The sequence below is a fragment of the Rhinolophus sinicus genome, linkage group LG01, assembly GCF_036562045.2.
Source record: "Rhinolophus sinicus isolate RSC01 linkage group LG01, ASM3656204v1, whole genome shotgun sequence".
In the NCBI taxonomy this organism is placed as follows: Eukaryota; Metazoa; Chordata; class Mammalia; order Chiroptera; family Rhinolophidae; genus Rhinolophus; species Rhinolophus sinicus.
This window is the reverse complement of record NC_133751.1, coordinates 15,006,218-15,582,933: the sequence shown is the minus strand read 5'-3', so window position 1 is coordinate 15,582,933 and position 576,716 is coordinate 15,006,218. Positions and strand designations below refer to the sequence as shown.

The following is a 576,716-nucleotide window of genomic DNA, read 5'->3' as shown; positions in this document are numbered from 1 at the left end:
ATATGGTGTCTTTCGATGATTTCGAGTCAGCTTGAATCAGGGATTGAAGAAGTGAAGAATGCAGAGATGGGGTTGGCTTAATCAGAAGAGACTGTAAATGTGAAAGCACTTTGTGAGATATGCTGCTGTTCAAATGTTACTAGCATTATTTCCATTATTATGGAATAAAAATAAGGAGGAACAAAACAAAAAAACCCCCAACCAACAGCAGTCAATATGAAGAAGAGTAAACCTGTTGCTAGTCTCTATTGCATGGAGAAAGTTAAAACAGACAAACATAGGTGCTTATTTACTAAGACTGTTGACTGCATCAGGGTCATCGAGGACTATTTTCTGTGCTAATGCTGACTCGTTTTGTAATATTGGGTAAATCACTTAACCTTTTTGCAGCGCAGTTTTTCCAATCCATTAAGTGACTATTATAGTACATTCTCCCTGCTGATGTGCAAGGATGTTTGGGTGATTCATTTGATGATTGCTATGAAGCACTTTGACTTCCATAGAGAGAACCAGGAACACAAGATTTAAGTGGGATTATTAGTTAGAAAGTCTTTTTGCATCGGTTGAGTCTCTGAGTCCCATTTATAGTTCAACTGCTTTTCCGTGGCTTTCCCAATTCTTGGCTAGTTCCTTTTACACATTTACAAGGGTGTAAGAATATCCCATCACGTATCCTAAATGATGGTGCTATAATCAAATTAACTCATTGGATAGATTGGAAAACTTAGAAAAGTTAGAGGATTTCAAGCCTGTCCTAAGGTGACTACGGAAAACACTTAAGGTGTTTTGAGTAGGAAAAGATTATTAGTGAATGACCAAAATCAATCAAGAATATAACCAAAATGTTATATGGGTTGGCACCTGACATAAGACGTATTAACACCTGATGTTTTGGGTCTATGAAGGCAAAAAGATAACTGGTGCCAGGGTGAAAGAAACTTGTTTATATTGTTTGATATATAAACTTTTGGGTCTGTTTTGATGTCGGCGATCCAGTATTACAGAATTTTCCATCAAAGGATTCTAAGTTTATGGAGAATATCAGCACCTGTTTATGGAGTAAGTAAGCCATTGCATTAGGGTCTTCTCCATATGCTTTTGTGAGAACAAGAACGTGTATGATTCTTCAGAATTATTAGTCTTATTTTATTTTTTCAGGTTTAGAAATAATGTGGGATATTGCTCCATTTTGATTGTTTTGGATTTTTTTTTATTTAAAAAAATCCACAACATGTAAATATCTATGTCATGGCTTAAGTTTTCATGTCTCTAACGACAAGTTTAGGATTGGATTGTACCTGTAGCCCTGCTCTCTCTCCCGAGAGCTGGCCTTATACCTTAGAGCAGCAGGTTTGCATATTGAAATACCGGCTTGACCTAGCTGCCTAAAAGTCCTGAATGCCAGGTCCACAACAGAATTCATTAATTTCTCTTTAGAACTTGGTAACTTCCTGTTATTCTTATAAGTAATGCTAATTTCGGGTACACTCTTGACATGAAGGAGTGTAGCATATAAACATATGCTATTTTAGCATATCCTGGCTTATATATTGTCATCATATACTGGCATTATGTGCTGGCATCATATACTGTCACTGCTGGAGTGTCTCTTTCCCAGAACTCATAGAAATGGGGGCATCATGAAGTAGGCAGTTCAACTCATCATGGTTATTGAAGCAACTATTGAGTCAACAGAGAAACTGCAGATACTTAAGATAAACATTTACATTTCTGATTATATAATGATGCTAAATTTGCTTCAAGACTTCGGAGAGAAAATTAAAATGGGGACAAAGGACAGGGGCAGGAGCTCAGGTCTACAGGGTCCCTCTCCAATTGTGGTGGGTACCTTATTTCTTTTCTATCTTATTTTTATATTTTTCAGAAGCATTGTTTTATTAATTATGCACAGTGATTAAAAACTAGGCAAAATAATTGTTCCCAATTAGAGGCCCTGGAAAACCATCTATAATCAATAGATAAAAATGAACTTCATGACATTGTCGGTGTTAAGCTGGTTGCGTTTGCTTTGACTTTGAAAAGATGTTTTTTTAAGTAAATGTTACAAGGTATATGAGCTTGTTGTAAAATAATTCAAACAGGAAATTTTAAAGTAAATATCCCCCTAGCCATGCCGTGTCACTGCTTTTGAGTCTCCAATTCCCTTTTCCTAGGCTAAGTCTAGGAAGTTTTTCAGAAACCTGTGTACACACACAGGAGTTTTTCAGAAATCTGTGTATACACACACGTGTGTATACCATATATATATATATATCAGTTATATCTTTATATATAACACATTATAAATATGTCATATTTTATATCATAAGACGTATCTTTTTAATTTTGAAAAAAATTGATCACACTCTATGTGGGAAACATTGTGGGCATGTATTCATTTCAGTATGATAAATCTACTTCATCCGTCCTAACGGTTTCACAGTATTCCCTTGAGACGTACCCTAATATATTTAAGTAATTCCCAATCGACTGACATTTCAGTTGTTTTCAGTTTTCAGCTATTATGAATGTGCTACAATAAACATCTTTGTATGTGTTATCTTTGTTAAGTTTTGGGGGGAGCGTATATACAGGATAAATACCTAGAAATGGAATTTCTGAGTCAAGGATATAGGTATATAAATTTTGAGAAATATTACCAATGAAAAGGGCTGCGTACCTTGATTCTCTCACTAGCACTATGGGAAAGTATTTTATTATCTATGTCTTTACCATTTGGTAAGCTAAGCCCAACCACAGATGGCTGGTTTGACTTTGAAGATTGGCAAGGAAGACTGTGACTCTGATTAATGCTTTTACTTCAGTTTACCATAGGGCAACAGGTATTTACCAGACCAGAGGTTCTCACCTGGACCAGGAGGATGAGCATCACCTAGGGACTTGTTAGAAATGCAAGTTCTCAGGTCCCAACCTAAACCTCCTGAATCAGAAATTCTCGTGGCGGGCAGGCTCAATAACCTGTGTTTGAACAAGCCCTCCAGGTAATTCTGATGCTCACGAAGTTTCAGAACCACTGCAGTAGAGCTTGATAAATGTGAAGAGACAATTTCTCAGGGCCTCCTTTATGCCTCTTGGAGGTACACCTGGAACTCTCTGGTTTAGGTTGAAGGTGCCCAGGGCTACATATTCTCTGCATCTCATTCCATTTGTATGGGGCACTCAGTGGAGAATTACTCCATAAAAGGTAGCTCCTGCTGCCTCAGAATTATAAAGCTCTGGGTCCTATCTCTTTCTGGGTTAGGAAGCATACAGTGGGCATGGCCAAATAGTAACAAAATTTTGTCTTCTTGTCCAGCTGAAAAATGGCATCTCATTCCTATTTAATGTCAATTTCTTTAATTTTAAGTTAAGCATATTTTCGTTTTATAGGCCATTAGCACTTTTCTCCCCTTTAGTTATTTACCTCTTTATGTTCTTTGCAATGTTTTTCTATTGGTTGGTTGTCTCTTCTTTTTTTTTAACTTGTTAAGACAAATTTAATTTTAAGGAAATTAGCCCTCTGTCATTTGTGTTGCCAATTTCTTTTTACCCAGTTTGTCATTTATCACTTGAATTTAGTTACAGTAAATTTTTGCATAACCGATAAAATTTTTATGTAGCCAGATTTATTAGTTTTTATGTTTCTAATTTTTGAATTTTATGTAAGCTTAAATAGATCTTCCCAAACCTAACATAATAAAAAAGCTCATATTTTCTTCTAAACTTCATGATTTTATTTTTACCATATAAATCTTTGATGTAACAGAATTTATTGTTACTTAGGGAGTGAAGTATGCATGTAAATATGTTTTCCAAAAGCTTAAAAGTTATTCCAATATTCTTTATTAAATACATTTATTGAATAAATATCATTTATTAAATACATAATTTCCTCCAATGATTTGAAGTAATTCATTAATCACATATATGTATTAATCACATGTATGTATTTCTAGAGTATAATCCATTGATTGAGATTGAATTAATTTATAGTTCAATTTAGGGAAGAAACGCTTTCAATATAAAATTTTCCCAACCAAGAACAGAACACACCTTTATAATTACAGTGGTACCTCGGTTTTTCAACATAATCTGTTCCGGAAAACCGTTCGAGTTCTGAAACATTTGAAAACCGAGGCACGATTTCCCCATAGAAAGTAATGTAAAATGGATTAATCCATTCCAGATCTTTAAAATCAACCCCTAAAACTGCAAATTTTGCATGAATTTTACTATCTAATGATACCATAGATGCATAAAATTTACGGCGTTCATAAACCAAAATGTTTGTCAACGGGGACATTAGAAAACCAAGGTACTACTGTATTATTTTTTTCTTTATTTCTCACGAGTGATTTAAAACTTCCTTCATGTAGGTGTTGGTACCACCAGTACCGGGTCTGGAGTAGCTCTGCAAAAATCCAGGACACCCCAGGCCTGCTGCCACCTGCCAGCTTCCTTAAGTTTCAGCCACTGATAAAGCCTCTCACGGTAGGCGAATTGGTGTGTCAGAGTCTCAGGGAGTCACTAGATTGAAAGAGTTGTGGTCACCAAGTTAATGTAGACTCTGGTTTAGTGCCAGTGCTGAGCCTGGAGTTACTCAACAAAAAAGTCTCAGAACACATGGAGGCCAGTAGCCACTCACCTGGGGCCCATGGAGTCTGATAGTTTTCCAAGGAAGAGTGCAATGTGGTCAGGGCTTGCTGCTTATGAGAAAGTGCCTTTGGCATTGGGTGGGATGGGTTCCCAGTGAGTTAGCAGGACATACTGTGGAGTTCACCAGACCAGTCAGATTCTGATTTGGCTGTGTGGGTTGGGCTCAACACAGGAAATATGGTGCCTGCTTGCTGGAAGGAGGACCCCACACAGACTATCCTCCAGCCCTCCCCTGAAGCCACACACCTCAGTCTGCCCCTTCTATGCCTCCAACACTTCCCGATTCACCATCCCTCTGCTAGAGCTCAGGGTGAATGCCCTGGGGTGAGAGAGTCTGTGTGTAGGCCGTTTAAGAGGACATCTGGGTTTCCCGCTGCCTTCTGTTCCACCAGAATGGTCAGAATCCCCACTGTTTTTCACAGCCAGATGTTGTGGGGGCTCCTTTTCCTGGCACCCATACTCTGGGCTGGGGAGGCCAATACAGGGCAGGGGTCTCTCTTTCCTCCAGGGGAAACTTTGCGGCTGAGATAACCCTCCTGGCTCTCAACCACCACATGGAAGTTTGGGGCTAGCCCATTTCTCATCTCTGCCCCTCGTACCAGTCTTTATGTGGCTTCTTCTTTATATCCTTAGTTATAAAACTTCTGTTCAGCCAGACTTCAGACAGCTCTCCAGGTTGATTGTTCTATAATTTAGTTGTAATTTTAATATGTTCACGGGAGGAAGCAGGCACAGTATTTATCTACTCCACCATCTTGGGTCTCTTTCTTAACAGTATCCTTTGAAGGTCAGTTTATTATAATTTTTTTCGCTTTTATGGTTTGTGTTTTTATAGAAATCTACTGTAACCAAAGGTAACAAAAAATTCTCCTATGTTTTCTCCAAGAAGTTTTGACTCTTACTCAAAAAGATTTATAATCCTTTTTGAGTTAAATTTTGGATGTGGTGTGGAGCTGAAAGTTGAAGTTCCCTCTTTTGTTTTTCTGTGTGAATATACTACTTTTCAGCATCATTTGTTGAAAGCAATGTCCTTTCCACATTGAAATACATTGGTACCTTTGTTGGTAATCAATGAGATATATATATATATATATATATATATACACACACTTATATATATATTTCTGGACTCACTATTCTGTTCCATTGATTTACATGTCAACACCAGATTAACTTGATTACTGTAGCTTTATACCAAGTCTAAGTGTAAGCTTTATAGTAAGCAGGAGTTTAACTTCCAAATTTATTTTTCATTCTCAAAAGGCTTCCAACGTTTTCTTTTATTTTGGCTATTCTAGGTGTTTTGCATTTCTATATAAATTTTAGAATCCTTGCTTCTAATTTTTACAAATCACTGTTGTGATTTTGGAATTGTGTCAAACCTGTAGGTCAGTTTGAGGAGAATTGATATTGACAATTTTGAAGTTTTTAATTCATAACACTGTGTATCTCTCCATTTATCTAGTCTTCTTTAATTCCTCTCAACACTATTTAGTAGTTTTCTGTCTTTAGGTTTTTTAATAGATGCCTTTTTGTTGGGTTGAGAAAGTTCTGTTTTATTTTTAATTTGCTACCAGGTGTTTCTATCACAAATGAGTGTTGAAGTTTGTAAAATATTTTTCCTGCATTTATTGAGATGATCATATGATTGTTCACTTTTAGTCTATTAATATATGAAGACACATTTTTTTCTTTTTTTTTATTTTCTTTTTTTTTAAATTTATTGGGGTGACAATTGTTAGTAAAATTACATAGATTTCAGGTGTACAATTCTGTATTACATCATCTATAAGTCCCATTGTGTGTTCACCACCCAGAGTCAGTTCTCCTTCCATCACCATATATTTGATCCCCGTTACCCTCATCTCCCACCCCCCACCCCCCTTACCCTCTGGTAACCACTAAACTATTGTCTGTGTCTATGAGTTTCTGTTTCTCATTTGTTTGTCTTGTTCTTTTGTTGTTTTTGGTTTATATACCACATATCAGTGAAATCACATGGTTCTCTGCTTTTTCTGTCTGACTTATTTTGCTCAGCATTACACTCTCAAGATCCATCCATGTTGTCACAAATGTTCCTATATCATCTTACTGCCGAATAGTATTCCATTGTGTATATATACCACAACTTCTTTATCCATTCATCTATCGAAGGAAGGACATTTTGGTTGTTTCCATGTCTTGGCCACCATAAACAAAGCTGCAATGAACATTGGAGCACACGTGTCTTTATGTATAAATGTTTTCAGATTTTTTGGGTAGATACCCAGGAGAGGGATTTCTGGGTCATATGGTAATTCTATTCGTAATTTTTTGAGGAAACGCCACACTGCCTTCCATAACGGCTGCACCAGTCTGCATTCCCACCAACAGTGTATGAGGGTTCCTTTTTCTCCACAGCCTCTCCAACACTTGTTACTATTTGTCGTCTTGATGGTAGCCATTCTGACTGGGGTGAGGTGATATCTCATTGTGGTTTTGATTTGTATTTCTCTGATGATTAGTGATGTTGAGCATTTTTTCATATGGAAGACACATTTTTTAAAATGTTAAACCAATATTACATTACTGCTAAAGGATTGCTGAAGGAACGTTTTCAGATAGAAGGGCAATGATATCAGAATGAAACTTGGAGCATTATGAATCAATAATATCTTTTAACTCCTTGATATGAAAGATTAGGAATTAGCACATTTGTATTTTTTCCAGTACCCCTTTTCCACCATTGTTATTGTTTCTTAGCTATACTCATGTATTTCAATGTTTGGAAATTTGCATAATTGTTCATTCAGCCTTTTTCATTCTAATCCATTCAGTGCAAACCACAAATATTTTTATGCCACAAAATTTTCCTTTCTCAGTTCTTTCAGTTATAGCACTTGTTTGATGAGATTTTATCATCAAGTAGTTTTCTATTTCCTAAGAAAGGCCCTCTAAAAACTTTTTGGCTCACGTTTTTTTGGAATACTAAATGCTGCTATGAAGAAATCTGAGGCCACTCTGATTTTCTCCATTGGTAGGTGAAATGTTTTTTCTGACTGAATGCTTATATAATTCTGTTTCATTCTTATAGGTAAGCAGCCTTACCAGAATATATTATTTTTTAAAAATTTTTTGTTGGGGAATATTGGGGAACACTGTTTTTCTCCAGGGCCCATCAGTTCCAAGTTAAATCGTTGTACTTTAATCTAGTTATTGAAGGTGCAGCTCAGCTCCAAGTCCAGTCGTTGTTTTCAATTTTTAGTTGCAGGGGGCATAGCCCACCATCCTATGCGGGAATTGAACTGGCAACCTTGTTGTTAAGAGCTCATGCTCTAACCAACTGAGCCATGTGGCTGCTCCAGAATGTATCATGTTGATTCCTGGAATGAATTGCTTTTCCCTGGAACATGATACGCTCTTTCATCCTCAGATTCAGTTCTCTCTTTATTTCAGAAACGTGATCTATTTAATTTTTGAATATTATTTTTGGATCTATTTGAATCCCTTTGTTGATCAAACTTATGTTGGCTTTATCTGGTCTTTCTCCATAGCTGTCTTTCTAATTACCTTTGTTTTTTGTCCTTTTCCATTAAATATTTGAATTTTTATAATCCTTTCTCCCATGTTCCCAATCCTTTTCAAAAATGGTATCATATTGTTTTTGTGGTTGTGTCATTTTATTTCTGTGGTATTTGTATTATTAACTTTGATATCTTTTGAACTTTGCCAACTCACATTTACCACCTTCATTATTTCTTCTTTAATTTCAGATCCTTCCTCACAAAGTTCTCCTTTTTCAGAGTTCTTTACCCTTGTTAATTTCTTTGAGCGTGTAGAGAATTATTTGTGTCTTTTTTTTGGCTTTGTTTTGTTTCCTGTGGTAATTCTTCTGATGCATATTCTTTGTAAGCTTTACACCCTTTTGTTCAAAAGAATTACAAGTGTACATTTGTTAAATTATACTTGTATGGTATACCATGACCTGTTATGCTGCTTGGAAAGTCTTTATGCAATATTGAGAGCAATCCCTAGAGAGAAGAGCTATAAATGTAACATCAGTAATAGGAAGATTAGATTTAGATGGCGGGAGAGACACAGGGCAGTGCATCATTGTGTAAGGTAGGGATTGGCTCTAGGATGTGACTTCTTGGCTGGCAGGAAAAAGAGCCCGAATGTGAAGAGAGGGACAAGGCTGGTCTAAGTGTCAGACCCCCTATCCTACCTTACTCAAATTAGTTCACTCCCACAAAGAGGGCTCTGGTGAACCATCACCATACCACCATCAAATACAACTTTGCTTTAAATGACTAAATGACATATTTCTTTTACCCTGGTTAAGTAAACACTTGTCATTACTGTAAAAGCTTTTTGGAGTATATATCATTTCTGCTGATCTCCACATATGCTCAGTAAAAAAACAAACAAATAAAAAAACACAAACAATAAGAAAATACAGATAGTAAAAGTAAAGTTTAGTCTTTACTTCCTCCTAATCCTTCAACCTTTCCCTAAAAAGTAAGTACTGTTTAATGCTTTGATATGTCTACGTCTTCACATTTTCCTGTGTTGCTTGCACATATGAATTTTGTTTTCCTAATATATATTGGTAATCTTTTTGTGTCAGTATCTATTTTTTTATTACAAACACTTTCATAGTATTGTACACTATGGCTGTTCTATTGTTTATTTAGCCATCTACTGTAATTGGCCATACATGTACCCTAAAATGCTACAATGAAGAGTCTCCTATGTGGATACTGTGAGGGCTGTCGATCACATATAATCCTAGGAGTGGACTTTGTAGGTATCAGAAAATGCACAAGTAAAATTTTGATAAGTACTGAAAAATTTTACTTAAAAAAGTCTGTTCCAGTTTACTGTCTCACTAATGAGAGTCTGGTTCCCTAAACACACTCTTGTCAAAATAGAATATTATCTGTTTTTTTGTTTTTGCCTATAAATTAAATATTTTAACTCATTATTAAAATAATTTACATATTCCAAATGGAATTTCAGCATATTTAAAAAATACTCAATAGACACATATTTCTTCTGTGACTTCCTTTGTCTATTGCTAGTAGGATTTTTGACAGTCCTTATTGATTTCTAGGGGCCCTTTATATTGGTTGTTAAACTTATCTGTTATAGTTATCAGAAATAGTTCTCCAGTCAGTATCTCATCTTTGCATTTTATTTATAATCTTTACATTAGTGAAAATATTTGAATTTTTACATAGCCAAATCTTTGAACTTTGTATTTTTTGTTTCTTTGCTTATGAGAGTATTATATTCTCCACTCTAAGATGAAGACATAAAGTTCTATATTTTTCCTAACACGTATCATTTTTAATGTTTTATTGAGCTTAGTGTTTAATCTGTCTGTAAATAGTTAACCTGTTATTTCAACATCATTTATTAAATTGTTGGTCAATTCTCTCCTGATTTGAAATATCACATGTTTTATCTTTGCATATTGATCTATGTGTTTCTTCTTGGACCAATGCCACTCTGTTCTTCACATTTAGAATGGTCCAGCAAGTCCCTCCTCATTATTCTCCCTTTCAAAATTATACTGGCTGTTTCATTTCATTTGATAAGACATCCTTTTAGAGTTTTGATTGGGAATTGTGTCGAATTTACATATAAATATGGAGAGATCTGGTATCTTTTAATATTGAGTCTTCCCATCCTGAAACTTGGTTTGCCCTGCTATTAATTTAGAGCTTTTCACTTTCTTCAATAAAATTTTATACCATTCTTGATAAATATATTGTATATCTCTTGTTGGATTTAATTAGAAATCTATTATCACTTTGTTATTATGATGTGATCTTTAAAGGCATTTTAATTCATTATTTCAGGTGTAAAAAAGCTACTATGAATTCTCATCTGTTGATCCTGTATCCACCTAACTAAATTCTCTGTTCTAAAAGTTTAGTAGTAGAATCTCTTGGGTGTTCTAGATGGACACTCACATTATTTGTTAGTAATAATAGTTTCATCTTTTTCTTTCTAGTATTTACACCAAATTTTTTCTGCTGATATTTTAGAGTGTTTTTTTTTTTCAGTAAAAAGCTTTTTCCGGTAATGGATATTATTGAGTTCAGAGTGTGTCTTTTGTGGCGTTCAATTCCTTAAAAACTTAGTGTTTCTTATTCGCTGTTATTTGTGTTTGAGGTTCTAGATTAAACAGTTCATTGCTGTGTGTATTTTCTCAGCCCAAATGAGGATCCTATTTTATCTGGCAGTTGATGCAAGCTCTAATCACCTCTGGTGAGTGTGCAGGAGAAAAGGACCAAAGTGTGGCTAGGAGGGTGTGAAGGAGGCTATTATTCTGAGAATGAGACTCCTGGTACTTCCTGGAAGGTAGAAACTCCCTCTTTCTTTTACTCAAAAGCCACCCAGGTGTCTTGCATGTCGGAATTCTTAGGAGGGGGTAGTCATAAGCCTAATCTGGGGACAAATACAGTAGGGGAAACAGGGGATTGCTCTCTTGTCTGTGCCACTCTTCGGTTACCTACAACACTCTCATACTCTCTTTCCTGTTTCCCTTGCCTCAGATTGTGGCATTCTTCTGCAGTTCTGCTGTGAAAGAGCACTATTTGGGGATATTTGTCTACTGAGAGGGGTTCTTTATCTCTTTTGGAGTACGGTACCAATTAATTTGCTATTACTATATCACTTCTAGAAACCTCACATTGTTCTGCTGGTAATCCTTGTTTCCAACGTTATTATGGCTTCCACTGGAGTGATGGCCCCCAAATCACTTAGCTGTGATAGCCAGTGGGGCTTCTTTTGTTTCCAATGCCTTTCCATGTCTTCTTTTGTTTCCAATGTTATTATGAATTCACTAACTGGCTTCCTTTTGGCAGAGAGTAGGGGTGAGGATTGGACTGTATTTATGCACAGACTTCATCTTAGAACCTTTTTGATTAATTCTTAATTAGGTATGGTACCATCCAGGTCTGCTTTTTGGTCAAGAGCTGAGTCGTGAGAGGACAGGGAGTGACTAGGAACAGCACCTTGTTCACTATTCAAAAAAAAAAGAAAAAGTTTTTTTCTTATTGTAATAAGGGTCACTGAATAACAGAAAATACCAAAAAGTAAAAGGAAGAAAAGAAGATACATTAACTTTCAGTCGTGTCCTTATGCATATTTTAACATTCCTGTTATTATATTCTCTATAGCATTTTGTATTTATTTTTTAATTTACATCTTAATGCATGTTTTCTATATTATTAGAAACATTCATGATTATAATAATGTCACAAGACAAAATCAAAGGGATCCTCCAGGGGTAATATTTTCCTGTGTTGGGCCATTTGGGTTAATTTAATATTTGGCTGTTTTATTTTTAAGAAGGAAATTATATATACTGGGGGTGCTCAAAAATGTATACACATTTTAAGAGATGTTATCTATACTCAAGCAGCAGTTCACCATAATCAGAAGTGTCTGGATGCTGATGGTAACCACTTTGAGCACCTCTTGTAATTGCAGAAGTCAAACATGACTTGTATTCATCTTTTGTTATTGGTATATATTGAGTATTACAATTAATACAGTTTTTTCCTTTCTTAAAATGTGTACACATTTTTTGGGCGCCCTCTGTGTGTGTGTATTTGTATATATGTATATATACATATATATATACATATATATACACATTTATATATGTATATGTATACAGTTTAATCTTTTGAGATAAAATTTGTAGTGAAATGTATAGATCCTAAGTGAATAATTTGATGAGTTTTGATAAATGTTTGCATGCAAGTAATCATGATCCCAACCAGATATAGAATACTTACTTGACTCATTTTAACAATGCTGTAATGAATACCTATAAGAAGCTTTGTCATATTGGGATTATTTATTTAGGCTATTATTGTAGAAGTGAAATACTGTGTCCTCATTTTATGAAATTTTTAACGGATATTTTACCAAAATGCTTTCCAAAGGGTTGGATCAATATACATGCCCACCAGGCAGTGGAGAGCTCTGTTTCTCAGTCTTTTCTCTGTGATCCCCTTGACACCTTTTGATTAGCCCCCAGCAGGAAAACTCCACTGTTTCTTCCCGAAAACAAATTGTGACTTTGTCATGTCAATACCTATCTCCACCCGACCATGGCTCTGTGTGTATATGTGTGCGTATTTATGTGTGAAGAATTGCTATTTCTGCTCTCAGGGGCCTCATAACACTCTCCCCAGAGGCAATCGTCACCGTTGCCTGGCAGTGGTTATCACTGGCAGTGGTTACCACTTATTCATGCCAGTGTCTTCCTGATGGAATCATGACTCAGGGGCATTGCTCAGTCTTCTATCAAAGACACTACAGTGTTTCTCATCACACAGACTCTAAAACTCACCACCCCCTGTTAACTTCTCTCTTGCTCTAATTAATGCCAACTCCTGCCCATTCTGTTTTCCTAGCTCTCACGCCTCCTTCCTTCTTTCCAGTTCCATTCTCACTGCCTTATTTTGGCCCTTTATCACTGCTTACTTAAACAATTTCTGTTGCTTCTTTCCTCCTTACACAAATTGGTGTGAGCTATGGCTGCCAAATCAGTCATCCCAAGGTATTTGATTACATTGCTGCTCAAAAAAAGATTCCTCTGTGTGTGTGTGTGTGTCTGTGTGTAGAGAGAGAGAGAGAGATCTATATATCACATTTTCTTTATCAGTCATCCATGGAAGGAAACAATAGGTTGTTTCTATACCATGGCTATTGTGAATAATGCTGCAATGAACATGGGAGTGCAGATATCTCTTTGAGATGGTGATTTTATTTCCTTTGGATGTATACCTGGGTATGGAATTGTTGGATCATATTGTAGCTCTCTGTTGAATTTTTTGCGGAACCTCTATACTGTTTTCCATAGTGGCTGCACCAATTTACATTTCCACCAACAGTGCACAGGGTTCCCTTTTCTTCACCTCCTTGCCAACACTTGTTAACGCTTGTCTTTTTGATGATAGAAATCCTAACAGGTGTGAGGTGATACCTTATTGTGGTTTTCATTTGCATTTCTCTGATGATGCAGGCTGGTTAGAAGTTGGATCCTCAGGCAGCAGCTGGGAAAGTACACTATACAGTCAGTCTCTTTCCAGGAAGAAGATGAGAACGTCTGCCTGCCTTCTCTGCACGGAGCCTTGCTGTATCGCTGCAGGGGTGGTGATGTGTGCGCTCCTGCTTCAACTGTTTAAAAACTGCTTATTTGTTTGCTACAGTCCTGTGGGACTTGTGAGTGCAAGCCCTGTTGGCTGTCATCAGATCTAGGTCCTTTTGAGGCCAGTCCCTCAGGTGGCTGCTGTAAAACTTGGAGCACTAGATATGTAGACAAGCTCCTTCCAGGGAGATCCTGGAGACTTGGTTGTATTGTTGGAGGGAGGCAGAGGGGAAGTGCGCACCAGCTCACTCAGGCTCTGGGGAGGATCATAGCCATCACCTAGATACATGCTCATTAGAAGCTGGACTCTCAGGCAGCAGCTTAAGGATGCTTAAAGGAGAGATGGGAGATGGGCATTTTTGCCTGCTCCCTCTGCCCTGGGTCCTGAAGTGATAGCTGTGGTGAGTTTTCATGTGCCCATGTGAACAGCCACTTCTGTGTTTGCTAGAATCCTGTGATTTGTGAGTGAAAGCCCCACTGGCTATCAGAGCTAAGTGATTTGGGGGCCATCACTCCAGTGGAAACTGTAAAAGTTAGGGAGCTTGATAGGGGGTTTAAACCCCTTTCTCCTCAGGGAGAAGCTGGACTTTTGGGGTTTCCTACCAACTGTATGTCCTGTGCTGAGGGTGGGGTATGTGGTGAGGATGTATGTCAGCCTTTCTCACCTGTTTCAATGTGGGTGTTTTCTCAGTGTTCCGATGTGTAGAAGTCACTCAGCGAGTTTCTGAATTTCTCTTGGAGGGAATTTCTCCATGTGTAGCTGTACAATTGGTGTCTCTGGGAGGAGGGAAATTCAGGAACCTTCTACTTCACCATTTTGGATTGGAATAGTAAATCAATGTTTATTGACTAAGTGAGCCATATAGGGAAAAGAATTGGGATTTGGCTTGACAGATGTAACTTATTTTTATTTATCAGGAAAACACCTCAGTCAAGCATTTGTCCTTTTAAGAAAGGAGTTACCATTTGAGACATATAGCAAGCTGTTTAAGAAGTTCAAGGACTGAGACATTTCTGTGGGATATTCTAATTCAACTTCCAAATCATCTCTGGGTCAAGACAGTGGAGGTGGTTTAGAGCTTAAAATAGAAACACATAGGTCAGTGAGAGGTATAAGTGAGAGGTATATCTTCTGTTATTGCTGCAAATGTACAGGAAACTGGAATTAGCATCTGCCTGTAGTATTTTAGCCATGTCTAAAAGCAAACTTCCTGTCCCGTTAACCTTTTTTGATCGTGGATACCCATATTAAGTAAATATTTGTTAAACTATCTCAGTGCTCCCCAGTTGCTAAAATGGTAGATTTTTAAGGATAGGATTCCTTTTCTATGGTGGTCTAATATTTGCTAAACTGTGTGTGTGTGTGTGTGTGTGTGTGTGTGTGTGTGTACTTCACATCTTATACAGTCATCTCAGGAACACTTGTAATGTAGTTTTTGTTTATTTATTTTTAACATTTCTCTTTATTCCCTTCCACTATCACAATTTAAGTATACAAAACTTTCTCATATCTCTGAAGCTAATATAATATTGTATGTCAACTGTAATTATAAGTACATTTTAAAAAAGAACATATTAGAAAAATAAAATGATTGATCTGGAAAATAAATACATGAAACTCACTGTGCAAGATATGGCCATTATGTTGCTAGCTCCTCTATGATGTTTATACAATATATCAACATCCTATAGTGAATTGGCATTGTTTTGCTATCCTACTTACTATCAAAGAAAAAAAAAACCTCAATAACAAATAATCTAACTCATTGTCCCTTAATAGCATTTCAGAGATGGAAAATTTATAAATTATAAGAGCTGTGCCTAAGGGGAAGATGTGCCATCTTACCCAAAAGCCTGGGCACTCATCCTGGGACACAGTGGAGATGTGCTCCCATTTTTTTCTCATCCCCTCCCTCTCCACCTGCACCATTCATCGGAATAAATTAGCCTCCCAGAAAGGGGGATGACAGCAGATAGTGCACCTGCAATGTAGTGTGACTGTCTCAGCTTAGTAAGTGGTTGCCAGGGAAGCAGTTTTTAGAAAACAGGGGAGGAGAGTTGTCAAGGTTTGGCTTCTTGTGACATTTGCCTGTCAGAACAGATGATGCATTGGAGCATAACAGGCTCCTCCTTTCTTCTTCTGTCCGTTTTCTCCCTCATTTTCAAGGCTTTCAGAATTTTGCTGAAACTTACCCTTTTAAGGGACTTTTCCTCTCACACATTTCTCTATTGAACATTAGTGCTGAGAAGGGAGAGATTATGTTTAAAATGTCCTCTTGGGACTGATTCACTTAGAATCAGGCCAGTCAGGACAGCAAGGCTTTCTAGCATCTTCACTCACTCCCCTCCCTTGTTTTGAAGGCAACATCCCACCTGTCCTTCAGTTTGTCTCAAATTGGAAAAGGGCATGACATTGTTGAACAAGCTTTGGTCAGACTAGCTCAGCGGGCTGTTTGCTGTGGAGTGACAGGAATTTTGAAGGTGCAGAGAGGGCAAGAAAATGTGATATGGAAGTACTCGTGGTGTGCTGTCCGTGAAATTACCTGGCCTGCTAGAATCTTGGGGAGGTTTCTGGTTTGAATAGCAGGTTAGCATTTAAGGCTAGCAAATGAAATATTCACCCAGATGAGTTCATCTGCAGATACCAGCATACTGACTTTCACTGTGTAGGGCTTCTCCCATTTAATCCTCAGCACTTCTTTGAGGAAAGAAATATTATTATGCTTATTTTATGGATGATGCGATGAAATTCAGAGAAATCACACACGTGATAAGTGATGGCATCTGAATGAAATCTGGAGTGCTCACTCTGGTCGACAGATTTTTCTGTTATAGTATCTAATCTCCCAGGCAGGAAAAAAAAATTCCATGTGTAAAGTACACGGCTTTGCTTTTTCTTAAATAGTGGATAGTAAGGAGGTGGGGCAGAGGTGGGCAATGGCAGTATTTATATACACAGAGAGAGAGAATGCTTCTTTAGGTTTGGAATCTCTGAGGTAAATGGAGCCTCTTCTTTGATTTTATTTCATAGCTACATAAATGATACTGGTGAGTGGAATACAGGCCCTAATCTCATCCCATCTCTAATTTCCTGCTGTAAGCTATAGAACAAAGGTGACTTATCATTTACCTTATTAGACTGTTCTATGTATGTACCCAGAGACAGCACAATTCCAATTAAAGGAGTATTGATTGCTCATAAATTAATGTCATCCATTTAAAATCAATGGTCACTGAACGTCTTTCAGTGATTTTTATTGTAAGCCCTCTTGGCCTGTGTACTTTTGCTTAGGAAATGTTCCACTGTAATTGTATGCCCAATCCACATGGACGATTCTTTCGCTATCAACATACAGTTTTCAATTTTAGTCTAGTTAGCACTATTAGTCATTGCAGATGAAAGTCAGTGGAGTCTTACAAACTCGAATGCCTTCTCTCACCTGCTTCCAGAGGTAATTTATATGCCCTCATTCCTCTGATTCCAAAGCAGGTAAACATCTTCAGTTAAGCTATACAGAGAAATGGAAATTCTCTGGAATAGCAAAAACAAAACAAACAAAATTGAAACCAAAAAAACTCAAAACTGGTAAAATAAAGCAGAGAGCATGAACTATGACATTGGGAAGTTATGACTGGATCAACGAAGGATATAATTTCATTGCCTATGAGGCAAAAACATGATGAAATGATTACTACTGTACCTCTGTGCGGGGCTCCCCTAGAGGGTTATGCTAATTAAATCTGAAAGGGAGACAAATTGGGAAACTACCAGATGTCAGGCTGAAGTCTGGCAGCATAGTAAGAGGATCACGTAAGTACAGGGAACTCACATTTCAGAAGACAAATGTGATCCCTGTGTGAGGCTCAGGTGAAATTGATCTTCCAGTTCAGGGGCTGGCCTGGGACTGTGAAATAACCGGTGGCCGATCAAGATATTTTTGTGACTCATGTTAATCCTTCAGTCTCCTGGGATTTCATCCCTTCTTCCCATTGATGTCACAGCTAAAGGCCATTAAGGATAAGCAATTGCGCAGTTTCTTCCCACTCTGGCACTTCTATTCTGAAGAGAATTGCTCATTTATTTAACTAACGTCTGTTTCCTGCATTAGGGCTCCTCAAAGGCCCAGCGGGGGTGGGCTAAAGAGGAGAATTCCAGGAGAGAAATGCAGAAATAACTTGATGTGGAAACATTTCTTAGGGACAAGGAAACTCAGATTCTACTCCAAGCTCTGTCACAGATTGGATGTAGGTCATTTAATTTATCTGTGTTTACTTCTGTATAAAGAAAATTGTATCAAATAACCATATTCCTTCCAGATCTAGAATTTGTTCTATGAGATCTAGACCAGTACCCTCCAACTGTTTTGCTCATGTACTCCTTCTAAAAGAATTTTTAAAAGTATGTACCCTACCTTTTTAAGGCCATGTGTCATAGTGATTATAGTTACAAAGGATGTAGTTTCCAGCATATTGCATGCATGTTTTTTAATATATTTTCACCAAAACTGTGGAGTTGTGGATTTAGTTCATTCAGCTTGTCACCACATCATCTGATTAACAAAGCTAGTTCAGTCAGCCAAATCAGACTTATTTTTCATCAGAACAGTCTGACTGTGTTGTTTCATTCAAATAAATTTGTTAACATACATCCTGGTGAAAAACATCCAATTTTGAAACACTAATTCTAATTAGGTACTCAGAAAACTACCATGTTTCCCCCAAAATAAGACCTAGCTAGATCATCAGCTCTAATGTGTCTTTTGGAGCAAAAATTCATATAAAACCTGGTATATTATATTATATTATATTATATTATATCATATCATATTATATGGCCCAATCTTATATTAAAATAAGATCAGTTCTTATACTAATTTTTATTTTAAAAGATGCATTAGAGCTTATGGTCCGGCCTAGTCTTATTTTCGGGGTAACATGGTAGTTAGCTTAGCTGGCTAAAGCAGGGAGCCTTTCCACGACTATCTCTTAATTTGCATTTAGAGGACTGGCCCTCAAGAGTAATGAATTCTTTTATTTGGTGTCAGGGAGGCTAGTAAACTATGGGGCAAGGTACCATGGTAGGTTTCAGGATGCCTTTGTTTGGAAAGTGAGAGAACAGTGATTATGAGATGGGAGGTGGTAAAGGAAAACTATCAGCCTGCAGGAACATGGTTGAGCAAATTTATTGTAGAGAAGGTATGGAAGTTGAGTATCCGGACATGCGTTCACTTAAAACCACCATGATGCATATCTGTTGGGAAGTCTTCATATATACCTGCCAAGGAGTACACAGCCCAGATGCACAGATATAAAGTAAATATATATATTTTAGTATATTTTATACTAAAATATTAGTGTAATATTTTCATTGTTATTATATGTCAAGCTTGTCGATAGGGACAGTATGGCAAGGACTGTCCTTTGTAGGGGTCAGCAACCCCTAAACATTGTGCATAATCCCCTTTGAAATGAGTTGGCCATTTCATAACTTTCTACGATTAAATTCCTAGGCATGTCATTAGGGTCTTATCACCTTATCAGTTAACATTTACTGCGACTCTAATTTGCGGATGATTGTGGGAATAGAAAATATAATTTATGCAATCTATGTAGATTCAAATTCTCCAGAAATCAGAATGCCTGGAGTCAAAATAAGGTACAAATGATTTTGGAATCACTTGCCCTGGGTATGAAGGCTGTCTCTGCAGTTTCACTAGCCTCAGTTTCCTAATCTGTTAAAATGGGACAAAAGATACCTCTCTCAATGTGTTCACTCTGTTTTCTCCATTTGCCCTGTTTTCTCCACTCCCACATCTATTGTTTCATCTCTGCTATGATCGATTCTTTGGGAGGCAGATCCCTGCAGACCACATTACCAGAGTTTCCTTGCCAGTTAGCTGGCTTCTGGTTGTTGCCAAAGAGATAAACTAGTGGAGACCGGAGGGTGAAGGAAGAGAGAGGTAACAATTCCAGGCTTTCTTCCTGTGGAGGGCTACATTTTATGCAATGGCTGGGTCCCTCAACTACAGACCCTGTTAATGGTCCTGGCTTCATATTTATAAATCTAACTCTCTAAAACCATCCCCACCTCTTGTGCCTTCAGGCCTAGGGGTGCAAAGGGTTCCCACTATTTCTGGTCTTTGATCATATATCTGAGCAATAAGTTTTAGCCATTTGAATTGGATTCTCATTTCTAGCAGGCCCCTGGATGATAAAAAGTTATTCTGTCATTCTTCAATAGACATTTATCGAATCTACTATAATTCAATAAATTATGTTGTATTTAGTGCTGTATCCCTATTACACAGCACAAGACCTGGTACATTATGGGATCAAGAAATATTTGTTGAAAGAATATCTACCATATAAATACTGTACTGGGCCCTGGTGATGAAATAGTGAACAAGACAGACAAACTTTCTGACTTCATGTAACTTTCCATCTAGCCATGAGGACTGACTGAGATCACACCTACGCACTGAATAGACCAATCTAAGACCTGTCAGATGGTCATAAAGAACACTTCCATGTGGCAAAAAGTGTGAGATGAGTGAGAGGTGATGGAGAAACCATCACGGATTACATAGGTCCCCTGATTAGGCAGCTTACTTATGTTCACTGGCCTTGCTTACATATAATCCTGGATTTACCATTTTCATTTTATGATGGACTGCAGCTGGACCTGTCCAAACTTTTAACTTAGTGGCTATGACAGAACCCAGCTCTCGATGGTCCCGCTCCACGATCGCTTGTGGTCCCATGTCAGACAATACTAGGAACCAAGGGCCGGCTAGAAGCTGCTGTTTGAATGGTGTATAGTTCTTCCCAGAAGACTGCATGGCCTTATTCTAGAATCATATGGGCCTACATTGTGATTCTCCTATTCGGAACTGCCGTGATCTCCACATGGTGTCCTTTCCCACCGCGCATACCTCTCTAGGATCATGGGGTCTGCCCTAAGAGACAGGGCTGTGTGAATCACATACTGGACTTGCTCCTGGCTTCTCTCAAAGCTACCAGCCTTCCTTGTCATCTGCCAATCAGGTCAACATAGAGTTCCCAAAAGGGGAGATATACTGCCTATAGCACCTGAAAAGGCTTATAAAACAACATGCTTCTGTTTTAGGAGGTTCAGTCAACCATAATTTGCCCTTAACTTCAGAGGAGATGTTCTGGCAAACCCTGGACTTCTGGAAACTTCACTGATGTGGTGGCCTCCTGAGGCATCCTAGGATTTAGGTTCCATGCTCTGGCACACACACGTCTTACCAAGGCCTTCCCAGTATGCACCATTTCCTGTTCATCTGGTTTGATTAATATAATGTCATTAATATATGTACCAATGTGATGTTTTGCAGAAAGATAATCCAGGTCCTTTAGACCATATTATAACAAGGGAGAAGGAGTTAATACAGCCTCCGGTAAGACCATAGGTGTATACTATTTTCTCAACGCAAAATGCTTCAGAAATTCTTTATGATAGGGAGAGGAAAAATGCAAAATTGCCAGGTTAATGGTACTATACCCTTTGCTAGGAGCTGTGTGAACCTGTTATAGCAAAGATACCATATCTAGCCCAACAGCTGCAGTTGAGCTAATATTTGGTTAAGTTGGTGGCAGTTCATTATCAACCACCATAATCCATTTGGTATTTGAGGAACCTGACAGGTGATTACACTGGGAAATCATGGAGACCACATCCCTGCTTTCTTTAAGTCTGTGAAGGTGGCCTTACCACCCCACCCGCATCTGCTTTTGTTTTGATTTACTATCTTGGTCAAAGAGGAAGCAATTTCAGAGTTTTCAAAAAGCCAATGTGAGGATTTTGTCAGGTATTCAGTATGTCTATTCCAATGATATATTTGGAGACTGATGGAAATGAACACTGGGTGGGTTCATGGACCCACTGAATGAACTGTGAAATGGACCTAGGCTAGGATTCCATGTATTGTTGGTCTCCATGTGCTCCAACAGGGGGCCATAGTGGTGCTTTGACTCCCTGGGTGTCAATGCTACTTTAGATTTTCTCAATTCTTGAAAGGGCTAGGCACTTTTCTTCAACGCATGGTTATTTAGGCCCCTTTGAAGAAGGACTTGGGAACTTACTGCTGAATATACTTACTGTGGTGTTTCAGGATCTTTCTTCAAAGGAAACTGGTCTCTCCTTCAGTCAATGGGTCTGAATCTGAGAAAAGGCTCATGTCTAAAAATGGGGTAAGAGATACCTATTTTTATAGATGTGGCCGCTCTCAGTTTCCTGATCCTCTTGATTATTTAAGAACTACTCTCATTTGCTGCCCAGTTATTTTACCTCTAGGAACACTGTCTCATAGTGACTGTCTCCATAGTTCTATGAGTGTCAGGCTCCTCTGGCTGTTATTCCACCTTTGCCTCTTGTGATAATTATGCTCACTTGCTTCTGAGGGTTAAGTGCTGCCACTTGGTCCCTGTTATTTCAAGATTCAGTCATCCCCATTGTCACGAGGGAGCCCAGTTCTGTAACAATACGTTTTACCATTAGCCCTACTCCTGGCTGGCTTTATAGACACATCCTGTGCCATGCACTGAGCCTTACACTTAGAAGGGCCACACACTTTGTTTAATACTCTGCTGTTGCAGTCTTGACGTTAACAAGAGACTCCACATTTTCATTTTGCAATGCGCCCTGCAAATTATGCTGCTGATTCTGGCCCAGCTCTCAGAAGATGGCCACTCCTGAGCTTCTCAGCAATGCCAGTGCCCTTCTCACCAGTGCATTCTTATTGGGTCAGCAGAGGGAGGGTTCTGAGTGCCTTCTTGCAGAAAAGCAGAGGCTTCACCTAGTAGACCCACTGTACCATGCCCACCTTTCTGAATCTTTTCATTCCTCACCTAACTCACTATTGTATTGGTTCTGGCATTTCTGCTTCACTTAGTGTGGGCTGTTGTTCCGTTTTAAGCTTCCAAGAGCCATCCTCGTAGTGTATAAACATTGTTTTCCAGGGTCCTTGCCAGGGTGTCAAATCTGTATTTTGAGAGTGTGCTCTCATATAAATAAACTCCCCCTAACCCAATTTTATATTCCTCTCCTTTCTTCCTTGAGCCAACATTGTCTTGGAATCCAAATTTACAGGCATACTTTCCAAATTCCTCGTGGTATATGTTAGCCAGATCCTGCAGCTCCATAGGTGCTTTCACTTTTGCCTTGAATTGGTACTTAGTCACCCTTAATCAGTCATTACTTCTTTTTATGAATCAGTGGCACTCAACAGCCACCCTATTCCATCCTTATAATTGCTTTTCCCCTTATGTCTCTCAAACACTAGACACATTGCCTTAGCTAGCACTTCCCCTTGCACTGGCATGACATCCGTTGTACCATCGGTGAACGTTTTAAAAACTGCACTGCTATACACGCCAGATTCTATTTATACTCCACCTTCCACTAGCGGTGGGATCCTTATCACCAGCCAGCAGGCAGGTGATCCAGCTCCGAAATCCCAATTTAGGGTCTTCTTCCTGGAACCACTCCCGGGCATCAACTTGCTTAGGTTAGGATCCTTGGAAAGAGATTCTGAGAGAAAGAGTTTCAGGCACAAGTAGGTTTCTTTGGGAGTGTTCTTGGGAAATACATTGCTAAAGAAGCCAGGGTGGTAGCATTGTGAAGACCGAGAAGCTGACCTTCAATCCAGTGCAAGCGAAGCTTCAGCTGATCCCAAAGGTTAGTTGTTGAGCTCATATGGTCCTTCGTGTTCTCCCTAATTGAAGTAACGGGGCTTGGCCTTTGTATACCTGTAGCAGCCAGTTATTAGCTGTGGGGCCACCCTCTCCAGGAGGTACAACCTTGGGCAGGGCAGTTCTCTGTGGCAGAGGCAATTCCTAGTGCGGAATGCAGCTCTGGGCCCTTAGCAACTGGGAGTTGGGTGTATCGACCCTCAAAAGAGGATCTGGACAGAGAACCACAGAGCTACAGCCAAACTGCAGTCCAGATAATAATGTCCTACTGAGAATACATAAGGTGAGCCAGAAGGGACACAGCTGAACACTAACATTTGAACACATTTTCTTGCATAACAATTTTCAGTTCACAGATCCTTCCAATGTGGCAACAAAGACTTCCAACAATGGTCACAGCAATAGTCAAATCAGACATTTAAATAAATATTGAAAGTTTTGATAGCTTTAGCTACATTTAACTTAACATTTTGTTTATGCTTATTATTTGGCATAGCTCCTGACGTTTCTGAGTGTATTTCAGAATATGCGTATTTAATTTCCTTTCTTTGCCATTTTCACTTCATTTGTTCTACCACATTTACTTTCCTGCAGTTAGCTGACAATATAAGTAGAAGCAAAAGAGCTCAGACTCCTACCCAAATGGTACCCTAAGCATGGGTTAGTGATTTCAAACACCATGACTTCTGCATTCCATTTTCTCTCCCTTATATTCCTAATGAGGCTTACCTACTTTGGTTCTCAGGAAAGAGGCTAAGTGGAAAATTTTAGCAATTCTCGCCCTAGAGAGTCTTGAAGCAAAAAACTAATATCTACTGTTGAGCACATAGAAAATCTAGTAGATAAGCCAGAGAAGCTGTTAAGCTTCATCCCAAATGAAAGCTTTAGTTGAGCTGGCTTAGAATCAGCTCTACAGATTGGCTATGCAGTTTTGATACCATTTTATTATTATTTTTCCTAGAAAATTATGCTAAGATCATGGTCTACTACAAACTTTTATTTTTAATGTATTTTTTTCTTTTTATGAATCAAAGAATGCTATTGCCTGAAATAATTTTCCCATTGGATTCGGATTTCAATTGGCTGAGAGAAATAATTGCTAGTATGAATGAACATTCTTTTCCTGCTCAAAGCTGATGAGCCTGATACTGTTTATGATACAGGCCGTTGTTAAACTCTATTGGCTGGTGACTTGTGACTCCCCATTCACTTGTCCCCTTTGGGAAGGAACAGGGTGCTCTTCTTATTTGAGGCTTTGCTCTGCTGTGTCACCCTCTGAAGTACGTGCTCTGCAGCCCAAGTGCGTCACTGACAGTTCCCTTATTATCAAGGGCAGGTAGGTCAGATTCATTGGCATCTATGTGAATGATGAGTTCTGTTTCATCATAAATAACCTGAATATTCATGTCCTAGACTGTTTGAGTTCTAGAACCTTCCTATTCGTGGATAGAACAAAAATAACAGCACATATACCTATTTTGCCATATTGGAAAATAACCTCAAATCTCACTCTTAATATTCTAGTTGCCAAAAAAATGATTTCCTATGCTGGATCACGCCATAGAAGGTAAAGAGTTCTCTGAACTTCTAAACACGTAAAATAATTTTCAGACATGCCACACAGCAACTGAAACAAGAGGTGGTGATTCAGTTGGTTTTGGAAGACACCCTTAATTTCATCTCCAGAGCATTGGGCATATTGAGAAGGAAGATAGATTCTCTTCATTGTAACTTTTCAAACCTCGGTGAGAATATTTACAACAGTAAGCTTTAAAATCACAGACGGTGACCACCATGTGTTTCCTGGCAGTCTGTATACTCTGCACGAGCATCCCTGCTTATTAAAAGGAACTATGTGGGGGTTGGGTCACAGCTGCATCACTCCCATTAAACCAGAACTCTTCAGAGCCCTGAAACACAAGAGGGAATGAGCACAACAGTATCTCTGAGACTGCTCTCAAAACACATCATTACCTGGCTTTTCTGTTTTAATAATTTGTAAGCAGGCTGCCTCCTTTATAACAGACCGGCAGGAAAGGAGACAGCTATGTGAATTATTACATCTCTGCTGCCTGGACTCCGGAGACAACATCGATTTTAATGCATTGAAATGGGGAACTGTCTTTGAGGGAAGGTGATTTGGAATATGACCGTTGGAAAAGCCTGGGCCACTCTAAGGAATGTGGAGAGGTACTCATTTCATGACACTTACTTGCCTGGTATCCCCATTAGTGAACATCAGTGTTACAAAGCAAATGTTAGCTAATGGTTATTAGCTAATGTTTCCAGCAAGATTTGGAAATAGAAATGTGAACAAAAGCTCAGTATAGGAATTTACTGCTCTGTCCCGCTGTGAGTGTTACTTGTCTCATCCGTGGTTATAGAGGAGGCCCCCGGCTGAATGTCAGCCATGCTCATTCTTGGATTTCTACATATGTGGGTATGTCTTGAATCCTGAAGGAGCCCTTTGGGAGGGTAGCGAGGGTCCTGAGTATAGCATGTATCTATCACTTTTACTCTGGATGGGCCATTGGGCCTCCTCCTGGACCCTATGAAGAAGGATTACAATAAAAGATAGAGTACATTTAAAGAGTTGTCTAAACATCTGGGAGGTGTTTAATGCACAAAACATTGCTTTGAGGTTTTTACTGCCTAGTGTAACCTTACACTAGGGTGATGAGTACTTATCTTCTGAGGGTCAGTAGGCACACAGGTCCTATATAGAACAGAGTGTGATATTGTAGGATCAGGCCAGACCTGCCTGGACCTGGCTATGAGGGGAAGCAGGAAGGGCCACCAGTCACACCATTTGCACACGGAAACCCTGGGTGTCAACATGAACGGCACTGTGCCCCTGAGGCAGCAGCCTGATGCCTGCCTGGCAGCTGTTCTGTGTCTTCTCTGTGACTTGTGGTTCTAAACTAGTGGCAAATTTTCCTGCCAGAGGACATCTGGCAACATCTGGAGACATTTTTAGTTATCACAGCTGGGGGTGTCATGGAAGGGGAATGTTGTTACCGTGTCTCCCCGAAAATAAGACCTAGCCAGACAATCTGCTCTAATGTGTCTTTTGGAGCAAAAGTTCATATAAGACCCGGTCTTATTTTACTATAAGACCAGGTATAATATAATATAATATGATATAGAATAGAATAGAATAATACCAGGTCTTATATTAATTTTTGCTCCAAAAGACACATTAGAACTGATTGTCTGGTTAGATCTTATTTTTGGGGAAACAGGGTACCGCGACCTGGTGGGTAGAGGCCAGGGATGTTGCTTTACATCCCACAATGCTCAGGACAGTCTCCTCCAAAGTGAATTGTTACGTCTGAAATTGCAGTAGTGCCAAGATCTATGAATAACTTGCATCTATGACTACATCACTGCAGTGGTTTTAAACAAGAAAGGAGGAATATGAAGGTGTTTCTGCATAAATGAGACGATCCATCCCACAGGCACATGTAGAACATTCTGGTGGGGACTCCAGAGCTTTGTAAGAGGGCTTCAAAGGGAAGGTACACCTACCACAAAGGGGCATCGAGCCAGATAACTGTGATCCTGGAAGACATGGGATGCTCATAAATATCTCCTGTATGTCCAGCTTTGTCCAGATTTAAGCTTTACCAGCATTTAATCTTCAGTACCATAGTCATGGTCCTTTTGTAGGCTTCCAAATCATCTGAAAGAATAGTACATCATCCTTAAGGTGATATACGTGGTGGGAGGTATTGCCAGTTGCTGGCAGTTTTATTTCTTCTTTAATTCAGTTGACATTTGTTGACTGTCTATTACACAGCAGGCATTGTAAACATAAAGGAGATAAGAATAAGACAGACTCAGTTGATGTTCTCCTGCAATGAAATTCTAGTGGGAGAAGATGTCTTTATGTGAATAAATATTCAAGTAATTAATTAATTACTATTATTTTAGTGGATCTGTAAGAAAAATAAAGACTATTCTGAAAGTGTTTCGGGAGACTGTAACCCAATTTGGGGCTTCAAAGAGAGTTTTCCATGATGAAGGGAAACCTTTGCTCTGCTTGCTCGGGCTTCCTGCTAACAGAGCAACTGGGTTTCAACAGCCAAATGCTGAAGCGCATGGCATTTTGTCATCCAGCCTGGAAAGTCATATTGCCTCACTTCTGCCATAGTCTTGGAAAAGGCAGTCACGGGGGTCCAACAGGTTTCAAAGAAAGGGTGACATAGGCACTCCACCTTTATGGGAAGGATGTCGAGATCACACTGTAAGAACAACAAATAGGATGGGAGCTATGATTGCAGCCATATTTGGAAAATACAGTTGGCCTTAAGTAAAACAAGAGTAAATGAGTAAAAAGTTGGGTTTAAATCACTTCTTTTTTGGAACCAGAGATAAAACTCTAAAGAAATATTGATGTAATATAAAGATCCCTCTAAGTGTAGAGATAATGTTAAACCAATAAAAAATAATCAGTGAGTGAAAAGTTACAGAATCTAGGAAATTTGGCTAGTGAAGACAATAATAATTTAGTAGTCTTAGTTGTAGGTTCAGATTTTAGATTCTTTGGAAAATTGTTTAGGTTCATGTAGGCCCAAAATATGTAGGTCCATTTAAGATCTTATAGTTGCAATAGGGGGCTATAAGCCCAGAGTAGTTTTGTAAAAACAAAAGGCTTTGTTGTTAGTGAGATGCTATTTTTTTTTTTCTTTTGACTGTTTTAAGTTGTGGTCTAACAGAACTTCCTTTTTTTTTTTTTCTTTTTTAATGAAGTTCTATTTCTATTGAGAAAAAAAAAACTGGGCAATATCAATGTATATAAGGGGGATACTCTGGTATTTGTTGGTAATTGAAAAAAGCTCCGTGCTATGGAGCACACCTTGCTTTGATGTCATCTCTCTCACTATTAGAATGAAAACTTCTCAATCTCAAGCAAACAAAATGGATAACTCTGAAAAGATGCATGATACTTCTGAAAAGAGCAGTATTTTCCAAAAGAATATTCTCCCTATTTTGCATGAGATAAGTGGTTTATAAAATTTTATGATCATTGAAATCAAAATTTTCAATTAGACGCTTGGCCACTGTTAAGAAATTTGATTTCACAGGTTGAATCAATGGCCAGTACAGTTATTGCTGCTTATTTTGCTGATGGTACTATCTGTTTCAACATTATATTTTAGGGATTTCTTAGATGACGTTATGGGATTAACTTGTGTGTTGAGTTTACAATAAAGTCCTTCAATGACAGCCCTAGACTGAAGCAATTTTCATGATTATATTGGCCTAAGAAAATGTACTTGTCAGAAACACTGTGCCAGTCAATCACAGAATACAAATATTGCTCGTCATGTGAAAGCAGGTGACAAGGCCTGTGTGGTCTGCAGAAAGTAGGAAATATTTGCCCCAAAAGACCTGTCGGCTTCTTTTATGAAGTGACTGTTGTTTGTTCCCCAGGAAACAGACACTGAAATAGGTTTGTGGTAGGAGGTTTACTGGGGAGTGCTCTTGGGATCAGTAGCTCTGGGAGATAAAGTAGGACTGAGAAGAGGGTGGAGTTGAACTTAGATGCAGTTCCAACAAAGGCCCTGGGAGTTGTGATGGCCCTAGAGTATAAAAACAGGGGCAAAGGGGCCAGGGCCTTACATCCTCAAATTAACCATCATGGGATGTGGGCAGACCCAGAGGAAAGGGCAGAACTTTGGCTGAAATGACTGTCTTTAGACACCAGCAATTCCTGGAAAGAATCTCAGCTGAGAATTCTCAGCAATCAATGCTTATAGCAGTGAGGCGAATAAGTGTCTCAGTTTCGAAGGGTGTGTGTGTACCAAAGCATCTACCACAAAGTCTTTTTGAGTTACTGAGGGACACACCATGATTACCATAGAAACTAGGTTATCAAATATAGAGGACGAAAAAAGTTTTATTTCAAGCGACTAAATTGCCTTTCAAAACCCATCAGAATCAAGCCCAAGATTCATCATACTAGTTCTCATTGCCAGGTGATTTTGATTAATTACATGGCAGTGAAATGTTAGATTTGTACCATTTCCAGAAGTTTCCGAGTCAGATGTTTCGAGTCTATGCAGATTTCAAACAGTTCTTATGCTTAATTTTGAGTGCAAGAGAAAAATGAATGCGTTCTGGATGATTTTTATTAAAAATCATAAAGATAGAGTAAATCATCAAAGATGATTATTTTCAAGGCCTTTTGTCCTGATGCTTAAGGCCAAATTGATAAGGGCTAGAGGTAAAGGGCTGTGTTGTAAGTGCGTTGTTTTACCTCTGAAGAGAAAGTTGAAGCTTGCTATCTCAAGAGGGGATCAGAGATGTCTTCTAGGAAAGAAATGGTTCACATGCTGTAGCATCCAAATGTTAGCATTAATGACATCAGAATGGCCAAATCACAGAATCCTATACATGGGGGGAGGCAGTACATAGTCGTTGAAAAGCATAGATTCTGCTTGGTTCAGAGCACAGCTCTACCGTTCTTCTGCTTGGTGCCCTGGGGAAAAGTAAGTTCTGTTACTCAATTTCCTCATCTCTAAAATGGATGTGATAATAATAGTACTAGGGTTTTAAAGATTCAATGACTAACATGTGTGCATGGCAGAGAGTTAAGCACTTTATAGATGCTTGTTATTATAATGTTCAGTTATGGTTTTTTGAAGAAAAACATAAGGGGGAACCAGCTTTCTCTGTAATTGCACCATTTTTTTCATGCTGGAAGTGTACCTTTTCCTGTATGGAAAAAACAAATCAAATTATGAATATTGCAATGAATCACAGTATCTTTGAATGACATTGGGCTTTTCCTTTGAGTTTTTCTCAACTCTATCCATATGGAGACGACTTAAAGGAAAAACGGTCTTACTCTAGATCTTTGCTGAAAGAAGGTGAGATTGGGAATGTACTTTCAAGAAAAATCTATATGTCATACATCTTCAATATATTATCTCATTTAATGGTCACACCTATGAGATTTGGGCTGTAATTTCATCCTTCCTGCAGATGGAGGAAAACAAGACAAGAGGTTAGGAGTAGGAACAAGAGCAGAATTTGGGACTTGAAAACAAGTCAGTGTGACATCATGGCAGTGCTAGAATGGGGGTGGAGTGGGGTAATGGCCCCCTGCAGTGTAATTGAGGTTGGACAATGTGTGTGCAAAGTATAAATGGCCAGAGTCCTTGCCTCGCTGTGACTAGCTGGGGTGAATTCATGATAGCAGAAAGATTAGCTTTGCCTTCCTGGGGACCATTTGTCTTTAGGTTGTTTTCTTATTTCTCTCTCTCTCTCTCTCTCTCTTTTTTTTTTTTTTTTTTTTTTTTCTGGTTAAAGATTAAGTTACATAAGTAAGGGGAGGGTGTTAATATTTACCAGAGGCCACTGTTAATCAATGTATTTTTATTTCAAGACACCTTGCATTGTACTTTTCTCTTGGATATTTGGAGAAAGAAGAGGAAAGAGCTAAAGGAAATAGTTTTGGTGGTGAAAATTATCTTCTTGAAATTGTTTTTTGCTGCAGAACGTTATGTTGATTTAGGAAATTAGCTTTGCATTTTAAAAAACTATAATTTAGAATAAAAGTACATTTAGATTGGAGAGGAAAAGATAAATGTATGTTTTTGAAATTTCTAAAATCTTACATTTGGATAGTTCTTCTTATAGTTGCTCGGTCAACATACTTTCTTTTACTATTAACAAAGTGGCTTGGGGTGGCCAAATGGTTAGAGTGAGAGCTCTGAGCAACAGGGTTGCTGGTTCAATTCCCACATGGCCAGTGAGCTGCTCCCTCCACAACTAGATTGAAGACGATGAGCTGCCGCTGACCTTCCGGAGGGGCAGCCGGATTGCTCAGTTGCTTAGAGCATGAGCTCTCAACAACAAGGTTGCAGGTTCAATGGCCTGTGCCCCCTGAAAATGGCGACTGGACTTGGAGCTGAGCTGCACCCTCCACAACTAGATTGAAGGACAACAAATTGATGGGTCCTGGAAAAACACACTGTTGCCCAATATTTCCCAATTAAAAAAAAACAAAAACGAATAATAATAATAAAAAAAGGCTTGAAATCATTTTTTGGTTTCAGACATCTTAAAGCTGTCCCTGAGTACTAAATCTTGAAAGTAGGAGAGGAGCAAAATTTCTCTGTAATTTTGTGAAAAAGAGCATTCAATTATTTAAAAAAAATATACGGTTTAGAAATCCTGGGAGAAATAATGTTTATATTACATTTTAAAACTAAAAGACTCAGTGGAGATGCATGGTCATTGGTATTTAATAGTCTAAAGAAGATCAGGTAGAGGTTGACACAGAAAAATTAAAATAAAAGAGGGAGATAACCAGGAATCAGTCAGGATAAGAAGATAAATCAAAAAACTAAAGGAATGAAAATATTTTTTTGTATACCATTTTTAAAAAAAGAACTATGTGGCTAGAATAGAATAACAGTGAAACATGAAGTGGGACTATGTGGAAAAGAACAATTCTAGAAGATCAAAAATAGTATATATGCACAGAAGGAATCTGAGCTTTACATAGTATCTAGACTAATATCAGAGCCTCTATACTGTTTCTTTAAATACAAGATTAATAGAAGATATTAAAAACAAAAATTTACCCTCTTATACCAGTCTGAGACAATTTTTCTAATTTACCACAGTGACCAGATGGTTAAAGAAGATACATTTTAAGAGTTTCATTTTTAAATCTTAGAGGAAACTGCTGTTGGTTTCCAGTTTGGTGCACTTCATAGTACATATTTGCATATGAAAAATGCTTCCATACCATTGTAGTTCATTTGTTGGGCAAACAGCTTGAATATATATTGTGGCTTTATGGTGCCAAAACAAAGAGTTGATCTGATAAAGTTAGAAGTAAATTTGGGGATGGAGGAGAAAAGAATAATACATCAGTTGTATGTCAGTTTGCAAAAGAAAGGAAATATTAGCCAACTCCCCAACTTTCCCAACTTTTTAAGTGATTGAATTTACATTGTGCAGGCAAAATGTGATTGTGTTAGTACTTGGTTATTGATTAATCCTCTTAAAAAAGGGAGTAAGTTACTTGATTGCTTTAATTAATTTTTAAAATTGGCAATAAAACCCTTGAAATACACTAGACCTAAGTAAAGGCAGTCTAAATACACATTCATACAAAATTTAACCAATATTTGGATACCTCATTATATCAAGGCATCTTGTTAAAGTAGTGAAATAATGATTCAATTCTCTAATTATTAAAAAAAAATGGTTGGCTGATTAATTAAGCAAAAAGTATCATTCACACTGCATACTTGATTAAATGGATCTGTGATCAAACCATTTAATGATTGAACACTAAATGAAGGAACACATCTTTCTGGTTAATACTATCCAAATGGTTGTTAGGCCGGCACAGCTCTGTTATTTACATGTGAGTTTGTCTGCAGTGGTCACTATTGTTCCTTCTCCAGGATCAATTCCATCCTTCCTGTATTATAGAGAAACCACCAATCCAGATAGTTAACATGAGCTCCAGGTTCAGAAGTGAATCCTAACTGGCTTAGCCCATAGCACAATAATTCCATCTCCCTGGTCAACATAATTGGTTCAGAAGTATCACATGACATAAATTGTTCCAATCAGAGTGAAGCCCATGGTATTTATTCAAAACTTGAGAGAAGAGAAGTTATCTCTCCTTCTGGATGATGTGCATCTTGATGTGAGGCCTGGAACTGCTACACATACTTGGTTATCATAAGGAAAGCCAGTCTCAGGATAAAGCTGATGCAGCAGGACACAGAGAAGAGCACAGTGTATTATAAAGAAACAGACTGGAGTCTTTCTTTATCAAACCATACCAGAAGCCTAAATGTTTTCTGGACTGCATGAGCCTGTGCATTCCAGTTTAAGCCAGTTTATGTTGAGTCCTCTCTTACTTGCAAATGAAATGATCCCATGAAATCCAACTCAACAGCCCCAAGGCCAAGGATCCATACTGGTCTTTGATCTACTCTTTCCCTAGCACACAAACACTCATATGAGACTTCTTTTCTCTTCCAAAACTATTTCTAAGTTGTGTTTTGGGATATAGATTGGATTAAGGGTGAGGCAAATACTCCATACTTTCATATCTTAGCTTTGAAAAGTTTTCAAATATTTGGATGTAGCAAAGTTTCTTTTAACATTTTATTTGGAATGGTTATAGACATATAGGAAGTTGCAAAATAGTACGTAAAATTCTTTTTATTTATTTATTTATTTATTTTTTTTATTAAATTTATTGGGGTGACAATTGTTAGTAAAATTACATAAGATTTCAGGTGTACAATTCTGTATTACATCATCTATAAATCCCATTGTGTGTTCATCACCCAGAGTCAGTTCTCCTTCCATCACCATATATTCGATCCCCCTTACCCTCATCTCCCACCCCCCACCCCCCACCCCCCTTACCCTCTGGCAACCACCAAACCATTGTCTGTGTCTATGAATTTCTGTTTCTCATTTGTTTGTCTTGTTCTTTTGTTGTTTTTGGTTTATATACCACATATCAGTGAAATCACATGGTTCTCTGCTTTTTCTGATTTATTTCGCTCAGCATTACACTCTCAAGATCCATCCATGTTGTCATAAATGTTCCTATATCATCTTTTCTCACCGCCGAATAGTATTCCATTGTGTATATATACCACAACTTCTTTATCCATTCATCTATCGAAGGACATTTTGGTTGTTTCCATGTCTTGGCCACCGTAAACAAAGCTGCAATGAACATTGGAGCACACGTGTCTTTATCTCTAAATGTTTTCAGATTTTTTTGGGTAGTAAAATTCTTTAAACCTTTTCTTTAAACCTTTTACCGAGCTTCCTATGGTGAGTGATATCTTATGTAACTGTAGTACAATATCAAAACAAGGAAATTGATTTAATTTAATATGATACTGAGCAGTGTTTACTTTTACCTTAAGAGAAGCTTTGAGATAAACACTTCCACTTGCCTCAGAAAATTTTACTGGAAAATTCATATAAAATAAGGTATTGATTGAAATTTTACTGGATAACTGTTGATATGAGCCATCAAAATCATCATAAGAAAATTATTACAAGTTTAAAGAAAAGCTAAATTATTGATAGTTAAATGGTTCACTAATTGTCATTATAGCTGATGTTTATTTTAGTCGGATAAATGAATAATGTAATATAGTAATATTTATTCTACATCCTTATCATAGAACTGTCTAGCTGTCTGGCCTTGGACAAAACAATTGGCTTTGCTCAGCCCTTGGATTTTATCATATGTAAAGTGGTAATATAATAATATATTTTTTTCAAGATGAAAAAAGAAAATGAGTACAAAGCAGTTAGCTCAATGCCTAGTACACAGCATATACTTAATACCTGAAATCTATTATTCTTATCAATATCATTTATCAACATCAAAACCAGGTTTTCATTTGGTGATCTTTCCTATTGTTTTTCTGGTCTCTATTTTATTTTTTTTCTTCTCTGATCATTATATTTCCTTCCTTCTGCTAACATCGGGCTTAGTTTGTTCTATTTCTAGCTCCTCAAGGCATAACATTAGGTTGTTTATTTGAGATATTTCTATTTCATTAATATAGATATTTATTACTATAAACTTTCCTCTTAGAACTACTTTTGCAGCATCCCATAGGTTTTGGTGTGTTGTGTTTCCATTTTCATTTGTTTTAAGATATTTTTTTTTAATCTTTTTTGATTTCTTCTTTGACTCATTCATTGGTTGTTCAGGCAGGAGTGTATTGTTTAGTTTCCAAATGCTTGTAAATCTTCTAGCTTCCTTCTGTTGTTGATTCCCAACTTCAATTATATTTATTTATATAGTTTATTTAGTAGTTGCTCTAGGAAATTACAATACACATGCTGAAATTTTCAGTCTATTTAGAACCAGTATTTTCTACTTCAAATGGAATTTAGACAACTTACCACTACATAGATCCTAAAATGATTAATTTTTAAAAGAAAAAACTGTATCATTGATTACCTATGTAATGCCTACCCATCCATGTAACTTTTTAAATGTCTTAGAAAGATATTAACCAACATATGAATAACTGGTAAGTTATGAAGCAGAGATACCATATTTTATTCTGAAGTTTAACAAATCAATTATAATGCAGCTATTTTAGAAATGATAGGTTATGTTTTAAAAGAATTCCATGTATGAAGCATAGAGATTTATTAACATCAAATATATTTATGAGGATAAAATTAAATCTTTATTTGCAGAGATATTCCCCTTTCAAATAGCTAAATGAATGAATGAATTAGCAAACACTGAACGTAGAAAATAAGTGACAAAACTGTTCACAGAAAACTTTTCACTTGTGATAATACTTATAATTAGATTCTGGAAAAATAAAAGAATGACATTTTGGCTTTTTAATATAGTTAATGAAATAATTTTCTACTTTTTAATTTCTAACAATATTTTAGAAATAAAGGGGGAAAAAGGACCTTGGGACCACTAAAATTGAAAACACAGTCTATCTAAACTTACTCATATGAGAAGAAGTAAAAGCAGTTCTATAGGAAATAAATATCTATAATACCAAAAAAGAAAGATCTTAAATAAACAATCTAACTTTATGCTTCAAGGAACTAGAAAAAGAACAAGCTAAGCCCAAAGTTAGCAAAAGAAAGTAATAAAGATTAAAGCTGAAATAAATGAAATAGAAAACAGGAAAATGATAGAAAAGATGAACAAAACTGAGAGTTAGTTCTTTGAAAAGATGAACAAAATTGATAAATCTTTAGCTAGACTAACCAAGGGAGAAAGAGAGAGGATGCAAATCAACAAAATTATAAATGAAAAAGGAGACATAACAACGGATACAACAGAAATACAAAGGATTATAAAAGGCTACTATGAACAACTATATGCCAACAAACTGGACAACCTAGAATAAATGGAAAATGTCTTAGGAATACATAAACTATCAAGACTGAATCAGGAAGTAATAGGAAATATGAACAGACTAATTACTAGTAAGAAGATTGAATTATTAATCAAAAATCTTCCAGTGAAGAAAAGCCTAGTACCAGATAGCTTTACTAGAGAATTTTACCAAATATTTAAAGAAGAATTAATACAAATCCTTCTCAAAGTTTTCCATAAAATTGAAGAGGAGGGAACACTCCTAATCTCATTTTGTGAGACCAGCATTTCTGTAATCCCAAAGCTCCAAAAGATTACTAAAAGAAAAGAAAACCTCAGGCCAATATCCCTGATAACTATAGATGCAAAACTTCTCAATATAATATCAGCAAACTGAATTCAGCAGCACATTAAAATCATTCACCATGATCAAGTGGGATTTATCTCTGGGATGCAAGGTTGGTTCAACAGATACAAATCAATAAATTTGATACATCATATTAATAGAGTGGAAGAAGAAAATAATTTGATCATCTCAAGAGATACAGAAAAACCATCTGACAAAATTCAACATCTGTTCATGGTTTAAAAAAAAAACAAAACTCTTAACAAATTAGGTACAGAAGGAGGGTACATCAACATAATAAGGGCCATATATGACAAGCCCACAGATTACCTCATACTCAGTGTGGAAGGTTGAAAGCTTTTTTTTCTAGATCAAAAATAAGGCAAGTGTACCCACTCTTACTACTCCTATTCAGCATAGTTCTGGAAGTCCTAGCCAGAGCAATCAAGCAAGAAAAAGAAATAAAATGCATTGGAATTAGAAAAGAAGAAGTAAGATTGTCTCTATTTGTAGATGGCATGATCTTATATATAGAAAATCCTGAAGACTTCACCAAAAACCTCTTAGATCTAATCAATGAATTCAGCAGTTGCAGGATGCAAAATTAATATACAACGAGTAATGTTTCTATACTCTAACAATGAATTATCTGAAAAAGAAATAAAGAAAACAACCCCATTTATAATAGCATCAAAAATAATAAAATACTTAGGAATAAATTTAACTACCGTGTTTCCCCGAAAATAAGACCTAGCTGGATAATCAGCTCTAATGTGTCTTTTGGAGCAAAAATTAACATAAGACCCAGTCTTATTTTACTATAATATAAGACCAGGTCTATATTATAGTATAATATAATATAACATAACATAACATAACATAACATAACATAACATAACATAACATAATACCTGGTCTTATATTAATTTTTGCTCCAAAAGACGCATTAGAGCTGATTGTCCGTCTAGGTCTTATTTTCAGGGAAACATGGTAAGGTGGTTATAGATATCTACACTGAAAATTTCAAGACATCGATGAATGAAATTGAAGAAGATACAAATAAATGGAAAGTATCCTGTGTTCATGGATTGGAAGAATTTATATTGTTAAAATGTACATTCTACCCAAAGCCATCTATAGATTCAATGCAATCTTTATCAAAATATCAATGGCATTTTTCACAGAACTAGAACAAACAATCTTAAAATTTGTGTGGAACAACAAAAGACCCCCTAATAGTCAAAGCAATACTGAGAAAGAAAAACAAAGGACCTGAATAGGCATTACTCTGCTTGATTTCAAGTTACATCATAAAGCTTTAGTAATCAAAACAGTGTAATACTGGAATAAAACCAAACATGTAGATCAATGGAATGGAATCGAGAGCCCAGAAGTAAACCCATGCATATAGATATTCAACTAATATTCGGCAAGGGAGCCAAGAGTACTCAATGGAGAAAAGACAGTCTTTTCAATAAATGGTGCTGGAAAAATTGGATATTCACATGTAAAAGAATGAAACTAGACCCGTTTTTACTATTGACAAAAATTAACTTGAAATGGATTAAAGACTTAAATGTAAGACTGGAAACCATAAGACTCCTAGGGAAAAACATAGAAATAAATGTTTCTTGAAATGCGTTTTGGCAATGATTTTTTTGGACATGACACCTAACGCACAAGCAACAAAATGAAAATCAATGAGTGGGACTACATCAAATTAAAAAGCTGCTGCACAGCAAAAGAGAGGATCAACACAATGAAAGACAACCTATGGCATGGGAAAAAATAATTGCAAACTGTATGGCTGATCAGAGGCTAATACCTAAAATATACGGGGAACTCATATAACTCAATAGCAAAAATCCAAATAATCCAATTGAAAAATGGACAAAGGACCTGAATAGACAGTTTTCCAAAGAAGATATACAAAGGGTCAACAGGTACATGGAGAACTGCTCAACATCACTGAAAATTAGGGAAATACAAATCAAAACCACAATGAAATATCACAACTGTTAGAATGTCTGTCCTCAAAAAGAAAACAAATGCTGTTGAGTTTGTTAAGAGAACCTTTGTGCACTGTTGGTGGGATTGTAAATTGGTACAGCTGCTATGGAAAATAGTATGGAGATTACTCAAAAAATAAAAAATAAATAGTTACCATATGATCTAGCAATTCCACTTTTGGGAATATATCCAAAGGACACGAAAAGACTATGCCGAAGAGGTATCTGCATCCGATGGTAACAGAAGAATTAGTCACAGTAGCCGAGACACAGAAACAACCTAAGTGTCTATTGATGGGTGAATGTATAAAGAATATATGATATATATATATAAATATAAATATATATATATTTGCTCTATGTGCTGTATGTCAATTATATTAGGTTAGTGCAAAAGTAATTGTGGTTTAAAAGGTTAAAAACAATTGCAAAAACCACAATTACTTTTGCACCAACCTAATATATCAGTAAAACTGAAAACAAACAAAAAACCAAACCAAAAACGCCCAATATTTTGAGCAGGAACTAAAGGGGTTACTTTTATTACATCAGTATTAACATTTACGTGCTGCTTTTTTCATATTTCTAGTACTTCTCAACAACAAAATGAGGTAGATAGTATCCTCATTTTATATATGAGGAAACTGAGAAATGGAGAGGTTAAGTATGTTTCCCAAGTTCATACACGATTAATGGAAGAGACAAGATTTAAACCTGAGTAGTCTGGTTTTAGAATTCACTCTGCACTGCCATATTATCCGGTCTCAAGAGGAGAGCGAAGTAGTATTATAGTATTTTCATCTTGAGAATCTTTACATTATTAGACTATTTTTAAACTATTTTTAAAAAGAGAAGCAGTATATTATGTGTGTGTGTATATGCCCACATCTGTATAATTTTTACTCGAAGTAACTCCCTATTTTGTTAAAGTATTTTGTGTTGGTTCCATAATGGGAAAAACATTCTGTCAGGCATTAGTGTATTCTAATGCTTCCCTGTTTACTTTCAGGCTTCTCTTTGATCTTGTTACACATTGATGTGTGTACAAATAGCATGAAGCAACCATTGAGTGTTGAATACTGCCTCTGAGAAAGACCACAAGATTATAGTCTTAAAACTTTAATGAGCAGAATCCAAGTTGATAAGAGTTTGCATGTTCTTATAAACTCGCTAAAGTGGATTCTTTTCTCGTGTCATTTTTCATTTTGTTGAGAGCTTAAGAATACTGTACACCAGCAGTTAAAATTGTTACCTTATTGTTTCATGCCTTATTTCTTCCCCAGTATTCTCAAATGTTGTTTTCTATAAAAACTGGTTTGAAAAGAAGGTTGGGCAAAACAAATTATTGACTTTTTACAATGTTCTGAAAATGAAAGCCATTTTTTTTTTGGTATAGAATACGCAAAAGGTATTTCCCATTATAGAAATATGCTTTCCTTATCCTGCAAAGTATTAGCTGCTTCATTCTTCAAATAATTTGAAAAATCGTATTCTTTTCATACATGATGTGAAATGTCTTAAGCAATTGAACAAAGTTTCAATTTGGATGAGTAAATCTTTTAAGGAAAACGTGTACACAGATGTTAGTTTTATTTCTTCCACCCCTTCCTGTCTCTTTCTAGATATTAACAAAACAAAAAATGATAGCTATTCCTTTGCAGCATTTACAATGCTTTGAAGTTGTATTTTCTCTTTAAATAATAATGATTTATTAAGATTTGTGAGACAGACTTTTTTCACCATTCAAACTTTAGTTCTTATTTCCTGCCTGTTCTGTGAATTCGCCCTTAAATTATTTAATTCTAGTATTTTTTGGAATTTTTAAGATTGGCTTTAGTTTAAGGATGTACACACTGTCATGGCAAGAGAGTTTTCAGAGGTTGGTAGTCATGCAACTTATTTCTTTTAACAGACATTTAGAAAAAGAAATCTTGGTACACATTCCTATGTATACAAAATAGGAGGTCTTATATTTTATGGGTTTGGTAAATATGAGAATGCTGGAAAATACACAGCAATGGTAGTTCCAGTTAGAGTGACCATCCATTATAACTACATTGGCTGCAAAGATGGTCTGCATGGCCTCAGAGCACCTCACTTACCACACCATTGCAAAACCCCGAGCCCCAGTGTTTTCATCAGTGTGATTACAATTCAGTGAAATAAAGATATGGCCATAGAAAATCACATATATCATATATATGTGTGTGTGTGTGTGTGTGTGTGTGTGTGTGTGTGTGTGTGTGTGTATTAATAGCTCTGACTATAGCAAAAAATAACTCTATTTTAATGCAACTTTTCATTTATATCAGAGAGACAAAAATTTCATTTTGAACGAAGATGGAAAGCTTATATGTTAGGAGACTGACAGAGACATCTAATCTGATCTATCATCTTGTTTTGATATAAATCATAGATTGCTAATGATAGACACATAATTTCTTGGTGTAAATTTATCCTCTTTGTAATGTTTTCATCAGGGCTTTCAGCAGACATGCTCTTCTTCCCTTGACTTCCTGGTGTACTCCTGGTTCAGTGACTTAATCATGTAGTATGAATTACTAAAATTAGTAAGAATTAAGCAGTAAGCAGTCTTGATATATCCCCCTAATTCTTTGGCTAATGCACACAATTTCTCCTTTGTTTTAAAGGGAAGATGGGGATATTCAATTCAACAATTCACCTGGATAATATGACAGGACAGTCAATAGAATTAAAAAAGAAAATAAGGATTAACAATTTTTTTTTAAAAATAGTCAATAAGGAGTTTTTGTTTTAAATAAGTATTTTTATTAGATTTAAGTTTTTTCTCTCTTTTTTTTTTGTAATAGTTGAAAAAATCAGACCAATGCAGAAACATACATATGCAGATTTAAGCAATTAAGAAAGTTCAGACAACCCTTGAATGCGTACATGGGCCTGAATATGTTCTGTACTAGGAACGCAAAATGAATTGGAAATGAATGTTCTTCTGGAGGAGTTGGGGAGGTGGGGAGACAGATGTATGAACAATTAATGTGATAACTAGATATAGCAAATCGTATGGGAACACAGAAAAATTATTAATTATTTATCCAGACTGGATAATTGGGAAGGATAAAGAGGAAACACCATACAGAAAGGCACAGAAGTCTGAATGCTCATGCCAGTGACCTGAGAATAGAGAATAATCCGGTGTGCCCTGGGGAAGAGTGGTGGGAGGGGCCCAGTGCTGCACTATGAGAACCCTGGATGCTAGCCTGAGGGCTCCTGCCTCTATGGAAAGGCTGAGATTTCCAAAGGGTGGTTGAGGGACTTTTTACAGATGGCCTCTCTCTTCTTGGAAGTAGATTTATGAATTGGTTTTGATAAAAATACTGAATTTGATTGACAGAAATATCTACTCGATATGGAATATTTATTGACAAAAGTTTACATCAAATCTTATATTAAATTACATGGCTTCTCCCACCCCAATAATTTGCATTATACTTACAAGCAGATAGTGGTTTATTTTAAAAATACTCAAAGTTTTACTTCTTCTGACTCATCAGTTTTGTGACATATGTACACAACAAGTGAAATAAAATAAAATAATAAAATAAAATGAATAAAATGTTGTTTGGCCTCAACAAAATAATTTTTCTACATGAGCTGTTGACAGAAAATTGAAATGGATATTTTCAACAACTATATGCAAAATGAAGCAGCAAGACATTTCCATGGAAAAAATGTCTCTTTATCAAGAAATGAACGTGTGTTCCAAAGCTATAACTTTGTCCTAAAGAATTTGAAGAATGCCAGTTTGTCCATGATGTTGTTATCCAGAATTTTAGTTACATCAATAAAAGAAGATTTACCATGATTAAGAAACATCAAAGCATTTGGAACAAAATGAATTGAAGTTTCCAAAAAGAAAAAAAATTAACATGCTTCTCTATATATTCACAAGCTCTTGTGTGCACATGCAGAGCTTAAGAGGGAAATTTACTCAAAATGATTAGCAATCCTAACATGTGGATATAAGTTTCATTCCTAAAAACATCACTGTTTTTATTAAGTTTGGGACAAGATTAAATAAACTGTAAGACTTATAAACATTTTTGATAGAACAACCAAATCCTCTCTCTAAACAAAAAATAAATAAGCAAATAAAAGAAAACAAACAAACAAACAAACAAAAAAACAAAAAAGGGAAAACAAAGTTTGGATATATCAGAACGAAATAAACCAAAGGCCAAAAAATTATATGTGTGCAAATGGAAAATCTTTAGCATTCTTTTGCAGCTGGGTACCGTTTGGCGGGTAGAGCTTTAACAAGAATTTGGATCTTTGCCAATGGGCTTGCCATGGTGCACAGGTGCACAGGTGCCAGCGTGAATACGCTGGTACCATTCATGCTGTTGTGTCAAGTGTCACACCTCACAGGCCTAACAGGGGAGTGCAAACCTAGCACGAAAGCGAAAAGATTCACACTCAGAAACTACTGCCTGCCTAGCTGGTATTTCTTAATTGGTTTTCCTGGACAGAAAGCTCGAATACAGAACTCTGCTGTCAACTCAAACCTGGTATCACTCTTTCAACAAAAATCTGAGTGCCTTCTACGTTCTACATGTTGAGGGGGAAGCTCTAAGCAGCACATTAAAGGCTCTTACTCTCAGATAATTTATTAGACAGACATTGATGAAAAAATACAGAAAGATTTTAAAAAATTATAGATTATGACCATGGCTATGAAGCATCAATAAGGTGATGCCTAAGACGGTAACCGGGGCCAAGACCTGCTTTAGAATCAATAAAAGTGACAATTGAGTAAAAACCCAGGGATAAAACTGTGCTAGAAATCCAAAAAGCTGTGGGCAAAGGATTCAGAGGAAGGGCAAAGCCCTGAAGGGGGGAAAGACCTTTCATTCATTCAACAGATATTATTGAGCATTTCCTGAATGCCAAGCTCAGTGTCAAATGTTAAAGTCATATCCTTGATATAACAACAAATTTTGGAGTAGTAGGGGAAACACATATATAAGTGTTATTAATTATGCTGCAAATGAGTCATTGGTGGGTGGAGGGGGTGACATTTGGATTGAGAGATTCAAGAAAATGATCATTTGATTGGGGTTGAGGGGAGGGAAGAGAGAGGGGAAAGGCAGGAAGGGGTTAAAAATATTTGTGTGCTACCAGTTGATGCTGTTTGTTTGAACCAGCCAGCAAGTAGTCAGGTTGAGTGATTGTTTTCTGTAGCTTTGTTATGAGCATGAAGGAGCAACATAATGACCAGTTGTATATTCAAATTATTGAAGGTGTCCTTGACAACAAGTACTAATCCGCTTGCCCTGGATTCACCATTTCTGGGAAACTTTTGCCCAGATACATCTTGGTAGAGTTTCTAGTCCGGGAAAACCTAAGTGAAATGACAGGCAGCAAAGAAACTCATGACATGATAGATTCGTTCAGTAATTTTCATGGGAAATACCTGGTCCATTGAGAACCCATTATCTTGGCGATGTTCTGAGACTGTGGGGTGGCACTGATGTCGCTTATGTTTTAACCTAGCTTCTGTAGCTCACATGTCATTTGAGACAGATTGACCTTTGAGAATCAGATGAAACTGGCTAGAGCTCCTTCTCAATGGCGGTGGCAGACCAGGAGACTCAGCAGCACGCAGGGCTCCCAGGGAAGGCGTGGCTCACATTGTCCTTTTTTTTCTTTTCTTTTGTCTTAGAGACTGGTTTTGTTGAAGACATTCAGGAAATGGCTCATTTAGTCATTCTGAGAGGAATTCTGATCCTTTTCCTCATCTAGTTGTTCCCAGTGAGGATAATGGAAAGGGAGGTCACTTTCAGCTTTACAGCAGACGACTTGTTGAGCTGAATATTCGACCTTCTGTTTCTGTGGGGTCCCTTGGGCATCTCATTAACTCAGATTCTAAGCTTCTGCTCCATTTCTTGTCTGTCTTCTTTCCTTTTTAATTTTCCCACTAACTGCAACAAAACCCTACAAAGATACTTGCCAACCTTTACTACGTGGATCGGGGCTTGTCACAACCAGTATGGGTGGCTGTCGGTACGGTGCAACCCAAAAGGTTTGCCTGCCCCAGAGTATTCCATCACTGGTCAGAAAGCAGTCTGGAATCCTCACCATCACAGCCATTCTTTTGTTTTACTCATGACCTCTCCGGAAGGGCTTTGTTAATCTCAGTCTGCTACCTGAAAGAAGAAAACCCCATAACCAATTTCATGCCCCGTCACCCATTAAAAATTTTCCCCCCTAAGGGCAAAGTAGTTCTCCATATTGGTTGGAGATTGGGTACAGATAAGGGGAAAAGTAAGAAAAGTAGCATGGCTTGAGCTGCTACTAGGAAAACAGTATGACCTACGGTGGGCCAACCCTGATAGCTGGGGTGAGAGTGAGAGGGCATTCAGGGACAGGACAGGGGGTTTTGCAGGTATAGAGTGGAAGGAGGAACTCCAAAGAAGGTTAGATTTGTGTACATGTGTGTGGCACATACAGTGCAGAAGACAAATTTGTTAGCTTGCCAATTTTGCTCAAGGCTTGCTCTTATTCTATAACCCAGACTGAGTCAATGACCCTACCTGACTGGAGAGGAATTTTGCTCACAGACTTCCCTGTGATCTTGCCAATGTGAAGCATTTTGGATAACTATATTATAGCCAGAGGCGAGAATTTGTACTAGATATAAAGTTTGTTGCCTTCCTTTTCATTTGCCCTTAAGACTTTTCACAGTCAATGTAATCTATAGTAGCTTTTCCCCCAAAGGACTCAGTAGATCACTTTACCTCCTTTTTATTGGTTTATTTAAAAATTCTAGTTTTAGAGGGATGTTAGTTCTTAGGCTTTCCAAATACGGCAAAAACAGTTAATTAAAAATGTAAGGGGTATAAATTAAAGGAATACGAATTACTTGGTATTTTGTTTATCTTCACTACATTTATCAATCTTCTTTCTTTAAACAAGCAAACAAAATCCCCCAAGAATCATTAAGATTTAGGTGTAATAATTTATGTATAAATTTCTGTTACTGCTTTTAGGATTTTTAAAGTTATGATACTTCTATCTTGATTTTCCCATTAGGTTGTACATTTTGGGAAAACTGGTGCTGATTCTCTTACATATTAAAAGACAATCATTTCTGAATTTATGTCTAAAAATTTAAAACATACAGAACGGTATTAAAACAAAATAAAAAGTGCCTTGAATTATCTCCCACTATTCAAATAGCTACTTTGATAACTACTCAGAATGATCAACTCTTAATACATTGTTGTACTTCCTTCTAATGTTTTTTTCTGTTATATTCTGATATATTAATGCATGTATATGCGTAAATATACACAACACCATACTTGTATATGTGTATATGTTTATACCTAATCCAAATTTGTAATATGCTGGATAAATAGTTTTAAATGATGCTTTGCCATCTAACAATCTGGCATCAAGTATTCTGTTATGAAGGATGGGGATACACACTCAGATTCTGGCCGTCCTGGGCTATATTCTGGTGCAACAGGGAGAAAATGAACACAGTAAACACAATAAGTAAGTAAGACATTAGACTTCATAAGTACCAAGGAGAAAAAAGTTAAGGAAGATAAGAAATGTCTGGGGGAAGGAGTGGGTTGTAATTTTAGATAGTATGCCCAAAAGACCTTAGGGAGAAGGCCTCATTTGAATAAACATCTGAAGATGAGGGAATGAACCATGTCAATATCTGTAAGGAAAACGTTCCATCGGAGGAAACAGCAAGTACATGGGCCCTAAGGTCAGAGCATGCCGGGAACATGTATGAGTATTGGGAAGGCCAGTGTGGCAAGGTGAGGCAGGAAGAGAGGGGCGGAAGTATGGTTAGAGCAGTATCATGGTGCTAGATCACATAGGAACTGGAAGGTCTTTGGTATTTCCTTTGAGTTTGATGGGAAATTACAGGAGAATTTTGAAAAGAAAAATTTCATGGTCAAAAAGATTCTTCTGGCTGCTGTACTGAGAACACAGTTTTTAGGAGGACAAGGTGAAAATAGATACTAGTGAGAAGTTATTGAAATCATCCAGGAGAAAGATGATTATGGTTTGGACTTGAGTCTTATTGGTAGAGGTGGGGAGAAGAAATGTTTAATTTGGGGTCTGAAGCTAGTGTTCCCCAAATTTGCTGATGGGTGGGAGAGGTGAGGAGTCAGAGACAGTTCCAATGTGTTTGGCTTGAGAACCTGTAAGAACTGGGTTTGCCATTTACTGAGTTGGGGAAGTGAGCGAGTGAGAAGGGAAGGTTTGAGAAGGTCTGTCAGGAGCTCAATTTTTCACATGTTAAATGTGAGATTCCAATTTATTACTCCCCATGGGGAATGTCAAGTAAAGTAGGTGGTTCTATACATGAATCAGGATTTAAGAAACAAGATCAGAGCTAGAGGTAACAATTAGGGAGTCACTAGGATATAGATGATATTTTGAAACCTTGGGAGTGCATGAGATTTCTAAGGGAGTGTGTTCAGGCAGAAAAGAGAAGAGATCCAAGGATGGTATGTTAGTCTTCTAGGGCTGCCATAGCAAAATACAATAGACTGGTAACTTAAACAATAGAAATTTATTTCCTCACAGTAAAATTTATTTTTGCTGGAGGACGGAAGTCCAAGATCTAGGTGCCAGTAGGGTTGGTTTCTTCTGAGGCCTCTCTCCTTGGCTTGCAGATGTCCACCTTCTCTCCATGTCCTCACATGGCCCTTCCTGTCTTCGTGTGCATCACTGGTGCTGCCTTCTCCTCCTCCTCCCCCACATTCCTCCTCTTCCTCCTTCTCCCCCTTTCCTCCCCCTCTTTTTCCTTCTCCTCCTCCTCCTCCTCCTCCTGCCCTCTTTCTCCTCCTCCTCCCCTCCTCTCCTTCGTCCTCCTTCTTCTCTTCTGCCTCTTCCTCCTCCTCCTCCCCCTTCTCCTCTTCAAAAGCCTTCCCCTCCTCTTCTTCTTTTTATTAGTTTCAGTGTACAAAGCAATGTGACACTTAGACATTTACACCCCTCACAAAGTGATAACCCCCCTCCCAGTCTACTACCTCTCTGACATGTAGCTATTACAGTTGCACTGTCTCTGTTCCCTATGCTGTACTCCACATCCTGAAAAAAACCCCACATATATATATATATGCATATATATATATATCCCATTGCGTGTACATATATTAGGTTGGTGCAAAAATAATTGCAATTTAAAAGGTTAAATAATTGCAAGAACTGCGATTACTTTTGCACTAATCTAATATAGTTGAAATTCAATGCCATTTTACTTCAGCTTCAGGTGTATAGCACAGTGGTCAGGCATCTAGACAATATATGAAGTGATCCCCGTGATAAGTCCAGCGTCCATCTGGCACCCTACATAATCTTTACAACATTATTGATTATATTCACCATATTCTATTTCATATCCCTGTGACTATATTGTGACTACCAATTTGTGCTTTCTAATCCCCTCACCTTCTCCCCCATCCTCATCCCCTTCCCGTCTAGCAACTATCATGTTTTCTCTATATCTCTGAATCTATTTTTGCTTTGTTTGCTTGTTTATTCTGTTCTTTAGATTCCACATATAAATGAGATCATATGGTATTTGTCTTTCTCCATCCAACTTATTTCACTTAGCATAATACTCTCTAGGTCCATCCATGTTATTGCAAATGGTAAGATTTCATTCTTTTGTATAGCCGAGTAGTACCCCATTGTATAAATATACCAGAGTTTCTTTATCCAGTGGTCTATTGATGGGTATTTCAGTTGTTTCCATATCTTGACTATTGTCAAAAAGGCTGCAATAAACAGGTGTACATATTTTTTTTCAAAATAGTGTTTTGGATTTCTTTGGATAGATACCCAGGAGTGGAATTCTTGTGTCATAAGGTAGTTCCATTTTCAATTTTCTGAGGAACCTCCATACTGTTTTCCACAGTGGTTGCACCATTTTGCAACCCCACCAACAGTGCACAAAGTTTCCCCTTTCTCCACATCCTGGCCAACACTAGTTTGTTGATTTATTGATGATAGCCATTCTGACCAGAGTGAGGTGGTATCTCATTGTGGTTTTTATTTGCATTTCTCTAATGATTGGTGATGTTGAGCATCTTTTCGTATGTCTGTTGGCCATCTGTATGTCCCATTTAGATAAATGTCTCTTCATATCCTCTGCCCATTTTTAAATTGGGTTGTTTGTGTTTTTGGTATTGAGTTGTATGAGTTTTATTTTTTTAAATAAACTTTGGATATTCACCTCTTACCAGATGTATCATTGGCAAATATCTTCTCCCATTCAGTAGGATGTCTTTTGTTTTATTGATGGTTTCCTTTGCTGTGAAAAAACTTTTAATTTGATGTAGTCCACATATTTATTTTGCTTCCCTTGCCCGAGGACATATATCAGTAAAAATGTTGCTAAAGGTGGTGTCTGTGAATTTACTTCCTATATTTTCTTCCAGGAGTTTTATGGTTTGGGGTCTTACATTTAAGTTTTTAATCCATTTTGAATTTACTCTTATATATGGCATAAGAAGGTGGTCCAGTTTCATTTTTTTCTATGTGTCTGTCCAGTTTTCCCAGCACCATTTATTAAATAGACTTTCTTTACCCCAGTGTAAATTCTTGCTTCCATTGTCATGGATTAAATGACCATATAGGCATGGATTTATTTCTGGTCTCTCTTCTGTTCCATTGATCTATGTGTCTGTTTTTATGCCAATACCATGCTGTTTTGATTACTTTAGGCTTGTAGTATAATTTGGTGTCAGGTAGCATGATACCTAATACTTTGTTCTTATTTCTCAGGCTTGCCATGGCTATTCAGGATCTTTTATGGTTCCATATAAATTTTAGGATTATTTATTGTAGTTCTCTGAAAATTGTCATTGGTAATTTGATAGGGATAGTGCTGAATCTATATATTGCATTGGGAAGTATGGACATTTTAACTATATTAATTCTTCCTATCCATGAGCATTGTATATATTTCCATTTATTTGTATCTTCTTTAACTTGTTTCTTCAATGTCATAATTTTCTGAGTACAGGTCTTTTACTTCCTTGGTTAAATTTATTGCTAAATATTTTATTGTTTTTGAAGCAATTGAAAATGGGATTGTTAATTTCTCCTTCTGATAGTTTGTATTGGTGTATACAAATGCAACTGATTTCTGAATATTAATTTTGTATCCTGCTACTTTACTAAATTCATTTATCAGTTCTAATAGTTTTTTTGTGGTCTTTGGGGTTCTCTGTATATAGTATTATGTCATCTTCATATAATGGCAAATTTATTTCCTCCTTTCCAATTTGGATGCCTTTTATTTCTTTTTCTTGTCTGATTACTGTGGCTAGAACTTCCAGAACTATGTTGAATAAAAGTGGTGACAGTGGGACTTCTTGTCTTGTTCCTGGTCTTTAGGGGAATGCTTTTAGCTTTTCCCCATTGACTATGCTGTGGCCTTTATTATGTTGAGACTTGATCCCTCTATTCCCACTTTGCTAAGAGTCTTTGTCATAAATCAATGCTGGATTTTGTCAAATGCTTTTTCTACATCTATTCATATGACCGGATGATTTTTATTTGTCATATTGTCAATGTGGTGTATCACGTTAATTGACTTGTGCATATTGAAACAGCCTTGCATACCAGGAATGAATCTCACTTGATCATGGTGTGTGATCTTTTTAATGTATTGCTGAATTCAGTTTGCTAATATTGAGGATTTTTGAATCTATGTTCATGAGGGATATTGGCCTATAGTTGTTTTTTTTTTTGTAATGTCTTTGTCTGGTTTTGGGATCAGGCTAATAGTGGCCTTGTGAAATGAGCTTGTGAAATGAGCCTTCCCTCCTTGTGGAGTTTTTGGAATAGTTTGAGGAGAATAGATGATGATTCTTTTTTGAATGTTTGATAAAATACACCTGTGAAGCCATCTGGGTTAGGTCTTTTGTATGTTTGGAGTTTGCTAATTACTGATTCAATTTCATTGGTAGTAATCGGTCTGTTCAGATTTTCTATTTCTTCTTGATTTAGCCTTGGAAGATTGTATGCTTCTAGAATTTCATCCATTTTTTTCCAGGTTGTCTAATTTGTTAGTGTATAGTTGCTCATAGTATTTTCTTAAAATTTTCTGTATTTCTGCCTTGTCTATTATCATTTTTACCCTTTCATTTCTGATTTTATTAACTTGGGTCCTCTCTCTCTTTTTCTTGATGAGTCTGACTAAAGGTTTACCAATTTTGCTTATCTTTTTAATACCCCAGCTGTTGGCTTTATTGATCGTTTTTTTTTTGTGTGTGTGTGTGTGGTCTCTTGTTTATTTCTGTTCTGATCTTTATTATTTCCTTACTTTGGGCTTATTTTGCTGTTCTTTTCCAGTTCCCTTAGGTGTAAAGATAGACTGTTGATTTGAGATTTTTCTTGTTTATTTAGAAAGCCTGCATTGCTATGAATTTCGCTCTTAAGACTGCTTTCACTGCATCCCATAGATTTTGGGTCATTGTATTTTCATTTTCGTTTTTCTCAAGGTACCTTTTGAATTCTTCCTTATTTTTTCTTCCTATTTATTTTACAGTTTATTGAGGTGACAATTGTTAATAAAGTTCCATAGATTTCAGGTGTACTATTATGTAATACATCATCTGTATCCACATTGTGTGCTCACCACCCAGATTCAGTTCTCCTTCCATCACTATACATTTGACCCCGTTTGCCCTCTTCTACAACTCCCCTCCCTCTTTACCCTCTGGTAACCACTAAACTATTGTCTATGTCTATGAGTTTTTGTTTCTTCATTGGTTGGTCTTGTTCTTTTGTTTTTAGTTTTATATACACATATCAGTGAAATCATATGGTTCTCAACTTTTTCTGTCTGAATTATTTTGCTTAGCATTATAATCTCAAGATCCATCCATGTTGTCACAAATGGTACTATTTTGTCTTTTCTTATGGCTGAATAGTATTCCATGATCTCATTGTTGACCCATTCCTTATTTAGTAGCATGTTATTCAGTCTCCATGTGTTTGTGTGTTTTCCAGTTTTCTTCTTGTAATTGATTTCTAGTTTCATAGCAGTGTGGTCAGAGAAGATGCTTGATATGATTTCAATCTTCTTAAATTTATCGAAACTTATCTTGTGGCCTAGCATGTGGTCTACCTTGGAAAATGTTCCACATGCACTTGAAAGAATGTATATTCTGCAGCTTTGGGGTGAAATAATCTAAAAATATCAACTAAATCCGTCTGGTTTAAAGTGTCATTTAAAGCGACTGTTTCTGTATTGATTTTCTGTCTAGATGATCTGTCCATTGGTGTCAGTGGGGTATTGAAGTCCCCTACTATGATTGTGTTACTGTTGATCTCTATCTTTATATCTGACAGTATCTATTTTATATGTTTAGGTGCTCCTATGTTGGGTGCATAGATTTTACTAGGGTTATGTCCTCTTGTTGGGTTGATCCCTTTTTTATTATGTTAGTGCCCTTCTTTGTCTTTTATTATAGTCTTTGTTTTAAAGTCTATTTCATCTGATATAATTATTGCTACCCCAGCTTTTTTCTGGTTTCCATTTATGTGAAATATCTTATTCCATCCCTTTACTTTCAGTCTGTATGTGTCTTTTGATCTGAGGTACTTCTTTTTAAAACAGTATATGCATGACTCTTGTTTTCTTATCCACTCAGCTACCCTATGTCTTTTGATTGCAACATTTAATTGATTCACACTTAAAGTGATTATTGATAGGTACATAGTTCTTGCCATTTTATTATTCATATTTTGGTCTTCATTAGTTAGTTTTCACCTGTCTTCTGCTTTAAAAAAATCCCGTTTAACATTTTCTGCAATACTCGCAGAAAATTTCCTTTAGCTTATTCTTTTCTGAGAAGCTCTTTATTTCTCCTTCAATTTTAAATGATAGCCTTGCTGGGTAGAGCAATGTTGACTGTAGGCCTTTGTTTTTCATCACTTTGAATATTTCCTGCCCCTCCCTTTTAGTCTGCAAGATTCTGTAGAAAAGTCAGCTGATAGTCTTATGGGAACTCCCTTGTAAGTAACTAGCTGTTTTTCTCTTGTTGCTTTTAGGATTCTCTCTTTGTCTTTAACCTCACCATTTTAGCTATGATGTGTCTTGGTGTGGGTCTGTTTGTTTTCATCTTGTTTGGGACTCTCTGCCCTTCCTGGGCTTGTATGTCATTTTCTTTCACCAGGTTAGGGAAGTTTTCAATCATTATTTCTTCAAATAGGTTCTCGATCCCTAGCTCCCTCTCTTCTCCTTCTGGTACTCCTACGATGCAAATGTTATTGTGCTTGATGTTGTCCCACGGGTCTTTTAAACTATTTTCATTGTTTTTTATTCTTTTTTCTATTTGTTGTTCCAATTGGATGAGTTCTACTACCTTGTCTTTTAAATCACTGATTCGATCCTCTGCTTTATTTAATCTCGTGATGCCTTCTAGTGTATTCTTCGTTTCAGTTATTGTAGTCTTTATTTCTGACTGGTTATTTTTCATGGTTTCTATGTCCTTCTTTATGCTTGCTATCTTTTTGTTGAAATTCTCACTAAGTTCATAAGCATTCTTATAATTCTTACAACCAGAAGTCTGTCTCTGGCAGGTTGGTTGCCTCCATTTCATTTAGTTCCATTTCTGTAGGTTTTTTTCTCTTCTTTTATTTGGGATATGTTTCTTAGTTTCCTCGTCCTGGCTGCCACTTTGTGTTTGCTTCTATGTATTGAGAAGATCACCTATGTCTCTCAGTCTTTGCTGGGTAGCCTTATGTAGTAGATTTGCACAGTCTCCCTAATCTCTTGTGCGTGTGTTCCAGAGATGTCCCTGTGTTGTGTGCGTTCTCCTGTTGTAGTTGAGCCTTGAGTGCTTTTGGCTTGTCCGTGGGTGGGATTGATTCCCAGGCTGACTGACTGTAAGAATTGGTAATGCCCACAGCTGCTGTGTGAGGGCTGACTCCTCAGAGGAGACTTCACCCCTGTGGGCTCTTGTGCCTGTTGAGACCCCCCCCTTTGTTTGTGCCACTTGTGGTTCTGAAGCTGGCCTCTGGGTGTGTTGTTTCTGGTGTCTCTTGGGTGAGGCTCTAGTGTAGAGCAATTTTAGCCCTGCTTGTTATTGGCCCGTGAATACCTGGTAGGTGTCGCAAAGCTGTAGGTGGTTGGTTGCTGCCTGTGCTGGACCTGGAGGCATGTGGGGTGGCCTTGCTATGAACTGAGGCTTGCTGTCACCAGTATTAGTTCTGAGGCAGCTTAGCAAAAGGCCCAGGGACCCTTAGGCCTGTTGCCACCTGTCAGCTGCCTGTAAGGTCCAGCTGTTGAAAGAGGCTCTTTATATGTGTGTGTCTGGCTGGTTGACCCGGTGTTGTGTTGAGAGTGCTCTTGGCGATGCAGCACTAGCTGTGTGGGGTGAGTCACAAGACATTACTGGTGGTTTTTACAATGTTAATGCAGATTCAGATCTTACGCCAGTCCCTGACCTGTGACCACCTTGTACAGCACCCAAGGACACTGCATCCAGCCTCTACCTCAGGCTTTCAAATTCCTGAGAGCTGCTCCCAGGAATGGTTGTGGTGCAGTTTTTGGGTCACTGTTCACCTCTAAAATCTCCCCAGGTCATTGTGGATGGTTTACTGGTGTAAAAAACCTCTGTGGTTTGTGGATGTGGGGCCAGTCTCCCAGGTGCCCAGAGTGCCCCTGGCAATGCAGCTCCAGGTGGGCAGTGTGGGATTATAGGGGGCTAAAGGGTGTGGTCAGTGGTTTTCACCAATTTAAAGTAGTCTTTGCTCCTGGATCAGTGCTGGGCCTGCGACCACCCTGCAAAACAGAACAAAACAAAACAAAACAACAAAACAAACAACAACAACAAACCAAACACAACCACAAAACAGCAAACAACAAACAAAACAAACAAAAACACACACACAAGAAAACAAACCCAAACAAAACCAGAAAAAAACAAAAATAAAAACAAAACAAAATGAAAATACTAAAAACAAAACAAAAACAGAAAAAAGAAACAGAAAAAAATGAAAGAAAAAAAGGCAAAAAAACCCGCTAAGTCCAGCCACCTATTGTCCTGGTACAGGTCTTGGCTTAATGTCCTCCAGCAATATTCCAGGCTGGTTCAGATGTCCCCCTCCTATGAAAAACCTCTGTACCTTGCAGAGGTGGGGCTGGCCACCAGGCGCCCAGAATAGCCCTGGCAATGCAGCTCTACGTGGGCAAGGCAGGTTTACAGGGTGCTATGGGCTGTGGTCAGTGGTTTCTACAAAGTCAGTGTAGATTCTGCTTCAGCCTGTAAAAACACATTGAGAACACCATGGCCAGACACCGCCTATCTGCACTGCAGCAGTTCTTGGCCTAACATCCTCCACCAAACACTTTCCTGGCTGCCACAGGCCCTCCGCCCACCCACCCCAATCCTCAGCCTATGTGGGTCAGCAACACATCAGTGTTTTCCAGGTAATACAGCACCAGCTTTGCCGAGGGTAGGGACCCAGGGTGTCACCAAGGCAGTGTGCGGGCGCACGGATTCTACCAGACCAATGAGGTCCCAGACTTGGCCTTTTGGGTGAGGGCTTCACCCTGAAAAGATGGCGCTCCCCAGTAAGCCACATGTGTGCTGGCTCCACACAGAGAGAACAAATGGCTGCAGAACCTCCAGCTCCCAAGCCAAAGGCACTCAGTTCAGTCCTTCCCTGCAGTCCCTCGGACCCTCGAGCTGCCACTCCCTCTGCCAGAGACCAGGTGAGTGCCTGCCAGCAGGCAAGTCTGTGTGCCTGCTCTACAAGAGGGCATCTTGTAGAGCTTCCAGCTGCTTTCCACCCCATCGGGAAGGGCAGACAGAGTCCTCACTGATTTTTACTAACAGATGTCATGGGAACTCCTCTTCCTGGCACAGGACTCCTGGACTGGGGAGCCTATTGTGGGGCTAGGGGGACCCTCCCTCTTTAGGGGGGACCTCTGCCACCGAGGTGTCCCTCCCAGCTTTCACCCTCTCTCTGTGGGTTTGGTTTCAGCCTGTTTTATGTCTCAGCCCCTTCTACAAGTTTTTACATGGCCTCTTCTTTTAATCTTTAGTTATAGTGGTTCTGTTCAGCTAGTCTTCAGATGAATCCTGAGGCTTGATTGTTCTATAATTTATTTGTAATTTTGGTGTGATCCTGGGAGGCAGTAGCCACAGCGTTTACCTAATTCATCATCTTGCTTCTTTGTCTCTTCCTCTTCTCATAAGGACATCACTCATGTTGAACTAGGGCCCCACCCTTATGACTTCATTTAACCTTAATTACCTCTTGAATGACCCTGTCTCCAAATATAGTCTCATTCTTAGGTACTAGGAGTTAGGGCTCCAACACATGAATTTTGAGGGGATGGAATTCAGGCCATAATAGATGCATATCTGGGATGTTCTGAAATTAGGATTGTGGGGAGATAAGATGGAATGGTCAGACAAGACTGAGACGGAGATAATAGAGAGATAAGAGAAAAAATAGAAGATATATGACATAAAGAAAGCAGGAAGAGAAAAAGGAAGGAACGAAGGAAGGAAGAAAGAAAAGAGAGAGCGATCAATTGTGTCAAAAGCTGTTGATATGTCAAATACGATGAGGACTGAACACAAATATTGAATTTAGAAATGTGAAGAGCATTGTTACCTTAATGAGATTAGAAGTGGTAGAGTGATGAGGATGGGCATATGACTAGAGTGAGTTCAACATTAATTAAAGGAAGGGAAATCAGGGGCAGGAGATAAAGATAACTTTTCCAAGGACACTTATGAAACCAGTTATCTAAGGTCATCATGATGTAGTCTTGACCTCAAACAGTGAATGGAGATGGGCAAGATCCTGGCAAATTTCCTGATGTGTTGAAACGTGGACTAAATCTCACCAAATTAGCTAAAATTTAGACTTCCCACTCTAAGATGGTGTGATAGGCAGAATAATGTCTTCCCCAAATTGTCCATGTCCTAATCCCCAAAACCTGTGAGTATATTATAGTACATGGCAAACAGGAATTTGTGTGGCACAAGGGTCACTTTGGCCCACCCTGTGAAGTAGCATTTTTTCCAACTGAAGTCATGAAGTTTATTTATTTTTCATGTTATATTTATGTCTGCTTGGTTTAGAAAACAATATCGGGCCTCACAGAATTTCTACTTTGGAATCATGGTCATGTTCATTTCCACCCATGCAAGGCACTCATATGGCCCCATCGCCTCTGCTCACACCCCTGTACTTGGCAGGAGCTATTTTTCCTGGGTTGTTTTCCAGTACCCTGTGGGCTAGCGGGAGCCCTGCTGGGATGCAATCACATTTTCCCAGCAAGGACACACCTTCCACCTGCTAAGCTCCTTTAGGGTAATAAAGGAGCAGACCTCTCTTAGAGGGAGACCCCTTCCAGGAGACATCTGTCTCTTGATGCAAGTGGAACATTTCCCTTCTCAGCTGGCAGCCAATCTAAAGGAGGTGGATTACTCCCCTTCATTGTCTCACATCAACTAGAACACATGCTCTTCTTGTTTCTAGTAGATATGTATTGCTTTTGCCTCTCGTGAAACGATTCTCCCTTGAGTTATGGATATTCCTCCTCTTCATTCCGTGAATCTGGGGTAGCCATCAATCACAGTGCCCTGCCTTCCTTCCCTGCTTAGTAAGGTCAGGGGAGGGGAGCGTGTGTGACCCTCAACCAGTTAGATAATCTTTGCCAGGTCTTTGAGCAGAGGAACAATTTAGGCTCAAGGTGGTTAAAACTGAATCATTTTAGAGGAAGCATCCAAAAGAGACATGTTATTGCTACTGAGCTCTCTAGAGATACCCTATTTCCATCCTTAAGCTTGCTGGGTTGGCTTTCTTTTTGATTCTGTGAGCTAGTCAGGCTCTTTCCAATGTGTTATTTTCTTTAGCTAAATTGGCCATAGTTGCTTGCAAGGAAAGAGCCCTAAGCCTCACATTGTTCCTTCCATGTGGAATGTCTACCCCCAACCCAACACTACTTCCAGCTTTACTCCCTACATCTAGCCTATTTTACTTTCCTGACTTGGTGGGTGAGTCCCCTCCCCCACCCTCCCCTGCTTGCTGATTGCCTGGATGGCAAACCAGAAATTGCTCTAAGTTACCACAGGGATTTTTCACCATGAGAACTACACCTAGATTTTTATGCTGATGTAAATAGCTATCTTTCACCTTTCAAAAGTCCATAAATTGTGTAAAAAGCTAAAGTAAAATTGGAGCACTGTTAAATTGTTCTGTTTCAGGGTGATGTGCGTATCAGACATTGATTGTCACAATAGTTGTTTCTAATAAACAACCACAATCTCAATGGGCTACAATGATAAGTGTTTGTTTAGCTTTGGAGTCTGCAGGGTTCAGCTGATCAGGCCTGGATTTAGCTCATCTAATGTGTTCACAGTCAGGTGTAGGTTGGGTAGGTGGCTCTGCTGATCTTGGATAGGCTCTCTTACAAGTGTGGGTGGTTTCTCAGAGGGTCTGGACTAGGATGACTGAGGCAACTCAGTTCTGGTGCTGTGTCTCTCGTTCTCCTCCTGGCACAATAGGACTAGCCTGGGAATGGCCTTATGGCAGTGGCAGAGAAGAAGAGCAAGGAAGCTCAATCATGTAAGTGCCTTGCATGCCTCTGCATATGTCATACTCATCAGAATTTCACTGGCCTAAAGGAAGTGAAATGGTTGTGCAGAGTGGGAGAGTACTATAGCCTTAAGACAGAGGTCATATAAGTATAGGGAGGAATGACAGACTGCTCTGTTATCACCTTTAATCTACCACACAGGTAATTTTTCTTTCTCTTTCCTTCCTTCCTTCCTTCCTTCCTTCCTTCCTTCCTTCCTTCCTTCCTTCCTTCCTTCTTTCTTTTGCTTTTCTACATTTAAAGATTACAATGCACACCTGCAGCTTGTTTAATAAAGGAACGTTTATAAACCAAAGCATATTGAAATTGTTGAAAACCTAGAAAGAACTATGCATTATACACATTTGGCTTTTCCGTTGGCTGGAATACTTAGTGATTCATTAAAACCTAGCAAAGCAGCTCTCCTACTTGAGTACTCAGGTTACTCTCACACTGCTTAAGTACGTCTTTCCATTTTTCTATGAACTGTGACTAGAGCTAATAATTAAGTGCTGAAATGTATTTCTCTTGTAGACCTGAATGTATAAGTAGTGCTTTGGCTGGGATTACATGCTGTGTGCTAAGTCTTGCCTGGGACTGAACCCAATGAACTGCATGTTTTTGTAAGCTGTTTACAGTGAGTTTAGAATTTCATAAAACTAGAAGACAATGCACTGGAGTCTACTACTCCATTATCTTATCTTCTTTTTACATGAAATTTTGTGTCCAAGGGATCTTCATGCTTTCAGAGGGACATTAGGCAGGTAACTTTGGTTGGTTAAAGAAGTTTGTTTTTGCACTGTACCTTATGACTAATACGTTCAGATTCTGATCATGGAACAGGATTTACTGTAGTTATGGTCCAATTGTCCAGACTGAAAGAAACGCCACCTTATCAGAGAAGTTTTTCCAGACTATTCTCTAAAGTAGCTATTCTCCCCAATCATTCTCTAGCTCACTCTCTTGTTAGTTTCTGTCCTATAGCTCCCACCATTCATAGCTATTTCATTATTTGGCTCTTTGAATATTTGTTTATTTATTTCTTTTTCTATCAACTTCATCTGAATATAAACTCCTTAACAGCAGGGCCACAGCTGTCCTGTTTATAGTGGCAGTTCTAGTACCCAGCACCGTGCCTGCAATAATGTGTATTATATGAGAGAACCACCGTAATTTAAACACATACATTTAAGAACTGTATCTGTGAACTACCCAACTTTCCTTTTTTTTTTAAGTATTGCAGTTGTAAGATAAAGGAAACAAGCAACACCATTTTGTGTTTTTCTTTCCTGCTAAAAATAGTTGCATCTCTGCTAGAGGCCCACCCAAAAGCACCTTCAATATACACCTGGTTAATGAGAAGTAGTAACTTTTTGAAGTGATGGAGGTTCTAGTGTCAGAATCAGAAGTGTGGATGGCGCTAGAACATTCACGGCAAAACAGCTGTTGGCACCCAGGGTCACTGCTGTCCACGCACAGTAAACTCTCCTGATTGTGAGGAAAATCTGTGACTTGGAACCTACTCAGAATTCTGCTCCATTGTGTGGCTAACGTGGAGGATGTGTTTGCATGGTGAAGACAGATGAAAAGGTCACAATCAGAAAACATTAAAAAAACTCAAGGGAAAAAACATGTCAAAAGCACCTTGATATTGTTTAAAGCAAATCCATTTTAGGTCCTGGTATCTCCTATGTAAGAATGCAGATAACTGTCAAGAAGCAACTTAGGCAATATTTTTCCTTGATCAGGAATTGGTGAAATTTTCTGGTCAACAGTGCCTGAATAATACCAGGTTCTGGGTGGCGGCTCCAAGACGCCTCTCAGGAAGGCCGGGAAGAAGTGTGTCCAGCAGCCTCGGCGAGGCGACCAGAGACTGTTATTCTGCTACATTTTCTCCGGAATTTCCACTTTTGTGAATTCATTTGTCTCATTTTGTTTTTAAGATTTTAAATATTTTATTTCTATCTAGAACTCATGAACAGAAATTATGAGTCTTTTCCCTTTTCTCTGCATGTCAGTCTCTCTTGCGCCCACAAATCTCTGTGTATTCATTTATTAGGACTGCCAGAACAGAATACCGTATGCTGGGTGGCTTGAACACAGAAATTCCTTTTCTCACAGGTTAAGATCAAGGTGCCTGTGGGATTAGTTTCTTCTGAAGGGTCGTGAAAGAAGAATCTGTTCCTGGCCTCTCTCCTTGACTAGTTGATGGCTGTCTTCCCTTTGTGTCTTCACATTATCTTCCCTCTGTGTGTGTCTGTGGCCAGATATCCTCTTCTTATAAGGACACCTGTCATATTGGACTAGGGCCTCCCCAAATGGCCCCATTTTAACTTAATTACCTCTTTAAAGACACTATCTCCAAATATGGTCACATTCTGAAGTACTGGGGGTTAGGATTTCAATATATGAATTTTGTGTGAGGGGGTGCAATTCAGCTCATAACAGCCTGTCCCCAATGAAGTCTGTCCCTTTTATACTGTGGAACCAATTTTAAATAAGCCTTGCGATATTAGCATAAGGGGTTTGACTAAGCAAGTGGATCTGGGCTGGGACTCTAAGTTTCGTAAGTTCACAGAGATGAGATCTTTTTCAATTCCTATTGAATTTTCCAAATATGCATATCTTGTCCTCCCCATGGGTTCCTGAGTGCATATTCCAGTTGCCCTATATCTTAGTTTGCGTGGGTAGTAATTGGATATTATGCTTAGCTCTTGACAAACTTCTGTCTTTTGGGTGGAAGCTCTCGCATGGGGTGGAGCTACTTCAGAAAAGAAGGAAAAGATGTATTTTATTCAAATAAACAAAACCCACTACAGATAAGATTCTGATACACATTTCTCATTAAATACCAATGTCTTCCCACTCTGAAGCATTGTCTGAGGTCTCACACCAAAAAGAGTGACCAGCCCTGCCATTGATGTGGTAACAAACAGCACCACCTTCCAGAAACTACTGTTTGTACAACAGAATCACTGCTCAGATAGTAATTAAATGCTAATGACAATTAAAATTGAGTCTTACTTCACCACTTCCCTATGCAATCATCAGTATTAATGATTTATTAATTTTTAATAAATAATAATGATCCTTGCATTTATTGACTCTTCACTAATGCCAATATAATGCTACAAGGTAGATACTACTTCTATCTCTGTTTTTCAGATAAGAAAATGAAGTCTGAGGATGTCAGAGCAGTTATTTGCTGGTCACAAAACTAGTAAATGCTTTCCATTGTATTTGCACTTGGGTATGCCCTCTCTTGAAGCACACCTTTGACCATTGCTATATTGTTAGCTGTACTTGCCTAGCTTGCATCTCCAACAAAGTGCTTCCTCCTAACCCAGGTAGGAGGTTTCTGGCATCCTTCCCAATCTGCCAGACCGGTTAGAATCCCAGACCGTTCTGAAGAAAATGCCTCCATAACAAGACACAGCTTCTGGCTCCTGTAAAAGGTCTAACCCTCAGCCTCTGCTCTTCTCCTTTCTGTTTTGTATTTGACTTGCTCCATCTTGTCTTACGGCCTATGCTTTCCATTTTAAGGGCCATCTTTTAAAACACATACAAAATTGTCAGGGAGACTAAAGTTTTCATTTGCAGAATAATCAAGGAGTATTTCGTGCTATCGTCTAAAATGCTTATAATAGTTAAGTCTTAGGAAAATCTGGCTCTTAATGAAGACATGGTATATTCAGTAGACATCTGCCCAATTACAGTATTGGCAATAGAAAAGCCTTTTTAAGTCCACAGCTCATAATATGCTTTTGCAGGGAAATGCTTCTTAGTAGTTTTCACAGAATCTTATGTTTTGCATGGCAACAAAAGACAATTCTCCCTTTCTATGCAGCTATTTAGAAAATTGAAATTCTCTTTTGAAGTTTGAGAGGACAAAAGAATAGTTAAGAATATTTGGTTTGAGATAATCACTTACACTGTTGGTGAGAACGAAAGTTGTTTTTTATAATGCAATAATTGTTGCATTTTAAATAAGTAACACAGATGAGTCTCATTCTATGCATAGATAAATAATTGTATGAAAATCAAATTTTTATAAGTGAAATTATATTTTAAACATATAATACCCATAACATGCAGGATTTTGTTTTGTTAGTAAAATGTTTGTTTTATATACGTAATTATTCAATATTCACAAATATAAATTTAGCTATTTAATTATAGTAGTGAATTTATTTTAAAAATAAACATGTAGTATGCATATAAAATACACACACAACGTAATTGCAGGAAGAAACAAAACAATATATCTTTGTAAAAGACACTAGTGTTTCTAAAATGTAACTTTTGATAGTTGAAAAATAATGTATTGAAATACAGGAGATAATATATAATTAGGCTTAAGATGGACAAAGATAGTAACCATAAAAGAAGAAAATGGAAAAAAGAACTTCCCAGCTTTAGTTAAGGACCAATTTTATATTTTTAAGTCAAACATTTCTATGTAGTGTTCAACTTGTTTCTCAGGAAGTTTCACCTGAAAAATGTTGCCCTGTATCCAACATACCATCATATTCCATAGGTGTTACTGCTGAAGTAATTTCGAACCCTTTCCTTAGTGAATTAGTAAATGTCATACTCCCCCTCTTTAAAATGGACACAAACCAATCCTCCTTTATGAACTAAGACTAAAACTTTCAACACTGTCTCCCTCTAGTAGAGTTCTCATGGGTTAAATAAAGGACAAAGTGATGTGTAAATATATCCTGGCTACCACAGTAAATCTCTCTTTTTATTATATGGAGTCTGACTATGAAGGTCAAATCAGATTTAAAAAAATAAAAACCTCTTCTACATCTGGAAAATACAAAGCAAATATACATTTTTATTGTCATTATCTGGCTAGAGGTTACATATTATAGTATCTTAAATTTATTGTAATAGGCAGTTGCATTCATTTTAATCTATACATGTTGTAATGGGTTGAATGGTGGCCCCCGAAAGATACGTTCATGTTTTAATACCAAGAACCTGTATTTGGAAGATGACCTTATTTGGAAGAAGGGTCTTTGCAGAAGTAATTAAGTTAAAAGTCTCTAGATGAGATCATCTTGGATTATCTGGGTGAGCCCTAAACGCAATGACAAATGTCCTTGTAACAGAAGAAAAGGCACAGAGACATAGAAGGCCACGTGAAGACAAAGGCAGAGGCTGGAGTGATGCAGCCACAAGTCAAGCCACCTGGTGCCACCAGAAGCTGGGAGAGGCTGGGAAGGATTCTCTCCCGGAGCCTTCTGAGGGAGTGCAACCCTGCTGACATCCCGATTGCAGACTTCTGGCCTCTAAACTGGGAGGAAATAAATTTCTCTCTGTTGTTTCAAGTCACCAAGTTTGTGATAATTTATTATGGCAGCCCCAGGAAAATAATACACACATCATACAGGCAGACACCAATAGGCTGCAGAAAACAAATGACCCACTGTTACTGGTTTTTCTTGCTGGCCAATGAGGAAGAAAAGAAGCCATCAGGAACGTTCATCTCCTGTGCTCTCACTGGAAGGAGAACTCTGACAAGTCTTTCACCTACCTCTACTACCAAGATGTAAAGTATTTACTTGTGAACTTTTATTGAGGTATAGCACGGATCCTATAAAGTACACAGATCTCAATTGATGACTTTTTACATGTATGTTTATGTAATACACACATGCACACACGCAACTGTGTAGTTGTAACCATCACCAAGATGAAGATATATAACATTTTCAGCTTGCCAGAAGGCTCCCTTTTGCCTCTATTCTGTGAAAACCTATGTATCCGTAATTCCCTCCCAAGACATATTTCTGACTTTTTTCAAGAGAGATTAGTTTTACTAGTTGTTGAACTTTATAAAAATGGGATCGCATAGGTTGTACTCCCTTGAGTTGTTTTGATCATGGTTATGTCTGTAAAAATCATTCATGTTCATTGTATTAAGCAATAATTCTTGTTCTTTTTAACTGCTAAGCAGGTGAGTATTCCACAAAATATTTAGTCTACTGTTAATGGACATTTAGGTTATTAGTTTTTGGTGATTTTGAAAAAAGTTGCTAAGAATTTTGTCTTGTTTTTTAGTGGACATATGCATTCATTTCTCTTGGGTATGTATGTAACAGTGGAACCCTTTGGTCATAGTAAGCACATATTTAGTTTTTTTTTTTTTAATTTATTTTTTAATTTATTGGGGTGACAATTGTTAGTAAAGTTACACAGAGGGTAAGGGGGGTGGGAGGTGGGAGATGAGGGTAAGAGGGATCGAATATATGGTGATGGAAGGAGAACTGACTCTGGGTGATGAACACACAATGGGATTTATAGATGATGTAATACAGAATTGTGCACATATTTCGTTTTAATAGGTACTATCAAGTATATTCCTAAGTTATATCATTTCACACTCCCACCAATGATGTATGTGGGAGTTCCATTTGCTCCTCGTCCTTATCAACACAAAATTGTTAACCTTTTCAATTTTAGCCATTCAGGTAGGTGTTTAGTGGTGTCTTATTTTGGGTTTTAGTTTGCACTTCCCTGTGAAGTAATAATGTTAAGCATCTTTTCATGTACTTGTTGACTATTTTGATAACCTCTTTCATACAATGCCTATGCTTATTGAAAATTCTTTTCTCATTTTATTCATGCAAATCAGGGGCAGAGATAGTCACTCACTCCTTCACGAACAGAATTTAATTTTTCTGTGCATTGATATATTCCCAGAGACCTTTAAACTTGCTATATTTTATGCTCACCTTTATGTATAATGCATTGTAGATTTTTGACTGCTCTGGTTCTTCAATTTGCCTATCTTAATTTTAGTCCCCCAAATGTTTTTGAATACCAAGCTGTTGTTATCTTGTCTGCTTTCAGAATACACAATCCTTTGGACTGGTATATAAATTATATAGTCCTAAAGATCAATTATTAAATATTAATTTACTTTAATTTAATTATTATAATATTAATGTAGTAATGATATTATTAATAATAGTAATTAATGAGAGAATAAATGATTAGTATGAAGTTGGACACCCAAGATTAGTGTTAGAGCCCCCCAGCTACTCAGATTTCCATTTTCATTTAGCTGTATTTTGTGATCTCTCTAGAGACTAGTCCTTATTTTTCTCCTTTTAAATTGTTCTTGATTAATTTTATTAATGCATTGTGTTATTAGAGAATAAAACCATTGTAAGTTATTAAGTGAATAAACTGTTTCTTGGTTGTTAAAATATCATGGTGTGTATTTATGCCCTGAAGCCAAGAGATCCATCTACTATTTAAAATAATGTGTTCAGGACATTGGGCATTATATATCATGGAAAAATAAACCCCTGAGGAATAAACAATTTGCTTTTAATATTAAAACACTTCATCTTCTTAATTAAAAAGGTTGCCACTAAAAAGCCAAAGCTGAGATTTACTTAGCTTCTGGATATATTTTTTTGTGTGTGTTGTTTTATTGTTGTAATGGGGAGAAAAAGAGAAATTGCCTAAGTTGGTTTAAGCATATGGCCTTATTTTGGGAACAGTCATAAGGTTTAATAGAAAGTGTGGAACATTAAAAATAGGATTTTAGGTGTTACTTTCTTGGGCTTGGTTAGAGGACAAAACAATTAAACAGTAGTTTTATGAGCATTCCTGATGTATAATATTTATTTTTATTTGCTGTTCATTTAAATTTAGTGCATATCATAAAACTGCATAAGGCTATCAAGTAACTTTAGAAGTTATAATGGGAAACAGCTCTTAATGAAGATTGTTTTTGTAAGATTCACTCTGAAGTGTATTAAACCCATATTCAGCTGAGTAAAGCAGCCTCTATGCATCATAGATTTAATTCATGCACATAATATAACCTTGCTGTGCGCTTGCAGAAATAACACAAAGATCAATAACATGAAAGGGGCCAAAGGGATGAAAATACGTGGTAGATGAGGCTTATTTTGTACGAGACAAGAGAAGGAATAAAGCTTGGTTATAGATTAGCATGGTCTGCTTTACATTTGCTTGCTATATTACAAGAAAGTTGAATCTATTTCCAGAATTTTAATCAAAGCCACTGAAGGAGAAAAGTAGGCATTCGGAAAAATGATCCCAGAGGATGAATAAGGACCTTCAGCAAAATATTATATTCTCAAAGGACTGTTATCTCTCTTTGTTTTATAAGGAGCTCATCTACACACCTAGCCTATGAAATTATGATAAATAATGGTAACATCATATTAAGAAAGCACCTTTAGTTTTTGCCTTGAAAAATATTGGAATATTAAACAATAGGATAACTGGTTCTCAGTATATTTGGTATTTTAAAACTACATAATGGAAATGACTCTAGTCATTTAAAAGTAACATATTGACTTCACGGATATTTGCACATGAAACTTAGAAAAGGATGATCTTAAGTGTAATAGTTGTTCCCGTTGATAGTGTGGATTGAGACAGTTGGTCTGGCTGGCTATGTGAGTGTCCCCTGCTTTCATCACAGCTCCACGTTTTCCCAAAGCTTTGCAAGAAATATGAGAGACATCAAAATCTATGAGAGGACACTTGCAAAACAAAGTAGGATCTTTTCTGGGTCAAGGCTTAACAAACTCAAATATCCTATGGGGACTGGGCAGCCTGAATTTAACAACTCAAATTGAATGATAAATAGCAAATAACACAGACCTCAGAATTAAGAGCTGGTTGTGAGTGAGAAATCAGACAGCTCATGCGTGGTTAAAATAACCCAACTCCAGTCAATTGCGTGAAGGTCTATTGCTGCAGTTGGCTAATTGTATTGTAGAGCTATAATCACCATAACTTTCTTGGAATTTTTTCTTTTATACATAAAATCAAAACTGAATTCATGAAACCCCAGGAAGCTTTGTGCTTGTAATAATGTTATGGCCTTATTGATCAACCATGTGAGTAGAATAGCCATAGTTTTCAGTACGGTAAACCTGCCCTCAAAGTTGAGATCATAAAGCTAATGTTTTTTAGCAACGTCACAGCCTTGGTTTGAATTTATTCCTTTAGAGAACATTATTTGAAGGAGTACCTACTAGGAGTCATGGCACTGGAAGAGTTATAAAGATGAATATTATGTACTATCCATTTTCACAGTCCAGTGAAGGCCCTGGTGGATACAATTTAAATGCAGTCAGAAGATAAAGGTCATGTAATATAACACGTTTTATACAATGATAAATTATTTTACATTTTGAGCAACCTGATTTCAGTATTTATTTTGGTTTCTAAAGATGTGACAATTATAAACAACCTAGTATTTTCTCTTAATTTTAACGCTTGAATTTCTAATTTCATATGTACTGTCACTGTGAAATTATCATTTATACCCAGCCCGGAGTGCTTATATATCAAATAGTATTTGGATTAGGAGATTATGTTAGTACTTCCAAGGAAAGTATAGAAGCATTTTTTAAAAATGTAAAGTAAACAAAACGTTTTTCATTGTTTAAAGTTATTTTTGTATTTTTTTTTTTTTCAGTCATTGCTGTCCCTGACTCTGGAGTGAGTAGCAACAAATGCCCTTACTCCTGGTCTTGCCCCCAGCTCTGATTTAGGGTGAAGAGTAAATTGGGAGATTTAATTCCACCTGGAGATAGAATGTGATACAATTACTACAGACACTGTCCTGGTAGTCTCTGTGCTCAGACAACCTGTGCATCCCAGGTCGGGGGCTTGGGTTTGGGCCTCTGTGTCTTCAGCACTCCAGTTTGCTCTGGTGACTGGAACCCAACCCTGAATTCCAGTCTATGAGGCCGAGGTCCTGATGCTTCCGTCATGATGCTCTATCACCTTTCCTGTACTACCAGCTACTTGACTGTCATCCCTCTCTGAGCATCATCGGGAACCAGTCTTGTTACTTATGTTCCAGTTGATCTATCCCATTCTTTTGATTGATCTTTTTGAGTAGTCATACCTGTGTGAATCACACTGACTTCTCTACATGACCCTGAACAAAATCTGTTGGTTACTCTTACAACAGAGTTGAGTATCCAGTAGTCTCACATGTGGGCTTTTCCTCTTCTCTTTTCTCTGTGATACTGACATCCTAGTGCTTTGTGGTAGAACCTGTCTGAGACTCCGCCATATTTGCATAACAGTCTGGAGTTTGTAAAGTTCATTTTTTAAATCTTTATTACATTTATTGGGGTGACATTGGTTAATAAAATTATATAGGTTTCAAGTGTACATTTCTATAATACATCATTTATATATTGCATTGTTTGTTTACCACCCAGAGTCAGTTCTCTGGTCATAATTTGAATCTCAGAACTACCAGTCAAATATCCTTCCTAGAACATCACACAGCCTCATTTCCACAGTACCAGGTTAGAGAAATGAGCACAATTATTTGACAGGGAATTTTTTTCCTTTGCTTACATCAAAATGGTCTCTAGCTATGAGCTATGCTCACATCGAATTCATTTAAAAATGATATCTATGAGTCTGGTTTTAATTGCCTCCTTGGTAGTAAAATATTTCCATTGAGGAAATCGGAAGTTAAATTCACAGTTGCTGCAGGTATCGCCATTGTCCGTATTTTGCACAATGGCATCACCATAGTGGGACTCACATTTCTTATTTCTTTTTTTATCCTCATTCAAACAACTTTATGTCTCATGATAAGATGGTGAAGACTTCGAAGCATGAATTGAAAGCTGTACAAACTATTACTATGCTTTTAACTGAGAAGGGGAAAAAGTGGAATGTATGAAAAAATAGGTAACTCTTTCCTTTAAGTTAAAATTTTGAGGGCCTTAGAATTATAGCACTTCTCTTGGATAATTTAAATAATCTATAGTAAAAGTGAATTCAAAGGTGAGCCCTTCTGTGGTACATAGAAGGAGGAGTGATTTGGGTGATTAACTAAAGGCATGTTTTTCAGATTTTACTTTTGGCTCCAGCATGGATTTTATGGGATTCCCTTCCTGAGTCATCATCCACTGTGTTTTGAACATATATCGCTTGCTGTAGGTAGGCAGCTGTGAAATGAAGCATAGTATCTACTCTGTTGAAGGAAAAAATCATTTTCAAACCCCTTATTTTACATTCTTATGACTTTGGGACAAAAACGTTCTATACCACCTGGAAGTTTTCATGTCTCATTTTCAGTTCTGAGTGATCTCTTCTCACACACATATAATTATGTTCTACATTCTGAAGATTGTTGAAGGTACTGCCAACTGCTCTTTAAAACACATTCTTCAAATCCTGTTTTTTCTTCAGTAATGTCATCTCTATCTTCAGCAGATATTGATCACTGGAATAGTCAAAGATATTTGCCTAAAACATTAGTTATTTGTGAACACTACTTGATCCTCTGCAGGTGATATGAGCTGGCCTTTATAAGTGAAAATTTGTTAAAATAGCTATATTGGTAAGGTTAGGATGGATTATGCTGCAGTAACAAATTAGCCCTGATATTTGATTTAAGACATGCAACAAAGATTAGAGATGACAAGAGATTATGTCATGATTGCTAAGACTGTTTAGGCTCAAGAACTCTCCTTTCTATGTGATGACTCAGAAATGCAGGCCATATGCTTCTTGTGGTCCTTCCATTCCAACACATGGCTTCCACAGCCACTTCCTAAAGAGAGGATCATCTTTTGAAGGCCACAGCATGAAAGTGGAAGTGACATTACTTCCACTTACATTTCATTGCCTAGAAAAGGGTTTTCCAACCTTAGCACTATTTGGCATTTTGGGCTGAATGATCCTGTGTTCCTGGCGGACTGTCCTCTCCGTGGTAGTATGTGTAGCAGCATCCCGGGCCTCTTCACACTAGATGACAGTACACCCTCTACAGCTGTGATAACCAAAGACGTCTCTAGATGTTACTAAATGTTCCCTGGTGGTGGTGGGCTGGTGGGGGTGCTCTCAATTGAAAAACCACTGAACTAGAATTGGTCATTTATCTCTAAATGAAAGATGGTTAGGGGAAAATGGTTTTCTTGTGTTTACAGGAAAGAGGAGAACCAGATGTGGATATGTGCTAGTAATCTGAAATGTATTAGCTAATGGAAAAAGAGAAAGTTCATCATTTTACTATAGATCTAACCACATATGAAATTGTTAATGTTTCAGTTTTAACACAAAACACATATATATTGCATGTCCAAAGTAAATTGAACAATTCTTAAGTGCTAATTAAATTTTATTAAACTGTAAAAAGAAATATTTATAGGGAAAATACATTGAAAGAATTATTAAAGGGAGGTGAAATTATAATTATTGTATTTGATGATCAGAGGCTTAAAACAAACATTAGCTATATTATAAATATGAGTGTTACAGAGAACAAATTAGTGTTACTGTGAAAACTTGTTTAGCATCTCTGAACATGTGTTTAATGTTGAATATAATTTCTTATTAGACACTGAAAGAACCATTTCTGGGCTGGATTAGTTCAGTGTGTACTTGTTCACACATGTTGACTATGGTAATTTGTTTTGTGAATGTGTTGCTAAACTGTATGCATTTGTCATGGAATAAAGAATATGTATTAGTCATATGATAATTAGTCAGAATTCTTCCAGTTACAGGCATTGAAACCTGGTGAAGCCATCTTCTGGGAAAGAGAGAGAGAAGGAGGAGAGGGAAGGAGAGGAAAGGAGAAGAGAAATAGATGGATTTATTAGAAGGCGCTTCTGTTGTACAGTCACAAAGGTTGTTCCTTATTCCTGTCACAGTCTGGTTGTGGCTCTGCTTCACACATATTCTCATTCTGGGACCTGGTCTGAAGGACTAGCCAATATCTCAGTCTTGTGGAAAAAGAAAATAAATAATCAGACAACTAGGTGGTAGCTCTTAAAGATTCTGCTTGGATGTAACATAAAAATGCAGGCCATGTGGCCAAGTCTGATGTCACTGGGTGAGGGAAGTATCACCTCCCACAGGCATGTACTGCAAGTGACATGCCCACAGGAGGGACGTGGGGTCCTCTTACAGAGAGGGCAACAGATCATTGTGAACAATAATGGAATCTACCACAGATGTAGAGGTGGATCACTGAAGATGGGGACAGGCCTCGAACGGGGAGCAGAATTGTAAACATGTCTGCTTCTTTCTGTTTTAGCTGCATTCTTTCCAGCTATGGAAAGTAGGATGAAGTCAACAGCGGTCTAGGTTTACACTCCTCTTATTAGCAACGAAAAGGAGAAGGACTTCTCTCTAGGGATCAGTCTGACCATCCCTGACGGGCTGATTTGTGAGAAGGAGATTTTGCTGTATAATAACACGTGATTGGCCATGCCCATGTGTCCGCTCTATGTGGTTAAGCGTAGAGCACCGAGACTCGAGCCTGTCCATAATCACATTCTTGAGTGGGGTGGGGAGAGTATGTCCATAAAGGAGGCAGGAATGCTGTTGCCAGAAGTAGATATAGGTGCTGGGAAGACCAGGAAAGATGCCCATTGTGTAGAGATGACATCACTAAAATTCAGTAGACCAGAATATAAAGAGACGATATTAAACGTCTTTCAAGTTTTTGCTCCACCAGCCCCATAGTTACACAAAAAATTTTGCCACAACCAAGAAGTAAAGGTTGTAGAAAAGCTCAAAAATCAATTTGGAGCAAAATGAATTCCCTGAATGCACTTTATAAACCTTTGAGTAGGGACCCAGAACAATAAAAGCTTATTACTCCATAAAGTAATATTGTTAACTTGGCATAGAAGATAACTTAAACCTGCTTTACTCTTCTTCCCAATTATTATTGATTTTTTTTCCAAAAATTCTTTTGATGTACTGAGATTCCTTAATGTAGAGAGTTGAAAAAGGATCAGTGAACCAACAATTATATATTGTAGCCATTTCTAGACAGGCTGGAAATAAAGAGGAGCTCAGATTACAGTCATTGACTTTGAAGTGTTTGCAGGTTAGATGTACAGATAGAAGCATTCACGAGAAAAGATAATAGCACAAGGTTCTATATGACAAATACCAAAGGACAGTGACACTGAGCTGTTCACAGCCAGGGCTCTTTTAGTCATTGGCCAAGATAGTGCAGGAAAATGAGAATCCTGAGATCACAAGAGACATTGTGTGGTAGGCTCCATTCCTAGGGAACCTGTCTGTCCAGGCAGGCAGGTGGACTGTGGTGTCAGAATTTGGCAGCACATTCTGAAAATTTAACTTTCCATGTGAAGTCACTGGTTCTCAACCCACGGTAAGCTGGCCCCTTAGAGAACAATTTGTCAATGTCTGGAAATAATTTTGGTTGTCACAGCAAAAGAGGTGGTGATACTATTTGCAGCTAGTGTGTAGCATCATGCATGCCCATCCTACCTCGCCCAGGACAGTCTCTCACAACAAAGAATGATCCAGCTCAAACTATAAATAGTGTGAAGATTGAGAAATCCTGCATTAGCTAGTTCTGTGAAGATGAGGTAGATCTGGACTGGGGTGAAACATAAATAAAAGGAGAAATATATATCAGAGTCATCATAACAAGTGAATCCATGGGAGGACGTGTCTGAAAAACTTGTCGTGAAATTCCCCCATCTTCATTTCTCACATTTCAATTTGGGCCCATAACTGGCCATCCTTTCCTTGACTGCTGGAATCCTAACATGGCTATTAGAGTTAGAAGGAACTCTAGAGGCTCTCTAGAGCCTGAGTCAAAAAACTCAAAGTATCTTGAATGGCTAGATTAATAACCAAACATATGACTCAGATCAGATGTAAAATTAAAGGGAGGCTCTGTCAGCTGAGAAGACCTAAGAAACAACATCTCAGTAGCAATGAGCATACCTAGTACCCGGATCTTAGTTTCTAATACCATTCACCAATAGAAGGCACCGGGCTTTTGGCAAGATGGATGATTCTAGAACTGGGGCAGGAAATATAAATATAAATCTTGAGCATTTTACAGTGCCAGAAAGTAAGAAAGTGCTACTCCCTTTGCCTAAACCATGTACCCACATTGGGTAAGTCAAAGAAGAACAGGATCCAACAGAAAAAAAGCTTCAAATAGCAAATCCTAGAACAATTTGTGCCATAACATAAATAAAGTATTATTATTGGCTTAGAACCCAAACTATAAAACTAATATTCATAAGTCTATGCTGATATAAACAAACAATTGAATAATAAAAGAGAAGAGACAAATGTCCCATGTAGAAGAATTTCAAATGACTTATGTACTCGACCTCCAGGAGGAGTTGCATAACGACTCACTCTTTCAGGGTGGGCTACACACAGTTGGTTACTTCCTTCTAAAACATACTGTGTGGGAAGGAGGAAAAAGTGTAACTTTACAGCGGAAAAGCCTGACAAACGCTACTTCAGTCAACTGATCAGGTCAATATGAACAGACATACATCATGTTGATAGTATCCTTGCTGTGATGTGATGAGAATGGAACTTTACTGCTGTGATCTTCCTCCCCAAAACCCATAAGCCCAGGTTATTTATAAAAAAAACAAACCCAAAACGTCAGACACATTCCAACAGATGAACATTCTACAAAATACGTGGCCATACTCCTCAAAGCTGCGAAGGTCCTCAAAAACAAGGAAAAGTCTAGAAACTGTCATACCCCAGAGGAGACTAACGAGACATGATGACTAAATTCCTGACCCAGGATCTAGTCATATGCATGGGATTCTGGAACAGAAAAAGGACATTAGGCAGCAAGTAAGGAAATTAAAATAAACCAAGGAACTTAGTTAATAATAATGTATCAATATTGGTTCATAAAGAAGGTGCCATACTAATATAAGATGTTATCAATACAGGAAATTGTATGCAGGGGATATATGAGAACCGTGTTCTATCTGGTCAGTTTTTCAGTAAATCTAAAACTGTTCAAAAATAAAGTCTACTAACTTAAAAATAGATTAAAGGGCGAGGGTAGAAAATGAATGTCCTACCTATATAGCATTTGCAGGATGATAAAATAATAGATTTGGCTTGCAATGAAACTTGGTCCATAGATGCCCAATTTGTCACCCCAATCTGGTTAACCTTTATTTTGCAAATAATAGGACTAGAGTCCCATCATCTGTGAAAGGTTTACCGAAGCTGTACAGCTATTAATTGCAAAGCAAGGCTCATAGAACCCAACTGCCTCCATTTCTGGGGTAGTTCTCTTTCCTAAGTAGCCTCTGCTATGGGTGTGAGAATGGCAGATAGCAATGATTGGAACAGTTAATCTTTTGTCTTCATTTTAGATACAGTGTATGTGACTAGACCAACACTGAAATTTATTACACAAGAAAAATAATATTAAGGAAACAGAATTCTAAATACAGCTATCAGAAGAGCAATTTTAACATTTGTCAAGTATTTTTTAAGAAACTAAGACATAACATAATTATCTTGCCATTAAGTTTACAGTAGCTAAAATTGGTGAACAAAGAACGGTAGACTTGTGGGGTTAAAAAAAATTTTTTTTAAGTGGTAATAAAGAGAGAAGAAGTGAAAAATCTGGGGATTTATAAAAATCCGAAATTGTTTGAATGACACCAGATGAGATATTTAAATAGGAGTCAACATGCATGCTAATTCCTAACTTAGCTAAGCTGTAATTTTATGACTATGGACATGATAGAACCTGATGATGAATTTATGAAAATTTTGCTGTGGTTGAATACTTTGATGTTATTAATGCACTTTAGATAAATTGATATTCTTGTAAATGAACAATGAGCATCGCATATGAACATAAAATAGATTCTTTACAAGTGTTTTTAATCTTTTAACATGGGAATATTCTACGTTAGTCAGCATTTTGAAAATTGACTATTTTTATTTTGAAAAATTGGTTATCATTTTACAGACTTTCAAAAGTCAATTATTGATTTTTAAAAACCATACTGAATGGAAATGAAATGTAGTTTTTCTTTTATCATTAAATCAAACTCTTGGAGTTTCCCAGACTGTTTCAAACTCTCATCTTCTTTCTCTTGTGTTAAAAATTGACAATATTTTTGAGCACTTGCTATGGATTATCTCATTTAATCATTAATATAATCCTCAGAAGAGGAATTATTGTTTTACTGCTTCAAAAATGTGGACACTGTGAAGATGACATAGCTAGTAAATGGCAAAACTGGGATTTTTAAGTCCAGCTTCTCAGAATTTAAGTGAGATCATGTACTTACCCTTTGTATTCTACTACATACTTCAGTTGTTTACAAAAAAGAAAAACTGACCATGTCATATCTACTTAAAATCTTGCAATGGTTTCCCATCCCTGTTAGGAGAAAGACTCAGGGAAGTCTTCCTCTATGAGCCCCTTGCTACTCATCACTACCCCCCAAAGGAGATCAGATGGTCTTGTTATATGTTCCCATTACATCTTGTGATATTTACTTTAGAACCCTTATCCCAAATCCTGTTACATATTTGTTTATCTGTTCAATAACTTTTATTCCATAGTCTGTAAACTCCCTCAGGGCAGAGACCATATAATTCATCAATATCTACCCAGGACCAAGAACAGTCTCTGGGACATAGTAGACTGTGAAGAATATTCATTGAAAGAATGATGGCAATGGGAAATTGATTAAAATATTACAGCAAAACATTTGAATAGAGTACCTTAGACCTTACTCTACTTGCGGTCCACATGGGGGACTGTCTTAATCATGAGATTCTTGTTACTTTCATAATAAAATAAATAGAGTTCTAAATAGAAATGTTCTGGACTGAAGTCCATTCTTTATGTGATACTATAAAAGTGGGGTATAAGTATATCAAAGTCTATTATACACATTTTTGTATTTACTATTTTCTTCTGGCATTACTACATCAAGAAATATCCAACTGTAATAATTGGCCTTACTATTATCTGTTCTTTTATTTCTTTTTCTGTTGTTTACTCTTCTACTTATATATGTTTGAAAATTACCCCAATAAAAAATTATAGAAACATATACTACTTATTTGTATAATGTATGTATGTATGTATGTATGTATGTATGTATGTATGTATTATCTATCTAATATCTATCTATCCATATAGAGAGAGAAAGAGAGAGAAGTAAAATAAAATCTATATACTCATTACATAGCTTCAGCACTTATAAATATATATCGACATTCTTGTTTAATCAATACCCCAATCTCACTTCTAGATTGTTTGGAAGAAATTCCTAGACTTAATATCTCATGAAAATTTCAGTATGTATCTCTATAAGAAAAGGATTTTTAAAATATGATTCAACCATAGTACTATGACAACACAAAAATAATTGATAATATTTCTTTAATGTCATCAAATATCTTGTCAGTATTCACATTTCCCCAATTGTCTTACAGAATTTTATAATTATTTTTCATTTTATTTGAATTGGGTTCTAAATACCCTATATTGCAATTAGTTACCTGTTTTAAACTATAGGATTACTTTCTATTTCCTTTATTTGATTATCACCTAGAGCCAAATAAATCATTCTCACTTCAGAAATAGTTTAGCCAATAATATTTAACTGGAAGTTAAATCCACATTTGTATTCACCCCAAAGAATTGTTGGTTCTATTAAATAACTGTGTTCCCTGTTGTTACTTGCAGCACTTTAATGATTTAGAAATCAGATACAGTGATCCTTGTCAAAATCCATATGACTTGACATCAGGCATTTGCAACCAGGAGGGAACAGAGTTTTGTGAAGAAAAGAAAAGGTTCCCCTCCAATAAGTTGTATAAATCTTTTCAACCAGCTTATTTTTGGGCTATGCTGTGGCTGATGGGGAAGGACTAAAGAAAAATGTGGATTACCCAAAGGGAGAATCATGGCTGTCTTTTAGAGTGTCAGGAGTTGATAGGATTTGTAATATTTTCTCTAACACTGGCTGAAGCAGAGTGTGTGTGGGTGATGGGTAACTTACAAAATGCAGAAATAAATCCAGCTAGTCCAGGAAGCTCAATGAAGGGCAACATATAATCATTGTGAATATTTTTTCCTCTGAGAACTGCTTGAGGAGTTTATTGATTGAGAGAAGGCAAAGTAAAATAAATATTTTCAAGGATATTTTCAAAATATTTCACATTATGGTGATTTTGGAAATTGATATTTACTTTGTCTGGATAGCTGCCATCTCCCATTTTTCAAAATCTGTGTATGGCGTAGTTTGTGTCTTGGTGTAGAATTAACCCCTGGTCATTCGCAGAATGTAAATAAAAATTATGAGACTCTATAAGAGTATCCAGAGAAAAGACTTATTGAAATTGAGAGAGATAGATTGGTAGGTAGGTAGGTAGATAGATAGATAGATAGATACAGTTCTGTTTGGAACTGGCAGAAGTCTTGCCAGAGCAGTCTGAGAGGAAGAGCTGTGGAGACAGTGGGGTAAGAGGGACATACTGGCAAATGGAGTTGTGCCAGGGCAGAGTCCAATGGGCGACAGCTGCACCAATAGGAAGGAGTACTGGGGTTTTATATCTTTCCATGCAGGATGTAGGGTGCTTGTCGGCTCGTAGGGGGGCTGCCGTCCCAATTGTCTTCTCCTAGGAACTGTTCTGTTCCCATCTATGATGGATGTCAGCTTGCAGGGGGTTGCCGTTGCGATTGGGAAGTGTCCTGTTCCCAGCTATTAAGCGTGTTTGTTAGTTTGTAGGGGTTTGCTGTTGTGATTGAGAACTATTTTGTTTCCACCTATGAGAATGTAAGGTGCTTGTCAGCCTGCAGGTGCCGTGCTATCCAGGGGAGTCAGAGATAAGAGATTAATGTTTAGCTCATTCCTGTTAGCCCACAAGCTTGCTCCTGTTAACTCTTTGCTTGTCCCATCCTGCCAGCTCTCAACCCTCATGTTAACTCTTGTCTCATCAGTTTGTACTAACCAATTCCCTTATCACACCCATTTATTTGTCAGGTACAGGATTGTTTATCTTCAGATTTCCCAAGGATTTCCTTTACTTTTTGTGGTTCCATAATGAATGCCCTTAGTAACCAGAGAATCTGCTGCTGACCACTGTGTGTAGCTTTTCCAGTAGTGGCAAAGGGATGATACTTAAATTAAAAACCATCATTTCCAAGGAATCTATTTAGGGTTACAGCTGTGGCTTTGAAACTAAGCAAGGGGATGTTTCCTATATAAAAATCAGGTACTGAGCAATGAGCACTGGGTTCTAGTCAATTGTTTTTTATTTGTTCACTCAGTCATTTAACAGAGGTCCTCGAACTTGGCTACACATTACAATTACTGGCCAATCTTAAAACAAGATGAAACAGTGATGCTTGAGTCTCTTGCTCCAGAGTCTAATTTAATTGTTCTGTATCGCGCCTGGATATCTATCTGTTTAAAAACTCCCGTGTTTCAAATATAGAACAAGTTTGAGCATAGTAGTTGTGTTAGACACTGGATACAATAGCCAACCACACAGGTGATGGTCTTGCCCACAGGAAATTTAATGTCTGGAGTGGAATAAGATAGACCATAAACACCTGGATCAGATGGATTCATCCAGTGCAAAGTTCTCTGGAGAGGATAGAAATAGAGGGTAAGAATAGAGAGGTACCAAGCGGGAGCTACTTGAGAAAAAGTGGTCAGGGAAACTATCTTGGGGGAGCTGAGAATTGAACAGAAACTTGAATGCGTTTATTATGCTCAAGAGAAGTGGAGAAGAGAAGAAAAGTTATTGCTTCAAAGATGGATCCAGATAACGTAAATCTCATCTATGTTAGGGTTAAGTGCTTTATTTTCCTTAGGAAGTTAAGTGTTAGGACTTGAAATTTTAGTAGTTTAATTTTATTGGACACCTACCTTACGTGTCAGGCACTGTGCTAGGCATTGGGTGTGAGAGGATGGATAAAGCACAAGACACTTTTAATCTAAAGCAGTACAAAGGAAGGTAACCGATCTAAAATGGAGCATACTACATAGCATACGGGTAATGGCAGGAAGGAGCTCCTGACCCATCAGTGCGTTTCAGGTTCCCTTTAGCAGATACAAGGGACTACTCAGCCTATTTTCTATTTAGCAATTCTTCTCACCTTAGTTTTGATTTTTGCCTTTCATATTTTAGAAAAGTTGTTTTCAACGAAAGATAGAGCTGACATTATGTTAGGCAATTGTACTGATCTTTGGGTAGAATTGATCAATTGAATAATTTAGTATAAGAACATTTACTCTCTTGTTGTGAACTCTGCTAGGTACTGTAGGGATTCAAAATGAACACAATGTAGTTAGTTACTTGGATGAGTTTAAGGAAAAGTGAGTAAAACAGAAAATTATAAGTGCTATAATAAGATATGCAAACAGTGTGTGAGTGAGTGGAGGCGGGAGTGAAGGAGTTAAACTGAATAAACCTTGTTGAGATCCAGATACCTCAGTCAGCTAGTGCTGGCTCTGTTTATACTTATTTTACAAGATGGCGCAACCAAGATGGAGTGGTTTTTGATGGAACCTCACTATCAAGGTGATAAATAGGCAAGTATTTAATTATTTAAGAACATCTTGGAAGATGGTTAAAGGAATGCTTATCTTTAGTAAATGTATTTATTCTGATTGTCTTTCTAGATGGTCTTTTTTCTTTTTGCTGCTCTTTTCTTTCACTTCAGAAGCAATTCTGTGTGATTTTTAATGGCTCATTAATACCCCAAGGTAACACCGTTTGGCTTTTACAGAAACCACAAATAGGACTTAGAGAAATAAATACAGATGACAACAGGATTGGATAATAATAGGAATTTCACAACACCTTTCCCCCCTTGAAGTTTAAAGCATCCTGTGAAATATAAACAAGGATACTGAGAATTCCCAGTGGGAAGGTGACAAAAATCATAACCTCCTTTTAGAAAGGGAGTTTTCATTGAGAATCTCTGCAGAAAAGAAAAGTGAGGTGTTATGATCATTTTATAGCTACCCTAAAAATATCCTTCAGGAGAGAGTCTTCTTGTGATAAACCCAATTTTCTACACAGTGACTGACGGTTATAAACACATTCATTGCTTATTATAACAATGGCAAACCTTCAATAAATATTTGCTATTATCAGTATTATTCAGCATTTAGTTAAGTGATAAACCTCCAGATTAGATCTTATCTAACTGTGCAAAAGATTTACCTGTCTTACTTGGAGTGATTCTGTAATATTTGCTTCTACTCTTCTGTCAGTAGATTTTACCCTACCAAAGTGATTATAAGATTGATGTGGGCAGGGAGCTCTAACCAAATAGACGGCTTGCTCTTTTTTTTCCCCACCTTCCTGACATACAGGAATTCTATGTATTTAAGGCGTTCAACTTGATGTTTTGATATATGTATACATTGCGATATGATCACCACAATCAAGCTAATTAACATGTGCATCACCGCCCATAGTTCGTTCATCCTTTCTCTCTCCTTCCTTCCTTCTGTTCTTCCTTTCTTCCTCCCAGCCTTCCATCCTTACTTTTCTTTTTTTTTTTTTTTGTGCTGAGAACATTTAAAATTTACCCACTTAGCAAATTTCAAGTAACAATAGAATTGTTAACTGTAGTTACCGTGCTGTACAATAGATCTCTAGAACTCATTTGTTGTATAAAACTGAAATTTTATACCCTTCAATAAACGTCTCTTCATTTGCTCCTCTACTCCCTGCCCCTGGCAACAACCATTCTAGTCACAGCTTTTCTGAGTTTGACTATTTTAGATTCTACATATAAGTGAGATCGTGGAGTGTTTGTCTTTCCATCTCTGGCTTATTTTACTTTGCATAATGTTTTTCAGGTTCACCTATGTTGTCACAAATGGCAAGATTTCCTTCTTTTTTAATGACTGAATAATATTCCATTATATAGTAAGTCTTCACTTAACATCATTGATAAATTCTTGAACTGTGACAGAATGATGTATATCAAAACCAATTTTACCATGGGCTAATCGATATAAACAAGAGTTAAGTTTCTACAGCATCTCATCAACGTTATAATGAAATGATGTTCAACAAAACAATTTTATTTGAGGACCTGTTGTGTATATATATATCATGTATTACATTTTCTTTATCCATTTATTTATAACATTTAGGTTGTTTCCATATTTTGGCTGTTGTGAATAATGCTGCAATGAACATGGCAGTGCAGATATCTTTTCAAGATCCAGATTTCATTTTCTTTGGATAAATACCCAGAAGTGGAATTGCTGTGTCATAAGGTATTTCTATTTTTAATTTTTTGAAGAACTTCCATACTGTTTTCCATAATGGCTACACCAATTTGTATTCTCAATAACAGTACACAAGGGTTTCCTTTTTTGCACATCTTTACCAACACTTGTTATCTTTTGTCTTTTTGATAATAGCCGTTCTAACGGATATGAAGTGATAATCTCATTGGGGTTTTGGATTGCATTTCTCTGCTGGTTAGTGATGTTCAGACCATTTTCATGTACTTTTGGTCATTTGAATGTCTTCTTTTGAGAAATGTCTATTCAGCTTGTTTGTTTGTTTTTTAATAGATTTATTTGTTTATTTATTTATTTTTGCTATTGCGTTGTGTGAATTGTATGCATTGTATATTATATGTATGATTGCATATATTTTCTCCCATTCTTTAGGGGGTCCTTTTCATTTTGTTGATTGTTTTCTTTGCTATACAGAAGCTTTTCAGTGATGCAATCCTACTTGTCTATATCTGCTTTGGTTGTCTGTGCTTTGGGTGTCATAACTAGAAAATCATAGCTAAGACCAATGTCAAGAAGCCTTTCCCCTATGTTTCTATAGTTGTTTTACAGTTTTAGGTCTTATCTTTAAGTCTTTTATCCATTTTGAGTTGAGTTTTTCATATGGTGTGCAATAACACTACATTTTCATTCTTCTGCATGTGAAGATCAAGGTTTCTGAACACCATTTATTAAAGAGATTATGCTTTCCACATTGTGCATTCTTGGTACCCTTTGCAAAGATCAGTTGATTATAAATGTGTGTATTTATTTCTGGGCTTTCTGTTCTGTTCCTTTAATCTGTGTGTTTGTTTTTATGCCAGTACCACACTGTTTTGATTTCTGTAGCTTTATAGTATATTTTGAAATTTGGAAGTGTTATGCTTCCAGCTTATTCTTCTAACTATCACTTTGGCTATTTGTTCTATCAAGAATTCCATTGGGATTTTAATAGGGATTGCATTGAATCTGTTGATCACTTTGTGTAGTGTAGACCTCTTAACAATCTTAATTATTCCAATCCATGGGCATGGGATATTTTTTCATTTATCTGTGTCTCCCTTAAATTCCTTCATCAATACTTTATAGTTTTAAGTGTATAAGTCTCTCACCTCTTTGGTAAATATATTCCTATGTATTTTATTATTTTAGTTTCCATTATAAATAAATTTGTTTCTTAATATTCCTTTCAGACAGTTTGTTGTCAGTGTATAGAAACATTACTGATTTTTGTATGTTGATTTTGGATACTGCAAGTTTGCTGAACTCATTTATTATTCTAGAAGTATTTTTTATTGTTGAGTATTTATTGTTGTTAGGATTTTTTTCTCTATATACAAAATCATGTAATCTTCAGACAGAGATATTTTACTTCTTCCTCTCTAATTTTGATGCCTTTTATTACTTTTTCTTATCTAACTGCTCTGGCTAGGACTTTCAGAACTCTGTTGAATAGAAGTGATAAGAATAGGCATCCTAGCCTTGTACTGGATATTAGAGAAAAAGCTTTCAGTTTTTCTCCATTAAGTCAGATATTAATCTGTGAGCTTTTCATATATGGCCTTTATTGTATTGAGTGAAGTTCCATCTATACCTATTTTGTTGAGAGATTTTATCATGAATTAATGTTAAATTTTCTTAGATGCTTCCTCTATATCTATTGAGATATTAGTGTGATTTTTATCTTTCATTTTGTTCATATGGTGTATCACATTGATTGATTTGCATGTATTGGACCATCCTTTCATCCCATGGATACATCCCACTTGGTCAGGGTGTATGATCATTTAAATGTAATATTGAATTCGGTTTGCTAGTATTCTATTGAAGATTTTTGTATCTATGTTCAATAGGGATATTGGCCTGTAGTTTTCTTTTCTTATGATCTCTTTATCTGGCTTTGGTATCAGGGCAATGTTGGTTTGATAAAATGAGTTTGGAAGTAATCCCTCCTGTTTTCTTTTTTGCAAGAATTTTAGAAGGGTTGATATTAATTCTTTGGCTGTTTGGTATGATTCACTAGTGAAGAATCTGGTTTTGGGTTTTTATTTATTAGAGGTTTTTGATTACTTATTCAATATTCTTATTTGCTATTGGGCAGTTCAGACTTTCTGTTTCTTAATTTTGTGTTGATAGATTATATGTTTCTATGAATTTATCCATTTCTTGTCAATTATTTAATTTATTGGTGTGTAATTCTTCAAAATAATACTTTATTATATGTATATTTTTTTATTTCTGAGGCATCTATTATAATGTCTTCTCTTTCATTTATGATTTCATTTAAATCTTATCTCGTTTTACCTTGGTTAGTATAGCTAAGGGTTTTTCTGATGTTGTTTCTTTTCAAAAATCCAACTGTTAGTTTTCTGGATATTTTCTATTGTTTTCCTAGTTTGAATTGTTTTCGCTGTTTGATTTATTTTTACTCTAATCTTTATTATTTCCTTCCTTCTGATAATTTTGGGCTTAGTTTGTTTATTCTTTTCAGTTTTTTGAGGTGTAAAGCTGGGCTGTTTATTTGAGATCTTTCTTCCTTTGAAATATACATGTTTATTGCTATAAAGTTTTTTTCTATTGCTTCATCCCCTACATTTTGGTATGTTCTTGATGGTTATTATTGCCACTACTTAGAAGCTTCAATTGCCTCCCAGTCTACAGTGAAAAAAGTCTAACTTCTCATCTAGTGCTCAACAAATGCCTATCTCTTTCCTAGCCTCATCTTCTGTCCTGCCACCCCACATATCTGTGCTACTGCATTTTGAGTCTCTCATCATTTCCTAAACATATGTTTTTGCACATCTCTGTGCCATTGCATATTCTGTTTCTTATTCATAGATGTTTTACTACTCCTCTACCTAGTCCATTCCAGTTGATTCATTACCTGTATTAGCTATCTATTGTGGGATAGCAAATTAACCCTCAAATTAGTGACATAAAACACTAATAAATATTTATCTCACATATAGTTCAGGAATTTGGGTTTGACTTAGCCAGGTAGTTCTGGTTCAGGGTTTCTCATGCAATTTTAGTTAAGATGTAGTCAATCTGAATGGTTGGAGCTGGAGGTTCTGCTTCAAGTATTGCTCACTCACACAGCTAGCAAGTTGGTGTTGGCAGGAGTCCTCAGTGCTTTGTCTTGTAAACTACTCTTTAGGGTGGTTTGAGTATTCTTACAACATGGAGGATGGCTTCCTCCAGAGTAAGTGATTCAAGAAAGAGAAAGGACGAAGTGGAAATATCTTTTATGACCTAGGCTTGGACCCCACACACTACCACTTCCTCAGTAGAGTAGTCTGTTGGTCACCAAGGCTAACTATGAGTCAATGTGGGAGGGGCCAATACAAGAGTTTGAATGCCAAGGACCCAGATTGTTGGGCCCATTGGCTTTCCTATGATCTTCTCCCATCACCTCCATGCAGATTTGTTTATATTTATCTTCACACTTGATCTTAGCCAAAAGGCCGAGAAGTGATGTTTATATTTATCTTTTGGATGCCTCTGTGGAAACGCTTACACCATTTGTTTGTGTGTTTGTTGTTTATATCTTCCTTTCTCATAAGATTATAAATAATGTAAAGGTAGAGGCCATGTGGTTTCATGTCTGTTTCTCCTGGGCCTTTGAAAATTTGTAGCCACAAAGTGGGGAACCAATAGATGCAGATTACATGGAAATGAATCATTACATATTCCTGTTCAGTATTCAGAATCTATCTTCTAGGTCAATAGTTTCCTGAAGTGAAGAATGTTATGTAGTTGGTGTTGTTTTCTTTACCTTGAGAACTAAATTATATTATGTACTCACCATTTGTCTTTCTTATTTTTTAGCAAGAAAATGTTCCATTTTGTTCAAGTTATTATTTGAGCTCAAATCTATAATTCTCCTTTCCTGTGAAAAAGGGTGAATCTCTGTCTTATACTTTATTATTGTCTACCTTCATTTTCTACAGCTCAAGTGACATCAGTTGAGTGAGGTCTGTACCAAAAAAAAACAGCTGTTTTGTCCAGTTCATTGCAAAAACTCAATGTTACTTTTTTACTTGATGCATTATAAAGTTGCTGTCTCATTTATTTTAAAGGAGATTAAAAGCAAAGTGAAGCGTGATGCAAATAATGGAGATTTTGTGGCCATGTATTTTCTAGAAATTTTTCATCGGAGTAAAACAAACAAAAAATGTGTTTCTCTCTAAACTTCAAATGCTAAACCTAATGGCTTATATAAGAATAGGTTTCAGATTTAATTCTAGTGAAGAGTATTGAAAGTGTACTATCAAGCTTTTACCTTTCACCAAAGTGAGTTGAACTCAAACAATTCACTTTCAAATATGAACAATATAATGAAAGCTTGACTTAAATAAGCAATCGACATTTGTAAAAGAAGAAGCAAGACTACATTTCATCCATTCAGTTGCTTAATAAATATTTATCAAGGACATAATATGCACTCAGATTGGTTTGTTGGAGATTTCTTGACTTTGGATATTACTTGGGTCCATTTTAACTTATAACATTTTACAGTGTCAAAGAGAAAAACACCACTCACCCTGCAGAATTTTCATTATGTGCTTTTCTGTTTCTTGATGTCCCTTCTTTCACTATATTCTAGACTTATTTTATGGTTTGCTTCAAAGCTTTCCTCTTCTCGAAATACCCACAGTCTAACATTCTGTGGCAGAGACTATAGGTTGACTCATTCAACAGCAACCTCCTCCATTGCCTTTCTGGGCTAAAGAGACCGTAGAGAGGAACGCTTGAATAGCCAGGCTCTCTTGCAGCTAGCAGTAGTCATGTGACATGAGGACCAATGGGATATAGAAGAGAAGCTGTCTGCCTTCTCTTCCTCCTCTTTGTTCCTACCTGGAATGTGCAAATGATACTAGCAGGTCAAGAAGCCACTTGGTGACCCTGGGGACAATAGTCACACACTAGGCATATAGAAGGAGTCTAGTTCCTTGATAACATTATTTAACAAATACACCAGCCTTTGACCATCTCTTTCTGGATTTTTTCTGTGAGATAAAAATAAATTATTTAAGCAAGTGCATATGGTTTTTCTGCTATTCACAGTCTAATACATTTAACCAACCTACACAATCCATCCATACCAGACTGGGTTGAATTCAGACTTCAACTTTCTCTAAGATTGGGATGTTGGAAAAAGTACAGTGGGTTAGATATTATTCTTTCTCCCTCCTCTTCCTTCCTTCCTTTCTTACAGTACAAATTCTACTAGTAGTACTACCAGTAGAACTTAATGTAATGCATTTCTCTGAATTTCTTGATTTAAATAGGTGTTACATATTTTAAAAGATGTTTATAATTATATATAATATTTTCAAGAAGCCTATGCAATCCTCAAAAATAAGTATGCTCACCAAAAAAGTATGTCTTGATGGTTGATATTATATAATCTAATAAAAATGAATCTCCAAGTCTTTAGTTGAAGGTCTCACAGAAGAAATGTAAATAAATATATGAACATGTATATTTTAAAAATACTTTGTGTGTACAGGAACTACATTAGCTGTTGTTTTCTCTGGAGATGTTAAGTTAATATTTGTTAAATATTCGTCCAAATAACAATGAATCTTGATGGTATAGAATAAACATTTCAGGGACCAACTCACCAGGTTCTAGTTTTATTCTAGTAAGAACTTGAGAGAACTTACAAAAGTTATTTGAACTTCTAATTTATAAATGTTCTTTAGTACGTTGTTAGAATAAATCAAGAAATAGATTGGAATAATACAATGTACTACATAAATGCAAAATATAAAACTATTAATTATTAACAACAATTCTAGAGTATGAATGCCAGTATTGTTTCAAATCAAGGGTTTTTGCTATGTATGAAGATGGAATTTAATGTTTCTCCTATACCTTCCTTTTTTGGGAGATCATATCAATGAAGACATTAAAGTGTGAAGAAAAACCTATTTTTTTTCTTAACTCCATCTCCAACTCCAGTTTTGGAGTGATTTCCCTACTAAAATCAATCTGTGTAATGTTGTGTGAGGTAGGTAAAGTATGATGAAAACATTAAAATATTTCTTCGCAAGCTGCAATTAGGCTACTAAGGAAACCTACTTCTTATGCATTTTCCAGCTTCCAGGAAAGTTGCCAGCAGAATAATTGTTCTGGGGAGGAGAAGTTCTCTCACAAATGAATACACTGAATGTATTCACTTCTTAGGAAATAGGGAAGCACGAATATTTCTTCAAAAGAAATGGAACCAGCTATGTCACATGAAGAAGCCAAAACACCAGAATGAAAACTTCCTTGCTAACTTTTTATTGTCTCAATATTCATTCTAGCAAGAGATGTGGGGGAGACAAACAGTCTGGAGGTGGCAATTTCCCCAGCTCCGGTTTTGCTAAGTAGACTATAAAAGACAAGTATAGTCAAGATGGAAGTCCTAGATGTTGACCTTAAAAGCATAGAAATACAAGTGCTTCTTTGGGAATAGGGAAAGCCAGCATGTGACCTGACTCACATCCCTTGTAAGTCTGGAGAAGAATAGAATTTTCGCTTTGGAATGTGTTCAAAGCCGTATGACCACTGCCGAAAAAATCTTTTATATCTGGTCTGTCTGGCCTGAAGCGATTCTTTCCTAATATATGAATAATTTTATTCTTTTTTTTTCTGGATAAAGTAAAAATTTTTGACATTAGCCATGCTTATTTTTGTGTTAATTATATATGGATTTCTTAGAATATGTCATACTGGGTTATCTAGCTGGGCTTCATAGGAGAATATATTTAACTAGGTCATCACAAATATTTCCCATGAACAGTCTATCCCATTTAATAATAAAATGTCAAATTATATTTTATTTCATGAGTTACATTTTAAAAACATATCATCTCTTAAAACAGTAATATTCATAAAGATTTCTTTAACTCACTATATGTAAATGGCATAAGTTATGTCATTTTTAATTAAATTAAGCTCCATCCACTTTAAACGCCAATATATTTAAATTTAAGTTGCATTATGGGAAAAAATGAAAAGGACTGTCTGAATAATAATACATTATAAGAGAAGATGATTTTAAAATATCAAAATATTTTACTTATGTTTTTCTCCCAAAGTCCATTTATTACAACTGATATTTTCACTGATTTGGACACTTTAACATCTTGCTTTACACGTAGACCTCATATCAGAGTATGCATGTTCTTGCTCAAAACAAGAATTGCAACATTTGTTACCCATAATATGATATTTGGGGCAGCTTCACAGTTGGTATTTGCATTTCTTGTCAGGATGTCTAAGTATTTGATAATTACTGAGGAATGTTCCATAGGTGTTTATGTGCAGGCCTACACCACCAAACTTGGAGCGAACCAATTTCATTTCAATTATTACTATAATTTCTGCATGTAGAAGATTGTGTCTTTAACTAATGTTTTTCCTATATAGTCACTATAAAGTTTGCATTTGTTGTCAGTCCTCAATTTTCTCATCTGGTGGCTGGTAAAGGAGCAATAGCCCATAGGAAATAATAAGTTATGATGGGGGTGGTGAATAAAATTTTTCCTAAACTACACTACATAAAAATAAAACCATTATGGCTGAATTCATCCAAACAACTCATCATAACTGATAACTGGTTCTTAACAAATTGACTAGATTCAGTTGGCTACTAAAATAGTCAGTTGTTTGACTAATACAATCAATTCTTTTTCTTCCCAAAATGACTTGAGATAGTTGGGTATAATTTTTATAACTGACATGAAGGATGGATTTGGGCTTAGGAGAAAGAGAGAGAGAGAGAGAGAGAGAGAGAGAGAGAGAGAGAGAGAGAGAGAGAAAATAGAAATTCTATGAGTTACACATTGTGCTCTTTTGGCAACTTCAGATCTCTTGTTTTATTCTTGGTGGCAATGTTATTTTTCACAGACACCTAAATGGTTGCCTATAATATACAGTAAAAAGTGTTGTCAGGTATGAATAAAGTGCTAGTAACAGCCGTGAGTAATGCATTTTGCCATGAGGCTACTTACAACAGCTACAACCTCACTAGGTGACAGGAATTTTTCAGCTCCACTTATAATCTTATGCAACCACCATCACATATGTGGTTCATCACTGACCGAAATGACGGAGCATGACTGTATTGTCTAGATTCTAGAGTGTTAAAGCAAAATAGTTATGAGACTGGAGCAATGAGAAAAAGAACAGAGAAGTCTCTAATTTGGAAGAGGTGGGGGTAAGATGAAGGTAACTAAAGAGACAGAGTTTTAAGTGGCCATGTGGATGAAACCTTCTAGTCAATGGCAAGTGAAAGACAAAGACTATTCATCTTGGTAGGGAAGCTGCAGTCATCGCAAATCTGATGGTCTTGCCCACAATTTCATGGCTCAGTGGGATTAGTTGAGCAAGAGAGTTTGAAGATACATATATAAACCTTTAGAAGACAGGAAGTTAGACATTTTTTGAAGATAGTAGATGAGTAATAATAGGACATTTAAGCAAACTGTAACATTTCCTGTAGACTGTTGAACTTTTCCCTTTCTGCACTGAATTGATTTTTTTTTTCAAAATATGCTGTCACATCTAATCCTTAAATAACACATGGACAACCCTTTGCAAAATATCAGCTGTTGCTTCACACTGTCCTTAAAGACAATGCATAAATAATGCTTTTGTTGACAGCTGTGATGAACATCTAAAAAAGGTACAGAACCCTAAAAGCAAAGTCTCCTCGATGACCATGATGTGGAGGGTGAAGTGAGGTGGAAAGGGAGCTGCTATGAGGGCGTCCTAGCTCTCAGGTGTGTCCCACAGACTGTGATTTTAATTAGAGACTAATTTCTTTGTCCTCTGTGTGTCAAGAAAGTCACATTTTCATCAGTGAAATAGAAATAACCCCCTCCTAATTTTTTGAATTTTGGGAAAAAGATTAAAGAGGGAGGTGGGAAGGTACTACGAAAATTCAGCTATTCATTTATTCAACAAATACTGATTTGGAAGATTTAGTGGCATGTAGATCCTAATGGGCACAAACGTTTCTGGATTCAGATAACAGGAGAAAGGAAGCTAGAACAATGGAAGATAGTGATTGGGGAAAAAAATCATTAGTGAAGTCAGGTTGCAAATGGGATGCAGTTATTGGTAACACTAAGATGCAGGAAAGTGCCTTTTAGCATTTTATTTTCTGTTGTGCTACATATAGGAAATGATAATAGTCTATAGCAGGGGTGCCAAACTGCGGCCCATGGGCCAACTGACACCCGCGATCTGTTTTTTTATTGGCCCACAGCAAATCCCAAAAATATATTTAGTTTACTTAAATAAACCAGGTGAGGCAATACGTACTTCACCTCGAGTGAGTGGCATGGCTGTTTGTGTATTTTACCGCATATGGCCCTTGGTGAAAAACATTGAAAAAAGTTTGGACACCCCTGGTCTATAGCATATCTGTATAGTAAATACAGGAGACTGCCTGCAGCCAGGAGTGCTTGGCGGGGGCTTTGGGTGCTTGCATCTGGCTCAGCTTCGGTGAAGGCCATGTAACTCACTACTCAGGAGCTATGATAATCTATAATGACCATGGCAGTGGGTGAACCAAAGTGAAGAACAGGAATTGAGAGGCTAAGGTGATGGAAGGATGATGCACATAGTATAGAACTCAGCAAGGATAATAACAAAGGTTGTATAAGAGAAAGGAATAGGACTAAACCAAGAATGAAAATCTTCAAAGAGGGTTGTAGATAACAGCAGCAAGGAAGGTGGGTTTCTGATTGTATTAGTCTGCTATTGCGTGGTTTAAGCAGACATTTATTTTCTCACAGTTCTGGGGGCTAAATATCTGAGATCAAGGTGTTGGCAGAGTTGATTTCTTCTGAGGCTTCTCTCCTTGACTTGCAGATGGCTATCTGTTTCCTTTGTCTTCACATGGTCTTGCCTCTTTGTGTGTCTGTGTCCAAATTTCCTCTTCTTATAAGACCAGTCATACTGGATTAGTGCCCACCCCAATGACCTCATTTTTACCTAATCACCTCTTTAAAGACCCTATGTCCAAATACATTCACTTTCTGAGGTACTGAGGGTTAGGATTTCAACATAAGAATTTGGGAGTGGGTGAGAAACAATTTAGTCCTTAACACTGATGATATGAGCTTTGAAGCTAGAGAGGGAGGTTAGACAACAGGGAGTGAGAATTGTCTTAAAGGGGCACCAAAGAACTATTCGGGCATCTATTCTGCCTCTAGACCCTATATTATCAAGGCCACCACTAGAAAGGGCAGCAGAGAATGGTATCCTCATGGGTACAAAACAATGAAGGGGCGATTCAGAGACAAGGATGAAGTCCTAGGGGATGTTGTGGCTGGGGCTACGATAACATATCCTCATACTTTAGGTATTAACTTAATTCCCTGTTCTCTTGTAGACCCCAAATACTTCTAGGAGTCAGGATATATGTATTTGTGGACAGTCCTCTCATATACTCCTCCACCCTAGCTCATTCGGGGAGTCTCCTCTTTCCCAGGGTTCCTTGAGAGTGGTGGGTGCCCTCTGTGAATATGCTGATATCTCCACCTTCTGCAACTGGCAAGGTGTCAACATGGTATTGTTTTCCCTTTTGTCCACAATGAGCGTGAATCACATGGGGCTTCCTAAAGAAATGGGAGCTATGCTTATCCTCTACTCTGGAATGTGCTTTGTGCCCCGGATACTGGTTCCTTTGTAGCTCACGAACTCCTTGTGAAAACAACACTTTCCTCTGTCTTTGGCCTGAGCAGCTCTTCATTCATCTCAGCTGTAGTCTCTGGACCCAGACTGGATAACAGACACTGTCTGGTCTCTTTTTAGACAAACACCAAGGCCTATGGACAAATTAAATCATAGAAACGGAGATCTCTTGATCCTGATAGAGTGCAAATAGAATTCATCAAACACGCCCAGATGTGTTTGATCCCTAATAGCAGATGCCTCTTAGCTCTCTGTTCCCCTGTGAGACCTTTCCACCATTCAGATTTCAGTGAAAAACTACCTATTCCGGGACAGGTCTTTGCGGGTCACTTTATTTAAAGAAGTCTTCTCACTTCCCTTCCACAGTCAATCTCTACCATATGAACCCACTATTTTCCTACTGTGACAATCATTATCTAGAATTATTTTATATTTTTCCTGTTAAAGTTCTTACAGCACTTACCCCACTAGAATAGCTCTGTATCTTGTCCACCGGTACTTAAAACAATGCCTACTATGTGCTATTTGTTCAACAAATGTTTGCTCAATGAATAAATTAATGAATTAATACATCAGAGCTGCAATGGCGTCACCTCTGGTTTTATACTTCAACATTTTTAATTTAAAATTTTTGTCTTTTCAAGTCTGATTTGAGTCTGGTTTAATTATATTGAAAGCTAATTTTTTATTTGAAAACTTGGGCTTGATGGAGTGCAAATATACTCTAGAACTGATCTGATTTATTAATAGTACACAAAAATTAGTAAGTCCTGAGACTGCATTATTCCCTTTACCATCCTTTTCATTCCCCTTTCTAACTTATTTCTCATACATATCTTTTGGCTGTACCCTCAGTCAGTAGCATAGAGGGTGTGGACATATTTGGGGGCTGCCATTCCTGATGTTCCAGTGCCCAGGTGTAAATGGAACCTTACATGCTAGACAAGAGCATGGCAACTCCATGAGTGATGGCCCTTCCTGTGTGACCCAACTGGGGTTTGGGTGGGGCGCAGGCTACAGTGCTAACTCTAATGTCTCAGCTGGTAGGCTGGAGCTCTTACTATTGCCATTTCATTCTAGTTCATGTACCAGGTTTCTGGGTGTTTGCTCTTAGCCAGCTGTGCCCTGCCTCCAATTGTGAATCCACCTTGTCTCACATGACTAGTGGACAGCTAGGATGGCAGACAGCGCTCAGTGCTTCATTCCATCCTAATTCCTCAATTGAGATCCCTTCCACAATGGGGCTAGCAGGATTGGGCATGAGTTTACTCTCTCTCTCTTTTACTTAAATGCTTTTTTCTTTCTTCAAGGAGCCACTTCTCCTTCTGTGAATTAGTATTTCCCAACTTCACCTTCTCCAGTGCTATCCGAGCCTTTCATTCAAAGCTCATCTCTTCATAACTGTTCCCAGCATATTTTCCTGCTTATGCGTTTTTCCAGTGGCAAATTCATCCAGCCATCTCCTATAGAAACAGATGTTCATAAAAATCAAATGCAGAGAGAAACCAAAGATAGAATACATTAAAAGAATTTAAACTCACGGCTTATTTTCAGAGGAGTGGCCGTAACAAAATGTTAAGCTTTCATTGGGTATTCAAACAAAAGCTAATATTATGCAAACGCATATCATAAAGAATAACAGCCATCAAATTAAGCCCCTGAATGAGAAGAGCAGCATACTCTAATACTCTGTAGTGACATGACTAAATTATGGGCATTCAATCTGTTTCCTGAAACTGTCATAAAAATGAGCTTTCCTGTGCAGTGGAAAACTAAATAATTTATTTTGGTCATTGATAAGGTAGGCCACTATGTATCTTCATGGATCTGTATTAAATATTAACTCACTGTGAAAATTATTAATGCCACTGTAGCAAAGAAACACTCTAAGAGAAAGAGGATGAAAATCCATAGCCACGTTGGAGTTAAAGGACATAGATGGTGCATTGCACCGAAAGTCATGATAGTCATTCTATCTATGAAAGCACCATTTGGACAAAGATCAGGAAGGCAGTTAAAGTTAGAGCTCACTTGTTTCAGACACTGTATGCTCACGAGAGCACCTTTGGGTGGGTGTTTCATGATAACAAGCATAACCATTATTAATCTCAAGACTGATTAAAATCATATTGAAATGCATGTTTCATATTGAATCATTGTGGGGGTATCAAATATTTAAACCAAATCAAATATATAAGACATATATTTAAAATTAAAAGAAAATTTAGTTGCTTAGATTCTTCTAAATTAGGACATTTTTGGAACCACTAAACCACTTTAAGACTTCTAAAATGCAAAAATGTGTGCTCGTTGTGCATGATGGGCTCTGTCTATGGAATAAGATGTGGTTTTTCTTTCTGCTTCATTACCTGCTAGTGGTTTGTGGTTTAATTTTCTTCAAGAGGGATACATGAAAAACAATGGGAGCCAATGATGTGCCAGAGTTAGGACAAGCTGAATGTTTTGATTTTTAGCTTCCACAGTAATTTTAAGGAATTGGACCAAGAGGCATCTCTTACAATAATATACATCAAGAAACATACAACTCGGTATAGGTCAGGAAATTTCATCCCTTGTGTCTATTAACTGGAAGTTATTTATAAAGAATAGGGTAAATGAAAAGTCTTCATGTCCCCAAGTGTTTGTCTCCAGTAACCAGTCAGGGGGCCTGCAATGCTTTCTCTGGATGCTGAATCCACAGGCTCCATGATACCATGAGAGGAAATGACACTAGAGTCTATCCTAGAGGCACAGGTATCTATACACACCCAGAAGTCAGAAATCTCATCTTATTCTTTCTGCTATTCCTTATAATACCTAACATCATGATAAGTGTACACACTATGCTCAATATTGAAAATATGCAGTTATGAAACTCTTCACAGACTTTATAGTTATAAAGACACTATGATGGTGGCAATGGTCTCAAAAATATTTTTACAGATTGTGAGAAAGAACTAAAGGGCTCCCTGCATTAGACAAAATTCATTCATTCATTCATTCATTCATTCATTCATTCATTCATTCATTCATTCATCAGCCATCTGTTGAACACATACTATGCTTTCTCAAGTAGTGAATATGCAAATACATAGCTGCAATACAAGAGTGACAGGTGCTACTCTAGCTGCAGTCTCGTGGAGGGCTGATATTGTGCTGGTCGCAGGAAAGCCTGAAGCAGATGTTAAAACATTAAAATTCTTCTTTACTGGTTGATAGCCACTCTCAAAAGTCACCCAAAGAACCCTTCACTGCTCTGGCTTCTCTAACCCCTTCTTAGGATCCCCTGTGGCGAATTTGGGTCCAGCAATTAAGATGACATTTGTCAAAGTTAGGGCTCTCTCTAACTCCCTATCCCCCACCCCAGCACAACTGCCATTGCACATTTTGATTGGTTGCCCTTCTGTTTTTAAATATTTTAAATATTACCCCAGTACACCTGGTGGAAGAGCAGTGGCCCTCAAACTGCAGTACTCTTTAAATAAGCAGATGTGATGAGCCCACCCCAGCACTCTCAAGTTAAAACCCCTCAGGGGGGAATCTGTTGGCAGGTTAAGACCAAGTGTGCTAGAGGAACAGCTGAAGGGTATTGCCTGTTACTTGGAAAGAAACATACTAGTTAAATAATACGACTCTTGTTAAAGCTAAGAAGAAACTTTAAGCCAGTGGGTCTCAATCTTGGCTGCATGTTGGAATCACCTGCACAAAAGGAAAAAAGACAAAACAAAACAAAACAAAAAAACAAAAAACACAAAAGCTGATCATCACTTTTTCATTACTTTTACTCCAAAGATTCTGATTTAATTGGTCTGGGGTATGGCCTAGATACTAAGCTTTCTTTTCCTTAATGCCTATTAGAGGGTTTTAATGTGCAGCCATAGTTGAGAACCACTGCTTTAAGCAGAGAATAAAACAAGGTATAACATCTAGCTTTGGGAATAAGTATAAAAGGCTTGGAAATAGAAAAAAATTAAGATATACAGTGGTACCTCGGTTTTCGAATGTAATCCATGCCGGAAGACCATTTGAGTTCTGAAACGTTTGAAAACAGCTGACAGCTAGGCCTCAGAATCTTGCACTCAGCAGAAGCTGCATGACATATTCAACTTCCGAGGAGTGTTCGAAAACCGAAGCATTTACTTCTGGGTTTACGCCATTTGTAAACTGAAATGTCCATCAATGGAGAAGTTCGAAAACCAAAGTACTACTGTATATATATATTTGTCTCAAAGAAATCCCTCTAAGATTCCTTGTAGTACTGATTTGGTGGTGATGAACTCCTTGAGCTTTTTCTTGTCTTGGAAACTCTATCTGTCCTTTGATTCCAAATGACAGCTTTGCTCGGTAGAGTCATCTTGGTTATAGGTCCTTGCTTTTCATCACTTCGAATATTTTTTGCCAATCCCTTCTGGCCTGCAAAGTTTCTATTGAGAAATCAGCTGATAGTCTTATGGGAGCTCGCTTGTAGGTAACTAATTGCTTTTCTATTGCTGCTTTTAAAATTCTTCCTTTGTCTTTAACCTTTGGCATTTTAATTATAGTATTCCCTGGTGTGGGCCTGTTTGGTTTCATATTGTTTGGGACTCTCTGTGCTTCCTGGGCTTGAATATCCATTTCTTTCCAGGTTAGGGAAGTTTTCAGTTATTATTTCATCAACTAGATTTTCAATTCCTGGCTCTCTTCTCCTTCTTGTACCCCTATGATGATACTACTGGTACCCTTGATATTGTCCCAGAGGCCCCTTAAACAGTCCTCATTATTTTGGATTCTTTTTTTCTTTTTGCTCTTCTGATTGGGTGTTTTCTGCTACCTTATCTTCCAAATCCCTAATTCAATCATCTGCTTCATCTAATCTACTATTTATTCCCTCTAATGTATTCTTCATTTCACTTATTATATTCTCTATTTCTGAGTGGTTCTATTTTATGTTTTCTATCTCTGTTTTTTATGTTTCCTATCTCTTGGTTGAAGTCTTCCTTGAAAGCACTAAGCATCCTTGTAATCAGTGTTTTGAACTCTGCATTTGGTAGATTGCTTTTCTCCATTTTGTTTAGTTCTTTTTCTGGAACTTTGTTCTGTCCTTTCATTTGGGACATGTTTTTTTGTCTCCCCATTTTGGCTCCCTCCTTGTGTTGTTTCTGTGTATTAGGTAGGGCTGCTATGCCTCCTGGTCTTAGTAGAGTGGCCTAATGTGGTGCAGTCTCCTTAGTCATCAGATCTTGGTATTCCAGGTATGCCCCTTGTGTGGGCTGTGTGTGCCCTCCTGTTGTAGTTGAGCCCTGGTTGCTGTTTGCACATCAGTGGGCGGGATTGACTCTTGGGTTGATTGGTTGTGAGGACTGGCTGTGACTACAGTGGAGGAATTGTGATGCAGGGGCTGACCCTACAGAGCAGGATTCACTTTAGCAGGGTTCTGCTGCCTTCCCAGCCTGTCCTTTGACTGTGTCATCTTTGGGGGTAGCTGGGTGATGCTCTGACTGAGTCTGAAGCTGGCTACTATGTGTGCCAGCCACAAAGCCACTTGGGAGGTGACTGACTGCAGGCCACATTCAACCACAGCCTGTGCCCTGCCTGGGTCCACATGGCATGAGCCACAAAGCAATCTGTAGATGGCTGCTGCCTGCCCTGTACTTGGAAGTGTACAAACTATGTACCAAACTATATACCAAGGCCGGCTGTTATCAGTGCTGGTCTTAGAGCTGCTCAGCCAGAAATATGGGACATGCTGAAATCAGATGCTGGTTATTTGGGTTTTGTGAATCTTTGAGAGATTTTATGAACATCTGCAACATGAGCCAAAGCAGGCAGTTTGTATGAAAAATCCATTGGAAGCAGCTTGGGTGGGTCTGAAAGTTGGGAGGGGGGGGTCTCACTATCTTCAGGGTGGGGAGAACAAACAGTGTTAGCCAGGTTGATGGAGACTCAGATATGGCAGGCTCCTGCATCTGCAGGCTGGGAGGGTGAGGGCTCAATTAAGGAACAATGGCTTCCACCAGCTCCTCCTTCTGGAAGAAAGCTACCTCTGCAGCCCTTGCCTGGAAGCAAGAAAAGTCAGTTCCACCCCTTCTGTCCCTAGCACCTTTCCTGCTGCTGCCCCAATGCTGGAGCTCAGAGCAAGTGAGCCCATCAGCAAGGAAGTCCATGTGTAGGCCCTTTAAAAGGATTTTCTGTGACTGCAGCTTCCCTCTGTCTCATTGAGCCACAATCTCCATTTCTTTACACAATTGAAAGTTATGGGGACTTCTTTCCCTGGCACTGAAACCCTGGGATGGGGAGCCTGGTGTGGTGCTGGGACCCCTCACTCCTCTGGGGGAACCTCTGCAGCTAAGATAGTCCTACCGATTTTTAATGGTCACATGCAATTGTGGGACCAGCCCATCTCCACCCCTCTTTTCAGTCTTGAGGCAGCTTCTTTTATATGTCCTTAGTTGAAGGTTCAGTTCAGCTTGACTTCAGGAGAGTCTCAATGATGGTTGTTCTATAGTGTAGTTGTAATTTTGATGTGGTTGTAAGAGGAGGTAAGTACAAAGTCTACCTACTGTGCCACCATCTTGACCAGAAATCTTATTGCCGCTTTAATAAATGCTCATCCTCTAAATGTTGGCTCTTTCCTTAGAACTGGGCTTCTGTCTTGAATCCAACTTTGCAATGTCACTGCGCTCCAGCCAAAGACCACAAATTGGACAAGTTAGGTTATTACTTGTTTCAGTGAGGAAGAGCATACACTGGGAAACCATGTGGTATCTCAGTAGAAGGTATTAGAATGACCCTCTTAAAGGATTTTAGCTTTGGTTGAGTGATATGGGGGAGAGTCTCAGAAACTGAGTGTTCATGCTCGATTGGATGCTGTCAGAAAGTAGGGGCAAATTTATGATTGGGTATGAATAAATCTTATCTATGGAGAAGGCAGACTAGTAAAAAAGGAACGGTCATTCATTTTGGCTAAGAGAAGGAGCGTTTGGTATTTTATGTGTTACACAGTGACCTTGGTTTTATCTGTGATTAGAAAAAAATTACGAAGTAGACTTATTTGTCTTACTTTGTCATTGTTTCAGCATAACCTATCTGATGTTGGTATTCTGAGATTGTTTATGTCTAACAGAATAACGTGGTTTAGCTATGTGTGCACGGCCACCATCTGGATGTCAGGTGCTGTGTTTTTTTTTTTTTCTTTTTCTTTTTCCTTTCTCAGTAGGCTGCATGCTCTTACTGTCCAGACTCTCAGCTTCTTTCTAAAATGAGGACACTAAAACCAAAACCCAAGTGGGTTGAGTCTAATACTATGACCTTTTCTAGGCTGTCCATTTTACTGAGAATGAGGGTGGTGGTAGTTCTCTAATCACTGGTTAGAGTGTTACTGAGGATGAGATAATGTTCTGAAACCTTGAAACTTGACTGTATATCCTAGCCTGCTAACTTTGTTCCTCTTTGTTATACCTGTTCCCCAATAACTGACCAGAGCCCACTGGTATCACCTCTTGCTTCTGTCCAGCCATGGGGCAAGCCAGTGTTTCTGCTGGCCCAGGCTGTGCAGCTGGAGTAGTTGCACTCAGCTGGTCGTGATGACAGAATTCCCCTCCTTTTCAGCACATGGCCTCTTCTTCTAGCAATGCAATGCTCTCCATCCTACATGTCTCACATCTGAGCAAGTCTGCATGGGAACAAAAACATTTATGTTGAGCCAAAATGTATCTCTTGAAATTCTCTTAACTTTGTCCCGTGTTTGTCTGACAGTTCTTAAGTTTTGTTATTGATTATATGCTTGTCGAATGAATAAATTTTCTGCCATATACTAGAACTCAGTAATATGTAGCCCAAAACTCAGTAATATGTAGCCCTTCCTTTTGCTGAGGAAGTTTGGAAAGTTATAAACCAATGTGGACTATATAAAAGAAGACTGGGAAGGTGTGTGGAGTAGATATGAAAGTGGTTAACTAAGAAAATAGTGTTCATGGTACATAAAATTGCAATGAAGAATGAGAAATAAAGGAGAATCATAGGACTTTATAGTTGCCTAGTCATTCTAAATTAACTTCCTGCCCAAAGCAAAAATTTCCATCTGACTCTTTGACATATTCATGCAGTTACCCAGGAATGTTGGATGGTCATAGCAGAAGAGATATTAAATAGAAAACTATAATTAAAAGAGTGTATAATAAGAAGACATTAAAGCAATGTTAGAATAGTTCCCTGCAAAGAGAAAAAATGCATAGATTTTCCATTGTTGTACAAACTCTGAAATGCAAAGGAAAGGCCAGATGACTAGCTCAAGGTCACTTGGGACCTCAGGGCAGAATGGGTGGACGGGAACATTTTCACACTCTATCTACCAGACCAAGCTGTTTCAGTAGCAGTCTACCTGCAGGCTAAAGTCATCCTATAGCATAGTTAGCACCATGCTTACCACAGAGACTGGATGACAGCAGAATAACCATTTGAGGAGAAAGATGTATAGCTGTACTTAATGAATCTGAGTAGCTTTTTTTGTCTGTACATAAATTTCTTCAGTATGGAGAAACAGAATTAAATGTTAATAGCCACCTCACAAATGTTGATTGTTTTTATGCTTTGTTAGTGACAAGACTAGCTACAAAGGAAATAGAATATTTATGAACTACTATGAAAAAAATTTCTCTGCAAGATTCACATTTGGAAGACAGTGCAATAAAAGCAATTTTATATATTATTTAAGGGAACAGTTTGGGGAACTGGCTACTGTGGTGATTCTGAGAATTACTTATATAAATAAAGTCAAATTGAGAGGGATGACCATTCAGTCTTTATATAGGAAAAGTCATTTTAGGTTTTAGGAGACCATCTAAGATGTACTAAAATGAAGATTATCACTTGCTTATTTTCTTGAAAAACAATTGCCATAGTTAATACAACAGAACAGTATAGGCCAATAGTTAGATTCACAGCCGGAGGCACATTTACACACACACACACACACACACACACACACACACACACACACACAAAGGCTATCCTAATTATGACACTTACAGAGGTTTGATAGAGGCTAAAGGTAACTACTATTATAATGTGAAAGTTTAGACCTATAACTATCAAGATCATACCAACTCTAGTGCTCCACACAGTTGAAACCAAAGTACAATTGAATCACAACTTTTCCATTTTATTTATCAGACCTTACTTGATATACCTGGACTAATGCAGATCTTTGTTACACCATTTTTCAGATTATATTCTGTCTGCCTTGAAATGATGGCATTTTCAAAGAGGCCATTCATTAAATTAACCCAAATAATGAACTTTTGGTGACAAGCGGATGGATAGTTGGAGCCAGAAGGGAATAAATGGTGGCCAGAATGACTTGTTTTCTGTGTAAGCATAGCTTAGGGGAATGTTTTCCTGGGAGAGCACTCTCCAGCTTGTCTACTGAGTTATCCGAGCCCCTACTTCTTCGTGTAGTCTAAACCCCGCTGCCCAGAATATTCTATGACAAGCCCCCACCCCACCATGCCTCGCTTCCTTTCCCTGCTTCCTCACATTCTCCCAGGACAACTGTAGGATCAAGGGAAGAGAGGCAAATTCATAGATGCCCCATTATACCTCCAGGCAGGGCGTGGACATGGAGTTCCAGTGAATAATTTGGCGTCTCACTTCTATAAATGCCATATGGGTGACTAATGCGTTCTTGAGACACGTCCAGGACAAAGCAGCCCTTTGTCAGTGATGTGATCTAGGCCATGTTTGCGAACACGGACCTTGTTGTGGCCTGCAGTTCTCCACTGGCTGTCTCCCCTCACTGTCAAACCTCTCCCCAAACAAGCTTTGCCCAGGTGGGAGGGCCTTCCTCTCTCATCTCAGGGGCTGCCGTCACACTGAGCCTTTATTCATGCGGGCAGGTTTTCACTGTGGCAGAGCTACTGTTGACCCAGCAAATGGTCATGATACTTCTGAAAACCAGCAGTATCTTTGCCATTCCTACCCCCATGCTCTCCGCTACTGTTTCTTCCTCAAGTGGTCTGGGTCATTTTTAGTAAATCTGTATATTCTGATGATTTTTCTTAACTATCAGAACAGGAACAGTACACTACCTAAGTATTCTTGAATATAGGCAGAGGCAGAATATTAGGGCTCTTTCACAGAAAACCCATAAGGTGAGATACATTTTGTTTGGCATAATGAATTAGAGTGAGCAAGAAGTAAGCAGATTTTAAATATCTGAGGTATGAAGTATCAGGCAGTGAGATGTGGCTGATGGGTTGTGCTAGAAGAAATAGAGTCTAATATTCATGGTGTTTGAAACCTTTTTAACAAATAACATACCACTGAGTAATGTTTATCCTTATTGAACACAAGAGGTCTTGAGAGAAGGGTGAGTATAATTGGGTTAGAGAATATGCCCCAGCAGTGGGTCCAGAGCCAAGCAAAACAAAGGTGCCATAACAATTTGATGATCTGGGACTCAATCCAGCTCTTCTGAAAAATTAAAGCAGACTTATTTACTCTCCTTTGCTTGCCCCATGCAGGCAGGCAATGTGAACAGTCTCTTAAACTCACTGAAAATGGTGTAAAAACCTCTGTTTCCTTGGGATGTATGAGTACAATTTTGGAAAATGTTCATTCTGGAAAAGACTGCACAGACTGGCAGGAAACATGAGTAACGGTGGCCCCACAGGGTCCAGCCAGCTTCTTATGAGTCAGCAGCCTTCTCCAGGCCTGTTGGGTTCACAGATTTGGAGTGTCATTTGAGTTTGCTGACAAAGGACAGGTGGGGACCCTGCCTCCAGAATGTCACCGTGAAAACACAGTTTACAAGATACAAGTCCTTCCTTCACATGGTAGTTATAACAATCCCAAGAGCAGCGTAGTACTCCTTAGCTGGTTGCTTCCTTTAAATGCCTACAGTGGAGTCCTAAGAATAACATAAGAACATAGAGCCATGTGGATGGAGGGAGTCTGAAAAGGGGATGGGAGGACTTTGTGAAGGTGAAATGGGATGTCCCAGGTAGGGCAAGTTGAATGAGGAAAACCAATTTGAGTGTGAGGCATATGGGAGTGGGGGGCAGGTGGGACAAACCCACACACACTGAACAACAGGGAGGACTAACTCCATGGTCATCATGAGAACCGACGGATAGAGGGGCACTGGGTATGTGAGGTAATTTCCAGTTCTTGTCTGCCCTGCTGATGACATTACGAGGGTCTCTAAAATAATACATTGCTTGAATTAAAACATCTATTTTCTAATGAAAGACAGCTTATTCAACAGAGAATATTCTGGTAACCCTACTGTCAATATGGCTTAGTATCTGTAAGCACAGAAGAGCATGTGTAATTAAGAGAACTGGATAATGTTAACGATATTTAACCACTACATGAAATGGCCACCATGCAAGCGGAACAGAAAGTATAGAGCTAGAGTATTTGCTGGATTGTGGGGAGGCCAGGGGGACCCAGAGGTGGTGGAGGGTGTGGTGAGGGAGAAAGTTTTGCAATAATCTAATGGTACCCAAATCTTTCATTATTTTAGTAACCAGGCATATCAGCTAAATACAAGACCCAAAGACAACCAACATCCCTATAAGTCATGCTGTGAAATAGATTTATCTATTCCAGGTTGGGAGTCCGTTTCAGAAGCAGTAATACAGTTTATAGAGCCAAGGAAAGAGTCCCCTTATCTGACTCCTCACACCTGTGAAGACTCTTTGCCCTTTATCAAATCACATCTGTTAACCAAATGAAACAAATAATAAAAAAAGGGTTCCCACACCCTTTCTTTTCACAGTAGACAGGAACTTCAAGGAATAAGTATAAAGATTCAGCAGAGTTGATAGACAGGTCACATGAAGACCAGGAACATTAAAACATGGGTCCAGTTGATCTGGTCCTTCCAGATTCACCTCGAAATTCTTAAAGTGTTCACCACTAAATGCATATTTAGAATAGATGTTGAGCCCAGCCAGGGATGTAGTAATGGCCTGGTGATCCAGCTTATTACCGGGAATTGTAGAGCCCCTACCTACGTATTTGAGAATAATGCTTGTTCCTAGAGGCTGTTTGGGTTCCAGAGCATTTTGGAGACATTTGGTAAACATGTGCAAACATACTATCTGTGTAATTATCCTTGAAAACAGGTGTCTAAATGGTTGTTCAGGGACTACATAACCTGGGTCTTTTTTTTTTTCCTCAAGAAACAGTTTCCTTAAAATTTTAGGAAAGTATACTCCACACAAAGTCATATAGCATCGCTCAGTGTTATGCCTGTGGATCTTGAATATTTATTATTATTTTTTTCCTAATGTGGAATGCATTGATCCATCTACTTTCTTCCTCCCTACAACAAATATTATTTTCTTTTTTAGGCAAAGCGTAATCTTAGTGAGCTTTTGAAAAAAATAAAAAATTCCATATTAGTTTTTAAAATTGCTTTAGACCAACATCTCAGTCAGAAAAAAAGATTTCTTATATTTTATTCACAAAAAATTTGTATTTAATATAAAATATTTGATAAAATATGCCACATATGAAAAAATATGTATGGACAGGTTGGGTCAAGTTCAATATAACATTGTGGTAAATTGTGCCAATTGGAAGTTGATTCCAATATTAGAAAAAATTGCTTTCTAGGTTTTTTGTGGTTTTATTCAACTGGCGTCCCACCTATGTTCTAAATTTATTTCTCAGCTAAGCCCCTGGGAGAGAAATTATACGGCAAGGTAACAGTTTATAAGGAAACACACACAGATATACTTTCACAAATCACACTGAGTGCAAGCCCACCATACGCCCACCATTCAGTAGTCTGTTAGAGTTTCAGACGTGACGAGTAAAAATGTAGAATTAAAGTGATTCTTTCAAAATTATAGTGATTAATTAATAAACATTTCCTGAAGTAGGGTTTTTAAGTTCATCTTTCATGAACCTATAGTTTTAGCCTACTTTGATATTACAGATATCCATTTATACTACCCACAAATGTCACCAAAAGCACTTTGATTTTTGTATTGCAGCAGACAATTTAAGACATTCAATTGTATTTGTTCTACTTCTGCTTTATTCCTGCTCTATTTCAAGGTAGAATCCAGGCTTTGGAATTGCTAGCTGCATGGATGTTTACCTAGCAGAAAACATAAGCAATCTTAAATCCAAAGCTTTTATTTTATTTTATATAAAAATCCTGGCACTTTAGAAGAGATGGAGTCCCTGAGTTGGTGAGGAACAGGAGTAGGGTGGAAGGGGGTGGGGGGGTGGGTGGGTGTGAGGATTTGAAGGCAGGGAAAGAGCTAAGTTAGAAAGGAAAGGGCAGAAAAACCACAAGGCACTTGACTTGTAGACTTGAACTCTGCAGTCTGGCAATGCTAGGGAGAGTAAGGAGTCCTCAAAGGGAATGGCTCTGTTTTTCCAACTTGCCCAAAAACCTATGCCGTAAGTGTTACCCAGGGGCTGAGATACAAGTCATAGAGACCATAATGAGCGTACTCAGAAGTAGAGTAAAAATTGAAGAATCTTAGGACTCTTCCAAAATCTATAACTTTGTTGTATCTTTACCTTTGCCTTATCAGAACATTATCAATGATTGCATCTGTGTATGTGTGTGTGTGTGTGTGTGTGTGTGTGTGTGTGTGTGCGCGCGTGCACACACGCATACAAGACGTTGTGTGTTGAAAGATGGGGTCGAGCATGAGTGAGAATTCCAATGAGATAGGTTACTGTTGAACTAAGTTGATTTAAGGACATAAAGATGTGCTATTTGTCCTACTCAGTGTGGACTAAATTCATCTCAACCACAGACGACTACTAAGAAGTATACATAAAGAACCAAGCTTGAATCGCTTGAATGTAAATGGAAACTGTTGGTTTTCCAGGAGGATAAACACATCATGCTTATTACGTTTATCTCCCACAAAGTTACTTCATGTCAAACTGTGCACATAATATATCAGTTTCCTACCCTGACAAATGAGCTCATTTTATTGTTTTGACACCTTCACCCCCTAGAGAGATGGAGTGAATGTTACTTTTTGCAGAATTCGAAATGCACTGATTCCCTCCCCAAGTGTTTACAACCAATGTTTACATACATTGTGTCCATTGTACATCACGCACTGACCTAGGTTTTCGAATATGAATGTAATGGCATACCTTCCAGCTCCCTAGGACTCAGATGCCCTGTGCTGACAATCTGCTCCACTCCCAGATTTCTTCCCTTATGAGGAAACTCTTGTATTTCACAGAACCACCCAGCAGTGTCCCACATTTGAATGTGTAGCCAAGGCAATGCTCACCAGTCCCATTCCTCTTGAAGATAAATTTGCACATAGAGCAGACAATGCTTCCCATTTCCTATCATGAGCTCATGCGCCTAGCAGGCATGATCAATATGAGTATATGCCAGAAATAGGACTGTATTTCACAAAAATATCAGTAATCGTTATATTTCAATATGGGTGTTACAGGCCTCCATATAATATAATTTCATGTAAAGTTGTGTTATATGGACCAGCCAGCTCCTAAAAATTTTCTATAATGGTCACTATCTTTATCAATGATCCATTTATTCTCTTAGATGGGATTATTGCCATCTACAAATAACCTCTGCTCTTTTTCAGTCATTCAGCAATCCTCATAACATGAGAGAAATGCCAGGAACTGGACTAGCTGGTGGAGGTTAGGGATGAGGCCACCCTCTCGACTGTTGTTAAGCTCAATACTTTTTCTTGATTATATCAGCATTTTCTCAGTGAAACAATATTTACTGATGACACAGCAATATAGAATGGGGGGAAAGTTTAGAGATGTTTTGTAAGTGGTACCCTAAACTGGACTCTTTCTTGTTCTGAAGACTTCTAAAAATTTGTACTCTGTAGCATTTCTTTCATCTGTTTCAGATGTCTGTAGCAGAAAGAACAACTTGGAGATTAAACATCAGTGTTATTCCAAAAGCAATCATCTGCAAAATTTAGATTCTCTCTATAATGACTGCTTTGAAAAATGAAAAATTTAGCCACACAATTGGTTTTTTAGTCTTGAGAATATCAAACAGTGTATTTGACTGACTTTCACTAAATTGACTGTATAGTCACTACTGAATGACGTGCCCCTTAGCTAGGACAGCCTATGAAATTGTTTCTGAAGCATTTGAGATTTACAGCTTTTTTTCACCCCAATTTTTAGCACAGTTTCAAGACCATCCATTTAGCTACCAGGTATCTTCTAGGGCACAACCTTTTCCTACCAAAATCTAATCACCCTCTTATCCATTGACACCTTCTGCAGAGTGGTACTTCAGTTGCTTATTGTTAGAGAACCGGCCTTAAGAGTCATTTCCACCCCTTTAATCTATGGGCTTTCTCATTTCAGTCCCTATCAGGGGTCAGAATGTTTTCCTTCCATTCTTTAGCGTTTTCGTTCACCTATAGCCACTATTCAAAGGTAACCTGGAAATTTTTCACAGGGAGAAATTTATGTAGTGCATGAAACTATAGTTTTGTGCCCTATATGGTTAGTTACCATGTCCACACAGCATCAATCTGAGTTTGTGATCAATAACTGGCTGTGGAATAAATGAATGAAGGGATGGTTGAGCGATTATAACCCCAAAGTCAGTGGGCAATAATGAGTCTAGGAGTTACTAAGTTATCAGATGCCAGAGGAATTACTTAAATATTTCTTGGAGCAGGTTACATTTATTTTTTCCCAAGTAAGAAGTATTTTCACTTCCAGTGTTAGCCACCTCAGGGTATCCTATTATTGCACCCAGCGTCTAGGCAGGAAACAACATCCTCAGAAGGACCACTGAAGAGAATTTCATGATGTGGTCAGGGATAAGTGCAGCATCACAGCAAAGGAGAGTGCAGTACCCGAGAGCCAGGAAAAGCAGGAGTTCTGGGGGGGCTGGTGTGGGAAGCAGTGCCTGGAGCATAGAGAGAGTAGCTGGATGGACAGGGCTGCCCAATAGGAGCTGTAGCCTTGGGTAACGGGCCAGAGCCAGCTTGTGATGACCTGGCAGGGAGGTTGCTGTGGGAATAAAGTGCTTTCCTGGTTCTCCACTAATCCTTCACATTTTCAGCAAATGTCTTCCGCTGGCTAAATTGGAAGCTGGAAGGCAAGGAAGCATGTTGGTGTAGTCCCTTGACGTTAGAGGTTAAACTCTTGTGGTTCAGAGCAGGGTGGAAGGTGTATCTGGAGGGGCCAGACAAAAAACCCCAGATGCCTTCCCTATTAGCTGAGGTGGCTAACTGTGGCCTACAAGGTATTAACACGTCCCTTCCTATCTACATATGTGCAGAATAATAAGAAACGGAAAATTTGACGGTAAGCATGAATTTCAGTGATGAAAGTCTAACAAGAAAAAAAAAGGTATTGCAACAGAAAAGAAAAATAGAACTCCAATCTACTTCACATTCCTAATGGTGTAATTTGTAAAAAGAAATCAAAGTTGAACTTTATTAATGCCCCTCAAATTTGTTCGATAAAAGGTCTAAAAATGATCCATATAATTTTTCTGCCATTTATATTTAGAAAGAGAAAAAGGTCTTTAGTTTTGTCTCAAAAAATATATATTTTGGGTTCTCTAAGAGTAGAGACTGATGCAGGGATTCTTTAAGGGAATGCTTCCAGGAGGAATCTTCCAGGACTTGAGGAAAGGAGGATAGTGCAGAAGAAAAAAGCTAAACAAAAATGTGGTTATGTAGCTCATCAAATGTGGTCACCTGATCCCATGAGGAGCTCTGGAGCCTGAATAGCACCACACAATTGTCCTGCGTGGGTAGAATCCGTCCTTAGGCGCAGCCTATTCTGGGGGTGGTGTGAGCATACCTCCCAGGTATCTTCAGGCAAGGGGCCTCTCCATGGTTGACGGCAAGAAGAGGGTGCATCTGTGAGCCACCAAAAACCAACGCCAGCCACTGGAGGATGGATGCACTGGCCCAGTAAAGATCAGGGTGGGGTACAACATCTAGATCCCTGTGCGCTTGTGGGCAGCCTCCTTCCCACTCATGAATATCCCCAAGTTCTAACGCTGGGGGTTGAAAAGTCTTATCACATTGCCCAAAACAGTAAATCATCTTGTGTCTGAGAAAATCCTGTATAGCCATTAGATAATTGGCGTGAGGTTAACCTGAAAGAAAATTGGGAAGTAGAGGTTTCCTTGTGAATACAATAATCTTTTGGATCTTCCCATCAGAAGTCCTCTACCTAGCCATGCTCTTTCTTCCTCCCCTTCATGGCCTCCTCTACCTCTTTCCTTTTCATTTCACACATCTAGGAGTTGTTCTGAGACCCGTTCCTATTTGGCATTACTGGATGCTAAGATATTAGCTGAGATGGTAACTGATAAGATTTAGTCAGAAATGAAGTTAAAGACACTTATGGTGTATATGCTTACCAATCAAGTGTGGCCAATCAGAACATACCATGCTTACTGGACCAGGTGTTAACCTTTAGTTGTCCAGTCATTAAAGGATGTGGGTACTGGAGGAGGGGCCAAGGCAGCAGAGGTGGAGTGGCAGGACCCTGGACTGGGGGATTCTCAGGGCATAAGCTGACTTTCAGTCTTCTGGAAAGTATTTCATTATGGCTATACCACTTTCTATTGACTAAATATCAGCTGAGAGAGTTGTTTCTAATATTATTTGTTGTCACTGTTGTTACTGTGTTGCTTTAAGTAAAACCTTAATTACTGGTAACTATGGCTTTGAAACTTATAGCAGTTCTTCAAAGCATAAACAAAGTCAGAAACTAAGACCAGTCCCCAATACAATTATAATTATAGCTGTAATTTAACCCCAAATAAAGATGCCCATAAAACTTTTGCATCTAGTAGAAAACAAGAAGATAAATAGGAACATAGGTAGAAACATACTGTTATTCATGACAAATTTTGATAGCAAGGTGGAAAAGAACTTTCTAATCACGAGCTATAACCCTGAAGAAAATGAATAGACAGCGGGCTCTCTCAGCTGGTATGTAAGTAGCCAATGATTTTTCTATTCATAGCTATTTAAACTGTGGCATTTTAATGCACAGTGCCGCTAATTTATTTTTTTCTAGCATCACTTGTACCAAGTCTCCTAAAATCCATCACAGTTGAGGACAGAGTCTAGACAGTTATTATGATACAATCAAAAGGAAAGCTGGCAAATAAGAAAAAGGAGAGTGAATAGAAGTGCTGATTAAAATAACAGTACAGTTTATATGAGGCTTCTTTTAAATTTGTATTTTCCAAATTTCATCTCTTGGAAGACTCAACTCACATTAAATTATTGTAGTACTGGAAGTCACCTTTATTTTATAGGTCAAAAGAGGAAAGGGTTGCATTTATTTCTCCATAGAAAGACTTCAGCAATCTAATTAAATAAATATGGCAGTCCATTTGAATAGCTTTCTTATCAATGAAGAAAGAAAATGCTTTATTTCCCTGAAGCCAGACATTTTATGTCACTATTGAAGAAGGGCAAGGCAACCATTGCTGAATAAATGTTTTTTCCCCCCAAATCTAAATATATCTGATTTGAGGAAGTCAACTTTTGTTTTTTTAATGAGAATTAAAAATGTGAAATGCACATAATCCAGGCCCTGAACACAATCTTTCCCTTTCTGTTTCCAGAAGATCTTCTATTTCAGTTTTAGGACCATCTGCTATTGTCTTTTGCCAGTGTTGATAGATAAATATTCAGGGTGCAGTTAAATGAACATGAAGAAACTCGTCATGCTATAAAGGGATCTGAAAAAGCTACAGCATAAATGATAACACCTGCGTATGCATAAGATATGGAGAAAGGGAGTGGCTGGAAGCCTATAAATTAGTCACACACTGTCAACACAGAAGTTCAAGTTGCAAGCAAATAAGCTGAATGGGACTAAGATTTACAGAACACAAATTTATCCTGGACAAAGGGGTAGAAAGAGTGAATAATTGGCCAGGTGCATCCATGTGCATGGAAAAGCAAAAGCAACTCCATAAATCCGGTAGAAACAAAAAATCAAAACAAACCCAGCATGAATGGAAGACTAGTTAAAGTTTTCCAATCTTAGATTTGAATGACTTCATTTGATAACATAGAATTTCATTTAAGTCCAGAGTAGCATGGTGGGACTCGTCTTTTCTTCACAGCGATCATGGTTTTTGTTCTTTTCCAGCCTCTGCATCACAGCTCCCTCTTGTAAGGCTTTGGCAGGTAAGCATTGTAATCATTCTCTTCCAGGAGGAGGGCTTCAGTCTTTCATACAGCAAAGTCACAATTTTGGTGAAGTGTGAAGAGATTTCATTTCACTAAAAGCCTAGAGCTGAGGTTGTGTTCTCACATTCAACACAAAGGATGCCTTCCAGACAATTAATGAAATTTTTACATCCTTTTCAACTTGGCTTTAAAATATCTCTGACCATAATTCTCTGACTAATAACTTAATTTTTCCGGATGGACTGTTTTAAGCATTTTTCACCACTTCAGATTAATGTGGAGAAAGTTTTTCATTAGAGTTGTATATTTGTAGAAAATCCAGAATAATGAGCTCTTGGTCCTAAGCATCTTATTTTTAAGGTCATTTTGACCTTGAGCACTGCAATGCTTGTACATTAAGCCCCAAGCTAAGGATTAAGTCAGGGGCAGAAGCCCCTACTCATGTATTTCTGTTTCTCCCACTGCCTCTGCTCCTCCTGACACCCACCCATCTTTCCACCTCTTCCAAGGCCCAGCTCAACTCCTGTTTCTCCCTTTAAGCCTTCTTTAGTCAGTCTAGTATTTATCAGCCACACTGAACTACTCAGGATTACACTTTTGAGCCTTCTCACCTCCTGCAGGGCTATGGTTCCCAAACTCTAGCCTGTATCAGCATTACATGGAAAGCTTGTTAAACACAGATGGCTGGGCCCACCCCACAGTTTCTGATTCAGTAGGCGTGAGAAGGGGCCTGTGAATTTGCATGTCTAACAAGTTCCCAGGTGGGGTTGATGCTACTGGTCCAGGGACCACACTTCAAGAACCTCTGCGTAGGGACTGCCCTTTCCTCCTTCTCTGCTTGTCACATTGTAACTCATCCTTCAAGACGCCTCTCCAGGTCACCACCTCCTTAAAGGCTTCCCCCTGGTAGAGTTAGGCTTCTCTCAGCCTCCACCCTCACTCACAAATTGTCCTACCTCAATTGAGGCAGGTGGCTGTATTAGTCTCCTTGGGTTGCCATATCAAAGGACCACAGACAGGCTGGCTTCAACAACAGACACGTATTTTCTCACAGTTCTGGAGGCTGAAGTCCAAGATCAAAGGGTAGTTGTGTAGGCTGGGACAGGACTTCTCAGGGCCCGCTGGGGATTCTCAGTGTTCATTTAGCTGCAGGGTACCTTTCTACCTCTTCCCTTAAAGTAGACAGTTTATTTGTTTTTCAATATTTGTGTGATCTTCATCGTCCCTAATCCAATGAATGTGGCAGGTGTACATCATTACAGCCCTCCTGTATTCTCCTAATATTGCTGGAAATCTCTGCACTGCTGATTTTCACCCAAGTTCAAGTGTGCGAATGAAGACATTGGGTGGTCATGGGTTTACTCGTCAAATCTTCCGTTCTGCCTTGGAACGGACGGCACAGGCCTTCTTGTATTAGCACCGTTTTTGGCTGTGATGTTCACACTGGCAAGTTAGCGGCTCCTTTGGCTCCTATAAATATCCTGTCACTTAGATGAATTTCAGGGCTCTCCCTGGCTCCAGCCTTCCCACTGTAGTTTCCTCAGCAGGACTAATTTGATATATTTCCTCCACAAATCCCATCAGCCCCACCCGATTGGAATGGAGGGCAAAGATAGTTTATAGGGGCAATAACAACAGAAATGTCCTCTCTGAGCCATTTGAGGCAAGTACATAATTTCCCCTCTGTCCTCATCCAATATGGTTTCCCTTAATCTTTTTAATACCTGAGAAGCTGCTGCTTCCTCTGTCCTTATAGCTGTTTTCTCCCCTGAAGGTTAATACACTGACAGGCCCATCATTTCTGCTCCTTTGGGCAGGCAACCTATTTTCTTTAGTTTCACTTGGCATTTATATTAACATGACTTAGTGCTGAAATACATGATTCAGAGTGACCGGTGGTCTGGGTTAAGCTAAAGTCCCTGGTTGCCTCATGAAAGACCCTTCAAGACCAATGATGATTGCCTGAGCCTTCCTGGCTGTCTTGCCCACTGGATGTGGCTGCTGATGACCCATGAGCCTACTTATCCCACTTGCATCCTTGATGGGCTCCTAGGCCCTAGTCTCTGTTGATAGCTCAACTTTGTTCCGAATTCCCTCACATTTCTGCAGTATTCCTCACTTACCTTTCTTCCTACACTGAGCTGAGCTTCCTATCTCTCCACCCTTCCTAAACCTCCCTGGAAAAGAGCTCCCCTGAGTTTCTGGACCTCATTCCAGTCAGCTGACATCTTCCGTCTCTGAGTACTGCGTCATCTCAGAGTGGAAATGTTAGAGCTGGACTGGGCAAGTGTCCTCCTGAATCTTTAATGAGTTCAGTGAAATCTATTGCATTTCACTATTCAATCAATGCTTCTGTTATCATTTTAAAACAAACTTTCTTTTCTGTTTAAAACAGTTCCTGAACTTAATAAAGTTCACGGTTCTGCTGTATCTATCCATCTAGCTAGCCTTCCATTTTCTCATCTATCTTCTTGGATGCAGATCTGGTGTGCTCTGCTGCCAACATTTTTGATGGAAAAGGACCAGGACACACTTAATTGGATACCCTCTGCATGTAAAAACTCTTTCAAGATTCTACTTTTTTTTTTTTCCAGAGTCATTTTTGGTGAATTTATAGTGAATGAGATTTTGGGGTAAGTTTATGGTAATTATGTATGTGGAGCATGAATAACTAGATCATAAAACTTTAACTCTAGAAGATTTTTACTATTTATGATTTTGCCTTCTCTCCCAATTTTTACTGAATTGTTTAGTTTTATTTGCTAAAAGGGTATGTGCTGTTGAGATTCTTGAATTAGTTAATTATCTTTTTACCGATCTCCTTTATATTAGCTATCAATGCCTAGATTCAAATGCTGTCAGGAATTTATGCAAATTCTTTAAAACCCCAGGAAAGTAGATGAGGTCTGACAATTAAGTTCACGACCTCATCCTAGAAAAAGAGCTACATATTGCATTGCTGAATATCACTATGGTCACCTTCGAAGTACTCCCCTTGGAAAGTTATGCACTGATGCCAGCACCTAGTCCACCCTTGAAAGCTATTTGGTAACTCTTTCTGGAATGGCCAGCAGAGATATCATTGTATTACCCCCTTGATGTCCTGAATGTCATCAAAATGTCTTCCTTTCAATATTTCATTTATCTCCGGGTAAAGAAAGACGTCATTGGGGGCCAGATCAGGTGAGTAGGGAGGGTGTTCCAATACAGTTATTTGTTTACTGGCTAAAAACTCCCTCACAGACAGTGCTGTGTGAGCTGGCGCATTGATGTGATGCAAGAGCCATGAATTGTTGGCAAAAAATTCAGGTCATCTAACTTTTTCCTGCAGCCTTTTCAGCACTTCCAAATAGTATACTTGGTTAACTGTCTAGTTGGTACAAATTCATAATGAATAATCCCTCTGATATCAAAAAAAGGATAGCAACATCATTGAAAACAATTCATGAACTTAATTATCAGACGTGTACTTTAGAAGAAGTTGGGAGTGGGAGTGGAACACCTCAGTCTCCTTCTAGCTGTACCATCTGATCACTGTGAACTTGGTTCTGTCTCTTCAGCTATCTGGGCCTTAGTTTATTTATGAACAAAATGAGCATTTTGTACCAAGTGACCCCCAAGTTTATTTCCATAGATCTAGCATTCTCTGTGTCGGTGATGATGGTCAACATTTTGAAGTTTTGCATTATATATTTCAAATCACATTTGAATATGCCATTTTGAAAAGTGTTACAATTCCTTTTGTTCAAAAATATTTTTTCTATACCTTGATTGGAGAATTGCGTGAGGGAAGATCTCTCAAATGAGACTCAGATGGGAAAAGAAAAGGGGAATTGAATGAACAGTTCAGAGATTGTAAGCAGCTATCTTCCCTGAAGGCTAAGAAAAGAAAAACTGTAGAACAAAGATTTAAATTAAGTATCTGGTAGATTTCCTTGTTCCTAAGTGAAGTGAGTGTAAGAATTCCACTATTGATCCTTTTCACTGCAATGAACTCATTGCTAGGATTTCCCTACCCCAAATGACAACTTATCACCCTCACCTTGAATTCTCCCCATAATCCTCCCATAATATATTTCATAGAACATTTTATATATAAATATGAATATTTATCAGAGAGTTATCCAATGCATAGCTTGTCTATATGCTATATAAATGGACATGCTTTAAATATTTTTCTGTTTTGTTAGCTAAATTACAATAAGAACAATATCCTGTTATTTATTCTAGCTGGAAATTAAAAGCTGTCTATGGAATAGAATGTTGGCTTTAAAGACATTTATTTTCCATGTCACCTTTTTCTTCTATACTGGCTTCTAATCTGAATCCAGGCAGATCTTTCCTTTTTGAAATTCTGATAACTAAGGACATTTGTTCCTTTCTGTGTAATCTCTTCAAACCTTATAATCCAGTTGAGACTGCCCATCTGACATATTGAGAAATAGCTGATTCCCTTAGTAGGCATTTCCATGAAACAGTCTCATTCTTTTCCAGACATTTTTTATCTGTCTGAACATTTTCCTTTCAACAGCTGCATACAGCTTTCAAGTCTTTTCTTTTCATATCTGATTTCCTTCTGTCTGTGGTACTTTATGTGACTTCTAGTTAATTCCTAGCCCCCTGTCCTCTGTCCCCAATCTTATTTCCAATGTTTGGATCTCCAGTTCAAGTATTCACATTTTCTGGCCTCACTGATTTCATTTCAGACATTACATTGTAATTTTAACACTTCTAGATATGATATTTTTAATTAATTTCACTTCCATCTAATGCTGGAGCAAAGGTATATACAATAATATTTTGGGTATATATGTATATTTTGGGAGAAGAGATATTTCTTCTTCGGATTCTGAAAGAATAAGCTTTTCTCCAGTGCTAAAGGACTGACTAAATGAGAATATTTTTAACACACCTAGCTTAGGTTTAGGCTTCTAGAATCTACTCTATAAGTCTTGATTCCATTTTACTCTCATTGTGGAACTTCATAAACCACAGCTGGTAAATCATGGAGCTATTTTGCTGAAGAAGACTTACTTTCCTGAATCTGTCACATGATACTGTCAGTCTGTACTGCCTGTTCCTCAGGCCAACCATGACAAGGTTGGATTATTTTGGAACCTTACAGCTGCATGTGATAGAAACTGAATTCGAGGTATGGTAGGCAAAAAGGGGCATGCACGGTATTAAATATTCTTTCACAATCCATGGTCTCGGATTCAAGAATGCCTGGAATTAGGGTTAGCAACCCTCTTGGGACTTTCTCACTTTGTTATTTATGCACATTTGTTTTTTCTTTTTTCTTCACAGACACACTTTTCATTTTCCTAGGCATGAAATAAGATTTATATTTCCACAAATCAAACCTTTCAAGAGAGGCTGACTTTCTCATTTCCAAGTCCAGAATTCCCATGGAACAAATCAGTATTCATCCATCTTGTATGAAGTTTTTCACTCCTAGCCCTATCCATAAGGTTTAGATCTTAGGGAAGATGGGGTAATCAAATTTAGGACTTGGTGAGGCAGAAAAGGGTTAATAAAAGTGAAACTGAAGGGGGACTGCCCAGGCCTGCATCCCCTCCCCAAGAACTGCCCAGGCTCATCCCCTAGAAATAAATCTAAGATGTCTAAACCCTCATAAAAAGAGGAGATAAGACCCAACTGGTATTAACTGGTTCTTCACACATGCGCAAACTGCCAAAACCTGCCCATTAGTTGAATTCTAGCCTAATTATAATGCAATTAGAATGGAATGAACATTAAGGCTTGCCCTCCCCTCCCATATGTTTTTCTGTATGTATTCTGGGTAAGAGCATGCATGGAAAGAAACTAGTTATATAACCAATGTATGTCAATCAAATGACCTCAGTCTATACGTCACATCTCCTGCTGTAAGGAAATTTACCTACCCTTTCCTATACAAGGAAAATCGTACCTAAAGTTAGGGGCAGTCATCTGCCCCAGCACCTTTTATGCTGGCATCTTGAATAAACTTACTACCTTGCTCTCCTCATTTCAGGCTGAGTCTGTGAATTCTTTTCACCTTTTGTGAACGACCAGGGGTTAATTCCAATGATAGAACAGGACTGGCCTCTTCATTATGACCTGTCACCATAACATAGGGTCATGCAATTTTGATAGAGGGCTTCTGCAGTAAACATTCCAGAGAGCGGACAGATAATTAACAAATCTCCCAGGCAACTAGTTCATACCTTCTGCTCTCTTCTAAAGCCTCCAACATCACCTCTCCTGTTCTGTCTTAACTTTGCTTTTTATTCCACTGAAAAATAAAAGCAATCAAAGAGAAGTTGAGATGTTCCATTAGTAAATCTAATACTTCTTTTTTTTTTTTTTTTTTTTTTTTTCCTTAACTTACAATAACCATGGGTGATTGGTCCTTTCTCCTTCTATCTAAAGCAAATTCCTCTACTTCATCATTAGTTCCCATTTTTTTCTCTATTACTGCAGGCTTCTCTTCTCCTGCATCATCAGCTTCCCTTCTCACTGTATCATGTCCATCAGCATCCAAATAAACCATAAAATCTTTAATAAAAACATTCTCCCTTGACCTACATGTTTCCCCAGCTACCGCTATACCTCTCTGTTTCTCTTGGATAAACCCTTTAGAATATATATCTATATTCTGTTTCCAGTTACTCACCTTTCATACTTCTTGAATCCCCCTCCTGTCAAGCTTTTTTTCTCACACTACTTCTCAGAAACTGCTCTCACCATGGTCACCAATGACTTAAAGTTGTCAAATTCAAAGGTAAGTCTCAGTTGTCATTTTACTTTAACCATCAACAGCATTTGTCACAGTTGATTAGTACACTCTTCTTAAGACAATTAAAATATAAGAACTCAATCCATATTCTACGTGAAGCACTACTAAAATCCACTAAATGCTTCTTGATCAAACTATAGATGATATACATTTGAGATGCATTGTTTCTTCTGATATTTGAACTGAGAGTTGTATTTTCCATAAGTTTTACAACTGAGGCTAAATATTAAATAAAACTGGATGTACAATAAGCCAGTGTCCCTTCAGAGAGGAGTTAACTTTTCTCTGCTCTGTGTGCATATTCATTTATTTCTTCTACATAGACCATAACTCATGATCTGTAATTGCTGCTGTCATAAAGAAGCATCATACTCTTCAAGTACTGGTTGTCCTTTATCTTAATCCACAAAGAATAAAGCAATTCTTTTCTAAACTTCAGAATGTTCTACCGTATTATCTCTAATGCAGGAGAATGATGGCCTGAACACCTACCTTATGATGTTATATCACTGTTATAAGTCCATAGCACTAAAAGATGTATGGTATGACTTAAATTCACACTATACATCTTCTAGTGATTACATTTTATAGTGATTACTATAGAAATGTTTGCCGTTATAATTTCTAGGCATCTCAAACATACTACATTTAAAGTCAAACATTTTAGCTTTTATCTGTCTTTCATCTACAAACATTCCACAAGGAGCATAGACAATTAACTAGTTTCCTAGATGGTTTTTTCTCTTCTCCCAAACTCCAATATTTTCTCTCTATTCTTTAATCGCAGACAATGATTTTACTTGTTATTTCACTGAAAAAAACCTACTTCTCTTGCTGACTTTCCGGACTCAAGTAAGATTAAATTCTTTTCTCCCAGGTAAATAGACCAAAATCCTTGGTGTCAAGATTGACTCTTTTTTTAAAAATGACTTTTATTTTTCAGTTACTGTTGACATACAATATCATGTTACTTTCAAGCTTACAACATAGTGATTAGACATTTATATAAATTATGAAGTGATCATCCTAAACACTCTAGTAACCATCTGATAGCATACATATCTTGTAGTTATTACAATATTATTGACTGTATTCCCTTTGCTGTACTTTATGTCCCCACAACTATTTTGCAACTACCAATTTGTACTTCTTAATCCCTTCCCCTTTTCACCCACTTCCCAACCCCCTTCCCGTCTGGCAACAATCAAAATGTTCTCTGTATCTATGACTTTGTTTCTGTTTTGTTTGTTCACTTATTTTGTTTTTTAGATTCGACATATAAGTGAAAGCATATGTATTTGTCCTTTTCTGTCTGCCTTATTTCACTTAGCATAATACCCTTCAGGTCCACCCCTGTTGTTGTAGAGGGCAAGATTTCATTCTTTTTTATGGCTAAGTAAATATTTATTTTCTCTCTTTTCTCCTTCTGGTACCCCTATGATGTGAATATTGGTATGCTTGATGCTTTCCCAGAAACCCCTTAAGGTATCATCCGTTTTTTTAGACTTTTTTTTTCTTTTGCTGCTCTGCTTGTGTGTTTTCTGCTATCTTATCTTCCAAATCACCGATTTGATCCTCTGCTTCATCTAATCCACTGTTGGTTTCCCCTAATGTATTTTTCATTTTGGTTATTTATTCTTCATTTCTTACTGGTTCTTTTTTATGTTTTCTATATCTCCATTTTTATATTTCTTATCTCTTGTTGAAGTTATCCCTGAGGTCACTGAGCATTGTTATAACCAGTATTTTGAACTCTGCATCAGGTAGATTGCTTGTCTACATTTTGTTTAGCTCTTTTTCTGGAGTTTTGTTCCGTTCTTTCGTTTGGGGCATATTTCTTTGTGTCCTCATTTTGGCTGCCTCCTTGTGTTTGCTTCTATGTATTAGGTAGATATGCTATGTCTCCCAGTCATAGTAGAGTGGCCTTATGTAGTAGGTGTCCTGTGGGGCCAGAGGTGCAGTCTCCTTAGTCATCAGAGCTGGGTATTCCAGGTGTGTCCCTTGTGTGTGCCCTCCTGTTGCAGTTGAGCCTTGATTGCTGTTAGCACATCATTGGGAGGCATTGGCTCTCAAGTGATTGGTTGTGAGGACTGGCCATGACTACAGTGGAGGAACTGTTGTGCAGGAGCTGACCCTACAGAGCAGGAGTCACTTTAGCAGGGCTCTGGTGTTTGCTGAGTCTGCCCTTTTGGTGTGTCAGTTGTGGGGGTGGTTGGATGGTGCTCTGGTGTGATCTGAAGCTGGCCACTGATGTGTTGGTTCTGGGGCTTCTTGGGAGTGGCTCTGGTGCAGGACAAGTTCGGGTCCACTTGGTATGGGCTACAAAATGATCTGCAGATTGTTGCCACTTGTGCTGGGCTTGGAGGTGCTGGGGAGAGGCTAAGCTGTGAACTGAGGCTAGCTGCCACTAATACTGGGCTTGAGGCCTCTTAGCAAGATGTTCAGGTCATGCTAACGCCAGATGCTGCTTTTTTATTTTTATGAACCTTTGAGAGATTTTTGGAAAATCTGTAGCATGATCTAAGACAGGCCATTTGTATGGAGTAGTCACTGGAAGCAGCTTGGGTGGGCCCTCAAGTTGGGTAGGGTGGGGCCTCAGGGACACAACAGGGTGGGGTCATTGGTGTTATGCAGTTTGATGGAGACGCAGATATGGTGTCCACCTGTGCATGCAGGCTGGGTTGGGAAGAGGACTCAACAAAGGAACAATAGCTTTTGGTGGCACTTCTGTCTGGGAGAAAGCTGCCCCTCCAGCCCTCGCCCTGCAGCCAGACAATTCAGTTCCTCCCCATATGTTCCTGGCACCTTTCAAGCTGCTGCCCCAGCATTGGAGCTCAGAGTGAGTGAGCTGTCAGTGAGTAAGTCTGTGTGTATGTCCTTTAAGAGTAATGCCTGGGACTGCAGCTGACTTCTGTCCACTCAACCACAGTCTCCACTGGTTTTCACACCCAGGATTTATGGGGACTTCTCTTCCCATCACTGGAACCCTGGGCTGGGAGTCTTGCTGTGGGTCTGGGACCCCTAGATTCTCAGAAGGGACCCCAGCAGTTGAGCTATCCCTCCAGACTTTTAACTGCCTCATGTACGTGTGGGACCAGCCCATTCAGTGTCTTTGTCTTTTCTTCCAGTCTGCCCATGGCTTCTTCTGTATGTCCTTAGTTGTAGGACTTCTGTTTGTCTAGAATTCAAGCAATTCTCAATTATGGTTATTCTGTAACTTAGCTGTAATTTTGATGTGGTTGTGGGAGGGGACAAGCATAGCATTTACCTACTCTACCATCTTGACTGGAAGCCTTCAAGACTGACTCATTTTTCTTTTCAATAACTCATGTCTAATCTGTCAGCATATCCAGTCAGCTCTACAGAATTTAATGATTTGTACCATTACTATGCTACACCAAGAAGTGTCCGTTTACCTTTTAATTGGACAATCTCAGGTGGATAATTGATCTCCTAGTGTCCACCTTTGCTCCTTTTTATTCTTTTAGCCTTAGAGCAATCCAGGTGTTTATTGTCTCCTTTCGTACTAGGGTGTCACTTCCATGAGAGCAAGAACTTTTTCTGTTTGTTCATTGCTATTCTCCCAGCACCTAATACAGTTCCTGGAACACAAAAAGCACTGAAAACAATGTTAGTTGAAAGAATCCACTAATCTGTGAGTTCACTGCCAAAGCAGGACCTTAGCTCATCAACTTTTGTATTTCTTATACTTAATATACTGTCAGGCAAAGAGCAGGTGCTCAAAATAGATTTATTCAATGAATCCCTGAGTTACTAGGGAGTAATACTGGTAAAACACAAGTTTCTTTCACAGGTTGTCCTTTTGTTCCCTTCCTCTAAGTGCACTGTAAAATGTCAAAGGGATAAATCTCTTCAGTATTAATAAATGATCATTTGTTAGGATGAAGATCTGCAGATTATAGTGGCTAAAAAAGGGGCTGGAGGCAGGTGATTGATTGAATAGGGAGCATAGGAACAGAGCTTCCTGGGAGATTGTTTGCAGGGAGATGAAGGCACAGACGTGGGAGATTATAATATCTCTTGCTACAGGAGAATGGGGGAGAGTTTGCAGAAGCTGACAAAAAACACCCTGGTGTTACCGGAGGGTGAACCCTCCTTGGCGCAGTGTCCAAGTTCTTGGCGTCTCAAGCAAAGAATTGAATGAGATACCGAGGTAAAGTAGTGAAAAGCAGTTTATTAGAAGAAAATGTACACTTCAAAGAAATAGAAATGGGCCCGAGCAGAAAGCAGTGGCTCAAGGGCCAGTACTAAAAGGGATAGTATACTCCAAAGAGTTTGGAGTGGGCTGAGCAAAAGAAGAGGCTCAAAAAAGAGCTCAAAAAGTTCAAAGGCTCAAAGGCCCAAAGGGCCAACGGGCCAAGGGTCCGGGCTCAAAAAAAGGCCTGACTGTCGAGGACTTGGGGTTTTTATCCTTTTTTTTTCTAGAATGGGCTGTTCCTTTCCGGGCTTGGGACCACTTGATTGACACCTGTGATTGACAAGAGGCTATTACTCATCTTTTTAGATTGCACATGTTCTTTCCCAGAATTCAGTCTGTTATAATGAATTTCCAGGCATATGTATGATATTATAATGATGGTATAATGAGGCCCACGTGAAATGAAGGTCGTTGTGGCCTTTACTGTGCAGGTGTGAGTGACTGGCCTAACCTAGTTGGGTATTTTGTACCCTTTTGTTCCTCAAAAGAGGTAGATAATTACAATGAAAAGGGGAAGATTTGGACGGAGAGGGAGGTCTTTTGGGCGGTAATGCAGACCCGATGTCTATCTCTAACTACCTGCCTTGTTTTCCCCTTGAGAGACATGATACCCATAAAATCTCTATGAGAAGCTGAGGAACAGAAGGTCTGCTGTTCTGTATCTGCTTCCTGCTGGGCAGGGGCATAGAGCTGTCCCTACCTATTGGGGGATTCACGGAACTCCCACCCTATCTGATCTCGGATGTGAGGAACGGATCTCGAGATCTGCCTGGAAGACCGTGCTGGTTTCTTTGGTTGGGACTGACAGTCTTCCTGGGGTATCCTCTGTATCCCCAAAGTCCCTAAATGAGGAAAAATAGATTTTAATTAATAAACCATTAGATCTATAGAGCCTAATTCAAGAACATTAGGCTTCAATTCTTACAATCAACAAGGATACTGGCCTGGGGGGTCCGGAATGGGTTGGGGGATGTTGGGAAGTCATAGACTTTTAAGCAGTTACCTGAAGCTGGGGTGAGAGACATTCTGTGATTCAGGCTAGGAGCAATCTTTAGTCTAGGATTAAGAAACTGAATAGAAGAGTAATGAAAACTAGGGGGAAATTTCTATAGTGAGGTGTCTGTCTCATATCACTGGGACTTTAACAAAGTAAGAAATAGCTTTGCTTTTACTTCTTTGCTCCAGTCATTCTTAACTTTCTGTTTGCTCTATCCCTTCTTCCTTTCTTCCTTTTATCTACTTGTATTGAGCACTTACTAAGTGCCAGGAATATGAAGAGGTGAAGACATAGACAAAATTCCTATGGATTTTTTTAAATTAAAGTTTATTGGGGTGACAACTGTTAATAAAGTTACATAGATTTCAGGTATACAATTCTATAATACATCATCTACATATCACATTGTGTGTTCACTACCCAGATCTAATATATGGTGATGGAAAGAGAACTGACTCTGGGTATTGATTTTTTTAAAAAAAATTATGTTTATGGTACTGGACTCGAGGGACATTGGGAGGCAGTGGAGCTAAGAAGCACAGATAGAGTGAGATGATAACAGCTTTGCTGTTGTTACAGTCAGATGTAGGTGCACGTGGAGTGTTGTTCCCACGCACGTGGAGGAGCCTCGAAAGGAGACTGTGGGGAAAGAGGGCATTTCCCAGGAGATTTTGAGATTTTTATAAGAGTTTTAAAAAATCAATAGGAATCTTCTAGCTGATAAAATGGAGAAAGGCATTCTAGATAAACGTGACAATAGTGTGGAGATGCTGAAGATAAAATAGGGTGTGTTTTGAAAAGTACAACGTCCCATGTGTCTATGGAAGAGATGGCATATGAGGGTGACTAAGAAGATGAAGCAAAGGTAGGCAGAAGCCACCATGTGAAGTTCACAGAAACGAAAACACGTGTGAACATATTCTAGGTGCTCTGGAAAGTAATTTTAGGATTATAATCAGGGATGTAAAATAATGAATCATATTTTTGTTGTAGTGAGATGGCATTAATAAATGAAGCGTTTCTTTAATTATTGAGAATTTTTTATGTGTCAGGAAATGCTTACTAGTTTGAGAGATTAAGAGGTTAAGAACATAGCATCTCATTTAATTCTTCTAACAAACCTTTTAAAAAAAGTGTTATTAAGTTCATTCTAGAGTTAAGGAAACAGAAATTTAGAGAATCTTTCCCATAGGACTATGACTAGTCTGTGATTAAAATTCTCAGCCCTGTAACTCAGAATCCTTAAATTCTTAATCACTATTTTCATAGCTGTGACCAGAGATAGGTTAAAGGGGGAGGGCGGCACAGTAGATGCAGGGAGATCAGTTAGTATGGAGTGAGCCTGGAGTGAAATCATAAGAGTATGAACTAAAACACCACCACTGGAGACTGAGGGAAAAGATGATTTTGAGACAAATGAAGGAGATAGAATTTATAGCCTGGTGATTAACTGGATATTGACAAGCAAGTAAAAGGAGAGTATTTAGGTAGAATGTCTGTTGGGCTTTTTAATCCATGGTAACCAGGGGGAAGGTAGGGCCATTCACAGCAATGTAAGATGAGGCTTGAAAGCGCTCAGATGTGTTGAGTAGGCGGGGCCTGTAGGACATGCGCAGTTGGATATACAGCCTTGAAAGCCAGTAGGGCTGTGAGCCAGAGGGTAATCAGCGGCAGGTGAGCAGGCATAAGCTGGCCCAGGGATGCTTGGTAGGCTAATTAGAAGAACAGAGGGCTTCGGATAGAGCCATGGAAACCCAAACATTTAGTACATTACGAGAAGGAAACCTGCAAAAGGAGTCTGAAAAGGAACAGAAGTAGACGTAGAACCAAAGCTAGGAGACAGAGATAGCCCAGACGCGGAGGCGAAGGATGCCCGATAGAGGAGATGGGCAGTGATGGAAAATATCACAACGAGCACAAGTAAGGTAAGAACAGAAATATAGCCTTTTTATGTGATGACATCAGGCTCATTGCTCAACTTATCAAAAGGAATCTACTTGGTGTGAAGGAAGCTGGCCCCATCTGGAAGCCGGAAATGGAGATGAAAAAGAGGAGTTTGAGGTGTCGGTGCCTAAGGGCGGTGTGGGATGGTCGCCGGAGCAGGGCGGGTCATGGGAGGAATTTTAGGAGGGGCTGGGAAGTGACTTGGGCGGGGGTGGACTTCCAGGGTAATGTTGGAAAGATTATTTTTGAATAACATACTGAGAGACCTCAGAAATAGATTTTTGACTTTTTTCAAATGTGCTTGTGAGATAGAAGTGGAGACATGCTACTTATATATCCTTTTTAGCTTTATTCAGACTTGCAACCTACACAAATACTGTCACTTTTTTAAGGATAAAATAGGTTTTTTTCTTTCTTTCCTCCTTCTTTACCTCTCTCTGTACTTCCTGAAGCTCAGGAGCTTGGAGAATGGACCTTTAGTTCTAATTCACCATCAGTAACTTTTTTCTTTCAGTAAGGTAGTATTAGCAGTACCTGTCCCCTCCCTTCCCCCTCAGTGCTGCCAGGGGAAGATTTTTTTTTTTTTTAATTTTATTTTATTAAATTTATTGGGGTGACAATTGTTAGTAAAATTACATAGATTTCAGATGTACAATTCTGTATTACATCATCTATAAATCCCATTGTGTGTTCATCACCCAGAGTCAGTTCTCCTTCCATCACCATATATTTGATCCCCCTTACCCTCATCTCCCACCCCGCACCCCCCGCCCCCCTTACCCTCTGGCAACCACTAAACTATTGTCTGTGTCTATGAGTTTCTGTTTCTCATTTGTCAGCCGTTATGGAAGGCAGCGTGGAGGTTCCTCAAAAAATTACGAATAGAATTACCATATGACCCAGCAATCCCTCTCCTGGGTATCTACCCAAAACATCTGAAAACATTTATCCATAAAGACATGTGTGCTCCAATGTTCACTGCAGCTTTGTTTACGGTGGCCAAGACATGGAAACAACCAAAATGTCCTTCGATAGATGAATGGATAAAGAAGTTGTGGTATATATACACAATGGAATACTATTCGGCAGTAAGAAAAGATGATGTAGGAACATTTGTGACAACATGGATGGATCTTGAGAGAGTAATGCTGAGCAAAACAAGTCAGACAGAAAAAGCAGAGAACCATGTGATTTCACTGATATGTGGTATATAAACCAAAAACAACAAAAGAACAAGACAAACAAATGAGAAACGGGAAGATTTTAAGTTGGGTTGAGATGCCTGTTTGACACAGTTCTGTATCCAGAGTTATCAACAATGTCAAACTGACTTTCTATTCCCATAAGTCTCGATCCTTTCCTTAGAAGCAGGCTGGATCCTTGATTCCAACTTGAGTTCCCCTTGACTAAAAGATTACACAATGTAATCTCTCAGGTGTTTCAACACAGAATCAGAAAACTGCTTCTCCTTTTCTTAACTAGAGTAAGGACACAGGCATTTATAATCATATAGAATGACCATGGTGAACATTCTCATTTGTATGTTCAAAAGTGAAGACTTTAAATAAGACGGAGTTCCTTGATTTCAGAAGCATTTGACTGCAGTCGGGGCAGGTGGGGAAGGGAGTGGAGATAGTGCAGGTAAAATGGATTGTTTACCTTAGAGATTGAGCATTCTGGAAGATGTAGAATTCCAGGTTGGCTCTGGCCTTTGGTACTTTTACATAGGCTGTAACTTTTCCCAAGGATGAGTGAGGCAGTATGCATTCTTCACATTGGAGTGGATGACTTCACCCTTTGGCAATGGCAAATGGCCTGGAGTTACTGGCATTTGCTTGTTCTCCCAGGGGATTGTGCCAACCTTACCTAAAGTTTACGGTGGTTGTAGTAAGGACGACTTAGACCCTCTGAGCACTGGTGAGTGCCTAAGGACTCAAAATCTCCAGCGCTGGTTGCTGAGGATACTCAGTGGGAGGTAAAAAGCTGCTGATGACCGGACTGAAACCTATTCTGTCAATCAATTAGTGTTTGGGAACCTTAGCTCAGCTTGGCAAAAGCATGACCAGCTGTGGTAAGTTGTTTGTTACATGAGAGAATTGTGGTTTGCCTGCCCTCCTGTTTTTCCAAGAAGCCCAGGGCACTGAAATCACTACGTAGTTACTTCCACAATTGCATCAGGCTCTCTAATTTTTAAGAATAACAACTGAAATTTATATTAAGCCTTCAATTTATAAATTAACTTCCCACATGTGACCTTATTTGAAGCTCATGACAACTTTGAGCAGAACGCATTGCTATTGCTAATTTAGACATGGGGAAAACAAGGCTGAGAACATGTAAGTGCTGTAGTTAAGTGCTGTAGCTGAAGTCACAGAGCCAACCAGAGGCCAAAGGGGAGCTTGGTTTCCTGTTGTCCAAGGCTTTGCTCGGCCTGTAGTTGCTCCTACCCTGGGGACAGGAATTGTTCAGAGTTTCCGCAGCCAGTGAATCAGTAGGTTCCTGGGTGTCGTGCGGGGTGGCCTGTGAGGTCTCTGCTCCCGCTCCCCACATAAGAATGCAGGACATGGTGAGGCCAAAAAGGAACACCCACGGAGCCATAGGTAGGGGAGTCATACTACTATATTCTCGCTGGCGGCTGGGTTGGAGACACAGGAAGCAGGAGCCACACTGTTCGCAACCCTCACTGCACTGCTTGCAGGCTCAGCCACCAACCATCTTCTTGCTAGCCCCCCATTTTTCTGCTAGTGTAACCATGGCAACTATATTAGTGGCCAATGGCTCACTGGTTACAGCTGACGGCCAACTAGCCACAGCTGATGGCCATCCAATCACAGTTGATGGCCATTTACTATCCAAGTGAGCACCTTTCCATATGAGGGCGAGAGCCTGGAAACTGCACTCCTGCTTCTGTCCCCACACAGGGGTTAGGACTTCCAAGGCCAAGAGAGTGTGGAGGTTAATGGGGTGTGTGCTTCTTAGCATTGGTCAGCCTTGAGGTCCAATGCAATAATAGTGGCATGAAATCACTTTGCTATCCCAGAGCATCTTATGCCTCAAGGAATTCGAACCCCATTGGCTACAACTAGACTGGGATGAAGTGTGTTCTTAGGTCTCATGGAGCATCAGATGAAAGGCCTAGCAAATTCTATTTTTACGTAAGTTGTGGAAGGCTAAATATGTATTTTTGCATAAAAGAATGTAAAGGAAGAATGAGAATAATAATTGAGCCAATCATCAATAAGTTACCAGTAAAGCTTTTTCTATAATTAAAACACAGATTGTTTTGTAGGTCAATCTTCTAAAGGAAACAGAATTTAAAAAAAAGACTCAATCTTTTGTTGTATGGTCATTAAAAACAATGTATTGGTTAAGTAAAGAATGGTACAGCCACACAAGGAATCACTACAGAGTTTTTAAACTTGATGGTACTGAAAATATCTAATGAAACAGAAACACATATATGTTGTCATTAAAAAGAACAAAACTCATACAGCAGTACAAATGTGTATGTTTTTGTGTGATATAGGGACAGAAGGAGAGAGAAATAGGACTGGGAGGATAGATACAAAATCTTGGCAGTTGCTCCCTTTTGTTCAAGGATGTGCCGTTTGGGCTACGTGGGAAGCAGACACTGTGACAGAGTTAGGAGTACAAAAGGGTTATTGGGGCTTAACAATGATGCTGGGAAAAGTAGGCTTCTTTATGCAAAAGAATGAAGTTGGATCCTTACCTTATACCATACATAAAAATTAACTCAAAATAGATCAAAGAACTAAATGTAATACTTTAGAACTATAGAACTCATACAAGAAAACAGGGGAAAATCTTAATTGCATTAGATTTGACAATGATTTTTTTTGGATATGATACCAAATGCACAGGCAACCAAAGTAAAATTAGATAAATTGGACTATATGAAAATTATAAACTTCTGTGCATCAAAGGACACAACCAATAGAGCAAAAAGGCAACCTGGAATAGGAGAAAATATTTGCACAGCATGTATTTGATAAAAGGTTAATATCTAGACTATATAAAGAACTCCTACAACTCAACAACAAGAACACCCCCAAATAATCCAATTAAAAAAGGGCAAAAGCTATGAATAGACATTCCTCCAAAGAAGATATACAAATGGTCAAAAAGCATATGAAAAGATGCTCAACATCATTAGGGAAATGCAAAGCAGAACCACAACGAGATAACATCTCACACCCATCAAAAAGCAGAAAATAAATAATGTTGATGAGGATGGAGAAAATGAAACCTCTGTGCACTCTTGGTGGAAGTCTAAAATGTTGTTGTTGCTATGGAAAAGAGTTTGGTGGTTCCTCAAAACATCAAAAAATAGAATTACCATATGATATAGCAATTCCACTTCTAGGTACATAGCCAAAGGAATTAAAAGCAGAAACTCAAAGAGATATTTGCCTATGTTCGCTGCAGCATTATTCACAATAGCTAATAGGTAGAAGCAACCCAGGTGTTCATGGACAGATAATGGATGAACAGAATATGGTCTATACATACAATAGACTATTATTTAGCCTTAAAACAAAGAAATTCTGATACATGCTACAACATGGATGAACCTGAAGGACATTATACTAAGTGAAATAAGCAAGTCACAGAAAGACAAATACTGTATGATTCCACTTACATGAAATATCTTTAGTCGAATTCACAGAAACAGAAGGTAGAATGGTGGGTGCCAGGAACTGGGGGAGGAGGGCATGAATGGGGAGTTGTTTAACGGGTACAGAGTTTTAGTTTTGCAAGATGAAAAAGTTCTGGAGACTGGTTGCTTAACAATGTGAATATACTTAATACTACTGAACTATATACTTAAAAATGGTTAATGTGGTAAATTGTATGTTATGTGTATTTTACCACAATTGAAAAAGAAGGGATTATTGGAGAGCAATACTGTGAAAGAAACAAGGAAGGAGGAGTGGGCAGGGGAACTGTCAGACTATGATGTAGACCTGAGAGTCTCTGCCAAGCCAATATGAGCTTCAGAGCCAAACTTGCCTTTTCGAGGGGACCGCATTGGGTAGAAACGGGGAGGCCTTTGCAGTACTTCCTTGACTTTGGTTACCATAATTTTTGGCTTCTGTGGCCTAGTTCAGCCATCGTTTGGGGGCTGCCTCAAGATGAGCAGGACCTTAGCTTAAAAGCCAAGGCAGTTGGCTGAAGGAGGTGAGAGTTGCAGGCCATCAGAAAGGCACACTCCTTAGAGCTGGCTGGTGATTTTCTCTTTGAATGGGAATGAGTGACACGTCTCCATGTCTGCTACATGGGAGTAAGGGTGAGTTTTATTTTCTTATAGTTTGCATTTCTGTGTGTTCTGCATTTCTAATAATGAATAAAAGTGACTTTTTAATCAGAAAAGAAATAAAAGTTATTATTAGAATATATGGCAACCAGGAATATTAACTGTTGAGCAGTTAGTTATTAAATAATTTCTCTGCCACATCAGTTGGTATTTGTCCATTTGTCATTGGTATATGAAATGGACATCAACTTTAGCTAGTGCCTTCTTTGATTTTATCCTGTATTGCTACCAGAGTGTAAAAGACATTCAAATGGATCATTGTAAAGATATTAACCATCATACACTAACCTTGGAAAATATTTCATTTCTGTTGAAAAAACAGAATTCTCAGAGAAGGCTTCAGGCAGTGGTGGTAACTTCCAAAGCAGGCAGTGGTGGATGCAGGAAGACAGGCATTGTCATTCCATAATGTGGGTAAAAAATCATCAGATGGAAGGGGCTTCTAAGCACAAGATGCAAGTGAAATCATCAGTGACAGCTCTTTTAACTTTTAATTATTCATGAGTTTATGTGCCTGCATCCTTGGTAGGTTGGTGTCAAGAGGACATCATTCAAAAAAGAATAAAAATTTCCTAATTTCAATGAGGGGAAGATGAACTAAGGGAGTAAGATAATTATAGAGAGAATTATAGACCCAAAGGCTGAGAAAAATGCGGGGATATTGGCTTTTCTACATCTGTCAGGAATAACTGCATTGAGGTATTGGGAATTCATCCATGCAAAATTACTTGAGTAAAAAATTACTTTCTCCTGCAAACTCACAAAACAGAGGATCAATAAACTGCCAGGAGACAGAAAACACTGAGTAATCACATGTATCAAACTGAAGCTATTCCTGCTTCACATTTCTGGGACCCGGCTTTATTTCTAATTAAGCAACTGAAATGATTTATGGACTTTAACATTTACTTTAAAAGTGGAATTTGAAGGGCAAATTTGTCTTTCTAAACTTTACCTGTTCAAATAGGAATCTTATGTCACCCGTGGTGAGACTCAATAAAATCTCTAGTTAACAACTCGCCTAGGTTTGGATAAGGCTAAACTGATCACAGAATAATTTACTAAAACTTGGCAAGATTTTTAAGCTCTCAACCTTGTGGGGGATTTTAAGGTCTTTTGCTTGTTCTGTTTTTGTTTTTGTTTTGCATGCATTCAAAAAACACTTACTGCAGCTAGCTACTGTTCTAAGTGTTCATGATATTGCAGTGAATAGAACCAAACAAAAAGTCCTGTCCTCAAAGAATTTTGCTTCTAATGGGGCAGAGGGGGAGGAGAGATAAGCAATAAATAAAACAAATAAGTGAATAAGTTGGTACATTAGAGGATGATGAGTTTCATGGAATGGAACAAAGTAGGAAAGGAATATAGGGAAAAAAGGGTGAGGAGTAGTGCAATTTTAAATTGGTAGAAGAGGGAAGGCCTTCCTGAGAATGACATTTGAGCAGAGACTTGAAAGAGGCTTGGGAATGAGTAATGTGCATATCTTGGAAGAGTGCCGCAGGTAGAGGAAACAAGTGCAAAAGCCCTGTGTCAGTCAGAGCGAAGACTGATGACACAATCAACTCTGATATTTTGAGGAGAGTTGAAAAACGTGATCAATTACAAAGATGTGGGCAGGTTGTAGGAAAATGACAAGAGACAGTATAGCCTGCAGGAGAGAGAGTGGGGCGCTACAGTCATCACTAGGCTTGAGTGGGTGACTGGTAAGTGGTTATTGGAATATGGAGTAAGAGACAGCTATATTGAAAGTCTGCCTGATTGGAATTGGGACCTTAGGTTGAGTGTTGCAGTACCTGCAAAAACACTGCAGGAAGGAAGCACCAGAAAGGAGAGGAAAGGAAACACGACCCTCAACTTTCATTTCTCCTTCATATGTTTCGAAGGTTCCCCATTGGACAAATCCACCTGGAAGAAGAGAGACAGGGAGGCCACTGCACCAGTCATAGATTTCATCCTTCTAAGGTACAGAGCAGGGTTGAGAAAGGTGGAGGGGCAGCCTGAAGGTGTATGGTGTAAACACTGAGGCAAGATCATGGCTGATGTGAAGAATAGCAAGGATGTCACTGTGATAACAGACGAGAGATTGAGTAGAAGAGGACAATGAAATGAGGTTAGAGTAATCGAGAACTAGAACTTGATGGGCATTGTTGGGAATTGTAAAGTCCTTAGCTCTTACTGTGAGAGAAGCAGGGGACTATTGGAGAGTGCTGCGTGAAAATGTGACATGAACTGACATAGCTTGAAAGTATCTCTCTGGCTGCAGAGTTAAAAATAGACTGTATTTAAGATAAGGGTGGAATTGTGACACCAATGAGAATAGTGTTGCCTAATTCAAGCAAGAGAGATGGTGGTTTGGGCAGGTGGATACAGTGGAGGTAGTAAGAAATGGGTTCCTGAATAAATTTTAAAAGTAAAGCCAACAGGATTTGGTGACAGACTGAATGCGGTGGGAGTTGGCTATGAGAAGGAAAGAGAAGAGTCAAGGAATTAAAATGATTCTAAGTCGGAAGGCCAGAATGACCATTGATTGATTTGGGAAAGACTGGAAAGAGCTTGGTATTTGAGGAATGCTCAACAATCAGTTTTGGACATGTTGAGTTGGAGATGTCTGTTAGGACAGGATGAGTAGGCAGTTGGATTTATGAGTCTTGAGTTTAGGAGGAAGGTCTTACCTTCCTCCTAAGGAAGGAGATTAAAAACAATTATGTGTGTTAGTGTTAGATGGTATTTAAGATCATTAGTTGAGATGAGGTCGCTGAGGTAGTGAGTGTGGATACACAAGGGAAGGGGTGAAAAGACTCAACACAATGGGGAAATCAATAGAGGAGACAGGGAAGGAGCTGCCAGTGTAGCCGGGAGAAAAAATTCAAAAGAAGAGAAGGTGGTTTCTTGAAAACAAGGTGAAGAATGTGTTTCTAGGAGGACGGAGTGATCAGCAGTGTCAACGGCTGCTGAGAAATCAAGTACAATGAAGATTAAGACGTAACTACTGTATTTAGATGTGGTTTTTAGTGTCCTTGATACATTCAGGTTTCACTGGGTAGTGGGGGGAGATTAGAGTGGGTTTAATGAGAATAGGATGGAAAGATGTGCATTGGAATTAATTAGTAGAGAGTTCTCTTAAGAGCGTTTTCCTTTAAAGGTGAGTAGAAATATTGGGCAGTAACTGGAGAGGGGGGAATAAGAGGGATTTTTTTTTTTTTGTAAAATGCAATTTAGAACAGCATGTTTTCAAAAAATGGAGTGCTGTAGTAGAGAATAAAAACTGAAGATGCAAGAGAGAAGAGGATTGCTGGAGCAATGTTTTTGAGAAGGCAAGAGGGCATGGAAGTTACTAATCAAATTGAGAGGTTGTCCTTAGATGTGAGTATGGACAGTTCATTGATAGCAATGGTTTTCAGACTTGCATATTAGAGTCACCTGAGGAACTATTAAAACTCCCGATGTCTACCTCTGAGCTCCTAAAAGTTAAAACATAGTATCTGGGAGAGGACTCAGCATAACTGAAAAAATGTTTTTGAGAACACAAATGGTTCTCAAGCTTCAGCTTGTATCGAAATCACTTGGAGGACTTGGTAAAATGCAGATTGGGGGCCCCACCCCCATATTTTCTAATTCAGTAGGTCTCAGTTGATCTGAGTTTGCAGGTGATACTGGTGCTGCTGAATTGGGGAACACTCTTTAAGATCACTGATGTGTAGTCATTGGAGCAGAGGTGTACTATATAGGGGCCAAAGTTGGTAAATGGCTCAGTGTGTAGTGGTGGCTAGAATGTGAAGAAGTTATCTTCTGATTATCTAATTCTTCTCAATAATGTAGAAAGCAAGGTTAGAATTTGGAAGTGTGAAAGGGTAAGAAGGTGTTGAGATTCAAGAAGAGAGGAGAAGGTATCTTATAATCATTTAGTAAATGGAACTGTGAATGATTTAAGGACATGTAGCATAATTTGGGGGCAGCAATAAGGGCCCACTAGAAGTTGGAAGTCATGAATTTAAAATGAGACCAGACGACATCTTTGTCCCTTTCACTCTAGCCACAGTGAGTTGCATAGGTGGAAGTGTAGAGGAGGTAGAGAGATGAATTTGGTCAGGGTTCAAGTTTTGTTAAAAGAGTGTTACAAAATGAGAGAGGAATAAGGAATTGAGAGTGTTCCCAAGGGTGGATTGATAATGATTGAATGGAATTTAAGTTTGCATAAGGAGGAAGAGAAAGATACTAGGAGAATGAGTGGAAAGGTGGCAAGGTTAAAGGAATGAAGATTTTATTGGAGCAGAAAGATTGTTTTATGTTAGAGAACAGAATTTTTGAAATTGAGATTAAGGAAGAATTGCATTTATTTCTTATGACAAGACCTGGGTTGTGACCATGGGAGTTTGTGGTTGAGGAATTGTTCAGATCAAGATGATGGAGGAGAGGAGTTTCATGGTCTGAGAGTCCAGGGTGTTGGAAAAATCGTTCATATGAACATTGAAATCACTGGGATTAAAGTTTGAAGTAGTGTTGGAAAGAGAGTAACAGTAAACTGGGTGCTAAGATTTTTGAGAAACAAGAGAGATTCAAAGCTGAGGTTTTTTTGTAAAGAGAGGATGCTGTGGAAGTGACAAGGAGGGCACTTTCCAAGCTCCCCAATCAGGGTGTGGGGCTGTGGGAGGAAATAACCGCCTCAGGGAGATCCAGGTATCTAGTAGACTAAGAAGAGCGGCAAAGCTCGTGGGAAGAGGCTGAGGTCGTTGGTTGCTGGGAATGTCTGACCTGAGTTCCACAGCGCACAGTGAAGAGGTTCAGGAGTGGGGGCATCTCAGGGATTGGGACAGACTGGGGAATGTGGAGACATGTGGGGGGTTAGAGAAGATGAAGGGTCATCTGGGAGTCATAGTTTCTTGGGATGATATAAATAAGTAATGGAAAGGGCTATAATATGATGAATTCTGGTGACTTCAAAACAGAAGGTCTGGGACACCCCCTTCATGGCTTCTAAGTGATGTGTGGAGGCCACAAGTGGGGTGGTCTTACTCTGAGGACCTGAGGCTCTCCCCTGTCTTCTGAAGATGGAGTCTTGAGTGTGTGGAGAGGGGATGTTTGGAAGTGCACAGACAGATTTCATTAAAGGAAATTATACCATAAGTGTTGCCAGGCTCAGAGAAAAGGCACTCATCAATAAATGGCTATCATTAATAAATCAAAAATTGCATGGAGAATTGAGGCAACATTTTGGAGAGGGCTCACTCCTTATTTCTGGTATATAAAACATAAACAATGAAATAAAAATGTAGGGAAATCCCCACCATCTATCGCTCTCTTAGTTGGTTAATTGGGTTTCATCTTTCTAGCTTTTACAATTTGTTTTTCAGATGTTTCTTAATCTAAATTGCCCATGGAGTTGCTTTGGCTTTGTAATACACTTTGTGACCATGGCCATTAAGAGTTTTTGACAGAACCCTGATCTTTAGGCAACCTCAAATATTTTGTTTTGCTGTTCTTTTAAAACCATAATTTCTCTGAATTTGGTGGGGGTAAAATTCAATCCAACTAGTATTTATTAAGTGCTTTTTGTGCATTTAGTAATTGATTATGTCCTCTGGGAGATGCAGAACTCTAAGATGCTGGGTAGCTTAAATGAAACTAAATGTTGCTTTGCTTTCTCAGCATTTTTTTCCTGCTGAACATTTCCCGATAATATCAAAAGTGCATCCTGAGCTTAAATTTGTTTTATTATGGTTATTATCAAAATTAAAATTTATAATTTAAGAGAAGGCCTATACATTTTGCTACCTTCACCTATGAACACTAAATTGTTTATGAGGCAGAAACAATTTTAAAGAATGAAAGAATGAATATGAGTATATGTGTAAGATTCATAGAACTCATGTTACAAATTACTATGTCTTCAGGTAATTTTTTTTTGTAACAACTATGCGTCTAATATAAAAAATATTTAATGAGGTAAACAAAAGACATTTTACTTTGTTTTATGTGAGTATTAGAATGATTGAGACATTCTCTATGGCTTAGCTATGTCTGAAGGCAAAGAAGTTTCTATAATTGAAAGATAAATGTGAGTGTATTTTAATTAACCAAAGTTATGAACTCTTTTTTTATCTTTTTAATTTTTCAATTATAGTTGACATTCAGTATTATTTTATATTAGTTTCAGGTGTACAACATAGTGGTTAGGTATTTACATAATTTATGAAGTGATACCCCTGATGAATCTAGTACCCACCTAGAACTATACAGTTAGCACAATATTATTTACTATATTCCATATACTGTACTTTACACCCCCATGAGTACTTTGTAACAACAAATTTGTACTTCTTATCCCTTCACCTTGTTCACCCAGCCCCCCCAAATCCTCCTCCCATGTGGTAACCATTGGTTTGTTCTCGGTGCCTATAAGTCTGTTTCTATTTTTGATTGTTTGTTGTTGTTTATTCTTTTCTTTAGATTCCACATATAAGTGAGATTATTTGACATTTGTCTCTCTCTGTCTGACTTATTTTACTTACCCTAATACCCGCTAGGTCCATTCATGTTGTCGCAAATGGTAAGATTTCTTTTTTTTTTTTTTTTTTTTTACGACTGAGTAATATTCCATTGTATGTATGTACGACTTCTTCTTTATCCAATCATCTATTGATGGGCTTTTTGGTTGCTGTTCTCAACATCACTGATCATCAGAAAAATACAAATTAAAGCCATTATGATATATCACCTCACACCTGTCAGAATGGCTATCATTTGACTATCACCAATAAATCAAAAAACAAGTGTTGGCTCAGATGTGGAGAAAAGGGAACCCTTGTGCATTGTTGGTAGGAATGTAAATTGGTGCAGCCACTATGGAGGAGCCTCAAAAAATTAAAAATAGAACTGCCTTATGACCTAGCAATTCTGGGTCTTTATCCCAAGAAATCCAAAACACTAATACGAAAAGATGTATGCCCCCTTATGTTCACTGCAGCACTATTCATAATCGCAAAGATATGAGCTCTTACAAACATACTTAAATTATAGTTTGAGAACAATTTAAGACAAAAATTAACTGCATTTTTCAAGCTTTCACACAATGACCCAATAACTTAAAAAATCTACATGTCCACAAAAAAGACATAACCAAATATAAGTAACATAATTTATTCAATTTTGGAGTATTGTGTTCTTCAATTCTTGCATTTTTATCATACAAAGAAATTAGGGTTTAACATTTGGGGACATAAAATTCTGTCCTCCCCTTTCTGTGCTGATCATATTAACTTTTTTTTCTGTCCTTCACTTTTCACAAGAATTTGCCTACAACAAGAATTGAATATTGACAGAGCAGGAGCTTGGGAAGGGCATGGGTAAAATGTCAGGAAACGTGGTTTCCAGTCCCCACTTTACCTCCTTTATCGCTGGGACCTTGGGCAAAGCACCTAACCTCTCTACTTCTCTAAAGAGAGTGTATTCTTGTTGGCCTCTAAGATGGCTTTTTGCTCTGCAATTCTCTGGATTTGTGGAATCCTTGACAATTCATTCCAGGGTGAGATTTCATCTCATCTAAGTGCAACCCTCTTCGGCCTAGCACTTCACTGATGAGAACAAAGGGAAGTGGTTTAATATCATTTGGAATCCTAAATTTTGGCGATTCTTCTCATTGTGTCAATATTAACTGTATTCATATCTTTTTTTTTTAAAGGGCAGTTTTTATTAGGAAATCACTTGGCTTATATAGTAAGATAGAAGTAACATTCAACAAGAGTTGGTTATCTTCATGCATAAGGATGAATGGGACAAATGGTGTCTTTTTGCTGAGTCGAATATTCTGGGTTCAATGTAGTTGGAAGGAATGCAGGACAACATCAGGGTTTATCCTGATAGCATTTACCATACTCAGAGTGTAAGTTCTGTAATATGCATTTGACATGTTAAAATTTCCACCGTTGTCAATCTCTTCTAAAGTAAGCTTTACTGAAGCACAACTTACATGCAATATAATGTACACATTTTGAGTGTACAGCTCTATGAGTTGTGACAAATGTATAAGCCATGTTCTATGGTTGAGTTGTGTCCCCCTCACACAAAAAATGATATGTGGGAATCCTAACCCCTGGTACCTCAGAATGTGACCTTATTTGGAGAAAGCGTCTTTAAAGAGGTAATAAGTTAAAAAGACATCTTTAAGGTAGGTCATAATTCCATATGATTAGTATCGTTATAAAAGGGGAAATTTGGATACAGAGACGTGCGCATAGGGAGACCATTATGTGAAAACCGGTGTTAACTGCCACAAGCCAGCAACCACCACAAGCTAGGAATGGGAACTGGATTGGAACCTCCTCTATCTAGTGACTTCAGAGGGAACATCGGCCTGCCAATATCTCGATCTTGGACTTCTAGCTTTGAGAATTGTGAGACAATCAATTTCTGTTGTTTAAGTCACTCCATTTGCGATACATGTTATGGTAGCCCAAGAAAAGTGATATGCCATGTAATCGTCACCCCCAAAAGATGTAGACTATCTCCATCACCCAATTACTCTCTATTTCACTTTCTCCTGTCTCCTCTCCTTTTCTCAGAGTGTAACAAAAGCCATAAGGCTAGAACAGTGGCTTCGGATTGTCTCCATTGGATGGAGACGTTGACAAATAATAGACATTTTTACTGTATCATGTAAACATTTTAAAATAAAGTCTATTTTAATAGCATTTCTATGTACAATCAAGTGGTTTTAAATTCCATACTCAAGGACAAGAAGACTGACAGCTGAAAATCAGGAAGCTGACACCATTTTGAAGGGAGAACAAGTAACATGTACAACGTGGGAGGGGTAGGAAGGAAAACAGAGAGAAAAGCCTGTTGGTGGTGTCATGATGATGCTAATCCTCTGTCAATGATTAATGTGCCTAATAATTGCTCTTAATAAATAGCATTGCTGATGAGCCTGGTGTTCCAAATTCCTTTTGGCTTCTCTGTACTTTATCATATTTTACTATGATTGGAAAGCTGTTCAATCTGGAAGTAGAATATTCCTTGTATGTTTAGGGAGAGAAATGCAAACAGCAACAAGGAAGAAATGAAATGAAATAGAAATAAAAAAATGTCTCATATTATCGTCATGTAGTCATAATTGTAGTGTACATTTGCAGCACCTTACACTCTACATTTCACTTTCTTATTTTCTATTTATTACAAGAATGAGAAAGCAAGCATTATCACCCTCATTTTACAGATAAAGGAATTGAGTCCCTGAACATTTAAGATTTTATCCAAGATTTTATAAGTCGAATATCCTTATCTTGACTTTTGGTTTCTTAACTCTTCATTCAGGGTTTCTTATTCCACTGTGATTTTCTTTAGAGTGGCAAGACTATGTATAACAAATCATTTGAGGGTTAGTAGAGAAAGACACTGTTTTTTCCTAAGCCAATCGCCTCTCCTGTATTGCATCTCACACACTGGAAATTCAGTGGTAGTGGTGAGAGCTATCATGCAATGTCGTCAATTTGATCAAATTCCATCACTCTCAGACTTTGTGTAAATTTTCAGTAGGTACAGGTTGCTGTAACCACTTCTTTCCTCCATTGTCCCTGACTGTACCTGTCTTGGGCATATATTCATTTACTACTTAAGTATCTGATTGGTCACTGGAGTTTCACACACCTCATTCTTTTGGCTTGGAAAGTGATAATGGCAGTAAAGAAAAACTGGAACAAGAACCTAACAATGTATGCCTTTCAAGAGTTTTAAGAATGAAGTCATAATGCAAAAGCCGACCCACTAATTTCCCATCTCTGTGGTTTCCCACTTGTTGACTCAGGGAATCATCTCTGTGACACCTCATTGTGTCCCAGTCTGGCTTGCTTTTGTGCAGACAGAACTCAGCTGTGCATTGATTCAGCTGGCTGCTTCTTTGATTTGGTTGGTTTCCTTTGTCTCTCCCTTCTCCTCTGCTGCCCCTTTCCAGAGTTGCTGCAAACCCTGCCTCTTCAGCAGTTTCTAGCTTCAGTAGCTCTTGGCTTCCTGCCTCCTGACCACTCATGCCTCTGTTTCTGTCCTCTGTTCTATCCCAGAGATCCAAATCTATGTACCATTTCCTATCTAGCAGGTAGCAAGCACAGGTCTCTTTGCTGTATTTAAGATTTGCCCTTTTTATGAGGCACTTGAATCCTACACTTTGAATTTGCTCTTGGGGAAAGGGCCTGTGGACAATACTTGCTATGATTCTTTTTCTCTCTTCCCTACATCTGAACTCACCTTTTGTGAGGTCTATATCTTAGCTTTGATCGAGGATCTTACTTTACTAAAGGTTGCAGATGGCCACCATCTTAACCTTCTGGGCATACGTGGTCTTCGTTCCTCATAGATCTCGTGCTCCTAATTTCTGCGTCTTGCCACTAAGGACTGAAGAGTTCCACCAGGAAGTATGAATTAGATTCAAACAATACTTCTGCTTGGACAGTTGATGGACCACTGACAGCAGATCTGATTCTTACCCAATATCCTCTGAAGGCACCATTTGAAGGTGAAGATCCGTAGTGCATAAAATTCTAGTTGGCCATCAAGTACTTGGAGACTCACATGGGTTACTAATGTCATTCTCATACTGACTGAATCCTTTCGGTCGTCTAGTTGCTCCAGCACCACTGAGACTTAGCTGGTACCGATGTGGGAGAGGGCAGAGCCTTGAGTGTGAGCACCACCTGTTCCACAACAGCTTTCAGCAGAGGCTTAAAACTGAAAGAGTGAAATATGAGAAATGACATATTTAGGAGTGAACTTGGCCATAATTGGGGTTGGAAGCCCATACCTCATACTGGAACTTCCAACAATGCAAGTTAGTGGGTGAATCAGGAAGCCAGGTTGGAAAGGCACCAGGGAGGGTTACAAAGGTGGCTGCTGGCACAAATTATGGTGCTCAAAGCGATATGGTCATCTCAGCTTGATCTGGGCTGGCCTAGATTCTCTTTCAGGAGTGGATGGGAGGTTAGGAACAGTGAGAGGAGACCCCAGGCTGGGGGTTTTTGCATAGAAATGGAAGGGGTAATGGGGCTCACTATCAGGTAGACAGATGAATTTGTTCAAAAGAATACAAGTGGCAGGAACAGCACCTACATGAGAATGGTGGGGAGGATGTGGTATGTTGTCAACGGCATAAATAAGGGGTCAGAGGGTTACAGCAGATTTGAGACTCAATACAGGAATAAATTCTCGGTGGGCAAGCAGCTGGCCAAGGCTCTCGTCAGGCCTATTAGATGGCAGCTAAGAAATAGAACCAAGACAGTTCTAGGTTATAGTTCCTTACATGAGGTCTTTCTTGGTTGAGATTGAATCAGTAAATGGGTCGAACTGAATCTTCTGATTGAAGGAACCAATTCCTATAGGAACAGGGTAGAGTTGACAGGTGTAGAGTTGTGGTGACATCGGGTGACTAGTCTTCCTGGTTTGCCCGGGATGGAGAGCAGTCCTGGGACAAGGGCCTCTGAGTTGTAAAAGTGAGACAGTCTTGTTTTAACTGCTGGTCACCCTATGAGAAAATGTATTTGATAGTCTTGATCAAATGTCTTCTCAGGTGTTGCTCAGGGTTAAATAATCTCTGTGTTTATAGAAAATGTGAAAGATGGTATTGGTAGAATTTTGGTGAGAAATTAATGCTAACTTATTTTTACTGAGATATTTCATCATAGAATCAGAATTTTGGAATTGAAAGGGAAATTGGATATTATTTAATCTCTCATGATCTGAATGATAAAATTGAGAGCCCAGGAGATTAGATAAATAACTCAAGTTTGGGTACCTACTTAAGGGCATACATTTTTTGAGTCTAAATTATTTGCTTGGCCTCATCAATTTTTTTCTGCACTGCCTAAAGATTCTTCCTTTTTTTCCTTGGCAAAAGTCTTTAAGAGAATAGATCTTACGAAATCTCATTGTAAGGGAAAAAACATCTTTTTCTTTTCTTTTTTTTTTTTGTGTGTCTATGTTAGAGGATAGATGTTAACTAAACTTATTGTGGTAATCATTTCACATTTATGAAAGTCAAGTCATTATGTATGCTGTACACCTATGTCAATTATATCTCAATGAAACTGGGCGGGGGGAGAGCCTTTACATATACGTTAGCTGCTCTTTTCTCAGATTCAGTCAGACTTCTTGAGAAGGTTCTAGTAAAATCTATAAAACTCTAAAGATATCAGGTTGTAATGTTTGTATGACAATTATTACTAATAATAGCATGACTACCATTACAACAATTATTATAGTATGAGAGAAATATAAGACAATGTTTATTTCAACCCCAATTACTTCTGTAGGGTTTAATGAAGAACACCATGAATTCAAGAAATCTAGCATCAGTTTAGGACCTATGTTTTCGTCTATGAAGTTTGCTGTTTCAGGAAAACATAGGTACTAAACTTATGGACCTTGGGTTCAAAGAGCATTTTATGAATTTGACTCCAAAGGCAAGGGAAGTAAAAGCTAAAATAAATGAACGGGACTACATCAAACTTAAAAGTTTCTGCACAGCAAAAGAAACCATCGATAAAATAAAGAGACAACCAACTGAATGGCAGAGGATTTTTGTAAACAGTGCCACTGATAAGGGGTTAATATCCAAAATATACAACGAACTCATACAAGTCAACAGCAAAAAAACAACCCAATTGAAAAATGGGCAAAGGACCTGAAGAGACATTTCCCCAAAGAGGATACACAAATGGCAAATAGACATATGAAAAAATGCTCAACATTACTAATCCTCAGAGAAATGCAAATAAAAACCACAATGAGATCTCACCTCACCCCAGTGAGAATGGCTGTCATCAACAAGACAAATAGTAACAAGTTCTGGAGAGGCTGTGGAGAAAAAGGAACCCTTATAAACTGTTGGTGGGAATGCAGACTGGTGCAGCCGCTATGGAAGGCAGTGTGGAGGTTCCTCAAAAAATTAAGAATAGGATTACCATATGACCCAGTAATCCCTCTCCTGGGTATCTACCTAAAAAATCTGAAAACATTTATCCATAAAGACATGTGCTCAAATGTTCATTGCAGCTTTATTTATGATGGCCAAGACATAGAAACAACCAAAATGTCCTTCAATAGATGAATGGATAAAGAAATTGTGGTATATATACACAATGGAATACTATTCAGCCATAAGAAAAGATGAAACAGTACCATTTGCGACAACATGAATGAATCTTGAGATTATTATGCTGAGCGAAATAAGTCAGACAGAAGAAGTCAAGAACCATATGATTTCACTGACATGTGGTATATAAAACTGAAAACAACAAAAGAACAAGACAAACAAATGAAGGAACAAAACCTCATAGACATAGAGAATAATTTAGGGGTTACCAGAAGGTAAGGGGCAAAAAGGGTTCTCTAGAGGGTAAAGGGAGTCAAATATATGGTGATGGGAAAGAGAGCTGACTCTGGGTGGTGAACACACAATGAGATATAGATAATGTATTACAGAATTGTACACCTGAAATCTATGTATTTTTACGAACAATTGTCCCCCCAATAAACTTCAATTAAATAAAAAAAAAAAGAAATCGAGCAGTAATTCTTGGCTGCTAGGTATCTCTTTGCAGTCTGTACTGTAAATCTCTGAGATGGATACTCAGCTCTGGGGTCAGTCAATTTACTTTTTCCTACATGCTGTCATTTTGGTTACTGCCTGGGCTATAAGTCATATTCAAGTCTTACAGTAGGAAAAGAAATACAGTACTACTGCACACTGACCAAAGCTTCAACCTTGAAAACTGTTACAAGGGAATTCCATACCTGCCGAGTGAGTGAAAATGACAAATAACTCTTTAAGCTTCAAAGTTGAAAGGAACAGAGCGATTTCAACTGGAGTGTCAGCCTGTCATTTGTCATTCCATATATTGTCAGGTCCATCATGTCTAACATGCCCAGAGTAGCTCCTGCGGGGATTGTCTGCTACTGAGAGTCACACAAAGAAGTATGTTTTAACCAAGTCCATGGATAAAAGGTGTTCATACTTTAAAGGTGCTTCAGGTGGGATCTGGAGGAAAAACAGGGCAGATTCTTCACTGCTTAAAACTTATTCTAGCAGACTATTCTTGAAACAGCTCCTTGGTATTTCATCTGGCTCCCTTCAAGGTTGGAATTGAGAATAAATTTGATTTGGGTTAAAAGTTGAAAATATAAATTCATATTTTGGCTCTTGAATCTATAAAATTACCAAATGACAAGTTAAATAATTAAATATCATTACTAATGTTTTGATCACAGACTTATTTGGATGAACTGGCTGATTTATTTCCTCAAACAATATCCTGATGGTTTTGGAATTGAGTAGACACTACTTCTGTAAGAAAAACCTCTCATTGCTCCTAGGAAAACTATGGATTTTTGGAATAGTAAAGAAAGAAAACGGTTGTTGTGAGGAGTCCAGGAACAACATATCTGGGACTAAGAATGCATTACCCCTTAACAGCATTGAGCCATAGGAAGGGACATTGATGTTTCAAAATTCAATGGTTAACTCTCAAAATTCCAGGGAACATTTTTCTAAACCACAGAAGCTTGCCTTAATATTGCAAATCTCCAGGTAGTTCTAAAATGTCACTTGAGAACCAGTAGATAATCTCTCATGGGGAGTTTTCTCTTTTTAATTTGGTTAATGTCACCTCTAGCATGCTCTTACATAAGCACCAAGTTCAATGTTATATAAGTGGTAATAACCAAGAGTTTCAGGCTTCAGTAAACATAAGGCCTATTACATACAAAACAAGTGAAGTTCATTGCTTTTGCTACTTAATAAGTGTTTAGCTTAAAATAGTCCTTTTTTTTCCTAGTGTAAAAGACCCCGCATGTACTTCTTGAAAACAATTAAAAATTAGCTTCATGAGATCAAATTTAGATGGTTAATAAACCCATTCTGGGAACTGGGAGATTGCTTTCTCAGACAGAGTAAGAGTTTTTGTCTATAATATATTGTTTTTAATAAAGAATCAGTCCCTACATTAACTATTCCAATATTCATTATGAAGGAAAACATAATAAAATATATCTTGTCAGATTAAGAAGTTCCTGAATCAACCTTCGGAAGACAGAGTGGAGCTTCTGAACAAACAGATTATATTATGTAGGGAAATGCCAGCAGGCAATTTTAATTATTCTTTCTGTCAGCATGCGAGTGTTTACCATGAATGATTGTAGGCAAACGCCGGGGGCAGAAACCAACAATGTAATTTTTAGGGTGGTCGCAGTGTGTGGTGGTTCTTTTTGCTTTTCTTCTGTACTTAAGAATGCCTGGTTTTATCATTTTCTTGATTCGACTCACATTTGATTTTGTAATTTTACCAAGGATAAATCTTGCTCTAATCAGTAAAACACAGAAGGAAAGTATGGAGAACACATCCCATGGTGTGGCCATATGCAAATGGCAGCACCTCTTTTTTTTTTTTTTTTTGTGGACAGAAGAAAGGTTGAAAACCTTTATACATTTTCTTGTACTGTAGGCTTTTGTAGAAGACGTGCATGGTAGAAGTTTGCAAATGTTTGCTCATGTTGAAAGTTGCTGTTTTATGCCTTAATTTTTCACTTAATCCTCTGGTATATCAACACATGTATGACTTTGAAGATTTTCTGTGAATTTGCTTTCTGCAGATATGTGACATGAAAAGAACTAAAAGATTGTGTTATATCTGGAATTATAGAACTTTAGATAATGGCTGAAATATTCCAGGAGCAAAAATAATTTTAAATGGACATAGTTTTCCTCATTGTTTTGAGAAGTGCCACATTTTAAGCATCTAGACATGCATCATTGTCACTTTTGATAAGCCTGGGAAACACCAAATTATGCAAAGGTCTTTCTCCTAAGCAGAAAGAGTCACTGGTTGATGTATGATAAGAGTTGGCCTTGGATGAACTCTTTATGAAGTAAAACACTAACTTCAGATTGTGTTGATGACAATTGGTAGAGACAGGATGTGTCTTTTGATCATATAATCCTTAGAAAAAATGTGTACTTCTACCTTTTAGTGAATTTATGCATTGGCTGGTATAGGCACCATTTTTCTCTTTTCAATTCACAATCCTTAAATCATCCCTTGGGAAAATACCTAGATAGTTTCCAATAATTGGCTACTTCTGATGTCACGAATATTAAATACTAGAACACTAAATTCCAAGAACATGAAGTATTTTTCTCTCAAGAAGCATTTAGTCTTCCTCTGTCTGGGATGAGTGAAGCATCTCTCTAATGGTGCCACACTGCATGTTTGTAAACTCATATTTCACCAACATCAAGTCTGTGGTTGTTGGTAGACACACATGCAATAAACATATACGTGCAAACACACAGTCACACATACAAACCACTGGTCAAGACTCTTCCAGAAAGTATTTGTCAAATGTCTTTTCTAATTATAAATAATTCAGAGTCACCTTTCATTTTGCACGAACAACTATAAGAATGAGGGTAAATGTGGGAGTTTCCTGTCTTTGTTTAGGCTGCTATAAAAGAACACCATAGACTATGTGGCTTATAAACAACGGAAATTTATTTCTCCATTCTGGAGCCTTGAAGTCCAAGATCAAGGCGCTGGCAGATTCAGTGTCTGGTGAGAGCTTATCTCCTAGTTTGTAGGCAGCTGTCTTCTCGCTGTGTCCTCACATGGTGAAAGGGGCAAGGGAGCTCTCTGCGGTCCCTTCATGACTAATCCGTCATGAGGGCTCCATTCTCATGACCGAATCACCTCTCGAAGACCCTGCCTCCTAATACCATCACATTGAAGATTAGGTTTCAACATATGACTATTTTGGGGAGGGGTCACATTTAGTCCATAGCATTTCCTAAAGCAGCATGTCTTGGAAATTGAACATATTGGAAAATTTTACTCATCTCACATGCTCATGTTGATAGTCTAATCTTATGAGCTCTTTGGGAAAATAACTTGACACTATGTTTTCTAAACATGTAGCCTTTCTTAACGGATCTGTGCTTGGCTTTTTTGAGTTTGCAAATGGAACATAAGTATAATTCAATGCCTTTGGCATATCTGAACTAATCTGAGGATATTACTTTGTCTGAGGTTTCTTATGTTTTATCAAAGAGCAAGGGAAATACATTTCACTTAATGAGGAACCCTGATATTAGCAGCTTCCAAATTATTTCTATGTGATGTCCTATTGGATTAGCATCTTTATTTTGGCCATTGAAATATCAGTTAATTCACTCAAGGAATATGATTAGAAGACTTTATTATAACTTTTATATACCCTGCTTAAGGCAATGTTTTTCAACTTTGGCACTGTTGACATTTTGGCCCAGATCATTCTTTATTGTGAAGTCTATAGGATGTTTAGCAGCATTCCTGGCCTTGGCCTGCTAGATGCTGATAGCTCTCGAATCCAATAGTGACAACCAAAAACCTCTCCAGATGTTGCCAAATGTCTTCTGGGGGGCAAAAATGCTCACATTTTACAACCACTGGTTTAAGGGGATACGTGTAGGGAAACCCTGATTTAGAGCATGGTTTCTAGAGCTAGTCTCAGTGCCAGTTGTATAAATCAAAGATATGCAAGGTTGTAGCATTGTTAAAATATGGGAAGAATTTTATACCAGCTGCTAAATAGGTGCTGTTCTGAGCCCTCCAAAATGTTCACCCATGCTGCCCTATCTCCCGCACATGACGCATTTCCCACATCCTCACTACTGTGCAGAAACTCAAGGATTAAAACTGGCATAGCAAGCGGACTCCAAAATCCACCTGTCTATTGTTAAGTTTTATTATCTAGTCATTATTTTATTAATTGCATTTGTTTTGTTGTTACCCCTTCATACATCTTAGAAGCAACCAGGCTCATCACACCTCTCAATTCACAGTTGAGTCCTAGAACAGAAAGTCAGATTACTCTCTTTAGTTTGTTTTGATGGGAAAAAACAAACAAATGTTATATATTTCCCTGTTATACGTACACATCATCCCTGTACAAAAATGACTGAGCTCTCCTTATCACTGATATCATGTTAAACCATATTCTGGCTGGAGTTTAGTATTAAGATGGGCTTACTTTGAGAGTCAATGGAAAAACACCCAGAGAGAAATTGCTACACAAAATTACAATGTAAAAATAGCTCCATCTGTGATAACATAAGCTTTGTTAACGTGTACATAATAGAGTCAATAATAGACAAGCTTGGAATTCATGCCCATGACACTTAAGTAATTCATTGATGAACTGATCATGCTCCTCCACAGATTTACAGACACTGACAACTGTATTTATTCAGTAGTTAGCATGGATCTCAGCCTACATTTTTATCTGCAGGATTTTTAAGCATTTTGAATATTTTCTTGTGCATCCCTTGGATTTCAGACAATTCTGTTTTGTTTGAATCTGAAAAACAAAACAACACATTTTTGCTTGTGCCTTACATTAAAAATTATTGACCAATTGAAACTCTGAAAATTAAAAAAAATCCTTAAAATATGTGAAAATAAATATTTTATATTTATTTATGTATAGTTAGAATTTTTTTAAAGATTTTTATTAAAATATAGCTAACGAACAACATTATATTACTTTCAAGTATACACCGTAGTTATTCAACATTTATATGCCTAAAGAAGTGATCACCATGGTAAGTCAAGCAACCATCTGACACTGAACCATGCTACCACAATATTATTGATTATATTCCTTATACACTACATCCCCATGATTTATTTGTTTTATATCTGGATATTTGAACATCTTATGCCCCTTCACCTTTCCCCCCCTTTTTTAAATTTTCAATTACAGTTGACATTCAGTATTATTTTATCTTAATTTCAGGTGTACAGCATAGTGGTTAGATATTTGTATAATTTAAGAAATGATCCCCCTGACTAGTCTAGTACTCACGTGGCCCTATACATAGTTATTACCATATTATTGAACATATTTCCTATGCTATACTTTACATCCACATGACTGTTTTGTAACTATCAATTTGTACTTCTTACTCCCTCACCTTTTACACCCTGTCTTCCACCCTTTCCCATTTATAATGCCAACAAATCTAGTATCAATATGACACCATACATAGTTATTACAATATTATTGACTATATTCCTTATTCTATACCCTACATCCCTGTGACTACTTTGTAACAACCAATTTGTACTTCTTTATCCCTTCCCCTTTTTCTTTTATCTCCAACCCCCTTCCCATCTGGCAAGCATCAAAATGTTCTCTGTATCTAGGAGTTTGTTTTTGTTCTGTTGTTTATTTTCTTCTTTAGATTCCACATATAAGCAACATCTCTTTACCTCTGTCTTTGTCTGTCTAATGCACCATTCAGCACAATATGCTCCATGTCCATGCATGCCATTGCAGATGGCAAGAACCCATTCCCTTCCATGGCCAAGCAATATTCCATTGTATATATGTACCATCTTCTCTCTATCCATTCTTCCATTGACAAATATCCAGGCTGCCTCCACGTCTTGGCCATTGTAAGCAATTGTGCAGTGAACATATGGATGTAAATACCCTCAAAATAGTGTTCGGGTTTCTTTAGATAAATACCCTGACGTGACATTATGGGTCCTTGGTTTTAGACTTTGTTTTAAAGTCTATTTTGTCTGGTATAAGTATTGCTATCTAAGTTTTGTTTTGTTTTGTTGTTGTTTTTCATTTACATTTTCATGAAATATCTTTTTTCATCCCTTTATTTTCAGCCTATGTGTGTCTTTCAATCTGAAGTGAGTCTCTTGTAGGCAGCATATATAAGGGTCTTCTTTTTTTATCCACTCAGCCCTCCTATGTCTTTTGAGTGGAGTATTTAATTCATTTACATTAAAAGTAATTGTTGATCGATAGACAGCTATTGCCATTTTTTTATTCATAATTTTGACCTTCCCCCTCCTTCCCATCTTAAAGAAGTCTCTCTAAAAGTCCTTGTAATACTGGTTTGGCAATGATGAACTCCTTTAGCTTTTTCTTGTCTGGAAAGCTCTTTATTTGTCCATCAATTCTAAATGATAGCTTTGCTGGTTAGAATAATCTTGGTTGTAATTCCTTGCTTCTCATCATGTTGAATATTTTGTGCCAGTCTCTTCTGGCCTGCAGGGTTTCTGTTGATAAACCAGCTGACAATCTTATGGGATCTCCCTTATAAGTTACTAGTTGCCTTTCTCTTGATGTTTTTAGGATTCTCTTTTTGTCTTTAACTTTTGCCATTCTAATTATAATGTGTCTTGGTGTGAGCCTGTTTGGGTTCATCTTGTTTGGGACTCTCTGTGGTTCCTGGATTTACATGTCTATTTCTTTCACCAGGTTATGAAATTTTTCAGTCATTATTTTTTCAAATAGGTTCTTGATCCCTTGCTTTCTCTTTTCTCCTTCTGGTACCCCTATGATGAGAATGTTATTATACATGATGTTGTCCCAGAGGTCTCTTACACTAGCCTCATTTTTTTGGATTCTTTTTTCTTTTTGCTGTTTTGATTGGGTGGTTTTTGCTACCTTGTCTTCCATATCGTTGATTCATCCTCTGCTTCATCTAGTCTGCTGGTGATTCCTTCTAGTGCATTCTTCATTTCAGTTATTGTAGTCTTCACTTATGAATGGTTCTTTTATGGTTTCTATGTCCTTTTTCTATGCTCACTATCTCTTTGTTGAAGTTCTCCCTTAGTTCCTTGAGCATCCTTATAAACATTGTTTTGAACTCTGTATCTGATAGGTTGCTTGACTCCATTTTGGTTAGTTATTTTTCTGGAGTTTTCTCCTAGTCTCTTGTTTGGGATATATTTCTGTGTTTCCTCATTTTGGCTGCCTCTCTGTTTGTTTCTATGTATTAGGTAGATCTGCTACATCCCTCAGTCTTTGCCAGGTGACCTTATATAGTAGGTGCCCTTTGGGGCCCAGTGGCACCTGCACCAAGTGTTCCAGGAGTGTCCCTTGTGTGGGTTGTGTGTGCCCTCCTGTTATAGTTGAGCCTTGGCTGCTATTGGAATGTCAGTGGGTGGAATTGACCCTCAGGCTGATTGGCTGTGGGATTTAGCCATGTCCACAGCTTACAGGCTGCTGTGTGGGGGGCTTACCCCAGTGAGTGGGATTCACCCCAGTGGGCTCTGGTGCCCGTTGAAGACCACCCTTTGGTTTTGCTGTTTGTGGGGCTAATTGGGCTATGGTCTAAATTCAACCTCCAAGTATGTTGGTTCTGGAGTCTCTTTACAGGGGCTCCAGTGCAGGACCAGGTCACCCACTGCCTGTGATCGCTGGGGACTACCTGGTAAGAGCTATCAAGTGATTTGAGATTGTTCGTTGCCTGTGTTAACCCTTGAGGCATATGGAAGAGTCCATGCTGTGAACCTAGGATATCTGCCACCAGTATCAGGTTTGGGGTAGCTCCACAAAATACCAGGGCACTCTGAGACATGCTGCCACTTGCCAGCTCTCTTAAGGTCCTGTCACTGATAAAGCCTCTTGTGATATACAAGTTGGGTGAGGTAGGGTCTCAGGGAGTCACTAGGGTGGGAAAAGTTGTGGTCACCAGGTCAATTAATGTAAATTCTGGTTTGATGCTGAGCCTGAAGCTACTATGCAAAAGTCTCAGAGCACACGGAGGCCAGTTGCTGACTGCTGGGGTCTGTTGGACTTTGATAGTTTTCCAAGAAAGAGTGCAATGAGGGTAGGGATGGCTGCTCTTGGAGAAAGTATCTGATGTTGGGAGTGTTGGGTGGGATGGGGTCCCAGTGAGTCAGCAGGATAGAGCTGTGGAGCTCATCAGATCAATCAGACTCAGATTTGGCCATAAGCATGGGGTAAGGCTTAATACAGGAAAGATGGCGCTAGCTCTCTGGCTGCTTGGGAGGAGATCCCCCAAAAGGGAAAGTGCCATCTGTCCTCCCGCCCCTATCTCAAAGCCACAGAACCCAGTCTGTCCTCCGTATATCCCTGACACCCCACAAGACACCATCCCTTCACCGGAGCCCAGGGTGAGTGCCTGCAGGGGCCCTTTACGAAGACACCTGGGTTTTCTGCTACCTTTTTTTCCACCTGGATGGTCAGAATCCCTGCTGTTTTTCACAGCCAGATGTTGTACATGCTCCTCTTCCTGGCAGCAGTACTCTAGGCTGGGAAGGCCAGTGTGGGGCTGGGGTCCCTCGCTCTTACAGGGGAATCCTCTGCAGATGAGATATCCCTCCTGTTTCTCAACTACCACATGGAAGATTGGGGTTAGCCAGTTCTGTGTCTTTGCCCCTCCTACCAGTCTCAACATACCTTCTTCTTTATTATCTTAGTTATAAAACTTCTGCTCAGCCAGACTTTAGATTGTTCTCCAGGTTGTTTGTTCTATAATTTAGTTGTAATTTTAATTTATTCACAGAAGGACGCAGGAACAGTGTTTATCAACTTTGCCATCTTGGACCTCTCCCTATAGTTAGAATAATTAAATAACATTGTTTCCTGGTTATAAAAATCAATGGACTATATATCCTGGAAGAAATAAAATAAAGGAAATAATAGTAGTAACTTTTTATCTAACAACCCAAGGATAAAAGTTTTTAATCTTTTTGTATATATTCTTCTGGATTTTATATACAAATAATATTTTTATTAACACAAAAATGAAAGCACACTCTAAATCCTTTTGCTGCTTCACACAATGTGGACATAAAATAGTTTTGCATGATTTACTTTGGAAGCTGTAGAGTATCTCATTGTATGGATCATCATTATACATTTAGCCTTATTGATGCATAACTATATTGATTTTACTTTATGTTATATTACACATTGCAGTTATGATTCTCATACATACATCTTTACATTTTTGTCCCATTATGTCTGTTAGATCATTTCTTCAGTGTGAAATCATGGAGTCAAAAGATATGCACATCTTGCAATTCGGTGTAAATGGCCTAACTGCTCTCCAGGAAGAACTGTGCATCTACATTCTAACAGGGCACGAGTGCACCTGTACCCCACATCTTTACTAGGCACATGTCTTTGGAAGTAGGCTTTAAATACATTAAGACAGCCAACAAAATTTCAAAATCTTGAATTGATTTAGTTTGTGGAGTTGTTATTGTATTTTATTAAGTAATGATTATAAATTCAACATCTTCCTAGGTGAAATCAGTTTAAACCATAATAGAAAGTTGTCAGGGAGTCCAGAGAGAGATGAATGAGTGAATTATATGTCCAGTTATTGAGAAATAAGACTATATCAATTTACTTTATGAGGATATTATCAGCTCTATAGCTTGAACTGACCTTGGTTTAAGTTTCTTCCTTAGAAATTCTGATAAAGAACAGTGATGGTATTTAAGATATTGCATTATTTTTATCACATTTAGAACAAAGGAAAACCTTAGCCTCTCTTTATAGTGTTTCTTCTGATAGGGTTATTTTAAAATCCTGTTTCTCCACTTGATTTTTAGAGACCAAAGCCCAACTGAAGCACAGTTTGGTTTTGGGTTTGATGTGAAATGGTTTCCAGTAAGTGGGCCAATAGCACTCATTTAAAAGATAATGACTCCAGCCAGGCATAGAGCCCTTTCCTCTGGTGGAGTGGGACCTAACCTAGGGCTGGGTCTGGGTAGAATGACAGCTATTGACACAATGGACTCATTTATTTATTTATGTATGTATGTATGTATGTATGTATGTAATTTATCCCAGGCAACTCCTGTGGGAGACTCCATCCCTCGTGACTTCCTCTCCTTCTACCCCTTTCCCCAACTGTCCCTAAAGCCCAAAGGACAAAGCCAATTTGCTTTCAGAACTAGCCTTATGAGTGGACTCTCTGTAACTTTCTATTGGGGGGCAGGTAACGGGGGTAAGGAACCAAAGTTTATCGAACACTTAATGATATTCTAGAACCATATAGAATTTCTCCTTTCCTCTTCAGAAGAACAACATGAGATAGAAAGTTAGTCAGGGTTCTCTAGAAAACTGAACCATAGGGGTGTGTGTGTGTGTGTGTGTGTGTGTGTGTGTGTGTGTGTGTGTGTAGAGCAAGAGAGAAAGAGAGATTGGAAGGATTGCTTTTCCTTGAAAAATTTCAGTCTTTACTCTTAAAACCACCCATATTACCAAGGGTAATCTACTTAAGTCAACAATTGCAAATGTTAATCATATCCACAAATACCTCTGCATCTAGACTAGTGTTTGACCAAACAACTGGGCACCATAGCCTTCCCAAGTTGACACACAGAATAAACCATCATGGATGGTTCTCAGAAGCTAGTCAAAGCAATAGACCCTGCTAAATGGCTTACGATTTACAGATAAGAAAACTGAGGCTTGAGACATTATGGGACTTCAATAAAACCCTGCAGTTTGTATGCAGTGGTACCAAGATTTAAATCCTGCTCTGACTGAGTCCCAAGTCCACAGTGTGTTCAGTACTCTCTCTCTCTGTCTCTCTGTCTCTCTCTAACCCCTCTCATCTTTATATCCTGATCCCTGGAAAATCCATGTCATAGAAGAGGAAAAGTAAGCTAGATCATCTTTCATAATCATTGACATCTAAGGGAGGATATACCATAGAGAGAATAAATTGAGTCAGTCAGAAAAGAAGGCAGCTGTCACAATAACAAACACAAACCTCATGATTTTGTTTAGGCCATATTTTAAAAAAACATTCTACCATTGTTAGACAAATAAAAATTGTTCAGTGATTTGTAATTGAGGCTGAGTCGTGTGTGCACAGAGCTTAAGAGGAAAGTTAATAATCATGTCCATTGGGCAAAATATTCCAAAATATATATTTGAAAGCAGCAATTTACATCCTTCTGGAGCATTTTAGAGTTTTTTAGACTCTTTTCTCACCCTTTTCTCTCCTTTCAGGGAAATTCGAATATTTTATTTTTTTATCAGCTACATCTTAGGAAATAGAGTGGTTTGGTAATTTCAGTACTATTTCCAATATTTCAGTTTATTTCCATTCTTTATATATTGTAGAGCTGGTGTGTTTCCTTCATGACACTCAGAAATATAAAATGGGAAATTTAAAAAGTCAGAACTCCAATGGTATTACTTCATTACAATCTAATCATTCAACCCCTAAATCATCATGTTTTGGCTTTGAGTTAGGAGGCAGCACTGTTATTTCAGAAAAAAGAAGTTTGAGTGCAGAGATAGCAGTGTTCTTGAAAATATTCACATTTATCTTCTTTTCTTTGACTCATAAAGATAGGTTAGAGAGAAAGCTGGAAAACACCATGAACAAGGAAAATGCTAATTTTATAATGAAAAACTCTGTAGCTATTTTCAAATTTGAGGCCCTCCTTTGACTAGTTTATGTGGTAAGGAATTTAAATCTGATAATTGACACAGGAGATATTTGATTTGTTTATAAGTTTTATGTACTGATTATCTAATTTGGGGATGAACAATGTTTTATACTCATAAATAGTGATGCATTCTCTAGATTTTGACATCTCTGCATCCATCTACTATTATGAATGGTTAAATGAGGATCAAACACACCAAATTACTCCTCATTGGAACTATTGAAAATTCATAGCAATAAACTAAACATTCCTACTTTGGGGAGTATACACATTCCTTAAATTCAGTTTAATGGGGGAAGGATAGTAAAATATTTCCCACTTTTGCTTCATATCTGCCAAAAGGTGTATACAAAGAATATTAAATATATAGCAGAAAACAAAGTACTAAGAAATGAAAGTCCCCATGTTACATGTCAGTTCTGGCAGAAAAATGGGAAAACATTGCTTAAGAACATTCATAAGAATCAAGCACTCACCAGTCTTCATGCACTTTTAGTTTTCTCACACAAACCTGGCCCCTATCCATTGGCCATAACATGAAGCATACTGGCTGTGTATTTTTGTGAGGTATCACAGAGACCACGAACATTCAGAAACATAGAACCTGATTCTTCAGTCCAGGGAACAATAAACTGGTGGTAGAACATTTCACAGAGAATACCTAAGGGCTTTTTAATATGAAAATGAATTTTTGAGACCTAACCTTGTGCTGGGAAGTTTTATTTCTGGGTGTGCCTCTTGGGGGAGGGAGAAGGGGGAAGACTAAGAAGGGCTGGGTAGAGATTGACCAGTATTCTCTAGGCATTAGGGGACATTTTGAAGTTAAAAAAAAAAAAAAAAAAAAGTTCGGGGAACTCTAGCTCCCTATTTTGAAGCATTCCTAATTTTACTCCAGTGCTACCTCTGTGCCAGCCACTCCCAGCTGCTACCCAGCACCCAACTATGCCCCCAGCCTCCTCAAGAGGTACAGCACTGACCCAATTTTCAGTTTTCTTTTTCTTCTCTAGTGTGTGAATATCCAGTAGGGATGTGCTAGATGAAACACTGTGCTGTTAAGTTAATACGTGCTGTGATGGGACGGATAACCATGACCCAATTTGAAATGGTCTCAGGCTGCATCTTTGCCTTAACCCACGTATCTCTGTTTCACAGCTGTCACTCACACTCCACGACTGAGCACCCCTATGATGATAAATATGCTGTTATAGATGAGAGCACTTTGAAATCTGAAGAGCAATATACAAGCATAAAACATTACAGCTAAAGGATATATATTACACAATTTTGCCATTTGAATAAAACATTTAAATTATAGTATGTATAAATAAATATATGTGTGTGTATATACATATATACATACTTATGAGTATGTATATACATGTATATGTGTGTGTGTGTGTGTATATATATATGTATATATATTACATACATGTATGTATATTCCTTAAAGTTTTCCAGTGACTTCCCATTTCATGCAGAATAAAATCCAAAATTCTTACCATGGCTTACACACTTGGCCCGACCTATTCTGATAGTTATGTGACATAATCTCTTTTTTGCTCACTTTGCTCCAGCCAGTGGCCTCTTTCCTCTTCCTCAGATAGGCTGAGTGTTCGCCCAGCTCAGGCCCTTAGCTTCTGATGTTCCCTCTTCTGGGTATACTCTGGCCCTAGATATTTGCAAGCCTTACTCCCTCACCTCTTTAAGTTTTTTTGCTTAAATGGCACTGAGTCAAGAGTCCTCTTTCTTGAAAAACACAGCCTCCCCGCCCCCACAACTCTGTCATTCTCTCTCCTTTTACCTTGCTTGTTTTCTTTTCTTTTTTTTTTAAATTAAAGTTTATTGGGTGACAATTGTTAGTAAAGTTATATAGATTTCAGGTGTACAATTCTGTATTACATCTTCTATAAATCCCATTGTGTGTTCACCACCCAGAGTCAGTTCTCCTTCCATTACCAGATATTTGATCCCCTTTACCCTCATCTACCTTGCTTGTTTTCATCAGAGCTTTTCCATAATTAACACACAATGCATTTATTTGCTTTTATTTGAAGCTCCAGGGAGTTTTTGTTCCCTGGTAAATTCCCAGCATCCAGAATCATGACTGACACATTGTGGGTATGCAATCAATGTCTGTTGAATGAATGAAGGAATATCAGTAAAAGTGGGCGTAGGTACCACCACTTATCTCCTCATTTAGTGAACTGATGATTTGTGTCTTTATAAAGGGCTTTTAAAAAACAGACTGTTTTTTAGAGCAGTTTTAGGTTCACAGAAACATCAAGCCCAGAGGAAGGTACAGAGATTTCCCATACACTCTTTGCCCCTACAAATGCACAACCTCTTCTACTAGCAATATCACACACTAGAGTGGAACTTTGTTGCAATTGATGACCCTATGTTGACACATCATTATCGCCATAGTTTTCCTTAGGGTTCACTCTTGGTGTTGTACATTCTATGGGTCTGGACAAACGTATGATGACAGGCATCCACCATTAAAATATCATACAGACTAGTTTCACTTCCTTAAGATTCCTCTGTGCTCCACTTATTTATTCCTCCATTCCCCCTAACCCATGACAACCACCGATTCTTTTACTACCCTTTAATTTTGCCTTTTCCAGAATGTCAGATAGTTGGAATCATATGCTGTGATTGGGTTCTGTAAATGACTTTTCCAACTGTAAGGTAATTGAATTTTGCTAAAACCAACCAACCAACCAACCAACCAATCAACCAACTGAAAAGCAAGCAAACCATAGATTTATAACCAATACGCCTAATAAACAAAATTGAATGAAAACAATCAGTGTTAGTTACATTACAACAATAAAAAAGGAACCCTCTCAGGTTTAGAAGATAATTGTTCTTACATAAGACTCTTTAGATGACCAGAGCTATGAGCCTGACTTTAGCGAGAGCATATAAGCAGCTATAGTTCTCCTTTTAGTGGTCCTGTCAGCCTTATACTGTGTAGATGAACATTCCGTCCACTTCATCTGTGTTATCTGGTCTGAGCCCCAGTCCTGCTCCGTCCTCTGTCTACATTTAGCTGTCATTTCACCTCCCACATTTTCAACATTCCTCTATTTGAGATAATGCATAAAAACTTACTGATGTCTAATGTTGCATCTTGGATTGATGCTGTCTTCACAGCACTTCCTACAATTGAATTTGATAAATTAATTTTGAAATGGCTGTTTTTTAAAATCATGTACAGTACATAAAAACTACTGTGATCTCAATGAGTCAAGGGGCAATGTCCACTTTTTTTATTGCTAATAACCCAGCATTTAATGTCTGACATAGAATAGGGTCTCAATAAAAATCTGTTGATTGAATAAAGGTCCTAATGCATGAATAACTGAATGAAAGTGATTCTAAAGAGGATGGCCACTAATGTGCCTTGCTTGCTTTTTGGTAACTAGGTGGGAAGAGGTTATCATCTTCCTGTGAAATCCACCAACCTTTTTTTTCACAGAGTTTTGTTTATTTGCACATTTTTCTAAATTAAAATTTATTGGGGTGACATTGGTTAGTAAAATTATACAGGTTTCAAGTGTACAATTCTGTATTACATCATCTATATATCATACTGTGTGTTTACCACCCAGAGTCAGTTCACCTTCCATCACCATATATTTGACCTCTTTCACCCCCTTCTCCCACCCCCTACCCCTTTACTCTCTGGTAATCGCTAAACTATTGTCTGTGTCTATGAGTTTTTGTTTCTTTATTTGTTTGTCTTGTTCCTTTGTTGTTTTCAGTTTTATATTCCACATATCAGTGAAATCATATTGTTCCCAACTTTTTCTGTCTGACTTATTTCACTTAGCATATTAATCTCAAGACCCATCCAGGTTGTCACAAATGGCAATATTTCATCTTTTCTCATGGCAGAGTAGTATTCCATTGTGTATATATACCACAACTTCTTTAACCCATCATCTATCGAAAGACACTTTGGTTGTTTCCATGTCTTGGCCACCATAAATAAAGCTGCAATGAACATCGGAGCACATATATCTTTACGGATAAATGTTTTCAGATTATTTGGGTAGATACCCAGGAGAAGGATTGCTGGGTCATATGGTAATTCTATTTTTAATTTTTTGAGGAACCTCCACACTGCCTTCCATAGTAGCTGCATCAGTCTGCATTCCCACCAACGGTGTATAAGTCTTCCTTTTTCTCCACAGCCTTTCCAACACTTGTTGTTATTTGTCTTGTTGATGATAGCCATTCTAACTGGTGTGAGGTGATATCTCATTTTTATCTTTAAACTTAGGGCTAGAGAAAATGTTATATCATTGACTCATTTGAGTAACTTCATTTTTTGTTCTCCTTAATATAAGTAGAATTGTTGCCTCTACTATTTTAATTTTAATGCTATCTCACAGTTACAGGGCCTGACTTACTAAAATCTGTGCTTAGGACATGTAAACAATGAATGTTTTTATTTCCAAAGACATAGTTCACTCCTGGTGATAGGAAAACAATGCTGCCTCGTTGGATTTTTCCCTGACAAAAGGCGATCATAAAAAGGACTTACGTCCAATAGCAATTACTCATACTCCAACAACTGGTGCATCCACGAGTTACCACTCTCCTCTTCACCAATAATAAAATGCAGCTTCACTCTAAACAGAATGCAGGTTGCTGTCAGGTAAAAATATATCCTGACTTGAACAGTGGATATTTGCATCCATCCCTGGGAGGCAGGCACATATGGCCAAAACTGTCAAAGCCAAATGGCAACAAGAGAGGCCAAAACACTATGTGAGATATCCTTGCCATTTAACCATCGTTGTCTGAAGTTTGAAGAATGGAAGTAGAACATTTATGAATACGCCCTTGTTCTTCAGACCAGCGCAGTCAGCTGAGCAATTCATGCTAATGGCATGTGTTAGGGTCATTAACTGTCTGAAACATTTAAAAATTAATGATACTTCATGTAATCAGGAATTTTTATCTTTTGGGTTGATTCTGAGATACCTGAGAAAGGAAAATCTTAGGAAAAATGTTGGCACCTGTGGATTTGGGACAGGAGTATTCCTTTTTTTTCCTTCCTTTCTTTCTTTTTTTTATGATTGTGTTTTGTGATGCACTAGGTTCCAGTAGCATCTCCTTAGGTATTTGTAAGCCAAAAGGCTACCATGCTGTTCCAAAGATTCCTGGGCTGGGTGGTGTTTGTGGTACCATCCCCCCTTGTGAATCATGCCTGTTAGGGAAGGTGGTATAGGAACAGAGTAGAGGGGAAGGGAGATAGTTTTTTGATATGATCACTTCAAATTTAAGATCTTTGAGCTTAAATCTAACTTCAGTCTTATTAGAGCATTTGGGAAACTACAGTCTTTACCTTGGTTTGTAGTTCTGCAAAAACACATTCAGTAATGAATTCAACGTATACTTTTATTGAGTGCCTATACTGCCTCAGGTATTTTACTGGGTACTAGGTATAGACTGACACATTAAACAGATATGTCCCTGGTCTCAGGGAGCTTACAGTCTAGTGGAACAGGGGAAAGAACAGAATAAAGTGAACAAACAATATTTAATTACGTCTTGGGATAAGTGCTGTGAAGGCAACACACAGGAAATAGTGATGCAGAGCAGTGGTAAGGGTTAGTTACAGACTTACTCAGATCAGTTTTTCAGAGAAGCCTTATTTTATGGGATGGTATTTAAACTAAGACCTAATCAATGAGAAAGACAGGGATCAGCATGTACAAAGGCCCTGAGTTTGGAATGGGCATGACAAATAGCAAACGAAACCAACAATTATGTAGAGAAGTGGCATAATGCAGTGGGTCAGAGCAAGGACTTCGGGGTTGTGCTGGTTGCCACCAAGTTGGCTCATCACCAGTGACTTGGAACAAAACTCTTTTTTCTTCTGTGTCTGTTTCCTAATCTAAGAAATAAGGGTGTCACATAAAAATATTCCTATGATGCCTTATAGCTCTGAGTCTGTGTCATTCTTTTTCTTGGCTTATTCATTCTTGAAAGCTGTCATGCAGTAATTTATTAGTTCCCTCATAGGATCCCAGAGCTAGAAATTATCTTAGAGATCATTTAGTCTAACACTTTCATTTTGTTTTTAAGAAAATAGTGGCCCTGGAGCATTCTTCACTATCCTGAAGCTGGTTAGTGGTCGAACTGAGATTAGAATTTGGGTCTCCTGCCTGCTTTGTCAAATAAAAATGTACTAAAACCAGAACAGTTGAGAAGAGACTGTGGTTTATTTTAATATATTAAATGACATATTTATATATATGTATATATATATATATATAAAACGAATAAATGTCTCAATCAGGCCAAGAAACAAATGGCACACTCAAAGTAGGTAATTTGTGGAGAGTTTAACGAAATGCATGGGCAGAGTTGAAGGAGACTACAAGGGGTAGTACAGTAGCATGGGGAATCTGTGCCAGCCTTGGGCCTGAATGGGCCAAAGGAGAGCGCTAACAGAAATAGCGGTTTGAAGAAAGCATCCTATGGGAATTGAGGCTTTGTTTGAGAGGGGTAGCTCCGGAAATTCCCCAAGTGAATACCCTATCCTTATTCTCCCTTTTCCTTCTGATCTCCTGGGTGGTCTCCCTATTGGCCAAACTTAACTGGAAGCCCAATAGGCAAGGGAGCTTAATGATACAGTCTATGCAATATACTGTGTTGCCCCCAAAATAAGACCAGGTCTTATATCGTATTTCCCTGAAAATAAGACCGTGTCATATTAATTTTTGCTCCAAAAGATGCATTAGGGTGTATTTTCAGGGGATGTCTTGTTTTTTCATGTACAACAATCTACATTTATTCAAATACAGTCATGTCATTTCTTCTTGAACATCGTCATAACGTACTAGATGCATCCATCTGGCTGACAATCTTATCTGGGGCTTATTTTTAGGGTAGGTCTTATTTTCGGGGAAACACAGTAGTCCTGGGGCAGAGACAGAGGGGAGAGGGCTGGAGATGGAATCTGAAAGGGCAAGTGGGAAGATATGCAAAACAGAAAGGTTTAATATGTAAGGTTCTTTTACCTTTTATTCTATTTGACACTTTGTTCATCCAACACTTTTAGGTGTCTTATGTCTTGCCATATATTTGCACAAAAATCATTATATGACAAAGAGACATTTGGCCCTTATTTTGGTTTCTACTGACATGTTTTTAAGAACTTGTCTACAGGTGGCCAAAATTATAGTCAATTCACATAAAAACTTGAAACAAATAATGAGTCCATCTAAATAATTTGATAAAATCGTTCTTTCCATTTATTTGAATTTGGCCAAATGGTAGTTTCGCTGAAGACTCCTTTATGGCTATTTATTCTCAATGGGAGAAATGGGTTAGTCATTGAAATCATTGTGTTTTGTATGCAGTGCGGAAGGTAGTTGCCCTTGTTGAGCTTCAGCTGTCCTCTCCCAGTGTGTCTGAAAGCCTGAGTGGTAGAGCAGGTCCACCAAGGTTTTACTTGTATGAGATTGTAAAGTGTCCTGGGCACGGTTCATCTTATGGGAGAAGAGAGCCAGAATTATGTTCTGAGAAAGTATTTTAATCTTAAAGCAGAGTGGAACTTTTAAATCATGAAAGCACAATGTCTATCACTAGAATTTATCCTAAAGCTCTTTCCTCCTAGATACATGTCTAAGTTTAAGGGAGAGGAGATAATGTCAGGTCCAAACCGAAAGCACGAGTTTCACAAAATAGCCTATGAGATATTAAGAACGTGAAGTATTTTTGCTTTAAGCCTAATGTCTTCAATAAAACAAAAAGAGGTATTTTCCCGTTTAGTTCAGAGTGCACCATTTTCTTGGTTTGTTGAGGAATGGAGAGAACACAGGAAGCTTTAGCATATTGGAGACACTCCTTTTTCAGTGGCTCAGGACTCCGGGTATGTGTGTGTCCTAACTCTAATGACACCTGGGGTCAGTACCTTTCAAGAATAGCCAAAGGCAGACACAGCATTCCCGTTATTCTCCACAATCTCTCTGCCACTGCACTAGTGGGCAGTGATACTGCAAAGTTGAAGCTCCTACAATATTAGTGGCTGGGCACAACAAACCAACCCAAATATCTTAATGGTCATTCTCAGCAGCATGGTAGTGCCCAGTGACCTGCATGCGGTCTAGTGGTGGGCAAATGTCTAGCCAATAACATCAGTAAAGGGAGGCTGGAGAGAAAAAGACTGGAAGACGCAACCTGGTAACTGACAGGCCATATGAAATACCCTTTGGCACTCCCAAATATAATTATAGGTTGTACAGGAGTCTGGAAGTCCTACAGGTGCAAATAAGGTCTAAGATGAAAAAATAGCACTTATTAGATTGCTGTGGCCTGGAGAAACACAGACTTCATAAATATTTTAATTTTGACATTCATGCACGTATAGCTTTGTGCTGGGCAAAAGCTATTTTATTCCTTGATTACTGTGGAACACTGCTGTTTATGCAGAATTATCTAAAAGATGCCTATTACCTTTTTCTCATTTAAAAATTCTTCCTTAAGTATTGTGACATATTGTTATTGTCTAGTTTAACAGCTTATTGCTTATATGTATTTTTAAAAATTCTGCAGAGGTCTGAGTTTCTAAAAAAAATGTGTAACAAAACCAACAACCAATTCTATAGGAATATTGTGACATATACAAAGTACACACCAATTTTTGCAATTTCTATTCATACTTACCAACATTCAAGACTGTTCCTTCAAAATTAGTTAAAAGTTCATATCATTTTGCAGATACCCTTTTCTTTTATCCTTTTCCCATAAATATTGACTCATTCCTCTGTTCTGGTCAAGAGGAAATACAGAGCTTCCACAGAAAATCCATGCTGGTTTTTGTATAGGGAATAGTCACGATTTAGGCGATAACTGGGTGAAGTTGTCTGTTGGGACCAGGTGCTGTATCAGAGATAAAAGGATCCTTTAACTCTTTGTTTCGTCCCTGCTGTATGTAAAAACTGGAACTGATGGAGACTAAATGATGAATTGCAGCAGAAGGGCAAAGTGAAGGGTATGAGCCATCAGTATTGTTCCAACACTTGGAACTCAAGCCTTGGAAAGGCAGCTTCATGGTCAGCCCCAAGATTGCCACAGGTAGCTTTCCCAAGCAAAGAGTAAATATGGATATATTTCTTTGCAGCATTAAAGGTTTATTTTCACTGAAAGGTAATTTTTTAGAATTACGAAGTGATACATTTACAGTTTCTAAACCTACAAAATGAGGACGATAATACCGACATCATCAGATTGCAAGATTAAATGTAAAGTGCTTAGAAACAATTCCTGGCACGTGCTCCCCCCAGAAAACCCAACCCACCAAAACTATTATTATTATGATTTAAGGTAACATATTTCTAGGGATGATTTTATTGAGAATCAATTATTTTCAATGGTATTTCTGCTTTTTAGGACTTGGATACACTTACTTCTCTCTGTACATATTAAATAACAGCACAAAAGCAGTAGCCATTTTATGACCCCTTTTCAGCAGTTTTAGTCTTCTTTGGGTTTCATCGGAGACTAGTCAGTGTTTTTTCAACATGCCCTGAACAAATTGTAATGTGAAAACTATGACATCTTATTTTAGTAAAAATGCCTTTAGTGAATCCTTTGGTTACTGCTTCTGAAGTCTAAATTAAATTAGAATCCATTTTATGGAATTATGATTTATGTGGTAATTCTTTTCTAATATTTGGTTGGCATTCTTTTTCTGTAAAAACTGACAAGTTCAATTTTAATCTGAAGAATTATAAAAGTACCTCTCTCAAACTGGCATGTTGTCCTGTTCCCACTAAGTGTGTCACTCATATGTTAATACTGTACTTAATGATACAATCCAACTGTACCTGGGTTGACATCAGTTGAGAACTATGAAACTATTAGCCATTTGTCCACTTCTCTAACCCGTATCTTGGATTATGAACCCCACTTAATACTATTCACTATAAATTCTCTTCCTCTAATTCTTAAAGTTATTTTAACATTCTTTAATGTCAAATATTATTTGCTGACCTAATATATCCAATCATTTATTTCATATTCCAAATATTATATAGATACCCTCTGGGGACAACAAATGTCCAAGAGACAATCCTTGTTCTCAAAGAATTTATGATCTCATAGGGAGATAGACATTTAGCAAATCTGTGACAAGGGGTATGAGAGGGGTACAAAATAGGTACAAAAAGGCCCAGAAGTGGGAATCAATTCATTCTGACTGGAGAAATGATCAGACCTCTCCTCAGAGCATAAGCCCATTAGCTACATCTGGAAAGATGAGCGGGGGTTCCACAGAAGAAGCCTATCCCCAGACAAGGAGGTGAAGGAGTTTGTCTTGTGTGTTCAGGCGGTGGTGAGAGACACAGGGGCTGGGTTTCCAAATGCATTTTCACAGGCAAAGCAGAAGGAATTGAACTTCAGCTACTTTATTCTGAATTACTTTCACATTGTTCTCAGAGAAAGAAGATAATACACAAGATGTGTGATAATGAAGACACTAACTTACAGTAAGATACAAAAGTGGGAAAATCAGATCACTTTGGTTCTCTTTGGATTTTAGTCAGAAAAAATTAAATTTTATACATACATATATATGCATATATGTATATTATTTTTTATTTATTTATTTTTATTAACGTTTATTGGGGTGACAATTGTTAGTAAAGTTATATAGGTTTTGGGTATACAATTCTGTAATACATCATCTGTATATCACACTATGTGGTCACCACACAAATATATGGTGTTCAAAGGAGTCAGTTTTCTCCTTTGAACACCATATATTTGATCCCTTCTATGCTCATCTACCACCCCCAGCCCCCCTTACCCTCTGGTAACCACTAAACTATTGTCTGTGTCTATGAGTTTGTGTTTCTTCATTTGTTTGTCTCATTCCTTTGTTGTTTTCAGGTTTATATCCCACATATCAGTGAAATCATGCAATTCTTGACATTTTCTGTCTGACTTATTCCACTTAGCATAATAATCTCAAGATTTAAGGCCATGGGAACAATATGAGCTCTCTGATTCACTTATCACCCCTGACCAAACACAATTCAGAAAATGACCCCCCTGCCTCTGCCTCCTCTTCGTACTAAAAAATGGCAGGTGGCACACACTCAATAGCTGCTCATGACTGGGTTAGAAGAGGGGAGATGAAATAGAAATAGGAATCAAAGAGTCTAACTGTGAATAATGTTTTAAAACCAATGATTCCTTAAGTATCCAGAGAAGGTATGTATTCCCAGCATGTGTTTCTGCACTTCCAAATGTTTCCTTGGGTTTGTTTTCCATTTCTAGTGAAGGTATTCAGGATTAGGTTAGGTAGCAACTTGATCCACTGAACACTCATCCAGAAACTTGTTTTGGAATTCTTTTCTTGATGAAGATTAAATATCTTGGAATGAATTGAGACTGTGTTAAGACTTGTCCATGAGGTATGTGGTATGCGGTCTACTTCCTTCCCTGCCAAAATGCGGTGGTTTGTAAATGAAGTTCATGGGCAGCACAAACGTTGGGCATCACTGTCAGTATTTTTTAGGAATGCGGCACTTACCTTGGTAGCACAGGCCTGTGGCTGTTGCTGGCTCCATTCTACCCATCAGTTCACTAAAAGCAATTTGTGAACAGCCAAGTGTGGTCCTCAGATTCTTCCAGCTGTTGTGTTGGTACATTGCTATTAGAGAGGAGATTACCTAACTCCAAATAATGGGGTTAAGGAAAATGAGATGAACTATCCCTGTGAAGGTTGGCCAACTACTAAGATGGCTTCTGATGCTCTCACTTCCTGGTATCTGCACCCTCGTACAATCCTCTCCTCTTTTGTGCAAACTGGACCCAGTGACCTGAGTCTAAGGAATAGGACATGGCAAAAGTGATGGGATGGTACTTCTCAGATTAGGTTTTAAAGGTCTGTGACTCTCCTCTTGCTAACACTAGGTTTTGCTGGCATGCTCTCTGACTCTATGGTTCTGCTTGCTTGCTCTGCCCTATGGAGTGGACCATATGGTAAGGAGTTGAGGGTGGTCCCTGGCCAACAGCCAGTGAGTGAATGAGGCCCTCAGTCTAAAAGCCTGCAAGGTATAGAATCCTGTCAATGCCCACACATGCGTGGGAACTTGGAGGCAAATCCTTCCTCAGTTCGTAATGAGATAACTACAGCCTGGAAGAGTCCCTAAGCCAGAGGACCCAACTAAGTTATGCAGATTCCAGGCCTACAGAAACTGAGATAATAAATGCTGTTGTCTCAAGCCACTAAGTGTTCAGGTACTTTGTTCCACAGCGATGGATAACTGTTACACTTGTTTATAGAAGTGCTAAGGCTTGGAAATGGAAGTACAAAGTTTGGAAAGAGAATAGGTATATATTTTTGTGTTTGTCTGAGTCACCAATCCAGATAGAATCTTTATGACAGATGTTCCACGTGTACTGTTTATAATCATGCAACCACCAGGCAAGAGTGGTGGTAATTACATATTCTGTATAAACTGAGATTATGGAAACTCTGTTAATTGGCTCAGAACACATAGCTAGAAGGTGACAGAAATGAGAGAGAGAAAAACCCAACTGTGTCTTACTCTGAAGCCTTAGTTCTTTCCTCTGCATTAACATATCGTAAGAGGGAAGGGCAGCGTTGGGACTAGGGTGGCCATCAGAATCACCTGTAAGATCTTTTTACAGCTAGTTCTGACACTCTTCTTTTCTGGAGGTCCTGACACAGTTTGAAGGGAACCATACCACTCAGTGGGGTTGTCCCCGAAGAGCACTGAACTTACACGTTTCAGCTGCATCCCTTGCAGCTTGGGCCTGTGATTAAATAATTAAAATTGCACATTTCAACCAGGTTCTGATTAAGGATCTGGTCGTCCTTAGCAGCCTCCCTGCTGATTAGTAAGATGGTCATGTGACTCTGACAGTCTGGTGTTAGGTTTACAATAAGTTAAAAAAACAACAACAATAGCACCCAGAGCTGTACTGTTTGATGGACTCATATAATGTGATGCGTGCCTGATCCTATCTCAGCTACAGCCAAACACTGGCAAAATGAATTTGGCTAAACAAGGACCAGTTGGGAATAGACTGGATGAGTGGTGGGTGCTGCATTCATTCGGTGGTAGGAACAAGATTGTGAAATAATAGAAGAGTAAACACACCTCAGCGCTGTACCTTAGGAAGATGTGGACAGCTCTGCATGCTCTTCTAATGGCTTCGAGAGCTGAGCAGGGCAGCTGCAGACTTGACTAGAGTCCGACAAGAGGCTGTGGTTCTGTCTCACAGCTCCTGGGCAGGTCCAGCTTCTCTCGACTGCATTCAGCCCTTCAGTTCCTGTAACATCTGCCCCACCCCTGGCCCTGAAGAGAGCCTGAGTGGGCTTCTCATTGCTCACGGTCGTCGTGCAGATCATCGCCTTACTCTGGTAGCAAAGGCCTCTTCACACATCATCCTGATGAACGCCACCATTAACTGACAAGGCCCACAGTTTCTCCTGGACACGATGACTTCAGTGGCTTCTTCTGCAACTCCTCCTGCCACTTCACAGCATTTTGCATAGAGGATTTTTCTAGAGCATCACTTCCCAATAAAGTAGCCACTAGCCACATGACGCTGTCTAGCATTTGAAATAGTGGCTAGTGAGACTGAATTTTTCATTTAGTTTAATGTTAATTCATTTAAATTTGAATAACCACATGTAACTGGTGGCTAATGTGTCGCGTACCACAGGCCCAGAGGCTGCCATCCTTATGTTATTCTTTTGTTAATTTATTTTTGGTTAATATTTATAGAATATTTTCTATATGCCAGGCATTATACTTAGGATTTTGCACGTATTCACTCAATTTTCCCAATGAAGCTCATTATATGATTTACATTTTCCAGAACAGAAAGTTGAATTTTAGAGAGCTGAAGTGGTCCATCTTAAACCATACAGGCAGGATACAGGATTCAAAAAAAAGTCCGACCCCCTTTTCACTTTGCCAATTGGACTTATGTCTTTATTAGTCATTCAAGTGGGGCAAAGGAAATATCCTTTTAAAACTCAAGAAAACGGGGTGCTTGTCTTGTCCCCTGTCAGAGGAAACAAATTGAAATAGGCTTACGGGAGAAAATCTTATGGGATTTGGTATTAATTAGTTCTAGTTTTCAGAGTATAAACAATTTAATTTGTTGTAAATTTTATTAGTGATCTGGTTTTGATTAAATTATCTAATATTTCAGGGCCTGACACCTTCACCTATCTGGATAAAATGTTCATTGTTTATTTAATAACTAAAAATACCAAAATAAAAAAATCTGTTTGGCTCTAGTCCTGTGTTTCTTGTACAGAAGAAAGAGTTTAAATCAGCAGGAACGGAGGGTGAAACAAAATGAACACAAGACAGTTAAAATATAACCCTTGTTATAATGGGTTGTTTCATTTTATTTGCTTATTGTAAACATTTTGGCCTCAGCAAATACATTAGTTTTTAAATAACCATAATTCAAAGCTTTCACATGATTTACTATTTTCCCCCAAGATGTGTCATGTATGAAAATAATCAGTGAACTCCAAAAGTCTATACTGATAACGTGCACATTTATGCTATGGTGACACTAAATACAAATAATAAAAATACTCATCTATTGTAGATCTATGGGTCTGTGATATACCTTACGGGAGGCCATAAATCCCTCAAAGAAGAGAGATGATGTGCACTGAAATGGCTCCTATGTGGGTAATGTTTACAGAACATAGGGAGTCTGCAATAAATGTTTATTGACAGTGAAGATGATGAGAATTCAATTTCCACTGGTCTTGTCTTCTCTGCTTTTCTTAAGAAATATATGGTGCATTTCCAACCAACATTCTGAAAATCACAGAGACCCTGGCACTTTGAGTTGCATAGCTACGGTGTAATTGGGTCTGATCACACTTTCAGAAGAGAAATACATTAAAGCACTATTAAAATTGTGCTAAAATCTCAGTCATTAGAATAGGCTGGAACTCTTGAATGCATTGCATCTTCGTTAAAAAAAAGAAAATCAGTGCCTGAAAATCAAGTAAGTCCTTCAAAACAAATCTAGAGTTTAGATCTCACTGGCAGTGAAACCATATTTCAGTCAGATCCATATATATGAAAATAGAATATGCTTGTTGTATTAGCTACTAAATTTCCTATCTACAAATACAGGCACTATATACCATAAGATATTCTTTTAATTGTTTTATTCAGTAAAATTCTTAGCATTGTTTTGGGAGTTCACTGAATCATAATGATATTGGATTAAAAATTTTAGATTTACTTGCAAGTGATACAAAAATTTCATCATCTATTTCCAAAATTTTTTCAATGTAAATATTAAATACATGAAAAGGACCAACATAAAAATATAAATGTTAAGGTCACTTACAGCAAAATGTGGCACATTAGAACTATTTATTAACAACTTTTGCACCTAAACATAGGCACTTCATAACATTTGGATTTTGGCAAAAGGCAACAATTTGATATCTTAACCTTTCCACTAATTATAATTTTTTCAAGGAAACAGATTATCAAAATATCACAAAAGAGAAACAGAAATCTGTCTAAGCTACCTATGAATGGAATTACACAGAACAGAATCCAAACTTCATTTTTCCCTCTTCTTTTATAAACTTATGTATCTTCATGGTCAAGTCCTGAGATTTTTACTCCCTGATATAAAATCCCGTGGGACTATTTGGCTTGTAATCTCTTTTAATCTGGAATGAAGAATCTGTTGCTTATGGAACTTGACACAATTATTTCCCCCCAGTTGGAATAAGGAATAACCTTGTCATAATACTCTTGGTGGCAGAAGCTAGCATTGAAGAGTTCTTGGCTTCGAGGAGCTATTGAATTCCTTTGATCCTGTTTAACTCTCCAGTTAACTCCAGTTGTAGTCATTCTTGGGGGCAGAAAAATTTACCCCATACCTACCTAAAATATGAGCAGAGCTTTTGTGTGCCCAGTGGACTCTTCTGCCATTTGATTCAGCTATCCCTTCCAGAGCATGTCACTACCCGACAGTCAGCACAGGTTCTCGTTGAAGTCTTGGTACCAGAGCGCTTCACAAAATCTCCAGTTGCTCTTTATTATACTGAAATCAAAGTTCCCTGTTCTTATACTGAAATCAAAGGTCCTGCAACTTCCATCCAGGGCTTCAAACAGTATAAGGCACAGAATAGGTTCTTATGCGCTTGATCTGCGTTTATTGATGAACGAAGGAATGAACAATTCTAGTTCTGACTTTTAAAGCTACATAGAATATAGAACATAGTGGTTTCTTGATGTAGTCCAGGCTATTTTCCTGTCTTACATTAATCTCTTTTCCAGGATCAGTAGTGCAATTTCCTTAAGCAACATGCTTTTCAGATGTTTTGTCTATCTCATTACTCTTCTCTGAATGTGCTTACGTTGATCAGCAGATCTCTTCAAATGTGGTCTTATCCAACCAAACATAATAACTCCAGATGGGGTCAGCTCTGAGGGGGTAAAATCCCCGTATTTCTTAGCCTGAACATTCCACTTGATACATTGTTTGACCCAAAACAGTATTTCTTAGAGAAATCCTATCTGTTTCTGAGTAGGCATTTTACTCCGGGAAAGATCTCAGATTGGCACATATTCTGTTCCGGGAGGATTGTTTCTGGGAATTTCCGGGATAAGGAGGGGGTGGAGAACGCTGTGCTGAAGGTTGTGGTGTCAGGGAGTAGGGAGGAGGCAATTCTGCACAGTATTCCATCTCATGGTCATAATTATAGGGGGGCGGTGGGACTGAAAAAGGAAAGGAAAACAGCATCAGGCAGTTAGCAAACATTTGAATGTCTACCATGTTTAAGCCACTGGGCTGGGTAACGTGGAAGGGGACATAATTTTTGCCTGCAAAAATCTTCATTTTATCAGAGTGAGGACACACATGTATAAAAGAGTGAGTACTGTAAAAAGTGGTGCCATTGGCCAAATTATTTAGAATTGGTGGCTCAGGGTAATTTTCTTGGAAATTCGATATTGAAGGGTCAGAGAGAGAAGAAGCTATGGGATAATTCAAATTTGAGCAAAGGCACAGAAGCAGGAGAACATTTTTGTTCGAAGCAAAAAGTATTATACATGAAGGAAAGAAATGGGAAAAACTTGGAGGAATTTGACAGTATCATCATTACGATGGGCTTTGACTATCATACAAAAAGTGTGTGATGGGCAATTATCAGAGGGTTTTTGAATACGCTAATGAACATGCTTTGGGAAGATGACTCTCTGAAGTATGGGTTGAGGTGGATGAAAGAAAAGGTGAGATGACGTAAAAGCATATGTGAGGGGTTACAAGGGACTCATGGCAGTTGCAGGGGAATCATAAGAGCCCTCGGGCAGCTGAGTGTTTAGGTGATGACTTGGGAGGTAGAGAAAGGGGTAGGGAGTGAAAGACGGTGTCAAGGTTTTGGACACCCAATGCTGGGCTCCCATAACTTGGAAGGTCAGGGAGCCATTACAGGAATAAGGAAAAAAAAGTGAAAGGAGGACAAGTAGGTTTGCAAATGGGATGAAGAATTTTGTGTTCTAAATCCTATTTGGAAAATTTTCTTAAATTAATTTTTAGTGTAATATATTCAATGTATTCTTAAATCACATATAATATACTTTATTATGACTGTGTATGGATGTCTGCTTTGTAGTGATCTCAATCCCATCTTGAGGGTTGGAAGAGAGGTAACCCATTAGTACTCCATGTCTTTATGAACCAAGTCATTTTGCAACATCTGAGCAAACCCTCAGCAAGCCCTCTGATGACTTGCCAGTAGTTGAATCATCATCAAGATCGTGATTCTAGTTGGAATGGACATGCCTTAATTGCCTACTGTGAATGTAGCCTAAATCACAAGACTACTGTCATAATAATGGAAAAAAAAGAAAAAGAAAAAAAAAAAGGCCAGGCTTGTAACATTGGAATGGGAGGAAAGAACAAGCAACCTTTCAACAAACTTATTTCTAAGATGGCTTCTAAGTTGTGCCCCTACCAATAAGATTATGATAGTGTTTTGATCAATATACACATACAAACACTGGGCTCCACCTTACATGCACATTCAAACTATGTTTCTTCTGGACCCCTCGACTTGGCTGTCTTTACCAGGAGCTTAATGATTTGAACCATTCACTGACTTGCATATACTCTGTGAGGTGAGGAAGCAGAATTGAGTCAGCCAAGAGAAGAGGAAGATGGAGACACAAAATGGGGTAGGATGTCCTCCAAGGACTTCTCTGGTGAGCAAAGGCTTTGCAAGTCTCTACTGGGCTGAGTAAACTAAGAGCTTGAGACGGAGGACACAACTCTGTGGAGAAAGCAGCAATGATGCGTACCGCTTCTTCATGACTGCTTTAGACCTTTGGAGGTGGGGCTATTCCCAGCTTTATTCTGTACAACAAAATGGAATAACCCTCTGTGGAGTCTAAACACACATTCCTATTGCATTACACTCACTGCTTTGCTTCTTTATATCTAAGAGGACTGAGACGAAGAGATTTATAATAAGCTTTGTCCAAGCCAAGAAATGCAGCCTCCATGTAAAATGGGAAGTTACAGCTGGATACCCATTGAATTGTTTCTTATAAGCATGTGGTTCTAAGTTGGTTTTATATTGAAACTTTTCCCTGCCTCCCACGTGCGGAGCACACACCGAATGTTTCTATAGATCGACCCTGCATCATCATTCGCTGTCATGAAGCCACAGTGTGTTTTTTATGCCTCGGTAACAAAGCATTTATGTTCAGCCATCTGCATAAAAACTGCTGGAGGACATTTCAGTGAGATTCCCCATGGTATATACAGCTGCATGTTGAACATGAAAATCGAAGATATGAAACAGTGTTCTTTCATTCATATAGCCTTTGAATTTTGAGAAAGCGATAATACAATGCCAAAGAGTGATATCTTGAGGACTGTCCATCATGAAATAAACATGACACATCTTTTATAGTAATAGCTACTAGAAGACATTTTGAAATGATACTTGTATAACTGTGGAGTGTGCTTTCTTTCTTGCAGATAGTAAGGCTTCATTAGGAAGCAAACTTTTCAAGGTATCAATTTTTAGGATTCCGGATTAACTCTAATAGGTTTTATTCTTCCTTAAAGGTTAAATCATTTTAAAAGATATATGGATGATACAGCTGTCTTTGAAATTCTTTCATAACCAACATTCCAATTTTCTGATTTAAGTAGAGCAAACAGGCCATTTATCCTTAATGTCATTATAGTTGTCTACAATATTACAAAATCTAAGGATGCTATGAAATTCATAGAAGAAATTCAGTGTTTTTCATCCACACCGGCCAACATTTCTAAAGCATATGTAAAGGGAAGATGCTTGGTATTATTAAAACTATACATTATTTTAGAAAATTTAGGAACAGAGGAAAATCATCCATAATGTTGCCACCACAATTTAACAAGTATTGTTTTTATGTATTCTCTTTTGGTCATTTGTATTTTTTATATTCTTGTAGTGATGTAAAATGGTATATTTTTTTCACTTTATATTATAACAAAGTATTTTTCATTCTGGTATATGTTCTTCATAAATTTTATTGTTAATAGCTGCATGTTATTCAAGTGGCCATTCACTTGTTTTGAGATTAACAATTTTTTGTTATTATAAATAATGGAGTGATGGATATCCTTCTATACATAAACTTTTTACTATTTTGAATTAGTTCTTTAGAATAAAATTCCAGGAATCAACTAACTGGCTATCACTTACTATTTTGGTTATTTAATAGTGAAAAAAATATCGCTCTTTACTGTACATTGATAATAGCTAGATTTGATATTGTTCTACATCTTGTTTACTATTTGTAATTCATATTAGGTGATATTTTTTGTTTGTTTCAGCTGATAATTTATAAACTGGGATCTTAATTAGAATTAAGATATAATTAAGATAATAAGATATTAATAAGTGTACAGAATTATATATCATGTTCATATGACTTTTTAAAAATAATTCTTTGTCAAAATGATTAATTATATTATTTTTAGTTTATTGACATACTGAAGTTTAAAACTTTGTATCTAACAAAATATATGGTTCTTTATCTTTTTGATCTCTTCTGTATTGTTTCAAAGCTTAAAAATGTGTCTTCTTTTTCAGATATCTGACATATAATCAATCTATTTTTGAGTTTTTCCATTTAAATCTGTATATTTAACATTTCCTTACATCTGTTGTTTTATTTGGTATATTTTTGCATCAAAGTTTATTTTTTTCTAAGTTCTAACCTTTGGTTAAGCCGAATTATCTAAATATGGCCTCTCAATCCTCACTTTTCACAGTTTTGTTATCTCTCCTTTAGAGTTTGTAAAATTTTAATCTACATGCTCTGTTCCAATGACTAAGAGTGTATCTTTTTGTACCAGGAACAACTCATTTTAATTATTATTGATTTTAAATGGTTTAATATCTGGTAGGACAGGTGAATCCCATGACATTATTTTTTTAATGTATTTTTAAAAATGTTTTTATTGAGGCATAATTGACGTAGAACATTGTATAAATTTAAGGTGTATGATGTATTAATTTGATCCATTTATACATTGCAATATGATTACTACCTGTTAAATTAATTGAGCAAGGAGGCCATTAGACTGAGGTGGCTCAACCAAAATCTAAGCCTGTAAATGCCTCAGAGTTACAAAATCAAAAGGCTAAGGACAATCTATCACAAATGGCCAACTTGGCTTTAAGCTCTAGCCAATCAAATAATTTCCTTTCTTTGTTTCCACACTTTCTCTATGTAAGGCAGGTTATTCTTAATCACTTCCTCTTTGGTCTGCCCAATTGGAATCAATTTTTATTCAAACTATTAAAATGTTTAATATGCCCCAGTTTATCTTTTAATATACTTTAGTGTTAGCTAACACCTCTATCACTCATGACTTTTTTGTAATGACAACTTCTAATATTATTGCTGGGAGAATGCTTTGTCCTTCACCCTCCCTCAAACCCCACTACTTGTGATTCACCTGAAACCCACTCAGAGCCCACAGAGCTTCTGGCAAGACCACTGCCTCCACCCCCAGCACACAAACACAGTCCTGCCCATTTCTCCTCTACAATGGCTTAAATGCAGTTCCTGATGAATGATATCATTAGACCCTATCATTCCCCTTCCCCTCAGATAACATCAAGACAACTCCAGTCACCATGGAAAAGACAAGCTCCTAGAGTATCCTACATTGTAGATCTTTAACTCTGGAGCCTTTACACATCTGAGCCTATTAATTTTCCAAACTTTCCCTAGCTCCTTTCACTGTGCTCAGAACCAAAGTCTGTCATCAGAGAAGCCTTTGTATCCTCACCCTCTTTTCATTCCTTGACACGTTATTGTAGCTCAGAATATGAGGAAGTTCTCTTCTGATTGTGTCTGGTTTCTCAGAGAAGTGAGATCTGCTGAGAAATCATCTCCTGAGAGTGAGAAAGGCTGAGGGGTTTTTGAGTGTTGAGAAGAGAGAAGAATTCATGAGATCATTATCTCAGAGTGGAAGTGAATATTCACTTCACTTTTCTATTTCAATTAAAATCTGATTTTCTATAAGAGGACAGCTTCCTCTGTAATAGTATGAAAGGGCTGTTTGTCTTCCAAATCCTACATCCTTTAAGGTTAAGAGGTGCACTAACCTTATAAATCTCACAGCCATTTTTCAAGCCATTATCTATTCTTCCTCTTTAAAAACCTGAGCTCTTTTGTAGCATGTGCCATGAGCTCATACTACTTTTTACTCCTTGTTATCATTATCTGTGGTTCTCTCTGCCCCAAACTCTCATTCATTGAAGATTTAGCCTGAGACACATTATCTTTTTCTGCATCATGACTTCTATTATCATTTTTAGTGATGTGGACATCCATGTGTTGAAATAAATTTCTAGCCCCAAGATGGAGCTCCTGCTGCCCAGTGTGCCACATCGGCACACAGGAACTTAGATAACATTCATGTCTCTGTAATGCTCTGCTTGACCAGAAACTCAGGAAATGTATCCAGTCAGCTAACTCCCAAACACCAAGCCAACTTTGGGCTCTATACTTACTTCCTAGTTCCTTCTCACCCAAACAAGTTTGACTATGTGGCCCCAGCCAGTCAGATAGTTTCTACTTTTCTGTTCCTCGACCTTTATTCTTTATCTTATAAAAGCTGCCTGTCTTCTGCCCATTTTACAATTCTCTGCATGAAGACTGTCCACTTCATGAAGTATTAAAGTTTGTTTCTATCACCTGAATTATCTTCTTTAATCATTTTCAAACACATGTAATCCTGCCTCTCAGTCCCTTGGACTTTTTGCCTTCAAAAACATTTTTCTCATAATGGTACCATTTTGTAAATCTGACCACCTCTCTTTATCTTTCTAGAAGACACATTCCAAAACATCTTGGACCTGATCTGCATTTCCAATGTACTGATGATATTTAAAAAATTTAAGCTGATATCACCTTTTTTTCTGTCTTCATGTCTTTATTCTGCTTTAATTTATGGTTCAGCATTAAAATTATTTCTGTGCATCTATTGTCAACTTTCTTATCCCTTTCTTTCCCTGTTGCCTGGTGAACTCCAACATTTTGGCTACCCCTGAATTGTATATAGGAGCTTAATTAGCTAGATAAAAATGCACAGTCATGCAGATTGATCTCACTTTAAATGAATGACCACATTCTTAAGTGTGGAGGCCACTGGCAAGGCTCCGAAATTACGCATTTCTTTAGGCATTTCACCACCCCTCTGTTCTCTGAGATTACTGTTTCATCTTTTTTCTTTCTCCTTAACTACAAACACCTCTTCAATCCACTTTCAGCATAAGACTCACTTCTTACTTCACTAAGAAAATAGGCACAATCAGAAGAGACCATCCTCATATCACCAAATCCTCTGATGAGTATGTGGAAGTCTTCCCATGTTCAGCATATGTATTAATAAAGTTGCCCTCATATGTTAATTCAATGATGCAAATGGAGTGTTGATTTCTTAATGAAATATTTTAAAAATTACAAGCCAGTTATTTTATAAAATGTTCCTCAACTTGGACTTGATAGATATTTGTTCATGCTAAGATTCAGGCTGTGAACTTCCAGCCAGACCACTACAGAGGTAAAGCTATGTCATCTTCAGAGTAACACTCAGAGATATATGATGTCCATTTTTTCTCTCTTTGGTGATATAAATTTTAACTTCTTGGTCAAGATGGTATTTAGTTTCTCCAATTTTATAGCAAGATATCTGGGAGTAGATACTTTAAGAGCATGCAAATATCCTGCTCCTCGGCAATCTTCCCTGGCCCCCTCCCGGATTTAGCATCAATGGATGATTCTTGTTCTAAGCCTTTCTTGGGATGGTTTTAGAATGAACAATTTTCCAACTCCACAACTCCTCTCTACATGTATCCTTTGGCATTTTTCTATTATCAAGAACACCCGCCTCCTTCTCCACTGTTTCTCTCTTCTCTCTCTCTCTCTCTCTCTCTCTCACACACACACACACACACACACAAACACATATCTATCTTCATAAATCAGTCATTGAGGGACTCAATAATGTACTTCAAACCTTAATTTTCTTGATAGTATTGAAATCCCTTGTTTGCCTTTCGCTGATTTTTATATCTTTGCAAAGCCTTTTGTTATGGTCTTTCTATATTCTTTCAGGTGCATGTCCTCTCAACTGATTTCTAAAAAAGAGTTAATATGATCAATTTTCTTTGTTTACATTGAAGTTCTGGAAAGTAGTAGAAATATAAGACTTGGTAAATAATTATTATTTTTACACGGATGGTTTTAAAAATAATTGTAATTAAACAGAACTTCATTCATTCTATCCAACATGGCAGGAATAAAAAACTATTTTGGAAAGTCACTGTTCAACAAAGGATCAGGGGTGGCAGATTATATTTTCTTCATAATCTCTTCCCAGTATAGAGTAATTATGTTCACTGTGGGGTTTCCCACTGAGTGCTTTCACCAATGGATGAAATAACCTTTACTAAATTATTTTCTACTTACTTATGTAACCTTTAGGCTGTGGGACTATACAGTAACTTGGGTTATCTCAATTATCACATCTTTAATTAATGTGAGTAAAAATGTTCTATATTTCCACACATGAAAGATTTTGAAAAGCATTCAGTACTACTCTATGTTGTTTCCCCATCCTTTAAGTAAAAGCTTAATTAGTGTCTTCGAGAGGGAAATGAGAAGTAATTAAGCACATTATGTTTCGAAGACCTAGTCGTTTTGCAGTAAAAATGCTTCTACCAAAAGGTTTATTATATTTCTTGCATTATTCAGTTCCCAGAACAATGCATTTACTAAAAATGCAACATGCATCTGTGATCTGCCAGTATAGATGGTGTTACTACTATAAAGTTTTAAAAACATGTTTCTATACATAAAATAGAAACCTCAAACCCAAGAAAGCACAAGTCTTTACATTAAAATATTTTGTATGTTCTATTCTAATTTTATAATTTTTTAAAAAACATTTTAAATACACTTTTCTTGGTCAAGAAAAAGTGTATCTGGAATGTTATCTGCATAGTACTTCTTACCTTCTCTCCAATTGACTTCTCTGTCTAACTCCTCTCTGTTTTTCTCTTGGGTTATGGATCGACCAGATAAAAATGGGGAAAGGTAAAGAATGACAAATAATTCCCCCTATGTTTTCCTTATACCCCACACTAACCCCAACAATATTCTCAGTAAGTTGGGAAGATTCAGCATTGTGAATTGCTTTTGTAGTGAGTAAAAGCTAATACTCTTGGGTGGAATTTAAGGTAAATTCCCTAGGTGCTGATAAATAACTAACTCAGGTCTCGTGATGACTTGTGTTCTTCATTCCTTCAGCCACGTCTGCTGAGTGCCCATCATGTTCCAGTCCAAGTCTTATGTGCTTGGGATTGAGTAGTGAACAAAATAGACAAAGATCCCCGCCACATGCAGCTAGTGGAGGGTTGGACAATAATCAATGTAATGATTAGGTAAGCTATATGGTATATTAGAAGGTTAAAAACAGTCTGGGAGAAAATGTACAGTAAGCAGGATTGGGGTGCTGTGGGAAGGGACATATTACAATCTTAAATAGGGTGATCAGAGCAGGCCTCACTCAGAAGGTGATATTTGATCAAAGACTTGAAGCAAGAGAAAATGTGTGACTGGAGCCAGAGTGGCAAAAAGGAGAGTAGAGGAAATGAGGTTAGAGACAGAAGGGGTACAAATCATGTATTGCCTTACAGGCCCTGGTGAAGAATTTGCCTTTCACTTTGGATAAAATGAGGAACCACAGGCTCTGACTCTTCCTCTGGGGGAAATGGGAAGCCATTAGAGATTTTGAGCAGAGGAGCGATATGATCTGACCACTATTTTAAGAGGTTCACGCTGGCTACTGTGTTGAGAATAGACCCTGTGGGTCAAGGGGGGAATGCTGGGAGAGGAGTTAGGATGTTATTACAATAATAGAGGTGAGAGCTGATGGTGGCTTCTACCAGGAAAGGAACAGTGGGTACTGTGAGAAGTCGTCAGATACCTTATCTATTTTGAAGATGGAGCTGAGAAGTTTTCCTGGTAGATCGCATGTAGGTTTGAAGGAAAGAGAAGAGTCAAGGATGACTCCAAGATTTTTGACTTGAGCAATTGGAAGGCTACATATGCCTTTATTTAGGAGGGCAGATGCTGCAAGTCGAGGTGGATTTGGAGTGATGGTCAGAAGTACTGATTTAGACATGTTAAATTTGAGATATCTATTAGGTATCCAAGAGGTGGATGTCTAGTAGACAGAGGGATCAAATAAAACTGTAATTCAGGAAAGAGCTTTGGAATGGAGATTATATATAACTTTGGGAGGCATTAGCATATAAATGGTACTTAATACCATGAGGCCAAATGATATAACCAAGGAAGTATATGTAGATAGATACAGGATAGAAGAAAAGATTGAGCCTTAAGGCACTCCAACATGAAGATTGGAGAAGAGGAAGAACTGATAAAGGAGGAACAGGAGAAATTGTTATTCTCACATTTATCTGAAATTTGCTCCCTCAAATTGAAGATAGGGAAAAGTTTAGAAAAGGAAGGAAGGATTAGGGAATTGATACAGAAGACAGATAGCACGTAGAAGGTACCCTCTCCTTTTCTATAGGGACTGAGAGAAAGGATGTGAGTGTGGATAGGAAATTATCTTCCTAAGGATGTGTTAAATATAGAACTTGACTCTTTTTTACATGTCAAATTGTACATATACAGATTGATTTAGAAAGCGCTATTGAAATCACCTAATGCAAAACTCAGTATTTTGTTTATGGAGTCATATTTATATGTGGAACTTCCAGCAGATGCTCTTGTCAAATTATTAATATATCACCTTTGCTCTTCATTGAGAATTTTAATATTATGTTATAATTGTGTTCTTTGCATAAGGAGCATACATAAAAACTTTCTTCCATCCTTTTTCTCAAAACATACATAACTATTGAATCAGATGTCAGCTCATTCAGACATGTAACATACTTTCTCTACAAATGTTTGTCAGAACTCACTGGCAGATAGACGAAGTGGATGTAACTTGTCTGTTTCTCTTAACTCTAGCTGATCGGTAATTGTAGTCAATGAGACAATCATTGAAAATATGAATCTCTTCAAATCTGAGGTAGATTTTATGATTTAGAGCTAAGTGATCTCCATTGAAAGCTGGAGTTTCAATCTACATTAATTTAGAAATACACTCCACACTTGGAGATTATTCCAGTGAGTCTTTAATGTTTCCTCTCCCCAAGTAGGAGTCAGTTATTAGCATAACTAAGACATCGGACTTTTCTTTGAGAAAGAGTAAGCCATTTTGCTTACCAGGATAGGAGGAGGTGGCATTAATGTGACCGGTCCGGATGACCCCCACCCTGGTCCCGCGGCTGTTTTTCATGCACATGCAGATGCATATGGCGATTCCAGCAATGACACCCATGATAAATACAATTCCAAACACGATGCCAGCAATTGCCGTGCCCCTAAAAAGGATAAACAAAAGTACATTTATTGAAAAGTCTCGTAGGATTCTTCAGCCTTTCAGATACAGCTCAATGACTATATGACGAGTACTTCTTTTCAAATGTCCTTAAAGATAATGTTAAAAAAAATAAAAAGGATAATTCTCTGAATCAGTTAACAGTCTTCTGTATTTCAATGGATAAGAAAAGAGCTATAATATTTAGGAAATATCCTTCCAGAACAGTAAACCCATCATTCAGATTCTGGTTTTAAAAATTTATGTATTTATGCAAAGCACAATTCTCCAGATATGCTCTTTAAAATAATAATTAAAAGAAAACATTCTGTTGTGTACTTAAACAGCAAAGAATTTATCTATTTTCTGTAGAATGTCTGCATTTAATGAACACAGCTTGATAATTGCCAAAATAATAAATAAAATTTAACATTTATTCTGATTAAAACTCTTCATAAAGTAGAACTACAGTTTTTTTCTTGACAAAACAAAGGAAGCCAAACATTTAAAAAAATTATACAGAGACCAATTATGGCAAACAGTATTTCCATTAAATTCAGGAACAATGTAAGCAAAACTTCTATTTTATCAATGTTAATGTTTTTGTCCAGAAAGTTTTTTCTCATGCAAGGAAATCACAGAAAGAAAAAAAAAAGTACTGCATGAAAGAGTCAAAATTATCATTATGTGTAGATAATATGATTTGTTGGAGTCTATATTTGTTCACCATTTTGGAAAGTAACAGGGAAATCTTTATCAAAATGTAAAATTTCAACAGGCATTATCATTTATAGCAATGCTTCCTAAGGAAATACAGCCCACGTGCACACACAAAAGGTACCAAGGATGTTCATCCAAGTGTTGTTACTACATGCAAAATATCAGAAACACCCTAGTGTTCATAAAAAGGGGATTGACAAAAAGAAGAAACTATGATACATCGGAGAATGAATCCTATATAATGATTGAAAAGGGTGATGAGGTCCACGTGGATTGATATGTTCATGACACATGATTAACTTAGAAATAATACTACAAATGAAAAGGCAAGTATTAACAGACTAATACCAGTAATGAGGTAAATCGTAATTTTACATGTCAAATTTTTGAATGTATAGACAGTGATTATCTTGTAGAATGGGAAAAAAGAAAAAATTGTATACTTCCCAGAAGCAATCATTCAACTCTTTCAGACATTTTTTAGTATCTCTCTTCCTATTTGTCAGTAATATATTACATTCCTTTATTTTTGAAATTTTTATTTTTACATATTTCTAGTGGCTTATCTTATAGTTTTGGAGCCGTATATCTCTTGGAAAAACTTTTGTCTTCCATTAAATTAGTCATCAATATTTTTAGTACCATGCTATTACTTACTGCTGAGCCAAGTAATGTATCATGGCTATCTCACACAAATTTTTAAAAGCTATTTCCATGAATTCCCATTTTTCCATATACCTGTTGCTATTCCTGTCCCCCTCCAAATTCTTAGAAATCTTTAAAACAATGATCAGTTATTTTAAAACACTCAAACACAGTAAAAATTACTTTATCAGTTCTGTTTTGTCCCCATGGTGATTTCCCTTGTAACCTGCCAACTCCAGGGGTTCCTTTTGAATCTGGAACTGTTTCTAAGACCTGCTTGGTGGTCTGTGGATGTCTAGTTTTTGGACCCCATTCTTGCTCTATTTTGGTGAACTGCCCTGTTTGCTGAAGCACATTCTTGAATGACTTCTTAAAGAAAGGTTCAAGGGAGATAGATGTTTAAGAGTCCTTGCATGCTCGAAAATGACTTAATACTATACTCACTCAATTGATAGTTTGGCTGGGTATGGAATTCTAAGGTGAAAGACATTAGTTTTCAGAAATATGAAGGCATTGTTCATTGTCTTCTAGAATTTGGTACTGCTATAGAGAAATCTTGTAGAATTCTAATTACTTTCCTTTGTGTGTTACTGTTTTCTTTCTGAATTTCTTAGCATTTTCTTTTTACTCTTACTATGTTTCCCCCCAAAACAACACTGGGTCTTATATTAAATTTTGCTCCAAAAGACACATTAGAGCTTATGTTCAGGAGATGTTATCCTAAAAAATCATGCTAGGGCTTATTTTCCAGTTAGGTCTTATTTTCAGGGAAACATGGTAGTCTTCTGAAATTCCACAATGTGCTTGGATTTTGAACAAATTATTTTGCCAGGCCCTTAGGATTTTTCATGTCTGAGACTCATGTTGTTCTTGAAGCCATTCCATAAGTTAATAATTTCTTTTTCACCATTTTCTCTGTTTCTCTTTCTGGAAGCCTATTTTGAAATAAGCAAATAAGCATCTGAACTTCCTGGATAAATTCTCTAATTTTTCTCATTTCTGTTTGTTTTTTTGAACTACTTTCTGGCAGTTTCACTGACTTTATCTTACAGTGTTTTATTGAGCTTTTAAATTTCAGCTATCATATTTTTAATTTCCAGCTGCTCTATCTTATCCTCTGTCGCAACCTTCCTTCTTAAAGTGTCTTGTTTTGCTTTCATGGATGTAATTTTATTTTTTCTCTTAATCTCTGAAGGTACTAATGATAAATTATTTGAAATTTTCTTTATTCTTTGTATTTCCTCTATCCTATTTAGGTTCATTTTATTGATTGTTCATTTTGATTTGTTCCATGTTTGACATTTTGGTGATCCCTGAATCTCCTCTTATTTTTAAAAGAGGCACTAAATATCTGCTTGGACGTTCAGTGTGCAAGGTCAGCATTAGACATGTGAATTTCACCTGAGGTCAGTTCCTATAGTTTTATTTCTTGGAGGATGTTCATTTTTCTCTTTAAAAGGGTGCTCCAATTTCATACTTGTGGAGTATCAGCTGGGCTTCTAGTATCTTGGAGCCTGGGGTTTTACCCATTATGGGTATGACCTTTCACAGAAACCCCATGCTTTCAGCTCAGAAACTCAGTCTCACTTTGCTGTGACTGTGGAGGTTTTCAGGATAAATCATTAAAAAAAAAAAAAAAAAAAAATCATGTGGTTTCAGAGCTTGACTTTGGAAGCCAGACTGCCTGGGTTCCAACTGTAGCTGCTAACCCCACCCCCTACCCCAGTTTTCTTAATGACACGAAGGTCAGTTTGGTTTATCTGACTCTCCTCCCAAATTTCATGTCATCAAATATCTATGCTCATGGATCGCTTACGAGATCAGGCATTATTCTTAGTGCAATTTGAACATTCATGGTATACTTTTCTAAGACATGTCCATAATCTCTTATTTCAAACCCTTGTGGCCAGACATGTCTTACAAGTCAGGAATTTTCAGGTTTTGGAAAGGGAATACAGTAATACATTGTATATTGTATAATGCTCCCAGAGCAAGCATCCTGAGCACAGCACATTTATATTTCTGCAGTAAAGTTGGGAATATTAACACTTGTGGATTACACAGAGACTGGAAAGAAGCCCCAGGTTTGTTCAGGTCCAGTCTTGCTACCAATGGAGCTATATCAAACCATTAACTTTCCAGAGTTTATTAAGGATTTTGGACAAGGAATTGTGAACCTGTATTTGTACTTTTCAGAAGATATTTTCTCTCTGTGACCTTTTCCACTCACTTTAAAACAAACAAACAAATACAGAATACCATTAAGAATTCCAATAGGCTCCTTTAAAATATTCCTATATGCATTTTAACTTTGTTAGTAAATTATGAAAGCAGAATGTGAGATATATCTGGATGTGCTGCTATTCGTAATTAAGAAGGGAAGAGTCTAACAGCTTAATAGATAAGTTTTTTCAAGAAAAAAGATTTATCAAAGGAGATATTTCAAATAAGAAAACTAAAAGCAATCTGGAAACCTCCTTTATAATTGTAATTTTCAGGTCTAAATAAGAGGTCTAAATTGGAACTTAATATATGTTCCAGAAACAGTCAATAGCCCAATTATTCCAGGCATAGAGTTTCTTAAGTATGTGTTATAGAAAATGTTGATATCAAATTGGGATATGCTTATATTCATTAATCCTTTTTTAAATAGTGGAAAGTAGAAAATTAGTCACATTTTGCTTCCTTGTTGGCAGCTCCAACAAAAGTGCTTGCCCTTGAGGTCAATAATAAGGTTGCAAATAATGTATTAAATTAGGTTTTTGATTAAATCATGATTTTGGGGTCCTTGATCCTTTGATACCCATTAAGAACTGTAAATCAGTTATTTAAGACATGGCAAATATAAATTTTATAGCATTCTTTATCGTTATTAATTAAAAGAAGCAATAAACAAACTAACCTATCTGCATATAAATAATTTGGTTTTGGTTTAGTCAACTATTAGAAAGAGTCAAGCTATTAATGTGAGAAATTTGGCATCATAAAAACCTTGAAAAAATTTTAGGGAATTTTATTTTTTGAAAGAATGTATTTCAGGGTGTGCGTGTTTTCTGGTCTCCAGAAAGGCCAAAGCATGATTAGAGGGTTGGAACTTTCAGCCTCACTCTGACCTCTGGGGCAGGGGGCAGTGGTGAGAGATTGAGTTATTCACCAATGGCCAATGATTTAATCAATCATAGCCACCCAAGGGAAGCTCCATAAAAACCCTTACATGATGGGGCTCAGAGTTTATGGGTTGGTGAACACATTATGTTGCTGGAAGGGCAGAGAACCTAGAGAGGTCACAGGAGCTCTGGAAGCTCTATTCCCCTTCCCCCCCATACCTTGCCCTATGCATCCTTTTCGTTTGGCTGTTCCTGAGTTTTATCTTTTATATTAGGTTGGTGCAAAAGTAATTGTGGTTGAAAAGGTTAAAAATAATTGCAAAAACGGCAGGTACTTTTGCATCAACCTAATAATAAACTAGTGATCTATTAATAGTAAGTACAATGTTTTCCTGAGTCCTGTGAATTGTTCTAGAAATTAATCAAACCTAAAGGAAGAGGTTGTGGGCATCCCTGACTTTGTAGCCATGTTGGATGGAAGTGCAGGTAATCTGGGGACTCAATAACTGTGACCTGTATCTGGAGTGAGGTCACATCTTGTGGGACTGAGCCCTTAAAACTGTGGAGTCTGACACGAACCCGGAGTTAGTGTCAGAATTCAATTGAATTGTAGGACATTCAGTTGCTATAAGAATTGGTTGGTGTCAGGAGGAAAAACGCCCCACAGACTTCCATCTCTGTCCTCCAAAATTCTTTGTAGGTGCATGTATTTCCGTGTGCTGATTAGCTTCATGGGTGGGTACTGAGCACTTGGAAATGAAAAATTGCTAATGAAATTGAAAATTTGTGCCAAAGAGAAACTTTATAATCAAGATATTAAATGTATTTGTAGTGGATCTAATGATGCTATGAAACTGGTTTATAACAAGGCTCAGAGATAATATGTTTCATTCCATAAAGAACTTTTGATAAGTAAAAAAGATTTTGGTATGGTTGCAATTGTTACAGTAACATTTACAACACACTTTTAGACTCAGAACTGCTGTACAGTAATTTAATATAAACATGTTGACATGGTTTTACTGTTAAATAATGTTTAAGGTAAATAGTAGATATGAAAAAAAATCATTGTAGTGTTTCCCTTCTTCTCTGACGTGACCAATTTACAAAAGCATTTTATAAAAGAGTGTAATAGAAAGGACTTATGAATATTCTTGCAATAATTTAATAACTTTAGTCCCAATAAAACAGGAAAATAAAAAAAGGCCACAGAGATATTTGATGCCCATAAAAGATGAGGGCAGAATTACAGAGTATGCCCATTAGGAGAAACCTTTGATATGGATGAAGAGTTTTTAAGGAGTACATAAATGAGAGGTGAAATTTTTAGAAGAAAGTTTTCTGGAAAAAATGACCACAATTTTAAAAGAATTAACTTAAAATGAGTTCATTTCCTATTATAATGAAAAACATAGTTAAAAGTGAAGGGACAGCATTTTAATATTTTTACCAAGAAAGGAATATTAAACAGTCCAACTTATTTTATGATAATTCATGTGTAACGAATGAAAGCAGTAGAAAAATATTGTTCCACACTGTAGGGATGAAAGTAAAATGCACAAATGAAAAAAGTAAAACTTGGCAAAATTCTTCTTCAGACTATTCCATTTTCTTAAAAAAATCATTCTTTTGGCCAATTCATTAAAATATTGTAATACAATATTTTCATGGTCATGAGTTTTCAAAACCAATATTGTATTCTAAACTTATTGGCAAATTTAAAGGTATATAATTTAGTAAAACTTTGACTTGCTTCTTTTAAATGTGATACTTTTTTTTTCTGTTGCTTTACTAAATCATTACAGAATGGTAAGAATAGAAAGCAAACTTAAGGAAGTATCATTTTCAATATTAAGAATACATCATTTTATAACTTCCATTATTAACAATAGGCCTCCAGAACTATCTGTATCTGTATGTCTATACCTATATCTAGCTACATATATGTCTATACATATATCAAATAAGACAATTACAATTTCATGTAGTTAAATTATTACTATGCATAAATATTGTTACAATCCCATGGGTAAAATGTGAATGGAAGGTAAAAACACCAATCCATATGATTTTCCCAATAGGTCTACATTATTTGCAAAAATATCCTATAAAATTCAGATACACTAAAGATGTTTATTTTGCATTTTTTTCATGCTAGTCCTTCTCCCTAATAACTTCCCTCAATAAATCTTTCCTGGGCTTTATAGGTAACTTCCCTGTTATCCTCAGAATAATAAAATTAGAAACTAACATTTCTCTAAATGAATAAATTTACCTGATTTACTGACTCTACCCCTTCTAGAAGATAGTTGTTAAGTAAAATATGTTGTGACATAACTCAAGAAAACTTCTTATTCGATGGCTGAAATGGGCTTTTTGTCTCTTCTTCCTCATCTACTCTCCATCCTTCTTTCTGAAATATGAATGTAATGGCTGAGCTCTAGTCTCCTGAGGACATTCTGCCTAGGGATGGAGCAAGTATGAATTCGATGGAATGGAATGTGTGTCCCTAATAACTATATGGAAATGCTCTATCAGCCCTGAGTTGCCTGTCTGTGGATTTCCTTTACATGAGAGAGAAACGATTTAAATTTTTTTTCATTAAAACCTGTTTTAATTTTCAGTGTGTGTGTGTGTGTGTGTGTGTGTGTGTGTATTTGTATTTTACTTAGGAAAACAGGAATCTGAGTAAGGATTCCCAGAATTATATTGATATGTTCTGTATAGTGTATGTATTCCAAATGTCATTATCTGATTAGTTGCCAATATAACCTTGAGATAGCACAACATAACAGAATGTCGAAGTCTAAATGCAATCATTCATAGTTACAAAAGTTTCCAGAACATTTTTGTGCAATATACATGGATGTGATTAATTTCATTGTTTAGTTAACAGCAATATTTGGAAAAGTAGTACTGACCCACACTTAAATCAGCTTAATTTTCATGGCATGTCCTTGTGGTGTTTGATTTACTCCTGTTATTATGTCTGCAATTCTAAACGGCTGCCACTAGATAGCAACGCTCATGAAATACAGTATAGATTGCACATCTGTCATGTTTTAGGCACTGTTCTGAGTGATGGGATACAAAGTTGAATGATACATAGTACCTTGAAGGATTTTAGAGCCATACATGGGGTAGTAAGCAAAGAGAGACTTTGAAGGTCAATTATCTCCAAGCATAGAAGATTCAGAAAAGAAAACAATTAAAGAATTTTCCTACTCAGCAAAAGAGAATTGTTTCTTTTTTTAAAACAACAATATGAATGTAATAAACTAAAAAGAGTAGTAATGATTTCTTAATACTTCTTAGTTGCATATACAGTTTTTTGACCCGGAAGATGATCTTGTGAAATAGAATCCAACCCACTTATTTTACGAGCAAGAAAACCAAATCTGTGGGAGGCTAAAATATATGTCTTCTAGTTTGTTTCCTGGTATAGAATAGACCTCAATGGTCCTGATTTCCACCCCAGAACTGTTTATACTGCAATGGACTGCCCTGCTCACGTTCTCTCATTCACGCAGCATTTGTTTGTGGAGTCGCTTCACTCTTCCAGATATGCTACGAAACACTAGGCATGTAAAAAATAAACCAATTCTTGCTGGGAAGCAGAGAAGAAGAGGAGAAAAAGGATTCGTGGAATGGTTGGGAAATTGAAGCTCTGAGACCTGGTGACTGGTTGAATTGGGGAGTAAGTGAGAGGCCAGAGTGTAGAATGTCTTCCATGTCGGTGATGCCCCGTGCTGCACAATAGACAGTTCATAAAAATGTGTTGAAATGAAGACTTTGTGAGACATGCAATCATAAGCTAGATTTAAACAGAAACAGCCCCTGCATAGAGGTTTCCCTGCCTTCTGCCTTCCAAACCTAAAATTTCCCAATTACTTCCAGATATAATTCTCTCATTTCTAATGCTTTGCCACAGTTCACCCTTTTGAAGTAACCTTTGCTGAAACTTCACACAGAGCTAATTACCTTAACTTACAATGATTGCTTTAGACAGGATTTTTCTTCTTTTTCTTTCTGTAGCTTTTTATCATAGTTTGAGTGGGAAAAAAGTCACAAAGCAGTTCTTTTAGCAATGACTACAAGGATTTCTACTGAGAGTCTATTTGTTGAGATTTAAGTCCTGAGAGCATATAAGACTTAAGAGACTGAATCTGATTATGAAAATGCAGAACCCTCCGAGTAATCTGCTTTCCTTTCCATTGACTCCAGCCTGGAGAGCTTCAAATAAACATGGGAGCTCACACAGTTATTGACCTGACAGAATAGCAGTTACCTTTCAGGCTTAGACATTTGAAAACTTAATAAGGTTCTTGTAGGAGTCGGGTGGATGCTGGAGGTTGCAATCCTTTCCAATGTAACTGCCGGAGCAGGTAACAGACAACGGAGGCATGACAGAATCCTGGCAGTGAGCCCACAGGCTGTCGCACCCAATAGATCCTCCTGCGGCTCTGCCAACTGCTAGACTGTACATCACGAGCTGGCCTGCCCACCCAACAACTGTGATGCTCTTCCTGGACCCTAACAAGGATTCATGCTCTGCTGAGACAAGCCTGTGACTGATCACCATCTGCCTGGGAGATTGCCTATTCTAGACCTGCAGTGATTTGCTCAGTCCTGACATTTATCATCTGCAGACAATTCTCACAAGCTCATGGCTTCCCAGACACCAATGCTACTGCCTGATCACACCCTTCGGGAGGCCTTGCTCACAACCTTACCTGTGCCCATCTGATGTTGGTCGGAACCATCACATCTTGACTTCCTCATAGGATGGAGCCTCATGCTCATTTTAGTGACCCTTCATGTCATTCACAAGCAATACATCGTCATGCTAGCATCACTGTCATCGTCTCTCACTGTAGATGGCTGCCTCTACATAGCTCCAGCTTGAGTTTTGTGCCTTCTAATTATCTGTGACAGAAAAACGGATTTCAACCATGTCTCATTCCAGTAGATAAGATCCCAGTGAAGGAATGTGATCGGTCCAGCTAGACTGAGGACCCAGCTCTGGATCAATCCACTTGGCCACGGCCAGGAATATTGCGATTGGCCCAGCTTGGGTCATTGTTTGTCCCCAGGCCTGAATTATGTAAATGGGGAAAGGCATGAAGGAAATAGAGATGGTGGATTTAGGAATAGCAAGGGGTTTGACAGACATGACACAGGTATTCCCACACACTATAACTTTGTATAGTTGGCATTATTAGGAGTCCAGGTCCAAGTTTGAGTTTATAGATGTGAGCTAGAATTATAAAGAATGAAGGACAGGTAGAGACAAAGGATTCCAAATCTCAGCTCTGTCCATGCTTCACCTAAATGTGGAAGTTGTACCGCTAAGTCAGAAAGGTAACTTGAGGCAAGTTTGCAGGTGTGGAACTCTGAGGAGTCCTAGCGGCCATCTGTTCTAGAAGGCTTTATTTAAAAAAAAAAAAAATCATTTAATCTCAAGGTGGAAGGAATCATAAATTATGCAACAGCAAACATTTTTTAGTATCTTCTCTAGCCTAGATATGATGTTGGAGATTCAAGGAAGATGAAGCCTGGGGAAACCACAGACATACATGCATGCAATTATAACACACAGCATTAAGTGGACATGGGGGAAGCACAGGCCACGTTCAGTTGCAGCAGAAGATAACACCTAATCCAGATGTGTTAGCATGTGTGCAGGCATGTGTGAGTGCGCGTGTAGAGAGTAGAGACTGGGTGTGTGTGAGTAGAGAGAAGGTATGCGTGAGAATATATGTGAGTGAAAAAGGGTGTGGGTGTATACAAGTATGTTTATTTGAGGGGGTGCTTGAGTCTAGCTTCCTGAGGCCGTAACCCCTTCTGAATCTTAAAGGAAGGTTAGGAATTAATCAAAATGAATTGAGGGGATTAGAGCAGAAGCACATTTCAAATCAAAAGAACAACATATAAATTCCATAGGAATGCAATATATCATGATGTGTTTAAGGGACCATGAAAAGTTGAGAGTTGCTGGAAGAGAAAATAAGGAGGTGAGTCTGGAGAATAAGAAGGGGGTTGGAGGGATGATTGGGGGGTCTTCAATAACACAGTAAAGAAGTTGGTCATTTTTTTTTGGAGTATATGGAAAACAAGCAAAAAGCTGTAAGCATGGGTCAGTCTAAGAGGAATGTGGAGAGTGGATTTGAAGGGTACCAGACTGTGCCTAGGCCTCCCTATTAAAAGATCATTGTAATTATCTGGGCAAAACACGGTGAAAGACTGAAACTGATAAGGCAGTGGGGCAGGGAAAAAGGTGGGGAGGAGGGAGTTCAAGAACGTAGAAGGTAACATCAGTGGTGCCTTAAGGTCAAGTTCAAACTCCTAAAGGATTGTTGTAATTGTATGCTATATCCAACCACCAAAGCTTTTGGACATTCCCAGTACTTAAAGTCATTATGTCTGGAGGCAGCTTATTCCATTATGGAACAATACCGTGTGTGTGACACTACAGTATGATTTAGTTCACCAGATCTGTTGCATCCAAAGAAGGAACCTTTACAGAGGGAAAGCTCTGATCTTCTATAGGAAAGAAGGGAAGTGTCAGGCCCGGAAAGTATTGCAGAGAAGGCAGAAGATAAACTTCGCTTACCCTTGTTGCTTATTGGTCTGACTTTAACTGAGTGTATTTTACAAAATGAATATGTTTATAAAAGGCATATGTACTCTTTAATATTGTATTACATAAACTTTTAGCAGAAAGAGCATGCATAGGTAAGAGATTTGCTTTATTTGTATAATCCATCAACTCTTAATTGTCCTTCTCTGAAACCAATGTCCCTAAACCTCCATAAAACATAATAGTCTGTGAGTTATTCTTAGATTGCTTCATGCAGTCTGATCGTCCGATCCAGGTCTTTGTACAGTTAAAATCTAATTGGATCAGAGAATGAATGCCTGAGGCCCCCTGCCCCCAGCTCCTCTGTACCACAACTAATTAGCAGAAACTCCACTTTAAAAACATTGCTGCTGTAGGTCAAGAAAGGAAAGCAAAGCAGAGGTGGAAATCTCAGCCTAATGAAGATGCAAAAAAAGATGAGAAGAGTTTTAAATTTTAGTGTGATAATTAATTACAGTCCATAAGAACCAAGTTCTATGAACACTGGCTAATTGTAATTTAAGTTGGATTCATTCACACAAATCTCTCCCCCAGTATCACTTCCAATTCTGAGATATCTTGTTCAGGAATCCTTATTTATTGTCAGTTTAAGCAACAGTCTCAAGTCTGTGGAGATGTAATAATCATCCAGGTAGTAGTAAATGTTTTATCTAAATAATTGTAACTGCATGTACTCATTTATATCATCTAGCCAGCTCTTACTTATTTCTACATTGGAAAAATATAGTTTTGTCTCAAAGATCTTGGCAAAAATGGCTATGCTTTGACACAATAGTTGGTTTGGAACATAGCTTATATGATATGTTTTTAAAGAGCATAAGTGAGCGGAAAATCGGATTAATTCTGTGCGTTTTTAGGAGCAGCTATTATAATGTGTTGAATGTTTCACTGTGTTCTTTGAAATTGCAATAGGCCAGGAGGCTACTCACTCTTATTGCCATGCAAGTTATAGGCAGTTGTGCTGGATTTGAACCATCAGAGTGGTGTCACACCAGTTTTGTCTCTTTTGTATGTCTCAGAAGTCAGTTACACTTCATCCTGTTCCATCAATTAGGACAGGCAAAAGCAAGGGGAGCTAGACTGAGAAATAGCAGTTCTCTTACTGGGGAGAAAAAAATTAACTAATACAAGTTGGGGTAGCCTGGCGAAATAAGGCAAACTGAAGTTATACAAGTAATTACTGCCAGTGTAGACAGGCAGAATAACAAATTACAATGTGGGTCATCACTGCAGATGAAAGATTCTTCTGATTAAAGTAATGCAGATTGGGTAGAGAGAGAGACAGATCCAACAGGGAGAACACAGCATCAGGGGATTATGGGGATAATAATCTTTAATACCACAGATTCATCTAAGGCAGGTGAGTGCTGGCAGTAGGGTTGTGGCAGAGACAGTAAGCTTCCCAGCTTCCTGTGCATCCTGGAGAGGAGGGGCTGTGTGATTACCATATTTTTCTGTGTATAATGCACACTTTTTTGGGTACAAATTTGTGAGTGGAAAATAAGGATATGCATTATATATGGGTAGTACTAATTCCGTATCTATATACATGTTTTTATTTTATTTATGCTTATGAGTTAAAAGTGTAACTCTAGAAATCAGCGATATCCGTATGCAAAATATTACCCTGGAATATGGTAATCGGTTTTGGTGAACTTACGACGAACTTGCAATGACAAAGAGTTCTTGGCCTTCTATGATGTGTAAATATCAGAAATTTCTTGCTGATACATAAAATTTCTTGTACCTTGTATCTGTTCTTGTGTTTTGTAATTATTTGTTCCATAAAATTTCTTGTATTATAATATGTTAAAAAATAAATGCTAAAGTTCCTGTATAATACAAAAAATAAGTACCTAAATGTAAACAAATAAAAATTTGAATTAAAAAAATTAAAACAAAAGATTTTTTTCCCTGAAAGTTTGGGCCAAAAATGTGGGTGATCATTATACATAGGAGCACATTATACACAGCAAAATATGGTAATTCTCCCCCATGGAATATTGAAGGAAGTTATATATCACTTCCTGTCAAGGTCAGTTAGGACTCAATGTTTCTTCCTCACCTCCTTTTACTGTCTTAGCCTGTTTGTGGTACTGCAACCAAAGGATTCTGGGATGGTGAGCCTACGATATGGAAGGAGACTGAGTCACTGAGTCACAGCTTGAGAGATAACCACACTTCTGAGTGGGTTACCAGGTCAAGCAATAAAATGGTATTGAGCTAACCCACTGAGATTTCAGGGTTTATCTGTTTCCACAGAAAAGCCTAGCTAGCCTGGGTAAGGCATCGGTGTTGTGATTCCGAGCACAGGGTGTGGATTTAGCATGACGAAGTTTAAATCCACTAATGAGCTCTGTGACTTGACCTCTCTGAGCTTCAGTTTTGGGGACAAGAATCTTGTTACCAAAATGAAACTTCATACGGAGTTTCAACTCAGGAAACAAACTGGAAGTCCAGTGGTGGGCCTGGAAATACTACAGTCCAAGACAGGTGTAACTTCCAAGGTATCAGGCTCCCCAAGTTACACAGCTGAATGAGGCCCACAGTGCACCTGATTTGGTAAAGAATATGAGAGCCAATCCCGTTTTGCCTCAGAGTGAAGGCTATGGTCCTCAACTCGGGGTTCACATTAGATTAAAATTAAATCACACACACACACACACACACACACACACACACACACACACACACACACTAGTGATGCCTGGGCCCTAACCCAAATCAATTAAATCAGAATCTCTGGGTATCAGATCCAGATATTGTTATAATTTTAAAGTTAAACTGGTGGGGCTAATATAGAGCCAGAGTCGGAAATCAATGACTTGCAGTAACAAAGAGGTCTGAAGCTGCTCAAGAGCTTTCTGTTTCAGTAGAAATTGGTTCAGGAGGTGAAGGATGGCGCCTAGGAAAAAGAAACATTAGATGGTCTCAGATATGGACTCAGATATGTAGAGTTGGAAAAAGAAGTGATTTTAGCAGCAATTTCTCAACAGAAAAGAGATAGTAACTTAAGTCAAAACATATCCACTTACAGAGATAAAATGGAAGAAATACCATTATAAATATTACTATTATTTTCTTTTCAGTCCTCATTCTGTTTCATATTCTCAGTCTACTAAATGCATTTAAAATATGGGAAGAAATCATGAGTGTACAAAATGAATATTCAACATAGAAAAATATTTCTGATGGTATATTGCAAAGCTAGTAAAACATTCACAAAATGTTGCAGAAATATAGAAACTGCACAATTGTTTGCAATCTTGTCTGCTCATAGATAACCTAACCATTAAAAGATATGTTTGACTACAAAAATAGGCAGATCAATGCTTCCCAAATAGGGAGGAAAAGCAGTCCAGCAACCAAAAATTGCCAAATTGGTTCAGACCCATTATTTATCCAACGTCCTGATCCGTTGCTGACATAACCAACATTCAGCATGGAAGATCAATTTCCTAGCAGATGTAAGTGAATCTTAATGGAATGGTATATCTTCATTTCCTTTAGCCATTTATAACTTTTACTCACATTTCTCCTAACCATTTTTGAACTGCCAGGGTCCACTGGGATGACAAACTTGAAAATATCTGCTGGTAATGAAAGGTATTTATTGGACATTAACATATTAGTTACTTGGTTTTGGTGATGTAGAAAGGTTACTAAAGAATAGTCAATTCAGTTACACGGACTAAGTTGCACTGGTGCCAAAGCTTTATATTTTTTCTTTTTTACTTGAAATCAAAGTCAACAGTCTTAACAATTTTAACTGGTCCTTAAAACTAGTCACACATTTGCTCAGATTTAGTTTGCAAATGAGCACCTTTTCACCAACATACCCTCATCAGGAAATCAAGTCATAAATATTCTAGGGAACAACACCAATAACTTATTTTATGTACACAGTTTGGGATTATGCCAATCAATTCACCAGTGCATGACTTCAAAGATTGTTTCATCAATCTTCCATCACTCAAGTCACAGAACATAAAATCAACCCTTTAACAAGAATTCGGATTGTATTCTATTAAAAAAAGGTTAATTTTAAAAAGCAAATGAGCTAGCAAGAGTACTGTGAGAAACACGCCTCAAAAGAAAAATGATCATAGAACCTTTGGCTCTGTTCTATAAATCTTGACCTCTTTTTTCCCCATCTGCTACTAGTGGGTAGATTGCTTCTTATATTAGTCCCTAAGGGAAGGTCTAGCACCACATGAGGCTAAGCAGTATAATTTGGTCTTTTACTATTTTAAGTTCAAGTTATTAAAATGCCATGGACTCAGTGAAGTGTGGCTCTTGTCAACCAACCTGAGAAAGAGGCATGCATACTGCCTCTGACAATGCTATCATGATAATGTAAAACTAATCATTGCTTTTGGGGGATAAATCACTTTAAGATCAAGGCCCCTAAATGTTATGTTCAAGCAAAATGTGGCTCTTTAAAGAGACCCCTGTGTAAATATTGATTTTATGCTCTCTATTGAATAAAAATGTCTGAATTAAATCTCAAACTGAGTTCCCATATGTCATTTGTGTCATATATTTCCATTTGGTTTGAAATCTCAAGCAGCTAAATTTGACATCAGCTTTACAAGATCTTTTACACTTGAGAAATTCTCAGAAAAGAATGAGGACCATGTCTCTTTATATGTTTGTCACTTGTGGATGAAGTACCTCTTCAGTTGTTTATCTAGGATCTGTGGGCACAACAGTGATTTAGAAGGTATCTCCTTTGAATGCTACTAGGGAAGGAAGACAGACGGCAAAATATTATGGAATGTGAAAGAAGTGGTCATTACAATGTGCTTTGAAAGATGAGTTAGTCAAGGAGGAAAAAATAAAAAGTATTCAGGAAGATAAAGCAACCTGTGAGAAAGTGAGAGAGAGCAGGGCTTCTTTTAAGAGAAAACAGTTCAATACAGTAAGTATTGTACACAGTTTTGATGACAGAAAGATGTTTGACTAATGGTTGCAGATGAATTTGGAGAGCTAAACTGGGGTGAGCTCACGAAGGGCCTTGAAAACCATGGTAAAGGGGTGACTGTATAGCAGAGAGGTCAGTGGCAAGGAGGAAGTCAGTAAAATAACAAATAGATTACAAAAGGCAAGAATGGAGAGAGGGACACCAATTGGGAGTTTGCAAAAGAGGTGAGGAAAGGCATTGGTAAGTGTAGTGGGTTGAATGGTGGTCTTCCAAAAGATGCTCGTATGTCTATGTCCTAATTCCTAGAATCTGCGAACGTTACCTTGTTTGGAAAGGCTCTTTCCAGATGTAATTAAATTAAGGATCTTGAGATCAAAAGCTCACTCTGGAGTATATGGGTGGATTCTAAATCCATTGACAAGTATCCTTATAAATGACACATAGGAAAGATTTGACAGACAGAAGAGAAGAAAGCAATGTGACTGCAGAGGCAGAGAGTTGAGCATAAGCCAAGCAACATTGACAGCCACCAGGAACTGGAAGAGACAAGGCAAGATTCTCCCCTGGAGCCTCCAGAGGAAGTGTTACCCTGCTGACACCTTGATTTCAGCCCCCAGAACCATGAGGACAAATTTCTGTTGCTTTAAGCTACAGGCTTTGATTATTTGCTATGGCACTCTTAGGAAGCTAATACAGCAAGGTAAGAGAAAGACGTTGGAGGAGGGGAGAACGCAGTGCATTTGGGACACTGCCAAAGCCCAGTAGAGCAGGATCTAAAGGCATTTGTGAGTGAGGCTGAGCAGTTAAGCAGGAGGTTGTATTAGTGAAAAGCGGCTGGGTCTGAATGCACAAAGCATCACTGAGCAGATCAGAATGGCTGCAAAAGAAGAGTCATGTTCTGGAACAATGGAAGGGAAAATTGGAAAGGGAGGAACAATCAGCAGAGTGCAGTCTTTTCTTGCTGGAGGAAGGGTCCATGGTAGTGCAGAGGGGGGAAAGGGCTGGGTCTGGGGAATTTACCACTCAGTCAAATATAGGGCAGGGTCTTAGTGTGCACAGGCTGCCTTAACAAATGCCACAGACTGGGTGACTTAAACAACAGCCATTTATCTCCTTGAACATTTATGTTCTGGAGGCTGAGAAGTCGAAGGTCAAGGTGCCAGCAGATTTGGTGCTTGACGAGAGCCCCCTTTCTGCCTTGCAGATAGCCCCCTTCTTGCTGCATCCTGTCAGGACAGTGAAATTGGGATTTCTTCCTCTTCTTTGAAGGGCACTAATGCTATACTGAGGCTCCACCCTCATGACCTCGTCTAAACCTGATCACTTCTCAAAGGCCCCACCTCCTAACGCCATTACATTGGAGGTTAGGGCTTCAATACATGCATTTTGTGAGGGATGCAAATATGCAGTCCATAGCAGGCCAGGAATTTGACTGTGGACCAGATGTGGGCCTAGTGGGATAAAGGGCCAGCTGGGGGGCTGTTCTAGGTCCTGAGAGACAACGGGAACAATGGGGCTGTGATGGGGGGACCACTGAGCGTGTGTGCGGAGGATGATGGGAGGCCAGGAGGTGGTGCATGGAACAAGAAACAGTGTCCACATGAATTAGTTGTCAGCAAGGCTACCAAGCCAGCAGGGAAGAAGCTCTACATCCTGGGGTCTGCTGTCAGAGGGGTCCAGCAGAGCGCAGGAAGCCAGCTCAGTAGGAACTGAACCAGAACTTTTCTATGCCCTCGTTTTCTCTCTGCCCTCCCATAGCTCTCCCTCTGGTGGGAAGGGACTTCTGGGTGGGAAAAGAGAGTAATTGGACACACCTCTCGCCGTGAAGACCCACCCCAGCTAGAAATGGGGAGAAGCCTGGCTTGAAGTCTAAAATGCTTACTGACATCTCAGATTAGGCATTTAAAATTTCCAAATGAGAATGTTTTAGAAGACTTGTGGGCTAAGAGTGAGCTGAAAAATCACAGATGTGCCAGATTTTCAGCCATCAGAGGGGAAAAGCTTCTTGTAAAAAGGTAGTGGGATAGAGTTGTGTTTTGCTTATCTATTATCATCATGCTTGTTCTATGTAATGTCTATTCAAAGAAAAGGAAGGTCATTTTCTCTAAGAAATCCTGGTAATTGACGTATTTCCACAGAACACAATAAGGTGGCAAAGGGCTGTTCTGAATAGATGCTTCTCCCATTTCCTAGTGTTAAATATAGGGTGAACAAATCACGTGATTATTAAACAATGTTTTTCTTGTATTTGAATTATGTCTTATAATTCTTAGAGAAAAGTTTTATACAGAACTCTCTAAAGCATCACATACAGGTTCCATTTGTTTTTCTTAGCCAAGAGAGTCTGTAAACCAGGTAAATACTAAAGACCCAGGATTGAGAGCTGGAATTGAAAAAGCTTTTCCACTCTGTTCACACAAGCTCTCTTTCCTCTTGGTTCACCACTTAATCTTTTGGTCTTATTTTCTTCATCTGTACAGTGGAGATAATGGGTCCCAATTTCTGTTGTTATCTTGATGGAAGGATTCCCACAGTTAGACTAAATGGAAATCTGACTAGTAACACCCACTTATCTACCTCTCAGAAGCGTTGTAAGAATTAATGATGGTCTTCAAAATGTCCTGAAGATGAAGAGCACACCATGAGAGAGAGATGATGAGAATTATTAAAACTGCCAACAAAAAAGCATATTTTAATGAATGTGGAAGAAACACATAGGCAAGGATCTTGGCTGGCTTGTGCTAGTACCTCAATGGCTTAGGGTAGAAAGGAATATGCATGATATCTGAGTAGAAAAATAAAAGTAATAACAAAACCAGATAATCCATGACCACACGCACATTAATAGTGAAATATTCTCTGCATCCTAAAAATCCAGTTAAATTAAAAAATAGAGTATTGATTTATGCATGCAAGATATAATGAAATCCAATGATATGCCTTGGAAATTTAGAACAGTCTATCTAAGAAGGCAAAAAACTAAAGACACATGTTCAGAAGGCAAAGACATCATGGATAATTTCCTCCCCAGTTCAAAATGCAGCATGGACAGAATTCAGTGGTCATGTGTAAATTTGATAACTGGTTTGGTTTTTTGTGTTTGTTTGTGTTTTTTTTGCCTCGTCTTTCAAAAAGAGATCAAATGGAGATATGAATGTTGTTTGCTTTAGAAGTAGTCAGGAAGCAGATGAAAATACATAGAAAATTTGACAAGAAGAGTTAAGTTACATGTGTAGAGCAATAAGAGAACAAGTTATTTATGAATTTAAACACTTTAAAAGAAAGTTAAAGTCACTGTGTGCTTCCTGCACACTGATTATTTCAGGCTGTAAGCCTCCAGCATATAGAAAATAGTTAAATTATTTTGGCCCTTATAATTTATCTTGGTCTTTGCACCTATAAGAATGAGATATCATAGTGCGTATCTTTTCTTTTCGAGCGGTCCCATTCCTTGTATTCCTGAAAAAGGTGTCTTAAGTCAATTTATAATATATTTAACTCCAAATATATTTTCTTTTTCATATCATTTGTCTCTATGTTGTAATACACTAGTGAGCTGTAGCTAATGTTAAAGCTAAGATAAGACATTTTATTTAAATTCTCTTATCTTTAATACCATATGGAACAGGTGGAGCTCTGCTTCTGTAGATGCACATTTTTGATGATGAAATTTTTTCTTTTTATTCCTTATTCACATGTGTCAGTTTACTTTTGCCCAAATGTCTATATTCTGCTCTACAGATATGGTCAGAGTGTATTTGCTTTTGTTAAAAAGTGTCTTTTTTATACTTGATTCTGGATGGAGGTGCGATAAGGAAAATAAAAGTGGGTGGAACTCATAATGTTTAATATTCTTTTTTCCACAAGATTCAATTTTAGAGATTCACTGGAATCCACAAAAAATCAGTCTCTATGATATTAAGTCTAATTTTAGTAGGGTAATTTTATCACCATTAAAAACAGTTGGAGGTACTATTATAATGGAGAGAATATGTGGAGACCTCATTTATTTAGGATACTGGTGAGATAATTTTGAGTCTTCTTGAGTAGTGGGACATACTTTCAAATAGTAAAGTTCTTCTTTCCTTAACCACTTATTTCATTCTTTAAAAAAGGAAAAGACAATTTGAGGTATATGATCAAAACTGAATCAAAATTGTAGTTTAAGAGTACGTTATTGAGCATTACATTGTATTGATTAAAAATTTAAACAAGTCCTGAATAAATAATTTAAAATCCCATAGTCTAATTTAAGAAATAAGTGATAGATTAAAATTTTTCCTTTTAACTCCTCTCTCCAAGATCGTAGGATATATCAAATATGTCTTCATTTCCTCTAAATTCTTCCTTTTCCCAAACTCAGTGTCTTATCATATTTCTGTTCCCTTTACATCCTCCTCAGTGTCTTTCTGCCTGGAATCCTGTTGCCTAGAGACCACTCTTGAAGAACATCCACTGTCATGGCCTCTTGGAGATTTAAGATGTCTAATGAGGAGCCTACAGAAATCACCAGCTTGTCTCAAGTAAGTAGCATTTTTAAAAAAGTCACAATAAAGCACTTGTCTGCATATTATGTATGCAGGTTATCATAACAACTGAAGTATAGGATGCAAATGAGAAAAAATACCTTTGGAAAAATGTGGATTTTACAAATCCATGCAAAAGGGAGGTGGGACAAAAATAAATCTGTACTTCGTATAAAAAAAATAAGAGAAACTTTCACGCCCCCCCCCACATCGTTTATTTATTCTAATTTTAAAAACTATTCTGAAGGCTCTATTACCTGTAGTTTTAGCTCTATCATGTGTCTATCAACATTCTGTTTAGCCCAACGGAGTTTTGAGGCAGTAAATTCCATGAAATGACATAAAGACAATTTTGAAAAACGTAAACAATACAGGAGAGAAAATGCAGCTATCGTGTTTCCCCAAAAATAGACTGGTCTTATATTAATTTTTGCTCCAAAAGATGCATTAGGGCTTATGTTCAGGGGATGCCATCCTGAAAAATCATGCTAGGGCTTATTTTCTGGTTAGGGCTTATTTTTGGGGAAACATGGTATAAGAATTCCATATCACAAAAGAAACAATCAACAAAATGAAAAGGCAACGTATAAAATCAGAGAAAGAATTTGCAAATCATGTATCTGATAAGGGCTTAACATCCAAAATATATAAAGTACTCATACAATTCAATAGCAAAAACCACACAAATAACCCAATTAAAAATGGTCAAAAAACGTGGGAAAATATTTTTTCAAAGACGATATGATATTCAAATGGTTAACAGGTACATGAAATGTGCTCAACATCACTAATCATCAGGGAAATACAAATCAATACAACAATGAGATATCACCTCACACATGTTAGAATGGTTATCATCAAAATGACAACAGAACAAATGCTGGCAAGGATGTGAAGAAAAGGGAACACTTGTGCATTGTTGGTAGGATTACAATTTGGTGCAGCTGTTATGAAAAACAGTATGAAGTTTCTTCAAAAAAATTAAATAAAAATATAACCACCCTATGACCAGTAATTCCACTTTGGGTATTTATCTGATGGAAATGAATTCACTATGTCAAAAGATATCTGAACCCCCATGTTCAATGAAGCATTATTTACAATAGCCAAGACATGGAAGCAACCTAAGTATCCATCGACAGATGAATAGATAAAGATGTAGTGTGTATACACACACACACACACACACACACACACACACACACACACACAAAATACTATTCAGCCATAAAGAAAAAAAAAGGAAATCCTGCCATTTGCAACAATGATGGACCTTGAGGACATTATGCTGAGTGAAATAAGTCAGACAGAGAAAGTGAAATACTGTATAATTTCACTTATATGTGGAATAAAAATAAATCATAGAAAAGAAACCAGACTGGTGGTTGCCAGAGGCAGGGGGTGGGCATGGGGTGGGGGAATTGGGTAAATGTGGTCTCAAGGTTCAAACTTCCAGTGATAAGATGAAGAAATACTGGGCATGTAATGTACAACACGATGACTAGAATTAACAATTCTGTATGGTATATTTGGAAGGAAAAAAAATTATAATTATATGAGGTGATGGATGTTAACTAAACTTATTGTGGTAATCTCTTTACAATATATGGATATTGAGTCATTATGCTATATACCTTAAACTTAAAAAAAATCGATTTAGGATACCTCCTAAAGAATGTCAGCATAATAATAATTTTGGAATATGATAAAATAATACAGATAAACAGTAGGAAGAAAAACCCTCTATATTAACCTGGGACATTCTGAGTAGGTCCAAGAGTCTAGCACATCTTAATGGTATCCAAAGATCAGTATATAGTGGAAGGTGTACCCCTGTTTAAGAAGTTATGGATGTATTCAGGCTATATTTATCATTTCTGAAAGATAAAATATTTTTAAATGTTTATACTTAAAAAAAATTCTATCAACTGAAAAATTTATGTGAATTAAAACACCTCAGAGATGAAATTAGAAAAACAATGGCCCCTCTTTGCTAAACTTTTATGGCTTTGCTACTATTAATAGCATTTTGGTTTTTTTTTGTGGTACCTCATGGTCACCAAGGTATGGTTAATTATTTAGAATTAATATTTTTTCCAAATATTTTGTCCCCAAACATGTAAAAACCAGTAAAAGCCTGACTTGCAAATACAGATGTGCTTCTATAGGAGAATTTGGAGACTGCTGGCATGTGGTATAGTTCAGAGAGCTTGAGATCGTGATGTGATAACAGACAGATCGAAATGCCCGCCACATTTCACAATGAGACCATGCGTTGCCTGCTCATCCTCCCTAGACTTTGTTTTTTTGGTAAGAAAAATGCACATATTTATTGTACTGAACTCATGAGGTTGTTATGATAAAAAAATGAATGTGTATGGAACCAGAGTGCCTAGAACAGTATAAGTGCTTAATAAACATGAGCTATTATTATTATCATTCTTATTCAATTAGCCCAATACAATCAAAGTGAGGCTGAATTTGAGGGCAATTACAGAGCCCCATGGCTAAATCGTGAACCGTTGTTTAAGAAAATGAAAGGCAATTATTTTTCTACGTAGTACCATACAAACAGCACATTCTGAAGAAACTAGATTAATATGGAAAAAGAAAATATGCTTTTAATACTTTTCATAGGTGTCAGAGAAGAAATGAAGGTAGGCTTACATTAAGAGAGCATTTATTCTTGGGAGAAGTATAAAATCAAGATTCTGCCCAGGTCAACCCTATCGGTCTTGTTTATTCTATATTGAAGTATAATTTAAGTAAGTAAAGTACATTGATATTAAATGTGCTGCTTGACAAATTTTATGATTTTATGCGTGTGCCACATAACCACCACCCCTCCAACATATAGAACTTATCCTCATCTCAATACGCTTTCTTGTGCCCAATCCCAGCTACCCCTTGAAGATAATCACTTTTCTGTTAATGACGTGAAACTTCAGATTCCCTTCCTAAAAGGACCCATTAGACATTTGAAGCCCTCGTTCCTTTCCCTAACTAGACCTGCCTGCTAGTCCACTGATTTTACTTCACTCACAGTCTATGTCACCTGCCTGTAACCCACAGTTATCCTATCCTCAACACACCCCTAATCTAATTTACCTGCATTATGCCGAGTATTCTCCGGACATATATGGTTTATGAACTATGACCTTCTGACATTGAGGGGGCATTCCCTCCATTATTGTGTTAATGATGTTTCACTTCATTTTTTTGATTCACAAACTCTGGAAATATTATTTTCTCAACCATCATTGTTGCACTGTGTTTTCCAAAACATCCTGGGCCAAGGCTAAGTAAGGAGACAAGAGAAAATTAGCTTGACAAGAACCTGAAGGTGAATCGTAGGGGCAGCTGCATTCTCAAACTCAGCTTCCCCAAAGAAGATTTTCCAGTTCCAGAGTTAAATCATGATGCAACAGAAGAATGAGCTTGGTCTTCTTGGTCTGAAGCAGTTTTCTCCAGGCGTTTCTTTTATCCCTGTCTCCTGTGCCCTGAATTTTACACCTTGGACATGTGAGCCAGGTGCTCATGCTGTGAATCCTTTCATTTGAAGATAAAGAAACAGGCTCAAAAAGTGAAAAGACCTCTGTAGGCTCCCTAACCAACCTAGGTGTGTGTCCACTTGCTCAAATGACTGTGGCCCCTCATTTGAGCACTTGACTACTGGAAACTCATATGAGCAAATAAAGCCCATAATCAACAGAGGATCAAGGTTTCTAGCTGATCACAGAGAAGCTAGAATCATCTCTATTATCATCCTTTCCACAACAGTACTAGTGAGCTCCAAGCTTGGATTTTTTCCACTTGCTGCATGAAAATATGAAGAGTCTAATAATGCAACTTGGGGGAAAAAATCCGATAGTAGCTATGAAAACCCTCAGCCTACAGGTTGCTGTGATTTTTCACTTGAGCATGCTAAAAGGTTCATATTATGTTTGACTTTAAAATTCTCTCTCAATTTTGACATGAGACATGTGACTCAGTTCTTTACAGTACTGATCCTGTAAAATCAGATGACTCAGCCACCAGTTATAATAGCATATTATTGCAGGATTCAGCCAAAGATGCCTTATGCTGACTAGAGAGGAGTTTCAATTTGATGAGGCAAAAACAGCTATGTCCCAACTCTGAACATATGCTCTCCTATAATAAGAAAAACAAAGCCAAATATAAACACTAAACAATGTTATATCCCTGAACTGTAATCCCTTAAAAAAAATCAATCATTTTCACTTTCACCATTAATTAACAATTAATTTTAGAATAGATGCTCTCTTAAATGTAATCTATTTTTACACATATTTCGGAATTCTGATCCCCATGTGAACCAAGAAACCAGAGGCTGATTTTTTTCCAATGGGTTTCTCCTTCATGGCTAAAGTATGCAGTGCACAAGAAAATGAGGTGAGCCCTAAGAAGAATGGGAATCATTTAATAACAACTGCTGCAAGACAAAAAAGAATTACAAAGATAAATCAATCTGGAGCAATAAAATGCCCCCCCACCCCTAAAACCTGAGTAAGAACAAGTTTCAGTATTGAAGTACTGTTTATTTTCAAGTTTCCCAGCAAACATGCTGAAAGAAATTACTACATTTAACCTCGTGAAGGATACGACAACACAGAGCCACTTTTTACCCAGTAAGCATCACAGGATGGGTGTCGAGATACAGACACGACATCTTTTATTTATGCTGAAACAAGGCAACAGGGCTAGAATGATGTTTAGAGTTATTCATTCATTCAGTGTGGACTGAGCACCTACTATGTATAATATCTACAGTGCCTCTGTCTGAGAGGCTGAGCAGATAAAGAGTTGTTTTGTGGGGATGACAGGTGTAAACTCTAAGTCACCACTGAAATAAAGCTGCATATGAAGGGCCCTGGAGGGGAGATTGGGGAAGACTTTACAAATGGCATGACATATAAGCAGAATCTGAAAGCTGTAGGGATTTGCCAGTTAAACAAGGTGAAAAATATTCTACCAGAGGGCATATGCAAAGTCATCACAGATGTGTGAAACAGCTTAAGATGTTTGTAAAACAACAAGCAACTTTGCATGGCTGCAGCCAAAGTTACCATCTAGAAGGAGGCTAGAGATGTGGCTAAAAATGCAGGCATGAACTTGAGGGTGGGGGATCTTTAATTCCGAAGAGGGTAGCTCATTCCTTGCACAGAAGTGAGTGACAACCAGATTTGTTTTTTAGAAAGATGCTTCCTGTAGCAGTGTGCAATGAGAGGCTATTCCAGCAATTCACCCGAGAGGAAATGAGGGCTAGATTTGAAGTGGTGTTGGAAGAAGAGGAAAATGTGGATTTTAGAGGTGTGTAGGGCAGAGAACTCTTAGAAATGGTTACCAGTCTCTGGAGTTTCTGAGTTGAACTTCTGTGGTAATGACAATTTTCTGAACCAAGAAAAAAAATATGTATAATGGGCATAAGTTCTGGAGTAAGTAGATGGGAGTGAGTAATGATTTTATTATTGGAGATACTGAGCCAAAGATGTCTTTTTGGGTATCCAGGTAGAAATGCCAAGGTAAACCATTTGTGAGATCAATGCATTCACTCTGTCATTTCCTGGGACACGCCAAGTGCTGTTTCATATGCTGTGAAATTATAATGCAATGGTGTTTGTTGATTTACAGTGAAGGTTTGGGACAATAAAGACTATTGCAAGGATTTCTTTGATAGCTTTATGGCAAGGTTTCAAATCAGGGCATTGTAGCCTCTGGTATCATTGGGAACCTTAGACAGGAGTCTGATTGTCATTAATATAATTTGCACTGTGAGTTGACACCACAAACATTACTTTGGTGAGAATTACTATGGATCAAAAGGACACGAGAGTGAAGCCAGGATTATATGGCAACATCAGCGATCGTTAATAACTGTTTATTGTCATAAACATGCTTTTAGAAAACAATCCCTTAAAAATATAAATCAAACCATGTCACTACAGCGAACCATACTTCCCAATGGCTTCTGATTTCACTTGGAGTAAGAGCCTGAGTCCTTACAATAGCCCACGAGTTCCTGCATGATGTGCCTCTTTCTCCTTATTTTTCTGATTTCATGTCTCATGATTTCCCTTCTCCCCCAATCACTGTATTCTAGCTATACATTGGTCTCTTTGCTGCTCCTCAAACATCAGATGGCTGACAAGTCTCTTTTTCTGATAGTACATTTTTTGCAGATATCTGCACAGTTTTGCACTATTGGTCCAATGTTATTTTTTGAGTGAGTCCTTCCTTGGCCACTTGGTTTAAAATTGTGGCATCTACAAGTTAACCAATCCTTATCACCTTCTCCTGCCTTATTTTCTCATAGCACCAAAGAACAGATTTTGTACTACTTTTAAACATCTTAATGGGAGATAGTGGTGTATTGAGAGATAATAGTAAAGTGCTGATAGCAGCTGCAGAAAGGATCCATATGAGTTGCATCAGAATAGGCTGACTTACGCTGCTGTGACAAACAAGCTCCCAGTCTCAGTAGCTTAACTGAGAAAGTTGGTTTCTTCCTCAACCAAAGTCTGCTTAAGTCAGATGACTCACCAGGACAGATCTCTCCTCCAAGCAGTGACTCAGTGATCCAGGCTCTCTGCATCTTATGGCTCCACTATCTCCACATATAGCCTTCATTCTTGCCACCAAAAGGAAAGAGTGCTCAAAGGTCCCACAGAGGCTTTTACCTAACCCAGTCCAGAAGTCATGCTCATTGTCCAATAGTCAGAGCTCGTTCATGGTCCCACTTACAAGAGAGCTGACTAGGAAATATTGTCTTCTAAGTGCCCTGGAAGGAGAGGAGACCTGGGTATTTGTGAGCACTCCTCAGGTCTACCACAGTAGCCAGTTCTGGAATAATCTTCTTAAGATACAGGGTGATGCAGTGGAGAGATCATGGGAGTTGGACTGAGCAGGGTTAGGCATAAGAGCTCGTTGAGCCAATCACTATCCATGTGGCCTTGAGTAAGTCAGTTATCATCTCTGGGACTCTGTTTTCAAATCCACAAAATGGGGGAAATAATACATAATCCCTTATATCAGAGGGGTTTATAAGTCTCAAATATAAAATTTTGCAAATAGTTACCAAATTTAGGCTACTATTCAAAAGCAAATGTATAAATAATGCAGTATGAAACATAGAAAACCTGCCGGGATGAGACAAAATGAATTATACTCCCATTTAACATCAACATTGATAAAGTTATCCCATTGTTAGAGACATAGAGAATGGTACCATTTGCAGACCTGCTGGCTTAACAGCTATGATGCCAAAGCAGTAAAGTAAGGAGCTGTTTATATATCAGTATTGGTGTATTTTCTATGTATGGAGCATGAAGAAAATGCCAAAGAAATTGAGATATAGGGCACACATAAGAGATTACCAAAAAGCATGAGTCTGCACACTATAAAAACAGTTTTATGTTATCATTGCCTTCAAGAGTGACTGGATCCAATATTGGCAGCTTGTGCGGTATCTTATGCTCTGTTGCTGGAGGGAGTCATCTTGGATCAGCTATTAGGTGACAAAGTCAATCATATGTTCCAAGGATTGATGAATATTTGAGACAAGTTGTAATACTGACCAAATATCAACTCTTTGAAAAATCTCATTAGAATGTATTTAAGGATATTTCTAGTCTTGTAATAACAATTTTTATAGATTTGGGTAATTAATGAATACAAGTGTCAGACTTCAAAAAGCCACTGAGTTAATACATAATTATTTTGTTAGTCACCTCAGGATTGTTGATGATGATAAAAAGTTAATGTTAATGATGTTAACAATATCCTATTTGTCAGTTTTCTATATTCAAAGAAGTCTTGTACATAGAAAATTTGATATTTTAAATACATTTAATGCAAAATACTTAAAGATGTGGATTCTACTATTGAAATATGCTCTGGGTTCTCTGGAAAATGCAGAGGAATCCTACATTAGGGTAGAAGGAGTCCAAGTCACCTGTTCCAATTCCCTACCAAATTAACAAATTGTTCCTCTGGAGAATTTCTTATTATCTTAGCATGCCATTTTTTAAAACAGCTTTTTTGAGGTATATTTGACATATACTAAACTCCACTGAATTACTTTTGCACCTTTTTCAAAAATTAATTGGCCTTTTTTTTTTTGCAGGTATGTTTCTAAGTTCTTTATTTTGATCCATTAATCTATGTGTCTATCTCTTTACCAATGCCACATTATTTTGATTACTGTAGCTTGGTAAGTAGTCTTAAAATTGGATAGTGTGCTTTCTTCAACTTTCTTCTTCTTTCACAAAATTGTTTTGGCTATAAATTCCATATAAATTTTAGAATAATATTGTCTATGTCTACCAAAAAAAAAAAAAAAAAAAAGAAAAAGAAAAGTAAAACCATGCTGGGATACCATTTATTACCTATGAGAAAGCTCATTCCATCATTCCATTTGTATATCTGTATCTAATAGAACAGTATTTCCTATATTAAGCAGATATTTGCCTCTGGAGAACTTCCACCCATTATTCTAGTTCAGAAGACGTTTCTTGCTTCTAGTAATAGTACTGTACACACATACTAAACATTAGGAGCATCTTTACAGTCATTTAAAGATCACAGTTTGATAACCTAAAATATTAGAGACCACAAACCAGGCAGTTTTAGGGTAATCATCACACAAAAATCCATATGAGAATATGCTAATTGAACCTTGTCATGGAAGTTTCCTGCCTAGTCATTGGCCCACATAACTGTACTGAGATGAACAAAAGAAGATGGATTCAATAAGGCCAGCCACAAATAGACAGCCACAGCCAGGTGCTGGAATGCAGACAGCATATGAACAATGAGATAAAGCTCTCTGAAGCAGAAGGTCACTGAACCAAGATTTCTGACACATGCCCAAGTGCTGGCTATTAAAATAGAGAGTAACAGAAAGCACAGTGACTTTTATAAGATGTTTTAGGTGATATTGCGATAAAGTAGGACCAGGTTACTGTCAAGTGAACGCTCCTTTGTTTCCTTGTGCTGGCAACTTACACTACTGCCCTGACTCCAGGCTTTGGGTTAATTCCCCTCCTCCCACCCCCAGACAGTACAATTTTGAAAATGATTGCTTTTCTCCTTTTATTCTTTTTAGATACTCTTGCTGTTCTCTTTTCTAAAAGACATGCGGAGAGCTGGTCACAGTGCCAAGTTGATGGTCATACATTGTATAGACATTTTGGAATAGAGAGTATACAATAATCACTGTAGAAAAATAGAAAGCCCAGGTCAAATGTCACTTTCTACATGGCGGTTCAACTATATGTCAAAACTAGTGAAAACACACACACACACACAGCTGGAACTGGAGCAGTAGCCTTGGGGTTGGCGTCCTGTCTCTCTTTCCACTAATCTATTTCTTATTCAGATTTGACAGTAGTATGCTTTTCTTAATAAATATCATCAATGGCTTCCCACCAAGGCCCCTAGGTCTTATAGCTCCAGGAGTGTCATGCATACTGTGTCTATCTAGGAGTCAGCAAACTATACCCTGAGGGCCGAATCTGGCCTGCTGCCCAGCTTTGTATAGCCTATTCACTAAGAACATTTTTTACACATGCTTGAAAAAAATCAAAAGAAAAAGGTTTTGTGAAATTCAAATTTCAGTGTCCAAAAAGTTTTATTGGAACATATCCATGCTAATTTGTTTAAGTATTGTCTTTGCCTTCTTTTGAGTTATGAAGGCACAGCTGAGTAGTTGCAATGTAGATCCCACAGCCTGCAAAGCCTAAAATATTTACTATTTGGTCAGATAAAACAGAAAAAGTTGGCCAACCCCTAGTTTATAAGAATGGGGCCTCCTGGAGTTGGGCTGTATGTAACAGCCCTAATCTCTAACACTCATCATATTCAATACTTTTTTTCTCTAGCTGCACATTTAAGATTTTCCATAACCTAGGTCCAGACCAGGTTCTCTGGACCCTACTCACCTACTGTTTACTCTTTCCTTGGTGTCCTGTTAACCACCTGTGTCATGGTTAATGTTGGTGCTCTCTTCTAGCTGTGTCTTCCTTTATCTATTGTCTGTTGATATCTAACACTGAAAGCCTAGCTCTAGTGTCACTTTCAATATGAAAAATGTATCAACCTAACGTGAATTCTTGCTTCTATAAATTTGCAGTGTTTTAACCTCTGACACACTTTACCGTATCCTGGCTGGCACTATACCTAGTCATGTACTTGTCTCGTTTCTCCTACTCTATTATCCTTAAGTATAAGGTTTGTCTTAGTCATCATTGTACCTTTAAGAATATCCAGGCCTGGTACAGATCCCTGTGGACTGAGGGACTAGTGCCAGGAACCATGTCAAGCCTCAGTACACACGCAGTCATATAATTCCGTAGTTGCAGGATTCAGGGGAAATTCCAGGGGCATGCAAAGGACCCAAGCTAGTGCTCTACTACAACTGCTGTGGGAGGGGCGACTCAGTTCCATAAAAAAAAGAAGTGTGGAGGGGTCAGTCAGTTCCAAAAAGAAACAAAAAACAAGCGAGCTTTTAAGGGCACAAGCACAGGACCCAATCCAGGTGCAGACAATACGCTGACCAGTCAGATTCTAAACATCAGTGGTGTTCATTGTAAGTAGCAAGATTCCATTAACCAGACCAGGGTCCAGGGCAACAGAGCCATCAGTAAAGGGGTTAAAGTGGGGGCTGTGGAGTTTGGCAAAACTTAAGAGGCTCAGTCATAGAAAGAATAAGCTCTAAGGAGGTGATTGGACAGAAGTCCAAAGACAGAAACAATGCTCAAGATCAGAGCTAAATTGCAACCAAGAGGTTGACCTGAGCCACGTCCCAAATATTGCGGAGGGGCTCCTTAAGTAACTCTGGCTCTAACTTGCGTCCTTTGCATGCCCCTGGAATTTCCCCTGAATCCTTTTTTCTGACTTGGGTCTTTCCAGTTAATACAATTCTTTCTGATCACCTGATTTCTTTAGAAAGCAGCAGTTGTATGAGATGGAAGAAGAGGTTGGCTTATTGAAGGCAATGTACGGCTCTTTGTTTTACACCACTTGCAAAGCCAATGTGTGGATCTGAGTCTAAAAATACCTTCCATTACCAATAGTACGTACAGGCTCATTGGCATACAAGCTGCTTTTCCAGTCAGTAATGAAATATACAGATTTGCATCCTATGATCATGTATCCTTCCAAGAAGTTCTATTTAAATAACTGCATAATTTACATCATTGTGACAGTCTCATAGTTCACAGGGGCCCTTTGAAAACCAATTTGGATTGGAGAGCAAAACATATTTAGGACATTAAAAAATTTCATTAAAAACTACGTTTCATTTTATAAATACGAATGCCTTTCTAAATGGATGACCAAAGGGCACTAAATTATGAAAATATAATTTTGAGTTTGCAGTGACGACTGCAAGAAAAGTCACCATTATGAGAGGCTAAAACTATGAAATACATTCTTTTGAAAATTGCACCTTAAAAATACTGACAGCAGAATATCAAACTGATGGATTCTGCTGGATGATAAGTTCTCTAGTTTTGACAGGTTTACAGAGGCTTCCCAAAATATAATCAATTTTAATTATCTATGTAAATAGACAATAGTAGGTATGTATATTATATATGATAATGGTTAAAATTAAAGCGACTTATACTGGCCCCAGAATGTGTTAATGTATTTTAAGGGCTAGTGGCTTCAAAATTCTTTGCTTAACTTAATAACTTAATGTGAAAATTATTCTATAAGCTAGCAAGTAATGAAGGGATTCTAGGGAATAGTAAAAGAAATGTTTAACCTTGATTTAAGAATTCACTAGGATAATTTATCCAATTATAATTTTGACTACCATGAAGTCTGAAAGTAATGTACCTATCAATAAAGTGAATTACAATGAAGAAATAGAACACCCTTTACTAGGATTATCTGAGTCTATGCCTTCTAGAATCCATTTTTTACTTTTTATGTTATTATACGCAGTTTTAATGTGGTTTTACTTCTAATCTTTCAGGTACTGCTGTCAGATAAACCTAATTATTTTCCAGAAGTAATTTGCAACTAAAAGAAAAATGTAGCTCAAAACTTATTCATTCATTCATTTAGACACTTTCAGTTTATATAAAAATATTTTCCTCTTTATGCTTTTGTTTAGAAGAAGACCCAGATGGATGGGAAATCAGACACATTGGCACAGGTGGGAATGGTGGAGTCAGTGGGGGAAGAAGTGGGGAAATCCCAAAACTGGAAATACCCAGACATTTTTTCATTAAACCTCAAACGGTTTCCATGAGGGCACATACAGATTATTTCTTGGGGCCTGCTATGGACTGAATATCTGTATCCCGTCAATATTCATATGTTCAAGCCCTAACCCCAATGTGATAATATTTGGAGGTGGGGCAAAAAGAGACCAGAGAACTTGCTCTCTCACTGCCCTGCACCCCCACTTCCCCACCCCACCCCCCATATCTCCAGCAAGATGGCAGCTGTCCGTCCATAAGAGAGGGCCCTGACCAAGTACCCAACCTTGCTGACTAACCTCGGACTTCTTAATCTCCGGAACTGTGAGAAGCAAGTGTTGGTTGCTTGAGCCACCCAGGTGTGGTTTTCTGCTGTAGCAGTCTGAACGGACTGCGACCTTAAGTGTATCAGTGTTCCTGTCGTGTGTCCCTAAGGTCATGGTCCACAATACAAATAATCTTTGTATCTCAGCACCTATGCTGCCTGCACACAGCTATGATAAGGACATCAGATTTTAAAAGGGACAGGTTCGTTTCACATGTGAGTGAGGTAGTCCTTGAGCATGTAGGAAGGCAGTGTTGACATAGGGTCTGGGTTACAGAAGCAGAGATGAGCTCCTACGTACCTGCAACCACCTGAGATCCAAACATAGACCCTCGATATGGTTTTCCTGGACATGAACTTCTTCAACCTACTGCTTTAACCTCCTCATTGAGAAAAGCAGAACTTATGCTACTTTATTCCTTGTAGCTCAATAGTTTATGATGCTCCCAGACCGTTATCTTCCTGAAGCTCAGCCTTCTGACACACCAACTAATGTTTCAACTTAATCCCTCACGATCTGACTACTTAAGAAAAGGAAAGGGCCTAGGATCAGGACGTCACTCTGATTTCAAAAATCAGGCAGTAATTTATATTTTTGGGAGTATCCCTGAAATCCTTGCAACAAATATCTTTTCTCCAGAAGTTGGATAGATTTGGTAGAACCATCCCTGCCCCTTCACTCAGGCCTAGTGATCAGTGGCAAACATTTTAATATAGTTCCTAAGATTAGAAGTAAAGTCAGTTTTGGACATGCTCACATCTTCTTACTCATTTTTGTATCATCAGAATGAATTAATAGGTAAATCTTAAGTTGTACAGCCAATCCATTCATTCGTTTGATTCGACAAATATTTATTGAGAGCCTAGTGTGTGTCAAGAACTCTTTAGATGTTTGGAATATAGTACTAAGATTACTAAGATATCTGTCCTTGAAGAGGCTACATTCTGGAACGAGTAGAGGAAAAGGCAATAAACATAACAAATATTTTTACAATAAATAAAGTATAAATATTATCCAAAGCTATTACCTTCTACAAGGAATAAAAAAATAAGTCAGCAGGGTAAGTATGATCAAGGGAAGGGATGCCGGTGAGTTGAGAGGCAAAGAAAAACTTGAAGGTGGCAAGGGAGTTGGCTAAGCGGACACCTGGACGAGGACATTCTGGGCAGATGGCACAGACAGAGCAGTAGCCTAGGGCATCTCTCCTCTATTCAAGCAAAGACATCATTATAGCTGAGGCAGAGTGTACAAGGGGGGAAATGGTAGGAGGTGAAGTCCAAGGCTAAGAAGTCTGAGGGATTCGTAGGCCATTTAAGGACTTTGGCTCTTACTCTGCATGAAAGTGGGAGTGGCTGAAGTGTTTTGAGCAGAAAAGTGACATAATCTAACCTTGGGTTTCTGAAAGATATCACTCTGGTTTCTGGGCTCAGAAGAGACTGTGGGAGTCGGGGTAAAGTAGAAGGAGTTGCAGTAATCCAGGTGAGAGAGAGTTTTAAGAGATTAAATCAGCAACCTTGGTCCCTCCATAAATTAACCTAACACGCTCTCTCTCCCAGACTGAAATTGCTTTATCTGTGTACTAAAGAAATCTAGTTAAGTAGATGCAGCATTGACAATAAGTTTTCACCTGGAGATGTTCTCAGGGGTTGTCTTAATTCTTAAATTTTGTAAACAGGTGGTACACTGAATAGACACTGAATTCAATAACAAAATCCAATAAAAACCATCAGGACTAACTTATCTGAAGAGAATATTCAAATTCACATCAATCAATAATAGCAAATAATAGTCTCCTTCAATGTGTTCTAGTTTTGACCAAGTAATAGTATTTCCATCTGTTTACAAACATAATTCCTGATGAATAGCTACCTCTATTGAACTCTTGAGTGTATCTTTTTCCAAAATGAATGATCAACAAAATGTTGTTTCATTGGGTCCTGGATACATGCTATACATTCAGATATACCTACTCATAGCTCAACTGTGACATAGCGTCAGAGTCAAAGGACCATCATCTTTCAAAGAAGAAAAACATGCAGAGACCGAATCAAATATTTGCTCACGTTCGGGAAGAAATCCATTCCATTTCATTAGCAGCCTAACTCTTTCTGTTTTATTTATTTATTTGTTTTTTTGGAACTCCTGGTTAGCTCTTTTGCCCAGGAAAGGATCTGTGGTGGTACGATTGAAAAGGTTACACTGTCATAATTGTACAAATAAATACTATCGGAAGTAAAAATTCACTAACAGCTCTACACTGATGTTGTATTGTTCTATGTGGTATTCTGTCGAAACTAGCTACACTGCCTAGAATGAAGATTTCACCTTTATTTATTGGCACATACAGATGAACCACAGTCGCAGACACCTACACCTATGAGAATGGCAACAATTGACAGTGTGAGCAAGATTCCAACCACAGAGAAGATTTCCTGTATATTATTTTTAAAAAGCTCAACAAAGATACTTTAACCTAGTCTTCATTTATTTCATGAGTGGGGTTTAGTGGGCCTGGGGGCCTCTAAAATTATTTGCAAAGTCGTGTATTGATATCAATCTGTTAAATGATCTAACAGTTTTTAATCACAATTTCCATGGCACCTGTGGTGGCACACACCCTCAAAAAACACAAAGAACTCAAAAGAAAATATTTCATTTTACCTGTTATAATTTTTTATAGTGGGATAGAAATTTCAACCAATATTTATAAGCACCCACTAAACACTGTACAGTGATGAAAATAAAAAGGCCAGGTCCCTGCCTTTGAGAATCTCACATTGTATCTGAAGAGATATAGACACAGCCAATGATCATATAAGAAAAACATTATTAGGGAAATGAATTCCACGGCAGTTTTAACCCTAGGATAAGTGAATTCAAGGGTTGCTGAGATTGGGAAGATGAACCCATTTTCCCAGGCATAGGCAGAGAGCTAGAGTGTTCTGGGCACAAAGAACCATAGTCATGGAAGTGTGGACATGCTATGCTAGTGTTCTTTTGCCTGAATATCCCACAAATTTTTTTTTCTCCTTGATAAACATTTGGGGACTTAGATTTTTCTCTCTCTCACGACTAATAAAACCCCAGTGAACATCTTTGAATGTGCCCCTTTCACCAGGTGTCAAAGGTTCTACTGATTTACATTCCAATTAGTGGTGCAAAAGATGTTTTTATCATTTCCTTTTTTCTACTTTCCTTAAAGCTCTGTTGCTGTTTCAGACTTCCTGAGCTGAATGCTTAACTCAATTATTTTCAATCTTTTTGAGATTATGCGTTTTTCTCTAAGTAGGTTAGCTTGCATTAAACAATTTATTTAAGAATGGTATTTTTTTTCCAGTTTCTAAACTTAGGTTGTTGTATTTTAACTATTTTTAGATGCTTGATATTTAACTTTAATTGTACATTCGGTGGTCAGTCTGTCATTATTTCTTGATATCTTTTTAAATTTTCTTGGGAGTCATAATTTGTAAATGTCACATATATTCTTGAAAGGGAAGTAAATTATCTGCTTTCTGATGAAGGGTTTTTGACCAACATATTTACCTGTGTTCTAATTATCTGGATCCCCATAAATTATATGTCTGAAAGGTCTACTTTCTGAGCAGTGTGTTAAAATCTCCCATTGTCATTGTAGGGCATTATCAATTTTTCTTTGTGGTTCTGTTAATTTTGCTTTATATAATTTAAAGCTATGTTGGTGATAGAGGCACAGGATTAGGACTGAGTGTCTTCCTCATGATAACTGAACTGGTGAACTGTTCCTTTTTTCTATAAGTAATAATTACCTTTATTAATACTGCCTTTGCTTTCAGGTTTGCTTAATACTGTTGTTTGCTTTAAAGAATTTTTTTTGTCTGACTAAATTTACAATGCCAAGCTTTCTTTTGATTAATATTTGCATGGTGTGCCTTTTCCCTTCCTTTTATTTTCAAACTTTTATTTGTGTTATTTTTGTCTCTTATAAAAAGCCAATAGTTGTATTAAATGAAAACTATGCAATGTGAACATCTTTGTTCTTTAATATATGAGTTACTTGGTTTACCTTTATTGTGATTATAATAATTTTGGACCTTTCTACTGTGTTATTGTGTAACTCTGTGTGTGTGTGTGTGTGTGTGTGTGTGTGTGTGTGTGTGTGAGTTTGTGTGTGTGTGTGTGTGTTTTAAGCCATGGTTTCCCTTTGCTTTTCCCCTCTTCTTTTCGTATTCTACTGGGTTGGTTAAATTGACTCAATTTATTCCCTTTTTCTTTGTGCTAATTCAGAAATAATACGTTCTATTTTTATTCTTTCAGGGTATTTAACATGTAGAGTTGGCATGAGTAAGTTTAAAGGTAATTCGTATCCCCATTCAACTTCCAAATAATGCAAGGATTGTATCAGGAGATAGAAACCAAAAACTAGTTGAAACAGGGGAAGTTTATACATACGGAATTATTAAATTTGGTAAGATAATAATTGTAAGATATATGGAAACTATATGGTATGCTAGCACTGAGAGAGAGTGCCCAAGGAAGGACAGACTGGTAAGGTTTCACTTGCTGGAGCTTTAGTTCCAATAAATAGCAGAGAAGTTTGCAGTTTGCCCAGAGGTGGTCTAGCTACTGGGCAAACAGAATGCTGCCCTCTAGAGAACAGGCTGGGATCAAGTGATCAGAAACCAGCAGTTTGGGCCTGCAGAGCTCAGTGGGCATTCTGTGGGGTGCTGGCGGGTTGCCTGGGCATCTGCAGAAGATGTAGAGGTTTGGTAGGGACACTTTGCCAGGTAGGGGGCCTACAGACGAAATCCAGGGTGCCTGAGTGGGCAGCAGGCATTTGGTGTAGACAGGAGACCTTTAGGGCTCTGATTTCCATGGGTAACGGGCCTGGGAAAGGTTACTATCAGGACAAAGCTTCAAGGTCGTTGAGAGATCTTGCATCCTGGGTGGGTGGCTGGAGCACAGCTCCACCTGCTGTCCTGACATCCATACTGCTGACCTTCTACCACCCCATGGACCTCCACTCCCCCTACTGGGAAAGCTTAACATCATGCTCAAAGGAATTCCATCTGTTCTCACAGAGAATGTATCGAAGGAGCTAAGAGGCAATAAATTGGTAACTGGCATGAGATTTTAGAACATTCCGTCTGTCATCCCCTTTCTGATGCCTTTTATGAATTCCTCAGTACCATTTTCCAGTTCACTAAATCTTTCTTCAACCATATGCAGGTCTTACTCTATGCAGTTTTTCTTTTATCCCAATGCCACCTTTTTTATTTTTCACTTTCAGTATTCTTAATTATTTCTTCTCCTTCTCCTCTTCCTTCTTTCTGACTCTTTTTTTTTCATTTCTGCCTGATTTTTTGTTGTTGTTTTTTCAAAAATTTTAATGGAGTTGTTCCTGTATGTTTTCCAGAATCTTAAAAATATTTACTCTGAACCATTTTCCATGACTAATATTATTTCATTGCAGCTATTTCAGCCTCTCTGATAGGTGGGAGGGCTGAGCACAGCCTCCTAATAGCCTGCAGGTTCAAGTAGCGAGTCTGGTACCAGCCCCCAACCCTGTAGGGCCCCCCACAATGAGTGCAGTACTTAGGAATCTAACTCCTAGCCATCTCTGCCTATGTCCCTTCCCAGAGGCTTCCATGGTGATATTTATCCTATTTTGAACACTACTACAGGTTTTTAAGTAAAAAATTGTTATTCTTATGTGTATATGGGATATTTAGATGGAAGCTGATAATTTTTCTGATGGACCCACTTTTTAATTAAGTCTATTCTGGGCTGTCTGTCTCTCACGAACAAATAATCACTGTCTACATTTAGACAATGATTTAGACAAACCATTTTACCCAGCTAACTTTGTGGGTGGTTCCCATTGGTTGAAGAGTTTTACTTTATCTTGATGAACGTTAACTAGAGACAGTCTCTAATTTATTACTAAACTGTTTTACAGAGGTTACATTTTAAATCTCTTATTGTAATATAGAAACCACTTCCATGTTCAGACAATAGCAGCCATTGGGAATTATAATTTATTTGATGGATGTGATCATTCCGGTTGTACTTAAAATAATTTATTAGTGTTTCAAATTAAACAAATGAATCCAAGTCCAACTACAGGATTTCAGTAACACATATTTCCACTTCGGTATCCTAATATAAGGTTCAAAAAGCCAAGTTTCAATCTCAGGTCAACAATCTAGACATCTCTGCCTGCTTCCCTCTCCAGAGGCTTTGGCCTTAACTAACACTTGTGTATTTCTATTTCTTTTTTTTTTTTTGTCAATGAAGATATTTGCCTTATTTTGAGCTCTACTATGACTTTTTATTAGCTAAGTAACTATGCGAACCTTGTGTAAGGCTCTGCATCTTTTTGACTCCTTTGTTTGTTTGTATTTATCTTTAGAGTGGTATAACAATTCTTGTCCTTACTTCAGGGTTCTACGTATCAAAGAAAATAAGAAAGGTGAACACATTTTAAAATTCAGAAAACCCACTTAGGAACACATCACACGTCCTCCCTGCACGATGGCCCTGTTAATTCTCAGTATCTGCCTGAGAGAAGGCATCCCTCTCCCTGCATAAAAGAAGCCAAGAGTTCAGGCCAGTCACTCATAACGAATTAGCCAATAAAGTAAGTTGACCTCCAAAGTAAAGAGCCTCTGGACTCTTCTATTTTTTCCTTGCAAATACATTGGTGTGTTCATAACATGAATGATCAGAAGTCAGGGAATGGATACCCTCATGTCACTCTCTTCTGCCCTGGAAACACATAAAAGGACATTTGGAGCTAATTAGAGCCAGCCAGAGCATAGCCTGGAAGGACTGCCAGTTTCCCTCTTTTCTTTCTCCAGAGGCCACAACGTTACCAAAATAAGTAGTCCTGTCCATCAAGTGAGGCTTGGAATTTGGAGGTACCCTAGCATACTTTCTAAAATATTGTGTGTTTTTTTAATTTTGTTTTGTTTTTGCAGGCATGACGTTGTGTAAGCTCAGTATACTTTAACTATGTGAAATAATCCAATTTACATAACCGGTAAAGCCAAATCACTTTTATTTTTCTCAATCAATGTTGTATAAACCTCAAAGGTTAGAAAGCCAACTAAGAAAGAATATGTAATAGGTAGCTTTTTGCATTCTCCCTGAATTGAGGAATCTTTCATTATGGACAGTTCTTGACTGTTGAACTGTTATCATCATCAAGTAAAAATGGTCCATGACGGGTGAATATATCTCATTCCACTGCTGCTTCTGTTTTTTTTTTTTTTTTTTTTTCAAGAATATGGCCAGATGAATCATATATAAAGAAAGCTCAGCTCTTCAAAACACTGTTTTACAAAGACTTCTGCTGCCAAATTCAAACCTAAATTCAGGTTTGAGGTATCAGGATCTTTTATAGGTCCCAGGAGAATATTTGTTCAAATAATATAACAGCGCAGAGATCAGAGGTTCTGTTCACCTGTTGGGTCTCTAGAAATATGATATTCTACAATGTCAGAGGTAATGAAGGTGAAGGCATTATTATTCCTTTTTTTCCCCCAGAAAAAATGCTCTGGCAAAGGAATGAACTATTTTATAAAAACATTATATGGAAACGTCAAGAAATGAAATCTAGCAATTCTATTTAAAAAAAGGTAAGGGAAAAATTCAGCAACTCTTAAAATGAGTCAAAATCCAGAAATGTTCTGGTAGAAATCTGGTCAACTGTCAATCGGAAAGGGGCAAATATCATTAGAGAATAGAAATAAAAATATTTATTTTATGCCAAATTAGTATCATTTCGGTTAATAACTAAATTTCTGCTTATAGTTCAAAAAGATTTTCATTTAAAAGCTTTTGGTTTCTTTTTAGAAATCCTTGTTAAATAAAATTTTCCGGTAAATGTATTGATGCAACTTTGGAAAGACCTTGAAATAGGAGAAACAGTGAAAGTTTAATGTAAGGTTCAGTTCAATCTATAGGAATGGTACCATTATTTATATACGCAGAGAGAAGCAATTTCCTGATCAGAAATTAATTTGACATTCTGTTGAGAAGCTTGGTTACTGATGACATGTGCTCATCAGAGGAGAAAATATACAAGAGAAGGAAGAACACTCAAATAAATCTGTTATAAACCTTTTCAATAAATGTTTTTCTAGGGCAGGAAGGCTAACACCATAGAGCCTTACTGGTTTATTATCTATTTCACACACACTCCGTTATTAACAACAAACATGAAATTAAAATAATTATTGATTCCTTTCTCTCTACACTTTACAAAGATACTTTGCATATATTACTTATTTCTCACAACAATTCAATAGATGTGTATTGTCATTGCTACTTAACATATAAAGAAAGGCTCAGAGGGGCTTAGTAACTTTTAAGTTAGTAAAGTGGCAGAGGTGGCAATTTGAATGGAAGTATGCTTTGCTCAAAGCCCATCTGAGTCTCTCACATCTGATTTTCTTACCTATGTGCCTTTTGCATATTTTTAGAAAGGTAGAGCGTTCTAGAAAATAAATGAGTTTCTGATAAACTGGATATAAATTACCTTTAATAGAGTAAGTGACATACTCATATGTATAAGAGGCACTCATTAATTCAGTGAGTGCCATGCATTACATTTGTAAAGTATTCAATTCAAGAAGAAAACAGGTAACCACAATTTGTATTTAGACTTTAAATGATGACTCTTGGCTTTGACTAACGTGGACTAAATCTGTACAAAGCCTGCAGCAGCTGCTTAGCATGGTTTGGGAACAAATACACACGACTGCAGACTTGGAGGCTGGCTAGGCCGATAGCATGGCACGTACACACACAGATCCTGACGGCACAGGAACACATGGTTTGCACGAGTCGGGGTTCTCATCAATCTCTATTTAACTTAACTTAAAATTATCAGCTGCAGGTGATGTTTTTGACAGAAATCACCTTGGTTCAATGCTACTGGATGTTCTCTTATTAAGCACTTCAGTTGTTTGCTAGAATGATGGAGGGGCAGAGATGTATTTGGAGAGGTTAAGAAGTTAGTCCTTAGACCTTTGGTAACAATGGACTTCACAATGAAGGAACCAAAAGTTTTCGAAAGCTCCTTTCTTGACGATTTTCTTATTGCACCCAACCCATCTTTTCTACTGACAATGATAAACTGTAGCAACACTAGTGTATATCAATGGGGATATTGACAAGTTAGTAAGCCACTCTGCAACTATGGTAAATAAATGAACAGTTCTTCCACTGGAGAGTAGAGCAAACTTTAAAAAGCTATATCATTTGGGGTGCACTGGGACGCTTAGATTTGTCGGCCAGTTTGCTTATAGTTGTGTGTTATGAAGGTTATTGAAGTTGAGACACTATTTATGGATTTCCAGCTGTTCACAAGCAGCCTACATGATTGTTTTTACCACAATAAATTTATGGTTTTTAATGGAGAAATTTTACTGGTATCTAGGAATATCCTGTTATTTTGGCCACACTGCAGGCAGAACAGTCAAAAACTGTTCGTGACAAAATATCAACTAGGCTTTCGCTCTTGCCACTGTTCTTGTTTTTGGTGGTGGTAGTGGTGTCTGCATGTGTTCTGTGTTCAATGCTTGGTATTGGTTCTGAGAATAAAAAGACTGTAAAAGTGAATGTTAATAAACACTAGTTTATATAACATAGTTGGCTAAAGCTACTCATTCTTTCATGGCAAAAGGCCTACAAGCTTTTGCTAAGAATTTAGGACTCAGATGTATTTGCTGTAGGATTGATTCAAATGATATAAAATTCAGCATCAAATTCTAAATACAAGAGCTTCAAGCACACATAGCAGGCCATTCACCAGTATTTTTGGCAGTATGTCAGAATTTATTTCACATCAGTTTAAGGTATTTTTCAACTAGAATCTCAAATTTTCACCAGTATCATTGTGATGTATTGACATTTGCCTGTGTATCTGTCTGATTTCTCCACTACAACTCTTTGAGGGCAGAAATGGTGTCATATTTTTTTGTATCCTTAGGAACTGGCAGAGTTCCTTTACACAGTAAGGGCTTAATGCAGGGTTCATGTTAAATGAGTGAGTCAGTGAATACAAGTTGCTGATTTCTCACTTCATCACACTCAGCTGCAGAGTCAGTGGCCCCACATTGCATCTCTATGTGTTAATGTGCTGAAGATTTTCTTTTTGACCATCTGGACCCACTCTCAACCCTTCTCCGTCTTTCTCAGTAATCAGGAAGGCTGACCTATGACAACTGCATCAATAGACCAACTTGCCTTCTGACTTCTCTTTGGGTTTGGTCAGCGGAAGCCTGATGCAGGAGCCTGGAGGTTCAAAGTGAGAATGAGACCTGTGATGCTCTGGCTCCACATCTGGTCAGTTGCTGCCAGTTGGCTGCCTTCCATAGAAGCCATAGCTCTGGGGAGGAGGTCCTTTTTATACAGCTACTCTCTCTGATGTTGGCAACTGCTCCTTCCCCTGGTCGCTCTCACGCTTAGGGATGTTAAGACTCGCTGCTGTTGATAGCCCAGAATACTGCACCATACTTTGTTGGTTTCTCCAGTCCCTATCTGCACCTTTATGTAAGATCCTTATCTTAAACTCCCTTCAATTTCTGGTTTGAGTGAGCTGTTTCCTGCCAGGACTCTGACAGGTACCATAATAACTGCTTGCATAGATCTTACAGAGTGAATTTTAGTCCTTCCACTTGCAAGGATAATAGGACTATGCCCATTTTACAATTTACTATGATAAAACTACATCTTACCTGGAACTTTTATTATTTTCTTTCTTTTTTGTTCTTTCTCTTTCTCTCTTTCTCCTTTCCTGCCTTCCTTCTTCTTTCCTTTGTCCCCCCCCCCCGCCCCTTCTTTAATCGTTTCCTGTAAGTCATCGGAAATTTGTCTGTTGACCTTGCCACTGCTAGGTGTAATTCCTGGTATAGCAGAGTGCCACAGAGACAGCCTAGCCCAAACTGAGTGCCTCTGTTCGATAAAAGAATAAACCTGTTTAAGAGGCCTTTTTTGCTGGGTGAGGGCAAAAAAAAGGGGGAGAGGGAAAGGTATAAAAGGAGGAATGGAGGCGGCTCGGCTCAGAATACGTACGCTATTGTAAAGTACTGTCCCAATGAAGTTTTGCTCATTCATTTGGGTGGAGGAGGGCACGCTGTGAGACCTACGCTAGTATGGAGCCCAGTGGTTATGGAGTTAGGTTGATGAGTTCTAACCTAAGTTTTGTTACCACACCCTCTAAAGTCTAAGGGACTATCATTTTACTTGTTTTCCATACAGCGTCTGCATTCTGAAGCTTCTTTTGCTTGCATGTGCTGCCACAGTGAGTCAGTGGCCACTCTCAGCTCCCACCCTCCAAGCACTACCTCAGTTTCTCCATCAGGCTCAGGAGTCCAGGGAACTCTGAGGCACCTCCACCAGAGGATATCTGTAACTTGCCTATCCAATAGACCACCAGGGAGTTTGTATGTCTCCTTTGCCACGTAAGCCTTACCATGCCAGAGAAGCATGAAAAAGAAAGGAGATGGAACAGTGTTGAAAGCCACACAAGTATTAAGCCCTGCTTTTCCATGAGATGTTTTATTATGCTTTTCACCAAGGGATATATGTATAGTCTATGTGAATTAAGAAACACTGTACATTAACAAAGGAAGGCAATGTCAAATTATAACATTTCAAAATCAGGTAGAGCAGGAACTTAAGACTTTTGGGAAGGTGTAAGTCACCAGAGGCCATTTTAAACAACACTGTCCCCATACTTCAGAGGTTTTCCTTTTAGGAAAGCACGGCAGGAGTCACTCTCATATGATTAAAAAGGACGTTTTGCTTTTAAAATTCAATACTTAGGTAGAAAGAAAATGATAACCTTTTCCCTTTGATTTTTAGTCACTATTTTTATAACATTAGCTGCCCTGAGACACCGGAATAGAAATGTTTCTTCTTCTTGATGTTACCTGGGCAACACTATATTGAGTCCTTTAACCAGCTCTGGTTTCATTCATGCCTTGATCTTTATTTCTGCATTTCCCCAATACCACATCATGTCTGTGTTCTCCAGGCTTATTCTCACCTTTCCTTACATTTACTTGTTCCTTTTTTCAATAAATATTTATTGCGCACCTACTGTGTGCCAGGCCCAGACAGAGATGCTGCACTCATGGAGTCAAGCAAAAGAGGCAAATATTTGCAATTGTAGACGCTGTGCAGACATTGATCATTGTGAACACTGAAGGAAAAGCACAAGTGTAGGAGAATCAAGCCAGGGGACCTTAACCTGGCATCTGGGTTTAGAGACATTGTTATAGGGAAATGATGTTGGAGGGGACTGGGATGGACGACCACAAGTTAATTAATGGAAGAGTACAGGAGAAGGTCTAAGATGAGTTTATCCGATAGAATGGCATATGCAGGGACTCAGAGACTGTGTGGTACTGAAATAAGATCTGGGCGATGCAGTGTTTGACTTAAAACCACTGGACTCCAGGAAACTTATACATAAGATCAAGGCTCAGATGTTAGAAGGTCCAAGGCAGCTTCCTCTATCCTATTCTTCTGTGTGGCATTCCCCTTAGTTCACAACTCAGAACACATAAAGAGCAGATGCAGGGAGGTAGACAGGAGAGATTCTACTTGACGTTGTAACACAAGCAACCTCAAGCTCTCAGGTTTATCTAGTGCTCAAGCTTCGTACCCAACTTGGGTTGGCCGGAAGGGGTTTTTGTCTTGCATTGGCCCTCAGAGGCCCAGCCTGGCAGAGGCTTCATTGAGACAGACAGAAGAGCACGTGTCAAATAGTGAACCAGCTCTGAAAGCTTCTCTCCAGGAGGGCTGCACATGTCACCAGCCAGAGCAAGTCACAGGCAATGCTTAACCTCAAACTGCTACAGAGAGGGAGCAGCCTACCGACTACCATGAGGCTGGTAGGAAGAAAGCCAGAAAGAGTTGGTGAGGAGCAGTAGTGGTCACCACAGAGATGAACCTTCACTTGCCAGATACGACAGTCTATGGAAAGAGCAAATTATTGGTACCCTGCCTGCAACCGACCCATTTTCTAACCTTGTCTCATGTCCCACCATTGCTGCTGCATAGCTGAATGGGCGTGGGTAGGGGCACTGTAGTGAACTGATCGTGCCAGAAGTCATGATCTGATCATTGGCATTGATCTGGGCATTGGCTGAGCAGTGCATTATTTTGTTAACGGAGACTAGGTAGAGCAGACAAAATACCATTGCCATCTCTTTGACTTTTCGTCTACTTCCTTTCCTGGAAGAAGGAAGTGAGTCATACTGCCCTTAATATTCTGCATGTCTGTTGAACTTCTTATTGAAGCTATCTTAATTGAATTCCCAAGATCTCCTTCATGTTCTCTGTTCCTTTGCAGATAGTATGCTGATCTTGTTTTAGGGATGCAATGTATTCTCTTATTTCCCTTAGAATATTTCTCTTAGAATATTGGAATAATTAGGATGTTTCTTTCACATGTTTATTTTCTCACCCCTTTGTTTCTCTGCCTTCTTTGTTTCTTATTGGATTCCATTTTGTTTTGTTCTCTGTCTACCTTTCTTGGTAGAGGCTGTCCTCAAATGTCTGGTATTCTTTAGGTGTCAAATCATATTTAACAGTGAGGCCCCAAAGCACTTTATTTGGAAGTATGAGTGTGGCTTATCGACTTGTGAGTCTCACAGCAGGGTTGCCACTATGGGATCATTTGTGTGGTTGGGGGAATCTCCAAATGCCGCATCCGTAGTTTAGAGGTTCTTAACGTTGTTTTGAGCCATGGCAGTCTGATGAAGCCTGTGGACCCTCTTTCAGCTAATGTTTTTAAATGCAAGAAGTCGATTACATCAAAATATTGAAAGTTAAATTTGTGATACTGTAATATGTGCTTATTTATTAATGCATGACATCATAAGTTTCAGAGTTGTGTCTACTAAGTTTTGGAATGATGAGTATAAATACTATTTCATGATGTACACAATGAATAATGTGATAAAATAACTATCATTCCTATTAGTGACAAAGTCACCGGTACTGCGATTGCTATGATGGCTTGTTGTCTACATTCAAACATGACAGAAATGCTAACTTTCAGAGGTTAGAAAAATGAATTATTGTTCTCGTCAAGTTAATTGACCCTCTGGTTAAAAATCCCTAGTGGAGTTCTACACTTTTGGGTGCATCGGTTTTTTTCCAGGAGGCAGTACCACTCTCCTACCTCAAGTGAGTATGCCTGGCTATAGGTCTTTCCGGAAGCATGCAGGGAGCAAATCACTCTTCAGTGGGAAAATTTTCCCATAATCCCTCAGATTCCATCACAGTAAATCACTGTCTGTCCTCAACTGTTCTTGCTTGTCTTTAAATCCAGAGGCTGTCAGATAAAAACCTCTCCAAAAATAGACCCCAGGTTTTCTCTTGGTGGAGCAGGAATAGAGAGGGAATATGGGAAGTCTAATTTTTATTTTAATGATGCTTAATCTGTACTCCTGTTTTCAGTCTCCTCCCTCCTTTTTTGCCCACCTGCCTCAAGCACCAGTTGTCACCAATTCCTGAGGATTTCTGTAGTTTTATGTCAAGATGACTGGCTTTTTGGCTTTCTGCCTCAGCAGACTAGGATCATTACATTCTTTAGTCTAAAGCAGGATTGTCCAAACTGCAGCCCACGGGCCAACTGTGGCCTGTGATCCATTGTTAATTGGCTCGCAGCAAATTCCAAATATATATTTAGTTTACTTAAATAAACCAGGTGAGGCAACATATACTTCACCTCGAGTGAGTGGCCCGGCTGTTTGTATATTTTACCGCATATGGCCCTTGGTGAAAACCGTTGAAAAAAGTTTGGACACCCCTGGTCTAAAGCAACTGCCAGTGGTTAAAATATTCCAGATTTCAAAAAGTTATTTTTGTTGTCCGTTGTCTTCTTTTTGTCCTTGTGAGGTTTTTTTTCCCCCCCTTAATTCCTTTACTGCCATTGCTTTGTGAGGTTTCAGGAGGAAGTACAGATAGCCATTTGCATTCAATCTATGCTGTTTAACAGAAGATTTGATGCATTCAAAATTTATAAGCAGCATTTCATTATGTCTGGATTCACATCTTTTCCCCCTCTCCTAATAGTGTATTTCCTGCTCTCTGATTTAATGTAAAAGTAAGTGAGAAAAGAAGGTTGATGTGCAATGCCACTTGAAGAAAGATGTCTATTTTGTGTTTTAAGGAAATCATTTCTTAAAGGAACTTTTCATAGACTCTCCCTAGATGCTTCTAGTGTCTTTGCTTAGGACACCAGACTATGAGTTCTAAGGCAGCGACCAGGGAAGTGGGAGTTTCTCATTCTGGTAGAATGGTAAAAGTGGAGTTGCTCCTGTTGGTATAACCCTACCAAAGAAAACAACTATAAATTCTTGACAAAATATAAAAAAATACCACCCTGAAGTCACTGGAGACAAACCCAAAGCAGACATAAATTGGAGAGTCAAAGTCTGGAAGAAGGAAATGGAATTTGGTGAAATTTTCTATTGATAAGCCTCTTTGCTCAAGGGCATGCCCCAGTCAGATTAAGCAAATCAGTTACATCTTGGCTAGGACCCTCTGCAGTGCACTGGGTTTCAGAACCAGAGGTCAGAGTTTAGGAGTATCAAAGTAGATGGCAAGTGAGAGAGTAAGTTAGGGAAAGGAGAAACTATAGGGGGAGGGGAACATTACATTTTGCATGTAAAATCTGGGGGAAAATATCAGAATGATCTTTGAATTATGGGTGCATGAGGCAAATTGCCAGCAGCCTTGCTAAGGCTAAAAGAACTGAACGGATTTTAGTCACTCCAATGTCGGAGTGACAAACACTGGGACTTGAGTCCTTCCAATGTTAATTACCTGATAAGACAAACAAACGAAAAGAATCCACACTCAAGGAAATAGCAGAATCTAGTCTCTATCATGTATTTTTCTCAATATCCAGGACACATCTCAAAGTACTAGACGTATAGTCAAGAGGAAAGGCAATTAAAAGCCTTGTGGGACATTTGGTCCTGTCCAAAACATTCGCGGAGACATTTTGTCCATGCTAAACAGTTTCTGACATCTGGTCCTATCCAAAATGTCCATATTTAGGAAACATCCCTGGGTTCAAACAGCCCAGAACAGTTATATATACTTTTGGTTTACAGGATTAATACATAAAAAAATACTATCATTTTTTTTTTGCTTGTGTTGTGGCTGTATTGCCAATAATAACCCTTCTTGCCTCAGTAGCCTAGCTGTTTATGGCACATGGGGTTAGATAAATGGGTCAGCATGGATCAGATGTCTCCGTGGATGTTTTGTACAGGACCAAGTGTCTGCTAATCAAGGAAACTTATCCTGAAATGACACAGATGGTAGAATTAGCAAACACGGATTTTAATGTATCTATTATAACTATGCTCAACTATAACAAAGGAAAAAATGTTTGTGATGAAAGGATGAACAGGAAATCTCAGCAGAGAGGTGGTATCCAATGGAAATTCTAGAAATGAAAAATACAACATCTGAATCAAAAAATTTATTGGATGGGCTTCACAGGATATTGAACATAAAAGAAGAGTCAGTAACTTGAAGATGATTCAATCAAAATTATACAATGTGGAGAACAGAAATGAAAAAGCACGGAAAAAATAACAGTCTCTGTGATGTGGGGCTATATCAAAAGGTCAGTATGGAGTTTTCGAAGGAGACAAAAGACAGAATTGGGTAAATCCAACATCTGAGGAAAGAATGGGTGAAAATTTCTGAAATTTTTACACATTCAAAAACCTATTTATACTATCCAGTATAAATAGAAAACAACAAAAACAAAACCCTTGGAAATATGACAGTGAAACTGATGAAAACAGAAGATAAAGAGAGTCTTGAAAGTGTGCAGAGAAAAAGGACACATTACATATCCAGCAACAAAATTACAAGTTCCCAATGACTTCTCAGCAGAAACATTGGAAGACAGAACACAGTGGAATGTTACCTTTAAAGTGCCAAATGAAAACAACAGTTAACTTTGAATTCTATATGGAGCACAAATAACTTTCAGGAATAAAGGTGAAATAAAGGTATTTCCACGTGAAAAAAAAAAACAAAGATAATTCTCCATCAGACTCTCTATGAGAAAAGCTAAAGGACGTTCTTTAAACCTAAGGGAAATTATGCCAGATAAAAAAATTCAGGTCTTAATTTTAAAAATATATTGATGACTGTATAAAGTAAAAATGATAGCAAGTATAACATAATATGTAATAAACATGAAAACCATAGGACAAGTTACAGGGAGTACAAGACTTATAAAATTGCACTAAAAAAATAAGTTATTACATTTTATAACATTAACCTTCAACAGACTGAAAAACTAAGGATGTGTATTGTAATCTGTAGAGCACCACTAAAATAATAATACATAGAGGTAAACAAAACACCAATAAATAAAGTGAAATTTTAAAAGCAATCAATTAACTAAAAAGTTACAGGGTAAGGGGAACAAAGGAACACAAAGCAAATAAGATAAACAGGAAACAAATAGTAAGCTGATAGCCCTAAATCCAACCGCATCAGTAATTACATTAATGGGAAACTCGGTACTCCAATTAAAAGCCAAAGATTGTCAGAATAGCGTAAAAGGCATGAAGTATATGTGTATGCTGTCTACATGAGAGGTATTTAAATATAAAAAATTCAGTTAAATGCCCTCTGAATTCCAAGACAAAGGCTGGGAATTAAACAAATATTTTTATAATGATAAAAGGTCAATTCCTCAGAAAGACAACATTCAAAATGCATTTGCACTTAGGAACAAAAAAGTTTTGAAATCCATGAGGCAAAATTAGTAGCATTAAAGGGAGGACTAGGCAAATTCACAATTATGGTTGGAAATTTAACAGTCTACCTCAGCAATTAAGAAAACAACTAAAAAGTCAGTGAGGATATAGACGATTTGAAGAACACTATAACCACCTTGAGTGATTGCCATTTATAGAATACTACACCTAGCCAATGCAGAGTGCACACTCCTTTCAAATGCACATGGTGCGTTCACCAAGATAGGTCATATGCTGGGCCAAACACAAATCTTAATAAAGTTTAAAATTTGAAATTTTCCAGAGTATGGTCTCATACCCAAACACGACTAAATTAGAAATCCATAATAAGATACTGAGAAATCTCCAAATATTTGGAATTAAAGAAGTATGCTTCGGTCAAAAAATGAATCATAAAGGAAATTAGAATAGATTTGCATGTCAATGATTAGAAAAGTACACCCTAGCAACATTTGTGGGATGTAATTATACAGTGCATAGAGGAAAATTTATCTTTAAATGATTATATTAGAAAGAAAGTAAGGTCTACCATCAATGATCTAAGCTTCCATCTTAAGAAGCTAGGGAAAAAAGAGAAGTGCAAACATAAACTAAGTTGGAGGAAATAATAAAGGGCAGAAATCAATGAGTTAGAAAACAAACAGTAGAAAACATCAATAAAATCTAAAGTTGCTTCTTGAAAATATCAAAAATATTGAGAAATCCCTAGATAAGGTAGACTAATTAAAAAACAAATAAGAATATGAATTAATAATAACTGGAATAAAAGAGGGTTTATCACTACAGATTCTGTAGATATTAAAGGATAATAAAATATTATAAACTTATTAAAATTAAATTTGGAAACTTAGGAGAAGTAAAAAACCAATTTTGAAAGATATGTAAATCAAATAGAAAATCTAAATTGTCCCATATCTATTAAAAATTAAAGTTATTATAAAAAATATCTGAATAGAACTGCAGACCCAGATGGCTTCACTGATTAATTCCATCCACCCTTTAAAGTAGAAATAAATCAATGTCATACAGTCTGTTTCCAAAAATAGAGGAAGAAAGTACATTTCCTGGGTTTTATGATGCTAACATAACCCCAAAAGCAAAACTTGTAAAAACATTTACAAGAAAATTAAATTACAGACTAATATCTCTCATGAACATAGGTGTAAAAATCCACAACTAAACCTTCCTAGATTAAATTCAGAAATATATAAAAAAGATTAAAAAATCAAAACTAAGTAGGGAGTCTCTCAGGAATGCAAGGATGGTTTAAAATTTGAAAGTCAGTCAATATAATCATGTAACAAGAGAACTAAACATATGATAATTTCAATAGATACAAAAAAAAGTATTTGATGAAATTTAACCTTAATCTTTAAGGACAGAAGAGAATTTACTCACTATGACTAAGAGAATCAGTGAAAAAAATTACAGGGATCACACTTACTGGAATATTTCCCCCTAAATTCTGAAATAAAGCAAAGATATCTGTGAACTTCTATTCAATATTTCCAGGGCAATAAAGTAAGAAAAAGAAATAAAAGGCACACAGGTCAGAAAGAAGTATAACTATTTGAAGATGACAATTTTTTTTGCACAGAAAATCCTAATGTACAAAATAATTACTAGAAGAACTAAGTGAATTTAGCAAGGTTGTATACAGGATTTACAAACTATTACCAATTATATTTGTATATTCTAGCAGCAAACAGAAAACAAAATTAAAAACAGTTCTATGTATTGGAGCATTAAGAAACAAATTACTACTTAGGAATAAATTTAACAAAGGCAAGGATTGAATCACATTTACCTCATGTCTACAATAATTAGCAGAGTTCCTGACAAATAATATTTAATAAAATTCACTGAAAACAGAAAAAAAAGTTTATCTTTTAGTAATTATTTTGTACATTAAGCTTTTCTATGTAAAAAAATTGTCATCTTTAAATAGAGTTATACTTCTTTCTGATCAGTGTGCCTTTTATTTCTTTAACTTACCTAGTTGCCCTGGAAATATTGAATAGAAGTTGATAGATACCTTTGCCCTGTTTCAAAACTTAGGGAGAAATATTCCATTAAGTGTGATCTCTGTAAGTTTTGTTTTCACTGATTCTCTCTGCCATATTGAAAGATTTAAATTAACTTCTAAAAATATTAGAAGTTGTTTTCCCAGTCATCCATCTATCATGGTGTAGGGCGCCAGGGCTCAAAGAATGGCACTGTCATGTCAGGAGACTGAACTCCTTCCCTTCCCCACTTAGACTTGAGTTACTTTTATACTCCAGCCAGTGTACATACTGAAGTTACACTTCTCACCTCTTCTCACATGTCATTGGCTATAAGTTAGTCACATGGTCACACCTAGATACAAGGAAAGCTGGGAAATGTGGTGTTTATCCTGGGCTGATATTGTACTCTTTGAAAATTTTATTTCTATAGAAAAAGAGAGACTGGATATGTGGTTTAAATCAACAATAACTATAATTATAATATTTTACTGTTTTAAAGCTAAAATACTTTGAAATCACTGATGTGTTTAGAGCTCACTTTTACTAACTTGCCCACTAGAATACAGAGAAAGTTCTGTTCAGCAGCTGTTTTTATTTAACTGAATTATGTGAAAGTTACTACGTTTAATCAGCATCCTAAAATAGGTCCGTAGGAGACCCACTGCTAAATGCAGAGCATTTAGAACATAATAACTTACACTGACCAAGATTTATGAATTACATGTTAAAGCAAAAATCACAGAATAAGATTTATGCCTGACCAAATTATAGATTTTAGCATACTGACTCATAAATCAGTTACTTGAATCCCAAGGGCCATAAAAGATTTTATAAATCAAAACTTACTTAGGATTTATTAGCCAAATGTTTATCATAAGAATGCAATGTTTATATATCTCTTTTCTGACTTACAAAAATAATTTTATAAACCCTTTGTAATCAGGGTTCATCTCCAAAGACACTTTTGATGGGTATACATTGCAATGTACCCTGGTGATACTTAGGATGTACGTATGCATTAATGAAAATATCGGAAGAAAGATGATTTTATGAAAATTGCTTAACATAATTTAAATACATTTTAGAGGATAACTTTATAATTGAAACACTAATTACATACTTTTTATGTTATGAAGATACAGGTTTAGATAGAGAATAAGATAACTTATAATTTGAGTGTAAAATGACATGAAAAGAATAACTTAACGGGATGCCAAAACCGTTTCAGAATAGGTTAAATGTTTCAGAACATATTCAATAACACAATTTCTCTACTATAAATCCTGTTCTGGGTTTAATTCCTAATTTGGCAAATTTATGTTAAAATTATAATATAGTTGTTACAAATATAAGATCTTGGTGCTATTTTGAAAGATTTTATTTTTAAAATTCTATTTTCTCATTAATCACATCATAGTAGAGTCTCCGGATTTGCATCTCACCGTGTGAGGTGGTTTTCTCTGAAATGTTTGCATGGCTGCTTTCTCATTTGTCTTAGTTCTCTGCTCACCAACTCAGGGCCCCTGAGGGGCTCATCCCTGACCATCCAGTTTAAAGTACCACCCACATCACTGTATCCTCTAAGCTGCTTTATTTATTTATTTCTCACAGAAAGATATGAGTTTAATTCCAAGATGGCAACAGTACACCCAGTCAGACAGGTGTACTGTGAAGTTTCTACCTTCTGATGAAATAATACTCCTAATAAAATTAAAGATGGTTTACCTGATTTACTTCTCAATAAGAAAGGTTTAATAGATAATTTAAAGTAATTGAAATAAGTGCAAAAAGTAAGTGTTTTCGTAAGTGGGACGTGGACCTTGCTACTTTTAGATATCAGAGATTTTTAAAACAAAATAAAGCAGGAACAAATGGTTTGTAGCTTTTATAACAAAATGCAAGTCCAGTACATATATCAAGACAACTATGATCTGCTTAGCTTTTAATTTCAGAAAAAGCGGTAATGTTTCTATGGGATTTAATTACTTGACAGTTTCTTAAAATGTAGTTTTTCATGTACAAAAGGTAAAGTTTTTAAAATACAAAATAAAATATAAAATACCAAATCATATTTTTAAAAAATCTTTCTATTGTTGAGCAGGTTTGGTTGAATGTATGCCTCCCTCCTCCTGCCAAGGTCCCATAATTGTAGCAATGATAAAAATAACCATAGATGTTTCTGCTATAAGATGATGTATGTATTCCTCAACATGCTGAAGTTTTACAATATTGTGAATTAAAAATAATATGATTCGTGGGAAAACAGATTAGAGACAGACCAGTTGAGATCTATGCAAATTGCTAATCAAAACCAGTGGAGTCTGAAGCATGAGGACCCTTTTTAAGGAAAATATATTAATTTAACTGTAATATTAGTTTCACAATTCAGCAGTATAAGTTCCTGTATCTTTTACCACAATTTATTTGGCTGCAGATTCTTTGAGCTCCTCTTCACGTGACAATGACTTTGCAATATCTTTTTCCAAACAGAAAAGAGAAAGATAATGTAGTCTTTCTTCTAGCATGATGGATGGAAATTTGCTTTGGCTGTTAGATCATTTTTGGAAGCCATTCCTATAATTGAATGGCTAGCAATAACTTAATTATACATGGACGTGACTATGAACCATATAAATATATACTAAAGTTAGACTAAATGTAGCCACCATTTGAGTTCCCCCAGCTGGATCCCTAAAATACTGCAGCCATTCCAAAGCCCCCGAGGGAGAAAAAACTGAAATGTAAAGAAACTGTGGTCCTAAAAGAGACAGTCTAAATATCTTACTTTGTGTTACAAAAATGCATGACCATGTGAATGCACTTTCTTAGATGCAATGAAGAGGCGCATGCAAAATAGGACCCTGACCAGAAAGCTTCACTAACGCTGCAATAGATTCTACTGGGTTTGGGGTACTGGAGCAGCAATAATGGCTACTCAGGAAAAAACAGGCCCAGTTCGAAACGGAAGCTCCCTGTGGCCGAAGCCTACCTCAGAGGATATTAAAAAGGCACAAAAACAATCTACTGGAAATGCCAGCTTCCTAGCACTGAGACAATGCAGATGAAAGTGCAATCTGCCAGGGGTCAAGACCTGAGTAAGGCTAAGGTGCATTTTTGTGGTTAGGGAGCCCTGGGCATGAGCACACTTTTATTTTTCTTAAAATAGAGCAAGTAGGGGTCCAGCCTGTGTAGCACTTAAGCAAAGGGTTTTGTTCTGTCTGGCTGAAGACTGTGTTTCTATTCCCACTTTTTTTTTGACTCCCTTTGCCAAGAGAAAATCATGTGTAAACCAACACAACTTTCTTATTATATGAATACCATTCCCTGAGTTAGACATCGTGTATGAGGTAATTAATATAAAGGAAGCATACATTGAAGAATAGATGGTAGCTAATAATTACTGAGAACCACCTGCTGTTCTAATTTGTTCATAAGTATTAACTGATTTATTTCTTGTAGCCACCTAGGGGACAGATTCTAATGTCATCACCATTTTAGAAACCTATTTTTGGGAGAGGTAAAAGCTTTGTAAGTTTGACTGCTCATGAACTGACTGAGAACTCATTGGTTCTCGAGTAATACTAAGAACTCTATCCAATTACTTTGACCAAATGTAAATAAAGCTCCATGGCATTTTATTTTCAATACTCCAGAAAATATTTACCATAGTAATTTAAAATAAACCTTTATATAAGTCTATGTAAGCGTAAAGAAGTTATAGTTCATGAAATGACAGTTTATGTTTCTTAATTTGATAACTAAGCAGGATAATCGGACTTCAAAATGAAATGATTTTTGGTATGGTTTATGTAGATTAGTGTGGTCCAAGGGCCATTTGTTCCAGAATCTTCTAGTGGGAGGTGGTTAACAAAAATATAGGTTTCATGCCCCCATTGTGGACCTACTGAACCTGAATTTCCAGATTAGGTAGTGAGAAAATACATTTTTAGCATGTATTCCCAGGAATTCTCATGGATGCTACAGTTTAGGAACCTCTGATTTAAACTAATGAAAATGCTGTGAAATCTCTACTTATTTTCCACTGAACAGACATAATTAATGTCTAGTATTTATAATCACAAGATCTTTAAAAGCTTCAATGTTATTTTAAAAATGAATAAATGTGTTTTTGCTTCTTCTATGCCAATATAAGCTTAAAAGTGTTATTTGAAACAAATGATGCAATACAGGGGGGAAAAACACCCTACAAGATTTTGTAGATCTTTAAATCAGATCATCGATTAATTGAAACACCTGAGGGTTAGTCTTCCTAATAGCATAATCTGAAAAGTAGGATAGATTTTACTGGCTTTGGATAAATCATTTTAGGATAAGCTCTTCTCCCTTATGAACTACTTTCTTATGAACTAATTTCATTCTTGAAAGGAATGCATTTTTCGGTCTTGCAGTTCTGTGTGAGCTTTCTCTTCTCATCAATATTTAGATTAAAAGAAAAAAATCCAGGATCATTCTTTTAAAAAGTTTAATGAATTTTTAAAAATGTATGAATATAGTTGGGAAAGCCTGCTAGTGATTAAAGAGTCTTGCTTTTAATATTACACTCATTCCACCCCCAAAATTCTCTTCCACCTTTTATGAAACAATGTATCTTTTAAACCTAAGTTGAAATTAATTATTTTAGTCATTTTTACCACAGCATTTAATTATCAACACTCAATTTTCTGGTGCTTGTGTCTTTGTCTTTATTCTATATCACCTACAGAACACACTCTCCATCCACTCTGTGAAATTAATGTTTCTACCGTTACTGCAATGGGTTTTTGGTGCACTACAAAAAACCATATGTGTGGGCCATCTCTTCAACATCTCTTTTCCTAGAGGAGGTGTTTACACATAAAAATGCCAGGCATAGTCAAGTTTTAGATTGGTTTCATATTGGAATAGAGTAAATCTAAGCTTCCACTGTATTATCTGTATTAACTTATATAACTCATAATTTAAAATGAAGAAAGTGAAAATGCAAATAATTTCATTTAGCCCTGTATGTAAGTCAACATACGTGTTATTGTTCTTTTTCCTTTGTAAGGTGTGTTTCAACAAACAAAATTAGTTTCCCTACTTGTTGTTTATAAAAACCAAGTGTCAAAATTTTAAATTTCTTCTTTCAATTGTTATATCTTCTTGGTTGACCCTTTTCTCATTATGTGATATCACTTTTTATCTCTGGTAATAGTCTCTGCTCTGGACTTTGTCTTAGATTAATGTATCCAACTCTAGTTTTCTTTTGGTTAAGGATTGCATGGCATATCTTTTTCCCTCCTTTTACTTTTTTTTCCCTTCTTTTCATGGCTTGATAGCTTATTTATTTCCCCCAGTTCTATTAAGGCGTAATTGACAATTAAAATTATATACTGTATTTTGTGGTGTATAATGCACACCCACATTTTCGGCCCAAACTTTCCGGGAAAATAATCTTTCATTTTAATTTTTTAATTCAAATTTTAATTTGTTTACATTTAGGTACTTGTTTTTGTATTATAAAGGAGTTTTAGATTTTATTTTTTAACATATTATGGTATAAGAAATTTTATGTAACAAATAATTACAAAACACAATACCAGATACAAGGTACAAGAAATTTTATGTACTGGTAACAAATTTACGATATTTACGCCTCACAGAAGGTCAAGAACTCTTCGTTTGCAAGTTCGTCATAAGTGCAACAAAACCTATTATCATATTACATACAGGGTATTATTTTGCATATGGATATAATTATTGATTTCTAGAGTTACACTTTTAACTCATAAGCGTAAATAAAAGAATTAAAACTACTTACGTAGGTGTGGAATTAGTACCATCCATGTATAATGTATAAAGCACATCTTTATTTTTCCCTCACAAATGTGGGCAAAAAAGTGCGCATTATACATGGCAAAATACTGTATCTTTAAGGTATACAACTTAATGATTTGATATATATATACACTGTAAAATAATCATCACAGTCAAGGTAATTATATCCATCACCTCACTTAGTTACCTTTTTCGTGTGTGTGTGTGTGTGTGTGTGTGTGTGTGTGTGTGTGTGTGTTGAGAAAACTTAAGATCTGAACTCTTAGCAAATTTCGGTTACACAATATAGTGTAATTCAGTGTCAACTATAGTCACACTGTTATATATTAGATCTCCAGAACTTATTAATCTTAAGTAATTGAAACTTTGTACCCCTTGACCAACATCTCCCCATTTCCTCTCCTCCTCCCATACTTTTAACCTACCTATATCATTGTAGGTGAAATGAGTTTCATGTAGAGAGGATAAATTTATCTCAGTTAAAAATATCCATTCTCTTTCCTGTAGTTGGTGTGTTTTGATCATTAATGTAATTTATTGATGTTTGGATCTAGGTCTATCACATTATTTGTTTTGTGTTTCTTTTCTCTGTTGCATTCCTTTAATTCCCCTTTCCTGCCTTCTTTTGACTAAATTGCACTACAGGGATTTTTTTGTTGTTGTTGGTTTATATGTTTTTGTTTTTCTTTTTAGTGAATGTTCTAAGGATTGCAGAGTACATACTTAACTTTTCATCATCATCTACAATCACTTTTATAGCAATTTAGTTGGACTATAGAACCACACCATCTTCTAGGTCCCTTTCCTTTTTATGCTGTAATTATATGTTATATCTACATCCATTGAAAATAGTAATATACAATACTATATGTTTTTACGTTAAATAGTTTAACATATTTAAAATAACTCAGAAGGAGGAAATAGTCTATTATATTTACCAAGACATATGCCAATTTCATTACTGTTCTTTTCGTATATTCCAAATTTCCTTCCGATATCACTTGCCTTCTTGCTGAAGAATTTTTAGTAATTCTTTTAGATCAAGTCAGCTTGCTAAATATATTCTTAGTTTTACTTAATCTGAGTGTCTATATTTCACCTTTATTCATGAAAGATAATTTTGCTGGTTATAGAAGTAAGAATTGATTATTTATTTATTTATTTATTTATTTATTTATTTATTTATTTATTTTTCCAGCAGTTGAACAATGCACCACTTCTCTGGCCTCCCTGTTTTCTGATGAGCAATGTGGAATCATTCAAATCATAGCTCTCCAACAGGTAATATGTTGTTTATTTTTTGTCTGCTTTCAAGACTTTTTTCTTTACTTTTCAGTAGTTTCATTATAATGTGTCTGTGTGGATTTCTTAAAGTTTTTCCTTTTTTGGATTTAAGCTCTTTGAATCTGTAGTTTCTCCCTTTCTCCAAACTTGAAAAATTTTCTGCACCACACTCTTCCTCCTCTCTTCTAGGACTCTGATGACATGAACGCTAGACCTTTTGTTATTGTCCCAAAGGTCCCTGAGACTCTGTTCTTCTTTCTTTCTCAATATTTTTTGCTTCTGTTTTCAGGTTGGACAATTTCTACTGTTTTGTCTCCAAATTCACATATTCTTTACTCTGTTATCTCTATTCTTCTATGGAGCTCATCCAGTGAATTTTTTAAACCTTCGTTATTGTACTGTTCTGAAATTTCCATTGGGTTCCTCATATTATCTATTTCTGTCTTTTCATTAATTTCAAATAGTGTTTCTGCTTACTCCTTGGGTCATTTTCATTATAGCTGCTTTAGAGTCTCTGTTCAATAATTCCAACATCTCTGTTGCTTAATGATTATATTTTCCTTTGTAAGTTCAGATTTCCTTGTTGTTTGTATGCTGAGTAACTTTGGATGTTGTCCTAGACTTTTTGAATATTATGTTGTAAGACGTTGGGTTTTGTTTAAGGTTATGGTGAATCTTGATATATATATTTTTAGCAGGCAATCAACCAGGTTCAATTTAGACCATAAGTTCCAATCAGACTTCTGTGGGTTATGGTTTCAATGTAAGTTTCATTTCAAAGCCTTTGCAGTCAGGTTTAGCTCTTTCCCGTGTGTACAATACACAAGTGCCAATTTGGGACCTATATTCAGTTGTCAAGGTCTATGGTACACTATTTAGGGTCAGATCCATGCCTGTGCAACTTGAGATGAGTCCAGGAGTTCACAGCAACTTTTGGGGTCACTTCCTTGAGTTCCTCTACCTTGGTGATCTCCCTAGTACTTTCTGGATCCCTGGGGGCAACACTTTTTGGTTCTCTGGTCAGAAAGATGGGCTTTATTTACTCTTCTCTTTGTGTTCATATTCAATGTTGAACAATGGGAAGATAACGGCAGAAAAAAATTCACCTCATCTTCCTGTTATTACATCATTCTGATCTGAGAACTCCCTGTTCTCAGAGTTTTCGGTTCCTGTCAGGTGCTGTGGCTGTCATTGTCACTGCCACTGCTACAGCAACCAAAAGATCACTTGGGAGCTGCCCAAGAGAACAAATATGTGAGGGTAGTTCCCCCACTGTCTTTGAGCTTGAAGAGACCTTGCTTATTTGGCCAGAAGTAGAGAGCTTCTCCTGTATCTCTCTCTGTCCATGTCCTGAAGCCTATTTATGTGTTTGGGGCTATGTTTAGTCCAGAGGGAGTAAACAGAGGAAACATGAAACTGGTAAACTCATGGCTAGGTAGGCAGTACTTCAAATTTCAGTCTTATTCCCCAATTTGCTTACTACTATTTGCCTTCTGTATACCTGAAATAGTTTCATGGTTCTATCCACGTTCTACAGCTGCATTCAGTGGGAGGCAGACAGTGGAATGTACTTTCTCAATCTTACCCCAAACTGGAGCCAAGCGTTCCAACAAAAGGTACTGAGAGAAAAATGATTTTACTGCAAACACTATGCAAAATATACAATAAGCTGGATGTTTAAAGCCAACAAGCTGAGTCAAAAGAAACTCATTTTAGAATTGATAGACCTCAGCGGATCCTTGCCATGACCAATGACGTTTCATTCAGCATACCATTTGGCGTTTATTTGCTATCACTGAAAATACTTTCAATCTGGCAATTGTTGGAAATATAGGTTGTATACAATATTATCAGAGGCAAGTCATTGCCCTTTGTATTCTTATAAGTCTTATAAGCACTCAACATATTGAGGGAACTGCTGAGTCACACATTTTTCTTTTCAAAGCCTAATCAGGGCAATTCTAAACTTTTACATGCAAAAGCATGCTCAAATCTATAGAGGACTGTGATCACTCTGCCGAAATGGCTAACCATTAGACCACTGCTTTGTGTGTTGATTATTAATATGTCATCAATAGAGATGGACCAGCCATACGCACAGTGTACAATTCTGAAAAGTTGTGAATAAAATAAATTTTGAATAGTGAATTAATTGGAACTCTATAATGAATCCTTTTGTAAAGCAAATCACTGTCACCTGATTTTTGGTATTACATGTGTGATTGTTTCATAAATCAGGTTTAAACATTTTTGTTTAGACTTGTTTACCCCATTTTTGAGTCAGCTTCTCTAACTCACAGGTCAGCCTCGGGCAACATGGCAGATTTGTCTACTTAATGCACATGACTTTCGGGGCCGTATTATGCTTTTAGCAACTGCTGGGCAGCAGGACACAGTACTTAATTAGCTGCCTTTGCAGTTATCAGGCTGCAATCACATTTGATTAAGTAGGCCATTTATTTCACTCAAGGCTGAAAGTGCTCTCATGAGGAGACATGCCCATGTTTGGGCCTGGAAGACCAGGGAGAGAGCCTCGCACACAAAGTGACACTCTGCTGGTCAGTTATGGGCTTTCCAAACGACCTTGAGAAGTCACGTTGCTCCCCATCTCTTTCCTCTTTTCCCAAACTGCAGATATTTTCATGACCCAGTGTTTTCATTAATGACAGGAAGAATTTCCAAAGCCCTTCTAAGTGCTTTTATGCACAAATATTTCCTTCATCCTAATTCTGAGACAGAGAAATTGTTACTGCTGTTCCCTTTTTATAAATTAATAAACAGAGGCTCCATGATATCGGAGAATAAAGTTTATCACAGCATAAAAGAAGAGGAACTCACAATTTTTGTGAATCCAAACACACATGGTCTTTCGTCTATAATCTACTATCATGGAAACTACTACTAAGAATAGACTCACAAAGAATTGTTTTCTGTTTAATTCTACTTGGCAAAGTGCAAAAAGGTTTATTTATTTAATGTAAAGTATGGGTATTACTTGAGATTGCAACTGCAAAGTTGAGTTTTTACCATTTATTTGATAAATTTAAATTCAACCATTTCCCTCTGTGTGATGCTTTGGAGACTGATTTTGTATGATGCCTTGTGTGTAGAAGAAAAATGTTGTATCAACATTGTACAGTTGGTTATTTGCAACCACAGTAGCACTTATTGTTTGTAAAATGCAGCATGGAGAGATATAGTTCTGCCCACCTTTTTGACAGTGTGACTTCCTACAGGATATGTTTAAAGCAATTCGTCATGTTTTTCTCTTTTTGTCAGATTTGTGCAAAGGCATAAAAAAAGCATTCTTCTTGTTACCTGTAAGATCTTTCTTCTTTCTCTTTCTGTAACAATGAATATCGACGTTACAAACTCTGTTTGTCTCTGAGTTACTACAGGTGAAATAGGCAAGGCTTTCACTCACGGCACTTTCAGATGGAATCTTATTACACTTTATGAGGTTATCATCACCCTCTGAAATTGTCATTCATTATGGGTGTGTTCACCCTAACATTTTGCAGCTGGGAGACAGCTGGAAGATAACTGTGTTGTGGCCTGCAGTTGCCCACCTGAATTCTTCTGATTTAATAGAATAAAAATTACTGTGTGCATAATTCTTCCCTTTTAATATTATCAGTAAAATATTTTATCTCCCAAAATTATGCAACTAAATAGAGTTGTATAGCAGCCTGTTGCCTTAATAGTCATAGGCTGGCAGGTCATATGTCCTCATCAATACAGCACATTCAAATATGTGCTCTGTCAATGAAATATGACAAGAGGTTAAATCATTATAATCAAATTGCCACTTGAGTTCTAATCTTATCTGATTATAATTTGTCATCATACACAATATGTCTAGAAGGTGATGACTGAATCCATAGAAATCACTTATTTTACTTTGTAGTGATGCCTGATTCCTATTCCACGAAAATTAATTCTCTGAAATCAATAACATACTCAAATTATGCTTTGACTTTTCTGAGCAAGTATGTATCCAGATGATACGTATTTATTTAGAACATACAAAATGTCAGGCTTTTCATGTTTAAACAGAGGAGTTGGTTAGGCCCTCTACCTTCAATGATTAGTGGTCAGATTGCCTTCTTGTTCCCTCGGGGTCTAGAGTGTGGAAGGGCAGACAGATAATTCAGGAACTTGAATGAACTGATACATAATAACATGGTAGATAATGTTATGGCAGCAATAGGAGAGAATTTAATCCAGATATTGAGGGTAAGAAAAGGCTCCCCCCAAAATACGGTGTTAGGGACTTCATAAGGTCTTCTAGCAATGAATAGTTTCCATCACCCCACCCCCAAATCTTCAGGATTTCAAGAGCCAGTGGAGAGTAGCAGAAAGAGGTCCAGCACATATAGTTTTACATGCCAGCTTGTTATGTAGCAGCTGCGTGAATTTCGACACATTACTCAATTGAGCCTCATCGTCTTGATCTGTACAGACTGGAATAACATTACCTAGGTGATGAGGTCTATTCCGAAGATTAATAAACTAATATATTTTAAGCATCTGGGACTAAAAAAGACATCAAGTAAGCAGTAGTTCCCTTCACTCTAATAATCCCTGCCATCAAGAAACACACTTTTTCTTATAATACTCAACTCTGATTTCTATGTAATTAAGGTAGCCCTTAAAACATGGAATATATAACTAGATATGAGTTTATTTGATTTGGTCACAATCAGAATAAATGAAGATGGATCCCCACATCAACGGCTGGGTTATCACACCGTATGCAATTCAGAACAAACTGAAATGCCATGAATCCTGTCTTTTACGTAATATAAAAACCCAAGATGCGCATAGAAGAAAATAAAGGCATTTACTGTCCTTACAGCCACGGAAGGTGTTTTCAGGATGATTAGGGAAGGGCGGATCCATTTTCAGAAGGGTGAAAAAATTTTGAACGGATGGGGGGACACTTTAAGGGAGGCTAAAATTGGTGTAAAACACTGCTCAGGAAGTTGATCAAGTATAGAGAGGGGGAAAAAAAATCACAGTGTATGCCTGATCTCCCTGAGGCTCCATCAATAGTGTGCTGTTCTCCTCCTCACACCTCTTCAGAATCTCATTCATTCCCACACATTTTCAACCAGCACCTCTAGGCATTCCACCCACTGAAGGCCCAGGAAATTTGGCCTATAAGCCTATTACCACCCTTCACCCCCGCTCATGCCACTCAGCATATTAAAAATGAAATTCACTCCCTTCTCTGAACTTTCTTGAATATTCCCTTTGCGTTCCCAGAACGCAATCCACCCAATCATCCAAAGAAGAAAGTTCAGTTATTTTTGGACTGGTTCCTCTTTTTAGCCCCAATCTCTTGCCCTACATCCCATCAGTCTTCAATCCTAATCTCTTCTATCGTGTCATCCTGTTGTACAGGACATTGTCAAATAATGCCAGCCCTCTCTACCTCACTGTGCTTGGGGGATGGGCAACAGCAGCACCACTTGGGAGTTTGTTAAAAACTCAGAGTCTCAAGTCCTACCCCAGACCTACCTACCGAATCAGAATCTGCATTAACAAGGTATTGTGATAGTTATAATAAGAAATATATATTTGATCTTTGTCCCTGTGTCTGATACAGAGCTCCTAAGACCTCTGGAATTTCCTAAGTGACAAGAGCAATAAAAACGCCTTGATATTCATAACAAACCCCTCAGTTTACGTTAATGAGGTGACTTTGGAAAGTACCTAAGGATAGAGGCTGGTTGCTAGGGAAACCAACCCTATGATTAGAGGGTTGGAACTTTCAGTTCCACTCCAGACCTCGGGGAAGAGAGAAGGGCTGGAAATTGAGTTCAATCATCAATGGGCAGTAATTTAATCAATCATGCCTTTGTGATAGAGCCTTCATAAAAACCCAAAAGGACTATAGGGTTTGGAGAGCTCTCAGGTTGGTGAACATGTGGAGATGAGTGGGGAGTAGAGCAGCTGGAGAGGGCATGGAAGCTATGAGCCCTTTTCCCATACTTTGCCCTACACATCTCTTCCATTTGGTTGTTCCTGAGTTATATCCTTTTATATTATAATAATAAACCAGTATCTAGTAAATAAAATATATCTCTGGGTTCTGTGAGCTTCTCTAGCAAATTAATTGAACCCAAGGAGGGAGTCATTTGAACCTCCAATCAATAACCTGTCAGTCAGAAGCACAGGTGACAACCTGGACTTGGAATTGGTGGCTGAAGTGGGAGGCAGGGAAGCAGTCTTGTAGAACTGAGTCCTTAAGCTGTGGGATCTGATGCTATCTCCACACAGATAGTGTCAAAACTGAGGTAATTGCTTGGTGGTGTTGGAAAACCCACACAGTGGAATTGGTCTCAGAATTCCACTGTGTGAACCCATTACAGTCAGCATCAAACTTTTCCATTGTTTTCTTTTTTAAGTTATACAGATTTTCAAACATATAAGAATTGCAGAAAATAGCAGTAAAACACTCACTCACTCACCACCCAGACGTATTAATGTCAATAATTTATAATACTTGTTTCAGATGTTTGATTTTTTTAAGTAATCAAATAAGAGAGTTGGAGGCCTACTTCCTGCTCTTCTCCCTCGGATGACCAACTCACCCCCATCTGTCCAGGACCCATCTCGCTTGGGGATCTGAACATCCTGAATCCCAGGAAACCCCTCAATCCCAGGCAATTCTGAAATTCATGTGTACCCTTCTCTCCCTCAAACATTTACACATTTCCCACGTGTGCTTGTTTCCCCAAGTAACACACAGAATTATTTACTGTATGTTTTTAACTTTGCACAAATACTACCATGTTTGGCACATTCTTTGTTAGTGCTTTTCCACGCAGCATTACCAATTTTGAGATTTACTATAATGAGACATGACTATGCACTGATTTATTTTAATTATGGTATCTCATTGCATTGTATGAATGTACTTTATCCATTTTCCTCCGATGGAAATTTAAGTTGCTCCCAATGTTTTGCTATTTTAAATAATATGTCAGCCAACATTACAAATGTTTCCTGCATACTTGAGAATTTTCTAGGGAATATATACAGAAGAGGTACTGCTAAGTCCTAAAGTACGCCCGTCTTCGTCTTTACTGCACGTGGTCAAATTGCTCTCCAAGTGTTTCTAACTGTATATTCTCCCACCAGCAGTGTGAGCTCCCCTTCACCTTGGCCCACTGCTTGGCGCTATCAGATTTACAGAGCATTGCCAGTCTGACGGCTGTGAGATGGTATTGCATTTCCCTGCTTTAGCCAGCCAGGTGGAGTGACTTCCAAACCTTCACTGTCCTTCCAGGTTTCTGCTCTATCACTTTTTCTTTCTGCACATACAATGTGCATTTTCCTGTTGAGGCATTCTAGATACTAATCTTCCATGAATTATATAAATTACAACTATGTAGATATTTATAATTGCAAATATCTTTTCCAAGTGGTATGTTTGCCTCACACTTTATCTGTGGAATTCGGTTGCTTTATATATTTAAAAAATTTAATTGAGATGTATTGTCTTATCATACATTTCGCCATTTTAAAATATACAGTTCAGTGGTTTTAGTTTTATTGGTTTTACAGTTGTTTTAGTGGTTTTATTGTTTCTGCTTTTTATCTTTTATTTTAGAAATGTTTCCTTTCATGATACCATAATGCCATTCTCTCCCCTTTAAAAAGTTGTGTTTGCTTCTTGCACTTATGTAATTAGTCCAATTGGAGTAGATTTTGGGGTATAATGTGATGGAATGACATAGTTTAATGTTTATCTACGAGGCTAACTAATTGTCTCAGCATCATTTATTAAGTAATCCATCTACCTTCACTGGTTTGAAACGCCATCTCTGTTACCTAAGTTCCCATATATACAAGAGTTAATTTCTAAGCTCTATATTCTATCAGCTTATCTGTTAATATCACACAATTTATGTTCTATGACTTTACAATAATCTTAGTGTCTCTAAGATTATTAGAACAAACTCTTACCACTTTGTTCTTTTTCATAACTGTCTTCTTTTTTCTATATCCTTTACTGTCTCACACAAATTTTAATCTCAGTAAGACAAACTCAACAAAAAAATGGTCCTGTAGGTTTTGATTAGAATTGCATTGAATTTGAAAATAGTTCAAAAAAGAATCTGCATTTCCCAATGTTGACATCCTTGCAGTATTCCTACAATACGGTGTATCTTTTAATTTCTTCAGTTCTCGCTTTCATCCCTTGAAATTTTTATGTAATTATATTGCTCCATAAATGCCATGCATATATTATTATTGGATTTCTCACTGGGTATCTTATAGTTTTTTATGTTGTAAATGAGATTTGTGTACACATATTACATTTTCTAAGTGTTGCAGATATATAAGAATGCACTAATTTTTGTACACTGATCTTACATCCTGCAATCTTGGTGAATTCTCTCATTTGTTTTTATAGTTTGAGGAGTATACAATTGCCAAATCATATCATTTGCAAATAATAACCATTTAGTTTCTTCCTTTCCAATTCTTATTACCTCTTTTTAATGTGTCTCATTGGTTATACTGACTGAGACAGTAGGATGCTGAGTAGAAGTGAAGCTAGATGCTAACTTGTCTTATAGTTGTCTTTCAAGAGAAGGGTTATAACATTTGACCATTAAGTATGGTGCTTGAAGTAGGGTGTTTTTGTTTTGTTTTAGATATTAGGGTAAAAGTAGTTTTCCTAGTTTGCTAAGTGTTTTCTTTTAACTTTCAGTGATGAATTTTATCAACTGTTTTTTACATTTGAGGTTGATCTTAGAATTACTCTTTCAAGAAGTCTTCCCAGAACCCTAAAGTTGGACTAAAAGCTCCCTTCTCTGATTCCACTGCATTTTGTGCTTTCCCCAGTAGATTAAACTATTTATTTATAGTTTTGTGTTCCCTAGCAGCTTATAGCAATGCAAGGGCAGAAACCATGCTTGATTCATGACTGTATCCCCCAGTACCTGGTGTAGAACATAGAATATCTCTGTACATATTTATACAAATGAATTGCTGAGACTCTGCTCTAAAAACTTCATTTATTACTTCCTAAATACAAATTATGTTTCTGACAATTAAGCTTAATTTACAGAGGTAATTATGATTGAATAGAATATAGATTTGACTGAGAAAAGTTTTAGACATCTACACATATATATGTGTTCTTAATAAAGTAACCCATAAAATGTCAATATAGGTCTCCTGAGAAACACTGACTTTCTTTGTATATGAAGCATAATTTGTTACATTTTGAATCAACGCCAATTTATTTTAACACCATATTAATTATTTATCTTTGTGTCATTACTAAAACAAAAATAAGACTCCCACAAACTTTGATTTGCTTAGTATGTACTATTCAGAAGTGTTTTTTCTGTATCTAAGTGCTAAGAATATTTAAATTTAATTAATTTAAATGATGTTTTTACCAATGCCAAAGTCCTTTCAAAATGCATTATATTTCTGTCACGTGAATAGTCTCATGTGTTTTATTCAGAATGCTCAGCTACTTAATAAGCAGACCTCAAATGCCATTTGAAAATATGAAACCTTTATCTTTTAACTCAGTTTTGCTTTCCTATGTAACACGGCTCTAAAATCACATCTGTGATATTTATTAGCTGTCTTTGCAAAACTGCAGGCAATACATCTTTCACAATTCATTTAGAAGAAAGGAAACTTAATCCCACCAGGATTTCCATTATTAGTTCTTCCTCTTGGTTTTTCCCTGTGGGGATTTTGTGTTGGCCAGATGGAGCTCTGAAGAATCCCTAGACAGATCTGCATTTTACAAAGGCAAACTGGAAAAGCAAAAATCTATTTTGGAGTAAGGATTAAATCTTACATCTTGACATCTGGCTCACTAAGTCCAACCCTGTCATTATTGGTTCATATTCAATATTGTTCAATTACAGGTATTCTCTTTCTCACAGAGCAGCTTACCTTCATTTTCAGTAAAGTCTAACAGTAATTAGACTCAACTGCACCCTCTCTTCCCTTGAATTATACCAATTCTAAAGACTTCTCTACAAATCACATTTTTACACTGGACCCTTTCTCTAGGGAATGGCAATTCAATTTCATCAACAGCAAAAATTGAAATATCCCTTTCCATATTCATCACATATGTTTATCTTCCATGGAGAACAGTGGCTGAATGAAATGTTTTTGAAACAACTTGATGAGAAATTGTTTACTTCTTGAATTGGCCCAATTCTCATTTTCAAACATATTGAGGCTTCTACTCTTCAGGTAGTTATTCTTGTGAACAAAAATGTAGAAAAAATTTCAAGGTCACATATCCTATCATAAATGGTTCATAAATGGTTCTCAATATTTATTCCAACCAGCTATCTTATTTCCAGGAAAATATTGAATTATTGTTTTTCAGTTGTGTTAGGCACGACCAATAAACGTATGTAATCTACAATGAAAGTATGAAAAAGTAAAAACTTTGCTTTTCTCTTACTTACTTATTTGTATGTTATATTCAGAATTTATCCCTACCTCATTAGCAACACTGAACAACATGGATTTTCTCCAATTGATTATTTCCTTCCTTATAGCTTTGTCTTTATAAGCAAGAGTCTCTCTGTCAGCGATGCACTTTCCTTTCTTCAGTGTCCATTTATGTAAATATCTACTCTTCCTTCAAACCTCTGTTCAATTTTCATGTTAATGAGGCTTTCTCTAAACGTTTCTTTCTAACCACACAGACACACACACACACACACACTCACACACACACACACACACAGAGACTTAGCTGTTTTCTCCAATAACACTTCATAGAATAGATCATCGAATTAGAATTATTTTTCTACATTCTCTTCCTTATTAGATTGCAAGATCCTAGAGGTTAGGGTATATCACTTATTCATCTTTGGGTCCCAGGATCTAGCTCAGTGCTGCCCTGGTTCTGGGCACTCAATTATTGACAAGTAATTGATTGCATAGTATATGTTGACTTCAGTGAAATGATCCTTAAATTCTGGAAAATGATACTATTATTTTTCTACACTGAAGTCATTATCTTTGACCATAACGATCAAAAATAGATACGCTATACTATTTTAAGTAGATATGTTAAATAGACTTATTGTGGTGGTCATTTTGCAATATATGCAGACATTGAATCATTATCTTATACACCTGAAACAAATATAATGTTATATGTAATTATATCTCAATTAAAAAAGGTAGATATGCTATTTTAAAAGTTTTCTTTTTTTTTAAGTTTTTTCATGAGACACAAGAACATTTTTAAATTCCTAAGCAGAAAAGGAAAGAAGGGAGAAGGAGAATCTGAATTTGTCAAAGTTAATTCATATTCAGATAAAATATCAAAAAAGTAAAAGACTTTCAACTGAAAGGTAAATTGAAAGTTAGCTCTTGTGATCTCTTCACAAATGAGTCTTAATGGTCACTTTGCAAAACAAAAAGGAGAGTTGAAGTAAACAGAATAAAGGGATAAACATGTCTGCTCTGAGTATTTTTAAGGTGACGGGAGAGGCCTCAGCCACCAGGATCAAGTGTAGCTTCCTTACCACTTATGAACAGCCTAGAATAACCAAATTGTATTTTGTACTCTTTTTAGCTCATTTTAAACTGAGCCAAGATATTTTCTATTTTTAAACAGACAAAAATAGAAACCAAATTATGACCAATTTATAAAACTTTTCATTTAGGATATATAACATTCTATTGTGTTTATTGCTTTCATTCTTATTACTTGCCTGATAACCACAAACATTTAATTTTCTGTTAAGATGATTAAAATTGCTTTATATTAAAAATGTGTCCGGATGCTTGGAAGAGAGGAAGCATGGTTTATGAGATCCAAAATAGCAATATTTGAAAATATGTGCATGAAAGAACTTTCATAAGCATTCTTGCAATGATTTTCTTTTTCTCTCAACCCCCAACCCAACTTATAAAAAACAAGCTTTGGGTGGAGTTAAGAACTCTTTTCAAATCTTAAACAATAACTGGAAATCCTGAAAATGTATTCTTTTTTATCCAGTAGGGAAAACACGTTAACCCCACCTCCTTTCTCCCCCCTAAGAATTGTTTACCAATGGATTTACTTAGTGATTTCTATTTTGAACAGAAAATTCAGTTTCAACTGCCTGAAATATAAAACCATCTGTGTTTATTTCCCCCAATCAACACAATAATTTGTTTTTCAAACATTAAAAGTATACAGCCCTTATAATCCAGATAAATGTATTAACTTAACTAATTCTTTATTTTAACCAAGTGGTGACATTAAAGACCTAGAATATGTACCATAAAAATATGAATCTGATTGAAATATAAAACATATAAAGCACACCTATAAATTTAAATTTTTTAAAGTTTTATGATTAATAAGTAATGTTACGTCTTGAACATACATTTACCAGGATGGAGGTAGCTATAAGTGAGAAATAATGGCACCACCCACACCATGATGTAGTTAGTGAACAGGGAACTGGGTCGGGAGCAAGAGGATCAAAGACCTACAGAATCACTCTATAACACCTGCTGGGCCCACTCACACATCTACCTGGACCGGCAGCATCTGGCATGGGGAGACCACTAGAAATAAAATTGGAATTTAGTCATAATGTATTTTAAATTACTTTAAAAGTGTGAAGTGACATGCAACGTGAAACATCATTATAAATTTATAGTTCAGATATTCTGAGCAGATTAATTCCTGTAACTATCACTCTGACCCTTGTGCTGTAATGTAAGGAAAGGACTTCATTTCTTTTCCACCAAATCGTCCATACAAAACAATTCAAACATTTTATTTAGAGTTTCATTTCAAAGAACGCTTAAGATCCACTCATCAATCTTTGTGAGAGCATGATATTTCTTACATAGTCATGATAGACTGCAAGAGGATCCTGAAGTATGATTCTTTTTTGTATTATTCAGAGAGACATGGTCTCTAACATCAGCCTCAGCTTTGATTCTAGACCGTTTGTATCATACCAGGTTTTCTATTCTCAGGAAATGGAGAATGATTTATAAGGTGTCTCAATGGACATGTTTTCGTGCCTAATCATCCCTGGTTCCACTTAAGCCTTTAAGACATGAGCTAAGCCACAACAGGACAGTTCCCAAATCGTCCTCAGGTTCACTTGAAAAATAAAAACTAAGGAGAACAGAGGCTAGACTCTTGCCAGTATCTGAAAGCCACAGGTGATTTTTGACTCAGAACAGTCTTATGTTCCTAATTCTCTACCTTTAATTTCTCCACTTGGAGGTCTGAGGAGAGGAACAGAGAGTTGTACATTTTGTAGACATGCAACCCTGAAGGCAGTTTCTGCTTCTCCATTTCCCTTTGCCCAGAAGCATCTCTAAAATAAATATTTAATTTGCAATGGAGAAATGCTTAACGCATTCTAAGTGTGTATGTCTCATTGCTTTTTGTAGATGGGTATTACATTACATTGCTGATACCTAGCCTATCTTGGGTTCTAAACTTGTTTCCTGAAGTTGCTTCATTTGCATCGTGTAGAAAATTGACATTTCATATCTCAAGTGTTTTTTTATTCATAATGTATCTTTTCCCTGATATCTACTGGATGAGTTAGACAAATACATGGATGACAAAACAAACTGGTCATAATTAAATGACAAATTCTAACTTATAAATCCTTCAACAAAGCAGACAAAAAACATAATTTACAATGTTAAAAAAGATCAATACTATGAATACGATCCACTTAAAACATTGTTATTATAAAACAATAAAACATTGCTATTATTACATAAGCTGTAAAAGAGTATCTCTTTTAACTTCCTTCTAATAAAGGCAAGTTATTTTGTATATTAATCTGCACATTTTGTCAAATAACGTACTAGATAGTGATGAGTATTTAGTATCTCTAGTAAAGATTTTATGTCAATAGCCACTCTTAAAATTTCTTACCTAGACCTATAGCTTAGTACTTTTTGAAAACATAACTGGGCAAGGGAAAGAGAATTGATGTTGTCAAATTTGACCGATACTCACGAGAGGATATTCCCAATATAGGCGTAGTAGGAGCAACAGTAAGGTGTGGTCCCATCACAGCAGTAAGATCTGCAGTCATTGCCACACTGAGCAAGGCAATCATCTACAAAATAAAAACCACATAAATCCAATTACAGTCCTGAAATCACAGCTTCATGAAAAATTATTCCATTCCATACCTTATCTGGGCAACAACCACTCTTTAGTGCATTTAGATTTTCATTTTACGTACTCAGAATCTAAATCATTTGTAAGCATCTAAGTTAGTCTTCCTTCCCTATTAGACATAAAGCTAGAAAAGGCAAAGATCATTCTTTGAATCACCTGCATCAAGCACCATAATTAATAGTCAGAGTTGAATGGACAATGAAGGCAGGAATGAATGATCCAACTAATCCATCATTCAATTTGTCAACTGAGTTCTTATGTTAATTTGTAAATGATAAAGTCTTTGGATTTTACTCTCAATTCACTTAATGGAAAGTGTTATTGACATGAATAATGTCAACTGGAGATAATTTTTAAAAATGTGTATTTTTCAGGACAATGCATTATATGCTTTTCTTCCTCTACCATTTTTTACCTTGATAATCAGTTTGCCTACATATGGTAACACAAATGAGCCTGCATATTTTGTCAATCCATTTGGATTGGAAGATAAGAAGTTCCCCTAGATAATTAACTTATGAATAATTAAGAATTTATTTACTGTCAGATTTAAGAATCAATAAGCTATGAAATAGCACTATGTGAAGGGGAAAAGTTATTTTCTGATTAAAAAAGGACACATTGGAGCTACCAAAACCAAATTATTGTCTTTTTTTCATATGTCTTTGGCAAGGAAAATTATACCAAAAATGCTGAATAAAAATTACCCTGGCTTTTAAAAATTCTTTATTCCCCCCAAATAGCTAATGTTTAACAAGTTAAGGTTACCATTTAGTTCTAATCAGTGGTATAAATTATAATGGATATGTGAGTTTTAGGTACACGATTACGAAAATACTAAGTATAGTCTAATAATTTAAGTTACATGTTCAAGAATCACAAAATAAGCATTTCCAACTATATTTCTGAAGGTAATGTCAACTATTGTCTAAATTATATAAGACTTTTGTTTTCTCGCTAAAGTCATAACAAAAGTACAAGATGTTATATTTATCTACATGTCCATGCAATTGATTTATCTAGAAAGGAAAATTTAGATTTTGCTTTTAAATCACCTCCCTGCCAAGATTAATTTTTATAAAGGATGTGATCAAAAGGTAGCAAAATTCGTTCACCTTTATCAATAATGCATGGCCTTTGTACAAGTCCATATTTTCTTTCCCTCAATTTTATTTCTACCTCATTAATTAACAAACCTTAATGTTTTCTTCTGGGATGTGTCAAGAAGAAATGAGAGGGGGAAATAATTACCTTTGTAAGCTGCAGTAACTTGACTTAAATCTACTTGTAAATTTTGATGACAGAAATACAATCTAATGATTTATTGACAGTGTATGCTTTTTGCAGAGTACATAACACTTTCTCAGGCTATTTATTTTATCATTTTCCCAGTGAATGTCTATAGCTTTCAGTTTTTGTACTGTTTAATTAATTCAAATATTTAAAGTCGTCAGTTATCTCAAGCACTTAGCAGGAATGTTAGCTTCATGCTCTTTAATGCCATTAAAAGCTATTCAGATAGTGGGGGAGCTGATGTCCCCACTTATTGTGTGGAAGCAAGAAAGACAACCAGTGTGTATGTAGGCAATGAGGTGCCTTTAAAATGATGCCCAGGATAATAATATCTTTTTGTTATTGTTGTTGTTGTTGTTAGAAATATGTACAAAGTTTATTTTAAAGTAAATATATCTTGAGTGGGAGGCGAAGACATCCAAAGACTAAAGTGCATAAAAGTTGGTGGGAAGAGTACATGGAGAAAGTTGTTTGATGGTTCAATGGTACCTGGCACAAAATAGAAGCTCAAAAATATTTATTAAAAGAAATAATGAACTGGGCTAACTTACAAATAAGCAATACTGTAGTTACCATTTTTCCTAATTATTTGGTAATAAGCTTCTTTTAAAAGTGGTCACAATGCAATGACCATCATATTTCAATTTTTGAATACTTTAACCACTTTGTTTTTCATGACTAGAAAAGTGTGATGAATGTCTTAATTAAAAATAAAATAAAAGATTCCTAAAGGAATCTTAATGTAAGTGTAGATACTATGGTTTTAGATCACAGATGATTCGATAGTCGTCAAAAGAACTTGCCTAAGTATGAGAGTATATTTTCATAGAAAATAAGTTAATTTTGGTGTTTAAACAGTGATATCTTATATAGGGCTCCATGAATATCAAAGATTCAATTACTACTTTGTACTCTCATTACTATTATTATAAGGACATGGTGTTATCAAAATATTTTGAGCCAATGTTACAGGAAACCAAGCCCAATATCTTGTAGCCAAGAAGCTGGATTTTACCTGCAGCAAACATCTAGAGATTGTGTCACACATTGTTCATTATTTTTATGGCATTTTTCAGTGCTCTTGTCTACTTCCCAGAATTAAAAGACTGAAAAAGGCAGATTTAATAGCACGGCAAATAGAGCCACAATCACGTTTCCAAACTGAGGTTTCAACCACACCTCAAAGCTTATTTTGATGTTGTAGTTGCTTTCTCCAGTTTCTGTGAGTATAATTCTATGAAGACCAGAGGTTGGATGATACAGGAGGGTTTTTCCCCTTGTAAAAGAATGAAACATTCCAACTATCTTCAGAAAATCAATAATATTACTTGTAATATTCAAGTTAATATCCTTGACAATTAGGCTGTTCAGATTTTCTTCGATGACTTGAATTAAAGGCATGATGTGGAAGAAGCCTGCCGCCCCTGACCCCACCACAAGGAGTATGTAGTACAGGAAAAGAGCAGCTGGCTCCAAGCACTTGGCTCACAAATGGTTCTTGTAAGCTAAGGATAAGAGGGGAAGGAAAGGGAGGGGACAGAAGTCAGTGGTGAGGCCAGGAAGGCAGAACCTTGGCCAAATCCTGTCTTTGTGGCCTGCAGTGGGAGAGGATAGTAATATAAACACTTCCTTGAGTCTCTTTCCCAAAGTGACTCCACAATGTGATGCTTCAGGTATAAAAACCTTGCTCTTATTTCCTTAACAAAGGGAACATGAATTCAATGCACTTGCTTTGGGGAAAATAGTTCAGGTTATGGACAGTGCATCTACTTAGGTTTTTGTCCCATAAAAGCTGGTGATTCATTTATCAGGGTGTCTGAACTATTTTTATTTCTGCAGTGTGCTCCCATTTCACCCCACTCCTCCTTTCCAACTGTATCTCTTAGTTCCGACCAAACTGAATGATCTATTTTCATACATGACATCTCCTGGGTTTTGCCTTTGTTCACACTATGTCTTATTCCATCTCCTATGTTCTGCAAAGGTCTAGTTTAAAAGCTTTCCTCAATTCAATTTTTCTGAGCAAATATTTACTGAGCGCCATTTACGGGCCAGGTGTTTGGTAAGTCTCTGAGCAAACAGCCATCATCTTACATTCCTAAGCTAGCAATAAGGTCCCCTCTTTCGAACACCTATGGCACATGATTTTACCTCTCCTACCACACAGTCTTTTATACATAGAGAGAATAATGGGCCTACTTTATCTCCTAGATAAGATGTAGAGCATGTCCTCTGTTCTATAGGTCACTCGCCATATCACTCTTTGCAAATATTAGTTGAATGAGTATGGCGAGCATAAAAAGGCCTCTGAAATAGAGTTCAGGAATTAATGCCAAAGAGCACATTGGATAAACATTTCTTAATCAGAGGCAGTAAGTTTCTTATCAAAGACAATTGGTCAGTCTAGTGTTATTGGCTTGAGATGACATACTTTGTAGTTTACCAAGGAGGGATGCGGAAAGAGAGAAGAAATGAATTGAGAAGACACTTTCTAAACTAACCAACTTTGCCACTGGCCAACCTTGTGGGTTTCCTGAACCCTGGGAGGTTGTGTACCTAGCACTACAGGATGAAGAGGAAGGTTAGGAAAAGTGTGCAAATTAGAAACTTTCTGTTTACCATAAGGGATAAAACAGACAAAAGAATAAGAAAAAGTTGTGCAATGGTGTGGTTGAGTAAGGGCATTAAAATTTTATTTGCTGTGTTCTATTTTCTTATTTTTGTATTCTTTTGAGAAACAGAGGAGGTGGAAAGAATTACCATTGCTTCAAACAGACTATTAAAGATATTTTAACATAAAACTAATAGTAATGCAGTTGATCCTGTTAGTCCCTCAAGTGCTGAAAACCTTGTATGATTTAAGTAAAAGGAATAAGTATAAACAGATCAGAATGTGGCTTCTCCTCATTAAATAGGAAGTACTTTTCCCACTTTTATGAATGTCTGCATTTGAACGTTAGCATTTTCCCTATGATACAATATCTTTAAAATAACTTATAGAAACCACTAGTTTGCATTTTAATAAAGAGATTGAAAATTTCTATAGAAGTTATTGGGACTCATTTCTGGCAAGGATGAAAGAGAAACTCAGTTCCTTCGCTGTTCAGATAACAATGTTGAAGAAGGTCTTCACTTCAGTTGTAGTATCTTTACAAATATGAAAAGGTAAATCACAGCACTATACATAAATTTAGCATTGCAAGGTCACGGGTACCAACCTATAGTTTTTGTTACATGAAATTAGAGACATGAAAACATTTCGCAAAGAACTTTGCTTTTTAGCTTGTTTTGTGACTAAGAAACAGATGCAAAACTACATGTGTAATTAACTTTATAAGTGAGTAATCAATGGGAGGCCACATCACTTGGCTCCATATTAAGCACAAAACTAAAAAACTGCTTTGCTCCATCAATTATTAGCAATTCTCACTAAGAGTAATTAGGAAAAAGGAAATGAGATACCATGCATCTATAAACATGTGCTTAACCAAATCAAAGAACGGATAGACTCTGGGTGAATTTGTGTCTCTCAAAAACCTTACGTTTGACCTCAAAGCATCCCATTGCCCAGTCTACCACACTTGAGAATCATCTTCTAGAAAACAAAAACAAAGGTCTAAGGCTTTTTATTTCCAAAAGGGAACAACCGGAATATTCAGAATGTGGGGATGGAGGGCAGTAAGTAGCCTATACTGAAATGGAAAAGTTACCCCCATTAGTTTATTTGAAAACTTCAGCGATACCTCTGAACTTCAGGTGTTTTGTGAAAACGCTTTCCTCACACTCCTTAGCTTTCGCCCTCTCGCCCAGATTCCTCAGTCTTGGATACGGTTGGATAAATTTTACGCTAATTCCCTAAATGTGGGATTGAGGTTTCCACGTTGCTTTGCGGAGAGAGAAAGGAAAAGAGAGGGAAAAGGAAACGTTAAAGGAGAGAAACAAAACAAAACCGTGTGGAGATCGAGCCGAGGGTTCCTTGCCCCGCCGGGACCACACGATCTTGGCGCTGCCACAAAGGTCCTAGTGAGTCCCGCCCAAACCGCATCGTCCGGGATGTGACCCAAACGCAGCCCCAAGCCTTTTCCCTGCTCCCGCCGTCCAATGTCACTGACCTGCGTAGACGAAGAGCAGGACCAACTTCGAAAGCAAGACCCCTGGACACACGGGCAGCTTCCGCGCATCCATCCAAGCCGGTGGCCCGAGGTTGCGCGCCAGGACAGATGGACAGAGAGACTAGAGCCAGGGCTGCGAGTGAAGGGAGAGCCCGGAACGGGAAGGGGATGGAGGCGGTCAGATGGAGAGAGCGGCGCTCCCGAGAGGGGGGTCGCGCGGAGACCAAGCCATTGCCCCGGAAGCCTGCGAGGGGAGCCCCGGCGGCAGCCCGGGCAGTGCTGGTGCCGCCGTCTCTTTGTCTCTCTCGGTGGCGCTCGTGCAGCGGATGAAGGGGCAGTTCCTGAGTCCTGGGCCACCGCGGGGCTCACATTTCATCTCTGCCGGTGGCACCGACGTGGGCTGGGGGTGGGGTGGCCCCGACTCCTCCCCACGCTGCAGTTTTTCCGTCTCTAACCCTGGGAGCATGTCCCTCTCCTGAAGGAACTTTTTCTAACCTTTTGCTATGGAGTTTAGCAAGCTGCTTTTTCACCTTGCCCTTCACTCTTTTTTCCCCCCGTTTTGAAGCAATAGGTGAAGAAGAACCTTACTTTTTTATCTGTAAACAAATAGACGAAATTTTCAGGGTGGAAGGTACTGGACAAAGAAAGCCAGTGACGAAACCCAGGGGAATGGAAAGTACAGATACAGTACATGGCATCTTCCTGAAAGCTGATACAAAGTTTGTTATTTGTTAAACACCCCCCAAAATTTCAGTAAAGTCAGAAAAAACAAAACAAGAATGAACAGCTATCATCACTATTATTTAACACTGTCATGGAGTTACTGGCCAATGCAGTTAGACAAGAGCAAGAAAATAAAATTATAAAAATTGGAGGCAAAATTATTTGTAAATGATATTCGTGTATACATGGAAAATCAAAGAGAATCAACTATAGAGCTCTTAACTAGAGTTGAGTGACTAAAAAACCATAGTTTTCTTTCACGCAATTAAAAATCAGTTAGAAAGTTATAAGTTATATGGATGAAGGAATAAAAGACATAAATAAATAAATAGACTTCTGTTGACTAAAAATAATAAATAAACAATATAAAGATAAGTTTCCCAAAACCTATAAATCTGGGAATTAAACTGAACTCAACAAAAATACCAACATGATTTTTTTTCAAACCATTCTGTTTCTAAAGTTTACATAGAAAATAAACATGTAAGAATATCTATTAAAAAACGACAGTGAATGGGATAAGCCTCAACAGATATTAAATAAATTATAATATCACAATAATTTAGAAAGTTTTGATTAACACTAGACTAGATAGGCTCAATGTAACAGAATAGAGAATCCCGCCCCCTCACCCTCCCCCCCCAAAAAAAAACCCAAAAAACAGAGAGCTATGTAGAGATGTTTAATTTATGGTTAAAAAAAATGTATCATTTTAAAGGGAAGGAGGGAATAATGGGTTACTCAATGAATTGTGCTGGGGCCATGAGTAGGCATCTGTGAAGTTTTATTTCCTTTCATCAAAATAAATTCTATATGAATTAAATATTTGTTTAAATATGCAATTATGAAAGTATTGGATAAAAAAATGAGATGACATTTAAAGAATGACGGAATAGAGAATGTTTTCTAAGCATTATAAAAATATCTCAGAAACCGTAAAAGAAAAAAATTGAACAAATTGAGCCCATAAGAATGAATACTTTCTGTATATGACAAGCCAAGCATTTAACTGGCAAAGATATTTGCAATGCATAGGATAGACAGAGGCCTGGTCTTCTTAATATATAAGCAACTTAAAAAATCAGGAAGGAAAAGAAGACAACAAATAGAAAACTGAGCAGGGATATTAACAGATACATTTATGTCTTCTAATCTTCTGAACATTTAGAAGATGCTCATCCTTACTTCAAAAAAATAAAAAAATCAAAATCAAATTGATAGTGAAACGTTTTCTGTGTATCACATCAGCCAAAGGAGGAGAAAAAAATCAACTTTTAAGGAGAGCACTATGTCAATAGGTATAAAAATTCACATGCACATGAAGTTTAATTTAGTTAGATCTCCTCTAGGAATTTATCCCTATAAATATGCTGCTGCATGGGCATACGAGGATGGGAATATATTACCTCCAAAATAAATGTAACCTGAGATCCCTAGTGTGATTTATGCCTCAGTGTAAGCCCACCTAGTCCAACAAGAATTCTGGTCAATTTCTCCTTGTCTCCCACAGTTGATCTCCAACAGTTGATCACCAAGTTCCACTGACTGAACACCTAAACACCACTCAAATGTGTTAGCATTTTATCCTCTATTTCTGCCCTAATCTAGGGTCTTAGTGTCTCCCTTATAACCAGTCTCTCTGCCTCCAGGAATATTCTCTAGACTGAAGTTAAAACATTTCTTCTTAAAATTTAGATTTAATCGCATTCATTTACCTACTTAAAACACAATGACTTCTTGTTGCCCATAGGTTAAAATCCAAACATTTAATCCATGTTTTTTGAGAAACTTCATCACTAGGTTCTGTCACTCTCAACCTGATCTCAACATTCTGCTGGTGGGGGTGGGGGACAATTTCTAAATAACTGGAAGAATGGTTGGAAATTGGAGGAAGTCTCAAACATACAGGATTTTGAGTTCTAAAAGGAGGCACAGGTGCAAGTCAATGTTTGCAGAGCTAGAAAGTGGTATTGAGGATTCTTGGAATGGAAAGATGTTTGCCTCTACAAATGAAACTGTATGCAGAAGACTGGGTGAGAAGGGGTGGGGTGGGGGCAGGTATCTGGTAATGGAGGAGAGAGTACTCCTGTACAATTATTGCACATTGCACATAGCTCTGGACGAGAGTGGCTGTGGTCATGGATGCCAATAGAAAGCTGCTCTGTTGGTCAGAGTAACCTCTCCCAGCTTACTTTTGATACCAAAGAAACTTTCCCTCATATTGTTCAACCGAAGGACTGAGCAAGCTTGCCTACTGGTTCACCACTGCAAAAACATTCCAACTTAAAGTACTCAGGTGCATAGGAAAGCTGACTCAATTGACTTCCAAAAGCAAAGAAAGATATCAAGCCTTTTAATGAAATGTGGTACATTTGAAGGAAAAAAAAAAGTATGTATATGTATATACATGTACACACAAATATATATGAAATGAGAAATCTTAAGAACACAGCATGAGAGGGCATAAAAGAGTTTCTGGAAATTAAAATAAAACTTGATTTAAGATTTTTTTTAAACCACAGAAAATTATAGAATGGGCACAGATTTAAAAAAAAACCTTAGACTGTTAAATAAACTAGAGAGCATATTTGACAACATAGGGAAAAATACAAAGAAATAGAAATCATGACTAAAGATACAAAAAACACTAAGACACAGAGGAGAACTGATGTGAAATAATGTGAAGGCTAAAAACAGTTTTAGAAGAAACAAAAGTGAAAAAACAAATATCAAAGTTTATTTTTTAAATTCTGAGCTATAATAAAATTTGGAATTTTAGATTTAAAATGGTGAGTTCTAAGAATAACTTTCTTTATAAAAAAGAGGCGTGCATGTGTACATATCCCAGAGACCCATTTAAACAAGTATAAATTTCAAATCATAAATTTTCATATATAATAAAAAAAAGTTTACTGAAGAAAGAATCAGATAGGCATCAGACTTCTCATTTGGAATCTTGGAATTTAAAAGAAAGTGAAAATGTTTCTAAACTTTTGAAAGATAAAGACTGTAGTCCAAGAATCCTATTCCTCACTCAGATTCCATTAATAATTGAGTCTATTATGATGCTTATAACAGTCTGTATTATAATTTTAAATCATGATAAAGAGCTTACATGTCCAAAAGAAGTAAAACAGTTAAATGAATTAGGATGCATACATAGCATACATATGCATGCCTCCTTATTAACATTCAGTACTTTAAAGCGATGGGAAAAGTCTTTGTGATGTATAGTTAAAAGGAGAAATGGAAAAGGGAAACCGGAAATAACCCATGGATAAATAAACTGTGCTATGTTCATACAATGAAACACTACTTGGCAATAAAATAAAATTTGTGGTACGTGCAACAACATAGATGAACCTCTGTAACAATATGCTGAACAAAGAAGCCAGCCAAAAATTACTGTGTAATTTTCTTTATATGAAATTCTAGAAAAGGTGAAATTAATCTATAGTGACAGAAAACAGATTAATGATTGTCTGGGGGAAGGGGTAGGGAAAGGAAATTGATTACAGAAGATTATGAGGGAACTTTTGGGGGTGATGGAAATGGTCTGTATCTTGATAATGATGGCCGTTACTCAGGTGTATACATGTGTCAAAGTCATGGAACTGTATACTTAGCTGTACACTTAAAATGTGTATGATTAGTGTATGTAAATTATACCTCAAGGCAGTTGATATTTTTTTAAAGCTGTAGCTAATGCATAGATGGGGGGGTCAGAGTACATACAAACATTAAAAATAACTATTTTTATGACTGCTTGAATTCTAATTGTTTCATAATTTTCCCATATGGCTCTTATAATAAATGCTAGTTTTAAAGAGATGGCAGGTCCTTCTTTTGCAATATTATTTTATCATTCAACTTGTGTCTGGGGAGACTATTTTAAAAATACAGAAAAATACTCATGGACTCTCTAAGGAGGAAGCAAAACTACTTACTTAAGATCTTAATTTAGTAAATACATAGATATGTACTTATTCTTGTTTATAGTTTCCCAATATTTTACAATAAACTTGCACGGCTGTATAATGAGAAAAATGAGTTTTTAAGTAAAATCTTTTAGTCTGACTATGCCAGTTAGAGTGGCTCTTTCCTAACAACAAATATGAAAGCTTTTAAATACTGCTGCATTTTGAAAATGAAATGGTTTCACCTCTGGAGATATTTTCATTCCAGCCATAGTTCTCAAATGTTAAGATATAAGTTCATCAATGGACATTTATTACTATAGCATGCGTAATTTGGCATGCACTTGTATTATAGTTCTGACATTTTACATGCTTAAAGATGATGAAAAAGATATAGGTGATGTATGACAGCTGAGGAATTTTAACCTATGGTCTTATGTAGAACCACAGGGTTGGAATAGGACAGGACTTCACATATTGTCTAGGTCAATCTCCCTGTTTTGCAGATGAGAATACTAAGGCCAAATTACCAAGTCAGTAAGAGGCAGGGCAAGTTCCCAGGCCAAGAGAACACCTATCAGATTTTACTGTGATGTGACAGAGTATGTGAGAGCTTGATGATAATTCCATTTGAGTTCTCCCGTCCTATACTTTCTTTCTTCAAATAATTTATTCCGCTATGTATATAGTCAGACAGATCAGCATAACTTCTTGCAATTAGTCACTCATTAATAAATAAAACAAAAACATTTTATACCCATTTAGTCTTCCACTTGTGTCTGCTCTTCAGGTTCATTAAAAGATGTGTGGATGCTAAGAAAAGAAAGTGCTCATATAGTCACAGGTTAGATGAATGGAGACAGAAGAAAGCAAAGACAAAAAAAAAAAAAAAGAAGATAAAGGGAGATTGCTTAAATGTGGTATTCAGGGCATAAAACAAGCACTGAATGCTTATTATGTGCTAACAACATCTCCAAGTATTTTAAAATTTTAATTAACACTCTGAGCATCCTAATGGATACTATCATCATCAGCCACGTCTGAGCAAAATCACTGAGGCCCATCGTGGATGAATATCTGCCTCAAATCACCCAGCAGGGGGTGGTGCCCTGGTAGTGTAACTGTAGAGCAGAGCTTCTACCCTTAACTCTAGAATCTAAATTGTCATTCAAAACTACTCGCTCTTTTGGTTTTGGTGAAGTTGAAGATTTCCCCTTTGGCCATATCAGAAACAGGAGATAAAACACTTGTTGATGAGCCTTCTCAGTGGCAATCATTTCACGGAGCTTCAATAAAGCTTCATGAACCTCTCCAGTGTGAGACCTAGAAGCAAGAGTGGGAAGGTTTGAGGCTAATAACCTTCTGTAAAGCGATTTGGAAGAGCAGTTTGATAAAAATACTAAGTCCCACTGGTCTTAGAATTTTTTGTCCCACAATTCTTTGTCACACAATAATAATCTGCCATGCATGATGAATGGTTTTATTACAGTTTACAAAATCATCTCTACGTGTATAATATCCCATTTAATCATCTTAACCATCCTAAGATGGATTGTTTTACTGTTACTATTTTTTATAACTATAGCTATGTTATAGTTTAGAGGTATGGTTCTGAATGTTTAATGGCTGTTAGAAGCAGCTGCAGGCACTGGTAGGACACAGCTCGCTGGACCTGGCCTCGATGCAATGGGCTTTGAAGTTATGTTTAGAAAGCCTTTTCCCACTCTCAGGTGACAAAGGCATTCATGGTCAATAATAACATTTGGATAGTTTCATGTTATGCATTTAGGTCTCTTTGTTGTTAGGTGCATGATTCAGTAGAGTAGCACGATATTCAATTAGCATGTAGCAATCAGTAAGCATGTAAGTATACAAATCACACCTAATTAGGAGATACTGTATTTGTTTTGTTGGTGAAAGATTATATAGGGAGATTTGAAATCAGACGGCCACCATTGTGTTCTGGTTGGAGACCTGATGCATTTATTTTTAATAGAATTAGGAATTCTTCAAGTGGATAATATCTCCTTTGTGGCTGTAGTACAGAGACTGATTTAGAAAAACTTACAGAATGCTTCTGATTTAAAAAAATAAACTGAAATTCACTCTGCAGTGGTAAACAAATACATATGTGGCTTATCTATTAACAATTTTATCTTCTGAGCTGATAAAAATATTTCACAAGAGGATAGGCAAGATAAATCTTTTAATTAACTAAAGAAAATTCCCAATTTATATTGTTCTAAAGCAATATTATATTAATTTAAATTCTGGACAAGGAAATATGTCCATATTTTCACTATTCTTTGAAACAGAAAGGATGTATTCTCATTCAGTCTTTCTTGTATACGTATATAACTTTACATAGTTGAAGCATAATGTCTGTTGGATTTTATATACTTTTCCCCCAGTTAACATGGTATCCTAAACATTTTCAATATTTGTACCATCTTTATAATTATTATTGTCAGTAGCTGCTTAGAATCCCGTTAGATGGTTTCAGCATATTTTTCTTAACCCTTCCTTTATTGCTGCAATAGTCTTACTGTTCAGCCGGTTTCCACTTTGCTCATATTCAGTTTTCCAGGCATTAGCTTGAGTAATGAGATGATATGAGGTCCTCATCTTCCACTGATTGAAATTCTTTCATGTATTTCCTTTGCATTTTGAATAAAATTTAGATTTCTTACCATGTTCTACAATGCCATGCACAATTTGGTTCCCATCTGTCTTTCTGATTTCTTACCAGGATTTTGTCCTTCCTCACTATGATCTGGCCACAAGAGCCTCCCAGAACTTCTCAGAAATACCAATCATTTTCTTCCCTCAGAACCTTAGCTCATACCATTCGATCTCTCTGTAGCAGGTCTCTCCCCAAATCTTCATCTTCAGACACCTCAGAGGTCATGTCTCCAGATTCCTTCCTTGGTCACCCTCTGTTATTTTCCATTAAAACATTGAATTGGTTTAATATGCCTTCCAGATAATTCTGATGCATATTAAAATTTGAGAACCGTTCATCTAGGAAATTGCTATCCAATAAAAATATCACATGAGCCACATATGTAATTTAAAGTTTTCCACAGCCATGTTAAAAAAGCAAAAGGAAAAAGTCATATTTATTTAAAGATATATTTTATTTACCTGATCAATCCAAAATATTATTATAGCATATAATTGATTTAAACAATTATTGAGATATTTTTACATTATTTTTTATATTGTCTTCAAAATCCTGTATTTTACACTTAACTGGCCATCTCAATTTGGACATTAAATTTCTATCAGAAAAACTTATTTTAGATCTTAATTTAATAAAATGTACAGTTGAACAAGTAGATATACATACCAAAGTTTTTCCAAATATACTTAAGTGTTCTCTAATAACTGGATAAAGCAGCTGTTTTAAGATTTTAATTTAAATTAAATTAAAAATTTAGTTCATCAGTAGTACTAACTGTATTCTGAGGGCCCAAGAGATGCATATGGCTATATTAGCTACCATATTAGATGGCGCAAATCTAGAACAAATCCAGATTGTACTATAAAGCTGTGTAACTGAGGACTCCATACCTTATATAGCTAATACTATTACAAAATACCTATTACTGTCCCTCTCTGGCCTAGATAACTTTTTGCAACACCAAAGCACTCTCACGAAAAATACATTCTGTTTGTGTCTTCATTTTTGTGGCATCTTCCGTATTTATCTCTTAACAATGCATGTCATTGGAAATTGGAAGGGCCATAGTTGTACGTTGTGATCTAGCTGCAAGAGATTCTGAGGTGTTGAGTTTTTGGTGTCTTCCTTGGAGAGGCAGTTCTGCATGGGTGGAAAATTTTCAAGACACTGGAAGGGTCCTCAAAGAGTGCTGGACAGTCCCAGATGTAAGGTAAATAGCCATTGTTTGTCCCCACTATAGTGTAAGCTCCTGAAGTCAGGATTGCATCTATTCTGTTCATGGATATCTTATCCAGAGCTTTAAACATGATTTGGCTCAAATGGTTATGCAAAAAAATTTGGTTTGGTAAGTGAGTTTATGATTCACATCAGAGAATATGATCTAAGAAACATAAAACATGTTCGTTTCAGTGTCTAGGGAAAATCAGTTTCAATCTGACACTGTTGTGAAGAAGACATATATTTATCTGTTTGCTTTTAACCTCTGCTACTGCCAGGATGACTTTTCTGATATCTTCCAGGAATTTCTCTGGATGACAAATTAAAAATGGAACATGAATGATGACAGAGCTGAAGGGTAGAATAACCTTGAGTACATAGGCAAGAGTGATCCAGCTGGTGACTTCAAGAGATATGTCCGTTAGGAAGCCTGCTTATCCAGTCCCTTTGAAGAGAAACTGGGTTGACTGTGGATTTTGCTGAAGGGAAACGGCAGACTGGTATTGTGGTACTAACTTACCCTTTTCCTTCACAAACTTGTTGATTAGATTATAAGAAAGGGCACCATCCAAGAGTAATCAGTCCTTAGACGGGAAGCATTTTATGGCATTACTTAAAACAAAAAGGTAAGTTCAGCCTATTAGATGAATTCAAATTCAGAACTAACCAAATAATAAGGCAGGCCATTGTGGGAGCTGAGAAAACAGGAGGGTGATAGTAGGAGAGAACAAGTAACTCTAATCGGCCATTTGCTGGCCTAATAAACAGAAGTGAGAAGTAGGGCAAGAGTTAATTGAAATGTATATAAAGTTAATATAAATGTATAAATGTATACATATTGTTGTAGTCTATTTGGGCTAATATAACAAAAAATAGCATAGACTGGGTGACTTATAAACAACAGAAATTTATTTCTCACTGTTTTTGAGACTGGGAGGTCCAAAATCAAGGTGCTGGCCGATTCAGTCTCTGGTATAAGCCCGCTTCCTAGTCTGCTGACTTTTCACTGCATCCTTACATGGTGGCAGAGGCTAGAAAGCTCTATGGGGTCTCTTTTATAAGGGTCCCTTTTCTAAGGCTCCCTCCACATAACCTCATCACCTCCCAAAGACCCTACCTTTTAATATCATCATTTTGACGGGGGTTGGATTTCAACATATGAATCTTGGGAAGGCACAGTCATTTAGACCACAGCACATACGTACACACACATACACACACACACGGAACTGGCTGTTTTCCTTCTTTTAAAGTTCTCTTACTAAGTCTTCATATGGGAAACATTTAATTATATCTTCTAATTGTCTTTTGGGTTTTGAGTCAGACGTTACCTATTTAGTGGGTCTTCCCTAACTTCCCAGTCTAATTTTGTCTTCTTTGCTTCTTCCCCCCTGCCCGCTCACCTTTCATTTCTAACACATTGCACTTTTTTTATTTTTTATATAGTACTTATAACCACCTGAGCTAACTTATTTATTGATGGGTTTACTATTTACTATCACTTGTCCCCCTGAATATAAATACCATGAAGGGCAGGGCCCTAAATATAACATAATTTTTGTATACGCAGTGTCTCCATGGTCCCTGACATATTGTGGGTGGGAAATAAACATTTGTTCAAAGAATATGTGTGAAGTATACATTTATATATGACATATATAATGTCAGGTTGGCAGACAGGAAGGAAATACTGGAAACTGCAGAGACCCTGAACTCCACAAATAGTGAAACCCTTGTGTAAAGATCAAAGTATCCTACTGCCAGTTCCTCAGAGACATCTTGGCTCCTCTCATTTCCTGCCTGTCCTGAGATCATATAGTAATTCAGGGTCAAAAGTATTGGCATGTCTTGCCGCAAGGCTTTCCAAGTCATAGTTTTTGTTGATTAAATTATGGTGTAGAGGATCTTTCGTGGGTTTGTCATTTTTTCTTCTTTACTCTGGTAATAGTACTCCAATTTCTCTCTAAATCAGTGGATCTCTGCAGGGGAAATTTTGCTCCCAGGACATCTGATGCTATCTGGAGACATTCTGTGACTGGGAGGGTGACCAGGTGGTGATGCTAAACATCCTACAATGCTCAGGAGAGCCCCCACAACAGAGTTATCCAGTACCAAATGTCAGTATTGCTGAAATTGAGATATAATGCTCTCAACTATCACTCCATCCATTGTTTTTATACAGATGATGTAGTTTTTACTTTGACCCAAATCTATGGGTTTTCTGCCACTTGTTACAATGGAAGAGTTGGAACAGAGAAATCAAGTTAATACCAGACATGCTTCTCATTAACCAGACAGATTGATTACATCTGTATATCTACTCTCTTTCCCAAACTTTACTAAACAGTAATCAAGAATTAAAATTTTATCAATTCATAAGGTAAAAGAAAATAAGAGAGAAGATACCTGTGGACATGAGATAGTTATGAATTTTGGAAGCTAGAAGAAAGTGAGTTGAGGAGAAGTACCTGACCTGGCATAGGGCAAAGACACCTTAGCTTAAGTATATGCAAAATGTAATCCAATTGTAATGCTCAAAATTTGCAGGTATAGATAACATGGAAGGCAGTGGTATGAAGCAGAAGTGAAATGAGAAGGATTGGTTTAAAGTGGGTACATATAAGTGGGTGGATACATAGAAGTACCCATCTGACACTCTACATAGTCTTTACAACATTATTGATTATATTCCCCATGCTGTATTTCACATCCCTGTGACTGTTTTGTAACACATGAAGTTAATATAAAGTAATGTTGAATGTCAACTATAATTTCATATATACATGTATATATGTGTGTGTATATATATATATACATGAATATATATATATATTCATGAGATGTAAAGTACAGACTAGGGAATATAGTCAATGGTATTCTAATAGCAATGTACAATGTCAAAGGCATAGTAGACTCGGGGAGGGGGGGTTATCACTTCATGAGGGTTGTAAATGTCTAATCGTTATGTTGTTTTGTACACCTGAAACTAATAATAATAAAAAAGAAAAGAAGCTTATTAAAAAAAAAGACTTTAAAAAAGTGGGTGGGCTCCAGATCTCTGCAATCATGAAATGCTAGTTGCTATACTTTCCTTCTTCTCTCCATCCTTTTCCACTCCATCTCCCCTCCTACTCACATGAGCACTTCAAATGTGGACTCTGAACAATTTGAACACAAGACAGTTTCTGTAATCAGTGATCCCAAGCATGCCTAGGCTAATATAAGTGAGGGAGTAGTAATATGAAACAGTGATGTTGGACTCAAACCTTTTAGTTCTGGTAGGCCATAATGAGAAGTCCAAAATTCATTCTAAATATGGCAGAGTGACTTTCAGAGTTTCAAGAAGAGGAAATGCCATGTAGCTTTAAAATTTTACTCTGAATGCTATATAGAAAATGGATTATTGAAAGACAATGATATAAGCAAGGAGAGAATTTTGGAAGCTGTTTTTATACTCCATGGTGATTTGGATCTGTGTGATGGTAGAATAGATGAGAGTAATGGATGATTCACCTCCCATCATAGAGAGAGAAGAACAAAACATGCTGTTGATGGAATATATGTAGAAGATGATACAGGGGGGAAGGGGGGAAGAACAGATGAGTGTTAAATTTTAAATAGGACATTGAGGCAGATGTTAACCCCATTTACTGAGATGAAGAAGGCTGAGAACCTAAAGGTTTGGAGTTAGGGTTTGGGACAGTAATAAGTTTTGCACATATTAAGGTGCCTACTTAGATATCCAAGTGGAAATGCCAACGAAGCAATTGAGAGATCACCCAGGATCAAAACTAAAGGTATAAATTTGGGACTCATCAATATATTAATGGTGGCATGAGTTGAATTGTGCCCCTCAAAAAGATATGTTGAAGTTCTAACCCTCAGTACCTTCGAATGTAAATGTTTTTTGGAAATATGGTCATTGCAGGTGTAATTAGTCAAGTTAAGATCAGGTCATACTGGGGTAGAGTGGGCCCTAAGTCTAATATGACTGCATATTTAAGGGCAAGACCTGGATTAAAATATTCAAGGAGAGAATATATGCAGAAAATAGGGTCAAGAATTAAGCCATGAAGCCCTCCAACTGAGAGGATGTAAAGCATTGCCCCAGTTTCTGACTGGTTTTTAACTCTAAGGGTACCCCAGTGGTCTCTCCCACAGTACCCAGGGTTCCTCTCACATACATAAGCTCATGATATCTTAACTAGACTCTCCAGACATTTGTCATGATTTCCCCTGGAGTTGTCCTTGTGCCTCTGTCTTTTACAGTGACTCAGACCAATGCTGCCTCCCTAATACCAGAGAGAGAAAGGCTGGCAACCCTGTGAAGTACCACTCTTATTACTATACATTAAAGGAGTTTACAGATGTGTCTAGCTCACAGCTAATAAACAATGGAATCCGAACATTAAGGTCAGAGGATTTCAAAACTCATTCTCCTTAGTTACATTCTCACTATAACCTATTATGCCAATAATGAGAGGAGGCAGCCTTTACAGCATTACAAACATAGTGATATTCTGCTCTAGTGGACTCATGGACTCGCCTTCACAATATGTCATGCAATCCATGTTCCATATATAGACCTAATGATCAACCTACCTTCAATATGGGACACTTAACAAGGAGGAAATCTTGCCTTCTGTCTACTGGAGTTAATGCCTCTGCTCTCTAATTGTCCAGCAAGCATACAAGGCTTCTCATATATGTTCCCTCTTGATTACAAAAAAGATGTTATACACTTTAATGCAGATTCACCATCTTCCACTTCTCTATGACCACATGTCTTCTATTTCCACTTCTTAATGTGAGAAGTAAGCAGAGGTTCAATAATACTTCCCTTTTATAAAGTTGGTTCAAACTTAGGAAGGTACAGAGGCTTATTTACTAACCATCCAGGAGTTCATTGTGGAATTGAAATAGATCTAATGTTTTTTCCTTATTTCCCAGATTGGATTAGTGCTTTCAGTTTTAGTTTAGAATCTTTTTCCAGACCTTTATTTTCAAACTTCAACCAGCTTTTCCTTTAATCCAAGTTTATTCCGTCCACTTGTGCTCTGACTTCTATCTCCTAATTATAATCCTCCTAAGAGAATTTATTTTAGTATTTTAAAAATTCAATTAATTTAGACTGAAAATCAGTGGTGAACAAAAGGTCCAAAACTTAAAGACAGGATAAGTGTTACTGATTTTCCGTTTGCCTTAGGCTGCAATGTGGGTTGACATGGCACTGTTACTTGTCTTTATTTAAAATTTTAATGTTATGTTCCTCATTGATTTTTCTGCATTAGGTTTTTTAAAATTACATAATTAATTAATTAATTTTTATTAGTTTCATGTGTACAAAACTACATAATGATTACATGTTTACACACCTTACAAAGTGATAACCCCAACAAGTCTACTACCCATCTGACACCATACGTAGCTATTATGATATCATTGACTATATTCCCTATGCTGTCTTTTACATCCCTTGATTGTAAACCTATTTTTAAATTATAGTTGACATTTAGTATTATTTTATATTACTTTCAGGTGTACAGCACGATGGTTAGGCATTTAGTTCTATTTCTGGGGATATCTCCTCTTCTTTTATTTGGGACATGTTTCTTTGTTTCCTCATTCTGCCTGTCTCTCTGTGTTTGCTTCTGTGTATTAGGTAGATCTCGTATGTGTCTCACTCTTTGCTGGGAGGCCTTATGTAGTATGTGTCTTGTGTGGTCCAGTGGTGCAGTCTCCTTGATCTCCTGTGTGTGCTCCAGGAGTATCCCTTGAGTGCATTGTGTGTGTTCTCCTGTTGTAGTTGAGCCTTGATTGTTTTTGGTGTATCAGTGGGTGGGACTGACTCCCAGCTGACTGACAGTGAGGCCTGGCTATGCCCACAGTGTATGAGCTGCTGTGTGTGGGGCTGACCCCTCAGAGGGGGATTTGCCCCCTCGGGCTGTTGTGCCTATTGAGACAACCTCTTGGGTGTGCCCACTTGTGGGGCTAACCAGGTAGTGCTCTGATGTGGTCTGAAGTTGGCCTCTGGGTGTGTTGTTTCTGGTGTCTCTTGGGATGGGCTCCTATGCAGGCTAATTTCAGCCTTGCATGTGACCAGCCCATGGCTACCTGGTAGGAGCTACAAAGCTCTGTGTGGTTGGCTGCTGTCTGTGCTGGACCTGGAGACATGTGGGGGTAGCCTCACTGTGAACTGAGGCCAGCTGCCACCAGTATTGGGCCTGAGGAAGCTTAGCAAAAGGCCCATGGCCCCCTAGGCGTGTTGCCTACTGCTGGCTCCCCGTGAGGCTCAGCTGTTGAAAGAGCCTCCTTAGGTGCAGAGGCTGGCCTGGTTGACCTGGTGTAGAGAGGACCTTCGGCAATGCAGCAGTAGCTGTGCGGGGCCTGGTCCCAGGGAGTCACGAGGCATGGCTGATAGTTTTTACAAGGTTAATGCAGATTGAGTTCTTGCAACAGTGTCTGGCATGTGACCACTTCAAAAAATGCCCTGAGAACTCCTCAGCCAGCCATAGCTTGCCTTGGCTGGCTATGATTCCCAAGTGAAGCCCAAGAGAGGCTGCAGCACAGATTGTGGTTCACTGGCTGCCACCAAAAGTTCTCTGGACCACTGCAGGCCATCCATTGCTATAAAAGGCTTCTGCAGATTGTGGTGCAGGGCTGGCACTCAATAGCTGAGAGAGCCTGGGGTGATGCAGTACTATCTGTGCAGGGCAGGGACCCGGGCATTACCAAGGTGGTGCACACGTGCGAATTTTACCAGACCAATGAGGTCTCCAATTTGGCCCTTTTGGGGAGGGTTCAGCATAGAAAAGATGGTGCCCTCCTGGAGGCTGTATGTGAGGCAGGCTCCACACAGATATTGGCTGCTGTCCCTCCGGCCTTTGCCTCAAAGCCACACAACTGTCTTTCCCCATATGTCTTTGGCACCTCTTGAGTTGCTGCCCCCAGAGCCCAGGTGAGTGTTTGCAAGCGTATGAGCCTGTATGCAGGCCTTTTAAAAGGGTGTCTGGGTTTCTAGCTGCCTTCCATGTCACTGGGAAGACAGACAGTGTCCTTACTGATCTTCTCTGCCAGATGTTAAGGGAACTCCTCTTCCTGGCACAGGACCCCTGGGCTGGGGAGCTCAGTGTGGGGCTGGGACCACTCCATTTTCTGTGGGTACCTCTGGCACCGAGGTGTCCCTTCCAGTGTTCAACCACTATCTGTGGGTCTGAGGTCAGCCCATTTTGTGTCTCCATCTCTCCTACTAGTCTCGATGTGGCCTCTTGTTTATATCCTTAGTTATAGGGTTTCTGTTCAGCTAGTCCTCAGATGACTCTTGAGGTTGATTGTTATATAATTTATTTGTAATTTTGGTGTGATCCTGGGATGCAGTAGGCATAGTGTTTACCTAATCTGCCATCTTGGACCCAAAATCCTAAGAGAATTTTTTCTGTGTGTATCTCTTATTCTGCATTTTAGCATCTCTTTCTTTCTTCTGGGGCTCTTTTCCTCAGTATGTAAACATGCCTGCAGATGTTATAAACTGAGAAACTATGTAGTCTCTTTGGTAATTTTAACTGTTGTGCATAAGTTTTTGGCAAAGCAACATCTCTACAGATTTTTGTTGCTTCTCTGAGAGACGTGTTTCTGCTTTATGAATATATTTATAATGTAGTCTGCTTGTATACTATAATTTACTCTTTGATACAGTATGTATTCTAGCTTGAGCAGCTGTTTTCTGGAATAAGGAGCTCAGATAAAGAGGACTTCAGGAAAGGGATACAGACAGAATTTTAAACGTACACTGGAAATAAACCAGAAAAGGAGGGACATTTGTTTTTGTGTGTGAACATTTTTGTGGCCCTTTGATTTCTTAGCAGTGATGTTGTCTAAGACTGAATGACCTGCATGCTAAGGAAAGACTTTGTATGGGGCTACTGTGTTCAGATATGATTGTTCTGTTGGGTGGGGCCAGTGGAAGGGCGACACCTCCATGAGGGTCGAGGTCCCTCCTTAAGGGAGAAGATATGCCCTCAGTTAATCACTAGGAAAAATGGAGATCTGTGTCAAGAAGGCAAACCTCATGGTAGGATAAAAGGGAGATTTTTTTTTTCAGTTAAAGTTTTGAGACAAGGGAGATTATACTCTGAATCAGGACACTGTGTGAGTTGGCACTGCTATGTTGAGTTTGGCCAGCAGCTAGGAATACCTTATAACCCTGAGAATGGGTATGAACCTGGGGGCTCTGAGATCATGTATATACCGGAGAGGTTGACAGTTATTCTGTCTTGTAATTTTTTCTATTATCCCTGAATCTTCAGTCAGGCATTAAAAGATCCACCCTGGTCTTGGCTCTATAGTTTAGGATGTGGTCAGAGACATTTAGAATGATTACAGTAGTTGTGGGCACCAACCTTGTATGGCTGAACCTGGCAGAGTGGCAATCTTATGCCACAGCAGCAGTGGCCAGCTCTATGAGAAGGCTAACATATTTCAGAATGGGTCATGGGAAACTCATAGAGACAGTTAGAATGTCATTAAGTCTGTAATAGAATAGATATGGGCTCAGAGTCATGGCATTTTGGGCCATTCATAGACATGTGCTCTTCAAGCCTCGTGAATACAACACTATCTTCGATAATCCTTCATTTCACCTCCTGTATCATAAAACCACATGTCTCTTTCCTCTAACCCTGAGAATATGCAATGAAAAAATAATGATTTTACTCTTTATGACTCATGGAGAATGATCGATTTGTCAGAAGAATGATGAGAAAAATGCAATGTCTAATTAATAAGTAAATCCACGTTGGATGTCTATATTTGACCACATTTGGAAAATAATTTTTAGGTAATTTTTTTGGTTAGAAATGAATCAGAGTAAACTATAAGTTAATGTGAGGTAAAAGGGAAAAACAGCAGAGGAGACATCAAAAGATCAGGATTTTAATTCTGAATAGTACTCACTTTCAGTGAGTCCTTCTAACTATCCCTTTGCAACTCTGAGCCTTGATTTCCAGGACAATGCAATAGGAACACTCATACTCTCTCTGCTTATATCACAGTAAGAATGAAATGAAATAGCATATGCAAGGCATATAATATATACACCTAAGTTATTATTTCTACCATTCCATAATCTCTTCTAACTCTTGAAATCCCAGTTCCTTGACTCTGTGAAAGTTAGACATATAGAAATATTTTAAAATGCTAATAGTAAATGGTATGCTGTTATCCATAGTTTATGGAAAGATTAGAATAAAAGTGTTTTCAAGTATACATTTGATTTAAAAAATTTCAAGTGAAAACTTCATGCAATTGATATTATTATCTTGGGGAGTATAAACAAAAATAATAACAAGCATGACCACCCATGAAAAGAAACATTCTGTTTTTCAGTTGCTGCAAACCCATATTTTTTATATGATTTTCTTAAGTACGTTATAATAAAGCATACGTGGTATCATCTGTATCCCCAAATGTAAAACTTTCAAAGCAAAGAATTTTGGTTTGGGAAGTGGTTACAAAAACATAAAAAAAGCTGTCTATATTAGTCTTCTAGGTCTGCCATAACAAAATAACGTGGACCAGGCAGCTTAAACTACAGAATATGTTTTCTCACAGTTCTGGATGCTGGAAGTCCAAGATCAAAGTGTTGGCAGATTTGTTTTATCAAAGGACTCTCTCCTTAGCTTTCTCACTGTGTTCTCACACAGCATTTCCTTTATGTGCATGCATCCTTGGTGTCTCTTTTCTTATAAAGGACACAAGTCACTTGGAATTAGGGTCCCAGTCCTATAGCTTCATTTAACCTTAATTACCTATCTAAAGGTGCTATATTCAAACACAGTCACGTTAGAGGTTATGGATTCAACACATGAATTTTGGTGGTACACAATTCAGGTTCTAACACTGTCATAAGACATTTCCCTAAAACTGAAGAACTCAGCAAAACCTAAAGTATATTAGCAATGTACAGTGACAAATTAGAAACCCAATGCGGGCTAATGGTAATTAAAAGAATAATTACAGCTAATTATTATTTTCTTTAATCATGTATTTTAATCCTGGATGTGGCTCAATTAAAGAAAATGATCGATTATAACAACACACTTTGTGTTTAAGTTCCATGTGTGGAAATATTGACAGTGATTGATTCCCAAGTATAAAAATATAATCATGATATTAAAACATGGGATATTAAAACCATTGTTTCATTTATTATAATCCAGGTTCAAAATTTTATGTGGACTCATACAACAGAGGACAGTTTGGGGATTTTCTAATTGTGATCGAAGCACAATAAAGATGACTAGGGAGTGTTAGTAAGTTAGGGTGACATGCAGGAAATAGCCAAACACCCTTGGGGAGGTTGCTTAATCTCTTTGACCCTCAGTATCCACAGTGGTAAAATGGAGTTGCTTTAATGAAGACCAAATTCCTTTCCATCTCAAAAGCATAAATGGCTCTCTGCTAGGTGCTGGATTAGGGTGAGAAAGTAAGTTCAGTTGGGTGAGAAGGTAAGAGGTTCAGGTGGGTTGAGGGGGTGGGGGTGTGATGGACAGAAAGTTTTTAAAGAAACTCTCTTCTTCCTTCCCCACCAGGGAACATGAACTATCAATCTAAGGGGTCAGATTATCTAAACTTAGTTGGGACTCTTGCAAATAGACAGGTGATGTTGTGTTTAGAGGCTACACAAATATGTATGGCTCTCTCTTCTGTCTCTTCCCTCCAATGGCAGAAAAAGTTGTGCTGAACCAGATTGCTCACAGAAGGAGCAATCTGCATTCTGCTCTATTCTTTTTCTTCTCTCCTTGACTTATGTAGGGAAAGTTAGTGGGGGCCTTTTCCACTGAGAGATGGAACTGGCCCTTTCTGTGGAAGTCTGGCACTGGTGTCTTCACAGTCTCTTTCTCTGTTCTGTGTCCCGTGGTTACTAAGTATTCAGGTTCAGGGTTATAAACCTTATAGGGGATCTTGCCTGGCATCCTAATGATCTCTTCACTGGAGTTTCTGACACAAGTCTAGTTGTTGGTGGGTCTTACTTTATTTTTCCTTCCTTATAATTTCCTTGGAGAACTTTAAAAAAGGGACAAACGAGATATATTTGACATAAGTGGCAAGACTCATGTGTTCCTACATTTCTGAGACAAAAGCTGTTTGGTAGCAATCGAATCCCTCTTTTATTTCTACGATTAAGGTAATTAGATCCCTATTTATGAGCCTAAGATACCTACGTCTTCCTCTTTTTTTTATTTATTGTGTTTTGCATTTTTAAAGGGCTTTATTTTTTTAGAGCAGTTTTAGGTTGACAGCAAAATTAAGAGGAAGGTACAGAGATTTCCTATATACTCCTTGGCCCCACATATGCATAGACACCCCCATTATCAACATCACTCACTAGAGTGACAGGTACATTTTTTACAATTGATGAACCTACATTGATACATCATAATCACTCAAAGTCCATAGTTTACATTAGGGTTGACTCTTGGTATTGTACATTCTATGAGTTTGGACAAATGTATAATGACATGTATCCATCACTATAATATCATACAGAGTAGTTACACTGCCCTAAAAATCCTCTGTGTGATATCTATTCATCCCCTCACCTCAAATCACTGATCTTTATACTATTTCCATAGTTTTGCATTTTACAGAATGTCATACAGAATTGCAGTGTGTAGCTTTTCCAAATTATCTTCTTTCACTTGGTAATATGAATTTATGTTTCCTCCATGTTTTTCCTTCACTTAATAGCTCATTTCTTTTTATCACTGAATAATATTCCATTGTCTGGGTGTACCACAGTTTATTCATCCAACTGTTAAAGGACATCTTGGTTGCTTCCAAGTTTTAGCAATTATAAATAACACATGGATCAAAGAAGAAGTTGCTAGAGAAATGTAAGCATATTTTGTACTAAATAAAAATAAAAATACAATTTATTAAAATTAGTGGGGTACAGAGTAAACAGTGCTTACAGAGAAACTTGTGGAATTCAATGTATATAGTAGAAAAGAAGAAAAATCATCTAAGTTTCCCCCTTAGGAAACTAGAAAAAGAGCAAATTAAGTCCAAAATAATCACACGAAAAATAATTGTCTTGGTGTAGAATTAACCCCTGGTCATTCACAGAAGTAAAAGGATTTATAAGACTCTACAAGAGTATCCAGAGAAAAGATTTATTGAAAGTTAAAAAACGAGAGAGAGAGAGTTCAGTTTGGAACTGGCAGAAATTTTGCCAGGGCCGTTTGAGAGGGAGAGCTGTGGGGACAGAGGGGTAAGAGATAGATACTGGCAGAAGTTTTCCAGAACAGTCTGATGGAGACAGCTGCAGAGACAGAGGGGTAAGAGAGAGATACTGGCAAATGGAGTTGTGCCAGGGCAGAGTCCAATGGGCGACAGCTGCACTGAGGAGAAGGAGGGCTGGGGTTTTATGTTTTTCTGTGCAGGAGGTAGGGTGCTTATCAGCTCACAGGGGCCTGCAGTTCCAATTATCTTCTCCTGGGAACTGTCCTGTTCCCATCTATGATGGACATCAGCTTGCAGGTGGCTGCTATTGCAACTGGAAACTGTTCTGTTCTCACCTATGATGGATGTAAGGTGCTTGTCAGCTTGCAGGTGCAGTGCTAGTAGCCAGGGGAGCCAGAGCCAAGCAGTTAATGTTTAAGCTCATTCCTGTTAGCAAACAGTCTCACTCGTTCGTGTTAACTCTTTGCCTGTCCCATCTGGCCAGCTCACAAGCTCATTCCATTTAACTCTTCACTTGTCTCATCAGTAATAATGAAAATTACATCAGAAGTCAATAAAATTGAAAACAGGAAATCAATATTGAAAATTAATGAAACCAAAAGTTGATTCTTTGAAAAGATTAATAAAATCATTAAGCCTCTAGCCAGGCTGAGAGAGAGAGACAGATAGAGTGAGAGAGAAAAGGAGAGAGAGAGAGAGAAAGAGAGAGAACAAATTATCAGTATTAAAAATAAAAGAGGGTTCATCACTACAGAACCAAATATTTCCTAATTTACTGGGAGTATTTATCAGGAATGGGTGTGGATTTTGTTAAAAAAAAAAATTCTGTATCTATTTATATGATTATGTGATTTTTTTTTAGGCTATTGATGTGATGGATTATATTAATTGATTTGCCAATGTTGAACCAGTCTTACATACCTGCAATAAATCCCACTTGGTTGTGGTGTATAATTCTTTTTTTACATTGTTGCATATTATTTGCTAATATTTTGTTGAGGATTTTTGCATCTTTGTTCATGAGAGATATTGGTCTATAGTTTTCTTGGAATGTGTTAATTTCTGTGTATTTTGGGATTTTCCAGTTATCTTTCTATTACTGATTTCCACAGTGGACTGAAAGCAGATATATGATTTCTGTTTTTTAAATTTGTTAAGGTGTATATTATGGCCAGAAATGTGGTCTGTCTTGGAGAATGTTCCATGTGAGCTTGAGAGGAATGTGTATTTTGCTGTTGTTGGATGAAGTAGTTTATCGATCAATTATATCCAGTTGATTGGTGGTGTTGTTGAATTCAGCTATACTGATTTTCTGCCTGCTGGATTTGTCCATTTCTGAGAGAGGGGTTTTCAAGTCCCCAACTATGTCTGGTTCTTGGTATCAGGGTAATTCTGGCCTTATAGAATGAGTCAGGGAGTATCCCTTTGCTCTATCCTCTGAAAAAGATTGAAGAGAATTAACAATTTATCTTGTAGTTTGTAGAATTCACCAGTGAATGCATCTGAGCCTGGTACTTCCTGTTTCAGAAGGTTATTAATTATTGATTCCATTTCTTTAATAGATAAAAGTGTGTTCAGATTGTCTATTTCTTCTTGTGTGCATTTTGGCAGATCGAATCTTTCAAATAATTGGTTTATTTCATCTAGGTTATCATATTTATGGGCATAGAGTTGATCATATTATTCTTCTGTTATTCTTCTAATTTTCATGGTGCAATATAAATGTGTGGAGAGGTGTATCTTTAATCTGTCAAGGAACAAGATTGGGGATAAAACATTTTATATACATTGTTGACTTCTTGAGTTTTGCCATTATTCTGGGAGATGAAGCTGGTTTAGATGACATCACTCCTTGCATTTAAGTTTTTCTGTGATTACTTTGTTGTAGATTCAAGTCATGTACCTTTTATTTATTTAGAATAAATATACCCTGAATGATCATCTTCATTCGTAGAATCACTACCAGTTGTTATTGATTCTTCAGATGGCTAGAATTTTATTAGCTAGTCTTAGAGATCTAGTATACATTTAAGTTAACTGACATTTTATGAGGGAATGTGTTTACCAGGTGACCGTTTTGTGGCTAGTACATTTTGAAGCACTCATTCCACTTTCAGACTGTATCTCCCCATTATAGGTCAGCAAATGAATAGGGAATTAAAATGAATTTTACTATTACACAAAGCAAAACATAATTAAGAAAATATGTAAAAACTTAAAAGCTGCAATTTTCATAATGCAATTCAAAGCTAAACAAAAAAATTTTTAATTATATGCTCATTTGAGTTATGTGTCACAATTTGCCAAGAGAGATATCTGTTTAATTCCAAGTACTGGCCTCAGTACTTCATTATTACAGCATGGGGTGGTGTAAACAGAAGTAAAATTGCTACTCCCTCCTTTCTCTCCTTCCTTTTTATCCAGGCCTAGAGGTAGAGTATGGTAAGACTATGGCCCCTACTATTCTTAATCGAATTCTCAAGTGTGTTCTCAATTTGGGCATTGGGAAGTGGAAGGATCTATTATTGAACTGTTTCTTGTAGGGCATTTCAATCATCTCTCCTCTTTGGAGCCCCATATGCCCATCATATTCAGTCCCCCAGCCATTTTTGTAGTTCAGTGGGGCAGCACATGTGCTTTTTGGAAAGGCATGTAGCTTTCAGCTTCCTCTGTTCAGCTAAATCCTTTATCACTCACCTGTTTTCATTATTCCAAAAAAACTTTTTGACCTGTCTGCTCCTGTCTCTTCTACTGCTCTCTTTATCCTTGTGAGATTATGACTTTTACCCTTTTTTAATCTCTTCACTGTCATCTTGGTTAGATTCCTGAAGACAGCATGGGGAAATACATCTGTGCAATTTGGCTTCTTAAACAGATGTCCCTGAGACAGTATTTTGAACGAGGGGGAAATAAGTCTTTGCTCTTCGCCTTTCTCTCCACAGTCTTTCTCCTTTTTTTTCCACCTCACTTGTTCCTTGAAAGATCCCTATAAAGTTCTCAACCAGCTGTCAGTTCATCTCCATCAACGCAGTACTTGATATCAGCTTAAAGAATTAGCCAATGTAGGCACATTTTGTATGTATATTTTTATACTCCAAAAGTACATTCTGTTTGCAGCAAGAAAAACAATACAGAAGGATTCAAAGAAATAACAGAACTTCTTTTAAATGGGAATCTAAAAGATTTTAAGACTACTGAGGAATAAATATATCTGGATTGAAAGTTCAGGATGAGCCAATTACTTAGGGAGACAAGATGATTTCCAACCTAAAAACCTTATCAATTCAGACAAACTACTATCCTCTGAGATTCAAGTAGCTGGTATGATAGTAACCAAAAGTTTCTTATTGTAGATAAACAACTAACTGAATAATAAAAAAAAAGGGGCACATGTCTTTTCCAAAAGGTCCCTAATTTTTACACTGAGGCACTTTTTAATTGGTTAGCCTAGGTAATATTCCTAAGTAGTATATATGCTACAAAAGATTGGGAGAAAAAAATCCTTTCCCCCCCCAAATTTCTAAGTATCAGACCAAATTTATGGAAAAAACACATTTTTTTAAAAAGCATTTCAGTTGCTGGCATAAAGACAGGTTAAGAAAATAATCTAATAGTCACTTGTGTGAGAGCTCTGAGAAAAAATTACTAAAGCAGCTCTCTTTTGAATTACGATATGTCCATATGCCTTAAAGCCTGGATAACTGCAGAGAAGCCAAAATAACGTAAGAAACAAGTTCTTGAATGTGTTTATTAATCCTTGAAAAAATAAATTCTTTAGTATATTATTTCTTCATTAAGTAGACAGAAAAGTGAAACAAATCTCCCAAATCCCAAGGAAAAAATAAGCAGTAATTAAAAATCTATTATTAAACAGTGAGAACAGCAAAGTTTATTTTTATGGCTCCCTGGAAATATTTTTTAAAGCTATATATGTAGCAATATTTACTATAAACCAGCTCCGTGTACAGAACATTCCAAAATGAAAAGTTTAGAAATTTCATCGGATATTAAATCTTTAACAGAGAAGCTGACATAGTAATATTCTTAAGTACCCCTAGGAAAATTGCATTGTTCAGGTTTTCATCCTGTTTTACCTTTTAAAAAAGAAACTGTTTAGGTTAGATCATCTTTCTAGTTTTATCTGGTATTTGCATATTAAATACCATCACTTAATGACTGTAAGTGTTTGGTTTGCTGAACTGAAGGTTGAGACACAAAGCAATAACTGAGTTAAACGCAGAATTTCCCACATTATTTGAGATATTAATCTTCCCAGAAGTTTTTCTTAACCTGCCTTCAGGAGTCTGGATGGGCTTAGGGAAGAGCCTGGAAATTTGACCTGTGCCTCTCAGGAAATGTTTATAAACATGCTGGCAGTTGTTTTGCCCTGGATTCATGCCCCTGTTGAGCAGGGAGAACCATAGTCTCTGTCTTTCCAATAATTTACTGATGATGAGGAGGAACCAGAGGGCTTAAAACCTCTAAGTGAATCTACGAGAAACTTCTCTCATCTGGTTGTACTCTTTCTCATCACAGATGAAACCAAGCACGGCTGTGCATCCCTAGTCTTTTCGTGACAGTTCTGGAAATTTAGACACTGAACTTCTGTGTAATCTTCTCCATATGTAACCATGTCCATACATTTCTGTTACTTTTCCTGTCAGCTTAGCTTTTTTAACTGTACTTGTTGACTTCTTTCTATGAAGGATATTGTCATTTCATTGTCATAATAATGCATTAACAATGATACAGAGTCTTCAAAATGTTGGACCATCTCCTTGGAAATAGGTCTGCTTTCTAGAGGGATAACACTTAGCCTCTGAAATGCAGGAAAGGTTTTGACTTGTACCTGTAGTTCAACGTGGGAAACACTGCTAACTTTTTCTGTCAAGATCCTGTTCTTCTACCTTTTCTTCTTTGCATTTTTTTGAATCACTTTGCATTAGTTTGATCATTGGGAAAATCCCAGCCTCATCTTGGACCATGGGTGACTTCCACTGTGTCATACCTCTCTGGTCTCTAGGGGACATCTTCTGTGACACCTGTCTCCCACAGTGAGTGAAGTGCTAGATCTCATCATACCAGCAGATTGTGTGCATCTCTTCCCGACTTCACATTCTTCAGAGGCACGTCGTCAGTAGCATAAATCAACCAGATGGGAGTATTTACACCATTGGAATTGGTCAGCTCCATAAATCAGGGCTTTCATTGCTCTCCTCTCCCTAAGCAGGTTGTTAAACCTTTACCGACATACCACTGTCCCTGAATTATCTTTATGTTCATATACATTCATATTTATTTAAATGTTATGTTTTAGCAGAAATAGTAAAAAGGATCAATCTGAAAATCTCTTTTCAAAGCAACTCCTTTATTCCTGAGAGAAGATCAGATACTGTTCAATAGTGACCCAGACTCTCACTTATTATGTTTAACTGTTTGCAATGCTGATTCTCAGAATCAAGAATCTGGAAATTAGGTTGCTTCATTGTCTCCCAAACATTCTAGCTTCAACTCTTTGTACTCTAATATATTTTCTGAAAGATCTCCTTAAGGAAAGTGTTGAATAATGTGTTCACTCTTGAGTGGTTTAGGACCATGAGAGAAAATTTGTTCTTCTTCTCCTTCAATACTTTGGACATAATACAAGACACAAAAGATATTATAATGACCACTTATATATCCACAGTCCAGCTTAAAGAAAATTAATTAAAGCTTCCTATCTCTTATCTCTCTTTTGTTTCTGCAGAAGTAATTATTATCTTCCATATGATGTTTATCATTTCTCTATATTTCTTAATATATTTTCTACATAATATGTGCTATTCTATTATTGCTTTAAATATTTTAATAAAAAGTATCATGACATTCTTTTAAACTTGTTTTTTTTTTTTCTCAATATTATACTTGTGAGAATTATTCCAGGGGATAAAAGTAGCTCATATTTAGTTATTTTTATTGCTATATAACATTCAATTTAAGGATATAGGTCACAATTTATTCATTCTTCTGTTGCCAGCACATTTATGGTGATTTGATTATTTTGTTTTTATAAAAAATGCTGCCATGAACATTTTTGTAGATGTGTCCTTATATACATATCTGAGAGTTTCTTTAAAATATATAACTGGGGATATAATTACTGGAGAGTGGAGAATGTGTCTCTATAACTTTCTTAAATATTGCCAAATTTTTCTCCAAACTGATCATAATAATTTACACTCTGTCCAGCAGAATATAAGACCTGGTTGCTATATAATCTCCCCAGTGTGCTACTGTTAGATTCAAATTTTGGCTGGTACGATAGATGTGAAACTAATAAAGTTGTTTTAAGTAAAAATATTATATCAATATATTATTAAATACAGTGTAGCAGGAGAGACCCAAACTGGAAAAACCCAACTGCACTTCAACAAGAGAATGGACAAACCAGCAATTACATATTCATAGAGAAGAATACCACTTAGCAGTAAAAAGGAATGACGTACTGCTACCTAAATAATATGAATGAATCACAAAACAGTGATAGAAATCGTCACACTGTTTGGCTCTATTAATTGTAGAGAACGGCATGACAAGGGTGCAAAAGAACTTTCTGGGCTTTAAATGATAGTGAAGAATTGTGATCTAGTAAAGGTTACCGTGCAACAAAATTTTGGATTTTCATCTTTCGTATACCTCTCATCTTCAATTCTAAAATCATTGTTCCTTATGCTTCCTACTTTTAATGAATGGTATAAAAATGATCTGTATCGTTTGAACTTTGGCGGTTGGTTACACAGGTGTATATATTTGTCAAAACACATCAAAACGCATTAAGATCAGTACATATTATAGAATATAAATTATACGTCAACTTCTAAAAAAGAGTATTGGAAACAGAAACTCATAGACACAGACAATGGTTTGGTGGTTGCCAGAGGGTAAGGGGGGTGCGGGGTGGGGGGTGGGAGATGAGGGTAAGGGGGATTGAATATATGGTGATGGAAGGAGAACTGACTCTGGGTGATGAACACACAATGGGATTTATAGATGATGTAATACAGAATTGTACACCTGAAATCTATGTAATTTTACTAACAATTGTCACCCCAATAAATTTAATAAAATAAAATTTGAAAAAAAAAGAGTATTGGAAGAAAATGCAAGTTCAGATATCAAAGGCAAATATTGAACATAAATATTCACAGCCATTCCCTAACCTCCACAATGAGAGTCCTTAATTGCTTGAGCAGCTCACAGGGTTACCTTTTTATTTTATTGTTATTTAAAATATATACATTGATTAGGACAATGGAAGCAGCTGCAAGGATTTAGGGAGAAAGAATCAGGGGGATCTGGGTGGGGTGAGAAGGGAGATTGGGAGCAGGTACCTTGCCATACTGCATAAGATGTTGAGAGTCTCAGATAAGGAGATTTTTAACACATTTTACTGAGTTAAAAATATAGTCCCTCTTTAATGTTTCCAAAAGCAGCCATAAAAATTTAAATTGCCTTCCAATCTCTCTTGGATGTCACACTGGTGCTTTATCTAAATGCATTCTCTCTGCTGAGCTAGACCAGGAAACAGTGTCTCCTGGGACACACTCGTATAATATGTTAAATTTTAGTACATTTTTATGACTATTCTTAAGACACATAAGACAAGTTTTAGCATTTTCTCAAGTGATAAGTGACATCCCCTGGTTAACTTATTTTAAATTAATTGTATAGGGAAAGTATTATTTTAAAATAAATAATGAAAATGACGTATTTTATTCTGGAAGAGTAATGTATGTGGAATTTTAAGTACTATGGTATTGAAAATACATAAAAGCAGGTTTCATTATCTGCTGCTGAGAAATCTTGCTGTTTGTATTCCCCCCTGTAATTTTATATTTTGTTTTTAGATGAGCAAATAGGAGAGGACATTTAAAATTATTTCAGCATGCTCTATAAATTCCCTGTGAGTTTAAGTAATCATTAGTTTCCAAAAGCAAAAGTCATATTAGTGATATTCCATCCCCATGTTGTATCTTTTTTAACATTGGTTTTTAAATTTGAAGATTCATTTTTAAATGATAGTGAAGAATTGTGATCTAGTAAAGATTACCCTAAAACAAAATTTTAGATTTTCATCTTTCGTATACCTCTCATTATCTTCAATTCTAAAATCATTGTTCTTTATGCTTCCTACTTTTAATGAATGGTATAAAAATGAATACACATTACATAGGCTATGACCAAAATTAAAAGTATTAAAAAAAAAATTAAACCTTCACACCCCTCGAAACTACCATGCTGTCCAGTCGGGTACAAATGAGTCTTGAATCCATGAGTGATGCCCAAGGGCAAAACAGACCACTCACCTGATCTCTGCCAGCTCACTCCACATTCCACTGTAAAGAGAAACTTTAAATATTGTTTCATGAATTGATTAACAATACAGATGTGAAAAGAGCTGTCATGGACTTTCCGGAATGCTTTGACGCACTGCTTGTCATTCACAAATCACAAGTTTTGAAAAGTTGATGTAGCTGATACTCTCAGTCTTGGGCAAGATAAAATCAGCCCTGTAAATAACATAGCCCCCTAGCCCAGTATCCTAAGATTTATAAGATCATAATCTGCAAAGATCATGACAGGCTCACATAATCCAAATTAGTATGTTTATATATTTTTGAATTGATCAAGAAGTAAATTCAGGCCTGCATATAAAGTTAATCAGTGACTAAGACAATGAATGATAAAATAGAATTCTGAGTATTTATCCAAAAAAAAAAAAAGAAAATTGAAAACAGGATCTGGAAGAGACATTTGCATTTCATGTTCATAGCAGTTCTGTTCAAAACAGCCAAGAGGTGGAAACAACCTAAATATCTATCAACGGATGATGGATAAAGAAAATGTGGTGTATACATGCAATGGAATATTATTCAGCCTTGGAAAAGAAGGAAACCCTTGTCCTATGTGGCAACATGGATGACTCCATAAGATATTATGCTAAGTGAAATAAGCCAGTCACAGAAAGGCAAATACTGTATGATTCCACTTGCATGAGAGAGCTAAAGTAGTTATACTCACAGAGGTAGAAAGTTGAACGGTGGTTGCCAGGGCCTGGGGGAGGGGAGAAAAGTTTGCTAATACAGTAAATTTCATGCCGTGTGTTTTTTACCATAATAAAAATTGCTAAATATAGGTAACAAATATGATTTTATGTTCATTATTTGTAGATAATTGTCTCTATGAGTTTTCGTCTCTGTGAGGGAACAAAACAGCTTCTTAGTAGGAGTTGCTTCATGGAGCGTTTGGGATTTCAGGGCAGGGAGTGTGTTACGCATGGGTTCCCCAGGAAGCTGATGCTGAGGCCGGCTCTAGAGTTCAGAAAGCTGCTGTGGGGAGCGCTGTTGAGATCAGCTCTGTGAGAGAGTGAAGGCAGGAGAACTGGGCAGAGAGAGAAGCTGAGTTTACTGAAACCACAACCAGGCCTCTGCCAACTTGGCAGGTAGCTTGGAGCTGGGTGGCCTTTCAGAGTCGATCTAAATCGGACCAAGAGGTCCAGGCCTCTATGCCCTTATATCCATCAGTCATTGGATGCTGGGAGCCCCTTGGAAGGGGACATGACTTTGATCTTCTGTGGAGAGTAACTACATGAAAGGACCGGGGAGGGCAAGCTCAGGATTGGGGAAGGAGCACATCCGTCCAGGAGCCAACCAAAGTGTCTACTAGAGGGGGTTGAGAGGTGAGGAGACAGGCTATTTAGAGGTTAAAAGGACACAGAAAGGGAAATAGGAAAGAGGGAAATGAATGAACCTGAGGTAGGGAGTGATGTTGCCCCTTCGAAGACCAAAAAATGTGGAGTTGGAATCTAGGACTATATTTCTGAGTCAAAAAGAAGTTTTCCCAAATGGATGTTTATATTCATGTCCATATTTAAAGTTGTGGTGTTAGTCTAGGAACTCTGGTCTAGCTTGATATGGTCAATGTATATAGCAAACGTATATTTTTTATAAAATCATTATTATTTATGAAACAATTGGTATTTTATGTAACATCGCTTACTTTAGTGTAACTTTCTGCCTTTAGACCTGTGGAGAAATATTTGCATTGTCATGTGTATCACAAGCTCTTAATGAAAATTTTTCTTTATCCTCTAATCTCCTTTTAGAGGTTATAATGGCAATTATATATCTTTCTTGCTCATACATAATACATGAATGCTACAGAAGCAGGTTGCTGAAATGTTTCACTTACCTCCTGCATCACCTTGTCAGCTTATGTATAGTGAGTAGAAACTTAATGCACAGAGGTTTTCTTCCACTTTTATGCCCCAATTGCAAATCTAGGTTGTATATACACAAAAGAGTGGTTAAGGTAATTTTTGGAATAAATAGTGTCCTAGATTAGATTCCAGAATTTTGTGTGGGACGTTGACCAGCAAGGTTTGTCTCTCTTGGTCTCGTTTATTATTTGTAAAGTGCAGTTTTGTATTGCCTGGTTTATAATGACACTGCCCAGCCCTCATTTCATTGTCCGTTGAATCAATAGATAGCAGATTGAAGTTTTCTAACAATTCACAATATTCATTTTTCCCCTCAAAGGAAATGAATCTTACTCACTGACGCTCAACCTACACAGGTCATTTAGCGGTGCACAACTAAATTTCAAATATTGCGCTTTCATTTGATTTTATAATCTTAAATCCAATTCAGAGCTGTAGTAGGATCAGTTATGTACACCTATGAAGTCATATGTTGTAAAATACCATATTTTTATTATTTTCTGTCATTGATCAAAGATTCCTAACAACCTTCCATTGCCACTGAGGCCAAGAAGAAGCTCCCTTTCAGGCCTGTATCTCTGTTCCCCATCTGATGTTCAGTGAGAAGGCGGTTCCCATGTTCCCATGAGGACATGAGGAGGGACCCAGATTTCTGTATGAATTGCTGTGTTCTCAGCACTCTCATGGGTCTCGCGTCCAGCTGGGCACCTGCTCTGCTGTCTGCTGCAATACAGCTGGCTGCTCTGGTCAGGTTGTCATCTGTGTTTGCTCCCCTGCTGATGTCTGGAGATTGTGCGACCTCTCTGGTTTCTGGATCTCTGACTTCTGGCTGCTTGTTCCTTGTGAGGCATAATTGATGATTTTCAGGTACTATCTGGGCATCTTCTCCACAGCGTCCTGCAGCTGGGAATCCAGTGGAGTCTTGATTGTTACCTGTACTTCCCAATCATTTGCAAATGGTCCAAACATCGCCCCTCTGGTGGGTTCTTCTGCCTCCCTGGGTGATTGTCTGGAGTCTGGAGAACTGGCCTACATGTAAGCAATCATCAGCTTCCTTCTTTAGGCCCATGGAGAACTAGGAATTCCTACCACACTGACCTCAAATCTCAGAGAAGTCAGTGTGATAATCTTCGTCTTCTTCCAACTCATGATGCCGACCCTCTATTTCCAGCCTGGAAGGCACATTGTTATATATGACCCTCATCTAAAGGGCCATAAAAGTACCCCAGGACCTTTTGGGGACAATACCCCACAGCTCTTGGGTTCTTCTATGTATCTGGCTGTTTGTAGCAAATTCATCAGTTGCGTAAACCTGAACATGAAAGTCTGATCTTCAGTTTATTCTTTTCTCTCAGGCTCTACCTCGGACCTAGAAAGTCTCTCCCATTTCCTTTTTTGTCTGGCAAGGACTTCTGTGTTGATTCTGTCTTCCAACTTCCCACAGTGGGAATCCTTTTTCACCTTTTTTTGAGGAATGGCGGCTATTGATCAGAAAGATATTTTGGATGGTATTTTAAACATATTATTCTCACTACTAAAGCATATACTTAAGTCCCCTCAAAACTGAAACAAATATATGGTGATGGAAGGAGAACTGACTCTGCCTGGAGAACACACAATGCGATATACAGATGATGTATTATAGAAATGTACACTTGAAACCTATATAATTTTAGTAACCAATGTCACCCCAATAAATTTAATAAAAATTAAAAAAAAAACGACAACCTTGAAAGACAAGTCGCTGCATCTTGTATTACAGAGAAGGAAAAATGCTTCAAAGCCCCTCCCCCCCCCCACCTTACATTGTAATGACAGTACATATCACACTGGAGGTTTTGCTCTGACCCACTTACTGGTGACCCTGTGGGCTACTGGGCTAAAATGTGGTCCTGAGAAGCTTCTTTAGCAGGTCCTGCAGGGCAAGCAGCTCTCTGACTTTTGGACCTTTTGAACCGGGAGAATCAATTTTGCTTGAACGTTTTATAGCTGATTGGATTGTTCTGTGGTTCCTCTAGCAAATCCCAGGAGGTGAATTATTGTGAGGCCTCTAGAGCAGCATGTCTCATACTGTGTGCTGTGACCCATTAGTAAGTTGTGAAATCCATTTAAAGGGTCTTGAGCAACATTAAAAGAATACGAAAGGGAATAGACTAGAAAGGAAAACAGTGTACATAGCTTATAGTAAGGTGACCTTTATTGAAATTTGTTTTGTTTATTCAAGATCTTCTTAGTGTGTTGTACTGCATTACAAATTAAAATGCATTTCTTACAGAGTCCTGAGGCCACAATTTTTGAAAGCCACTTTTTTAGTTTATTTGAGCAAAGTCAAGCCTGCTTGGTCAAGTAACTTGTTTTCTTTCAAGAACCAGCTCTTAGCTTGATACCGGGAACTAGAAGATAGACTGGGTCCCTGATGGTAACAGTAGAGGACCATACTGCTCTTCATGAACTGGTGCTACCTGATCCACCAGTCCAAAAAGTAGGGCCTAACCAGCACCACTGTGTCATCAAATGGAGGTGGCGTATTGGCATCAGGCACTGACTGATCCAGGACACACAGCTAAGTACTGGAAATAGGTTGTCCTCAGTCCCAGCATAACTGCTGCACAACTGCCACCTGCCCCACTCCCCACAGCTAAGGTCTCCTTGGGGGTTCCATTTGCCCTGTAATTGAGGGGAGAGAGAGAGAGAGAGAGAGAGAGAGAGAGAGAGAGAGAGAGAGAGAGAGAGAGAGAGAGAATAGATCTTAGTTTACAGATGGTTCTTCCAAAATTCTAAAATTGGCTGTAAGTAGATGTGCAACATTATAAACCCACCAGGTATGACTCTGAAGGACAGTGGAGAATGCAATTATTTCCAGATCAAGAAAAGTAGGCAGAGCTTTACAATGGATTGTCCATTTTGCCTGGAATAAGAAGTAAAGGTTAACATTTTCTTGGTTTTACTGGTTGGTCTGAGATAGAAAGATTGGGTACAAAGAAGGTTGGGGGAGAAGTACGTGGATGAGCCTAGAGTTTGAGGTTGTTTGTGTTCCATGTGAATTCTCATTGCTCTGCAGCTAATGTTTATGTCCCCCCAGAATTCGTAAATTGAAGTCCTAATGTGATGGTATTTGGAGGCCAGCCTTTGGGACATAATTAGGTCATGAGTGATAGAATTAGTGCCTTATAAGAAGAAGAAGAAAGCTAGCTTTTTTCTCTCTCCTCCCCACCAGGTGAGGACACAGCAAGAAGACAGCTGTCTGCAAATTAGGAAGAGTGACCTTACTAGATAGGGGATCTGCCTTGATCTTGGATTTCCCAGCTTCCAGAACTGTGGGAAATGTTTGTTGTTTAAGCCTTCCAGTTTGTGCTCATTTGCTATTACAGCCCAAATTGACTAAGACACTCTCCAAGGGTCTCTTTCCGAAGAGACAGGTTTTAATAATCAGACGGACAAGATTACCTGCTCTGTCAATATCAGTCAGCTTCATTCTCCAGCCCCAACCTTGCTCAAGGGTGTTGAAGGGGCCAAGGCAGCAGAAACGCATGGTTTTATACTATGGACTTCACCTTACTAAGGCTTATCTGACCTTTGGAAGCTCAATTTGCCGTCAGCAGAGTTCAAGCCTCCGCCCATGTGGCGGATGTTACTGGTTTCCTATTCCACAGAGAGAAGAGAGCTATACATAAGACATAAATATTTGTCCATTTCTTTCTGCCTTTGGATATTGTCACAGGATAACATAAAACTCAGAATGTGGTAGTCATTTTACTCCATGGAGAGGAGAGCCAAGAGATTCACAGAAAATTTGACCCAGAGACCTGGACATCCCTGAGCTGCTAAATTAACCCCGGATTTTTGCATGATAAAAGAAATTGTTATGGTTTAAGCCACTTCTTGTTGGATGTATTAGTTTCATGTAGCTTCTGTAATAAATGACCACAAACTTGGTGGTTTAAATAAAAAGGATTTATTCTCTTACAGTCCTGGAGATCAGAATTCCAAAATCAGTTTTACTGGACTGAAACCAAGGTGTAGGCAGGGTTATCCTTTTTCTAGATGCTCTAGGGAAGACTCAATTTCCTTTTCATTTCCAGCTTTTAGAGGGGCGTTCCTTTCGTTATTTGGCTTGTGGCCCCTTCCACCATCTTTAAAGCCAGCAGCACAGCATCTTCAAATCTCTCTCTGCTTCCTCACATCACCTTCTGTCTCTGAGGCCACCTCTTCCTTCTGCCTCACACTTTTAAGGACAAGAATAATCTCCCTTGTTAAGATCTTAAACTTCACTTCTGTCGAGTCCCTTTTTGCCACAATAAGTAACATTCACAAGTTCTAAGGATTAGGACCTGGGTATTTTGGGATGCCGTTATTCAGCCTACCATACTGGATATTTTCTCACTTGCATCTGAAACCTTCTAATGAATTCTCCCTTTAATCTAGAACCATACATGGGGGATGCCAGTAATTTTCCAGGCTCCCGGTTGACTATCTTGGTCTCTTCCATCTTGGAAGGAAATAACTTATTCTTCCTGACTTATGCTCTCATTCTGAATTTAGGTTATATAGTGCTTTAATATATGCCATAAATACCTTTATCCCTAAACTTATTGAATATCTAGATAAAAGCTTCACCATAGTACCACATGCAACATTGTTCCTAACCAAAGAACTCATTTTATAGTTATTATTATTATTATTTTGTTTGTTTTTTTAAAGAAGGTGAAGCCTGTGGCTCATGGGATTCACTAGTCTTATCATGTCCCCTGTAAGTTAGAAGCTCCTGGTCTTCCAGAATAAAGAAAAAGATTATTGTGACCTAGTTATAGCCCAGCTGGGAAACTATTTTTGCAAGATTACAGTATGAACCAGAAGCTAATATATACTGCTGATTCTACCAGGCCAGAATATATTGATTCTGATAGCAGGGGATAAAAGTGAAAGTGGCAATTCTCATATTTACACACCTATACAAAATGTTGCTTCTGTCTCCTGAGTCTGGGATATTTTAGTTTGGAGATTTTAGGGACCAAGGAATAAATGCCTTCATCATGAGACACATTAGTTTCTTTAAATTGAGCCTGGCTATTTCAAGCTTTTCAGTAACTGGATGAACATCCCTTCATGCCCCCCCCCCCACACACACACACAAAAGGAAGACGAGGGAAAAAAGAAATAGTGTTTTTCTGGGTGATTTATCCTATAAAAGGAAAATAGGATAGTAGTATGTATCTATATTTCTTTATTTGCTGTGTAATGTGTATGTGTATATATTTTATGCATAATCCTCCACCTTTGTGGTTAAAATGTAATTTAAGCTATACATCAAGCAATATCCAAATAGAACTATGATAAAACTGGAGAAAAATTGGAATGACCCAGAGTCCTACAGATGATTAGGTTTGGTGCAAACAATTTCTCTGACACATACATTTTACACAATTTATAGTTTTGGTTGATAAGTACGAAGGACAAGTTTGCAGCAAAGATTAGTAGTGGCTATTAGGCTGGAAAATGTTCAGTAATCACGCCCCCTTGAGTCTCCCCAGGTTTCATTGAAGAAAATCTGATCATGGTGTTCTGTCTGACTGTGGTGAGATCCTATCAGTTGGCAAGAAGCTGAGTTGGGGCTCACCAAGCTGCTCGTCCCCCCCACCAACTTACATTTAAATAATTAACGTGGATGCAAGCCTGCATTTAATAAGCCATGTTGAGCAGCTCTAGAATCTGTTTATTAGGTACTTTCTAGTTATGCTTCCAGCACTGTCTGCTCCATTAGCCACAAGTTGTATTGCAGTGACCAGACATCACTGTACAACTACATAACCACTGGGGTCTCCAGAACAAGGCCTGAGACAGACTGTGCCTGGCCTGCCACCCACTCCTTGCTGCACACAGCACCATATTTTGTGTAGAGAATAGTCTTATCATACCGTGTTCTGTTCTCATGGAAGTATCAGCATCACTTCATCCTAAAAAGATTTCACCTAAATAGAGTGCGTGGACTTCATTATGAAAGTGCATATGAGTGAATTTTCTGAGTGTATGCTACTATTCAGCCCTGTCATGTTAACGTAAGTGAATATAAGGCAGACTTCTGCATGTGAGGTTTACTGCAGAGGGTCTCAGCCTTTAGTAGGCCAGGAACTCGCATTCAAAATTTTGAAATAGTAATATATGTGGGGCTTTTTTGTTGTTGTTGTTGTTTTCAGTAATACAGAAAATAATGTGCTCTAGTAGTGGGCTGATTGCTATAATTTGAAGTTAGTTTTGAACATAAATGATATTTTGCAACAGGGACAATTGTAATGTGATATGAAAGTATCAGTCATTTCTGTGATTTGTTACCTACATTCATAATGGAAATAAATGTTAAAGAAAATAAAAATTTAATTTTTTTCTATCCAAATTCAAAGACCGCTGAATTTTATACACAAATCCTTTGGTTAAAGAATCCTAGATAAATTGTGAAGATTCTGATGGATCTCTGAAGACAATTCTTCATTAGAAGACGACCCTCATAGCAAACACCAGTTTTCATATTTTTATCTAACTTAATATCAGCAATTAAAGAGAGATGTATTCTTATATTTCTTTTAGGTAGGTTATCTTTATCTACTTTTTATACTATTTCATCAAAAACACTATTTTGGGTTCTCCTAAAACTTTTCCATTCCTTAAGTTCTGTTTTTAATTACGTACATTATCAGTAGAGTTTTCTCTTTCTCTCTTCCTTTCTTCCTGTTTCTTGCATCATTTTCAGTCTAAGAAAGAAGTTGTTTTTCTTTTTTTTCCTCTTTTTCTTTTGCAAGAGAAAAATGTGCGATATAGTTGATCTATAGATCTCTAGGGTGTACATCCAATAAAAGATTTTGATCCATAATTCATTTGTCAAACATAAGCATGATTTCCAGTGATCATTTTTGCATAATCATATTGTTCATTGGCTATAACTTAAAGGTAACATTCATTTATAAAAGTACATATTATATAGATCACAGTACTCAACTCTTTTGCCAAAATTTGGAAATACTTTTTAAATTAGAAATTCCACAGTGACTCAAATACATTAAATTTGTCAGAAATCATATCCTTTCTAAGGTGTATTTACTTTCCCTGTCTTCTAGAAGTAACAATATGAATGGAAAGAGGCGGCATGCATGAGGTCCAAAGAAATATAGAAGTACAACGATTATAGAAATTGCATAGATGGATACTATTGTAGGTTGAAGAAAGAGTGAGATTACTTGGGAAAAGGTTTTCAGAAGACATACAATTTGTATTGCTGTTTAAAGGAATAGAAGGATATAAGATGTCAGGAAGGATGAAAAAATCTGTTTCAAGTGATGTGGGGCTCGGAGGGAAGGTAGAAGACTGAGAAATATGCTCAGCGAACCCACAAGTTTGGCTGGTACTGAAGGTGTTTTAGAGTTAGAAAAATAGCAGATATTGGAAAAGATAGATAAGATAAGAAATAGCAGAAGTCCAATAAAAAGAAATGCAATAAAAAGTTCCTGTTTGATACTAGAAAAATTTCTATTTGACTCAATGACACAAAAGATAAGAAAGTGCTTAGAGGTGTTTAAATAGCAAACGTATTAAAGTAAAAGAAAAATTAGAATTATTAAGCTAAGTGTATATTAAGATAAATAATATTTGGTGGCTCTTGATCATTTAATATAATAAGAAGTATTGTCATGTAAATATTCCATATTCAAATGAAGATAACACCAAAATTAGATATTGATATGTTTGTTTAATATATTTTTATAATATTCAAAGCTGATTCATCTTTAGGAACAAAATGTACTCTAATGGCTTTTTATCTGTTTAGAATTTTTAGCCATTTGTCAATTTTGCTTTATTTCTTTAGAGTTGGCTATTCTTGATCTTAAGCTTTTTTCATCTACCAAATGTTCTTTGTGGACAAGTAAATTGGTCTCTTCTTGGAAAATGTAAACTTAGTCTAAAAGTCTCTATTTTGTCTAAAAGCTATGTAATTTATATTGCACATTTTTATAAAATATATAAACATCAATTTCTATAGCTATTGCATAATTTTCTTCTAATGGCATTAGTTCCATAATTAACAAGCAAATAGCGAAAAGAGAAAGACACATTGCATTGGGGGATCTGTTAAGGCCTTACTAGGTGTATATTTGAATTTGATGCTTTCTTTTGTGTTTTGTAATTGATACAAATTCAATTTAGAAATCTTTAATATACAATGGATGTATTACAAAAGAATTTACTTGTTTCATTGTAGCACAAAATATTTTCATTAAAGTCACTCTCCTTTGTCAGATGCATGAAGTGATTGGTTTAAAAACATCAGAAAACCTCACCTAATTATGCAAATGTAGTCAATGGACTTTGAAAGCTCCAAAGAGACTCATTTTACTTTATTGAGTAAATAGGTATTTATTCATGATGGAGTTATCCAAGACTCTTGGGTGAAAATTTATTTTAGAAACCACTCCCCTCCAAAAATATTAAATGCACTTCCAGAATTGTAATACAATTATAATCTTAAAATGCAGGTTAGTGTTAAAACAAGAGATGTTAGATTATTCAGTGTTTGAATACTGAGAAGAGACAATTTAAAGTTAATATGGAATTTTACTTTTTCCTAAGAATAATCCTTTAAATAGACTAGTAAGTAAAGAATTATTGCCACTTCTTTCCAAATTTTTTCTTCCACCATAATCCTTCATGAAAGTAAAATAAACAAACAAACAACAAACAAACAAAACACAAAATGCATTTGAAAAGCAACAATACCTGAAGGGATAATGCATTTTTATTAATGAAAAATCATTAAAACTATAACCATCCTGTTTATAAAGGTACTCCTTAAAGCAAGTGGAAAAACAGAAAGAGGCAAAATGCGCTGCTTAGTCATACAAATTGGATTTTATTTGACTCTTAAAAGAGTTCTTTTGTTGAATTTATACAATCATATTTAAATAACTAACTCCCAAGTACTCAGAGTGAGGGTCAAGTAATATGTTTCTAATTTCAGGGGTAGTTCCCTTCAGATGTATCTCAAATTCTCTAACACTGTATAGTTCTGTAAGAAACTTGGTTAAGAGTACTATTCCACTTAAATATGGAGCCAACTTTTATGTCTATAAAGCTCTTTTTGAATGCAATTGGACCTGTGTGAGGGTAACGGATAAATGGGATATGGGAAAAAATGATAATCTGACCCTCTGCTTTTCCATCAAAAAATAAAAATGCAGCATTTCTGTGCCTTGTGAAAATGATGTTGCTATGGAGACTGCCTTTATGAATCCCGATGAAATTGATGTTAGCAACGTTCTTCTCTGATTTTGACTTCCCATGAGTTAAGGCTGCTCCTCTCTTCTCTAAACCTTTTTATTCTTTGTTGAATATGCATCTCTAAGGTAGCAGCAAGGCGTGTAAAGCTGTAGGACAGCTGTTTTTTTTTCCATAACAAAGCAGAAAACATGGAGATAAGACATTGGCATTTTTCAAGGAAAAGGATGCATTTACACATTGTATGGAGGACATGTGTAAAAATAGCTTTTTGTACTTGCTCTGTATGTGGGTAAAAAAGAGAAAAAGCATAAAAAGTTTACAAATTATTTTTCTGGATTTTTGACACCTTTTTATGTGAAAATACTGCATAAATAATATTTAAACTTGATCTCTGTTGATTTACAAGAAATAAAGCATACACTGAATTCAATTTTTTTCAATACCACTTTCCCCTTTAAATTTTACAATAACAGATGTCCTGTTATTTGCTTCCATAAACAAACACAAACTCAACTTTCTAAATGTTACTGCAACCCAGGTTTCATTATTTAGGAAGATGAGACCAAAACTCAAAGCTGAACCTACCTAAACCAAACCAAAATGAAAACCCGTTTCTTACTGTGCAGACACTAATGATCAAGCAGAGGAAGATCACGATTATTTTCCTTGATTAGGAGTTTAAGAGAGTGTCTTAATTTAATTTATTCAGTATTAACTTTTTAAATATATTGTCCCTTTTAAAGATGGCAATTTGATTAATGTAAGAATATCAGTTTGAGCATTTTCTCCTCTGAGTTCTCAGAGTATCTTGTATACTTCTTATAATGCGGGCCCATTATGGTAACAGTTTGATTCCTTTTCTGTGTCTTTTCCAAACTGTGAGATGGTAGGTGCTGGATATATGTTCTCGTTGTCCTTCTGTCCCCAGCACTCTTCACAGTGCTTGGAAAATGGTGGTGGCAGGTCCCTTTATTGAACAAACGCTGATCAAGTCCCTGCCAAATTCTTGGTGAATTCTCCCCATCTCTTTTTATTTTATTTTTAAAATGTTTTAATAATTGTTTTATTTCTCAGTTACAGTTGATGTATGACATTATATTGGGTTCAGGTGTACAATATAATGATTAGACATTTATATAACTTACGAAGTGGTCACCCCGATAAATCTAGTACCCATCTGACACCATACATAGTTAATATAACATTGTTGACTATTTTCTTTATGCTGTACTTCCCATCTCTTTTTTGAAAAGTCCCTTTAAAATGTTTGGTTCGGTTGAACGTGTTCTATTCCTTGTGTGCTCAGGTTCTTTCCTTATTCATAGAATGGATTTAAATGCCAAGTGAGACCACATATAATTTCCTATAAGATGTCAGGGGTTGGGTAGGTATTAGGAGAACAACTAACTTAAGTTTTCCTTCAATAAGAAATTTAAAAGTAATTTAAAAAATATCAAAAACAGCACAAAACTATGTTGAGAGTACAAGAAATTTCCTTTATTCTTTTAATATGGCTGGATATATGCTCTGGGAGATACAGATTAAAAGACAGCCAAGTATTCTTTATCTTCAGGTAAACTAAAATGATTTTAGAACATCTTAATGAAGAAGTGGGAGAGGATATGAATTGTTTTAGAGTGGAGCTTCATTAAATACATGGCTGTTGATTTCTTGAAATTCCTCTTCCTCAGGATTTATAAGAGGACTTCTCTTCTAGGTTTTTCTTCATCCATTTTCGTGGTCTGTATCTTCCCATCTTAGACCTTCCCCAGAGTTCTGCTCAAAACAATTTCCCTTCTAACTCTGAACTCTTTATAAGTACTACATCATTTTTTCTGTTTTTGCCTTTTTTTTTTTTACTGCACATATGCTAATACCTTCAAAATCTGTCATTGTGATTCTCCCAAGGCTCCTAAAACTTCACTAATCATCTTCTCTGCAGAAATTCCTCTCTCTCTCTGTCTTTTCTCTGCCCTCCAGATCTCTGCTTCAAAAATTTCCATCCACCCAGCCACCCAAGCATGAAATCGAAGCCTTGGCCTCCCCCTTAACCCACTCAATCAAGTCCTCTCATTTCATTTCCTAAATATTTCTAGAATCTTGTTCTTACTCACCATCTCTTTGAGACTCTCATTGTCTCTCTTACCTTAACTTTTACAATAACTACTTAATTGGTCTCCCATTTTCCAGGCTTGACCTTTCGGAATTCCATCAACTAACCAGAAAAAGCCATCCAAAATAAATCTGACCTTAAAGAAAAAAAAAAAAATGTATCTAAGGATTCTCGTTATCAGGCCCTATCATATAATGTCCCTATGACCGGGCCCTTGCCAATATCAAGAGCTTCATTTCCTGAATCTGTGCCTGACATTTCACTCCTTGCACTTGTTATCCAACTAAAGAGTTTATAGTTCTCAAATATATATGCTCAGCCTGTTCTCTCTGCCTGGAGTATTATTCTTAGTTTTAAAAACCTCTAAAATGTTCTTATATCCTTCAATACTCAACTAAGGTGTTACTTTCCTTCTAAAATTTTCCATCTATCACTTTGTTGGATTAAATTTCCCTGCCCTTGATAATTCTTTTATTTATTATATTATAATTATATTTACTTCTATGTTTCCTACTAAACATTGAATTACTTGAGGGTACAAACTATTTCTTACTCACTTATCAGAGTGCTTAATACATAGCAGGAGTTAAATGTTATTAAACCAAACTCGGTTTAAAGAAGGAAAAAACATTTGGTTAATATTTATCATTGTATGTTCGTGTTATGTGCATCTCTAACAACAACAAAAAGAAGGCTTCTATTTTGGAGGACATATAATACTTCTTGCAGCTCTCCTAGATGCTACACATAAAATGTTTGTTAAATTTCTATTTCACCACACACCTGGGAAAAGTCGTCATCTTTGCTACCATTTTAGAGCTGAGGGGGGGTGAAAGTATAATAGCATATATCTAGTAAGGGTGTGGCTTTTAAATTTATGCAGTGATAAATTCTCACGCTTATGGTCTCAAATGGGGTAAGAGAATCTTGTGATTTAAACTAAGGTAGACAGACACGCATCTTCCAGGAGGTGTGTGTGTGTGTGTGTGTGTGTGTGTGTGTGTGTGTTGTTAATGGTGGTAGTTCCCTCTTAATTTCTTTATCTAACAGAGTTTGAAAATTAAAATGTGTTGCCCCTTCTCCCAGAGTGAGCTTTCTGAAGTATTGCTAGAATGTATAGAAATGTAGTCAGTAGGGATTATGCAAAACCCCAAGCTAAATTGGCATGTGCGTCTGTGGTCATTTAAACAATTTCTCTATAACTAATTATTCTCCCATGGAAGTTTGTTGTAATGACCTTCGGTTAACGATCTTCTATGCTTGTTAAAGCCCCAGGCTAAAAAAATCTCTGATGATTTTGGAACCTGGAAAACTTTAGAAAGAAGACACTGTGCCAATTATCCTGCTCCTTCTGTCATAAATGTTTAACTTTTTATTGTCTCTCTATAGGATCATGTATGATAGAAAAAGAATAATCATTATTTTATAAGCTACACTTTAAAAAAGTGTATGTTTATATTGAAAAATAATCATGGGCTTGCCTATTGAAAATGATAGACTTTTTATATACTGCATTTTTCTTATCAATTTTGTATTTATATTTTATGCAGTTGTGCTACTGCATATAAAATGATGCAGAAATCATTATAGAAGCAAATGGAATGCTAATGACATGGAAGTAATTCAGATCATCTTTTAAAATTTTATTAGTAAACATTCAACTGAATACCAAATTTTGACAATGCTCTACATTCGGGGACTATGATTTTTAAGACTTCAAAATAAAATTGAATAGTAGCCTCTTTGTTTTGCCGATGGTTTCTTTTGCTGTGCAGAGCTTTTTAGTTGATATAGTCCCATTCGTTTATTTTAGCTTTTACTTCCCTTGCCTTTGAGGTCAAATTCATAAAATCTCTTTGAACCCAAGGTCCATAAGTTTGTACCTATATTTCCTTCTATGTAGTTTATTGTTTCAGGTTTTATGTTTAGGTCTTTGATCCATTTTGAGTTAATTTTGGTACAATGGTGACAGATAGCAGTCTAGTTTCATTATTTTGCACGTGGCTTTCCAATTCTCCCAGCACCATTTATTGAAGAGGCTGTCTTTTCTCCATTATTGTTGGCTTCTCTGTCGAAAACTATTGAGGATAAAGGGGATCAAATATACGGTGATGAAAAGAGAACTGACTCTGGGTGGTGAACACACAATGTGATATATAGATTTTGTATTACAGAATTGTACTCCTGAAATCTACGTAACTTTACTAACAATTGTCACCCCAATAAATTTTAATTAAAAAAAAAAAAGAAATAAAGTAGAATGCATATTATGTGAAAATTTCCTTTCTGTCTCAGTCTTAGAGGTAAGTTGCCAGTTCAATAAATTTGGTTCTTGGCTGCTCATGTAGTCATACTGTTCTGAAGTGCTGAGATACAATCAAAAGCTTTATCTAACCAAAAAAACTAACCTTGCAATGATGCTTATTAACTATGGGAGAGTGATTACGTTTTGACAGTTATTCATATTGATATGTATAGAGCTAGCTCATGTGTTTTTAAATGCTGTTTTACATTACTTCAGTGTGTGAACATCTCAACTTCTTTCTTTATTCATCTGCTGGTGAAATATGCAGTTTATTTTGTTTTTTTGCCTTCTAAAAACAACAATGCAATGAACCATCTCATAATCTGGTATGTGTTTCCTTACGCATAGGGTCACAGTTGCTCTAGGTCATACGCCTTGAAGAAGAATTGCTAGATGATAAAGTAGGCCATAGATACATTCAATATTATGAGATATTGCCAAATTGCTTCCGAGGTTGCCTAAGGCTTATTTGTTTTCCCATAAAAAAGTGTACGAGAGTTCCAGTTGCTCCACAGTCTTGCCCAACTATGATGGCCAGTTTGTTTTTTTTTCTTTTTAATTTTGCTTATTTGACCAGGATAAATATTATCTCAATGTTGCTCAAATTTGTTTGTCTTCAGTTTTATAAAATTAAGCATATTTTGCATACTGTGGCATTATAACATTTTAGATGCGAACTTCGTAAATAATATACAGTTTGGTTTTTAAATTATATTTATCACTGTCTTTTAAAAGTCATTTATATTGTTGTAATTATTCATGTATTTGGATTTATTTCTACCACCTTACTCTGTTTTTTCTATTTACCTTGATTTTCTATGCTTTGTTATTCTCTCACTAATCTTCCATTGTATTAGTGAAATTTCTTTACCGCTTTCTTTTCCTATTTTTATAGTGTGTATATATTAGTGTTACAGCTAATATATACAATGAGAAAATAACAATACCAGATAGTTTACCAGGCAATTTTTTTCTTAGCATTAAAGAAAAGATCTTTCTAAATCTGTTTAAACTATTCCAGAGCATAGAGGAAGAAGAAAATCTTTCCAGATTATTCATGTAATCAGCATGACCTTGACTTCTTTTTCCTAGAATCTGTATTTATTATAGCCATCTTACCTACTTCTTATACACACTCATTTGAGAACTACTTCCATAAACTAAAGATTGATAAATATGATGACACAAAATTTATTTTATGGCAAAACCTGGCAAAATATCATTTGACTCTAAATGCACACAACAAAAATAAGCAGATTATTTGTATCTAATTTGATAGAGAAATGGTAAAATTGATTAAATCACAAGGAACTCATAGAAATCAACATGAAAAAGACCGACAACTCCATAAATTCTGGCAGAGTGTGAAAAAAGCAGTTCAAAAAAAAAAGAGAAGTAATGACCTACTGACATATTGGCAAAGCTGTTCAAATTCAGTCATGAATTTTAAAATGGAAATTTAAAAAGAATATTCCATTTTTTACCTATTAGAGTGGAGACATTAAAGTCATTTGTATCACCTACTCTTGTGAAGGAAGAAGGTGGGAAATGGTCATAAATGGGTGGTGAGTTTTTAAAGGACAATTTAAGGTAATATTTTTCAAAATAAATATGAGCAGAGCACTTGATTCAATTATTTGACTTGTAGAAAATTAGATACATTTACACATGTGCATATAAGATATAGATACACAAATATTCAATCCAATATTATATAAAAGTATTAAAATGGAAGTAGCCTAAATGGCCATTAATAGGAACCAATTAAATATATTACGGTAAAGCCTATGAATGAAAGAAAAACAATCATAAAAGGAATAAGATAAGTCATAAATGACTTTGAAAATAATCAGCCAAAAATTATATGGGAAAAAGGCAAGTCCCCAGACATAAATCTACTTTTTTATGTCTATAACGTGCAGGTGTGTTTTTTGTTTTTTGTTTTATGGGAGGAAGAATACGTACCTAAATGTTAACAGCAGCTACCACTTAGAAATGGGGCGAGGGATGTAGGAAAATCAGTCACTTTCTCATGTTTTTTAATACAGCTCTATGGTTTGATTTTTTTATGGCCAGAATTATTACCTTTTTAATCACAAGTTTTAAGAATATGTAGGATGAAGGCAAAACAAAGGTGTTTGTGTAATCTGGGGTCAGTTGTGTATCTGTTCTAGGAGACAAGATGGAGTCTAATGGGCAATAGGGAAAGGTCTGAAGGCTTTGGAGCAAGAAAGTTGCGTGCTCGATGATGTTGTGTTGGTGTGCTCTAGATGGAATATTTGTGTCCCTCCAAAATTCGTATGTTGAAACCTAACCCCGAGTGTGATGGTATGTTGGCGCTATGACCTGTGGGAGGTGATTAGGTCATGAGAGCAGCACACTAAGGGTAGGCTTAGTACCTGACCCTGGATTGCACCCTCACCCTTCAGCTATGTGAGATCACAGTGAAAGGATGGCCATCTGTGAACCAGGAAGCAGGGGCCCAGCAGACACCTTGATCTTGGACTCCCAATCTCCAGAACTGTGAGAAATCATTATCTGTTGTTTATAAGTCACATCGTCTATTTTATTATCTCAGCCCAAATGGACTAAGACATAGTGGTTAGCGGGGTTAATACCACAGCCCTAGCAGCATTAGGGTTGTGGGGACCAGCTAGGAAGTTTTAAAAATAATCCAGGGGAGATGAAAACTGTACCTGAACTAGGTGACAACTTTGGGGATGAACAGAAAGAAATGAATACTGGAAGATGTTGAACGTATGATTATAGGAAATAAGAATTGACTGAACTTTGGGGGTAACAGAGGAAAGTTAAGTCAGTGGGGACTGTACCTTACACGTAGACACTTTCGAAGTACAACTAGCAAGGCTGAACGAAGGTCAGAATAAAGTTCATTAAATATGTATAGTCTTATGATGTTAGATCTTTTAGACAGCTTTCATCTACATATTTTTCTTTGAACATAAAACTCAATAGCCATGACTCATATTTCTTCTTTTCATAATTTATTTTCTCTTTATATCTACTTTCAGAAGATACGTATCTTGCAAGACTTGTTACAACAGCAATAACAGCGTGGGTAAAACTTTTAATATCATAAAATGAGAGCAAGGAATAAGAAACATTTTTTTATGTATCTTGAGGTTGATAGGGTTGAAATGATTACCTTACTCTTTTTTTTTTTTTGACATGAAGTTACTATATAAATGGATCTGTTAGAATATCAAGAATAAGATAATAACAAGATAAAACAGAAGTTCTTTTTCCTTCTAAACCTATTAAGCATTCAGTTCATAGAAAGCCACTGGAGCAGTTAAATTAACAATTCTTATCTTGTGATTTTAGTCTAGCCCAAAGAAATCAGCTTTATTTTGGATGGGTGCAGCCAACAGAAAAGCTAGTTTTGTTCATATTTGGTAATTTCCCTGTAGTGTGTTTTAACAAAGATGACAAGATAAAGGAGTTGCTTTTAGAAAAACAAAGGGGAAAGTATTTTATCATAAAATGGATCCAGAATCATCCCTTGAGTTCTACACACACACACACACACACACACACACACACACCTGAAAATAAAGAAGAAATTTGTCTAATAAGAAAATAAGGATATAGACATAATTAAGCCAGTTAAGGTTCAAGTAAGAACACAGGAAAATACGTAATATATATTGCTTTACAATATTAGAGGGATGTTATGGATTTGTAAAACAATGAAGGGAATAAAATTAAGTCATGGTATTTAGACAATTTCTATTTTTTTAACTGAGCTAAAATTTACATATTATAAAATGCACACCTATTAGGAATTAAATTCATTGAGTTTTGACAAATCAACAAACCCATGTAAATATTAGGTTGGTGCAAAAGTAATTGCAGTTTAAAAGGTTAAAAATAATTGCAAAAACCTCAATTACTTTTGCACCAACATAGTAACATGACACAAAACATTAGCATCATCCCCCAAATTTCTCATGCTCTCATTCTCTTATTTCCCCATACACAATCATTTTTCTGATTTTTGTCACCATTGGTTAGTATTGCCTGCTCTTGAACCTCATAAAAATGGATATTCTTATAAAAATGTATTTTTGGTGTGTACCTTTTTATAAGATAAAGTTTTTCCATTCATTGATGTTGCTGCATATATCAATATTCATGTTTTTTGTTTCAATGAGCATTATTTTACTGGATGTATATGACACCATCTTTTGTATCCATCCTCTTTTTTTTTTTTTTTTTCATATCCATTCTCTTTTGATGGGCATTTTAGGTTGTTAGGGGCTCTTATGAATAAATGTTATATTCTGGTGTAAATCTTTTTGTGGGCATACAGTAATATAATTTTATATGAGCAGTTCTGTGCGTCTGTAATCTGAAGGAAGAAGAGAGGAAGCCGGAAGTGTGGGCAGTTGGGACATCTAGCACTACACCCAGGAACATTGGTACTTTCCACTCAAGCTCTGTTTTCCCCCATCTGGTGAAATCAAAGGTGATCCTTGTTACCAGCCAAGGTCCTATTGCACCAGGAGGCAGTCCTGCTGCCATTCACTCTGATTGCCATGGTCACACTTGTCCTTCCCATGCCGTTCCTTTCCAGTTGCTTTGACCCACCAGGTGGAAGTGGTCGTGGAGGCATTCTCATCCACTGAACTCAGCCATCTTCATCCCTAGTCCTTTCTCCTCCATGTTTTAGGAGTTGCTGCATTTCTGCCAGAATTTCTTCTAGGCATTTTCTCACTCCCTTGCTTTTTGGGGAAAGGGCTTTATGAGTTGGCTCTTAGGCATATCTTTCATTCTAGCCCCAGTGGGCTGATTTCTGTTAGAAATAACACTAATTTCATAGCATGTCATTGGTACACTTCTGCCATCTCTGATGCTGAGACTGACTTTTCCTTAAATTTACATTCTTTTAGCCCTTTCATTTAGGTTCTGGAAGGAAAAGAGTTGAATGCCAGTATCCTAGTCATCGTTTTACCCAGATGTACACTTTATTCAGTTTCTTCCTTTAATATTTCTTTGGAAGTTTAGAACTTAAGCATTCATATTTCCAAAGTAACAAAGAATAAAGGCCAAAGAGCCAAGACATTGGTTAGACTTTGTGTCTTTGAAATTATGGAGTTACAGCCTTGCTCCAAATGCCACTATGTTACAGATTCTGACTCTGGTTGAATCTGAACAATACATCTGAAAAGGGGTTACACAGTCCCTTCCTTTGCTATGTCATGCTTTGTGTGTGGCATTTGATGTTATTTTATGCTGTTAGGCTTTGAAAAGATGACATGAATTTCAAAGAGAACATATCTAAAAAGCTTCAGCTTAAAAATTTTACTTTGTTAGGTATAATATGTCAGAGAATGATGAGTCATAACTTTTATTTAGAGAACTAGAAAATTGGCAAAGTTACATAATGGGAAAAAAATCTGTAAAATCAAGTGGCTCATTTTCATTAGTAGTGTTATCTGTGTTTTCTAACATCGACCTTAGGATTCAATGAGGTTAAGTTAATATTAGTAATCTTGACTTCTTCCCAACTCGAAACAACGAAGGAATCCTTACAACCCTCTTTGTTCCTCCTGCCTCACCCACGTATTTCTGAGAGACTCTAGAGTTAACTTCATAAGAGACTTTCAATCATTTTTCTTTTTCATGTTAACCCACGTGGGCCTCATATTCCATTTCTCTCAGCCTCTATAAAAATTGGATGTGTCTCCTACAGTCTATCAAAATGCACAAGGAGCTTCAGCCTTAACCCAAGGGCTCATTGTTGAGTCTCTTCCAGGGCCTGCTGTTGTCTTTAATGGCGAGTGAAGCTGGGGCCTCCCCTCCAAGGTCAAAACGATGTCTAAAAACAGCAGTATCCAGCTTTGACCAGTGCCACCACCTTTGGACGCTACTGCAAACAATGGGCTGTCAGCCATACTTGTCACGCTGCTGTTTCCTCTGTCCTGATCGAATAGTGTTGTAAGGTGCCAGTGCCTCTGTTCTAAAGCAGGAGACATTTCTTCTCACCAAAGTCATAGAGTCGTGGTGCTCCAGAGAAAGGGCACCTTTGTTCCCATTACACTGTGTGTTTGTGTTTGAGTGTTTATTCAGTGTTTGCTTCCATCTCATTTCTCTTTGAGCTCAGCTAGTCATCTGACAAGTGGGAGGCAGTGGGCCAGAAGAAAATGTGAAGCTGAATTATCTTTGATATTTGTGTGAATGGTCTCTCTAGATTGTTATATTCAGAGAGACTCCTCTGGCCCTCTGATGGCCTCACTCATCAGCATTCTAAGCAGACTAAGGTAGAGTTAAATTCCGGAAGAAACCACAGTTTAGATTAGAGCTGTTAATCACCCCTATCCTATTACATAGATACTGTTTCTAAAATTAAGACTGTTACTTCTTTCAGAGTTTCAGGGGGCAAAAATTATTTTCAAGCCATTGAAATTTAAATAGTTCAATCTCGTGGGCTCCGATTTTATCTCTTATTTCAAATGCTAGAGCTCACTAGTTCAGATAGATCACACCTGCGATATTTGCATAAAGGCACATATTAGGTTGGTGCAAAAGTAATTGCGGTTTGCAAGGTTAAAAAAAACTGCAAAAACCGCAAGTACTTTTGCACCAACCTAATACATTTCATGATAAAGGATCTCATTCTATTTCTATACACACTTAGAGCTAGCCTAGAATAGTTTTTAATATTGATTATATTGTTGACATGTTCTTGCCTTTCAGGGCAGAAAACTGGACAGAGGTGATATTAGTGTTTTTAAACACTTTAAAACTGTAAAATATAACACACAAAGAAAAATTCAAAAAATTCATATGCATCTCAATTATTCACAAATATTTTAATTGAAATATAGAAAAATTTCACAAATCATAGTAAAAACAGTAACCCAAACATGCCTAAAGTCCTGCAACAGAGCACTGCTGGCCTCCTAGGTACCCCTTTCAGACCTGCTCCCATGCATTGCCCAAGCCCTTCCCCAAAGGTTACTACTATTCTGATTTTTAATACCCCAGATTAATTTTGCATGTTGAAAATGTTTTACACTTTTACTGACTTAAGATATATGTTCAGAAAAGTGTACAAATCAAAACCTTTCATAGAATGATGAACTCTGTGGAAAAAGCATCCCATGTGCGCTCTCCTCATGCCTCCTTTCAGAAATTCCTCCCCCAACCAGGGAATACCAACTATCCTTACTTCTGACACTTGTTTGTACATGGAATCATACTCTAAGTTATATTTTGTATTTGGCTTCTTGTACTCAATATCGTGTTCGTGAGATTCATCCTTGTTGATGAATGTTGTGGTCAATCCATTTATTTTTTCATTGCTGAATGCTACTCCATTCTATGAATATACCACAGTTTATAGACATTTAGTATGACGAACATTTGCATTGTTTCTGGTTTGGTCTCTTGCAAATAGTGCTGCACCAAATATTTAGGAATGGGAATAGGAGCCTCAGCAGTGCTGCAATGAACACTCTCACACAGGTTGTTGGTGTGCATGAATTCAGAATCCTGCAGTTATATGCTGAGTTGGGTATTTGCTGGGGCATAAGGTATGCATTTGTTGAGCTTTAGTAGCTACTGCCAGTTTTCCAAAGTGGCTATATGAATTTTCATTTCCATCGGCAAGGTATGATTGATTGCTATTTCTCCTCATCTTAGCCAACACTTGGTACTGCTAGTCTTTTTAATTTCCTTGGTTTTGTGAGGACAGCAAACTTTTATGAAGCCTCTTCTCAAGTCTTTTGCTCATTTATTTTTTATTGTCTCCTCAATTTTTCTCCTATTGAGTTTTAAAGTTTAAAAATGTGCTCTAGATACAAGGCTTTTGTTGGTGTAAATATTAGAAATATCTTTTTGTTGTGTGATTTGTATTTTTACTATATTAATAATGTCTTTTGGTTAACATATGTTCTTCATTTTACTGTAGTCCTTTTTTTTTTCCCCAAAATTTTTGAATGGTTAGTGTGAACTTGATAAGAAAACTTTGTCAGCCAGAAACTTTGTTGTTTTCCCTTTTATACTTAGATCTTTAATCATAACTTCCATATATAGTTGACCTTTTTTTGAATGTGTCCCATATATCTTTTATGCTTTTTTTGGTATGTTTTCCTTTCCTTTTCTCTCTGTATAGATATTTTTTCCCTTGAACTTTCTAGTTTATATATATCAGCAACATGTAATCTGTTAAATTTTTTTCCATTGAGTTACTAATTTCAGTCATTGTATTTTTTATTTCTATAATTTCCTGGTTTAGTTTACAGTTTTCTGAAATTCTACATAATGTCTTTTGATTTCATGATAATTTTTGTTAGATCTAGAATTTTGGTTTCAAATGTTATTTTAAATAATGAATTATATATAATAAAATAGCAGTTATTTTAAAATTCATACCTTATAATTGCAATATCTGTATCTCTTATGGTGCTTATTCTATTTTTTTCTTGATTTTCTCAAATATTTTATGTCTTTGTAAGTCTAATTATTTTTGATTGATGCCACATTTAGTGCTTAAAAATAGAAACATAATTGAATCTCTAAATTATTATATTCATCTAGAAAGAATTTAATTTTGCTACTGGCAGGCAGTTAGGCTATTGCTTGATTACTGTAATCCAATCACTCTAATTAGAAATTGAACAAGTTAGAATTTGGGCTTCAGTCCTTATAAGAGAACTGGTCTATTTCTGGTGTACGTACTCCCAGGCTGTAGTCCTTTGGTGTGCCAACTGACAGACTTGGATGTTTACTGAGGTTCCTTTTCCTTGACAAGTCTTAGGGTCTAATTTTGGTACCGCTATTTCTATGAGGCTGCAAACATCTCTGCTCAACTTCTCACTCCCCCAACTACTATTGTCCAAAAGGTAAATGCTCAAGGGGCAAAGGAGCGCTAAATATTAGGCCCATGCTTCTGGACATCCTCTCAGGCCCACAAGTCCTTGTTGGGTTGGTGGCCCTCTACTGTCTTCAAGTATATATGTTTCTCTCTAAAATCTTCTTCAGATTTTCTAGTTGTTCTGAGTAGAATTATTGACCAGAAGCAATCTAGTCTTCCATTGCTTTAAGAGAATGTAAAGTTTTATCTTGTTGTTACATTCAAGGGTCCTTGTGATCACCTAGGAAGCCTGTTAAAAGTTAAACATAAAAGAAATTTGAATGGAAAAAATGTGTAGCAATTGGGTATATTTTAGATGAAAATAATGATAAGCCATCCCTAAATGGCAATTTTATAAATGCTAATAGTCAAGTGCCTTTTATTCACCCTATCTACAAATGTGGTGCAATGAGAAAGAAGATGAGCTCAAACTAATAAAGAAGAGGTTATGGAACAATGTTTTGATGATACATATAATGTAGTTAATATTATGAAGACTGCAATACTACAAAGATTATTAATGGCAACAGTCAAGAAGATAACTTTCTAAATTTTTGTGTATATATGCAGAAGACTATCCATGCGCTATGGAGATTATTCAGAATCAGTTCTGCACATTTCAAAGAAGGTACAAATAATAAATACGCACAATGAAATCATAACTTTTTTTTCCTCAAGAAATCAGATGTCGAGGGTCAATATGAATTGTATCCAATGGCCTAAATTACTACATCTATAGAACATCATAAAAGTTGGAATATATGTATAGACATATATTCCAACTTTTATGATTTATTGATATATATATATATATATTCCAACTTTTATGATTTATTGATATATATATTCCAACTTTTATGATTTATTGATATATATCAATAATGTTTGCATTGTATTTCATATAATGGCTTAAATAGGTGGAGACATACACAATAATTTTCAAAAGCTATCAAAGAAAACTTAAGTACATAAAGGGTGATATCCAAATAATTTGGATCATTAGCTTGTCTAGTATAATGCATTCACCTAGAGAACCGGATATTTGGAATTTTATTAATGAATTCAATAAATATTTTGTAATATAGTGATAAGTATTTGTATATGATGTTGAGGTATTATGGAATATCTGGAAATAAAATTTTATGTTAATTTATTTTATTGTAAACAATCATGCCCAATATCCAGGAGGTGTATTACCATTAAATGTAATACTTTATTTATGACCAAAATATATATACAGATAATTCGGCACTGATTTTCTCCTTGCCTCTGGGAAAAAGATCTAGTTTTTTTCTCAGCTGTCTGTTATCTCTGAGACATTCTATTCAGTGACAATAAAAATCAGTAGGACACACACTGAGCTTGACACATTCAGTAATAATTTTTTCCAATCACAGTCTTGCCAAAATGAAAGGAGCTGATGACATCCAGCACCCTATATTCATCCCTGGCTTTGTAGAAGCTGAGGCTTGCAGATGAGCAGCTGGCGACTGTGTTTTGGTACCACATTCTTCAAACTTATAATGGGAATCTGATTTCCTCACTCAAACACTTGCCTAATAGTTACTCTGCTTTCAGGTCTGGTGCCGTCGTTGACTAGATGACACTTGGTTCCACTGCATTCTTATGCCTGTCCCTTTTGTTCAGGCAAATTCTAATGCTTGCTAGAGTAACGAAGTATTGCTGTGGAGAAAATGGCCAGTGACTCTATAATTCCAGGACCTGCAGCAACTGTAAGGAGGACTGGATAAATTATATCTGGTGGGTTACTTGACACTTGATTTGTACAAAGGATGCCATGGGCTATGGTTAAATAATGTGTTCAACCTGTGGCAGACATGCTCGGAATAAAAACATACTAAGCTGTATTCTCAATAAGGCAGTATAGGAAATAAGACAGAAGTTAAATGGAGTTCTTCTCTTGGCCTTTTAATATATATTTAGTAAAACATGTTAAAGATTTACTTCATGTGATGGAAAGCTTCTTTTTAAAAGGGTTTTAAAGGTTTTAATAAGATAATGTGGGAAGGTTGTATTTGTGTCTAACTACAACAAAGTACATTATTATAATATTTATTTTTTCTTATAAAAGCGAAACATATTTAAGAACAATATTAAAAATCACAAAGAAGAACATAAAAATAGTCTACCATCCCAGAAATAATTTAACAAAGTCTTTCCACATTACTATATATGTGATTTTTATATATATTATTTGTACATACATTATTTTTAATGAGACTCTACTGTATTGGAATGTGCTTTCTTGGTTGTTCATTTAACAATGTATAGTTAGTATTAATGTTAATGAAAACATTCAATAATAGGCATTTTAATAGTTGCTGACAATTAATTAGTTTTACTGATGGATCCTTATTGTATAATCATTCCTTTGGTGACAAGCATTGAAGTATTTTCTTTCTTTTCTACCCACCACCCACCTTCTCTCATTTTTTAAGTTTATTTTTGGTATAAGCCGTGTTACAATGAAAACCTTAATGGCTATCTGTGATTCATACATGATTATCCTCATATGTCAAATAACTAGAAACATAAGTGGTGGATGAAAGGGTATGTGCCTTTGTACAAAAATCAACAGGATGCAATAGGGCACCAGCAAATAACATCTTTATTCTTTTCACTACCATCCCTTTAAACTTCTGTTGTGAATTAGCTTTTTTGTTCTACAACTGGATGACATCTTAGGCAGGCTTCATAGCTTTTCATGATCCTCTTAATTAATAATCAGATCTTTTTTTTTGACATTAAAAAGAATTGTCTAAAAACTAGAAAAATGTTATGGTCTAATGTGATAAAGTGTTTCTTCAGGAGGTAATTGCCATTCTTGATAAATTCTCTAGCAATTATCTAATAGAAATTAGTAAACCTAAGAACCTCTGCTAAAATTTTAACTATACTCAACCTTTGGAAGAGCCTAATGTCACTTAACCGATCTCACAAAGAGTCTATAAGGTTTTAATCAGCCATTGCATTATGTTTTAACCAATCTAATGACTATTATGCAGCCATTTTCCTCCATAAAATATTCCTCCCAGAGGAGTGATATGAATTGTCATGTACGTAAACTTCTTCCTTAGTGACAAATTTCAAAATAAAGCTCCAAAATGAGTTTATAATCAATTTGTCTGACATTATTATTTAACAGACATTAGAACGTCCTAACTACAAGTTTGAGTGGGGTTTATTCCACGTAGATAACTACAGATTTTTTTAAAAAATCAATCAATATAATATGCTACATTATTGAATAAAAAAGTAAACATCATATGATCATATTGATAGATACAGAAAAAACATTTGATTAAGTCCAACACTTATTTGTGAATCAAACAAACAGAATAACAAAGAAAAAAATTTTTCAAATTAGGAATAGAAAGGAATTTTCTTAATCTGACAAAGAATATCAGTAAATAACCTATAGGAAAAAAATCATATGCTGTGGTCAAATATTGAAAATATCCCCTCAAGATTAGGAACATGACACATTTTCCATTCGATATTTTAATTCAGTCCCTAGTCAATAAGAAATAAAAGTATAAGGATAGTTAAGGGGGAAATAAAGATTTCATTATTTGTACAACAAGATGATTATGTACATAGAAATTCCAAAACAATTTAAAAACTATTACATTAATAGTGAATTGAAGAATGTTACCATGTTGATGATTGTAAACAAAAAACAACTGTATGTTTATGTACCAATAACAAATGAATAGAAAAAATTTACAAGAAAGATATTACTTATAATAACATCAAACATATCTGATACACAAGAATAAATCTAAATAACGATATGCAAAATCTCTTTACTAAAATCCAAGAACCAATTGACTGAAGTTATATGAGGCCTATATAAATGGAAAGATATTTCATGAGGTTTTGGAAGCCTCATCATGGTAAAGATTTAAATTATTCTTATGCTAATTTAAGATCCAATAAGATTGCAATAAAAGTAGCATCAGGATTTATGTATGTACATGTATATAGAAAATTCATATGTTGAAATACTAACCTCTAGTATCTCACAATGTGACCTTATTTGGAAAAATATTTATTACATAGGTAATTAGTTAAGATGAGTTCATATTGAAGTCAGAGTGGGCCTGCAATTCAATACAACTGATACCCTTATAAAAAGGAGAAATTCGTAGACACACAAGAAGAATGCCATGTGAAGATGATGGTAGAAATTGAGGTGATACATCTATAAGCCAAGGAATGCCAGATTGCCAGCAGACCACCAGAAGCCCAGAGAGAGGAATAGAACAGATTTGTCTTTACATCCCTCAGAAGGAACCATCTCTGCAGACACTTTGACCTTGGACTTTTAGCCTCCAGAATTTATTGTGAGATGAGACAATAGATTTCTATTGTTTGAGTACAGTTTGTGGTACTTTGTTAAGGCAGCTTCAGGAATTTAATATACATGCAAAAACCCTCCCAAAAAACAAAACCGAAAAAACCCAAAATAAAAATATAATTTGAAAAAGTGGTCAGAAACAAATAGGTTCATTCACAGAGCATGCTAACATGATGTGTATAGCACAAGTGAACAAAAATGTATGCTATAGGAGATATTGAGAAAAAGGCTGAAGTTGACACAAAGGGGGAAAAACACCCCTTATTTAAAGAAAATAGATGTCATGATACTATATATAAGGATCCCTAAATATTCTACCAAAAATCTATTAGAACTGATAAATAAATTCAGTAAAGCAACAGGATACAAAATTAATATTCAGAAATTGGTTGCATTTTTACATACCAATAATGAAATATTAGAAAGAGAAATTAAGTAAACATACCCATTTATAGCTGCATAAAAAATAATAAAGTACCCATGAATAAATTTAACCAAAAGGGTTAAATTTTAAAAATTTAAAAACTATAAGACATTGAAGAAAGTAATTGAAGAAGATACAAATAAATGGAAGCATATACTGTGCTCATGGATAGAAAGAATTAACATTGTTAAAATGTCCATACTGCCCAAAACAATCTGTAGATTCAATGCAATCCCTATCAAAATACCAGTGTGTTTTTTTTTTTTTTTTCATTTTTAACAGAACTAGAACAAACAATCCTAAAATTTATATGGAACCAAAAAAGACCCCACATAGCTGAAGCAATCTTGAGAAAAAAGAACAAAGCTGGAGGTCTCACACTACCTGATATCAAACTATGCTACAGAGCTATAATAATCAAAACAGCATGGTACTGGCATAAAAACCAACACATAGATCAATGAAACCAAATTAGAGAGCTCAGAAATAAACCCACATCTGTATCATCATTTAATCTATGACAAAGAAGGCAAGAATATACAATGGAGTAAAGACAGTCTAATCAATAAATGGTGTTGGGAAAACTGGATGGATACATGCCCCCCCCCCAAAAAAAAAAAAAAAAAAGAAAGAAAGAAAGAAACTAGACCACATTCTTACACCATATACAATAATAAACCCCAAGTGAATTAAAGACATAAATGTAAGACTTGAAACCGTAAAACTCCTACAAGAAAATATAGGCATTAAACCCTCTGACATTGCTCTTAGTAATGTTTTTTTTTTTTTTTTTTTTTTTCTGATATATCTCCTTGGGCAAGAGAAACAAAAGAAAAAATAAACAAATGGAACTACGTCAAATTAAAAAGGTTTAGCATAGCAAAGGAAATCATCAGCAAAATGGAAAGACCCTATTGAATGGGAGAAGATATTCATGAATGATACATCCAATAAGGGGTTAATATCCAAAATTTATAAAGAACACATACAACTAAACCCCAAAAGAACAAACAATTCAATTTAAAAATGGGCAGATGACCTGAATAGACATTTCTCCAAAGAGGACATACAGATGGACAATAGACATGAAAAGATGCTCAATGTCACTAATCGTCAGAGAAATGCAAAGTAAAACCACAAGGAGATATCACCTCACACCTGTTAGAATGGCCATCATCAATAAATCAAGAAACAAGTGCTGGCAAAGGTTGTGGAGAAAAGGGAACCCTTGTGCACTGTTGGTGGGATTGCAAATTGGTGCAGCCACTATGGAAACAGTATGGAGGTTCCTCAAAAATTAAAAATAGAACTACCTTATGACCCAGCAATTGGACTTCTGCATATTTATCCAAAGAAATTCAAAACACTAATTCAAAAAGATGTATGTACTTTTATTTTCATTCATTGAAGCATTATTTATAATAGCCAAAATATGGAAGCAACCTAAGTGCCCATAAATAGATGATTGGATATAGAAGAAGTGGTCCATATACACAATAGAATATTACTTGGCCATAATGAAGAATGACACCTTACCATTTGTGACAACATGGATAGACCTACAGAATATTATGCTAAGTAAAATAAGTCAGACAGAGAGACAAATACCATATGATCGCATTTATATATGGAATCTAAAGAACAAAATAAATGACAAACAAGAGAAAAATAGACACATAGATACAGAGAAGAAATTGATTGTCGCTAGGTGAGAGGGGGGTTGCGGAGCAGGGTGAAAAAGGTGTAGGGATTAAGAAGTACAAATTGGCAGTTACAAAACAGTCGTGGAGGTGTAAAGTAAAGCATAGTGAATACAGTCAATAATATTGTAATAACTATGCAAAGTGCAAGGTGGGTACTAGATTAATTGGGGAATCACTTCGTAAATTATACTCATATAAATGTCTAACCACTATGCTATACACCTGAAACTAATATAAAATAATGTAGAATGTCAAATGTAATTGAAAAATAGAAAAATAAATGTCATACTTGTATCATAAAACTAGTTTAAATTACCTTTGCTTGGTATGTTTCTTGAAATGAAGACAGCTATTAAAATATGGTGTTGAGATATAAATGACACTAGGAGCAAAGTGTGAAGGAGAAATATGGTTTACCATTAATTGGGTTTTACTAATAGGGTCTTGCATTTTGCTGGCACAAAAACTGTGAGATACCACATCCAAAAGCTTAAATGTAGCTCAAAATAGCTTTAAATATTGCAAGAGCAGTTGTTTAATTCAAATCTTCTCTTTGTGCTTCTCTACTAATGGAATTGGTAGGTGCGTTTTTGCTAAAATGTCTTTCAAATTTGAGGCATTTCCCAGCAAGTTATTCAGAATGCACACTGCTATCCTTTTACCAGCTCTCGTTTGTACTTTATGGGTCAGTGACTGAAACGGAGGATGTGCTGCGTGTCAGAGTGACTTCAATATAAAAGATGTTAAGGAAGCAAAATTGCATGCAAAGCAAACCGTTATCTTCATTAGCTACTAGAACATAAAGAGTTTGCATCTGTGCCTAAAAAGTAATACAACAGTATACTTATGTGGAGCATTTTGGGCACTGCCTAATACAGATTTTTTCCCATAGGTCACCTGAGATACTGAAATTTTAGAGGAGAAAAATAAATCCTTTTCTTGGATGTAACACACACACAAGTATTAGAAGAGTGAAGCATGTGCATTTCCATCAGAACAGGAGATATGGGCTTTTAAAAATACCACAAAGATGCTTAGAATTTGAGACTACCGTCTTCAAATGGCAATCCTATAGTCAATTCATCTTTGTGGGGCAGGAAAAGAAGTTCTTGCATCTATTTCCCCCTGAAACTGGCTGGCACTACTTTCTTTTTTTTTCATGGTGAAATTGAGAAAAATGGTTTCTGAATTTCTACTGAACATTTCCATTCATGTCATTTCAACTGTGTGAAACAGTGTCACAATAAAACTGCAAACGATTCCAAGAGGTCTTTCTACATAAATTCATTTGACAGAGGTGATTTTTCTGCTGCCCTCGCTTCTCTTGGATGTGGCAGCAATCACCCTGCCTTGATCACTCTTTTAAAATACAGCGTTCTGTATTATTTGTCCAAATCTGACATGCCATTATGTGTGGATACATGACTATTTTCAGAACTTTGAAACATTGCTGATGGAAACTCATACAAGATAAAAAGCTAACAACAGTGATAGGGAACATAAGAGGAAAGGTATTCAGTGACTTTACATGAGGTTACTGAGAATTTACTATGCACACGACTACTTAAGGCCATATGGGAGGTGCAAAAAAAGGTTATTTCAGAAATTGATGTAAAGATATGATGATACCGTGTATTCCTGAAAATAAGACCTAGCCGGGCAATCAGTTCTAATGCGTCTTTTGGAGCAAAAATTAATATAAGACCCTGTATTATATTTATTATATTATATTATATTATATTATATTATATTATATTATATTATATTATATTATATTATATTATATTATATACCCAGTCTTGTAGTAAAATAAGCCTGGGTCTTATATTAATTTCTGCTTCAAAGGATGCATTAGAGCTGATTGTTCGGCTAGGTCTTATTTTCAGGGAGACACGGTAGGTTGTGCAAGTGATTTCCCACATCCAAAATGCCATTCTAGAGCTCAAATTTTCTGCTTTGGACTGAAAGATGTCTTGTTATGTCTGCCATGTTGCCTCACATGGTTACCTTTTGTAAGTGTAAGGACTGCTGAATATTTTCCACTTACTTCCTCAAGTTCCACTTTCCACTCTTTTCTACCCTACTCTATGCCCCAGGATGTTGATCTAGATGTAGGTTCCCTGTCCTCTGAATTCAGGTTGGGTTGAGCCAATGGGAAGCATTGTTAGGAGATTGGCTGCCTCCCTCTTCTGAGGGCCAAACTTTCTCTCAGGAATCCCTCTTCATACCAATGTCCTCCTCAAGTTCAAGTCACCGTTCCCACTCTTCCCCTTCTGACCAAGGGATAACAGCTTTCTCACTTGTTAGCCTCAACGTCAACACTATCCCTTGTTAAGTTTCCTAAACCCTATCTACACCTCTGTAAATCACCCCTTTAGTAAACTCCTTTCAAGTTACTCAGTTTCAGTGTGGCATGTTTTCTTACCAGGAACCTAGCTGGTACAGCAAGTAAACCTATGGATTGGATATGTGTCTATAAAGCCATACTCGCAAGTTAGTAGACTTATATTACGATAAACCCAAGGATTCCATGATAAAGGAGATGCAGCAAAGTGATTGTGTTATTTGAGATACTTGGTTCATGGATCTTTGAGTACTCGATGATTTCAGGAAGGAGTTTGACATGATTCATATTTTGCCTAATTAGCAGAGATTCATCAGAAAGAGATTAGAATGACTTCACTTCATGGTTCCACTTCTGGGAATGCTTCCTGATTTATGCAACCACAATAGAGTAAGTGTTAAAAATAGATCATTTGCCATATAGTCTGTAATGAGTTTTTGGGTTTTAAAGATAGGGGATGAGCAGTGTGTGTGTGTGTGTGTGTGTGTGTGTGTGTGTGCAGAATAGGCAAAGAGGATAAAAGTTAATCTGAGTCCCAATTGTTGATATGGAAACATTAATAACTATTCTAGTAACATGCAGATATATGCTGTGTTTAGTCAAAGCTGACTAAAATATTTCCCAATTACTGGTGCTCTGAGAACAGATTGGACAATCTGTTTGAGTGCAAGGTGAAAGGGTTTAAGGACCACCTCTCTTCTTTCTAACTCATTAGTAAAAATGATAAATTGCTACATAGATTTAGAAAAAAACAACACTAATCCAAGAAGGATGTCAAAAAGAGGCAATTTTTGAAATAGTAAAGCAATATTCAGAGCATTATCAAGAAGATAGTAAGTAGAAAAATATGATGCTTAAAAGAAGAATGACTATAAATTCTACAGCCCTCTAAGTGAGGCATTAGTTAAAACTATTTTTCAAGGGGGGTGTTTTCAGAGCTGTTTAGGCAATAGTCTCCAATGCTACACGGAAAAAAAGGGCAATTTGATAGGTGGCGGAAGGATCATTTTGGTCTCTCAGGAAAGAGGGGGCTATGGTTTGATGATTTGCTGAGGAATGATAAAGAAGTGGCAAAACATATTTAACAGGTGACCCATCTTTTTACCATAAGTATCCAATATTCAGCAAAGGAACTTCAGAGAGCTAACAAATATTGAAACTCCTATATCTGCTGATTTATGTAGAAACAGGTTCTATTATCAGAATGAACTAGAAAGATGAAGGAAATTGAAATCTTGGGAAGACAATTGACAACTGAAGCCACAAGGAAATCTTTTACCTTTATCTCTCATGAAAAATAAAACAATTTTTTTCCATCAAGTTGATATAAAAAGTGGAATTTGATTTTTCTGATCTATGATTTATGATTCCAACATCAGTGTCTTTTGAATAGGGTAGTCCATCTCATGATCCCTGGAAAAAATACGTTTGACAGGAAATTTGCTTACCTGACTGGCCCAAAGGACTATTGAAATGAAATATGAGACAAAATAAGCAACAGTATAATAAACCTAAACATGAATCTGAATGCTATGGGAAGCTACAGCTAATACATACAAAAGTAACAATATGGCTGATTTGAATCAATCTCTTGGTGAAATGATAATATTGAGTTCCTAAGTGATTAAAGTTAAAGGTTTTTTGCTCTCATCAACTAGTGATATTTTCACAGTAAATTACTAAGCAGCCTTCTATCTATGCAATGGTAGTGAGCTTGCCCTAGAAATGGTATAGATCTAATTGGAGCTCTTTTTCCCTTTCTATAAACTTCTTAATCATTTTTGGAGTCATAATAAACTATATTCAAAGAATGGTTAAAGAAACTAGGTAGAGTTTAAATGAATCAATTGAGCTTATTTCTAGAGCGTATAATCTTTAGATGACTGCTATCTGTGAGCACAGGCTTAGTCACTAATCTTTCAGACTTTGGATGACCTTTACAACTTCAAAACGTCCCATAAACCTCAGCCTGCTCACCTTAAAATGACAGTTTCAAATTTCAGTTAGAGCATGATATTTGAGGCAGCAATTTTACTGCTGACGATGACCTTATATAAGACTATATCCTTAAATATACTGGAATAATTATAGTAAGGCAGAAGCTTAATGATATTTGTGTTTTAAGTGATAATATCACAAAAGATCTATTTACAACCTTGTAAAACTATAATGAGCAAAATGTTCTACTTAGTTTCTTTTTAGATTCTGACAGAACATATGGTCAGAAAGAGCAATAGTGGTAAGCTGATTTTATTTGCAATTTATTTCTTTGGAGAGATGCCATTTTCTTCAAGAAAACAATTTATCAATTTTGTCAAAGTATTGACTGCTCTCTTGAACAACTGGCTTCTATTTTTTATTGAAGTCTATAGTTGGCATACAATATTATATTTTTGCAGGTGTGCAACACAGCGATTCAACATTTATGTGTCTTATGATGTGATCACCATAATAAGTCTAGTATCTGTCACCATACAAAGTTATTATGATATTATTGACTATATTCCCTATGCTGTACTCTACATCCCCGTGATTTATTTATAACTGGAAGTTTGTACCTCTTATTCCCTTTCACCTTTTTCATCCATTCCTCCCTCCTCTCCGGCAACCATCAGTTTGTTCTCCGTATCTATGAGTCTGTTTCTGTCTGCAACGGGCTTATTCTTATTTTATGATTACTGTTATCCACTGTAACCAAGATTCAGTTACCCAAATTAGTTACCCAATGTTATCTGTTTCTTCCTTTGCAGTGTAGAAATCTTAGATTCTAATTAGTGTCTATGTCTCATGTTTAGCTGCAGGAAAAGTCCCACAACATGCATTTTGCCCATTGCCCTCAATCCTGGCTTCAGTTTATGTTCACCAAATTCATCTTCCTTTCACTTCATGTATTAAATGTTTAAAATTGCACTGTGTTGTGCCTATTTTCGCAAACCAGTTTAATCCTTTTTATATAAATAAATTAGACAGATAAATAGGTAATAGATAATCTAGAATTTGGCCTGTAATAAACAGCAGAACTGCAAAAATGTGTGATGCAGTGGAGAGACTAATAAACTGCTTCACGGGAGAATTGATGCCCAGTTCTTGTTCCACCCCTAATGAGCCTTGATGATTTAGAGAAGTCATTACATTTCTATAAACCTCAATGTTCTTATTTTTCAACAGGGAGAGTAATTGGATGATGTGCAAAAGTCATTTCAACTTTCATAGTATTACGGGACTGAAAAATACCACCAGCAAAAGTTTGCAGAAAGTTCTCAGGCAGAAGCATGCCATTGATTATCACAACCATGTAAAAATTATTGCTATTATTGCAACAAAGAAGTTTTCGTAGGTGGGGAATGGAGTTATCAGACAAGCAACAAAAGCGCCTGTTCTAGAACTTCAGAATATTCATTAGTCTCAATGGTTTTATTACTGTCATGGGACTAAGGGTGGCTTTGAGTCTTCAGTCTGATTGTAAGCTATTCCAGGTATGAGAAGGTTAGTGACAGATCAGTGATGAAATCCAGAAGAAATGAGGGGGGAAAAACTTAGAAGCAGCTAATGATCTCTAAGGACTCCTTTCAATGAAAGTTTTGGTGGTTTTTCTACAATATAAGCAATGCATCTTTAATATGCAAGTGTTTAATGTAAGTTTCCATATTTAAAGTTTTCTTAAAGTTGGTGGATTTTCTTTCTTTTTATAGAATTTGAAACTTCAACACTAAAATATTCACAGATACCAGCAGGTGCTGTTCTGCAGTATACACTCCCATCTGTAAATTCTTAGGCCACAATTTCCAAGGCCACTTTAGGATAGGAAAGCAATGGACAGGTTTTGTTTTAAGGAGCCAATGCACCCATATCCCAGTTGTGAGTGTTGGCTGCTAACAGCTAATGAATTCTATCCCTTTGTCGAATGGCTCTAGGTGACAAGAGCCACCCGGTCTATCTGGGAAATATCTAGGCGATCAGGCTCTTCCCTGCAGCCATCAAAAATGCAAAGATAATAGGGAGAAAAAGGCCAGCCTCTTTGCCTAGAAAGGAATAAGTCTGTGGTGCCATTCATGCCCCAGCGCTCCCTATAGGGTCAGATTCAGGCTAGACTTCAGCTTAATTATCTTCTAGACAGATGAAGCTGGGTGCTAGCAAGACAGCATTTCCCAGACTACTTTGTGAGCTGTGTTCCTTTTACGTTCAACCAGCAGGAGGCGCCAGTGGCAGCTTAGAAGGAAAGAGGAAAGAAAACATTTCACTGCTGGTTCCAACTGCTGCTACACCTGCTGCCATTTGCTATAGTGTCAGCGGGGGACAGGACAAATGAAGACTCCAGCAACCCAGCAGTGTAAGAACCTCTTGTAGGTCAGTAGTAGCTCAAGAGAATAGGCTTGAGCAATTTCCTGATATCAGGCTGTCATTTATTCCTTTTTGCTTTGTGTGTGTGTGTGTGTGTGTGTGTGTGTGTGTGTGTGTGTGTGTGTGTCTTCTAACAATTTCCATTCTTTTTGCTTCTCTAGCCTTTTCAACACCATTGTGAAAAATTTCTTACATTAAATTTCTATGGTTTAAAAGATCTAGAGTAGCTTTCTCTTTTCCCAACTGGATCCTGACCAATAAAGTGGTTAATATTTGTATACTACTTACTAGAAACTTAAAAAAAAGTAACTCATTTAATCTTGAAAACCAATTTGTGAGGCACTATTATTTTATACATTAGGAAGCTGGCTGCTGAGCCTAAGATCGTATGGTTAGTAAATACCAGGTCTGGTCTTTGAACCTACACAGTTGGGTGACAGAATCTGTACTCTACCCTCTGCATTAGATCATATCATATTCTTCTCAAATGCCATTTTTTCTGATTTTCATCTGTCGGGACTGACAATTTGTGTCCCCCCCACCACAAATGTAAATGTTGAAATCCTAACCCTCAATGTGATGCTAGTAGGAGGTGGAGTTTTTGGGAGATATTAGGTCAGGATATTAGGTCAGGGAGGATGGAGCCCTAATGAGTGAAATTGGTGTCCTTACAAAAGGCACTCCCTTGCTCCTTGTGCCATGTGAGGACACAGAGAAAAGATGGCAGTCTGCAACCTGGAAGAAAACTCCAGAACCCAATCATGTTGGTACCCTGGTCTTTGACTACTAGCCTCCAGACTATGGGAAATAAATTTTGGTTGCTTATAAGCCATTTAATCTATGGCAATTGATTATAGCAGCCTGAACAGACTAAGACAACTGCTGACATTCCTTTGACATTTATAAGGATGTATAAATAATAGGATATTTAAGTCTTTTATGTAGATTTACTATACTTGGTTTCATGCATTCACCTTTATTTGACATATCAAAGAGAATGTTGCTAGATTAATCATTAAAGAGTTCTTCAATCTCAGGAGGTTCTTTTTTTGTGGCAATATGTCCACTTCTTTAATGTTGATGTGATGAAATGAAATAATACTCAGAGTATTAAGGAAATATGTATAAAATTACTTCTCATGGTGCCAGTTTATTTTATTTTATTTTATTTTATTTTATTTTATTTTATTTTATTTAGAGACTGATGTTCTGAACAAATGGAAGAATAAATATTAAACTACAGTGGTACTGATAGTTCATGTACTTAATTTGTCTGCCAATTTTATCTGTAGATTTTTTTATTCATTTCTCCTCAGCCACATTTTTCTTTCTAAAATGCAAGAAATTTTTAGGTCGCCAAAGACTTTATTCTCTTTTAAGCAATAATGAGGAGAAGAGAAGTGGTTGAGTTGATCAAGTTTCTAATATCCCACTTAGTAAATATTAAACCATATTTACCTCGTCACCAATGAAACACCAGATTAGTATGACACATTCTTTAACCAAGAAAAATGGTTCTATCACTAGCTCCACTTGCTAGCCAAGAATTTATTTAAACTTTCTGTTCCCCAGTTTTCCCATTTGAAAAAATAAGAAGACAATAAGGCTATCTTATGGGGTTGCTGCAGTGAGTAAGATAAAATATGTAAAACACTTACCTGGAAGCAGAAAGCAATGTGTATTAGCTATTATGTCCTTCCATTCTATCTCCCTACTTCCCTTTATTCTTCTCACCCTCCCTCTTCATCTGTCTTTCCTTCTTTCCTCCCTCCTTCCTTCTCTCTTACCCTATTCTTTCCCTACCCTCCCCCTTTTTCTTTGGATATGGGGTTGGGGTGTCTCCACATACAAATGGATGGTATAATAAGTGAGAATTTATTTAAAATAAGTTGGCTAAATCACAATATTCAAATTTTAATTTCCTTGAGTAAATACTATAGCTAATGAAAAGCACAAAGATTTTCCCAATTAAGAATTAAGATGAAAACATACCTAGAAACTATGCTGTTTATGTAGGATTCTAGCATTATATTGAATTGAATGATTCCATCTAAATTATAATAAATGCTAAGGATCATTAGAAGTAATGGCCAGCAAGATCCTGTTGGTTCTTCCATCAAAGGAACTACTATCATTTCATGCTTTCTCCTTACCAGCTAGCCTTTCCTAAGATTGCTATCAATTTGAATTATTAGATTTTATTTAGGTAAATGAAGTGTACACACACATGAAAAGGATTGGAGGGATTCTACAAAATCACTAAGATCCTTAGGCATTCCTTGTTCTTAAGGTATAGACCTTATGAGGACTAAGAATTGCAGGAAGTTTAAAAAAGGATATTATAAAACTTTTGTCTATTAAAATAAGTTGGGGTGTTTGTTTCATGGACAGAGAAAACAGCATTTGAAAATGCCTGAACATGTCAGGATTTTGCTTCTTTCTTTTTCACTCCCATCCTATTTCCTGCCATGCTGTATTCTGCTCTTTTTGCTACATTTAAAAATACGTGAATATTTAGATATTGCTGAGGATAAATAGTATTTATGTGATTGCCAACAACAAACCAAGATTGTAAACACTATAAAACCGGTGTCAAGACTTTTTCACTCCTGCTTTGTTTGTTTTTTTTTTGGTACCAAATTACCAGTTCTATAAAAATTACGATAATTAACCACATTTGTTTAAGTAATTATCTCATAACAGTTCCAAGTAGCCCTACCTTAGATTGGATGACATCATTTCCAGCATGAAATATCCAGAAAATAATTCTCAGCTCTCTCAAGATTGTATGGAAAAACTATTCATAGAAATTAGGAAAACAGGAACCTCACCTATGTGGATACCACTTCAAAATCTGATGTGACTTTTCCAATTTAGCAGGTTGGAAAACTGCCAAAACCCCAGCTGTATAGATCATGGAATCATCACTGACTTTTGAAATAAGGGCTGCTGGCCCAGTTCTAGTTGTGAGAGTAGAAAGACACTTTTTTTTTTTTTGGAAAGTATATTCAAGAATGAGACCAGTGAGGTCTCCATGTCCTGTGGTAGCTATTAGCATCCCACACCATCCTCACTAGGTCCCATAAGCCTCCATTTTAGACCTTTCTTCAACCTAATGTTCTCAAGGTAGGGGCTTTTAAGCCTGCAGCAAACTCCATCTAGAAAACACCCTCAATAATTACTGACTTCACAACTGCTGCACGTCTGTTGGAACTTCCATTGTAAGACTCAAAAGCCCAGGAAGCTTGGCTATCTTACACTGTTGTTGATATCATTGTTTTGCTGTTTCAGTACTCCTGTTGACCAGCAAATGTCATAAGAACATTCACACTGTCACAATCGGGTGATCAGAGGATGATGGAATGTTATTCCCCTGAGTCCCTATGGAGAGAACTATTCCAAGTGCCCAAGCACCGAGCCACATTCCGTTAGACAATTACCTGTGTGAGTGTGCAGCTATCCATGCAAGCCTATTTTGCTTAAATCTCTGAGGACTATAGCTTTTCTCCCTCAGTTTAAAAGAGGCCACTGGCAGCTCTATTATTGCTACATATTAAAAATGGCATAAATGAAAACCATTTCAAACAATTTCAAAAACCACCACAATGGTAGCATGAAATTGTAAGACCTTCATATTTTAAAACATTGATGATAAAGCTGGATATATCCCCCCTTAGGATAGAAAAGCCCAGTGAAGCTCATGTCAGGATGCAAATTATATTTCTTTACTTAGTTCTCATAAGCACATTTGACTGATGATTTAAATTAATGAGGCACTGGGAAAACTTCATTTTGCATTACAAATGGAGCAGAGATACACATGATTCAGTAGGAAAATAAATTTAATAGCTGTGAACATTAACCGTATCACTATGGAGGTCAGAATAGTGTTTTCTGTTACCATAGCCAAGTAGATTCAAAATATCAGCAAAGGCATCCATTTGCTATTCCTAGATCATGCCATAAATAGGAAGAAACGTTGGCAAATATTTTTTAGAAAGTCATCCTTTCCTGATCTGTGAACTAAAAACAGCATTAATGGTACTTACATAGATACCTAATTTATGTACTAGGAGAAATTTAGGCCTATGAAAATATTGCTTTAAAATCGATAGCATATATTATAATAATATAAAATTTGAAAAGAAAACACTCAAATTTGTTCTGGTTTAATAGTATTAACAGTTTTGTTAAGTGGTTCTAAACTTTTTTTGTTGAATGTGCTAAAGAGATGTCTTCGGAACCTAGAAGGTTCATTGGACACCAAATAAAACTACAATCTGCATAACTCCAATAATTAGCATATTTTGTGCTTAGGAAGAATCTGAAATAATTAGAAACTTCATTTAAAGATGGTCCTAATGACTTGAAATGTGAAATAGAAAGGTTTAGCCAAATTATGACAAAAATAATCTGTTTTAAAACTATTTTCCTTGCATAATATAAAATTCACATCCAATTAAGTTAAAGATATAGAAATGAGCTAGGGTTCTGCTCTAGTAATCTTAAGTCAGTTACGTGAGCATATCCACGCTTAGTTCAATCAGCACAGCTGCTTCATCGGTTCTTCCTGACCTGAAGACCCACATAATTAAGAGAATATGAAACTCATTTCAATATTTCTTCCCCTCTATTATAAGCTTGAAAGAAAGAGCAAACCAGGAGGAAAGGTAGAACAAGCATCCTATCTGGTTTTGAAAGTGAACTATTATTCCCATCAGAATTTAGACATAGTTGCTGTTTTAAGCACCTGAGGATGTTTCAGTAAATCGTTATTAAACATCAGCTAGTCGGAATGCATCCATTAAAGTAAGGCGGCTTATAGTGTCCCGGTTGATACTATTTAAAAAAGGCAGAAATTCATTATCATATAAGCCAGAATGTACTATCCTTAACTATACCTTCCTTTAATTAATGTGAGTCAACTACCTTCTGTGCGCTTTTATCTTCAGTGACTTAAATCCTAATCATCTGAATCGTTGGAGTTCAGGAAACGCTAAATTTCTTGCTTTATTTCCACCATTTTCCTAATTCGGGGGATAAATTGTACTGTTCATCTTAGTGTTCATGCTTTAAAGGGTAAGATCTTCCATTCTTTATTGATTCACGTCCTCCTTCCCTAGTTTGCCACTCCATTCTTTCGCTTTAGATCTAGTATTCACCATTTTGTTCCTTCTCCATAGCCAAGTTGTATTCCTCAGTGTCTGCCTCAAAGCAGTTTGGATTCAGTTCAGATATAAAGAGGATTTGGTAACTTTTTCCTCTGAGCCACGGTTTTCCTCTTAACTTAAATATCCCAGCCACACCTGCAACGAGAACTCCAAAGTGCCTGGCCTCACAGTGTATAAAGAGCAAACATCATCCTCTCTAAACCATTCCTCCTGACTTTATGTCATGCAGCATCATCTCCAGAGGTTTGCCCTCCCTTTCCCATTCGTTCAAGGAAATCTAGTCTCTGCTTTGCTCTCTTTTTGCCATTCTGCTCTTTACTTCTGCTTTTCCTTAGGTCATGCTCAAAACAGGTTTTTCTCTTTTTATCTATCCCTGCCCCCATCTATAAGGCTCAACGCAACTCCATTAACTGTCAGAAAACTATGCCAATATTATAAGTCTTTTATTGTTTCTCTCACAGTGACAGCAGTCTAATCTTTCCACCTAGGGGATAATGTCTAAGCAAATACCAAAAGTCACATAGCTCGGTGTGTGGAAAGAGCACTGGTGTAGGAGACAATACATGTGAGCATAGCCCCAGCTGCGACTCTCCTGACTCTGTGACCCTTAGTGACTTAAACACAATAAATTTTAGCTAGTCCATATATGATATTGGGGTAATGATGTCATATTGCTTGTCTTTTAAGGTAGTTTGGAGCATTGACTGACGTAGGCCTGGGAAAGCAATTTGTTCATCATAAACCCTATATAAATGCAGGTTATTATGCTTATTTTGTCATCTGCTTTGTTGCTTTCAGTTGTAAGCATAAATACATCAGGGACCTTCTTCTGTGAGCTCTTTAATAGCCGGTAGCAAATTCATAGGCAGAATTCAATAAATTTTCAGTCATGGAAGTAGGCAGATGTTGAAGAAAATCATTTACACTGTTCCTCTCATTACAAAAACACACATTCCATTGCTACTTTCTGTAAAATTATAGTAGCAATGGTTATAAAATAACAAAGAATGACTTTATATATCTGTATTAGAAAATAACGCTGAGAAGGCTTATCTGGGGGGTAGCAGAGTGGTATGAATGTAAGTACAAAGCAAGAGGAAGAAGTGATGGTGTTGTCATATACTTCTGGCCTCATTATTCTGAAGAACTTTCTTTTCCTTAATGCATGTATGCAACTTCTTGAATGTTAATGAGAGTGGTGTGTGCCCAATGAGGGGAGAAGAGAGCTAAGATTAAAAATCAACATGAGAGATGCACATTTAATGAACTGGTCTTACAGTTTTATGCATTACTTCTTTAAAATTCTGATTCTTTTAAAGATACATGAGCAGTGTCAATTTAGGGTTTAGAAGAAGTTCGAATGGAAGAAAACACTTGCTTGAAAATTAAACAATGAATAGTTTCCACTGTACACTAAAGCTACTGGTCTTGGAGCTGTATTTGGAAATTCATGATTTTGATGATAGATAAATGTGCGTGTGTGACCAACAATGGTTCTTCTGAAGCATTGTCATGTGCACCAAGCATTTGCTCATCCATGTCTAATCTGTATTTTTGTGCTTTTATTTGTTTGTTTCATTCTTGTGTTTGGAGAGTGGATCGAGTATCATAGCTGGCTGAGGTTTTAGTCAGTTATGAGATTGTTTGTTTTTCCCTCTGGTGTCTGTCATTTTGAATCTTTCTACATTTAGAAAATTCCACTCAATATGGCATCATCCAGCATTGGTATAGTGAGGCCAAGAGCTTTACTCCCATATTTTATAATATTAATAGTAATCTACCACATTTCAAAAGCTTAGATGGAGAACCATCATTTGATCACTTCTCAATGATTCAGCATATCATTGGGCTGTTTTTTTTTCCCTCATAACCTACCTAGAATGTGGCTAGGAACATCTCTTCACTTTAAAATTGTATTAGGCAAAATTAGGAAAGTGAATAATGCGTTGGAAAGCCAATGATCAATACTTATGTTATCTACTCTTTTAGATAACCTATGTCACTGTTCCTTCAATTACACTTGAAGGTCGTTATGGTTACATGACAAAATGAATTTTAACAGAAGATTAATACCACCTTTCATGAGGTGATAATTCTTTAAAGCACTTTTTCTTAAAGTAATGATCTTAGATCACAGACATTAGAATTATCTGGGTTCTTTTAAGAAGATGTTTCCTGGTCACCTATTCTGCGATTCTTTTAAGTAGACAAGAAGAGTGTTTAAATACTTTAAATTACTTATGGTCAGGCATGCAACTGGTAAGTAGCCATATGAAGAAATAAACATTCCTGAAATTGTATGAATATCACTGGGCACGAAAACTTGTTAATTTGTGCTTTATGTGTACCTTAAGAAGACATTGATCGTGATGGAATATAGAACCATGCTTTTGCCTTACCCACTGCAACATATATAGTGTATATTAAATTTTTAATAGTTACATAGACATTTTTTTTCTATTCATGATGCCAGGACAAATGTGTTAATATCAAATTTGAAACAATTACTTCTCTATGTGGGGTAAATTCAGTAAAAACAGCCTACTACTGACTCCTGATAATACTTTTTACATTAATTCTGTTAAAATCATATTTTGTTTTCTAGTATGATATGTTTTCCAAGTCCATGCTGTTTTTCTTTTTTTGATCCAGGTTCTTGCTGTTTCACTGCTACAGAAAAATAGTAGCCTTTGTATTTTTCTTCTTGAGGTTAAATCTCTTAATGCTTTGGTCACTTGTGTTTGTCAGTCACCAAGTCTTTGGTTTCAGAAACTGATTTTAACAGCTGTAATTTTATTTTACTTTCAAAAACTTACTCCAAAGTATTGGTGCTTTATTTTCATAGGAAATGCTAAAGTGCCACTAGTGTGGATTTCTGTAATTTCACAGTAAATAGCAGAAAATGCAATAATTTTAGTTTTCATTACTTCAAGTTGTATTTGTCTGAATTTATTTTCCAATTGTCACAATAGGGACAAGGAGGGGGAGAAAGAGAGTTTGAGACGAGAGCAAGATAATTTAAAACAAAATTGAGTATGTGCTCTATGTTGCCTGTAAGCCTTTGTGACTCAGCCTTTATGATGTTTAGTCAACTTGATTGACAGAGGACAGATGGAAATGAAGCTTTTCCTTATTCTAATGCAGTCGTTAAATGATTATTGAATCCATTCAGTCCCAAGTGAAAATTTGCTGTTATTTTATCCCTAATCATCTCCCTTTAACTGAAGAGGCAAGCAATTTGACTCTACCTAAACTTGGTACTGTGCTTCTTCACGAAGGTAATTGGATGCACATGCCTCATATAACACTTTCACAACAGAGAAAGAGGTTTTCATTTTAAAAACTAGCTTCCTTACCACAACTGACACCATGTTTCTTTTCAGGAGTTATTAACAAGATGTTACAAGTATCAGCACAAAATTACAATGGTAGATTGTTATTTGTGCATTTAGATCATGTCTTCTATTTCTATTTGAAAATATTTGGACCATTCAGGATCTGGTTTATGAGGTACTTTTCTGTGACTGTTACAAGTGGAGACCCATAATAATATAGTCAAGGACTTAAAATTGCTTTAGGCTAATATTTTAACCTTATGGAAATATTAGCATATTAAATGTGGTAATATTTTAACCTTATGGAAGAGAAATACTTTCTCTTACTCTCTTTTTGAAATATATACCCTGATGGAGATGCATGACTTTTACCTATTCATTCTTAGAAAAAGAGAATGAGATTGCTACTACGGTGGTGTGGGGACAGAGCCCCAGAGAGCAGTTTCCAGGCTGTCGGCCTCACATAGACAGGTGCCTGGCTCAGGTAGTAAATGGCCATCAACTGTGATTGGATGGCCATCAGCTGTGGCTAGTTGGCCGTCAGCTGTAACCAGTGAGCCATTGGCCACTAATATAACTGCCATGGCTATGCTGGCAGAAAATGGGGGCTAGCAAGAAGATGGTGGCTGAGCTAGCAAGCGCGGATTGCAGTTAGCACGGGGGAGTGTGGGTTGCGGATTGCAGAGAAGTGGAGAGGGAGTTGAGGAGAGTCGAGTCGGTTGGTTGGCAGAAAAGCGGACAGCAGGTCGCACGTTGTGTGAATCCAGCCTCCAGTGAGACTATGGTGATATGACTCCCCTACCTATGACTCCGTGGGTGTTCCTTTTTGGCCTAGCCACATCCTGCGTTCTTATGTGGGGAGCAGGACCAGAGACCCCTCATGACACCCTGCGTGACAGGTGGGAAGCTTTTAATAAATTAAGGAATTAAGGAAATACTGGTCTCTTTATCAAACACTAGGATTGTAACCACCTCTACACCCCTTCCAGAAATTTTTCTCCTTTGGCGTTTTGTAAGTGATTTGGTTCATGGTACAGATGTTTTTATAGATCAGCACTTGTATATTATGCTCATTTTAATGTATATTTACATTTCAGTTATCACTCTGAAATCAAAGCTTTTGGAATCATAAATTGGGATAAACTCGATTAGCTACATCAAGAAAATTTGATCGCCAAAGTGCTCCAGAAACTCTCAGACATGGAGACTGGAGAAGTCAGTGAGTTCTCCACACAATTCTTGCATCTTAAGTAACAATGATCAATTTTAAACCAAAAGGTAATAGATGTTGTAGAAGTTACTCCAAATAAAAGGCTAAAGCAGAGTCTTTGTCCTAAATGATTTTGTAAACCAATCAGAAATTCAAAGCCCACATGACACACTAAAGGGGGTTGTTGGTGTGGGCTTTCACAATTGGAGAAGGCATCTCTCAGGAGGAGAGAGAATTCTATGAGTACTGAAAGATGACTAGTTCATAGAGAAAAAGAGAAATGTTATTTTAGACTGTAAACTTCATTATGGTAGAAAATACATCCCCTCACTATTGTGTGCCAACTACCTGTCTCACAGGTTGGTTGAATTATTTTGAAGGAAGTTTGAGTAGGGCAGAAAGAGTAGAGTGTGCAGGAAATGGCAAACATTGACTATATTGAGCGGAGAGTATATTCTGGAATGATTAATTTGGATGCGGGAGTAGGGGCTTGATATAGACTATATTATAAACACTGAAACAGTAATAAAAAGTAATTAAAAGTGACTTGATGCAGAAGCAATTACTGGGTGTTTTTTCAGTGAAATGCTGGGTTTATGTGGTTGTATAGACATGTGCACATTGGTTATTTTTTCTATTGACTAATTTATATTGTAACTCAATATGGATAGAAGTTAGGTTGTAGAAAACCGATGGTGATGTAAATAAATTTTAATAAAATTGATTTCTGCTCTGTAGAAAAGATGAGCCCAAACATGGCATTTTATTGTTTTATAGGATATTAACCAGTTTTGCATTTACTAGTAACTTTAGTTTAGCGTTCTTGATTTTATATACACACATATATATTTATATATGTACATATATGCTTTTATATGTGTGTATACATGCATTCCGTTCTTTTTTGAACTAGAACTACATATTGTTCTTTCTTGAACTATGTTTAGCATCTTACTGATTTCCTTAGTCATTAATTCCCTCATTTTGATGTTTGTTCATTTTATGTTTGAATGAGAGTCATTGTTTTGCCTTTTTGAAAATTTTACATTAGCAGCAGGATGGATCATCTGGAGTAGAAATTTGAAACCTAGAGACCAGTCAAGACTATGATAAAGAATTATTGCCCTCAATGCTCTAAGTATGAGGTTGAGGCCCTAAATTTGGGTAACCATCGTCTTTTGGAAAAGAGTAGAAAAATGTGAGACATTTGGAAAACAAAACCAGAACAGGATTTGCTGGCATTTTATAGAGAAGCTAAAGGATACTTACCCTATGAAAGGGAGGCTTATACCTTGTTCCACTAGTCTCTTTAGTATGGGCACGTCCGTTCTACTGCATTGTGCTGGAGAGAGATCAGGCCCACATCTTGACAGTTTCTTGGATAGTTTACAAGTGAGGAGGAAGATATTGATAAACAAACCTGGAAAAACACTCAGGAAAAAGCAAACCAAGGAAAAACAACAACAACATATGTTTCAAAAAACTCTACTTACCCCTTGTCAACAAATACACTTCTAAATACAGAAATTAACTTTTAAATATATTATGGTGATAGAAAGAATGCAAGCAACCTAACTGTTCAATGAAAATAAAAAGTAATGTAAAGTATGGTATATTTACTCAGTGGAGTATTATTTATTCATGAAAAAGTATGCTTGTGAAATTGATATTTTAACAAACAATTGCTTATGATTTAACCTGTACAGTAGGTTTTTAAATTGCAGGTATAATTTGACCTCAATTTAGTAAAACAAACAAAAACATCAATCTACTGATTGAGATTCTCTTGTCTAGAGCCCAGGAATCTGTATTTTAAAATTTCCTTCAAATAATTCTATTCAGCAACCAGATTTTGGAACCATTAGTCAAATTCAACAGTGTCTGACTCAAAATAATTTATTTAGAAATCCACTGTCTTCCTGACTATTGTTTGTTATTCTAGAGCCAGAGGGCAACTTGGATGCTTCTAATAAGAAAACCTTCTTGAAATTTTTGATTTTTCAACATTTCTTCAGCAAATATTGTTGAGCATCTGCTATGTGTTTGTCTCGTTCATCGTCATTGGGATATATCAACAAAGCTGATAAACATAAGTAACCCTGATCCCATTATTTTAACTTAGTCAGTTAGTAAGTTACTACAATGTAAGAACATTCGAGTGGATTAAATCCTAATGACTCTGTGCAAACAAAGGGATGACTTTACATTAGCTAAAGAAATAACTTGCATGTATGTCAGAGGAGCTTTTCTACATCTTTGCCAAAATATAGCCGTATTAGCAAACAAATAATGCTGACTATGTGCCTGGCATGATCTAAGCATTTTATATGCACTGAGGTATGAAATGACATCATATTTTAGCTGATTAATAGATTACAGAATAATATAATCTGTCTCACCCGCCCCGCATCCACCAGTCAGCTTCTTAGAGAGCGGCATTCGGGCCACAACCCTGGTTACTTGACTCAGCATTCCCTCTGCTCTGGCTGTGCTGCAACACTTGGCTTCTTTTCCATCTGTATTCCTCTGTCTTTCCTCTGGTTCTCTTCTTTTCCAATCAATAGCCACATGTCATATGATATGTCACGTTCTAAGTAGTGGCTTTCGCCTTCATTATCTCATATAAACTTTGTAGCAGATATGCAGGGAAGGAATATAATGCTTTACAGAGCAAGGTTTCCAATGTTTAAAGGTTCAGAACTAACCCTGAGATCTGAATCATAGCTCTTTGTGTGATTTACAAGTGATACTAACAATGCTCTTGATTCATTTTCATAAAATGTGGAATCCTGAGCACACCTAGGCTGGTAGGAGAGGCATTGGATGATCAGAAACCCTTAAGTAGATGCAAGTTCTGGTTGTTAGCTTGGATGAAATGTTCATTATTTTGTTACGCTTTATAACCAACATACTACTCATCACATTACATATATCAGTTAAACTAAAATGGGTAAAGGAAAACAACCAAAACAAAATGCCCATTGAAAAACAGGATAGAATAAACCATAAAATTGAATGATAACCTTAGCATATATTTGGAAATATACAAGTTCTAAGCTATAACTTAAGTTATTTTGTTCTTCATTCCATAAATCACCATGTTGTTGGAGCACTGGCTTTTCACTAGAACTTCCAGTTCTATCATCATAAATTTTTATTGCATCAGGTTATTAGTAGTTACACAGGTTTCTTTACAACTCAGTGATATATGGCTGGCTAACCTGCAAAACTGTAGTGGCTTGGACAAGATATGAATGCATTTCTCTCTCATATTTGGTTCAGAGTTGGGCAGAGTATCCAGGGGAGGTACGAGGCTCTGGATTTGATCTTTGAGTCTAGATTAGCTGCTTAATTATCTCCTTCTTGACTTCAGGGAAGGGGAAATTGAAGTGAAAGGTAGCAGCCTCCTTTTTAAAAGAGTAACTCAGAAGGAGCAGACATCCCTTTCCCTCACATCCCATTAGTCATGTGACAACAACCAGATGCAAGGGAGGCTGGGAATTGTAGTTGCTGGCTGGTGCAATGGGGGTGAAAGGCTCTCACAAAAGCTCAGTGGGGACAGAGGATTCTGTAATTACAATGAGAAAGAGGAAAAATGGATATTGGAAGACAATTAACAGTCTGCCCAAATGTCTAAATTTACACTAATGTGTATGGTGAATATTCTGGGCTGTGAAGTAAGATTTGCCATGCAGAATTTCTCAAACTAATTAAATGCTTCTTTGTAGTAGATAGGGGTGGGGAATCAATGACTTAGCTTATGACACCAACCTCACTTTCAAAGTGAATTTGGCATGACTGGGATGTTGAACCTCCCACATGCAGATGGCTACATAGATAGAACGGCTTCCTGAGTGTAAAAGAACAAATATTGTTACCTGAGTGACAAGATTATGTGCTGTTCAGTCTTCTAGGCCAGATCTGGACCTGCTGTGGGATGGCCTTTATATTTGTGAAGTAATACAGACAAGGGAGGAAGGGTTTATCTCAGTCCTTTCAAACCTATGCACGTTGACAAATAAAACAGAATCCTCAAAACAAGCTCTTAAAAATGGAAAAAGGGCTGGTTTACCATTTGCAGTGAACAAAGTAAGGATCAGTGGTGCCGAATGCTCATTTTCCCCAAACTAAAATTGCCCAATTTTGGTTCCAGGACATTCTCATGGTTTGTAGGTTTGCCCATTAAAAAGAACATAACGGGTGGAAAAATGTTAATAGCTCATTTAAGACTGTGGTAAGGTTGATTGGTTTCTGCCAAATACCCCATCCCACAGAATAGAATTAGGTCTCAGTCTGTCATTTGGACAGAACAACGTCATTTGCAAACTGGTGGTGCCTCGTGCTGTGGCAATATATCGGCCTCTTTTTGAACCATCCTTCAAGCTCCTGAGTTAGAAGTAGGATGTGCTCTTCACCAGTCTTAATTAAGCAAAGGTTTGTTTCTCATTGTCCTTTTTATTCAATAAGAGATACTCATGGTGTGTGTGTGCGTGTTTCTCAATGGCTTTATCTTGCTCGAACATAAAAGTGAAATAACACCAGGAATTGAAATATTTTGAGATGAATGATGGCTAGTGTGAGGTCACCATTTTGGCTATAGTATCATATTTATAGAGTACACAATCAATGCAATGGTTGTTTCCCTTCCACACTGACCAAAGTAAGATAATTAAAAACATAGCTTAAAGAAATGTCTACTACTGAGTTCCAGGAAACACCAGGGAGCTGGGTTATGAGCAGTGCTGCACGTGCTGCCATATAACATAAGGTAGGTGGGCTCACGCCAGTGAGGAGGCTTTTGGAAATAGGTTGTTGTAAACTAATGAGTGAGCTGCTGAAGAGTTAAGAGAGAAAAAGGAGGTAGGGAGAGAGGGAGGGAGGGAGGGAGGGAGGGAGGGAGGGAGGGAGGGAGAGAGAGAGAGAAAGAAAGAAAGAGAAAGAAAGAGAAAGAAAGAAAGAAAGAAAGAAAAAGAAAGAAAGAGAAGGGAAGATTTAATTAGGAGTAAAAGATGAGGGACACTAAGCATTGGAGGGATAATATTAACATCATGGGAAGTAGATTGGATTACGCTCCAGATTTAAAAATATTTGAAGTTATAATCCCATTTCCTTCTCTATGTCACCCCTAAACAGGAACCTCTATGAAATAATTCCTCCATAATAGGGCTTGTTTATTCCTTTATTCCCAGGGAATTTCCTTAGACTATCATATCTGACATTTTAAAAAAATCTACATCGTTTCATTGTCTTATCATAGAAATCCAATTTTCCCAGCTTATGAACAAAACTTAACATAAAATCTTTAAAGCGTTGTTTGGGTTCAAAATTAGAGTTGGAAATGTCTGCATCACAAATTAATTAATTAATAGTGATCTACAGCATGGAATATCAGAAAAAAATAAGTTTTTCCAATTTATAGGAGTGTACAAGTAGTTTTGCTAATGATAGGGAGGATGTGGAAAAGGTTTGAGAAGAGAATGGGGAATTTGGGGGCAGGCCTTACGTATAAAATGATCACACGTTCTTGTTTGTTTAAGGTCCAGCTTGACCAGAGTAAACTATGCTACTGAGGATGCCCTGGACATTCTGAATTCAAGAATCTTACTAAGATCCTTGGAATCCTATTCAACTTTCTCTTCATATTTACTCTGCTAGTCACAGGAGCTAAGATTACTGGGAGAAGTGAGGAGGTAAGAAGCCTGCTCAGGAACACTGAATGCTTCTCATAAGTTCTGGAATATTCTAGGATAGCTCTAGACTATGTCAGTTTTTGGTTAATTTTTGATTGTTTGTTTCTTTGTACATTGCTGAAAATATGTATAAAGACTTCAGTCCCCTCCCGACCTAATATCATTTGTTTTAAAATAAATAAATAAAAAACAGATAAGAGATAGTTGCTTAGGACATCTTCATATCAGCATAATTGTTGTTTGTAAAAAATTCTCCTTAAGCTAAAAAGATGTTGTCTCAATTATATTGTCTTTACTTTTTTTTTCTTTTTCTTTTAGAAGGAACAAACTCTTTCTTTGGAAAGAACCAATTTCCTGCTTATTTGTTCTCAAATCAATACTGTATTGAGTAAAAATTACTTATGACCTTTCTAATAATGAGCTACTTTCTTAAACTGCAGTTGATATAAATGATTTTATGAACCAACGGCATATTTTACCAACAAATATTTCATTTGTAATATGAAAAATCTTAAAGTGTTTAGAGAGAGTTACAATAGTGATATAACAGTTCATATCACATGTCTTCTCAGTAGTTGTAATCTTATTCTGAGAAGAATTAATAACCTATTTCTCCATAGTGGCACCGTCAGAGTAGAACAATTTTGTGATAAAGCATAATGGGGTATTTTTCAGATTCTGGGCCTTTAGCCATACTGTTGGGATTAAAAATCTCATTTATTCAAGAGCACCAGGACTTGTTCCAATTATACAGTTAGGACAATTTATGAAAGAAACTATAAAAGATTCACTTGGTAGAGTGTTATGCTTCTCAGCATGCTTTCCTAAAATGTATTTGCTGATACATTAATTTTTTGACATTGCAAGAATTTGTAGATATAGACATGAGAAACCTTAAAGACACTTTACAATGGTGACATACTTAATATTATAATATTGCTTCTTAAACATGATAAGCCACCATAGCATTATTAGTACATTTTGGTAAAAAACAACTTGTAAACTTAGTTACACTTCTATGCAAACTAATCTTTCTTTCCTCAAAGCTAAGGTGCAATTTAAAAGTGCAATCAAACATCGTATTTTCTTGTATAAAATATCCAAACTTAGAGAGCCAGCTCAAAGTCAATTTGGGCTTATCCAAATTATATTTTAAAATCCAGAGAGCTAAAATATTGTTTTAAAAGGAGCTTTGTATAGCCTTAGCATTTTGTGATTAAAATTCCTTTGTTTTTATTTATGACCTTTGAAAGTTACTTGATTTCTTGCTAAAAACTTTCATTTTCATTTCTGTAGCTTAAAGGCTTGTAATTTAATGATTCATAATATTTCGTAATATTTACGTAAGTAGTTTGACATATATTCCTATTGTAACTGTGTTTATAAATTTAAGGGCAGATTGAAAGCCTTACAGAATCTGATATAGGCAAGTTCGTTCTTTCTCATGCAACCAGTGTCTATGATATTTAGAGTTATATCAACTCTCAATTGCCATTCTAAACAGAAATTGCATTATGTTTCTCCCAGCATCTCATACCCCTAGCCTGTGAAATAGGAACTTGTAAATTATTCTTTTTAAGGCAAGCATATTAATTTAGAATCTTTTCCTCTGCTAAGCAAATTGGAATGAAAAGTCCTGTGAAAATATAGTCACCTAGGAGTGAACCATCTTGTTTATTCCAGATTTTGTCCTGTTTGTTTGTATAAATTGCTGAGAGAAGTCATTAAATGCCATCATTCAGTGGATGTTCAGTGTGGCTCACCACCTTTTAGACCATGCTCATAAAGTAACCTTAATGGAAGGGTCTTGGAGGCTTCTCAAGTGTTGCTAAACCAGGAGAGGGATTGAATTACAGATGAGAAGAACTAACATGGTTCCCTTGGCAAAGGCTATCTTAGCGTTCATGGACTTCCAACCTCTCCTTTCTTCGGTGAAGTATTTCACTCACGTAGCCGTGGTAAAGCATTCTTTTGTTGTTATGAACAAATTACTTTAAGATGAGCTCCTGACATTGCTCTGAAAAATAAAAATTTTCTACACACACATACACACACACACACACACACACACACACAATAACACACAAAATAATCTAGGTCCCAATGTATTTGCTTAGTAGAGAAACAATATACTTTCTTTGTCATGTAATTTAGTTCATTTTCAAAACTGGGGTTGGGAGAATAAAAGCAAGAAAAACTGGGAAAGATAAAAAGAGAAATAATATAAAGGATTTGATGTAGGAATAATTAAGCTTGACTTAATGGTCTGTGTGATAGGAACTTGCCAATGAGATTTTAGTGGTAGAGGACCATGTATTGCATAAATTTTATAGATGACACATGCAATCAGAAACTGCAGGGATTTGCAGAGGCAGACCCTGCAACCAGGAAAAGAAATAGAAATGTTTCATTCATTCAGGGTATTGTCCCATCAAAAAACGGTAGCACAATAGTTGGGAATTGGGCACTTGGCATGGCACTATCTGTGTTTAGTTCCTGGGTCTGTTATTCCTCTGTTTCACTTTTTTCATCTGTAGAGCGGGAATAAGACTAGTATCTAGTGTAAAATGATGTGGTGAGGTTTAAATGAGATAATCCATATAAAATGGTTAGTACAATTTACTATGAAATAAATTTTCTGACTGTCCTCATAAGCACTTACTTCCCTTTCAACTCTGGAAGTTTTGAATTATAAAATGAGAAGGTATGGATTCATTATTTACTCAATAAAAATGTAGGCAGTACCTTCAAAAATAAGACCACAAATGATGGTTAATTAAAAGTAAGATACAGGAAAGGAAAGCTTTTTTTCCAATGTATTGTGCTGAATTGTGCTGTACCAAAATATTACACTCAACCTCTGTAAATCAGTTGGCTGTTTCATAAGGATATGTCATTTTTCACAGAGGCCTGTGGATTAATACCAACTCATCCCCCTTCATCCATCCATTCATTCATTCATTCATTCATTCATCCACTAAACATCCCTTTATTTAATACCTACCAGATCTCAGACTAATGCTAACTGCTGAGAGCACATGACTCAATCACACAAGGTCTCTGACTTCAAGAAACCGGAGATCTCATGATATGAAATGATATGTAAGATGAATTATAATGAATTAAGAACATGTACTACATTGGAGGAGTAAACCCAATGCTGGATTTTAATTCACGAATTGGACTTAGACAGACAGACAAGTAAGGACAGGTATCCCTGAAGTGCAAACACGTGACCCAAGGAAGAAGGTGTGCCAACAAATGCCAAGCTTGGAGAAGGAGAGAAGTTTAGTGCAGCTAAACTGGCACCATATCAGGAAGGGGACTTGGGGACAAGCTGAGAAATTTGGATGTCTGAAAATCGGTAGTAATTTGTGGGGGACTTTAAGGGTGGGATGAGTTTGTAGCAATGAGGAGAATAAACTAGAAGGAAGGAAAATGAAGATACTTATGCTATACCTCTGAGAAGGAGACCCGCCAGGAAGTTGCAGTATTGCAGGTGAGAGATAATGAGGCTGGAAATGCTGCAGGAAAATTAAACTACCAAAAAAAAAATTTTCTTTGAAAGTGAGTCAATAATAGAGTCTTCAGCTGCAAAGGACCACAAGGTTAATACCTTGTGATTTACTTACTATTGTCCTCTAAAATTCAGGTTACTATGTTTTGGTATAAAACCGTAAGTGCAAAAGTTTGATATCGATACTTAGAATTTGATTTACTTGTAAACTAGCCTGTAACTGAATGACTTTATTTTAGAAACAAAAATGGCTTTTTCCTTTTAGTCAGGGTTTTTTGAATCCATATGTGAGAGATGTCTTGATATAAAATCTGCACTTTTTCACTTTATGCTCAGCTTTGCAGGAATGTGTCTAAGATGGAAAACCAGGTGCTCATATTGCAGTGTAATGTATTTTCTCCTATATTTTTATGGAAAATGACCCATGACTTTGGCTTTTATAATCTCTACTCATAAATATATATGAGGATAATGCCTTAAAGCTCTTATTTAATGCATTTGTGAAAAATGTTCACATTCTGGGAAGCCTTTCATTCAGGGCAGCTGCCTGGAAACACTTATGATCTCTGAGGAGAGGCTGTGAACATATATAAGCACTTTGAGAAATGGTGCATTGTTTGGCAACTAAAAATCAAAAGCTCAGTGCAGCAGTGTCATCTTGTCAGAGGTGTGAACTGTTTCCGCCATATTCAGGCTTTCAGAACTTGGGACGATTCTTTTATCTTTCTGAACACATATTTCCTTACCTTTAAAATGGGGGTACTATTCCTATTTTGTTAAGTTGTGGTGAAAGAAAAGCATGGAGTAAGTAATTGATTGCAGTGGCATTCCTTTCCCTTCACCCCCTTCTCTACTCACGTAACTCATTACCTAGCAAGGTAACTCTTGGTAGAACGCCATTGTAGTAGGATACTGGTTTCCAATTATTTCAGGACTTTAATAAAGTACTGGCAATATTGAACTTGAACTTGCATTTGAATTGGCTTTTTAAATTAGTAATGTTCTGTAAACGTCATACACACTGGTTGATGAAAGAACCTCAAATCATAATTCAGAGCTCTTGACATTGTTTGTCTGTAGTTACTAGGACTCACCTGGACATGGCTGATTTCTCATATTAAGGCAGAGCATGTGATGAGCAATAGTGGGATGAGACCAGCTAGCGAGCACTTTCCCAGAGCAAGTGCTCTGGCTGTGGCCAGTCTGGCTGATGGACAAACATGGGACATAAGGATCTCAAGCATCTCCCCGCAAAGTCCAGTTAGGAGGAGGCAACAGAAGTGCATCGTCATAAAAGAGGTGTTGTGTGGACATGGAATACAACTTCAAGAAACATCATGGACATCAATCCCTATGGATGGAGGGCAACATCAGGGCTGCTGCATATATAGCCATTACTGGGGGGAGGGTTCATTTGAGTAAAAATAGTAGGTTCAGGAAGAAGAATTAGCCAAATGCAGATCCTGGGAGTTATTTGGTTCTTCATCAGGGTATAACCTAAAGATTGATGGAGAAAGGGCCTGCAACAAATTAGACAAATTGATGAATATATGAGGTCTGACAATTAAGTTCGCAAACTTGTTGCAATAATGTTGCTAACCTTTTTTGATAGCAGAGGGATTATTATGAATTGGTACCAACTGGGCAAACAGTTAACCAAGTTTACTATTTGGAAGTGCTGAAAATGCTGTGTGTTAAAGTTGGACAATCTGAACTTTTCACCAACAATTCATGGCTCTTGCATCACGACTATGCACCAGCTCACACGGCACTGTCTGTGAGGGAATTTTTAGCCAGTAAACAGATAACTGTATTGGAACACCCTTCCTACTCACCTGATCTGACCCCCCAATGACTTCTTTCTTTACCCAAAGATAAAAGAAATATTATCTTTCCTTTAATTGAAAGGAAGACATTTTGATGACATTCAGGACATCAAGGATACTACAATGACAGCTCTGATGGCCATTCCAGAAAAAGCGTTCCAACATTACTTTGCAGGGTGGACTAGGCACTGGCATTGTTGCATAGCTTCCCAAGGGGAGGACTTTGAAGGCGATTGTAGTGATATTCAGCAATGAGGTGTGTGGCAGTTTTTATAGGATGAGTTCGTGAACTTGTCATACCTTGTACGTTATGTTCTTCATTCAGGGCTAAAATATATATGTACACATGTAATGGTGCTATAAATGAGAAGGTGGCTGTCTACAAGCCAGAAAGTGGACTCTCACCAGGAATCAAATCTGCCAGCACCTTGATCTTGGACTTTCCAGTTTCCAGAACTGTGAGAAATAAATATTTATTGTTTTAGCCACTAACTATATTGTCCTAGACTTTGTTATATCGACCTAATGAGACTAATATAAATATTTAATAGAGAAACCTCAGAGCCAAAATAAATGCATTTCTTACTTGTTATAGTGAAGTGCTTCTGAGTAATCAACATGCTGAAGGCTCCTGAGTCCCTTAAGTCTTGATAAGTTCCTTGTTCTAATTGTTGCTTCTCTGGATGGCTGGCTGACTCTGAAGTTGGCCTGTCAATCATGATTCTTTATTGTAGCAACAGAAGGTTACTGGGTCAGAAATAAGCAAAAGAACATGTTTATTAAGAAGGTTTGTCGTAGCTCATAGAATCACTAAATAAATTAGGAAGTTAGGCTCAAGGCCCTGGAATACTCCCTTAAACTCTGCTACTCTGCTGAGAACCACTCCAGCTGTCACTAGGCACTAGATGCTACTCTTAGCACTGCAGCCAACTATTCAGTCTTGACTTCTTCAAGGAGCCCAATCTGAGAGCCATTGCTACTGCCATCAATGCCTGAGAGAAAAGGTGACCGCCTCTTCTTGCTTTTTGTGTTACTAGCTCCTTTTGGCAGAGCCCACCTTATATGCCTGTGGCTAGCTGCAAGGGAGGCTGGAAAAGTACTAAACATTCTCAGCACTTCTAGGAGGAGAAAGTCTTTGTGCCCTACCAAGTCTCAAAAACTGGAGAATTCTTTAAAGATAAAAAAGTTGTTGGGTAGTCAAAATGCACGATAAATGTCCGCTAGATTTCGGTGTCATCTCTATCCTCCTGAGTGTTACACCCTCAGTGATTAAAAATGTGTCCTCAATAAATATTTCTTGAACAAATTAATGTTTATAGAGAAAGCACATCAATTTTAAACAATTTCAAATTATAATTCAACATTTTTTATAGATACAGAGAACAGATTGGTGGTTGCTAGAAGTTGGAGGTAGAGGGTGGGTGAAATTGGTGAAAGGGTCAAAAGATAAACTTCCAGTTACAAAATAAAATAAGTCCTGGGGGTGTAATGTACAGCATTGTGACTGCAGTTAATAATATTGTATCATATATTTGAAGGTGCTAAGAGAGTAGACCTTAAAGGTTCTCATCACAGTTGTGGTGATCATTTCACAATACATACATTGAATCATTATGTTGTACACCTGAGACTAATGTAATAACATATGTCAATTCTATCTCAATATAAAAAGGAATGGAATGGTTTACACCAACTCAGGTGTTCTATTCTTTTATGATACGAGATTTTTGTGTAGAAATTAAAATTGATAATTTTAAGGGACCATTATTAGCCAAGACTATCATTGGACAGAATCTTTCTTCTTACTCTTGCTCTCAAAGACATTTGAGCTTTCCAAATGTCTTGTCACTAGCTGTAGTTGGCCACTTAGCTAATTCCTGATCATCCTTTAAGCTTCTGGTGTAGTTGCTTTCTTCCAGCGACGCTTCATGTCTACTTAGTATTCAGCCCTTGACTGTGTTTACGTCCCACTAGACTAGTCTTTTTGAGGTCAGGAATTGTGCATCTGGATTGCCGTTGTATACAACACCCAGCACAATTCCTAGTGCTTATTATGCACTCAGTGCATGTTTGTTGAACAGATGCATAAAATCATTTTCTATAGGCATTACCCTACTTATAATAAATTGAAGAAATGATGAAATACGTTGTTACTATGCTCATGCAGTACAGAGCAGATCTAATTTTCCATTATGTGGTTTGGTTTCTGAAAACTTATTTATTCAATCCTCTTGTGGAGTTAGATTCACACGCACACTTATTATATGAATATATTCATAACATCTCAGAGATCCATAGGATGACAAAAAACCTATAATGGTTGTCAGTTTTCCTTAAAAAACAGTGATTGTAAGCAACTGTTTCTCACATTGTTCAGTTCATAAGCAATGCAGGAAGTCTGCATTTAAATTGGAAAATTGAGTGAATTCTAAAATCAGAACCTAGCATATTTTGCATTATTATAATTCACTCAAAAAGAATCTTAAGGACACTTCTATATTCCTGTGTGTTCCTTAGGACCTCCAAATCAAGGATGCCAAGATGCTAGTGATGGCAATATAAACTTGGCTTGTGTTTGTTTGGATGATTTAGGGCAAGTAGAGAAGATAAAACATGAGCAATTCAAATTAACCACATCATTAAATCTTTCCTTCTGTCACAGTTGTTGCCCTATATCTGTGACCTCATGCCGTTATCCTCTTTCCTTATTTCTTAGCCTGTGGCATGAAGCTCTTCTGTTATGACATCAGCACCAGGACTAAATCTGCTGATGGGGTGTGTTCATGTTGACCTCTGCCCCCTACACTCTCTTTGATCATCTTACTCATCTTTCTCTTACTATCCCAACTACTTATTCATATGTTGTTGGCTTATGGATATGGATATCCACATCCGCTGGCTTTGCAGAACTCTCACGTTGGCATTCCTCTTATATTTGGCATCTGTGAAGGGAGCTCTTGTGCTCAATGCTTCTCGATGCTTCTCGATGCTCTCTGGAGGCCTTATTGCACAGGAAGCTGCTCTCAGCAAGCTGTCAAGTTCGAAAGGAAATAATGAATCATTAGCTGAAGAGTAAACATCTGAGAAGGCTTAATGTGCCAGCCTTCAAAGTAGGGCTTACATTTTTTTCTGGGAATGAATATTTGAAGGAAAAAAAAAGAATGATAATATTTAGGGTCTGTGGTGCAGGATGGTAATGATTTAGGGAATAATTGGAGTTGCTTGATATGAGAAAGGCCACATCTAAGCTGCTTTATAGTTTAGGACCATCCATGAATTTTTATGAGGATCCAGTAAAAATAAAAATAAAAATAAGTAAGCATTTCAGAAAGATTGATTCAATTTTTTGTTGTTTTTTGAGCGACTAGACAGCCATAGTCACATTAGTTGTACATGTGGATACACAGCTTTAGTTGTTTCTTTGGAATTTTGAATTTAATTAAACATGACTTCAATAAGCCTGAACGGTCTTTATTTTATAAGGGCCTTTCTCCCCCTTTCTACCATCATAATAAATAATCTCCTAGCAAAACATGACTTTAAAAGATACATGTCCAATTTCCAAACTTCTAAATTAGCGTAAAAATATTTCCTCTTCTTCTTCATTCCCTGGTGCAAAGAATTATTTAAAACTAAACATAAAATGTCCACCCTGACAGCTCCTATAAACTGCATATAAATAGAGAATGTATGTCAACTTGTGACTTACAGATTCACCAATTAAATGATAAACTTTCAATGATTTCAACATTAAGGAGGAAATAGCCTAGCCACAATAAAATTGGTGTCGTTGGAAAAACAATCTGTTTTGCTTTTCTATATTGTAGTATTATTTGCACTGTTGTTATACTTTTTCATAAACTGAGGAAAGTGGCTTGTCTTAAGCTTGTTATTGGATGCAAGTAAACTTTTTTTTTTTTAACACAGAACTTAGTTTACTGTATAACATGCATCCAGGATGAAGCCTAGAAAAGAAAATCACTCATTAAACGTGTCACTTATTACTGCAGTAATAATCAATAGAACATTAAACATCACATTTTATTGCAGTGAAGGGGGGATAAACATGAAGACCATAGTGCACTCCTGTAAATGGTATGACTTGTAAATGTCAGTGAGGACTTATTTAACACTAAAAGGCTGTAAGAATTTGTAATGGGAGTTTTAAAATTCATCCAAGACAGCTGAAGGTTACCTGAGGAAAGGGTAGCTATATAGAGCATGCACACACCCAGGTAATGTAAAATATGAATGGATAAAAATGAGCGAAACTCATTTCTAAATGGAGGGTTCATTATATTTGGTATTCTAGAAAGTGCATGTATTGAAACCTGCAAGTTTGGCATTATAAATATTTTAATGTGTACCTTGTTCGATATTCACAGAAAGCAGGCTTTCTTTTCTCAACATAAGCAATATGTATGTATAGATAGATAGATAGCAAAGAGCAGCCAGATATGTAAATGCAGCTGAGAATACAGCATTCAGATGGATGGCGAGCTCTTTCTGGGAAATAGTCTCAAAGTTTCTAATATGCAACATTTAGTTGCACAAAGTGAGCATTCTCCACCCAGCCTCGTTAGACTAGGCTTCACTGTTCTGGATGTTGCTCTACAAACTTCATACCTGATAAGGAAGGTTCTGAAGAATTTTTCAGAGCCCCACATCTTTATATTTGCAGGGTTTCTTGGAGGCCAGTCAGGACATTCTGACCTGGGAGGGGAACCAATAGGATGTAATATAAGGCGTCCTCCTGGTTTAACTCAACCAGGAAATGGACAACAAGGATTACAAAAACGACATCTGAGTGATGGCCTGGCCATTTTCAAAACAAAATTCTCTTTTAAGGGACTAGTTTCAGTTTCTCTCCATGGATTTACTTCAAGTTGAAAATATGAGAAACTCCATGGAAAAGATAGTATTGTGTTCTGAATAGGCTGTAGCCGTTAAAAATGCAACATTACAATGTTTACAATACAAGTTTAATTAGCATTCTTCCGAAGGGAAAAAAATGGAAGAAAGCCTGGGATGCTTTGTATTTCAAATACAAAAAATTCATTCTAGTATCCAGGCCTTGTCATGATGAAAAGGAAAGGAAGGAGGAAGTAATGTTTGTGTTGTCCATTTAGCCCCTAAGAGGGACAGTATTTCATAAGCTTCCCTACACATCACAAAATTAGCAATCCAACTTCCTGTATGAATGGATACCATGATTAAGCATTTCATTGTAGTTGGTCAGTGAAAACTGTCACTTCCAAGCACAAGGACAATCAATCATCAAAGGTGTGCCATTGCCATCTTTTTCTAATCATTTCTAAACGGGGTGGGGTTTTCTTTTTTTCTTTTTTTCTTTCAGATTCCTGAAAATGACACCTGTAGAATAGGAAATTCATTTTTACACGATACCCAGAATTAAACAATTGCAAGCTAACCAAATACATAAAGCAAGCCCAAAGTAGAATAAGAAAAATATTAGATAATAATAATAATGAAAATAATGCTATGTAGTAGGCAGTATGTTAAGATCTCTCTATATGTGCTATTAGTTTCCCATTGCTGCTGTAACAAACTATACAGATTATGTGGTTTAAACAACTCACATTCATTTTCTTACAGTTCTTGAGGCCAGAAATCTGAAATGGGTCACTGGGCTGTGTTACCTCTGGAGGCTCTAGGGCAGGGGTGTCCAAACTTTTTTCAACGTTTTTCACCAAGGGCCATGTGCGGTAAAATACACAAACAGCCGGGCCACTTACTTGAGGTGAAGTACATATTGCCTCACCTGGTTTATTTAAGTAAACTAAATATATTTTTGGAATTTGCTGCAGGCCAATTAACAATAGATCATGGGCCGCAGTTTGGACACCCCTGCTCTAGGAGGAATGTGCTTCCCGGCCTTTTCTAGCTCCTGAAAGCTGCCCCTTTCCCTTGGCTTCTGGCCCAGCATGTCGTTCTGACTTCTGCTTTGATCATTACAACTTCTCTAAATTGACCTTCCTGCCTAACTGTTAGATGGAAGGACCCTTGTGATTACATCGGGCCCACCCAGATAATCCAGGATACTTTTCCCATCTCAAGATCCTTAACTTAATCACATCTGCAAAGTCTTCTTTTCAATGGAAGGGAACAGGTTCACAGGTCTGGGCATCATGACCAGGTTCATCTTTGGGGACCGTTATTTTCCCTACTACACATAGATACTTTAGAAATGTTGTATCATTCCTGGCCCTATTTACTCTACACCAATTGCTTTGAAACTCCCTGAACAATACTGGGAAAGAGGGGAGAAGGCCAATTTATTTACTGGATATGCAGGGAACAGGAATGACATCATTTTACGAAGATCTTCAAATTGTGTCCACACAGACCTCTGCTCAACATATCTACCATATAGCAAAATTGATTCAAATATAAAAGGATTGGATTTTAATTTCCTTTTCTGCTCAATTCCAACATGCTTGTTTCTTGCAGTGGTGCAAATGAGCTGTGAAATAAATGATGGATTGTTAGGCAACATTTCTGAGAGAGGAAGGGAGGTTGGACAGTGGATTCACATGCAAGATAATAAAACTAGGATTGCTTAGGGAGAATATACTCCTACTGAAGGAACAATCGTATTGTAATTATTGAATCACCTCTGAAGATCATCCAGTGGAATGACAGGGGACCATGGCAGATGGTCTTTTGCCATCCTGCCCCCCACTTGAATTGGCAGGACTGTGTTTTAACTTGGAGAGAGATGTAGTGTTTACTTCTCTTTTGGGAGAAAAAATAAAGCAGAACATTTTTAAGGATCTTTTTTCCCCCTTTGGTCTCATTTTCTATTATCCTGTGTACACTGACATTTCACAGCAATGAAATTCTAAGTACTCGTGTCCGTGGGTTCAGGGTGGCGAAACCAATGATATAATGAAGTTTACCTACTTCAGTTTGTTTTTGTGAAAGAAAGAGATCAGTACAGAAAACTATACTCCCCAAATTTCATGTTCTAGTGAAAATCATTTTAAATAAGATCTAGTTTAAGTTTATGAAATTAGTTCTTATGTTTCCATTTTGATTTAAAAGAACTAATTTTGAATCTTATAGGTCTGACCTGCGTTGCAAACACATCTTTCTACATGTAAGTTATTATTACTGGGGTCTCACTCAGGTTAGATAACTTAGTTTCTCTCCTATAAAAGGCCACTCTTTCACATGTGTTCTGGGTTCCAACTTCTTTTACAACCTCAAGGACTTCACCCTTTCAGTTTCATGTCTTGATCATGCACACTTAAATTCTTCCTCTCTGCAGGATAATTTTCTTCAGCAGAGAACTACCCTGTAGTATCGTCACTATTAAAACCAAAACTCAACTAAAAGCAAGCCAACCTTCCCTTGATGCTTATCTTCCCAGTGCAATTTCAATTTCTCTCCATTTCTTTATAGCCAAATATGGCCCAGGGCTTGTCTACAGCCACTGTCTCTATTTCTCTGTCCCATTCAGTCTTTCTTTGGGACTGGTCATACGTATGTTAGGCAACAAAAAAAACACAAAACCCACAGACAATAATATAATGAACAGTTATGTACTTCCCACCTCGTTTTGTCACATCTTAACATATTGAAAAATGTGCTTCATAACTTTTTAAAATAATATAATTCAACAGAGACAAGCCGTTCTTATGCCTCCCAAATCCCATTCCACTCCTCCCTTACAAAGGTGTCAGTGTTGTTCTGAATTTGTGTCTATCACTTATCATCTTTTTCTCTAACTAGCTTTCTATTTTCATTCCTATCTGCCTTCTCCACTCAGCTGTCTCACAGTGTGTCAGGTTAAACTTATCAAAAATTGGACTCTTAGCTCTTATAACTTGCTTCTCTTTCTCTTTGTCATTTCTAAGTCAACGGTATCATGATCTACCTAGTCGTTTAAGCCAGAAACACGAATGTCTCTCTCTTGATTCTACATTTCTGTTTCTCCCTACACTTAATCTATGACAGTTATTCTGGGTTCTGTCTTCAAAGCATATACGCCAGTTCCTGGTCTGTTTGTCCTCTCATGTCTCTGCCGTGCATTGAAGGTGGCTGATTCCTGCAGTCTGAATTCTCCAGGTTGCTGTGTAAGCTGGTGTCCAGCTAGATTTTGTCAATAGGATGACAGTGGGGTGACAGTGGGAGATACTGCCAGGCCTCTGACTTTGGACAACACATCCCCTATAAGAGCTTCATTTCCCTGCCTTCAGTTCCTTCTGTGGTCCCCACGTCCACCAGGTGGCAGCCTTGGATTCTGCTAATATTCCCTCCTCCCTCCAGCCCTCCAACCTTGGGGTGGCAGTTGCTTCCTGATGTTGTTAATCCATGGAGTATCTTGCCACCAACTCCTGTTTAGCTTCTCATCATTTCCTTTAGAGGAATAACCAGTTCCTGGTATTAAATTGAACACACTCGAGAATAGCCATGATTTTGCCCATATTGGTTGGCATTTTTCTCACACCTGAGACAGGATTTGATTTGTCTCTGGGTTGCCTCACCTGTGTGCTCTGCTTTTTCCTTTCCTCATTGTAAGATACTTTGAGTGGATTCTGCTTTTCTGCTTAGACCCTGAATGATACAATGTGCTTTTCCCCTGCGTTATTGCCATGGAGCCTTCCAATCTGTATTACTGCTGTCATTCTTAACTCCCTAATCCATTCTCTTTACAACACTGATATGTAAGGTAGACATATCATTGGCCTGTGTACACCCTATTGGCTTTCGCTGCACTTGTAATGCTGGACAAGAATTGTAGGCCTGACCTGCAACTTTTCAGTCTCAGCTTGTACCACTTCCCACGGTCCTCTCCCTCCCCCGCCACACACACACCTCTTCACACAATGCTCCACAGCCCTGCTGGTCCTTTTTCTTCTACTGGAAGTGACACAGCATTTTTTGTTTGTTTGTTTGTTTGTTTGTTTGATTTTTACTTCAGAGCCATGGTACATACTATTTGCTCCCTCGGCTTAAAATGCAGTTCCCCTGCCTGACTCCTGGCTGAGGGTATTTCATCCTACGGGCTTCAGTTTAAATCACCTCCTCACAGATCTTCTCTGATCAAACACACCAAAACACATTCTCTTGTTACTGGCTTTTGGAGAAACTGTTTTTTTTTTCGTTCCTTGAATGTTATCACACTTTGCATTTATTCAGTCACCTATGAGTTCACTGGTTCAGTGTCTTTCTTTACTCTCGTCCACATGTTGGAAGTTCCATGAATCTGGACTCATGATGGGTCTGTCCACCACCATTTCCTCAAAGCCCCCGAATAGCATCTAATCAGGACAAGATGACCCAGAATTGTTTATGAATGTGTGTTAAATTCATTAATAGAGGGATTATTAAAGTTTGTTTTTCAACAAAACTGATAAATAATTAGTTTGGATGTGAAATTAAAAGCACTTGAGAATAGCTCAAGTTTTTGCCTCTATTGTTTTTCTCCCAGCCCCGAGGCAGGATTTGGTTTGTGTTCTCCCTGCCTGAGCGGTGTGCTTTGTTTTTGCCTGGGTCCATGAGCAACAGTCTGATACCTACAGAAAGCAAAAGAAAACCAGACAAAATCTGGAACTAATTCTCTTTGAACGTAAATGGATATTCTGGATTAAAAACAAAACAAAACAAAAAAACCTCTTTCAATAAATCACTAGGAAAGCATATTTTCCTTACCCATTTCCATGATTCTTCTGCTTCTCAGCAGTCTCTCCTAAAAATAGTCGCCAACTATGGCTGAAAGCGAGCACTGCAGACTGGAAGCCACTGATGCAGAGCAAAGAGGGATGTAAAAAAGCCATTAGTAGATTGTGCCTTAAATGAAAGGAGCCATGATTCAGTCAATAAATTCCATTTAAAATTAGACACGTGAAACAACATCTTTAGGATTCATGTATAGTTTTTCTTTGTTCTTGCTGATATCCATCCTTAAGCATGGAAGACCAAATATACCATGGTCTATAATTATCTACCTCTCTGTCTGTTGGAACCATGTCTTGTTGCCTAGGAACTGGGGTGACAGGTATGCCATAAATACATCTTCAAATCATCTTTTTTTTTTTTTTGGATCAATTTTTTTTCACACTGCTTCTATTGTTATGAAGGCTCACTAGAATACTTACCCTATTCTGCATTTGTTTGTTTGGAATATGTACAAACTGTGTTTGCCCCATTAAGTATGAATAAAATATTCTAATTTCAATTTGTCTTTCAATTTGTTATCTGACATAACTTGGCTTCTGTGGAATGCAACTATTTATGTATCAAGAAAAAATACACAGTTAAAAGGTGACTTATCTAGCATGCTCTCAGCCGAAGCTCTTCCAACTGATAATTTCTTTCACACATAGTGCAATGAAAATTAATGTTTATTATGATGATATGAAACAAATAATGAACCCTAATCATCACAAAATTAGCCAATTAGCCTAATCCCATAATTTTATGCACAAGAGAATGGAGCCTCTGAGAGATTATGCCCCTAAACCCATGGTAAACAGTGAGCCTGGAGTTAGAATGTTCTGATACCCTTGCCAAGGTATTCTGTATCTCCCTCCTTGCCTGAAATGTCTTTCCCTCCACAAATGTTGTCTATTCACAATTATTCCCCTATCGGTTCCTCAGTTAGAGCCATAAGTTATTTCTGTGGTTTTTGAATGTCAAAAGCATTTTCATATCAAGGTCTTTTACCTTGATACCTAGTCTCAGCAATTGCTCATTTAATAAACTCTAATGAGAAATCCCTTTAAAACCTTCTGTATAATCACGACCACCTATATTGAATATTATTTTTCTTTTATTAAGCTGTTTATTATGTTATATTTGCCTGCAAACAGAATATACAGAAGCACCTGTAAGTTAGTTTACATAGGTAATAATCACACAAATACACAGTCACCATATAATGTAAAAACTAGCACATAACCCGTTGAGTTAAAGCTACCATGGTGTTCCTTTATGTTCCTCCTCCCCCTTAATGTTAAGCATCTTGGACATTCTTGAGTCTCTGAAAATTCCTAACCTCTACAGGGTACATGGTAATTCGGTTCAGTGCAATTAAATAGGAAAAATATCCTTTACTATACTGTATTCATGAATTAATTTATTCATTGAAACTATCATTCATTCAGCCCTTAATGAATACTGATGTTCTACCAGGTACTGTGTCAAGAGATAAGTTGTGATATTACGCTACATTAAGTCACATAATTTTATGCAGTATAGAATAGACCCTGCGTATATATATATATATATATATATATATATATATATATATATATATATGTACGTGTTTATGTGTGTATATATATATACACACATAAATACACACACACATATATATATATCCTATTTCTATGCTTTTCTCAAGATATTTTAATTATTGTCAAAGGCTATAATATTCAAACGGAAATTGTACATTTCTTTGACCTTTAAATAGCAAAAATATTCATCAATTATTGGACATTTACTGCATGCTAGTCACACTATAATCACCATCTCTTTTAATCCTGACAACTTTATGAGTTGGTACATTATTTGAGGTATGTAATGCTGTATCAAGCACTCCAAGATCACAGTAACTTAACAAAGAGAGGTTTATTTCTTGCTCATTTCACAGTCTCTTTTTTCAAGCACTGATTTGGAACCCTATGGTTCGAAGCTTCTTCAAGCTAATATCTCTACTATCCCTACCTGGAGCGCCCACTGGGCCATTTGTGTGCAGCTAGACAACCAGTAAGGGAAACACGTGAAAGGGCTCCTGGGGTATTTCAGGGACCAGGCCTGGAAATGGCATCCACCCGTTCTGCTCACAAGCCATCAACCAGAAGTAGTAATAGCACCAATTTGATTCAAGCAAGCTGGGAAGAAGGAAAGTCTATTTGTGTGCCCACAAAAAGTGAAAATCTTTGGAAAACTCATAGTATTTGCTCTACCGCTATTATTATTATTATTATTATTATTATTCCCAGTGTATATCTAAGAAAGGCAAGGATTAGGAAGATAAAATGACTTGCCCTTGGTAGGCAGATTGTTGAGCTGAGAGTCTAACTCAGAGGCCATGCCTTGCCCACTGCATAATACTGCCTCTTAGCTAAACCTTGGACAAATTAATGTTAATTACACCAGTGAATTTTGCTGTTGTAGTACAGTACAACCAATGGGAAAAACATGAATGAATTTCTTTAAGGAATTAAATGATTGCTTGCATATTTTTCTAAAAATAAAGCAGCATACTTACCTCTTGTGTTTTTTTTATTTTCTGAGTCATTGACTCCCAAGCAAATGATTTTGTCTGTTCATAAATGAGATAGAAACTAATTATTTGTTTTAACTACAGCAGTTATAATTAATTATTGGCAATTTAGGCTTTTTTCTGATTTTGTTTTGTGGAATTTAGAGTTAGAGTTAAATATAACCAGTGATAACTAAATTAAAAGAAATTATGGCTGTCTCATCTCCATAGATAATTGGGCCATCTATATGAGTTACTTCCAATTTGGAATTAATTAATTTAATGCCTTTTTAAAAAATAAACTGTCTTGATGCTTTGCAACAACTTAGGACTAATTAAAATGGTAGATCAAAAATTGACTTCATTGTAATGATAGTGCCATACATTTCATTTAAATTTTGGTGCAAATCTTGATTTCTTACACTTACTGAATATATTTCAAAAACAATCCCTTACCTATAAATGTTATATGGGAAAATCCTTCTTCACCTAGGAATCATATAAAATATCCTAACTCCTCAATAGTCCCATCATTTAAGCATCAAGGAAAAATAGTCTGAAACTGAAGTCAAATGTTAAGGTAGAATTCAAGTGAGCACTACATATCTGTTCCATCTTCTAGAAAAATTGTTCAAGATATCACTTTAATAAGCCCAATTCCTGATGTGACTTTTGAAATAATTGTCTGGCAGTGTTATTCATAGTTACGTGATTCATAAAGCTGTTCTGAAATTTTTTTGTTTGTTTTTCTTTATTTGTTTTTTGGAGGGGAATGTAGTAAAGAGACCAAATTTGTCCCTAATGTGATATAGAGCCTTTGAAAAATTGCTAACTGTCCTATAGGCTCCTTGGTTGGCAAGTGCAGGATAACTATATTGACTTATGTGTCTCAGAGAACTCTAGAGAGAACAAAATTAGTTAATTGGAATGAAAATATTTTGAAAAACAACATAAATACTACAAAGCATTGTTTAAAAAATACATCTGATTTTGCACTGGATACCGCTCAGCCAAAATACTAGGATAGTCTTATTTATAGGTTGAATGGTGAGCACGAAGGAGATATGTTGGGGTCCTAACCTTCTACTTCTGAATGGGAACTTCTTTGGAAATAGGGTCTTTGCAGATATAAAGATATTACGTAGGGTGGGCTTTAATCCAGTATGACTGGTGTCTTTTAAGAAGAGGGAAACTCGATGCAAAGACAGATACACAGGAAGAGAATGCCACGTGATGGCAGAAGCAGAGATTGGAGCCACATAGCTGCAAGTCAAGACGGCACCCACCAGAAGTCAGGGAGAGGCAAGGGAGGGTTCTACCCAGAGTCTCAGAGGGAACACAACTCTGTTGACACCTTGATTTCAAACTTCTAGCCTCCAGAACTGTGAAAGAGTAAATTTTGTTGTTTTAGTCTCTCTGCTTTGTGATACTTTGTTTATAGCAGCCCTAGGAAACTAATACAGATGGCTGGAAGTCAGATATGGAAAAGGAAAATTTCTTCTCACGTATTTGCTTCTCATTTGTTTTTCTTTGGGTTGAGAGAAGACTTTCTCTCATGGAGCCAATGACCACAGCTATCAACATAACCTAAGGTCTGGCCAGTGTAGGGTTAGGCCCTTGGAGTGGTTCATCAGGTAACTCCAAAGAAATGGTGGAGTTAACATCTGATTTAAAAGCCACAAAAATACAGTGGATTAAGGAACTAAGTGTCCCCTCCCCCAATGCTGTTATGATAAAGGCGATGGGGGATGGAAATTGTAATGAAGTTGGCCGTTTTACCGAAGCTCCTGTGGGGGATTCAAAGTTTGAAGAACTAAGCAAAGCATCTGCTCCCTTCCTCCAGAACCCCTGTCTCATTTCCCTGTTAGGTGCCTGTAGTCCTCTAGACGGCCCCGGAATCTGGGTCATTCTTCTGTCTCAGTCCGAAGGTCTGGGGGATGTGAGACGGGTGGAAGCCCTGGGTCTAGCACTCAGGGGCTCAGCATCAGAACCAGTTACCATCAAGGAGCTGCAATAAAACATGCCAGCACTAGGTGGCGCCATGGCAGAGCCTGCAACACCTCAGTCTCTATTCCAGTGAATTGCACCGGTTCCTGTGCTGAGGAATTAGAGACCTCTCTTTCATTAGTGTGCACCTCCTGCTATCAGTAGTCTGCACTTCGCCCATCAAGCAGAAGTGATGCCCGTTTGTGGTGTCAGGCGTGTTCATCCCTAGATAGGGCTAATAGTTAAGAGATAACTTATAATCTTGCAGAAGCAGAAGATGAAGGCAACGATACGTTGGTATAGTGGAAAAGAAAGTCCCAACACCCGTGTTTTGGGTCACTTCATAATGTCCCAGCACCCTCTCCCAGCTATCACGGTGTTACTTCCTCTGTCCTCTCTCCACCCGACGTTGGTAGAACCCTTGCTCCAAAGACACTTCTGTCTCAGTCCGAAGGTATGGGGGATGGGAGACAGGGTGCTTCTCTCACGTCCCCTTCTGAGGATGCTGTTGATATTCAATTTGGCTAAATTTCATCAGGAGGCACCCAGTGTGATTTTTTCCGGCTCACAAAATGTGGCTTCTGCAGCTCACATCCTGCCTGTGTTACTGGGGACATGCGGACTGTACGTTGGTGTTGACATGACCCTTTTTGAGACGTAGTGTTGGTCCATTCTATCAAAGCCTGGTTCTAGGTTTCATGGGAGGAGCCCACATCTCTTACTTAAATTCATCATTTTTTTTTAAGAGAATAGGTCAGCTATTAAGCACGTTCAACATACTACATTATCATTTGTTTTCACATAATCAGCATCAACTCAGTGATGCTGATTTCAACTCAGGTGAAATTCATCGTCTTTAAAAGACCTTTAGTTTGGAAAGGGCTTTTCTCATTTGTGTTCAGTGTAATAACCTGGCCATTAAAAAGCAGTTTTCAAACAAATAGAATAATGAAAATTTATTTGGATTCATATAATTGTGAAAACTTAGGTGTAAAGAGACGTGTGAATTAGGTTCCTTATGAGTCAAGTGCAACAGAAAATCCAGGTTTGTTATTTTATTTACGACTGCTGCATTATACAGATCTATCCATTTCAAAATGTAGGTTTACAGAAATCTATCACTTGGTATGTGAAGTAGCCCAGGATTTCTTAGTTTGGCCATTAAGACTTTTTTTTTTAAATGCAACTCATGTTTTAGGAAATGAGACTTTAGTACAGCTTATGGAACTTTATTTAAAATTAATGTTTCTAAGACATGATATTCTCCTCCGTCTCAGCTTTAGATTCCTTCCCCAAACAGTAAAAATGCCTGCATAAAAATAATATATTACTAACAGATTTACGTAGTATAGTTGATTATGGGTTAAATGCGCCACCTCGTGGTTATATAAGAAAGTTTATTTTTTAACTTGTAATTTAATACGAAATGTGCCTTCTTTTGTCTTTCTGTATTAGAACGACTGCTGATGGTGAAATTATCCATAATGTGTGTATAGATCCATGAAGATGTCATGATATAGTGGTTGCAGAAGCATATTTTGGGGTATGCAGGAGACTCAGCAAATGACACTGGGTACCACTTCGTAAAATATGACCAATGAACACCAGCTTAGTAGCCTGTAAGCTTTATCTCTGTTCAGAGACATTTTCTAAGTCATTCTATATAGCAAATTAATACTATATGACTAATACCAGTGCATGAGGTCCAGAAATAAATAAAATGAAGAGAGTGCTGTGTGTGTATGTGTGTGTGTGTGTGTGTGATTACAGTCCTGAAGGTAAAACTAATTTAGTTATAAAGGAATGGTCCACGGCCTGTACTCCCAGAACCCTCCACCCCCACCCCGTTGCCTCTGGACCTGTCTCTTGGAGAAGCAGGAAGGAGGGCATGCCCCATCAACAATAGTAACCTTATGGAAGGTTACTACTGATTGCTATGGGGGAGGAAAAGTGCCAGCCTCATCAGCTTCCTCCAGAACCTGGGGCCACCTCATCCTGCCAGAGTTCTTTCATCAGAGTCTTTCCCACAGACACTTTCTTCTTTCTGAGGACATGCCATCTCCCACGTCTCATCCAACTTCCAAGAGTTTCCTTTTGCTACAAGAACTACAGAGATACATTTCTGGGGCACATTAAATTTTAGGTAATACTTATTACCTTCAAAATTATCTGTTTCAGCTGCCTGCTTTGTTTTCTATCGTAGTAAAAATAGCTTCTGACAACCAAACGAGTCACAATAGGCTCAAAAAAGAAGATTTTTACTAAATTAATTTGCCTGTAATATTTACTAACCTGGAGTTTAACATAATGTCCTGTATGTAGAGCATCGATTGACAAAATTATGGCAGGCAGCAGTCTGGTTGGGAGATTGCAGATAGAAAGTGGTGATGCTAAACATATAGCATTTTGGAGCCTTCACCACATGCCCAGTGATTTGTAAAGAGCTTTCTAAAATATGAGCTCTTCTAATGCTCACAACTCTACAAAATGGGATTATTATTGTCCTCATTTAACAGATGAGGAAACTGAGGCACTGGGTCACTGTACAACTTGCCTAATGCTCACAGCTGGAAAGTGATAGAGTCAGGGTTTGAACACAGTGGTCTGCTTCCAGCATCCATGCTCTTTATCTCAATGCTATCCTAGATTTTGTGGTAAGAGCAGAAAATCAATATTGCTCCAAACTGCTATTAATTCAACAGACATTTGTGAATGCTTACTAAGAGCCCAGCCCCGTGATGAGCATTGAGGGTGCAGCAATGGGTGAGCCAGACTCCACTGTCAAGCCTCTAAAGAGTCTTTTCCCCCCCTTGCTAACAGCTGTGAGAAAGTTCCAGCGCCACAGCTTTCACCTACCGTGTAGTTCACCAACAAATGGTGTCCAGACACTACATACCATTGAGCCACTGCCTTTCCAGCAATGAGATCACACAAGGCAGCCAGTCACCAGCACAGAGGCTGTGTTGGCAGCGTCTCTAGCCTGCTAATTGGGACAGGTGCAGAGGGTGATGACAGCAGGCCACCCACGGAACTTTGGCACAGTCAGCCAAGGCGTGAGGGCAGGAGGCAGAAATAAGACTGAGACCTGAACTGCAGCCCAGGCAATGATGGCTGGTAAACAAAAACACATAAGCGAGGGACCCTCCTGGGATGTAAAAAAAAGAAAAAGTTGGTCATTTTTAGAATAAGAATTCCCTAATCTCTAAAGCAAACAGTAGAGCCTCAGGAAATGTATGCAAATATACAGCCACAACCTGCCAAAACAGAAGCATTCAATAGTTATGGTGGAAGCTGTGGGTTTTTTTAGGGAGTAGAGGAAGATGTTGTTTTGGGGTAGACTCTTTTTGATAGTGGCATTTCAAATGGATAGACAAAAATTAGGGATAAATATACAAGAGATACCACATCTCAGTTGTCATTTAAGAGTTTATTAGAAGAGATCGTGAAAATGAGAAAGGGAAAATAGTAGATTTGGGCTGCTCACTAAGAGAAGCAAGTAAAGAAATGTTTGATTATCCTGGTTTCTGAAGGTATAAATGTTATCAGCAGAGTTCACCTAATGTTGTAAGCATTGGCAGGAATGTTCTGGAATACCAAAGCAACGGTATAAAGTCACTTGATTCCAGGAATTTACAGTATATTGAAAGAGAGAGAGCAAATAATTGAGAAGTTCAGTAATGTCCCAAGTTTCAGTGAAAAGATGCTTATTTTTATGTGAACTAAGAGATGTTAATTTGCTTTGAAATGTGTAATGACTGATATTGAATTTAAATCCTATTAATTGCATGTGACATGCATGTCTGGTATAATCTGTTATGATTGGAGTGGGACTTAAAAATAAGACATAGACACGTGAGCCTTAGTGAGATGCTAAATGTGAAAATAATGTATATGTTGTATATTATACAAATTTATTGTTTTAACTAGGAGACAATAACAATTGCTTTCCTAATCTATGTATTTACAATTAAACCACAAGTATTAAATGTCAGATACCTATTTATTGTCTACCACATCAAAAGTTATTGGTATATCACGGACACTAAAAACATTTTAATTAGTCACCTTTTATTTCAGAAGCTTGTACTTTGCAATGTATTTGTTATCACACCATACCTGACAACTACTCCATCTCATTTGGAAGTTGCAAGAATAAAATTAAGATAATATTCATGAAGTCTTTTGAGACCCTTGTTACAGAGAGTTTAGATAAATGTCTCACTGTGATTAGAAGAAGCTAAGCGATCTACTAAAATCCCACAAAATTTATTTTTTTAATTGTGGAAGCTTGAAAGCTATTTGGTTCTGTCATAATTGTAATACTTAGGTTAAACACACAAAAGTCAGAGACAAAGTAAACTTATTTGCTAATGTTTTTATTCGTGTGTGTGTGTGTGTGTGTGTGTGTGTGTGTGTGTGTGTTTCAGGATGAATAATGGCCCACAAAGATATTCAGGTCCTAATCTCTGTGAATGTTGCCTTATATGGCAAAAGAGATTTTGCAGATGTGATTAAGTTGACGACCTTCAAATGAGAAAATTCGGCTGGAATATCTGGGTAGGCCCAATGTAGTCACAAGGGTCTTTGTATTAGTCAGGACATTTATATGGAATTGTCTCATGTGATTACGGAGTCTGAGAAGTCTAGGCACAGGGGAGCTGATGGGGCAGTTCTAGTTCAAATCCAAAGGCCTGAGAACCAGGAGAGCTGAGTGTGTAAATTCCAGTCCAAGTGTTAAGTTCAAAGGCAGAAACTGATGTCCCAGCTTGAAGAGAGGCAGAGAGGAAGAATTCATTTAACTCAGACTTTTATTCTGTTCAGGCTTCACTGAACTGGATGATGTCCATCCCACTGGTGAGGGCAGATCTTCTTTACTGATTAGTAGACATTTGAGTCTACTGATTCAAATGCTAATCTCTTCCAGAAACACCTTCACAGACACAACAAGAAATAATGTTTTACCGGCTATTAGGTTGGTGCAAAAGTAATTGTGTTTTTTGTAATTATTTTTAACCTTTTAAACTACAAATACTTTTGCACCAATCTAATATTTGGGCATCCCTGTGACTCAGTCAAGTTGACACATGAAATTAACCGTCACAGTCCTTATAAAAGGGAGGCAGGAAAACTAGGGTCAGTGGTAGACGTGATGATGGAAACAAGAGATTGAGTAATATAAGGAAGGGCACATGAGCCAAGGAATGCAGGCAGCTACAAGAAACTGAAAAAGACAAGGAAAGGGGTTCTCCTCTAGAGCCTCCAGGCGGAACCAGCTCTGCCGGCACATCGTGACACTGATTTTGTTCTTCTGACCAGAAGGGTAAGGTATGAGATATGTATTGTTTAAGCCAGCAAGTGCCAGTAATTTGTTATAGCAGCCACAGGAAACTAATATGGAGACCAAGATAATGCTTCGAGTCTCTGAGTATCAATGCCAACTCAGAACTTGTGTCCAATAATTCTCTAAATGCATTGATATTTTTCCCTTCCCCAGCATACTGTCACCCAGGTAAATGGCTATGGATCCCTTTAGGCATCTATAGAGGAATTCCCTTGGGAGAATATTTATGGTGTATACTTTTCATGTTACAAGGTCCTTCCTCTTAGACAATAGCAACCTCTCTAGTCAATAAATTGTGGGAACTTAGCAAAAGGTTATTTATTTATTTATTCATTGCAGAAACTACCTCTAGCTTCCTATTCTTCAATTCCTGTTCCTTTACTTACAGATGATAAATAACATTTTGTTGAGTGCCTGTCTCCTTCACCCCTGGAAACACCACATTTAGTTAAATAGCTTTACAACTTTCAATGGATCATGGCCCTCTGTCTGTCCCTTCTACCCTGCTATTCTTTGTAGTAATTATGGCCTCCTAATTTGTGGCCATCAAGAGCTGCCATCTGGTCTCTATTTCTTCAGTGCCCCATCATCCTCATGGATGTTGATGATTCTCACTCTGGGACTCTCTCCTTCCATGGAATCATCCCCAGCCTGCAGAGGAAACCACAACTAAATCCCTCGTGATGCTGGTGCCCCTCTCACCAGGTCATTCCTGATGGCGTATCCCTGGGTCCTCTCCTGGAGCAAATTCTATTTGGGTCTCTGGCATTGCATAAGATAGCCTCTCCAGCATGCCCTCCTCTCAGTCTCTTCATTCCCTCCTCTATGACGTGCAAGGGCAAATGGAGCATTTCCACTTGGTGGAGATCTGGCTGTCATTTTATTCTAGGTTTCTAAAAGTAACCCCAGCAACAAGTTTGCCCTATCGCTGAAGTAATTGGTTGGTTGGATGTTAAATCTTGAATCCTGAGAACAAGGGCCCCTAAGTCAAGAAGGTTTTGCTAATCTAGTCTTAAATTCTGGTCCCCTCAATCAAGTCCTCCTCAAAATCCGATCCCAGGATGCTCCCCTACCTCTGACCAGTACATGCCAGCTGATTCTTTCATCATACAGTCTTTTTCCTCTCTAATCAGGACCATCATATCCTTGGCTCTTTTAGGCTGGGATTTGACAGGAGTTATTGACCTAGTGGCTCTCATTTTAGAATTTCAGCATGGTTCAAGGCTTTGCGGTTGCCATCTTAAAATTCTTAATTCTTTTGGAACAAATGGACTGCTATTTCATCTTGCATAGAGACTTGCTGTAGCCAGACCTGTCATCCCGACCAGAAATTTCTAGCCCATCAAGAATGAGAAAAATTTGGTGGCTGTCTTAGCTAAAATATTTAGTTTGTTTTCTTCAGAGATACTCTAGCCCACTTTTCAGCAGCTGTTTAACTGTACTCTGAAAATTTTCTCCCATAAGAGACCAATCATCACCTTATGTCTGTTGAGATATTCAATACTTATATTTCCACTGGAGTCTAGCTATACTCCTATAAATCACTACTGTTTATGAGAATGCAATGTCTGCTCTGGAAATCCAACAAAGTAGTTTGAATTCATTACCCAGAGTTGTCATGGTCAACTGCATAACATTTGATTTCCTTTTAGCTAGCCAAAGAGCAGTTCATGCTTATAATAAACATATCTGGCTATAGACACACACACACACACACACACACACACACACACACACACATTATAGAACAAGTGAAAAAAATCCATGACGGGGGGGTGGAAAGCCAACCAGACTTTGATGAACTATGGCTAGAGGGTGTTGATATGTCTTATCTCAATTAGTAATTTCGATTATATCCTTATTTGTATGGATATTTGCTAAAGTGGGACTCCTCACAGAACTATAAAGGAGGCAAGAGTTGTGTTGGTTTTGTTCACCTTGAATTCACAAAGTCTGCACAAAGGCCTGTATTTTGTAGTCTGTAAATAAATACTTATGGAATGAATGGAGAAGAAACTGAGAATGGAAAAAATCAATACATTTGACTTGAAAAAAGTTTCTAAAAACGATCCTCTTTGCTGTGTAAAGAAAACTCCATAAACAAATTGCACCATGAACAACAAGCCTGTAATCAATATCCTTACTTACCTTAGTAATATAGCCACTACAGTGAGGTTCCATTGCCCATAAAAAGGAGGGAAGTGCTGACACTCACTACAACATGGATGAAACTTGAAACGTGCTGAGTGAAGGAAGCCACTGACAAAACACCACTTAATATATGATTCTATTTGTGTGAAATGTCCAGTAGGAAAATCTATACAGAAAGTAGATTAGTGGTTGCCTAAGGGATGAAGGGCTGAGGAGATAGGGGTGATAGCTAAGAGGTATGAGGTTTTTCTGTGGAGTAATGAAAATATTCTAGGACTGATTGTAGTGATAGTTGCACACACCATAAATACACTAAAAATCATTGAATTGAATCATTTAAATGAGTAAATTACTTGAATATAAGTATATAAATTATATCTCAATAAGGCTGTTACCAAAAAATGACCACCAATATAACATTTTGCATTCACTGGAAATGATATTCTTGATGTTTTTAATGACATGGAAACACACTATTAATATAATGCTATGCAAAATGACAAGACACAGAAATTAATGCAACATGTGATGTAAAGTAGATTTATACACATGCAGAAAGACCAAAAGGAAGTGCCTTAAAATGTTAATGCTATTTATATCTGTTCTTCAAGTGATTTTTATTTTCCATTGCATAGTTTTCATGTTTTCCAAATATTCCATGAGAAGATATTACTTATAATAAGAAAAATATTACAGAAATATTTGGCTACAATACTATGATTTTTGTTTGATGCAGCTCTATTACAAAATAGAAAGAAAGAGCTTTGGTTTCTTTCAAGGTAACCATGCCCCGCAGAGGACAGAGGGATTATATATATATATCTATATATATCTATATATATCTATCTATCTATATCCATCTATCTATCTATCTATCTATACACACATGTATATATATATGAAAAGTGTCTTTTTTTTTACATATAATGATCACTTTCTCAAGAGAATAGACTGCCAGAAATGAACACTTTCTGATGGTGTTTAGCAATGACATTTGAGTAAAAATTACCTGCAGAAGCAAAGGCAGATTCTTAATTTTTCATAACTCCTCTTAAGACTAACATGTCCTTAAAGAAGGCAGCATAAAATGCTTACCATTCCATTGATGAATTCCCAGAAATGAAGAAAACACACACAAAAAACCCTGATTTTACAAATACAAACTCTTCTTTAAAATATAGTTTAGAAAATCTCAATTGGTATATAAAAACTCTAAATGTAAACTCTGATGTTACACAGTATGTGGTCATACTGTGTAAGTATGGATGTGGTCAACAACAAATGTACCTTATGAATATGAACAAATATTACGAATACGCAAGACTGGACAGGAGCTCTCACCAGAACCCAATCATGCTGGTACCCTGATCTCAGACCACCAACCTCCAGAACTGTGAGAAATAAATGTCTGTTATTTCAGCCACACAGTTTACAGTATTTTGTTATGGGAGCCCAAGCTAATACAGTAGACTTTCCCCATTGCCCAATAAAGAACTTAAAAAGAAAAAGAGTTAAATATATTTATTTATAAAAAAATACAATGTGATGCTTTTTTTTAATGTTCAAAAATATTTATTTATAAAAACGACAATGGGACGAGAGAGCTTACTTTTTAAGACATTATGTATTGGAGCTTTGGTAGAAGGATATTCAGAAAATCAAATGGTAATAAGTGTCTATAACTACTATGATTAATGTGTCTGTAAATTTTGTAAAATTCCACAGTCAAAAGCAAGGGTTTTCCTTGGTCTTTCATTTTTAATTTATACCATGTATACATTTTAAACCTAGATTAATTGATTGATTCTCTTAAAATAAAGATGAGAAAAAGTATTTTCCTGTATGTCATCTGCCTGTTTTCATTGTGATAAAACAGGAATGATCTGAAGAAACAATAGCTTTGCTTTTTTTTTTTTTTTACTTCTAAAACATTAATTAATAGAACTTTTTAAAACTTGTCTTGGAAAGACATTTTTATACATATTGAACCGTACTCATTTAAGTAGTCAGTGCAAATCACTCTAGGTGGTTTATTTGATCCGCTTCATAAAACCGCCTTTTGTAGTAAAGCAACTTGGCAGGCTCACGGGGCAATCATGTTCTTAAAACTTGCTTGGTTCTTGGTCTATTGCATTATTGAGGTTTTCAAGTGGCCTGGTGTGCAATGACGACAGATGCTATGAAAAGTTTTCAGAGTTAAACCATGCTTGTCGTGCTCCATGGTGAGGAACTTTGAGTCTTCCTCCAAGCATGAGTGCAGGAGCTGGAGGAGATATAATTGACTTCCTCAGAGGCCGATTGAGCCTATGAGCACCCTGGCAGTTCACCTGTCCTGGCATTTCACCGTGCTTAGTTTCCCAAGCTAAGAAACTTAAACTGCTGTCTCTAATGAAAAGTAGAGTATACCTATTATCCCAGTCCTCATTGAAATTATTTTGCTGATCTGCCTGACATAAAGGTTCTATTATGGTCCTGGAAGAAAGAAAAAACATTTCCAGAAGATAATTTGGAGAAAAGCTGTATAGTCACTTTTCTAAGTAATTTAAGTATAACCTTTGGATCAAAATATTAGATGATGGCTGCGTATTTCAGTTATCGTGCCTGAATGCATACTGATTCCCCTTCACTGGACCGTATTCTAAAGTGCTGCTTTGGACTTCCTAGGAAAGCCGTTTTAGTCAGGGCTTGGAACCCTTGTATGAACACTGAGCATTGCTCTATACCTCGAACCTCATGTTCCAGGAGAAAATGTATGTAAGAATCTGGGATAATCAAGGGCTTTGTATGATTAAGGAACTAATGTATTTCCCTCTTTCAAGTCACATTTTCCTGTTTACTTTGGATTCTAAGATGCATCGTTAGATCTTGTATTGGTTGTAAGTTAATGCATAGTTTATTTGCCTTCTTTTAATTGTGTTTTCTTCCTCTTCTATGTGTTTATTTTTATTATGCTACTCTTTCCCAACATCTCTCTTCAAATGCTTTTGTTCTTATAAAGGGAAAGTAGAAATATATGACAAATAATTCGTTTATAAAAATTAACATTAAAAATGAGACCTGCATAAAGTCACATTGATTTGTGTATCTCCTAAAAGTTTGACCTCACAAATCCCTCTCAGGAAGGACAGAAACCAGTACTCATCTAACCCGGCAGTATGAGGTAGGACACCCCAATCGTCCCCACAAAGACAGTAGGAAAGGCATTGCCAAATGCTGAAAAATCTTGCTGAAAAGAGACAAAAAAAATGATTATGGTCTCCTTCTTCCTCTCAATAGTATGTAACATTTCATTAAATCTAAAGGAAGTTATAAATGTCTAATAACTGTAAACGTAGGGTTTATAAATGTCTAATAACTGCAAACACAGGGTTCGTACTCAAGTGTATGCAAAGCTTTAACATTCGTCTTGACACTATTTCTATTGATTTATGAGTAGGGCATGGGAAATTCTGGTTTGTTATTTTATTCAAACTTTACATACTAAGATTAAAAATCTCTAGCTTCACATACTATTTTAAATATTTTTAAATTTTGATTTATTTTATATACTTAATTTCTGATAAAAGAAAAAGGAAAACTAGTTTCATTCAAAATGTGGGAATTAGGCTAGGATTAAGTTGTAAACATAGACTTTTTTTTTTTTAAACAAGTTCACAATTATTTGCTTCAGTCAGTAGAGCTGGTCTATTGAAGACAAATTTTTACAATTTGTCTTCATTATTTAGTGATTGGATATTTTCCCAAAATGTCAAAAATATTGAAGGAAAGAGCACCTGAACATCAGTCAGAAAGGTCTCTCTAGAATTCAGTGCATTTCCATGTGGGACTCCTATTTTCATTAGGATTGAGATTTGTTGAATACTCAATATAAATCAAAATATCTGAGCTTACCTAGAAGACTTCAGGTTGATGTAACCAAGAGCCAAGCCCTGCACTTTCGTCCTCGTCTCTCAACTTGACATCTCTATTCTGCCTTTTCTTTATGTTATCCCTAAATGCTTATCGTCTGTAATGAATCTTGTACTCACAGATGAGTGTCGAGTCCTTCTCAACAGAGGAAATAGCTGCGAGGTGGTGACACTTTTTAAATAGAAAGCAAGACATCAGAGAGTTTATTTTCAGAACCAATCAACTAGGCTCCACTATACACAATAAAAGAGGCCTGAGAGAAAACGTTCTTTATAATTGTCACAGGACTTAATGCTAAGAGTTTGGATTTTTTTTATAACGTACAGTAAGTAAGGCTTAAGGCCATATCTAATTTTATTTAGAAAAATTAATGTGTACCCAATGAGTGTGCATTAAATTTAGATACATGACACTAAAATTTGAGCCATATCTGAATTAAATTCATTTAACCATTTTTGGTGACAACTTGGGTGCATTCCCAATAATACAGTAAGCATATGGAAAGAGCAACTGGACTGAAATAAGGGGTGGGAACTGTATAAATGAGAAAACTCAGTAGTTCTTTCGGAGTGCAGTATTTCTCCTCATAGGTCACACTTTATACCATATCTTTAGGGCCCTGCTGGACTCTCGATTCTAGGTATGGATCTAGAAGCAAAGGAATGGTCGAGATAGGTCCTGAGGAGACTCAGTATTGTCTTACAAGTAATTGTTTCAGGGGAGACATTATACTTTTCTCAGGCAATGCAAGGTTAATCCCCACAGACAGGGGCATGTGGACGGGACGTTACCACTGGGAGTGGGGAAGCTGCTACCACGGGGCTTGAGGAGGCTGCTTCCATTGGTGCAGAAGACTCACCAGAATATAGGGGCTCAATGTTCCCAGCTTCAAAAGAGTCCTTTTACACCACCCCATTCCAAGTTACATGATCCCATTCTATTAGAATAAATACCCTCATTTTAGAAGGAGAACTGATTCTGGGTTATATAACACAAGGTATAGATGATGTATTATAGAATCACACACTTGAAAACTATATAATTTTACTAACCAATGTCACCCCCTAATAAATTTAGTGAATAATAAAGTGTGGCTCAGAGTTCCATTTGTTCTGTAACTCAGCCGGTCACGGGAAGTGATCCTGCTTTTGCTTTTCAGCAATCTCAGTCCTCAGGGGATAAGGGCCACCTTTGGGGCACACAAGAAGCTTTCAGGTAATTCATGCAGCACCTGAGCTGAGAATTCAAATCTCTGAGCTCATCATCTTTTATTCACCACTTTGTCCAGCACATCAAGAGCATCAAGGCCATTTTATTATATTTACTAGAGTTTCAGAAATGTTCTAAAGTATCATACACAATCACCCAGCGTGGGAGTATCTAATGGAGATATTTTATGTATCTCTATGCCCGATTATGCCGTGAACTATCAGTGCTAGTTACTCTCTTTGCAGTCATACTATCTTTGAATCTAATCAGATAAGAGTTCCCATTCCAGAAACCCCCAAAGAAATTCAGAAAACTCATCCTTGATATTCTGTTCCTTTAGGAGCACTCTCAGTACTAACATCTGTATTAGTCAGTGTACAGAGCCAGTGGGAAATATCTATATAGATCTCTATCTCTCTATCTATCTATCAAGATACTCATTATAAGCAATTCACTTGTCTGATTATGGAGGATGTGAAATTCCCAGATCTACAGTTGGCAAGCTGGAGATCTAGGAGAGCCAATGGGATAGTTCCAGGTCAAGTCCAAGTTCAAGGCCTGACAACCAGAAGAGCTGATGGTGTTAAGTTCTAGTTTGAGTCCGAGTGCAAGGGCAAAAGACACCGATGTCTCAGCTCAAAGAAAATCAAGCAGAGAGTGAATTATTCCTTACTCAGTCTTTTTTTTTCATTCAGGCCTTCCGAGGATTGGATGAGGTCTCCCACATTGGGGTGTGCAATGTGCTCTACATATGTTAACCTCATCGAGAAACACCCTCACAGACACACTGAAAATAATGGTTAGCTAAATATTCTGGGCATCCATTGCCCCAGTCAGGTTGACATAAAGTTAACCATCATAGCTTTTTTATATGTATGCTGTTTTTGCCCACAATTCTATGGGAATTATACACATTAGAATGGATGAGGGATGATTTTCCACAAACATTCGAGGCAAACAAAGAATTCTTTATCTACTAGTGGTTTTGCAAATAACATTGTCATGTTTCATTACTTGGTACATAAAAGATTTTTTACTATGATGTTTTCATTACAGATTTAACCTTTTAGCAATATGAAATGACTTATTTTATTTCCTTTAACAATTTTTTGACTTAAAACATTTTGTCTCATATTATTATTTTTACTTGTACTTTCTTGTTAGAGTTTTCCTGACAGAGATTTTGCTTTTTGTTTTATTTCTAAAGTATGTGTGTAATTTTTAATGAATATTATTTAAAAAACATTTAATTTAATTCTCAAATTCTACTTCTTTTAATAGGCAATATACTTCACAATCCAAATTTTCAATCCAAACAGTATGGTTCATTTTACTCCTGCCATTTTACTTTATACTTCTTTGTTTTATTTGCTTTGCTTTATACTGCATTTTGTTTTATTTTTCTTCTTGTTTTGGTCCATTTCTATTTTTGTTATGTAAGCAATCTTATTTATTGTTATTTTATTTAGCAATTTAGAAGGTATTGATCCTGCTTTGGATTCTATAAGTTGTTCATTATAGTTTTTCAAAGCTATTGTTGTTGTTGTTGTTGCTGTTGGTGGTGGTGGTGGTGGTGTGTGTGTGTGTGTGTGCAGAAAATAATGAAGTGATTGTTTTTATAGAGGCTGGGGCTTATGAAAAGATTAGGACTCAGAAAAGAAGCAAATGATCTGTTGAGCAAACAGGGTGAGATGTTTCAGAAGATTCCACCTCTTTGGTTCTGGAAAAAAATAAGGTGAGACATTAGCAGGTATGATTGGTTTCAAAGTGCAGCTGTTGGTTGCTTAACTCATTGCACAGGCACAGCTGCAGCATGAATTTAATTGTAGGTTTAAAAGGTTCTACTAACTTTTCAGATATTATTGGGCAGAATGATATTTGAATTTTTAAAATTGCAGGGCACACAATTTCAATGTGCTACAATGTTCCGGCAAAATACTATTGATTATATTCTCCAAACTGTCTTTTGTATCCCCATGGCAAACTTGTGGTTACAAATTTGATCTTTCTAATCTCCTCAACTTCTCCCTCATCCCCACTCCACTCCCATCTAGCAACCCTCAGTTTTTCTCTATATCTTTGAGACTGTTTCTAATTAGTTTGTTATTTATTCTATTCTTTAGATTCCACATATAAGTTAGATCATATGGTATTTGTCTTTGTCCGTCTGACTTATTCCACTTGTATAATATTCTCTAGGTCCATCCATATCATTGCAAATGGTAAGATTTCATTCTTCTTTATGGCTGAGTAATACTCTATTGTATAAATATACCACAATTGCTTTTTCTTAAAAAAATGTATTGGTTGGTGTCATTTATTTGATTTTTTAAAAACTTTTTATTTATTTATGTTTTTCCAGACTCATCAGCTCCAAGTCAAGTAGTTGTTTCAATCTAGTTGTGGATGGCACAGCTCACAATGACCCATGTGGGGATCAAACCTGCAACCTTGTTGTTAAGAGCACTGCACTCTAACCAACTGAGCTAACCAGCTGCCCCTGTACACAATTTCTTAATCCAGTCATCTACCAATTGGCATTTTGGTTGTTTTCACGTCCTGGCTATTGTGAATAGTGCTGCAATCAACATATTTTGTAGGGTGTCAGATGGGCACTTGTCTTATTAGGGAGACCAGGAATGGTGTAGATGCCTGACCACTGCCCTGTACACCTGAGGATGAAGCTGAATAACAATGAATGTCAACCATAATTTATATATATATATATATATATATATATATATATATATATATATATATATATTCACAAGATATGGAGCACAGCATAAGGAATAGAGTCAATGGAATTGTAACAGCTTTATTACAATGTCAGAGGGGTAGTAGATTGGGGGAGGGGTTATCACTTTATAAGGGGTGTCTAGTATTACATTGTTTTGTAAACCTGAAAATAATAAATAAAAAAGAAAGCATCATGGTGACAGATGTTTAAAAAAATAAAAAGAGCTAGCTTTATATTGTGAGGTGAGGCCGCAGTAGTCAGTTCACTGCCCCAAATTCTAGCTTTGTGTTAAGGAGGAAACTATAGAGGGGTTAGCCTTGATTCCTGTGGCTTGTCCACAAGTTCTAGTCACTTATTATGTGGTCTAGAGTGGACTTGGGGTTTACCAATGCATATGAGAAAGAAACCTCTCTTATGAATAAAGTTTCTCAGACCTAAGCAATTTCTTATAAAGAGGCAGTAGAATCAGACACAGGTTGCAGAACAGAAAATCTATGCTCAGGAGAAAATGTGGAACTGGTGACAGAGGCGGTCACTAGAGCAAATTTCTATTCTTAGCCAAAAGGAAGAAATGGATCAAATGTGACTCTGAAAGAGCTGCCACATGCACAAGGATATTTTGTCCCAGACGTGGCAAATTTACACAGAATTACACAAAATTGGTCGATGTCTCATGAATTAACTTCAAGCTAGGAGGATTTATTTTCCTTTTTAATTTTTATTATTTTTTATATTAAATTTTAATGTACAGTTACATGGTTTATGATATGAATTACTGTGCTACTTTTTCTATTAGTTTTTTCTTTATGTTATACTTACTTTTAAAAAAAGATTTTTATTAATGTATAGATAACATACAATATTATGTTAGTTTCAGGTGCACAATATAGTTATTCAACATTTATATACCTAAGGAAGTGATCAGCATGGTTAAGTCCAGCAACGATCTAACACTGTACCATATTATCACAATATTATCGACTATATTCCCTATGCTGTACACTACATCCCCATGACTTATTTGTTTCATATCTGGAAATTTGAACCTCTTATTCCACTTCACCTTTTCCCCCCTTTTTCAATTTTTTCAATTACAGTTGACATTCAATACTATTTTATATTAATTTCAGGTGTACAGCCTAGTGCTTAGACATTTGTATAATTTAAGAAATGATCCCTCTGATTAGTCTGCTACTCACCTGGCCCTATACGTAGTTATTGCCATATTACTGACTATATTCCTTGTGCTATACTTTACATCCCCATGACTATTTTGTAGCTACTAGTTTGTACTTCTTAACCTCTTCAGCTTTTTCACTCTGCCCTCAACCCCCTCCCATCTACCACCTCAACAAATCTAGTACCAATATGACACCATACGCAGTTATTACAATATTATTGACAATATCCCTTATGCCATCCCCTACATCCCCATCATTACTGTGTAACAACAAAGTTGTACTTCTTAATCCCTTCCCCTTTCTCACTCACCCCTAATGACCCTCCCATCTGGCAACCATCAATATGTTCTCTGTATTTATGAGGCTGTTTCTCTTTTGTTTGTTTATTTAATTCTTTAGATCCCACATATATGCGAAATCGCATTGCATCTGTCTTTTACTGTCTGCTGTACTCCTCTTAGCAAAATACCCTCCAGGTCCATCCATGCTATTACAGATGGCAAGAACCTGTTCCCTTCCCTGGCTGAGCAATACTCCATTGTATATATGCACCACCTCCTCTTTATCTAGTCATCCATTTATGGACACCCAGGCTGCCTCCACATCTTGGCCATTGTAAACAATGCTGCAATGAACATATGGATGCACATGTCCCCTTGAAGTAGTGTTTGTGTTTCTTCAGATAAATACCCTGAAGTGGGATTACTAGTTCCGTCTTTGTCTCTTGTTATAACCTTTGTTTTAAAGTCTGTTTTGTCTGGTATAAGTATTGCTACGCCAGCTTTCTTTGTTTGTTTTGTTTCCATTTTCATGAAATATCTTTTTCCATCTCTTTACTTTCCCTCTGTGGGTGTCTTTCAATCTGAAGTGATTCTCTTGTAGGCAGCATAGGTACATAAGGGTTTTGTTTTCTTATCTATTCGGCTCTCCTATATTTTTTGAATGGAGCATTTAATCCATTTACATTGAAAGTAATTATTGATAGTTATGTAGCTATTCCCAGTTTGTTATTCATAATTTTGATCTTTTTTATTATTGTTATGTTAAAGAAGTCCCTCTGACATTCCTTGTAATATTGATTTGGTGGTGATGAACTCCTTTAGCTTTTTCTTGTGCGGGAAGATCTTTATCTGTCCTTCAATTTTAAATGATAGCTTTGCTGGGTGGAGTAATCTTTGTTGTAGGTCGTTGCTTTTCATCATTTTGAATATTTTCTGTCAATCCCTTCTGGACTACAAAATTTCTGTTGAGAAATTGCTGACAATCCTTTGGGAGCTCCTTTATAACTTACTAGTTGCCTTTCTCTCTGCTTTTAGGATTTGCTCTTTGTCTTTTAACATTTGCCATTCTAATTATATTGTGTCTTGGTGTGGACCTGTTTGGGTTCATCTTGTTTGGGAGTCTCTGCACTTCCTGGACTTTTATGTCTATTTCCTTCACCAGGTTAGGGAAGTTTTCAGTCGTTATTTCTTCAAATATGTTCTCAATCTCTTGCTTTCTCTCTTCTGCTGGTACCCCTATGATTCAAATATTCTTACACTTGTTGTTGTCCCAGAGGTCTCTTAAACTATCCTCATTTTTTATTTTTGATTCTTTTTTCTTTTCACTGTTCCAATTGGGTGTTTTATATTACCTTGTCTTCCAAATCACTGATTTAATCCTCTGCTTCATCTAGTCTGCTAGTGGTTCCTTCTAGTGCATTCTTCATTTCAGTTATTGTATTCTTCACTTCTGACTGGTTCTTTTTTATGGTTTCTATGTCCTATTTTATGCTTGCTATCTCTCTGTTGAAGTTCTCACTAACGTCTTTGAACATCCTTAAAACTATTGTTTTGAACTCTGTCTCTGGTAGATTGTTTGCCTCCATTTCATTTAGTTCTTTTTCTGGAGTTTTCACCTATTCTTTTATTTGGGACATATTTCCTTGTTTCCTTATTTGGCTGCCTCTCTGTTTGTTTCTATGTATTATTACGTAGATCTGCTGTGTCTCCCAGTGTTTGTCAAGTAGAATTATGTAGTAGTGCCCTTTGGGGCCCTGGCACAGCAGTCTCCCTCATCACTTGTTCTGGGTGCTCCAGGAGTGTACCTTATGTGGATCCTCCTGTTATACTTGAGCTTTGATTGCTATTGGCACATCAGTGGTGGAAATGACCTCAGGCTGATTGGCTGTGGTTTGGCCACATCCACAGATTACAGGCTCCTGTGTGGGGATGCCACTTGTGGGGCTAATTGGGTAGTGTTGTGCTGTAGCCTGATACCTCTAAGTATGTTGTTTCTGAGGCCTCTTGCAAGGGGCTCCGGTGCAGACCCAGGTCACCCACTGCCTGTGACTGGCTGGGGAGTTGGTAGTAGGAACTACAAAGTGATCCGTGGTTGGTGGTTGCCTGTGCTATACCTGGAGTCGTGTGGGAGAGCTCACAGCTGTGAACTGAGGTCAGCTGCCTCTAGTACCATGTCTGGGGTAGCTCCACAAAAAGCTGAAACACTCCAAGACCTGCTGCCACCTGCTGGATCTTGTAAGGTTCAACTGCTGATAAAGTTTCCAGTGCTACTCCAGTTGGGTGAGGCAGGATGTCAGTGAGTCAGCGGAGTGGAGCAATGGAGCTCACCAGGCCAATCAGATTCAGATTTGGCCTGTGGGGGCGGGCTCAACATAGGAAAGAAGGCATCTGCCTGCCAGCTACACAGATGCACGGGAGGAGGAACCCTACATAGGGAAAATGCTGCCTGTCTTCCAGCCTTCGCCTAGAAGCCACACATGTCAGTTTGTCCTCTGTACGTCGCTGAGGCCCCCCTCATGTCACCGCACCTCCGCTGGAACCCAAGGTGTGTGCCTACGAGCAAGTGAGTGTGTCTGTGTGACGGCTGTTTAAGAGGATGCCTAGGTTTCCTGTAGCCTTCTATCCCACCCTGTCATTCGAATCCCTACTGTTTTTCACAGCTAGATGCTGTGGGAGCCCCTCTTCCCAGTACCAGTACTCTGGGCTGGGGAGGCTGGGGTCCCGTGCTCCTCTGTGCGGAAACCCTGTGGTCAAGATATCCCTCCCAATTTTATCCCACCTGGAGGTTTGTGGCTGTCCAGTTCACATCTCTGCCCCTCCTACCAGTCTTGATGTGGTTTCTTCTTAGTTACAAAATTGCTGTTCAGATAGACTTCTGATGATTCTCCAGGTTAATTGTTCTATAATTTAGTTGTAGTTTTAATGTATTCATGGAAGGAAGCAGGCAGTGTTTATCTACTCCACCATCTTGGATCTTCATATTTTTTTCCTTTTGAATGTAAGTTCTCAGGTTATGTCTTCTTGACCACGGACATTTACCAATTGGCACCCCCTTGTTGCTGAAGACCATATGGTTTTCTCTTTCCCTGTGACATTTTGTGTGCCTGCCATGGCTTTTGACAACACCAAATACGGGATCCTAGGAAGATAATTTTGGCTAGGATGATAACTGAGGGGCTAAGGATGGCGTGTTTTCTAAACATTGTTGATGTGGGATTAGTGCTGAGATAATATTGTGTCTTTTATGAGATCTTTAAATGCTTTATAAATGAGGCTCATGGGGCATGTGGAACTAAATGAATCCAAGTTGTGTGGCTCGGGAAAATATTGCACACGTTTCAATGAGAAAGAGCCTCAGGTTGATAAAGGTTCTTCAACATCACTTAAGTTAAATGTTTTCCTGAAACTGAGGCAAACTACCAATTTAAAAGGATGATTATTAACCTTTAAATTGAAATTTTTGGACTCTGAAATTTCACATGTGAGACTAAGAATTTTAACTCTTTTAGATTTTAACATCTTTATGCTTTAATTTGAAAGAGTAGATTTAAATTTTTAAATATCTATTTTGGAGCTTGATAATGAGAGGAGATTTGCTTGTATCTCTAAGGGCCTAGAATTTTTTTATTAGAGTGACTTTATGTGCAGTTTGGTATTGAGTATTGTGATGTCCTTCAATTTCATTCCAGACAATTGCTTCTGGGTGACAGGTACATAAATCCCACAGGCATAGTTCATTGACTTGGTTCTTTTACTGTAAAAAGAATGTTGATCAGAAGCATTGTTAGGTGAACTGAGTCAATGAGATGATGAATGAGGCATTGATAAGTCAACAGATGGTGGTGATGAAAGAAGCATGGTGAGTGGAGAAGGCAAATCCACATCCAGAATGAGTCTCTGTTAATGTGAGATCAAACTGAAGCCCTTTCCATGATGGAAAAGATCCAGTGTAACCAAGCTTCCACTGGTTAACTGGTTGCTCCCATTTTGGTATGGTGAAAATCAACATTGGTCTCTGCCTTTGGTTATTTACACAATTAAAACTGGTGGTAGTTAGATCTGCTTTTTAAAGGGGAAATTCATGTTGGTGTGCCTATGCATAACCTCTGGCTCTGACGTCATCACCACTTTGTCCATAAGCATATTGAGCAGGCACTAGCTGGCTTGGGAAAGGGGTTAAGGTGCATCTACAGAACAGATCAACCTGTGCAACACTTCATTGATAAGATCCTATGCAGTTGGTGCCTATGGGAACATGTACATGGGACACAATTATTCTCCCTTAAGCATATTCTTAAGCGTCCTCATCCACCTAGGAGTCAGATGTCTTTGTAACAAATACAATCATTCTTCCAAGTTCCTAACTAGCTAATCAACCATTAGTTACTGCCCATGGATCAGTATAGTTACATCATTCTGATCATCTTTCTTTTCATTCAAAGTTTACAGCCAGATGATGAAAGTTTTGTTCTGTCCACCCTCCCCCTTCAAGGATATCTGTGATCCTACAGCACTCCAAGTCTTCCTTAGTTTTGAACTGTTTATAAACCAATTCAATTTTTTTTTTTTGTTCCCTATCAATTGGTCATGGAGAACTCATCATTAAGCCACAAATGTGGAATAAGGGAGACACGGTACAGCAGTAGATGTAGAAGCCCTAGACAGATAAACCAGCCATTCATAAAAATTACTTGTGCCTTCAGAACTGTCATATCCTAATCTCGTTTAAAACTTTTCTCCTTGACAATGGAGTACAGCTATGTTCACACTGAATTTTATGAGTAGGGGGATAAGACAAGAGACAGTTCATTTTGGGCAGTATAGGCCACATGGTTGTGTAATATTCCATGGTCAGGAACTCAATTTCTTCAAGGACTCAGTAGTGAGCCAGGTGCTATTTCAGAAAGAGAGAGAGAGAGAGAGAGAGAGAGAGAGAGAGAGAGAGAGAGAGAAGAATGGAAATGAGAATGAGAATTTGTTTGTAGAAGGGAACATGGATTCTCTAAAATCTCAAAAGGCTGCACTGTGATTCTCCTATCCACGGTTGCCAAAGACTCCACAGAGAATCCTAAGCTGCCACAGATATTTTGAAAACTATTTTATCTGATAGGTTATGAAGCCCAAATGGCAGAACAGCTTGCACCATAGCCTGGGCCAGCTGAAGAGACTTTTCTTGATCTGATCCTCATTCAAAGCTGGCATTCTCACAGAATGCTTGGTAAGTGGTCAAAACAGCTCACCCAAAGTAATTTGCCTCTAAAATCTAAAGAAGTGTAAAAAGCTTTATGCCTCTTTCTTAGAGGAAAAAGGGTACAAGCTAGAATAAATGTCATTTCACATTGTATTGGATATCTGTATCTTTGCCAGCCCCCTGGACCTCCTAAATCTTCCCTGAAGTAGCAAACTTCTGATTTTTGTGAGAGTCTATGCTGCCTCATATTTGTCTTAGCAGGGAACCAAGGGTACCTGCTGCTTCTTGCTTACCAGGTACTCCTGGCCATCTCACCAGTAGGGTGAACCAGCCTGTGGGTTGATGGGACAATCAAGGTCCTTGAGAAGTAAATAATAACAGAGAATTGGAGAATTGATGTTGTTTTAACTAGAATAGTGAAGATGCATTGTTATCATTGACAAATGTAAAGAAATTGCTTTGGTTGTCTTTACTGATCGATATAGAGAAACAATGACGACATAGCAGGAATTTACCGCTGTGTTGTTTTAGTACCATAAAAAGATAAAATGTGGCCATTTATTGCAGTTTAAATTACCATCTAATTTTATTTACGGTAAATCTACTTTCATTCTCCAAGTTATGTCTGCCAACGGTAGGTGCCATCCAGACAAGTCAAATGAGAATGTGGGGAATTACCATAGTTTCATCTCTTAAGCCTTTGGAAAATGTAGTACTGTTTTGGTTTATTCATCTTGTGGGATGGAACAGAATCCTGTGAGATCTCCCACCATAATGGCTCTCACTCCATGTTTCAGGGAGCCAATGGAGTCAGGGAATTTTATTTTCAACTATGCATTTAGGATCTGTGTTCTACATCCTGTGGGTGCAATGAACAAATTCATGGAACACCTGGCCCTGCTGTAAAATGGACTTGGGTCAGAATACTCATAAACTCCAACTGTAGGTGGTGGACCATGGAGGTGTCTAGGTCTTTAGAGATTGGCATTAGCTCAGGTATAACAATCACAAAAAGGTATGGCTATTTTCCTTTACCATTGTATATTCACCCTAATGCGTAACTACAGGTCTCTTTGGGTAAAGAGAGAAGGAAGATCAATAGTGTACACTAATGGCAATGTTAAAGGATCTTTCAGGTACTCAGATTCCTATTTATTCAAGAGTCTCTAGATTTGTTATACAATATGAATCTGGAACTTGGGTAACAAGCTGAGCCATCCTATCATTATGATTCAAATCTGGTCTCCATTCAGTATATCTAGTGGTTTATGTTTGCAGTTACTTAGATAAAGTGGGACCTTAGGCTACTTCCCATCCGATTTGGTTTTAAGAATCCATAATTAATTTAACCATTTCCGCAGATCCCTGAAGTTAATACATTGTGGTTACTCCTATGGTTTTGCTGCTAACCTCAATAACTGCAGCCACCTTGTATCCAATGGTTACGTGTTGTCACATGGCCTCTCTCACTTCTACACCAATTTTTACTGGAAACATGGAGCCCAGTTCAATGATAGCATTGCCCACTGAGGCAGATGTTGCCCGTGATCCAGTCATATCCTTGCTACTCTCTGATCTTGAAGGACAAATGTGTACATGGTTAGGATAAAGTGAGCAATTCCCTCAGTGATGGCTTTGAAAGGATTGGAGTGCCCATTGTTCATTTTTATTTGCTTCCCTGTGTATTAATGGGTCAGCATGGTGAAAGGTACAGACTGGAGATCAACCTACTCCTATCACTTGAATTTTGGCAAAACTTAAGGAAGAACGGTGGACTCACAACAAGTTCTAGTGCCAAAGCAACAGAAGCAGCCTGTGGGTTGCATGTATAGACAATCTCCTAGATTGGACTTAATCTAAGATTATGAAAGTCAGAAGTTAATGTACAAATATGTGCTCAGAGCTTTAGCGTCATATCAACTAAGTAAGATCCCCATCTCATATCAGTAGGGTAATCTGATGTTATCATTTGGAAGGCTTGGCGTAGAGTCTAGTGACATAAGGCTTCAAAACACCTCAAGGAACTCTGTCGAGCCACGGCTCATAGAAGAGTATTTCCCAAGGGTAGTGGTGGGCGTTTGTACAATAGTGTCACTAGTTTCTACAGCAACACTCACTCTAACCTCACTCTTTTGATACAGAGAGAATATAAGTATTGTATAATGTACCTGCCTGGGATTGACTTTCAGAATTAATTTACTTTCTTGAGTGCAGGATGATATAAAAGTCAAACATTTGTCCAAAGAGTCATAGAATCCCAGAGAATAGATATCCAGGGCTTATCTGCTTTGGCCCTCTGATTACAGGCACAAAAATGAGAAGGCATTTCCCAACCATCATGTTGAATTCTATACTACTTTGTATGTACTGTCCTCATTCTTTGTTCCATGTTATAGTTTAGAAAAGTAGAAAATACACAATCCAGCACTGATGTATGCGTTTCATTACTGTTACACTGAGAAGCACAATATTATGATTATATTTTAGGATCAGCAAAACTAACAAAAGAAGTGCATTGGTTGTACTAATAATAATGATATACTTTAAGTCATATCAAACTAAGAGATATACAATTTTGATAAACTGAATATTAAGATCTTTTCTAAAATGGAGATGGGAGATTCTTTAACAACAATTAGTTTCTAATAAATTATATTCTGTATTATTTTCTGTGCTGTGCCACAATTTACCACAAATTTAGTCGCTTAAAACAACACATATCTGCCACCTCACAGATCCTGTAGGCCAGGAGTACAGCCGTGGCTTAACCATGTGCTCTGCAAGGCTGCAGTCAAGTTGTTGGCCAGGGTTGGATTCTCATCTGGAAGCTCAACTAGCAAAAGATCCATTTGAAGCTCACTCAGGGTGTTGGCAGGATTCATTTCCATCTGGTTGTAGGACTCATAGCATCTTGCTGCTTCAAAATGAGCATAGAGAAATGTGATGGTTAGTTTTATGTATCAACAGGAGGGTGTTTTTGGATGAGATTAACATTTAAATTGGTGAACTCTGGGTAAAGCAGATGGCACTGGTAATGTGAGTGGGCTTCAACCAGTTCAATGAAGGCCTGAACAGAACAAACAGCCTGGCTTTCCCTCACAGGAGGGAATCCTGCAGCAGACTGCCTTTTAACCTCTGCACCACAGGCTTTCCTGGGGTCTCCAGCCTGCTGGACCATACTGAAAATTTGGACTTGCCAGTCTCAATAATTGCATTAGCCAATTCTTTATAATCTCTCTCTCTCTCTCTCTCTCTCTCTCTCTCTCTCTCTCTCTCTCTCTCCATAATATATGATACATATCCTATTGATTTTTTTCTGTCTGGAGAGACCCGATTAATAGAGGTTCTAGAATCTGTTAGCTACCAAGGTGGAGTCTTATATAACATATGGTAATCAAGAGAATGCCATCCCATCACTTTTGTCACCAGTCATAGCCTAATCAAAAAGAATGACTTCCCATCACCTTTGCTACAAGCAAGCTCCATGCCCCACCCATGCTCTGGGGGAGGGGATGTTACAAAGTTGTGAACACCAGACCATGAGGATCTCTGGAGCACCCCAAAATCTGTTTGCCATATACTCTCTACCCTTAAGTGAAAAACAGTGTGGAACAATTGACAAAAACTGAACATTGGGCAGAGCCGCATATTTATTATATTCTGGGCCTTTAGCTTAATACCTATATTACCTTAAGCATTTGTCAACATGGCAAAGATATCTCCAAAAGAGAGAAAGTAAATTTGGAGCCCCAGTGGGGGTGATCTTGTGATTATCTCTCGGAATACAGGGATTTACAGATGAAGATGAGGGCAATATGGTGGGGAGATGGAGTGAATCTCCCCCATGGAAAAGTGAAGAGGGACAAAGCAGGAACAGGAACTAGAGAAGAAAGTGCCATTAATACCCTCAGGCCTCAGAATACAGAGATTCTAAGAGGCTAAAGAAGTCTGAGTTGCAGGATAGGGAGGAGAGTAAATCCCTGCAGATATTCCCAGCCCTTCGGGATTATGGAATTTGCTTCCTACCCAGCTTAGGGAGTAAAGGGGTCTACATTTGGCCATGTGGTTCCAGAGCAGATCAGGTCATGGTGTGAAGTGACCCATGTTGGGACACCACCCAGGGCATGGAGGTCATGACAGCAGGAACAGAAGGTGTTGATAGTGATGGCACTGAGGTTGGTGGCCAAATTTCCATCACCGAAGAAAGAGGGGGCTTTGGAGGAGATTCTAGACATTCATTCAACACTTCCCCGCAGGGGCTCCCCCAGATATTTGGTTTTGTTGCAAACAATGGAATTATCCATAGCTCTGCATAGACTTCTCCAGGCTGACGGAAAATATGAAAACTTACCTCCCAAGATTGTTGTGAGAATACCTTAAGACAGAGTGTAAAAATTCCCAGCATGTATTAAATACTTGGTAAATACCATTTTCATTTCCATTAGTAAAAAGGAACATCCAAACTGATGTCTATAATCCTAAATTGTTTTTAAAATAGAGATTATTGAATTGACTAAAATCTTTTCAGTTAAAGTAGGTTTTGGGCAAATTCACATGGCCCTGTACAGTTTTTGACGCTATCTGAGCTGCTTCCTTCGTGATTTGCATGTGGCGGGAAGTTCATTGACGGATGTGGCGAAACATATGTAAACAAAGGCATACTGTCTCTGTTGGAGTGGGTCAGGGAGAGAGAGTGCTGGTGGGCTGGCCCATGAAAACCCGAGCTAGGATAGGATCTTGGGAGGCCAAACAGACTTGCTCTGACATTGATCTAAAGCTACCCATGAGCAAGTGTAATTCAGAGTTTGAATTGAATGTTATAATACTGAGGAATACTGAATACTGAGGAATCTTATAATACTGAGGAATATTGAAGTATACCCCTAACACGTGTGCAGGATGTGTTGTAATTGCGAAAGGAGTCACAAGCTAACTAGCACAGAACCCAGTGGAAAAACAGTAAAATCAGCCAGGCAAGGCTGACTTCACGGGCATCCGGCCCATACCGTCACACAGAACTGCATACTAACAAAGACCTCATGCTGAATTTCATGTTCTGCCATCATTATTTTGAAATTTTTAACTTTTTTTTTTAAATAAGAGGCCTCTCGTTTTCATTTTTCACTGGACCCCACACATTTTGTAGCCAATCCTGCCTACAGGCCCCTTTGATAAAGGTGAGGGTTCAGAGATAGAATCGCCTGCAGACTGGCCTCGGGGGCAGCTGGAGTAAAGGACAGAAACACCTGGGCACTGGTAATAGGTAAATGTGGCAATTCTCTTCGAGTCACCTGCTATTAAGTATTCAGAGTCCAGAATTTACCAATTGGAAAGTTTTCAGAGTCCAAGAATTGTACCTGTACTTTTTGTTTCTTATTGTTGCTTCTATTAAGTTGAATAGTTCTTTAAAAAGTTTTCAATGATACCCCTTCTCTGACCCCTCACAATAATTTGTGACTCTGCTTATGATTCTCCTTATTAGGCTGCCACGTTGAATAAGTTAAGGGAAGGGCTATGGACATTTAAAAGGGGTGTCAGTTTTACAAACACACACACACACACACACACACACACACACACACCCTGTGTTAATACCCTGGAAACAGAATTCTGTTATTTTTCAATGAAATATACAAATGAAGGCTTATTAATATGAAACATATCATTCTGATTTGTCCACTGTTTTGTAAAACCAAAACTTGCTATTTGGGAATATGTTTAGACATGGTTTCCAGAGGGGTTTCACATTCTCTATAAAAGATTTTGCAAAAATAAAAACAAACAAGCTTATTTATTTATGCATGTACTATATAGATAGTTTCAGATGGCAATTCAGTTGCAATTTTTTCTAAAAATTGTAAATAATGTTAATATTACTCTTTTGACAAAGACCTCTTTCTAGGCTTGTTCTGTTGGTCTGCGACATACACACACACAAACACACACTCATACACACCCAGTCTCATAACCTCACACACATACATTTATAGTTCATTTCCCACCATCATTCCTATTTACTAGTCTGATCCAGCAATGGAAAACTAATAGGAAAAAATAGCCTGTCAGCTAGAACCTATAGGTTTCAAGTGTACCTTTCTATATAATTTTATTAACCAATGTCACCTCGATAAATTTAATTAAAAAAAAAAAAAGAACCTCTGACAGCGAGCTTATGTTTTCCATTTGGGGCCTGGAAGTAGCATGAGACTTACATGCTGGGCTGACAGTAGTAAATCCGCTAGGTGATGCTCCGTCACCAGCACAGCAGGGTGGAGGTGGGTTGTTTGGAATGTAGCATGTCACTCGGCACACCCTCCACCTCTAAAGATCCCACCTACGAGGTCACCTGAATTAGCCTCATGGGACAGAGCACGGGTGGATCGTCTACGTGCTCATATCTCGTGCCTTGATAAGTACACACTTAACGAGTCTCATTGCCTCATCTAATTATTTTTTAAAATAAACAAATATTTTACCTATTACACTGTGTGGCAGGAAAGAGGCAAAGGGTTCATTCAGGCTAGATTAAAAAACAAACAAAAAACTCTATCACAACCACCAACACAAAACAAAAGCAACATGCCCCAACCAGATATACAACAGAACACTCACAGTTATTTCAGCCAGAAAGGTCCTAGAGTAACTATTAATCATCTAGACCAGGGGTGTCCAAACTTTTTTCAACGTTTTTTACCAAGGGCCATATGCGGTAAAATACACAAACAGCCGGGCCACTCACTCGAGGTAAAGTATGTATTGCCTCACCTGGTTTATTTAAGTAAACTAAATATATTTTTGGACTTTGCTGCGGGCCAATTAAAAATGAACTGTGGGCTGCAGTTGACCCGCGGGCCGCAGTTTGGACACCCCTGATCTAGACAATGTATGGAAGCTCTCCATGACCCCAAACCCTTTCCAGAAATGAACTCTAGCCAATGAAGAGCAGCAACCCTCAGAGGGCAGACACTCCTGAGTCATCGTAGCGGCAGACAGCCTGCAAAGCAATAGATGGGTAAGATAAGATTTGTAATTGGTTTCTTGCCCTGCAGAGTCTGTTAAGAATGTTTCCTGTGAAGTGAAATCTGTGCTCAGTTGTCAACTTGAAGAACATGGCCATGAAGTAGCTTTCATGAAGTAACACATGTCATCTCACCACAGCCAGCAACATCTGTGTTCTTCCCTCTTTGTTTGCATGTTCTTTTATTTTTTAATTTTTTAAATTAAATTTATTAGGGTGACAGTGGTTAGTAAAATTACATAGATTTCAAGTGTACATTTCTATAATACATCACCTATATATCACATTGTGTGTTCACCACCCAGAGTCGGTTCTCCTTCCATCAGCATATATTTGATTTCCTTTACCTTCTTCTACTATCTGCCCTCCTCCTTTAACCTCTGGTAACCACTACACTATTGTCTGTGTCTATGAGTTTTTATTTCCTTGTTTGTGTTGTTCCTTTGTTGCTTCCAGTTTTATATTCCACATATGAGTGAAGTCCTATGGTTCTTGACTTTTTCTGACCTATTTTGCTTAGCATAATGTTCTCAAGATCCAACCATGTTGTCGCAAATGGTCGTATGTCATCTTTTCTTATGGCAGAATAGTATTCCATTGAGTATCTATACCACATTTTCTTTATCCAATCATCTATCGAAGGGCACTTTGGCTGTTTCCATGTCTTGGCCACCATAAATAATGCTGCAATGAACATTGGAGTACTTATATCTTTACAGAGCATTTTTTTTTTTTTCCAGATATTTTTGGTAAATACTCAGAAGAGGGATTTCTGGGTCATATGGTAATTCTATTCTTAATTTTTTGAGGAACCTCCATACTGTTTTCCATAGTGGCTGCACCAATTTACATTCCCACCAATAGTGTATGATGATTCCTTTCTCCACAGCCTCTCCAACACTTGTTATTATTTGTCTCATTGATGATCTTCTATGTCTAACAAGTTTGGTCCTAAATGCAGAGACTGGATGATCAGTTGACCAGACCTTTATTCCAGAATCACATAAGACATCATATTAATAAAATGGAAAGGACATCCAACTCATAGTCTAAAAAAAAGCCATTTATAAAATGAAAAGGGCATCCATTCCATTTCAGCACTTAAATAATTTTGGAGACATTCTGGCAAATTACAAACACTCTTTGATTTCTAGGACTAAATCAGACTGAAGATTTTAGTAATATAGCAATGGTACTGTATCTTCATGGCTATCCCCCATTTTTGTAAATCTTTCAAGCACTTACTAGGTAGATACCAGAAGTAGTTGATATTTGGATTTTAGGTGTTTCCTAATTCAGGAACACTAAAATAGATAAGTGTTTCTAGTATTTAGTCATACTTAAACATCAAACATTTTGAAATTTTCTCCTTAGCAGAACTTGCCTTTGTAAAACCTTGACAGTTAAAATTTGAATAACTGGTAGCTTACAGAGATAAGGGAACATGGATACATACTTTGGCTCATGCATGCACACACATGTATATTGTAATACATATATGATGTATACATGTGACATATATATTCTATATAATGTCTGGAGTTTTCTAAGTTGTTTCCTATTTTCAGTATTTTGTTCTATAGAAAGATCATATGTCAGGCCATGGGTCACAAATGTTTGTTCAGAATATGGTATATGTTCACTGTTAAGCCTCACAGGTCAAATCCAGCCTTAACAGGGTGAAGGTCTGGGGCCAGGCTCAGGGCCAACTTCTCTAACGGACTTGCAATATGGTTCCAATAGTTGCTGAAGTTCAGGGCTTCAGTTTTCACATCTCAAAGACAGGGAAGTATACTTCTTAACTTAGATATTTCACAAAATTATTTTGAGAAACAAGGGAAATATTTTACGTGAAAGTACTTTTGAATATATAAAATAATTCACAAATGTATGTTTTGTCCACAGCTATATCTATTATTTTGACAAAAAGAAAGTGGTTATATTCAAACATAAATTTTTCAATAGACTATTCATTTTTTACAATGTTAATATGATATCATAGCAGAGGAAAAAAAGTAAAGGAGAGTCATTCTAATGACAGAGAAATGATTTCTAGAAGAGATTGTATTTTAAACATACCTAATGCCTTTTAGACACCTAATAAATGTTAAGCATTTTTTCAATTTTTATAGAATAATAGTGTAGCTAAAATTAGATTGAGAAGTAAAGATGGTTTTCTGAAATATGTTTTACCATGGAGAAAATCAAACACAAGAGGGCATCCCCTACATTTGTTTTAAGATTCCCCAATGGACTTCATATACAGAGTATGTGTTTTTCATTTGATCTAATAGTGCAGTTATGTGAGCTATCATATGTATGTGACTGAGCAAACTTCCTAAAATTTGTAAATCCCAAATATCACAGTCTTTTTAGATTATGATCCTTAATGATCTCCATATTCTAGTCATAAAATATTTTCTTCTATCAGTAAAATACTCTGCTTAGTGAGTCTATCACTCTATTTTTGGCTTAAAAAATAGTTTGATCATACTAGAGACTTAAAGCTAAAAAAATCTAATAAAAAAAGACTAATATGTACAGAGTGGTATGTAAATACTCTGAATTTTAAAGCTTTAAAAGATAAACCTAACAAAAGCTTTCAACTATCTCTCTTAACTATCTCTTTCTTCTATTTTGCCCAGCAATTGTGCAAACCCTGATTCTCTGAACACGTCCAGAGGTAACATAGTTTTATTTAAGAAGCTGGGTCCCTGAGGAGGACTAGGCAATAGACATTTTCCATTTTCTGGGGTACGTGAGCAACAGGATAGTAGAAACCACACTTTGGTTGAATTAGAATAAAAATAAAAAAGAATAACAGAAGGCTTATCCTCTGTCTTCCACCTGGAACAGGACTTTGGAGTACATATTTCAGCAGGGAAACAGAGACTGTGTGTGTGTGTGTGTGTGTGTGTGTGTGTGTGTGTGTGTGTGTGTGTGATGTCAGTAATAGTAAGTGCTAAGAAATGAAGAAAGCCAATGAGACAGTGTGATCAGAGGTGCTATTTTGAACAGATTGTTGAAGAAGGCCTTTGTAATAAAGTGATATTGAAAATAACTTTGTGTACTCAAGACAGCAGAAATAGATGTGAAAATACTGAGGTTGAAACATGTTTGATATCTTCAAAGAAACAAAAGTGCCAATGCAGTTAGAGCAGAGTGAGTGAGCAGAACTTGGGTAAAATATGAAATCATAGAAGTATCAAGGAGCACATTAAGCAGGGACTATGTGATTCCTTGTAAGGACGGGGCCTTTATTCTGTATGGGAAAATAAATAATAATAAAATAAAATAAAATCAACAGAGGATTCTGAGGAGATGAGTGACATGATCTGACATTTGCTTTTTAAAAGATTACTTTAGATCAAGTACACTGAATTGATTCCAGGCGGATGAAAAAGATCTATTAGGCGACCATTGTAATATTGCAGGTGAGAAATGATGGTAGGTTAGACCAGATTAGTACCAGTGGACATAATGAGAAGTGGTTGGACTCTGAATCGAGTCGAAAAGATTTGTTGAGATATTGAATGGAGAAAGAAATGGAGGAGTCAAAAATGACTCTAATGCATTAGGCCCAAGAAACTGGAAAAAAAAAATGGAGCGGCCATATACTGAGATATGGAAAACTGTGGAAGAAATAAGTTAGAAGCAGAAGATAAGGAATTTGGTTAACTCATGTGGTTAAAATTTGAAAAATCAACTTTTTTCTTCCAGGAAGAAATTATAAGATGAAGTAGAAAATACATAAAACTAAATGACAATAAAAATACAATGTATATAGTAAATAGTGAAACTACTGGAATACACTGAAAGCTGTTCATATGAGGTCATGTGTAGCCCTAAAAACATAGGTCAATAAATGAGCAAGTATTCAATTACAGAGTTAGCCAGAATTTCCCAACAGATACATTGTTAACCTTTAGGGAAGAACAATTCTTTGTTGGGAGGGAATGTCCCATGCATTACAGGATAAGTATCAACTTTGGCCTTTTAAAGTTTTAAATGCCAATAGCAGTGTAGAGTTGTGAAAACAGAAAATGCCCCCACACATTTCTACATGTCTCTAGGTGGATGGTACTACCCCCATCCACCTAGAGAACCATAAGTTAGACAAAGAATAAGAGATTAAATCCAAAGAGCCTAGAAAGATGAGGTAAGAACAAGAGTTAAAATACAGAGGATAAAAAAAGTGTTTTTTTTTTTTTTTTTGAAAATAGTAATAAGATTAGTATGATAAATTTGGTCAAGAAAATAATAGAGAAATGCAAAAACAAAAACTAACTAGCATAAGAAATTAAAGCAGTGTACATAATTATAGCCTCAGCAGAGACTAAAAGGATAATAAAAAACTATTGTGAATAGCTCTATACTAGTAAATTTGAAAAGGTAAATTAAATATACAATTATATGTGATATATATATATATATATATATCGTAAATATATATATGGATATATCGTATATGTGTGCATGTGTGTGTATGTGTATGAGGTCTTAGAAAGCTCAGGAAGAAATAGAAGACAATATTTCTAAAATCAATTTAAAAATTGAATTTGTATTGTCTATCTTTCTCACAAATAAAATAACTATCCCCGACAACTTTTAGGCTAATTCTACAAAACATTTAAGGAATAATTATACTCTTACACAAAATCTCTAAGAAGACAGAGCGATAAGAAAATCTCCTCAGTTTATTTTATGGAGCTGGATTAACTCAGCAGCAAAACCAGAAAAGGATAGTGTGAAAAAATTGTAGGCCAATTCACCCATGATGAGCAGCACAAAAATCCTAAACATAATATTGGCAAACAGAGCTGGCAAAAAGTAAACAAGAAAATATATGCCAATGTTCGATTTAACCCAATAATACAAGATTGGTTTACCATTAGAAAATCAAATTGTGTACTTAACCATATGAACAGATTAAAGAGGGATAGGTATGTGATCATCCTCCAAATTGACACGTAAAATTAACCATCACATTTACGTTGGGCTAGATTAAACTTTTAGAGTAGGTGTTCTTCCCAGTACCTAACGAGGAAATTAACAAAACAAAACAAAACCTTCCTGATTATCAGTTGAAGAATGATTCCTTGTTCATTTAACATTGAGTCACTTCCGTAGGGATTCAGGAGAGAGTGAGGCCAGAGTGATTCTCAAACTGCCACCCACCCTGCAATTCCTCTTTAATTCACTTCAATTATGTATTTATCCTGAGCTAATGCACAAAAAACTTGTGATGCAACATTTTGTGGTAACAAGTTCATGATAGTAATTGTGGATGTTTGTTTCTTGGAGAATAAACTAAAATTAATAGGTAGTTTGAGTGTTAAATACACTCTAATTCATGTTTTACAAAAATCGTGTATGTACTTCTTTCCCTAAATTTGCATACTTTTCTTATTTTGTATATGTGCATTGATTTCTGTGAAAATGTAAACCTCTTCTTTTTAAGATCCTCCAAAGTGACATAAATTATATTTCATTCTTCCTTAATTTTTACACATTATTGGTCTGTAATGAAGAAGAGTAACAGTCTGAGATCACAGAGAAAGTATTGATTCAAATAGCAGCAACATTGTGTACCAATTTAAACATTTATTAAATTCTAACTAAACTCATTTGACCATTTCCATTCATATCCTGCATAAACTCCTTGAGTTGATGGAAGAGAGGGCTTGGGGTAACAGAAGGTTGAAGTTCATTTTGGAGTTTGTCTGATTAAGTACTACTTGTCCACCTAATAGTACCTGTTCTCATCGATGTGATGCCACCTGACTGACGCTGCCTCGACAAAAAGAGGACAGACTATGCACATATATATAATTTTGCTATGGTGGTTCCTTAGCTGCTTCTGTGAAGAGATTCTTTCTGGTTATGTATTTGATTTTGAAGGAAGAAATTCTTGTAATTGGTACTGATGTTAGCACAGATTACTAACTAGCTGAGCTAACCAGCCATGTGTTTGATGCCAAGCTAAGCATCCAGTATGATTGCCAGGGGAAAGAGTATCTAATAAATAATACACATTTATTAGGAAAACAATAAATAGAATAAGCAAAACAAACAAAACTTAAATTTCATCCAGTACAGGTGATGTATATCCAGGGGAAAAAATCATCTACTAAAATACAGAAAATTTTATATATTTGGAGTCCTTCCTAATTTATTTTTGTTCCATTAGTTTGAAATGTACTCCCTAACTCACCAATGTGTTTTTCAATGTTTGCTGACTCATCTCATATATCTATTGGGAGAAAAAAAAAAGTATGTTTAATGTACTGGGTCAAAATGAACTGTTGAGATTAATGAAGTTACGTATACTTAATCTACATGAAATTATTCAATTATAAAAAAGCACATTTCGGTGAATCCAGGAAGTTTACTATTTATTTTTCTTAAGTAATTTAGTGTCAAGAGTGCTTCTCATAAAATTTATGAGGAACTGTGAACTTAATAGCTTTTCCCAGATTTTAAAAATGTATAGCAAATGTATCTTCCATGAAAAACTGAAATTGTTTTCCTCATTTTGATTTACAGCAGTGATATTTATCAGGGTCTGCTTTGCAGTATATTTTATTTTATGAGTGCTCTTTATTGATAGTGATTAGCCACTTTCCATTTTCAAGGAACTTAAAAATGATATTTTCATATAATACACATTTTTGGTCCACTTCAAAATAATGAATGAGAAGATGTTACTATTCTTTCCATTTAGTCTAAATTTTGGCAGAATAATTTCAAAGAAACAAACATTCGATCTTCAAAGTAATGCTAGAAATTACTGAAGGGTCAGCATCAGTTGATTCCCACTTTATAAATCAATTGTAAAGTACAAAATGGAGGACCCATAGTTTGTATTTCTTTTAATCTGATAATGCCTTAACAAAACAGAGCCAAAGACATTTTTTAAATATTAGTGCCTATTAAAGTCACCCAGCCTTTAAAGATAATTATCCTTGAAGCCAGGTTTTGTGGTTTGAAAGCTGAAGGCAATTTGAAGTTAAACAGTTGGTTAAAGGAAGGTGTTAGTCAAACCGATGCCCTGATTGAAAGTAACTTCCCATAGTCCAGTCCAAGTTGTGTAGCACATTGTTGTCATATTGAAAATCAATTTTATTTATTTGGCTTACCTGTCTCATTTAGTTAATATACTGACTAATATGCAAAGGATTTGGATTTTTGTCATCTTGAGAACTGTTCAACTATTTCCCTTGTCAATCAAGTTTTAATCTCTGTTCTGAAGATTTTCAGTTATTTTTTACTTAGTTCATAGGCTCTTATATCAGTTAATTATTGCTGAGTAACAAATTACCCTGAAACTTAGGGTCTTAAAACAACAATCATTTATTATTTTCCACAAGTTTACAGCTTGGCTGGTGAGGTCTATTGATCTTGCCTAAGCTTGACTGGGCAACACTAGACTTTTACCTTAAATAGTAAAAAAATCCAAAATTGCTCCCATCTCTGGGTGTTTACATGGGATTCACTCACATGTTAGTCAGCTGACTCGCAGCTGATTTAAATGTCTTCAAGTGGGAAAATTTCTCTTCTTCATTTGTCTTTCATTCTTCAGCAGGCTGTGTCAGGGGTCCCGAGACCACTCCCCAGATTCAGTGATTTACTAGGCAAAGACATAGGATTCAGGATATACATCTACTCATGTGTCACGTGGAGTGGCATGTGGGGTCTCAGCTCCCGCTCCCCACATAAGAACGCAGGACATGGTGAGGCCAAAAAGGAACACCCACAGAGCCATAGGTAGGAGAGTCATACCACTATAGTCTTGCTGGTGGCAGGGCTGGAGACACAGGAAGCAAACATCCGTCAGCACCCCAACAAGGGGTCTTCCTGCACCAGTCTCGCTTGCTAGCTGCAATCCGCCGTGCTAACTGCAATACGCTTTTGCTAGCTCAGCCACCATCTTCTTGCTAGCCCCCCTTCTCTGCTAGCATAGCCACAGCAGTTATATTAAGGCCAATGGCTCACTGGTTACAACTGACAGCCAACTAGCCACAGCTGATGGCCATCCAATCACAGTTGGCCATTTACTACCCGAGTGAGCACCTTTCCACATGAGGGCGAGAGCCTAGAAACTGCACTCCTGGCTCTGTCCCCACATCAATGCTGTGATTTATTACAACAAAAGACTACAAAGCAAGAAATCCACAAAAGCAAATGTAAGTGGAGCAAAGTCCTGAGAAAACCAGGCACAAGCTTCCAAGAGTCTTCCCTTAGTAGAGTCAGAGAGGCTGTGCTTAATTCCTCCAGTGATGAATTGTGACAACACATCTGAAATGTTGTCTACTGGGGAATTTCATTAGAGACTCAATGCCCAGGGTTTGTAGTAGGGACTGGTCATGGAAGCACACTTTGCCTGGCATGTACCACAGCTCCAGACACTCAGAACAAGAACAGGTGTTCAGCATAAACCACGTTGTTTGCACAAACATTTTAGGTACAGTGAACCACTCTTATTAGTTAGGGTGGTGAGAATATTCCTGAAACCCAAGTCTCCACATACCAGCTAAAAGCCCATCTTTTAAGCAGGTCTTTCCAAGATAGCAGTCTTGGGCCTGCTATGTTAAATTTTTCCTGGATGTTATCCCAGGCTTATTCTCTGGCTAAGGCTAAAGTTCCAAGAAGGCAAATAGAAACTCAGAGGGCCTCTTGAGGACTAGGCTAGGAACTGGCACACACTTACTGCTCACCTAGCTATTGACTGAAAGATGTCCCAAGATTCAAGAGGAGAAGATACAGATTCCATCTCTTTGTGGAGATGCTGCAAGGTTTCATCACAAAGGACAGAGATAGTCATTAATTGGGACCACAATTGAGGCAGTCAGTCTACTACACTTCCCAAACTTCTGTCCTTTGTCTTAGAAAGTTGTGAGAAGCTTAGAAAGTTGAGAGAATTCTTTTTCTTAGAAAGTTGGGCCCTCTCAGCCATGTAGTCCCATTCCACAATGAGCTTCTATCACAATTCCTTTCCAGTCACCTCTGGATGAATTTCTTGTCATGATCCAAAAGCTAATTCTCAACCAGTTCACTGTGGTGTCTCTCACAAAGCTGAATGCATTGGACTGACTGGGTGCTTTAATTTCTTTCTTCATCCTTAATGTGTGGGTTTGTAGTAAGACATCAGCTACTTCTCAGGGATTGGGAGACCACACCTTAGGCAATCCAGAATGGGTCTCCCTCAACTCCAGTCACTCAGAGTGTCTGTATCCTACTGATGAACTGCAGTCACCGTCAAACCCAAGAGCTTTGCAAGCTCAACTGGACTCAGTCCTCTAAAGAGCAGCTAAACCCAGGACCAATCCCATCTTTGGGAGTCCAATTCTGAAACTTTCCAAGAGCTCATCCAGAGCTTCTTGGGCAGCTGGTGAAGAATACTTCAGGGAAAATTCCAGGACAGTCCAATAGAGGTCCCAAATTCTGAGTTTGGGGGAAACTAATTACATGGAAATTACAAATAATTGATGCCTCACACTCATTCATCTTGACATTTTCAGGCTAACTATGATCAAACCAGAGCATGTCACTAGTGGGAGATCTCTATGGCTTTTATTGGTAAAATGTCACAGCTGTAACAGTTTCTTTTTAGTGGTATACAGTCTTAGTACCCAAAATAGCGGATTTAGCATGGACTTTAAAGAAACATTCCTCTTAGGACTCTTTCCCGGACAATATAATTCCTCCCCCACGACATTTCCTTGGCAGGACAATCTGACCAACTTTGCTTCGGCCCAGACATGACAACACTAACTGCTCCTTCTCATGAGCTAATGGACTGCTCTCTCTGATTACCTTCTTCCCACATTCATTTGGCCTGACTTTTCAAGCTAATTCAACAATTTCATGCCTGATAGAATGATTTTAAATAGAGCACCATTCTTTTAAATAAAGAGGTGCATATAATATTTTAAAGGTTGAGATTTGGGGGTGAATTTTTGATAGAAAGTCTTTCATGCTTTCCTCAAATGCAATAAACGTATAATTTAATGTCCAAACTAAGAAACACAATGGAAAAGTCATTTGTATTTAATCAAAACTGGTCTGTTCTCAGTTAAAACTTTAATAAGTTTAAAGAGTGAAATAAAACTTTTTCTCATGAAATGACTTTCTTTACACAATATTCTTTGTTAACATTGTCTAAAGAAAGCATTTCTCTGTTGCTATTTGAAGTAAATTATTTAAAAACAAACAAAAAGCTAGCTTACATTTGAGTATTTATTATAGGAAAGGTGTTACATAGAAGATTTTATATATTTTATTTTGTATATCAAACAAAAGCAAACAACCTTGCTTAGTGCACCATTTTGCAGACGGAAAAGCTAAGATTTACAGAGCTTAGTGGCTTTTAATCAAGGACATACTGATAATGAGTAGCAGAGTCAGTACTGGAATTCAGTTCTGTCTGACTGAAGCCTGATTTAAAATAGTATACTTAGATGTATATGAAATACCAACACATGGAAGTGTATGTACACACACACACACACACACACACACACACACACACACATTTAGATTGTATTTGGAGAATTTTAAACTTAAAAAAAAAATGTTACGCCCAACACGACTTTATAGTCTTGAAAATAATATTATTTAATACTTTAATCATGTGCCATAACTAGAATAAAGCCATTGAAATATTGTTATACTGACTGGAAAGTTACCTCAGATTCTAAGACATAGAAGAAGATTGTTGCTAAGATTTTCTTATTTTTTTCCAAAATGATGATTCTTGGCAGGCGGAATATAATTTTCTTCATAGGAACAATGTCTTAGGGAATTTTCTTGGTAGGAAAATTTTGAAGAGAATTTATAGAAAACATTGCTCAGAAAACTTCCTTTTCAAGGCAGTCTGTAAGAAGACTGGCCCTGTCAGAAAAAATGCCTAAGGAAAGATTCCAAAATGAATCATGGAGACTTTCTCAAAAAGATTCTAATAAATATTAAGAACATACACCATTACTTGGAGATGAATTTAACTTTATTCAATGGAATTTTATCTAAAGCATTATAGACATATGCTATTATGGTTTCTTCCTTTGTTTCTTAACTATATTTTTCCTGTCTTATCCTAGGAGTTGGGTAGTAGGAGACTTGAGTAGGGGGAAGTACATTTTGATTTAGCCGGAACAATTATGGGTGGGTTAGCCATCATCTGAACCCCTACCCATCAGACACTGGTCTTACAAAGACATTATGGAAAGCTAAAATATCCCTTTGGAGATGAGGAAAGGGTAAAGAGCATCTGGAAACTATGTTTGTCTGTTTGTTTGTTTGTTGTTGGGCAAACTTTCCTCCTAGTTCAGATCCCTGGAAGAAACAGTACTCCCCAAGAAGAAACTTTGACTTTGGAATGCATCAGTTTCCTACCCTACAGAACATCCAAGACTCAGAGCTGCTGTTAAAGCAAGATTTAGTGTACAGAGCACGTGATGGAACATTAGTAGGCTCATGGAACCAGGAGTGTGTGATAGTCCAGAAAGAGAAAGTAAGATCTTCATTCCACTTTGAAATAATAAACTTATTAACTAGCATGTATTTAAAACATGTTATAATCCAAGCACTGTAGTGAGCATAGTGCAAGTGTTAATTTAACAACTCCTTAGAATACTCTCATACAGGGAGCTGTTACAGATTAGCAAACAGAGAATGGAGGTTGGGTGAACTGTCCATGTTTACACAGAGTCTATGTAATGTAGCCACTTGAACATCAGCATGAGGGCTCCAAATCATTTCCTCCCCTTCACTGCACTATTCTGCCTCTCAAACTAAACCAGAACCGATGGGATGCAGCACACCTCCTGGGAATCACCTTTCAGTGGCAGAGACCCAGTGGAGTCTGCATGGAACCACAGAGCCACTTACAATTCTAGACAGGTCCTATAGTTAAGAAGAGAGAAAGAAACTAGGAAGAAGCAGACATTCTCGCCAAACCAAAATCGGTGTCATGGCCAAGACAATACAGACAATACAAAACAATGTAGTATAAATATAATTAATGCAGAAGGAGTAGCTCATTGATAAATGAGTTACTGCACCCAAAACCTTTTCCTAATCTTGCTCAAACTTCTCTACATCACCAGCAGGAAACCAGAAAGGAAACTTCAGATTGAGGTCAGGGCTTTCCACACCACATCCATCTTCTTACTATTTGTGTTCTTCTCATCTATTCTTCTCCTTTCTCCTCTCCTAGAGATGGCTTGTGTCCTGCCAAGTCTATCTTTTTCCAAAGTCCTTCTCTTTTTGGACCTATTGCCCAAAAGTATTACATGTGCTTTTCCACACTGGAACTGCAAGGGATACAAATCAGAGAAAGTGTTCCTAGCCTGTTTCTTTCCTTGTATTTTCCTTTGCACTTAATAATGACTATTTTCAACCCTATACTTTCTGTGACTGCTTCCTGTGCCACTCCGTCACTTCTACCATATCCCACCTTCAGAACTTACAACTTGGAATTTTTGCTTGAGAGAAGAATTCTGAAAGAAAGTTTATCTGCAAACATTTGGGTAACAAATTCAATAACCAGGAAGCAAACATAAATAAACTCAGCTTTCTAGATGTAACTTTATACTGTGTTTCTCCGAGACTAAGACCCAACTGGAAACTAAGCCCTAGCATGATTTTTCAGGATGACATCCCCTGAACATAAGCCCTAATGCGTCTTTTGGAGCAAAAATTAACACAAGACCCGGTCTTTTTTGCAGGGAAACACGGTATATTAAGAAAGTCCAAAGTAAGGTGCAGATACCTCAGCTATGTGATATTCTAGGTTCCCGTCATCAGTCAGAGAGATTTTTCCAGACAACTTTAAGGTGTACTTTCAAAAAATAATTACAACCCTCAGTTTGTACATGGGAAACTAATGAAAAAATTAAAAAAATAATTATCAGACGAGAACCGTTAGTGGGATGAGTGTTTGGAAGCTCCCTTGGAGAATGATGGGTTGTGATCTTTGTTAGCATGCTGCTCTAAGCTTCAATGTATCCATTCAGATTTCTTTTGTAGGAATTTTGTCCTTATCTACACAGGGATATTTTTTCTCCAACTTCTAGAACATTCGATTTGTAATCCTAAAGGAACCCATATTTTAAAACTTTTTGGAAAATTGTCTCAGCCTATGAGATTTCCATTTCCTAATTTACAAAATGAGCAGCTTAAATCAGACCATTCCATTTTCCCATCATAGCCCGTATCCAGGGTTCATGAGATGTTAGAGTGATAACATTGAGCTTCCATTGAAAGAAAATGTGTATATAAAAAAGAGAAAAATTCATTAATTTAGATGATTTATGTGTGTCATTACTGCCACTCAGGCAGCTCAGACACCTGAGTTACTATCAGTGTTTTTGACAATAGGAACATTTTTGTTAGGAAAATATAGCTACAGAATTCTACTTTATACACAAAACAATAAATACTTATATTTAAAACTTCTTTATCAATACATAGGGAGCTTAAGAGTAAATGGAGTTCAATTTTTTAAGTTCCTTTTATAGCAACATAAAATTAAACTTCTTAAAAGTTAGACTCTACCCATTTCAAAACAAACCTCAATTTATTTTATTTGCCTACACATTATGTGGTCTTGATTTAAAATTTAACAATGTTTTCATCATTAGTTCTACCTGAAGTCACTGGAGATTTTTCTGTATTTTCAAGTATAATTCCACATAATTTCCCCCTTATAAGCAGAATTCATTTTATGTTGATATTATAGATATCAGTTTCAGAATCAAATAATTACAATCAAGGTTTGAGTAAATTGAGTTGCTAAAATACACCTCAATATTTGCAATATAATGGAATATTTTAATATAATGAATGCAGAGGTTATAAAACAAAGAATTCTAGTGTTTGAAGAAACATTGAAAAGTCAAATTATTGTAGAAATCACCTCTTCAAAATTCTGACCAATGAGCACATGGCCTCTTCTGGAATATTTCCAGAACCTCAGCTCTGGTTGGTAAGGATTTCCTTGGACTGAACACTAAATTTCTCTCTTTGGTTCAAGTTTTGTCCTGTGGGTCAACCCAGGAAAATCCTAGTAATTTTTATCCAAGATTGTACCTCTTATATATACATAATGATAGTTATTCTATTCTCTGTAAAATTTTCCTTTACAGAATGTTTGTACAGTTCTACAAAGTAATAACTAAGAAAACCAAATACTTATGATTTCTTTAGACACACCATGTGTCTTTCACATATTGAGAAGAAAAATTAAAGGTAAGGACTAGGAGAACATTAGTACAAAACAAAATGCATATTTGTTTGTAAGGGTATGTTTCCCAGTTAAATATTCTAAGTATATCATATATCTAAGTCCAATATTTTATAATTTAAAAGCTCGTATTATAATATTAATATAATCTAAATGGTTTTAATATTTCCCATTTTAAAAACATATATGGTAGGCCTTATTCAATATAAAACATCTAACACAATATTTTTATCTGTATTGATTTAACATGAGACATGGATGGCTGATCCATTGTTTCACTGAAATGATTTCTTTTTGAGATGTGAGTGCTTGTTTAGTTTAGTCTAAAAATAACGAAGCTAATCTTAAAGAATATAATAGACTATTCTATTGGCTTTGCTACAACAAATGGAACAATAAATTACTTAGGATGTACTTGTTATTACTGAACAAAACATAAAGTTAATGAGATGATGTCCTTAAGAGATAAGTATGGCTCTTATGATGTTAGTGAATGCAGACTGTAGTCGCTGCATGGCAAAGTCTCATATCTCAGTTTGTTTTGATTTTGTCACTACTTTCTTATGAATTATTCTGTTTGACAGATAATTTTACATAAAGGTTTCCCTTGACAGACAGTATTCTAGAAACGTAATTTTTGTACCTTTTATTTTAAAGGGTGGGCCCCTTAGGTCATTTCCTTAGGATGAAGTCATATTATGAGAAAAATAAATGTTCTTCCTTGTCTTTAAAGGTACTTGTGTCCTATTAATGCTAATTTAAGTTAGTAATGTATTATTTACATTGTTAGCAAACTCGATAATATACAGGCTGTCTGAATTTATCTATAGTTTGACCCTTTATCCGCAAAGCCTCTACTGTGTCTTCTTTTTATTTTCCTTGAGAATCCACTTCTACATGTACTCATTTTTGTATCTCTTTTGCTTTTTTTTCACGTGACCCCTAATGTCCACTGCTAACGCTTGTGGTCTGAACAGTTACGTTTGTTTATATTTTGTTTTACATTTGTATTTGGCCCATGATTTACACAATTGTTCCTAACCTGAGTTGCTATGGCGTTAGCAGTCAAGTTGGCGAAGGATATTATCAACAAATTACTCTGCTAAAAGTAGATGTACTCAGTTTGGGCCAAATTTTGTCCGTCAGTTACAGCCACAGACAACTCAAGGGTCAGTTCCTGCCCTCTTATTTCTTACGCACAATTGCTATGAAAATCAGCCTTGATGCAAGTGGAACTGAGCATGAGCATGTGGGGGAGGGTTTGGCATGGAAATCACTGACAGCAGAACTTGGCTCAGGATTTGTTTAAATGGAGAAACTCATGTTGAACTAGAGGAAAGGTGGAGAGAGAAAAAGAAAGGAAACGTCTGCCTGCTTTGGGGGTTGTCCTGAAGGATAAAAAGTTTGAAGCCCCATATACCAAACAAATGAACGAATTAAAGAAGACGTTATGATATGATCTCAAAACACAGAAACTCGACATGACAAATTTAATTCCTTACAATGAAAAATCACCAGTGAAAATACGTAGGGCAGCTCATTGATGATTTTATTCATTTCTTATGTATTTTCAGCATATTCTTAAATCTATCCAACGTCCTCCTAGCTTCCCTTCCCAACACTGGTGTCAACAGATGACTCTGATTTCATCTGATGAAATTTCTTTTGTACCCTTCTCTCTTGCTTTCACACTGTCTTTGGCTTTCTACTTGATTTATTTTCCATTCTGTTGCACATGTGAAGGTATCTTCCTTCCTAAAGAAGACTCACCACTCCCTGGCTCTCTTGATCATGTTCTCACCAAAATCTTCTAGGTTATAGCTCTCTCAGTCATTGTCCCTTCTTCCCCTTTTTTCCAAAGGCTTTGCCTTTGGAGTTTTAAGTAGGATTTGGAGTGCTACAAACGGAGAACGTTAGCTCAAGAAGAGGTAAGGCATCCCATAATAATATGAAAGCAGAGACAGAGGAAGGAGCTATGAGGCCATACCACTGACTTCGGAAGCAGGAGGTCATGAATCCACGTTGGTGTTCCACCGTCAACATGATTTACCCAATCTATCTTTGCTTCTCTTTTATCTTTTCCTGCAGCTCTTTCAACCAACTGACTCTTTCACTGTCTACTCTGAGCAATTTTTCTTCCCAAAGCTCTGCTTACTTGTACTTAAGGTTCCGTCACAGTCTCTCCTTCATAAGAATGACTGTGATCTTTTTGGATTTGTTCCTATAATCCCACTGCTAACAGCAGAATTCTCTGTGCATTCCTAATTCAGATATTTGAGAGTGCAAATCTCTGGTGTAATTCTTACCTAATTGGATACAGGATTTTGTCACAGATTACCTCATAGGTTATCGTTACACTGTTAAATGTTTGTCTCTGAGGCCCAGTTTTAGTTTAATCACTTATGGGCTAGTCAAACAGTGTTGTATAATAATAACCATTGATACCTAAGGCCATAAAGAGGATTGAATTGCTTCATTTACTTGAGTCTGTGAATATTTCCAGGCAAGTTTTTGAGTATACATTAGTCATTTTCTCTTCTGCCATCAAATTTTCACTTTCCCAACCAGTTCTTCATTCACCTTGAGATCAAAATTTAAGGGGGCATCAAAAAATTTAGTAATCAAGGTAAATAATACTTGAATGCAGTATTTTTAAAAATAAAATTAATGCAAAAATCCATGGTGAAGAAAATATCAAAGTGTTTTACTGGTTTTTCCTTTTATCGCACCCTCTAATATGGTGTGTGTCACGACACTAATTGCAACTACTCCAATGAAAATAATTTTTGCCCTCTTTAGTTACAGTTTTATTTCTATGTTCTTTCTTATAAGTTAAGTCTAGTTCCTTGAAGACTATTTCTCTTGAATCTGTTTTGGGATAACAATATTTGCAAATTTAATTCTATATTGTTACCAGTGACTTCTTAATTCAGTGCAGATTTAGTGATTATGTATATATCTAAAAATGTTCTCCCTAGATAGATTCATGGTTCTTGCCAAAATTGGGGGTGCAGATAAAAGGGGAATGATTCAGACCCCTGGAAAAGCAGAAACATTTTGGAATAATCATGCAAAAAATGTGTTAGGGAATCAGAATAGGACATAGGACTTCTGAGAAAACACATTTTTTTTTCCATGGTATTGTACCTTCCCCTCAAAATCTTGATTGCCCTTGACCTCTCTGTAGCAGTCAATGATTTGGACTGCCCCCTTCTTTTTGACGTCTCTTCTAGAATACCAAGCCTTTGAGGTCCCCTCCTACCTTTCATCCCCACCCCTTTCTTGCTTTATTGCCACTCTTTCTTTCTTCCACTTACGCAAGGAAGGTGTAATGCAAGCCTCAGTTGTCAGAATTCTTGGTGGTCTTTTTTCATCATCATGACAATCTCATTTACCCACACAGTTCACTTGCCATCCTTCCAGAGACCCCTCTACAGAGGGGGATCCCTCCAGAGTACAAATTTCCAGTCCTGGACTTCTGTAACAGCTCTTGTATTTGTCCCTTCATCTCTGTTCTACTCTCATACCTTCATATATGTTCACATCACTGCACACCTATGTCTTGTATTTAAGATACAACGAATGTTTATGTGGTTAACTCCAAAACCACTCTTTCTTTTTTGTTTTGTTGAAAGATATTAATGCTTATTTATTTGAGAGAAGTTAATTATTATAAAATTTTATTTGGATATTTTTATAGGGTAATATTGTGTTAAATGTATTGTTTGCTAAAGTCCCTGAAATATTATGAGCGAAAAGACTATAATAGGAAGCTCCACTTCTAACAGCCCCACCATCTGGTGGAGGAATACAAATGACAAGCATAGCACCTTGAAGAAAGGAACAGTCACTTGGTGGGGGAGGGACGTTTACTTTATAAACCTCTTTTTTTGCTTGTTTTTTAAATGTTTATTTTGGAGAATTTCAAAGTATGCAATGCACAAAAAATAATTTAGTGAATTCAATGTACCTGCTACTCAGCGTTAACAATCATGGACTCATGGCTAATTCTTGTTTTATTTCTACTCCTTCTTATTTCCCTTCCTGCCCAAACCAGTCTCCTGAGCTATTTGTCTCTCTTGTTTTCTTGGTCCATTTTGTCTTAGCCTCCTCAATGTGATGCAATTACTGCTCACTTGATTAATTCCTTGCCTTCAAACCCTCAATTCCAGACACTATTTCTTCCATATGGAAGACAGACCCCACTTGAGGAACAGTCCTTGTCTCAGGTCACATTTCTTCATAACAAACCATCCTGCAACTTAAACGACAGCCATTTTATTTAGCTCTTGATCTTGTTCTCTCCCAAATCTAAGCTATAGCTCTCTCAGTCATTGTCCCATTCACTACATAAAATGAAAATGTAATTTTACTTTCCAGACATGGGCTAGTGAGAACAAGGACATCAAAGTTACATTCCTTTCTGTTAAAATTTTTGCCTGAGCATACAAAGAATTACTTGGCCATCAGGAATTATTTTATTCAATCTTAACTTTTAAGACTGCAGAAAAAATGAAAGTTATAACACAAATACTGAAATGATCTCAACTTTGAAATTAGTCCCTTGAATTATGAAGCAATGACATTTTAATCATCAAATTTCCAAGCCATTTATGCTGACATGCCCGTTTCCTTTTCCACCTCTTCTCTGCCAGGTTTGTCATCCACAGCTTCCCTTGCTCCACCCAAGAATTCTGGTTCTTGGTCAAGTTGAGTTTCCTGTTGATATGAGCTTACAAATTCTTATAAAAATAAAAAATATATAAATGGATATATAAAGGAGATAACATACACTGTTGGGTGAAAGTGCAGAAGTTAGAGCATTATGTTGATAGGATAGGTAAGACAAAGATGTGTTTCTCATCAGTCTTTCCTATTGCTTGTGTGGGAAGGTGGAACTGTGTTTGCTTTGGGTGCAAAAGGACTCTTATCTTAAGAGAACTTGTTAGCGCATAGTGGGATCTGGGGAAGAGGGTACATGAACTGGTTATCCATGTCTGGATATCATCTAACCTTTCAAGGAGGATATCCTTACAATTTAGCATTGTCCTCCCTAGCCTGTTCACCAGGCCAGGAAGCAAAAATGTGAGAGAGCAAATCATACATGGTAGCCAGAAATAGTATGTATGTACTAATCTTGTTTTATGATTCATTTATTCTTTTTCTACATTCAATAAATATTTTTGAGTTCCTACCATGGACCAGGCAATGGGTTAGGCAATGGGGCCAAGGTGGGATATAGAGTCTGATAGTAAATAAAAAAAGTAAAAAAAAAAAAAAAAAAAAAAAAATATATGTATATATTTCCTAAGGGAGCTCACATTCAAGATAGCTCAAACATATAATGTGTTAATGACAATGAGTGCTAAAGACAATACTACAGCACGAAGGGGTTAATGTTAGTTAAGATGGCTGAGATGAGATATGAGCAAGAACCTAAAGTACATTAAGGAGCTAGTCATGCAGACATCTCTGGGAGAAAGAAGAAAAAAACAAGAGCCAAGGACCTGAGGGGGGGAGTATGCTTGGCATAGTGTAGGAAGGGTAACTATGGCTGCAGCTGAGTGAATAAGGATAAAAATGTAGGAGACAAGATGACAAGAGTAATGAGAAGGATGGCTAAATCAGGTAAAGCCTTGTCAGACATTTTGAGAACTTGGGCTTTTACTCTGAATGAATTGAAAGGAGGATTTTGAGCAAAGAAGTGACAGGGTTCTACTTATATTTTTACGGCATCATTCTGATCTCAAACCAGAATAGACTGGGTTGGGGAAATATAAAAGTGGAGGCATGGAGACACATTGGAAGGCTACTGCAATAATCCAGGTGAAAGATAATGGTGGCTTGGACCTGAATGGTGTCAATAGAAGCTGTAACCCTGGTTGGGACTGGAAATTCTTTGAAGACAGAGAACACAGAATTTGCTGATGATTGGATGTGGAGTGTTAGCAAAGAGAGGAGTGAAAGTTGATTCCATGGATTTTGGACTGATAACATGGAAAATGGAATTGCCATTTCCTGAGAGAGAGAAAACTGCAGAGGAAACATTTTTTGTTTTTGTTTTCTTCTTCTTTTTTTAAAGCAAAGGTAGTCATGATAGGAAGAAGGAGATACGGAGCTTAGTATTGGAGGTAGTTATTTTGAAATACTTTCAGACATTTGAGTGGAGATATCTAATTGGTAATTGGATATAGAAGTCTGAAGTTCAGGGGAGAGTGCTAAGCAACAGATATACATTTGAAAGTCCTCAACGTGATGATGGTATGTAAAGCCAGGAGATGGAATAAAATCATGAAGAGAGTTAGTGAAGATACTAAAAAAGACATATTTTTAGAGATTAGGGAAAGGAGACTGAGAAAAGGCAGTCATTGGGTAGGAGAAAAATCAGGATGGGGTTTCCCAGAAGACAAGTGAAGACACAATTTCAGGGAGTGAGGAGTGAGTAAATGTGATGGGAAAGAAAAACAAGGACTGTGAAGTGATCTTTCACCAGTCTCCGGGGTCAAATCTCTAGGATTGCTTAAGGAAGGATCAGGAAGAGGAACTGGCATTCCAGAGACGAGGGTAATTTGGCTGTGCATCTATCTGGTGTAGATTCATCTCATAAGGCCTTGCAAAGCTACTTGGGAATCTCCTCTCCCTCACAGTTCCATGAGGGACCTTCCCAAACTTTAGTTCAGGAGGATGGCTTGCTCCTTAAAGGAACTGTCCTTTGTTTGGGGGTATATGTTTCTCCATTAGTGTCTCATGATCGTGAGAAGCAAGAGCTCTTCCCAGAGTTTTATCCAACTTTTCAACCACCACAGTGGACCTTGGACTTTGGGGAGATATAAAAAAACTTCTAGTCAGAAAAGGGGTTACATTTAAGGCTGTTAAATTTTTTTTAAGCATTTAAAAAGTGTCTAGAACATAATTACAGGCTGAAAGCCACCTATTTCTGAAGGAACAGCCATAAAAACAAAGGGGATTGTGTTATGACCAAACAGGCCACAGTATTTGAAGGGAACAAAGTTGGGCATGGATATAAAAAAAAGAAGAGTAAAAAAAAATTATTTAACATATAACATTGTGTAAGTCTAAGGTATACAACATGTTGATTTGATGCATTCATACATGACGATATTGCCTTTGTAGCCTTAGCTAACACTTCTATCATGTCACATAGTTATCACTTCTTTTTTAATGGGAATAATTAAGATCTAATCTCTTAGCATGTTTAATGTCATCTATGTTCACTATACAGCACATTAGATCTCCAGGACTTATTTATCTACTAGTTACAAATTTGTACACTTAAACAGTATTTCTCCTACCCCTCCTCAACTCCAGCCCCAAGTCACCACTGTTCTATTCACTGCTTTTACATGTTCTGCTTTTTTAGATTCCACATATAAGTGATATCATACAGTATTTGTATTTGTCGGACTTACCTCATTTAGACTAATGTCCCCGTCTGTATGCTAGTGCACATGGTTGGAGGACGATGGTAGAGAGGGGTTATAAAAAAGTAGTTGTAAGGCTGCCAAAAGAATTCTTTCTCTAGAGATAGCTAGAAAGAGAACATAAATAAATAAAACAGTGATTAATTCTTCATGATGCTATAAATCTTGTCCAGCAGGCTGTGTTTACGTAGGAGAGAGGCTGATGATGACTCTAGTTGTTTTGGAGAGCATAGAAAAGCTATTGGATTGAGCCCTCATTTGACTCAGGTTACCAGTCCCTACGATTGTACTTTCTTTGGGAAACTTTAAAAAGGAAATTACATAACTTAGGACAAACAGAAACTAATATGAGATGATGGGCAATATCCAGAAATTGGTATTTAACTTTTGAAGGAACTGCTTATCAAACTAATTTCTAAATCTGAAACACATGGTGTTCCTAATTGAAGATTTCTGAGCAAAGACATATGTCTCATATTCACTCAAATAAATCATTTTCAGACTATATCATAAAGGACATTATGTTTTTATTAAAACATCTACAATGTATTCCATCCATATCTCTATCTATCTATCTATCTATCTATCTATCTATCTATCTATCTATCTATCTATCTATCTATCTATCTATCTATCATCTATCTATCTTTCTACCTACTATCATCTATCTAATCTATCGAGAATATATGTCGAAGATTACAGAATATTTTGACATTTTCCTGTATGAATAAATACATCATATATTTCCATTTGTTTTGGAGTATCTCCATGAATCTCTGTCAGAAATAGATTTTGGAGTTTGCACAGATAAGAACTCAAATCATAATTGCAAATGCTTTTGTTCAATGCTTTCATGTGACAACATTTAAAAATGATAGCTGTCCTTCTCCCAAGCTAATCAGAAGATGTCCTTTTTTTGACCTAAGTCTATCCCTGGAACGATACCAGATATTAAGAAGAAAAAATTCACAAATGTACCCTGATGTGTACTCATCGATTTACTGGTTTGGGAATGACAGTTGCAGTACTTTCCTTCCCTTTGCCAGAACTGGAAACCTGAAATTACACAGCAGTTCAAGGAAGGACTCCAGTGATTGGGGGCAAAGGTCCATTTCCAGGAAGGAAGCACAACAAATATTGGCAATTCATTCCATTTTGAATTCTTCCAGAGTTGCAATATGAGTCTACACACATAATGTGACTTCTATGGCCTCTGCCTACGCTAACTATAACCTGGGTTTTGAAACGTCACTTCAGAGATACTGTGAAAAATGGAAAGAGAAGAGGGAGGGGTAGTTTGAAACCCTGAAAAGCCTGAGGATGTTCTTTTCTCTTGATTTTATTTTTTTATTCTTGTAGGCCAGTTGCTACCCAGATGTGCCATCTCCACTGCCTGAAAGAGCCAGTAGTAGGGAAAAGTGATTCTAGTTAAAAAATAAAAATAAAAATCTGGGAATCCATAAACAATTCCCTTAAGTTTTATAAATTGCCATTTTTTTGTGTGTGCTTAGCACCAACCCTAAGCTGACACAGATGTACCCACAGATGCCTAGACAGCTACACAGGTAAACACATAATTCACAGAAACATAGACACACAAACCCACTCACACACACTCAAACCCACACCCTCCAAAAGGAAGTTTCAAAATTCCACCCAATCTTCTTTTCCCATGTCCATTGGCTCCCCAGCCTGAGCCATCACCATCTTCTGTGCAGTACTCCCTGGTGAAGTACGTGATTTCCAGAGTCAAACTAGCTGGGCTTGAATGACCTTGCTCTTCTGCTAAGTGTTGTTAGTGTTAATACCTGCCTGAAAGGATGTGTGAGGTTTGATTTAATTCATGTAAAGTATTTAGAACTTCTAGTCAGAAAAGGAGTTATTTTTAAGGCTGTCATTAAATTTTTTTAAGCATTTAAAAAGTGTCAAAATACATCATGTACTGTTATTGGGGACTGTATTGGTTTCCTATGGCCGCTGTAACTAATTGCCACAAACGTACCTGCTTAAAACAATACCAGTGTGTTACCTTACGTTTTTGTAGGTCAGGAGTCTGACATGGATGTCACTGGACTAAAGTCAAGGTGTTAACAGGCCTGCATTTCCTTCTGGAGATTCTAGGGGGAAATCCTGTTCCCTTTCAGCTGTAGAGAGCACCCACATTTCTTGGTTCATGACTCCTTCCTACATCTTCAAAGCCAGCAACATTCCACCCTTCTGACTTTTCTTCCATTGTCATGTCTTTATCTGGTCACAGCTAGTAGAGGTTCTTCGCTTTTTAAAGACTCCTGTGGTGACATTGGAACCACATGGATAATCCGGGATAATCTCAAGGTCCGTAATCTTTAGCACATCTGCAAAATTCCATTTTCCTTAGAAGGTGACAAAGTCACAACTTCCAGGTTGAGGACATGGACATCTTGGGAGGGAGGGTATTACTCTGCTCACCACAGTGGGAGGTGTTGTTGGATAGATCTGAAATAAAAAATGTAAACGTATTCTTATCATTGACTGTCCCCTATCTTTCCAACCATTCATTTCTCCACGTAACACTATATTACATAGGCCAGACCCTGTGGTAAGCAAGTCTGTGCCTCGTGGAGCTGTGACACCATCACCATCCTAAAGGTACGGCAATTTATTTTAAACTAGTCTTTGATATAGAGCCGATACATGCAATCATAAAATCTGGGTGTTGCATGTTGGCTTAATTTATTTTTTCCGATCACTCAACAAATATTTATCAAGTGCTTACCACAAAAAGGAAATCTCAACTTCTGACAAGCTTTTGAAGCTTCTGACAAGAGAACGAGCTATGACATCATGTTCTCTCAAGCAGACCAGCCATTATAAACATCCCCGAAGAGGCTTTAGGAAGTCCTCTCAAGAGAAGGTTCTTAACCTCTGTCCTGTGCTGTGACTCCAGGAGCTGGGGCTTCCTGGCAAGTGCACGCAGACCTGATGTGTGTCTGCGTGTCTCTGTTTGAGGCAGGTGGGAAAAGTTTCATTGTTTACATGCAGTTCAAAGAGGAGCCGATGATCCACTGAAGGTTCAGCATGATAACTCCAGGGTGAGGTGTCGATCTTCCTGCCGTTTCTCTGTTTGGCACCAGCAGCTTTTCCATGGGACTGAGGGGACAGAGTAAATGATGGTGTCAATAACTTGGGTTCACTTTTTTTTTTTTTTTTTTTAAGGAGGGCGCAGCTCACAGTGGCCCATGTGGGGAATCGAACCGGCAACCTTGGTATTATTAGCACCACGCTCTAACCAACTGAACTAACCGGTCACCCCTCTTGGGTTCACCTTTTTTGTCATGGTCACACCATTGCATTCCTGCTGTTATGATGAGTTCTGTTGTGTCCACTCAGTTCTTATGCTGTTAACAAGCACAACAAGTCTGCTTAACCAAGTGACAGAGAAAGATTCAGAGAGAAATGGCAGAACTTGAAAACTTGAAGCTCATCTTTGCAGGCTCCTTCGCTTTTCTGACCCTGGAAAATTGCCCTTTTGACAGTCCTACTCCCTCCGTTATCTATATCCAGTTATATATTATCAATCATGTGTGAAAAGAAGGTAACAGAAAGGGTTCGACTGAGGACTGACTGTATTTAAAGCAAGAACCTTTGCTTCCCATGTTCAAAAGAAAATCAGTTGGAGAAGTAAATGAAATTATATTTTTCTATCGAGATTGAATAAAGAACCACTCCCTTCCACTGCCCTTCCCCCCTCCTTTTTAAGCTGCACATTAGGAACAAGCAATAATTCTTTCAGAGAATACACTTAAGTCCTGTAAGTCAAGGCCAGCTGTGGGTGGTTTGTTCTGTGCTCACATTTAGGAATGGCTCCGATCCAGACTCTGCAGACCCACTGCCTTAACTGTTTACTCTTCTCTCCTCTCCTCTGTTTCTGAGAAAAGGATGGGGATAGAACACGTTGTCCTTTTTGTATATTTTCATTGTCCTATATGGAAAGTGCTGCCATCCACTCCAGGCAGCCCTTCCCCTACCAGACCTCAGGGCAGAGGGGGCCTGACTGCCCTTTCAGAGCTTCTCCCAGGCTCTTAGAGAGCTCACCCTGCAGAAGTCTAAAAGTGAGCGGGCAGGTGGTTGATGTGCCGCATGGAAGGATGTTGGTGTGTGCGCTCAGGCATTGTACGCAGGTTGTGAGCTGAGCCCATTTATGGCTTGGGTGAGTATTTTTTGCGGCTTCACTTAAAGGAGATCCCTTGTCTCTCCTTCCCAGTGCCAAGCTTTCCTCTATTGCTCGTTGCATTCCCCTCCTTAGACCCAACTCCATGTATTTGCATTTCCTGAGCATGACATGAGCAGAAGTTATATCTTTGTCTATTCTCTTTGTGACGTAAAATCCATTTTATTTCACTGGGCTGGTGGGATCAGGAACAGATAGAATGAGGAAGACGGGAAGTTAGATGACCATTAATTATCAAACTAGGACTTGGTTTCTAAGCGACTTAGTTGAAGAGGATGAATGTAATCAATTTGTACAATAGCCATGATTTTACAGTATTTGGGGATTATAGAAATAAAAAGATGGGCTATAGACTATATTTTTATTAGGAATTGAGGAATATATTTTAGGAATATATTAGGAATATGTATTCCTAATATATATTATATTATATATTATATATTAGGAATATATTAGGAATATTTTTTATTAGGAATTAGGAATATTTATTCGTCTGTATCAGATGAATGCATTTTTATAAGGGACACTGGATCCACTTTTGATCTCCTTACTATCTTCCTCTGTCTCCCGGATCACATGATCATGCATGATGTTACTTTCATTTTAATCCATTTGGAAAGTTTCCAGAAGACGGAGAAAGAGAAAATGCTAATTTGAAAGTTTGCTCAACATCATGTAGTTTTGTAATCCATACAGAATGGATCTGTGCAAGCAGTCAGATAAGTCCACAACCAGGTCAGGGTCCCACGCTCTGTTTAAAGTCTGTTTTCTCATTAGTGGCTTTCTCAGGACAGAGCCCTGGAGAAGGACTACATTTGAGCAAGTTGCAAACATCACAACATCTGCTAAGAGCCAGAGAGAGTCTTCAGGAGAAAACTACTGTGAAACAAGGATGCAATTATCTCAAATTAAAAGCAGTGACATGATTAACTTTGTGTTCTGCTCACCACAGCCTCAGGACACACTGGGATTCATTACCATTCACATGTTCCATCCCAGGGACAAAACTTTTTAAAAGAAAATGTATGGCCCCCAATTTTAAAATAGTTTTTCCTACATATTCAACTGCTGATTAGAAATAGTAAAAAGGAAAGAAAAAAATTCAATTGAAGCTGAATGCATTGGCAAGCGAGAGATTATCAAAAGAGAAAGAAACCGATGAGAGTTTTTTTTACAGGCGTTGGTGGGGAGAATTATGCAACTTCCCACTATGCAAACTTTGTAATTGTAACTTCTGATACCTTTTAAGGAGAAAATACCATCAGCCTGCAACTTGAGAGCTTTTATGAGAACCATGAAAGGGCTTTTCCTTCGCTCACATCTGTCTTCATTTGCTGGGCGTATGCTGTAGATTTCATGCTGGTTAGCAAAATCTAAGAAGTTAAAGGCTTGCTTAAATCAAGCAAATGGATGTATCCTTAGGCCATAACAACAACAACAATAACAACAATAACAACAAAAAACAAAAAAGTGAAGAAAAACCGACATGAAAAGAGACTTACCCTGAACTATGCAGTCTTTACTATTTGTGTCCATTGTTCCCAATAGTAAAAGAACAGAAATATCAATATATGCCAGTTTATAGACTCTAAGTAGGGCTTCAGGCTTATGTAAGGGGATGAGAGAAAGGATTATATTTCAAGTGGCGTTTTTTAGACATCCTTACCACATCTACATTTCTAAGTAGCTGGATGAATACCTTCAAGTGTGTGTGTGTGTGTGTGTGTGTGTGTGTGTGTGGTGTCTATTTTTTGACTCTTTCCATACCCTGGCAGTTAGTGTCATGGAGTTGTAGCAACTTTGGTTTTATGACGATTTCAGTAGGATCTCAAATGTGTTTTGGGTAATCACATTTTCAGATCATTTCATCACAATCTTGGCTATTTCATTTTATTTGCTTATCAATATTTACTCATGTCATGCAGGGTGTCAGGCGGCCTCTCAGCTCCCGCTCCCCACATAAGAACGCAGAACATGGAAAGGCCAAAAAGGAACACCCACGGAGCCACAGATAGGGGAGTCATACCACTATAGTCTCGCTGGCAGCTGGGTTGGAAACACGGGAAGCAGGAGCCACACTATCCACAACTTGCCGTCCACTTCTCTCTGCCAACCAACCTCAATTGTTAGCTGCAACCCGCCATGCTAACTGCAATCCCCTCTTGCTAGCTCAGCCACCATCTTCTTGCTAGATCCCCATTTTTTGCTAGTGTAGCCACAGCAGTTATATTAGTGGCTAATGGCTCACTGGTTACAGCTGACCGCCAACTAGCCACAGCTGATGGCCATCCAATCACAGTTGATGGCCATTTACTACCTGAGCCAGCACCATTCCACGTGAGGCTGAGAGCCTGGAAACTGCACTCCTGGCTCTGTCCCCACAATTCATCACACTGAATTTTCTAAAGTATCAATATTTCCAATAGGAATTTCTTTGTTAACACTGGATGCACGACAGATTGAAAGTCAGAACTATATACTGGATATGTACTGATTAGTATTTATTTGGTGAATATTCCATAGATTTTAATCATTCAAGTAACTTATTTTTTTCGTAAATAGACATGCTAACCATTAGAATGAAAACTGAAATTCGAATCGGTTACCAATCAGCTAGATTCTGTGTAGCACAAAGATCTAATCACATAATGCTGTAGGTTGAAGGCATGTTTTTGTGGGAAACTGGGCTAGAGGTTTGTGAGTATGCAGCCATTAAGAATGAAGATTCTTCTTGAGTGCATATCATTTCTTTGTAGAAATAAAATATCATGTAATATATAATCGGCAATGTAATGTGAGTTTTGATGTTATGCTTTTGGTTTTTGTATTTGGTTTACTAACATTATTATTACTAAGAGTGTTATTCAAGCTTGAATATGTTCAACTAAAGACTACCTATGCAGTTCTCTACTTAGCATAGCACCAGTTTAATTCTGGCATTCAATAAAATGCCTTAGAATGTGTGAAACTCAACGATTATATTAATAATACAGTTTAGAAACTTATCCCTAAGCTCTGTCCCATCTTTTTTTAAATTAAAGTTTATTGGGGTGACAATTGTTAGTAAAGTTATACAGCTTTCAAGTGTACAATTCTGTAATACATAATCTATATATTACGTTGTATGTTCACCACCCAGAGTCAGTTCTCCCTCCATCACCGTATATTTAATCCCTTTTACCCTCATCTGCCACCCCTTTGCCCCCTTACCCTCTGGTAACTACTAAACTATTGTCTGTATCTATGAGTTTTTGTTTCTTCATTTGTTTGTCTTGTTTTTTTGTTTGTTTGTTTTCAGTTTGATATACCACATATCAGTGAAATCATACGTTTCTTGACTTTTTCTGTCTGACTTATTTCGCTCAGCATAATAATCTCAATATCCATTCATGTTGTCGCAAATGGTACTATATCATCTTTTCTTATGGCAGAATGGTATTCCATTGTGTAAATATACCACAACTTCTTTATCCATTCATCTATCGAAGGACACTTTGGTTGTTTCCATGTCTTGCCCACCGTAAATAAAGCTGCAGTGAACATTCTGTCCCACCTTCTGTACTTCTTCCTTTCTTCTTGTCTTCCCCCCTTATCCCTTTCTTCCTCCTTCCGCTTCCAGGATTAGCATAATCTCCTTTCTAGTTGCTTTGTGAATTTGGGGCAACTTTTTTTTGTTTTCTCTTGAAGCCAATTAGTATGTAGTTTGACAGGGTCCAGCTGGCCCTCTCAGCAGCAGCAGGAAATATTGTACACCTACCTTTATTCATCTCTGGTCACACGTAGATGTTGCTTTTGTAATATCCTGTGGCCTCCCTTTCATTTCTTTCCCCGCTTTGCCTTATCTCACTGTTTCCCACTTTCCCACAAATGTTTACCCCAATTTAGCAAAGAATATCTCATAAGAATAAAAAGCATAAACACAAAGGGGAATAATAGTTTTTGGAGGAATATATTCTGACCAATTTTTTTATCATCTATAAATATAGTTTCTGTGAGTTTTTTTCTCCCAAATTTTAGAATCCATTTTTTTCTTTTGTATCACATATGGCATCAATTGTACTTTTCCCCCCCAAATTGACCAAATCAAGAGTAACCCCATGAACCTCTGATTTTATCCACAAGTCTCTTCCAAGACCTGCAGGTGGGAAATTGTGCCTATAACTTCTTGGCTTCCTTCCTTCTGATAGAAAGCTAAGCTCCTGGGATGCACACTTAAGATATCTATTTAGTTAAGCGAATAACTGCTAAGTGTTCCAAAATGCAATGGTTTAAAAGAATTAATGTACCCAGTCATGGCCCACCACATTCATTCAACTCTAGTGAAGTAGGAAGAGCTCAATGCATAAATGCCAAATGAGTGAACCGATTCAGATTTACTCAGAGAAACAATTTTCCTGTGCAACTGAGTGGTTCTGGCACTAGAGTGCTCATGCTTTTGGGGCAAACAAAATGAGGCATCGTTGGCGGAATGCCAGCACCTACTGCAGAGCTGTACACTGTGAGCAGGTGATGGATAATACTTGTTTCCTATTCCTGCTCCATCTCAGAGGTCTTTGGTCTATTGATTCCACACACCTTTAGTTTGCTAATGGTGTCTAATCAATGCCAACAACTCCTGCCACAAAGCAGAGGTGAGCCTCAAAATAGTTTTAATTGGTACAGGGTGTGCCTCAACCAGCCAGAATGGATGCAGGCTGTAAGCAACCTGCACAGCTTATTGGGGTGACCCTCTAAAAATCAGCAGTGCCCTAGAGTCCTGTGATTGCAACCCCCCTGGAGACCCAGTGGTCTCTAAGGGGCTGCTCTGCCTTGCTATCAAGAGATCTAGCCCGTGAATGAATTTTGGTTTTTTACCAGCCATCTTAGAAAAATTCCTGGGAAATTTGTCAAAAATCTATGTAATCATCATTAATTTAGCAATTTGCAAAGGTAAACCAGAGTTCATCCAGCTGCAGTTTATTCCATTGATCACAATAATTCACCCCACCCAGAACTTTCCTCATGAAAGGAATCTTCTTAGAGTGGCCATCTGGATCATATTATCCTAATCAGAGCGTGTGGTGCATACAAGGTGCAGACACTATTTCCACTGGAGAGCTGGGCTCACTAATTCTTGGATGTGCTCTTCCCCTTTCTTTTCCCTTCTTTTATCTCCACTGAATAGGTATTTGATGGTTTTACTAAAATTAAAAAAATAAAACTGTGATAAATTTCATTTTCTATGCATAATGCACATGTCTGAAAACCACTGCTCCCATTTATACACATGAGGTCTGGGAGCTACAGCTGAAAACAAAAAGCCTTCCCACTTAGAGATAATTATATCATCTGGAAAAGCTTCCGCTCAAGCTTGGCGGAGGCCTGTTCACCAAATTGCCAAGAGTGGCCCCAACATGAGCTTCCAGTTTCCCTCTTTGCTTGATTTTCAGTATTTCTTTACACAAATACCTATATATTTTCATGTGCTCATATGAGTATCACTTTAATTATCAATGTAGTATCGTGAATGTGAAAGTACAAAGTTATTAGCAAGCCTGATGTGACAACTGGGTATTAAAATAGTTCTTTTTTTCTGTTTCTAATTTAATATGACTAAAGTCATGGAAGTTCGATTCTCTTATTATTTTTCATAGCTTAGTTAAGGGATGCAACCAAACAATTATTAAGTGCCAATCAGTTAATATATTAGGATATTTATATCCCCATTTTTATTGCCCTGCTATACAAATAAGGGAAACAAGCAATAAAAGTAAATATGGTATTCTGTTTTTCAAATGAACACTTTCCCTTTAAGGGATCCCAAGTAATTAATGAATATTTGATCTTTGTTCTGTACCAACAGGATGATCGAACAAATGTTAGAGGCTCTTTTTGCATGTTATTCTGTGACTTTGTGAAAAACAGTAAATTTGGATTTGTGTCAGTTAAGGAACAAGGGTCAGCTTATTTAGAATAGTAGAATATGTTCCAAACATATCAGTTTCAAAGCCAGTAGACTATATGTGAACAGAAAACCAAACAAATAGTGGCTTAAATAAATAAATGATTTTCTCATACACAAGCAAGTCCGGAAAATGACAACCAGTGCTTTTGCAGATGTCACTGATGCCACCGAGGAACCAGGCTCCTTCAACTGCATTTGACCTCATGGTCACAAAATGACTTTCCCAACTCCAGCTGTCACATCCTCATTCTAGACAGAAAGAAGAGGGCAAGTGAAAGTGCCAACGCTTTCTTCTCACAAGGTTTTGCTAGTCTCATTTGAGAAGAATTCTGTGAGTCTTATAGTCCCAGATCGGTTTTCCTGGTTACCTCCTGGCAGCAAGCAAGAAGGAGAATTTTATCTTACATTTTGGGAAGCAGGAATGAAGGGGTTTGAAACAGGAGTTGAATGAGCCAACTCGCAATATCTGCCACATATGCTCTTTATGGATATAACATGTGTTTCCTCAGACCACACAGGTTTTAGGGCCAAATTCTGAGTCATGATAAGTCTCCCTGAGTATTTCTCTGATGTCTCCCCCACGGCTATTCCCGCCCCACAGGAACCTTCATCGTCCCTCCTAATATTTTTGAAAGTCTCCAGAGGATGTCTTGTGAGTACACACAAACTCAGCTCTGAAATAGACCATGTGCATCCTTGCTTCTCTTTTCCTGCACTGGCTTCACACTGTGATCAGAGGTTTCTACGAATGCAATGTTTCCACAAGCTAGTGTAGTGGCATTCCACGACACCCTATTGTCTCTTATCACTGCTGTCATGGGCAAATTGTCCTGTGCAGTGTTTCCACAGAAGCTGCCGCCCAGCATCTTCACCTGCAATCCAGCTAATGGTCACTCTTTTGCTCTAGTGCCCATGTGGTGAAGACATACCTCCGAAGTGACGAGTATTCCTTTCCTCACCTTCGCATTTCATGGGTCATGTCATCCTCCTTTGTGCTCTCAATTCCTTACAGAGTTTTGGTGGGAAAAGTTCTTTCTATTTCAAGTTTTGTCCACTCCATAGAGCTCAAGTAAAATTGCACAAAGCTCCTCCTGCCTGAGAGCATACCAGTAGCAGAGCCTGCCATATTCAAACTGACCCTCTCATTAGTTCTTGGAACACTTTTCTTGGACCAAATTCACATGCCTTAACTCTTCTCTGTGGGTGAATTTTCATCTCAGGGAGCTCTCAGAAGCCTCATGCAAGCTTCCCACAGACACTGGGCTTCCTCTGATTTATCTGAATCAAGGGGTAAATTCAGTTTAGGCTGCCGAGCTGCGATTACATTTATTACAAAGGTAATAAATACTGAGTGTATGTTTCTTCATTTTAGCTCCATGTCCACAGCCATCCAAAGTACAGGTTGTCAGAATAATTTTACTATTCAAGCTTCATGTTCCATGCACATTCGCACTTAAGCTCTCTACCTCTTATATCAAATCAATATACTCAGGCTCTTGAAATTGTGAGCCTAGCATATCACAGAACGTTCACTTATGCAGAAAGTCACAGTTTATTGTTTCAAATCTGTTTGTGCTTCTCTGCATGGAGAAGAAATTTGATGAGCTACTTAGATAAACCATCTTTATTTTTGAAAACCTCCTTCAAGACAGTCCAAAGAGCTCTCTCCTCAGGCGATATTTGTAACAAAGAGAAACTATACCCTTGTTCCTCCTCCTGTCCCCAGATCTGGATTTGAAGCCACAGACAAAATTCTGCTTGGGCTGGGGAACTATGTCATAGGCCCAAAGCTTGGAGTTCAGAGATGAGAAAGGCAAAGAAGTGGAAGCCAGAGCGTCACTGTACCTGATGACCATGATAGCTGGTGAAGGCCAAAGCTGAAAACAAATAACTTAGAGCTCATTAAATCCAGATATGAGAATCTAAAAGGAAGTTAAAAGTACACATAGAGAGCAAGCTGAATGCAAGTAGAACAATGATGGTGATTTGTACAATATTCAGAAAGCACCCACCTCCGCACATAAATTGGATTTTCAGCTTTCCTGGCACAAGGTAGCTACTTGGGAAGAATTTATGCCTAGAATGAGAACAAATGAGATAATATTTTTAATTTACCATATGAATAAATCCTCCTGAACAAGCTGAGTGTCTTCATCTCTGCATGCGATTATTTACAGAAAGATGAGAAAATGTATGTGAACTAGTAAAATGTGCCAATATTGAGTTTTGCCAGGGTGTGGGCTTCTGGTAACACCTTTTGAATAGCGCTTTTAAAATCAGAAGAGACTTCAAATAGAATATTAAGTACAAGACAATGGCTGTAGAACTTGTGATCTGATTTCAGTATTGCAGTGTTGGGACAAGCAAGAAGGAGAATTTTATTTAATAACTGAGCTCCCAAGCATTGATTAGAGATTGTGCTAAGTCAACTGCTCCTTTCCCAACTGAGGTAAATTATTTCTTCCAAGAAATGACTTTTATTTTTTGGCAAGTAACTTTCTAAGAGGCTAAAAAGGAACTGGACATAGATAATTCACCTCAGATGGGCTATGTTATTTATTCCCAGAAACCAGTCTAAAGTTGTTTTTTTTATTCTATTGGGTCAAATCCTTATTAATACAATGTGTGCTACTAAAAAGGAAAGACACCTTTGTTACTTAATCCATGTGTGGTCATTTATATATGGCAGCACAAATGTCATAAAGAACAGGAAAAATATAATTCATGACCAAAATTCATTTATATGCTCCTGTCACCTTAGAAAATTAAGTATTACCATTGGAAATACTTAGGGTGGAGGCTCACTTTGGAAAAAAAGGAGTCAAACTTCCTGAGAATTTGCTTTTGTCATCAGAAGGCTTTTATGCCTTTGCATGCATCATCAATTCCTGATTTGGTAGTAGAGAACATTCTTACTTTACACAGTTACTGCAGAATTCTAATACAGCTTGGTTAGACTTCCTTCTTTTGACTAGAAGCTTCTTTCACATTTTTTTTCAGCATTTAATTTTGAGGCAGTTCAAAATAGGTTGGAAAAATACATCATCTACATCAGAAACAAAGCTTTCTTGAACTTACCTAAATGATCCTCTCTTGATGGGCTTTTCCTGTCCAAAGCTATTTATGAAAGATTCATTAATCTCCAGATTTTAAAACAGAGAGGAAAATTACAATAGTTTAAGTGATGATGAAAGTGTCTGAAATTCATTTATAATTAGCTTTGTTACAAGGACAATGTCATTGTAGCCATAGCCATTTAGAATCTGAGCAGAGCCAACCTACGGCCCTGTTGGAAAGTCCCACTTGGTTCCAAAGCCGAACAAATAAAAACCAACTTTGTATTCATATGTTTTCCTGAATGTATTAGATGTCAAATTTTATTTTTTTAATTTGGATAACAAACTTATTTTTCAACACTTTCATTTTCTAACCTGAAGTTCAAAATACACATAAGTAGTTGCATTTCTTTGACCTACTTAATCATCCAAGGCGCTGAAAGTCACTTGCTCACACCACAATGTAGTGGGTGAGTAATAGAGACCCAGGATTTTATTTCTGTACATGCATCCTATGGTGACAAAATTTGAGATAGGTCAACAAGAAATATTTATTAGATTTAGTAGTTGTTTTATATCTAAGTCAATAGCCTCTAATAATGGTGCTTTGCCTAGAAGGTCGTAAGAAATTTTCTATGAGAAATGTTCTGCATGAAGGCATTTTGGACAGTCTTCACATGCATTCTTCAGGTATTCACGGACTACTCTTCCATTGATAGGTGCTTTAAAAGGCAACGTATGGTGGGAAATCAGCAAATTCTTCATTGCTATTTTATACTGTTGAAATTGCCTTTCATCTCCACTTACCTTTATGTCCATGGTCAAAACCACTCCTAATGAAACCCCCAAACCACACACCAAAAAAAACCCAAACCATATCCAAACAAACCAATGCAAAAGCTTGAAATTTGTGTTGAAAACATCTGGCTGACAGTCTCATCTCCCCAGCTGTGCCCTAAATTTGTCACGTTATTCATATAAATTGTGATCAGGGCTTGGTGCCTGAATGTTTATTTCTAATCCTTATAATGTGCACATGTGATTTTTTTGCCCAAGTATTTATCACCACAGTCCTGTATGGTAAGAAAAATCAACTTAAAGTTTCTATGATTTAGTTTTATTTTCTATGATAGATGACAATAGTACTTGCATTAATTGTCTTAGGGCTTATTATGAGGACAAAAAGGATTTTTTTATAAAAAAGGGAAGCATGTGAAGACACATACAAACACCAGCACATTAAGCAAATTTTTATGCATGGCGTGCAAAATTATATCTGATGAGCTTGGCAACTGATTGTGATCATGTTTTTACCATCAGAACTCTCATTGTCATGAGTAATGTAATCCAAATATTTCAGTTTCCAGTGAAAGAATCAAAAATAAATAAGACAAGCACTGCATGTTAATTCCTGCCATGGAGCTTGAGCGTAACAGAGATATGAATGAGAAAATCTGGTTTGGTGGCAAGCCCAATAAAATGAAGAGATGTTTGTTGATGGGCTGTGTTCCCTGCTGAGAGAGTAGTTTGAATTTGAACAAAATAATATTGAGCTTCAGTTTCTCTTTGGATTCATTATTGCTCCTGGATTCTCTCTAATTTGAACCTTGCAGGGGTCATCTGTGCCTCTGTCATCTCTAATACGCTACACTTCAATGAATCAGACTTTTCGCTGCCAGGATGACCACCCAGAAGTCCTGTTTTTGTAGCAATTGGCTTCAGCAGAGGAGTTCATCTTAAGTCCTGAACAGCTGAGTTGGGAGTTCCACAATGTTCTCCTGTTTGTTTCTGAGCATAGAAGGGGATGTGATCATCTATAAGGCCCAATGACCATGTCCAAGATCATCTGTTGGAATTTTTTCTTTCTTTTTTCCCTCTCTCTTTTCTAAGTATAGTTGGTATACAATGTTGTATTAGTTTCAGGTGTACAATATAGCGATTCAACATTTTTATACCTTACACTGTGCTCACCCACTGATTCTGGTGGTCATCTTCTTCTCACCGCATACATTGGATTGTGCAGTAGCGGGCATGCGTTTTCTAGAGTAGTGTCTTGGTGGAATGCAATGTCTATGTCAGGAAAGTGAATCTACATATGAATGAGGAAGTGGAAATGAAAAGGATCCAGAAATAAGCCATCGGCCAATTTACATCTTGTTGCCTGTTCCTTCTACTCTTTCAATCTGATTTTATAATCTTACTGTTTTAACCACTAAAATGTTAGAAAACCAAGGTGGGCCATATGGGTTAAGTCGATAATGAAAATGCTGTCAGATGTGGGGAAGATTGTGGAAAATTTTGAAATGGATAGAAGCGATTAATGAATATCCTTTCAATGAAATGCAAGAGACTTTGGAGATCATGTGATTCTACAGAGGTATGTACCTTCACCTTTGGCCAGGCTTTTTTATAGCTCTGTAGAGATACAAGTTAATTTGCAGAAATTGATAGAAATGAAAATAGTTCCTGTCAATGAAGAAGCAAATTGTGTCCTTTGGATTGCAATTGATCACATTGTGGAGATAGAGCAGTTTTGCATCCATTTGTAAATTCATTTCAGCGTTTCTACTGTAAATGTATGGTGCTTTTAGTTCTTTGAATGTCATAGCATTTTATTGGTTCACTCATTAATTAATGAGTTAAATAAAATATTTGACACATAACCATCTCATATTTGTATGGGAGTCAAGATTTTATCTTCTTTTAAAATTCATCCTGTAGAAGATATTTAGAGCAAGCTTTCTACTCTTTTTCTATAACAAATATAATTCATTACCACAATTATTTGATAGGTTCAAGATGAGATGCAAGGTAATTATCAGGGAGATAGAGACAAGGGAAGGGTAACAGGACACTTTTTACCATGATTATTACTAACAACAGGGGCAGAGGTGATAAAGTTTCTAGAATTAACGTTGAGAAGGTTCAAGGCCCCAAGGGAAGTAGGTGGAGTAGAAGAAGGAACTAGTAAATTGATAAGGTACCAAAAGTAAACTCAATTTCATAATATCACTTTTAGCAGGCTCCATGTACTTAAGCATGATATTCATTTTAAATTTAATTAAACACAACTGAACTTTTAAAATTTTTATTTAGCTGCATTTCTTGTGACAGTTTCTGTGGTCATGAATTGCATTTTCCCGAAGTGACTGCCTGACTGCAACCATATCTCCTAATGCACATGATCTGCTTACAGTGTAATGTTGACACTAGTCCTGTTGAGGGGTGGGGACGTTGGGGGTTATGACCACTCCTTTCCTATGAATCTGATCTAGGTAAATCTATGATGATGGCAGAGATGATTCGATATGACTTCCAAGGTTATATTTTAAAAGGCATTCTCTTGGGACTATTGCTCTTGGACTCCAACTACCATGTTGTGGATAAGCACAAACATCTTGGGGACAGGCTCACATGGGGAGGCCCATGTAGAGAGGAATCACTCCACAGCTTCAGATGAGCTCCTGGCTGGTAGCCAGCCTCAAAGTCCCAGTCACAGAGGAGCCATCTTGGAAGTGGCTCCTCAGGTCAGTGTGCAGTTGTCCCAGCTAATTGATGTCTCATAGAGCAGAGATGAGCTTGTTCTATGAAACCACGTTCAAACTACAGATTTGTGAGCAAAATAAATAATTATTGTTTTAAGCTGCCACATTTTTAGGTGGTTTGTGTGTAGCAACCAACATGTTTTGCTATATCAGGCGCTTCTGAACATTTGCATCTTGAATTTTTCTAATGAATTAAAACTCCCCTGGTAAAGAAGTAGTAGAAAAATGACAATGATATACCAAATGCAGGCACATGAACTGAGAAATGGAGACAAATAGAAAACTCAAGCTCATGGTTTTCCTGTGTTAGGTTGGAGCTCATGGTTTTTTACTACACTCATCTGACCACTTCAAGAGCAAATTCAGAAGGATCGTTTGTAAGCAACACTATTATAACATGAATAAATATTTAGACTGAAGATTCTTTGTGTTTCTGTGTGTGGGTGTATCCTCCGAGGGGCTCATGCTACTCACTACAATGTGTACTTTGGCTCATTCAGTTCTTACAGATATTCTCCTCATTTGGAGGCCCTCAAGTTCACATTCAGCAGATTTCTTTATCTCCTTCCAATATAATTCCCAGTCTAATCATCTTTCTCTTCTAAAATTCAGGATGTCTTTGCCAAACTCTCATAGCTACTAATTTTCCTTAGTCCCCTTTGCAGGCTTACTTGTCTACCCAGAAAAGAGGTACTTTTTATTGCGGTAAACTATACAACACAAAATTTACAATTTCAGCCATTTTTAAGTATCTAATTCAGTGGTATTGGATACATTTACACTGTTGTGCAATCATGCCACCACCCGTCTCCAGAACTTTTTCATCATCTTGAACAAAAACTATGTACCAATTAAATAATAACTCCCCATTTTAATTTCCCCCAGTCCTTAATAACCACCATTCTACTATTTTTATGAATTTGATTAGTCTAAGTACCTCGTATAAATGGAATCATACAATATTTGACTTTATGTCTCTGGTTTATTTCATTTACAGAGGGTCTTTAAGGTTCATCGATGTTGTAGCATATATTAGAATTTTATTCCTTTTTGTGTTTATATAGTACTCCATCATGTATATATACCATATTTTGTTTATTCATTCATCCTCTGGTGGACGTTTGGGTTGTTCCCATTTTTTGGCTATTGTGAATAATACTGTTATGAATACTGTTGTACAAATATCTGTGTGAGTCCCTGCATTCAATTATTTTGGGTATATACCCATAAGTAAAATTACTGGATCATGTGGCAATTTTATATTTAGTTGTTTGAGGAAAAGAGGTACTTAGAAGGAGGAGCAGCCTTCTAGTGAATATATTATTTGGTGCCATCAAAAATGTAATTTTTTTCCTGATGGCTACATTTCATTCATGTTATGTTGATACTTAACATGAATTATATGACTCAAGACCAATGCAGCATTACCTGAGTTAGAGTCAAAGACCATCTTTTCACTGGTGTCCACCTCCAATTAACTTCATTTGGGACCATGCTTTGAAATAATTTTTCATTTCTAGACAAAGAAAACAAAAAAACAAAAAACAAAGGGCCCAACAAAACACACCTGAACGTCTGATGAAGTTTTTCTCTGCATGTCCAAATTTGCATGCTGCTTTCATTTGTCACAACATTTTCTCTAACAACCTAGCTCATAATTGTATTAATCAGGGTTCTTCAGAGAAACAGAAGCAATAGGTTGTGTGTGTATGTTTGTGGGTGTAAAGAGAGAGAGACAGTGACAGAAATTTGTTGTAAGGAATTAACTCGTGATTGTGGAGGATGGCACATCCAAAATCTGCAGGGTAGACCAGCAGGCTGGAGACCCAAGGAAGAGTTGACAATGCAGTTTGACTCTGAGGACAATCTGTAGGCAGACTTCCTTCTTCCTTGGGGGAGGTCAATCTTTTTCTTGAGTCCTTCAACTGATTGTACGAGGCCCACCCACGTCATGGAGCGTAATCTGCATTTCCAAGTCTACTGATTCACATGCAAACCTCATCTAAAACATACCTTCACAGTAACATCCAAGTATGTTTGACCAAATATCTGAGTACTGTGGCCTAGCCAATTTGAGACATAAAATTTACCATCATAATAATGCACTTCCTTTAAAAAAGGGATGGATTTACAGAAAGCCTAAATTCTGAAACTTGATTGGTTCATCATTTCCTAGCCTCTGGTTTATCTTAGCCATTCATATTATTCATAAGCTATTTGTATTATATGTATTTCCAAATATTTTTAGCACATATTTTATCTGGACAATTGAATTGCATTTTCCTTAAAGCTTGGGTCAAGATTTATTTATTTATTTTTAATATCCTACAAATACCACTTATTATAGCACTCATAGAAAAGTCAGTGTTCTGTTAATATTGATATGAAGCCTCTGAAGACTCAAATGAATGCTGAGTTCTTTCCTGGTGTCACCAGCATATCTCCTATGGTATCCATCACATTTTCATGGAATCATTATAGCTTACAGTTATTACTGCCATTCTATCCCAAGTCCAAAATGGTTTAATGGACCATTTTTTTGCCTTTTCTCTCCATGATTTTCCTAAAAAGAAACTCTTGTCCTAAGCTCATTTATACCTCTCCTCTAAGATTTTGCTTCAATTCCTGCCATAGCTCTATGACTGCTGTTCTTAGCCTATCCCAATCCCACCCATTGTTTATAGGGCATAGTTCAAATTCTTTTTTTCCCCAAAGCCTTTCTCAAGCATCCCAGTCTATATTACTTGCTGTTCACGCTATTGCTCATTTGTAACTCTTATTGCTGGTAGCAAAGCATACACTACATTTTGTTGCTATTCAGTAATATTATCTGAAGTTGAATTCCCAAAGGAAAACGTTAGTGTGGAGAAATTCCCTCTTTTATCTTCCTTACCTTTCCCTCAAAAGTAAACCAAAAGCTCTATGCCGAGATAGAATTTAGTAAATATTTACAGATGAATAAAGTAAAACATACTGTGATCCTGCGAAGTGTATGATCAATCCTATATATTTCTGAACTTTACCTTGGGTTTGCTGTAAATATACATGTTAGGTAAGTTAGCGAGTTAGTTAGTTTTTGACTTTGTTTAGGTATGACTTTGGGAGCACCATTTTTTCATTTTGAATTACTGACATTTTAACAATCATGTCAAACCCTTATCTTTTGAGCATTTTTTTTCCTACTTAAATTCAGAACTATTTCATTTGAATAGTGTTTACTAAGCTTAATAATCTCATGTCCTTTTGGACAATCTCCAACCAGAGTTATCTATAAATGATACCTCAGGGATACTCTTTACAGACTCAATCTGCTTTTTGTTCTACAATGCAAATAAAGAAAACCATAAATTAACGTACATGGAAAAACATATGATCTAAGTATTTCTGCAAATAACTCATGTGCAGCTGTTTAAATCTGTGCAGAACTTTAGGTTCGGTTCAGAGCCCCGTTATTATTTTGTATAACCTTCCTTTGGTCATTTCTCCTTTTCAAGGTGGTCTCATATTTCAGGTGGTACATTGCAGTGTTTATCATTTTGTTTGGGGTTGGGAGAGTGAAACAGCACTTCAACATGGCTTTCCTGTCCCAGGATGTTAAACAATTATAAATGTCAAGTATTTTTAGTCTCTGCATCATCGTTACAGGATTCTAAGCTCCCAGCATGCATTTCATCCCCAGGGTATAAAATCACAGTTAGTCATTTCACTAGGGAATAAAACAGCTTTCCACTCAAATGACGTTTTAAGTTTCCAAACTGTATGTTAAATTCCATAAAGTATTTACAGTCACAACAATTGATTTTTCAAGTTTTATACATATTCGTTTTCATTGTTAAGTATTTATTCTAAAGCTATAGGAGAAAGTGGCTAACTGTTGAAGAGGTAAATATGCAGGTTTTAAAAGTTATTGAAACCCCTACATTTTCCAGGGAAGAATTTGTTACCACTGTGTGAGGAGGTTAAAAAAAAGCAATCAGTGAAACTGTTCTCACTTAGCTCCACTAGAGGTCTCAGTTTGTTTTGTGTTTTTCAGGGAACGCTAAGAAACTATTGTGCGTGCTCTGTAATCAAAATATTTACTTTTTAGAATCCATTATAAGTAAAAACAAGTTTTAATACCTTTCCCAGTGTTTACACTTTCATTGTATGTTTCTCCTCACAATAATATCCATCATTAAAAAAATATTTTTAAAAAGTCACAATACTCTTTGTGTATGTGAACAAAAAGAGATAACAATGTTTTTCTTCGTGTGAAAAATATCACAATAAATGAGAAATATATTTTGGGTCATTTGCAGTGAATTTTAAAAATGAAGCAACCACATTCTCACTCTTTCTTATGATTATGATTTGATATTTCTAGAAGCTCTGACTTTCTGTCATTAGTGGTTGGTAAAAAGTGTGTGATATTTACAATTTATTTTGAAATGTGAATCAAGGAAAGAAGAGACATGGAATTTTTATTTCAAGCACTTAAACAGTATAAGCAGTAGCTCAGGAACTTAGTCACCTCGGATAGCCATCACCACCATCTAAACTGTCTCAATTATAATGAAAATAAAATTTCTCTAAGCATGTTCATGAAGTTGAAAATTGGTTAAGTTTCATGGTTAAAAAAATTACTCTTAATTCAATACTTGGAAAAGGGTACTAGGCTTATCAGGGGGATGACTTCATAAATTATATAAATGTCTAATCACTACACTGTACACCTACAACTAATATAAAATAATGCTGAGTGTCAATTATAATTCAAAACATAGACATCATATATAAAGTATAGCATAGGGAATATAGTCAATTGTAATAACTATGTATGGTGTCAGATGGGTAATAGACTTATTGGGTTATCACTTAGTGAGGTATATAAATGTCTAATCACTATGTTGCTTTGTATGCCTGAAACTAATTTTAAAAAAGTAAAACAAAAAAAAATACTTGGAAGAGTAGATTTGTCCTCTATAATAGATTTCACCACTCATATTGCTTATCGCTACTGCAGCGCCCTCCAAGATACAAATGACCCTACTGTGTTTATGCTTTTGTTGGAGCTGATAAACTTGTTTCTAGAAGATTCTGAAGGCCAACTTAATTCAGATCAGTTACTATTACTGAGAAACCTAAAGTAACTGAGTTGTTGTGTCTGTAAATCAGGGTGGGATTGGGGGTCATGTGCTCCAGATATTAATATCAATAAGAAAAGTATTATTTCTCTGCTATGCCAGAAGCGTTGCATATAGTATCACATTTATTTTAGAACAATCCTTAAGGAGGATTTTCATTTTACAAGAAGCTGAAACTCAAAAAGTTGAAGTAATTTTAAACTTCCAAAGAAACGAAAGAAATGTATAACCACAGATATGTCCACTGCAATAGCAGCAAGTGTGCAGGTGCCCCTGCAAAGCTACATCAAACGTAATGTTAACTGCACAATGTTCGAAGCCATGGCTGCCCTTTGCAGAAAGCCCTATGATTGTCAATGAGTAAAACTTTTATTGAGTTTCTACTATGTGTGCACTACAATTCTAGGAACTCAACAGGAGGGGGAGTTCTAAAAGAAAAAGATATGTTTTTATGCTTAGAAACATAAAATCTATTTATAGAGAGATAGCAAACGTGCATAAAATCCAGATGAACACTTCTATGGGAAATGCATGCCTGCTGGAGGGCTTAGCACGTGAAAAATGATATATGTAGTTGACAATGAAAAGCTTCAAGTGATTCTGTGCTAAATAAAGGTCATTTAAACCAAGTCTAATATTTCTTTTTTAGTAAACAATTAAAATGACAGTATAATAGGGGGAAATTTTTAAAAAATGTTTTAAGGAAATTGCCTGGGCCATCACGGTGGTCTCTGTCTTTGTGTGCATTTTTGTGAGTTGAAGTTCAGTATCAGGATATAATTAATTATATATGGCTTTTGGCTTTGCAGGTTGTCATCCAGTCACATGGGATATTAAAAAAGAAAAGGATCTTAGAGCACAAAGATAATACAATGGTCTTACCTTGTTAAGAAATAACTGAGACCTAAAGAAGTTAAACTTGCTCAAGGTCACGTACATAATTAGTAAAAGATCCAGGACTTCATATCGGTTCACTGCAAGCAGAAAGCACTGAAGAGACGTTCATTTTTGGTATGCTAAATGACGGCATGAAAGCATGGTGATATCTTCATGCTAGGAAACTAATGGCAGACAAAGCAACCTAGTGTATCCAAGTACTGATTGTTTCTTCCTGAAATAAGACTTTTGAGGAGATTGTGAGTTTCCTATGTAGAGCTTTAAAGAACACTAGGTTGTAAGGGGGGAAAAAAAGATGAGATTATGCATGGATCTAAGGGACTCTGGGTTCTTTGTGGCATTAGTCAGACATGCAATTATCATCATGAACTAACCCCATCTCCTTCTAGTACACATATAGTGATATGTATGTATGTTATATATTCTCTACATATATGCTCTCTGCTCATATATTTAGACTCTCATTTGGTAGGACCAAAGACACAATTGATCACATAGATTTTGGTATCAAGTTGAAACACACCAGTCAGTATGGAGAGCATAGACCAGAGATGAAGATGGTTGCTTGAGGAAAACTGTACAGTCAGTTATGGCAGAAAGAGTTGTATGTAACTAGTAATAGGATCGGTGTCAAAGGTCTTTGTGAACAGAACAGAGTATGTATAGTGCCAAGTACTCCACTGCCGCCACATGATCTTTCCCTGAAAATATTGTCCCCTGCTATAACTGTTACCTTCCCACCTGCCACCACATGAGCAGTGGTACCATTTACTACATACTAGGGACTGGTTGGAACACTTTGCGGGTATTACAGAATTGGGTCCTTATGCCATCTGTATAAAGTAAGTTATTATCATGGCTCCCGTTTTATATATGGAAAATTGAGGTAAGGCAAATTAAGAGAAAGGCAACTACTTGGAGGACAGAGGATTCAAACCCCAGCAGTAGGATTCTAGATTTTACATGTTCAACCACTATGCCAAGCTGTTTCTCACTATAACTGAATTCTTTTTAACAAACCAAAACCCAGGTTTGAAAGCACTCTGGTCCTTTTAAGGTTGTTGTTTGGGAAGCGCACACACCTTTCCTGGTAATGCTGCCACGGCTTCAGTATTTCTGGACTGGCTCCATTGGCATTACCTTTGGAACCTGCAGCTCATTCTTTGAAAATTGCCTGTGGTGGCACATCATTTCTTGAAGGAGGGCTTTACTTTGGATCTAACCAAAATCCTTTGCTGCCAAGTATGATGACTAAGGTGGGTCTCCAAGCTGGGTGATGCCATTTTTGGTCAAAAATGAAACATGGCTGGGAGGCAATGGGACAGGTTGCATTTCTGAATTAGTTCTGAGGACTGTTCCAAGGAGGAGCCCCAGTCCTTGGAGCAGTGGCTCCTCTGGGCTCCTGACTCACCATCTAAAGTGATTAGACATGGGGGGAGAGAGGTGTCAATTTAAATATGAGTTTGGGCATATTAAATTCAAAGGTCACATTACTTGCCTCTATAGCTAGGATTGATTTCTTTTTTATTTATAATACCCAAATATTCAATAATTTCTCCAGACAACTTTCTAGAAACTCAAGTTGACCTATTTAGTTGAATGAATTGGGAATTTCTGTAAGAGTCCACAGTCTCTTTATTCTTTTCTCCGTGCTGGAGGGGTTCCCGGTTCCTCACTCTTCCCAATTCAGCTGCTGGTGTCATCTCCGCATTTACTGGCCATTACCAGGAGCTGGGGACTAGCAGGTCACACGGCTCAGCTACTTTGGCTACTGCTGCGCTTTCCCTAATCTCTGGATATGTCTGCAATGGACTGAGTGTTTGTGATTCCCCAACATTCACATGTGAAAATCCTAATCCCAATGAGATAGTATTAAGAGGTGGGGGCTTTGGAAGGGGATTAGATCATGAGAGTGGAGCCCCATAAATGGGATTGGTGGCCTTATAAAAAGGGACCCCAGAGAGCTCTCTTGCCCTCTTTCTGCCATGTGAGGAACAATGAGAAGGTGGCAGTTTGCAGCCCGGAAGAGAGCTCTCACCAGAACCGTACCATGTTGGCACCCTGATGTCAGATTTCCAGCCTACAGAATTGTGGGAAATACAGTTCTGCTGTTTTAAGACGCCCAGCGTCCAGCACTTTGTTACAGCAGCCAGAACTTAGTCAACGCCCCCTGCCTATTTCAATTCCATTCAACCTGAAGTGTCCTGCTCGCTGTTTCTACTCCTTCCCTGAAATCTTCCTTGACCCTTTGACCTGCAATGATCTCTTCCTTCTTTATTTCTGAGCTGACATTATGCATGCATACAACTCACTCGACTCACTTCTTTTATTATGAATTAATGTTTCATGTCTATTCATTTTATTTCTCCAGCTATATTGGAACACTGAAGGCAAGATTGTCTTTCTTCTCCCTCCCTATCGCACTCTCTCCCTCCTGCTCTTCCACCCTTTTATCTTTTTTCCCTCTTTTGTGGACTCCTTTCAGTTTTTAGGACAGTGCTTTGTACAAAATAGGGGTTCAGTGATACTGATTCTTGCCCATATTTTAGCATCAGTGGGATGATGATTTAATTGTTTACCTAGCAGATTTATTTCCTTTATATAATTCTCTTAAGAAAATATTGTTGGGTTTTTCCTTTTTTTTGTTTTGTTTCTTGAGCCCATGCTTCTAAAAGATGTGTGATTGTATTTCAGAGAAAGGCAGAATACATTAAGCATTTTTATTATTTGCTCAAAGTGATTAAAGCCAAATATATTGCCAAGAATTGATTTTATCTTCTTAACAAGTGATGTTTTTCTTACACATATGTTGTTGAAATATAATGGACTCTTCTTGCTACATAAAATCTTTGGGGTTGACAATTTGATTCTGCAGCAGTTTTTGTCAAAGTATTACTTAAAAGTATGCATTTGTTTTAACAGTATTAGTTACTTATCTCCTTTGGGTTTTGGATATAAATAAGTGTAATGTCCAGTAATCTAAAGACAAACAACTGCATTGTTATTGATGCTCTGTAATTAACAAAACCTCACATTTTAGATTGTATCTTTTTGTGGTTATTGATAGTTTAAGTCAGAAATGTTAGAAAGAATTAATAGTATGGTATTTTTTCCCCTAGAGCCCCACAGTTGTGGATGACAAAATCTCTCAGAGAAAGAAATTTTCAGTTCTCTAATTGTGGACTGTTCATATATATTTTTTAATTCTTTTGTGAAATTATCCTTTTTGCATTCTTCTAGTCATGCTAAGAACTGGATATCACTATGTTTCAACTGTGCCTGCAATTTTAGTAGAGTTCAAAGTGAGGTTTTTAGACATGTTTATGACTGTATGGGATCAAAAGCTTTTCCAGGTATTCAACTTTGTTTATATTTAAGTATTTTAAGTGTGTCACGTGCACATGGTTATTAAAGGAAAAAAATGCAATGCTATTATGACTTTTGGTAGAAATGCTAATGGTCTTTGTTTCAAGAAAGAAAAAAGGGAGAGCATAGACCAAAGATAAACAGGATATTCTGTGATATTTTTAGTAATCTTGTATAGTTGTGTCTTAAATTTGGAGCTCCAATCGAAAGTCATGTTGAAGGTCCATATAAAGAAATTCTATTATCACTACTGATTACTTATAGAATATTAACAATGTAGATATTAGAGTATTAGTATTAGTGTAAGAGCATTTCAATTAGAAAAACACAGGGCTTAACAAATATCCCACTCCTAAAAGAAATTATCCTAATATTATAAAGAACATTCTAGAATATCTTGTACTTTGATGGCTAGATAACATATGCTTGGATCTTTAAGAGCAAAGGATCCTGTCCAAAGACTCGGAGACCTAGCATTCGAGATTTTGCAACTTTATTGTTTAAGATGAAGGCCTCCAGCCAACTTCCACTTTTCCAGAATTTGTTTATCAAGCTGATGGATGGTGTATGCCCCTGATCGTCTTCCCTTTCCCCTGAAATATCTTTTGGAATAAGTCCCATTTTTATCTTACCTCTGGCTCGCTCTGAGAAGAGTCAAAATGAAAGCCAAGCCTGTTGCTTCTACTCTCATTAACAACTTGGGTGAAAATTTTAAAGGTGAAAGGTTCTGGAACATTCAGAACTGGGTAAACCAACTTGAAATAAGTGAAAAGCTGGAACAATATTATAATGTCCCTCACTGCAGGCAGTTGATCAGCTCCTCTGTTCTTTATCCTGTGCACTTCTCTGCTGTTATGGAACATACTGCAGAGAGCTGGTAAATTCTTAGCCCACTTTAAAGAAGGAAAATGGAGAGAAACTCTGAACACAAGTAATCTAATACATCTGGTGAAGAGCTTCAGGTAGAAATCAGATCTTTGATTCTGGCCCATTTATTTCATCTTTCAGCTGAGCTTCCTCATCTTCCACTTCAAGGTTGTGAAATGTGGCCTCTGTCTGGGCCACTGTGTTCCTATTTCAACAGTGGTTCTACCTTCCTCAGCTTTGGGAATGGAAAGTCCCTCTGAGTGTTTTAATATTAATCCCCGTCTCTTCATCTTCACTCAGCTTCTTTATATACAGAGGGTGCCAAAAAATGTATACACATTTTAAGAAAGGAAAACTGTATTAAAATTGTATTATTCAATATATACTGATAACAAAAATGAATACAAGTTATGCTTGACTTCTGCAATTACAAGAGGTGCTCAAAGTGGTCACCATCAGTGTCCAGACACTTCTAATTAGGGTAAACTACTGCTTGAGCAACATCGACCAAAGTGTCCACTTGTATACTTTATTTTGGCACCCCCGATATATACAAAGTGTATATCTATATCTATCTATGATCTATCTATGATCTATCTATCTATCTATCTATCTATCTATCTATCTATCTATCTATCTATCTATCTATCATGTTTTAAATCCCTTGGTATATATTTCATGTACCCATAATAGTTTTTTAAAAAATTTCATTCTTAAGATTGAATTCTGAATACATGCAAGCAAAAAATGACTTTCCATTTTCCTTCGCTCTACTTAGTTTTCTCCCTCTTGGTGCAAAATGTAAGATCTAGGAGCCTGTAATATGAAATAGTGAATTTTTTTAACCGCCTATGATAATATCTAAATCAGGCCTCTGTAGAAAAAAAATGATAAATTCAACAGAGAACTTATTTAAATGTACAGGTAAAAAGCATATTTTTATCCCTTCCTCCCTCCTTTTCTTTCTTTTTCTTTCTTTCAGTCACCACATGATTTTCCCTTGCACTCTGTATCAAGCTGTTTTAGAGAGTATTTTGGTGTTTTTAAGTGTGTGCTTTAAATATATTTATTCTCCTCATAAAACAAGCAGAGGAGTAAAAAAGGACACTAATACATGTCATAGCTTAAATGACTTCAAATATTGACATTGATTTGTAAATTGGTCAAAAGAAATACAACTTCTCTTTAATTTTTCAGTTTTTTCTTTTTCACTTTTTAGTATAGAAAAAAAAAATTAATTACACAAAAGTGGAGACCAAGATATAATCTATCACTCAGCTTTAACAATTATCATCATTTTGCTGATCCAGTTTCATCTATCTCCACCTTTTGTATTTATGATTGAAAATTTAAAGAAAATTCCAGACATATCATTTTACTCCTGTACCTAGCTTTAGTTTTTGAAACAAGGGACAATTTAGGAATATCTACCCTGGTGATGAGCTGATAAGACCTTTCCACTGATATGTTACTCAACGCAATACACACCACTGCATTAATCGACCATCATTCCATCTTAATATGTTACTAGATTAGTGCTTATTGGATATTCTTTCCTCTTACTGCTAAAGGAAATCATTTCTCTCATCCTTTGACAGTTTTCATAAGAAACTGAGAATAACTGAAAAGGACAGTTTAGGCAATTTTGACAATTATTTTCACAAAACTTCTGTAATACAGAGGAATATCATCGTCATACATTGACTTTATTCTTTATACATACATCTACAAGGGAAATTGTAGTTTATTCTCTTGCTCTTAGCTTTTGGTGAATCCTTTTGGTCCATAGATAATCTCAGACAACTGTGTATGTCAGTGTGGAGCTTGAACCCACTTTTTCCTCAATGATGACATTTGCTACTTTTGTACCCTAGTTAGCTGTGGAACTACAGGTCTTAATAACACAAGGAAACTCACACACACAACTTATGTGGATTTTGTGCCAGATAGGAATCTATGAGTTTGATTATACTGGATCACCTCTGGTTGCTAGGTACACATTTTTTTTAATTAAATTGCCAGTTACTCTAAATTCTTAGGAACTTACTTTTTATTTATTCTCTTCATTGATGAATAGGGACAGAGAGGTAGAAAAAAATATTAAAATGGTAGAAAACCCAAACAGATTTGAATTTGAAATGTGCTTTTTGCACTTTTAGCTATATAAAGTATACATCTCTTTGGGAAACCTTACATACTGAAGTTACAATATAAAGTCACTTAGTAGTAAACTGACCAGTTTCATATGTGTTTCTCTTTATTTATCTTCACAAAATTGATTTCTTCAGAAGAACTTTAGAATCATGTTCTCAAGTTCCAAAAATTTATGAATGGCTAGTGATTGGAGTTTCATTAAATCTACTCATTATTTTAAGACAAATAAAAGGTTTATGATTTAGAGTGAAACAAATGTCTTTTGCTTTATTCAAGTCCTCTTTTATGTCTTCATAAAGTTTTGCATTTTTTTCTTATGTATTTTGTTGGCCCTTACCTAGAGTTTTAAAGACAAGTAGCATAATCCTTACTCGTTGATTATCCTTGTATTTGTTAACAATTTTAAATTGATACATAGATGTTCCAGTATCTGAGACACATATTTTATTGTAGATTCTACCGTTAATCCACAAGAAATGTTATTCTTTATTTTGCTTAGTGCTTTTCCATCTTAAATATAACTTTGGCTGATACCATCTTCTATTCCTACTTTTTCCTACTGTTTGCCTGATAAATCTTTGGACTTCTTTGAAGAAATGTCATTTTGATTTAGATAGTTCTCTTCTATGTATCATGTTATTGGATTTTATTTTCAAACACATCCTGAAGATATTTGTCTTTTAATAGGAAAGTTTAAACAATGTATTATCATGATAATGCGGTTGGAAACCTGTCACTTTTTTTTTGTCTTTCCATTCTTTTCTTTATGGGTTATGTATTGCATACATCCTCTCTGCATGAAGAGACAGTTTTGGGTGTTTTTTTTCCAAGAAGTATCATTCATTTATATTATCTAATTCAAGAATTAGCTATAGGTTTAACTGGTTTCAGTACACAATAAAAATTTTATATTTTTAATTTCCATTGCTCTTTAAGTAGAATGTAGTGCACATCCATGTTGCACAGAACACTGCCCCCTCCCGCCCCCAAAAAAGGAAAAAAAAATCCCTTGGAATCATCCATGATTTTTTTCCCCCCTTTCATATCTGTATCCATCTGCAAATCTCAAAGCCTTGAACTGAAGAGTTTGGCCTCTTTTTATGACCTCCATGTCTATCTGTCACTCTAGTTCAGGCCATCATTGTCATTCATTGCAGTAATTGCAATAGTCGCCTATCTGATCCCCTTCCAGGTTAAAATGTTGAGTCACACCATATCTCTCCTCCTTGGCTCCACATCTCACCCCGAGCAAAACCCAAACATATTTCCTACTCTTGTGGAACAAGCACTCTGCCCTCCACTGACCTCCTCTCTTCGTAGCTCCAGGGCCTTTTGCTGTCCCTTCAAAAAAGTCGGGTTCACTCCTGCCTATGGTGGCCACCTTTTTATTATAATCTCATCCCTTACAGAGCTGTCCCCTGGCATCCCTCTGGTTTCCTCCCCCAAGCCTCCTTACTGAAGACGCCTTCCTGCATTATTCTACATAAAATTGCACTCCCCCTCTTTCCCATCCATGAAAGTAAATTGCTTGGTACCTTCTCTTAAGAGTACTAAAATATAAAACAACAGTAATCCTAAAGAAAAAGAAACTACCATAGCTAACAACAACAACAAAAAATGTTAAGTTCCAAACAAGTAATTGTACAGTAATTATAGAAATTTACCCTTACATAAAGGCAATGTGATTGATAGAAGAGGACATAAGGAAAAGTACAGGCTTCCGAGCTATGAAAATGAGAGCAAATTGAACAAAGACCGTATTAGGGATTTCTAAGACTGAGGCCAAATGGAAACAACTGGGGTGAGTGGGCATTCTCTATACTTCTGTATTCCTCTGTGACTTGCCATGTTTCTGAATTAGTGTATTTGATGTTCCACTGCTGTTAGGAGAAGTTACAAAACATTTATTAGCTGGGAAAACTTTTTGATGAACCAAAGCATCTTCTAGGTTTTGCTGATTCTATTTCTGCCAATGCTATCTAGTGAGCTCTTTCATGTCACAAAACTATGTGAATGGCAGAACCGACTACACTTTATACTGGGGTAGCTTTGGTCAATTTCCTTGATCAATCTAGCACCCGTAACCTATATATTAATAATTTTTATTTCACTTTCATATGGAAAACCAATGAGATTAGCAAATTGTGGCTGTTGTCTTTTATTCCTAAGTCACCTAAAGACCTACAGTACCATCTTCTAGAAGACAAATTAAACAAGGACTAAAAGTGGGGAGTGATTTTCCCAATTTTTGCATGAAAGCTCTGATCCCAAAATTATGCTTTCATGGTGGTCATTGAAATACCAGAGAGAAAATGCCCATTAAGTGCTTTGAACATTATGTATTTAAATTTATACTCAACATCATGCCAGCTCATCATTTATGCCTGTAAATGAGTGAGCAAAATATCTTTCCTCCTTTTAAGCAGGTAACCTGTCAAGTTCACAGAACCAGATGTGTGTTTTGAACTAAACTCTCTTTGCTGCCAAAATCGAGTATTTTAAACCGCTCAGTTTTCTGATAAAAGGAAAATCTCACCAGCAGAGGGCTGAAAAAGAAATGATGTGGCAGCTTAGAACGTTGTTTGGCATTAAGAAGACAGAGAATGGTGGGAAATCTTTTGGCTGTTTTTATCTCTGTGTCCTGAACTTCTATTTCATTGCTTACTTTGTCAAACCAATGTAAGACTTTTAAAAGAAAAAACAACAACAAAAAAACTCATCAGTGAATTAGGCAAATTCTGCAAGTAACTTTTTTGTATTATGGGTTATCATTTTAGGCACATTTATCTCATTTTATCAAATAGCTTGTATGGTAATTGAGGATATGGACATTTCTTGTGCGTGAGCTATGTCCCTGACTGTGTGCCATAGTAATGAAGGCAAATAAGTAATTGTGGTAGAGATTGTTGGTGCAGAGAGCACGTTAAGCCACTAAGTGGCACGGCCAAGTTCAATGTTTAACTGAGTGTTATGGGACCAAGACTAGTTCCCACAGTGTGAGAAGACTTTTTCTTTTCGGTCCAGTGGCCCAGTAGATAGTAAAAAACTTAACCAGAGACTAAGAGGACTCTCCCCTCCCCTGCCCCACTCTCTGACCTATGCACCTGTCTCCTGAGAATCCTACATTCAATTGCTCAGGGGGATAACACTTTAAGTAATTCTGAGGTCAAATTGTAAATTATCATCTGAATTTGAAATTAGCATGTTATATGGAACTACTTGAGAAAACTACTTGCAGGGTAAAAAAGAAAAAGATGAAAATGTAAAGCTGGAAATGTCTGTGGTTAACCACATAATTCAAATCTAGTAAATAAACTGAGAGAAGTGTAGTTACTTTGGAAGCAGTCTGGACTTTTAAAATCACCATGTACCATTTAGTCTTTCAAATGTAGTGATTTACCAGAGGCTACCCAGAGTGGCCTGGGTGCTCCAGGGGTTCTCCAATACACCTCAGGGATCCCTGAAGAGCAAGTGCAACGTTTGCAATGTTCGGCTCACCGTGCATGTCTATCCTAAATGTAATTATGAGGCATCATTTTCTACTCAGTAGCTGCAATACTTTCACAGTTTTAGTTATGTGATATAATTGTGGAAGAAATACAAATTCAGAATGCTTCCAGAACCCCACCTTTTTTCATTTGATTTACGGTACTCATCAGAGGTCAGCAAACTACACCCATTGAACAAATCTGGCCCACTATCAGTTTTCGCAGACAAAGTTTCACTAGAACACCACCATGCCTGTTTATTTATATATTGCTGATGATTATTTTCACACCGTTTTGTAGCTGTAACAGAGATGATATGGGCCACAAAATCGAAAATATTTACTATCTGGCTCTTTAGAGAAAAAGTTTGCCAACCACTGGTATATATTACACATTAGTAACAAGCCTATGTATCACCAAAGATACCATAGATTCCTTTCTTTGCAACAGTCCCATAATCCAGGATACATAAAATAAATTTCATTAGAATGAAATCTTATTTCCAAAGAATTTAGCATTTGTGTCTCAGATTTCCTTCCTAGAAATTCTCACTTAAAGAAATATACACACACATTCAAAAAGTGTTCTTTTATTATTTCTAGTAACATATATTGTATAAATACTCTATTTTTATATGCCCTTTTACAATCACGATATAACTTAAAAGTTTTATCATTAGAAAGAAATGTATAAAAATAAATATGTTATTATAAGCATTTATTACATACTATAGTCCTTCTTAGAAGGAACACACAAACCAGTACTTATAAAGTACATAGAATTTATAGTAACATATTTTACTATATACATATGGAAAAATTCATTCTCTTTCATAGTAGAAGAGCTGAACAGACATTCACCAGGATATGACTGTTGGACCAGCTGCTGGGGATGGACCTGCTACCCCTCAGTAGCCTCCCCACGAGACAAATGACCTCACTGTCAAACACTGGGGATCTGCTTCTGCACACCCCATTCTTGTTCTGGCATTATATCCTTTTTCAGTGATCTTGCTGACTTTCTGGAGATTCAAACTCTGTCTTCATATCCACATTCCTAAAGTAGGCTTACACAAGGAGGAAAGAAAGGTAGGAGGGACCGAGCTCGTGATACCTCTCGTAGTTTTTACCAGCACCAGATACATGGCTGCTTTTTCTTTTTCCCCTTGTAGACTTAATGCAGTTTTACAAATACATGGGATTATTTCTTTATCAACATGAATTCACATAAAAACATAAGACTAGCACAGAAAGGTACAGATGGAGTCATTTGATGTTGCTAAACATTTCTCAAAAGAATTCTTGAAGTCTTAACTCTCAGAAGAAAGGATGGCATAAATCTTCTGTGAAACCACAGCAGCCATAAAGAGCGCTGGCCAAAGCTCGTAATTGTACGCCTTTCTTCCTCCATTGTTAGTGAGGTAAAGTAAGCCATTCCTTAAACTAAACATCTCATCTTTCTCCTGCTTTGCATTTCCCACCCCCCCACGATACAAAGTATTTAATCAGTACCAGGAAATAGGGATTCTAATATGTCTTAAACTTATTTTGACAATTGTTCCTACTTTTTAAAATAAAACATGTCATAATGTATTTTAAAAGCATGTCAAGATGTAACAAATAATAATAGTAATACTAATGCCCTGGGGCTTTATCATGCTATATCTTTCCTCAGAGATTAGTAATCACTTGAACTACCCTATCAAATTTGTAACTGGCAGGATATTCTGATGATCTAACTTCTCTTCTACCTACCACTACACTCTGAACTCATCGATATACCTTGTTGATCACCAACAAGTTACACTGGATCCCTCCAGCCTTCTGGATTTCAGTGCCTCAGCCCTTCTTCCCCTCATCTTTCCGTCAACACTGACCCTGCTTAACTGCATTCTTCCATTGTGCAAAAGTCTATGTAATGTTTAGGTTTCTTTAAAGGATCGCAGCTCTCATGAGCCAACACCCCCCCATCATGGGACAGACACTGCAAGGTTCTCTTTTTGTAACCCTTCCCGCAAGTCTTGGAACATGGTGACCAATCCCCCAGCTGCCAGTGGGGGCAGGGCAGGTCTGCGCAGGGTCGGCTGCTGGCTGGCTTCACTTCCTTTGCACACTCTGAGGCAGGCTGCCCATTGAGGTCTCGGCACTCTACCAATCTCCTCTGCCAACCCAGTCCACATGACTTGGAACATTCCCCCCACTCTTCAATGACCCATTCTGAAAAAGTAGGGATGGCATTGAAAGATTCCTTCTTCTTCTTCACGAAGTAGGTGTATTTAATTTTAGGCCGAAGGACATTGCCCACTGTAAGGACCTGGAAGGTTAAGGGCTCTTTGAGAGGGCTAAAGCTGCGGATTCTTTCCAAGGTGGCAGAGGAGCCACTGTACCTCAAGACACTCCCTTTGTATGTAATGTCTTGCTCTAAAGTGGACAAAGTGAAGTCGCCATTCAGGATGTATGTGCCATCGGCGGCTTTGATGGCAAGGAAGCTTCCAGTATTTCTGGATCCCTTCTGATTCCGGTGTTTCACTTCAATGTTTGTAGCTCCAGTGGGAATTGTGACGATATCATGATATCCAGGTCTGCAGGCAAGAAAAATAGATATAAAAATGGCTCATTCACTGGCTAATTACATTACTTAGCTTGAAACCATGATAATTATTTAGAATGTAACTTTTATCAGACCTGTACAAAGTTCCATCTACATGATATGATCTTTGGGAGTATGCATTTAAAAACTTACTTTGCACTTGTAACCGATCCTGATACTTTCTTGCATGTAGATCCATTTCCTCCACAAATTCCACATTTATCAAACTTCTTTTTGGAGTCTATGATGCGATCACAACCAGCTTTTACACACTGTCCTTGCACGCAGACGGAGGTGGAATCTGGGCTACATGGGGTACCATCTACCACCTGAAAAAGGAAGTATTAGGTTGGTGCAAAAGTAATTGTGGTTTAAAAGTTTAAACACAATTGCAAAAACCGCAATTACTTTTGCACCAACTTAATATGAGTATCTGGTGTTACACATTAACGAAGGAAGAGTTGAGGCTATAAAAATAAGTTTCCCTCATTAACATTACATCTCTGCTTTCCTGACCATCGTAATAAAATAGTACTCTTTACAAGTCACACACTCCCCTTCTCTTTGTCTTTTTTTTTTTCCCATAGTACATATAGACATCTGAGAAAATTACAAATTTTCTGATTATTTTTTTATTAACCTACCTCACTTCTGGCTAAGGTTAATGAAAGGAGAGCTTGTTGTCAATTTTTTTTTTTTTTTTTTTACTGCTGTATCCTCAGTGCCCAGAATAATACCTAGCAATAGTAGGTGCTAAATAAACCACTTGTTAAAGTTGAATCTGCAACTGGGGAATAGTTTTATAGCCTATTGTGACAATGACATGTGACAATCTCAACCAAATTCAATTTCATTTTCTACCTCAGGGCCAGGTGTATTCCTTCAACAAAACAGCAAAATGATGCTTCTACTAGTTCAATATAAGTTTTTCAGTGCAAGAGGTACCAATGCTCAAACTTCCATTTTAATAAGTCTGTTTGCACATGCTACTGCTAGTCACCCAGTAACAAGTACTTTGGACCAGGCCTAGGCTATTTTCCAAACCACTGGTTGGTTGCTATGTTAATATATAATTTATCTAACCAGTAGTAAAGGGTTCTTCTGTGTTTCTAAGAGTAATAATAAGCAATTGCAAGAATCCTAAGTGCTGGGTTCAACTTCATTCATAACTGAAAGAAAAACAAAAAAGCAAAAACCCTCAAAGCTGACCATTGCCAAGGAATCTAGAAGAAAAGAAACTCTACTTTGAAATTGAACATGTTCATATACAAATTAAAGTGCATGATAGGTTGCATGAAAAGGTAGCAAGCCAAGGCCTTGGTTTTTAGGCAGAAAGTAAGTGGAAAAGTAACTACCTTGGGCTGCAAAACGAAGAAGTAGCCAATGCTTTTGGCTTGACAGATGAGCTTGCACCTGTCCTTTGGTGAGACTCCAGCATACTTGGGTGTCCACTCCATCGCTGGGCCACTTCCAAAGGAAGCTTTAGAGAACTCATTGTGTGCCTCACATTGTTCCTCTCTAAAGGTTTTTCCTGGAAAGAGAATGATATGGTGACGCTATCCATTTCCATCCCTCAACCACCTCTTTGTGGGCACATCTTTTTCACCCCATTTCTACTCACCATTATTATCTGGACAGTCCTCGATGTTACATGACCTGTAGCGCACGCGCTTGCCTTCACAGTACTTCCCTCCGTTCTTGGGGACTGGGTTGTCACATTCCCTCATGGTATACTGAACTCCTCCACCACATGTTCTCGAACAGTCTCCCCAGGGTCCCCATTGTCCCCAGCTTCCATGAACAGGAGTCTGAATGGGGACACAAATTCATCAGCATTAGAATTCTCTGTAGAGACTGTTTTAGGGAATAAAAGCAAAAACTGTGAGACAGAGAACCAACTATAAAAATAATCCATCTTGGGCCCTGCCAGCCAGAGGATCGATAGGAGTGTTGAATGGGGTATCAGATGTGTTAGCACCATGCCGTTCAATTCTAAATTCTGTGCATGTGTTACAGTAGAAAACTCACATCAAAATGCTTCTTGTCGGTCTTGTTCACACACTTGCCGTTGACACACCATTTCCCTTCTCCACAGCTGGTGCCGTCTGCCCAAGGGAAGTGTTTGGTTTGGCACACCAGCAACCCGCCTGAAGTGCCTGTGCACCAGAGAGTCGTGCACGTGCTGGCCGCATCCGGGCAGTGTTTGGACTCCTCTCCAAATGTAAATTGGCACTGCCTGTTGGCATCATACAAGGTCCCAGGAAGATCAGAGGGGAGCTGCATGGGGCTCTGGGGCTTGTCCATCAAACATTCCCCTGCAAAGAAAAATGCCAACCAATATTCATACATATTGATTTGTTTATGAAAGCACAGAGAGGGGGAGAGCCATTTCAGAAAACATTTATCCTAAGAGATAATATACAGCAAAGCAATTTGAAAGCTGTAGAGCTTTTGGGGATGATGCCAGAGAGATTTAAGTTAAGATAGTATCCTCAAGGCGGGTATTTCTGCATTAACAATGGCAGGAAATTACTGTGCTGCTAAAAATTGAAATTAATGTACGTTGGGAGCTACTTGGCCAGAAGCACTATCTTTTACTGGAATTGAGATCCAAAAATGTATGCTCTTGGCAGTAAACGTAATTTTGAAGGAGGGGTAAAAAAAAAAAGAACAGAAAAAGAAAAAAAAGAGCTGGTTTAATTAGAACTGTACATATGGAAGGTTGGATGCCATCTGGCAAGAGGAGCTGTGGCGTCTTACCATGACCGTTATCCAGAAATGAGGTAATCATGTAGGCACTGCAGGGAGACCAGGGCTGGCTGTGGTCCAAGTTGGAAAGCATTGACGCCATCATATGAGAATCCCGGCTGACACCATTGATGTTGGCACACTGCTTAGCATCATCGTGTGGCATGTTAAACACGTGGCCTAAGAAGCAATCCAAAACCCACATTAAAATATAGGTCATTTGCAGCATTTTTTTTTTTCCCAACAGGGATTCATCTGACTCAAAGTGATAGTTCTACAGAAAAAAAATGTATTTTGGAGACTGTCTACTTTTCACAGGGTGTAAACAAACATGCAAATTTGCAAATCTCTATAGCTCCAACTATCTTCCTTTGTATTCTAAGAAAGATGATCATGTTTAGAACAGTTCAAAAATATTGCCTGCAGTTTCTAAGAAACCCTGGCACCTAAAATAGCAATATAATCTGCAGACTCTGCCTGTCAAATTAATATATTGTTTATCAGTTCAAATTCATAAATCGGGCTTAACCCTTACTCTGAAACAGACTTACCTAATTCATGGGCTGTGGTGAAGGCAGCTTGTAAACCGTCATCTTCTATGACGGAGCAGCTTCTGCTGGGGTCACATATAGTTCCAACATCAGCCATCCCAAGGGTATCACATGTCTGGGTCCCACACAGGTCCTATAAGGAGCAAAGGTATATCCTTATTCATAGGAACATAACATGAACTCTGGGCTCTTTTTGGGCAAGGGTGTATCGTCACATATGTTTTGGAGCATCTATAGTCATTGTTGTTGAACTGTCCTTTTAGGAGTATGCTGTGTGACGTTAATCAAGATTTTTCCTAATGCTATTTAAGCAGGACTGTGAAACTTGAGATATTAAAATGATAGAAGAAATAAGGAGATTTACCATGTTAGCCAAGTAAAAAAACGTAAGTGTCCAAAATTGGTGAAACGCTGAATAGACATTGTTACAAGGCTGACTCCCAAGAGGACTCTATCATAATTGGTACTGTCTTCCTCTCACCTGTCTGGTGAAAAGAATCGCTGTGTCATAGTGCTCGGCATCTCGGTCACTGGGTGGGTTGTGCTGCTTTTGCCAGTTGCAGAAGTTCCGCAGAGTGAGGGCAGCATTGGAAGTCACTTCTGGCCCCTTCTGTTCCTCATAGATGACTAGAATCTTCACTACCACCAGGCTAACCGAATTCCGAATGCTGGGGTGTTTGTACAACCTGGCTGCCACCGAGAACAAGGTGAGAAGGTAGTGCTTTAGGCCACTACCATGGAACTCTGCCATCGATTGGTCGGCCACAAGCATGGTTTCCACATAACGGGGGCTGGACACAAATCGCTTCTTTCTTATGCTTCCACTTCCTGTAAAGAAACAAGAAAGATAGTTTGCTCAGGTGTAGTCTAGCCAAGAATAATTACCTTCCCAGAGTATATAAGGAAAGCCCAACCGGTCAAAGCAAATAAAACAAAAATACACCTGGAACAACAATAACAAAAATATTTGCATGTCTTTTTACTGAAAATGCTATTTTTAACGTTTTCTCCTTTACTTTAAATAAAAAGGCCATGTGCTCCTCTGAGGGGGTCAGACTTTAAAAAAATACACACACGTAATTTTTGACGGCAGCATTTCTTTTGTCTCCGTTGAAATCCTACAGTCAGAACAAGGCACTATGCACATCATCCTACCCAGCTGTAGTAAAAACTTGGAGCAAGGACAGCAGGCAGACAGCCCTGAGTCACTCTTTCACAGGCCAGGACCCAAATCCTGAATGAGATCATGGGGCTCCACGTGGAAGGCCCAGGGCAGGGCTGGGGCCTCTGCCAAGGGGCCGGGCCTCAAAGAATCTAAGCCTGCACTGCTCTGCTCTCTCATTCCAGGGGTCCCTGGGGTGCACTCCTCCTGCCAAATCTAGGCACAAAGACCACCCACTCTGCCCAGGAGCCTATTGCCCCCACTCCCGCTGCCCCAGGGAAATAAGTTCCTGCCTTGGGCCATGGTTGATTATTTAGAAGAGCCCCTGGACTCCTGAGACCCAGCCCCCAGGGATCTCAACTGGGCTGTAACCACACAACTGCTTCAAGGAACAGATGTACAAGGGAACGTGGAGAACTCTAAAACAAGACATGTGAGCAAGTTAAAGCAGAAAAAAGGCACCAAAGTAAGAGAATGCAAAGAACTGGACAGTAAGCACTGCACACAACGGAAAGAGACAGGAGAAAGTGTAGCAGCAAGGATCAGCAGTGACTAACATTCAACAGTGCTTGAGAGCAGTTATGGCCGCGAGAGGGAGCGCAAACTGGGAGGTCGGGTGGGAGGCGCGGAGAGGCGGAGCAAGCTGGGCAAAGACCTCCCAAGCAGGTTCTGCAGAAGGACCCGGCCACTGCCAGCCGGTCGGAGGCAGCCTCTTAAAGCGAGAAGGGGACAGAGGTCAGCCGAACAGAGGTCTTAGCGCAGCCGTGCAGGTCCGCAGGCAGCACATTCCGAAGTCACCATTGCTCCTCAGCCCTCCATCCCCGCGCGCCCAGGCAGCGGTTACAAAACTCGTGCAAAGTTGCAACGCGACCGAAGAACACATACACAATCACAAAAAGAAATTAACAGGATGGAAAGAAGTTGCACACGCTCACAGTCGACTACGGTGGAATGAGTTGGATTACCAACTCTCCCTTCCTTATCCAAACGCTTCGCCTTAGTCAGCAGAAAATCATTCATTTGTCAGTTCTGTCTTGATCACTCTTTATTCAGGCAAACGGAATCAAGTGTTCTAGTAGGACCTCAAGCCTCATTCCTCCACACCAGGTCCCCGTCCGGTCTGCAAACTGGAGTCTACCCTTAAGTCGCGTCGCACAAATAAAGTGGGGAGCGGGGGATGAATGGAGAGACAAGTGAGAGTAACTCTTCTGGGACTTATACCTGTTGGCTGCCCCGCGCGCGGAGGCGCCGGGTCCCTCGGCCGCCACTGCGCCCCGGCGTCCTCGCCCTCTGGCCCTGCGCCCCTCGAGACTGGAGTTTCGTCGTCCGTAACCCCGCACTTGGCGCCGCCACCGCCCCGCCGCCTCCGCCGCAGGAGATGGAACTGGGGCCGTGTCGGTGGCTCCTCCCCGGCGGCGGCGGGGGCTAAGCGCACCGTGGCGGCGGCAGGCGCGGGCTGGATGAAGTACTCCTCTCCTTGCAGGTAGAAGGCGCCGCGCACGCCCTCGCAGAGGCTGAGAGCCGCAGCCGAGCTGGGGTCGCCGTTCACCGTGCCGGAGTAGAAGCAGTGCGCCAAGTCGCCAACCTGGTCCAGATGCAGCCCCTCGGGCCCGGGTTTGCGTCCCACGGTCTGGAGCGTGAAGCCGTGAGCCAGGAAGCCGCGGTCCGGCTGCAGCTCCAGGCTCAGCTGCCCGCCAAAGGCGTCTATGCGGAGGTGCGCGGTCCTGTGTCCCGAGCGGCGCTCCACTGCCGGCAGCACCAGCTCCTCGTCTTCCTCCGCGGGGCGCCCGTGCGCGCCCGGCACAGCCAGCAGCGCTGCGGCCGCCGCGAGCAGCAGCAGCACTGGCGCAGACTGCGAGCCCCGAGACTGCCGCACTAGCTCCGCGCTCCCCATGTCGCCGCCCGCCTCAGGCCTCTGGAACCCTGTGGGGACCGCTAGCTGCACCCGAGCTCCGGGAGGCACCACGCGCCGCTGTGCACGGAGCGAGGAGGTTATTGTTTGGGTTGGGAGTGCAGAGCCTCCCTAGCCTCTCTCTGGATGGTTAAAGTTAACAATTATTATTCTTTGAAAGTGCGCGCAGAGCCGACCGCAGACAGGGCTCCCGGAGTCACTTGGGAGGAGGCGCTGCAGTTCTGCCTGCGAGCGGGAAGTTTTTCTTCTAGCGCAGAGTTGGAGGCACCGCTCAGCAAGCGCTGGCAGGATGGCTCCTGCGGGGACAAGAAGCGCCTTAGGACGCCTCCGGGGCTGGGGGCACCGGGCCACGCGAGGATCGGTGGCTGGAGCCCCTCTTCGGCCTTCGCCTTGCCCACGGAGCTGCTGCCTCTGCGCAGGGCTCTGTCCTCTCGGCCCTTTAGCGCGACTTGGCTTTGGAGTGGCCCCTGGCTCTGAGCGTCTTTCCAGCGAGTGTAAGAACCGGGCACCCCGGGCTGCTCTTTTATAGCCTGAGATGAAAAGGCGTCTCCACCTCCTCTCCCCTTCCTCCTCCCTCTTGGCAGCCCTTCCATCCCGAAGACACCGCCCCCTAAAGTCGATGCTAGACTGCGCTCAGCCCCGCGGGCCTGGGGCGGGGGAGGGGACAACCTCCGCGCTGGCTCCGCGCCAAGGGCTCGTCAATCTGGGGGCGGAACACGCAGGAGGGGCGCTGTGACCAGCACTTTGTATGTCTGGGCCTGCTGCGGGCAGAAGGTACTCACTTCTACCGCGCTTTCCCCCATGCTGGTTTCCAGGACCACCCTCCCTTCCCGCTGGCCCTCCTGTGCGCGCAGTTCGCGCGTTAGGCTGTAGTTCCCAGAAGGAAGGTCGGGGTGGAAAGCTAAGTCCCTTCTCCATGATTTCCCTGTCCTGGAGCTGTCCCGGCATGGTCTCTCTCTCTCTCTCTCTCTCTCTCACTCACCCCCCCCCCCGCCCCAGCCCCCTATTCCCCAATCTGGGATATGAGGCAGAGCTGCCCTTTCTAGAAAAATATCCCACCCCATCTTTCCATCTCCCAAGCCTGCCACGCGTGCTGTCTCTTCAGCCCCAACTTTTCTCGCGGAAAACTTGGTTGGCCCAGCGCCTCCCCTAGAAAGCTTGTCGTGGGGAGAGAGCCAGGAGACACTTCCCAGGCTCTGGATTTTGAAATACGTATTCATTGACCTTCACCCCACCCCTTCCACCATCATCCCTCCCAACCCCCCTTAGAGTCTTTTCTGTGGGGGCCCGGGTTCACACTTCCGGAATAGGTGATCTGGAACGCGGTTCAGTTCCCTAGAGCCCAGGGAGGGAATTACGCTTTCTCTTCATTCGAGAAATAACCCACTCCCGCCCAGCCTCCCTTCTTCAACCTCATAGGAGCTGCAGGACGTAGGCCAGGCTGGCAGCAACGTCAAGGAACCCGGCTTTTCCACCTAGGGGCTAGCGGGGTCGCTGAGAATGGAAAAGTGTGCAGTGGGGAAATTAGAAAATCGGCTTCCTTCCCAGACCCCTCCCTCTTCCCATCAGGAAGGGAAAAGGCTGCATCCGTGTTACAAGAGCAAGAAAAGCTGAGCCTCTCTACCTTTAGGTCCCTAAGAAAAAGCTGAGTAGCTCTTCGATCGAAAAGGAGGGAGGGCTCAATGACACAGAGGAAGGAAATGTTTCACAATGCTTCCACTGGCGGAAAACCACGGGGACAATGGTGAGAACGACCGCCCAATCCCGGAGACGACCCGAGTCCTTCACACTTGCGCGCTCCACTTCCTGGCCTTAACCGGGTCTCCAAGTCTCACCACCCCCGCCCCTCAGTTTTCACCACGTTTTATCGCGGCCCATTTCTCATTCCTCCGCAGATCTTCCCATCTTCATTCTGTCCCAGCCAGAAGCGTCCCCTTCAGTCCTCCAATACTTCCCAATTCCAATTTTTGCTTTCAGAATACTTTCCAACTTCATCTTTTTCTCTCAGTGTTCTAGACTGCCTACTTAAAAAATAAAACCCCCGAAACCCCGCTTTCCACTCTAGGAAAGATCAGATGAGAAAGAATGGCACAGAGAAACAAAATCTCTTCACTTTTGAAAGGGCTTACTAACAACCCCATGGTCCCCACACACTTAGGAATTGATGCCTTCTTAAACATAATTTTATTTTTCTAAGGTCATTTTCATAGTTAAATGCTGAATGATCAACCCAGAAATTATATATATATTTCAACAGCAACTCAAGGTATCTCAATTACCAGTTTTTCTCCTTTCTTTGCTCTTCTACATTCCCACCATCTAAACTTTTGACACCATTTCTGCCTTCCTCCTTTCACGCTCTCTCTTTCACAGCCTCTCACTGCCATTCCATTTCTCCTTCACATTTGATGGTGACAGACACTCTCATGCGAGCCCCCATTCATTTCCACATTGTCTAGCCTAACTCCCTGTGTTCATCTTTGAACCAAGAGATTTGCTCCTCTCTGTTTCACAAGTGTCAGTTCCCAAACATTCAAACATCCCTACTTCTCAGTTTGGTTTCCAGACATTTTTTACATTTTCCTCCTCTGTTACAGAAGTTTTTGAACATTACATTTTAATTTCATTTCCTTTGCTCTTTCTAGCTAGAAGAAAGGTTAGATACTTGAGAGAACGTTTGAGGAAAAGCATTTTACACTTACAAGATATTGGCTGCAGAACTATGAAAACATGACCACAAAGCCATCATTACATTTTCAAACCTCTTTCTTGGAAGAGGGCTCTGACAACAATTTAAGATGACCAGCAGTTGGGGCCTCAGAGTGGCTTTGAGATGAGATTTCAGATACTTGATACTTGAGGTGGCCCCAGGGGCCCAAAGGCTTAACAGACCAGTTAGGATAAATGTGAGTCCATTGAATTAGGACACAATGGGAAATTCAGAAGACCAGAAGAGAATGTGTAATTTTCTAAAAACTCATGTAATATACTCTAAACTGTCACCTCCCCTACATCAACATTTGCTTCTAAAATATATGAATGCAAGTTTGGCATTTAGTCCATTTCTGTCCCCAGTGCATTCTTATTAGAAGTTTAATTCAAGACATAGATTTCTAAACTTGAATGGTTTATTTCAGATCCATTATAATTTTTGCATATTTCATGTTGTATATCCAAATAGAGCTGAACAAACAAAACAAAACAAAACAAAATAAAAAACAGAGCTAAAGGCAAACTGATGGCTAGGAACATGACTTTTTCAGTCACTGGGTTTCTCTCCAGATTTCTGTTCTTTTGCATAATGACTCCAATCTGTCCTGCACCTGTAGTTCTGGGAAATGATTCTTTTTTAATCGCTTCAACAGAGGCATGGACTCAGTAATTGCCAATTACTAAGCTTGAAAAACTGCATCCATGCTCAGAAGAACATTTAATCTACTTACTTTTCTCTTTTAAGACCAGCACTCTTTGGGTGTTTGTGGTATTACACAAGTATATGCATATAACATGTGTATATTTATTAACAAATTGTGAATCGGAAAAGTATTTTACTGTGGAAACAAAACCAAAAGAAGTAAAATTTGTACATGGGACTACTAAAAATTACATGTGGTTGTAGGTCCTTGTTAGTAAGTTTCACACTCCCCCCTCTTGTAAAATGTTTGCTCCTTGATTTGAACGCGTACCCAAAAGAGCACATGCTGTCCTAAGCCCTAGCATATTTCTAGTTTTCTTTTTATCGAATACATATGTGCTTATATAATCATAAATCTTGATATGTTCTAGTTTATAGACCTTAACAAATTTTTATTTGTAGAGATGACCTAACAAAAGTTAAAATAGTTGATGTAAAAATATTCTTATCATGAACAGTTTGACCTTTTAAAAGGATTCTTATCCTCTATTACCCTGTTTCCCCGAAAATAAGACCTAGCCGGACCATCAGCTCTAATGCGTCCTTTGGAGCAAAAATTAAGGTAAGACTCGGTATTATATTATATTATATTATATTATATTATATTATACCCGTTCTTATAGTAAAATAAGACCAGATCTAATATTAATTTTTGCTCCAAAAGATGCTGATGGTCCAGCTAGGTCTTATTTTCGGGGAAACACGGTAGGAGAGAAAATAAAAGATTTCATGTATTTTAAAGTAAAAGAAACCAGTGTTAAATTTTAAATTTTATTTATACCTTATGTGTTTGTATGTGTTTCACTTGTTTATATTACAGACATAGTATACTGTTTGTATAAATTCTCAAGAAGTCTATACTGAATTAAGTATTCAACAAGTAGCTATGAAATGACGGAATCTGGTAATATACATGAGCTATTAGCATTGTTTTAGTGTAAACATTGTCTATAGAAATGATTAATGTATGTATTTCATAAACATGTAATGCTATTGATTCATATTTTTGTATCATAGGATTTATCAATTAGAAATGGGAAAGCTGTTCAGCATAAGTACTCCTTTTGGGAAAATACGGCCAAAATAATGTTGAAAAAGTGGATATTTCATTTGATCATAAATGAGAAGATAGATACAAAACATCTACTTTAAGCAGGTTATATACCCAGAAACATAACAAATATTGAAAACAGAAAAATTAATGTAAATTGCATTTGGATTTCAAATTGCTACAACCCCAAAGTCACACATTTGCAAGAACTGAGAAAAGTATAATCTGTGCAATTCGCTTCCCTTTTTTAGCAGCTGTTGAATTGTGCCTCAAATGGTTAAATGTCTTGCCTAAAATGTTGCCAAATTGGGGGCTTAGAAATGACTCTGACTCATCATTTTTAATCAAATGCTTTTCGGCATTTTAACTATCTTAATTGTTTGATAGGTAAATATGTTGTCAGACTTGTTATTGCTGTTGTTTCCAATGATTAAATTTTATTTAAATTCTAAACAGCAGTTTTCTGGCAATGAAAATTCCACCTTAAGAAGTTTCACAGCCCTTAGTACATCTTCTCAGGCCACAAGGTGGCGACTGTATACCACAAATGATGCACAGCTCAGCTTTTCTTAATGGTACAAATCAGCAATTTGCAAAAGGTTATATACCTTTTCAATCATATTTAATACAATTTTATTATTTTTTTCTTACTTTTTTGTGTCATGGAAAATATCTTTTAAATATTGTGGTTTTAAATGTATTTACATTATTAAAATAATGCCTTAGCCAACAACTTTTCAGTCATGTAGCTCTATTAGCTTAAACCAAAAATCAATTAAACTTTAAAAAACGAAAAACACCACTGATAAGATAATACTGTGGATCACTTTTATTCATCACATTTGAGAGCTTTATGCAATTCAAATGAAAAGATCATAGACATTGCCATCCACTAAAATCAAAATCACATTCATTGAACAGACCTTTATTAAGTACCTACAATATCCTTAGTGTACATCAATGCTTGACTCTCAATGCTGAAGTTAACTCGTTTTCTTGGTGTAGAGATTTCCTATAGCAACAAATAAAAAAAGAATTTAAAGTGGAAAAAAAAAAAAAAAAAGTGAGAAAATATTCTACCACCAGGTGGCGACAAATGATAAAATTTAAAATTGCTCGTAAGAGCCAATATTTCATGCAAATGTTTGACTAACCCAAATACAACATGACTTCCAAATGTCAAGTGAATTTAAAATCATATTTCAGGGAAGCTGTATTACTGAAAATGAATCAATATTAACACCGTATTTCTAGCTCAATAAGTTCTGGAATCCTAAGTAGACAGTTTTAGTCAGCAGGAGGTGCATGAGACTGCAGAATAAGAAATTTTAAACTAATTTTCCTCCTACCCAGCTTGTCATTTATCATCACCTGATTAAGTTTCCTCCCGCCCCACAATACAGTTGTTTGAGCAGAGACTGGAAGTCAATTGTCTAGATATTTTGGAAGTGATTATTTATTGCCAATGATAAAAAAACAATATTTGATGATTTCTAAGTTTCCTTCCTACAAGAAGTTATTTATGACTTTACAACGTTCCTTTGTATCTTATTGATAACCAGTGATTGAATTCTGAAGTTTTGAGGTTCATTGGCAATCCACTAGGGCAATTAGAATGAGTAGCTCAGAATCACTGGCATTTGACTGTCTTCCAAGTCCTACACTGTGCTTCCTAATAACAGCTTTAAAAAAAGAAATTTTTATTAAATTAATTGGAATAACATTGGTTAGTAAAATTATATATGAGGTCGGACAATTAAGTTCGCAAACTGATCCTATAAAAAGTGCTACATACCTCATTGCTGAATATCACTATGGTCACCTTCAAAGTACTTCCCTTGGGAAGCTATGCACCGATTCTAGTGCCTAGTCCACCCTTCAAAGGAATTTTGGAACTCTTTTTCTGCAATGGCCATCAGAGCTGTAATTACCTTTGATGTCCTGAATGTCATCCAAATGTCTTCCTTTCACTATTTCCTTTATCTTTGAGTAAAGAAAGAAGTCATTGGGGGCCAGATCAGGTGAGTAGGAAGGGTGTTCCAATACACTTGTTTGTTTACTGGCTAAAAACTGCCTCACAGACAGTGCCCTGTGAGCTGGTGCATTGTTGTGATGCAAGAGCCATGAATTGTTGGCGAAAACTTCAGGTTATCTTTTTCACATAGCATTTTCAGCACTTCCAAATAGTAAACTTGGTTAGTTGTTTGTCTAGTTGGTACAAATTCATAATGAATAATCCGTCTGATATCAAAAAAGTTAGCAGCATCATTGCAAGAAGTTTGCAAACTTAATTGTCAGACCTCATAGGTTTCAAGTGCATATTTCTATAATACATCTTCTATATATTGAACTGTGTGTTCACCACCCAGAGTCCGTTCTCCTTCCATCACCATATATTTGACCCCATTTTCCCTCTTCTACCACCTCCCTCCCCCCTTACCATCTGGTGTCTATGAGTTTTTATTTGTTTCTATCAGTAGCTTGAGGTATCTCAATTACCAGTTTTTCTCTTTTCTTTGCTCTTCCACTTTCCCCACCATCTAACATTTTGACACTATTTCTTCCTGCCTCCTTTCACCTAGACTTTCTTTTACAGCCTCTCTCACCCCATTCCATTTAATATTAACAGACACACTCATAAGTGACCCCATTCCTTTCCACATTGTCTAGCCTAACTCTTTCTGTTCATCTTTGAACTAAGAGATTTACTCCTCTCTGTTTCACAAGTGTCATTTCCCAAACATCCAAACATTTCTACATCTCATCTTGGTTTCCAGACTTTTGTTTTTTTCTTTCCTCCTCTGTTACACCCATAGAAAATTATACATGCTCAGCCCACTGGGGTCAACAGATAAAGATGGCTGCTGCAGGAAACTGACCGAGAGAGCTTTCTTGTCCCAGATGGCTCTCAGGCATTCTGAGAACAGGAGAGAGCTATCTCACCCACGTGTCACCAATATAGTTAGTATATTCATGCGTATTGGGAAGCTGGGACCTAAGCAATCTCTCTAAGCAATGGGCTGTTGACAACATTAGAGTTGGAAGTCCTTCAAAAGCAGCGGAGCCCTTCTGTCTCCTGCATTTAATGCGCTGAGAGCTGGGAGGCAAAACCACATTGGAAATCTGCATTTTGACTCCAAGACATCCTTGCTTTGTGGCTTCAGGGAATCCATTGTCCCTAAACCTCAGCCTCCTCAGGTATAAACAAGAGACAACAATCCTTGACTTGAAGAGTTGTTGCAAGGGTTAGAAATATGACTGGCATAGGACTTTCAATGGATGAATGGAACTGATTACGGGGACTTTGAAAATGGTGGTGAAGAAATGTCAAAGGGATCAGGGAGACTGCATGTACTGGATTCTGGCCAAGAGTTTTCTCTCATTGCCATAGAATACTTACAACAGTCAAGCATGAGATGAGCACACATTTTTTTTTTTAATGAATGAAGCAGGTTGGTTTTCTTCATTTATTAGGTTGGTGCAAAGGTAATTGTGGTTTTTGCACTCATTTTCAACCTTTTAAACGGCAATTACTTTTGCACCGACCTATAGAAAGATCGTCTTACTTGTTGGGTGGTATACCAAAGCGGAGAAATGGTGGTGTATGTGGGTTGAAGCTGTTTATGACACAATTAATTAGAGCAAGAAAAGGAAGTCAAAGATCATTGGGGATACAGGATAAAAAGCAGGGTACGAAGAACTGAGGCAAATAGTTTCAAAAGTGCAGGGCAACGGATTAAAAAAGGGTACGCAAGAAGGCTTTCTACAGTTACCAGTTAATGATCTGCTTACAAATTGCGTCAAAGTTAAAGTTGCTAGGTTTTACATGAATTTTGCCTTTTTGCCGTGTTGCCTGTTGTTTTCAGGACCTGGTCAGTCTAAATTTGGGGTGGGTGTAACCTGACAGGACTTCAGCTCAGCCCCACCCTGTGTCTTGAATGCTGTCTCATCTGGGGTTCCTTGAAGCTGCAGAATGACAGTTGTGCAGATGCAACTGAGCAGCTCAGTAGAATTAATCAACAGCCACGTGGCAGCCTTTGACCAGAATAGGGGCTAATGGGAATTGGCTCCTCTTCTGTCCCTTGGGAGACAGTGTAGCTTATAAATATCTCTTCAGAGAGTCCTGTCAGAATTAAGCCCCAGTTGTCCTTCAATAATGCAGTTGGCTTCCCCCTTTTCTGTCTTATTCCTGCCAGACCCCCTCTCCAGTTTCCTAAACTTGTTTACCTTCTCTTTGCCTTCCCTGCCCCTTCAAGGTCAGCCTGCACACAAGTCCTTTTCTCAGGTTCTGCTTTCTGGGCTCAACTGAGTCTAAAACAATGAGTATCAGCAGATCCTTTAGATGGGACCATTCACTCACTGATCAGGCAGTGATAAGGAACGTTTTGCTGGTGGCAAATGGGGTGTCATAGCTGAGGCAGGCAATGGTATTAAAATTGCAAAGATTCTCACTGTGGGATGAGGTGCAGCTTTATGCAGTAGCAGTGGCACATAAACAGAACGAGGAAAAGAGCAATTAAAGAGTGTGTAGTTGGATAGCTTTTGATAGTTGCATCAGATCTGGGCTTGCAAAATATGGCCTGCAGGCTGACCACCTGTTTTTGTTAATAAAGTTTTACTGGAACAAAGCCATAATCATTTGTTGATGATGTTGTTTATGACTGCTTTTGTGCTACAAGGCAGAGTTGAGCAATTGCAAAAGCTACCACATAGCTCACAAGTCCAAAATATGTATTATCTGGCCCTGTTTGAAAATATTTGTTGACTCACACTGCAGAAATCCTGAAAAAAAATTTTAAAAGAGAGGTTATATTTTTTCTAACTCTCAATTTAAAGGTATAGCACGAAAGTCACCCTTTTCCCTTGCAGCCAGAGAGCAGACTATACTGAAAATCTGAAAATGCATAATCTTACAGTTGCCTTATCCCAAGTCAGTGTCCTAATAGAAGAACTGTGGGACCCTGAGACATGAGATGGAGACATTGGGTGAATAAGCCTGAGACTCTTGAACCCCCACATTCTCCTGGATTCTCAGATTGTCAGGGGCAGACATCAGCAGAGTCTGGTGTCTGTCCCCTTGTTACAGCAGAGTAGCCTCCCATTGTCAAGAAATGGTAGAGTTCTCAACAGAGGCAGGTGCTTCTCAGAAGGATGCTTGTCCACATCTGGCCATCCCCTTTACTCCTAGCTTCTTAGGCAAAGTTCAAAATTTCCTGAAAAATTTTTTTAGAGAAACAGTGGCCATAGAAATTATGGTCACCAAAGATTTTCTCAATTTGAAGAATTGAAGCAATATTAGGTAAGAGCATTGCGTTAATCATAGTAGTATTATCAAATTATATTGCATGAGTCAGATTAATGATGGTCTAAAACAGTTTATTATAATGTTGTGAAAAATTTTCCACAATTCCCAAAAACTCCATTGTAAAAATGTAGAATTGCATTAATTCAAGGTTAATGATGTGACATGTTGGAGTATGTGCAGTTAGCTAGCAGGAAATTCTGGGGGTCTAGAAGTGATGGCCAAATCAGAATAGTCTCAGCTGCCCTCTGAGGCAGGGTGGTGGTTGTCCCCTCAGGATTATAATCAGTGGGGTGTCTGTCTGAGGTTTCCAGGCTAGCAGAAATGATTCTAGGAACCATTCTGTTTATGCACCTGATCTGGGGAGATTGGACTGGGAGAGTACTGAGGATATGTGTGTGAGTGTAGGAGGTAAGTCATACTCTGTATTCCCAATTCCTTGTTTTCTGGGCAGTGGCTGCCTGCTGCCCCCCGCCAGGCTGTATCTTCCCTTTTATATCACTCCTAAATGAGGAACTCCAGTCCACTAGAGAACTAGAAAGGAGAAGGGAGCCAACAGTGAATGGCATATCTGAATTCATATTTTTCTAGGGTTTTATCATGATAATAATAGCTGGTATTTACTGAGTGCTTCATATATGCCATGCACACTGTATACATATGCTAATATATATTACATATATGTACTAATTAATCCTCACATGTAGATTTATTACTATTAATAACTCTATTTCACAGATAAGTTAATTGAGGCACAGAGAAGTTAAGAAATTTGGCCAAGCCCACGCAGCTGATAATTCATGGAGTCTGGTAATCAGTTCCTTTAACATTTAATGTAATCAAAGCACAGTATTTATACACTTATATTTAATACTTTTTAAGGGTGGTGGCGAGTATAGGAAAAAGAGGACTGGGGTAAGTGTCAAAGTGACTAATTTCAGATGTGCAACCATCTACTCAATAATTTTAGTCACAGACTCTCTGGAACTTAGTTTCCCAATCTGTAAAATGAGTGGGTTTTTTACAGATTGAGTTACATTAAAAGTTACAGAATATTCAAGTGACAGCTTGAATATTCTATAACTTTTAATGTAACTCAGTGGTTTGAATGATTATCCATGTACAAATTGCTGTATCTTTGTTTTAATGGTATATCTCTGCTGTACAAGTGATTTATTATATGCTGCCTTCTGGGTGAGGTAATCTCATATCTAACAATCAGAGATACTTTTTTCTGTTTCTAGAAACCCACTGTGGCTAATGGTATGATTGTCACAAGTGTTGGGAAGTAAAATATCAAATGAGGTTCTTTGGTTTTGTATAACTCAGCCTATTCCACAGCTGGAGAATATGATGGTGTAAAGGGATTTAGTTTCCAAAAGAATGCAGTTCTATGTTTTGTAGATTCTATGACCTAAAAGGCAATGTGTGTGTGTGTGTGTGTGTAGGTGTGTGCGTGTGTGTGTATGATATAAGGAAATGGGCTCTAAATTTCCATATTGTATCACTGAGGCAGAGAATATTAAAAAAACACATCAGTTTTATAACTTTTTAACTTTTATTTAAGTAAATATATTGAACTCTGAGTAGAGAAATGTAGTGTTTTCTGAAATTCATCAACACTGTCCTCATCAACTCTAACATTTATTAAGCACTTATTATATACGGACACTGACCTACGTATTTCACATACATTACACCTTTGCCAAAAAAAATTCCTAAATTCATAAGAAAGTTTTGATTAAGAAAGGTTAAGTACATGGTAAACTTTACATTAAAACAAATACATTCTTCTAAGAAGACGGTAACATTTCCTCAAACTCACCGAGCAGCTGACATTCACCCAAACTCAAGGCAACTGCACGAGCTATGCATACTTCTCCTTAGAAATTCGAGATCAAATGAAAGGTAGCAGGTGAAACCCGAAGGACCATGACCTCAGAGCTACAGAAACACATGTTAAACACAAGAGCTCTGTTTGGAACACCTGTGTCCCACTTGTGTTACATGCTCTCATGTAATGATGAAAAATTCTGTCATGAGAGAGAAGGCCCAAGTAAGGCATCTTTTCTATTTTTGTAAAATTAGGAATTTGAATAAGAAGAAATCAGTGACATTACATGGGGTGAGCCAAAAGTATAAAGCAAAGACGTGTAATCTTTTCAGAGAATACAAAAGTGTTTTAATGAGTTAGCCTTCTAAGCCAGATGCCATTTCTCAGTAATTGGGTTGTCAGGCTATGGCTTTTGACAGAAAATTGAGACTGTTAGTCATCCATTCCCTGTCTTAAGTCCAGGTGCCATGATGAAAAGCAATTCTTACCTGAGGTTTAAGAATCGATTTAATGATTTTAGGGACAATGGGAAAGTCATATCGTGAGAACCAAGAAGACAGAGAAAAATTAGGTTTTGCCCATTAACTACATGTCAAATCACAGATATCTGTGTTCACTTAATTTGCACATAGAAAATAAATAAACAATGAGAAAAACTTCCCTTACGATGATAGCCATGTTTTCCCTAAGATTTAGAATTTTATGCTATTTTTGTTTCCCTCAACATTCTACGTATGAGTATATGCTAAAACAAGTATAGCAATCTTGCTATTTTACAGGAATATCATTGACTGTTGAAAGCTCCAAGTTGTTCACTGTAGGCATAAAATCTATGTTAAATAAATGGGAAGAGAAGAACTTTTACTAATTGAAATGACTTTAAAACAATTTTATCAAGTTTTTCCTCTGGGATGTTATTGTCGGTCTTCTCTCCTCCCTTCCTCCTTTCCATACTTGTTTCTCCTTCTGTATTTTTAATGTTTCTTTAGTACCTACTTTGTGTCAGGTGCGATATGGGGCACTAATAATGTTTACCCTGCACCCCAAAATTTTACAGTCTTATAAAAGGTTGTTTAAATAATTATGCATACTATTGAGTGGCATATACAAGTGTATTTAAATAGTTGCTTTTGGATGTCCTTAGAGGTACACAGAGGATATGGACAAGGTGAAGGGATGGGATAAGATGGAGCCATTAACCTTGTTCCAGGGCGTGAGGTGGGGGGCAGCAGTGAAGGTTTCACAAAAGACTTCTTTGATCTCATTTTCTTTTTTTCATTATTTTGAAACCTCATAGATATACCTTGTGTATGAATAGTATTGTCATTTCAATTCCTCTTCTTTAAAGATAAGACTATGGGAAAATTCTCTTCTTATAGAAAAGGTTAGATGCTCTAGAAAAAAAAATATATATTTTTTGAATTTTGAATTTTTAGAAGAGTTTGTTTGAGCCAAACTGACAACATATGACAAAGAGGAAGATCTCAAATGCTTTGGAGAATAACAGGTATTTTTTTTTTTTAAAGATTTTTTAGTTAAAATATAGCTAGCATATAATATATTAGTTTCAGGTGTACACAATGGTTATCCAACATTTATATACCTAAAGAAGTGATCACCATGATAAGTTCAGCGACCATCTGTAACAGCAACACACTATAACGATATTATTGATTATATTCCCTATGCTGTACATTACATCCCCATGACTTACTTGTTTTATACCTGGACATTTGGACCACTTATTGCCCTTCATCTCTCCCCCACTTTTTAACTTTTCAGTTACAGTTGATATTAGATATTGTATTAATTTCAGGTGCAGAGCAGAGTGGTTGGACATTTATATAATTTAAGAAGTGGAGATCCCCCTGACTAGTCTAGTACCTTTCTGGCACTAGTATACATAGTTATTACCATATTATTGACTGTATTTCCTATGCTTTACTTTACATCCCATGATTATTTTGCAACTACCAATTTTTATTTCTTAATCCCTTTACCCTTTACCTTTTTCACCCTGCCCCCAAACCCCGACCTATCACCCCAACAAATTTAGTACTCCTCTGTCTGCCACAGTACATATTTATTACAATATTATTGACTATAATCCTTGTGCTATACCCTACATCCCCATGACTACTTTGTAACAACCAATTTGTACTTCTTAATTTCTTACTCCTTTTCACCCACCACCCCATCCCCAGACTCCTATCTGGCAACCATCAATATATTCTCTGTATCTAAGAGTTTGTTTCTGCTTTGTTTGTTTATTTTGTTCTTTAGATTCCACATATAAGCAAAATCACATTGCATCTGTCTTTCACTGTCTGACATACTCCACTCAGCACAATACCCTCCAGGTCCATCCATACTGTTACAGATGGCAAGAACCCATTCCCTTCCCTGGCCGAGTAATATTCCATTGTATACATGTACCACCTTCACTTTATCCATTCTTCCATTGAAAGACACCCAGGCTGCCTCCATATCTTGGTCACTGTAAACAATGCTGTAATGAACATATGTATGCACACGTTCCCTCAAAGTTGTGTTTTGGGTATCTTTGGATAAATACCAGGAAATGGGATTACTATGTCCTTTTTTGTCTCTTGTTATAGCCTTTGTTTTAAAGTCTATTTTGTCTGGTATAAGTATTGCTACTCTAGATTTTTGTTTATTTATTTGTTTGTTTCCATTTTCATCCCTTTACTTTTAGTCTGTGTGTGTCTTTCAATCTGAAGTGAGTCTCTTGTAGGTAGCATATGTAAGGGCCTTGTTTATTTATCCATTCAGCCACCCTATGATTTTGATCAGAAGATTTAATCCATTTATATTGAAAGTAATTTTTGAAAGCTAGGTAGTTATTGCCATTTTATTATTCCTATTTTTTATCTTTTTTATTTCCATATTAAAGAAGTCCCTCTAACGTTCCTTATAATACTGGTTTGGTGATGATAAACTCCTTTAGCTTTTTCTTGTCTGGGAAGATCTTTATCTGTCCTTCAACTGGAAATGATAGCTTTGCTGGGTAGAGTAATCTTGGTTGTAGGTCCTTGTTTTTCATCACTTTCAATATTTTGTGTCAGTCCCTTCTGGCCTGCAAAATTTCTGTTGAGAAATCAGCTGACAGTCTTACAGGAGCTCCCTTATAGGTAACTAACTGCTTTTGTCTTGCCACTTTTAGAATTCTCTCTGTCTTTAATCTTTGCTATTTTAATTATAATGTGTCTTAGTGTGTGCCTGTTTGGGTTCATCTTTTTTGGGACTCGCTGCGCTTCCTGGTCTTGTATGTCTATTTCCTTTGCCAGGATAGGAAAGTTTTCAGTCATTATTTCTTCAAATATGCTCTCAATCCCTTGCTTTCTTTCTTCTTCTTCTGGTACCCCTGTGATGCAAATGTTGTTATGTTTCATGTTGTCCCAGAAATCTCTTAAACTATCTTCATTTTTGGGGGATCCTTTTTGCTATTCTGATTGGGTGTTGTCTGCTACTTTGTCTTTCAAATCGCTGATTTGATCCTCTGCTTTGTGTAGTCTGCCAGTGATTCCTTCTAGTGCATTCTTCATTTCATTTATTGTATTCTCCATTTCTGACTGGTTCTTTGTAATGGTTTCTATGTCCTTTTTTATGTTTGCTATCTCTTTGTTGAAGTTCTCACTAAGTCCCTTGAGCTTCCTTATAACAATTGTTTTGAACTCTGTATCTGATAGGTTGCTTCCCTCCATTTTGTTTAGTTCTTTTTCTGGAGTTTTCTCCTCTTCTTTCATTTGGGAAGGATTTCTTTGTTTCCTCATTTTGGATGCCTCTTTGTTTTTTTTTTCCTATGTATTAGGTAGATCTGCTATGTCCCCCAGGCTTGACCGAGTAGTCTTATGTAGTATGTGCCCTTTGGGGTCCAGTGGCACAGTCTCCCTGGTCACCTGAGCCAGGTGCTTCAGGATTGTACTTTGTGTGGGTTGTGTGTGCCTTCCAATTATGTTGAACCTTGATTGATGTTGGCATGTCAGTGGGTGGTATTGACCCTCAGGCTAACTGGCTGTGGGGATTGGCCACACCCATAGCTTATGGAATGCTGTGCAGGAGACTTACCCCTGGAGCGGGATTCACCCTAGTGGACTTTGGTGTCTGCTGAGAGCACCTTTGTGTGTGCCACTTGTGGGGCTACTTCAGTAGTGCTTTGCTGTGGTCTGAAGCCAACCTCCAAGTATGTTGATTCTGTGGCCTCTTGGGAGGGGCTCCAGTCACCCACTACCTGTGACTGGCCAGGGAGTACCTAGTAAGAGATACAAAGCTATCCATAGTTTGTTGATGCTTTTGCTCTACCTGGAGGTGCGAGGGAGAGGCCATGCTGAGAACCGAGGATGGCTGCCACCAGTACCAGGTCTGGCGTAGCTCTGCAAAAAGCCAGGACACTCTGAGGACTGCTGCCACCTGCTGGCTTCTGTAAGGTTCATCCACTGATAAAGACTACTGCAGTAGGCAAGTTGGGTGAGACAGTATCTTAGTGAATCAGCAGAATGGAACAGCAGAGCTTACCAGGACAATTAGATTCAGATTTAGCCTGTGGAGGCGGGCTCAACACCGGAAAATGGTGCCCGCCTTCCAGTTGCACAGCAGAAGGGCCCCATACAGGGAAAATGGGGACTGTCTTTCCAGTCCTCTCCCCAAAGTTACACAACTCAGTCTCTCCCCACATGGCCAAATCTGAATTTTCGACACAGGAAAGATGGTGTTTGCCCACCTGCTACATGGGATGAGAGCTCAACACAGGGACAATGGTGGCTGTCCCTCCAGCCCTTGCCCTGAAACCACACAACTCAGTCTCTCCCTGTATGTCTCTGGCATCTCCTGAGCCACTGTCCTTCCACTGGAGCCCAGGATGAGTCCCTGGGAGTGAGAGAGTCTGTGGGCATGTCCTTTAAGAGGACACCTGGGTTTCTAGGTACCTTCAGTCTCACACTGCTGGATGGAATCCTCACTAATTTTCACAGCCAGATGTTGTGGGGGCTCCTCTTCCCAGCATTGGTGCTCTAGGCTGGGAAGCCCAGTGTGGGGCTAGGACCCCTTACTCTTCAGGGGGTACCTCTGCAGCTGAGACATTTCTCCTGATTCTCAACTGCCACATGAGGATGTAGGGCCAGCCCATTTTATGTCTCCACCCCTTCTACCAGTCTCGATGTGGTTTCTTATTTATATCCTTAGTTATAGGACTTCTGTTCAGCTAGTTTTCAGATGGTCGTTTAGATTGATTGTTCTATAATTTAGTTGTAATAGTAATGTGTTCATGGGAGAAAGCAAGCACAGCATTTACCTACTTCATCATCTCAACTGGAACCTGATAAGCCTCTTAATAAGAGAGTTGAGATAGGTACATTAAAATATTACGTAGCAATCCTATGTGAACATCTTTTAAAATGAGAAATAATAGTAGTAACAATCCAAGGAGTGCATTATTACCAATATTATTGAACGTTTTTCTGAAGTACTATCAAATGATATTAGTCATGACTAATATCACAAGAAATATTGGGAGTACTTATATAAAGTAACATATTTCACACACAATAATTTGCTATTTTACTTAAAACTAATAATATCAAGTAAAATTCTTTACAACAAGATAATTCAGCATGGTTGTAATATTGACATATATAAAAAGCAAGTTGTTTAACGATATAATGTAAGAACCCCCCCCCTTTGCAACTATAAATCCTATTAAAATCCTAGAAAAATACATGACAAAAATATCTGAGATTTATTTAAAAATAATGAAATTAAAACAACTTTTAAGGGATGCAAAATGATTTGATCAAATGATGTCATATCTTATCATTTGTCCATGGAAGACTCTGCATCAAAAAGTATCATTCCTTATAACTTATACCTTAAATATATCACAATGTAAATATTAGTAGAATTTTTTTCAAAGAGAACTTAGAGCAGCGATTTTAAAATTCATATAAAAATAGGTAAAACTAATTCAAATGAGTGTTTGGCTTTTGCTTAGGGGTTCAGCTTTTGTTTAAAATGTACAAAGCTGTAAAAGAGCATCACTCTCAAAAAAATCTGGATAATCACCAAAATCATAACTTTTCTTGAACTATTCGAAGAGCTACAGTTACAAGGAACTAGGTACACTGAATTCCAAAGTTTAAGAAGCCCTTCAGAAAAGAGAAAGGACACACTTTTTTTCTGCCATTGATAAAACACTGAGAAAAGAGGTAGCTACTGTAAAAGTGAACAAGAAGAAAACAGTTACAAGTTTTATAAATTCTTAAAGGACAAGTGTGGATCAGCATGTCCACAGGCCCAAGCACTAGGGGACTGTACACTCACAAGCTAGGATCCCTCCTCCTTGGTGACTCACTGGTACAAAATCCTAGCTATCTCCTAGATTCATCTCTCATATGAAGCCAAAGGAAAAGGAGTGCAATCTACTCATTCTGGGAGTAGAATTAAATAAAATATATCTTGCTTGAGAAGGGGAGGGAATAAAACATCCCACCCCTTGTCCCAAGCAAAAAGAGATTGCCACTGAGGATAGAGTAGAAGAAAAAAACTGTCTATAGAGAAGGAGCAGGAAACTGCCTCAGACCCAAGATCCTGCACTTATACAAAGTAGAAGTCAGCTACTAGTAGATGAGAAGTAGGGAACTCTGTCCAAGCCACAACCTATATAAATACAAGACAGGGATCTGCTGCAATGGAAGGGAAGGCTAAGAACCCTAGAAAGCTCTATCTCCAAGACCTAGGGTGACAGGATTCCTGAAGACAAAGACTGAACCAAGGATAACAGAAACACCCAACAGAATATATGTCATGAGTAACAAGAAACAGCTGAATACTGTTTGGGGAGGAATAAGAGCATGTAGAGAGACACACTTCTTTGGTGTAGGCATGTTAAGACTGCTGAAATTCAAAGACAGAGAAAAACCCTTTGTAACCATAGGCACCAGACTGAGCACAGTCTATAATTCACTGAAGGCAATAAGAGCTAATTCAGTTTGACTACCAACTAGCTTCCCTCAATCCTCTTTATAATGGACTGGACAAAAGAAGAGGTGTGCCCATTTCTGGGAATAAATTCTAGTCATCTCAGTTTCTACTTTTCTTCTAAACACAATGACCATTGTTCAATGAGAAATTAGAATATATCCCTTAAAAGAAAGAGAAAAAATCATCAAGAAATAAAATAGTCAACAGAACCAGACCCATGACTATTATTTAAACTATCTAGGACTTTAAAATATTTATGAATAAACATGGATAGTACATGAAAACTAGGTTATATCAGAAGAGAGATGGAAACTTTGAAAAAGACTAAAATGAAAGCGGTAGAAATGAAAACACACTATCAGGTATAAAGAAACTCTTTATATCTAATAGACTTATCAGCTGACTAGACATAGCTGAGGAAAGACTCAATATAATTGAAGATAGGTCAATAGAAATTATTCAAATTTAAATTTGAGGAAATATTTTAAAAGAACAAACAAAAAATCCCAGAACATCTAAGATTTGTGGGCCAATATTCAAATTATTAATACACATGTAATTGGACTCACAGTTAGAGAAATAGAGAGAATGAAGCAGAAGACAGATTTGAAGAAATAATGACCAAGAATTTCCCCAAATTAATGAAAGACAGCAAATCACAGGTATAAGAATGTCATAAAACCCTGAGTGATTAATAAGAATAAGAAAAAATACCTAGACACATCATAGTTAAATAGCGAAAAACAAAAATAAATATAAAACCTGTATGCACACGGTGAGAAAGAAACATTAAATAGAGAGGAATGACGATAAAAATTATAGCAGAATTCTTACTAACAACTATGCAACCAGAACACCACAGAGCATCACTTTACTGAACTGAAAGAATAAATAAGCTTTTCAACACTGAAATCCATTTTTTTTTTTAAGAAAAGGGGGGAAAAAAACTAGTTGATAGAAAAGTAAATAGATAGATTAGAATTTTCATGTGTATGCATGAAATATATCTTAAAGGTCCACACAGTTTGATAATACTGATTGTCTCTGTAGAGGAGAAGTCAGTATTTTGGAGAATTTACGGGAGACACATTTCTATTCTTACAGCCTTTTGTTCCCTTTTATTTCTTAACTATAAGGATAAAAATGTAACTAAAACTTTGACAATTGGAAGAAGTTGAATAAGATTCCTTTTGAAATATAATGAAATCATTTTGAATTTCTTGTATATGAATTGTAGATAAGAATAGGCAAGTAATCTTTCACAAAGAACAAGGAAGGAGAATGTATAGACATTAAATGTCATAAAGCTACTATAATTAAAACAACGAGTTTATGAGTAGATAGACATGCCACAAAATGGAATTCTATGAACAACTCACGATTGTTTGCAAAATCAGTTTATGATAAAAATGTTATTTTGATTCAGCAGAGTAAAGATTATTATTATTATGCTTAAGTAAATTGGTTGTACTTTAAATAAATAAGTTAGGTCTCTAAGTCTTATTACATACCAAACAAATCCTAGTTGAATTTTAAAAATTAAAGTAAAAATTGGAGTATTAAAGGAGAAAAATAATGTATAAGTGATATATCTCTTTTATTATTGGGAAAGTAAGGTCTTTTTGAAGCATAACAGCACATTAATCACTAAAAGGAAACCACTGATAGATTTAACTTTAAAAATTGTTAAATGTCGAGAAACAATATAAAAAATTAAATTGATCAAAATTGAGCTAATATGTACAACATGTGACAAAGATTTTCTCCTTGACCAAACTTTACCCAGGCTGCCCCGAACTCTCTTATTATATCTGACTTTTAGGCTTACGTGTTCATCTCTGCAATGTCCAATTTTATCAAGAATCCTGTTAAGTCAGTTTAGTCAGAATTCCCCATCCTCTAGATCTGATCAGCCTCCATACCTGATAAAATTCCTCATCTTCCAACATCCCCCAGGTAATGAATGACTGATCACTCTGGCCTGTGAGCGGCAGGAATTCTGTTTCGTCAGGTTAGCCAGATTTCGCATTATCCTTGATATGTCCTTGTAATAATTGTTTATTCCCTTACCACCATCTTGCTCCTTGGCTGTAAATTCTCATTTTTTCTTGTATTTGAAGTTGAGCCTGGCCTCTCTCCCCACTATAAAACCCTATAGCAGTGATCCCTACACCTATCATTGTGGTCCCCCTGAATAAAGCCTGCCTTACTTTTCTTTATCAGTTTAAATAATATTTTTTCTTTAACACCTATATGACAAAATGTTCATGTTTTTAGAATACAAATACAAATAATTATTAGAATTTAGGCATCAAAATGGAAAAATTAAAATAATATAAACAGACCATTCACCAAAGAAGAAACATAGCTGGCCTATAAATAAATAATGAAAAAAAAAGCCCTCTTTATTAGTAACCAAATAAATTTGAATTAAATTTCAAATTACATTCGCTTGGTGAAGAGAATATGGGGAAATTGGCACTCTTTTACATTATTTTGAGTAGTGAAAATGAGTATAATTTTTTGGAGTTCAACGTGGAATGTCACAAATTTTATATGTGTTTTTTTTAGCAATGTAATTTAAGGAGATACTGAGGGATATGCTTGGCATTTTTGTACAATGATGTTCCCTGTGTGATTTTTTTTTTAAGAAAAGGGGAAAACTTAAACATAAGTTTTCCAACATAAGAAATCTTAAATAAATTAGTATAGAGGTATATGATTTAATTCTATGTAGCATAAAAATTGTGTAAAAAGAAACTTCAAAAACAAATTTTTATATCTCTTGAAGTTAACACATATGCATGTTCCACATATTCCATCCTCCACAATTTCAAAAATGATGTGCCTATTGTACATGTTTGTTTTGCTCCTACCCTGCTTTAACCAATGCTTCTAGTCATCTACAAGATAAAGTTCAAACTCCTTCCCATGGCCCATAACAATGTGTGCAATCTCAACTCCCACAGGCCCTTCTTGCCGTTTAAATCCTCATACTTCCAAATTATTTGTTGTTTCCTGCTCTCGTAATACTGCTTTATATTTCAGTACCTCTACCTATTCTATTGTCCCTTCCTGAATCCCAGAACAGCCTATGGCAACTCCATGGTGAAAAAAATGCCAGATGATGCCAGTGCCTCCCCCATGTACATAGAGATGCTGAGACAATAAGTGTCTTTCTTCTGTTTCGGTTGCTGTAGCTATAGTTCTTTGTATTACCCTTTATATCTATCAAACTGTGGTAATTGTGTGGTTAGTTATGTAATTCTCCCACTGGAGGGTAAACGCCTCTAGGGTAGGGGTTGTCTTAATTTACTCTTAACTTCTTTTTAATTCTAGACAATTAACACATTTATTTCAAATCAATTAAAATGAAAATTATTAAGACTACTATGGCAATGATGCTTGCCCATGATTGGATTCAAAAGAGAGCATAATTCTTTAAATGTGTTTTTTATAATGAAGGGTTATTTGGAAACAGGTGTTTTTCATGTGTCCCTTTATGTTTCATAGTTTCAAAAAATAATTATTTAATTTTTATAGATGAGAACTTTTTAATACAAGACTGCATGACAGTGGTATTTCAATTCATAATAAAGGATTGAAAAATGAGTACACTTTTATTTCTATTGCAGGCAGTACTACATACTAGATTGTCTTAAGATACCTCCTGCTGAAAAGAGCTGAAAAGCTGGAGGAAGTATTAAAAATAAAATTTTCATGAATGCATCTGTGAACAGACAAGAAAGTAAGGAATTCTTAGAGGTCAAAAAATCAATAGAAGGAAACAAATCTCAGAAGTCAGTTCCGCTTGAGGGAATCTTCTGTGTGGATAGTTTGCTTTCTGAGACTGTTTGGAAGCCAGGAACACTGATCAACCCCAGGTTTATGCAAACAGGATGCTCACAGAGAAGCATCTCACCACACCCCATACATGCACTTCTCAAGAGAAGACAAGAAAAATAGTCTGTCTTGAACTTCAATACGGTATGGGGGGGAATTGAAAACTTTCTTTCAGACTTTGTAGCCACAAACCATCTGATTTTAGTTTTACTGATTGAATTCATACTTCCCGGGTGGTCCTAATACTCAACATACAACTATTCAGTGTAAAATGGTCCCTGGCTAGTAGTGCCCTTGGGACCTGGCAGGACCAGACAAAAGCCCTCTCTCATGAAAATCACATCTCAGGGCTCAAATAATATCTATAATAATGTGAGCTCATAGTAAAATTAAAACAAAGCAAAACAAAACAAAATAAGCAAGTCATGTTGTATGAGAGCCAGCCAAAAAAAGAAAGAAAAAAAATCAAACCTGCAAAAAATTAGATATTGGAATTATCAAACACAAAATATAAAATAATTGTTTGAAAATAAATTTCCAAAGTGAGAATCCATAAAAATTACCAAGCATAAAATCTGAATAAGATGAGTTTATTAGTAGATTAGACAAAGATGAAGAGTAAATTTGTGAACTAGAGAGAGATGATGGAGAAATTTCCAAGAATGTAACAGAATCCATAGGATGGAAAATAGAGAAGACAGATTAAGAAAAATGGAAGACAATGTAAGCTTAAAAATAAGAAATTCATACCTAAACATAACAGTAAAAATTCAGATGACCAAAGATAAGTAGAAGACTGAAAACTCCAGCCAGCAGTATAGTTACTTTTAGAGAAATTATAATTGTTCTGAGAGATTGCTACCAGTCCAAAGCCCTTGTGCCTGACGCTTGGAAAAGCCAAAACTCAAAACATCAGAGTTTGGAGTAAAGAAAAATTCATTGATTGATGGAGGAGATGCCAATTCAGAAGATGGGAACCCTAGTAGTTTCTAAAATCCACCTAAAGAAAATACGGAGTTCAGGCTTCTTTTATGTCAAAGGAAGGGAAAATTGGAGGGGCTGTTTTCCTAAAAATTCCAGCCCCATGCCAAATTCCTCTATTGATTAGCATTGTCTAAAGCAGGAGCTATTGACTTGGCTTTTAAGGCCATGGGAACAATGCAGGCTTGAATAAGATGGAGCCAGAGACCAAGTGGTTCACTCCGTTAGAAGATGATTTCACAACAGCAACAACAGAAGCTTGAAGAAAGTGGAACTATGTATTTAATATACTGAGAGCAAATAACTGTCAGTGCAGAATTGTACACTAGACAAATGACAAGAATAAGAGCAAAAGAAATGACCTTTTAAGATAAAGAAAACCTGAATGAGTTTGGCTATTATACACTCTCACTAAGGGAAATCTAAAATATGTACTTCAGAAAGAAGGAACATCTCATATGGAAGTTTTTTTGTTGGGACTTGATCAACAACTTCAGTGGTAACAGAAATGACTCCAGAGTATATAAGAAGAGAGAACATTCCAGCTCATTATATGAGGATAGCATAAGTTCGATATAAAAAGCCCCCAAAAAGAGTGAATGAATAAGATTTCAGGCCATCTTACTCATAATATTGATGCAAACATGTTTAGCCAAATATTAAAGAACATAACTGAGCAATGTATAAAAAAGAACATAAATGCCTTTTAGCCAGGTGGTTTCACTCAGAAATACAACACAACTTTAATACAAGAAAACTATTGAATGTAATTTACTACGTTAACAATTTGAAGGAGAAAATTTGACAATTGTATCAAAAGATATAGAATAGTGTAAGTAAAATTTAGCATCCATTCATTGTAAATAAATTCTTAGGAAACAAATGATATAAGGGACTTTTTTGACCAAATCAAAAATTTATATAAACATTCTACAGCAAAACGTATACTCAATGGAGAAATGTTGGAAATCATCAATATATGAACTATCAGAGGTATCTGCCATCTCCATTTTTAATGAACATTCTTTTTGAAGAGTATGAAAAACTATAATTATATGCAAATTACATGATTGTCATTATAGAAAACTAAAATAATTTGAAGATAATTAGGATTAATGAGAAAGGATGGCAAGTTTTTGCACGTAAAATTAATACACACCTCATTTCCATTTCCAAACTCTACTAATAAACACTTAGAAAATGAAATAAAATATGTCATTCATAACTATATGAGAAATAAAATGTATATAGGAATACATATCAGAGATGCACAGGTGTTTTATGGATATAAACCTTTAGTGAAAGATATTAAAGAAGATCTAAATAAATGGAGAAACATATTCATGGATTGAAACATATATTTAAAAAAAGCAATTAATGCTGAATTGATCTATAAATGAAAGCAAATTAAAACCTCAGCAGTTTATGAGTAGACTTGAAATACTGATTCTAAAATTTATATGGAAGAAGAGAGGGGCACATGACACTCCTATAACAAAAAGCTTATCTGATAACAAAAGTAATATGGAGAAATTCTGATAGGATTCAGAAGGTAGAAGCAGACCATTGCTTCCTGCATACCAACTACAAAACTGAAGACAACTGAAAATAATATATTTTTGAAACACATTAGAGAGCTATGGATGTATAGTTGTAAATATGGGAACTATATTCCAGATAGGGAAAGGTAATTCTTAGGCGTGAGCAGAGATTGGTGGTGATTTTTCTACCTGAGGAGTTTGGTGAGACTGACCATGGGGTGAGCTTCATTAGGCTTTCCATAGGCACAGATTCACTTGGGTGAAAGAGAAAAGAGCAGAGCTCCTGATAGTCGTTTAGGATAAAGGATCGGAGTTTGGAGCACTAATAAATGTTTCCTTTTCAATTTTCTCTCATGGTACAACTGCTGTGTTCTGGAAGGCTAGAATGGAAGTAGTTGGAGCCAAACCTTTCTAGAAGGAGGGCTTACAATAAACACATGACAGGTCTTTCCTGAGAGATAACTAAAGCCAGAGGTGAAATGAGCATAAATAAACTGCAACCCAGGCCTGACCAAAACCATTTTTTGATTGGATTGAAGTAGTCAATCCCTCATTCTATCTGCCTTGCGGAGGAAGGGGAATGCCCTCACTGAAGGGAAATGCCATTGACTTCAGTATCTCCTTCCTTTTAAACACAATGTCTGGCATACAAAGATACATTACACAGTGTGTGAAGAAGCAAGAAATGCATTTTAGTAAAGAGAAAAAATAAAACAGCCAATCAGACCTATAGATTATCCAGATGCTGGGATTGCTAGACAATGATTTAAAAATCACAATGAGAATAAAAATGTTTAAGTAAATAGATTAAAATATGTGAAAAGTGAATGAATAAATGAAAAGTTTCTACAAGATAAATATAATCTATCAAAAAATGCATATTATTGAACTGAAAAATAATATGTCTGAAATTAGAAACAGCTTCGGTTTAGCAGAAGCCCCAGCACAGAACAGAAGATTAGAGAACTAGAAAACAGGACAATATAATCATGCAACCTTAAACACTAAATGAAGAACAAAATGAGAGAAAAAAACAAAACAGCATCCGAAACACGTGATATACAGTAAAACAGTGCAACATGTATAATTGGAAACTAGAAGGAGAAAAAAAAAGGGGTGGGGACTGGCTTAAAAAGCAACATTTGAAGAAATAATGGCTGAGATTTTTTTTTTTCATATCTAATGGAAGATATCCACCCAGATATTTATGAAAATCAGGGAAACCAAAGCAAGATAAATACAAAAAAGCCCCACTTACAAACACCATAAATCCGTAGTTAAAGGGAAAAAAATCTTAAAAGCCAGAGAGAAAGAGGTATACTTTTAAATTTATCTCTCCTAATGATTTCAATTACAGATAGGACAGATTAATATATATATATATATACATATATATATATATACACACACACACACACGGCAGGATAGGACAGATAGAAAACAAAGCAAAAAACAAATAACTATATGACTGGTACATTAAATGGGAGTATACTCAATATTTCAGTTAAAAGATGAAGGTTATGAGATTAAAATAATAGAAATATATCACCTACATGATCTTTATGTAAGACATGCCTTAATTAAGCATAAAAGACAAGACATATAGGTTAAAAATAAATATGGGAAAAAGATATGCAATGAAAACTAACAAAATATATGTGTAATGAATATTTTATCCCAGTCTGTGACAAACCTTTTGAAATTCTAAATGGTATCTTTAGAAATGCAGAAGCTTTTAAAAACAAGGTGAACACAGCTTCTAAAAACAGGAAGAAAACAAGTGCAGAAAAGAAGATATGGCAGAGAGAGAAAGAAGAGGAAAACAACAGGGGAGTATCAAATAGAGAGAGATTGAGAAAGATGGGTAGGAAAGGGAGGTAAAAGGCCAGACCAGACATTTGATGATACCTTGTAATAGAATCTTTCCAGCTGCAAGTAACACATGTGTGACTCAAAATGGCTTAAACAGTAAGGAATTTTACTACCTTATACAGGTAGAAATTCAGAAGTAATGCAAGATTTGAGTATGCTGCCATCAGGGCTCTACCTCTGTTTTCATTCTCAGCTGCGTCCTCAGTAGAGATAGGGACAGAGATAGAGATAGAAATGGAGACAGAGCTAGAGATGAGTAAAGCTATAGATGATAGGAAGATATATCTGTATGGTTATATGTCTAGTATTTCAGGTTTTTCTATCCCCCTTGCTCCCCAAAATTCTGGCTTTGCTCACTTGGTTTCTTATACTCCCTTGCTCTTTGAGACAGGTTCTGCTACCTTCAGACTAGTTGTTTAGATTTTGTGATAGAAGTGGAGAGGGTAGATGGACAAAGGGCACAATATCTAGAACTGGAGATGGAGGTTTTCTGGGAATTTTATAAAATTCTAGAAAAGGAGAAGCCACAGGGCATGAGATAATTAGATAGTTAGGTAAGAGGTATTTTTTTTTAAAGAGCTTTTCAGGCTTATGTATCCCTTTTTTAATATTTGAGCAATTTAAATAAAAAGCTTGAGTTGTTTTTGGGAAAAAAAAAGAAAACCAGAAGTTTTTAATTTTAATGACATACAATTTATTAATTTTTTCTTTTATGGTTAGTGTTTTCTGAATCTTGTTTAAGAAATTTTGCATAATCCCAAGTCATAAAGATTTTCTGCCATGCTTTTCCTAAATATTTCATAATTTTACCTTTTACATTTAGAGCCATAATCCACTTCAAATTAATGTTTGGGGGTATGAAATGAAGTAGGGGCCACATTTTATATTTTTACCCATGATGTTTGTTTGGATCAGCGATTCTGGAAGGACCTGGCAAGGTGGTTCATGTTTGGTCTATGTTATGAGCTGCAGCACCTGAAGATGAAGGATCCACTTCCAAGATGTCTTCTTCACTCATGGGTCTGGAGCTCAGGGTTTTTGACTTCTCTTTTGCTTTTGCTCTCTTTTTATCTCCAATTGTGTCCCATCCTCAATGAAGATTTCTTAATGTGCCTTGGATTCTCATAGAATGGTGACCTCAGAGTAATTGGACTTGTTATATAGTACCTTATGGCTTCAAGAGACCAGGTGGAAGATGCTAGCCCACTTATGGTCCAGATTGGTATGATGTCACTCCCTGCGTACTCTATTGGTGAAAGCAGTCATAGGAAAGCTCAGATTCAAGGGAAGTGATACTAACCACATCTCAATGGAAAGGATGTGCACAAATTTGTGGCCATCTTTAATTTACCACAGCATCATATTGCAAAGACCATCCTTTCCCCACTGAATTACATTAGCAGAGTTATCATAAATTAAATGAACATTCATATGTGAATCTATTTCTGAACTCTCTGTTCTATTCTTATGAAGTTAAGCATATATTCATCATGTGACCCAACGACCTGTTTCTCAGGATTTTTACAAGATAAATAAAAACTAAATTAATGTAATTTATTCATATTCATAATTGTTCAAACCTAGGAACAACTCAGATGTTATTTAATTGGTAAATAGTTATTTACTTCACAATATAAGGGAAAGAACTATTGATTTATACAGCATGGATAAATCTTAAATGCATTTTGCTACGTAGAATAAGCCAAAATCAAAAGAATACATATTGCTTGACTCATTTATATCTTATTATAGAAAAGCAAAATTGTAGGGATGGAGAAAAGATCTGTAGTTGCTAGGGGTAAGGAGTGAGGGGAGATGTGGACAATAGAGGGACAACATGAGAGAATTTCGGGGCAGTTGAAACTGGTATCACAACTGTAATGGTGGCTACATGACTCTACTAGGCATTTTTTGAAGCCCACAGAACTGTACACCACAAAGAATGAGTGGACAATCTGAAGGTGAATGCAAAAAGAATGTTACACAAATAATGCATTGTAGTTAGTAAATTTGTTTCTCATGGAGCTATGGGTTAATAATTCTGAAACTATTTTTTGTATGTTATAATTGGAAAAACTAAATACATTGTAGAAAATAAGAGCCAAGTTTCTTTCTCATTGTCTGAGAAAAACCTTACAAACAAGAAATGGGAGAAAGGCTAGAGAACCCTGTGGTGTTGTATTGGAAGTGAAAATATTTGTATGTATAATCGCTTCTCTGCCTTTTGGCTAAGATCAAGTGAAAATATTTGTATGAACTTGTGATACACACACACACACACACACACACGGTTTCATTTTATACAATACATTTACTTATATTTTAAATCTATACACACAGATAAATAGATACAGAAATACATGTAATATGTATGTGTGCATGGGTCAGTACACATACACATATCTTCACATTCTATATATTGAAAGGATCTAAAAGCAATGAGAATTCAGCAGCAATAAGCACACTTGGAGCCCAGATCTTGATTTCTAAATACCGTGCTGTAGTAAAAGAAACCAGGGCTCCTTGGTGAAGTGGTTTATTGGGTAGGGAAAATAGGAATGTGCTTGGAATATCTAGTGATACCAGAAAATAAAGTAGTTCTGAAAAAAAGAAGTAAACCCTAATAGAGATTAAACATAATTTTGAGCAGAGTATTACAGAATATGTACAGTATCATTCTAGTCATATGAAGTTTAGAAACATCCAGAAGTGGACATGTTGTTAAAGTATTGTAGCATATGTGATGATAATCTCAAGAGAATCAAGGACATGATAAACATGCAATTCTGCACGGTATTTTTCTTATTTTCTAATAACAAAAACACTGTTGAACTTTCAACAGCTTAATAGCTCCCACGATCAAGAATACTTCCTTTCTTTATCTCACATACATCTTTTCATTGTTACAATTAATTCCATCTGTTTTGTGTTCAGTAGATCTAGTGATTGCATCTTCTGGGTAGTAGCCCAGCTCAAAATTGAAGATTGATTTCAGCTTTCTTTCTCTAGAGAAAATAATTCAGTGTCTTAAAGATCATGTTCTCTAATCATTGAACGATAGTTGCTTTATTTCTCTGGTGTCCTCTGAGTTTCCTTATCTTTTGGCTTCAAAACCTTGTTCAGTATAATGCTGTGGAATTGACTACTCTTGAGTACAATGAGTTGAAGACCTCTAAATTACTGCATGCTGTACCCTCTACGATATTAGTTAGCAAAACCGTATATATTGGTTCCAAATTCAATCCCCAAATATCCTTAATAAGGTAGCTCTTTATTCAACAATTCCTCAGAGATGCCCAAGCCTTGGATAGTTGAAAATTTCCCCTCTCCACTTTTTCAGACATTTTAGAGTATCATCTGTATGTATGTAGATAGTCCTTTTTTCTAATTCAAATAGTTTGTAGCCATGGAAACATATCTTTCCATAAACTCTGGAAATAATACTATAATAAATGTATGGAATATAAGTTCCATATTTCCAGAGCATGTATGAATTTATTATTTCCATATTTCCATATAATTTTATGCTCATACAATAAACTAAATGTAAATTAATAAATACTGAGAGCAAAATGAAAATCATAATTATAATAGAAGTACTAAAGTAACTAAAATCAGAGACATATTTTTAATGTTCCTCTAAGTTTTATATATCCTCCTGGCAAGTAAGTGATTAGATTTCTATTAAAATCTCTCTGGAGAATCCTTAGCTCAGGTTAGGTCTGGTTGCAAGTCTTTTTGCCTGTTACCTCAGCATGTTTGATTCATATATTAACTCTGCTTATCTTGCATTTGCTGTCATTTTCTTTAAAAAAAAATTTATTGGTTTCAGGTGCACAAAGCAACACACTGAGTAGACATTTATATACCTTATGAAATGCTAACCCCAATAAGTCTATTACCCATTTGACTCTGTACATAGTTATTACAATATTGTTGATTCCATACCCTATGCTGTATTATATATCCCATGATGATTTTTTTAATTATTGTTGACATTCAACATTATTTTATATTAGTGTCCTGTGTATAGCATAATGGTTAGACATTTATATAATCTATGACATGATCCCCTGATACATTTGGTACCCATCAGACACTATACATAGTTATTACAATGTTATTGACTATATTCCCTATGCTGTACTTCACATCCCTGTCTGATCTCAGATGCTGTAATTTTCTTTTGCTTTACCTCTCCACTGGCAGAGGTAAGACTGAAATTATCAATGGCCTCAGCTAAGACTGAAAATTATATTATAAATTTGTGAAATATTTTCTGTTGACTAAATTAATATTTTTTAGGTTTCTGATTTTTCAATGATCTAGTTAGGTATGGGAATAGGACTTTGGGAATCAAGATGAATGGGTGGATAATATGCCAGACACAGAATTTAATGAATGACTTATATGAGTTGATGGCAGGTGCTGGTGCTGGGTTGCAGTCAGTGATGTTTTCCATTTCTAACCTAAAGCAGAGAGATCTTTATTCCTGGTCAAATTTAGAACTATAAAAGTTTTAACCCACCAGATGTGAGTGGCCAAGTCTGTCATTTTGTTGTGAAATTCTGCAAACAGGTTTCTCGTCTCACGTGGAATTCAAATTACTTTATCAAGATATGAGTAGCAGAGGACGTTTGTCAGAGAGAATAGTTTCTTGGAAGTACATAAGTGTAATTCACGGAGTTAGGATTATGAGACCTGGGTTTGATTTTTATCTCCTAATGGTGAGGCATCAAAAAAGGCTCTGCCTCTGGCCCTACCGATGACAGCTCTTCTAGGCAGCCTCAGTTGACCACTGGTCTTTCAGTTTTCTAAAAGGGAAAGAGTAGACATAATTTAGATCAAAGCTTATGTAGACATGAGTGCTGGGCTTTGTGCTGGAGGATAAAGATATAACAGATGAGATGGACAGGGGATGAATGTCATGATTCAAAAGACTCTAGTCAGGAATATTTACAACTCCTATTTTATTACAGAGCATAAGTGAACAAAGCTCTTATTTAATAAGCTGTACATTTAATGTGCAATATTAAGGGCCTAAACTTAATAGGCTAGAGTCAATCAACACACACACACACACACACACACACACACACACACACTGACACACACAGTTTCCAGTTTTGAACTTTTGATGTTATGTAATAACAAGACCACCAAAAGGTGGCACTAAAAAACAGTCAATATGTGACCAAGTAAATGTAACTCAATGAGGAAAAAAAGAGACATGGTAGACACACTTCGAACTTTTTTTATGTTTAAATGAATAAGGTTCTTTTAGCAGCTTGTAAATATTAAGCAGTAGAGGTGCTGAAGAATGGTTTCTATTTCAGTTTAACATGATACATTTAACATTGTTTTGTATTGAGGCCAGGTATGTTTAAAATCTTGTAGGTTTTAAGACTAGCGACTTTTTTCTTTGTCATCAGAAGACATTGACATTCGTAGGCTATTTTAATTTTCTTTGGAGTCATGTTTTTACCATAAATTTTGAATGAATAGATGGTCTTACCTGCATTCAAATTTATACATTATTGCATGTCTATGGGTTATAGAAAATACTAGCAGAAAGTATTACGTTAAAACTGATTTTTATGTTTTGCTTTTTTGGCTTCTGTGTAAATAACAAAGGTATTGTACAAATAGGTTAAGAATATGCATGTATATTAACACATTTATTTCAAATTACTGATAAAATTTCTATGAAAAAAATTAGTGGTAGCTGCACATTCTGATAACTGACCAAATATATATTAGCATTGCTGATACTAAAGTAGTACCTGTAGTATAATAGCAATAGAAAAAAAATCCTACTATAAATATTGATGACAAATATTCTTAAATAAATAATCTGTGTCCTACTTACCCACTCAGATCCTTTACCAATTAAGAAATGCAATAAATGAGTGACCAAAAGGAGAAGAAAAGAAATCACCCTTACTACAATTAAAACTGAAATTGGGGAACATATTTTGCATCTGGGAGCATGTGATCTTTTGAATACTGAATCCCAGATTTATACAACCTTACTCACTTTGTCACAGGAGTGCTTGTCTGGACAAGCTCTCCCTGCAAACACAGACCCACAGGGAAGTAAAGCAGAACATGTGGGAAGCAATTTCTCAAGAGAAAAAGGGAAGAAAGATGCTGGCTCCACTGGCCCAGGTCATCCTTCCAAACTCACCCGTTAGATAAGCCATTCCCAGTTAGATAAGCTGGTAATGAGTGAGTGGGAGGGTGAGGGAAGCTGGGAAGATGACTACGGAATACTCTCCATATAGAAGGAAAGGCTGGGAGTAAAGAAGAAATATTTTCTACCCGTCCACAAGTGGTCTTTCTAATGAAGAGGTTCTTGCCCCCTGTGAAAGAAGCTTGAGTTTTCCCTGAGAAGATGGTGCTAGAGTACGAGGGAAATTTATCTTATGCAATGTCTAGTATCATAGAATTCTCTCTAATTATGGAAAGTACAGAGACACTGGAAGCAATAAAACATCAAAACAAGACAACTGCTAGCTCATGTCTTTCAATGTTTTTTCGTTGTTTGTTTTTTTGGTTTTTGTTCTTTTGTTTTCTGGAAGCTCAAGGTAATTTGGCTGTATCACATCAGATACATCCTAGGTCATCTTTATTGGTCAGCTTAGCTCAACATCCGTAAATGGCAGCCTTTCATCCATGCTGAGTAGAGAGCTCCTAATGTGTCTGGGCTTTTGGCATTAAGAGTCTAAAATCCCACTCTCCTCCATGCTGCTTTCCATCTGGGCTCTCATAATAGGAGATGCCTAAATGAATCTGCTGGGAGAGGCTGTCATAGTCCTCAATTTTTTTCTTACAGGTAGTACCAATGTGAAACATGGCATTGCTTAAGTTGAGACCTGTCATTTTTTACACAGCTAAGCTGAGATTATTAATATAAATTTATTGTGATGGAAACAGTAATGCTCATTAAGGATTCTTTTGCTCTTGTACATTTTATGTCCCACTTGTAGCTAGGTGAGACCATGTGAGCGGAAATGAATTGTGTCACATCTGATTGGAGGCAATGAAAATCCACTGCATAGTTTTCCTGCACAGTTTTCTAGCTTCTCTCTTTCCCTGCCATGATCCTGGAGGATAATGCAGCTCCATATACTAGAGCCCCTGTTTACTGGGGTCTTGGAGTGACTGTTCAGTAGATCTACATGATAACCCACATGAGACATACAGTATAAATGAGAAATAAACTTTTGTTAAGTCACTGACATTCAGGGATTGTTTGTTAGCACAGCATAAATAGCCAGTATTGACAGTACAGTTATCCTGAGCTTTTGTACATAAAAGGAATCCAGGTTAGTTTGCATGTTTTCTGGGAGGCACTGTTATATTAGCAGAAAGGAATTCATGGTAGAGTATAGATCTTCATAGATGTAAGATTAGAACCAGCCTTTAGGAGACAGGTAAAATTTTGGATAAGTTAAGAAAACTATGAAGTCATAATGAGCAGGGGATTCTGAGCAAAGGTGTGGGAAGGGACATGTTTGTGGTACAGTAATACTGGCTTGGCTAGAACAAGGAATTTAAGTTATAGAGTTATACAAGATGAAGTTTTATAGGTATGATGAGTCTAGAGTGAGAAAACTGTCTGAGAATCCATATGATGTCTGTGAGGAAGATGGGAGTAGAAGTGGCAAGATGGAGGCTGTAGGCAATAGGTACAAAAGATGATGTTGACCACGATGCTCACAGCATCTAAATTAGATGATGCCCCACCTGAGTAGTTAATGTCAGAAAAGTTTGGCATGCAATGGATATTTTATAACTGATTTATTGGAGAATTCAGTGACATGAGAGAGAAGGGAGAGAGAGAGAGAGAGAGAAAAGGAACTGAGGATGACTTGATTTTGGAAGATCAGCAGTATCTATGCAGAAATAGATGATGACAAGAGGAACTAATGTTAGGTTGAAAATGACTGATTCCCTCTTGAATAAATTTTGTGTGTGATAAGGGCAAGTTCCAAGTTCACTGGGCAGGTGTATATAAAGAACTGAAACTTAATTAAAAGTGAGTTACAGATTTGGGATTAATGCTAAGTGGTGGTAATTATTGCCCTAAGATTGTACTTATGGAAAGAAAGAATCATCTTGCTGAGGGACAATGTATTTAAATTGATAGGTGAAAGGCTGATGACTGAGACCTATTCATGATAGAAGGAAGACAAATTCTTAAAGCACTGCATCAAGTGTCTTTTGTGACAAGCATACCTCACTCTTTACCACATGCATGCAGCCTTTTTCTGTTATGAATGCCTATGAAATCATGTTAACTTTTATTCCATTTGACTCCATCCTTGGAGAATATCTGCCATAATATCTCAATAATCATCTGGTTTCATGTACAGCTTTCCATTATTGTTGTCTGAATTTATTTACTCAGAAAAGATTGTCAAAAATTATTGCATATTTCTTCTTTGGCTGTAATGGACTGGCTTAATTCATCCTTATTCTTCTATAAAACCAATTCTGTTGGACAGGCTTACACTTTAATTATGCTTGGTGCATTAATATATGAAATATTGTGCCACAAAATCCAGAGCTTTGTGAATATCTGTAGTTTTGTCAATGTTTCTATGAGTGTTTATAGATTGATTGAGTCAATAGAAACTACACAAATCTAGAAAGTTTACTTGTTTGTTGTTGTTGTTGTAATAAATTTGTTAAATGTAAGGTTGGCATCTTTACAGAGTCCTGAAACTGTACAATGTCTAGGTATTAAGATGTTTCCTATGCTTACAAATAGAATGTTTTAAATGTATTCTATCCCAGTCCTCTGTTTTAATTATGTCAGTAAAAATGGTACAGTATGCATTATTTCTGAAAATATTTTCTGTGTATTCATTCAGTTCAGTAACATTTATATGAAAGTTGTCATGTGCTAGGTGTTCTGGTAAGCATGGAGAATATAAAGATGAATCAGACAGTTTCCAAACTCAAAGAATGGAGCTTGCCTTTTGAAAAGGAAGGCATACAAAGGAATAGAAACTTGTAATATAGAGTGATAGTGTGTGCATTATAATATAGAGAGCTATTCTGTGTAAGAAGTATTCGGAGAGAGACTAGTGTGGCAATTTCAAGAAGAAGTTGCTCTCCTGGGCCTAGAGGATGGAAGAGAAGGAGTTTGTCAGGTGAAATGCAGTCAGGGAGCAGGGAGGGCATTCCAGGCAAAGAAGCAGGTGGTCCCCAGGCCAGGAGATGAGATGGTGCTGGGAGGACCTGTAAGTAGTTCAATATGCTGCTGGCACAGTGTTGAGAGATGGAGCTCAAGAGACAAGCAGGAGGCAGATCATGATAGAACTTGTCTTTTCATTTGTTTGTTTAGTTACAGCTCACTTTGTTCCAGAAGAGTTTTCAAGTGCCTTGAAGGGCTGTGAACACCATCCTAAGACATTTAGAGCTCTTCTAAGATATTGGCAAGCCTCAGGGAGAGAACAACATGATCAGATTTGCACTTTAGGAAGAAAATTCTGTCTTCCTAGAGGAGAATGGACCCTTGGGTACAAAGACAGAGGCAGAGGGGTCACTAGTAAGTTGCTGCAGGTGAGAAATGCATCATGAGGGGATGAATTAGAAGAGGGGCTTTGGTGCTGGGAAGAAGGAAGAGATCTAAAATAAGCACGAGTAACATGGTTTGCTAATAAATATTTTCTCAATGAATGAATTATGACTAATTAGATGGGTGGGGTGACGAAGAGGGAGATGTCAAGGATGAATTACAGGTTCAGGCTTGGGAAACTAGGTGGGTGACAAGAAAAGTCATTACTTGCACAGTGAATGCATTCCTTCTGAATTCTTTGTATGCCTGGGAACAGTAATTGTTGCATGTGGATTATCTTAACTATACAGTAAACCCTCTGGCAGTAGGTCAATGTCTTCCTTTTTTCTTGTATTTTTTTTTTCCAGCACCAAGAACAGTACTGATCACACAAAAATGTAATCCATTATTGTCATTGAATTGTAATCAATGGTAAACAATTCAGTGAATCCAGCATCAAATGTTATCCACCTAAAGTGCCTGACAGGTCTTAACTGAATATCAGTTGGGATTCTTTAATTTAATGCAACAGAAAATGACTTTGAGTAACCTGAACCAAACAAAGAATGTTGTGGTGTGTTATTGGAAGTTTTGAGGCTTGTCATAAAGTCTGAAGAAACCTGCTTGGGTATAGGCAGGAAGAAAAGAAGATGCAGAGAACAAAACAAGGACCACAGGAAGTATCTTGTAACACAAAGGAGCTAGTAAGGAAGCCACTGCAGAAATGGAAAACCACAACAACTTTCAGTTTTTTCCTGTGTTCAAGATTCAAATTCCAGAGAGCTCTAAATTATTGCCCATCTTGAGTAACATCTCTATTGCTTAGCTAGTAAAGGGTTGGACCCCTAATTATAGTCCCACAAGAAGGGACGGGGGTAATTCCTCAAACATTTGGAAATCATGGCATTCTTAAGAAGGAAAAAAGGAGGCTAACCAGCCAAATATTACAAATGTCAACTTCAAACTGATTATAACTTCTGTTGTTTTCTGTTTAGGAAAAAAAAAAAAAAAAATTAGAAATAAAAGTGAAACTTTATGAAACATGGGCATGAAAAATTAATTTTCTGGCTAAAAGGAACTTGGATCTTCTTCAATTTAGCGCCTCTCTTTGACAATACATTTAATCCATTATTTAGTGTCTAGAAAATAAAACGGATATTTCAAAATAGTCAGACACAAGCACTTCACAAATGAGACACAATAAGAGATTCTAGGCTTGGAAGGAAATAGTATATAGATTTTATAAGTGAAAACTGAATAGGTGTGGGTGGTGTGGGAAAGAAAACATGTGAGAAAAAAGAGGAACACACACAGAAGAAAAATCCAGCCTTATTTGGATAAACTTCAGAACAACATTCAAACCAAATCTCTAACTCTTGAGTGTCCGTCGGGAACACCCGACACTAATTACAGGACTAAGATATGGCAGAAGCCACTTCAGGGCTGTGGGGCTCGAATCAGTCATCCTAATAGTGGCTTTTAAGATGTGGTTGTGGTTGTTTGTTTGGTGGTAGAGAGAGTTTAAATTTACTCCCCCTGGCCTTCGTAGATGTTGACATTTCTTCCATCTCTAATCTCACTCCAGAGCTCGGGAGATCCCTGAGCCAACGATGGCTTTGTTTGCTATGCAGACAGTCCTGGTGCTGCAGTGAAATCCCCATGAAGGGTGTTTGTGCAAATGTGGGAAACAGGACTATAGCCCTGTCTGAAGTTTTGCTTAGAGATCACACTGGAGGTTCCTTACCCACCCCGTAGGAGAAAAGAAGTTCAAGGGACTGCTTTGATGTTTGATTTTGAAAACTATAGAAGGATTTTAGGTTGGTTTCTGGTTGAAACCACAATTTTGATGATGTTTCTATTTTCTTTTATTTCTAATACATTTTTAAAAGATAACGACAGTTTCTCTTTTTCGGCAAACAAAGGCGAACTCAACCTTGGGAAAGCCTGCATTCCTTTGTAGGGCAAAATACAGATGAGACGTTAGACATGGAGGGTGAACAGTACTTTCTGACGATCTAATTAGCATCTTCTGTGAGAAATGTTTTTTAAATTGTATTAGACATACATATATACTAGAGCAGCTTCTTCTTGAAATTGCCACACTAGTCTCTCTCTGCATACTTAATTAATCTACGTAGTTAATGTTGTTAACTTCCTGGATCTTTTCAGTTTTTCTTTTCTTTTCCCAAAATAGAGCGATGTCCTGGAAAACAATGACTTACAGCTTGTTTGTTTACATTTATTATTTTACTTCTCATTGGTGTGACATTTTTTTCTTTCTCTGTGTAGAAAAGATGATTATGGGACAGCAGGTGGGAAGGGGTAATCTTCAAAATTTGGAAATCAGATGTCTCAGCAGCCTAAGGATTTACTTTAAAGCATTTTAGTTTGTCACACAGAAAACAAAAGACCTGACATGTTCCTTCTGCTTCAGAAATGTTTTCTTTTCCTTACTGCTGGGAGAATTAATACATTGCCAGGGATGACATTGAACACATTAAACATCGGTTTGTAAGTTGGACTAGACAACCTCTGAAATTTTTCCCAAACTGAATTTTAATGTTACTATTAAAATCAAGGATGTGGTCAAGGGTGTTAGCCAGATTGCCTGGATTTAAATGCCAGCTCTCAACTATAGAATTCGTTGTAATCCATAAGTTGCAAACAAGTGGCATTTTGCAGAGCCATAACTATGTGTATTAGTTGATGCAGGAAAATCCAGAAATATCACTGTATTGGTGGCTTTTTCATTTGATGGTTCTAAAGAAAGTTATACGAGAGAGTGTATGTATGCATACATATATATCATAATTATGCCATGGAGACCTATATGCATATATGTGGATATGGAAATATGTATGTATTTAATGTATTTTATGCATGTCATTAATAAAGCTAATGGCTCTAATGAAGATTGATTTAATGGTCTCAGTCCTACCAAGCTGTCCTAAGAGGAAAACTTTCATTGATTATCATAATGCTGCTATTCCAACCCATTTCATGTGGAACACAGTTACAGGAAGGTTAAACCACTTTGCGCTAGCTCATGAGTCTAGCAGAGATTACATTTTTGTAGAGCCGAAGAGATGAGTTGGTAAGGAGAGGTGAAATGGAATTAAAGATAGATCCCTATTTGTCTTATAAGTTCTTATTTCAATCTGGGATAGGGGTGTGTAATTGAGGTGAGTGCTGAGAGATTGTCCCATAAATGGCAGTCAATATCATTTCTCATACGGAATATAGAAGGGCCTGTTGTTGATGAAAAGATAGTAATTCAATTTGGTCACATTTTTAGAAGGATTTATTTTAGCACTTCTTTAGTTGCTACCTTCTCTTTAGGTTGTTATTTATTGATCATCATGAAACATGTGATAACTTGGAGAAATCTCTTGAACTAAATTAACTCGTCCTACTATTGGCAACAAAATTGTGTAGCTCCCTGTACATTTTGGGAATTATTTCAGGCGGGGATTGAAATGAAAGTTACTGGACAAGAAGTCATTTTGAGCTACCTACTAAAATAAAAAATTCTATTCCCTGAGACATGGCGACAAAATTGCATTGCATTCATGATTGTATTTCCTGATAATTTTTCATGGATGGTAGGTATCTTCTATGGATATTATAATAGAAGAATAAATTCCCAACTAGAAAAAGTTGTCAAATCTGACTTTATTCCAGTATGTAATAAGTTGACTTCGCATGGTTTTCTCTTCCTTCCTTCCTTCCTTCTTTCCTTCCTTCCTTCCTTCCTTCCTTCCTTCCTTCCTTCCTTCCTTCCTTCCTTCCTTCTCTCCTTCCCTCCCTCCCTCCCTCCCTCTCCCCCTCCCTCTCTCTCTTCCCTCCCTTTTCTCCCTCCCTTCCTATTTTTTCTTTTGGGGGTGGGGGGGCAGGCGTGAGAGTGGGAGAAAGAACTGTAATGTTAGCATAAGAAAATTTCAAAATCTCCCCTTATTTTGAGGATTTACATTTCCTGTACTGCTATGTCTTGATTTGAGTGAGATAATACCAATGGCACTTATTAGGAGTCTGAGAAGTTTATGGCAGATTTTTCACTCTGATACTTATATGAAAACTATTTAGAACTCTTTCAGTTCTCCCCATGGGTTCATTGTCTATTCATGCCACAGTGAGAACATCATCAATATATGGCAGCCCATCTGGAAACTGAGTGACAGGGTCAGGTTGAAGTCATGGAACATTCCAGAAAAGCCAAAATTCTAAATAAAAGCAGCTTAACTCAGAATGCTCTTCAGTAAGTGATGATTTTTTTGGCTTCTGCAGTAGTCTCATTGATGATCTGTCATTAACACGCTTTCAACAAGTAAATTTTTTAAAAAAGACTTGCCCCTTTGAAAGAGGAGTAAGAATTTTATTGACAGTAAGCAGTAGATACAGGTATTCATTAAATCTGAGTGTTTTTCAGAAGGTCTCACATTGTCATTACTCTGGTTCTAGCCTTACACTGTCCAAAACAGAAGCCACGGGTGACCACTGAGTACCTGAAGTGCAGCTAGTGAGAGAGGGGGACAGAATTTTCCATTTAATTTAATTTTAATTCCTTCAAATTAAAGAAAAACTGAATAGAAGATATTAATATTTTTATGTTGATCATATATTAAAATGGTAATTTTTGGATATATTGGAATAAAGTATATTGTTAATAATATTTTTACCCATTGCTTTATACTTTGTGTTAATGTGACTACAAAACATTTAAAATTACATATGTGGTTTGCATTGTATTCCTGTTGGATACCCAGTTTTGCCTTATACTTGTGGTTCAAAGATGTTTACATTACCTAAATATACTATCTCTCCTCATTTTTCCCCTTATAAAATGATGGTTATATATCTGTTTTCATTAATTGATTTAATAGTTGGTTTAATAAGAAATGACTCTGATTTTTCCACATAATTTTCCAGTTCCTCAGAGGGTATCTTGTCATTTATGAGAAAAAATTCACTATTATCAAGTAGTCCAAGTTACTTAATGTTCCACAATGTCTTTCTCCCTTGATCCCCTTTAATTCTCCAGATTAACTCATGCAACAGCCATAAGCAGGACATTAAAATTTTTTTTGCATATATTTTTGATTCAGTAATGCCTTTAGGATCTTTTAATTCTATGTGTAGCTAGTATTTTGGCATTCCAGATTTTTGAACTTGACTTTAATCTTCTAGTCTCTCTCCCAGATACATTTGTTAACCCTGATCTAAGTTACTTCCTATGGCATTCCTCAAAATGCTCCTTGCTAAGTAATATCTTCCCAATTCCACACCCTGACTCTTGGGACCCAGGGAAGTGACAGGCTGGAAGCACAATTCTAGGTAAGGGATACAGCATTGTATGGTATGAGTTGCTTCTGACCTCATGTGACCCACGATCTAGTGGGAGAGGCACAGAATAAACACTGTTAATTTTTTGCCAGTCTGCTGGAATTTGCCTTGCCTGCAAGCACAGAAAAGGGACATGCTTGAGAATTGAGTTCTCCCTGGAAACACCTCTTAGCCAATTAGTGATGCACGGGGAATACAAAGACTCCATCCCCATAAGCAGGACAGCTTGTAGGTGAGATCTCCATGGAAGGCAGAGTGCCTCTGAATTATTGAGCTTAAGTTATACTCTGTGGGGCTTTGTTGCTCCCATACCCTTGCTTGGTATTCTGCCTTTTCTGGTCCCATCTCTTCACTTTTTTACTTATGTCCTGAGAATACGTCAAATATATCATTTTCTCAGAAATTTTCACCTCAGTATTTACTTCTGGGGGATCCAACCCTATGTCAGTGATCTTAGGTACTGGAATTGGTTCTTGGAAGCCAACTCTCAGGGGCGAGATTCTGGAACTGGATCACTCAATGTCCAAATAGCCATAGAGATTATGTTGTTTGTGGTAAGTGAAATGGTGACAACCTCTGGCCTCTTGTAGCATTAGAATTGCTGACAATTTTGCCTGTTGCAAATTGGGATGGGATGAAAGTGAAAGGGGATTCACTGGATTGTGTAACATCTGAAGAGTTGAGTAGTTACTGTAATTATAAGAAACATGGAGGTTTTAGTTGCTGTTAATTGATGTACTATAGAAAAAAAATACTATACTTTGGTTAGTGATCACCACTTCATGGGGGAAGAGATCAAGAATTCTGTTTTAATTATATTTAATTTAATTATACATCAAATTAGGAGAATTGACATTTTAATATTGTCTTCTAACCCATGAGCATATCTCTCCATTTATTTTTCTCAATTTCTCTCAGTAATATTTTATAATTTTTACTGTATTAGACTTGTATGCCTATATTTATGTTTTTATGATATTAAAATTATATATATATTTTTCCATTTTATTTTTTTTTATTTTATTAGTTTCAGGTGCACAAGACAAAGCAATACTTAGACGTTTATCATTTATATCCCTCACACTGTGTGAACTCCCCTCCCCCATCCACTATCCCTCTGACAAAAACATTTTTCCATTGTTTGTTGCTAGTATATAGAATTGTAATTGATTTTTAATATTGATCTTTAATATTATATCCTGTGACCTTAAATCATTGTAAATTTATCAAAATGTTCTAGGTAGATTTTTTGCAGTTCCTTCAGTTTTTTTTAATGTGTGCTATCACATTGTATTTAGGCAAAAACAGTTTCTTTTTATTCTGTTTGTTAACAGCATTTATCATGAATTGGAATTGAATATTGTCAAATGTTCCACCCCATTTATTGAGATAATATATTATTTCTCTTTATATATGTTTATATAATGAATTTTCTTGATTGCTGTTGAACTACTGTGTTTCCTTGAAAATAAGACCTAGCCAGACAATCAGCTCTAATGCATCTTTTGGAGCAAAAATTAATATAAGGCCCAGTATTATATTATATTACATTATATTATATTATACTATACTATATTATATTATATGACCCAGTCTTATATTGTAGTAAAATAAGACCAGGTCTTATACTAATTTTTGCTCCAAAAGACGCATTACAGCTGATTGTCTGGCTAGGTCTTATTTTTTGGGAAATGTGGTATTAAAACAAACTTGCATTCTTGTGATAAACCCCAACTGATCATACTGTGTTAACATTTTTTGGCTTGGGTTTCTGTGTTTATGTTTATAAGGAACAATGGTAGTTTTCTTTCCATATAATATCTCTGTATGTTTTTGGCATCTGAGAAAAACTGGTCTCAAAAAATGAGTTGGGAATTGTCCCCTCTTCCTCTAATTTTGGGATTATGTAAGATTTTTTTCTTATCATTTATTGTCATTCATTTATCTTGTTATTATGTTCTTGTTTTCATTTAAGTCCTTGAGAATATTTATAACATTGTTTTAATGGACTTGTCTTCTAATCCATCATTTCTGTTATTTCTCAGTTCATTTCCATTAAATACTTTTCTCCTGCTTATGAGCTACATTTTCCTGCTTCTTTCCATATTCGATGATTATTTATATGATTATAGACATTGTGATATTATGGTGATAGGTGTATGGATTTTGCTGTCTTCACTCGAAGACTATTGAAGTATAATTTGACAGGACGTTTAATTACTTGTGGATTATTTTGAATTTACCTTTCAGCTTTTGTAGGGTGACACAGACTAGCTCTACAACGAAGACCTCTTCTGGGGTCTCTGGAATGCCTCAGGCGCTCAACAAGGTTCCTCCAGTTTAGGTGGTCAACACGAAACAGTTTCTCACCTTTGTGTGAGTTTTGGATTTATTCAGTTTATGGCTCCCTAGTAGCCTTTAATTTTTGCCCAGGCTTCTGTCATCTTACCATACACATTACTTAGTTTTACCCTATTCTTGTATTCCTTAGTGTTCAGCTAAGGTCTTAAGCCCTAGGCAGGCTTCTGGAGCTGTTTCTCTGGCAGCTTCCTCATCGTCAGTCCTCTGCCTGGCGAATCCAACTGCCTCATGTGCTCCAAACTCAGTCTTTGTCCCATCAACTCAGTGGGACCACCATGTCTGGCTTTAATTCTCTTCCCTAGTTTGAAATTAAAAAAAAAAAAAAAAATGCTTCCAGGAAGAAAGTTGCTGTGATCATAAAATTCACCTCATTTGTTTCCATTCTTTCACGTATCACAATCCTGTACTGCTTGTTTTCCATGCCTGAAAATAGTAGTTTTACATATTTTGTCAGTTTTCTCATTTATAGTGGGAAGGCTAGTGCAGTTTCTGTGACTGTGTGACAGGCAGAAGTGACAGTTCTTTGTTACATTTTTAATGTCTATTTTGAAATTTAATCTGTGTCAAACAAGAATTCATGATAGTACACTTTTGAAATCCACAATGTTTGTTATATACACTGTCTTATGTGAAATTAGTAATTGAAGCTTTTATTTTGGGAATCCTTATATATCTTTGTCAGGATGAGCAGGATGATGCCACCGAAAAATAAATCCTTTTACCGAATTGCCAAAAGCAGCCTCAAGGCAGCCAAATGTGTTTTCTTTGCTTGTTTTTTATTTATATGTTCAGAATAAAATTCATATTCTCCAGAATGAATTAATACAGCTAGAAGTTTGCCATCCTTTCACCTTATTTTACATACTAGAATTATATTCTTACATTGAATTCCAAAGCAAATTAAAAGACAAGAAATATCTAGAATATCAGTACACCTGCGAGCATATGCACACACACACACACACACACACACACACACACACACAGACACACACACAATCCTGTGTTCAATGTAAACTTTGCTCTCTTTTCCTGAATTATTTTGCCAGGCAAGTAAACATACACAAAAGGGGCAGCTAAATATTAGTGCCCCCCTGGCATATAATCTATAAAGATGAGTTTCAATATTTCTCTTTGGAAATTTTAAATAGTGTTCTGTCCCCAAACAATACTTAAAAGAGGCCTATTTCAGTTCACAAACATGTATAATCGATGTAAACTCTGGTCACAATCTCACTTTGATCCTTTTACCTGTTTTTACTCCTTATGTCCTATCTGCTCTTGCCCTAAAGCAGACCTGCACATCACAAAGGCTGAATAGGGCTTTGTGGGTGGGACAATTCCAAGTTTCCTAGCGAGGACCAGAAGTCCTGTGGACTTGCTGAGCCCCTGAATCTCAAAGAGGTGTTGGTTTTGGTCAACGTTTTGCAGTAGAGAGGAAGCAATGAGAGAGGTTGGGCATGGTAACATGCTTGTCATGGAAGAGCACACTCAAGGGTTATGGGAAGTGTTGTGAGGATATGAACGTGGACTTGCTTCCTTTGAATCAATAGATGAAAGACTGCTGGTAACAGCGCTGGCAGGTAGTTTCACTTGTAGTCATGAGTTATTGATCTCTCCCCATAAAAATGCAACAGGGCAGGTGACCACACATTTTCTAATTGATTTTGGCCTCATCAGCTTCCTGTCATCTCTCTGTGCATGCGTTTCCTTCCACAGGTAAATAAACAAACTCCAGCTGTTCTGGTGTGTCCACTCTCCCAACAAGCTTGGCCCTTAGCTCTGATTTGGCTCCATACAAACCGAGCACTGTCTCCAACCTAATATTTAGTTTGACTTTTCATTTCCCAAGTCCATAATACTCATGAGAGTTTCTCACATAATTTCAATATGTTTTTATCCAAATAAGCAAGCACTGAATCAGCACTTAATCTCTCTATCTTGGGTCATTTGTACAAAATATGATGCAGCATTTGAAATCATTCATAAAAAAATACACAAAACTGTTTTATGTGCAAAAAGTTATTAACATTTAGTAACTTGAGGTTCAGAAGTAGCTTAAGGTGTTTCGAACACGTTATATGGTAGCATTATCTAGGATCAGCATATACACGCTGATCACCTTCACAAGTCTTCTCAGATCCTTGAAACCAAAATCAGTGAAATTAACAATAAATGGTTATAGGTTGAGCTGTGATGTGAAACTGGGTCAGAGTATGGAAACGTGACCATTTTCAAGGTGTTTCTACTTTGACGATGTCATTTTTCTGTTTGGTGGCTTTTTTTCCCCTCTCATTTTCCTAGCATTCTTAAATTGTTTATCTTACTTCAAAGTTAACACTTTGGTATTTTTTGAACAGGTATTAAGAAAGATACAGATAATTTAAAAGAAAAAAATAAATGAAAGGACATAGTGTGGAACCCAAAGCTCAAGGAGTGAATATACTTGTGGCCTCAGGACTTTTCAAAAGTGAGGAAGTCTATCTAGATCCATTGTGATTGATGTTTTCGGTGAGGCTTTGTCATTGTGCACTTATCAACTCACCTGGATATGCCTACTTAATATTTGAATTCAGTTAAGTGTGATCTCGTGTTCATTTTGTGACTCTGAACACTTACATTAGCCATAGATTTATCAATGTTTTGATGCCATTAGACGGGACTGGTAGTTATGGAAAAAATTTACATGGAATTAAAAGAAATTATAACTTCTTAAAGTAATCCTCTCAGATATTCACATACTCATATTTAATTTAGAGAAAACTACACTTTTAAAGTTTTTGTTACAGAAGTCAGAGGAGTAAATGTTCGTTCTCTGTCCCAACTTTTCCTTCTCACATTCTTTCTGTTTTACTCAGTGTCTCTCTGTCTCTCTCTATTTTTGTTCATGACTTGATTTTGTTGGTGTATTGAGTTTGTCATTCATTCATTAAATGTGACTGAAAGTGAAGTTCTCTTAGAAGTTTAGCACAAACATGACTGGTTTATTTCAGTGGAAGCCCATCAACCAAAGGTGGAAAAAATTCCAAAAAAATTCTATTTGCTGGAAAATTTGCTAATATGCTTTTGGTTACTCAAAGGCTTGCTCACAATGTGGGATTTGAGAGTGGGGGCCTGGGTAGAGAGAAGACAAAATATAATAAACACAACAGAAACTTACTGGCATCAAGCTGGAGTGCATTAAGAAAACACATTATGAGAGAACTGTGAAAACAGGCTCTGTACTTTGAAAGTGGAACATTTCAGAGATGCTGATTATAAAGATTGGAACTAATAAGTGGTGCCCCAAAGCAAGGTTTCTGTTTCAGGCCTGGGTATGCATGCTTTATTCTTCATTCATAAAGAAATCTTAGTTTGCAAACAGGATGTATACCAGAACCCTCAAGAATCTCAGAATTTCATCTACACAGAGAATGTAAACACATGCCCTTCTTTTAGAGTGAGAAAAGGTTAAGCTAAAATGAAACAAATGACATTTAGCTTATCTGACTTTAAATATTAGAAATACAAAGTGTATAAATGAAGAATCAGATTTTTTTAAATGTATTTTGGAATGTTTTCTTTTTTCTGGCACATTCATTTTCTTCTTCCATTTGTTGACTCCAACGTGAATGTAAATAAGTTCTTGGTTTATTTGACTTGATTTTTAAAAGCAAAGGATGAATTTCAGTCGCTAAATTTGGAAGAATATCTTTGGAGTGAGGTCCTCCTAACTTCCTGGAAGAAGTGACAATTAAATTGGCCCTCAGAGAAAGGGCATGATTTTAATAACAAAAGGATGGGGTAGAGTTCTCCCATACAGAGAGGATGGGATCATTGGATGCAAGGCGATGGGTGCGAGCCAAGTTATTTTTGATGAGTGAGAGTGAACTTATGGCACAGGATAGAAGTAAAGGGAAAGAAAAAGTAGGAAATTAGGCTTGCACATGCCCCGGAATGCCAGGACTAGGAGTTTTATTTGAATAATTGGCTCTTGGTAGACATTGAGAGTTTTAAGTAGATCTCCATGAAGAGAAAGTGGGTAAGTTAGAAAGGAGATGTGAGGAGAGATTAACTGGTTATGGAACTGTTCCTGGTGCCATCATTATGTAAGCATGTCAAACTCCCCATTATGCAGGTAGGGAAACTAGGGCTCAGAGATGCTGAGAACTTTCTAAGAGCTATAGATTGAACATTCAATCCAGGTTTATTGAATGAAAACCTAAGTTTCTATAGTGACGAAATGTAAGAGATGCCTCAGACACAGAAACCTGGCAGAAGACATAGAGACTGAGCACAGCGATACTTGATGGGTGTGCCTAGCCTGCGTCTATGGTAGGTAGACCTTAGAAACTATGATATTAAAGAACATAGGGAAAACACCAAAATTTTAGTTCACTATTTTTTTTTTTCATTATCAAAGTTAATGGAATTTCTGAGTTAGCATACTAGGCATGCTTAATAATATACCTCATCTTAATTTCCCATGGAAATACCCATAATGATACCCAGACAGAGTGACTGCAGCATTATAAATTAAACTCAAGAAGAGAACAAGGGCAGTGTTTTCTCTAATTGCATCTCTGGGGTGGCAGATTTGAAAAGCATAGTGTATGGCTATCTCATCTAAGTTCAAACCTCTGAACTCAGACAAGAAAGAAGCCACCCCTGCAAGTAGGCAAATGTGTTTACCCCTCCTTAACACGTTGCTGATCATTAGATGGAAGGGGCTATTCTCCTCAGAACATAGGCATCGACTTCTGAGTTGTAAGTGTGCTCAGATCCAAACTTATTAAATTCAGAGCTCAGATCTTTCCCTCTTTTCATCTGCGTGTATGTATCCATTTCTCTTTTGACATTCATTCAGAAATGACAAGTTCCAGCGTACCAAAGGCCAAGAAGTAGTGGGGGTAAAGTGAGATGGAGGCGCGAACATGTTTCTAGCAGCACACTGAAGACCTGAAGAAGAACATTTTGGAGCAGTCTACTGGTAGTGTTGCAGCGGAGGCCAAGTCCATTCCCCAAGGGTTCCCCAGAGAAATCCCTGCCACATTCCAGAAGATGAGCAAGGAATTCTGCACCTCCTCTTGTCTTTTAGTTTCAGAAAGGAAATTCCCTAAATTCAAATGGATCAAGAGGGAAGCTAGTCATGCTCTTTATTGCAAAAAGCATGTATGAATAAACTTCAAGAATGAGTAGCTAAAAACCAAACCAAACCAAACCAAGCCAAAGCATGTGACTTGCAATAGAAAATTACAGAATAAGGACGGAGAGCGTTGCCACAAAGATATGCAGAAACACTTTGCTTCCCTGGCTGCATGATGAATTTCCTGAGATTAAAAACAGACAAACAAAAAGCAACAACAACAAAAATCAACACCACAGCTTCTGATGTAAGTGGTATGGAGCTAGACCTGGGCATTCTTAGTTTAATAACAGCACCCCCACATGACTCGAATGAAGTCAAGATTGAGAACCACTGTGGACTTAGAGCAAGAGCAGCTCTTCACAAATGCGTTCCTACCATTTCATCTCGGTTTCCTTATCTGGTAGAAGAGAAACCTTCAACAAGAAAACCTTCAGGGAATCACTACATTTCTCCTTCCTTCTTGGAAATGTTCCTTTTCTATAATGGGGTTGTTCTAAAATGTTCCAAGGAAATCCTTATCCATACTAGCATGTAAGAGCCAAACAGCAAATGAGATAAGCAGGAATGGCATATGATCGAAGATGATTTCTTTGTCCCATTTTGTTTTGGAGTGCATTGTTATTCCAAGATTGTCTGAGTTCAGACTCACAGAGAGCAGTAAATCAGGACAAGGGCCATGACCTGGGGCCAGTGCCCCAAGAAGCTGACTGGACTCTGGTCAGGTCACAGAACCCAAAAAGCCACCTCAGCACCTAGCATTCCCAACCAAAAAGTAAGTAAAAGTGTGTTCCCGGACTGCTTTCTCCTGAATGCCCTGGCCCTCGGGTGCTTCATCTGTATAATAAAGAGGGCAGATTATATGATTTAAAGCTTCCTTAATTCTCTAATCTATACTTTATATTATTATTATTATTATTATTATTATTATTATTATTATTCAGTAACAGGATTCCATTAGCATTGGGGACAACAACAACAACAAAAAATATGTTCTACTAAATTTTCAGCAGTTACTTTAGACGTCGTGGATATCCCAACTCCAGATTTACAAGGAGGTACGTGAGGAACTTGCCTGCAGCATCAACTTTAAAGAGTGGGAGGTGGCATAAGACCCCATAATTTATTTTTTTAATTAAAGTTGGTTGGGGTGACAATTTTTAGTAAAGTTACAAGACTCCGTAATTAAGAAAGAAAAAATATATCTAGTGTCACATGTTATTTATTTATTTATTTATTTACATTTTTATTAAAAATATAGCTAATATACAACATTATATCAGTTTCAGGTGTACACCATAGTTGTTCAACATTTATAGACCTAAGTGATCACCATGATAAGTCCAGCAACCATCTGACACTGTACCACTCTATCACAATATTATTGACTATATTTCCCATGCTGTACATTATGTCCCTATGACTTAGGTGTTTTAGTGTCACATTTAAAAAGATCAAAATCAGTGCAAAATATCTATGATGAACAAAATATCTACAAGGTAAATAAAGTTAGGGATTTCATGTTACGGGGTTTGCCCAAGCTACTATTCTAATACATGTTTATGCAATCCTTCATCTAATGAACCTGTGGTGACTGCAAATATAAGGGTGTTGACAACATGGACTTTGCCTTGAAAGGGCTTATAATTCAATGTTGAGTGGTGAAGGCTGTCCGGTAGGGGAAGAAGCAGACGTATTCACTTAATTTTAAGACTAGGCAAAAATAGGAGAGTGTGAAAATATAGGTACCTGTGGGTACTTAGAAGACGAGGTAACTGATTTTGACTGGGAGTATGTGTGAGTGTGTGTGTGTGAATGTGTGTGTGTCTGTGTGTGTGTGTAATAGTAGTAGTAGTAGTAGATGGATCTCAGCAGTCTTCATAAAAAATGTGACTTTTTAACTGTGTCGGGTTTTGTTAGGAGAGTTGATAGAAATGCAACCCAGGCTGAAGGCACAGAGACTTGGGGATACAGAGGAAATGCAAGAAGGAAGGTGTCGTTCATGGCAGAATTATAAGTGTGTATGATCAGAGATGATAGTTGGACTCATGGCTAGAAAAGTTGGTTGGAATTTGAATGTTCTGAGTACTTATAATTTACTGGATCCAGTCTGACCCTCTAGGGTATAGAATAAAGCTGTGAGTACTCTTCCAAGTGTGCAGTCCTCACAAATGAGAACCCACGGGGTTTCTAAATGAAACTGCAAGTGTTCTGGAAGTTGGTAGCTCTGACCTAGTAAACTTAGCCAAGAAGATTTAATTAAACATCCAAGAAATTATGCTGCCTCCAGAATTTAGCTTTGAACTGACAAAAGTAATTTTTCACTCCCCCACCTATATCACATGCATAGTGAATCACAACCAAGGTAACACGTTTTTAGAGATTGTCCTCAGTTTTGTTGGCTCATAAGTGATACTACTCACTGTGTATGAATGAAGCCAAGATTGACATGATTGAAAAATCATTTTTATGAGAGAAAAAGAAAGTACATCAAAGAATTATCATTGTTTTAAGTTGTACACTTGCTTCTAGAGACGTCGCATCTTTGGCCTTGACTTAAAAGCTGTGGTGCTGAGTCTTTTAGGAGGTGGAAGTTAATGGCTTTCGACAGCAGAAATAAATGAGAACCTCAGGAATCCTTCTGGTTTGGCACGATGGAATCCAGTGGCAAGTATCTATAATGAGTAATAACCTCATGAAAATGCAAGCAAGATTTCACAGTATGTCCTACCCTGGTCTTACCTGATCTTAACCATAACCATAATGCTTGGGATCTCTCTCTCTCTCTCTCTCTCTCTCTCTCTCTCCCTCTCTTACACACACACACACACAAACACACACACACACACACACACATACAAACACATTCTTCTTCATCTCTAAGATACTGTGTATTATGGTTCCTTTTTGGTTTTGATGAAATTTCCAACTATTGTATTATTGGTGATTTCCTTTCTACATTAGGATATTGTGGTTAGAAAAAAAGAGAGAAAGAAAAATTCCTTGTTTTCTCTTCAGTCAATTAGAATAGAATTAGGGCTATTTAAAAGGCCACACTGAGAATGTATGTTTTGTCTCTATAAAGCCTTTATATACTCTTATTGGTAAACAAAGAAGATTTTTAAAGAAAACAAAATGAAGAAACCCAGTATCTATAGCTAGTGACTCATATTGAAAACTGAATTGAGATTATCTGTTGCATTGCTGTGTTCTTGTATTTCCTAGAGTTTTTATATTTCTAGAATTCTCTAGAAACTGAAACATGCTCACTTATAGCACTTACTATTCAAAAATAAATGCTACTTGCACCTCAAATAAAATATTGTTTAAAAACGCCCTCAAAGGAACAAAACTTTCATTCTTCTCAATTCTTTTCATTTGGCTATATGGAAAACATTCCACTTAGCTCATTCAGAAAGTGTGCAAACCTGGCTTTGGGCACAATACTAATTTTCTGAAATGGATGGGCTGGTTTCCGTACATTTCTTGCAATCAGTTGCATGTGGCTGGAAGACTAACAGTGATTTATAGTAATGGCCTGTCATCAGTCTATGCCGTGCTCACCTGCACAAGCCATCAATTGTCCCAACAATGCCCAGGGCTCATAGCCTACCTGAGGTTATGTGGTTCTTATGTGAGGAAACACACACCAACTACCAACGCCCGCCCTTCCTCCCACCCCCCCACCAGTGCCTGCTGCTCCCACTTCCATAGCAGCTAGGAGAAAAGAGTCGCAGGCACGTTGACTCACATCCAATTGGAAGGTAAGAAGTAGTCCCTTGACAATGTGTGTCACCCAGGCAGAGCAGGCAGGAGTGTCTAATAAATTAGGGTTCTTCAATCACAGCACCACTGACATTTTGGACAGGGTACCATTCTTTGTCTGTGGTAGGGGCTGTCCTGTGCAAAGCAGCATCCTTTAATTCTACCAAATAGATGACAGTCGTATGCCTCCTTTCTGCATTGTGACAATAAAAAAAATTCCCAAACATTGCCAAATATCCCCAGGGGGGCAAAATTCCTCCTGAATGAGAACTACTGTACTAGGAAAAAAGTACAAGTAAGCTTGCATAATTGACCTACATTATATACTGAATGCATGAAGTCTATAGCAGTCTATAGCATGACAGGGGCTAAGAAGACAAGTATTTATTAATATACTTAAAACTAATGTATACACACACAGCATAGACTGACACTTTTAGAAAAATTTCACTGGGGCAGCGAAGTGGTAAAAATAAAGCTCCTTGGTTTTGGTACTTCTGAAACACCTCTGTTGGAAGAAAAGTTAGAGAGTGAGATTGGTAGAAACTTTTTTCTACATTGGTCCCTATTTTGACCAACTCTTTGGTTTAAATTCTACCCCTCTCGTTATGTTAAATAAATATAATTTTTCTTCCCCAATGCAGCTTATTACCTATTTGAAAACATAAACACAATGTCATTCTAAAGCCACGTTCCAATCTTTTTATCGTACAAAATAGGACATAGTTTTAAGTTCCTACATATTTGCAGCTCTTTTCCCTAAAGGAGCTTCAGTCTGTTTATATTATTCCTGACTTAGTATTCCCAGGATTGAAATGAGAACTTGAATCAATTAGAAATGCTTTTGTCTACAAGAAAGAGAAAATCCAGTAGGGATTTAACCCTTTTTTTAAAAACAAAAAAATAAAAACAAAGAACAACAACATTCTCACAAAACAAGAATTTCACAGATGATTGTTGTAGCATTGGTTCAGCCACTCAGGGACCTCGTGTCTAGCTGATTATCCACCTTACCACTTCTAATAGCGAGCAAGGAGGGAGGGTGGAATGGATGTCAGCATCAGCAGTGTCTGCAACATATGCTATCAGTGCTGAATAGCCAGAGAATCACTGTATATATGCAGAGTGTATGTAACTCTCAATATACTGGAAGAGCCTTGCTTCTTCATTGGCAGCTATGTTACATGACTGACACTGTATTTAACTGCCTTTTAGAAAGCATTCTATCACAATGTAATTTCTTTGTCACCTGTGTGTGCATCTCCCTGGCCTTAAATTTCTGGTTACCAGGACTATGTATTATTTGCTATTGCATCCTAAGATTATTACAGGCCATGTTCATAGGTGATCAGTAAATATATTTGTAAATTATCAATGCATATGAATATGTTCTAATCTTAAGAGCAAAATCGTCACTTGCAAGAAGTTGTTTATTAGAAAATTTCCGTTTACAATATATTTATTTTTCTTTCTGTTACTTTGGAATTTCTTCTGGAAGCCTATTCATTCTCTAGAAATTGATTATCATATTTTGTGTGCATTTATTAAGTGAACCACAGCTTTAATTGGATTCTTAAAGTGGTAGTTGGACCAAGAAATTTTAAGTTTTCCTACAAAATAGATTTTTCAAAAAAAGATAAATGGAAAATCAAAGGAAAAGTCCTCTAGAGAAGAAATGTTCTCAGGATAGCCAGGAAACATCTATTTTGGAGAGATTCTGTATTTTCCAATGACCCCAACATTTTTAAAAAAAGAAATCTTCAATGACAGTTCTGGATTTCATGTCAAATTCTGTCACTGAGCTCATATAATGAGTTTAAAAATAACGGACTCCAGAAACACTACTGATATTAAAATGTTTTTAATCTTTCAATGGGAGAAAGATGCAACCTGTAAGCTGTCTTTTCTATAGGGTCTAGGCCCATTTTCAGCAGATGCCTTTTAAAGTCTGTGTTGACAGATTTATACTGATTCATTGAGAATTTCTGGCTGGCCCTCTGCAGAACCAATAGCAGAGGAATGAGTAGGATGTAGGAGTCAGGTTTATCACTTTAAAAGAACTGGAAGTTGATCGTGGCTACACTACAACAAGCCAAGCTAAGGAGCTAGACACATTTACTAAACAGCACATTTCCAAATTGTCATCTTCCTAATTAGAGGGGTTTTAGTTGCTGATGAAATGACCTGCAGATGACTGAACACTTTATTATGCTATGTACACCAGATTTAGCTTAACATATTTTGGAAAATAAATATGTCCAACTCCACGTGTACAACTGATACAAAACAGTTTCTCTACAATCTTACATTTGAGGTTTCCTTAAGTTAGACACCCCTGGCCCACAGAATGACAACAATGACTTTTTAGACATGTTGAAATGTTTTTCCAGGGAAAGGCATACAATTGGGGAAACAAAACAAAACAAAAAACAATAAAAATCAATTCATCTTTCCCACCCAACGAGAAAGATTCCCCAGAGTCAAGGCTCGTGAGCCAAGTTAATTAGGATTGTGTGACTTATGCTTGTTTTATACTCAAATGAATATCAAGGGTAATGATTTCCACTTGATTGTTAACTGTTATGCCTTTATGTTTCTAAACATTGTTGTTTTTGAAATGAAAACCTCAATTTATTTGCATGTAGAAATGGCATGGGTTGCAAAAAAATAAATAAATAACTTTAAAATGTTGATAACCAAACTACAAAGAATGGCATTCTATATAATCTTTTAGATTCTGAAAGAATCAAGGAAGGATCTTTGAGCATTGCTGATTCTCACATTATGAAAATTTTAATTTGTTGTGTTAAAAAAGGGATGTTCTGGGACTTCCAAGTCTCAGCCAGAAGAAACCTTGCAGATTCCACTTGGTCCTCTGGAAACACCTACTCTTGGAACTCAGAGCTACCTCGTATAATAAGAAGACTGACTACGTCCTCCTGAAGAGACCATAGGAAAAGGCTTGAGACTACATGAAAAGGGAGGGGCGCACCTAGACTGACGCTCGAGCTGTCCCTGCCAAGACACTAGACATGGGAGTGAATCTGTCTCGGATCCTCACTCAGGCCAGCCACCAGATGAAACTCACCAAATGACCCCAGTCGACGTGTGGAGCAGGCATACAAGGTCAGACAATCAAATTCGTGAATACATCCTGAAAAAGTGCTACATACCTCATCGCTGAATATCACTACAGTCACCTTCGAAGTACTCCCCTTGGGAAGCTAAGCACCGATACCAGTGCCTAGTCCACCCTTCAAAGCAATTTTGGAACTCTTTCTGGAATGGTCATCAGAGCTGTGGTCGTATTACCTTTGATGTCCTGAATGTCATCCAAATGTCTTCCTTTCACTATTTCCTTTATCTTTGGGTAAAGAAAGAAGTCAATGGGGGCCAGATCAGGTGAGTAGGGAGGGTGTTCCAATACACTTATTTGTTTACTGGCTAAAAACTGCCTCACAGACAGTGCCGTGTGACCTGCTGCATTGTCGTGATGCAAGAGCCATGGATTGTTGGTGAAAAGTTCAGGTTGTTTTTGTCTAACTTTTTCATGCAGCCTTTTCAGCACTTCCAAATAGTAAACTTGGTTATCTGTTTGTCCAGTTGGTACAAATTCATAATGAATAATCCTTCTGATATAAAAAAAGTTTAGCAACATCACTGCAACAAGTTCAAGAACTTAATTGTCAGACATTGTATGGTCCAACTGAGCCCTGACTCTTGCAACCATGATGTTCAATAAACTGTCATCTTAAACCACTAACTTTTGGGATGCTTTGTTAAGAGCAATGCATAACCAGAACACCTTTGTTAAATGTTTAACTTATTTGACCAAAATCTACATTTATTTATTGCCAATGAAAGATTTCTTAGCTGCATTTTGGAAAACATTGTTCCAGGCAATAGATTCTCCCACCCATCAACTCCTAGCCCTTTGGTCCCTGTTTTCAACTTTGTTTTTACTTACTCTTATCACAGTGGCTAGAGATTCTCACTTCACACCAAGCTTTTAGCTAATCCTGTGTTTGAGTCAGGGTGTATATATGGACCTCTTCTCAGGCATCCCAAGTGACTCCCTTTCGAAGCAGCTTAGATGAGGATCTTATTTCAAGCCTTTGTGTCAGTTCTAGTAACTCTGATTCTGTGTTTTTCTTATGCCGGTCCCTCCCCCACCCCCCCATTGTACTGTAGCCCCAATAACTGGGTCTTAACCTTGTTCATTCTGCTTAAGGGTCTAACTTGATAGCCTTTCTAATGTTCCTCCTTTGTTTTCATTTTCTGTACGCACTATAACATGTGCCAAGCATTTGTCAACTTAAAACAGCACAAAATTATTACCTCACAGTTCTATAGATGTCTAGGTTCAGCCTGGCTCAGCTGGGTCTCTGCTCTGAGTATCACCAGGTTGGAATCTAGGTGTCAACAGGACTGCATCCCTTTCTGGAGGCTGTGAGGATGACTCTGATTCCAAGTCTTCATGTTGCTGCCAGAATCCTGATCCTTGCAGTTGGAGAACTAAGGTCTCTGTTTTCTTGCTGGCTGTTGGCTGGGGATTGCTTGCAGATTCTAGACAGTGCCTGCAGTGCTTGACTTGTGGCTCCATTTCTCCATCTTCAAAGCCAGCAGTGGAGTACAGAATTCTTTTCATGCTTGGAACTGCTCTGACTTCCCCTTCTGCCTTTCTCTTCTGTTTTAAGAGATTATGTGATTCCATTGCTCCCACCCTCCCCAGTTAATCCAGGATAATACACTGTCACACACAGACATGAACACAGCTGTGAGAGACTGATATACCATGGTTATGAAACTTTATTGAGCTGTTTGAACAGTACTGCTAATGTAAACCCATGGTGGCAAGTTCGTGAACTTAATTGTCAGACCTCGTATTCCTATTTTAAGGTTTTTCTGGTTAGTGGCATTAATTCCCTCTGCAAAATACTTTCATAGCAGTACCTGGATTATCATTTGCGTGAATAATGAAGGGATGAGAATTATGGAGGGACATCTTAAGAATTCTGCCTTCCACGACATGTCATCCCAGGAACTGAAGGTCTGTCTTGGCATGAAGGAGCTGAGTTCACATTACCACCCATCTATCCTGGTTTCCCTGCTTTCCTGGCCTAACCCTGGCTTGTGCTTTGTCTCAAATGTCAGTGTTATGTGTTTAAAATACTTCCATTATCACAGTAGTCCCCTTGCAAAGACACCATTGACCATTTTCTGAACCCCTTAATGACGATTATCTGTCTGGATTGCCATCGATTAATTAATTCATTCATTCCTTCAACAAGTTCTTACTGAGTACTTATTATTTGCCACTTCCTAGGAGCCAGTAATATGGCAATGGAAAAAAGAGAGTGTGCCCTCAAAATATGTCCATTTGTATCCATATATTCATATATGTATATGATAATAGATATATACAAATGAGTGTATAATGAAATTTCAAGTGCTGATAAGTGCCGTGAGGAGCAGTGGAGGAGGAATGGTTCTATTTGATTCAGGGTTGTTAGGGATGGCCTCTCTGAGAGATAACATTTAAGCAGAGGCTTGAAGGGAGACAAGAAGAAAATGTCTATCTGGGGAAGAATATTCCAGGCAAAAGGTTCGTGCTTAGTGCAGTGAAGAAGAGCAGGGAGATAAAGCAGCTGAAGCAGTGGACCAGAGGAAGGGAAACAGGAGAGGAAGTTAGAGAAGGGGTGGGATCCTGATTCCAGGGGGCTTGGAAGGTCATGGAAAAAAACACTGTTTTATTTGATTAAGATAGGAAGGCATCGGAGAAATTCTCACAAAGGAGTTTGATGATCTGACGTTTCCCTGAGCAGTGTTACTGCTGAAGACACAGGAGGAGCTATTGGAAGGTATTTGCTGTTGTCCACGGTAGAAAGGTCGGTGGCTTGGACTAGGGTGGTAGCAGTGTAGGAGCTAAGAACGGTTGTGTTTAGCATAATCTTGAAGGAAGGGATGTCTATTGCTTGTTCCTGAACCCTAACATTCTGTCTGACCTTCCCACACATTCTGTCTGACCTGCCCACAGTGGGTTCTGGCTCCAGGTACTTCTTCCGGGATCCACCTATGTCGGTTCTTGTGTCTTTTGTATCTTCTGCCTGATCCTAGTCTGCTCTAAAGTCTAACCTCCCATCTTCAAATCTGCATAAAACTATACAACTAAGACCCAGGGAAGAAGAGTAAACACCTGTGAACAGACAAAGAGATAACAAAAGGGCTGGAGAGTAAAGAAACAATCTGAGTACTTTCTTTGCAATGTCCAGTCGGTACCGGATTTATTTAAAGGATAAATACTTAAGTGGTTCTCAACACTTTGGCAGATGAAGAATTCTTTTAACCTAAAACTAGTTTAGCTACTGTTTCTGGAGTGAGTCTACTTATAAGCAATTAAGAAACACACTTTCCTACTTTTCAAGATTTAGATGCGTTTAATGATAAATAACAACAGTAAAGTGTCTATAACTCCAAGTCAACGTAATCTCTAATGAAAGCCAAAATAGAAAGACAAAACACTGGGCATCTAGAATTGGAAGGACCAAATAGTATGACTTCATGTTAATCTTCCTCCTGGGACTGCTTATCTTCCTCCATCCTGGGAACTACCCCAGAGGGTTAATCATTCTGGGATTCACCTCTCTACCTATGAGAAGGCCATAGAGGAAAGCTGAGAAAAACAAAGCTACACCCCTTCACTTGCGTCTATATTAAGATCTATAATCATTTATCTGTGGGAAAACATGAGTTTAGTTGAACAGATAAAACAATAATATGTTAAGAAACACTCCACAGAATCTAGGAATTAAAGACAGTTCGGACTTTTCAAACATCTATACCTCCATTTCTAACCATCTTTGTTCATTCTATGGCTAAACTAAAAGCTCCCATCCACCCCAGGATAATTTTTATGTCTTTGACCTTGTCTGAACCAGCTCATTATTAGCTGTGAAGGAGTTTGTAAGGTTAAATACCATAGGTTTTTTTTTCTTCTTTTTTTTATCCTCTCAAGAAATTTACTAGTTTTCTAAATCAAATTCTTTCTCCTTAAACAACAGTCCTTTGTATACTCTCAGTGCTTGCCTGATTCTCCAGAGTTTTCTTGCCATTTTTATTGGAATTTAAGGACGTCTCTTGCTTTTACACAGGGGGCCCACACATTAAGGCACCTAAACACTTCCCTTCATTTCTCCAATCTCAGGGGCCTCCATCCACTCTACAGTGCTTCCCTCAGACTCATGGTCCATAATAATTTAAGGCTCAGTGTTTAAAGAAGCCAATAATTGATAATAAATATCTAAAGTGCTTATAACAGTGCCTGGCACTTGGCCACCTCTAGGTGACCGTTAACAGTTATTACGATGTGACAGTCACCTGTAATACTGGAATCTCAAGACCAAGGTCGAAAGGATCATGGAGAGAAACATGTGGGAGAAAATTTGTGAGGTGTTTACCACAGGTACTGACCCAAAGAGATGTTTGACAAATCTTAGCCATGTATGATGGTTGTTTATATACAATGTTTTTAAAAGTATATATGTTGCAAATTATTTATTTGAAAAGTAAACATCCTACTAAGAAGAACATTTAAAGTACACAACTATGAAATATTACTTGATACGAAAGACAAATTAAATGTTTGCAATGTATGCTAACCAGTAATGATTTCAGGTTTAGAAGGAATTGATATCTTATGAACCTTAATACCATAAATTTGTTAGCAAATAAATAGGCTTTTGCTAGTGAATGTCAATTCTTTTTGAATTTCCATGCATTATCATCTTAACTCTTTAATGTTGTATCTAAAAATACGTGTATCTTTAGAAAAGTAAACATGAAACAGGTAGATTATGTTGCTTGCTGTTTCTAATTTAATACCAGAATTTTGACACTAGACAGACTTAGGGGTAGCAATCTGCTGAGAAGACGTGAAGCAGTGGTTCCATAGTACTCTAAGACAGAGAAAGCATTAATTGTTTATGCCAAAGTGGATGAGGGATGGTAGAAATTACATGGAGCTTCGAGTTTCCTTAAAACCTGGCTTGGTCCTACTGCTGTTATGAGAATATTTAAATTAAATGGACAATAGTTTCCAACTCTAAAACACATTATATGCAGTACATACTTTAACCTAGTTTACAATTACATTTATTATGCCCACTGAAACCACAAAGCCGATGTTTAATTTTACAGTTTAAAGTCACACATAGGGAAATGCTTTACAAAATAGGATATTGTTCCTCAATGAAAAATATTACAATAAAGATCCCAAATGACTCAGTTCAAGTGGTTTACCTGAATAACAGAACTGTTGTGGAATGCAGGCTAGAAGACACAGTAACGCTTTCAATTGTTGATTCAGGTTTGAAATTTGCCAAAGCTGAAGAGACATTTTAAACGAGACCCATCTTAGTCTTCCAAGATTTTTGGTTTTTCAACTGCATTATCTTTACTGAAAAAATGTCATTGCTTCTGGAAAATTGAGGGTAGAAAGAAGCTTACAAGTACATTTTACTGCTTGCATACAACATGTAAATCTTTAATATTTTACTCAAACTTGAAAGCCAATTTGCTTAGTTTGCTGCAATCTATTTACAAAGCATGTACATGATTTTCTCTGACAAATATGTCGTACTAAAATGTAAGCAGTATTTGTCACCTCCTACATTTATGTCATGCCTAAGTGTGTAATGCATAACCAACATCCGGAAACAGTCATAGATTTCTTAATCAAAAGTCTAACCTCACAAAGTCACACGCAGTGTAATCTTCTATTCTCAATATGCTCTCAGTATGGGGTGAAGTGCTTCTAATATGTTGTGAATTGTTAAAGCAAAGGCAGATATAGAAGCCAAATGTTTACTATGGACATAAAATACAGCAAAGCGTAAACAAAGTCAGGCCAAATACACACAAAATTTTGTTTGTATGTAACAACCAAACAAGTTTGTTTGAAAGGAATGTTTGAAAGGAATGCTGATGTCTTAGTAAGTGATGAAACGTGACTCACATAAAAATATGCTACTCCAGCCTGACACTCTTCAAGTTTTGATGTCACCTTAAATATCCTCGATGTACATACAGCTTATGTCACCGAACACTGCTGATCAACATGACCATTAGATGCTACTTCCCTAACATTGAGTATCAAGTTGTGCCCAGCCTTGACAAAAAACAAAACAAACCAAACAAGAAAAAAACAACTTGAGTTTTTTCTTGCAAATTGAAAAATCATCTAGAATAAAATAGTAACTCAGAAATACCACTTTTGACAGTTAATCACTGAAGATGATAGCACCTCAATAAAAATTAGTTGTTCATTGGATGTACCAAAGGAAAATGAAAAAAAAAAAAAAAAAAAAAAAAGAATGCTCTGTTTTATTTACAAATCACAGTTTTCCTCACAGTGTTAGACTTGAGGTCACTCTGATGTGGCAGTGCCTTATAGGATAATGAGCCATTATTGGTTTTTCCATTTGATCTATGGCCATCCACATGGACCAGCTGGTGATGCTATGGGGGTGAGGACCACAGAGAGCAGACTTATTGCTAAAGTGCTAATATATTAGGAGTGTGCAATTAACTGGGTTAACGAATACATACATTTCAGTCCTATTCTCTCTTAAAACCAACATCTTCTAACAACATATTGTTTTATTTTTTCCACAAACTCTACATTGAGAGTTATAGTATCATGGCACCAGAAAGCCATTTGTCAGATTGAGTGCTTTTCTGATCTGAATACCATGTCCATTTCCACTTTTTGTTTCACTAATGCACCAATATTGTTTCAATATGTTCCCATACATTAATTGACTAGAACACAATTATGCATTATTGATTGATGTGTTTCATAAACCTGTAACTTGAGAAGTCTTTTCTGTAGTTCATGCTAGCAGGGTAGGCTATTAGGAAGATTGCTTTTTTCCAGTGGACTAGTGAGTTAAGTTGATGAACTTATTTGACAACCTAAAACTACAGATTATTGGCAAATGAGAAAAATAATAGAGAAAACATACAAGTTCCTTTTCTGTGTATAAATAATAGATCTCCTTGACCCGCTCATTGGATCTATTATAGTGTTCGATGACCATTTCTGTACTCATGGTTATTCATTTATTTTGTAGCTTTGAAATGTTAAAAAATATAAGACATTTTCATGGTCTCAAGTATAATTATAAATAGATTGATAATAATTACCAATTCTGCCAATGAGATTTCACACTCAGCCATAAACTATTGGCATGATTTGGTCATCATTAAATTCAATCTTATTTTATAAACAGTGAACACTAAGTCACAGCACAAGTCCTGTGCTTCTTTGAATCTGGCTGCTGTTCTCACCTAAACCATGATAGTGACCTTGTTAATAACGGAGGGATCAATGGGAGAAACATCAGAGCCAGAGATTGATCTGGTCAATTGTGTGTCCTGGGGTGACCAGACTGAAATCTTTCAGAGGCAAGCTAATATGATCAGAGGTGTCCCTGCTAACCCCAAATCCTATTATGATTCCATGAGATTCATTAGTAGTAGTAAAAGGTCACACTTTATCAATGGAGGTTGCACATTTATAGAAAGTTATGACTAACATTTGAGTCATTTAAATCAAATATGTTTACTCTCCTCTGTAGAATCCTCTAGACACTAAAGGCTACATGATGTAAATTTTTAAAGAGTGTTTCTAAAGCAGCAAAAGACAAAATTTGGTTTTATTATCATTGATAACACTTGGAAGTTATGTGTACACACCTTTGATATAATCCATCAACAACTCTTTGTCCAAGTTTATCAGTGAAATGAATGGATCTGATTCTCAACTGTGTTTTAGCTTCAATGGGAAGCTTCCAGGTTATCCATGTACCCAAGTTTAACATGTGGACCTTAGTTGCTTGAATAAGTGTTTTTCTTATTTGTGACTTGGAAAACGTAGTATTAATGGAACCTAAAAGACCTGTTAATATAACTGCAAATAATGGGCACTACTGATCATGAAAGACTAAATTTAAAACTTCCATAGAAAGGAAAACTATAGTATCAGAATAAGGATACATGAGGAATATATACATAAACACCTGTTTCACACACAAAGCTTTTTGTAAAAAAATACAAAAGCAACCAGTGCTGCATATTATGTAAACTCACAAAGTGTAATTTATACACAAACATGAAGCATAAATTAAAAAGTAGGACAACAGCAAAACATTTTAAATATAGAATTTGCACATATTTTTGTTAAATAAAGAATAAATAATTTTATCACACAAATTCACATACCTGTTGCAAAAACAATAAATTACTTTTTTTCAGTGCTGCAACTTTTTTGTTTGTTTGTGATTAATCCCTTAATTTTCAGTTTGAAGGGATAAAACTGTTTCCACAGGAAGGCAGAGTAAATTGAATTTGTTGAATAAATTAAAGCTATGCCCTTAAATCTCTAAACAACAAGGCAGGGCTTAATTTGACCTTGTCTGTTCTAGAAGAAATAAATGTTATTTTCGTTTGGACTCTCTGTGTACTTAATGAAACTTAATCTAGAGTGTTCAGTTTTGTGAGTGAGATTAGATTCTTACTAACCTGAGCATTTTCAGACAATCTCTTTTTTGAGAAAGTGGTACGTAGCATCATGAATCCTAGACACTTTATTCAAGATGCCACTATGGAAAGGTGAAAGGAATAGTTCAAAGTCAAACTGGACTGAATTAGATTGTATTATAGAGGATTTTCCCTTTGCTTATCATTCTTTATATCTACCAAACACTCCATTTCTCTAATTTTAGTTTCCAGTCTAAATCATTTTTCTCAAGAGTTTAGACATACATTCCTTACTCAATCTATTGATATACAGGGGGAAAAAAACAAAAAACACTAAAGAAAACTCCTTAAAAGCATGGAATAGTGGTTTATTTGTTCTAAGCTCTCTAGGATTGTTTCAATGAAAAGTGTAAAACTTCATTATTTGGGGGAACAATGAATCATTAATAAATCATATTTAAAAAAATCTATGAATACAGTATAGAGAAGCAGAGTAGGAGACAATCCTGTTTACTCTTCAATTATCTTTTTAATGTTGCCGTCAATATACCCACAAAAGATAAAAATAAAGTTTGTCATAATTGAATTACTTGATTAAAATTATTTTGAAACTTGGAAAAAGTAATGTTGGACTTTCTATTAATTCTCTCTGCATAGTCAAATTCTGAGTGTGATTTAAATTTTGTTTTTCTGACTCATTTGAATGACTTTATTCCCTGCCTCTGATATCTAGTTGACCTCCATCACATGCAGGGTACCAGTCTTGTATAGGCTTCATCTGTCTAACTGACAATTTATTAAGAAAAAATGACCACGTTTAAAGCAAAGTCAGTCTATGAAAATCTGAAGGATGATTATCAGTTTTGTAAAATCATTATTTTTTTTTATCAAATAATTTCTTAAGAAAGTACTTAAAGCAGTGAGACACCCATTCTCTTGGCCCACTGGAATGAATGTGCTATAGCAAGATCAATTACATAATTATTTTATATTAAAAATATCTTATAATAAAAAATAAACTCTCATGAGCTTAAGGGGACTCAAACAATGGTCCCCTAACATCCTCATATGCAATTCTTCACAATAGGCACATTTGGTTTGATTATTATACAATTTTATAAAGATAAGTGGCTTTCTGATACTTCACAAAGAAAAAGAAATCCCAATGCAATGAAACACCTTGGATTTTCTGGGGTGGAGGGATACAGTTTACTGTCTAAAAAGCAATTTTTATGCATATGATTATAAAAATTTTCCATGTCTAACTATTCAAATTTATAACCTACCTAGACAGGCTATGGAAATAAAAGCAACAAACCTCAAAAATCATCACATTTCATCACTCAAACACTTACTGGTACAACCAAATGCTTTCCAATTGGGAAAAATCTTAAGTGCAGTATTCATTTACTTGGATTTTAAAAAATACAAGGAATTATTGCCTATATGATGTGGAAACAGTCTTATTGATATTAACCACGTTTTTTTTTTTTTTTTTTTGCACAAGCCACATTAATGATAATCACTTCTAGATGTGGCTAACTACCAAGTGATCTTTAATATTCTTATTAAACTAAGTCGATGAGAAGTACAAAACATTATAGGTTTTACAGAACCCTTCAACAAAACAAACAAGCAAAAACAAACATTTTAAAGGCTTGCTGGTAAGAGGTATACCAGTATTGAAAGTGTTGAATGTGATTAGAAAACTCTTTGCTGTGTGTATTGCATGTATATTACACATTGTGAGATATCAGATGAGAGCCATAGAAAGGGAAAGCAATTGTGAAAATATAAATTGAAAATATGGTGAAGTATGTTTTTTTTTTCTTTTAAATTTTAACATGAGGAAACTAATTCTTAGACTCTTGAATACCGATCACACACACACATACACACACACGCACACAAACATGCAAACACTACTTCTACAACCTAATTATGCATTAATTTGGCTGGCTGCCTGAAAAAATACAGGCTGTCAAAGGTTTAAGAAGATGGACCTGTGTATGTATTTAAATGACTAAATACGCTGATATCCTTTTTCTTTTCAGAATTTTTCAGAAGATGCTGGCTGTCAAAATGGTTTTTGACTAAAATTTTATCTCCGTTGTCTGAAAGTATATTAAATCTTCTTAAAACAGCAGCAAGTTCTTAATTTCCAGTAAAATATCCACAGCTTTTTCTGGAAACTGGAAGAAGCTGAAATAGCTGCAGACCTACTTTGGTCAAATACATTTTTTTATAGAAATATATATGTATATACACACATATACATATATATACATAAATTTTTTTTTAATAGAACCAAGTGATATAAAGTGACATACCAAGTGAGAATATATCTACAAACAGTAAAAATAAGCTACTGTGTATTATGGGTAAAAATGATTATAATGCCTTTGAAGACATTCTATAAGAGGTAGGTGACAAGGGGGGGACTGTTCTGCCATCTTCAAATGTCGCCTGATTCTACATTCATCAGGGTTTTTTCATTCTGGTAGGCCTAGGGGGTGTTGACTAACTGCCAAGTTTTTCTATATTCCAAGGTCACCACTGTCACATGAAATAGTGCACATCTTCCTTTGGTCACGGAGAGCAGATTCTGCCCATAATCGGACTCCTGTCGACAATGACACCGAAGCGTGACTTTCTATGCTTTAGGTAGACCTCTTGTTCACCACAACCAATCAGTGATGAATCATCCAGTTGATCTTTGCATAAGACCATAACCACAGGCTAACATTTCTTTAGCAAGCATTGCTTAAATGCAGAAGGCCTCTGAGAGAGAAGACATCCCTTTGCTAACTTCCGGTTTCCATCCTGGCACTGCACCGTCCGGGTGTGCCAGCCCGTGTCACAGGTCCTAGAACAGGCGAGCCATGGGCCCGTCACCCACTGCGGCTGTGGCGTGTATGATCCCACTTTATTGCTAGTGACAGAGTTTCCTTTCTGAGTGGACTTCTTGGGAACAAAAAAACTGTAACGGACATCTAATGCTTTTGTTGGGTCTGTTGCAAGAATCTGCACTATTAGAATTTCCTTCGTGGCTGAATAGCCCATCCCATGCAGGAAGTCATCCCTATGGCTCCAACCGCTGTAGTTCATGACTGTTCCATTGATGTCGATGATTGTTTCTGAAGTGGAGATCATGTACTTTCCATTGATAAGGTACTCACCGTTTTTCTTCTTCAGAGCTAAGTAGGCAGTGAATCTAGTCTGGTCTTTGGCTTTAAACTGTCGGACTTTTATGTGGGTTGCCCCTTCGGGGATCCTCACAACATCAGTGTAACCCTTACTGGAAGCAGGAATTCCCACAGGGGACAGAGGGGAAGAAAGAGAGAGAGAGAGAGAAAGAGAAAGAGAGAAGAAAAAATAAGTAAACACTTAATAAATAGGTAAACAAATATAAATTCTTTAAAAATCTTACCTTACTTTAATAAAAAGCTTTAATGTATTTAGGAAATTAGCTCACAATTGGCTTCAAAAATTAATTTTCTTAAAGCAAAATAGGATTCTGGGTACATTATCATTGTATGCATTTTTATTATGATGTTCAAAATTAGGATGATAGTAGCACCCCGCCTTTATTTAAAATTTTATACTAACTTATTTCAAGATTTACGAAAACATTATGCATCAAATCTTATCATCTTTACAAAGCTACTTTACGTTCTGGCACAAAATGGGATATATGTCAACACAAACTAACATAAATCTGCCCTCAATTTCATAAAATATCTTTACGTTAATGTTTCTCAGACTTGTTCTAGTATTAGAATCACTTGGAAAACTTTAAAAAATTTTAATCCCCAGACCCCAGACCAATTAAATCCCCATCTTTCAGGATGGGGAATAGGCCGCATAGCACTTCTGGAGCTCTTCGTGTTGTTTCCAACACATAGACTAGTTGGCGGACCACAGATTTAACTATTTGTGGAACTTGAGACAGAGTAGGGCCTCTGCTTCCATTTATACTAGAATGCTGGATTAACTCAGCAGGACGAAAAATGGAGCATAAAGTTCTGATGTGGGTAACCACAGCTTACTATTATCATCAAAGGAAAAAAAAAAGAACCTTCAATGTCTTAGCAAATTTCCTGAATGCTTCATATCCACAAAGCATTATGACAGATTGACTGAGGCTTTATGGTGGGTGTAAAAATAAGATAGGTCTCTCATGATCCATCATTGACTCAGGAAAATGGCAAAGGCATAAATATCTGTAGTACCCATAAGGCTCCGGAAAATGCAAGGACAGAAATGCTAATTAAGCAGCAGGGGACCATGCCAGTGAGAAGGAGTCATCTTTTGCCAAGATCTTTGCCTCTATAAGTAATCTCATAGTAAGGTCTCCATAGTTTTTCCCATCCTCATTATTTAAAAGAAATAAATAACTTGCTCGTGCAGTTTGACTGATGTGTGCGATCTGTAATTATTTATTTTCAAATTCTTACTCAAATTTACAGGTTTGGGGCAACTGATTCATATACTGAAAATACAAGTGTGTTTTTCCCACTCAATCACTTCCTCTGAATTGGAGAGGAGGCTCCTCCCCAGGGAATCCCGTCTATTGGGCATTTGATCTACAGTGACTGCCAGACAAGTGTCAGAGCTTCCCACTGTGTTGAAGAGAGAAGATGCAATGCCGGTGATGTTGCTTATCTGTGCAACTTGATCCGTTATTTTTACTTTCTACAATGCACTTTGGATTAGACTTCATTACAGGACTTTTCTTTTTTTTTTTTTTTTTTTAATATCCAATATCAAACCTACACTGGCTTCAAACAAAGCCAGGAGGGGTGTTGGAGATGATACTTTATCTTACATAGAAAGTATATAAAGTGGGGGTATATTAAAATATTTGAACAAGTTTACTCCAGAGCTAATATAATGGCAGTGCCAGGCTTAAAACACAGGCCTCCTGACACGTCTACACTGTCCACTACCCTGGCAGTCCCCAGCCATGTAAAATTGGGTAAGTTCTGAACATTCAGAGTCCCCATTCCCTCATATATAAAACGAAAGGTTAGAGTTGATCATTTCTAAGGTGTCTTTGAAATATATAAAAATGCAGAATATAATTGGACTTGTAGGGCTTTTGACCTAGATGGTCCAACACAATTAGATGAATAACTATTACATCACTAGCAAATAGAAGTAGCAATGCCTATTTTAATCCACAATGAATTCTTCAGCCATACAATTTTTATCATATCAAAGATAATTTTTACATTAACATGGCACGTAATTAGTTTAATAAATCCTCATTGTTAACTTGGTTCTCGATTACTCTCCAGTTAAAAACAACACAGCACATACATCAAGACTACAGGTGTGCTTGGCCGATACCACTCAGCTTAAGAGTGGTCTGGTGAAGAAGGAAAACAACACTGCATCCAGCAGACTATGTAGCTGACTTGGCCACCCTTGCTGATAGCATAATATCTTATGCCAGAAATTGGGACTTCATAAACTTACATATTTAAAGCAAGAATATAATAAAGGACTATGAGAAGAAGCAGAAAACAGACTTTATTCTTTATAGAATAGATTTAAACCAGGATAATAAAAATGGAATTGTTGTCTATACTATAGCAATTAACTTCCATTTTGCAATGAGAAACATTTTTTTTAAGAATAGAGCCCAGTGAGAATTTGCTATTAAATATATATATATATATGGATGGAAATCAGCCATCCTTTCATAAATTATGTTGCAGGAATGATAGATCTGCAAGTCAGTTGAATTTCACTGACTTCTTTTCAGTTTTCATACTACAAGACCTTGACCTCATGGCCACTGCACTTTACATGCTTCCAGAGGCTCCATGAGTTTCCACTCGATGACCAGAGCTTTCTTTATCTCCCCTCCTTCTCATATTCATAATGTGCTACTGGAACCCTGCTAGCCCTCCTCCCACTGATGGCTTGTGATGTAATATGAGTCCTCCTTTATCAATTTTGCAGGGTCTAAAGCTTTGTTCAGTTTGTATACGGCCAACTGTTCTATCACATTACCTTTTTTTATTGAAGGTTCCAACAATCTTTGTACAACTGGAGTTGTCTCCTCCACATACTCCACACTTGTCATACTGCAGCTTTGAGCCAATGATGCTATCACAGCCAGTTCGCACACACCTTCCCCGGACGCAGACGGAATTACTATATGGCCTACATTCAGTTCCATCAGTCACCTGAACATGAGAAACACATTAGCAGTGGGAAATACTTGTGCCCAGGTACTTGGCTTCTTAGGTAAAAGAACAAGTTATGATTTGTGAGGTTTGAGTGTGATTGCAATAGATAATACATTGAAAAATAAACAAAGAACCAAAAACAGTTTCCAGAAGTATCTAATTGAAAAATCCTCGACATCTTGGCAGAAATAAGATCTGGGACAAATCTGGGTTATGCACTTTCTCTCTTGAGCTTAATTCTGTATGTGTTAGGACACCCAGGGTATTCATTTCCGTATGTATAACATGTTCCCGTTGTATAGTCTCGCCTTTTTACACAGATAGAAGGGATCTTTTCACTTAGTGTGTGAGACTGTGTGTCACTGTGTGGAGAGCAGAATAAGAGCGCGCTCAAGAGCACAGAGATCTTTCTTTGTTGCATAATTGTTATTATAGCAATAAATTTGAAAATCTAAACCTGACATCCAAAACCTTGCAATGGTTGGAAAGCATTCCCTATTGTGTTGAACCGTCAGATGCTGAAATTGAGACAAACAGATTAGTGTAGGAAAAGGGGTCTGGGGAAGGTAGCGAGAAATGCTTACTGGAAGAGACTGAATATGTTTGAATAAAAGAATTAGTGTATATTTATAAAGCTCGCTATAAAATAGTATGTATATGGAGTATTTGTGGTTTGTGCATGTAAGTATACATAGAAAACATGTCATATATATAAATAAACAGACATATTTTGTATTTGCATGTATACAAAACTCTTCATTTATGTGTGTGACTGTGTGTATGTGTGTGTGAGTAAAAGTAGCGTGCACTTCAACAGGTTAACAGCTCTGCAAATAGTTATATTCCCAGGTGATGTTTTAGTTTTTATTTCTCTGTAATATTTAAAATGAAAATGTGTTATTTTGCATTAAAAAATAAAACATTGAAAAAATTACATTAGTTAGACATTAACTTATTTTTTATTAATGGCATAAATATCTGAAGGCCAGTTACAGAGGTGGTTTTAAATGTAGCCCTTGTTTGCAAATTACATAAACAGTATTTTAAATTGCTGCCTAACATTGATTGTGAGAAATAAAACTGCAATTATACAAAAAAATATTCTGTGAAAAATAAGGGATAATTTCACATGTGCATAATGTGTACAGCTAAAGGGACACCGATTCACATTAAGGTCGCATCACATTAAGGGCGTATCACATGCTAAACTATCTTCCAAAATGATGTTTAAAGGCTATACAGTTTTCAAATGCATATGTGCCATGATTTATTAAACCAATCATTTATTGTTACACACCTAGATTGTTTCTGATTGTTGCCTTATCAGCACTACTGCTAAATGAATATTTGCATCCCCCTGCCTCCCCCCCACAAAAAAAAAAAATGTCTTGGTCAGACATGACCATCTTGAAATATCTCTTCATGAGTCACCTAAGGAGTTCTTTAGGAAATGAGAGAAAAACAGAAAGCTTCCTTGCTTTATAGTCCCCTTTACAAATGTGCCCAAGAAGTACTAGCTGTTTTCATGGCTATTTTGAAGTTAAGGTCACATCTCACCTTCCTTGACAGAGAGTTGAACTTTTCAAAACTAGCTTTTGAAACATTTACTTGCTCTGTTTACAAAATCATTTTTATGCATTGTATAAAGTTTGAAAATATAGAAATGATAGAGATAAAAATAAAATCCTTCCAAATCTAGCCACCGCCAAATAATGACTGTTTGCATTTGGTATCTGCAGGCTTCATTTTACCAAATACTTGCCACAGAGGATGCCGACTGTTTCCGGACAGAGAGTGTGCACTTACCTTTGGAGAAAACACCACATAGTAGCCGGTGCCCTTAGCTCTGCAGGTCAGTTTGCACACATCCCCTGGCAGGACGCCGGCATATTTGGGAACCCATTCCACAAATGTTTTGACTCCTTTTGCATCAGACTGATATCCATTTTTGGCCTCACATTGCTCATGACGAAAAGATTTACCTAAAAAACAAACATATCACATTATTACTCTACTGTTCTGAAACTTACATATATTCTGGTGCCTTTAAATAATTCATTTGAAGGAGAAGATGCTACCTTTTCTTTCCAGAGCCTCTTTACACACTACTGTTGAAGGTTTTTCACTATATACAGAATTGAAAACAGCAATGATTTTCTTCCTAGTCCCTGAATACTCACTTGTGTATAGTAATCATTTAAAATCACTCATGCATTTGTTTTGATTTGCACATTGGTGGAATTGTGCAGCACAAGATTAATATGCTATTTCTCCAACCTTCCCTATTTGTTACTGCCAGAATACAAATTACACGGGACACACAGTGGTTGCTGACACCTGGGAGCAGCGTACCGTTAGCTGGGCAGGGCATAACACTGCAGGAACGGTAGATGGCCCTCTTTCCTGTGCAGTAGCGGCCATTGTTTCTGGGTGCTGGGTTATTGCAGTGGCGATAGGCAAACTGTACTCCTCCCCCACATGAGCGAGAACACTGGCCCCAGGACCCCCAGGACCCCCAGTTGCCATGGCTTGATGTCTGAAATAGACAAATAGAAGATATTTTAACTCAGAGGAAGGAAAACATTCAAAATATACATTTGGAAATCACTTGTATTCAGTGATTGGAAACATCATCACAGATAGAGTTAAATTTTCAAAGAATTTAACGTGGTCATAGGGATTGAATGTTCTGGAATGATAATCTGTTTCCAGTTCTAAGCAATTCATCTTTGCTGCTTCCCCCACCTCTCAACTCCTGCACTAGAGGCTCTAAACGCTTCACCCTATATACTCAGTACACTGCAAGGATTACCTCCTCATTTCTCTGGAGCATTTTAACTTAAACTCTGCCTTCTGATATTGTACTATTCTGTTAACCACTCAACCATGGTTAGCATTTTGTCCACCCTGATCCTGCATCTTTAATAAAATGTGTGATGCTAAAGGTTTTGCATGACACCAGGCATTAGTGGGTTATGCTTGTATCTTTTCTCCCTCTTTAGCACTAAAGCTCTGCAGTGCCTTTGTTAACATCACACATCCTGTGTATGACAGGCCCTCAGCCAATTTGACCTGGGTTTGGCTTAATTCCTAATGAAATCAGGATCCTCCTCCTCACCCCAGAGGAGATGTGGCAGGTACTGAACTGCACACACATGACAGGAATTGAAGAACCCTGCTATGACACCCCAGGTGTGTTACTCTGGAGATCCTGCAGTAGGAAGCTGAGAGTCTCCAAAAGGAAGACACTTATAAACTCCTTTGCTGGGGGGAATGTGTGAAAGACGTCCTCTGACTGCCTGTGTCTGGGTAACTGAGAAGGCTGGGTTGTGCGATGGCCTTAGAAGACCCAGGGGGCATGCATGTGTCCATGCTCTTCTAGTGACTTTTAAAATCTTGTGAGAGTGAACAGAGGCCTCGCTTGGGCCTTAAACATTAAGGTGGCAGCTGCTGACCTGCAAGTGGGCTCTAGGGGGAAGGTGAAGGTTTTTCCTTGGAGCAAGTGCAGGTTACTTTAGCTCCTAAAGTTAATTAACTTGCTGTGAGGGAGAAAACAGGACCATTGTGGAGCGCACCAAGTATGTAGGGAGACCACATGACAATTCTACCACTCTTGTCTTACTGCATTTAAATATATGTATTCTGGTAACTGTAGTAAGAGAAGTGTGATGGTCAGGTTCCAAAGGGTGGGACCTCCTTGGAGCATCAAGTAGACAGAACCTGGGCGATATACTTTTTTGTTACAGGACATAACTGGGAGGAGGAACTCTGACCTGTATTTTCTCCAGTTCTTGATGACTGGGAATGGCTCTTGGGGTTAGAGGAGGAAGCAGTAAAATGACCTCTCAAGAAAAAACATTTTAACTAGGAAATAAAGCCTTCCACTGACAGTCCCCACACGTAACAGGAATGTACTTCAAGTCTTGGGTCTCCAGGCATTGCGTGACAAGAAAATCACTTACTGAATAATATTTTTTCTTGGTTTTGTCCACACACTTGCCCTGCAGGCAAATCCTTCCTTTCCCACAGGGTGTCCCCTCCACGGCTGGCAGCTTCTTGGTCAGACACACCATCTGGCCCTGGCGTACGACCGCACACCACAGGCGAGCACAAACGTCCATGCCAGGGCATACTGAGTACTCAGGCCCAAAGGTCAGGTTGCACTGCTGGGTGGCATCGTAGGTCTGTCCTGGGAGTTCTTCAGGGCCCAGGATCTGCTTACGAGGTAGGTCTAGCAAACAGTTACCTACAAAAAATAAACAAGATTGACCCGTTCTGGGTTTAGGTTGCAAAGCACTAAAACCATGGATCTAAAAATGAAATGCTCCAGCTGGTGTTGAAGCGTGTTGCACCCCCAGATCTGCAGTGTGATGCCCTAAAGAAGGGACTCCATGGGGGACGAGGCTGGGTGCCGCCTTGTGCTCACCAACACTCTACAGGATTTCCAGTGGGTAATGTGCTCTGGAGTATCCATAATGATGGCAGTGGTATAAACAAATAAAAGTATTTTGTAATAATCAGTTGTGAAAATAACCATTGTGCTGAAGGATTAAAAGAACTTGGGATAGATCTAGAGGAAATAGATAATGCACATAAAACAACAACAATCGGTAAGCATTTACAACATTGAGAAACAGAATTGGAACTCTATTGATACCCCATTCTCTACTTCCAACTTACCTCTTCCTCATGTGCCCATTGAGGTCCCCTTTCCATTAATTCCACAAATAATAAACAATGATAGTTGCTATTACGCACAACATATTTGGTTAGTACCTATAACATTCTAGCAAACGTTGGGGAAAAAAAAAAATGAGTCTGATCAACTCCTCAAGATCTCCCAATAAAGTGAAGGAATAGACTAACTGAATTGCTTTTCTCACTCAGTCTGATAAGAATTTCAATAATGACTTTTCAAGAGTCACAGAATAAAGGAGCTGTAGGAGAAGAAAATTAATCATTGATCATTTGGATCGAGGCCCATCTTTTCCTGTTCTCCTTTTTCTACCCTTTGGGTCAGTTACTTAATGCAATTAGTATTCATTGGGTGTCTGGAGTGTGTCTGCCACCAACAAGTTGGTGCTCTCATTGCAGAGTAATATGGGGAGTGTATAGTGAGGTGGGGATCCATAGAGGCGGCACACGCACTGAGGATGCAAATTCAGAACTGGAAACGTGGGTCACCTCCCCGCAAAAAGCTTTCCTGAGAATCCCTGCTCAGTGAGTTAATACCATTAATTTTCACCCATAATATGGGAACATGCATATTGTCCATCTGTTTCTGTATTTTTTACTTGATTTTAGGATTTACCTGCTGATTATTAATAGTACTAAAAATAACAAACATTTGTTAGACACTTACACTATTCTCAGTTCTTTAAACATACTAGCTTATCTAATCCTCACAAGGATTCTACAAAGCAGATTCTATTGTTTGCTTTATTTTAGGTAAACAGGTAAGAAAACTGAGGAACATAAAGGTAAGTCACGGGTTTCATGCTCAGAGCTTACCATCCTCATAATATATCATCTTGTCTCTGTTTACCATGCAGATGGATTTCTTGTTTTATTGCTGAAGGGCAAGTGTGTGTAGGAATTTTTTAAATGGTGGATATCATGTCTAATGGTAGAAACACCCAGTCTAAACTTTAATTCTGGCGAAACTCTAAATGGTTGAGTGTTCTTGGCTAAGTTAGTTAACCTCTCCCTAAATTACTTTCAAGCTCTGAAATGTTACTCTTCTCATTGTGACATTGTAAGGGTAAAATTAGCTAACAAAGATCTAAGAGGCGACCAGAAAAATCCAAAACGATGATAGTTGATATTATGCCCAACATATGTAACAACTGTTTAGATGTATTTGAGTTATTCTTTTATTCAACAAAAGAAAATCATATTTAAATCCTACTTTCCACTGAGAAATTAAATATTCAGCATATTTTAAAATACTGCAAATGTTTTTACAACTAGAACGTTCAACTTTCTTCAAAGTGAATATCTTAGAATTTGTCAATCTGTGATGGAGGCATTATATGAAAATGAATAAAGAGCAAAGTTCCTATTTAAGTTCTGAGCCAGAACGTTTGAAGAGGTAAAGCTTCTTAAGGAAAGCCAGGAAAAGCATTAAAAGTAAGTATCCAGCCAAAGAGAACTTTGGGAGAAAAACATCAAGTTAAAAGAAAAACATCAACATCAAGTCAATAGGAAAGAATGATAGTAAAACCTCACACCAAGCTTTGTTTAGAAAACAGAGTAAGATTAGGCACTTCAGAACTCCATGGAAAGAGTTGTCTTATTTGCTATATAAAAAAGAGCATTGTGTAAACCAGGGAACACTCAACAGACTGCTCATGTTAGAAGACTGTCAACAATTCTCTGAGACAGCAAGAATGCGTTCCAATTCTTCAAAAGTGCTGTTTTAAGACACTTTTTTTTATTTTATTTTACTGAAAAGCACAGACCATAAGACTGAGAAACAAAATATTAGCTGGAAAGTCTTTTCATGTTTGGGTGCATGTGGAATTGGTTTACCTGGTTTATCTCCAGCCAAAATAAGTCACCACCTCTCTATGGATGCAAAGCCACTGACATCCTACTTCACTAGTAGATGATAAGCAAAAAGAAATGTGTAATACAAATAATTTGAAATCAGTTTTGAAAAGGAGACTTCAATAGGTGGAATACCTTTACAAAGCTTAATGCCAAAGCACAAGGTTTTCTTTTCTTTTTTTTAAAATAATGCATTTGTTTTGATATTAAAAATACAGTATCTCAGCTATCTGGTTTTCCCTTAGAGGTCATCTGGAGATGACCTGTTCTTAAAATAAAATGATTTATTTCAGAATTGCCATTAATGTATTACTCCAATGCTCTCAAGGATTTGTTGCTGCATGCGTTTCTTTTTACCGTGAAATACATAAGTCTATCGATTTCATCTCTATTTGAATTATGTCCTTTCGCTATTAAATAGATACAGGCATCTCTACCAAATGGCAGTCTTGTACCACAGAACAATTTAAAAAAATCAATAAAGAGCCTTATTCTGAATCTTTCAGGATAAAATATTTAAAATCTAAGTAATAGTGGATTGGATATAGATTTTCCATTAAAAAAATATGTATTTGGGGGAAGGGGTAAAAGAGGAAATTGATGAATCTTTTAGTGTCATTGATATTGACCTCTAAAAGCATCTGGTCTACTGCTGACTTTTCTTAATCTGTTTTACTTTTATTCTCCACCACTTCTTCATATCAACTTCACATGTTTTTTTAATTCACCCTAGTCTGAAATCCTATCTGGGCCTTGCTGCCAACATTTTGTCTGTTTGTTCTGTTCCATCAACTGCCAAGTTGCATTTTCCTTTCTCTCTTTCTTCTCTCTCCCTCCTTTCCTTCCTTCCTTTTGTTTTAACATTTTGTGCATGTAAATGGATGGTTTCTAAAAGAAAGACAATACAAATGTGTATATATTGCATGTTTGTTTTTACTGTCCATATTAAGCTAAATGGTACAAGCAAGGTGAAAAATTAAAAAGGAAGATGCAGTGATTTGCGATGGACAAATAAAGGAAAAGATGGAACCTTTTCACTAACACAAGGTACACTAAAGGGTGATGGAAAGTATGCCATGCCTCCAGGAAATGGGACTGATAAAACTATGGTTATTTATATCTGACTACCAGCACTGTTTGCCTTTCCTATTAATGATTAATGAAATTATCATGATTGAGGTTGGTTGTTCTTTATTCTTTTAATTTTTTCTCACTATTTCTAGCACTGTAGTTATTTATTTCCTTTTCAGTATACAGGTAGGAAATTAAGTGTTGGCCCAAATATCCATGGTCTAGGAGAAATCAGTTAATGTTTCTCATGAAACTCATTCAAAGGAGCCTAACCACACTGCAAACTCTCCCCTTTTACATCCTATCATCATCTCCCTGGCTCTGCAACTCTTATTTTAGTCTTTATCTGAATGCCTAACATTAAAAGAGAAACTGATGATGCTAGATATGGAAAACAAACTGATGGTTGCCAGATGGGAGGTGGGGTTGGCAGTTTGGATGAAAAAGGTGAAGGGATTAAGATGTGAAAATTGGCAGTTACAAAACAGTCATGGGGATGTAGGGTATAGCATAATGAATATAATCAATAATATTGTAATAACTGTGGATGTTTCCAGGTGGCTACTAGACTTATGGGGCAGGGGGTCACTTCATAAATTATAGAAATGACTAGTCACTATGCTATATACCTGAAACTAATATAAAATAATACTGAATGTCAACTATAATTAAATAATTAAAATAAAATTAAAAAGAGAGAGGAACTGATGCATTATGGGCTCGTGACAAATAAACGAATGAGGGCATTGACGAAGGCACAATCATTCCTGACCAAAAACAATTCAAGGGGTCTGTTTGTGAAACTGTTAGAAGCATTAGGTCCACTGTTTAGCGGATGTAGTGCCAGGGGGATTAACAGGTTACCATGGACTTAAAAATATGTCTTATTTGCAGACTCTATTGAAGAACATATTTATGGTGAAAATCAAGATACTACAATAGTGAGCTTTGAATTTGATGAGGACTGTCTTCAAACCTGAATGTTAACTCTTAGTGGGGTGTTCACACTGTAAGGTATATTAGTAGCAAATCATTATATTATACATCTGAAACTAATGTAAGTATACCAAGTATACTTAAATAAAAAAAAGAACCTTAAAAATTAAAGAAAGAAAGAAATGAGTAAATAAGAGGATATAACTGTAGATGCACTACATACTAAAAACAAAATCTAGATTTTATGAAAAACCTTATGCCAATATATTTTGATCAAGATAAAAAAAAACAAAAAACAACAACCTGAATGTTCAGATCACATGACCAGCTTTATAGTCTATACTTACAAGGGATTCAGAGAACTGACTTTCTAACACAATTTCATCTCCAAAGTTCTGTGTTCCATAAGCGGCTGTAAACTCAGATCTTGAAATATACTACATGTTAATTTTTCAAAGCTGTCCATAGACTTTCCTCAGCAGGCTGTGTCACAGGTATTCTTGAATTGTATCTCCTTAGGTGGTGGCCTTTCTCATCCCCTGGCACTGACAACTTAGGGATACAGCAGACACAGCTATCGTTTTTGGCTTCACAGTTATTAAGCATTTGAGACAAGAAATTCAATAGCCTGCTTTCACTGCACAATTTTTCTGCCAGTGCTTACCTTTATTTTTGAGGATCATACTCCTAGCCAGCTTGCCTAGAGCTAACTTGAATAAACACTGCAGAATGTCTTCAAGTATCTTGGCCAGGCTGGCAGGGGCTGAGGGTCCCCATGAGACATGGCTTCTCCTTTTCTGAATCACAAATCTGCAGGCACAGTTATTTTAGAGAGTGCACACTGACTTTTCAGCCATAACCTAATTGCTCCATATTTCTTGTTGGAACTAAATCAGGAAACACTCAGTATTAATGGATTTAAATTTGGCACTGGTTGAGTGCTGCAAATGTCGGGCTACTTATGGCTAATAATTTTAAAAACAAATCAAATGATTTGAATTTAATTGTACTCTAAGACCTCATTTCTCCAACATTGCTGGAGGTGGGAGAGAGATGGATGAGCTATTATCCATAAATAGATTTTTCCAGATAATGAATTCTTTAGGTACCATCTAAAAATTGTATAAATTTTGTGAGAGTATCTACTTAAAAATAGCAATTACTTTGTTGGCTTTATATTAGTATCACAATTTAATCTTCCTAAATGAAGGAAAATCACTTTTTTGTGAGCGTTGATTTTTGTATCATGCTGAAATATAGAGGTACCTTCACGGATCATGCTGGTGTGATAGGTTTTTTTTACCTTTTGGAAAATGGTGCTGGACCTCTGAGCTTTTAATGTTTTAGGGTTACATCTTACAGTTTTTCTGGTTTCTCCCTTATTGTCAATTGATATCATTTTTTTTTGCTCCCAGTTCACCTGTCTAATGAAGAGTACTCCCCTCCATAACTATATTATTGTTTGAAATTGTTAATGGCCTAGAAAATTAGAAGAGAACGATAATAGAACTGTTTCTACTAAATATGAATAAGTGGGCTATGAATGGAAGCCTGTGTCCCTCCCTATGAGTAATGTGAAAGGTTTTTATGACATGGTTTCATGATATCAGTTTAGTTTTCTAACAAATGTGTATTTTTTGTTTGTTTTTCCATTGTCTTGGACTTTGACTTTCTTCTTGAGCTTTTCTTAAGCTCCGAAGCGGAAATGTCAGAACCTCAACCATCTCAAAACACTTAAACTGACTTAAGTCAGTTTTTCTGATGGCAATTTAAAAGTTATTAAATTATTTGAATTCACATTTAAGTGACAGAGAGCACTGCTGTTTCCACTGTTCTAATCCTGTACCCGTGCATGCTATTTTGAAATGAACATACTAAGTTTTGCCATTGTATCATAGGATCTTCTTTCTTTGGTTCTCCTTATTCTGAAGTTATTTTATTCATTATAGGATAAAATCAAACTTTTGTTTTTTTTGGATAAAACACAAGACTGCCTATCTAACATATTCAAAAGTATAAAAGTTTAGGTTTGATGAAATGAATTTATTAATGGATAAACTATGAAAATGAGCTGTCCAAAGAATTTTGATAATTGAATTTATTTAATATGTAGAAATGGGAAATTCAGGTAAGATTTTATCAGTGTATGTGAATAAGATCTATTTCTATTAGAAATTTGTTCTTGGGATTGTTGCCATTGGGGAGGGGGTTTGGGGAGAAGAGTGAAAAAGGGGAAGGGATTCAGATGTGCAAATTGGCAGCTATAAAAACAGTCACGGGAATATAAAGTGCAGCATAGAGACTATAGTCAACAATATTGTAATAACCATATATGGTGTCAGATGGTAAGTAGACTTATCCAAGGATCATGTCGTAAGTTATATACATGTCTAATCACTTTGTTGTATAGCAGAAACTGATAAAACATTGTATGTCAACTGCAATTGAAAAAAAAATTTTAAAGCATGATCTTGGTTGTTATCTACCATGAAGAACAGACAGAGAAATTTATAAAATATGTAAATAGCTTGCAAAAAATTTTAAAAACTGAGCATGGACTCTTTTAAATACAGAAATAATGTTAAGAAATGAAAACAATACTGGAAGTATATTTACTGCACAGAAAGTAAGATCATGAATTCCATAAACATGAAATAAATGAATCATTCTAAAATTATGGCAATAAGAAATAAAATTCTGCACAGCATTGTAATTAACTGACCTAATACTAGCACAGGAAAAAAAAAAAAGGTCCCATTTTAGCCATAAGCATTTGCTGCCTTAGCAACTAAATCCATTCATTTAGTGATTCAAAGTTTAGCTCAACCTTTTGGAATGTGTAATGTGTGATGCTGAAATAAAATATTAATGTGATTTCATTTTCAGAAAGCCTGAACAACAACAACAAAAAAGCAAAACAAAAACCAGCAGAAGTAATATTGTGGAGTGGAGATTAAGATTCCACCCAAGAGGAATTTTATTTAGATATTGACTTGACCAGGGTAGATAGGCAAATGATTTAGTAAACATTCATTTGGGGATTTGGTCAGCATTGAATCAGCATTGTAAACTAAGCTAAATAGAAAATTACTATTTTATTGTTAGTCTAAAGGAAAAGCTTAATACATTGATTTTTAGTATTATTTCTAAATCTTTGAGATATCGGGATGTCCTTTTAATCAATGAAGAACATACCTTTTGTATTAAGGGAAATTTTAAACCAAACTAGGTATGGACTATTTTTAGGAATAGGACATTTTAAAAGTCCCAATTAAATAACGCATTACCACTAACAGACCAAAAAAATGTGTTAATGAACAGATTCTGCCTACAAGATCCCAAAAAACTATGTAGCAGAATTTCTTTTTGTGTGAAATGAATTGAACTTTTCAATTGTTGTAATATTATGTAGCCAAAGTTCAAGATGGGCAGTTCACTAAGAAATTACAAAAATATCAAGCCATAAACTTTGTGGAAGAAAAAAAAAGGTTATCACACATTCTCTTGATCCATCTTTGAACCGTATATCATGAGATCAATTTATGGACAATTATGATCAAGAATTTCTGTCATATTCAATTCAACCAAATTGTAAGAGAAAGAAAAACAAGAAATGAGAATATGTCCATTTTTGTAATATGAGAAACTTGAACTAAGTGGTTTCTGAAGTTCTCTTCCAAGTCTAATGAGTCTATTTTCCTGTGTTTCTAGTATTTTAAAGTATAAGAAATGCGAGGAAATTTGCAACTGCTTGTTTCAAAGATTACTACTTAAGGGTGAGAATTTATTATTTCTAAAAACTGTGACTCCCTTCGTAATTTTATATAATCACAGCACCCATCCTAGATTTATAGGGTTTAATAAAATATGCTGTGCTCTTGAACTGTATTTAAATGAGAAAGCCAAAGATTTTCTTTTGAAGTTCTTAAAGTGTTTGCTCATCATTCTGATTGATTGTCTATTTCAGTTCTGCAGTTTTTACTCCTCTTTCAGGAGAATCTGCTGTCAGGATGACTTCTTCACGTGAATGCAAATCTCAAGAGCTTCCTTTCCTGGCTTTATGTTGCCATAAAGAGAATCTGACAGAATTGTCACCTACATCTTAACCACACCCCTATAATAGGCATGTAACAAATAATTCTGAGAGTCATATTAATAGCAGGGAAACAAGATGTCTGCCAGCATTCTCACAGGAAGCTAGTGGTGAAAGAGAGAATAAAAGCCAGGCTTTCAGGGCACTAGCTAGGCATTCTGTGTGGTCTCCCACACTGTTTCTCTTTTGAACTTCTCAATTCAAAAGCAAAAATACCATAGCTATAATGCCACCAAGGATGTTGGCATTACACAATAACAGAAAGTCTACTTGCTCCTTTTCTTTCTTCCTTTTCTTTCTTCCTTTTCTTTCTTCTTTCTTTCTTTCTTTCTTTCTTTCTTTCTTTCTTTCTTTCTTTCTTTCTTTCTTTCTTTCTTTCTTTCTTTCTTTCTTTCTTTCTTTCTTTCTTTCTTTCTTTCTTTCTTTCTTTCTTTCTTCCCCCTCCCTCGCTCCCTCCCTCCCTCCCTTCTTTCTTTTTCATTTTTATTTTAAACCATCTAAATAACCATTGTCCTAGAAAGCAAGGTGAATGGCATGAGGATATAATGAAATCAAACTTGTACTAATCACACATTTTCTTTCTGAGGCTATGTTGTCCTTAAAAATACATACCATGGCCATCATCCAGGAACTCTGTGATGGTGGCTGAAGCACATTTGGACCAGGGCTTGGACGCATCAATGCTGGTCAGGATGGAAGACATTAAGCGCTTATCTTCTGTGGAACCAAAATTCTCTTCACAGAACTTGGAATCATCATGAGAGAGGCCAAGTAGATGTCCTAAGGGAGAAGGTATAGGAAGTGCAAATAATGAGTGGTTTTGCATTTTTACTTTTCTGTGACCATTATACTAGCACTTGTCTTTTTTCATTCAATAGTATATGAGTTCATTTTAACTGTTTTCTCACGCAGAGACTAGGCCCCCAGGGAAATTAAAGCTGCATGTAGTTGGAAGAGGTCCCTTTTGGTGAACATTTAGAGGAAACCTGAAAAATTACACTAAGGCGTGGATGTTCCCATAATCCATCTGGATCACATATGCTCAATGATATGTAGAAACAAGGCCTTATTTAGAATCCAGAATCTGCAAGGCAACTATAGGGTTATGTCATAGCTCTCACTACATAGTCTTATGATTACTTGTCTAATTTTCCACTTTATTTGATCAACCATAATCCCAATGAGATCAGAGAACATTTCCCCCCATTGATGGTTGAAACGTCTGTGTTTAACTCAATGTTCTACAGATTGCACATACTTAGTAGCTGACTTCTATTTTCTTGGCTAAGTAAACAGGTAGCTATATAAGAGATGACTGGGGGTGAGGGTGGGAAAGAAAAAGGAGTCAATTTAGTAACTTGCCGGTTCCATGCAAATGTAAGCTTGTTTCTTCCTTTCATTTCTTTTTGTTATTTAGTAAGTTGTGAATGTTACTACGCTCACAAATGAATGGCATACTTTAAAAATATACCCATTTCCACTTTAAAAATGTCTAAAATACCAAGATGCCCATCATGGAGTGTCAGAGCTTGAAGAGAATGCAAACAGTAGGAAGGTAGTGAGTGTCCAAAACCACTCAGCTAGATGGTGTTCGTGCTTACCCCCCAACCACGTTCTCTGCGATCCTAGCCACTGCCATCTGCATTCTACAATGTAGATATTATATCCCAGAGTACAGAGCAACATTCTTATAAATCAACTAAAACTGTTTTTATTACATAAGATTAATTTTCACATAGTCTACGAAAAAAAAAAGACATTTTCCAAAAAATCTAAAATGCTGTTAAAAATAACTCTAGGTTAGCAGTTTGTAGAAACTCCAAAAGGTAGGCAAGAAATACTGCTAGTAGTACCTTTTTTGCAAAACTTTATAGACTCATACACACATCACTACAAAAGAATGTAGAAAATCCTATAGAAAAGTGATCACAGCATTCTCTATGGGTTTCTGAAGGCCAAAGGCAGGAACTTTTGCCATTCTGCCAAAAAAGTCCACTGTGCATCAGTAAAACCCAACAGAGATGAAATCTTTCACACTGTATTCCAACTGCTTTTGGCCAACTTGTTAAATCACCAACACCTCATAACAAAATTGTGCATTGAGCAGCTGGTTGCTGTTGTGGCTGAAATGAGGTGGCTAAGGCTTGGTGACCGTCAAAGTCTCCACGTTTTATGCTATTTAGGCAGTTACTTACTTCAACAGCATTTACTAGGCTAGTACGTTTTCTTTGGGAAAGCCCCCCCCCCAACCACTCACACTTTGTTTGGTCAGTAGCATAAATGTGCATCACAGTCTGTAAAGCATGTCCCAGATCACATGCGAAAGGATACTGGCAGGGGCTCACCCACTTTTGGAGTGGTATGTTGAGTTTTTCAGGGAACCACAGAGCTCACAGAAAAACAGAGGCTTTCATTCATGTCCTGTTCAAAATGGCTTAAAGTTACTTAGTCCATCAAACACGTGTTGAGCATGCACTCTGTGCTTCTTGCACTTTTCCAAGGTAGAATCTTTATCAGCTGATATTGGGATTTGTGTGGAAATTTCACACTTGAGTTTTTTCCACTGGCATAGAAGAGAGGGAGGGAAAGTGGCCTAAGGTGACCTCTGCAGCATCATATTTATTTGCATCCAGGTTTTACATTAAAAAAATGTGATTTTTGCATTCTATTTCATATGATAAGTCTTTTTTATTTAATGGACTAATAGTCTTTTTCCTCCAAATCTATATAAATAGTGCTTTTCATATGCATTTTTATTATTGCATTAAGGAATTGTCACTTCATTTGGAGGGTAGATTTTAGATATCTGATTTGAAATTCAGGTCATGCGGCAAACACCAAATTTACTTGGAGGGGCCCAAGAGAGTACCTCACTTTTTCTTTCATACACCATGGTATGGCATATAGTTTTCAAGATTTCAATTATATAAGCAAAGCAGTTTACCTAAAAATAGTTTGGTATAATTTTATGAATTTTTTGGCATGCTCTTTGACATAATAGTGTGCATTTTATGCTCCCTAAACTTACTGATTTATCAGTGTAACTTAATTTCTGCTGAAGATACATGTAAGGCATTCTTATGTGGCCATCAGAAAAGATTACCATTCTGAGCATGAACGACTTTTGCTTCCACTTCAGCAAGAGCTAAAGGGGGATGTGAATTCTGTAAGATCGCCAAGAGTCAGTCAGGAGTGGACTTCTGGAGGGCCTGCTGAGAGAGACGAACCCTTCAGTGGGCGGGTGAATGTTCTGTCCTCCATGAAAGAAGTCTGTCAGCTGGCTGGAACAGGTATGCTCTCTCAAGAGCAATGAGAGTCACGGGCAATGTGAAAAACATTTAGGCACCCAACGAAACAGGCAGGCACTTCCACAGAAGCTGGAACCAGGGCACTGAAAGAGACCCATGTGACTTCCTTGAAGGAGCCAGACAGGAATTGAAATGGGAGATCAATGTGAGGGATGCTTGGATGCTCTTCAGGAAAGACGTGACACACATAGTAAAGGCAGTGAGCAGAAAAAGAAGTGGTATTTGCAAATGTGATTCCCCAATCATTATGCTAAGGCATCTAACATCATCTGAAATTTGCCATTATCTTTGAGCCCTGAAATGACAAGGTACATATAAAAGCATAAGCTATTTTAAAGGGACACTCCTAGTAAAGACAACACACTAGAACATTAAGAGCTGATCAACAGAGACAAATCCAGAATCTAGGAAATTTAAAATGTAACGTCCCAGCTGACAACAATATATTTCATGTTGTGAAGGGGAATCAGAATTTATCATTGTGTCACCAATCACCTAGGACATCCACCTTTTCCAGTGAAAGTTTGTTCATGAATCACCCACAGAGAGCCTTAAAATTACAGGTGTGGATTGGACATTAAGCATTTATCCCACAAACTGCCCTTAACAGGATTAGCACAACTGGGATTTACACATGTGCCCCAGAGAGCAAAATAACAAATGAAGACTATAAAGAAATGTTGGAGAAATTCATTGCTGTTTTCATCAAAAATGTATATTATGATGAGTTTTTAGAGCAATGCAGAGCGATGTTATTTGAGGGGTGAGGTCTTGAAGGAGGCAAGGGGATGGAAGCCAGAAACCCATCAAAAGGCAATTCTTAACCTCGGAAAGACAGAGATATTTCTTTCTCCAATCAAAGTATAGGGGGAAAACTAAAAAGTGAAGAAGTTTCAAAGCAATTTTGAAGAGTAAAAGAGGAGCTCTGAGGAAGCTCAACGAAGCTCCAATAAAACAGAAAATGATAACTCCTAGCGAAAGACCCAAGGCAGAGGTAGATTCAGGGTGACAATTCACTGTCAGGGTTTCCAGTAGAGGTCCCCAAGTCTTGATTTAAGGAAGAATTAGTATTTGTATTTGCAACCACTTATAATCAGAAGACATGCGAAAGACTGAAGAGCAGTTTGTTTGCTTTAACTAAGTCAAGCAATCTTATTTACATTCATTACTAGTTTGCTTAGTGAATCTTTCATTCTTGATTGATGTAACTGGAAACTTCTCAACTAAAATTCCCTGTCAATTAAGGACCAAATACACTTGTTAGTGGGTGTGCTTGTTAATGCACTTCTATATACTAAATAAGAGAAAAACAAAGAAGTCAGTGAAAGTTAGAAAACATAACTGTCTAATCCAGTTTTTTCCCAGGTAATGTGGACCTCAGAACTGTATCTTGCTATTTTAAAGTCACTAGCAAAAATCAAGGTGTAACTTGTAAGTGCTTTTGTAGAAATTACTGATTTCTTCTTAATAGATGGTAATTCATATCATAAATGCAACAGTCATGCTAATGAGTGCCCATCACACAAAGCAACATGAGGAAGGAGTTTATTTCAATTAGGCTGAGGAAATGAATTTCATGATAAATTACATCACAGTAAAGTCTATAGGGTAAGAGTCCAAGTTATATTTTTAGATTAGAAATGATCTGATAATTTTTCTAGTATAATAATCCTCTTTTTAAATTGGCAAATGGGTGTCATTTTATTAAATAAGTCTCACCTTTAATATTCACAGTATAGATTTAAAATCATCTTGCCTCCCTAAATTCACAAGTGCAGCTGGTATTTGAAAATCTGAGATAATGTACACCCGGGTGAAGACATATTACTTTAAAGGAAAATGTTGGTTCAGCTTCTTATTCAACTCAGGTATTACTGTACAACCAGGGCTGACTTACAACATTAACCTCGGGAAGGAAATTGGTTGTTTTTCTAAACTTTGGTCTGCAAATTAAACAGAATTTCAAGCTCTTGTCTCCTGACCCCATACTGACCAATGGACAAGGGGACACAACACCACATCCTGAAAAAAAAATGTCACAAGAAGCTCTGTAATGTGTTTACTTAAGAAAGCATGGCTCAGATGAAGCATCTGTTTCTTAATGAGGTCATGTTTTTATGTTACCTAATTTTCCAGCTGGGATTATTGAGGTGCAAGAAAGTCTTGCCAGGGGGTGAAAAAGTAAGTCAGTAGCTCACATTGAAGATGTCAGGGTTTGAAAAGTGAGTCAATAGCTCACATGGGATCAGAATCTAGAATCCTTGAAGAAAGAAACCAGAAGCTCCAATAACTGGACCATTCCTGGCTATTCAAAGACAAATTCTTATGTAAAAGTGATAGAACTCTTAAACTTCCATTTCAAAACATCGAAGATAAATGGTAAATGTTGTATCAATTATGGGATTTGGACGGAAGAAATTTTTTTCACCTTATAACTAGCTGTGTCACTATCCTTTTGAATCAAATTCAAGATATGGCCTTCAAAATGGAACACTGGTGGTTGCCAGATGAGAGGGGGACTGGGGGGCTGGGTGAAGGGGGTGAAGGGATTGGGAAGTACAACTTGGTGGTCGTAAAGTAACCATGGGGATATGGAGGGCAGCATGGGAGAGCATGGTTAATGGGGGTGCTGGACTTGTAGGGGACACTGCTTTGTGGGTTGTATAGATGTGAGACCACTGTACTGTGCACCTAAAACTAGTGTAAAATAATGTTGATTGTCAGCTGTGGTTGAAAAAAAAAAAAAAAGGAATACTAACCAGCCATTAGAGGATAGCATCAGAATCTTGGGCTCTGGAGCCAAATGAATTGGGTTCGAATTTTAGCCCAGCAGTATACTAGTTGAACTTTGACATGTTTAGAAATTTCTGTGTGTCAATTTCCTCCTTTCTTGGATGATGCATTAAAAGTACTTATCTCATGACATTTTGTGAGGATTAAATGGCATAAAAGAGGCAAGCTTAGAATATAAGCTTGACAAATAGCCAATGCCCAGTGATTGTTAGCTAACTTTGTTGCTCTCACTGATATCCCAGGTTTGTTGTACTTTTACTTATGGGTATTCCTATCTTTAGTAGTTTTGAAACATTTCAATATTCCTAGACACTCTTGATTTGGGAGAAAAGGGGGACTCTTCTAATCATAAGAAGAAACACAATCATGCATTAAAGTGTGTGATATAGTTGCTTTTTATGACACCTTCAACTGGTTGGGTTGCCATGCATGTGACAGACGAGCTATAGGCCTCCCCTAAAGAAATATGCATTGGGATTTGATTACAAACAATCAAACAAACACCTGGCACTTAACACTCAAGCTCTCAATTCTGCTATACATCTAGCCAAGGCCTATCCCTACCTTTCATCTGGGGACCAACAAAGACATAGTGTGGCATTGCTCCAAACTATATAGAAAAAATGCTCAGTTTATGTTGATTAAAGCTATGGGTGTGGAAGTCAATCCCAAATTTAATCCTAGTTTCCTTTCACTTCACATCTCACAGCCAGTCCTGACATCTGATTCTGTGCACTTGGCTTTGGTCTATGGTGTTTCCAGGGCCTCTGCAGCTTTTCAAAACACGGCCTTGTTTAATCTAATCATCCATGGGAACATGGTCACACATACATCAGCACAACCAGAGAACCTGCTCTAACCACAGCAAAACACAGGCGGTCAGCCGTAGTGTCTCAACCACTTCCTAAGTCTCCAGCTGAATATTTGGCTTTGACTTTTTCAGTTCCCTGACTTTAGCTTAGGAAGCATTTTGGAATCTTTCATGGTGAAGAAATTCACTTAGCACGTTTTATAATTAACTACCATACTGCAAAGCTTCGGCAAGTTTGCAAATCATGGATTTCATTAGTCTAAATAAAATCAGATTGTTCCCCCTAGCATGTTAGAAGCTGGCCCAACATCAATAAAATTATTATTTTGAAGAGCCATGTGTGCAGCAGGTGAAATCTTTATTATTTTAAGCCAATAATCAAAGTTTGACAAGTTAAAAACGTAAACTCAAAATGTCAACTTACATTCACTTGAAACTTTCTACCGTTCACATTTTTATTATAAAGTGGCAGTAACCCCATTCTTGCCTCCAGTCAAGGCACAGGGATGGCGCCCTTGTTCTTGATCCTTTAAAGCAACTTTCATAAACGTCCTAACAATTTAGTCAATGTTTATGTGCACATTACATAGAAAGGAGGACAACAAACGATTACTGCCTATGGAGTGGCTATATGTATCAAAATCTGTTTTCCAGAAGCCCGTGTTGGCATCAGTTGCCTATGTATCTCCAAAATCTAGCTCTTTTTTAGAACAAAGTAGCAAGAAAAGAGAAATGTTCCATTTTATATGCGGTACCGGACAAGAGTCACAATTTGAATGGTTCCCTTAACCCACTTCATTCTGACTTGAACACCGTGGATGGAAAAGGTGCCAGATGGGACTTTATCTTATTTGTTAATTCTCAATACAGGACATTTATGAGATAGAGGAGGTAGAAGAACAAAGGAGATTTTGATTCAAATACAAGGACTGTGTTTTCACTATGTATAAAAAGAGGACACACAGGGGCATCCCAACAGATACTTTAAGTTGCTTAATGGAAGTGTGATTCTTGACCAAATATATTCTTTACAGTTTATAGAAGAAATGAAGTAGTAAAATTATGGAAACAGCCTGGAAATTTTCTCCACAACTTAGGTTTTGAGCACAGAAACATATGTATGGTCTGTGTGCCTGAAGCAAATTGTACATTTTGGAAAGGGCTCAAACAAATTCAAAACCCTTCTGCAAACCCAAGGTTTCACGGCATCATGTTCATCACCATACATGGCCTGGATATATCACCTCCAAATCTGGAAAGTAGGAAGCATCTAATAAAGGGGAGGGGAGGAAACTGCATGAGAAGAATGGAGCAGAATCAGAATCTGGGGCATGGTTAGCTTGCTGTATAGCTTCACGCAACAATCTAAAAATAAAGCACTGGAAACAGCTCTGCAAGAGGCATTACCAAGAATACAATGGCTGCAGAGGCCAGAGTCTAATCATACACAGATGATTCGGAAATATTTTGTGAGGTTATCTTCTCTAAACTTTGTAAGGCTCATACTTTATAACACGTGTTCACAATTTTTAGGCAAAAAGAAAATTAAAGAATAATAAAGCAATTAGAAAATAAAGTGAATGAAAGCCAGATCCATTTACGAGAGGGGAATTAAATCCATCTTCCTCTATCCACAGACCTCAAATTTCTCGCATTAAGCCATATGTAATGCAAAAAGGAAAATTAAACAGGCAGACTTTGAATGGAGAATGAATTGTAGAGGCTTCTAAAGAAGGAAATAGATATGACTCAATCAAGAAATTAAAGGAGACTCAAGGTTGTAGTCATATAACGAAGATTCAGGTTTGATTTTTCACATAGAAACCCATATTTCTCCTGCACTGTTGTCTTGTAAAACTATGTCCAGTTTTCCCGCACTATTAAGACAAGTTCTCAAGTTCTTATGGTGCGTGCATATCTAGTTTTAATAAAACATTTGTCATCAGCATCTGTCTTCTTGCCTCTCTGACTGCTGCATCTGCCTGTGTAATCCAACCCTTGGTTTAGGGATTCAGGAGGGCTGGGAAGGTGATGCTGAAAGGTTCTTCATTCCAGTCCAGTTGGGAGTCAACGTAGCCCCTAAATAGCTGCGTTTACTGCCACAGTGGTTCTCTGTACATGGCAGCCTCCCACAGGCTATCGATGTGTGAAAATGGACCAGTGCAGGATTGAAGGAAGACATAGCCCTTCTTCCAAGGAATTTGTAAACTCTTCATTTGAAGATCAGGATTTAGGACTCATAACATTATGGATGGGTGATGCCACAATTCAGCTCTGTTCCTCATTTCTCACCAGTTCTCTACCTAGTCTGAGATGAACCAGCTGCCGCCTTCTCAGGGATTTAGAATCTTTTAGGACTTCTCTCTGAATAGTCGTGATTGATTACTGGTGTACTTTTAAAATCTTCTTTGTTTAATTATAATCCTTTTCAGTATTTGGACTAATCTCTCTTAGTTTCAGCTGCAGAATCGGAAGGTTGCCTTGGGCAGTTCTCACATTTCTCCAGCTTAGTCATTCATGAATATACATAGATAGGTAATAAATATTGATTAAGGATCTATATTAGGCTATAGTTTCAATTGGTTACTTTAACAGGAGTGAATGAGAGACAAATGAAGACATAACCACATCCCTGAAGATGAAATGACATATGGGTCTTTCAAACACTTTCAACTTTTCTACAGTAGCACATCAGAGAGCCATGCCTCATTATTAGTCCACCTTACAGGGAAGAAAAGGATTCTTAGGGCATCTAAATCATTTGTCTGATGTAAAACACAGAATACGGAGACACAGCTGGGACTTCATCTCCGATCTGTGGCTCCTTAAGCAAATAATGCTCAATTAATAAGGTGTTAAATTGAATTTTTATCAGATGCTGTTGAATAATTATTTATATAACATAAATACTTTGTGTTTTTCTGCTTAGATGGTAAGAAAGACATCAGTTAAGAAAATTAAATTCATGATTAATACCTAAGAATTAAAATTTAACTACGATGTAACTACTGATTTCTATTTTACTGCTGTAATATACCAATTTATGCAATTACACCTTTGATTTGAAGTTATTTGAACTCCACAAAGAAAACATAGCAGGTAGAAATTGGCACCTTGTGAAATCTGCTCTGCCTACTAGGAATGTGAAAAAAAAGTTTTAATGTCTATTTAAAAATTACAGTTTTAGCTTAAAAAATGAAATCTATTAATAAAATATAGCAAATAATGATCAAAACACAATAATTATCAAACCACACTTTGCCCCCTAAAGATGATGCTAATAGGTAATACATACATATAAAACGTAAATGAACTATTTAATTAAAAAGCAAAACAGATGTCTAGGTGAATGCAACAGATGGTATCTATAATCTCCTCAATTTGGTTCTAAAAATAACTCCACGAAATAGGCATTGTTATTCCTATATTTCATATATGAAAACTGAAGCTTAGAGAGTTTAAGCAATAAGACCAATGAGACACAGGTAGAAAGTATTTCACCAAGAATTGAGCCCAGACACATCTAATTCTAACATCTAATCCTAAGTACTAAACTAACTTTTCATCTACCTAGTGGTCTACCTAGGTCACTGATTAGGAAACATGTATTCCTAATTGCTGAGATATTTTTCAACAATTAACTCAGTCCTAAACTTCTAGTGTTAGGATTTAGATGGGTTTCTTATGACAAACAAATCAGTTAAGTAACATTTTAAAACAAACCCTGTTGACTGGTAGCCCTGGTTTCATTTGCTTTGCTATTAAAAACTAGACAGGCATGTTGACCATAAGCTATTGATTACTGATGACAGGAGCCGGCAGTGTATCACTCGCATGAAATACAACATGATAAATTCCTGTGTTTAGCCCTGGATGAGTCAATAGAGCCTTGGGTAACTTCTAAGAGGAACGTCTCTGCATTCCAGAGTCAACTGTGAGAATTTTCCTCTAAGAGTCATTTAAGGATGCTTAAAAGACAGCCGCAGGAGCGAATTTTTTGCAGGCTTTTAAAGGACACTGTCATAAAGGAAACATCTACTAGACGCCTGACTTTCCCTTCCCTCTCCTTTAATTAGTTAAGCTTAAAAGGGCAAATATTAGGTTGGTGCAAAAGTAATTGCAGTTTACAACGTTAAAAATAATGGCAAAAACTGCAATTACTTTTGCACCAACCTAATATAAACATATTCACTCCCCAACGGTGTAGCTGAACCAGGAGGAATCTGGAATTAATTGCCAAATGCTTTGGTTCCTGTTGCAGCTGTTACAAGTGTTTGATTTGGCGAGGGAAGAGAAAAGGAACTGCGTACCAATTTCGTGAGCCACAGTGAAAGCTGCGTGGAGGCCATCGTCTTCAATCACAGCACAGCTGCGCTCCGGAGAACATATGGTCCCAACGTCTGCCATTCCCAGGGTGTCACATGAATGATGCCCACATAAATCCTTCCCGGGAGAAAGAAAGAAATCATTAAAATCAATTTAAAACCAGAAGGAGCCACCTTGTAGAGCCACTTGCTCACTGCAAAAGGCAACACGGGGGTATGTTTATGGTATCACCTGTTCAGCTCTGGAAATGTTCCAAAGACAAACTAATGGCATCAACTTTTCTAAGCTTCTCTGCATCCCAGAAGCACAGAAGGATGTTGGGACTCAACCACATTTAAAAAGATGTCATAGGATTGTAGCTTGTTCACTACAATAGCCTCAGAGCCTTAACAAAGCTGTATCCCATATATGCAGGCACATATGTCAGCATCACTTTCACATATGGTCAGGCTTAGGAAAGTCTTAACATTCTGACCTAAATTCATGCTAACTTTATCAGAAGGCCAGACTAATAATCTATTTTCCATCACAGGGGCAAACCGAAACCATGTATTTGTGGTAGAAAATGAATTTATCAGTAATTTGGATAGAAAACTAAAATTTAATCCCAGGGTAATTCCTCAAAAGATCATCCCTTAATTGTCAAATTGAGTTGTAATTTCATAGGTTATGTCTCCCTAAATTTATGCACTCCTATTGATAGGATTTAATGTGGTATTTCTCAACCTGATCGATCCTTAGAAAATACACGTAATATATTTGTCAGGCGGGGAGGCCTGCGGGGTCTCTGCTCCCGCTTCCCACATAAAAACGTAGGATATGGTGAGGCCAAAAAGGAACACCCACGAAGCCATAAGTAGGGGAGTCATACCACTATATTCTCTCTGGCGGCACTATACTCTCACTGGAGGCTGGATCCACACTGTCCGCAAACTGCCATCCGCACTTGCCAGCCCAGCCGCCATCTTCTTGCTAGCCCCATTCTTCTCCCCTCTCTCTCCTAGCATAGCCACAGCAGTTATATTAGTGGCCAATGGCTCACTGGTTACAGCTGACGGCCAACTAGCCACAGCTGATGGCCATCCAATCACAGTTGATGGCCATTTGCTACCTGAGCCAGCACCTGTCTATGTGAGGCTGAGAGCCTGGAAACTACTTTCTGGGGCTCTGCCCCCACAATATTGTGCTTATATAATTGAGTGTATGTATTTTTCTGGTGAGAAGTTTTATTTTAAGGGATGCTAAAAGAGGAACATGATCATGCCCCACTAATGGTTAAAAATTATAGGTTTACATGAAAGAGATACCAACAAAACAATTTAAAATTGTGAAGCATAAAGAGAAGATATAAGCCACAATTTTTGATATGGTAGGTTTGTAATGCTGGGACACTGGTCCCACTCCCCACACAAGAACGCAGGATATGGTGATGCCAGAAAGGAACAACGGAGCCATAGATAGGGGAGTCATACCACTATATTCTCGATGGCGGCTGGTCGAGACACAAATGCAAACATCCGCCAGTACCCCAATGAGGGGTCTTCCTGCACCCCAATCTCACTGGTGGTGGGGCGAGACACAGGAAGTAGGATCCACATGATCCGTAATTCGCCATCTGCTCTTGCTAACCCCACTTGCTGGCCGCAATCTGCCATCCGCTTCTCTGCCCACCAAGCAACCCACTAGCATAGCCACGGCAGTTACATTAGTGGCTAATGACTAACCGGTTACAGCTGTTGACCAACTAGTTTCAGCTGATGCCCATCTACTACCTGAGCCAGCACCTTTCCACAGGAGGCCGAGAGCCTGGAAACTGCTCTCTGGGACTCTGTCCCCACAAGGTTTATAATGATAAACTTTCCCCTACATGCTATTTGAGTATTAATGGACATTAGAATTTCTTGTGTTTGACAACTGTTTTCAATGAAAATGGACAATGTGTACATTTATATCCAAAAAAGCAAGATGCCATAGTATTCTAGTAAGCCATAAGTGAATAACTGTAGAATGAAAAGATTTTTAAAAAATAATAATTACTATAAAAGATGATGATTTACTAACTGAAATAATATGTGTTGTGTCTATTGAAGCTGTCATCTTTGTATCCCCAACTACACAATGTCTGGCTTATGATAGGAACTTAACAAACATCTGCTTAGTAGAGGTGAATTGCGACATATAGTCAGACACAGTGTAGACCTCACACACCTTTAGTATTCTGTATACTAGCAAGACCTCAACAGACTTCAGGAAACCAGCATAAGATATTATTACTGCATAACCAATTGCACCTACTCATTTTCAAGATACTTTTCTAACTCTTCCTTATTTTGCTGCATAAAAATTAAACCAAGGGGAAAAATATTTAAAAGACATACCCTATGATCTTTTAAGTACATTTTCAGCTCCTTATTGTGTTCTATGTATTATGAGACCCCAGCTGTGATGAATTACACTCTGGCTGCCATATTATTATAGCTTCAGACAGTGGAAATCTCAGCCAAGGAATCTTGGTGAATCAAGTCACCAAACCAACAATAGCCTACCAAAGTTTCCTGTGTATCCTTATATGTCATCCCGTGGGATCTCAAATTACAGCTGTTGAGAACAAATTAGTAGTTTTTAAAATTGAAATTGGAACACACTTCTGCATAATAATCAGTCTTTGAGATAATAATATAGTACAATACATTTTTTAATCCATTTTCCCCCAATCATTTTAGTAGCTTTAAGACCAAAGACCCAGGTCATGATTTAAGTGAATTGCTAGACACTCTAAGTTATTTCTGCACACACATATTTTTTAAACCAAGATTTATGTTCATCTTCACAATTTGGGGTTTGTTATCTCTGAGTAATAAAATCCAGGAATTGTTTCCCTTTCTTACTCCTTACTTTATTAATAAACTTGGATAAAGAACCACAGTGAATGGAAATGGCCCTCCTGTTCTGAATGAAGTTTAAACTGGATTTTTACCATGGCTATATTTACTGGTAATCAATTGCTCATTAGAGGCCATCAATCCTCCTTGTCATCCTTGAGCTGCATTAAATGCATTTGGCCCTTTGCCATGGGAATGTGTGCATGTGACAAAATTATGAACAAAGCATTATGTTTTTTAACACACTGATTAAACCCCTTGAGTACAGAGCCACACTGTATATTTCAGTAACTATAATTATATAAATTGGCAACCTTTCTATTGAATTCACAGAATTTCAAACATTGCGGCCCAGTTATAGTTTCATCCCCAGGATTAACAATAAATGCCTGTATTTCTTTGCAATCCAATGTTCATTCTGGTGTATCAAACTCAACTTGTGTAACAAATTAAGAATATGGCACATGATACTCATGTCTATTTTTTACTGGTGATTTATAACATTTACATGTGCAAGCCTTATTTGAAGTTTACAGGAATTATTATTATTATTATTATTATTTAGAGTAGGATTAAGAATACTATTGGGGCAATAGCATCTATCTATGTATCTATGTATCTATGTATCTATGTATCTATGTATCTATCTATCTATCATCTATCTATCATCATCCATCTGGATCTGGAGGCAGGGGATACTAAAGAAATGTGAATCACATACAGTATTCACATAAGAGGTAAATAACTTAAAAGTGCTGACAAGAGTTTTTATGTTTGGTAACTGTAAATCTACAATATAAGTTACATCTTTGTTATGTTAAAGATGGTTCTTTTCATGCAGGATCAATGTCTTACCACTGTGGCGTAGACAGTAATGCAATGGAAGATTTAGTAAAATGTGAGAGTTGCAAGAACATGCAGAGATTTAACCAGTGGTCTTGTAGTATGGTGGTGGCCAGGAGACATGACTGGGACATTGTATCTAACTTAAAAGTAGAGCCGGGATGGTCATCAAGAACAATGAAGATTTGACAGGGAAGTCAGTGACATGGTGACCATTCACCAGGTTTGGCCATTTAAAGGAATATGAATGTGGCAATACCTGTGATTTAGCATGGAATTTGGAAAGACTAATTGTATTCTCGACCTATTCTTGCAGTTGGAGTTGGGGCCAGGGAGCCAGCGAAGTATGCTACCTTGAGAAGCAGATGCCAAGAAAAGAGTCTAACTTGGGGAATCCTAGAGGTCAGTTCTGGGTGGGGAAAATGGGCCAAGCAGATGTGAACGTGCAAAGAGGACTGACTGACAGGAGGTGAAGGATTTCTAGCCTTGCCTGGGAGATGGATCGCTGATGCAGCATATATGTGCTGTGGGAAGGGCTAAAAGGAAACACATGCTGATAAGAGCAGGTATTGTGACAACTGTAGTAACAGTAGTCAAGATTAAGGAAGGATACCTCATATAGGAGAATCTGGAGTTAAATAACAGCAACTTCTGTTTCTATAGGTATTACCCCCTGGTAAGGGCAAGCATGAAGCTCAAGGGAAGAGCACAGAAGAGGGTTTAACTAGCCTTGAATGTCTACCTATCTGTCCACCCAATTCCTATGAAGAGTGATTAGTGACAGAAGAATTAATCTGGCGTGGAACATATTTTAGTTATAAGTATTGTACAAACATACATTTACACACTATAATTCATATTTGTCCTGTGGTTCTGATTATTGAGGTGTCATTTGGCTTTCTGGCTACCTATACAGCAACCTCAGTAATAAAGGTCTTGATTTGGATCTCAGTAGAGACTATATTAATTGGATCTGTTAGTCCGGCGATTACAATAACCTATTTTATACAATCTCTACCCATGCTTCTGGATACAACTAAATAATACCAAGCATACAGAGGCCAGCTGGATTAGGGGCCGAGAGCTCCAAGTGCATTTATTCCTAAAACAATTATTGTGTGCCCACAATCTGCCACACACTGTGCTAAGTACTGTCACAGTGGTAAATAAATAAAATAAGATCCAATCCCGACCCTTAAGAAACATCAGGCTCTACTGAGCAAAACATATGCTATAAGTGGAGCAGATTGCAATGTGCTGTCATGAACAGATTGTGGAGGGAATGCAGAAGAGGAATCGATAAGCTCTCCTTGGGGAAATCAACAAAGGTGGCTGGAAGGAGGTAATTGGATCTTGATGGATGAATAGAAGTCTGACAGTCTTAGAAAAAGGGTATTCTAACAAGGAAAGGCTGGTGAATACATAAGGGGGTGTGTTTGGGGAATGACAAGCAGTTTGTTGTGGCAGTATACAGGATTTGTTAGGTGCAGGGCAATCAGGGGGAGCTGGAAAGATACTCGGGGCTCAGAGTTCCAAGACAGGAATTTTTCTCTGAATGTGAGGGAAGAAGGGGAAAAAGAGGGGGAGCAAGTTGGGGATTTAGGAGAGTAGATGCTTGGAAGAGGCATTTTGGAGAACGGGAATGGAAGCTGATTAGCGATAACAAATGGAAGGTAGATTGCTCTTTAATTCTAATGCCATTCGTAAAAATCATTATGTAAATAAATGATATGCTTTGAGACAAAGTTCCCTCATCATTAACATCAGGAGTTTGGATCAGGTGATCCCAATAGCTTTCCAACTATTAAAAGAAAACACTCCAATTTATAGATGGAGAAATTAAAGCTCAGGGGCAGTAAGTGTCCAAAGTCACAGGTTTGAGACTGGGGCCCTGAAATTCAAACCTATATCTAAAAACTCCAGTTCCTGAAGTTACTTCACCATGCTACTGTTAAATCATCACCTCTGTTATTCTCAACATTACTCTTATCTTTTACATCCATAAACTGTGCCAGGTTAAGCAAATTCCTTTTTTGCAACAAATATTAATAATACAGCATAGTGTTCATCTCTATGGTGTGTTTGGGATAACTCAATAATTTAGAGGCATACCAAATATACAAAATGCACTAAGAAAGATGTTCCAGAAAACAAGAAAATGGAAGTGCAGGATAGGAAACCTGGTGACATCATTAACTTGCCTCTTTCACGTACCACATCTGATCAGCCATTGTAAGTCACTGACTCCATCTACCAAATGTCTCAGGGAGCTTTCCTGTATTTCTTATTCATTCTATTATTTCTTCCTAACTGGAATGTCACCTGAGGCTTCTAACTGGTCCCTTTGTGTCCTGTAACTTCCCTAATTATATGCTGCAATTGGTTACCTTCTTAGGGCCCGGATCTTATAAGATCCCTCAATTCCTTTAAAATTTAAAAGACACACTAACCTTAGCCTGGCATTGAACCTTGCACAATGCAACGCAAGCTTCTTGTTGGCTTCTACTGTACTATCATGGCCCATCCTTCCATTATTTCCTGTACAGCTCATCAACATTTCTGGCCCTAACCTTAGCCCAAATATTCCTTCTGCTGGAAAGGATTGATTAACTCACCTCAATCTCATTTTAACATTTCTTGACTCAGTCCCTGCTTCTCAATTTCTAATGCTAGTGCTTTCCTTGAGACCATTTCAAGTCTCCTCTTGAAGATTACTGAAATAGTCGGCAAAGGCTCCCCCTGGATCCAGGACAACTACTTAGGCCAGAAGGCTCATTCCAGAACACACCTCTGGCCACTGCTGTTTTCTTTCCATAGATTCCCACTGAATTTATTTTATAATTTAAACTTTTTAGTATGGCACTATGGACTGACTTGGGTTCTCCACGAAATTTGTATGTTGAAGCCTTAATCCCCAAAGTGACTGTATATGGAGATAGGGCCCCTATCTCCATTAAGAAAGGAGGTAATTAAGAAGCAAGGCTATATGATATCATAAGGGTGGGGCCCTGATCTATAAGGTTAGTGTCCTAAAGGAAGAGACACCAGAGCTCTTTCTCACTCTTCCTCTCTCGTTCTCTCAATCTCTCTCTCCAACCATCCTTTCATCCCCAAGTCCACTGAGAAAAGGCCATGTGAGCACACAGCGAGAAGGTGGCAGTCTACAAGCCAGGAAGAGAGTTCTCACCAGAAAGTGAATAGGCTGGAATCTTGATCATGGACTTTCCAGCCTCCAGAACTGTGAGCAAATATATTTCTCTCGTTTAAGCCAACCAGTCTATGGTATTTTGTTTCAGCAGACCAAGCAGATGAATACACATGACGTAACATTTCTTTTCTAATTTGGTTGTTATCTTCTCTAGACTAATCTATCATTCTTGCATCCTGATATTGTCTGTCCTATCTCATCTACCCCCCTCCATTTCACAGAATCAGCATGCTGCCTCTGGACCATTGCACATGATAGTTTGCTGGCTCTGCAAAACCTGTCTTCTCCTTATGGGTCTGGCTAACTCCTACTCTTTCTTCCAAAATGAACTTAAATGGGTTAGACAACCTTCTTATGTACTTGAATGATAACTAATGACCACATCCATCATAAAAGTCATCATGCTGTACAGCAATTACCCATTTCCTTGCCTGTTTCTTGGAACAGATTCTTAGAAAAGGGGCCACTTTTTAAACCCTTGAATCCCTTTCTGCCTATTAGAAACATATTGAATGAGTAAATTAATTATAATTTTAGAGAGCACTAGGCTTAGACCAGACCACTTTCTCTCTGCCATTTGTCAGCTGTTACTCTGAGATTATTTCTATTTGAATGAATGTCCTTACCTGTCAAATTATGACAAAGATAATATAGCTGCAGACTGTTGAAAAGATTCACTGTAAAATGGTTTATGATGACAGACAGTACATTAAAAATGCTCAATAATAACGCTGGCTGATTCCAGATAAAATCTACCCATCCTATAAGGGCCAATTCAATTCGACATTTGCAGTGAAGCCTGTATAAAGATCCATAGGCAGAATTGACTGTTCCCTCCCCTGTCCTTTGGCACTTTGTTTATAGCTCAGTTACATCATTTATCAGAGTTTCCCTAACATTAGCATGACTTACACATGTATGAGCTTCCTCTCCCCTGGTGGTAAGTCTTGGTGGGCAGGGGCCAAGTATTCTTAGACACCTCAATGAGTGCCACACACATAGAAGGCATGTGCTGAATGTGAGAAAGACAATAATGAAACAGGTTCTGAGTATTGTGCTATATTGTATCCAATGGACTTTAGATTTTTCAGAATATTCCTCACAGTTTATTTATTTTTAAAATTGAGGTATAATTAATTGACTTACAGCATTATGTGAGTTTCAGGTGTACAACATAATGATTCGATATATGTATACATCCTGAAATGATTACTACAGTAAGTCTAGTTAACATAGGTACAGATTTTCTTTCTCGTAATAAAAGCCTTGAGGATCTACTCTCAGCAGCTTTCAATTCACCAATCATTGTTTTCAATGTCAACTAGAACTGATTAATCTGCTTCCAGTCGTCCCATTTCTGAGTTATTTCACCTTTTATTGATTGCAGTTGACCTACAGGATATGAATCGTTGCTAAAGTTCCACTCTTGACTTTAAATGGGGTTTGAACTCAAATAAGCAATCGGATTTGTCAATCCAGTCAGCAAGCAAAAAAGAAAAAGCACATCCTTCTCCCTCTTCCAAGCTTCTGATCTCCCTGTAGGGCTCCGTATTGTTGGAACCTAACAAAGAGCCAGCTTCTAAAGGAGAAATGGTATCCGTGGAGTCCCCAAAATGGCATGGTAAGGCAGAACTTAACGAGAGGTGTTAGCTGAGAGATGCTCGCCTATTAACTGGCTCACTGATAATTAATGTAACTGAATGAGCCTTTTCTATTGCACAGTCTCGTAGCTGGTTCAATTTCAATCCAAAGCTTTCATCCATGAAGGAGTGAAGCTTTTGGTGTTGTGTAGAGGTGAGGGGATGTTAATCATTGACAATTTTGTTATCAAGCTGGTGGGGCTTTTGTTTCTAAAAGAGCACATGGTTTCCAAAATGGGTGTAAGAGTTTGTCTTTAAAGAAACTACTTTAAAATAAAAGAGCATGCCAGGAACAAGGAAAGAATTCTGGAAAGCAAAATTAAATCCTGGGGAGATTGGATTTCTACTGTTTGATGGCAAAAGTGGTGTGAATTCCAGCATTAAGTGCCATTCCAGAATAAAAATGGCTCTTGTGCCAGAAAACCGACTGGTGCTAAAGTTTCTCTAATTAGAACAGTACTGAGTGCTGAGGTACAGTCCTGACAGTGAAGTGTGTTAGTTTGATAAATGAATTACTAGTATTATTCTGCTGACTCCCAGACACAACGTTCAAGGTGGCCTCAACTAGTAAACAGGAGTGGAAAACATATCCTCACACATTTGCTTCATGCCTGAAAAACAAGCATTGTAGGAGAAAACATCTGGACACACAATTTGAACAGTTCTCAGAGCCCATCAAAACATGGATTTCATGGCTTAGCGTCTGGCTGCTAAGCAACGTATTTCTTACATCAAAACAGAGTTGTAAAAGTAGGATACTGGTGCCAACTTTGGGTATTTCCCATTGAAAAAAATAGCCATGAAAGTTTCTCTTTAGGGCTTACGATATCCAATTTCCATGGGACAGAAGAGCTCAGATCATTTCTCTTCTAGCCCTCTTGTTTTCCACATTCTGAAGAATTAGGTGGAGATTAACTTTACATGTTGAAGTAGTCTCAAATGAACACAGCATAAAGTCTTTTAATATTTTGCTCAGCCCTTTAATTAATAGCACTCTTTTAAATTAGGTGCATATATTCATCATGCACATGCTTTTCAAATATTTGGTTCTCATCAAGTCTGAGGTACATACCAGAGGGCCAGCCACAAACCAAATGAGAATTGCTTTACAAAAAGTGTGCTTCTGCTTGGCGAGGAGACCAGGGAGGAACCATGTAAAATACTTTCCATGCGCACACTAGTTTGAAAAATGGATGTTATTATAATACTTACTAAAATTAAGATAGATTGTTAATTTATTTCTCCCTTGCTTTTATCTATTTAAAATACACTGATATGGTTCAGAGCTTGGAAAATAGGAATTGTTACCCATTCAAACAAAGAACAAGTCTAGAAAAAGCAACAGGCAGATCATTTAGAATCACTGACGAGTTTTCCTTTTTTTCTGGGAAGCAATTAGGAAAATTGTGGGGCAGAAGGTAAGAAGCAACGGAGTCTTCTATTAGTTTTTATTTATCTTAAAAATTATGGAATGTGCATTTGTATTCAAAAATGGAAGTGCACTATTAGAATGTACTCTTTGGAGCAGTATGCCTACAAAAGTATTTTTTCCTCTGTCGTTGGAGAACTTCCTTCCATAAACTCTGTGAAGCCTCCTTCTTGGCAGACTCTTGTGATGTAGCAAAGCAAGAAATCCAGACATGGAAAATTGCACCCCCCACCCCCCCAAAAAAAAAAAAAAAAAAAAAAAAAAAAAACAACCTTGGAAACCAAATAAGAATAGTTTTACAGGAGAATTTCACTTCATCTTGAAACCTGCAAATTGAATGTTCTTCTGTTTCATAGATTTATGTTGTGCAGAGAAATTAAAGGATGGCTTCCAAGAGATCTCTTAATGAGGGAGAAGATTTTACCATGGTACATAGCCTCGTGTCCTGCCCGGTTCTCCCTAAACTGCTGCCCTCTGCATCTTTGTTTGCATGTGGTTTGCATTTATGTCCACCCCATGAACCACACGTGTTTCTCCACCCCAAATTTATCAACACTTTCCCTTCATCCCAGGGTGCCTTAGTAAAAACAGGAGAATTAGGTAGTGGAGCTGTGTGATTCTGAAACCTCCTGCAAGCGATCATTGAATTTCCTGTCCTTGCTCAGGTTACTCCATTTCATACCATGATTTTGAATATTTCAAAGTTTCTAATCCTTCATCTGTCCTGGATGGATCTCAAAAACTTAAAGAATGAGCTTTAAACGTTGATGCTTACCAGGCATCTGAGAGGCAGGACTAAAAACTGCCAATCAGAGTAGAGTTGTGAATACTGAGGGGCAGAGCTCTGAGTAATCCAGGCTCAAAACCAGCCCAGACTTTGTGTCTGAATGTCACACTTAGATGGTGGTCTAATGACTGTGCAAACAGATACTCTATTCCTCCCAGAACTTCTGGTTCTATAAAGATCAGTTTCTTTCCCTTCCTGTAACCATCTTCTTTAAAAGAGGAAATCCTGGGAAAACATTCTTCCTCATGTCTTGACATTTTGCCCAGATCTTTCCACACTGGGGCTTCAGAAACATTCATCCAAAACCCAGAAATGTAAGCTGGATGTGACCTTCCACTGGCAGCTGCAGAGGAGCGGGCAGTGCCTGTGGTGCCCTGGGCAACTAGGCAAAGAAGTTACTAAGAAACATCACAAGATTGCCTTTCTCTGTCCTTCTCCCCCTCCCACATTCCTTCCTTCACAGGAAGGAGATTCCACCAAGATGGACATGTAAGAACTGCAGAATGAAAAAAAAAAAAGAAAAAAAAAATGAGAGTCCTTTCTTCAGGAAGTCTTTCTTCAACTTAATATAGAAGAGGTTTAAGTAAGAAGGTATGGACATTTACAAAGGAAGGTCATAGATAAAAGTGACTACAATGGAGGGACCATCAAGCCCTGTCCATTAAAGACAAAGTTCTATTTTGGGGTTCACTGGAAAGTAGAAGATCCCTGATTCCAAAGACAAACTTGCTTTCCTTTTTCCCCCGGTTTAGCTATGTACACTTCCCCAAGCGTCCTAGTCCCTTCTTACCATGTGTATGTATCCACAACACCAGATCCCAGTCTAGAGATATCCTGCCTGATTGACGAATTATCTAAGTGGGCCTGGTTCTTTAAAGCGGGATTGCAGCTAGTGCTACCCTCAACACAGGACCAGAGTTGGAGGCTGGCTGGGTTTCCTGCAAGAAGCAATGAGGCGTACGCATAGTGGCAGGTGACTTGTGAGAGAAACAAGACCGTCAGTAAGACTGTCGCTTTGCCCTACCTCTGTATACCAGTGCTTGGACCCCCCACCCAATTTGACCTACCTCTCGAGTGAACAGGATGGCCGCGTCGTAGTGCTCGTCATGGTCATCTCCTAGCTGGTTGTGCTGATGCTGCCACTTGCAAAAGTTCTTGAGAGTGGTGGCCGCGTTCTTGCTCACTTCCAGGCTCTTGTCCCTGTCGCCCAGCACCACCACCTTCACTACGGCCAGACGGATGTGGTTCTCGATGCTGGCGTGACTGTACAGCCGGTTGGCGATGGATGCCAGTGTCAGCAGGTAATGCTGCAGGCCCCGGCCATACATCTGAGCCATGGACGCGTCAGCTACCAGGAGCAGCTCCACCTGGCGGGCCCGGGAGATGGAGCGGCGCCGCCGCCGCCACCACGTCTGTGGTCCCTGGTCCCCATCGTACGAGGGAGCCGACTGGTCCAGGAACTGCGGGGCGAGCGTCCAGCGTCGGTCCGGGCTGCTATGCGGAGGGGGGCGCTCACGCGGCCCTGGCGGAGATGCGGGGGTCTCGCAGCTGGTGCGCGGCGGCAGGGCCTCAAAGCTGAAGCCCTCGCGAGTGTAAGCGTGCGGGATCCGAGCTGACCCGTCTCCGTACACGCGCCCAGCCTCTGCCTCGGCCCAGGGCCCGAGCAGTAGTGGCTTCAGGGTGTAGCGCGCGTGCTTAACCGCGAAGAAGCCGTCGAGACCACCGCAGAGGTCAAAGACAGCCAAGGAGCGGGGGCTGCCGTCCACCGTGCCGCGGTAGAAGCAGTGGCCCCGGTGGCGCCGGGTTGCGTTCCGCCCGCCTCCTGCGGGCACAAAGCCAGCGGCGCCCACCGAATCATCCCGCTCCAGGTCAAGGAGGAATCTCCGGCCCCCGGCGTACACTAGGTAGCCCACCTTGCCGCCGCCCGAGTAGATCTGGTCGATGTTCTGCACGAGCCCGCCGGTCCTGCGCTGAGGCTCCAGGGTGTGCGGGTGGCCCGGAGGCTCGGCCCGCTCCTGCGCCTCCTCCGCCTGTGGCCGGTGGGGCTTGGCGGCCCCTGCAGCAGTCCGAGGCTGCCCGGCTTTATCCTGGGCAGGTGCGGCGGCGGAGCCGGCGGCAACCAGGGCCAGGCGGAGCGCGCACAGCATCAACAGGGACGCCCACCGGAGCAGCATAGTGCGCTGCCCGCGGGGAGGGGCTGCGCGGCAGGGACTTTATGGGTATTCGTTATTCGCTATGGAAGTTACCGGGGCGGGAGGTAGGGGCACACACACACACACACACACACACACACACACACACACTTGCTTGCAAGTTGAGTTAAGTGTCGGAGGGAGGGGGACCCGGCAGCAGTGCCAGCCCGTCCGAGCCACCGTGCCAGCGTGCGAACTTTTCTTTGTTGGTTTGGAAAATGTTTGGATTCGTGCTCCGGAAAGACGGGGAAAAATTTTTGAAAGAGAAAAGCCGGGTTGTGGAGATTCAGCAAGTACAAGAAAAGGGGGAAAAGCCAAATCCACCCCTAATGCAGCCACTATCGCTGCACGAAAAAAGTAAGGAAGGTGCCGCGCACCAGGCGGGCAACTGGTGCGCGCTGCCTCCCGCCCCCGTGCTGCCCGGGACCCGCTGGCAGCCGGGGTTACAAGCTCCGGAGCCCACTTCCTTTCTTATTTTGTGGGTTTCCTTGACTCTTCTGGAACCAGTCGAAAGGAAAGAAAGAGAGGGGAAAAACCCCTAAAAATTAAAACAAAAATGCAAGGGTCGGCCTCCAGCGAGCCAGTGAAGCGGCGCGTCCGTGTCCCTTCGGATGCAGTGCGTTCCTGCCTGCGGTCATCCCCAGTCGGCCGCTGCGAGCGCGGAGAGCAGCGCGAGCGCTGTGAAGATGCGAGGAGGTGGAACAATGAATTTATAGCGGCATGCCATCCTGCAATGGCAATTTCAACAATTCGTCACTGCAAGCTGCCTCTTAAAGGGAGAGCTTCCCCCACCACTCCCACCCTTCCCCGTCCGCGCCTAATCAGATGGGGGAGGGCGGACGAGGGGGGTGATCGAGGAAAGGGAGACCGGGAAGGAGGAAGGGACCCGGCGAGGTGGAAGGAGGGACGAGGGAGGGAGCAAGGGCGAGAGGAAAAAAAAAAAAAAGAAAAAGTATTTGGGTAAGAAAAACAGAAGATTTCCTTGGCCTCATTTAAAGCCACAGCGGCTCCGGGTTCGTCTATTTCCCAACGAATCGGGGTTGGCTAACCTCGGCTTACCTCATCTCCTGAAGGGCTGTTTGGTGTGTTTTTAAAGTTACTTAGACATTTCAAGTCTCTCCCTGTCTCCTTGTCTCCAGCTTTTCTTTCCCTAGGTAGGAACTTCCTGCCTCAATTTTTTCCCCTTTGCATGCGTGTGCGCTTCGGCCTCGCAGACCTTGCCACTCTATCCACCAGCAAAATGCTTTCGGCTTCCCGTGCGCCCCCTCGCCCCGCGTCCCTCTCGCCTCCTCCCAGCCGTCCCGGTACCGAGTTTCCTCCCTCCCCATTCCTCTCGGTTTGCGCGCTCGGATGGATGTTCGCCGGGTAGGGCTCTGGGTGACTAACTTCTCCCAGCCACCAGCAGAGGGGCCGGGCAGCCAGAGAGCTCAGCCGCTTCCTGGCGCGTCGCGGCGCCCTGGGTGTTTCCGTGCCCCCGGCAGGGCCGCCGCGGGCCTGGGAACTTCGCGCCTTTGTGTTCCAGCCGCGGGCTCCCCCCTTTCTCAAGCGTGCTTTGCATGAGTGCCCACAATCTGTCACTTAATCCTGGATGACTGGGACTTCCTTTGCTTTGCTTTAAGAATGCTGGGCCGGAAAGAGTTAACTCTTGTAAGGAATTGCAGGTTTTTTTTTTTTTTTTTTAAATAAAGTTTAAAAAATTTGTACCCACACTTCTTCCTTTGGCTGAAATAATAAATGATAAATACTCATATTTGTATTTACTCGTATCTCTCCTAAAACAACCACTTATCGACCTGTCTAGCATTCTCAGAAATTTCTTTAAGGAGGAAAAGAAGACCAATGGGGGATGGGGAAATCAGGTTGGTGTTTATTAGTACAGGAGTGGCATTGTCAGTGCGACTTGGTTTCTACTTCTTCGTTTCCTCCAATTAACAACTAGAATCGGACAGAAGGAAAAACCTGATGACTTTGTAACCACTACCTGGTAATGGTTAGATCTACTGTGGGAGCAGGAACATCCTGTTCCCCTATGATTCTTCAGGCAAATGAATGACTACATAGTGAAAAATGAATCCAGTGTAATTAGCACATTTCTGTCCTTCCACGTGTGTTTAATTTCCAGGGATGCGGAGGCCTCTGTGGACTCCAAGATACCAGTGGTTTTCCAGATCTTTGCTAAAAGATCGGATTACTTTTTCAGGGAGAGAATCAGGTGGGTCCTGGACTGACTTGAGGTTTTCAGAGTGGTGATGAACCCCAGGAGGGAAACCTAGAATTGCCCGGCAATGATGCCCATCACCCTGTCCTAGAGTAGACTCGGGAGTCATCTGGGAGACGGGAGTGAAGCATGTTCAGAGATTTAGTTCACATTTATAACTGAAGTGATCATGGGGGTCCCAGACCAAGGTACACCCCTAGTGGATTCTGAAATACTTCCAGACCTAGGAGGAAATGGTTATTACTAAGGCTGTTGCTTTTTAATTCCATAATCTCTCAGTCCCTCAGTGGTCAGTTGGTTACCCATGGCCAATATTACCAGTTAAATATTTTGAGGAATGAGAGACATTCGGGATCAGGATAGAAAGGAGAACCTAGGTTCCAGCAGTCTTCTCTGACCCTCCAATAGCTTTAACTGTTGTGGTTCTTGTGCCTATAGAAATATTTTTTTTTTTTTTTTTTACCAATTTCAGTGAAAACTAGTCCAATATTTGACACTAAACACCATGTCTAAAACAACTTTGATTCAGTAATTTTAACCATTTCATAATAGTTAGTCTCAAAAAGTCATTTTGATAGACAGGCATTTTTGCTCACTGTGGTTTAAATTTATTAATTACAGTTATTTGCATTCACAGTCGGGAGATTTCTTATTCAGCATTTAAGGAAACTCCAACTGAATTTTCTTCTTAGTGGAAGTTTTCCTCCTCTTTCAGAAACACTACATTTCTCACATGAATCATTCCTCTGAATTTTGTGCTTTATTTAAGTGCAATTAAATAATGACATTTGTGCTCCGATAGGTTATTCAAATGTTTGGAAATATATAGAAACTAATAAAGCTCCAAATGTGAATAGCAAGTACTAAATATTTATTAGAACCATATATTCACAAGGAAAGGAATTAATACAGCTTATAAATGAGTAAATTCTTACATATTCAGAACATTTCTACTTGTATATAATTTTTATTTTTTGTGAAAGTAACTTGGATACTTTAGGAAGTTCATTTGGTGATACTTTTAAAATATTACCTTAGTGGGTTACAATGAACTGCTATGTTCCAAAAATAAGCATGTCTATCAGTCCAAGGAAGAAATTTGCACAGAATAAAAGTTTTTATATATTTAACTGTTTTTTAGAGTAGAAAGACAAAATATATTAGCAATCATGGTTAGGTGGACTAATTGCTACTTTATTATTTCATTATTCCAAGTAGCAGTTTTATTTGTGCATATTTAATGAGAAAATCATAGAAGGTGTGATCATACCTGATATATAATTTTACATTTTCCAAAACGAAGAGAGACTTTTTACTGCAGACTGTTCCAGCTGGAAGTTATGTTGACGGTCATGTAAGGCAACTCCTACCATCTACCAATGAGAAACTGAGAGTTGAGATCAAAGTGACTTGCCTGTGGTTACAAAGTCCACTAGTGGCCAGCTCTCAAAACACCTAAATCCTTTACTCTCTTGATTGGTGCCCAATCTACAAAACCTCTTAAAATCGGGCCAGTTTAACAAATATGTGTCGAGGCCTGCTGCAGAGTGCTCTGCGAGGTTCTCTGTAAGCATAAGCAACGATTAATGTTCAAAGAAGCTCACAGTTCAGAGATGGTGCCAATTGTATCAAGAGATACTCGGAATAGGAGCTAGAGAATACAATTCCAGAGAGGGAATAGCAGGAGAAAAACTCCTGCAGGCTCTCTGAGTTGTGTTTTTAAAGTACAGCTTCACTTTATAGGATTTGTGTATCCTTGTAAGCAGTATTTTCTCAAATTGCCATTTGCTGAAGTGTCATTTCCTCCCCCTCCCCCATCTATGATTTTAATGGTAAGAGTGAAGAAATAACTGTCAATAAAATATTCCCCTCCAAACAAACACCTGCTCCTTACCTCACACGTTAGGAGAATTGCAGTCTCTCAACTGTGAGATAGTGTTCCTTTCGCACATCAAGATTTCTACACTAAGCCTTGCAATATTTTGAGCTCATTTCCTATCATCTCCCTCAGTGGCAGGATGGTGCATGTGGGGCGTTGAATGTTCTACTACTGCTTGAAGCCCTGTATGCTGACTTAAAGATTCTGGGCCAGCCTTTTCCTCCAGTGCCATTTAGCTTTGCAAATTCTAGTTCTCAAAAGACTTTCTTCAATACCAAAGGTTATTTTAAGTACCTCATATAAGAGCAATCATGCAGTACTTTTTCTTCTGTGACTGGCTTATTTCACTTAGCATAATGTCCTCCAGGTTCATCCCCGTCCTTCACATAAAATAGTCAAACTCAGAGAAGCAGAGAGTAGAATGATGGTTGCCGCCGCAAGGAGGAGGGGAAAGGGGGGGGAGGGTACTATTCAACGAGTATAAAGTTTCAGTTATACAAGAAGAATAAGTGGTAGAGATCTGCTGTACAACATCGTGCCTAGAATTAACAGCACTATTTGTTCACTTAAAAAACTATTGAGGGTAGATTTTGTGGTAAATGTTCTTACCACAAAATCAAACCAAACCAAAGATCACACTTTGGGACTAAGGAAAGGAGTGGATTTACTATGCTAGATTTGATATGACTCCTAAATTTCTATAGGGTGAAATTATACTTGAACAGTCCTTCTTCTCTTCTTTTCCAGCCCTTTAGCTCCCTCTCTATCTCCTATATCCCATAACAGGCATCTCGATACGTCAATGCACATGCGCAACGGCGCACACGACAGACACACACACAGTGCCTCAGCAGGCCTGTGGACGCGCTCATACTCACTTCAATTGAGTTTTCCCTCTAGGCTGCACTGACAGGTGGATAGAAAGTCCTAATCAAAGCTGAGATACTAGGATATCACCAACGCCACCTCACTCCTTGCAAAGAAAACTTTCTTGGGACCCCTTTGCAGAGATTTTATTTTTTCAGGGAGGTTTTCTGCATTCCTGATAAAACTTGAAACATTTGCTCCGCTACCTGCCTAGGACATATTACAGAACAGTATATCTGTTGTGATGGATAACATATGCTTCAGAATCCGTTTTACTTAATATTATAGGAAAGTAAATTTTTGGAAAAGGTACATTTTCATTTTTCTTATACACAGAAATTTTATACTTATAAAAGCCTTCAAATGAATAATGTACATGTGTATTATTTAAGACATACAGGTGCTATCTGTAAAGTAAAACCGACAAGTCAGTTTTATGCTGACCAGCTGTGAAATGTTGTTTTAGCTTTTCTCACACAATTATGCACATATTACTTGCTTTTATGAGTTACTCGAGTTCTGTTTTTTCCCTTTATTTTCCGGAAATCATCTCAAAATCAAACCTTACTGGAAACACATGGAAAATCAGGAATTTCCAGCCTACAGTAATTTGAAACATTTGAGGTTTTTATTTTTTCCTACATGATGGCAAATTCCAGCAAAGATTTCAAATTACTGAATGAGTAGTAGTTGCAGTTATAATTGTTGGAGTAAGAGTTGTTCCACAGCCCTGCAATTAGTTTTTCTTTTCTTTTCTTTTTTTTAACTAAGTTTACTTTGTGATAACACCTTACTCAGTAAGGTGATAACACCTTACTCTGGTATATCACAGTCTTCCTTGAAACTATCCAATCTCTCTTCATATCAAATGTATTTGCCTTATTCTTATCAGTAAAGTAAGAGGCTGAAGTTAGGCCCAACAAAGCTGATAAACATCAATTGGTTACTGCTTCACTCATCCCTGGCCAGTAAGAAAACGGAGACAGTAGCTGCCTAATCAATAAGGTTTCTCCCTATTCATGATGCTGGGCTCAACTGCGAATTGCTTATTTGTTTGAGAAAGCGATCCATAGCATTCTTTTTCATGACTGCCCATGGACTAATATATACTTTAGCACACATACCTTTCCTAGTCAGGTACTAACAGGTGGAAGAGCAGGTGTCTGGGTTATGATCCTACATGAGGATGGAGGTTCAGGTAAAAGCATTGCAGGTTTTACTTACTTTCTTTTATTTAGGAGGTGCCACTCTTTCATTACCCCTCTTCCCAACCCCCAAATCATGTTGGAAACAGGAAGTGACAATGCGACCATTACTAACAGATTGAATAAAGATTTGATTCTAAGTCCAGGAAGGAACTCCTTACATAACAACCATTATCAACTTCCTCCCTTTTCTCCTGGCTGGCCAGTCCTGGACCTGTTGGAAACTCCACTTTCACCACTAGCAGAAGCACCGCACAATCCCTACAAGGTTGCTTGCTACCTTTGATCTTTGAAGATATGGGCAGATAAACTTGAGGCAGCAAGGAGAGAAAGCGGTGGGATTTGATTGATTTACAGTTTAAGGAACTAATCTTGTGGCCCACATTTTCCTAAATTCTGTCCAGAAGCCAGACTCCCACTTAAGCACCTCTCTTTTTCTCATTTCAGGAAACTTTTCCAATCCATCTACAGCCTTTCCAGACTATGTTAATGATGAAACAAGATTCTCCTTGCTCTTCGGGCATGGGGGGCTTCAAATTCTTTTGACAACAGAGGTGGACAAGAAAGGATGAGTTTGTGATACTATCACTCATGAGACTCAAACCAATGTTCAAAATCATCTTCTAAAAGGAGTCCTCACCAGGATCTGCCCACAAAAGTTATCAGACACTTGATGGCCCATCAGTTTAGGCCCAAATGTTTTAGGTGACTCAGTTGAATAAGAACTGAAATAACTCTTTTAACTCCTAACTTTAAAATGAATTAGCAATAATTGGTTGTGAATTACTAAACACATATTTACAATTAACAGTTGTAGCCTGTGTTTATGCATCTCAGATGCTTATTTATTTCTGCCAAAGCATTAATCAAGTAGGTGATTGTTTTACTCATCTATTGGCTTATGACGTGGCTTTCTTTTAGAAAAATCAAATGAGGGGAATGGTACAGATTGAAACTAAAGAAGATATAGGCATTAACAAAAGGGAACTCTCAGATATGACACAGCGAGAGCCTCTCTATGTATATTCCACAGCTAAACGCTACAGAATTTTCAGAGAATGTAAAAATAACTTTTAAAAAAATGCTGGTAGTCAGAGGATTAAAGGGCAAATTATGCTGCCTGGACTGTCTGCTAACTTCCAGCCAGTTTACCCTCCAAAAAATGCAAAACAATGTCTTGAGACTCTGAGGTTTTTTGTTGTTGTTGTTTGTTTGTTTGTTTTTTTCCCCCTCCCCTCTTTGCTTTTGATTATTGACAAGTTTAATGGTTGGGTCCTTCCTACACAAGTAAACTTTGCATACTGAAGATAATGTTTCAGCATTATTCTTGGCCTTCCTCTCTTCTTTCCTCACTCTTTCCCTTTTCTTCTCCCTCTCTTTCTTTGATGTCTGTCTTCCTCACTAGAATGCATGCTCCATGAAAACAGGAATCATGCTTGTCTTTCTCGCCACTGTAACTCCAGTTTGTAGCTCAGTCACTGGCAAATAGAAAGCATGAATAGGTACATATTAACTAAGCAAGACATGCATGCTAACTATTTTTTTTTAAGCATGTGTGCATGTGTTTGATACTATAATATTTGTCTGTCACCCTTCTTAACCATCCTTTCTCTAATAATAAAGCCAGACTTTTTCAGGAAAACCCAATCCACATGTTTGAGTGAAGCTGATCCCATTCCTGTCCCCTTCTCAGAGGTCTGCACACTTGATACAACACCTGGCAACTCCTAGAGTCCCATACATGTGGCCATAGCAGTTGTTTCCAGAAAGAGCTCTGCCTATTGGAGACCCACTTGGGACATTTGACCAAATCAGAAGATATAAGGGCCATTAAAAAGGAAACTAACTGCTATAATAAATAACCATAAATTCTTAATTGTCTCACACAATCAAAGTTTATTCTAATTGCTATAATAAACACCTTCAGATTCTCAGTGGTTTTACATAATCGATTTTTATTTTTTGCTCAAATAACAGTCCTTTGTTGGTTCATAGCAGGCAGGGTGCTGTTCCATGGATTCATTCTGGAAATCAAGCATGTTGCAATCTGTGATCCTACCCTATCCCCCACATCTAAGGCTGGCTTAGAAGGGAAGAAAGAGAGAGTAAACAAGACACCCTGTAAGTGACATTCTTAATTTCTGCTTACAGCCTATTGGCAGAACTAGCCATATGATCCCACCGTGATGTAAGGTGTAGGTAGGCAGCTGGGGAATATAGAGCAGCTGTGAGCCCAAGAAGAAGAAAGGGGGAGAAAGCAGTCTAGTCAGACTCTGCTGATTGCCATATATCTTAGAGATGTCACCAGATAGAAAAAAGACCAAGAATGAAATCACGTGGTGGTGAGAAAGAAAACAAGTGGAAGTAAGAAAAAGGGAGAAAATAACAGTGGTAGTCCCATTTTCAATCACTGGGTTGTTCTTCAAAAACTTTGACATATAGTACACAGGAATTTATAATTTGAAATGCGGTAAGCCTATGCAGTTATCTGGCATTTCTGGTTCTGAGTTTTGCTTGTTTGAATACTTATTATCACATAATGAACAGCTAAGGTAAAGATATTAAACAGAAATTAAAACCACAGCTCTTTGTTTGTTTAAAATAAACTATCCAAAACCACAGAATGTGACCTTATTTGGAAATAGTGTTGTTGCAGATGGAATTAGTTAAGATGAGGTCATACAGGATCAGGAAGGGCCCTAAATTCAATGATGGATGTCCTCATAAGACACAGATCCAGACATACACCCACAGAGGCTGGCACCTGTAAACCAAGGAATGCCAAGGATTGCTGGCAACCACCAGAAACTAGGAAGAGGCAAGAAAGGGTTCATCCTTTGCACCTTAAGAGGGACTGTGACCTTGCTGGTACTTTGCGTGGGGTCTTCTAGCCTCCAGGATGTGAAAGAATACATTTATGTTGTTTTGAGCCAGAAACAAACACAAAATAAGGAGCAAAACACAAAACCAAAAAACCCATTACATGAAAACATTTTTGTTTCTTTAAAAGGGATGTTTCTTCAAAGGAGGTAAGTATTATTATTGGTGGTAGAAGTGAAGAGAACATAAATAAGTGTATGATAGTTGCATTTTAAGGCAGAAAATCAACTGGATATATTTAAAAAGGGAATTCAGTAATGGCTCAGATCTACCATATGAACAATTTTACTTATACTGCAAGATGTATAAGAAGAGGAGGTAGATGGGATGGTGACTTCAAGTGGCTCATGCAATGCAGAGTTTACTCACCAATGGGATAAACATTTGGAACAAGCTGCAAGATGGTGAAATGTGTTGTTATGCGCAAAAATCACACAACCGTGAATTTCTGTTAAAACGAGGTTGAAGAGAAAGTCGAGAGTGCAAACATTTCTATGGAGCTATAGGTGGTGAAGGCAAGACTTGGCAATTGGACTAAGCACACCTGGAGTAAATGTTGGTTTGAAACTTGCAGAAGCATTTCATTTTTTGACAGATGAAAGTCAACAAATGCATTATTTGACTCATTGCTCCAGTAATGTTCTCTTGAAGAGAAGAAACTCGTAGAGGAGAAATAACATGTTCAATAGAGTAAATACCTTCCCAAATATTCATTCATCCGTGAGATGGGTAAGCAAACATGAAGATTTAAAGAGTCCAAGGATAAACTGACTCATCTACTTTTGTGGCAGTGTAGCGTATTTTGGGATTAAGACTCACTTGTTTTCCTTTTCTGCAATTTCCCAACATTAAGGGACTTGAATAAGAACTCCTTGAATGTTTATTGACATTCCAGTGAAAAGAGTATAAGGCATGGCCAAATTCTTTTATTTTTTTTCCTTTAAAAGTATCCACAAATACTTTGTACTAAGACGGTATTTTAAAATGTGTGGGTCGTCAATGTTTTCTTGACATATCTATAGAATAGACTACTTTCTCTGTACTTTTCCTTGTTCATGTTTCTGCTGAAACATAAACTTCCATCCTCTAGAAAGCAAGGAATGTCAAATATTTTAGGGTCCCTTTATCCCTTTACAAATTATTGAGGATGCCAAAAAACTGGTTTATATGGGATTCTCAATATGTGGTTATAGTGATTGATAGTTGCCATAATAGAAAATAGAAGTGAAAAAAAAATATTTGTTGATTCATTTAGTCAAAATAATAATCTATCACATGCTAATGTAAGTAATATATTTTTTAGGAATTGGAAATCTTGAAAATAAAAAAAAAAACATTTTAAAAATATTAAAAATTTTTAATTAATCCCATTGTTTTTGTTCCAGGTCTTAATTTATGAAGGTGATTGAGTGACATCACAGAGAGATCAATGCCACTGGAGGGAAAAAAAAAAGTTTGATTCACTCAGTCATCCTAGAAAGGATAGGAGCAGCTTGGATCACAGGGCCACAGGGAGAACACCAGGTTTTTGTCAGGAAGAAAAAGCAGCAGCAGCAGCTGAGGAGTGCTTAGGCCGTGGCCTTTATTGGGGTTTTTACCGAAAAGAGGCAAGGGAGTACAGGGTAAGTAGTTTAGGGTTGTCTAGCTTGAATAATTTTGGTAAACTTTGGGCTATAGGTGTAGTCCCTAGTTGCCTGGTTACCTGGCCTTGGAATGACAAGGCAAAGGGATATTGTCATCAGTGGTGCATGTACTCAATAGAGGAGGTATGTCTGTGGGTTGGTTAGTTTGTGTATCAAAGTCATGATTCCCAACTGAATCCTTTTCTTTCACTATGAACTGACTAGCTCTAGGAAGGGCAGTAGTCTCTCCCCAACCAGAAAGGTTTTTTAAGGTGTCAAAACCTCAGAATACAGAAAAGAAAAAGAAAAAAAAATATATATCTATATCTATATCTATATCTATATCTATATCTATATCTATATCTATATCTATATCTATATCTATATCTATATAGATAGATATAGATATAGATAACACACCCATAAACTCTGCACACAGTTGAAGATAATGATTTGCAGGAAGGTACTGAAGAATTCATTTGGAGTGCGTCTGTCTTAGTCCATTTGGGCTACTGTAAGAGAATACCATAAACTAGGTGGCTTATATAAACAACAAACATCTATTTCTTCAGGTTCTGGAGGCTGGAAGTCTAAGATCAGGGTGCCAATACTGTTGAAGGAGGGCCCTCTTCTGAGTCACAGACTATTTATTGTGTCCTCATATGGTGGAAAGGGCTAGAGAGCTCTGTGGGGTATTTCTTTTATAAGGCCACTGATCCTATTTATTAGGGCTCCATCTTCATTACCAAAGCATTTTTCAAAGGCTCCATCTCCTAGTAACACCATCCCATTGGGCATTAGGACTTCAACATATGAATTTGGGTAGGACACATTCATTCAGACCATAGCAGCATCACAGAGAAACATAAAAGAACAGGTAAACTATTTAGGCATTAATTGGGAAGGGTCCAACAAAATAGGGAATAGAGAGAATGGGAGAAAAGAAGTATGTGAAGAGAAAATATTTGATGTTTCCAGAATTCATTAGATCAAAAGTGTACTCTGAGTACCTAAATGAGTTAATAAAAAAAAAAAAAAAAAAATTCTACTTAAACTTGTCATGCTGAATCTTTCTAACATAAAGGATAACTAGTTTATCTTAATGGTCACCAGAGTACGGGGAAACCCAAGTAAACATTTAGCAAACTTTTTATCAGTGAAAGACAGGTAAAAAGAAACAGTGGATTAATATTTTTAAAGGACTAAGGGAAAATAATTGTGAGCCTAGAATTTTACTCCCAGCAATATTATTTTCAAAGAAAATAGAGATTTGGTAAAAAATTTCCAAGACTAAGGAATTTTACCATCAACCAACAGGTCCTTATATAGGGACGGTTGGTTAAAGGATAAAAAATAACATGATGAAAGGTCAGCACAGGGGGAAGGCATAGAGTACAAAATAAAATGATGACTACAAGATTGATATAATATGTTGATTAATATTTTGAATTTCAACATAAATGAAAAACTGCACAATTTTTATGCTTTTTCTTAAAGCATTTATCTAAAATAAGAAAATGGGGGGGACTATAATGAGCTTTAATATAGGAATCAAACTGAAAGGGCTCTCAATGACCAAAGTTGGGATAATTTGAACAACAAAATAAAGTATTATTGGATTATAACGCCAAACATATAATACTTATCCAAGAGTGTATACTGATATGAATATATTATGGAATAAATAAATAAAAAAGAAAAGAGACAAAGCCTCCCATACAGAATTCCACATAATATGTCATACTTTCTCCCTTAAGGAGATGGAGCTTAGCTCTTTATCCTTTCAGTATGGGTTGCGCTTAGTGACTTTCATCCAATGAAAGGGGAAAAACATCTTTATAGTGGAGAAGTCCTACA

The 576,716-nt window shown here is 37.5% G+C and overlaps 3 protein-coding genes, 2 long non-coding RNA genes and 1 other non-coding gene across 10 annotated transcripts; 2 read left to right on the top strand and 4 right to left on the bottom strand.

Annotated features, from left to right (window-relative positions):
• Window positions 1-124,601: 124,601 nt before the first annotated feature.
• On the top strand, window positions 124,602-527,231 carry LOC141570173 (uncharacterized). 3 transcript variants are annotated; one of them, XR_012494127.1, is made up of 4 exons: window positions 124,602-125,247; window positions 203,341-203,461; window positions 242,837-242,919; window positions 525,590-527,231. It is a non-coding gene; the product is annotated as an uncharacterized LOC141570173 (long non-coding RNA). The 3 variants fall into 3 exon arrangements; XR_012494126.1 differs by lacking the exon at window positions 525,590-527,231 and adding an exon at window positions 344,552-344,700; XR_012494128.1 differs by lacking the exon at window positions 525,590-527,231 and adding an exon at window positions 329,151-329,295.
• Window positions 148,355-262,908, bottom strand: CYYR1 (cysteine and tyrosine rich 1). Of its 2 annotated transcripts, XM_019729871.2 has the most exons (5): window positions 262,501-262,908; window positions 256,928-257,030; window positions 182,749-182,906; window positions 148,888-148,970; window positions 148,355-148,462 (listed from the first exon to the last, which is right to left on the bottom strand). In XM_019729871.2, the coding sequence occupies exons 1-5, from the start codon at window positions 262,571-262,573 to the stop codon at window positions 148,445-148,447; spliced, it is 435 nt and encodes a 144-aa protein (XP_019585430.1). In that variant the 5' UTR covers window positions 262,574-262,908; the 3' UTR covers window positions 148,355-148,444. The 2 variants fall into 2 exon arrangements, with proteins under 2 accessions (XP_019585430.1, XP_019585429.1); XM_019729870.2 differs by lacking the exons at window positions 148,355-148,462; window positions 148,888-148,970 and adding an exon at window positions 170,251-172,647 and having other exon boundaries at window positions 262,501-262,895.
• On the top strand, window positions 169,828-169,954 carry LOC141568097 (small nucleolar RNA SNORA27). Its single transcript, XR_012491107.1, has one exon. It is a non-coding gene; the product is annotated as a small nucleolar RNA SNORA27 (small nucleolar RNA).
• LOC141572073 (uncharacterized) lies at window positions 351,341-359,977 on the bottom strand. Its single transcript, XR_012497135.1, has 2 exons — window positions 359,726-359,977; window positions 351,341-353,078 (listed from the first exon to the last, which is right to left on the bottom strand). It is a non-coding gene; the product is annotated as an uncharacterized LOC141572073 (long non-coding RNA).
• ADAMTS1 (ADAM metallopeptidase with thrombospondin type 1 motif 1) lies at window positions 448,200-456,588 on the bottom strand. Its single transcript, XM_019729872.2, has 9 exons — window positions 455,898-456,588; window positions 453,996-454,342; window positions 453,515-453,647; window positions 452,976-453,143; window positions 452,244-452,530; window positions 451,837-452,023; window positions 451,571-451,746; window positions 450,369-450,544; window positions 448,200-450,207 (listed from the first exon to the last, which is right to left on the bottom strand). The coding sequence occupies exons 1-9, from the start codon at window positions 456,568-456,570 to the stop codon at window positions 449,508-449,510; spliced, it is 2,847 nt and encodes a 948-aa protein (XP_019585431.2). The 5' UTR covers window positions 456,571-456,588; the 3' UTR covers window positions 448,200-449,507.
• On the bottom strand, window positions 517,718-565,368 carry ADAMTS5 (ADAM metallopeptidase with thrombospondin type 1 motif 5). 2 transcript variants are annotated; one of them, XM_074326371.1, is made up of 9 exons: window positions 565,248-565,368; window positions 563,064-564,916; window positions 551,192-551,324; window positions 540,582-540,749; window positions 531,283-531,566; window positions 529,673-529,856; window positions 529,127-529,302; window positions 527,142-527,317; window positions 517,718-524,418 (listed from the first exon to the last, which is right to left on the bottom strand). In XM_074326371.1, exons 2-9 carry the CDS (start codon window positions 564,168-564,170, stop codon window positions 523,860-523,862), a joined length of 2,787 nt encoding a protein of 928 aa, XP_074182472.1. In that variant the 5' UTR covers window positions 564,171-564,916; window positions 565,248-565,368; the 3' UTR covers window positions 517,718-523,859. The 2 variants fall into 2 exon arrangements, with proteins under 2 accessions (XP_074182472.1, XP_019585432.2); XM_019729873.2 differs by having other exon boundaries at window positions 563,064-565,265.
• Window positions 565,369-576,716: the final 11,348 nt, after the last annotated feature.

What these genes read in the sequence shown, in the direction of transcription:
- ADAMTS1 (XM_019729872.2), bottom strand. Translation starts at nt 456,570, where the DNA reads ATGGGGAGCGCGGAGCTAGTGCGGCAGTCTCGGGGCTCGCAGTCTGCG. An exon ending in GCGCGCGGGGCAGCCAACAG is followed by an intron (nt 454,343 to 455,897) that starts GTATAAGTCCCA and finishes GTTTCTTTACAG; the next exon opens with GAAGTGGAAGCATAAGAAAG. An exon ending in GGATCGGTTACAAGTGCAAA is followed by an intron (nt 450,208 to 450,368) that starts GTAAGTTTTTAA and finishes TCTTGCCTGCAG; the next exon opens with ACCTGGATATCATGATATCG.
- ADAMTS5 (XM_074326371.1), bottom strand. Translation starts at nt 564,170, where the DNA reads ATGCTGCTCCGGTGGGCGTCCCTGTTGATGCTGTGCGCGCTCCGCCTG. An exon ending in GTTCCTGGATGATGGCCATG is followed by an intron (nt 531,567 to 540,581) that starts GTATGTATTTTT and finishes TATTTTTTGTAG; the next exon opens with GTAACTGTTTGCTAGACCTA. An exon ending in CCAAGAAAAAATATTATTCA is followed by an intron (nt 529,857 to 531,282) that starts GTAAGTGATTTT and finishes TGTCTATTTCAG; the next exon opens with ACATCAAGCCATGGCAACTG.
- CYYR1 (XM_019729870.2), bottom strand. Translation starts at nt 262,573, where the DNA reads ATGGATGCGCGGAAGCTGCCCGTGTGTCCAGGGGTCTTGCTTTCGAAG. An exon ending in TATATTGGGAATATCCTCTC is followed by an intron (nt 182,907 to 256,927) that starts GTGAGTATCGGT and finishes TATCCTTTTTAG; the next exon opens with GGGCACGGCAATTGCTGGCA. An exon ending in TGCCACCTCCTCCTATCCTG is followed by an intron (nt 172,648 to 182,748) that starts GTAAGCAAAATG and finishes TTCCTTTTTCAG; the next exon opens with TCCCACCGCCCCCCTATAAT.